The following is a 465,768-nucleotide window of genomic DNA, read 5'->3' as shown; positions in this document are numbered from 1 at the left end:
TTGCGTCCTCTCCTTGTTCTTTCAGTTGTTGTAAATAAGGTCACTAAATGAGTATACTTTTAAAGAGTTTAAAATAAATAAATAAATTACTCTGATGTCCTGTATTCTTTATGAAGCTACGATTTGAAATAAACCACTTACGTTTACCAGACACGTTAGGGTGTATTTACCAGTACACAAAGTATCTGTAATCGATCGGTATCGCCTCAATTTTAGTCGTTGGTATCAAACATCACTAGCTGTCACATTGACTACCTTATGTCGAATATGCTAACACGTAAAAAAATAAATAAATAAAATAAAAAATAAAACAAACTAAATAAAAGAAATTAAAGTATAAAATAACTTTATATTATTTTCTTTGCTGTAGGTACGTAAATAAATATTTTAACTCTATTCTCATTATTTCCGTTCTCAAACGAGACGAATATGCGCACGTTCCTCCGTGTACTACATTTACCTAAAGCAGTGTGTCATTGAGAAACATGGCGGCTTCCACTGGTGCTGCAAGCGCTGCTGCCTCCGACTCACAAGGTCCAGCTTCGGCCGGCCCGAGTATGGACACAACGATTCAGTACAGCATGATTCTGGAGCATCTTATCGGGGACAAGAGGCCCGTGAAGGACCTGAACCCCTCCGTTATGGGGGGGCTGCCGGTGCCTCCTAAAAGCGACGAGCAGAAGATGATCGAGAGGGGCATGGAGAGCTGCGCCTTCAAGGCAGTCCTGGCCTGTGTGGGAGGTAAGCAACGACGATAGCAATGTAAAATATATTCAAAATTAAGTAAATACACACGATGTTACTAAATATGGTTAGTGGTTTTACGAAACATTTTGCTAATATGATGTTTTGACTCTAAGCTCAACTGTACGGGGGTTGGAGAAATGTGTTTTTTCACCATGTAAACTTGTAATAATTAGCTGTTTATGAAAAAAAATAGCGCGATTTATACATATGTGATGGCTCTGAATTATTGGTGATGTCAGTCTGTGTTCTATAAATTTGTGATTCCTATTGTCCACCTTTTACACTTTGAGCATCAGATCAATCAGTTATAAAAGCATGACACTGCACAAGCACAATGAATCACTTCAAGCACAGCAATAGTCCCCAATCAGAAGAAACCAGAATAATAGGAGGTTATTTTTTTAATCCTGAGGTGATCTATGTTGGCATGTCTGTTTTCTTCAGGGTTTGTCCTCGGAGGAGCCTTCGGTGTTTTCACGGCTGGTATCGATACCAACGTTGGCTTCGACCCCAAGGACCCTTTGAGGACTCCAACAGCACGGGAAGTCCTCAAAGACATGGGCCAGAGGGGGATGTCCTACGCCAAGAACTTTGCCATTGTGGGCGCCATGTTCTCCTGCACAGAGTGCATCATAGAGTCGGTAAGTCCCAGCGTTGGTCCCACGATGGGAAGACGAGAAGAACAAAATCTCTGACAGGAGTTCAGGACTAAACAATATGACAATTAATTAAGGTGCTTTTATAATGTTTCCCGTTGACTGTGTGAAAAACAGTAGGTGGATGTGCAGCAAGTGAACAGCTGATCTAATCTATTTTCTTTAACAGTAAAACCATTCACTGGTGTTTTCAGGTGTTTTTTGTTGAGCTTCATGGTAGCTCAGTTTTTAACCTACCTACCTACTCAGAGAGGCCTTACAGCGCCCCCTGGTGACAAGCTCTTAGAAAACATTAAAAAGATTTAAAGGCACTATGCTTACAGTCCAGATATATCAATATGTTTTTTTCCTTTGCTTCATGTGCACAGTTTAACATCTTTGTGCCTGTTTCTCATTTGCAGCACAGAGGAAAGTCTGACTGGAAGAACGCCGTGTACAGCGGCTGTGTAACCGGAGGAGCTATTGGGTTCCGTGGTACGTATCCTGCTTTATTAATGTGATGGTATCTGCTGAGGGAAGGGTTTTTCTCTCGTCCTCACACGATTTTTCTCTGCTTCGTAGCCGGCCTGAAGGCGGGGGTCTTGGGATGTGGAGGCTTTGCTGCATTCTCCGCCGCAATTGAATATTACTTGAGGTGAACTACAGAGGAGGGAGTCTGTGGACAAGAACGTGCCTGTTGCACACGTGGACAGGAGAACAAAGACTCACACTGTGAGGAATCAACATTGTGACTATTTACCTGCGCACAGAGGACTGATGTATATTGTTTAAGTGACAGTGACGCCACAGCAGGCTGAAGGAGACCTGTCAGTGTGTTCCAGCATCTACGCTCTACGTTCATCATGTGGACAAAGAAAACCAACGTCATGAGGAGAATCTCCAGAACCTGAGCGCAGAGGTTCTGCTCTTCTGTGTCCGAGGCAGTGATGAAATGGAAAATCAGCTTCTCTCTGAATCGCAGCCACCTCAGCTCAGACTCAAGACACTGTTCTGACTTCAGAATACCACCGTGATGATCGGCATCGAGTCCCCTGCAGGATTATTTATGTTACAGGTGTTTTTTGTTAAATTCTTTTGGTGTACCTTTCAGGAGAAAAGAAACTATCAATTGTTTGAATTCCTGTTTCATTAATGAATCGTCAAGTTCTACAAACCACACTCTACACTACCTGCTCAGCACCAAACAGTCACCAGATGCTGTACAATGTGCCAATAACTGTACTGACGAAGCTCTACGTTGACCCACCATCAGTGAGAGTGGACGATCTCGCCCAACATGAACTAACATTAGTTAATACATGTAATTAATTTATGTAATTAAATTTAAAGTAACTTGTAAAAACAACATGAGCAAAAGGAATTTATAATTGTATCAGAGTCTTTTACTTTTTAGAAGCTTTGGTTGCAGTTTTGACCCAAAGTAAATAAAATGTTTTTTTTTTTTTTTTTTTTTTACTACAGTCAGTAACCAATTAAAGCAAAGTGAATGCCTACCAGTGTCGAGTCTCCGTGTTCCCTGTGGGGTTTCTCTTAGTGCTCCAGATTGTTCAGCTCAAACACACGCAGGTTAGACTAGTCACCCGTAGTACTGAGTGTGAATGATTGTCCATCTCCATACAGCAGCCCTGCATTTCACCCATACAAGGGCGACTGTGGCTAGTTAACAGCAGGTTGGCCATGAAACACAGGGTTAGCGGTTTAATTGTTGAAATATGCACAAAGTGCCAACAGATAGAAAAGAGCCGTATAAAAACAAGCCCATTTACTAATTACCTGTCCACATTTATATACCACAGTCACCTTTGATGCTCACATTATCCTCAATAACTGATGAGCAGGTGTAGTTAACATCATCTGAGACACTGAAGGTGAATTTTCTTCATTTGTTTCCACTTGTATCCTGCAAAGTTTCCAGAGCAGAACATGTACCACACAGGATCTTTTTTTTTATTACTTTTTTATTTTGCCAAGTAGCAGAGAGCAGCAGTTTCAGTGCTCAATCAAACGTGGACTGAAAAAGTGTACTCAGAATGTTTCAACTATAATAATGATCATTAAAAGATAGTATCGGTTATGATAATTATTTTATTATGTTAGTGAGGATTAGCGATGACAAAAAAAAAAAAACACAACTGTTTTAACAATGTTTATGAAGAAATCCGGGTGCAAAATGCTGATCACAGTTCCCAGGTCACAAAATCAACTGTCACATGTTTACAAATATGCCCCGGAAACACTAACAACAGCCCTACCGGACACAAAAACTGTCTCCAAAGATAACACAGAAGAATCCAAGAAGCAGATATGTAAAATATCTCTTTGTGAAGGCACGCAGAAAATATCAGAAGATGTTGAAATATCAAAAACAAAATAAATTCTCAAACAAACATGTCCCTGCAAAAACTGAAGAAAACATCCATGAGAGCAGCCGAAATCCTGCGACTGACTTCGGAGGATGGGTAAATCATCCAGGGACCAGGTGACAAGTCTCAAATTATACACAACAGCTTTTTCTGAGATGTATTGGTTATGTGAGGGATGCAGAACTCCAGGGGTTTCAATGGAAGTCACCTCGGACAATTCTTCCGACGAACCACCAGGGGGAGCAAGCGCTCCAAATATCCCAGAGCCGTATATTAGAGAGAGTCTGGCCAACTCAAATCATGTGCGCCATGTTAGATACATCAGAGGGAAGGTTCTACAGTGTAACCCTATGGAGCGGATCTACTATGTCGAAATAAATGTCTTATTTTCACCATTTAACGGCCTCTAAATGTTATTGCCAACGTCTGTCAATATGTAAAAGGTCCTCACCTAATTATCCCAGCGTCTACTTACTTTAAATATCTTAAACGAGCTTGTAAAATACAATACTTTTTTTTTACCTTCTCCTCAGTCTCTCGCGTTCATCCATCGCCGTTAAAAGTTTGAAATTACTCAAAAACTGGAAATACTCTGAAATAGTGAAAATTAAATCAGTCTAACTGTTATTTAGTATCATTATAACATTAGCCCGCTAGCCATAACAACTTAGCGGTAACCGAAGCTAAGTTATGGTAGCTGCTACTTTTCCTTTATTTAACTAGCTAGCAGAAGGCTAGCATAAGGCTAGGTTAACTTCACACTTCACTCATTTGTAAAGCGGTGTTGGGCGTTTTTGCGATCGGATATACATTAATGATGGTATGACTTTATTTTTCCCACATAAAACCTTAACACACATCAAATAGAGACACTGACATTTACCTCAGATGATAGGGAGAAACCAGCTGACATCCAGTTCTTCCGTTTAATCTTCTGTTCCCATAACTTTCTCCGTTTTTGTTCACTGGGGAAACGGTGGAGTTTCCCTCCGTGTTTTCCCGAACATGTACTGGAGCCGTAGACTGAGCACTGTGGCATACTTTAACTTTTAATCCAACTTTATTCTCTGTTATTGCCACTTCTGTGTGGATGAATATTGGTCAGGTGTATCTAACAAGGCGCCTATGAAACACGTGACTAGCTCAGAACCAATCATCTTAGTGGGTTCCATCAGACTGTGCGTTCCCTTAGTTGGCCACTCTCTCCAATACACGGCTGTGAATATCCCCATGTGTTTGAGGGCGAGGGAATCTGCTGATGTGGTCGGTGACAGAGCTGAATCTCATGGAAAAACAGGGTCCACGTAAATTGTGGACCCTAAGGCTAAAAAGCAACACTTTACGCTCATGTTATCATAGAGTGCAGCTGCTTTCTTGGTTTAAACTGAAGGGATGAGGAAGGATGGGTGTTGTGAAGTGATGTTACAATGCACTATCTTTATAAATATTCATTATTCGTCTCAGGCAGGTCAGACGGACACAAAAGTGAGTGTTTCAGTAACTTTTATTTTATTTAAAAAATGGGGAAAAAAGTTCACATTGACATTTAGCCTCAGTATTACAGTATAATGAAATTCTTCTCAAAGGAAGTAAAATACAAGATTTTTTATTTCATTTTAATCTTATATTAAAAATATCAAATAGTACTCATCTAGCAGTGCTTGCAGTATTTTAAGATATGTTGCAGGCTTGATAGCAGAAAGGTTGGCTTTGTACACAGCAGAGATGGGTTTTTATTTTTGCCAGTCGCAGCGAGGGCCTTGCAGAGACAACCTACCTTTGTGTTACCTGGCCTGGTTCAATTGACAAGCTGAACATGCAATGAGGGCAACTACACATCATCCTACAGATTATACCGGTGCAGTAAGACACTTGGAACAGGCTTGCAATGCAACAACAAGAAAACAAATAAGCTAAATGTTCCATTCTTTGTGGGGTTTTTTTTTGTTTGTTTGTTTTTTTTTATTCCACCAACAACCCTCAGAGTGCCCTTCCACCTCTACAAAGTGATCAGAAATGAACTGGCAGACTTCCTTTTCAGTACAGCTTACCAACCATGGACATACTGAATAAGAAAATCAGACTAAAAATAACATCACTACCTGAATAAACAAACTCCTTAGAGCATTTCTCTAGTTGCACGGAACTGTACAGGCACACATATTATATATATTTAAAATAAATAGGGCTAATTTGGCCAAGACTCAGCGGGGAGGGCAGTCCTCTCTTGTTTGTCAGTACAGAGGGACACGATCCCAGCGAACTCTACGGTTCTTACAGTCCCTCAAACACACCCACACACTCATTCAGTCAAGTACATCCACATCGTCACTCACCCGAGCCTCCTCCACCACATGCACGAAGCCAGAAAGACATGGAAATGAAACGAAACAGGTGCTGAACGTTGTTATAAAACATGTAAATGCCATTTGTCTGGAATGCCTCTGATCAGGACAAAAAGAAAAAGAAAAAAAAAAACAATGAAGAATAGCAGGACTCTTGAGTCGACTGGTTTCTGAGAACGTTGGACCAGCGTCTTGGAAAGGGCTCACTAGATGACACGCCACGCACGCCCGGGCACGATCCCGCCTGCACCGGGCCGCGGCCTCCGGACGCTTCCCGCTGTGGTCGCAGAGCGCCCCCCCACTCCTCGTCTTTTTGGCGGGAGGCGGCTCTGCTTTCCTCGCATTACAAACGGGACACGACACAAGACTATTGGACGACCAGGACACCTCCTTCACGGCCTCCCTGGGCGATCCGCTCCATCTCTTCACGGGGCTGGTGGGGTGGGGTGGGGTGAGGCGGGCGTTTGGTGGGGGGGCGTCTGTACAGTCGAGATGAGCGGCCCGCTGGGGTGGGGGGGTGTGGAGGTGAGGTGGGATTACTGTGGCGGGGACTAAAGGTTTGTACGGAGTCTCTCTCACTCTCTGGTCTCCAGGTGAAGCCCTGAGGGAGGTGTGTGGGGATTAAACGTCAGTGGAGAAGTACAGCGTGTTGCGCTTGAGCTCGGCGAAGGTGATGGGAGGATGCTGCAGGTAGTAGAGCAGCACCTGGACCTGAGACCACACAAAAACAGGAATACGTGAGTATGACGCCCCCGTCTCATCCCGACACCAAAAGAATATCGATGGAGTGACGTGAACTGAAAAGCTCCTTCACTTTCCAAAAGGAAAGAAAACAGGAAGTATGATGTTTATTTCTACAGCTTCAGATTTGTGCCAGTATTTATTTACGATTTTTAAAAGGCAGCAATTAGCACTTCCTGTCTGCTTTGTTCCCATGGATGTAACAGATACTGTGACTATTCTGGCTACTTCTGGACACACGTACTAGAAAAGGGCTTTTTAAAATATGATTTCCAAATACATCTATGGGCCTCTGGAGGTAACACATGGAACACAGGAAAGAGTCAATCACACTGCATCTGAAACATAAGCGTACCTCCGTCTGTATGTTAAAAAGTGACTCAAAATACTACGTTTAAAGTTGTAATATATATCCACATAAACATTATTACTGTTTTATTTAAAGGTATGAATCTAAGGGTAATTACTACTGGATGACATTTATGAACTGGTACAGTTTTATCTTTATTCTCCTGAAAATGAACCACAGGATGAGAACCAGACAGCGTTATCATCTACTGCCTTTATTCTCTCTAAATAAAAATCACTATGGTTTAAAATTAGACGAGAACGTCTCTTCGTCTGGGTTTGAAATGGTTAGTATGTTTTTTTTTTTTTGTGGCAGGCCTGGTTATGAACTAAAAGGTTTTAGTTAATATTTAAGTAGATCTTGCTCCAGAGCCGGACGCTCTGACGCTGGGCTGAAGCTGCATTTTGCATTTTGCTCAATTCTGTCTGCATTTGTCCTTGGTTTTGTGGCGCAGAACCAGCTGCTTAACCACAGCTCAAAGAGCCTCCTGACTTAAATGTGACTAATCTGGTCAACTACATAGGACACGTTCTGGATCATTTCTGGTGGCCCAAGAGGGGAAACTCTGCTTCATGAAAACAGGTGAATCTCCTCGCCCTGCCTCCTTCAGCTTCATCATGTGTGGAGGGAAAGCCACTTCCTAGGAGAATGTCAGCACTCAGAGAAAGTGCAGAATGTGGACAAACACAGCTCTTACACATGTTCTTGCCTCTCTGTTTTACTGCTTGATGAAAATGAGCGAATCTATCACTTATTTACACAACATGAGATTATATTCAGAATAAGGCGCGGAATGCAGCTTTCTCTGCGGCCTGACATCTGTATACTTAATGCAACAAACATTTAGAGTTTCAATAAGCTTGAATGCAAACAGTCGCCTTCACTGTCCAGGACAGACGGGACCTCCTGTCTCATTTATGATGATTTACTCTGGATGTTGTTTGCTCTGCCAAGAAAAGACTTTTGTGCGCAGGAAACTCGTCTGTCAGCAGAGACGAATGGGCGGCCTGCGGCGTAAATACAGCTGGGAGAACAGAGAGCAGCGGCAGGGGTCACTGGACGACGTGGGAGGAAAAATTCATCCGGAAAACACGGGCGGCGGACGAGGAAACGCGCATGTACGCACCGGTCTATGACTTCCTACATGCCCCCTGAGGGACTCCTACTGTCTGTCAGTACGAGCGATGAGTGAAAACCGAGTGTGTCGGGCACACGGGGGGAGAGGCGTACCTGCGCCATGACGTCATGGGACCAGATGTCAGAGGCCGAGGTGATGTGATGTCCCTTGGTGCTCTCTGACTCTGAGGGCCTGAGCAGGGTGGGGCCAAACACAGTGGCCAGGTTATGAAGGGACATCTTGTTGACGGGCTCCTTCTCGGCCACCCTGCAGGAACAAGCGCAGGGAGGGACGGGGTTAATGCAACAAAGACACCACCTGCCCTGACTTCATTCTTCATTCTGTCACATGCTAGAAAACTAAACTGGAGGAATGAAACTGAATGAATGGAAAAAAAATAAAACAAAGTTTATTGATATGCACTGTAATGTTATGACAGAAAAATAATATTATAAACACAGGTTCGAGTCAAGTAAACATATTCTCTGAAGAGCTTTTCATTTTAACAAACAAAACAAAAAGAGCTTTGGGACTCATTAATCTGACTGAAAGACGGCCTCTGCCTGTGAGAGGTTTGTGTTAACCCTCTGGAGTCCAGAGTATAATTTGACTACTTTTGGTTTTACCTTTATATTTCATCTTAAAAATGGTTCACATCGCCTTGTTGGGTTTCATTCAGCACGACCTGTCACTTTACAATGTTTTAGTTTTTTTTCATTTTGACAAACCGTATGAACACGTTGGACCTAAAAATACACTAAAACCATAAAATCTGAGTAGGAAAAAGTTTCACTGTGAAAACCACAAACATGTGTAACGAACCAGTTTTAGAATGCAAAGCTAAAGTGTAAATGTCAAAAGGTTACGTAACTATTTACGTTAATATGCAGGAAATGCATCACACGTCTTTGTACAATTATTTACAACCATTTACACCTATCATTTCCTCTTTGGTTGATGGGAGACATTTTTCCACCAATGCTGAAGTTTTCATGTTTTGTTATAGTGTTTTTTTTTACTTTTGACGCGCACCAACATGACAACAATATTCAGGACAAAGTGTGGGGTAAGTTATTTCTAATAAGTCTAGTTTTACTTGGCCTATCAACACAATTTAAAAAAAACTGGTTTATAGTTTGAAGTCTGTTGATTCCAGAGGATTAAAGATGACAATAAGGTGAGAATGGAATGGTCCGGAATATTTCCCTCTAGGATCTACATCTTGGATATAAAACTGCGTATTGACAGCCTCTATCTGAGGGCTTTTGTGTGTGTGTGTGTGTGTGTGTGTGTGTGTGTGTGTGTGTGTGTACCGTTTGAGGTGCTCCAGCAGAGTGAGGAAGGTCATGAGGTTGGGGTCGGGCAGGGAGCGCAGGAGGTGCATCATGCAGTTCTCCTTGGCCGCTGGGTCTGAGAGAGCTGAGAGGGAGAGGAACAAGACGTCAGACCCAGTTATGGTAATCACCTTTCCAAGCCCTCATCTCTTCCGTCTCGCCAACTGATAACTCTCTTTGCATATTCCCAAACTAAGCCACGCTCCCTGGGTTGAGTATAAAGGCCGGAGGGTCACACCTATGCCCTCCATGAAGGCGGGGTAGAGGCGGTCCGTGAGCAGAGGCTCAGGCAGCTCCCTGAAGTACAGCTTGAGCGTTCCTGCGATGGCGTTGATGTCCATGTCACTGAGCATCATCAGGATGTCTTTGGTATCTGCGTGTCACACACAAAGAAACGCGGTTTAGAAAGCGAACACACGTCATTATGAAAGTCTCACAATAACACGGCTGCTCTCTCCAGGAATGATGCAACCTCTCAATAAGTTCACTGGCGTTCGGGGCGGGGGACAGATGCAGACAGGCTCAGGAATCAGAGGTGACAGCAGAGCCTGTGCTCGGTCCAGTCTTTGCGAAAAGAAAAGCAGCTGTGACCAGAAAGGCTCTTATGCAACGTTCAAGTTGACAGCTGCTGCTCCTCATCTGTCCTGGAATCTGACAGTCACTTCCCACAAACCTCCTCTCTAGAGAAAAGGCCTTGTCAACTAAACCTCGGCTCCGGCAGAGTCTCCATTTCTAAAGCCTCTTTGTTCTTCATTTGGAGACATATTGCGGGTGAGATTTCTACCACTACCACAGAGCAGTGACAAAAATGTTAAATGGCATTTAATATTTGATAAGAAGGAGACAGTGAGTGGGGCCTTACTGGTGTCGAATGCTAATTTGAGGGCCTGGATATCAGTGGCCACCCCTGAGATCCTGTAGATTCCCACTTCGTCAATCCCCCTCTTCTCCACCTCCTCAATGCACTGACGGACGATGTAAGGCACCTTGGAGCGCTCGCGCCTGCGGACGTAAACAGCAGTTACTTCTCTGACTCAAATGTAAACGAATAAAATTGCTTGTTTTGTTTCTAGGCAGTCGAGCTTGGAGCCCCTCCCTAGCCTTTATAACCGGGGCATACTTACTTCGTGACCACGTTGATTTTGACTCCAAACACCCCGCTCTGTTTTTTGGACGGCGTTCTCTTTAAGCTGAGGTCCCGACTTGTAAACTTCATGGAGAATTCCACTTTGATCTGGAGATGAGGAAACAGCACAGCTGAAGTAGGCGGCAAAGCTCTGAGAAGGAAGGAATCAAGTCTAGGACCCTCGTGACCCACTTTCTGTTTGTGTTTATAGAATGATTTAGAGAGTGGAATTTGGAAAAGACTGAGCCACTGATGCTTCATATCCAATGGAATTAGTTTAACATTTAAAATACAAATACACAGACATTTTTTGCTGGAAAAAAAACACTTCGCGTAAATGCCACTTCCTGTTGAAGTGTATGGGTGTAGGTCAATCTGAAAAGCTGGCCAAGCTTACGCCTGGTTTACCAAATCATTTTGGCATATGCGCCACAATCTGAGCTAAACGCCCTCTCAAGGTTTAAACTACTCGCATCTTACCCCGTTCATCTCTATGACGTCCATGTGCCAGTTCTTGGACTGTACAGTCTGAGGATCCAGCTGAAACACACAAACACACATGATAAGGTTTTTGCGCAGTCTTTGACCAAATAAGGCCACATGACTAAATTCATGCTAGAGATTGTCCCAGAAGAGAACGCTGCTTAATCGCATCGTCTGATAGCACTAAGAAAAGTCACATGTATTATGGGAAACAACAGCAGAGCGTCACTGCCTGTACATTTCCCTTTAAGAAGAAAAACTTTTGGAATCTGAATAACTTTAGCACATTATAACAAGTCCATTGTGAAATAACTTTCCACATGAAAAAAGAGGTCGGTTTTTACAGTCCCGGTGTGTATGTGTCTGCAGTTAAACAGACCCCAAAAATGCAGTAATGTACAAGGAAAAGTCTTGTTCTTTCTTTTTTCTGAAAGCCCATAAACTCAACAACTGGTCAAATGAAAACTGAGGCAAATCCTTGAGATGACAGAGCAGGAGCAAGTGTGTGTTGTGTGCGAGAGAGAGTGAGAGAAGATGTTGGCTCAGATTCCCCTCCTCACATTTCACTTAGCAAGGATCACTCAGATACGGCAACAAATACAAAACAAAACAAAAATTAATGCAAGCAGCAAGACTAATTCAAGCGCCACTGTGGATTGGAACGTACAGCTGCTTGTTAGTATATAACATTTTTATAACATTATAAAAGTAGTGTAAAAGAAACTGTCTTCCTCATCCTGAAATGCATTAATGCAGCTGGATTACATGATAAAAACTGTTCCCGCCCGGTCTCGAACCGGGGACCTTTCGCGTGTTAGGCGAACGTGATAACCACTACACTACGGGAACTGGGTACACACCAAACTGCCCCACTAAGTCGCCAAGCGTGGGCAGTTTCTCTGGAAGGATGTACACTGTTCACGCAACAGTCCATCTGTGAGCATCTGTAGGGCCAGTCCTGTACTGCCGGGATGAGTCGGACCCCCGTCAGCAGCTCACTGAGCATGGTGAAATTCCTAGCAATACGTTTCCGTTTCCCCTTTTAAGTGACCAATACAGACTACAGCCAGCGGCTATAGTAATTTCCTCTCAAACAAGCCAAGAGCTTACATGCTGGTTGGCTGTAATCTTGGCGACGTCTTCAAATTTTGCTTTAGACAAAGGCAATGTTTCAGTCTACCAGTTATTCTTTTTGATGGTTTGTTACCTAGGCCACAATAAAATGAAACACAACTGACTATAAACCCAAGGGATCAGTTTAAAGTGTAAGAAAGGCACTTTGTAACTTAATATGTCCAGAGTTCACATTTGAGCTCCCCCAACTTTCTAACCTCTGGTCCAGATCAAAGTCGAGCTGTCCTTGTGGCCTGGGCCTGGGCACAGCTGCTTTACAACAACCCAGTCACCGCGTGTACTTTAGGAAAGAATGATGCCACCTCTGTTTCTCACATACGCCTCAGAAGTCTCTCAGGGGTCCACCAAGGGATCCAGATTGGCTCAGAAACTTGGCCCACTTCACCGCAACACAATCTGAGAGTCTGGATCAGGCGGCCCGCGATGCCCTGCGAGACATCATAGACGCTGGCCTGTTGTTGTTCTGCGTCTCCTGGAGCCTGCGCCCGCCGCGTGAGGCCACAACATCTAATGTCTTTTTTATAGGCTGTCTGCACAGTGATGTGCTCAACTTAGAGGAAAATAATGTTTGTTGGGCGAAACACAAGGGCTGCACACTTCTCTCATTGTCAGCATTAGGCTGCAGCCATTATAAGGGCTCATTGAGTGTATTTCATTACCTCGTAAAAAGGCCATTTGGCATCAGTTTCACGCATTCTATTATTGTTAAAGCCTGTTTTCCCAGCAGGGTCTGGGTTTGAAATGAGGGACAGGTAATCACTGCAATTGGGCTTTTACACAGCTACTGCTAAGAAGGGAGCTTGGCAAAGATCCAGGATGCACTTATGACGCCTGCTGAATCCCCTTCATGTAGAAAACAACTGAAAATATTCCTCCCTCTTATTTCCTCTTTATAACTCTCAACTAATTTCTAAAGGACCTTATTAAAAATTAATGTACTGGAATAGGGTTGTAAAGAGAAAGACGATCCATTACAGGCAGCTGCTACACTCGGTGACCCCTCTCAGACCTGTATCCTCAACCAGGCTCCCTTTTATTAAAAAATACTTAAGAGAGGAACTTGGCCCATTTCCCTCCTGTTACTTTCCTGGGAAATGAGCTACTTTGGCCGAAGAGGCCCGGAAGGAGGCATGAAGCAAATTCTGCCCGACCAGGCTCATATGAAATGTTACATTCAGAATAAAGAGCAGTCTGCAAGGACTGCGACTTATTGGAGGATGTGTCCAGTCAGCATATCAACAAGGATTTTGAGTTTAACTCTGACTATAAAAACATAAACCTCGGAATAAATTGTGTTTTTGAGACAAATAAGCTGTAATGAATACATATGAACTCATTTCTGGCTGATTTACTGTCTATAAAGACGTCGTAAGGGCCGAAAGAACAGCAAAGCTTTACTCTCCTTTCATCTCAGTTCACCCAGATATAAAATACAATGACCAATTTCCTTCCCTAGGAATACTTTTCAACCGCTTTCAACCACTGCATGTGCGCTCATTCATGCAGATAAAAGTCTGAAACTGACTCTTGTGCTTTTTTTTTTTATTTGTTTCATAAGACTTCCTGAGGCTTATATGGTTCTGATTAGGATCACATCACTCTGGAGTCAAAGCTCTCTTTGTTGGGACCATGATGTCTATAATGGACATATGATTGAGAGACAGAGAGGCCAGGAAGGACCGCAGCCTGAAGCGAAGCACAACCAGAAACACTTTAAATCTACTGGACAGTTGTGTACACTGAATTTTATGCATTCCAGTTGGGGCACACACATGCCTTTTCCTTGGATAGAATACGACATGTGCAGTTTGTGTTTGCTTCCTGGTTGAGTAGCTGGACAGAGCAACTGGACCTCAGGTCCTCTGGTCACTGTGCTGTCCTTCTACTTCCTCTCTGCTGTGCGCATGGATCAATAAAGCTGTCCTGCAGACTTCTACATCATCACACACACTTTTCCTAAGCGTTGTTTGTAGGTTGAGCAGTAGAGGAAGCATGTGGCTGCCATGTGATGTGGCCCATCTGTATAGAAACCCGATTTCGGTATCTTCTCTCAGTCCTGGCTGGATTCTCTGCCAGGCCTGTAGAACCAGGCAGAGATAGCGTGACCGAGAGTTTTGACTTGCAAATAGGATTCAAGCAGCCACGGACCATGATGATTATCAGGTTTGTACCCTGCTCCAGCTGATCATCTTCAGGGACCAAACAAAGCTGATAAGATTACACTTTATTCTTGTAAACAATGCAGGCTCCCTCAACCATCCTCTGCATCAAACAGTTAAACAGGAATATCCCACATAACTTTGCCTACTCTGTTATTTGCTTATATCATGAATAAGGACATTTTTGGTTATATGGGATCATTTTAAAGAATGCACCCATCTAAGCAACATTCAGTCATACCTATTCAACAAGGTGGCATGGACTCTGATATCGTTATGAGTTTGATACTCTGCTGTTAAATAGTGATGATTAAAACAGCCCACACAAGATTTCTTTCCCACAAGAAGAATGTTCCCGCGCGGTCTCGAACCGGGGACCTTTCGCGTGTTAGGCGAACGTGATAACCACTACACTACGGGAACTCCCTGCACTGCCAGAGTTCCTGATTCGTCAGATTCAAAGCAGTAGTGTCGGAACCATGATCAGGGTCTGACAGTATCTGAACATGTGTGGCCCAGGAGCTGCTCTGTGGCACGCCGCATCAATCACAACATGACACATGAAAGCATTCTCGACCGACAGCCAAGTGACAAACGCACATCTGTAACATGTGCAAAGAAGTGTTTTACATGCGATTGCTTACAGGTTTGAAACGGGATACTCTGCAAGACTATAAATTTCAAATAAGAGGAAAAATCCTGCAGATGTTTGAGAACTTTAGCACATTTAAAGTCACATCTCTGATTTTAATTACTGAGTGTGGGGTTTGGACACGTGTTTGTTCGGAGCACATATGAAAAAATGTCCTTAGAAGTGAGTAATCCAGAGGGAAAAAGAAATGTGAAGTAGCAGAGGATATCGCTCCAAATACCCATTCTTCTTATTAAGATAAGTCCTACACACTTAATCAGCCTATTGTTACTGTGCTGGAGAGTTAACGCGTGCCAGAGACAATGTTCCAAAAAATCACAACTTGATCTTTTGAGATGCTAAATTAATGAATTGCTGTTTAATTTGTCCATTGTGTTTCATTGCAGTTTTCCACTGCTGCTCTCTGGATGATTAAATATTCATTCAGCTCCAGAAAGCTTTTTATTAGTCCTTTAATTAGAATGTAGCTCAAACTGCACGGCTCCTTGGCTTTAGCAGGATTACAGGAGCTGTTTGTGCAGTGACTGAGCCTTTTTTTAATTCCTCCGCTAACACATCACACTGCTGTATATGTGCTTCAGAGAACGCGAGCAGCACGACTATTTTTAGACCCACGAACAACATGAGCATCGTGTTTGCATGTTCATAAGTAGCGAGCGTCTTTACTCAACAGCTGCCGATGTCCCCATGGCCATGGGAGGTCTCGGGCTTCGGTTACCATGTTGCCTTCTCCCCTCACTTCCTGGTTAGAGCCAATCAGTGGGGGCTTGCGGCCGACCGAGAGTTGTGATTTGCAGAGTGGTCTCGCATCTCTGCGGGCTGTGCGTGATTCTCTTATAGTGGCTGTAAACAGCAACACACAGACGAGTACTACACTTATGCAACGCGACCCTGCCTGCAGCCTGGATGAGTAACAGAGTAAAAAATGTGCTTTAATTTGCATTGAACACAACCCCTCTATGTTCTTATATGATTTTCACCACGCCGATGCTATTTTGCAAAAAGAACATGCATTTAGTGTCGTTTTCTGGATGTTACAGATATCTGTCAACGAAGAGTCAAACGCGGCTCTGTTCCATCATCAAACCAAATACCTGATTTAATCGAATGGCGCAGTGATAAAGCTCACCTATGCTAGCAAGACGCGGGGATCTGAGCGGCATTTTGGTCCCGTGATGAACCCTCATGTTTCTCTTGGACAGATACAGTGATGTTTTGTGCTCGTCGGCCCTGCGGGAACATTGCGTAGCTCAATGCCTCACCATTCAGCTCATTTGTGATCTTTACCACTAACAGCACACACACTCTGTAAGCCGTTACATCACCTCCGTGTGCTCACTTGGCTTACTTCAGCCTTACTTCATCTCAGATCAGAAGTTTTGATTGCACACTTATTCAATGAGCTGAAAATAGTTTGTCCAGATTTTTGTTCATTTTAGTTCAAATTAAGTAAAAGCGATTGTCCCTGATGGTTTCAGGTAAATGTGTGAGATTTGACCCTCCTTGTGTAGTTACTCTTTCCTCTCATTATCTAAGCTCAGGAAACTGTTAAAGCGTGTGATTAAAGTAAAGTCACCCAACTCACGCCACCTAATTAGATGATTAATGCCATGTAGCTACCCTGCAGAGATTAAAGCCGCTCTGCATTCAGCTTGCTGTACGGCCAGAAGGTAGGGGGTCATTTAGGGTATCAACCTGAGAATTCTTTACCGACCTGCCGCTCTCCTCCTGGAGCTCATTAACCAATCACAGATCTCCTGCACAGGGGATGGATTGGGGCCAATAAAGGGCTATGCCCTGCGGTGGGGACAGACGGAGATTTATGTGGCCTATATAAAAAGGCCATTAGGGGACTAGCTGGCATTTTAGGTAGGCGGGGGGGATGGAACCCTAATATCTCATCTCCACTAATCAACATACTCAAATAATTTAGTGCGTGGGCTAGAATGCAGTGGGGGTGAGAGGTGGGATAAGCGAGACGGAGGGCGGATAATAATAGTCGGATCTGATTCTCTTTCACGGCCGCTCCATTGTTCTCCGCCGCTAAGCTGGCTCTAAAAACTAGGAAGAAAACAAACCAAAAACAGGTCATCAGACACAGGCCCCCATCAAAAAAACAAAAAAACAACTACCTAGTAACAGCTTGATCAACATTCCTTCATTTGCCGCGACGCACAAGATACATTATGTCTGGTTCCTGTCCAATTAGTGTTCCCAGCCGGCCTCCCCTCTCATCACACCGTGTCTTAATTAGGCGCCGCTTTAGGTTGAAGGAGTGAGGACAATTCCCCGGTGTGCTCCTGCGCATCCTTTAACTCCCGCATTCCTCTAAACCGCCTGTAAATAACATGATGCATGGCACAGAGGGGCACGAACAGAAAAAGCTATTTGCCCTAAAGTCCGCTTTCCCGGCCCCCTTCGGTGAGAGCTCTTCTCATGACGATTCAATCCATGTGCAATTTAAAGACGAGAAGAAGTTTGATTCAATTTTAACAGCAAAATAAAACCAGCAGAAGAATTGAGTTTCAGCTAGAGAAGGAGTTAAAGCTTTAAAATCCTGAAATTACCATAAGAGAAAACTTACAAAAGGATAAATTAATTTCATACGATGAAAAGCGGTGTGCGTTAACCCTTTCTTCTCTGAACAGAAAGACCGAACGTGTCGAGAACTCCCTCCAGGCTCTTGTTACGTTCTAACGATCAAATGATTTAAACCATCGCCCCTCCACCATCAAACGCATGAGCCCCTCTGTTAGAGGCAGAGATGCGAGATGGGGGCACAAAAAAGGGAGAACTGCAGAAGAGCTGATAAGATCAAAAGACGACTGAGCGCCGAAAAAACACTCCAACACAAGTTTACTCATAATATCAGGCGTTCAAAGCCTCATTCAGAATGAATGAATGAGTGAGTGGGACTTCACAGAGGTGTCTGTGTTGGGGGTGGGGGGCAGGATCACATGCAACTAACTGCAAAGCCGACAAATCCGGACAGCAGTAAAACACTGATACGTTCCTAATCACACTCTGTGACATTAAGACGTGAGGATGTGTGTGCACAGAGAAGAGGAATCAATCAATACGAGACCCACGGGTCAATTCGGTTAAGTCTGGTCTTAGTTTGTAATCCCTGGTTTAATTCCGCTCAGTATAACCAGCGGTCAGCGTTCCTCAGGCTTCTGTTGAATAATGGAAAGCATGAAGCAAAGGTCAACCCAACTCTCAACTTAGATGCTTTGTTGTGGGCCCGCTTTATTATGCACACAAATTAGAGCTCAAAACGCTGGCGATGCACTCATGACGGGGCGGACTGCTGAATAAACATGTCCTAACATAAGGGGGAAAAAAACAGCATCTGAGGTTTATATCTCCATTAGTCACAGTATTCGCTGTGTGTGCAGAGCTATGCATAGAATCCAAACTGGCTCACATGCTTTCTCGCTATCGGTCACATACTAAAAGCGTCGTCTGGAGGAAAGTAAAAGGAGCAGCTATTTAAACTATGCTACACCGGTCCTCTGTGTGTGTGTGTGTGTGTGTGTGTGTGTGTGTGTGTGTGTGTGTGTGTGTGTGTGTGTGTGTGTGTGTGTGTGTGTGTGTCTGCAGATCCCCCAACACCAGGGTCATTCAGTCCAACCTAAACGTTTTCACCAATTCACAATAATTGCCCTTTCTGAATGAACCTCAATCCTATAATGACACACACACACAGCGATGCTTGCTATATTTTCCATCTTATTTTGGTCTTAATGTCAAATGAAAATGTCTCCCTCAGCCTCATTTGCCAATCTTAATATACCCCACCGCTTACTGACTCCTACAGAGCACAAAAGATACACAAAAATTAATGAGACAACACTCATGGGAACCTGGCAGTTGCCATGGTTTGTTGGAAACCTGAAAGTCTAATTGGGTAAAATATACAAAACGCAAACACGCCAGACATTTGTTCTACAGGCGAATATTTGGAATAATGTGACAGTTAATTAGCGGAAGGAAAAAAAATCATCAAATGCCAAAGGGGCACTGGATCAGTTCAACTAGAGGATGAAGTGACCTAGAATGAACAGCAGAGGGAGCCGGTCTGATAGAAACATCTCGGATAACAAACATGATTTAGCTGGAAAAGTCATTTAATTGTCACCAGTGTTTTTAAATGAGAAGACGGCGGCTGGTGGATGTAGAGCGTGACATGGGTGAGACAAGAGGCAGCAGGACGTTCATATTAAAAATAATGGTTCCTACATTGACAGTGATGCCAACATAAATATATATATATTAGTATTTGCACTGTTTCTCAAAACATTAACATAGTTTTCCATCACAAGTCCTATTGATCTTCCTCACACCTCCCGCTAATGGAGCATTGATCATCAATACTCAATTTGCAGACTATTAAATACTTTTTAAAGCTCAAATATTAGAGTTAGTAATAAATATTTACAGCATTTAATGATCAAGTAGCAAAGAACACCATAAGGCTTGAAGAAAAGCATCTATTAACTTGGCTACATAGCTGCAGGTCACAGTTTAGCCATCACTACATCACTGTCTCCACCTCAGTCTATAGAGCCATCACGCAAGAACAATAGACAACTGTGAGCTGAAAGAAGGACGCCCGGGGAGAGAGAGCGCACGCACACATGGAAAGAGATAAACTGACAATAAAAGAGAGGCACGACAAACAGATGGAGGTGACAAAGTGACAAATAGGAGAGAGCAAACGCAAAGGAGAGGGGATAAAAGAGCAGAGCAGCTTGTGTATGTGTATGTATGTATGCGACGCATGTGCGTCTGTGTGCATATGTCAGCTATAGACCTTTTGTCTGAGCAGCTTGCTGCGTACGCGGCCCCACAGCTTGGCCCCGGTGTTGGTGTGCCTCTTGAGCACGGGGGTCTGCGGCTGGCTGGACAGATTGTGCTGGTTCTGGTCCACGCAGCAGTGCTGCTCCAGGCGCTCGCACACCGAGTTCAAGTTTACATCCGATACCAGAATCTCCGTCATCCCAGAGCCTCTGAATCCCCCCTTCCACCAAAACACAGGTGGAGGAAGCGCGACGCTTAGGAAGAGGAGGAGGAGGAAGAGGAGGAGGGGAGGAGAGGAGGATGGATCCCCACGTAACCTTACGCTGATCACTGGACCAGGTGCTGGAGAGTCGCTCCAGGAATTCACAAAAAAACAACAACTGTCACTTCAAAAAAGGAAAGAGTGACGACAGGGAAGAAAACAAGACGCTGCCATGGTCTCCGTGATAAGCCTGGTTATAATTCCACTTCGGTGCTTCTCCCTGTGAGCTCCTTTCACAGTCAGCTGCCAGCATCTCCTCGCTGTGTAATCTGACTTCCACAACGGCAAACACAGATACAGAGAGGCAGAGCGAGGCGCAGAGAGAGAGAGAGAGAGAGTGGGGGAGAGAGAGAGAGAGAGAAGAGGGAGGGAGTGAATGAGCTCCTGTTGTCACCGAGCAGCACTGCTTCTCCAGATGTTGATGGACACACCTCCAAAGAGAGAAGGAAGGCGAGGAGGGGAGGAGGGAGCAATAAATGCTCAATGAGACATACGGAGAGAGTGGCAGAGTGAAAGAGTGAAAGAGGGAGGGAGGGGAGGACTGCCAAAAGCTGTCCTGTGTTTTGTCCAGAGCTTTGACCCTCTTGTAACCTTTCCCAGAGCTGGTCAGCGCACCCCGGAAGGGAGTAGAGGCAGAAATGTGATGAAGAGAAAGAGGCAGAGAAAGTGTGAAACTCTAATGAGGTGATGAGCGACACACGCCAACAGCAGATATATTCAGTTGTGGATAAAAATCAGTCAAAACATCATCTTAACGTAGAGATCTGAGAGGCTTTAAAAGCTTCTCCCTCTCCAGAATCCCGTCCAAACCTCTGCTCCTTCCTGCCTTTTCCTCCTCCTCCCTGTCTGTTACCGCGCCTTCCTCTTTTACGCTTTTACACTTCTCTGATTTCCACCGTTTTCCCTTGCGTGTCTTTCCACTACAATGCTTAACCATTTTTCTCCCCCCCCCCACGCCTGTCTGCTGACATTGGAAAGTCACTCAAAGACGTCCACAAGCGCACATGCTCCAGAGACACAGAGGGCCAATCACCATGTTTATTCAACAGGACAGCCGGCACTCGGCTGCTCTTAAGTGGCCCATTCCTCTGTATAATGGATCGATACGGAGCAGCGGAGTCTGTGTTCGCCTGTCAAAGCCCATCTCCGTCCGCCGTGTCCTGTCACCATTTGGGGAATATTCTGCCGGGGAAAGGTTATGGACGCGAGGCTGCATTTTAAAGCCTCCCGAGCGGTATGTATGTTAAGGCCGTCTGCTGGGATGGATGTGTGGATGTGATTCAGAGTCGGCGTCTGCTGATAAGACGACTGCTCCCTGACGATTGGACTGTGATTCATAAAGGATTTGAAGATAAGAGGAGACCGGCATGTCGCAGTTTCCAACAGCTGTGTTTACTCGGATGGAGACTGAGATGCTTGCATGTGATCTGATTCAATTAAATCAGAAGCTGTAGTAATATTATAGAAGACTGTACACACCGATCAGCCACAACATTAAAACCACTGACAGGAGAAGTAAATAACATCGACCATCTTGCGACAATACAACGTTCTGCTTTTGGACCTGGCATTCATTCATGTGGATGTTTCTTAGACATGTACCACCCACGTAGATCAGACCAGACACCCCCACTACATAGCAATGACACCACCAGACACCACAGGACACCCGCAGAAGACCCACGTCCATTCTCTGATGACTCACAACTGTTATGGAGGCACAAGATAGACGTACACAATATTAGGAAGGTGGTCACAATGTTATACCTCATCCTGATGATGTATCTGATGGTTTAAACACCAGTAAAGTCATTCAATTGGTATTTGTTCACGGCTTAGAAGATGACACAACGCTTCGTTTACTCAATACTTCTTGAAATAGTGTAAAAGATTACATCTAACGATCGCTGCAAACTAACCACAACAAACCGGAGTCATCATATCATCAGGAGGCGCCTCAGAGAGCAGCAGACACTATAATACCATGGTGTAAATACATGGGGGCTAGTGCGTGTTCCGTGGTGACAATTAAACAGTAAGCAGATAGGAAGGGTGACTAGGACGGCTGACGTCTGACTCTGTGACCGACAGCGTAGGAGAAGGGCGAAGGTGGCGGTGGAGGAGGGGGGGCTGGTGGCTGAATGGAAGAGACCTCAGCCAACCCTCACCGCAGAGTATTTTTAACTCCGTAGCTATGAGACATACGTGCTCCATGCGTCACATCTCGGAAAGAATGTCTGGGAAAACCATGTTTTGAAAACGGGAGAAGAAGAGAAAAAACCCATGGGGGAGATGGGAGGGGGTGGGGGGGGGGGGGGTATTTTGGGGCGAGATGAGAGAGAAAGGGAGCACAGAAATAGATGAGCGCGCTTTAGCCGTGGACCGTTGCGAAAATGTTCTAGACATTTTTGAGGCTTCTGCTATCACAGCATCAGTCAAAGAGACCAACAATAGCTGAAAATAAATCAAGTCAGAGTCTGAAAGCAGCGCTCCACAAATTTAGCATTAGACGGTCAAAACTAAAGCCCGCTTCTTTATAGGCATATAAATTTGTTCTCTGCATTTAAAGCATCCATCGTGTAAACACACATGAAGTTGATGGCTGCGCTCGGGGCAGGGAGCTCCACTTCAGCCATGGACGCAGCTCACTCACTCACTCCATTTCACATGACTTCCTGTGGTCCTGCGACTTCAGCGGATGACAGTCCACTCCCAAGCCGCAAACTAACCCCTTCTGGAAAACCCCACTGAGGCAATCTGAGTAATAATCCCAGCGGCAACCGAACCAAGCCTCGTGTGTAAAATCAGTGGAGTGCACCGATTACTTCGATCCCCACGGCATCAATGAACAAGTCAATTTATCATTTAGAAAGTGATGACGAACGGCAAACAGTGAAACCCAATTCCCAGTGTGTCTTAAAGAGGACACAAGACGTTAATGGTTTTGGTGCCAATAGCGTGAAGTTGGAAAAACCACCGTGGGATTTTAAAAACCACAGCTAAGTTTTTTTTTTTGTTTTTTTTTTTTTAGCCAGCATGCTACCGTTTTGAGTTTGGCATGTGACGTCATAATCTATAACAGTGTTGGTCAGCCAGTGACAGGTTTTTAACACATGGTAATTTGGAAACAGAAAAAATTTAAAAAAATAAATAAAAATAAATAAAAATATAAATATATATATCACGTATTACTCCAAATTAGCCTTAACTGTCACTTTCAGGTTCTGTTACGTCATAGTTACACACTTTCACTAGGAGACACCACAGTCTGCTTTCCAGTCGTGTGTAGATCTAATTTTGTGTTTGAACCCTGACTTTCACATAAGCGTCACAAGAGCCTGAAAGTCACATGACACCTTCAGCGGCGCGGAGGAGCAGCGTCTCCACGACCGGTTCAACCAGAGTCCAACACTTCACAACCCATCACATCAACACACTCACGATGTGAACACACGCACACGTATGAACCACCCCACCCCCCCACAACACGTACAGTACATTCATATGTCCGGTGCTCCACTCTAGTGTTAGCTCATCATTTATTCATGGAAATGAAAACATGCCCACACACTGTAAATGCAGACGTGTTAACCTAGAATACCGAGGGTTCACGCGAGCCCACACGCATGCAGACAGGCTGCAGCTCTGAACGGGCTGAACGCAGGCCGCCACAGTCCACCACATTTACTCCATACGTGACAGTTAAAGGCAAACTAATGACAGGATACCAATGAACCAGGATAATATTTGTCTCAATCTTGCCTGCAACTATATGAAAGACTATTTCGGCTCCGTGGCTCTGACGGCTGGACGGGCTTTTTCGGTGCGTAACGAGAGGGGAATAATGGGCCTTTATTTTCTTAAAAGGCCCCGGCACAGATAAAAATGTACTGCAGAGATAAATTAACCGTATGAGACGATGGACTATGTGGGGCCTTGACTTTCGGGAGACATGGGAATGATAAAAAGACGAAAGAAGCAAACAAACGAAGAGGAGGAGGAGGAGGAGGTGGGAGCCCACCAAGGAGATAAGACTTCTTGTGGGAATGAAGAGTACATGAAAGAAGAGAAATAAGACTAATTAGTAAATGTGTGAGTCCTTGAGATGTTTTTTGGTGTCAGGTTTATCGTTGCTGTGTTATTGTGCCTTCAGGTCAGCAGGCAGGTTAGATAACTGGCTGTGGGAGATGGTGTTGACTTGTTTTACAGCGTGGATCAAAACAAACACCCACATTTTTCTATTATTTTAAAAAATAAAATAAAATACTGATGGAAATCTGAGCTCCAAGGATGAAGCTACATAGACATGAGCTTATAATCTTTGTAATTGTAAATGTATACTTTTTAATGAACTAATATATCCTAATCAAAATGTTTCACCATAATCAAGGTGAAACATTTTGAATACGACAGAAAAAGGTGAGAAAGCAGATGGTTTGGGGCTGAATGCCTGTGCTCTGACATCAGGGCCAACCCTGGCTCTTAATTATAGATGGGCTGGGTGGCACGGCCCCTCTCGTAAAGCCGCTCCATACGACCAGACCAGAGGGGGGGAGGGAAGGGAGCGTTGAACTAGGTCCATCTGGGCGTGTAGTTGTTCCCTGACAAGCTCAGTCTTTCTGTTGATTCTGCGATTCTCCGGCCTTTAGCACCGCTCTGCCAATCACAGAGACCTTCAACAAGCGGAGATAAATTAATGATCAGTTTAAGGGGCTCTGGTGGTCCGGCATGAATATGGAGCAGCTCCAGATCCATGCCTGTCTAAACATGGGCTGGTCCTACTGTCAGTTTAGTGTTTGACTGTGCTCACTACTGCATAACCATTGTCCTCTGACTGCATGGAGGACATCCTGGAGATACCGTGCAGCTGATGCTCACGTGTAACATTAAAACTGTGCACCGTTGCGTTTTTTCATCAAAACTGGAATAACTGACGTCGACGTGAAATGCGAGAGGTCCAGATGTTTGAGTAGGAAACTGTACGTTCATTCAGCAAAAAAGGTCCTGGGCTCATATCCAGATCACAGTCGGGGCCTGTCTGCGTTTGCATGTTCTGTCCCGCCTAGTTCCTGTAAAATGACTGGATACCTCAAAATACCTTTTTTGGCTCAAAATAAATGATCTATAATGCTTTAATGCAAGTAGCAGGAAACAACTATCCTCGTTCATTTCAAAGTAATTTTTGCTTGCGTACACATCAAACCATCAAGATAGTAGTTTACTGATTCATGTGCATTAGAGGTATTTTCTGGCAAATTTATATATTTGAACAATTTCAGTTGGAGTCTCTTTTCATTGCAAGCTCTTTCAATTAACGGCCAAAGCTTCACAGTTGATACAAAGAAATGAAAGCCATAACATCCTCTCATCTGAATCTACGGCTAGAAAAACATGTCAGCGTATTCCTTTAATGCAGAACGTTTGCTGCACATTTATATAGCGAGCAGAAAGCGCTTTGAACTTCACAGTATATGAAGGAACACAGGATGTAAGGATTCTTAAAAGTTTTGGTGAGCTCAGAGGGGATCTTTTAATCTCTTTAATCTATTTATTTTACACTGAGAGTTGTGTCTTGGAATTTGTGTCTTTTGCAAATCAAGTATGACCCCCACCCAAGTACAGGCGGAGAGATTTAGGTTTTCATCGAGGCTGACACGGTCTGTTTGTCGTCTGCCACATTCCTGGACACGCTAAAGGCAGGAGCACGACTCCACGGTAACCTTCTGATGCTACTCGCTAATGAAGGACCAAAGGATCGTTTTGGCACTTGGGGAGTGAAAACCAATAAAATCAAAAAGAAAAGGGGAAGCAGCCTTGGGCTTATTTGACTTACTCATCAGAAATGACAAAGTGCTGCATGTTAATCACGTGTTTCCCTCAGAGGCAGGAGACTGGCCGACGGTAACGGCCTCAGACGGCGTTGTGAGCGGATAATGAAATCAGGCTTGATCTGATGGGTCTCTATAAGCTTGTTTACGAGATGACCCACTGCAGCTCTTTGATATTACTTGGTGCTCTCACTAGAGCGTAGATGAGAAGACGGAAAGATGCAGTATACAAAAAAAAAGAGGTGTGTACAATGGGGAGAGGAGGGTGGGGTCCTTCAGGGTATGGTGAAAGTGCTAAGATGGAAGTGGGGAGGCGGGAGGAGGTTTGGCAGGGCGGGAAATCACAGCCTTAGGGTGCTCTATAGATTATTCCTGCTTCTCTTTCATCTGAGCCGTAGGGGGGCATCATCCTCCGATTAACCACTCCATCACTTATTAAGCACTTTGGAACAAAAGCGGGGAAGGAGAGCGAGCGGGGAGGAAAGGGCTGGGATAGGGTTTCATTAGCACGTGTCTGATGTGTGTTGTTGGGTGTGGCTGGGGATGAACAGAGGGAGAGGCAGAGACTGAAAAACATTCACATCTCAAAAACCTTAAAATCTACTCACAGGTAAATCTGCCAACAAATCAGAAGAAGGTTTATGACCAGTGTTTTCCTCACACAAGAATATTATTTTGGTACCCAGTGTATCTGGATGCAGGGGAGGACGGAGAGGAAGCAGAGTGATGCAAGAGCAAATGGTGAGGCAGTAACGCTGCAGGTTCTGCATGACTACCCTCCATCCAAACAAAGAGGTCACACTCTGGATTGTGTTCTTCACACATTTACATTTACTGCATGTGCACCCACTTCGTTTGTCGGACCTGCCGTATGATGTGATTATTGCTTCCCTCTTTATGAAGGCTAACGTCTATGGTGATAAATCTGAATGAATGAGTTATGATTGAGGTCACTCTGGTGTCTGCCTGTAGAGACACAGCTGATGTTCTATATACATTTAACCTGATCTCATAACTCAGTAGACACTATGAACCAAGCCTTTTGTTGCCTTACAGCGACAGCTAAAAAAAAAGCGTAACGATGCAGAATAAAAATCGAAACCCATCTGAGCCGTTGGTTGGAGTGGATTTTTTCACCAAGCAGCAGAAAATCCTTTAAGACAACAGAACCTCCTTGGTGGAGATAATTGCAGCAAACGAACACAGTGAACTCTCCTTAATTACAACTGATCCACCCATCCCTGACAAACATTACAGCATGCAATCTGAGCCGAGTTTGCTTTAAATAAACACCCACTCAAAACAAACTTAAAGCTGCACAAGGCAAATATACATTTTTAAAACTCAAGTGGCTGTGCAAAAAACTTTTAGAATGGTGTGAAAGTTTAGACTTTTTTTTACTCATAAAGCGCCGTGACATCAAGAGCTGGCGTAATCCTTAGAGCCCGGGTCTATTTTATTCCCCTTAGAGGCAAGTAGGGGAGGACGTGTGATGAGAAATCTCCCCATGGCAGGTTTAACCATCACTGCTGTGTCCAGGTTTTTCTGGGAGGAACTCACGCACTAGATTTGGTTAATCGTCATAACTGGCATTAGTTTGGTCTGTACATACAGAGAAAAGCATCTTCTCTGTTTCAGGAAGGATTTCTGATGGGCCTGATTTCTTCACATGAACCAAGCTCCACGTTACTTAAGTTATGATCCTCACATTGTGATCTGTGTTAGACTGGGACAAGGTTGTGTTACATCTGAACAGCGTGACCCAGTTCCAGTGATGAAGAGAGTGCAGCCTCACAGGACGACGCTGCTGCTGCTGCTGCTGATGCTGACCTGCTTGAATAATTCACTCTTAAGTGTGTACCCACGGCTGACTGGACGCAGCCACCTGGAAGATTACACCAACAGGGAGGAGGGTGGTGGACCTGACGCAGAGGAGACGTGACAGGATGGACTTGATTCACACGAGATGGGATGGAGAGTATTACGCAACCTGTGGTTATTACTAAAAAGCAGCCATAGAAAGTAGTTTAAAGGTCTTCAGTGTGTTTTTTTTTGGTGGTGGAGGAGGATAGGAAACATGGTCTGTTTTAAAACATTGTTTTCGAAGATGTTAAATCAATAAAGAAGAGGAGGGGAGGTTTGATGCTGAACAGCCAGCAGACAGGCCAGCTACTGTCTTCACTCTCTCACGACCAAACAAAACACCCACATCTCAACTGAACAGCACTTCCATGTGCATATACGCATCATATTCCTGCTGATGCTGCATTACGACTATATTTTTTTTAGTATTTTAATAACTGTTGCAGTCTCCATTCTAGCAGCACACATAATGCATGATATGTTTTAAGTGATCCACAATTATTAGTGTTTTTTGGAGACAGCAGCTCCTTAATTTCTGCCCACAGGAGACAAAAGCAGCGCTCTGATCTCTAGCTGGTGTCTGCCATGTGAACTGAATTTCACTGACAGATTTTATCACCTGGCGCTAGATAGATAATTTGACTTCATTATCATTAGTTGATTTGATCTCGATGTCTCCGTTTCCAGATGACTGCCTTTAAAATGGGGACGTGCATTTTTGCAAATGAAACAAAGCCCCGGTTAACATTGAGTAAGGCCAGCTTGTTCACACCCGGCATTTAAATGCTTCTCCACATGCGTCCCCAGCCAGCACCCAGTTTCGCTCCATAAACATAAACACAGACATCTAATGGGACTCAGCATTGTAGCAGCTGCTGTCTAATGGATCTCCACCTACAGGTGTATCAGGTGTTGTGTGTGTGTCTGTGTGTGTGTGTGTGTGATGTCCTCCATATTTTGGAACAAGGTGCAAAGTATTTTTCTCAACAGATGATGAAACAGTAAATCAGCTCGGTAAGCTTTGAAGTTCTTCGTTCAAATAAAACCAGTCAGCGATTCTGTCACAGAGACATCAATCCTACATCCAATGAAATAAAGAAAAAAAAAACTTAAAAAATCATTTGGGGGTCAAAACCTTATTAGCAGGTGAGAAAGCCATCAACTTGAGAGTGGAAAATCAATTACTCAATCAATGGCGAATCCACAGCTCCCAACAGATATCCCAGTGATTGGGTTGTTATGATGACCGGTCTATGTGTAACAGTGTTAGCGGGGCAGGTTCAGGAAAAACACCTCCCCGGGCTCGTAAAGACGAGCTGCAGCTAAATGCTTTCTCTCTGACTCTCTGCTCCGTCTCCACGTCTCTTCTTTTCCCACTTCGCCTTCGTTGTCTTGTTCAAAGATAAATGAGACAAATCAGAACCTAAACAAGAATGCTTTTCTCACTAGTGATCGATGCCAATCGGACACCTGCAGGATTAGAGAGGGCGGATCACGACGGCTTCAGTCTAAGTGAAACATCATCAGGTTATAGCTGAGAGAAAGAGGAAGATAAAAGTAGGCAGAGATGCAGTCAACCCAAACAACTCCTCCGTAGCTCCTGAAGCACACACACAAATACAGTACACAATCCTCTCCCAGCTATTATGCAACACACATTATACAATTCAAACAATGTGCGACTATGTGAAATAGACTTTTTTTTTTTTTGGAGGTGCCCTCCCTCGCAGACACCCACTCAGCTCTTCAGACTAGCAGAGGGAACAGGTACACACTGGAGTGAGCGCCCCCGCCGGATCAACACATTTTATGATTCTACCAGGAAGGTTTTTATCTTTAAAAAAAAATAAAAAAATGCTTGGATTAATTCAGCACAACACGTTGGTTACGCAACAGGACGCTCCAAGCGAACGAGTGCAGAGAGAACACTTGTCATCTGAGGAACTGTAAGAGCTTTACAGAATAGCGCTGTTCTCCAAGGTTATTAAAAGTGGGACATTACAGTGGCTGACTTCATAGCGGAGTCGAGGCGCTTTCACACCACGACGTACTCAAGTTTTATACAATAATGTAGAAAAACTTCTCAGAAAATGTCTTGCAGATGAAACACTTTGAAAGGTTAACAGTCAAGGACCAAGCTGCACAATTTAAAGTTCTTCACTTCGCACAGTCAGACACCAGAGCTACACTTGATGCAGCATAAACACCAGATACGAGCATCTGCAATGACCTCATCTTTTACACGACTGACAAGTCTGGAGGGACTTTAGGAAGACCTCCTCAAAGTGGAAACAATTACATCATCATTAGTGTCACTAAGGGTGGCAAAAGAGGCCTGAAACTGAGGAGGCAGGTCATGAAGGTAATAAAAAAGCTTTGTTATTAGTACTACCAAAGGGTTAAACAAAACTCCAACGCACCTTGTAACCATTATCACCATATGCTTACATAAGTTAAACTCATTACGGAGCCTGGATGTCTGCCAACGAATAGGTAAACATCTGCTGCACTGAACAGCTGTGCGCCTCACGTTTCTACCGTAGGAATTTAAAAGGAAATCCATTGTTAAGTGTGATCACAGAAAAACGCTAATCACACAATTCCTGACTTAATAAAGCCTGTTTCTAACGTGACATTCTAAAGGACGGGTGGGGTTTCTGATCATTCTGGATTTATTTAAAATAAATGAATATATAAAAATGGTGGTAGGGTTCATTCAGTCTGAACAGGAAAAGGGAAGCCTCCCTCCCTCGCCTTGGGACAGGAAGTAATAAAGCAGGATCAAACGCCTGGCGCTGCTTACAGTTCTGCCATATGAACAGCACAATGTCATGGAAGATCGTAGACTCGACAACTCGAAGCCTTTGCGAGTACCGAAATCATGCCCCATTAGGTGACATAGCATCTGTACAAGAAGCTAAAAGCTTTAATGATCCTCATAAGTCATCTGCAGCACCTAGTGCCAAAGTAACCACAGAGTTTCTTCTGCATTTACATTTAACGAGGAGAAGCCTTGTCCTGCTCTGATAATTGGAGTGGAAGGAATATGGAAAGGTCATCGGGACTTGTTGAAATGTGAAGAGAAAAAAAAAAAACACATAAAAGGTTTGACCTTTTGACCTGAAACGAGAACAACGAGAATCTTAAGAGAAAAAGCCTTCATTTAAATCCATGAAGAATTTACTGTATATGAAAAGTCCTTTTTGAACAAAAATGTATCTTGAATGCTTAAAGAAGAAAAAGGATGTGCTAACTCAACTAAACCCTAATAAATCTGTCTATTATTCTGTAGTATAATTCCGCTCTTACTAATTGCAGCTATTTATTTGATTTAGACCCACTGCATTGCAATGTTCTGATATAAATCAGGACTGTGCCTCATGCTTATATTTGGGTTAAAGGTCAAAAACTACCAGATAAAGCTACAGGCTAAAAGCACTATTTTTGGGGCCTGGTGTTCACTTTAAATCTCCCCACAAGCCTGGGAAGAATCCGAATAATAGGCGTGTTTTTGTTGTTTTTTTCTCAGCCGGCAGATTTCATGTCCACTCGTATTTCTTTCTGTCTCTGAGGCAAATTCAGTGTGTGTATGTGTGTGTGTATTTGTGGCTGGAGGCTTATGAACACGGTTAGATCACTGCAGGAGCCAAGCAGATGCCTCTGCAACACTCCAGTATGCAAGAAACTGCGCAAAGTAACCCAAAAATCACAGCTGCAGTGATCTCAAGCTACTGATTAAGAGCCAGCTACTTCATCATCTTCAGGTGGTGCAGAGGAAACATGACTTAAACACCAGGTATTAACTAGAGATTTGGGAAACTGACCAGCTTTGGTGAATTCATGGTGTTATCATACGGTCTCATTAGAAATTCTGAATACTCTCCCAGCACTAATGTGCAGATAAGAGAAGCATGTATATTTCCTGTCATTGCTCCCTTAGAATGTGAGAGCCACTGGGGTTTTAAGGGCAAGGCAGAGTTCAGAAACAGATCTGATGGCTCGTTGAGGCTTACACACAGATACCATATTGGTTCTTCAACGAACACAGAGGGGTTAAAGGACAAAGAGCACCTTTGGAATGAGTGTACACCCACTGTTCTTGGTAGACAGCAGGGGTGAGGCTCATCTTTCAAAAACTGCTGGACTTTTCAACATGGACGTCAATGGAGAATAAAATGGAAATGTGACTGGAAAGTACCGACAGGCAATATCAAAACCTCATGACCATGATACCGTTCCTGCAACCTTGTTGGAATAAATGGTAACTGCCAACAGACTCATGGGGACTCTTCTTGGAAGTCGATGCACAAAATAGCACGTACTGGTTAAACTGGATTATGCCTGTGTTTCAGTCATACAGAGGATATGTAGTAGCTTATACCAGTGGCCTACACCATACAAGCATTTATACATCTACTACTGCTTTATAGATAGAAGTGCCCTAATCAGCAGTTTTGGATCTGATCATCAATAGCCAACCCAGGAAAAAGCTGCTGGCTGACATGGAACACAGTCATAAATAAATCATTATAATGTCTCTTTTTAAACACCAGTTGCTCTGGAATACTGAAAACGGATAGCTGATAGGAAGTTTGTAAAGCATGAATGTTCCAAATGACTACATTTTACTACTTTTCAAAGAACAAACAGTACTCGGATAAAATACATTCCATACATTCCACACAAAAATGAATTCCAGTAGTCTAATGGAAGGAGCAAAGAAATGGGCACTTTTAGGGACGACTGGATCTGATGGGTAAATGGTCATTTGTGATGATGCTATGTATGCTGACATCAGCAGTCGAGGAGCTAGCTGGTGGTACTTCCATTGGGGTGTCAGGCCACAAAGTTCTGCTGCTCCTGTCGAGTGAAAGCCATAAGATGCTCTCAGAAGGATTGACGCTATGTACCCTACCTACCTACTCATTTTACAAATCTACTGTCCTCTCCACCAAATCTCAGCGTCCTAGAAGGAACCTCATACAGGCCCCAGCGAGGATCAACCATCCTGCGTAATGAAGTGCAGAACACAGCGGGCTGATCCTTGCTCAATCTCAGACTCCAGCTCTGGCCATGTGGAAAGCATCGACGTTCCAGTTAAATCATCATGTCTAAACAAACAACTGAGGAGGGCATTTGAACAGATTGGCATTTGAATAAACATTACAGCTTCATAACCACCCAGCCCGATCAGCCCGGCTTCCACAGGGTAGTGTGGGATTAAAACAGCAGCCCAGGGCAAATGTCCGCCACAGATGGCTATCCATCACAACTCACCACTGCAGGAACAGCTCTGGTGTCCTGACTGACCACTTGAAAGCCAGTGCAGCCTCTCCAAGCTGGGACACAGTGTGTTGCTGAGGCTCATTTACTTTAATATCGGTTAGGGGGCTGCCAACAACAACAAGAGGAAAAGGGAGAAAGTAGTCTGGTCTCACTGGGGCTTTGGGTATAAAAAACCCAAAACAAAACAGGGGTGCATCTGGTGGTTAGAGACTTGGTTCTGAAATCTGATTATGAAAGAAAACAGCGCAGGGAGATAGTGTTGGATGTCTACAAGGAAGTCCTATTAGTCAGCGAAGGACAAAGCAGGACATTTAGAGGACAGAGGGGAGGACGCTTTGATGGAAATATCCTTTTTCACATTGTTGTTAGATGAGGCTTAAGTTCAATTTTAAGCGGAGCGCCACTACGTAATAGTGATAACAGGGCTACTTGGTTATACCTGTAGCTAGAGAACAGCAGCAGCCATGGATAAGAGATCAGAGGCCAGTGTCAAAACTATGGCTGCTAGATTTTAAGGTTAAGATTTAAGTACCAGTTTAGAAAGGCAACAGCAACATTAAACTGTAGTAACAAGCTGAAGTGGACAGAGCAGACCCAAAGTGCACATCTCCAGGCAGACGCTACCATACACGGACGCTTATCTGACGACCACAGAGGGATTTGACGGACTCAAAGCCGAGGTGATCCCCGCACAGTCCATGGTGAGAGCCTCGCAGTATGCTGGCAACCAGAGCCAAGCATGAAATGAGCTCTATCCCTCAGAGAGGCCGGGACCGTGATGAGAGGGATGAGGTGATTCTTTCCCCCAATGTCATCTGTTGTCTATAATTCCACAGCTTGAGAGCAGTCAGGGGGTGTGTGTACGCAAGATTTACATGTGAAGTGGGAGAAGAAAGGAATACCGTGGACCAAGGTTACATTTGTTAGAATGTCCTAGGAGACAAAGCAAAAAAAAAACAAACAAAAGACAAAAACAAACTGTTGTTTCGGAGAACCACCAAAAAGGGATCATAGGGTAGATTGATTGATTTTCCTTTGTTTTGGACTAAAAGGTATTTTGCCACCATTCGCTGCTTTTACAGTTGTTCCATAGGATGAAAAGTGGACTAGAGATGACGGTTTAAACACAGCATGGGGACAAAGACTGTGAGAGGCTGGGGCGGTAACTAAGAGACTACTTGTCATTGCTAATGACCACTTCTCTTTGCTCTTGCCTCGATCTGCAGTATTGTTCTCTTCAGGAGTCCAATGTTACTTAACAGTTGAAACAATGAGAGAAGAACTGGTACATTTAAATTACACCTAAATTCACTGATTAGCCACAAAACAACAAAGAAAACTCAAGGTCTAACGGTTCGGACTAAAAGGCTCTCACTCCTCTCAGGATAGCTGAACGTGGCACTGACGGCCTCCGTGTTCAAATATGACACTCTTTGTGTTTTCTGAACCCCCCACTTCAGACTGTTACCAATTATTTCTGAACCCTGACTCTTCAATGAGACGAAAGGGCGGTAGTAACCTCGTGGAGAGATTCACTGCGTCTCTCTGGAGAGCATTTCATTTCTCCGGCTGTGATGAGCTCCTTTGTTCTCACTTTAACTCCCAGCATCATATAATTGGCCACCATCTGGGGCTCTCATTCCTATTCCCTTCCTCCGTTGCTCTCTCGCTTCTATGTCCGTCCAACTGCCTTCACCACATGTGCCACATGTGCACGTTCATGGTAGGAAATCATAAGGCTGTTGTCGATCCCTTACACTTTCCTGAAAGATTATGTAATGTTACAAAGAAGACCAATTACCCAGCCAACATGACATCTCAGGGGTTCATTGGAAAGCAATGTGTCTGTACTTTCTGCTGTATGAAGAGAGGGAGAGAAAGAAAGAGAGATGGGATGGTGAAGGAAAATCAGGTAGAATGCAAAGGATGTCCCAAAGAGATCCTCTGTCCTTTAAGTGGCCTTTTCGCACAGTCACCCGGACATGAAAAAGGTAAAACTTTCCCGCTTTGCTCTTCCCACACGGTTCACAGTTCAGTCTTTATCCTTAGCTGAATAAAATCTGCCCAGCACCTCTGACTTGTACAGACACCAACAGCTTCTGGCATCTCTTCACTTGCAGCTACTCAGAGACAGAATTTAAATGGATATTTCTCATCACCATCAAAGTTGAAAACCATGTTTTTAACACTGGTGATCACTTGGTCACTTTGGCCTAGACTAAAAGGTCTCAAAAAATAAATTCCCAGGGGATGAATGTTTCCGACTGTTCTTTCCTCCAGTGCTTTAATGCATATGTTAAACTGGAAATTGTAATGACTTTACAATTGCATGCGCTGTATAACTGTGTAACACAAAACAAATTAAATGCCGAAGCAGTTAATAAAAAAAAACATTAATAGAAACACAAATAAAATGAAAATACAAAGGATGCTTTTATAAATTAATTTTCCATAATACTTTCACATTGGTGTCAATTATTATTCTATAATAGCTCCACATGCTTAATATAATTCAATCCATGCTGAAGATCATCTCAGTCTTCGTCAGACTGTGCAGAACAAAATCAGTGAAAAATTACAAAATCAGAATTGCCCAACATGTGAACGGTTTATTCTTTCCTTTCTGACCCAGTGCAGACCATCTGAATCAACAAAAGGAGAAGAAAAAAAAAGAAAGCTTCTAGCTGGATAACAAATTGTGATTGTGTCTGTTTTGTCTTCATACTCGCATACAAACTGGCTTTGGCAGGTCAGGGGCTTTCCCTATTCTACTCAAAGAGGAAAAATTGGGTATCTGCACGTTTGAGCGATCGAGGAACGCAGTGTATTTAGGGCACGCAGATCCCAAGCGGTGAGGAGTGAATTTTTTAAGTGGGAACAAAGGCTTTCCAAGTGAGGGCTGTGACGAGGGAGCTCCTTTGTGGGAAGACGACAAGGAAAAGATAAAAATCCATCAAAACAGCGCTATCAGCTCCGCTGATCAAGGATCGTCTGATGAGGACGTCGGCTTAACGAGAACTCATCAATAAAAAGTGCCATATGCTCAAACACAGAGATTATGAGAGATGAGACTCATTAAAAACCACGGATAAAAAAAAAAAAAAAATGTACAAAGAATAATATAAGCAGCATAGGAATTAAAGAGCAAAGAGTGTGATCTTACTGAATGAATGTACACACTCCATCTATCTAGAACCCCCGACCCCCACCACACAAACACATACCTAGCCAGACAAACGAGGCAGAAGCTAATAACCACCAGGTAATATAGCAGGCTGAAGGTATTGATATCATTTACAATGCATTAGCCCATCACCCAGTGGTGTGTGTCTGTGGTTTATCCCCAGGAGGGCTGAACACACACACAGCAGAGTCCCATCTGTTAGTGTTGTAGACAGCTGTGTGTGTGTGTGTGTGTGTGTGTGTGTGTGTGTGTGTGCGTGTGCGTATGTGTATGTCCGCAGGGGGTGTACATAGTGGAAACATGACAGATCGTAGCCCTAAATGACAGGGGGGCAAAAACAAAATAGATGACACCATCTATTAGACATTTATTTATATGAATGCCAACACACTGAAGCATGGACACACACACACACACAAGCAAAGCACACAGATACACGCAAGCACACACACACACACGCAAGCACACACACACACACACACGCACACGCGCACAACAATTACAACCATTGAGCTCCATGTTCAAAACAAACACCGCATGAAATACCAGAACCCTGCTTGGCCCAGAGGGAAGACATTTTTTTAACAACTTTTAAAAAAAAAGCTTGGAGCCCTAGACACAATTTCCATAAAAAAAAAAAAAAAAAAACTAAAGGAGGAAAATCTAATTTTGTTCTCATCAGTGTTAATAGTACACTAGCATACAACAGACTCTAGACATTTTTCCCCCCTCATAAAAACAAGAAATAAAGAATCTTCTACTAGTCTCTGCTAATGACCCTATGTGCTTACAAGCTGTTTTCTTGGTAAAAGTCATTTCCCTATTGGATCATAGTGTACATATTTGTAAATACAGTCACCACACTGTATTTTATTCTCATGACTGTCTGGTGTTGGCATGATGTCTGATGCAGTTCTTGAGAGATTAGATCAGAACTCGAGGTCTGCACTTTTTGAACTGGCTTGGTGCCACTGGTCCACTAGCCCAATTCTGCTAATTCTCCACATGGCCGGCTTATTATCATCCCAAACAATGGCACTTTCACCAATAAACCTTTCACATGGCATGTAAAGATCAAACTTTGCGTTTAATGCCCCATGTGGAGGGAAGGGCTTTGGCTCTTAAGTGGGAATGAGAGTGCATAGATGCTCGCCTCAAACTTTACAACCCCCCTGCATCCAGAGCTTTACAGTAACGCCGGGCTAATGTGCGTACCCCTGTCCACCCCCTCGGCCTCCGAGAAGAAGCTAAGAGCTGCCGGGAACAAACAACTTTATCGCCCCCTTCTCTTTTTGTGCTTAATGTCCAACTTCTCTGGCTCCCATTATCTCCGGGAAACAGTTCAAAGCTATCAGGTTACTGCTTACTGAAGCCCGGTAACTCAGAGGCTGACACGCGCCCAAACTGGAGTACAAACCAATAAAAAACAACCCCCAGCAGCGTGCAGAGGGAGGTGTGATGGGGAGAAGAGGATTGGAAGGCACAGCCCGTCTATGATTGTGCGAAGGAGTACACTTTTTGAGGGTAGTTGCATAAATGGGCATTTTAAAGCGCTTCAACTGCCACAAAATGTCGAACCCACAGCTGAATAGTTGATAGAAGAGCCAACCTGGGATATCTGCCTTCTCGTTGCTTTTAGAACACCATCATGTACCCGTCCCTTTCATCTCACAATCTGAAAACCTCCGCTTTAAGAAAGGGACCAAAGGCGTCAAACTGGAGCCTTGAGAAAAAAAAGGGATCCCATTTCCTCTTTTATAACAGTCCTCAACAGGGCGACATCGGAGAGGCTGAACGACGGAGGGTACTCGTGGGTGTATGAAAGACAGCAAATTCTTCCCCTGATAAGATAAGAAATAAGGAATAATCTGGGATGGGGTTTGTGAGGGCTGGGTTACCAGATGAAAGCGTTGCCGAAGCCGAGCGATACGATGTATTTTTGCTACACAAAGCACTGCGGCAGTTGACCTAAACAGTTGCATAACCGGTCCTCCGAAGACAAGTATTGCAAGCTACAGCCAACACATTAGGGTCACTGGGGAGAACTTGCACAGTGCAAGAGGCAGAGGATGAATAAAAGACCAGGAGAGTTCAGGGCCTTCTGTACTGTTCTAACAAGACTGAGCCAAATCCTGGCAACCAGAGATTTGTGAAGAATCACAACATACTATCTACAAAATCAGATCATAATTTAAAAAAAAAAAAAAAACAAGCATTCATCATCACTGTTGGAGGTTTTAAAATCATGTGTTGCCCTTTGACAGCAAAAATAGTCTGAGTTCAAACAGTTTGCTTAGCCAGAGGACAATCGATTGTTTTACAGCAAAAATATCAATGACAGCATGCCAAAGGATCTTGCTTTAACTGGCAACTTCGGGAGCTGATACTGATCGATTTTTCCAAATCGCCCGCTCAGAGACATATAAGAATCCATTTATGCTGCTAGTTTGAAAGACAGAGAGCGTAACCCCGAGTCTGTTGCCATTTAATGGAGGATTAGCAACGTGACTTCTGAGATCAGAGGTTATCTGCCCGGGGGATGGCAGTCGGGTGCCGGGCTGGAAATAAATGGTGGTTTTCCCCATGTGGAAAACCAAGCAACTCAATCAAGCTAACATAAGCTGTGCCACTGTCAATTTACTCTAAAGTTTCCTTTTACACTGTCCAGGGATGTGTGCGCAGACATAAACCCTAACTCTATGTCTAGGGAGTTATCTGAAGGGCACAGAGTTTCCTATTTAAACCTCAATCTCCCACCAGTCTCTTAGAACTGAAGAAGCCACTTAGATGAAACATCTTCAAGAAACTCTACAAGTCCAGTTGCCTTTTTAAAAAAGCCGTTTGGATTAACATCACCTATTGAAATAGCTGTAACTACCTAAAAATCTCTTGTCCAAGCGGTGATCGACTTTCTCATCAGTAACAAAAGTGAAGTAACCTCAACCCCCCCACCAAAAAGAAAACTTCCAGCCCAATATGCCCATTTACGGTCTGTCAGTATTCCTTGTAAAGCTTGTTAAATAAATCAGAGGGTCTCCAGAGAGGAAAGCAAAACACTGAGGGCTCCTTCTAAACTCAGCTTCACCAGGAAAGCAAACAGCTCAGGTCCGAGTGGAAGTCTCTTTAGGTATGCGCTCTATGCGATACTGCTTGGGCTCCCTGGCTGCCATGTCCACATGATATATCTGTTTAATGTGAGGAAACATAAGTCTGAACCATTCCATTACAGTGCGGTCAAATTAGAAAAGCTCTTTACTCAGGGTTCCATCTTGCTTTAGTGATAATAAACCAACTGTAAACCAGACAGAACATAAATCTTCCTAGTTAATGCATCGCATGTCCATGCATTGAGAGATGTTAGAAGGTATAGGTGTAGTTACACTCACTGTATGTTTGTTGCCACTACTGTACAGTAAGATATTATTGTCAGTTTTACAGCTACAACCCCTGCCATCTGTGATCCTCCGTCATCTTTAACAGCAGTGGTGACAGCAAGTTGCTACCAACTACGCATCCACGATCCCATCAACATCCTCTATGGCATATTCTAAACTATTCCCACCCTCTGAGAGTCTGAGAGAGAACATGCCATTCTTCATTTCTATCCCCCTGCTCCTTCTCCACAGCGAGCCAGTGCACATGTGGCGGATTTGTTTGTGTTTTTTTTCTTCTTTCTAGGCTGTTGTTGGCTGGAAGTGGACGTTCCCAGCGGCAGCAGCAGCAGCAGCAGCCACATTCGTCTCGCTGACTGGCAGCCTCAGCAGTAAGGGTGGGTTTTTACTGTCATGTTAAATATTCTCCTGCTGGCTCCTTTAATTAAAAAGGGTGAATTAAGTACTATGGTATTTCTCTGTAAGGTTCTGGGTGAAAATTAGAGCTCAACACAGTAGTTAAAAATGTTCTCTGTTTAATAAGCTAATTTTGTGGATTCAAATGCGTGCAAATCCAGTACAAAAAAATAAGTAACATTAAGATTTTTTTTTTTTTTTTTAATTATTTAAGCACCTTGGTACCTCAGGATATGACACAAAGAGGCCACCTTAAAGACGGCATGTGTGGTGCAGCTTCACTCTCAGTCCTTTATTGATTTTCAGATGGAATCAAGGGCGACACTCAAGGACACAAATCATCAAACTGAATGAGAAAAACGTGGAATGTGACAAACAGGAAATGATACAACAAACATGTCACGGGTGGGATTTTTTCCCCCCTGAAATCTGTCTGAAACGTGTACGGCAGGAGCTCGGGGTCTGAGGAGCGACAAACGATATTTTTGAGATTTCCTTTAAAATGCATCATTCATGTTTGCTCCACTTTTTTGATATCTGAGACAAGAGATTTATATTCCCAGAGCAACTTGTCATTGATTCTACTTTTACCCTTGACTACAGATGCAGAAACCACAAACACATCTTTAACAGTTTTAACTGATTTGTATCTTGTGTTCAGTCTAAAGAATATCAGGTTCAGAAATAGCCCGCATTAAGCTCACCTCTGACACTTACACTTGAGAAAAACACGAGTGCATTAATTGATGATAAGAGCACTTCTTAGATTCGATATGAAGTCATAACGCGAAGCTCGATCGATTACAGCGGAGCAGAAGAGCAAACTGCAAAAGTAGCAATTTGACGGAATTGCAGGAAACTGACAGGAGTCAAGCTTCACTTGACCAAACAGATTTTCCGAAGTAGTTCTGGAAAAATGGGAATATGAAACCTTTGGAAGCTGCAAAACCCAAACAATGCTGCAGAGGGGAGAACAGCATTTTTGCTTAAATACAAGAAACCACAGATTCCACTGTGTAGGCTGCATCACATTAACAAGACTCCGAGAGGGATTTTTATAGAAACATTTCTCACAAAAAGACAGGGGGAAACCCACTTAAACAAACTCTCCTTCAGACTATTAATCCAACCGGCGTCATTAGAGGCCACCACAGCAAAATCACTGAGTTGTGCACAGAGGCTAGACATCTAATTAAAACGTGTCACATCTCCCCAAGAGGACACAGACGTCTGTGTTTGCGTGCGGCCTATCTTAGCGAGGAGAAGCTCTTACCTGGACCTGCCCTTTGCCCATGATCTTGTCCACGATCTCGTTGTCGTCCCTGTTGAGCATGCTTTTGTCGTAGCACTTCTCGTAGCACAGGATCCGCAGGTACTGGGAGCCCTCCAACTCGATCTCAAACTCCTGAGCAGATGTAGAAATGGAGAATGAGAGGCTTTACTTTGCATGGAGACAAAACAGCTCACGGTAAAACTACACGTCTTAATGACTGACTTCGTTCCACTGAGGCTCTGCGGTGTCTCTGAAGACTCTTGTCTTGGCTTTGCTGACAAAGTATCCGAATGAGTCCACTTCAAGGGTGCAGTACAAATCTAAAAGGAAGCACAGAAAACAGGCAGAACCATCAAGATAAAGAAATAACCTCGGACAGTCATGAGATCTGAAGCATGCAAAGCACAGAATAAATTGACAGCTTCATCAGTATGAAATAATAAGTGATCATTACATATATGATAATAACCATAAATCAATGCAGTCAAATCACAAGCCTCCACTGCTTGTATATTTCTCATCTTTTAGTAAAAACAAGGCCATTTAACAGCCACTAAACAGGCCTTTAATGGACAATGATGTCAGTGCACAGACCATTTCTTTTCATTAAAGGTCAACATAATTACAGACTAACAATATTTGCGCCTCTCTACACTGAAGCTGTGCTGCCAGCTGCCACAAAAAATTCTTTTCGTTACTGAATTATCCACAAATGTTGTTGTCGGGTGCAAAAAAAAAAAAAAAAATGATGTGTTGAAATATTGTCCCCAAGCAGCAGTGAAATAACTCACATAAATACACATATTTAGTTTAACTGACAGGAAATAAAGTGAAAGACGGAATGACTGAACATTTCATTGTTACTACTTCACCCAATAAATTAACTGCTGCCATCAACAGCAGTCACACGTGTAAAACAGAAACGCCATCCACAACTCAAGCTATTTCCAAGCAAATATGTCTAAAAGTATAATTAACTTTTACAGGTAAATTTCCCAGTGGCAGTCTTTCTAACTAATGTGCACTTAGAAGACGAATACGGTCACGTTCCGAAATGAAATAGCCCTTCACTGTGTCAATATGTTATAGTTAGTCAACTGACAGACATCAATCTCCTGCCGGTGCACACAGTCGGCTCCGCCGGCCCTCCTCCACTCTTAACATCCTCATACAGCGGCCCGCCGCTCCCCCAGGGACCTGCTCGAGCTCGGCTCCTACACGGAGCAATTAAGTCTGTTAATGTGTTTCTTTAAACGCTGGTGAAGCTGTTCCTGTGGACGGCGCTACCGTCTGCCCGCGGAGTGTCTGCGGTGCGTCCCGTAGCCAGGACCCGGTCCCCAGGGCTAACCCCTGTGTGACAGCATGATGGATGGGTGTACGGTTCGACCTTTCGCCCAGGACACTCACTAAGACGGCTTGATGGGGGGGGGGAGCTGGGCTTGGGGTGGCGGTTGGATCTCACACACATCTAAACGCACACTTGCAGAATGACAGACCCGATCCTGTTTATGACCGCAACCGTCTCTGTCCGTCTCCGGCAAACATTTACACGTGAATCGGTGTAATGAACAGGGCTTTACAGTATAATGGAAACTCATTCCATCTGGTTTCATTCCTTCTCTGTTTGTTTTCTCAGCATCCTGAAAGGTTCTGGCATAATTGCTCCCAGTGAGGAAGAGATTAGCAGCAATGGTATGAGGGAAGTTCAGTGAAGGGGAATTCAGTGTGACCATCTGGGGGTTATTTATAAAAATGAAGCAGTTATTGGACGCTTCCGCAACACACGGAAGCATAACAGCTCACGGGCCGCCAGTTCTGAACCCATCTGATCTACCTATCAAAGTTTGATTCACCGAGGAGCTGTGACGACACATTTTGTGCCATCACAAGTGATTGGGCACGTTTTGCTTTTACAACAAAACAGCTTTTGTTTGTCTTCAGCTGAGAAAAAGCAGAGAGGGCGTTTGTTTGAGACGCTAATGTGATTTAATCCCCTCTCTTTCCTCTAGCTGTGGAGAAGAGCAGGGTGTATTCATAGTCCGGAGCAGCCCAGTTTTCTCTGGAAGTTGATTTCCTCTCCGTCTGAAGTAGGTTTTTGAGCCCAGACCCAAAATTTAAACAAGGCCAGAGAGAGGATATTTAGAGAGGTCTTTTTGTGTCCTCACAGAGGATCCAGGAGGGCCTTGAGAAGTAGGACACACTAAAAAGAGGCCTGGAACTCCAGGAGTTTTTATTTTCCTGGCAGGTCACCATCGACTCGGAGTATGAGGGGGATAAATTGCTCTGCATGGGGTTTCTGACTCCTAAAAGCAAGGGTTAATGGACGCCATCCTTTTCCATCACAATTAGCAGAGGACTGTGGCCACCGTGGTGTGTGTTTGTGTGTGTGTCCCCGTACAGGAGGCTAATCTTTGCTAGGGGCTGTCGCTGAACTCCGGGTCAAACTGCTGGTTCACAGAATTAGGAGCCGAGCGAAAATCAGTTAAACTAATCAGCATCCCTACAGTAACAAGTCACAGCTACGAGAAGGTCAGTTTGTCTGGCTGGACTCAGGATAAAATATCCTTCTCACAGAGCAAACTAAATAAGCAGGAAACAGGTTTAGTGGGGCTGTTTTCAAAGAATCCAGAAGGAGAAAACTAATAAAAACATGGCAAACAGTGAATGGGAACACATGCAGCCACGGCTGGATTGGATTACACAGCGAAGCCACACGAGCCCCGAGAACATGTGAACACTTACAGAAGTGTTTTGCTTTTAATTTTTATGGGAATAGCGGGCGAGAGACAAAAATGTTGAGGATACGAAGTGAGAGTGAGCTGTTTAATATTCTTTTATCCTGTAGCGACTGTTCGGCCCCAGTGAGATGTGGGAAAAGCTCATGTGTCTTTCAGCCTGTATCTTTTTATCTGGATCTGCCCATGCTTTTCCTATAAAGAGCAGGCAGCTACAGTTTTATAGCAGTTGTGGCAGCTACAGCGTTCTTATAGAAGGAGCAATTCACACTCGCACATGCAAAAATAACTTAAAGAGACAAGAAATTATTTTTCCACCTCTCTACTAGGTCATGATTTCCACAGATTTCTCCTTTTTTTTCAAACTGTTTGGGAGACGCTCGACTCCCAGCTTCTTCCTCTGTGACCCAGTTTGACTAACTTTGCCCTGGGCTGAATTTAAAGCCCTTTCCCACTGGGGGGGAGAGATTGTTGTGACACAAATAACAGCTCCAATAAGATCTTCTATTACATGCTTATGTGATTTTTTCTATCATAAAGGGGAAAACAAAAAGAGACAGCGATTCCACGTCTGCCTAACAATCTGAACCGCTGAGTAACGGCCCGCTATTTATTATCACTGCACATCGATATGTTAACAATTATCGCACGCAAAAGAGCGGCAAATTGTTCGAAAAATCCTTGAGAAAAATGCAAGGCTTGCATGAAAAATTCACCCAGAGAGAAGCGCTTTAAGCGGAGGCAGTGTAACTGAAACCACATCAGGCCTATAACAAACACGGGATGAATTACGCAACAATATCGCCGCACAGCTTCTACATGAAAAGACAAATTAGATCCCATCATTGCTACATCTGGAGGAATCTGCGTAACTTGACTAATTTGTGGCCTTGGAAGGAATGGCACAGGCAGAAGACACATTATTGAAGACACAATGTCTCCAAACAGCTGCTTTCAAAAAACCTGGGAAACTCTCTTTCATACGCAGGACTACAATCTATTTCTTAGAGTGGGGAAACAATACATCTTTAACCTGCAGATTGAAATCCAGATTTCCAATACAAAGTTTAATACTGTTTGATCTGAATATTAGACGCTACCTTAGACCAGACGGTATGCATTGATGGCAGCATAATCTATTAGCACAGTAGTAGTAAATAAAATCATTTCAGTGACTGCGTCGACTCACTCACATCGTTTATCGATGACAATATATTTTATCTTGCTAAGATGATGGTTTGTTTGTTGCTGGTTGGTGTTAGCAGCCTGTGAGAAAGCTACAGCGCGTCTGTGTAAATGCTATTTTTGACAATGTGAGATTAATAAATGATGTTCATTTCCTTTGACACTTCACTACAATGTTGCTAAATTCATGTTGTGAACTCCCGGCCAGTTTGTTTTGCGGCTTCGCTGTAAATGGTCCTTATCGCGATGATCACGGACACCAGAGTGACCCCAGAAAACACCAACACACCCTCTACCCCTAAATACCTCCACGGCTTGCGTGCCACGCCCTGGCTCTGTACGCACCAGCGGCCACACTCACATCAAACCGCATCAGTGAAACTATCCGGCTTTCCCTCCACACGCGCATAGACACGCACTTTCTTCATTTTTAAAGCCCTCGGCTCTCTGTGCTCCATCGAGGATCAAACAGGCTTTCAGAAGAGAAAGCTTTCCAATCCATTAACCGGGAAATTCTAGCGCTACGGCACTGAAGGCTGTCATGGTAACTGGGGAAATCATATTTCTCTGCGTGCGTATCTTCTCCTGATATTTGATGTTTGAGCTGGTGCTCATGCGTCGCAGGGCACAGAGTGTACCGGAGCAGCAGCTGTCCACTGCTGACACATGTGGCACAGCCTTAACAAGGTTCTTCTTCACACTCGGTTGATAATAAGCAAAGACACAAAGCTTCCTCCGCACACAGAGGCAAGAATTACCAGAGCGCGCGAAACAGAGAGTTCACATATTTGTGTCATTTGTGATGTCTGCTAAATGAATACAAACAACAGGAATCCACTCGGCTTCCACTGCTCATCGTCTTCTCTCACTCTGTTTTGCTCTTTTCCTGCATCCATCCATCTCTGCTCTGGCCGTGGAATGATGGAAACTGCATGTGCAGGCTTTAGTGATTGACTGGATCATGTGCTTCGCTGGCAGACGAGTACATGCGCGGCAGCTATGTGTGAGGGGGACGCCGAGCCAGAGTGTGTGTACAAGTGCGAGTGAAGAAAAAACAAAAAAAAAAAAATAAAAAAGCGCTGCTTCTGGCCAACTTACTGGCTGACTCCTTGAATCCTTTGGCAGAGTGGACGATCACATGCAGGAAGCCGTACAGGCCGGGAGTCTCCTCATCTGGAAAACAAACACACGTTGCAGTTAGTTAAGTTCCAGGTAAAAATGTGGTGACACACTGTTAGTAAGAGTCAGAATGAAAGTTTGTGTACGTATATAAGTGCATGACTGTCCTGCTTCCTGTCTGCATCAACACTAAGATACGGGAAGAGAAGAGAATGACTCATGGAGAGGGGAAAAGAAAGGAAAAGAAAACCTTCCCACCAAGTGCTAGTGTACCTGCGGGTTTCATTACAATCATATTTCTGTCCTAGATTTCTGTGATATTTGGACAGAGAAACAGATGCAAATGAGACGCTTTGAGGTTTTGGTCCAGTTTTGTCCTGTCCACCACCTGACAGTGTAGCACCACATATGGTCTGTCACATGGCCGCATGGACTCTTAGTGTCACTGACACATTTATGTTATTAGTTTTTAACAGTTTCAGGACACCGAACACGTTTATGTTGTCTGTGTCTCTCGATTTTCAGCACCAGGACTCGAAGCTCCACGATGTGAAAGATTGTTTTTCTTTTTTACTCCTTTGTCATATTTTTGTGAATGAATCATTTTTGTATGTTTACATATGGCATTCATCTAGCTGAAATGAACCATTTAAGTTGGTGAATTTTCAGAATATAAAAGTACGACGCTCTAACCTTTGTGTAATTTCCGCCTCAGCATCTACAACCATTCGACATTAACTGCTCAGTGGGACGTGCTCAGATCTGATCAGAGAGAATCGTGGGCTTTTCCTCCATTGGGTGGTCCGAACTCCAGATAAACTTTACTATTTTTATTATCATTCAATGCAATAAATTTTCTCACTCAACATGTTTTGCTTATAAACCTTTAGATGACCGAAACTTGAAGAAAAATGCATCATAGAAATAAAGAAGTGAGTGAAAGCAGTTATAACAACCCTTGATCCGGTCTGTGTCTGACCACACATCAACCGGCCTCGTGGGTGGACCTTTTGGGTGGCCCAACGTGCCCCTCTCATCACAGAAACACAGAGAGAATACAGTCTTGCTTTGGCTGAGGCCTGTGAAGCCTGCCTGTTTCCTGGTAAATAAACTGTGATGGAGGGCAGCAGGACTGTGACCGTGTTGTGAGCTCCACTGTAGGCAGCTGAGAGGACAGCAGTCAGCCCTGGGGTTAACTTTGTGTGCGTAACAGGAGTTTCACAGGGAGGCAGTTCACAGGTTCATCTCCGAGGTGGCCTGCGTGCTGCTTTTAGAGTGAAACCGAGAGCCGCTTCTTTCAACAATAATATTCATCTATTTCTTTCAATTAAAACCCAGCTTGAACAATAAATTGAAGAATAGTGAATATGCGATAACAGATAATAATTCAACCGAAAGGAGCCAGGTGAGGGTGTGTGTTTAGGGGTCTGTTGTGTCATCCATCGTCTTGGTTATGAGAAACATTCCTCCACCAGCTGGTCTCCATTTACACCACGAATGCAGCCTTGCATCACGTGACGCTGAGGTGTGTGTGTGTGTGTTTGCTTTATAATTAGGAGTGGGTCAAAAGTCTAAGACAAGACGCAGGGTCCGGCCTGTGCTTCAGAACACAAGGGTATCAGCTCAGTGGAAAAAAACGAGAATGTCAACAAACTGAGGCAAAATGACGGCGCTGTTAGAGAGGAGAGGGCAGCGGCGAGGTGAACGCAGTTAACATTACTCTCCAAAGCACTTTCATTATGAGCTGCAGTGAAAAAACAGCGGTGAAGGTACGATGGGGGACTTTCTGGGTTTTTTGAGTCATTTAAGTCTCAAGCCTGGAACACGACGTCATATATATAAAAAATATATATAAAAAATGTAACAGAATCTGTGCATTAGTCTTATTTTGATTTGATTTTTAAACATTTTGTATTTGTTGTATTTTCATTTTTGGATGCTTTAAGGTTTGTTATTAAGACCCCATAATGAGTCAATTAACCACTGACTTACTCTGAACATGTATCAGACTCGACTCTTTCCTGGAAAAATACATTTGCAAAGCCTAAAGCACTTCTGGAATGTGTGCACTGATGCACAGCTGAGTGGCTGAATGTGATAATCCTAATTTGCTGTCATGTCAGAAATCCTGATTATATCAATTCGTCTTCTGAAACCCTGCCTTATTTAAACAGCATGCAAACGTGTTTTCAAAGTTTTAGACCTGTGGTCTGGTAATTTAAAAAGTACTGAATAACTAAAGGACTGTAAAACGAGCAGGAGCATGGACGTGAATCACTGCTGACTACGGGGGAAAAAGAACTTTAAAAAGTCACAGCGCTGTCAGCTGACATTCAGGAATCCCGGAGAATGTTCAAACGCTGAAGCGGTGACTTCTTTTCAGCCCTCAAGATGCACCGCGAAACAAAATTAGATTCAAAACCAAACATTCCGCTATTGAATATCAAAAGAATAGCTGAAATAGAGATTCCATTACATAAGAGGCAAGGATTGATCTTTTCTTTCCCCCCGTATGACGCGAAAACGTCTGAAACAATGCGCCTTTCAGTGCGCTGAAACCTTCCTGTCAGTGCTGTGGTTGTGCGGTATCGCATGCGGATGGTGCGAGCACTGTGGGAGCCCCTCGTGCTAGAGTAGGTCGACCAGATGGCTTTAATGTCACCCCCCCACCCTCAGCCTCTGAAAGCGGTTGCAACATGGAGATCTGGAGCAAAAACAAACATATAGAAGCTGAGAGCTCACCGCTGACACACTGCGTGGCACTGCCTGCTACGAGCAAGATCAGAAACATATTGTAACCTCGATTCATCTCCTGCAAGGCTCCCCCGCCACCCTCCCCCTTCATTATGTGGCTTTTTTATTTTTTTTTTATTTTTGTGTCAGTGAGTGTACTTTTGTGTGAAAGTAAACTCAAAGCAGAGCAGGGAGGCTGGAGAATGAGGGGCTGTGTGACTGCATAATAAAGAAAGACGAGAAGGAAAAAGACGTGTGATTCATACCGTCTTTGTTACTGGTGACAGGAATGTTGTGGACGGTTCGGAGCTTGAGGCAAGAGCTGGTCAGAACCTGAAGCTCTACAGAACTTAATACACACGACTGGAGATCTGAAAACAAACAAAAACATGCAAAATTGACCTTTTACGTGGTGAAGCAAGTGAAACTACTTAAAGATGAACTGCACAAAACTTTACTAAGGAAACAACTCTATTCAAGCCTGGCGTCACCTTTTTTCTGGAGTTTCTGGATGCTTTCCCTCCACTCTGACCGCTCATAGTCAGAGGAGAGGAGGAACAGGTAGCTCTGCATGCACACAGGAAGAGAAAAAGGGTTAAAACAGAGATTTATGACTCTTTGAAAGGTGCACATCTCCATCTAGTGGCGGGACTAGTGCGCCGCACTGACATGATGGCAGGATGGATGGGGTACCTTTCCGTGTTTGTTTTGGATGCGGAAAGGGATGGTGGGGGAGTGCAGGAGCAACCAGGACTCCTGCTCGTTCATCTTCTTCCTCAGACGCTCCACGCGGCTCTGGGCCTTCGGCGCTTTCTACACAAACCGAGATGAGAAAGAATTTCAGATCGTGCTCAAACTAACTCATTAAAGTGGTAGAGAGTAGGAGCCGTGTAAAATACCAAGCATTGCTCTGCAGCATCTGAAAAGGCGTTGGATTGCTTTTTAGTTTGTGAGTAAGAGTTGAAAGGGACGCAACCCACACACCGAGACATAACAAATTTATTTTTAGATCCAGTATCAGTTGTAAGGTAGGGTGGAGGCACAGCGGATGACGCTGTCTGACTATGAGAGCGCCTGCTCTAAAATGTCAGCAATTCGTGAAACTCCAGGGCTTTTGTCAAGATCTGCATGAGTGTTGTTTGTTCTCACCTCTCAGTTATTTTAATTACACTATAACAAGAGAGAAAAGATAAAAAGATAAAAGAGCCTAAAAAAGAAGTCAGACTTAATGCTGCGGACAACCACATAACCGCTGCACACTTCTGAATTTACATTAAGCCAAAAGTGAAGTCAATAAAAGTCAATACATTTTTTAAAAAATACCAACAAAACAAACATTTGCATTTGCTTTCTAATAGAAATAGATTTTTATATGACGGAGCACTACGCTAAATAAATGTGTCTACACTGAGATAACAACTGTGTTAGTATTGATGTCTACATCACAAAACACTTTATAATGTCCTGTCTAATGAAAGCAGTCGATATCCACTGTCAGTGAAGATTGACAGTGCTTGGTTATCGATATTTTTCCCATTTTCCAGGAAAGGTCTGAGGGTGAGTTGCTCATAGTGAGCCCCACGCTGTGAGTCTTTATATATAATTGAAGGATCTCAGCTTATTGTCAGCGCATGAGGGAAACAAACACACACATGCTCCCCGGCCTCACCAGGAAGTCGTGAGTCAGAGCCTCGCTGGCTACAATCAGATAAATGTCTCCCTCCGCTGACCTCCTGTGACTCTGAATACCAGCCGCGGTCACTGCTGTGCCCCGGGTGGGTGAGCTGAACACAGCGAGAGGGCAATAACAGGAACTCTGTGCTCCTGAAGCCAGAGGCGTGGCCGTGTGTTAATGGGTGTTCTTCAGACGGCTGGAAGCTTATAACAACTTTTGTTTCAACCCCTACCGACAAGTGAATGCTTTAGCACTGACACATTTTCTATTTTAAGTGTTGGTCAGCACTTTTCGCTACTGAAGTCATGTAAAGGATCTGAATCTGAACTTTTTTTTGCTTTTATTTCAGCATGTTTGGTCAGTTGGTCAGTTGAGTTTCCTATCAGATGAGTTTATTATTAAATCCAAGGAACACTGAAAAAAGTCCTCAGAGCTCAGAGATGTGAGGTGATATTAAAATAACTAGCAAATAATCCCATTAGCCTGACACCAAATGGTTGTATTTCACGGATAAATGTGACTTTCCAAGACTTTCAAAATGAGCTTCAAGCCGTGCCCTTGCTCCTTCTTTTCATTTCTATAAGACTAAATGGGTTTCAGAGTTAAACCCACTATAACCGGCTAAGCCTTTCTAAGCTGTAAGAGTACACTAAATTGGCCGCACATGCCAGAAAATAAATAAATAAATAAGTGGAATGCAGGATTACCTTCTCTTTCTGTATGTCATTCTTCAAGCTTGAGATCTTCATCTTCATCTCCTCGATCTCGTGCTCTGGCAGGACTTGGATGCAGTGAGAGTCGGTGTCGTCCAGGGTCGTGAAAGTTAAATCCGCCAGCGGGATGTACCACTTGCACTCATACTGCTGATGGCGACTATGGGAGGATGCAGGGGAGAAGGAGGAGGAGAGGAAACATAATTAGTAAAAAAAAAAAAAAAAACATCATCTAGCTAACTGGCCTAATGAGAGCAGCACCATCATTTAAAGAGAGTCTTCATTCAGAAACGTGTCTCTTTGACCTTAGTACTAAACTGACCCAAACACAATGACTTACTTTCAGCCCCTTCATGTTGACACAGAGCTATACTAATGGAAGAGATGAATGCAGAGCCTTACTTCCACCAGGCCAGAGGAGACTGATGTACATTGTCACTGATGAGACTTTAATTAGCATTTCTGAGCGCTGCACAGTTAGTTCATTAACAGCGTGAAACCTCCATCAGACGGATCATTTGAGCAGCTTGATGATAAAATGTGTACTGTAAGATCAGGGCCAGAATGTAACTAAGTACATTTGCTCCAGTACTGAAAACAGGTACAAATTTGAAGTATTTATTTTTATGTTTTTATCGTTTAAAGGTTGAGGGAAATATTGTACTTTTTAACACTACATTTATATCACTGGTGTAAATGAAGTAAATGTGTAAATATAATCCAAATAGCACACTCGGGCCAGCGTAATATTCAGGTACTGAGACCTTCAATACATGAAAAATACACTAAAGGGCATTTATTGTACTGTATTATATGAATTTTTATATTTCAGCGCTGTTACCTTTATTTAAGTAAATATAACTGAATACATCCACCATTCACAACCTTGATTTAAAGTAAATCTACACCCACTTGCCAGTTCATTAGGTACAGCAGTGAAAACAAACACATCCTAATATAATAGTCCTGCCTAAACCCCCATTCATGACTGTTGTAGCGTTTAGTTTATGTAAAAACACCATCAGAAACGTGGGGTTGCCAAATAATAGAAAAGTGTGTCCGTACAACACAAGACAATCCAACAGTACTACAAACCACTGCCTCCAAAATGAAATCTCAGTTGAATCATCAGCTCCCGGTTGTTAGGACTAATCTGTGTGAACTGGGTGCATTTCAGATTAGAAGAATGCTATAAACACTCGTTTCTCCACACTAAGCTAAACAAACTGTCTTACAGACACAAAACTACAGGGTGGGGCTACGTTTAATACAGAGACTGAGCGGAATATGAATAAATCACCATCAATCTCCCGGCCCTTTAATAACAAACAGCGATGGTGGAATATATATGTACATAAAGATGATGTTCAAATATCCAGGATGTGGAACGTGTGGTAATCATTGTAAATATGACAGCTTCCAAAATGACAGAGTAGAGATAATCGAGGGATTAATCAGGGATTAAGGCTCCTCAGAGATTTACCATGAGGTGATTGAGTTTCAGGATGGCTGCTCTGCTCTGTGCGAGTGCAGCCTAAAGGAAGCCTGCTGAGATTACATCCCAGACCATAATAGTCTGATTTACAGGTCTGGTAGCTATGGCGACACTTTTATCGACGGGTGGCGGAAGGTGACACAGGCAACCACATTTAGCCGTAACACATCACACACAAACACTGACCCCGTTCATTTATCTCTCTTTACTTTGCCTTCAGATCAAACCCTTACGTTTGCAGTTTTTTTTTCTGATCAACACCTCCAGCCTCACTCAGCTTGCGTGTTTGCTTTCTCTTTGTTACTGAGGCTTCAAAAACCCACATGAGAAAGGGGTTTTGGAGTGATGTAGAGGGTGAAATAACACATAACACGCGTACAGGTGAAGTGGACTCACCCCACCGAGGTCTTCTTCATCTTGGCACAGAGCAGCAGATCGGTGAAGAGGAAGACGTGCCGTAGCTTCCTGGAGCTTTCCGACACCTCCACCAGGAAGCCGTCCTTCACCAGTTGACGGGCCTGAGAGAGACGGGAACAGAACTTGAATAGAAGCTGATGTTGAGCTTGTGCAGACATGCACATAAAAGAAGTGATCACTTCTTAAGGCGGTAACCACGTGGACATGAATTGACACCTTGTCCGAAGTTCAGAGGACGTTCAAAATGCAGGAGCAGGACAAAAAGTATTGAACCTATAACGTGTTTTAGAGCAGTATAGCTGCTCTGTTTTAATATTCACTCAAAGAACACAACAAAATGCCACGTTTCAGGAGAAGCAACGGATCTAAGGCGGAGGTCATGAAGATGTGAGCAGAATAGAGATCAGTCATGGGAACATAAAGAGTGGAACACGTATTAACACTGACTGCCTTTGTGTATGCCCAGTATTTTCCCCCCTATACCCAAGATCATCCAACAACTAAGTTCAAACGCAGTGATGGAACTGATCATTGACTTTGGCTTTAGACTCTAGTTTATGTTGTAATCAGCTACACACAAACAAATGGGGAAAGACAACAATTAGGTCTACTACTACCTCATTTAGAGGTATTAGGAGAAAATTAAATGGTGGTAACTTCAGAGATTTAACTTCACACGAAACAATCACACACCTCTCCCTTGGGTGTAGTGACAGCGGTCCTTCGAGGGTCGATCTCCTCGTTGATGGACGAGAGGAAGTTCTGAGATATCCGCAGAGCATCCTGCAGGAGGGGGAAGTCTGGGTGGTCCTTAGGAGTGTGCTTCAGCAAGTCCTGTGAAAGCACACAAATGCACAGTCGCTGATCCGAATCGTAAGTCGCCGTCACCTTGTTCCATGTGACTGCAGGTGTCAATTCTCGCTTTCTAATGAAAATCCATCCGAGCACAAACACGACTGCTAATTTAATTTAATCTTTTCATTCAAAACACAAGTGCGCTGCAGATGATTCCTTATCAAACACTAGAGTCATCTCTGGAAATCTCATTTCCTTGTTTTTGTTGAGGCTGTTTTTCATCAGCGAAGAGGTTGAGGAACAGAGCAACCGACAGAACGAGCATCGCCGTTATTTTTTTTGTTTTTGTTTTTTGTTTGCATATGTGACAGGCCTCTCACGCACAGTAGAACAGGATGCACACAATAAGTTGTTCTTCTGAGAGTTTCATGCAAACTTAATTAAAAAATACATTTCCAGACACACTCAAGCATATCTCTTACTTAACTGGTAGTTAAGTAAGAGCCTTTATGCTGTTTCTTTGATAAACAACATGAAGGCTTTGACGTTTAAATACGGTATCAAAATTTCAAATTTAAAGGATGAGTTCGCTGTAAAATCTCTAATTTAGTTTTGATTTAAGTTTCAATTTGGTTTTATTTTCTCACATTTCAAGATATCTGTCTCAGAAATGTCTGTTTCCACACTAATGCGACCGAAGTAAACAGATTACAAAGATTAAGTCTCTAATATTCTGCAGCAGCATCTCCAGAGGCAGCGTCGCCGCGCTTTGTAATTTGAGTTTGGTTGATCCTTTGGAAGCCGTGTAAGACTAAGCCGTGTACTCACATGAAGGACCAGGGTGCTTCTGGTAACGCGGTCGATCGGCTTGTAGAGGAGGGCTGTGGGGGAGGAAGAGGAGGGCTGTGAGTCAGTGTTGCTTACAAGTCAATACATGCAGACACACGCGGTAGGTCACAGTTTCGACGCTTAAACGTGGACAAACACTCCACTCACGCCGGGGTAAACGCATCGCTTATAGTCTGACTGATGATGAGTCTAAGGTTGACATTTAGCTTGATAGCGACGAGCGTTCACACTGCTCAGATTTCCTCTAGACATGCAGCCCACCCAGGACTTTGACCTTCCTGGAGGGGAGAAAACCAACAAACCGTTTCCATGTGACAATAATGTGACAATGAATATGTTGTTAGAGGGAGAGCGATGCAGCACGCACACACACAGACACACACACTCTGTGCAACAGCTGTTTAATATGCAGGCCATCTCTGTGCTTGCTGCTGCAGCTTTGTATTGGCTCTGAAACCACTGTGTCTTCAGGCTGTTGCGAGGTAAACTACAGGCTGCCTGGACACTGTACTTACCCTCTTCACAAACAACACCAGTGAATCGATGTGTCTATAAAAAGTGCATGATGACTGACGCGTGCCCACACGCCAGCGTTCGAGCCTCTAAGTCACCGTTTAAGCGTGCGCCGCCACTCTCGGCAGGGTCCCCGAAGGGAAGGCTCTGCCGCTGAGGTAGCGCGAACGGCAGCTACTGACACAGATGACAGCTTTAGGTGAGAAACTCCCACAGACGGGGCAGAGGGAAAGTTGCAGAGAAAACGGAAATAAAAGAGAGTTCTGGAGACAGGTGGCAGGAACGAGTGGAGTGGGAGGAGGAAAGGGAGTCGAGGAGCTGAAAGGAGAGAACTTTTCTTGTGAGTATCGTGTCAGTTATGGGTTCCATCAGCCGTGTAATGAAAAGACAAAAAAACATCTCAAGGTCTCAAAATAATAAAGCCACTGGTGCTGTGCCGTATTGTATCTACATGTTTAATAATGTTGCTCTGCACATGTGCATGTAAAGAAAGGCAATGCAGCGAAAATCCAGATCCAGAAGGCTGTACACATTTGGAAGTGGCTGATGATCTTTTCAGTGATTGGTCTCATTCATTATAGTGAAGATTAAACAAGCAGATTAAACCAAATCAACTTAGAAGGACAACTATCCTCCCCGTTAAATGTTGTGCTCATCTGTTTAAATGTAACTATGCTCCCATCAGTCACACAGACACGTTATCTCTTCTTCATCTTTCTCTTACTCAACAGTGTTCAACAGTGCCTTATCTCCTTCAGCTATAAGAAAGGAAGGCGTGAGGGCAGATATCTTTTCACGCTCCATGCTCGAATAAACATACACGCATGCGGCTACTGTTTAAGACCAAAGAGAATCTTCTAGAGGCCCTTGCTGATGCTCTTTGAAGTTCCTCCACCCTCTAGTCATTAAAAAATGCAGCCCCCATCAGTGGTCCTGGCTCAGTGAACCAATATTGCTACCTCCAGGAGGATTTACTGCAGAACCTGCTCTGAGTGCAGGGGCAGCGACCATCTAATTACGTGCGCGTGCTCAAATTCAGGAGCTTCAGGACGGATTAGCTCAAAACGTTTGAGCTAATGCTGGAGCCGGATGAAAAGTTGAGGGATCAGCGAGGTTTTAATCGATCAAAGTGTAAATAAAATCCGCCTGGACCAGGTCACAAACAGCACTGCAAGTAGCTCTTTGGAAACTATTCAGGAGATTCTTCTTCTTTCTTAATGTCTCCGTTGGCCAATTCAGAATCACCAATTCACCTAATTAACCAGGTTGTAACTTTGAAACCAGAGAAACCCCTCCAGATGAAAACAGGGGAACGTGCCCTCTGTAGAGAAAAGGCCCCTGCCAGCTAGATTTGAACCTCCTTGCACTATACACCATGTTTAGATATATAACACATCCAAGGAACTCATTCTCCATGTGTAACCAATGTGTTTGTCCACATAACGATTTGTGAGCACACTTGGAGCAGTGGGAACCATGCAAAGCCCCCTAGATGCTAAGGAGTTTGTTGCTCTGTCAGGGCACCTCAGTGAGGAGATTCAAATCAGACCCACAGTTTCTTCTCTAAACACTAGCCCGTTACCACAACATGTAATACATGGCATATGAATGATCAGGTTAAAGAATTGTCAATGGAAACATCATATCAAAATGCAAGGGCAGGTTAAGGATCAGAGCCAAGATGATAATGTACTGCAATGTACTAAGGCTTTCGTTTTTGTGTGCACTGTGCAAACAAGGACATGCCCAATTTCAAAGTCCAGCCAAGATCCAGGCTGAGGGAGGTATAAGACTCAAAGAGAGACTCAAATAGACAGGGGATTACTGGAAGTCGATGTCCTGTCACAGTGAGGTTCCTCTGATTGGTCTCGTCCTCAAGGTCGCCTCCACGGCTTGGCTGACGTAGTTGCTGTTTGCTAACGAGGGGGCTACACCGCGTGGGCATAGTAATTGAAAAGGCACTGCATGCGCAGGTCTACAGCCAGGACACGGGGGCTGCCAGCTTTTAGCTCTCAGGCAAGACACTGCGCTACCAGCGTCAGGAACGAGCCGCGGAGGAAAGGGAAACGAAGAAGGCAGAATGATAGATAGGGACGGGACATAGACGGATTAAGGAATAGAGAGAATCAGGAGAAGTGCAGAGGAAAAACCCTTATCTACCTGGAAAGCAGGATGTCGGACGCTCGTTTGATTTAGTACTTGTGACTGGATTTGCATCCATTTATCAAAAGGAGGCTGGGAGATGGCACTATATGTAAACAACTCTGACAAACTGACTCACTTCAGGGGGGGAAGTGCACAAAATCCAGTTAAATAATGTGCAAAGTAAGAAAGGTGGATGGATGAGGTCTAAGAAGAAAGGCAAGTAGCATGACGGAAAAGAAACAGAAAGAGGATGAAGAGCTGAGGCGGAGAAATCCCTCGACTGCCTCACCAGGTAATAAAGGAACTGTAATACAAACAGCAATCAGAGCAGCTGCTTTGGGTGCTGACTAACCCTGATTGTTGAGGGAGTAGGGAACTAGTTTCATGCTGCTTAACCACCATGTTAGACCAATGGTAAAGCACAATAGACTGGTATAAAATAGTATACTGTTAAAAAGATGAGAAAAGACTCCGATCAAAATGATCTCATTTACGATGCATAAATTAAGAGACACTTCACAGGTACATGCTGCATGTATAACCCAGCCTCCCTCAACATAACAAAGCCACACCATTAACTCATCACATCTTATTGTCCTATTACTTAGCCAGCCTTCAACATGTCTGCCTTTCCATTAAAGGAGGTGGTTTAATTGAGCACGATGAACTCAGTTCCAGCAGAGTTCAGACTAATAGAAACACAGAGATCAGACTTGCTCCGATCCTCTGGTGGTAAGTATTCTCTGTGAAGAGCCAGCAGTCCTTCAACAGACTGAACGTGCCTCGCTTTTAAACAGTGTCACACACACAAGATGCTCTCTCCTTGTATATTCCATATGTTAAAAGACACCATATTCCATCGAAGACCATCACATGGTGACGAAGCAGAGGACGGGAAGCTTCAAAAGACACTAATTTCATCCCTTCAGTCCGTAGACTAGAGCACATAAACGACAAAAGCAAATTCCAGCGAGCAGACGTTAATTTCACATCGTAAGTGTGAACGTCTCAATGCCAGTCTGACAGCTTATCAGTTAAGTGTCTCAACTTCACATCCCGTTAACAATCGATTGTAGAATCAAAGGCGTACATATCCTGGGCCGAAGAGCAAACAAAGACGACAAAAACAACGCTTAGAGTTCCCCAAATGAACCGGTGGAAGATAAGATCATGCAGTCGTTACCGTATGTGCAGTTACAACACAGTCTGAGGACAAGAAGCACCTCCATATCCCTCTTCTCCTTCCCAGCCTCTGCTCTCCTGCTCAATGCCTCCTTTCTCGGGCATAGACTCAGAGTGAGGAACAGAGAGAGAGAGAGGGAGAGAGAGGGAGAGAGGAAGAGCGAGAGGAAGAGTGGGAGAGAAGGCTAACACATACACCAGAAGCCCACCACTGCATACACAAGCAGAGAAAGGCAGGACCGGATTCTTAAAGCAGCAAACCAGCCTACACAGACGTACATTTACTCTCACTCTAACACACACACACACACACACACACAAATACATACTTATAGACATACACATACCATTTAGAGACACACATACACAAACTTACCCTCCATTGAAATGTTTGTAGTAAGTTCCTTGGAGTCTTTAGGACCTTTTACTTTGAGGTTCTGAAAGAAACAGGAGTGGAATGATCAGTTGAAGTCAGCACACACACACACACACACACACACACTCTGAAACTTGCTTGGCTGAGGTTGATTGAACTAATAAATTATAGAATCACTACAGCAGACTGAGAAAGTTGAAGTAGAGCAAACAAAGTGAACTTCACAAGTTTCCCTGACGGTAATGACACCAGAGACACAGCTCTGTGAGGCATGACGGTGAAATAATATTGATCATGGTTTTAATCGGAAGCCAGAGTTTCAGTTGAATAACTTCATTGGTTTTTAGTTTAGAAAAAAAAACTCTTCAAATTAGACCACATCTATCAGTGTACAACACGATAACTGCATCTTGTGTAGTTCAACAAAAAAAAAAAAGTGTAAAACTGCTAGCGCAAGAATATTTAAAAACATATACAAAACTATATTGCCAAACGTATTCGCTCAACCATCCAAATACCTGAATTAAGGTGTTCCAATCACTTCTATGGCCATAGGTGTTTACAATCAAGCACCTAGTCATGCAGACTGTTTCTACAAACATTTGTGAATGAACGGTTCTCTCTCAGGAGCTCAGTGAATTCCAGCGTTGTGCTGTGATAGGATGCTAGCTGTGCAACAAGTCCAGTCGTGAACTTTCCTCACTACTAAATATTCCACAGTCAACTGTCTGTGGTATTATCACAAAGTGGAAGTGATTGGGAATGACAGCAATGAAGTGGCACATGCAACAGGTCAACTTTCTGCAGAGTCAATCTCTACAGACCTCCAAACTTCATGTGGCCTTCAGATTAGCTTGAGAACAGTGAGTAAAAAGATTCATGAATGGGTTTCCATGGTCGAGCAGCTGCATTCAAGACCAACATCACTACGTACAATGCAAAGCGTGAGATGCAGCGGTGTAAAGCACGCCGCCACTGGACTCTAGAGCAGTGGAGACATTCTCTGCAGTGACCAATCACATAGCTTCTCCATGTGGAAATCTGATGGACCAATCCGGATTTGACGGCTGTCAGGAAAACGGTACTTTTCTGACCACATAGGTGTAGTGTGTCGTTTTTCAGGAGCTGGGCTTGGCCCTTTAGTTCCAGTGAAAGAGATTTTGGAGAATGCCATGCTCTCAACTTTGTAGGGACAGTTTGGGGATGAACCCCTTCCTAATCCAACATGACTGTGCACCAGTGCACAAAGCAAGGTCCATGAAGACATGGATGAGTGAGTGGTTGGAAGAACTTCACTGGTCTGCACCGAGTCCTGACCTCAACCAGACAGAACACCTTTGGGATGAATTAGATGAAGACTGAGAGCCAGGCCTTCTCATCCAACATCAGTGCCTGACCTCACAAATGCACTTCTGGAAGAACGGCCAAAGATTCCCATAAACATACTCCTAAACCCTGTGGAAAGCCTTCCCCAAAGAGCTGAGGCTGTTCCACAGGGTGGGCCGACATCATATTAATCCCTATGGATTAAGAGTGTGATGTCTCATAACTTCTTATGCATGTAAAGGCAGGTGAGTGAATAGTTTTGGCAGTATAGTGTATGTCATGTATGTTAGCCAGGCTTTCCACTAGTGCTCCTTAAAATACGACCACATATCCGATGAACACTGCTGTTTCCCGTCTTCTTCACTTTCCCAAAAATGATTAATATGATTGTGTATTGAACTAATTATGGTATCAGGTTTATCATGCTATAATGCAACACAGAGCAACAAATCACATTACACCGATCTAATTCAAATGAATGCAGCGTATTTGATATTCAGACATGCTCTCTGTCCATCTGCTCCCTGATCCTCTCATTGTGAAGGATGAACTTACCTCGGATATCTTCTGGAACTGGCTGTTGGCTTGGCTGCATTTCTCTGCCGTCTCTAGCGCCACTTTGTAGTTGTCCACAAAGGCCTTGTACACTCCCAACTGGCTGGCCTGCAGCACGCAAAGAGAGACAGAACATTAGGGCTAAAAGTGGGACAAAAAGGTGTGAGGCAAGGCGTGACGGCGGCGATGAAATTAACCCTGCTGTTAAACCTAAATACCCAAAATCTGCAACAACTTGTAATCATCTCCACTCATTATTTCCACATTCTGTGCACTGCAAAGTTAAATTCAATTTGATATACAGCTGTGGCAGATGACTTCATTTATATTCTCATCACAACTCCGCCTGCAGTGTACATGCACTATTACACACATACTGTATAGTCAATGCCCACAGTCTAATCACATTCCCATAGTGCCAGTCCACTAGTGGCTCCGTGCAGCCCTCCACATTCAATAGAGTCCCTCTCTTTCCTCTCCCCTTTCATTAACAGCCCGTCTCTGCGGCACTGTATGTGCATTGTAACACAAGCTGCAGACCAGCAGTGCATGAATATGCATCCTGCTACCGCTATGCTTCAATGCCTCGGCTGAAGAGCTGACTGCATCCTATTAAATTAATGAGATTGGATTCAGTTGAATGGAGTGAATGAGAAAGATTTTTTTTTTACTTTTGTCCTTAAACTCTTGTCCTCCACTTTTCATTTCCTCTGCTTCCACTTCCCTAAAAGTGTGAGAACAAGAGGGACTCATCCGGCCTGTTTAACATTTAAAAGATGTTGTGAATCAATACGCTCTTAAAACAAACAGAGGTAAAAGAAAAGCCAAACAAAAAGTTTTCTTGTGATGTGATTTCAGCACAATCCTGACTAAAGCAACATGATAACTCGTACAGACTGGAGGTTAAAAGTGTCACCATCACTGTGTCATCATAATTGGAGGCTTTATCATGAGCAACTAGGACTTCGGACAGAGAGAGGGAACTGACATTTGTGATCGCTGAATTTCCAAATATAGATTCTGGCAGTTTGGGTGGAAAGTACAGGCCATGCTGAATGACGTCATGATATTTCATCAGTTCATCATGTTGCTTGGACACGCTCGGCCCGTCACCGCGACACCAGGCTTTGAGCTCCACTCTGAGCTAAGTGCTTTCACTTCAGACAACAACAAGCTCACAGGTCAAAGTGAAGAGTGGGAAAACAACAGTTTGTGTTAGAGAGCGGAGGTGGGACAGAGAAGATGAAGAGGCAAAGAAAACATTAGGAGACCGAAAGAGCCGATAAGAAACAGCCCTGGGTCATCTTAATGGATGTAGATAGATGAAACCGGCAGTTCAAAACTCCCCAAACAAAAACTGAATTTTACACATTACGCACATCCATTTAGATTCAACATTCATTATCGTTCTTAATATTCATTCAGAGCAGAAACATATGTAGAGCATACACGTATATTTAGCATCTAGCAACCATGCTGCATGTGCTTGACTGCAGCTTTCTGACTTGCAGTCGACTTTCAGAATAAAACCACAATGAAATACTGCATCGATAAGTGCAGCATTCTCTGGGCCATAGATCCCCCTCTTGCTGAAATGATGATATTTAACTCAAACTTACAAGTCCCTTGTGTTCATGTGACAGCAGAGTACAATTAAACCAGTGAGATTTCGCCTGAATACTCACTCAGTAATGGTGTAACCACTGGCGTCTCTGAGCAGCCTCAGCATAAATTAGCCATAAATCCAACTTTCACATGATCCCTAACCCAAAGCTGCCTGTAAATATCACAGCCAACATCCTGACAACCTCTGCTCACAGTTTTATTGTGAATAGCAAACAGCAGCTTTTTAGTAAAAGGCTAAAGAGTAAAACATGCGTGTACCTTACCTACAATAAGAGTGCATAGCCATTCTAGTTTTTCAGCATGCTAAAATGCCAACGTTTATCATGTTCAGCCTCTTAACATGCTACAGTTGGACCCAACGGGAGCATTTGTAATCTTGTTTTTTTTTTTCATGATTTGCTCATAAACCTAAAACGGTATTGAAGTTTTCAAATAATGATTGATATATATATAAAAGACATCTTTAAGATTGTTAAAATCTATCCTGTGAGGGACAACAGTAAATGTCTGTAACAAATCGATTCATCACGATCAATAACAGGCTTCTGTCTCTTAGGAGAAAGTTTACAGTCAGTAATTATCAGTAGCAAAAGTTTAAAACTGTGTTTTAAAACTAGAGCCATACTGAATTTAAAGCGTTCCCACCTTCTGGATCAGAAGACTTCATTCATTTGTGTGAACAAACGCAGCCCTGGGTGCAACTCACAGGCTGCAGCTGAGCCCTTCCTTTGACTGAGAAAGGTGAGAAATGTCGGAGCTTTCGTTTGCTTTTCTACCCTTCCCACTTATTTTCTCTAACTCGGCGCCTCTGCGTTGCTCCAGTGGCCTCCATGCTGCCGACAAGTAGCGACAGGGAGTAGACCAGCTAATTACACTGCCATCTGTACTCACACGCTGCCACTCTGACTAAATGTTTTGCTGCCACATGACATGTACGCACATATACGCGGCACAGATGGGTGCTGATGACTACACTAATAGGTGTCTCTTGGTGGTGTGACACCTACCCACAGAGAGGAGGGGGGGGGGGGGCAGTTTACTGAAAGTAAATATTTTCTATATGTGGTCTGCTGCTAAACATAAACCGATCCTGAGTTAGTAACACAGAACCCAGTGTGAGTGTTAAATAGAATCAATTATTGATAAACTTGTTTCACAATTTTAACTGCTGCTTACAGCTTGACTCACAGGCTTTCAGGAGATGTTTAATGGCCACACCGAGACCATAGCGCTACAGCTAAAATAATCAGCTGTGGGCGGGTACGATTTATGATTCTTTTTATTTTATACCCAACTTCAAGTACCGGCAACAAAACAATGCTTGGGAACTGCAAATAATCAGACCATAAATTCAGCCTAAACATTCGGTACTTGGCTGTTTTACATTGTGGTTCGACAGCCAAAGCTAATCAGCTGTTTAGACGTTTAAACATCCAATGTACACAGTCACATAACTAGATGTGGCATGTGGCAAATGAACAGGGTGTGCACTTTTATATCGCTGATGGGCGTGTTTGCTTTGTGGTCGGTTCCGTAGCCGTCTCCCTAGACGTCATCCACCCACCTCAGCTCCACTCATGCTCCAACTCTTTGCCTATTTTTGAATTAGTCCACAGCTCTGCCTGCATGACAGCAGCACCTCTTCAGGGTATGTATAGGTGGCATCATCCACCTTGGTTGTGAAGATGATAATTTGGACAGTTGTGTTAGCTAACTCTGGTAACTGTGTTTGTTGCGATATCTAGCTAGTATCTATATTAACTACTTGTTACTGATAAAGTTGTTTTCTCTCCAGAACAAACATTAGTTTACTACCTAACAGCATCTACACTGAACACCTTCCACCTATCACGAGCTCCAGTCATGTGAGTTTTAGGTGGGCACCACCCACAGATGTTTGTACTAAAAACATAAACTTCACCACCGGTCACCTAGACCTGAAGAAACTACATGGATGAGAAGTGAAACACCTTCATAGAAAATCAACTCTGCTTGAATGTTTAAACTTTACTTTTGGACATAACACGACCTGACTGACTGACTGAGAGCCTTTACACACAAACTCTTAAAGACTTTTTCAGACAGAACTTAGACTGAAAAAAAAAATAATAAAATAAATATATATATATATATCAGAAAGAATAAAAAAGAACATGAAATAGATATTCAGAGTTGTTGAGATCCCTGCTGTCCTATCTTGAACAGTGAACTGTAAGCTGCAACCTTTAACCAAGTCATTGTGGGTCAGTTCTATTAATAACACTGAGAATGCTCTTTAACTTGTCAAAATGCACCTGAAAAACAAAACTGAAAGATGAGATGAGAGAGGTCAGTTCACTAGGTTCCTCATTATGATACCGTGCACTTGACACAGCTATTCTTGCAGCACTGTGTTGTTTACACATCTGCCAGAACAAAAGCGTAACTAGCAGCAATGAAGTGTGAAAAATGCACCTTTAGCTTCCACTTTACGACAATATAATAAATACGCGCTCCAAAACTACAAACTGACAACAAGTGCAGTGACTAAACAGTGGCTAAAATCTCCATTTAAATCTGTGGCACTATGTGTGTATAGTGAGTTTACGAGTCTAAATCAAAACTGCCGGTTCAAAGAAACAAACTGTGAATCAGAGATGAGAGGAGCTAGAAGTATTTCACAACTTCATGCAGTCACTTCTCTTTTCGAAAAGACCAAAAGGGACGACCATGTCTTGGCGGAGCTGGCACGGCGCTTACACTTGTCCACTGGTCAAAACAACAACGTGCTAATGACTTGGAAAGATGTCAGAGGATCTCATAATGGCACATCTGATTAACTCCCATCTGACTACAGACAATAAATGATGTCTCCTCCACAAACAGCAAATAGCGAAGCCCAAGGAGAGAAACCTCTCCAGTGCAAATAGGAACATGTATTTTTCTTTGACATTACTGAAGCTATACTCTGTCTTATGAAACAGTAGAACAGTAGAGTACCATGTATGCATACCACTGCAGAATAAATGATTCTTAAAAATCTGCTTACTCAGTCGGCCTTATCACACTGAGAAATGCTTGCGGATAAGTATCGCTGTGAAACAAAGCTAGTGAGTAATAAAGACATACTGCTTTCTATCTTCTCGCCATCTGCTGTAGATCCAAACTTTAGAGCAAACCCAGTTGTTGCTGTTGGGTAGCAGGAACTTACAGCAGCACTTTTCTAAATACAGACCGTGTCTGTCTGTCGAGTTTCCAGTGCAGGAAAATTAAAAACCACAATATTCTGCTACTAGCAGCACACAGGGGGATGCACTCTGTTTGAACTAGCGAGTCACTGTCTATTTAGCTTAGTCATAGCGGCTACACTTCAGGCTGTGACACCATATTACATTCAAACTATTCAACTGGGCCAAGTCAACAGGATAACTGCCTCGTTAGCTTAATTTCTATGTGGTCTCATTTTTCCTAATAGAAATCCAGCTTCTCACATCTCAGCTAAAAGTCTCTATTACAGCATGTTGCATCAGCCCATTTGCGATTTGCTTGACAAGCACGCACAGTGTAGTGTATATGAACATACACAGGATGTAACGCACTCGTTATGGAGCACAAAATCCACAGTACATCTGACAGTGGACTAGTCTAATAGTCTTTGAGACAAACTGATGTCTGGATCATTTCTAAAACTACAGATACACTTACACACACATAACGATGATGCTGTTACATTATGGACTGAGATCCCCCGTTAAACACTTTAATCCAGTGGAAATATAACCACGTGATAGGCTGAAGGCTGCAACATTTCTCAAAGGCATTGCAGACAGGAGGGATACAGTCCCTTACACACCCACAGTCTAATTTAGGCAAGTGATTCACCCAGTACCAACAATGAGAAGTCTCCTTCACATGCAGCCGGCAAATGATGCAGTGGGAGAATAAACCCACCCACAGTGTAATATCGACGGGGCCACGTCAAACTCACCAGCTTCTGGAACAAATGGCCCACGGTGACCTTCTCGTCCCACTGCTGGATGTTGGGTAGGAGGGCGTCGTAGAACTCCTTGTGGATCTCAAAGATGTCCTGGATTTTGTAGAAGATGGTCTCGATCTGCTGGATTGTCAGGACGGGCTGGGAGGTGGTGGCCGTGGCTTTCAGGGGCCGCATGGGCTGGAGGGGCGAGAGACAGAGGGAACGCACAGAGTCAGCGAACGCAGCTTGAAAATGAGAGCGCTGTCTAGCGTCTAGATTGAATAAATCAAGATTTAGAAAACATTCGTCAACACCGTGTCGTTTATAAATAACACTAAAATGTGTTGAAGTCATGTTTCATTTCGGAACAGACTGCGAGCATAATTTAGAGTTTATTGGTCAATCATTGGTCTGACTGGACACGTGGCTGAGAGAACACGGCTTCAACGTGTCACACAGTGTTAGGTGTGTTATCTAAGCCTTTCAGTTCCACTGTTGGGTGACTCTCTTCGGTTAACAGAGAGAGACGTGTGGAGTAGTCACCGTGCGCCTGAATTAGAGTGAAAACGTAAGGGCCCTCACGTCAGTCCTGCCGGGCTGCTGATGAGTCAGTCTAACACTGATTGCAGGGGTGGCATGAAGGCGCATCAGACAGGCTGGTGCATTTTCTAAAACACTGATAATGGCAGCATGCGCAACACCCTCAGTGTGGTCTATATACACACAACAGCAGGTTGAAAATTCAAGTTTCATTCAAGAGTGTTAAATAGATTACCGCATATGTATGTCACCCGCGAGAATCTATCTATGCTTGTCACTGGTTAAATTATGGTAAAAGGTTTGCATATGCCAGTATAGATTTTTTCAGCGTGTTCACAAACAAACTGTTTCATAGCTGATAAACGATATATAAAGATTCCTCCTGGAGCAGGTGCAGCTGAACCAAAGATACAATATGTCCTAAAACTAGATTCCTAGAGAAAGCTCCCATCCCCTCCATACAGGATCTATACCTGACATGCTGCCATAGCCTAGCCCAGCAATAATCAGACTCTCCACCCTTCACGCCCAAGTACTGTTTAACCTTCTGCTCTCTGGAAAACGCAATACTGTCAGTCTCAGCAAGAGCTTCCTCCCTCAGGCCATCCTCTTTAACAATATACAAGGACGGAAGAACTGCTGAACACACACACACAGACCGACTGTATGAACACATGAACACATTCAACTCCCAAATACTACTTCCAAAAAAAACACTCTTCATCGCTCTGTTGCGCCAGGTAAAATCCAACCATTTTATGTCTATTAACCTATTTTTTTATCCTATTTTGTTGTACGGTCTTAATCAGGGGTCTTCAATGTTTTTCAGGCCAAGGACCCTAAACTGATGGAGAGATTAAGCAGGGATCCCCCTACCTGCTATATGTGTTCTATGTTGTGTCCTTGTTGATGTGAGTTTAAAGATATATATATATCTATCTATATATATCTCTATCTATATATATCTCTATCTATATTTATATATATATATATATATATATATATATACACACACACACACACACACACACACACACACATATATATACATACATATATACACACACATATATCTATATCTATATATATATGTATACATATGTATATATGTATACATATGTATATATGAATGTATATATAAAGAGAGAGACAGAGAGAGAGAGAGAGAGAGAGAGAGAGAGAGAGAGAGAGAGAGAGAACTGTGACTTGATTAGTATCAGTGAAGTGGAAATCATTCTTGTGGATTGAGTCAACACAGTGTTTACTCACATCCAAACTTTGGAGTTTCCCTACCAGAAATGATGGCATTGTTCTTGGGAATCCTCCCTCTAAATCTCTGGCATTTAATCCTCTTTCACTCCCTTAATTAAGGGGATTTGACAGATGACGCAAATTACATTTAAACACAGGTCTGTGTATGAATGAACTCACTAAATCCAGTGTAGTTCCTTATCGTCTAATTGTTGTCTAATTCACCGCAGCAATTGTTGACACAGTGGGTTGAGACAGAATAAAGTAGATGATCACTATAAACTTATACACCACATGAGCTACTTCTCTCCTAACGCTGAACCTTTTACGGTAATCAAACCAAAGGGCGATGACTTTGTACGTTTGAGACATTGTCTTAATGAGTGAGGAAGTGGTGGAGGACAGGAACAAACTCTTTATTGGACAAACAGTAAAATGACTGAATGCTCAACTTGAAGGAACTGAGAGTCAGACCAGTAGTGCTGCAGCCTTTTGTTTACCTCACCTCTAAATAAAGCTTCTCGTGTGTCTTCGTCAGTGTAGGTGTTGTGCCGTAGCTGCTGTGTGACTGAACAGCTTGACGGTGTACTTGAATGGTGCATTTGAGGGCTACATGTCAGTCAATGTGCAACGTGTGTGGCAGGATATGACATAGTGGCCCAGCATGGGGAAACAGCAGTGTGCTTTTAGTATGACCATTAACCACTGACAGTTCACATGGGTGTGAGCCAATGCAAACTGCAGCTACACAACATGCAGGTGCCGCAAGAGTTTGCATTTGAGGCTATTTTGTGTGTGTGTCTGTGTGTGCACCTGTGTGCCTCACCAGTAGCAGAGCCTCCAGTTGATTAATGTAGATCTCCTCACTGGCCAGGAAACCAGACAGCACCAGTTTCTTCATCTCCAGCCCTTTCTCGATGTCTCCCTGCAGAAAAAAAAAAAAAACAGACCTGGGTGTAATAATGTATTGTGCACATTTCACACACGTGGACGTATACACACACACGCACTAAAAATCATACCCAGGGTTCCCTTTTTGCTACCAACACAACATGACCCAAGCTCATTTCCGGAGATGATGCCACAGCAGTTACCACATCACGTAAACACCAGATTAATACACACACAGTCAAAGTGCGTAGGAATGCACAGCAGCTGTGTGTTGGGAGTCTCATCTAAAAACATCTAAATGGCTCGCTTCCTCTGTGGAAAGTGTTATTCCTATGGCTTCCAGGCAGTTGTTGTATTTTGACTTCAATATCAGGGAAGTCAACGCCCCAGTTGTGTGTTAGAAAACACAGAGCGGGACGAAAACGAGACACTTCCACTTTTATGTCTATATTTTGGAAAAATTTAATGATTTGATCAAAATAACAGAGGCTTCAAAGGAGAAACCCTTTGGGAATATAGCAAAGAGCGCTATGCTTGATCATGGAGGACACCGCAGCAGTCTCATTCAAACAGCATTCAGTTCCTGGGCCTTAGAAGTGAGTGTTTCCTCTTTGAGCGAATAATCAGCTCTCACGAATTTATTGCATAATTCTTCACTAGAATCTGGCTCTGGCCTGCTCAAACTTTTGACCACTCAGCTGAAAGTTGTTTGAATTTTTATTGTTTTAATGTCAATCGGCCTTTCACCGCCGGGCGGACGGCCTCACTCACACATGAGGCAGATATTAAAGTTGAATCACGCTTTTTGCATCAAAGATTTGGCCTGGGAGGTTGTAGTTTCTTAGAGAGCTCTTACACAGCACTGCAACGTTTAGGACAAAGAGATAGCAATATCATTCATTGTTAATCTAAGGAACAAAATAACCTAAATAGCAAAAGTTTAAATGAAGCAGGTTACACCTACAAAACTCTCTAAAGAGTTTCAGATTCCTTCTAACCACAGACTGTATAAACATAGAGTGTGGAAATGCTCCTCAAAAGTGAAGTCAAAGCTAGTAGAGCTGCCCGTGGTGCCTGGCTGCAGTACATGTCATAAGCTCCATGTTAGTGGATGGGACTTAGGACAAACTAAAATACATGTCAAATATGTTTGTTTTTTTCAAGGATATTTCGTCATTTTAGTCGTTGGTTGGTGCATGGTCAAGGGTAATTTGTTTTGGATAAGTTTTGTTTTAGTCCGTTATCTGACACTATAGAAACAGGATGTGACATTATGGTGACGAACAGTTGCCACGCCAACCACTCTGTACAGCGGGCCTGTGGGACAGTGAGAACTGTCAAAACAATTTTTAAAAATACCTACAGTGTAGAATCCAACATGGTAGTGTGTGGTATTAATTTAGTGGAAATGTCAGTTTGGGTCATCGATATTGTGGTTCCACTCTCGGAGGTGCTGGCAGACTCAGACCCGAGAAAATCGTGTCATTTTGGCCAATGAAAGTAAGTGGAGACACGCTGTCCATATTTATATAGTCTTTGCGTCTAACCAGGAAGCACTGATTCTAATTTTGTGGACGGTTTTATAATTATTTAAAATGTGAAAATGATGGCAGTGTTACAATGACACTCTTTCGAGGACTATCACATTCACATTTTAGCTAGAGAAGACAGATAGTTTAGTTACCTACGCAAAACTGAAAAGGCCTTCTCTAAAGAAGGGGGAGTTGGACTGAGATCAGCCACTTACAAAACAGTCTTAACATCTCAATTTTGTCCCCATTCACAACTTGAGTTCCCGGGCATTAATGGGTCATTAGAATACCACGAAGTGTGAAAATCAGGTTTACGTGAAGAACATCTTCTAAGTGCAGGTGAGCATTCGGTCCTTCCACTCCTCATCACTTCACATTACTTTCACACAACCTACAGACGTTCCACATCAAAACCTAAACTCCACCAAACCACAACCACATCTATCATTTAGAAATGAAGATGCCACTTAGATATGTCTTCAAGGTAACTCAAACATGTCCAGTGGGTTTTGTTTTAGCTTTGTTTTAGATATACTGGGACCTGGAAGACCCAGAATCTTCGGACATAATCACTCCCATTCATACTGCACCTCCCATTCATACTGCACCTTTGGGCAATTTACACACCTCTAGTCCACCTGACCAGTTTTTTGCACCGTGCATGAATTGTGTGAATCCACAGTGACGTTAATATGTTTTCCTTTAAACCCTGGACAACTTATTTATAAAGCCAGAGTTAAAAAGGTCGAAGACTCCTCCTTGTTCACAGTGTAAACCTAAATAGCACATGGACAGCTTTCCCTCGTGAACCAGCTGCTCCTGCCCAGGCCGTCATTCACTCTTTGCCCTCTGCCGTAGGGACAAATGTCTAACAGCAATAAAATGGAGAAAGTGATTGATACATGTGTGCTTTAGGGGAGGCCAAAGAACGGCAATGAGAAGTGAAATATTAATTATTAACACGGCTGGGTCGTTACTATGAAATCAGCACGATGACACTACCTGATAAGACGAGGAAAGACCCATGACCTCATTGTTTTAACCCGACAAAGACTGACCTTCTGACAATTATGTTATCCCTATACGGGATCACTGCATGTGTGGGAGGTAGCAGTGTCACTCGTGAACATGTTTTTAAAATTGCACAAACTCTCGTGTACTAACAACACGTTTCTATGTGGTTGTTAACACGTTTAATAGCCGCTGTGTCACTTTAGATTCAGGATCTTCTCCTCAGTGATTTCTTCTTCTGTGGTATCCTTTACATAATCTTCTCGCTACTTGCGTACACTTCTCCCGAGATATGTGTCACGCTTTTAATCAAGATACGAATTAGTTCTGAAGAAGAGATTCAGCAGAAACTTTTAACTTCGACTCGACTTTTAAGCCATTTACCTACATAATAAAATATGGTACAGTGTTTGCAGCAAACCATAAAAGAGACATGATGTGTGAAATCTCATTTTGATGAGTGTAACAATCTCAAGATTATCAGATGAATGATGAGGATAGGAAGTTGTAAGGGATATATATATATATATATATATTAAGACTCCACTCAGAAGAGTCAGTTATCCCTGGAATAAGTTAACGCAGGATCTGAACAGCACACGTGGACCTTCCTGCAGCGTTTGAGCCTCTGAGTTCAGAAGTGAAGCTGAAAACAAAAGCCAAACTGGGAACTGAGTCACACATCTGAAACTAAACTTTGAAATGCAAGTTCTCAACACTTTCTTTGAAGCGGCATAAAGCTTCCAGGACATCTCTAGAGACGTCATGCTTTTTAATGGCTTGCTCACGATGTGGTGCCGCGTGGAGACACTCTATCAGCTATTAACACGTCACAGCAAGATGAAAAAAAGAAGAAGAAAAAAAAAACATGGAAAATGAATATTTTCCCTGCGCTGTACAAAGAGCTACTGTGTGGCGAGAGGCAAGAGGAGAAATACACGAGCAGTGAGCAAGGACTTTTTCCACAGCAACCTGCTCTTGTGAGTGCACTTCCCAGTTATGCTTTTCATGCAGGGAGGAAGGAAAAAAAAAAAAAAAAAAAAAAAAAAAGCGCAACACGCTTTCTTAATGTGCCCTCTGTTCTCATTCTGCGTGATAACAGAGCTGATATCATGCATTACCAGAAACAGCGTAACACAGCCCTGCTTTCTGTCACTTCATCGACTGGGAGGAGTATACGCAAACAAACGCACAAAGACAGAAGTTAGCGTGAGAGGCAAAGAGCGGCCGCTCTTCAGAAAGCAGCAGAGTAGAGGAGACATGTGCTCCGGAGCGACTGCCTCATCAGGCTGCGCTGAGATGCCAGAGGCTGTCACACAGACACATACACTTTTGCAGCACAGATGGCTCATAGGCGAAACGGGGAAGCACGTAGTGACACCGCGCGTCATGCCAAGAAACCAATGAATACTTGGCTGGACGCTTACAGCCAAGCTTTCAAGCCCGGTCAGGATGTTAGCGCTCCTCAAGTGTATATATGCCTGCGCGCGTTCCCCCGCATCCAGCTGTCCAGCTCCTTCCTCACCTTGAACTGTCTATGCATCGGAGTGATAGGATCCAGCTCCCCATCTCCATAATCAAAAACGTCCTCCTCCTCCAACACCCTGTCCAAGTAGCACAGCGCTTCCTCCTCTTCCTCCTCCATGGTTTGCTCTTTCTTTCCTCCTGTTTCCTTCCTTTCACCCCCTCCTGTCCTCTTTCTGCCTCCAATTTGCCTTCTTCAGGGCCTGCCTGGACACATCAGTGTTTTCCCTTCAGAGCAAGTCGTCTGGACACCGAAAGAGGGAGAGAAAGGGGAGAGGACCCCGCCTACACAACCCCACCCCCTTCCTCTGCTGGGCTTCCTGGCGTTTGTGTGCGTCCTCTGTCTGTGTGTGTGTGTGTGTGTGCAAGCCACTGTTCCACCTCGGTCGATGAGGTCTGCCCTCCCTCTACATCCGCTCCTCCCCTCACAGCAAACACACTATCCAGCCACTTCCTTGATGGCTACACAGACCGTTTCTTTCTGCGCCACGCTGGGAGAGTCAGTCCGCCTTCATTCTTATTATCGCTTCTTTATTCTTTTTTTTTCTTTCTTCCGCTCTCTTCAGGCAAAAAACCACTTCCTCATCGCGCAAACACACAGCGGCTCTGTTTCTTGCACCGGTGCGTACAACAGAGCTGATCTCTCCCCCCCCCCCTCCACATCTCTGACCACCGTCTCTTTATTGATCTGCTGAGAGCCCTGGATGTTGCGCTGGGAACAGCTAATGCTCTGCTCGTGCAGCTGATTCCAATTACAGGTCACACAGTTCAATGGACACATGGTTACAAAAAAAAAAACAAAAAAAAACATCCAGGAATCTGGTTACTGTGTGAATATGAATAAGTCACACTGCTGATTATTCATTTTTGCGTTTGTGTGTATTCATGAATGAATGCAGTGGAGTTCCTGACCTCAAGGCGCCACCACACAGGAAGTAAGACCTGCTCGAACAGAACTCTTGCTTTCCCATTTCTCTGGCTGTCAGTTCTTGTGCGTGTCGTGCAGACGCTCTATGTGGGCTAACCTTGCAAAATCGGATTGTTCAAGTCATTAACTTCCTAGTCTACATTATGTAGGTCAGGCTTATTTTACAACCCAGCGGTTAGCGCTTGTGGTACGTCCACAAGGATTTATTATTAGCAGAAAAGGTCTTTTAAGTAGAGCGCAAATGAAATAAAACAAAAACTAGATGGAGCAAGTAGAAAATTATGAGGGGGCGAAGAATACTAAATAAATACAAACTCTATCCTTCCACACTCAAGTCAAACAAGTAGGGACAGTTAATCTTACAGCACGGGCAAATACACCAACACTATGATTTAAAAGCATCCCATAATAAAGCAGAGCCCCTTTAAGTTGTGTGTATAAGTAATGCTCGCTTATGCATTTACACACAACATCCTGAAACGCATCCTTTTGACACAGAGGTGTCAGCCCTGGCGCCCTCATGTTAGTAGATGAAAGGCCGGTGCCAACTCAGCGGAAAGGAGAGACGACTTAACAAGAGAGTGAGGAGAAGAGCGAGAGTCTGTGAGGCAGCGACGTCAGACATAAATCCTCCACAAAAAATCTTCTACTGTGACCGCCCTGTCTCGGTTAGGGAAAATAACTCAATACTGCCAACAAAGAGCAACAACAGACAAAGAGCTTCATTTATTTCACGACCATTAAAAAAAAAACAGAGGTTGTAAAAAGTTGCACAGCTCCATGAACTCCAGAGGACTTGTGAGGCTGCACCTGAACGTTGGACGGGCTTTCCCAAACCTTTTAAGACAAATCTGGATCATCTAGTTGTACATATTGTCATTTTAGAAGGATTAAAGTGTCTCCTAATGAAATCCCTACGAGCTAAAATCTGATGATTTTCAATCATTAATCCAGCCAGCAAAGCCAATGTAGTTCATTTGCAGCTCACATTAATTCCTGATCTACTTAAATGTGAGTAAAGATTTTTTTTCTCTGACCATTATTTATATTTTTAGAACAACTAAACTTTTAGCCCTTTTCAAATGTCATTACGTGTTAAATGGTTTTCCTCATGTGAATAAGGTTCCAGCTCATCTGTTCTTACCGCAGCTCGACACTAGATGGAGACAAGTTTTCATTTACATGAGCTGAGCCACAGTGAACACAGCACATTAATAAGTTTAATAATTCATCCATTCCCTCTGTTAGAAGTGATCCAATTACCACGGCAACATTGTATTTACAATACTGTCATGCTACAGTGATAATGTTTGGACTAGAGATAAAAAAATAAATAAATAAATAAAATAAAGAGTTAATGATGAGAGAGAGAAAGCAAGAACAAAACCGGTGGTTGATGAAGAAAAACTGACGGTTTGAAACACAGAATGAGAGAGACAAAAAAAGAAGAAGCTTATTTTGTGTTTTGGGGCTATAAAGAAGCACGTCTCATTCCTCAAGAGCCATGAAGGCGCAAATCACTCGTCTAAGCGCAACGCTCATAATTGGTTTTCACTCAGACTTTTTCAGACTCGATAAAATAACTGCTCCATCGTGCATGAACGCCTGCCAGCTGTTCTTTCCTTTGTGAGCATGGGGGCCATCTAAGGTCGACTGCTGTTCCTCTACAAGGTACTGAGGCACCCACTCACACAGGGCATCCAGTTACAGTCACACCCTGCTACCCTTCGACATACTCATATGAAAAGAGCTAATGATGACACCATAGTACTTCCTGACTTACTTTCTAATGAACTTATCAAGACAATAACACTAAACGACGAGGGAGTCAAAAAAAAAAAAGATAATCGATGCAATTAATACTTAAAAAAATAAAAAATACCAAAAAAAATTAGAGCTTAAAACAAAACGTGACTTTCAGAATAAACCCAGCCGTCCACTGTGGACTTATTCCACCACAACCAGCCTTGCAGAAGGTTGCGGGCGGCGTTAAAGTTCATCTGAGCCAGTGTTCATTTCCTGCTGCTACGAATGCACCACCTGCAGTGCAGCGTGCTGCAGGCAGTCCAGCCACTGTGGCTAATAGTTAACAATTAAAGAAAGTCAATTCTGGCAATAAACCTTAGATGGAGATGAAGTCAACATTTCTAACACATGACTTCTAGTTTATTTCTATTCTCAATTATTCTGAGTATTAATTAACATATAGTTTGGATTTAGGCCAAAGTTACATGCTTTCATACAGTAAATTGGCCCAGTGACTTTAAAAAAGAGGTGGAAAATTTTGTTACTATAAATGGCAGTTAAGATGACTCTGTCATATTTCATGTAACAATTGTTTTTGCAGTTCAACTCAGACATAAATACCACAGTGCTTTACATTTCATTTGAAGTGCAGATGATCCAGAATTCAGGCAAGTGACTCTGGGTCCAGTGAATTCAAAAGGTGCAGTAATCCCAGTGTATGATAAGTGCAACATGTAACTTCATAGTACTGCATTACACATTTACTCATAAAAAAGTAAAAGCAGTAAAATAGGCAGATACCCTGTCACTGTAATCAGACATGTTCCTGAATAGTTGCCTCTCTGTAGGAACCATGACCAGAGCATTCAGATGTTGCTGACCTAGTACATTTCCCAGGGCTGTCTTGATTAATGGTTTAACAGTCTGCTCAGACATTACATGATCATTACATATGACTGAAGCATTAGTGCAAACCCAACAGGAACCCATTCAGATTGCATTACAGAAAGCTGTCTTAACATGCGAGCGTATGCATGTGTGAGAGTGCTCTGGGTGATTTCCAACCATATTCAAATCGCCCTAATCTTTCCGTGTCCATCTCTCTGCGTATCTATTTTAATATGTAACCTTAAAAGCAACATAGCTGCATGCTGACTGGACTATATTCAGAGACACAGGAGCAGTCTTCAACAATGACAGTCATTAACACCTAGCCAAGCACTGTACAACACATAGCCAAGCCAAGGTACAGCAAACCTCTTTTCGTCCCCCAACAGTGTCCAGGGAAACACAACAACAGAGTTTTCAATAAGAATAACACATGTGGGAGGTGTCTCCTTGATTTGACTCAGATTAAATGAGCTTCAGACTGTGTTCTGAGTTCTCAGAATGAGGATATTTCAGGGTCAGCACAAGCAGGAATGATCCCAGCGACCAACCATACAGGTGCACACGTCTACTAAAGATTCTTATATTTGAAAAACACAGTGTGGCCCCTTATTTAAATGTTTGTTTTTTTGCATAAAAACAGGAAATGAACTCACATGCCAAACCCTGGACTTTCCCCTGGACCATTAACACCCACTGACTATTAAACAGATCATTCAATCATCACTGATGTATTTCAAGCTGCTTCGAGTATCTTGCGTCATGTAGGATTTGTAGGATTTCAGTCAAGTAACTTAAAGTTCCTGTGAATATACCAATGATACTACCTGCAGGACTTTGGCATGTTCTACTTAAGGAGGAGAACCATTCATCCTACAGTGTGTGTGACCAAAAACATGAAGCCAGTGATTTATGTCGCACATTCCTCCTCCTCTTCATCGGTTCTACTATTGCTCCGTCAAGTAGTGTGGATTTTTAAGCGAGGAGGACTGCCACTAAATAGTGCCTTCATCTGTATATGTGTACGCATGCTTACCCCATGCAGCAGGCCGTCTGGTGGCGTGGGGGAGACTCCGTCAGGGCCTTGGGGCGTGCACAGCTGGGGCGACATGGTGGGCGATTCATCTATAAAGGGCAGCGTCTCTGAGCCATCCTGGGACTTTACCTCATCTGCTACGTCGCCCTCGTAGCCGTCTGTGTTGTAGTTAAAGTCTGGAAGAGGGGGAAAAAATAGAAAAGTAGGTGCCAGTTAGCATTTCACTGCAGAGAACAAGGCTCATTTGACTCACAGGCGCGACTCGGTAACCACCGAGAACAGCAGAGCACGTTTTTTTAAGTACTGACATCACGATCTCTCGCAATGTTTTTGGGTTCAGTGAAACCTGATATTTCCAGAGATAATTCATACGTGTTATTTCACACAATCAGAGGCTGGTGGATGACCGTGGCAGCAGGTGTGAAGCTCAACCAGACCTGCCAACGGGGACATGCAGCAGCCTGGTATTGACCCGTTGCCAGGGCCAAACTCTGACTGTCAACACAGTCAAATATCAGTAAACACAGGCGACGTTTACTGATAGTAGATCTCGATCCACCCATGCATCTCTCTCTATCTGTCCACTCTCCATCTATCGATCGGTGATGAACTTCTAAAAAGAGAAGCAGATGCAGCGAGGCCATGTGCACGACAGAAAAAGCAGAATCGGGTGCGCCCGTCTGCCTGCGCGTAACCCACGCCGAGCACAGAGCGACACTTTAAAGCACGGCTGTGTGTCCAGTGTGTGCGTCGCCAACCACCGCCGCACAAACATGCTCCAGAGGGCGTGTGTGTTTCTTCAAGGGTGAAAAGAATACCAGACAACTCTAATGAGACACAAATGAGAACTAATTGGAAAATAAAAGCAGGGGTCAGTCCCCACTGGGAGGACACACACACACACACACAACGTCAAGCTAATGTTGCTGGGTGCCTCTGACACGCACCATAACCCACAGTCACCGGACCACCCACCTGTCAATCAAAAATAACAAATAATAAAACCTCCACCAGTTAGCTGCATTAAGAGTGGATGGTGTGGAGTCAGAGTTAAATGGTTTATTTGTGGCTGTTGGGCACAGAGATCAGCGAGGCACGTACACAAACCACTGATTGTGCTGTAAGGTGATGCAAGTAGAATATTAAGTGGGAGAGAGAGGGTTAAAACACAAATGTTAAGTCATTTTCCCAACTGTGCCCAAACGATCCGCTTTTTCAGCCTGCATGCATTTGTTTTGTTTCTCCGCTCTCGCCCATCTGTTCATCCTCAGACTCTTCTGGACACCTTCTGGCCTCCTGTCAGGCTCATTTGTCCTAATCTGCTAAGGCTGTGTGACGTGAATGCGAGAATAAAACAAAACTCTGGGATATTTACCTGGTGTGGTAGCACTCAACAGTGTCTGTAAAACCTGAGACTTCCTCCCAGCTCTTGGCTCTTATTTTGAGCTGGAAGGATGTATGGATGGATGGATAGCTCAGAAAGCCTGTCATGGTGCACTCAACAAAGAATCGAGTCGAAAACCAGCGTCAAGGCCTGTACCCTCTTTTACAGAGATGAGTGATTTCTATTAACGGAAACATCAATAGGCAAAAGAAACCATTCAGAAATGCATTGGCCTTGCTGTACTGAGCCAGATGGTCAGAGAACAGAGCAGAGCAGAGCAGAGCAAGTACCTCTGAAAGAAGACTCTTTAACTCCACGTGCTTCTGATCCATCTACTGAGCTCCAGTGCATGCGCTTATTTAATGCTGGCCATAAATGCAGTGTGTGTGAAGCCGTTAATGTGCCGTATTAGAGCCATTTTGTTTTTGTATGAATCAGTCTGAGAGCAATTTGGGATGCGAGTGGTCATTGTTCCTACTCATTATCTCTGATTAGCCAAATTAATGCCAGACAGACGCAGACAGTGTCTAATTTGCTTGGATGAGCTGGAGCTGGTTCACCATTTAGCAAGGAGATCAGACTCGGGGGCCGCACCCAATCCAAGGCGATCAAAGAGATACAAGTAAGACATTTGCAGGTGGTCTATACTGAATACAAACTGCTCCTGCACTAAGGGAAAAGGTAGCAAATTCATTCAGGGCCAACCACTGTAAAATCACACTTCTTTTACACTGATGTAAAACTTTTTTTTTAAATAAATAAAAGGTAATTTAGTATATTTCACTCTGTAAGTCTGTAGTGATAGGAATGAAAGCTGATAAATGGGTCAGCGGTCAGGTGATCAACGTTTTTACTATTAATGTAATGTAAGAAGATTTCAATGCAAACCCCCCTACACACTAGCTTCAGATACATTTAAAGCAAATGTATTTTGACTGTAGGTCAAAACAACATTTAGTGAATGCCCATCACGTAGCTCCTCTGACCTATTGGAAGTTCAGGTAAAGTCAAGAGATCACAGTCATCATCAGAGCAATGTTAGACAAGGTCACTAAACAGCAAATAGTTAATAATTGTCCTTTTTTTTCAGCTAAATGTCTTTTTTATATCTCCCATAACAAAAAAACAACAACAGCACTTTAACACGCATGAAAGTACTGCATGTAGTACTACAATCAGAATACTCTTATCAGAGTAATATTATAAGCGTAAAAAGAAACATCATTTTAATCTACTTGTGGACATTCTAAATTCTAAGTGAATGTCTGTGCCGTCATTGTAGCCGTGTTAACTGTGAAAGCCTGAATGCACGGTGCAGCATTAATGAATCTCCACAGGTAGCGCCTTCAATGAATCTGCACTACATAGCATCACAACACAGTAATTGCCAGTGTGCATTATCTGATAGCAACATCCTAGCGTGGAGGTCTAGTGGAATAGAGACCTCTGAATGAGGCCTTGCTACCTTCACACGTCTGTGAGAGCACTCTCGTTCTGCACTCGCTGATAAAAATATATTTATATTACAGTAACTGAGCAACAGGGAAAATTAGTATAGCGCTAACGTGTGAGCTCCGGTTTCTGCATCCCAACAAACATCAGATGGGTTCCTTGTCGTTTAGCCATCCTTCTACCAGAGTGCAAAAGTCGTGTCCATGCATGTGCATGAGCCAAAGACACAGTCCTCACGTGCACGTGTTTATCTGAACACTCTCTGACAGGGTAAAATGTGGGTTGCCTCGGCCAGCTAATGCACTCTGACAATCCCCATGCGGGATAAACACGGAAATCAATGCTGCCGTGTCAGTCCATGGCGAGGGAATTTTTTCAGCCGAAGGGATTCATCAGTCCTACCCCGTTCTCGCCGTTCAATAGAGCAGACCTCCCACACTTTCACACACACTTCACAAAAAAGGGATCAACGTGATTATATGCGAGATTGTCAAGGAGAACGACTGACTTGCACAGGAGGAAGAGCGCATTGAGAAACACACCACATATCCACAGACCACTGAAACTACGCAGCCAAAAACTGAGAGAGCAGCCTCACCATCGTGGGAGAAGATACTACGGAAGGCGCACACGGCCTCAAAGAAGAAAGCCATGAGTGCGTCGGTGGTTGTCTAAGTGCACTCTGACCGAAACGCCTCAACCATCAGAGCCGGGGCCAACGTCACATCTGAGGTCCCACTGGTCCGATTTCTTCGACTCGAATCCAAAAAGTCAAAGCGAGGCGTAAATTAAACCTAGCCTTCTGGCAAAACTGTAAAATGAAAACAAGAGCACCGGCCTGGAGCTGTTCAGTGCTCGACGCGTCCAGTGTTTTAAACCTTTCAGATAGCACTCATTCAAATGAAGGAAACAATGTTGTATTCAAGAGCACAGCCTAGGAGGAAGCAATAAACACGTCAGGGAGTGGTTATTGCATGGAAGCGGTAAAATGAGTTTAGAACTTCAACTTGCTTCTGTGTGCACTGAATATTGTCACGTCACTTCCCAGCCAACCAGCAAAGACCGCACTGTTTGTGGGTCACAGAGCCATAGAAACCTCTAAAGTGTGTCTACGTGCATGGATTTCAGGTATACCTATGTACTGAATCAACCAAAGCTGGACCTCTGGTCCAGATGCTCAGGCATCCACCCAAGTGTCAAACAGCACGACAGAAAGCCAACTGGCCAAATCTAGTTGTGAAGCCTACAAGCTGCTGCAGCGAAGCCAGCCGTGGATTACATTTTGAAATTATTCATATCGCCAAGTTGTTGTCGTCTGTCCAGTAAACACACAAATGGATGAAACAAACCGGGTGTAGCTATTTATGAAAAATATTAAAATTTTCCAAAGCATTTTTTCAGCAAATAAAACAAGCCTACACTCCCGGCTCTTATCAAAAGGGACCAAGGTACATCATATAACCATTCACGCTCCTTCGTAGAAATTCAAAGATCACACTAAGTGAGCCAGCTAGAGTTTAGTGTGTGATAAATAGACACAGAGTTGACCTCCATGGCCTTGACAACTGACCCGATGGTCACTGGGTACATCAACATGAAGCTAAGAGCTTCACACGAACATAAAAACATATTCCTTCAGTGCCACTGAAATGCATGACTTGAGCTGATGGCCATTACGGTACCATTAGCTGAAGTGAGAGGCTGGATGAGGAAACCAGCACTGGAGACCACAGGAAGATAAAACCGCATACAGCCTGTTCCCAGACTGTGTGTGCTGACAAAGGAACAACTACCGCGCAAAGAGCTTCAAGGAGTAAAAGCTTTTATTAAAGCAGGGATTTGAGCTTTGCTAAGGATTCGACCACTGATGTTTCAACCTAGCGAAACGCTGAAAAGTTCAAGCTATGGAAATGTATGGCTACTATAAATCCATCAGCCACTACAAGCTTCCCACTGTCGATTTCCCCCGCTCCTACTATCTGAATACCAAACACACCGGCCTGTGTGCTTCGTGCTCTGATGCCGTTCTCTTGTTGAACTTCCTCTGCACTTCGCATAATGGTTAGGGAAATTAGTGCAGCCCATGAGGAAACGCAGACACTCTCGCTGTGTCAGTCACACCACAGAAACATGCTCTACACAATTACTCATAGGGCCCACTGCGTGTTGATGGCGTTGGATCAATGAGGCCGCAGTTAATAAGGAATGGCTTGCACCGGAAAGCCTTTCAAACTGGGCAAATACACACACACACACACACGTACAGAGCCCACTCATCTGCAATTTGAGAATTGCTCACTTCAGCTGCTGAGTCTGTGCGTGACTGTGTGAAAGAGTGCGAACGCCAAAGCCAAGTGTTTAAATCTGCCATCTGCACACAGGACTACCTCAGCAGTTTCAGGGTAAACAACTTCCACGTGTGCTGGGGGAAAAATTATTACATAGGAAACAAATCAAAAACAATGACAAATATGCTAAAAAAAAAAAAAAAATTGTGCCAAGGAGGCCATCAGACAAATTTGCAGCGTGGTTTGCTTCATTAAATGTAGAACGGCGTCCCTCAGTCCCTCATGTCTCTAACTGAAAAAGAAACTCATCAGTGGAAATAAAGATAAATCTTTGTTTATTGTCAATCCTAACAATGAAATGGCAGTGTACATGTTCAATAGCCCCAGAAGCCACGAGCTGCTTTTTGGAAATAAAGAAATATTACTAATAGATAAATAAATGAATGTAAACATTGGTGATCTCATTAAGAGGTCATGGGTGAATGGCTTAGTGGCAGATAAGCGTTCACACGCAGTAATGTGGAACTACTTTCTGATTTGGTCACTGGCAGCTGGCTGCAGAAAAACAATAGATGACGGCCTCTCCAGAAACCCCCCGCTGTGGTGTGCGGAGCAGTAAAGATAGTCCACCATGCCCGCTGTGCAAATAAAGGCTAAGTGTTGTTGCGTAACCAGTCGTTGCATCGTGTCCCTGAAACTCCACCATCCACTCACACACCCAAAGAGCCCGACCCAGTGTCAGGTCACATCCCTCTCACCGTTAACCTCTCTTGACAGACAGCTCTAAATCCACCTGACACTCTGAATAACCGGCCAGCGTCTCCATGGCAAGGACAGCGGCTGCCATGACAACGGGCCAGGTTGATGGAAATGCTTCACGCTTGCCAGTAAGCTTCTGTGATGGTGTCTGGAGGCAACATTGTTCCTGGCAGGACCAGGGGACCTGAAACTTTTAAACTGAACATCCTGAGATGTAATGCATACAGGGTATGAAGATGGCTGAAAAGCAGGAAGAAGGAACCAGAGTGTATACGTGTGTTACGGCCCACTTCTTCTCAACAAGAACATTTCTCCAATACTTTCTGGGGCTACGTGTTAAAAACTATTATGGCATAAAAGTGGGATTTTGACAGGAGAAGACTGAGACTTCCATCAGTGGCAATGTCAGCTATGGAAGAGAGATAAATGTTATATGTGGAGATGCAAGTGTTTCAGCTGCTGTGGTGGGCACAGTCTCCAGCTTTTTCACTAGACTGAAAATGGCTGCTTCAGAACCTCCCCTTTACGCTCCAGATACGCACAATTTATTATCTCTAGTTTTAAGAGTGAGCTCCTGCCGCTGTGTGTGAATGCGAGAGGGGCTACGGAGAGCGGCTAAAGCATACATCACACAGCCAACATGTCCACTGGGCTACCTGGGGCTGACAAAGGCATCCATCACACAAGCACCGAGACATACTGCAGCAGCAATACACAAGCAGATAGTCCACAAGAGAATAAACGCATACATACTGTCAGAGGAAATAAGCTACTCACACCTGCAACTGCCAACCACCCCGCTCTAAGGAAATATTATGAACCCCTAAGACATGTTGGTTAGCACGCTGAGATAACTCATAGCTCATGGACTGTTTGACAAAGTTATGATGAACCGTGCCTCATCTGGAAAGGTAGCAGACACAAAAAGCTCAAGTCAAGTCAGCCTTCAGTCCATACAGGACGTTACAAACACACTCATATCCTGTTAGATTGGATGTTGATTTACTCAAACTCCACGTGTACTCCTCATTTACCAGAAGATGCATAAAAGCTACATACAACACACCGCAACTGTGATACACAGGCAGAACAACACACACACATACACACACAAAAAACAAAAAAACAACTCTCCAAGTCAACAAAAATGAAACAGTTCCGTAAAATGTCATATTGCTGAGCACACAGTTCAAACACAGAGCCAGTCAAGCATTTCCCATCCTGCCCTGAGGCCCGGGTCACATGAGGTCATCGTTGTTGATGGAGTCTCCCTGGCTCACCTCTCATGATCCTAATGTGTTGACTCTGACAGCAGTGCATTAGTATTTTGCATGTGGTTTGACTATACTGTGGTTTGACTCAACAGATGAATCAGTACTAATGCAAACATATTTTTGTCCTTTGGTGAAACGATTTCTTTCTGGTAGAAATGTTTAAGGTTGCAACTAATAATTGTTGCTATTAGAAATTAATAGCATCTTCATCTTGTTAATAAATTCATTCACCTCTGAGACACAGCGGGGCAGCGGTTAGTCTGTCACCTCACAGCAAGAAGCTCCAGGGGTTGAACCAAACAGCTGGCTGTTGTTCAGATAATGAGTTTGCATGTTCTCTCTGTCCCCAGGGAGTTTTCTCTGAATTCGTCTCTAAGTCTAAGGTCAGGCTTGTGGGGTAACTAGTGATTCTAATTCTAGGTGTGCGTGCGAGTGTGAATGTCTGTCTCTCTGTATTAGCCCTGTGATAGACTGGAGACCTCTCCTATGTGCACCCCGTCCCGAATCCAGTGTTTGCTCGCATAGGCTCCACCCCCCCACAACACCCTCTAGGTAAGCAGTTATCGATGATGGATAGAAAGGTGGATACTATGAAATGTACAAATAGCTGAAAAATGAAAGATCTTTGAATGCAAGATGACATCTTTATGTGCCTTTTTTCATCTGGCCAGCAACCCAAAATATTTAGATTGAAGACATAAGAAGGAGAAATGCTGCAATTTCTCTCATCTGAGAATCTAGAAAAGAGAACTAATAAGAGAGCACATGTGTTTAAAAATGAAATTCACCACTGGATCCAACGTTGCAGGAGAGCACCAGCCTCTGAATACAAATGGATTAAGAGAGAACCCATTTGTCATTTCTCTCAAAGGAAATAAATCACATAAATCATACTTTTATCTGGTTCAAGAGAACAGAACAGAACACTGTGGGCAGTCAGATACATAGTCCTTATTATTTAATAATAGGAATTGACACTGATTGTAAAAATATGAATAACTTGAGCCTAGCAGGAATCCAGCCATGTGGAAAGCTGATGCGTAACCAAAATCTAAGTGCGACATAATGCAAATGTCCTTCAGCTTGATGCACTGCTGTCCAGCGGACACACAACTAACTGTTGATATCAGCAAGAAGCAAAACTGAACGACAGTCAGTGCAGAATAAATACACCGTCACCCTCCCGGCGCTCTCTGGCCTGTCCATCTACGGCTGTGCACAGTCGCAAACCAATGAAATCAGAGGAAGGAACAGTTGCTGCTGCAGTGTGAGAATTCAATCAGGGAATTGTGCTTCCTTGCTCAGCAATTTTTCCAAGGAAAGGAGGAGAGGATTACATCATGCCCTGCAGTCAGCCAGCACCGTGTGGGCCACTTCTGTGCAGGGGGCATAGCTGCAGTGAATGAGCACACACACTTTTTTACAACAGAAATGTGTGTTTATGAGCCAGAGCTCTGGGTAGTAATTAAAGAAGGAGAAGATGTGTGTGTGTGTGTGTGGGAAAGTCTCAACAGGCAGTTTATTATTCAATTTTAACTGTACATATACACAGTATGTAACGATTTGTGAGCGTGTGCGTCTAGTGTGGATGACAGGATATTCCTCTGTGTCTCCGGCGCTGCTCTCGAAAGATGTAAGTGAGCTCAGCCGTAACAGATCCAACTCTCCAAAGACCAGATGAAAGACGGAGAGGTAGGAGGAAGACAAAAAGACCGACCTGCTGAGCTACTGGCCTTGCCGGCCTCGTGGAGCAATATGACAGCGTGACAGCACATCAATGGCTTGACAGATGTGTGGTCACATTGTGTGTGTGTTGGCGTCGTACATGCAATCTTTTACACCTCCCTGTCCAGCCATCATCAGCCAGGGGGTGACACTGGGGAAATTAAAAGCCTTTATGAAAGTCTCTCTTCACAGCCTGGGGCTGTTACTCCAAGTATTTTAACAGCAGCAACATGACATGAGGCTCTGAGGACACAACCAGCGACAAAAGGAACCTCTTTATAGGCTACCAGATTGTGTGAGCCATATTCATTTTGTATGATTTCATGTTATTTGGCTCCATGCCACCAGGGGGCTGTATTTGTGGTGTGGCCTAGCTGATTTTGGGTCATCTGGGTTAGGCCATTTAACCTAGGGAAAACCAAATCAGGTGTTGCTGATTTGAGAAGCAAGCAGACAGTGCTTAGTGTGTGCCTTTTCAGTTTGTTGTTTTTGCTATATGTATTATGAGTTAAAGTTATTGCCGATGTATGATATATGAAAGAAAATAAACCTGCGAGATAATTGTAAACTTTACTGAACTTTCCGTTTTGATATGTTCGGAGCGCACTGGGCGCACGTCTAAACCTAAATCCTCCGTATTAGCAACCAGTACTAGACTTCATTCAGGCATTCACAGATCCTTCACAGAAAAAAGCCACAATGAAAATGAAAGGTATGGCGTGTATATAAACTAATTTAAATCTCCGTATCTATTCAAAGCTGGTTTCATCAATTTCAAAGAAGCTTTAGACTGTGAAATGAAAACTGATGCACCTGATTTTCCGCATCATTAGCATTCAGAGCCAAGACTAAGCCGGCCCTCACAGGCCTTTACGTTCACACCATCAAGAAACTAAAACTAAAAGCGTTGGCTGTGAATAAACAGCTGGCAGCCACAGAGGCAGACGCAGAGCATCGAGATGAGGTTTTTTACTACGTGCTGCTTCACCCTGAGCCATCTCAGCTGTGATCAATCAAGCCTAGGTGGAGCAGACACTCCCATCCTATTTCAGAAGCACACACACACACACGGATCCCAAACAATTACGTGCACTGACATTTGAGAAAAAACACGGCCACATGTTTACACGGCGACAGATGCTTGGAGAGAGCAGTCTTGGTGCACGATGGCACATCGTTACTTCAGCATTAAATATGAATTTTGTTTGTCTGGGAAGTTCATGCATCAGAAGTGGCTGACAAATGGGTGATGCACAGTAATTTACAAAGCAATCTTCAAGAACAAATACTCAATAAGTCATTTATCACCACGTGCAAGACATTCTCTAAACCGTTTAAGTTGGGAATGTTATCACCACTGGGAGAGCTGCGAGAGAAGCAGGTGGAACGGTTGGAAGTCTTATCTTTCGGGAAGCCCTTAATTGCCAGATCTATTGGTGTTGAACGTCTCGGTAATGATGTGTTTGGGTGCCGACTGCCAGAGAAAATAGATCAAAGAAAACTCTTCCACTCCATTTGAGTCTCGGATGTTTGTCACATGCAAGAAATGAAATGGCAAACAAAATGGCATTTAACATGAGCTTCTCTAACATTAATTCGGAAAAATTAAACAACCGTAAACAATGGACCTTAGAAACATGTTAGCATCTAAGCTGAGGGCCCAATGAACAAGAGCCATTCAAGTAGTTCGGTACAGACTTCCTCGTATGTGACATCCCTAACCTGAACTCGACAGCCTTGCATTCATTGTTACCAGTACAACAGATAAAATCCATATGTATCGCGCCGTATCTGTAACACTGATGGCTCTCCAGCTGCAGCCATCCACTAAAGAGCCTCTGGAGGATCAAACAGTCTATACATAGCAAGTAGGGAAGATGTCAGCAGCTTTTAGGTCCTGACGCTTTAAAAATAACCAGCTTCAGGAATTTCAGAAGAAATCGCGATATGGCACGAATGAACATCAACAAACACTGACTAAGGTGGCAGTGTGAAGAAGTGTGAATGTGTCACCTTCACCCCACGCTAATAACACAACATCAAGGGGGAATTACCATGTGCACTAAAATTAGTAAAAAAAAAGGTGTTTTTCTTATCTGTAATATTAAATTTAGTGTCTGCACACTCAATTCTGAACAATGCTCATTCGGTTTCAGGCTCGCAAACAAATCAGGTCACTGCGTGGCTGCTGTTGGCTAGGGCATCCAAGCCATAAGCTAATTAGAGTTTTGCTTATGCTTCGGTGGTCTGACCACTGAGCAGGCAAAGCTTGCAACGTTATCATAGTTACAACCCTTTGACATAAAGGTTTTTCCATTAGCTTCACCATTTTGCTGTAAATATGATCTGCACGCTGGGACTGAATGATGCATTTATTCCTATGTTCGTCTCTTCTGATCCATCCACAGGTTGACTGCACTAAATGAATACGTTTAAAGTGTCGGTTAGAAGCTTTTTGTTAATGTCGCGGGTTCTATTCAACTCATATTAAAAGCCAACTAAGGAAGTTTAGGTGCGTCTGTTTATTGAAGCATGTAATTCATTCTTCCTTTTCTGGTCTTGTAGTTAATATGTGCCATTGTCCACACATCTGCTTCCTTCAGCCCTTGAATCACTCGTTCCCATGGGTGCATTAATACTAACAGCTACTACTGGAAGGCGACGGTTGACAAGTGGTAACATAAGTGATAAAATCTACAGCACTAGTTTGCTGCAAGCACATCCGAAAGTGCTGCACCCACAGCTGAAAACACACAAGCAGTTTAAGGTGGTGGAGAGAAAGGACACAAGTGAGGCAGAAGACAACAAAAAGTGCACACGAATGGTTACAGCCAGTCAGTCACATGAGTGAATAGAATCTCTTTTATGAGCTTATCTCATTGTGTTGATTAATCCACACGACCATATAACACTCCTGCTCTGAATCACAGCTTCGTCAAGGTTATGGTATTCAGCATTAGTTTCAAATAACGGAGATTCATTTTGTAGGCTGCGGTTAGTAGAACTACTGACTTGTATTGCGTTGTAGCAACACACGTTCCAGCACCATGCGGTTGATTCACCATCTTTCTGATGCTAGCTCAACATAAGTTTTATTGCAGCCCTCTTACATTACAATGCATTTGTTTCCCCTCGTGTAACTGACGGTCTGCTGAGTGAATGTATGTCAAACCTGTGAAGAGATGTAAAAAAAATGTCAGCGCACACACCTTCCGTCTCAATAGACATCATCGTCTCATGAGTTGACGTTCCAGTGATGCTGAGTGATGCTAACTAAGCCGTTGTCTAGAGCGGTGAGCAGCTGCGGCCTCAGAGACTGAGTCATCCGGCTAAGCTGAGGTCTTTGTTCCTCCTTTCCCCTCATCCAGTCTGATCGGGATGCTCTCATAGAGCTAAGCACTGTGCTCAGGAAGTAGGCTGCGCACACTTTAAAGGTCAATAAGCTGCGAGACTCCCACACATCACTTATTTGAGAGAGAAAGAAAAGCAGAATGAAGGATGGAAAGTAAAAAAAAAAGGGGGAGAGGTGGCTCTGAAGTCATCTGATTTAATGGAAGAAAATAAAAAAAGAGATGTGTGAACATTCCACTCATATGTACTCAGATGAGTCTAATGAAGAGGCCTGTCCATTATCTGCTCCACAACCTGTCCGCACACATCCAGAGCTCTCCCCAGTCCAATAAAAGGCAGCATTGTCGCCTAATACCTCAGATGAATGCCATTTCTACTACTGCTGCATATCTTCATGTGCCATATGCCTGTAGGTAGCAGGAGATAAGGACCCCCTCCACTGCACACCCACACGCATGAATTGCTGTTGCCCCCTTGTCCCGAAAGCCCCCGAACCCAATGTTACCATGGCAGCCAGCCACTATACATTGTAATTAGCTGGCCTAAATCCCCAAGGTTCACACTGGTTGGATATAACCCACTGCTTCCACAGATTAGGGCAACCACAGTCACACCAACACGTAATACACAAAGCCCGAAGCGGCACCTGCCCGCGCACGCACAAACCCAAACATCTACACAACCCCAACCAAGCCGCCATATTTCACAGCCCACTTCCCACTTTCCTCCCTGTGCTTGTAAGCAGGTACGAGGAGATCAATGCTTCACACGGACCGCAGAGCCGCTCCCTGCCAACACACACACCCACCTTCAGAACAGCAACCCCAGTGTGTGGGCATCCGAGCCTCAGCGTATCCCGTGCATTTGTTCGTGGGCATGTGCTAATGGAAAGTGTATCAAACCGTGCAGCCAAACAAAAGAGCTACAACAAGCGAGGCCATTAAAATGCAAGCGGCCGCTGATAGCCCTCGGGGCAACCCTTACAAATGATTGTAGTGTCTATTTATTGCACTCCGCAGCCCAATTAGGTGAATATGATGCAGATTAAAGGCTGCCAGCGCGATGCACTTTAGGTGTGTCGCATAGAACGGTGGCTCAATGAGGCCACGCAAGAGTTTTACATCATAATAACACAGTTGTTGGACAAAGAGGCAGCTCTTTGTCCAACAACTGTGTTATGTCAAAAGAAGAGACTGTGTGCGACAGAAAGTGGTGAAAATGTTTGTGACAGGGACTGAATCAAATTGATTGACACTAATCATGCCAGAAAGAAGTGCTGAAGATGCAAACTGAAATGCCAGTGTGTGGGAGGACACACCAAGCGAGAACACATGAAACTTTCTGCTGGATCTAACTCACCCGGGCCATTTTAACGTAGCAGCAGAGCGAGGAGATATTGAGACGGAGTTTTTTGGCTGAAGAGAACATACAGGGCCACACTGTTGCTGAAAACACTAAGCATTTTTTTTTTTTTTTTTTTACATCCTGCTAAATTATGTTATTCGGCTTAGTCTGAAATGCCACCCACGGCTGTGCATATCAGCCTTACTAATGTGAAAACAACCATACCGTACCAGTTCCTTTTAATTTCGACGCTTTAAAAAAATGAAACACAACTGCTCATTTAAGTAGGTTGTTCCTGTGAAACAATATCAAACCAAGAAAAAGTCTCTGCATTTTGAGTGACCTTGTTATAGGACAATAATATAAGTATATAAGTCGCTGGAAAAACAGATTACTGCCTTGAAAATCTTTCCACATAGCAAAACAGTGTACAGTGGTCGGGATTATGCTGCTTTCAAATGGAACTCGTAATCTAGTGGTTACAACATGGAGAGCTGTGCAGACAAAATACTTGGAGCTCAAGTGGTAACATCAGCCGTAAACTGCGAGAACACCGCTGCTAGGAAGCTAATAGCATCTAGAAGACAGCATGGCTAACAAGGCTAACAATATAAGAGACTAACGACTGGGTAACTTCGTGCATAAAATACACTTTATCAATAGCAAAGTGAAACTCTTTACAGAACATGACTTAATAAACTGAGGTTGTTTCTTCACACATTTGGTCTGAATTCTGCCTAAACCACAAGTCTTCAGCAGGGGTCCGTGACACCTAGGGGGTCTGCAGAGGTACTGCAGGGGGCTCGCAATATTTTTGGTTCTTTAGACATCTTTGTGTATTTTTGAAATTTTCCCCCACAAAATTAAATTTCTTTAAATACACACCAACATGAATCCAACATATTTTAATAAAGGGATAAGGGACAGCTTGGTGTTGAATGCAAAATTATGATAACAATGTATTTATTGATAGCAGTAGGCTGAGTTTAATATTGAACACATATAGTAAAGGGTCCCTACTTAATCTCTCCATCAGTTTGGGGTCCTTGGCCTGAAGAACGTTGAAGACACCTGGCCTTAACAGTAAACTATTAATAAAAAGTAGAGGTTAACAACAATCCTAAGGAATAGGATTGTTGAAAGAAAGATGGCAAAAAATGCAATGCAAAATACAAAAAAAAAATCAGTTTTCTGTTCTCCACCCATATGCACCAACCAACCAGACTTCTGTGATTTATATGAGCAAAGCTGTAATATCTCACACATCACCACCCATCCATGTACGAATGCAAATGTAGCAGAGACTATGCAGTCAATGAGGCTGACCTTAGTATTTGTTGTAAGAGTTCATTGTAGGAGTTTTCTATAAAAAGAGACACTGCAGAGAGTGACAGGAGAGATAAGAGAGGACACAGTGATAAAACACGGCGACTGATAAACCCAGAGAGCACTTGGAGCACGAGGCCATCTGGCACGATGTTTGAGAGCACACTTCACACACACAGACACACACACAGAGTGGAGAGGGGCCTTGTGGATGATATCACTCCATTGATTTTGAGTTTAGTCTATCCACTAAAGGTCACCGTTAAGTGGTAAATAAAAAGTGGACAGGGATTTAGAAGAGTGGCCTCACCATGGAAAAGAGAGTAAGAAGATTAAACAACAAACAGCATGAGACGATGGGCCAACATTAAATAAATATTAAAAAATATTAAATGGAGATGCTGCTGAGAAGCTAACCTGCAGAGAAGATTCTATGGTTTCCCAGCGCCAGCTCACCAGCCTGGACAGCGACGTGATGTCCCAAAGCCGTTTGGATGGAATCGTTTTCATCACTCTCAGCCACTTAGTTTTTTTTTTTTTTTTACCATTTACAGAGTCAGGGCTGCGTACAAACACCGGATGTTTTTCAGGGGACGCAATGAACACAACAGACAGTTAGTGGACAGTGAGGAATACAAGAAGGGACAACAGCAGCTGCTTCTCCAAAAGCGATATTTCGATAAAGTAATTGCACTTTATACATGTTTGAATTGAAAGGTGTTTTGTGAATGAGCTGCGACTCTCATAAACTCCTGTCTCGTGATATCCCAGGATTCTCTTAAATTCTCGTCACGCGAGACTGCACTTTGAGGAAGAGTCAAGTGAACTGGTCACATGACCCGGTGACGGGGAAAAGCGGAAAAAGTGTTTCCATTGCACTTTTGTGAAACACGGTTATATCGATTTGTCTGAAAAACCACCTCATGAGAGCATAAGTGTTTTAGCAATACAGGTTTTTCAAAATGTATGAATTTCCACCAGTTTTTTTATTGCAGTATTTAGGTTTTGCGCATTTCTAGTGGAAATGGAAACGCAGCAAGTGGCTTACTTCATCTTCACCTCAAAACATCCCCTCATTTCAAAGGGATAACCAGACCGAATGAGAGCATCTTCTTTTGGCCCCAGAAGAAAGACAACATACTGGAGCAGAAGGCCAACGCACACTGGGGCCGTTAATCTTTTATGACACACACATGAGCACATATACACAAAGACACAGAGAAGGAGACAGAGAGAAAGGACGACGGGGAAACATGCAACTCCATGTGTCTACGGTCTGATTTAGACCCGTGAGTACGGACTGTGGAGCGTGCCCAGTTCAGAAAACCTGAGGAAACGAATGACCTATATGTGTTCACCTGAGCCTGAGTGACTAGTTGTTGCCCGAGTGCATCCATCAACTCTCTCAACTCATAATGGCCTCATCACCCCTTCCCGTCTCCGCCTCTCCTCCATTTTTATTCCTCCTCCCCTCGCTTCCGCTCGACTACCCTGAATGCTTAATGATGGCCCCTGCCTTCCGGGAGCATGTAAACACGCCCGCCGTGCCATTGGCCGAGGCAGAGGAGGCGGTCCGCGGCGATTGGCTGAGGGGAACATGGCATGGGTGGCAGAAGACGGAGAGGTTGGTGGTTACCATAGCCCTGCAGGATGACTGCCGTCCATAGAAACATACCAGACGCACACACATGCACACACACACAACTCCAACCCCTTGGGCCACGGTGAAGGTCCCCACGGACTCCCAGAACGCAAACACACTCAGACACATGACACACCCTCTAACATCAAGCACAACAAAGGATTTCAGAGGTTCACCCACATGAAGTAGCAAGACATTTGACGCTGAAAGTAACACTGACAGATTATAGCTCAGCTTCAAGCAGCGATCCTAGTTAGTCTGAGATGAACTGGATCGAATATGGAGTCAACCAGATATTAAAGACAGTACAATAATAGAAACATACATGCAGAAAAGCCCCAGATTACACAGGAAGCCATTTAAGTAACAGAAACTCATCCCACATTTATTGTGAAAAAAAGTACTAAAATGTCAAACTGCAAACGCTCTAATTCCAGCAACACATCAATAAATACCAATCTAATAGTCCGCTTTCAAAGATAAAGAGTTGACAGTTATAGCAGCAGGGGTGTTGTTTGTGTAACTGGTAAGTGCCCTCTGAATGTCCATGCTTGTTACTGGATTTAGTTATTTTCAGGGTCTCATGTTGTTTGAAAGCTTAGGGTGAACTTTGCTATTTCAAAAATCCAACTCACTGGTTTGTTTTATTAGTGTGTTTGTGTGTTTCATTAAGTTGGGATGTTGGAAAAAACAACATCTCAAGAAAAAAAAAAAAAACATGTCTGGGGAGCAACAACATGATGAAATGCAAATGTATGCGGCACATTTTCTGTATTTGTACCCATGTCTAGGACTTGTGAGGGATGAGCATGCAGGCTGCGACAAAACAACTAAGCAACTGAACTGTTTGTAGTTTCTGGCCCATCGATTCGAGGTCAATTGACTGAAATTGATCTTGATTTGAAGCATCTAACACCGATTGATAAAATCTTGATCAAAGTTTCGTACAATCAATCTCACAAAACCGTGCAATGAGATTTGTCCATTTGTAAGAGAGACCCGAAGAACCGATCTGAAAGCTGAAGGCAGAGAAGAGATGTTTTTGTATTCCAGTATTGTGTACCAAACTGCATGTGGATGATGGTCATCCCTTGTCATACGTCAGGTCCTTACTTCAACTTGTCTGTGTGAAAGAGCCACAACAACACACTGAGCTGGGCTTCATTAATTATTAAGAGAGACGTCACTGAATGAACCCACGCCGTCATCAGAACCCCGGCAGAGACACTGTTATGACTTCATGTCAGATCTCTCCTTCACTCCAGTCATCTGGGCTCACTCAGTGGAATCCAGCATATGCACATTTTAATGTTTCACTGCAGACGTGCAGTTACTGGGCCCAGCTTTTTATATATATAAATATAGATATAGATATAGATGGATATAGATAGAGATATGGATATAGATATATAGACAGATATAGATATATAGATATATAAATAGATAAAAAGACACACACACATATATATATGTTATGTATGCAACTTAGAAATCTCTCCCACTGTGATTCTAGTATCATGCATCATTACATAAGCATGGACTCTTTAACAAGGGCAATGGTAAGAAGAAGCTTCAAAACAAAGCAGAGTAGCATGGCATTGTAGAGAGACTGTATTACATAACGACAGAGCTTTTGGCTGACTCAAGATTCTTTCTCCCGCACAGTGTGTTTGCGTGTGTGTGTCTGACAACAGCTCTAAAATGTCTGTTTCTATAGCTACAGTACAGAGGAAGGAACGAAGAGATTTGTGTATTGATCAGTATAATGGAGGAGACTGAACAGTGGGAAGACACTGTTTCACTCCTACAAAGGAAAACAGCAACCGAATGATTAATATGGTTTGATGATCAGGCGTTTACTGCCATGTAATCATAGAAGCTTCATTTTATTATTATTGAGTTTGAAATACAGAAGTGCTGTCAGATTTTTTAGGTGTTCGTGACCTTTCCTTCTTTGAATAATTAACATCACATAAATGGAGCTTTCCAACCTTGTACCCACAAAGTAACCATGGCATCTTCATTAAACCGTGGGGTATTTGGGACACTTGTGTTGGGCTGTTTTCTTTGGGGTCAAGCCGCAATTGCTCTGTTTGGAAACACTATCACACTATCCCATCGGATTTGTTCCTGGCACTGTGGGGACTACTAAAGCACGGTGAGATAGAGACCGATAGAGGTGGTGTGGTCGAAATAGATTTGTAGGCTGCGATAAATGACACATCCCCGGTGGTATTAAATTCACCCAGGACACTCTGCCAGGAAGCTATCCAGAATCACTCTGCTGGGCCTCCTTTTACAACATTAAATACTTAAAGACAGAACTGGGACTGGGTCGGAGTCAGTCAAGAGCTGCTAGCCAGCAGTGATGTCCATCCGTCACAGTTTGCCTGGTGCAGAGGGGGAACGGACAAAAAAGTTTAGCAGCCTGAGAAAGCAGGTGTAGTGGAATGTGGAGGGACAACCAGATAACTGGTATTAATTCATTATTTCATTATTACATGTATCTGGAGAGTTCACCACAGTGGTTACTGCTCATTTGTCCAACATTAACTACAAATATAATCCACTTCAAAACACTACATTCATTTTTACAGTATTATTTTTTATTTTTTTAATTTATGATTAAAGTGCACTCGATGGACGGCAGCAGAGCAGATTACATCTCAACCATGTCATTCTATATTACCATGTGGAATCAGAAAGAAGGGATTATGCAGCATGTGTTAACCCTTCAGAATCTGTTAACTGCCCCGTTCTTACATAATAACATTTTACGATGGTTTGCTGGGCAGAAGCCAACTACTTCCCAACACAGTGACAGGATGTACTACACTGAGGCAGGATTTGTTTTAATGTTCCCTCAGTGCGACCGAGATTAGAGACATTCATTTTGACACATGTGCATGTCTCTGCATGCGCACGTGCCACCTTCACTCTGGTATGCCAAAGTGCCCAAACTCTGACTATTACGTAATCTAGCTCTTCTTTGATGTTGCCTTAACAGCACGAGGCACTGGAGACGAGCGTGGCTAATTCTCTGAAGGTTTACAGGCTGCCAGAGTCAGAGTCCGTCTGCCACTCACGCTGTGGAGGTAGAGGCTGGACGGCAGTCAGAGCGTATATATGATGGACCTGAGGCAAACTAAAGGTTTCCAGTGAAACAGCTGAAAATCAGGGAGACTATACGACATTTACAGTGTAAAAGCAAACTAAATCTAATAAAACAATTTATCCATATGGTTTCACACAGGGCTGGGAGGTATGACCAAAAATGGATATCACGGTATTTTTCAAAATTCTGGCGGCATCACGGTATATTACGGTATTTTTGTTCATGCATAACCATGTGTTCACACCATTTTCATCTGGTTGAGAGAGGAGTTAATGCAGTTGATTGTCAAAGGATGAACTTTTTTACTGTGATGATGAGTAAATATTGTAGAATAATCCCACACTAGTAGCAGAATAGGTTAGCATGGCCCCGTGTTAGCACTGCCTGCTAATGTGGAAATACGCTCGGAGAAAAATAAAAAAATAAATAAATGTTATCAAGATGAAATGAAGAAACATTACATTACGATTACAGTTTCATTTATTTTAACATATTTATTCATATTTAAACTGCTATGTCTGTAATGTCAATAGCAGCACGACCGGCTACCGTAATAATTGTAGTCTATGTGCAACATTTTTTTCCCCCCCAAGCTAAAATTGTCTCTCGTTCTGCTGCTTCATTTTTCAGACCTTTCTATCTCCACCACGCCTCACAGTGACGCAGTCACACCATGTGTGTTTAGAATCTACAGCTACACTGAAAATGGTCCAGTCTGAAAGAGCGACTTACGACGCAGTGTTCCGAATGCTGTGTAATAAAAAAACTATCGGTATTCGGTATGAACCAGTACACCGCCCAGCCCTAGTTTCACATCCAGAAAACCCTTTATAGAGATTACATTCACCATAAGTTAAAACAGTATTTTTGGTGCAAAATTAACCACAGATGCTCGGTTTAAAATAGTGGAAATATATAAACAATGGTAGATCTTCATCTTCATCAGTTGATCATAGGTTCAATAATCATTGCATAAACTCGTTCATTCAGATAATGACCTACATTGGCTTTAAATTACATTTTTTGGAGATTTCATCATGACTGGATTTAACTATTTGAATAAACAAAACAAGAAAATAAAATGCTGCGAATCAAAATTACCCTGATACATAGTACAATGGAACAAAAACACATTGTTGAGATTTATCATAGATGAAATTTGTTGCTATTGTACTATACTTGTCTAAATCTGGGGCAAATTAGGAGAAACAAATGCACACGTTTTAACAGTTAAGAGCAAAAATGAACAAAACAGAACTAAACATCCACTGTCCACAGACCCCTGAAGCAACGAAGAAATAAAACAACCAATATCATACACAGCACCACGCTAACTGATTGAGTGGGGGATTTAAGACGGAAAGTAGAGACAGCAGCAGCAGCAGCAGCAGCAACAAAATGCTTTGAAAATCAAATCATGGAGAGAAAAGAAAAAAAAATTGCTGCAAATTATGAGAAAACTGATTAGTGCATGTGTGAGAAACACACTTGAGACGGTGATCAACCATTCAGAATGAGACAAGGAGAGAGATCAGAAAGAGATGAGAGGGAAATAAGAGGTGTTTTTGTTCAAGTATTTGTAACTGACACACACACACATTAACACACACACACATACACACACGCACACGCACACATTAACACACACACACACACACACACACACACACACTAATAGCCGTCTGGGAGTCTACCACTTACGCTGCTGACCGGACAAATGGGGCAGAAGATGAGTGATGAGAGGTCTTGTGTACTTACACTGATGTGAGCGAAAAAAGCTCTACAGCACTGCACCTTCCCTAAGCTCATGCAGCGCATTCATTCTCTATTTACTTTTTGCTGTGTGTAAGCATGTGCCTGTATTTGTGTTTCAACAGTAGCATTTGCACATCAGACACAAGCCTCTAAGAAGATGCCGGGGGAAACAGGGAACGGGCACGAGGGAGCGCCGGAACAGTGGAACACGGCAAAAGACTTGAGGTTCTCGGGGGAACATTGCTGCTGTGGCTTTGAGCACTTACCTTCACTCTGCTCAGGGAGTTAAGGATGTGTGGTCACTGTTTAACACGGAGCCATTAATACTGTTAGAGGGCTTAAAAAAAAAAAGGACGCAATTACAGCTCACATTTAGTAATCCACTACAGTGAAAGGCCTTGTAAGCCTGTAAACTGGTGAAAGAGTTGCTTTAGGGTCAGTGTAGCAGCTCAGAGGACGCACACTCAACAAGAGTCCATTGAAGCTCACAAAAGTAGAGGAGGAGGATGAGTCCATCAGCCTGATGCGTACCCACTTCATATCGCGAAACGCACAAGGTCACAAGGGACAGAGGAAGCAAAAGGGTGGTGAAGTGACAGGTGCATAGAAATAATTGTGCCCTTTTCCCTGAGAATAGGTTATTGTTAATCCTCGATCAACTCTGTTGTGATGCTAATGTCTGTCCCCCCGTGTGCGCATCCTCTTACAGAATTTCAAACGTGTGGAAACACCTCAGCAGTTAAATGACGTATCCTCTTCACAGAAACGCCAAAATAGCATATGTGAAAATAGCACAGAGAGCAAGTATACAGCACAGTCCCTGGCGGTAATAATTCATTAGCATTCACTCACACTGACCTGATCCATTTCTAAAAAGTGGACTAATGAGAATACCCACTACTGTGATGAGTTCACGGCTACCAGTAACTGGCAACACTGACCGGAAAACGGTGACATTTGGGAAATGAAGATTGATTTTTATTAAATTCAATTTTATTTATATGGCGTCAATAACAGTGTTGCCATGGGAGACTCAATTATGAACTGCATGTTAAGGGTCATGTGTTCAGCTAATTTACTGGCACGTTTAGTGCAGGCTGACAGCTGCTGGCTGGCATGACACATGGTGACAGACATTACAAAGTTACTGTAGATTGTCTTATTAGTTTTAATACATAAAATAACGCACAATGGACATGTTTCAGTAGGAGAAGATATCGGAAATTGTGCCTGTTGACTTACATCAAAGACTTTCACTAATTAAAACTTAGCTTCAGGCATCAGTTTGGATTAAACAAAATGTTTGATGGACAAAGTGGGGACAGGTGGATTATTTTATTTTATTTTTGTTTTAGACATAACCAAGCAAGCCGCTGCCTTCATGCGAAGCTAAAACTAAGGCTGCTCTGCTGGATCTCAATACACCGTCAGTGTGTAGGCTTGAGAGCAGCATCAATTTTCTCCTCTTGGCAGGAAAGTGACAAGCTCAAACTACTCTGACTTTATAGCTTCCCTGAAAATAATACAGCAAACCACAACCCCATGTATATTTTGCAGCAGTTTCTTCACACACACCATTCAGCTACAAAGGTTAACGTCCACTTACAGTAACAATAATGCAGTAAACATTACACCTGTGCAGTACAGTGATTACGCTATTCCTCAAGTAGCTGCTGTCAGTGCCTTTACAAGCGTCCTAAGACCTTATCAACTCATCGACAGCTGACCAGCTAATACACTTCTGAGAGCACTCTTGTGTTTCTTTCTGTTTCTTTATCACATCTCCATCCCCTTTCCTGCTTCTTCCAATCTCCACTTCTCTGCAGATTAAGGCACGGAAACAATGGCGACACACCAAAGCAAATCCCAAAAGGCTGTGTCATGTGCCTACTACTCCCAAAGCACACACAGCACCCAACACACCAACCTGGAATCACAGCTGTGCCTGACTGGGTGTGTGTGTGTGTGTGTGTGTGTGTGTGTGTGTGTGTGTGTCGGTTCAAAGAGCGTCACACAGTCACTGCTACAACATGCGAAATCACTCTTCATGTTTGCGTATGAGTAATCTATGAGTTCATCCACATTTAATTGGTTGCGCTTATATACAATTTTTAAAAAAAGTAGTAGCATTAATCAGCTTTGCAACTCAAAAACAATCTCAACAGCTGATGTGAGAGCGACCCAGCGTACAGGATGTATGACATGTCATACAGTAGCAGCACACCATAAAGAGAAGATTAAAAATTCAACATCAGACTGCTTGTGTCCTCAATAGGACAGAACATAAAGTTCTACCTCCAGGTTGTAAGTATGACTCACACTCCGTCGTACTATACGTCTCCGGGCTTTCCCCTGCTCCTGTGCCTGCAAGCCAGCGAAAAGCCTAACAGCATCGGACACGAGGCGATACTACGATCAGGGGACGGAGGCGATGAAAGTGTGCGTTCACGGGGCTCCCGTTATGGACAGCCACAGTGATGCACACTAATTAGAAGTCCTGACAAAATGCAGGGGAAGTGTTCGCTGTGTGCATTCGGCTGTGGTTCTAACGAGAACAGGCAGCGCATGAGATGAGACGGAGAAGAGGGGGGTGCAGGGCAAAATGGTTGAGGTAAAGCCGAGCGCGCGGATGAACGAGAGGCGACGAGCGAACAGATGGATGGAGAGATACGTACTGCTGTAGAGGGTGTCGATCCAGGAGAGCCGGGGCAGGCCACGAGCACTGAGGGGCTCCATCCTCCTTCACCTCTCGCTGCCTCTGACACTCTGATTCTTTCTTCCGTCCCTTTCCTGTCGCTGCTTTTCTCGTTGCCTCTCTTCTTTTCCTTATCCTCAGAAAACAGCTTTCATCTCGCAGGGAGAAGCGAAAGGGACCATTTGCCAAAAAAAATGTCAAAAGACACCCCGGGGTCCAACAGGCTGAGGGGCGAGCGAGCGGACGAGTCGAAGGAGTGCGCGAGCGAGAGTCCGTGTCTGTGTGTGTGGGAGAGCGAGAGAAAACAACAGGCTGGAGACGGACACCGCCGACCGTTGCTAGGGGAAGGGAGAAGCACTCCCTCTCTTTCTCTCTTTGGCTTGCTCACTCCCATCCACCCCTCCTCTCTCTCTCTCTCTCTCTCTCCCTCTCTCTGCGCGAATAGCTCCTCAGACTCTCTCCTTCTCTCTCTGAGCAGAGGCAGGAATTCAGAAGCGGCGCATATTAAGTGACAAGGTTTTTGTCAGATGTGAATTAACTTGTGAACTATGTCAAATGCACGGTTTATGTCACCGTCCGGAACCTTCGTCCTCGTTTTAATTAGGTAAAGCTCACTGTGGTGTCAGTCAGTAAGAATACGTAAAAACACTGGTAAGGGCATTAAATGCTGAAAACAACCAACAGCTTCTTCCTGTAAGTAAACACATAACTGTCGCATGCTACACAAGATCACAAATAGCAGCCTGTGTATTCAAACTCAACCAGAAAGAAGATTCTTTGAAACTTACAACAACTCATGGGCAGTGGGAGGCACTTCTTTCCAAACTGTTTAAACTGTCTCATAACACTGACTCATGCAAAATAAAATGACCGGCTACTTAGATTTCTACAACATGATGTGCAAAGGGAAGAATGCATTCGGCCTAAGAGACCACCGGTTGCCTTCTGTTTCAAGGCGGTTGAATGTCAATTGTTTTTATATTGCTATAAAACCAAACAAGAGAACGGCCTTCTCACATGTTTCTGATGAATGATAATCGCTACACGATGAGCTCTTGATTGCTGCTGCTCCGCTGCCAGACGCCACAATGAGCTGCTTTGTGTGAAAGCGAGTCAGTCGTTGAGGTCAGTGAGACAGAGAGGAAGAAAGTCAAAGAGTCATGTTTTAAGCTAGTCCAGTTTTCTGTTCCCGTGGTAACTGACTATGCCCCCCCACCTCATCTACAGAGGCACACGCGTCATGAGAGGCTGAATGCTGCCTACTGAATCAGCTGATACATGACAGACTGTACGGGCAAACTAAAACTATGTATGTCCTCTGAGGTATTTAATTAAATCTGCATTTTGCGTTCCGTATCTTCTCTCTATACATATCCTTCGGCTTAAAAGCTACAACCATATACACAGAAACTGGAGGCTAAAGCCAACAAAGCAAGTCAACATTTTATCACAGTCCAATTTAAAATGTTATACCCTGCTCAGTTGTTTATAAAAATGATCTCACTGTCAGGTTTTAATGGGTGAATTAGTTCGTTCAGCACGTTAGTTCTCCTGTTGCACGTGATTCATAGAAACGGCGGCGACAGCGTGGCCGCACATCGTCATTTCTTTTCATCCGGCCTAACTATCCCTGTGTTTATGAACGCATGCGATACAAAGGAGGGCAACGAGAGACAAGCGCCGTGCCAGCGGCAACAAAGCCCGTTATGAAAGCCTCCCTCAAACCTCTGTCAGGCCCTCTCCTCCCCCGCACCCCCATCCGTCCTCCTCCTCCAACCAGCATGGGGGGAGGAAAAAAAACGGGAGGGTTGAGAGGCAGAAAAAACTTCAATTAGGACACAAAGGCTGACAGGAGGAACCCCGCCAACACTCCCCACCGCTACATCCCCCCCTGCAACCATCGCAGGAGGCGCACCGGGCCCCGAGCACCACTCTTTGTCTGAGCTGGTGTGTGCCAGCTGGGGGAAAACGCACACATATTTAACGACAGGGTACCCCAAGAGCTCATCTAGCCAGAGGTCATATCTGTGTGTGTGTGTGTGTGTGTGTGTGTCTCAAGGCATTTAACAGAAGCCTGCATGTGTTAATGCATCTTATGATTATTAATGACTCTGGATGTGGCAGTATGATGGACGAAACACACATATACACAGCTTCATGTAAAGGGAAATCCAAGCAGAGAGAGGTCTGTGAATGTCACCTCATCAAAAATAGATTGATGTACTGTACAGACTTACGCGTCCTTTGTCTTAAATCTGGGACAACACACACACACACACACACACTCATAGACACCTGACTTTGGGCTTTTGAGAGCAAAGCTGCCCACCTCCTCCTAAATACCTCATCATTCAAGGGGAATAGCCAAACAAAGGAAACACAGGTGCCACACACACAATAAAGAAAAAAAACAAAGCCGCCTGCTAGTCTTCGTGGAGCGCCACAAACCTACATTTATCAAATATTAATAAGCCGTCAAGCTGTGTGGTAAAAAGGGCCATTACTAACTGTCTCTACAACTCTTTGCCCCCCTTTGATTCAGGTAGTACAGAAAGCAACTGAAGTGTCTGTATACTTGCCTCTTTGGAAAACAACCAGTCTCAACACATAAGGAACGGTTAATTTGCTGGAAAGGTTAGAAAACTGTTTGCATGTGTGCGTACTTGTCTTGCTATAATTGGGGGCATCAAGCCTTGGAGGAACACCAACGTTGCTAGGGAAAATTGGAGTTGTGAGGACATTTTTGCTCTTCCTCTGAGGAAGGGGTTACCACGTCTTTAGGGTTCAGGTTACAATTAGGATAAACTTCGGATGTGGCATTTAGTTGGGATGATTAGGGTAAGGACAACGGGCTAAAGGAATGTGTGTGTGTGTGTGTGTGTGTGTGTGTGTGTGTGTGTGTGTGTGTGTGTGTGTGTGTGTGTGTGTGTGCGCATAAATGGCAACTGAACAGAGTGGAAGGATAAGGTCTACGCTTCAGTCCAATTTTTAAATATCTCCATATATAGGAATTGTTTTTTCCCAGGTGAGGTGCATTGTGATGGATCCAAAAAAAAAAAAAATCTATTATTACTCATTATCAGCCCCCATATTTGTTCATATTTTTAAAGAATAATGCTTGTTTATGTACCAATATGGGTGCAACACAAAAAGACAGTGCATCATTAGTCAGTAAAGCAACAATTATAGACTACAGTACAAAAAAGCTCACTAAAATCAATGCCCGCCTTTGATCATGCATGTCATCCCACTGCGAGCGAATAACACGTGAACAAAGGACATCACTGGATCATTGTATTGCACGATGCTCAAAGGCATATTTAGGCTTTACAAAATCAAAGTTGGATGTCGGTGTGGGATTTACTGACGACATGCTGTTGGAAGCTTTGTTAAGCCAACTTAAAACGTCATCTTTTAACAACGTAAACTGGAAAAGGTTTATAATTAGATAATAATTTCTTGTTTTCCAAGTTGGAGCCACCACTGAATTAAAAACATTATGGTCTGCATCCGCTTCTTTGATAGTTGCTACAGCAACACATACAAACAAGGAGACAGGGTAGATCAAATTTCAAAGGCGTTGTGTAGTGTGGTTGTTTACAAAGCGGAACTGAAACCATAAAGCTTTACAAGTGTGATTTGATTAATCCAATAGACCATCAATACTGCCATATAATCACTGCGGCTATCACTGTACAATTATTTAAATATGAAGCAGCTCCACCTATAAATCAGCCTGTAAAGGGAGCCCTAAAGTAAGGGTCTAGTCGACACATCCACCATGAACAGGATGCAAACTGATCCATTCTTTTACTGTTTCATAAAAGATTTTTTAAAGACATTTTGACATTTAAACAAACCAAGACAAGACAGTTCAGGCTCTTAACTTGAAACTGCAAAACATTAAGATTTCCTACCATGAAGCCTGGGGGATTTTGTTTTGGTCACTGCCAGACCCTGTGAGTCTGACATTGAGTAATTAGGCTTTAGCCAATCAAGCCGTCACCCACCCTGTTCTACCCAGATACCCCTGCCCCATCTCCCTCCACAAACCCCACCCTCATTTACCCCTTTTAACCAACACTTCAACCCCGACCATGGGCCTGAGGGATGGTTGGGTGATGGGTGGGGCTGTGGTGGGGAGGGCAGCTCTCAGGAGGGGTGGCAGTGTGTGAATGCGTGCTGAGTGCTACTCTGCCGCAGCAACATGAACTGGTAGATGACCACAAAGTGGAAATTTAAAACACAAAGCAAACAAACAAAAAAGCCAATGAGAACCTGATCTTTGCCTGTTTGTAGTTGTTTGTGTGTGAGAGCGAGTGGAGCTGAACACACAGGAAATAAACAGCTGTGTTTCCATTTGAGCGGCCTCAAAAAAAGCCTAATGAAGCATTGGGCTGCAACAGTATTCACAAATATACCAGAAAAACTGACAAACCATTGAATACTCAACCGTGAAAAGGAAATATTCACAAAATTAAAGGGTGTTCTTCTCCTTCAAAATGTAAAAAATGTCAGTTTTCAGAAAACAGAAAACAATGGACCTTTTATTATATCTGTAAACACACTTACAGAGCACAGCAGAGTCTAAAAAGATCATTATCTTTAAAATACACAAAAACCTTTTAATATTATAATTGCTTCTGATAATTAAGTGAGGAATTTCATATGAAAACACAGCTGCATCAACTTACAGCAGAGTTATGGTTGGCACTGAACATGACTGCCATGACAAACACATCTTGACTGAGGTAGCTCTGGAAGAAAGTGTTGTCAGAAGTCTTGGAGACTGATGACAACATTCTCTAGCTGTATGTTTTTCCCACACATCCCTTTGTTTTGGGGGTTGTGGGAGATGGCGGCTGGGACGGGCAATGACTATACATTATTAAAAAGCTCAGAGTGCACCAGTAAGGAACGTCTGCTTGTTAAATGGGAAAGCCTGAAATCATCTGGGGCGTTGTTTTATTGTTGTTACTGTCTGATAGTTTGGAGCTTTGGAGCGATGAGCCCCCGGGGGCGTTTTCCTTTTATATCAACTGCACAAACATGTAAGTTAGAATCACCGTAAGCTTCCTCCGTCAGTTCATCATTTTTAACAGTGTCAAATACACAAAGAGGGTCATCCATCCTGCAGCTACTACCTTGATTCCCCTACTCCTCCTCCTCCCACTCTAAGTTGTGAATGCGTGTTATTATGATAACACTCTCACCAGTGTTTCTGTCAAATTCACAAAACCACTGCCTTTCGTGAGAGTGTGTGTGTCTGTATGTGTGTGCGTGAGTGCGCATCACAGCATGTGCTCTGGCAGGCGAGATTCCCTCTCACCTCATTTGCCCTGGATCTCCCCCCTAACTCCTTCACCATCCAATTATGTGGAACGACTATGTCTAGCAGACGACTGTGACATCGCCGTGTGTGTGTGTGTGTGTGTGTGTGTGTTGTTCCTATATGAAAGCGGCTTCTGATTTATGATAAGTTAGAGCTTTCTACCTACTGGAAAAAGATCCACAGACATTTAAAAATATATATTTAACATAAACATTTCGTTTAATTATGAAACTGTGTATATGGGCAATCTATTGCATGAAACATGGAACAACAAAGACTAAAAATCTGCTGGTTATTCAACTGGCAGAGAGTAAGAAATCCACCACAAGGAAATGTCTAAAAATAGACCCACCCACTATTGATGAATGGGTTGAAATTGACTCTGGGATTTATGTGATTGAGAAGATATCTTTAAAAGTCGTCTTGTGCTGTGTGTGATGTGATATTTCAACTGTATGAGGTGGTGCGCTCCCCTGTCCCATTCAGTTTTGTTATTGTTTTTACTGGAATAATCACTGATCCATAAAAGAAATGCCTGGATGGGAAGTATGGACATAATCACTTAAACTTTATGCATCCATCCTTTTTATGTTCTGGAATGACTAAGGCTGCAATTAATGTATGTGATGAAAAATGTCCTTTCCAAATAAAAAGATCATCATCCAGAGCTTCCTTAAACACAATCCTCAGCCTGTTTGTGTCAAGGAGAAAGACAGAGGAAGGGACAAAGAGATTGATGTGTGTGTGTGTGTGTGTGTGTGTAGACGTAGGGAGCGCTATAGAGAGACAGAGTATTCATCCTGTGCCAGCTGAATTCACTTTGATCTATTGAGGTCAATGTGGAAATCATCTGAATCATGCTGTGATTGGACAGACACCAGATACGGAGCTCTGCTGCGTCACACACACACGAGCACGCACTCAGATGTGCACGCACTGTAACATATTTTGCGTTCTTTATGCCGCTTGCTCATCATTTGTGTTTGTGTCTTGCAGACGTTCTTCGTATTCCACCGTTCCACAGATACACATTTGCACAGACAGTTTATCCATCAGCGTGAAACTATCCCAGAGAGAAGATAAGACAACTCCATGCATACTGGATTATACATATGAACTGCAAAGCTGCCATTTGTTTAGGGGTTTCAGAGGCAAAAATACACGAATGCATACAAACACACACAATGGGGTTATACAAGGTAGCTTCAAAGAAGAGATATTGTATCGCTGTCTAAATAAAGAACTACTGCACTCTAGTGTTTAGCTTCTGTCAACACACAGCCAAGGGACCAAGCAAAAATCTTTAGTGTGTGAAGACAGAAGAAACTGATGATTTTAAGTCAGGATGTGAGGTTCAACAGCTTATTATTACAACCTGTGCCAGACAGAGAATTCAGTATCTGAACAGCATTGATAGACGAGGTGAGGAAAGGAAAGACTAGTCGCTGCACTATGAACTGCTAACATCATCTCAAGGTGGCACTCCACCTATTTATAGTTGCACTTCCCTAAAGAGGGGGACTCACAGGAGACAGATTGACAGCAACATGTTCAGTCAGATTAACAGAGGCTGAAATATCTTGACATTTAGTCCATATCAGTAGAGCTCCCACCGTAATGTGCTGTTATGGAAAAACTTCCAAAATGAAACAGATACACACGTGTTACAAAGATCCTACTTGTGTGATGATTCAGTATACCATCATATACATATATATTTGATTCAGAATTTATTTTACTTTGTATTCATTCCAGTGTTTATTTACATCCCTTTGATAATTGAATTGAGATTAAAATAAAATCTATTTAGGAATGTAATATTTCTCTATTATGTTGCATTTGAATTTCCCCTCCATGCATTTCCTCCTTAAAATGAAAATTAGAGGGGCATTCAAGTCCATCATTGGGTAAACTCTGTGCATCATATTTGCTTAATACAAATTTAAATATCTATACGTATTCATGGATACCTGTATTTATTTTTTATTATAATTTGAACTTACATATCTTGTAATAATATCTTATGCATAATAATAAGTTCAAATGGTAAAACTCTTAGGTTCACACTACATTAATATTATTATTTTAGTTTTGGCACATTTGTGTGAGCTTTTTGCTGCTTACATTCATTATTCATTCATCATTCATTCATTCTGCTAACACACAGGTTGTAAACATAACTGAAACCCATAGCAAAAATACTATATCACTACAGGATGAAGAGGACACACAACGACCAAACTGTTTTCATAACATGTCCTCAAGAGGGTGCTGTGGCCACCTCCTGCAGTCCAGCCTTCAGTTTCATCGATCCAGGTCAGTTTGCTTTCATTCTGCCGAAAAGTAAATGGGCTGACCGTGAAAAGCAAAACACCTCTGTGTCACAGCCTGTCGGCACCCAGTTGACCAACCTTTAGAGCTGGGCTTAAAGATAAAAACAGCTGATGTTTGTGCTTGGCATATACGCGCTGACATTGTGGTTTAGAGCATTAAGACCTCAGCGTGTCATGGTCCTCTAGTGGTCCCTGCCTCCTAACCACAACTGAGAGACAGAGTCAGAACAAACAGGTGATGGCTACAAATAGCTGCGACAAAAACAAAAAGATGCAACAAACACAAAAGAGGTGAAAACCAGCAATGATCCATATGACAATCTCTACAATATAGATAAATCATTGTAATAGTGTCTGTTTTTTGCAATCAGCCCAATAAAAATGTAGGCAGTGAATGTTACACAACTATTGTGGCATCTTATAAAATCCTGAGAGAAAACACCACAACGTTGCACAGTTCTCAGTTCGGATGCCAAGGCCCCTGGGCTAGAATGTAATTATGATACTAAACACTTAAAAAAAGGTGACTTGTTCTACAGGGAGTCTCCAACACTGGGAAAAGAGCACGAGTCAACAAAAGGAACTTTCTACTCTCTTTCTACTTTCTTCCACTATGTACAAAGTTATGTTTCAACTCAATTCAAGCTCTTCATTTATCTCCAAGGGGTAATTTAAAAAAAGGCACAGAGAGCAACAAAACACACGACAGATGGGAAAAAAACAAACAAACAAAAAAAAAAACAAGATTTAAGTGCAAAATGACCATGAGTAGTGTTCACATTTGATGTTGACACAAGGAGGGGTCAGAGTTCAGGAGTTGGACTGCTGTGGGGACAAACGTGGCCCTCCTCCCTTGAGTCCTGATGGACGACAGAGGGAGTGCAAAAACAAATATGGCAGAGAGCATATGCCAAAAGTAAATGCATTTTGGAAGCAGATTTTCTTTAAAACAGGTGATTTTTACAATGTTTTATTTTGGCGATATGTTTAAAATATGTACACATATACTATGTTGGCATCTGTTCCATTTGTTTCATGTCCTCTTTAAGGATGGTGGGCAGGGCAGGAGTAAGTTTGGTGACTGAGATGTGAAGGAAATCAAAGAGCTGTTTGTCATTCTAGTTCTAAATCTATTCACTGCTGCTTTAATATTGCTCTCATCCTATGCAGACGACAAGTCTTCAATTTGCATGCAAACGTTGTTGAACGCCTGCCTTTTTTTTCCAGGCGCACAAATCCTGTGACTTTATTGAAGCCCTCTTTTATGAAGTCACCATCTGACAAAGCTTTGTCAGATGGTGACAAAGCTTTCCCATGTTGGGCAATGACTTGAATACCTCTGTAATGGCTGTTGTGACATATTCCTGTGCTTTGTTAGCATGGATTAAAAACTGCTGTAGAGCTTGCAGACAAGCTGCCATTTTCTTAACTTTCTGTTCTTGTTTGGCTCCAGTGTTGGCCCGACGTTTGGTTTCATAGTGTCATGGTACATTATACACGTTCATCACAGCAACAGTCTCACTGCATATCAATCAAACACACTTTTCCTTGTTTTCTGTGAGGAAATATATGTTTATCCACCGTGTCTGAATTTTTCTGCACTCTCAAGCTGCCTTGCATTTCTTTGGTTTTGGCCACTTATGACCATCTGTGGCAAAAGTCTTCTTTGATTAATCGTGTTTGTGAAGTAGACACTAGTGCAATGTTCCATCTGTGAGCCAATTCCAATTTTAGCATCTTTATCTTTTATCTAGAACATGCTGAGGGTCAAACCTCCAAATGTGTTTATTTGCCCAGCTTTTTTCTATTTCCACCGATAAGAGGAAGTGAAAGTGATGAGTATAGCAAAGGATGATCTCAAGACAAAACCAAAGCAGAACAACAACCAGAGAGACTGTGGATATCTTTGTGCTCTCTGTACAGGTGTCTTAGCACTTCACTCTTGAGTGACTGCCAGAGTGTCTGCAATTCCCTGGTGGGTAGCCAACAGCAAAATAACGCTTTCCTGAGAAGGTCACGGGCGAAGAAGCGGCGCCAAAGCCTGGGAAATCATTCTGTTTTACAGTGCTGAGAGCTACTACCACTGTGTTCAAGGGTAATAGAAAGTCAGGTCACGAGAACACCTCCTGCTGTGACAGGTATGAAAACAAAGAACATGAACCAAACTTCCTTTTTTTATTCTTTTGGCCTATTTGTGCCTTTATGAAATAGTCATATGTGAAGAGAGACAGGAAGTGATGAGGAAAAAGGAGAAGACCACATGCAGCAAACCTGCACCTCCTCAGTGAGGTATGCACCAACCTGGTGAGCTGTAGGAGCTCCCCCAAAGCTTAAACTTTATCGAGAAGTTGATCCAGGACAGTCCAGTTCGTGACTGCTTTTTTTGTTTCTTTTTTTTTTCTCAGATTGCAACATGACTGACATCTGACACAGTTATCAAAAGGATTTCACACTCCAGCAGGGAGAATGCAAGTTCATAACTTTCTTACTGTGGTCCTTCACAGCTTCACAGTCCTTCACAAGGCTTGGACTATGATGTGAATTGCCCATATTTATATTCTGTTTCGCTGAGCTTTCTACTGTCTTGAACGTGCATCTAAAACATTGTTTATTAAGGGTATGTTCTCCTTCCCAAACAGCCTGTGTCAGCAGATGTTGTTTGCATGCAACTTCCTTCTGCAACATGTGACCATCAGAAACTGCTTCACACCCACACATGATCAACAGCGTATATAAGTTAGAAATATGCAGAAAAATAGCCAAAAATGTTGTAAAGCCTAAAATGAACAGGCTACAGTCCGGGATTGCAGTCATTGCCTCTTCGTGACACTGCTATCGTGCTTTGATAATAAGGGAAACTAGGTTTTATGCTCCTACTTTTAGCATCGTTGCTACATGGTCAGTTACATCAGATACATTATTACAAGACTGTTTATGTCACTGGATCCCAGACCTGATAGCGAGCTGCAAATGGTTATTATGCAGAAAGATGATATGTTTACACTGGCTTCATCAGACCTTGACCATCACCACACCCCAGGACGGTTTGCAGCAGCCATCCCCGGCAGAGTGCAGCCACACACAAAGGCACACACACAAAAACGGTTTAGGAACAACTCAAAATACATGAAAAACTGCACAAGGTGTTGACCTGACCTCCAAATTCACTGGATACCAAACTGATCAAGTATCTGTGGGAGAGGCCCATCTCCTAAACCCATAGGACCCAAAGTCCACCCTCAGTCCATTCTCTGATGAGTCACAACTGTTGTGGAGGGACAAGGGAGACTAACACAATATTAGGAAGGTGGCCATAATGTTATGTCTGACCGATGTAAATGAAAGGACCGGGAGGAGGTGTAGGATTTAGTGGCATGGAGTCGTACGTTTGTGTAGGAGACCAAAGAGATCCAAAAGTGGCAGACACTTCAGCAAAAGTAATGAAATGAAAGGTCCTCTCTAGAGCCAGCGTTTGTTCGTCTGTTCTGGGCTGATGTAGAAACAGGTCAGCACAACATGGCAGCTCCATATATGCATCTGTCAGAAGTAAGGAAATTTATTGGACAAAGATCCAGATGCTTGACACACATCTGCCAGAAACCCCACAGAAGAAGACAATCTGGTTGCGCACCTACTAAACAAAAACATTTTTGTCTCCTTATAAGTTGTTTTTGAGAGAAGAAGAGAACTCGAGCAGATGAAGTCTGATGCTAATGGATAGCACGGCAGCACTGCTTCCCGGTGCACTGACAGGTTGTAAACAGATTGTTCCCGCTCATACAGACCTATAAAACGAAACAAGGTAACCTTCAGTCACTGATACGCTGTAAGTGGCTGAACGCATTCTTTAGTGTTGCTTCATAGCAACCTGCTGGATGGGTTGGGTCTTTCTACGCAGAGTTTCCACCTTCTCCCCGTGTCTGTCGTCACTCCACTCACATGGTCCTGCATGTCAGCTCAATATGAGTATGAGTAGTGAATATCTACAGCTGCCTTTCCAATTACAATCAGCACAAGTCACTGAAGTTAAGTTATACTCAACACTATGTGTTGACAGAATATAGTTAAACATCTTGACTGCATTCAATATATCTGAACATTATTTGAATTTTAAATGTTTTTTTTATTCATAGATATAATTTTCAAATATGCCACGATTATGTTTGAAAAACTTTCTGTTATTCTGTCATGTTTCAGTTGGTAACAACTACTCAGAAAATAGTTGATACATTAATTGAGAAAATAATTTATGCCTTAACCAGTTGAAAAAATGATTGTTTGTTGGAGCCCTTATTAATATTAGGGCTCACGGCGGATTTCCTGTGTTGTTTCTATTCTGATTCGCACAGCTGCAAACGTATTTTAATCAACTCAATGTTGATTCATTTAGAGACATTTCTCATATTTCAAAGCCGCTTTCCTTAGTAGTAAAAAGATTTTCACTACTCAACTACTGTGGCTGGTTTCAGAGGTTAGAGGTATTCTCTCCGTTGTCATACATTTTAAATCCAAAATGCTGCCACAAGGTGCTCTGTAAGAGTTAGAACTTCTGTCCTCACACGTGGAGTGATCTGGTTCAATTAGTCATTTTACAAAAGTTTGGATGACTCGTAAAATTATCTCCATTCACAGCATAAAGTAGATTTCAACTGGAGTTTCATACACAGGTAATGTGAGATCTGAAACCAAGTGTACATGACAGTTTTTGGGTGGGGTGATGTCTGATTTAACTGCCCGTTAATGTTTAAAACCATTATGGAGCAGTTAACTGATGTAGGAGGCGATCAACGCTCACCGACAGCGCGCCAGAGAGGAGTACAGGGCCCATAACGTGCCACTTTTTGTAAATCACACCTACACCCCAGTTTCTCACCACACACATGCCACACAATGGCAGCCATGGAAGTCACACAATCACGTGTCCCCTCACTTCAAAGGAAATGTTTTCAGTTTTCAGCTCTGTATACGGTCGTAAATGCACATATTAGGTCAGATGACAGCTAGCATCAGTGAAGCAACCTTTTCATCATAAACGTGTAGCTTAGATTTCCTCCCAGAAATGTCTACAAATCAGATATAAGTACTATCTATCCATCTGTCTGTCAGCCTGCCTACCTGTCTGCCTGTCTACCTGACTGCCTGTCTATCTATCCGTCTGTCTGTCTGTCCATCACAATCATGAGCGGGAGAGTCCAAACGAAGTGAGTCCAACCGTAACTAGTGACGTCGGTGGCACATTAATTAATAATGAACAATTATTAAGTGCACTCCTACAACCATCTAGGTTTGCACGTTTAGCAGAGCTACATCAATCAGTTAACTGACAGGAAAACCACGACTCCCCAGCCTTGCAGCTGCTCTTCTCATCTTGATTTCGGCTGAAAGAACTTCACATCGAGAATGAGTCTACACTTCCTGTCCATGGCCTTCCCCTGTGTAAGAATCCTAGATGCGAGCCATAACCTGAAGGAAACTCAAGGAGCGAGATACAGTGGCCGCTTTGTTTGTCTCTGCCTTTGTTTATAAGATGGAAGTTGACGCAGGGAAAGGCAGGGTGAGAATGAGGGTCAGTGCAGCTCGGCCCTGTCCCGAGGGAAACGCGGACGAAATCAGTCGTCGGAACTTATTTTTTATAATTATTAGTGAATGGCAAACACAGCTGTATCTAGATGACCGTCAAAACCAATAGCCTTCAGCCTCTTCCTGTTTCTCTGAATGTGAAGACCTTTCTAGCACAGCCATGACCCTATGACGAACCTCTGACATATTCACACCTTTGTTGATTCTAAGATTGGACACGTACACACGCACACTTGCAAAAGTACAATGTCTCTTAAACAATAAGCTATGGGAACTCAAGTACATTCTGCTTTTACGTCCCTAACGTCTGTCTGTAATGAAGTCACGCTTCACTGAAGCCACTAACTATTATAATGACTAGTGTCAGACACAGTCTTCACATTCTCTGCTGAATCCCCGTAATAACAAAACCTCGTTCGTGCCTCACATGGCACCTCGCCCACTGTCAATGCTCGTCGTAGTTTTATCTGCTAATGGTTGTGGCTGCTGACGTGAGCAGGCTGCGTCACAGGACTTTCTGTGAAGTAACAGCAGTCACACTGTGTGTCACTGGCACCTGGGACTGCAACCTGTAACGAGGGAAATCCTGCAATGACAAGACTGCTGCGACAAATGGAGGAGTCTCGTGTGATTTACAGAAAACGGAGTGACGAATGGTATTACACCCACAGGGATATCCATCCCTTCAATCTCAACAAAGAGACCTGCAGAAGGAGACAAGGGACTCGATAAATCCACAGAAAGATCTGTAACAAGTTCTACAAGGTGCTTGACAACATAATTGCCAAATACCATGAAATACATCTGCAGGCAACAGGGGGTGACACCAAAGAGCAGTGTCATCTTGTGGTTTGAATTATTCCCGCTGAAGATAATTGTTACTGTGTTTGTGTGCATACTGTGCTAGATGCATACCTCTTGTACATGCACTGCAAGAACTGGCCTTGCATTTCACACCTCTGAACTAGAACCAAGGTTAAGGCCTGGGTATGCACACAGTATTTAGACCTGCATTGATGTCAGACACAAAGGCTGATGGTGCAGAAGCCTCATCTCCTCCTCCAACGCATCCTGCCTGTGCTTCCCTGTGCAACCACGACGACACTTTCAGTAGCGAAGTAACGCAGTGGCAAGTCCGATCATAAACACTCTTTAGTTTTGATGTTTTAAAGCGGCGGTGAGTTTAAGCACCTCGGATGGTTCAGATTTCACGAGTTTGAATCACACATCACCCCACATTAGGACATAGGGGGTATAATGCAAAAACTGGATTACATGAACATACAGTGTATAGAATTACTGTACTCAACTTCCTATTCAGGTGGATCTCATCAGTATGATATCATGGATGCATAAGCTAAAGTAAAAATTGTACTTGTCTAGGCTACAAGAAAAATATTAGCATAAGGCCTGAGCAGTGGGTCCTCAGTATCAGCTGGACCATATGCTGCATATTATTCCCTTAAACAATTGCCCAGATTCCTTTATGTATCTGTTGTGAATTTAAAATAAAGACTAAAAAGGCCAAAAATAAATCTTAAAATGAAAGAAACAACACCACCAGAGTTGCCTTTAGAAAGGCCACGGGAAGTAATGCTAATTAGGATAATTACAAAATGTAGGTGAGGAAAAGAAAAAAAATGTCCAAGGCCGGGTGATGGCTTCAGCTAGCTTATTTTCTGACCAACAGTCTGGGGCTATTCAGAGACGTTCCAGACCAACTTTCCACCACAAAACAATTGTGACCAGACAAGTTTGTCTGGCTTCTAGACAACCACAAATTAGTCGATATTTAATGCAGATAACTGGTCTCAGTTAGTCTGGTAATAGCAGAAGATAGCTCCAGCAGACACACCTATGTAAAAAGGCAAGGACAGTGTGTTTTGTTAGATAATTCTTTGTGCTACAGTAAAAAGGCAAAGGAGCCAGCAGTCGCTAGGTGTTTGTCTGAGCTCTACAGCGGCGTTACCAAGGAAATGATGAGCCAGAGTTTGAGGAGAGATTCACTCTGATTTGTGGGGATTTTCTTGCCTGCATTCTCTCTGCCACAGCCTTAAAACGTCCACTTTCCAGTCCGACACTGCACTGACTCAAGGTGTGAAACGATCCAGTAATAATTCATACAAACCAGAAGTGAGAACCTGGCGCACACACTGAGGCCTGGAAGCTGTTATTCACGGGTTTATGAGAAAGGCACCAAGAAAGCAAATGTCTGAGCTCCCATTTACACCACAGAGTGCTAAAATGGAAACAATATGACAGGCTCATAGTTCCCCTGCTGCACATGCTGTTCAGGACGGGTCTGGGCAGGCCCTGCTTTTCTGAGGGAAGACAGAGCCAACCCAGGAAAAAAAAGAAATATGCGTGTCACGTACGAGCCGTCACTCGCTAACAGAGTGACAAAAACCTGCTTTTACTCCAGGTTTTCTTTCTGAGCAGTTACTTTTGATGTCAACCTGACGTTGAACAGCTTTACTAAAAATGATCCATGTTTTCTCTTCTTTATATCAGGCCCAACACCCACATACACACGGAAAGAGAAACTGTTAGCAGCATGACGTGATGCCGAACCTGTCTGGAGATACAGTGTAATTCATTACACCACAGCAGCAGTTCATTGAGGCCAAGAGGCCCCGTTGTAGAGACCTGTGAGTTGATTCCCTAAACTTAAATAGTATTTCCTGAGAACAGACTGAGTTTAGGGATGATCTCATTTTGAATGAACTGGAAAATTATGACAGTAACTCCTCATCAGTCATGTTTAATTAATCATTATCTAAATGATACCATCAATCTGTCTGTTAATATTAGACACAACGGGCCTAATATTGTTCATGAATAAACGTATACTGTACATGCAATGCTAAGGTATGGAGATAGTTTTTTGACATATCTGGATGAGCATTCGATTCTTCTTAAAATGGTCCCTGATGAAAGTGATAAACATGAGAATGTTTATTTTTAATATATCATTAAAAACATAGATAATAACCTGCATAACCAGTTTAAGTTCTTATCGCGATAAGAGTTTGGTAACAAAACACGTGGATTTCATTATGAGGCGTGTTTCAACTGATACACAGAAAAAAATAACTCTGTACGCAACTGCATAGTCCTACAACCAATCGGAGCCATTCTGTTCCACATAAATTCCTCTCCATGGCGATCAGACAAATAAGACTATGTTTAACTCAGCCTGAGTTAACAATAACTCACACCTGACGCTCGTCTTTGAGATGAGGTTGTTTTGTTCTTTTTATAGAGATTCTTCTTTTTGCACAATAATCTGCTTTTTTGCACCTCCTATCTTGCAACTACCTCACTGTTCATATTTAATATCTCAGCAATTATATTATATTCCAATTTTTATCCCTTTTTTAATTCCCAGCCCACGCCCACACTGAATATCACAGTGCTGTTATATTCTTGTATATTTTGTGTATTCTTTCTAATTTGATATGTCTTTTATTTTATAAAAGACATATTTTTATTTTATATTTTATATATTTCTTACCTAATTCTGCACTACTGTGACAACATAATTTCTCATAAACATTGTCTTGTGTTTATTTTGGGTTCCAGATCCCAAAAGGAATAATAATAAAAGGTGGGCAGAGAAGATTGCATGGCTTCCAGGCATTTTCCAGGCATTTGTTCTGTTTAATAACTTTGTCCCCCCTTGGTCTCAGAAGCTAATAAAGCCAAAATGATTTCTGAAGACATTCAACATAATTGCCCATTTGTGTCCGAAGTTTTAGGACCACTCTTTTACGCGGTATTCCTTCAGATGTAAGGATTATCAGAGTTTTCCAGTATATACTACCCGTTTCAAATTTCCTTACAACCTTTCAATAGTCCAGTCGCTTTACAATTGTAGATACACAAACACACCAACACTGTTGCAAGAGTAGCCGGGGATACTCTTGCAACAAGAGTAGCCCAGCTACTCCACAAAACTGGCTTTAAGAAACTACTTTTTGCACTAAACAGTCAGCTCTTTAGCCAGAGTTGTCCTCAGAGAGCTCTTGCCATGATGTCCACGCAAACTTCAATAGCCAGGTGACATAGTGAGGTTTAAATAAGACAGGCTGCACCCATCACTCTCTAAGGAGGCTCTTATCACTGACACCAACTTAAATTTTAAGGATCTGGGTGGAATGATCATGATAATCCATGAGTTTTTCACTGAAATTATGAAAGTGATCTATCACCTTTAATTGCAGTTATCTTTGTCAAAGTCTGTCTAAAAATGTAACTGTACAAGAAGCGCCATTGAATCCAAAGAATTTAATCAGAAAATATATGCACAATACATAAAGCCACAGAGTGTCTCTCATCCATGTTACTAGTTATTATTTGATGGCTCATCTTAACACATTGTCCACAGGCTTTTTAAAATAGCAAGTCCTGTATCAGGAATGTCACATTTGAACACATCGTCTTCTGTCGGCAAACAGCCACACGTTTGAATGCAAAACCGTGCAGGCTTCTTGTTTTCTCTCCTGGCTATTTTCTGACCCACCGTCTGTTTATAAATGTGTTATAGGTAACAGAAGGAGGAAACGGCGCTCTCAGCGTGGCCATTCTGTTGCAGACTTGCCTCGATGCCTCTGCTGCTTACGTATCCTGCTTTGGTGTTTCTGAATGTAAATCCTTTAAGTAGAGTGGACTAATTTTATTTCTGAGTTCTGACTTGCTCCCGTACGAATTTGGATGTTATAAAAAAAAAAATAATAATAATAAAAATAAATAAATAAAGGTTCATTGCTACAGACTTGAAATGACAGTGGTTCATACCAACAGTGCAGTGAATCAGGGGTGAATCAGGGACCGTACAAAGACGGAGAAGTGACGGTCTCAGACTCACATGACCTGATGGACAACCTCTTCCCAGCACATGCACGTTACACAAAGGCATCGGTATGAGCAAGACCCCCGGCATGGGCTTGTGTGCATGCACATGGGAGTGGGAGTAACGAGGGCCACATCCCATACGGCCGGACTTCTGCTACTTCAGTGGAAATACCTCAGCGCCAAACAGGCAGAGTGCCCCCAAAAGGCCCCCTGCTCTTCCCATAGCTCCACACACCCTCCATTGTTTACATCGACAATCCAAGTCTTTCCACCGATTATCCCACTTGTCAGAGCAAAACATCAATATCCTGTTGGATAACAAAGATGGAGCAGATTAAGAGACTAATTGCTGTCCCCCGCTGACCTACGGGTTTACGGGAAAATACGTCCGCGCATCAGTTTCGATGGAAGAACCGACAGTGTGTCATCAGAAAACTCAGGAATTTGCCTTTGTTTTTCCTGGTTCATCCATTACTGTATTTGACATGTAATACCAGCTGTAGGGGCAAAGGGCACAGTTCAGCTATTTTACAAGCTGCCTTAGAGAAGCCTGTAGTTCATTCATTTACTTCTCCATTTCAAGGCATCTGACCCAAGCTCTAAGACTTGTCAGTTCCCATTTTATAACATTCAGAACAGTCGATACGAAACAAATCATTTAAAGGTCATCATCTGAACCTTAAGTCCAAACTAAGCCAAGCATATAATCCTCTGATATTAAAAAACAACAGGGCAGACTGGGAAACAGGGACGTGACACTGAAGACGTTTACTCAGAGCTCCTTCCCTCCTTCCTCAATCTATTAACACGTTCAAGTTTATCATTCACTCTTGACTCACTGTATGCCAACACTCTCAGCCAATATTGCCACACTCTTTTGAGGAAGTCTCAAAAGTGGCTTTGGTGTGAATCCTGTTTCCTGGCGTGGCCTCTACTACTACTTAACAGACACTGTTCTCCGGGGCTGTGAAGTAAATACCAGTGATTTTTTTAAAACTTCATGTTTAAAATAAATAAATACATCTACAGCTTGTATAAAAACAAACTATGGCTACTACTACAAATCAGAGACTTTCCTTCGTGCCACTGTGAGCATCCTTGATGTGTGATATCTTCAACATACTGTACGAGAGTGTGTGAAATCTGTTTCTTGGTGAGAGCTACATGAGAAGAGTGTTAGCACTCTCATACAGGGAGCAGGTAAACATGAAACTAGAGTCAAAGAGCTGTTTGCTTAGTATTAGCAGACAAACTAAAGTAAGCAATATCAGGCCGAGCTTTGTCTAAAAGTTAGGGATGGCTTAAAGCAGCCCTATTATACAAAACTCTATATCTCTATTAAGGGAATCTACTAGAATAACTTTGGAGCACTGACTCCTCACAGAACCTTTATTCTAGGGAGGCAATGCAACGCCTCCTATATTGCAGTCGCTCTGCATTTATTCTTCTTCCTCCGCTTTGTTCTTGTACCAGATCTTATACCAGGCCTCTGCGTAGACCTTTTCATTAACCACCGCCTCAAACAAGCTGCTTTGGCTCCAGTTGCAGCTACAGCGTACAATATGGTGTCAGTCTTCTGGTTTTATGGTGACGCAGCTAAGCACACTTCTTGAAATTAGCACTTGTAAAACTCATAAAAACAAAGTAGCAAGACCGGATTTTTGTGCTACAGCACTGAGATCCAAAACGTACACAGGCACATCCATGTTCATCATCAGGTTAATGATACAAGGCACGTCATAAAACAATCATCCCCCAAATGTAAAGAGGTCACGTTCGAACAGCTATAGTTTTAGGGTGGTAACATTTCTTTATACATTTTGATTCATCTTCAGTGTTTTTAATAATAAAGATTAATAGTTTCTTTTTACTCTGCACACTGCTTTTATTTCACTTGACTGTATGAGACGTTCTGATTCCTGTTTAACCGACTGCTGAACTCTCACATGATACTGTATCAAGCACCATCTCTCTGACATCATACCAGGAGAGAAAGACAGCAGACAAGGATCCTGTATCTTACTAGTGCGGCGCGTTGAATGGCAACAAAAGCATTGGGCCAATGACCGGTTTTAAGCCTTCAGCCCCTTTAAGGCTGATGTCACGCCCATTGAGAATCTTCATTTCTGGGCCTTAGCAACAGGTGGGACGTGTTCCCAAAGGTCAAGTGTGATGCCGAACGACTACACACAAAGAAATGACTGCATGCAGCAGTTGAAATGTCACAGTGGAAAAGTCACACATGCCATACAGTCGACTGCTTTTAGAACAATTAACGAATGTGCACAACTGTAATGGCGAGGCGTGACGCGAGATCACGGGTTTACAAGGGGAATGACCATCACGCCATCAGTACTATTCTTAGTCACTTTTCACGTTTGCACGAAAGATGTGAATGCTCCTACGTAAGGTGTGAAATATTTGTCAATGTTCAGATCATTTAGTTCTCCTTATGCACAGTCCTGACCTCAAAGAGGTCAGGGGGAAGTGAGACTCAAGAAATATTAAATCCCATAAGAGAAAGACCAACTTGTGGCTTTCATTGGTTGATCTAAAACAGTTGTATCTGTCTCTGGAGCATTGCGCCATGTGTAGGAATGATTTAGTTCCCTCATTTAAGTTTCCTGATCTTGCCACATTTAAAAGACACAAGCTGCGTATTAGTCACCTAGAGCTTTTTTTGTTTTTTGTTTGTTTTTTTACACACTAAACTATCACTGATGCACTGCATTGTGTGTAATCGTATTTTGTCTCTCAGTGTTTCATTTTAGAGCCAATCTTTAAGTGACATCACCTGCAGAAGAGGAGTCGTCGTGGTCGGAGCTCAGGTACCCGTCGCTCCTCCTGTCGGGGGTGCTGCACCCGGATCCGCGGGAGGGTCTGCGCTGAACCTGCGGGAAGGACGGCGACAGCCTGCCGTCGTCCGAGTCAAACTCCCTGCTGTGGCGGAAAGGCCGCAGGTTGTCCCGGTAGATGTTGGACGTCCTCTGGCCGTCCCTGCCGGCGCTCTTCGGCGCCAGCAAGTTATTCCTGACGAAATTCTCATTGAGCTCCGCATCCTCGTATTCTCGGTCGCTGCCCTCCTCGTTGCCGTTGCCTCGGCAGAGGCTCACCGGGGCCGCGTTCTCTATCTGGAAGCTGGGTTTCACCGGCACGACGGGGATGGGGACGGGCTTACCTATCTTTCCGCCGAACCTGGTCCGATCCCGGCCGAAGGAGCTCATGAGCCCCGCCGTGTTACCTGCCGCGTTACCTGCCGCGTGGGGCTTCACGCCTCCAGAGTCGGACACCTTGGTCCTCCGCTCGCCGCCCTCGTCGTCTCGTCGCAGCGGTTTCCTAATATTTTCAGTCCTGGGGTGGCCAAAAGTGTCAGCGTTGAAGTTCTCATCTTTCCCCTCGAACCTTTCCGCGTCGCTCCTCTTCTGTCGAGCCATGGTGGTCTGCAGGTAGATCACCTTGAATTTCTCCTCGGCGAGAGCCTTCTGGAGCCTCTTCAGGTTGGCTTTGCACGCCTCCAGCTCCGACTCGATGTCGTCTATTGAGTTTAAGTCCATGCGAGGCACTTCTCCGTCGGGAAATTCATTCTTCCAGTGTTTTGCAAATTCCTCCTGTTCCCACATATTGATGTTCGCACGGGGCTCAGCGCCAGCCACGGAGAAACTATCCAGCTAACTGGTCTGTCTTCACAGACAGTTTGTCTGCCTGTCGCGTATGTTCGCTTTCCTTTCTCCTCTGTTTTCTGTCAAAAAGACACTGGCGGCATCAACTTAACCACTGTCTGAACACCTTCAACCTCCCACACATGAAACTAACGGACGCGCGTATGCGCGTTACATGCGTGATTACAAGTTTGCTACTACGCTGAAAAGTTGCGAGACTTCCTGTTTCCAGACATGCTGCCTTCGAGTGCCGCTGGGAGTGGTAAACATATGTTGTTAAACGTTTTAACTAAATCAATTGTGCTGACCGATTTGAAAGCAGTATCTTCCGTATTTAAAAAAAAAAAAAAAAAAAAAAAAACTAAACAAAAAAAAAATATAAAACAAAAAACAGTAGTTGCAAAATGTGCTTCAGGTTAAATTTAAGCGTTAATAAGGTATAAATGTTGTCAATTTAAAACAGGAACAGCAAAACAATCGTGAAATCACAATAAATATTCAAGCGTTCGACTATAAGTACAATGTACTTCTTTGCTATTTCATGAAGACGTCCCAGATCTTATTCAAGTACTCAAGTCCTAACTGACTAATGGGGAGGTCTGAGTTTGTATTTATGGCCACATATAGCCTCTGTGGCACTCCCCACCTAGGAACAGTAGTTTTTACACTATCATTGCTGTAGCACTAAAGACTGACCATCATTTGTTTATACTGTCCGTATCTCCGTAACAAATATTCAATGTAACCTGAGTACCACGTAATATTTCCCATTATACTCTTCAATAGAAATAATTCCGACAGCGCCTGAATGCAACAAATATTATTGTTGAAGTAATTATTAAAGAGCGTTTATCTGTTAATCTCGCTTCCCTGTAGAGAACATTACACACATTATCTTTGCTTAAATAAAATCACCGGAGAACAAACTGAGATTAAATCGGTGAGTTTAGATTTTGTCCGCTTTTTCATTGTTATTGGCTTACAAGCCACTGGTGAGTATTTTTTATATATATATATATATTCTTCTTTACAGAAAAGCTGCATGCTGCAGACTTTTTAACTGAAGTTCATCGACTGTTCATGCCAAAAATAAATAAATAAATAATAATAAAAAAAATAATAATCTGTGTTAAATTTAATTTACATTTTAGCTAAAGCAGTGGCCAATGTGTCTCTACTATTCTGTTGTCTTGTCTTGCCTTACCTGGGGGAAGAAATTGAAGAAAGAGTCCCTAAACAAAGACAAGTGATCTTTTAAAACAGTCAGGTTTGGTATTCCATTGTATTGCATGTGGCTTCTAGTCACACATCACCAGTAGCTCATCGTCCAATGAGAAATCCAGGCTTGAGGGCCCTTTTGTATTAGGTTTACACCGATCTATTTCTCCTTTCATTATGTTACCTAATATTTTAACTGCATGGACTGGTATTTCTAAAAGGTCCCAGTAGCCATTTGTCAACTCTGCATAGGTCTGCAACTCGGGCACGATTCTCTTTCACTCGAGCTGGTGGTTTTGGTGGTTTGACTTTAAAGAAGGGGTGCCTGCGTGTGTTTGTGCTTATCAGGCATCTTGCTATGAGCCCTCAGAGGAAGCACATACAGCTACCACTGAAAGTGCACCTGTATTTGTCAGTGCTTTTTTTTTTTCATGCATTTGTCCACTGGATGCAGAAGCAGATGATCACCTAAAGTAGATAACCACATCCTCATTCTTTCACACATGTAAATTTTTCACCATCTTATCTTTGCAGAAAAGATACTATCTTGCAGCTCCACCCTCTTGATCTGTGCTACCTCAGACAAGTATTCACCGTGCATTTACTGGGTCTGTTTATCATTTAGCATTTAGCAGTGGAGAGAGTAGCCTTACCTTGAAATCTTTTGATCATTGTGATTTTCATATTAATAAACATCATCTCTGGCACGTCTGTTTGCGGAAAGGCGAAAACCTAAAACGTGGTCATCCTAATCTCTGCAAGATCCAAGCAGCTGTGTCCAGATTAAAGAAGAAGAAAAAAAAACATTCTTGGTATTCAGCCAAGCAGCAGACTTCCTGTAAAACAGGGCTGTAACGCTATACAACCATGAGGAAAGTTATCACGGACATGGAGGGGAGGGGGGAGGCATAGATGGACACTGGGCATTTTTGAGTGCCCATTTGGATTCTTGCCCAGAACTGAAAGATCATTCTCCTAAAAGCTCACACTAGCCATTGAATTGATCTGCACTCGTTGCAGGGCTGAGAGCACCGATTAGATTACAGTAATGAATAGACTGGAAAGGCATGGGCCTGGAGTGGAGTGAAAGTGAAGTCTGATATGATATAGCAGGAAATACATGGGCTTTTCTGGTTAATCTACAAGTGTTCAGTATGGTTCAGTATCAGTATACTTCAGGAAATCAGAATTTAACAGTATGGTGTAACTGTGTACTGTGGAAATGGTGCATAGATGCCTTCTATGACAACATTGATTTGAACCAAACCTATGCACTGAATTGATTAAAGGTGTCCTACAAAGCGGTGGCATTCATAAAAGACTCACGACTACAGTATTGACTTATCCAACCGATTTTGTGGAACATGTTCTTCGGTGTTTCGCCACACCTCTCAGCCTCCATCTAATCCAGATGTCCTGGATTCCTGAGATGTCGAATCTAGCTGGTGGCAGAATTCATGGTGGAAGAAGCGACAGGCCGCTTGACGCAAACATTAGCAGGAAGAAAGGCACGAAGAAAATCTCCAGCTGTGCTATAGCTGAAGCATTTACCGTCAGTGTCAACAGGTGTGTGTCTTCTGGAAACACAGACGAGCGTAGCTGCATTTACCATAGATCCACTATGAATATTTGTCCAAATATAATATATAAAACAAGAAGGATTGTGCACGTACAACTGAACATAACACAAAAGTGGAGCTTCTGCTATGATTCCGTTAAGGTTAATGCAGTGATCAGGCATTCAAGGTCAGGTCAACTCCTTGGATAACTGCATTTTGGTCACAAGGTATTTCTATGCACGTGCACCAGCGATGAACTAAGGAGGCAACATGCAGCCCTTACAGCATGCCTCTGTACAGTATTCTGTGCATCATGAGAGCTCCAGTCCGTGGTTGCGTGACGCCCTCTTGTGGCTGCAGGTGTGACCCTGCATGACAGAACGTGCGGGACTCAAAGCAGCACAGCACTCTGCAAACAATTCAACGGAAGTATACTGTATAGCATTATGCTACATTTATTGTTTGTGTCATTTCCACAGGACGTCTAGGACAGCGATTGTTAGGGATCATACACATGGTGCAAACAGAAATATTGCTGAATGAATTACTGTAAGACCACAGAGATACACTTCGAGACAACATAGACATAAAAACGTTAGAAAGTACATATGCCTTCCACGGTTCAATAGGTCCTATACATCACTTACAACCAAACGTACAGTACAAGAATATCAAAATAGACACAAATATATCATTATAAAACACAATGGATCCAATTTCTGTTGAGAGACAGAACCAATACTGTTTCTTATTAAAATAATATCTTGTCATCCGACACATTATCTACAATTTCCACTCGGAAGTTGTTGTGCAATTTTCCTCTGAAATATCTATTAAGGCAACAATAGGACAGCACCACAGATGCAACCACTGGAGTTACAGGTAGGTAGTATCAAAGGCCACAAAACACCCTTTAAAAGATGTTACAAATATAGTTCCAGAAGAAGACAAACGACTAGAGTTTTGGGTCAAAAGTAGCAGGTAATGATCCTCAATGGCCTTCCTGAGCAGCAGTAGTAGGAAACTTAAAAAGAGTGTTTATAATGATCGATAAGTCAGTGATTAGGACTGGCCTTTAATATTATAAAAACTTAGTTGATTGAATGTAAATATAGCTTTTAAATAACAGGTGTATCATAAATACCACAATAGAATCACCTTCAAATCAAAGACTCTCACAGTGACTCTTTGCAAAGCCTCCATAAATGTTCTTTGCATAGTTAAATGATCTTCTGATAGCATAAAAAACTAAATCAATGTGTAAAAGATGGTAGCTATTCATTATGTGCAGAAAGTCTGTCATATGCTAACAGAGCAAAAGTGCAAAATCTATACACAGATTGCTGCTGAGGCTAACAGATTGTGGTGATTGCTGTTAGCCTTGTGGAGCACCTCTCATGCTTTTCTGACCGCACTCGCTACCAAGGTTTCTCGCCTGGTGGTTACAAAGGCCTGTTGTTTCTCATAATAGGCTGCCTCGTTAATAAAAGTGGGATAGACGGTGCCGGAGCCTTGGTACTGGATGGTCTTTCCGTCGAACGTTTGGAACATTGGGTCACCGGGGTTCAGCGGCTCCCAGTCACAGTCCTGAAAAAACAAGCAATAACCACAGAGAAAATAACTTGAATGAGCCCCCCCCCACCCACGTGAACCAAAGAAGTCTAATTTCCTTTCTCATTATAATTTATTTTAATAGGTTCAGTAGGTCAAACATATAAAGGCCAGAGAGTGAACTCATATTTACCTGCAGGTTGGGGTGAACCATGGCAATGATGTTTCCATTGGCGTCTCTGGGGTAGTCGACCCTCTCCAAGACCCGAAAAACTTCCACTGTACAGGGAGGAAACTCCATTCCTGCGGAGCCACAAAACAACAGAGGTACCGTCTGTGTATAGATTTGAGGTTCATATAATATAGTGGTGTTTGGGATTATTCAATACTGTTGGAATCATATCAAGTCATATATGAACGTTTTCAGAAAACGAGACTAACAACATGTTATATTGAATATGAAGAAGCTTGAAAGGAAAGAAGTGTGAATAGTTTATTTTCATCGATGAACAAAATGCAATGAATGAACAGAAGAGAAATCTAAATCAAGTCAATATTTGGTGTGACCATGCTTTGCCTTCAAGACAGCATCAGTTCCTCTAGCTACACTTGCACACAGTTTTTCAAGGAAATTTGGGGTCAGTCATGCGGCTCCCTGATAGTATTGCATGATGGATTAGTATCTGCCTGTATTTGTCAAAATAGAAACAGAGAAATACAGGCAGGTAAATTCCATTTACAGAAATGCAGCCCCAAACTTGCAAGGAACCTCCACCATGCTTCACTGTTGATTGCAGACACTCATTATTGTACCGCTCCTCAGCCCTACATTCAGTGAACAAACTGTCTTCTGCTACAGCCAAATATTTCAAATTTAGACTCGTCAGTCCAGAGCACCTGCTGCCATTTTTCTGCACCTTAGTTCCTATGTTTCTGTGTATAGTTGAGTCGTTTGGCCTTGTTTCTATGTCAGAGGTATGGAGTTTTGGTCACAACTGTAGATGGATGTACCTGGGTCCCACTAGTTTGTGCCAGTTCTGAACTGATGGCACTGCTGGCCATCTTCCGATTTCAAAATGAAATAAGCTTGATGTGTTTTTCATCTGCTGCACTAAGTGACCTTGGCTGACCACTGCGTATATGATCCTAGAAAATCCCTGACTTTGTTCATGTGCATATGTACCTATAAGGATTGACGCTGGTTTGAACAATCACTATTATCCAACATATTCCACTATATACACTGTATTATTTTTTCATTAGTTGGTGTGTGTGTGATTTTATGCTAGTAAGTAAGTGTTGTTACTAATACTTACCATGGCTAGTGGAACTGAATATATACTAAACATATAAATATATGTATACTCCCTGTTCAGGCCTGGTATTGACTAACGTCTTCCGAGACCTGACCACACGTATCCAGCTTCAAGTAAAGTATTTAAAGAAAGAAATGTGGCAACTAACTTTTGACTGCGTTTCTATATCCCATAAGAATGTTTAGTGGAACAACGCAGACATTTTGAGAACATACATGATAAACTAAATTAAATATAGCTTTCCTTGACTTAAGTAAATAAAGTAAAGTACACTGGACTAGACTAGACTGGACTAAAGTGAAGTAAAATTAGTACAATAAAGTACAATAAACTAAAGTGGACTAAAGTGAAGTAAAGTAATGTAGGAATGGAGTGGATTGGACACTTTGTTCACACATGAACAAAGTGGCCTTGCTCAACCTTCAAAACCAGACAGGAAGTGTGGGGCTGTTTGCTCAGATAAAAGAACGCAGTTTCTCAAATTAACTGCTGTACCCGTGCCACTGGGCTATATAGACACACAAGTGGCACCACAAAGCAGGAAGGACAAATGCTTGGGCAGCCACTTGATTCATCAAGGTGGTTAATTCTTCAGAGCTATTTGAACAAAAATGTCAAAAACTAAAAACTTGCTGGAGTTGCTTCTCCATTCTGTTTAGTCTCGAAGCAACAGGAACACCGACTGATCGCCATGCCAGAGCATTCTTCACACCAATGTGGTCCGCAGACAGAAGATTACCACACCGTTGGCAGCAGACTGCAACGACATGGAAACTGACCAAGTCCCAACAAGCGAGCCATTCAGAGGCAGGACAGTCAGGGGAAACCAACAGACTGCAACTCACTCTTGGCACGGACCGCTTGTTTACGTAAAAAGAGGAGGGGGGAAGCCGCCCTGCACTTAAACATTGCAAATGGTGTTCAGTGCCTTGGGGGAGTGAGGCAGCCGAGCAGAGGCACGATGAGCCAGATGCAGATAAATTTAGATATCTGGACGTCAGTACATCTGGATGAGTCAGACAGTCACCCATGGGCATGTTGTCACAAAATGTTCGTCACAGTGATGCAAAACGACCTGTTCATCTATTATATAACACATTATATATATAAATCTATATCTATTTATCTATATATAAGTATATGATCTGTGTCCAAGCCCAAATAATTATCTAATCTCTGAAGGAAGCCTGATCTACTTCAGTGGCCATGTTTCAGCTGCTTTAACACATTTTAAAAGATTCTGATTTGGTCTATTGGGAATGACACGTGGCTAAATGCAACAAAAGTCCTACCTTCGTTAAACAGTTCAATGAAGTCCAACGCATGTTTCAGTATCACTCTCATTGCTTCAAAAATGTTACTCCTCAAAACACCTTGAGGTTGAGGACCCACTTCCAGACCTGCAAAGAAACGATCAAAAGATACATTGGCACAGGAAATACTAGGCTTCACCAACTCTATTGATGCAATAATAATTGATTCCGTTTTCATTGTATAGAATTGTATACAATTGCATTGTTTAGGAGAGGCACCAACTGGTGTCTGCCATAGGATCATGGTTCTCTATGGTTATAGACTTAGGGCTCCTGGAGCAGAGTCTATGGATGAAGTGAAGGTTAACACTTCTTGTAGACTTACGACAAAGTGACTAAAACAACTGCAAAAACACAAAGAACGGCGCTACAAAAACTGCAAACTGACCACAGAGATCATAGAGACTAAGGACAACCAAAAAGAGACAAAAATGACAACAAAACGATACACAAAGACCACAAATAGACTAAAACTGAAAACAGCCACAGGGACAAAAAAGAGACAAAGCTAAACAACACAAAAATACCGCACACAAAACTAGACCACAAAGACATGCAAACAGATCGCAAACAGAAAAGAGACAAAAAAAGGATCATAAAGAGATGCGAACTGACCACAAAGGGACTTAAAAACGATCACAAGGAAACAAAGCGACCCAACAAGATGCTAAAGGATCACAAAAAGACTAAAGTCGAACAACAAAAAAAAGGCCACAATGACCATGAAAACACAAACAATCACAGAGACAAACAAAAAAAATCAACAAACAAAACAACAACAAAAAAGCTCACACACAAAGAGTTACAGCTAGACCACGAAAATGAACAAAACACCCACACAAGCGAAACCTGGCTGTCCAGTGAATAACTGGATCAGAATTGTTAAAAAGATTCATGTGATGGAAAACTTTTCTGTTCAGATAAGGAAATTATTGCTGCCATATTTTACATTTCAGTATTTAAATGTGCTAGTAACTATACGTACTGTAGATTTTTTACAGTGTAAAACCATTCCTCTAAACTTGAGCCATAACATTTTTTCTTTTCTTTCTTTTCTCAAACTGTGACCCGAGTGAATGAACCCTAACCCTGCCGCTGTCCTCTGAGGAACTTGGCTTGCACAGAGAGACTCACCAACGGGGTGCTTGGCTACAGAGCGTGAAGTGGAATATTTCAGAAGAGGATGTTCATTCAGCAGAACGAGACAACTAGCTGGAGAGATGGCTTTCTGTAACACAAGACCGACAGAAACAGTTCCTCAGCTGCGGATAGAAACACGCCGCCTGACACGAAGGCGCACGTAACACATCGGACGACTCTCGCTCTAGGGTTCTGCTCTACAGGATGGAAAATTTAATCCGCATGCAGTCACGTTGGACCAAATATGACACATACAGTTACAAAACAGACAAACAATGAGCGTGTGCATGAATCAGGCTTAGGCTGGTAGCCTGTCCTGGCCGTAGTGAAGGCCCAAAATCATTTTCATCATTGTGATTCAAGTCTTCAAGATATATCAGATAAATCATCATCACAGTGGACTAAAATACAATTAAAGCCCAACTATGTTCTTTTGATCTTAGCATAGATTAGATAATAGGAAATTGTTTGCGCTTAACTGAATCTCTCAAGGGGACAATAGACAATGCAACTAAAAAATATCTAGGCTGTAACTAGATCTAATGATGGACTTTCACAGTCTGTCTTTTCTACCAAATGTTTTTCTAATCATCACCAGAATTTTAAATATTTTAGAACATACAGTGGTGTGAACAAGTGTTGCCGTCAAATTAGGACCTGGACGACTTGCTGTGATAAACGGAACCATGAATTGTGCTGTCTACTAAAAAATACTGAAGGAGAAAGTCCGGCCATCTGTTTGTGACCTCAGGCTGATGAGAGCTTGGGTTCTGCAGCAGGACAATGATCCAAAACACACCAGGAAGTCCACCTCTGAACGGCTGAAGAAAAACTAAATGAAGACTGTGGAGAGGCCTGGTCAGTCCTGACCTGAATCCTACTGAGATGCTGTGGTATGACCTTAGAAAGGTGGTTCATGCTGGTAAACTCTCCAATGTGGCTGAATTACAACAATTCTGCAAAGATAAGTGGGCCAAGATTCCTCCGCAGTGTTAGAAAAGACTCACTGCAAGTTATCACAAACACTTGACTGCAGGGTGGAACAACCAGTTATTAGGTTTAGGGAGCAATCACTTTTTCGTACAGGGCCATGTAGGTTTGGATTTAGTTTTCCCTTAATAATAATTAAAAAAAAATTGCATTCTGTGTCTACTTATGTTATCTTTAACCAATATTTAAATTTGTTTGATGATCTGAAACATTTAAGTGTGACAAACATGAAAAAAAATAAGGGAGCCAACACTTTTTCACGCCACTGTATAATGGGGAAGTTTCCAATTGAATGAAATCCTAAACACAGAAATTTTCTTTTAGTGTAGCAAAAAAAAAAAGCTTGTAAAACCCTGACCTCTAAACCTGAGGCAGTCCTTGAACAGAAGAATACTTAGGAAAACCAATGAGTACCAAGCGTGGTCTCTGTGGCAGTTTGAATTTCGAAGAGTTGTGGACACATTTCTCATGGGTTCTGTTGTTTACAGTCCCAACGAGTGTGTTGCTTTTGGCTCCATTTATCCTACCCAGTGTGGCTTATGATCCATTAAGAATAAGACAAGGAACAAGAGGCAGATGACCGAGCAAGAACAAACATACTATGTGCACAGGGAGTTTTTGGCATTATTCTTAGTTAGAATAAATGTGGATTTACAGTCTTTAAAGTGCTAGATATACCAGTTTTACTAGTTAATGTAGTATGTGGAAGTCGGCTCAACTCCACAGTGAAGACAACTTTGAAGTTTAAAGTCACACATTTGCACAACACGCTGCCAGTGTTTTCTTAGTTAGACAGTTTCTGATAACATTAACCTGTCCTTATCTTATTAACCAAAGTCAAGCTCACTTTAAACAGGCAACGCAGTGAAACAGAAAAAAGTGTCAACTGGTTAGTCTTGATCTTCTGTGTGTCGCCCGAGGTCATAAACTTAATCATAAAAAGAACTGTAGTGAAGCATACACAACAAGTCAAAATAACCCACTCCACAGAAAACTGTATTTTTTAATTGAAAAGAAAATATATGAAACCTTTGTAGCATTTCCTTGCCTGATCTCCAAAAATGTTTTGATATTACAGACGATGAGATCTTGTTACAGAAATCCTGTTTTCAGCAAAGTCATCCATTGAGTGGTTTCTGTCCTGTTTTATGGACTGGAACCAGTTATTTTAAGCAGTAAATAATGTTGACTTTCCTTATAACCTTACTGATACATTCTACTCTCGTCCCAAAATGCAGAGATTCTGGAAATAGTTTTCTGTAATTTTGTCTGGGGTTCTATTTATTCAACTAAAAATGGACCCTTATTTTGCAATATGAGGAAGGTCAGCCAACTCCTCACACAATAACAATGTAAAAGCAGACATATTATCTTTCACTTCTCTTGTGGCTGGACACAGTGTCCTATTTTTATAGAAATGTTCAAAAGATGACCTACCTGAAGATAGAAAAGGGAAGCTTTTCAGTTCAATAACAATTCCTCGAAATGTCATATGAAACGAGGCTCTTTTATAAATTATTTCAACTCCTTGCACCTGCCTGCTAACTGATTGGGTAGTAAACTTTTTATTCTGCGCTTTTTAATTATGTATTTATAATTTCATGTTTTAATCCACCATGTGCTTATCATCTGTCCATAAAAAATTGTGTAATATCTTTTTGTACAGAGACGTGTTAAGTAATTTCGTAGTTATAATGTCCTACTTGTCCAAAAACGGATTGGAATGTGTGATTATACTGTTGGTACTTGGTAATTCCAACTAAAATGGTATTAAAAAGAAAAAGATTAAGTAGTAAATAATGCTACCAGGACACTTGTTGGTCCTCTGTCTATAGCCTGTGGCGTCCCTCAAGGGTCTCTCCTGGGCCCATTATTTCTTTTTATTCTATATTAATACATTTTTCATGTGACCTCTGTCATTTGGAAAATCATTCTGTGCAAAATATGTCCAGTACAGAGGTGACTTTTGCACTGGGATATCAAATCTCTGGTGTATGAATCACCAGTCAGAAGTGTTTTCGTTTGCTCTCGTAGGTATGGCTATTTTCTTGAATGTGTTTTAGTCTGTGTTTGTCTTTTATTTTTGTTTGCTATGAGTTTACATTGGGATTTTTATTTTTTGCTTTGGCAGTTGAACTTAAACTTCGATGAAGTTTGTTACATTTCTCTTCACTGGCAACTTGTGATACCCATGTGCTTGTTTTGTTTGAGTCCACTCTCTGTGTACAATCACCATCTAATTCTCAAACCTGTTGCCACCTGGTTCTTTTTACGTTACACCCCCTTTCCAATAAGTGAGCTGGCTCATAACACCCACTCATGGCTGGTATTAAATTTCACAAATAATTTGGACTCGGTTGCAAATGGAAACTGCTCAGCAGCTCCTGAAAACAGCCACTTTGACTTTTACTCACTGCTCCTGTCTACTTGTGCATAACTGCGTGTGTGCTGTAATGCGTATAAAGTGCTTCTCCACCTTTATGTAGTTCATCATCTGCAGATTAAAGTGGTCTTTGGAGCTTTCCAGAATCAGAGTGCAGCCCATGTTGGAGGTCGTGTTGTGGAGGTCGAAGATAACATCGTAGGCGTCCGGGCTTCCTTTGGGCCCGAATATCCTGTTGATCTCCCGGGCTCTCTGCACCTCGTAGGGCAGCTCCTCCTCCCCTCCCCGGGAGCTGCAGGTTGCACGCACACATCATTAGAAAGTTGACAGATGCCTACACATTCACAACTTATCAGGCATTTCAGCTGAACGAACAATGACCAATGAAGCATGTTAATTATTTACACAAGGGTGTCAGACACGTCATGTAACACTTTAACCAAACAGCAGGCCAGACGGTCTCCATGAGTAACCACCTAGAAGTTAACAGTGTTAGAGAGTACGAACAGCATGCAGCAAAAGCTGGGAGATGAGCGCTTTTGTTCACACAGTAAATACTCCAAACATTAACAACTGCTACATGAAAGTAAAGGCAGCCACTGTGTCAATGCATGAACACAGAGGCTGGATTCACTGGGACTGTGGCTCCTTTTAGGGAAAATTAAGAAGAAATTTTATCCGTGTTCTCCATGTCCTCACTAAAGGAAGTGTGCTTTGTCCGCAGGCTAAAGTTTCTCTCCACGCACTCTGCCTTGCTTCCCCCCCCCATCCCCTCAGCTCTTTTAAAGCATTTCAAAATAACAGCTAGTCTAGGACGTTCTCCAGGCTACAGCAGAACAGCACCTCTGCCGCACACATTGTCTCACCTCCCTCACGTCTGCTCTTTAGACCCCATTTTTCAGCTGCTATCTGGTATCGTCTGGAAGGCCAGGACAGGAGTGCACAAGCACGGTGCGCGCAACAGCTGATAAAGTGGACTCCCAACGCACTGAGCTCAGCTGAGGGGACGCACTGGCGCTAAACTTGAAGAGGAGCCGAGCGGTCCGTCTATTTAAGTTGATGAAAAGTGCACGTGAGCTGTTTTTAGAAACGGTTTGAAGCTGGTTAATCTCCTTACACGTTGTCTCCAGAGAGGCCAAACAGTACATAAGCTGAAGATAAACCAAAATCTGAATGATGAGGGTTGAACAAACCCTCCCCCCACTACCACTACCACCATCACCACCACCACCATCCCCCCTCCATAGTTAAAGTACATACTATATCATAAGAATTCATGTAATAATAAAAAAAAAATAAGAACAGTTTTGTCAAATCTGGATCTACATTCCAGTGTTGAAAGTAGCACTAAGCTCATATACTTAAGTATCACACTACTAATATACTACAAATAAAAGTTCATACATTCAAAACGTCACTGTACAGTTGTGACATGTATTTAAGAAAAAAAATATCTTAAAAGTCATGTCTATGCTGAAGAAGAGTGAATATCACCTGGTTATTTTGTTTTTTTTTTGTTTTTTTTTCATCAGAAAAAAAATTGGGCAATAAACAAAATAAAAGCATACAGTGAGTACATACATTTAGTATTTAACATTTTATTCTGAAAAGTAACCATGTTCCATGTACCTGTATCTTGTTGGGTGAATGGATGTAATTTTTTTATATTACTTCTTCATGAGATTGTGTAAAGCAGCACAGAACTACTTTCAATTTGTACCTCAGCGGAGCATCCTTGGGTTACTGTCACCATACTGGGAAGCAATGAATAAATATGTAGAACTATTATGGTGATGAGACTACAAATATATTACTATAATAACCCTGGGTGCATTAGTATGGGATGTGGTGATGATGAGTGGATAGCGGGATGCTGTTATCCAACCACACCAGTAAATAGGCTGCTCTGTGTGTGTTCATGCACACTAACTCTATGATCCTGCGTTTGCGTGGGGAGGGGGGTACTTTACATTCCGCTGCGGTGCACAACAGAAAAAAAAGAAAGAAAGAAAAGGACGAATAAAAAAATCGTCTTAAACGATTTGCAGCTCGGTCACGTTCCGCTCACGTTTTTCCTGCTGGCTGACAGTCAGCTCAAGTCTGGGAGGAGGGGGCGCGCTGCTAGGCTGTTATTGGCGGTGGTGGTGGTGGTGGGACACGGATGATGGTAAACACGCACATCCAAGTCCCACAGATAGTAACGGTCGGATGGAAATATCCACGTGACGAAACAAAGACTCAATCATATTTGACGAGCCATAGTAGTAGTGGCAGTGTTTACTCCATCAGTGTAGGAGTTAATGTGTATTATATGTCATTGATCATATATTTCTCTTGTTTGCCCGGTACAACACGCGCATGTCAATAATATTGTGTAATAACGCGTTGTTTACCATTAATATAATCCAGATGTTGAATAGATCAAGAGTAACACTGGAAAACAAATGATTCGGACGGCGCTACAGTGGATGTGTGCGCGTTTATTTGCCTTTTTTTTGTTTAAAAAAAAATCAGTTTTGCTCTAAATTGAACCATTTCATTCAAACGTCGGTCTCTTATTATACGCGGATCCGTTTGTGGATCTGTGCCAGCAAAACTTTCCATTCAGCGTGTACATGACAACAGACGGCAGCAGCAACAACAACACCACCACCGCAGCAGCAGCAGCAGCAGCAGCGTAGCGGCGCTGTTCCAGGTTGTTTACCTGAGGTTTTCTGGGGTGAAGGCTCGGTTCAAGTCCGTGTCCACGTATCTGGCGCACTTCTCCACAGCCTTCGGGTTGGTGATGAACGGCCTGGCCTCGACTCCCTTCCTCTGGATCTCGGCGCTGTTCTTCATCCACAGGTTCACCAGCGCTACGCCTGACATCTCGTTTCCGTGCGTTCCTCCGAAGATAGCCACTCTCCGGGCCTCGCCGAAACGCGCGGCGTTGCTACAAGAGGACATGTCTAGCCGACGGAAATCGCGCGGGGACAGTGGCCGAAGGTGCGATGGTGTCCGGAGTCTTCAGGTGCGGAGGAGAAAGTTTCCAGCCGGAGAGCCACGACCTCGCTGTTTAAATGCGTGTCGAGGCTGCGCGCTTACGTAACGACCCCGCTGCTTGTCGCTGTCAGTCACCGTGCGTAAAACTGCGCTTATTTGGGAACGCGCCCCTGGAGCTGCAGGCGAAAGTCGTTAAACTGCTTCCCTCCCCTGTTTACCTGTCAGCATCCAAGGTACAATATCATATATGAGTTTCCGGTGCAGCCCTTCCAAAATAAAATGCATCCTTCGCGTTTAAACGGCCTAATCCATTAATCAGTGCTTGGAAGGATACATTACTTCCGACATGGTTTTTCAAAGTTTACAAACGTGAGAAACACACAACAGTGGTGATCAAATGCACGTTAAAGGCGAAGACAACTTAAAAATACAGCTGGTATTTCAATTCGGTGTTTCCCACTTAAGTAGTAACATTACTTTGCACATAACGTCTCTACAAGCACGACAAGACATGTACTCCAGAGAACACCTGCTATCTTGAGGAGGCATTCTTGAAAGTGTTTTACCTGAAGCCTAAGTCATGGTATCACCTATTAACCCCATGAGCACACTGAACTTTGTTACAACTGATAAGTCAATTCAAGTAGACTTCTGCCTTCACTTCAACCCTCTGATCAGACTGAAATGTTTTTTTTTTTTTTTTTAATCACACAATGTCCCTTCAAAGTAGATCTGAAAACTAGTGTTCACGTGTCAACTAAACTGATCATAATGCAAAGAACACAGGTTCCTGGTTTGAAGAGCTCCTCTGAACAGACTCTAAATGCTAACATTTCTAACACAGAAATCAACAGCTACACCTCTATCACCATGGCCAGATTCAAACATTAACAGCGCTGGTTTGGAGTTTGATATGCTTGAGAATTTAGCTAAATAATCATTAACTGAAGATCTAGGCTGGAACTATTGTTCTAAAGCAAAAAAAAAAAAAAAAAAAAAAAAAAAAAGACCCTGCCTTCTCCTTAAATGTCCATTAGGTGGCAGGCTAGGTGTTTAGATTTACTTCAATCAGCCAAAAACATTAGGACCCACATAATATTGTGTAGGTCCCCATGTTGCCACCAAAACAGGCCTGACCTGTCGAGTCATGGACTCCACTGGACCTCTGAGGTCAGCCTGGGGAACTTTCAGATCGAGTCAGCAACTTGAGCTTGTGCTCCTCAAATCACTCCCAAACAATTTCTGCTTTGTGGTAGTACGTATTATCCAGCAAAGACATCAGTGGCATCAGGGAATATTGTTTCACTGTTGAACGTCTCACAAATCCTTCCACTTGCCCATTTTCCCTCCTACCAACACATCAACGTCCTCAACGTTGATGTGTTAATGTTCTTCATGGCACCTAGCAGTGGTCATATTGTTATGGCAATCAAAGTTTACCCGTGGTTGAAGCATATTTGGTCCTCTATTAAGTGGTTTTAATCTAACTTGTTATGGTCTCTTACAAATAACGTGACTTTCATATCAATTTTTCCACTTTTATTTTGAAAAAATACAGGTGCCATTGCAGTTTGCTGTGGAAAAATATAAAAAATTTTTAGTGAAAATGCTTTGATACAAAACATGTTTTTTTTTTTTTTGTAAGTAACTAAATTGTCACATTTCGGCCTCATGGCGGTCAAGGCAGCTTTACTGGGTGTGTGATCAGTGAGAATCCCTCTGCTGGTCAAACTCCATTAACACTTGGTAGCCTTTACTGTAAAGCTGCCTCTTGCCCTTCGCGAGCTTGTTTTTCTTGTTACTGTGTGAGGAGGACAATTCAAGTTGTGTGAGAGGAGCCTTTGATAACTTAGGGCTGAAACTGGACTCAGCTGTTACCTTCATTTTTTCCTCTTTGGCTTTATGGGCCTCTACGTTAGGAGTCCTGGTAATTTCTGGTGATTTCTTTTCAAGTTTTCTCCTTTTTTTCTCATCTGTCACACCATCTAACAGCTGATGCACAGGTGTCTCTAAAGAAGGAGCTTCCTCGGTTGCTTGAGATGTTTTGGTGCTGCTATGTTTGACCTTTGACTCCACGGCTAACGCATTCTTCTTGTATGACACTGAGCTACAGGATTGTGGTGTAGATATTTCTAATTCATTCTCTTCAGTGGAAGCTGGTGGATTCCCCTTGGTCTTCTTCTTCTTCTTCTTCTTCTTTTTTAACACCACAACCTCATCAGTTTGAGTTGGACTTTGCAATCTTTCCATGTCGTTCAGCGACTGGCTTTCAGTTCTCTTCCGTTTCTCTTTTTTCTTGAGCCCAGTTTCAGCTGCAGTCATCTCAGACATCTCGTTTGGTTCCTCAAAATCCGGGTCGTGATCATTGTCCGCACTCTCCAGTGCGTCTGACATCTTCCTCTTCCTCTTCTTTTTCTTTTTCCTGACCTCGCCGTTAGATTCCTGCAAACGTCCTCGGGCAATTTCTGCTGACTCGTTCGCAAACTCCACAGCGGCAGCCGTTGATTGCGAAGGAGGATGTTTTCCCTCGTGTGTCTGAGCAGCTTTTCCCTCTGCATCAGCAACAAGGAAGGAAGAGGTCCTCCTCTTTTCCTCTTTCCGCGCAGACACTGAATCATCACTTTGTGCCACAGTGTTACTGGAGATTTCCATGCTTGATATTTCTCCGCTCTTCCTTTTCTTTTTCTTCTTCTTCTTCTTGGTCGCCACTTCAGCGTCTTGTTCTCCAAGGTCATCTGTTGTTATCTGTGTGTTAAATGAATTTACATCATCCTCAGGAGTGACAGCAATGTCATCCGTATCAGAGGTTCTTTTCTTCTTCTTCTTTTTCTTCTTCTTCTTGACTAACAATCCTGCACTTTCTTCCAAGGTTGTAACATCATTAGAAAAGTTCACATCCTGACAATCACCTTCTCCTTCTTGAGTATCTTCATTCGAAGCTGTCTGGTGCTTCTTTTTCTTTTTTCTCTTTACAAAACTGGATTCTAATGTTTCCTGAGAAGCCTCAGTAGTTCCTAAATGTTCTCTTTCTTCCTCCAACTGCTCGGTTGATTTTTGATCTGAAGTCACATCGGATTCCTTTTTCCTTTTCATTTTTTTCTTCCGTATCTGTACGTCATCATTTGGAGGTTCAGCAGCTGGGCTGGACTCTAACTGCTTAACATCACCACCACCACCATCATCCTCTGGATCACTGTTCCCTAGAAGTGCAGGTTCGTCCTCCAACCTCACATCAGTTTCTTTTTTCCTTTTTGTCTTTTTCTTCCGTATCTGTACTTCATCATTTGGAGGTTCAGCAGCTGGGCTTGACTCTAACTGCTCAACGTCACCACCACCACCACCACCATCACCATCCTCTGGATCACCGTTCCCTAGAAGCGCAGGTTCCTCCTCCACCCTCACATCTCCGACTCCATCCACCTCCTGGCTCGCATCTTCTGCTTCCAACGCTTTTCTCTGTCTTTTTTCCTTCAGCTCTGAATTAAAACCGTCCCCCTTCTCCTGTCTCGGCACGTCATCATCACCATTTTTATGAAGCTCCGGCTCGTCTGTGGGTCGCGACAGACTGGGAGTCACCTCTGCGATCTCCACAGCAGCATCCTGACCCTCTGGCTCTTCCGGACTCTGGCCCTTTCCGTCTTCTACACTTTCATCATCTTCTTCGTCTTTTTCCCTCTCCGTATCATTATTAGTGTCACTCTGGAGGAGATCGGGGGTTTCAGGTTCACACTCCGTCGGCCCCGTTTGTGACGGCTCGTCTGTGCGGAAAACATCCGCCTGGGGCTCTGCTACTGCTGCAGATGCTTCTCTGTCCGTTTCTACGTGTCCATCTGGACTTGGCTCACAGACTGTAGCATCCCTGTTGTTATACAGATCACATTTCCTTTTATTCTTCCGAGAAGTAACCTTTTTAATTTCTCTGGCAAGACTTATCTTTGCCCTTGGTGTTTCAGTTCCGGCCGGGTCATTTCTGTCACTTGTTGGAGAAGACTCTTTATCATCCAAGCACTTTTTACGTGAAGATGGCGTATCCTTCAATACGGTCGCCGTAGCTCGTATTTCATGTCCTCTTTGTGGCGTTAATTGTGTGACTTTTGTGCCCGTCTTCTTCTTTTGCTGTTTCAACTGACTGTCCTCCGTTGTTGGAGTGTACCAAGGTCGTGAGAGCTTTTTTGTTGTTGATGGCACCACCAACCACCTCCGCGGCTGTAGGATGACACAAAGATTATAATCACACCACAAAGTGTTCAGACGTCCATTATTCTTGGTAGAACATCCTGCTTACCACCACTTTGATGTCCACGTCTTCGTTATTTTCCTCTTCTGCTCTGTAACAGATTACAAGTGTTTCATTAGCAAGCAATCAAACTGCAGAACAATAATAAAGACATAGAGAAATGAGAAATAACACGTATGAAACTATATGGTGAGCAGATTTCTGGTACGCATTTGACAAATGGCCTGTTACGTCACTGGGAGTTTTGCATCATTCATTCAGATAGAACACACAAACCTCTATTACGAGTGGTTGCTAGATAGCACAGAAAGCACAGAAAGTGATGTCTGTTCACTAGCAGAGAGAGCCTTTTTAAATATTCTGTCCTTGCAGCTGTAACCTAACTAAACTGTGACATGCAAATGAGCAGGAGGTTAAGATGTTGCCTGAGCTGGGGAGAACCCATCACAATGTTTTTGTTTTTGTTTTTGTTTTTTTGCTCTTGAGAGGCAGTGGGGCTTCTGCATGTTATGCAGTGTCAGCAGAGGGCAGACGATGGTCCTCTGTGCCATGCTTTTTTTCAGAACTCTCATTAGTACCTGCTGCTGTACCTTCTTCACAACAGCTGAGGTGTTATTAATAAATCTACATTAAGAATTAATTAACAAATTCAATAATTGAACATGAGTAACAAACGTAATGCCTATGCGAACGTTTAGAATTATTCATGTGTTCACGTCGAAGTATGCACAGTAGCAATGTGGAGTTAAGTGACAACAGGGATATTACCATGCACATGGACACCAGGGTTCAAGCCTTGTGCTTGTCTCTAAAATACCTGACACCAGTGCAGAGACACAGAAATAATAACTGAATGAGTCATTTTGAGGGAAGACGTTCATTCACAGTTGTTCATATCCTATCCTATCACTTTTTCATTTCAGGTTTTACACACAACTAACTGCAGAGAACCAACATGCAGATTTAGTTGAAACACACTTGTGCACACAAGCAGTTGTCTTCATCTTCTTCTTGGTTTCACTCGGTATGCTTTTTTTTTTTTTTTTTTGCAGTAGTTTGACTTGGTAGCACTGATGTCGATGCTATGAAGCTGGTAACTCTAATGATGTTCTCTTCTTCTAAAGAAGGAACTCTTCTATTCCTGGGGCGGTACTGATGACAGCAAGTTTCATCACAGCGTTTGATGGTCTTTGACAGTCTGTCAAATTCTTGCGATTTTCCAGGCTGACTACCTCTTTACATAGTTGTACCAACTCAAGGTCAAATAGAGGCTGAGCAAAATAAAATCACAGGAAGTGATGGATGCACATGTGGAATATAACAAATCAAAATGAAATACATATAGACAAAAACAAAGAAATTTAGAGTAGAAATAGAAAAATTAATGTTGAATATTAAAACACAATTTCAATGGAATAAATACTTCAGTACAATCAGTACTAACCAAAGTACTGTCATCATCAGCAAGAATCAAGTGCATGTTTAAAGCTACTAACACTTTCAGTGGCTCTTACAGGTCTTGCTTAGATCCTCAACTACAAACAACAAGTACTAATAATCAGTACTCGCACAGAATAAGTTACTCATTCTTTTGTTGTCATTATGTAACTGACTGCACTTTGTGTTTTTCACACGATTAAAAACAGATTTGATGACCAGCATGAGTCTTAAATTGGAGGTCAGGGTCCGTTTTTTTTTTGTTGTTTTTTCTTAAATCTGAAGAGAAATGTATCTATCGGTTTAATTTTGGTTCCAGAATCAGAAAACCATTTTCTGCATCAATTGCTCACATGACATTAGGACACATGGGCAGCTAAAGCTATGTGCCATCATCATACTAACAGAAAGAGATATTGCATCTACCGATGACAGGAACAGGGACATGTGGATTGAACAAGCAGTGGCCCTAAAATTGATCCTTGTGGAGCCCCATAACTTATGTTAGAGAATATGTCGCCTTATGTGCCAGAAAGATAGCAATCAATGTCAAATGTGACTGCTCACTGTAGGTATCACCGTATGTACTATGTAAACCAGAAAGTTAGAGATTATTTTAATCATACATAACTGTGATTTTATTTTATTTTTATTTATTTATTTTGAGGTTGACTCACTCTGATATTGGAGATAAGCACTCCCCATCCGCGTCAACTGTCGGTAAAGATGACTCCACACCTCTTTGATAGTTCTGCCACAGCTGCTTGACACTTTGAAAAAAGCCTCCCATTGCAAAATTCTGTAACACAATGAAAGGTTTCACGTCTAAAAACATTCACAATCATGTCTCACTTTTAATGTTTATTTTATTGTTGGTGATCCTTACATGTAGTCTTATATTCTGATGAGGATGCAACACAGTCTCCCTGGGCCTCTCTCCATCCAGGGAAAAGAAACTGTGCTTTGGCGGGCTGTAATTTCTCCTCTTTTTGTAAGATTTCGATTTTCCATGGGAATCCGACAGTAAAGTATCACCCTTACTTCCATGTAGGGGCGCGGGGGCCGTTCGTCTTCTTGATCTCACAGGTTCAGGTACGGGGGCTTGAGTGATGAACATACTGTCCCCTGAATCACTGCACAGACACAGATAGACGTTAGATAGACAGAGTGAGACCTGATCATGTTGATGCCGCTTTCACAACAGGTGCTGCAGCATCATTGTACCAATATCCGCTCATCGCTCATCGCTCCTCACCTGTCGTCGTCTTCTTCAGCGGAGTTTTCCCATGACTCATCCCGTCTGGTCTGTTCCTCAAGATACCGTGACATTTTCTTCACATAATCGGGAGGGGATGTTTCCAGCACGATGTTGCAGGAGTCCGCAACAACATCTGACTGAGTTGTTTGAGAGTGGCCCACATTACTCATCGCAGAAAAAAGGTGGCGATCGACGTCGCGAAAGTCACTTTTGGTTAGAAACGGAAAGAGGCTGAAGCCTTTCGGTGTCTCTAATTATTAATAAATTAAACATTACTCTTGGAAAGCAACACCAAAACAACTAAAAGAGAAGAGTAGACGACAAACACGTTGTTGGGACTCAACCAGGAAGTGTTTGAACGTCGCCAACGTAACGAAAGATCAGCTGACCCAACGTCATAGAGGAAGCAGAAGCCCCTGAAAGAAAGAATCAAGAGGGTTCACCATTCTGACTTCCGGTTTCGACTACACATGGCGCACAAAGTAACTCATTAAGTAGATGAGCACGTTCGATTTGACGTTTTAATAAGAATAAGCATAAGAAAACGAATACGAATTTGGATAGACATTATTAAAATAATGATATTTATTTATTTATTTATTTATTAGGAATTATGTTTAATGGATTTAGAAAGAAAATAAATACATGACACCTGTACCCGCTTTTCTATCTGATGATATATAAAATATATATATATAACAATACATAAAATACAGTCCAGTGGGATGAAAAAAAAGTGAGAGTGAACAGATGTGCAGTATTGTCAATGACAGCTGTATCAAGTTGTCCTGCGATGCATAATATTACTTTGGTCAGTTTTTCTTTTTTAACACACATATTTTTCTGTGATAATTTTTCTATTACAGTGGTATTGTATATATTTTTAAAAGAAATCGTGGTAGCCCACTACGGACAGTACAGTAAAACTGTATTAATGTGAACGTAAACCTGCTCCGAAGAAGGAAGGCTTCCAGTGAGAGTAACTATCTTGTAATCCTCTAACCTTCGGTTGTACTTTAACCATAAAGACATCCGTTTTAATCGACTTTTCCTGTAGCTTTGACAGTCTTTCAGCACGGTCAGCCCCAGCTGGAGTTATGGCAGATATCAGCAAAACTGAGAAGGTTCAGCTGGATGCTCCAGATCTAGAAGAACTGCGTGGTGGTGAGAAGCTTTAGCTTAGATGTAGGAAAACAGTGGTTCGGCCATGTGTATAAAACAGCATTCACAGTGATATTATTGCTGATCGGTTGCAGTATTACAGGCTGGACTGGAAACGAACTTCGCCGAAGTTAAAGTGAGCGTTGTGGAGTGTCCAGATCTCACCAAAGAACCCTTCCAGTTTCCTGTTAAAGGTAACAGACTCTCAAGTAGACACCTCATGCGCATTTCTATGCCATGCTTTCCATGTGTAACATGGAAAGTGGGAATGCATGTCATGCATGCATAAACGCTTGTTTATGCACAATGTATTTTTTGCATTTGAGTGACCACAACTGACCACAAAATTTAAAGCTGGTGTTGCAGCCTTGCATCCTTGTCATCTTTCTCTTAACGCCGCCTCTGTCCTCCTGCTGTAGGCTTGTGTGGAAATCCTCGCATCACTGATGTCGGTGGTGTACCATACTTGGTCCCTTTGGCTCAAAAGCACAAGGTATTTTGCAATTAAAAAAATTGCATAGAGTTATTGTGCAACCACCTGTAGTAAAAGGGTTTATTATACTGTTGTTCCTTCTCCTAGGAGTACAACATGAACACTATATCGAAGGAGCTGGAGCTGCCGGGAGCTTTTCTCCTCGGTGCAGCCGCTGCCCCCTGCAGAATTGTTGGAATGAATGCAGAGGTGAATGGCTTGGGAGCACAGCAAAAAGACTGGTCTGCAGCTACACAAACGATAATTCACTCGCCACTGTTTACATTAGATTACACAACAGGTTGTGTGCACATGCAGTCACTGCTGGTTTAGAGGGGTGAACAGCTGCAAATCATCAAAACTAGACTTTAATTTTAATTTCACCTGCATGCCATATGAGAGATTGTTCCCTCTTACCTTTTCCTCACCTTTCTGCGAGTGTCTCTGCATGTTTTTAATGCGTGGTCTTGGCTCCACCAACCTGCCCTGAGTTCCTTTCTTACAGTTATCCATTCCTACCTAACTGTTGCATAATTCTCCAGTGTGCTTATAATCCTCCATGCATATATTATATCAGCCTATTCAGCCGTACTATGAATAGGCTGATATATATATATCCAAGATTATATAATCTTGAATGAATAGGTATAGTTTTCTGCCTCTGTGCACATTACTGTCTCATAACAGTAACTTTGTGAGCACACTATATACCCACCATGTTGATCTATAATGAATTATTTGAATTCTGGTGTTATCAATCATCTTTTACCAACCTCATTACCTAGTATCATATGGTCGCATTTGGATCATGTATCACATATCCCTCTCTGGGGGTTCAGTGTATGTAGCTCTAGACGTTGTTCGAATAAATCCCAGACTATGATCTGAAATAGATACGAGAAAAAAAAGCACCTTCTCGTCTCTGTAGCAGCTCAGTAGTAAATCTCTTGATGACCCTGAATGTAAATTATTGTAAGCTTCAAGAGCGGTTTCGCAGTTCAGGACATGATTGAATAAATAATCTCGTCCACAGCTGATGCCCCTGGTTCTGACCGAGGCGGGGGGGCGGCCTGCAGTGAACAGCAGCTACTTCTCCTCCATCAATCCAGCCGATGACCAGTGTCTGCTAGAGAAATACAGCGACAAATTCTCAGACTGCAACTTTGGACTTCTAGGCAATCTCTACGCTTGTGAAGGGAAGCCCGGAAAGGTAAATTAATCTCACCTGATCGAGCCAGATCCGGATGTTTTTGTCTCAGCAAACTCATTTTGGAAAATAATCAACTTAAATGCAGTTATCAGCAGGTTAAATATATATTACTGATTTTTCCGTGTGTGAACTTCAGCCCCATCACATGTGATCTCCTGACAGTTAAAAGAATAAACATTAACAAAAGCGCAGTGACGAAGCGTTTCCTCTTCATCTGCGCGCCGCTTTAGGTCATAGAGGTCAGAGCAAAGAAGAGAACAGGAAGCCACAGTCTGGTGACGGCCTTGAGGACCACCCTGGAAGCTCACTACCCCGACAAAAGCCTGGCTCTGGGAGGCACATTCATCATCCAGAAAGGGAAAGCTAAAATCCACATTATGGTAAACACTCATCATGACACAAAGCACATCACTGGAAGCAATCAAAGCATCAATTTCCTTCCTATTTTTCATCTCATCAATACAGCCAAGAGAGTTCTCAGCCTGCCCCCTCAACACGAACGACGACGTCAACAACTGGTTGAAGCACTTTGAGGTCAGCGCTCCGCTCATCTGCCAGTCAGTGCTTGTGTCCAGAGACCCTGTAAGTAAATCGCAAGATATGCAGGACCACCCTATCTGCTGTCGTTTTCCAAAGCAGGCTTCTTTATGACTCCCACGCGGTTGCTGTGTTTCCAGGGCTTGGACCTGCGCGTGGAGCACACACATTGCTTCAGCCACCACGGAGAAGGCGGCCACTACTACATAGACACTACCCCCGACAGCGTTGAGTACCTGGGCTACTTCATGCCGGCAGAGTTTGTCTATCGCATCGACAGGCCCAAACAGACCCACAATGTCGGGCGAGACTGAAACTTTTAATATAAGCGCATAGTTTCTCATTTAAACCAAACAGGCAGTATGTGATATAAGTCTGAATTAGTATGCTTCATTTGAAATCACAACTCACATTTCCTATGCACAGAATAATTACTGAAGAAGAAATGAGTGTCGATGAAGAGAAAGGTAAAAAGTATAGTGTATTTTGAACCTTGAACCACTTAAGTGCCTGCCAATTTAACTGTTATAAAATAAAATGTGCTACACAACTCAGATCAGACTCTTGCAGTAATGTCTATGAGCTGCTTGAATAAACAGACCTCTATGGTCCACCCACCCTCTCAAGTGTTTTCACCTATTCACCTGATTAATCCTCTCAAAGATCATTTTCTCAGATGCACATAGATACACTGAGTATTTGGTACAGGCTGCAAATAAACAACTATTCACCATTATTCTGGTATGGTTTTAAAGCTAAACTAAATTTGGTTTGGCTTTGGTTGGATGCTGGATATAGATTATTTCATGTGGCTACAACTACACTGTTGGAACAAGGTAGGACTTTTGAGCCACTCACAAACCAAGAAAGTCCCACTTCCAAGAATCTCATCTGGCACATTTATCCGTCTTTAGTTCCACTAAAACTTAGTTTTAATATCCATTCTCTCACGTCATAGTGATGGAGAGCAAGTTCAAAACTGATGATAAGCTCTTAAGTTAAGAAACTGAGCCAAATTTGATCCACAGAGCAACCTAAAACGTTTTCTATATGTACATGCAGCTGCCCGTATGCTTGGCAGGTCATATTTGACACATAATGATGTCACTTTCGTTTCCAGAGACTTTTGGAATTTACTCATGTGCTGAAAAAAAAAATTAAAAATCTTTTGTTGTTTTAAAACAGCTGTTCTTGAGGATATGATGAAGCCATGTCTCCATAAAAACGCGTTTGTACCTTTTACACATTTTAGCTCGCAAACGGGTCAAATTTGACCCTAGTACAATATAAGGGTTAAATAAACAGTCGATCCTTACGTTGCTCGTGTACAAACAGCGCCCTCTCCTGACCAGAGTCGGTAACGCGCCATTTCCCACAATGCTGCTGCCGCAGCAGTCCGGAAGTAAGACGTTTATTGACAATATGGCCGCCAAGCTGGGTCTGGATTTGGGGAAAATTGAGATTTGACAGCACACACCGGGACAGCGATATCAGCCCATTTCCACCTCAGGAGGCTACGGAACAGATGCATTTGAATGAAGGGACCCGCGTATCCACGGGACGGTGTCAGTGAGCTGAGGAAACGTCCAGAGTGTGAACCCCGTCATGTCGTTTTTCAAGAGGAAAGGTGAGGAAGAGGCTCCCTCTGAAGTCTGCTACGTCAACGGTAGCAAGCAGCAGGTAGTCAGGGAGGGAGGAGAGAGGTCCTCGATAGGATGTAACTAATGGCGACCGAAATTGCGGTCAATTAGGTGGGGACGTGGCGGTGTGTGGGGGAATGCGTGTCCCTGCCTCCGCCGTTCACTGCAGTACCATGGTTAGCTTAGCGCTGGCCTCGAGCCTCCCTGCCTCCCTAACCTAATGTTGGCCGGGGCGGCATTCAATCTGTCACACAGGGACTGTGTGCGATACAACCAGTTGGCCAAGTACACGACTAGCTTCGTGTTTGCACAAAGCAGTGCTGCTGCGAGATTAAAGGAGCATTATCAACCGCAGTAGCTAACACCTGAGACAATTGTTGGAAGGTGCTACGGCAGCTAGGTGGCTTAAACGAGACATGTTCATGCAGCCCTGAGGAGCAGGAAATGACAAAAAACAGCTATTTGCATCTGAGCCAGGCTTGTTAGTAGTACGAAAGAAAATGTGCATAATAAAGACCGTCCTCTTATTAATATCAGTGGGGTATGAAAAGGGACAGTGCGTTAGCTAACGTTGGTAAAATCCCCCAGCATCATCCATCATCCACCATCCACCTGTCATCAGGACCTGTCTTTGAGCAGTGTTAGTTGTGACACCAGGTGTTCTTTCACACTGTAGCCTGCCTTCACTTTTTGTGGTCGTTGTTAAGTCTGTGTTTATACTGACAGGTGCCTCTTATATTTTATTCACAACCCTTCAGGGACCCTTCTCAGTAACCGCTGAGCATCAGCCAACCATCTCAACAGCAGAGGTGGCAAAAGTATTCACATTTGGTACCTGAGTAAAAGTACTGATTCAACTCCTTTACTCAAGTAAAAGTAAAAAAACAGGCTCTGATAAGTAAAAATATATATATGTTTTTGCTATTGATGAAAGAATACACAACAACAAAACAAAATCCATTGATAACCTTTCAAAATGAACAAAGTCTGACAGAACGATCTAGATTGAACTGATCATTTTTAACAGCTTTGGTTTCAACAGCTCTTTTCTTGAACACCAGAAGCGCTGGATTCTAGGCAATGAACAGTTCTCTTAAATAAGGCCATGGATGGGGAAGGTCTTGCTTTTTCCAAATCTTCTGAAGCGTCGCCATCGGCAACACACCCTGGTTCACTTCCTTCCTCCACGCTGCTGCTAGTTCTCTCTCTAACTCTCAACTCGCGGTGCACCTTTCCACAGCTAACTGTCTCTCTCCTTCTTCTTCTTTTCACCTTCCGTCTTCTTCTTCTTGGAATTTCACTCTCTAGTCCGATGCCGTGGTCATGTCCGATCACGACACGTCTTTTTCGTCCGTGGAGGTTAAAAAAGTAACGAGCCTGTTTTTACAATGTAAGGAGTAGAAAGTACAGACATGTGTGTACAAATGTAGGCAGTAAAAGTAAAAAGCCGACAGAAAAAGAAATGCCCACTGAAAGTACGCCTGAAAAATCTGCTTAAGTACAGTAATGAAGTATTTGTATTTCGTTTCTTCCCACCTCTGCTCAACAGTGGCCAGAAATATCTGCTAAATTAAACATTACAATCTGTCATGTTGTTAAGCTGTGTGTAAATTTAAGCTAGGTGTAGCTTTTACATTGGCAGTTGAGAAAAACGAGTACATCATGCAAGTGAATTTACAAGAGGCGTTTACGCTCAGTCAAGTGACCTGCAACAACACAGACACAAGCAGATAGCTTGTTTTGATAGAATAGTAATTTGACAGATCGGGGAGGCTGTGATTGTGAAGTGGACCGACCAAACGCGGCTCATGTTTCCTCAGTGAAATGACCACAGAAGCTCGCTAGTCTAACCAGGCATTCAGTTGTTCTTCATAAAGAGCGACATTGGTGGTTTTTCCCTGGTGCAGTCAAACAGCTGACACAGCAGGTCCAAAAATGAGGAAATATTAAAAGTGTTCTCTGAAGCATGATGGAGCTCAGGACCGGCAGGAAGTGATTGCGCCATTTAATTACGGTGTTGATATTGTCTTTGGTTACTTGCGCTTATACGAGTCGTCTTTTTAACATTTTCACGCCGTATTTTGTCTGTTTTTGTTGTTATTATTAATTATGATTTGTCACAACCAGAGCACGCTCTTCACTCTAACGCGTGGGGAAAATTCTGCCATTTTTAGTTGGATACATCAAAGTTTGTTGCAGTTCAAACTTTAAGAAATATGTCACGTCCGCAGGCAGACAGTGTCTCTGTGCCAGCCGACGTCGACTCTTGGCTGACACAAACAGCTGCGTCTAAAATGTCTTCGAGGAAAAAAAAAACACGTTCTCTACCATTTTCCCAATCCTCTCAGTCCATTTGTGCTTGAAATTGATACTTGGCTCAACTGAACTGTCTAATCTCTAGATATGACTATTGAGTCACTGTGATGTGTGGTTGCCGCTATGTCGGCCGCTGTGCACTCAATCCACGGCAGAGTACGTATTTCATTTTTTTATGTGACAGTTAGCCACAGAGCTTAGAAGTGACTTCAAAGTGTTGAATTATTTTGCATAAGGTCACATCCTTTTAGCTCCACCGCTGAGTCCTCATGCTGCGTCTGTGTGTGTCTTGCAGACAATCATTAAGACTAAGAGGGCTTTATGTGTAAGCTGGCTGACATGAAAACCAGAGCTGATAGACCAAGGTCGTTCATTATGAAAGCTCTTTGAAAACGCTCTTTCTATGAATGTGTCCGTACTTTTTATTAAACCAGGTAGAAGTACTCATTTGTGGGTGTACGTTATAACCGAGGTCCAATATGAGTAGTACTTAATAATCAATAACAGTTCTACCAATGACTTTCAACATTTGCACATCAAATGTTTGTGTTGTGTCAGTGCCGTCTCTGCAGCGGTGTAGATTCTTGAGAAAAAACCTGTTCATAAAGGAATCTAAAATGTTTAGATGTAGTATCACCCACCCACATTTAGATGCAAGAACCTTATTTACAGTATGGTTGGGTATCACGACTGTTTTCTTGAATTCTATGATTAATTATAATTATAGAGTCGTTGAGAGGTATAGATGTAGCACTTGTAGATGCTGCTATGAATGTAGGTAGGTACTTAAATGCAAGTGAATGTGGGTAAAATGTGCCAGAGCTCCTCTACAAATAGGAAAAATGACCACAGTATTGGTATTATTTCTGTCACATATCACAACCCAGCTTCCACATTTAACAGAAGCCGAGACGTAAATGTTACTGTGCAACATCTAGTGTAGTTTTCCAGACTATGTCATAATGTAACTAGATATTGTTTTGCAGTCTTTCCATTACACCACACAGACCCTTTACCTCACCCCTCAGTGGATCCCTCATTGTGTTTGTCTCGCTGGTCTCGCCCAGTCCTGTATTCAAAATGTTGTATGTGTCTCCAGTTACAACTTTGCTCTCATCTTTCTCCCCGCAGCCAAAAGCAAAGAACCGGAGAAAGTGACGGATGCTAAAGCCAATAGAGGTGAGTTCACTCCAGACGCTGGAGGTTTTAGCAGATATTGTGGTCTCAAGATTCAAGATCTTGCACAATACAAGTCGTGCTGTGCTGTCTCCATGACTGCTACTAGCTACAGTAGCTAGACAGTAGCTGCCTATCTAGGTCACTTAAATTGCGTAATTCCGTTTATGAGTTGTTGTTTTTTTTATTACATATAGTTTACCTTTTTTAGTAAAGTTCATATCAAGAGTTACCTTATTGTCGTCACCGGTTTGCCCTCATTCATTTACTTTCTTTGCTTGACTGGTACGACTGTAAAAATGTGTTAAATTGATTTCTATTGGGTCTTTTATGAAAGTGATTGAGATAACTGTTGACCTATGTTAACTCTTATTTGGTTTAATCACTGCTGGTTAAGTCATGTGAGGGACCTCTGGTTATCAAGGAAACACACGGCGCACACAGTCAAACACTGAGCAGTCTGTCTTCTCAAATATCCTCCATGCCCTGAGGCCTCCGCACACCATCTAAAAAGGCTTTTTATATGAGTCACCCTGATGTCACACACTCAGGCCTCACAGAACTTTGATACCATTGTGCCCTTGTTGTTGTTTTTTTTTTCCAATTTTCCTGTCCTGCACCCACAGCTCCAGTCAGCCCTCACTCTCCGTCACTAGCACTGAGGAACCACCATGCCATCCAGGAGGCTGCGGGTCCCAGCCACGTGGCCATCAACGCCATCTCTGCTAACATGGACTCGTTCGCCCGCGGCCGCACCGCCATCCTCAAGAAACAGCCAAGCCACATGGAGGCTGCGCACTTTGGAGATCTTGGTACAGAGCCCGCCTTTATGCCTTTGTATTTAGTTTTTAGTTGAAGCTCCAGACGGACATGTGATCCTATGAATGTGAGCTACATAAGGAGTCAGAAAGACGAACTGGATAATTGTTTGAAAAGTCTGCGTTCAACTGAGTTCATTTCAGAGTGCGGCTTTGTTTTACCTCATAGGTTACTAAATATATGAGAACACACTTCTGGTTTAGGTTCATTTATTGCTGATCTTTCATGTGTATTGAGTAATTAGGAGTGACAGGGCAGGTGGAACCCTATTGACGAACAGGAATTTGACTACGATTTGAATAAACAAAAAATTTTCTTTTGCTGCTACAGATACACCCAGTGTATCTGGGTGTATCTGTAGCATGTATATATATTTATATATGTATATATTTATATGAACATACAATGCACATGCAGTTAGTGCAGGCTATGAAGGGAAAGAAGTTTACACATCAGACAGGACAGGAAGGTAAGACCACTGAGCAACACAAACCAGTGGCACAATGTCCACCACTAGAAAGAAGCATGTCCCAGTCCAAGGAGCTCATGTGATCATCTTTGTGGAGATCCAAAGATTTTGTCACTGACATCTTTATGAAATCTTTCAATATGGAATGGTGAGATTTTAAAGTAATTTAAAATCTCACCAACAGATGGAAAAACACCCATAGGAGCTGCACTGTTACCGTTGATCTGTTTACTAGTTTAATCTGCTTAATTTTGTCTGGATTATAACAACAAATAATCATTTAATTTTTTCCTGAGTTTATGGTGATCCTATTTTAGTTACAATCAAAACAAATTCTCACCTTTAAGAACCAGTACCACAGAATATTTCAGTTTTTGCTTAAAAAGACACCACAATAGTTGATTAATCATAAAAGAAAAACATAATCCTCTTCAAAGATTTATTGTTTATTTTAACCAACCAGTTGCAGTTAAAAAAAGATCACATTAGAAGAAATCAGTCAATTCAATAACTGAGGGAAAAAAATGTGTAGTATTACATCATGTTTGTATCATCTGCTAAATAATTAAAAAAAAAAAGAAAGTAGTTTGAAGAGTACCAGACTCATGAGGTTCCGTGTAACTTTAAGGGTGCAATTAGGATTCTGGTGCAGTAGCTACGTGCGTGGGTGTAACTCTTGCATCAGTGAAATAGCTTAAATGTCCCGCTGCCTTGAGCAAGTGGCAGCTCCCCTCTCTCCTTCATTAATCCTGTGTGAGGCGATCACATGGCTCATTCCATAGTCTGCCGCCGTGACGTCGGAGCCACAGAGCTGCTCATTCGGTCGGATGGTGAAGGAACCACTCCTCTAGTTTTTTCTCATCAGTGCTCTATAATTAGTTTGTTTGCATGATTGCTGGATGCCGTGACATGGGGCGGAGAGCGCGTCCTGCTGAGAAGTCCGGCCAACGTGTTTAAAGACAGGAATGAAAGGAACTGCACGAGCAAGTTAGAGAGCGAGACAGAAGCAGAAGGTGGAGGAACCTGTGCCACTGCCCAGACAACAAAATCTGAATGAAACTCATCCGGCGATGCAGATTCCTGGGCTGTGGTTTTAAAAGGAGACAAAGGAAGTGATAAAGGAATTTTTTTATAGGTAGGAAAGGTTTGTTTAATTGTTCAGCTTGTAATCAGACTGGGGTGGACTGACAGCAGGAGGCATAATGGGAACATGATTTCTATGGTCTGTTTTAATAGTAGTTGAAAAAGTGTAAAGCGTTGTAACAAACTTGGACCAGTTCTGAAGATATGCAAATGAACAGGAGCCTTTGATGTTGATTCAGACAGAAGTAAAAGTCGCACTAGTTGACTTCTAACAGCTTTGTGGATTGAGGTGGATAGAGCTGTGTGATCTGAAAGGGTCTGACAAGGGGGAGTGAAAAGCACACAACACTGGGTGACACCTCTTGAATGAAGCACCTTCTTGTTTTCAAAGAGACAACACAACACCACAAAACCTCAGCCCACGCTGCAGCCTATCTGCAGCCGATGTGGTCTGATTCAAAATCCAGGAAGTGTCAGAGCTGTAGTCGGTGGCCTGGCTCAGACCCTGCATTAACATCCGCCCTGGGGAATCCCATCGCAAGCGACGAAGCACGGGCCACGTTTGGAAGTGGTCCGGGACACATTTGACCACATTCTTCTGGTGGTGTGAACACGCAACACGTCCTGTCACGTCACAGACCTCCTACGCATCAGTTTTGCCTCATTCACTCAGAAAACACCATGAAATGATCACTTTAATAAATAAATCCCAACAGGAAACAACAAATGCTTTTAATTGTATAAGATGAGTACATCGTGTCATTAGAAGAAGTGGCCTATTATTGTTGTGGTTGTGTTGATGGAGCCTTAAGGAGCTGCGTGAAGTTACGTCAGTGTCTCTGTTTACCTGATTTACCAGAGATTATGGTGCTTATGGAAGCTTCCATGGTTTGAGTCATAATCTGAGCTTTGTGTAGGTGTCTAAAACAGCTAACGTCAGGGGAGATCAGGAGATAAATAAATAATAACTTGTGATCTCTTGTGTGTGCCCAAGTCATGACGCATATACAAAAAAACAGATGTTCGGCGGCAGAGCGCCATTAGAAACAGCAGCTGTTGCAATATTCTGCCGCGCATCAAATGGTGTTGATGTTTATTTGCGTACAGAGCACAAAACCGATGGTTGGGCATGTATGTAAGGGGCAGATGCATTTTAATGCCATGTGTGAGCATGAATAGATTGGATGGATGTTAATGCGAGATCCGAATGGGACCAGTGAGCAACTTCTACATTTATTTGGTTTCCTGGAACAGCGTATGTAGCGTGACAGAGGATGTCACCGATGTCTCTGTTTGAGAGACAGTGTAAAGTCCAATAATACAGCGTCTTTCCAGAGCTCGGTGTTCAGATGGTAGCGTTTGCAGTCCGGTGTGATTGGACTGTCAAAGGTTGCCGTGGATGCCATCGTGATTGCTGACCACTTCGTACGCGCCTGAGTGACAGAACGGACAGGACGCAGAGACGCTCCTGAGGCACGCCTGTGAAAAGTTTGTCTTGGTTAAATCGTGTGTGAAATTGCATAGTCTGCGGCCGCAGACGGAGCGCTGGAAATTCACGAGGCTTCAAAACAAATATCCAGGAGTTTAAATTCACCTCACGACGCTCCTGAGCCCCGGCGAAATGTCGAGCTTGAAATAAAGAAATAAATACGCTGCAATCCACCTTTTATCTTTCATTTCATGTTGCGGCTCCCATCAATATACTGCACAATTTATCTTCCTTCTGGTTCAAACGTTGAAGGCTGTAAATAAATAAGTGCAGTGCTCAGTCTGTTATTAAAGTTGAACGACTCAGTGTTTGTGTGCCAAAAGGCAGTGTAAATCTGAGTTTATAAACTATGTGAAACCCTGTTTTAAGGTTATACTTGCAATCTACACTCATCTTTCACCTTATTATTGATTTAATCAAAATGCAGCTTTGTGGAGCACCGCAGGGTTAATGCAACGCTGAAGAGTCTAGATGGTTTGTCTAGAATTATGTTGTATTATATTGTATTTTGAGAAGTTGTATTAAAGTCGAAAAATCTAATAGATATTTATGCTGAACGCTTATTTGGGTGTATTTCCACGTTTCAGGTCATTCCAGCGTGAACTACCACCCCCAGGAGACTCGCTCTCGACTGTCCAAGACGGTGGACCAGGTCCTCCGAGACAATGTGGCGATTCCACACTACACGCATTTCACGGAGCTACGGGGCGCCGACCACCTGCTCCAGTTCTGGTTGGAGGCCGAGAGCTTCCGCTCTGCCAGCTGGTCTCGCGTGCGAGCCCACAGCCTCAACTCCGTCAAACACAGCTCCCTGGCCGAGCCCGTCCCCGCCTCTCCAGATGGCTCGCAGCTCGCCCCGAACACGCCCGCCGCCCTCGCCCTCGCCCGGCACAGCAGCAGCAGTGAAGGCCCCGCTGCGCCGTCTGAGAGGAGGGACTCCTCCAGTTCAGAAGCGAGCCTGAGGTCCAGCACGCCTCGAGCGGAAACTCCCAGCCGGCAGGTATCCTCCAGGACAGGAACTCCAAGCAAGGGGCCGTCAAACACCACCCTGCAAGGCATCTCTGACACGCTCATGAAAAGTGAGTCACCAACTTCTCTCTATATAATCTTCCAGTTGTTTACATGTTATACATGCCCTGTGGACAAAACATCCTCACTTATTGAGGTTGTTACGAAATGACGAAGTATAATTACACGGTTGGTCACCACATTACCTTTTTGAATATACCTAAAAATTATAAAGTAGCTTTCCTGACTAACTTGATATAACTGGAACCAGACTGTTTCAGTTTTTGAAGAAGTCCACCTTTACTGATGTAGCCTCTAGCAGTAGTCTTTCTGTTCTGAAATAGCTTAACACCAAATTCACACAGTCTGTTTTCATTGACCCAGCTCCTAATATTCTCCGAATAGTGAGTGAAAATGTTTACACTCTTCTTCTCTTGCTGTTTTCTCACCAATGTCCTGAAATAATGGGTTCACCTAAAGTGACACAATAAGCCAAGCACTGGACGACTACAGCGATGTACCTACAGGCCCGTTAATATGTGAATCACACCCTGACCGTGTCTCTTCATTGACAGTCAGCGGTGGACAGAACCTCTGCTCAAAAGCTGCCACCGTGTTAAAGGCATCCTTAAGTCTCAGAGTAAATCTTTTCATGGCAAAAGTCTCTGATAATGACAATTTCACTCAATCAACTGAAACAGTAAAGTGATTGCAGTAACGAAGAAATATTCGTTAGCTTTAGTTTTACGTTTAGTTTTATGTGTTTGGGCTAAAAGGCGTCAGTAAGGGTTAGTGTAAAACTGGAAGACATGTTTCCACATATCCATCTTGTCGTGTCAGTAGATGATGAGCTGATGCCCCCTGTTGTTTTTTTATTTATTTTTTTTTAGGTATAGAGAAAGATGCTGTTAACATCTTCACCAAGTACATCTCTCCAGACGCTGTGAGGCCCATTCCCATCACAGAGCAGATCAGAAATGACATAGTTGGTAAGACAACCTTTACGCACATTTACCAAATAAATGTATTGTAATACTGGACACAACATAGTCCATATTCTGATAATCTGTGTTGTACATTTTTTTTTTAACCACTTGTTTGTAATTTAGTTTCTCAGTTTGGTTTATGATGTGGTTGCATGATGTCCTTTCTGTTTTCCCCGTGTGTAGCTAAGATCTGTGGAGAAGATGGCATGGTGGACCCAAACTGCTTCGTCATCGCACAGTCGGTAGTCTTCGGCATCTTGGAACAACAGTGAGTTTCTGTCCTAATAGTTGATGCTCACGCAGCCACGCTTCGACGTTCACGTTAAAGTGCAACTTGCGTCCTTTGTCGTTTTACCGCCTCGACATCCACGCCAGCGCCCGCATTCACCTCCCACATGCTCTTTGCTTTCCAGGCACTTTAGTGAATTCCTGCGGAGCCATCATTTCTGTAAATACCAGATTGAAGTGTTGACTAGTGGCTCTGTGTTCCTGGCTGACATCCTGTTCTGTGAGTCAGCTCTCTTCTACTTCTCAGAGGTACGTGGGCCCCGTGGTTCCTAAAACATCATTTATTTGTGGCAGCTCGTTACACATTTTCACACTTTTTCGTGCCTCCTCCTGACTTGTTGTTATGCACTCTCCAACAAACACAGCAAAACATGACCCGCTGATAAATATCAGCGTATACACAGATAAAGATATCGCAAAAATACACCGCGACTTTCCTGGGCGTTTATTTATTTTTTATCTCCGTCCTTGCAGTACATGGAAAAGGAAGAGGCGATGAATATACTGCAGTTCTGGTTGGCGGCAGACAACTTCCAGAACCAGCTAGCGGCTAAGAAGGGCCAGTATGACGGCCAGGAGGCTCAAAACGATGCCATGATCCTCTACGACAAGTACGTCCTCTCTCTTCACTGCTATTATGCTCCAGAACACTCAGGTATTTTTAGGCCTCCGAGTGTCAGCAGCTGTGGATGGATGCATTATTCTGTTCATCCGTCCCGTTCCTGTGAACGTGATATCTCTGCAACGCCCTGAGGGAATCTTTTTCAAATCTGGCTTAGGCGTTCCCTCAGGCTTAAGGATGAACTGATTAGAATTTCAAAGGTCAGAATTTTACACAAATGTCTGACAGGATACTAGGATGATGTGATGATGGTGTGGTATAGCACATTATGGTATTAATCAGTTGCTTCAGTACCACTAAGTGTAGAAAAACATGACAGTACTAATTACAGTTAATGGTCAATGGTCTAAACTCCTCACTAGACTTTTAGACCCTCGAGATGTCTTCAAGAAAACCTGACAAGTCCAGTTTCAGCTTTGTTTTAGATATAAATCTTCATTTTTATTTATGTTTATTGTCAGTGTCAGGCTGCAGATAGTTTGCTCCTGCATTATACATGTTGATTAAGGAGGCAGTCATAGTCTTTCTTAATTAATTCATGTAGTCCATTTACACCTTTCTTTGAAACAGTATTCATTGAACTCACAGTATGATTAACTATGCTCGTAGTGTATTTCATTTCGACAAGGTAAAGGTGTGGTCTTGCTTTCTCTTTTTTCTAATGTCAGGTTACATTTGTTGCATTTTTTGAACTCCATTTTGGCTCTTTTCATTAAAACATTACTTAGTAAATTCCTCCTTTCATGCACATACTTTCCAGGGTCAGAATACTCCTTCCTCCCTTTAGACAGGAAAATTACAACTCCAATTTAAGATGTAAAAATCTTAAGGTGCCGCCTGAATTTCATTGCTCTTTGAGTACCGATTCCTATCTATGATAGGTGCCTTTGCCTGAAGTCATCCTCTCTTTGCTCTGTCCCCCCCAGATATTTCTCACTCCAGGCCACCAACCCTCTGGGCTTCGGCGACTCCGTGCGGATGGAGATAGAGTCGAATATCTGCCGAGAGGGAGGCCCGCTCCCCGACTGCTTCACCACTCCTCTGAGACAGGCCTGGACAACCATGGAGAAGGTCGGACTCTCCGATAGCCACACACCAAGGACCATAATGTCCAATAGAAACCTAGGAATGTTCTGATGTAAACAGTAAAAGTGGGAAGCCTTCATTTGAATCGCATGCCCTTTAAAACATTTAATTAGATATTTTTGAAATCATCTGCTTGGATGTTTTTTTTTTTCTTTCTGGAATTTAACGGGAACCTCCCTAAAGGTTTTGTGTTGTAAGTCACTGACAAATTGTCCCATTACACCACTGACAAATGCTCCTTCCTTCCGTTAACGGCATGTAAGTTGTACACTGTTGTTAGCACATAAAGGCCAGACACAAACCTTTGTATCTTTTAGCCCAGAGATATATATCGGGGAGCTCATTATTTTCTAACAGAGTTGACCCTGTTTTGCATTTGTCCAGGTCTACATGCCAGGTTTCCTGTCTAGCAACCTTTACTACAAATACCTGAGTGACCTCATCAATTCGGTTCGGGCGGATGAGTTTGTGAATGTCAGCTCTCTGGGTCAGGGCGGGCCCGCAGACAGCGATCGCTCAAGTTCAAATGCCAGCGAGGGCTCTCAGACTCAGGTGACCTCCTCGCATTCACGCACACCTCCTGCCCCTGTGGGGATGTTCCTCTGTCTGCTGACATTTAGCCCTGTCCTGCCTCGTTACATGAATAATGAGAGATAATTCTATTAATGCCAAAGAGTCACCATCACTCCTGCCATTTAGTGAGTAATAAAAACCAACGACACTACATGTAATGCTGCTAAACATTCAGTTGTATCTCCACTACAGCAAGCAGCCAAAAGGGCAGCGATCAAAATCCTGAAGAACTTTGACGAGGCCATCACGGTGGACGTCGCCAGCCTGGATCCGGAGTCCTTGTACCAGCGGCCGTACGCCGGGTGAGTGACGCTGATGATGTTTGACCGTGGTGAGCGTCTGAGCTTTCTGTCAGTTTCCTTTACTGGCCGCCTCTTCTTTGTCTTCGCAGAAAGATGACGTTCGGGAAAGTGAATGAGCTCGGCCAGTTTATCAGGGAGGCCGAGCCGGAGCCGGATGTGAAGAAGTCCAAAGGTATGATGAGCCCTGTCACAATTATTACCAATCTCCGGGATGGACTTGTATAAAAACAGCTGGGTTAAACTAGAACAGCACTCGAAAGGAGAATCAGTCTCAAGGATAATATATAGTAACGCGACACGTTGACAACATAGCTACGACTTAGGGGGTTACGCTATCGAACGCATTCATAACTATGCACTGGTGTCTGTATTGTTCTGTAATTACGTCCCCAAAACACTAGGTGGCAACAATCTTAAGTTCTACTCTAAGTTTTAGTCTAGTTTCATTTAAATTCACTGCAGAATAGATCATACAGCAGATATATGAGTAGACGGAGGAAAACTTTCTGCGCTTGTCTGGCCGTGGAGTCCCGTGAACAAGGAAATGCGTTTCGCAGCTGTTATGGTTGGCATCACTGTGACACGTCGTCACATTTCTAGGGAAGTGCACGTCAGGTTACGGTGTATGGTCCAGAGCTATGCTGTTGCCATGCCATCAACGTGTTGCGATAATATCAGTTATGTTTCAGCATTTCTCTCCTGGTGCTTAATGTAAAATATCTTGACAACATTATTCTGATGAGATATGATACACGTTAAGGATGTAGTTGGAACAACACAACTATGGGCATATTTTGCAATCAGAACTATTCAAGTCTCAATCTTTTAATCACATTTCCCCATGATAACATATATTATTTATCTGATCATATTATTCTTTCCAAAGAATAGTGAAGATTTATCCAGTCTATCTGCATTAGGAAATGTGTTCATGATAATCTGCCATTAATGTAGATAATGTTGTGCTGATTCTAATTAGAACTGGAGCCTGTCTTGATTGTAAACCACACAAAGAGAAAGCCATTTGTCTAAAGTTGGTCAAAAATCAAAAAAAAAAAAAAAAAAAAAAACACATCTACAGATCCATCGTCAAACACGCTTCCCTAGAATTACACAGACATGCCCCAGAACTGGTCCATCCCAGCAGCTGGTTATTGCAGAAGCTTACTCATCAGTGTGTAACTGTAACTATGATAGAACCAGATAACACATGTTAACAGACAGTGGACCATGGCACATACTTGATAAATACAGTTGAAAAACAAGCATTTCAAGAAACGCTGCAAAAGAAACAACCCTGAGGCTCATACCTTTTCTCCAGCTCTCTCCCTCAGTCTGTCATATTTTTATCTCCTTCCTCCTTGCGGTGAAAAATATTTTCTCCAAGTCCATGAATATAAACCTCCCCATCTGCTTCTATTCTCCCCACAGCTCCTAGTCTTCTGAAATATTTAAGAACATTCCCCTTGGGAAGAAAAACAGCACTCTGTAGGTCTACAACATACAAAAATATTTTTTTATCGTGTCTCTTAGAGTGCTTTCTCTAGGACTGGAGATGAGCACCAGACACAAGTTGTTATTCACATATCAATAAACAGATTATTTTAATAAGAAATGAAATACTCGACATAATTTTGCAAAATCAGATTAGTTTGTAGCCGTGTTTATGAGGCTCTTTGTCTCAAGCAGCCTTTCCCTCTCCTCTCATTTAGGTTCTATGTTTTCTCAAGCCATGAAGAAATGGGTTCAAGGCAACTCAGACGAGGTGAGCGCCCCAAATGTTAAGTTATCACGAATGACTCCATAGCAGTGCTGTTACAGAAACAGAAGTAAGTGTTTGTGCTGTGACTCTAATGCTCCAAGGCCCAGGAGGAGATGGCATGGCAGATTGCCAAGATGATCGTCAACGATGTTGTCCACCAGTCAAACTATGACAGCCCCGGCAAGTCCACAAAGGTAAAAATCCATCCCAGTGTAGTCTTGTTCCTGTGAGGGATGGTTACTGATCTACAGTTAAACTCTGTCTTTTGTCTGTGTGCAGTTATGACCCCGCTGAGGAACCAAAGGTCTGTCTCCCTGCCCCGCAGACGCTGGCCCAGCCAGTGATGAACTGTACACAGGGTCTACACTGAGACAAACTGCATTACTCTGAGAACGAACAAGGCATTTTATCACCCAACCACCATGTGTCTGTCTGTCTGTATGTGTGTGTGTCCGCGCGAGTGTAACTGCAAGCTTGGGTGAGTGATTGTTCACGCATGGACTAATAGAAAACTTGAAGTACATCACTGTTCCAATCTTCCAACTCCATAACACTATAAAGGTACATGTGTAGTCGCCAAAAATGAAGCAAAGCTAAGTCATCAGGCTGAAGGAAGTCACTCCTGAGGGTGGAAGCCTTCACCACGATACCAGAAGAAAACAGCAGCATTTCAGTCAGGACTACCACTGCTTTTGTCTCTTATCTCGGACCTATGGAGGATGCGTCAAAGACTGAATTATGTTCACTCCCGCCCCCACCCCCCCACCCCTTGGCTTTTTATAACCATTCCTTGTTTTTACATAAAGTTTTCTCCTAAGGATCGACTACTTAAGGAGCGTTGTACAGTTTTTTTGCAGACGCTTCCCTCAGCCTGCCTAGAGTGGTCCTGTCAGCCGTTCACCGACGCTAGCTGCCTGACTATGGCCGTTCACGTACTGTAGAACATGTTGAAATGTGACAATGAAACAGAAGCAGAGCTGATTCAGCTCTTGGACTGGCTGACCTTCTGTATGAATATCCCGGCACCTTTACAGAGCGTAGAAGAAATACTCCCTAATGAACTCAAGTACTCCAGTCGTGTTGGAAAACTCTTGTCCTAAATGTTCTATATATATATACATATATATATATATATAGATATATAAATATTTAGATTTCTGGTTTATCCCATACATTAATGTTAGTCCTTTTTTATGGTGATCGCTGTTTTTTTTCTCCATACATCGCTAAGACAAACTCCAGCGATGACCGGACTGTTCAAACTGGAATATGTGCTCAGTGAATGAAACATTTTTTTAATGTCTTTTGAGCCTTACCAAGATGTGGAAAAGAACCAGAAAAGACTCTTGGTACTATGTACCACTAATGTTTTCTGACATGTATGTGTACTTAATCTATAATATATTTAAATTGTGTTTGATTTAAATACATATATTATGAAATGTTTTGTCCTCATTGTTTTTTTTATTCTTCGATATAGTTAAGCTAAACTGTTACATTATTGCGCTCCGCAGTCATTATGTAATTTTAATACAAAACAACGCATTATGTTTAACGGCAGATGAATTTTGATCATTCTCAGCAGTACTTATACGATTTGGTGAAGTTGGTCTCTAACAGCGGTAAGGTGGACTGTTATCACCTCCAACCAGGTGGGGGCAGTGTGCGTCGTTTTGCTGCTAAAGGGTAAAACTGAAAAAAACTTTGTCGACACAGTGTATAGTAGTTTTTCTATCACCGACGCTTCTCTGAATTGCCTCCCAGCAGGTCAACGGGTCCAGTCCAGGCAAGTCCTCAAACAGTAAAGTACAGTTCAACACAAAGGCTTCCGCCAGAACGGTATACAGCATTTATTATCTCGATTTCACGTTTGGTCTTTTCACCAGTTACCTCTCGTGTGAAGAGGCAATGAAAGCAAAATTATACCTGTAGAAATACGTACACGTTGTTCAAAGTTGTTGGGTTTTATTCATGGCTAGTCTCGCTGTATTATGTGTATTTTAATGAGATAAAATTAACTTTAAAGGCTAAGAGTTGGTAAATCTGCATGAGCTGAGCTGAGCTCATTTCCGTTCCCAGTCTGAGGCTACCTGCACGTGCAAAGGAAACGCCCACCTAAGAACACAAAACCTCCTCAACTCTTATTGGCTGAGATCACCTGTATCAATTAAGAGACGATAACTTTCACGGTTCGTTTGGCGGAGAGAAGCATTTAATTGGGATTAAACGTTCAATGAATACTTGAATGCACTGTTTTGTTTTGTTTTGTTTTTTTAAGTGATGTGTCAGGGTATTTTTATGAGAGCTGTATCCTGAAAACGTTCGTTAACAAAGTGCAAGGTGCACTTCGTCAAACACCCTGCGGAGCAAGTCAAAAGAGATGCTGTACGAAACACCCGGAACCAAGGGGTTGGCCTTCAAAATAAAAGTAAGTTTATAGACGCGAACGAATCGCCCTTAACTACTTGAAGCTAGTATCAACGTTTACAGGCGAATTCCCCGTAGGAAAGCGCAGAGGTCTTTCTACTTGGCTAATATTTGCGCCCACGCTCTAATGTAACGTGTTTCCCTTGGTAGGTTGTGGATACTCAAGTTTGTAAAGCACCACATCACATCATTTTATACCATTCACAAAAAATCCCCAATTCCTTGTTGATGCTGGTTGTGAGGCTGCCTTTCATTAAACATGCCAAAGCAATCATATCAGGTTCTCCTCTTCACAAACCCACAACTAGGCTTTAAAAAGGCACTTTTGAAAGCGCTGAATGTGACCCACATCTCCCACTTTCTTCCATCCCACAGACGAACTCATCAAATATTTATAAGGTAATAATGAATTATTCTTAAAGAGTGATTTGGCAATGCACTTTCACTTTCATGAAGTTTGAGGACTTGCAACATACACACTGAACAACAAAGAATGTGAATATCACACTGAGTCCCTGTTGGTTTGAGCTTCAGGAACACTCACTCTTTCCTACAATGCAATCAATAAAACATCTGACTTATAAAATATTTATATACATAATAATATAAAAACACTTCAGACACTACTCTTCGTGGAACCTGATCTGACACGTATTCCCCTTTAATCATAATATGTAAAATAACGAGTTATTATGAAGTGTAGGTACAGCGCACAGACATCAGCGCGCCTCTTCTGGCGGGGTTTTATTCTGAAAATCAACTCCGGAACTGCTCGTTTTAATTCTCGTGAGCTTGACGTTGTCCAGACGCACTCGCACGGAGAGGCAAAGTGCGCCCGTGTCCGAGCTGAGACAGAGGCAGAGCAAGTAGCTGGGAGCAGCAGAGCAGAGCATCGGCTCCGGGTCATGTTTGTGTTTTGTGCTCTGAGTTGAACTGCTCTTCCTCCTATCCTGGTAATGACAACTGCGCATTCAGTTTTGGGTGTGACAAACATCTTGGCTGTCAGTTGCGGCCACTGTAGCAGGCAGCGTGGGCGCGGATGACTTGACTTTATATTGTGTCACAATTGCAGTTTTTATTTTTTATTTTTTTCCCCTCAGTGGTATGTTTTTTCCCCGGACCAGATGTCCCGGGGACACGCACTCTCACGGCCGCTGCGGATGCCCACTTCACTCCCTGCTGATGTAGTGCTGGTCAGGAGGCTGAAGTTGAAGTCTCGCTCCTGAAGGCGTGAAATCCAGATGCATTCGCTCCTGGGCCGGAAGAAGAAAGAAGAAGAAGTCGGGTTTGGGTTCGATCTGGGTCTGTCTCCGGGCTTTCTGCCCCAAGCTGCCACCATGTTCAGCTGTGTGGGCTGCTTCTGGGTGCTCCTGTCCTCCGCTCTGGTCGCCGTCTGCAGTTTCAGCTTCATCTCTCCCGCCTGGATTGTTAAGGACCAGCTGAGGAACAGCCACCAGCACCAGAGCCACCACAACCACCACCACCACCACACCAGCGGCAAGGACTCCGTGAGCTTCGGCTTGCTGTGGCACTGCTCGGAGTCTCTGGATCACATGTACCGGTGCTACACCTTCGGAGGACTGGGCAAATTCGCAGAGATCCCCTCCAGCTCCTGGCAGGTACTTACACACACACACACACACACACACACACACACACACACACACACACACACACACACACACCCATGTCCATCACATGGGGATGGATGAGAGCATGTGGGGCATCATCGGTGAATGGAGGCAACCAGAATTGAGTACATTTCAGTAAACAACCCAACCTTATTCAAGCTTAATTATTGTTATTAATAAATTATAAACCAGATTCTATAACACCATAGGATTTTGGTTTCAGTTTATTTACATCCCTATCAAGTCATTCACTCCACAGTAAAGCCCTTTGGCTCTGCATACAGGTTTAAATAACTTGTCATAATTTTTTAAATTATTATTATTATTAGTATATTCACAATTCACAGAGATTTATTTGATGACAAAATGTGTAGACTCCTGGCTGCGCACGTGCCACATAAACAGAATGGCACCACAAGGCAACGGTGCCCCTCCTGAGCCAGCCGTCAGAAAAAAACAAAACTACACATGCGGGATGATGCAGGTCTTATTAGTCAGAAGAAATGATTCACTGGTCGGGAGGAAGGTGGTGGGGGGGCGGCAGCAGCAGCATCTGCAGCGCAGCACGCCAGACGCGCGTCAGAGCTGTGAAAAGTGGCAGCAGGTTGCCAGGCTGCTCGTGGATCAGAGGGCTCAGTACAGGAAGAATTTCAATTCCGTCTCTCTTCGTCAATGCGAGCCCGCTGCGAGTGGACCGCGCGTGTGGTGCAGGCGGCTGTGCGGCCACGTCCGGTGACAACAAACACCCTCACAGATGGGAGTGTGTTCGAGTGGTGGGTCAGCACCTGTTTGGGAAAGTTTGGAAATGCCTCAGCGTGCGAGCTTGTCAGAACACAAACAACTGGCCCTTTTTCTTGTATCTGGGACGCCTCGGTACAGGCAGGCTGTTTGTACCCCCAGGCCTGCCCACCCCACTCTAAAACTCTACAGTACACCAGCCACCTCTGGAGTTATGATTTATGTATGAAGGGGAATTAGCATTTGAAAGGGAGATATTAATAAGTGCTGCTTGTGTGATTGTAAGCATCTGCATAGAGGGAAGGAAGAATGCGGGGGCCTGGATTTCCTTTCACGAGGAAGCACAGGTGTTTGAGTTGCACGCGCAGATTGGGATCTCTCTCATTTATATTCAGACGTTAACCACTGCGTGTCCTTTGCTCGGTTTTAGTGCAGCCTAATGTACCGTCCTGGCTAAAATCAAGGGCCGTTTAGCCTGTTAGCTAGCCGTCAGTGTGTTAATTAGTGTCCTTCCGGTTATGAGCTCCTCTTAGTGCCTTAGTGAGGCTGATGGAGCCGCTCTCCACCGCTTCCATGCTCCTCGTGTTATCGCGCCGTTGAACCCGAGCGCACGATCCCGCTCCCACAGCCATTATTAAAGGTGAGGAGGCCATTAAGTTTTCATCAGAGCCTCTTTATTACTCCGGCGCTCCTCGCTGACGTGCGCGTCGTTTCGCCGAGGCCTTCCACTTCCCAGCCTGTCAACAGCACGAGCCCGTGCAGAACACGCAGCGCGTGTGCTCAGGGCAACAGCGGCTGTGACACAGCGCACAAACACGCCGCACGAGCTATTAGTTCCACTCCGTGTTTGCTTCGGCAGAAGCTGACAACTCTCAGCGTACGCTGAGCTCCGTAGCCTCCATCGGAGTGGAATAGTGTGCTCTCGGCTCACTCTGAGGACTCAGGCTGAGCCCTGCGGATGCTGTGTGAGCGAACCAGAGGAGGCTGAGGACAGGACAGAGGAGGAGGGAGAGGAGGCTCCCCGAGAGGCTGGCCTAGTTGTTCTGTAGTTTCCGTGGGCTTTTTCTCTGTTGTCGCTCCATGTTGTCACAAGCTTTCCCTTTGGACTGCACCGCTGCTGGCGCTCAGGAGCTCAGCGCCGGGCTGGCAGGGCCACTGGCTCCCCAGAGGCACACGCAGACAAACCCCCTGAGATGTAAAAGTGAGCTTATGTTGTGTCCAAGTCACGTGGGAATGATTACATGACCTGGAAACAACCTGTTCACATAGGAAGTTGAAGGGTGGCAGCATCTGGGAAGTCAGGTTTGTCAGTGCGTTATAACACTACACTGAGGGAGTTCGCTCGAAGCCATGTAAGACTGCCTAAGGAGCACTTTTTAAAAAATTGCTTTTCACGTGCCTCCTCAAGTCATTTCAACATGTGCAGTCACTCTCTCAAAGTTGCTCCTTTCGTCACATTTCCCCAGTAACTTACCTCAGAAGATACACTCTGCCTGATATTAGACATCCATGTTTGTTCCCTCGCGCCTCCCCAGACAGACAATACACAATAACTTCCTAGAAGAATTAGTTTCTGGGTTTTAATAAGTTATCCCATTTCGAGCCTGATGTTTATTCCCCTTCAGAATTCACTTGATGAGCGGAGAGCGCGTGAGGAACCCACGCTGACGCAAACCGAAAGCTCTCTCGGACGTGGCGGTTTATCCACATAAATTATTCCTGATATTACTTCTGCTTCTTCCCGCCGCGCCGCGCGGCACTCAGTCAGAGCAGGTGTGGTGCAGCGTAGTAGTCGGCGGACGTGTGAAAGCGTGCGTGCCGCGGCGGTGGTTGCCAGGTTGGACATGTCAGTGCGGGAGGTGCGCTGTGATCTGCTGTTAGGTAAAGTGTGAAGGAGGAGGGGGAGGAGGAGGGCGCTTGCCAGAAAACGTTTTCACCTTAACTTGTTAACAGCTTATGTGCTTCCAGCCGCTTCACAGCACTAAACACTGGAGCTGGATTAGCTAGGCCTCTGTAGTGAGTATCCAGCAGTCTGACACACACACACACACACACACACACACAAAACATCGCCGCCCGTGGAGGTGTTTTGCGTCTGAATGCTCTCGGACTGCGCCGCGTGCGTCCCGGGCTCCTCTCGCGCTACACGCCCGCTGAATGTCAAGGTCGTCTCGGAGCCTAAATGAGCGGTGGCCGAGCTCCAGGGACGCCGATTGGAAAACGTCCGACTTGGTCCTCATCTTTTGCCTCCCCGCGCACGGAAATGGCAGCGCGTCAAAGCGGAGGTTCTGGCCTGTGGAAGAAGGCAATGGGATTGGCTGTCGTTAAATTCCTCTGACACATGAGACAAAACGGTGCCCGTGTTGTCTTCCCCCGCGCGCCAAGAAGATGAATTGTCGTCGTTGCTGGAGAGGCTTAATTGCCACCAACCTGCGAAGTACACTTACTGGTGCATAAACCATGCTAGGTGCTCATTTCACCAGCCAGTGAGCCGAGGCTAGTTTTAAGCAGACAGATAACTCATTTAATGAAATTCACTTACGATTCTTTTGTCTGGCTGTGACACAGCTCCAGTCTCTTTCACTAATGTCAACGGAAAGATTACACCGGGGGAAAAACTCCTAACGGGAAATAGGACGTTGCCCCCGTGATTTCAATGGATTGTTTCAGTGTTTGGGTGCAATACTCTGTAACAGTCTGTTTCACGCAATAAAGTGATGTGAAACTTTTAAAGGTCAAGTTGCAATGTTTATCATCCTAGAGCAATATCACACAGCGCTGCAAAGCCAGAGCCTGCAGTGGCGCGTAATGCTCGTGCCACGCTAGCGAGGAGAAAGTTATGAAGCAAACTTACTATTCTGAGACCAAACGTACTATTTCAGCCGAACAGCGTTTGTGCACATCTGTTTTAGAATGTGCTATAGCTACTTAATGCATCCACTTGTCGGCTCATTAGGTGCACCAGGGAAAATGAATGCGTTCTATTATATCAGCCCTGCTCTAAATCTCTACGTATCACTGATCTAATGTTTATGTCGGGGTTAGGGCTACTGGACGATCATTTTGGAGGATGTGGTTTGTGGTGCTGTTGAGTTAGTTGTTATTCAGCCTTGCCCACTGACTAAAATGGGGTTTTTAAAATAATAGAAACTTCCGTCTTCATAGCACCACACAGTTGAGTATTAGAAGAAACCACATCCTCAGATCCTATATTATTTTTATGTATTGTGGGGAGTGGGAGTGGGAAACATAATTTATCAGTAACCCTGTTGAGGTGGTTTATATTTTTTCAGCCTCCACCCACCATCATAATCATTGATTCCTGTGTGTCTTTGAAGATGTTTGATGTCTGTCCTTTCAGTCTTTGAAAGCTTTTGGGTTTTGGCCCTTCTCTTTCCTGTCACCTCGTCACCTGATCAAGCCCGACCCGCCGTTCACCTGCCGCCACTTCACTGATCCTCCTCTGACTTTGTCTCGGAGCCGTGTGCATTAGCTTTAAGTGTCGACCTCATCACGTTTTAGACGTTTACCTCAGCTTATTTCTTTGTCCTTTCTTTGCCTGATTAGATTGTTGTGCTAAGGACTCTTGCTGGTTGGGTCTCTTTATCTGGGAACCATGACTGCTAACTGCTATTTTAAAATACATCCTACAACCATCCTTTTTTTTATTTTTTTTTTCAATTTATTGTATTTATCCTCTAGCAAGGGTGTCAAATCAATCATAGAGCCCCTCAGAGGGTCTAACCTGGCCCACGGCATGAATTTGCAAAGACTTGAACTGCTATTCCTATTTGCCCACTGTTTTAGTGAGAGAAGCAGACAGAACACTACACAGAGAACTAAACAGCGATGTGCAGAAATTGCATTTTAAAATGATAGCTGATTAAATGTAAAAATTTCTGACATTTCTGACACGGCGTACTTGCATGTTTTTGTACTAAATCAAAATGAAACAAAAGGAGTTGTCATTATTTATGTCATTGGGCGAGAGGCACAACGCACCCTGGACAGCTCGCTGGTCTACCACCGAGCTAACACAGACAGAAAAACAAATACTCACACTACGGCCAATTTAGACTCACCGATTAACTTCTGCACGTCTTTAGATGTGGGAGGAAACAGGAGCAGCCAAAGAAAACCCACACAGGCACATGCAAAATTCCACCCGTGAACTTTCTCCCTGTGAGGTGTCCGTGCTAACCACTATCCCACCGTGCTCGTCAGCTCAATATATGCTCCCATATCGGCTTAGTTTATCACATTGAGATGGTCGTAGTTTGTTTTTCTTCCACCGAACACGATTTGAATGCAGAAAATCCGGAAGTTGTGGTGACTGTGTTTCACTGTCACTTCTGAAATGTTTGAATAACACCCTGTAGACCAGAGCACGGCAGCGTGGTTGAGGTGAAGACCCGACTCACTGGTTCATTTGCTGCCTCATAGCAGAATGATGGACAAGGTCTGGCCTTTATCCGTCTGAGCAACACGGGAGGGAAATGAAAGGTGCGTGCTCTTGGGCTGGCCTTTTCCTCGCACGGTGACACGAGGTCCAGCGTTCCCCCGGGGACTCACGGCGCTCAGCAGACTACCGGAGCGCCGTGACATCCCTGCCAGGCAGAAGGCCGTCATCGCGTGCTCGACTCCGGTTGCTCCGTAGATTTACTGTAGCAGTAAAGCTGCTCTCTCCCCTCTCTGCCTCTTATAGCCGCGCTCCTTTAATGCTAATGGTGAACCTCTGTGGTGAAAGCCATTTGTGTGGAAGTGTGTCTGCCTGTTATAAATGATGTTACGGGGTCTAATGCACATGTTGTATTGCTGCTTCTCCCCCCCTCGCCCCCGTGGGGAGTCCACTGCCCGGCTTGCATGAGACAAAAGGCGGACTCGTCTGGCTGCTTTTTCCTGCCGACCTCATTCTGTTCAAAGCTCCACAGAGGCACGTTCGGCGCACGCACACAAGAGCGATTGCGCGACTCAAAGTGATGCGCCGCCGCGCACGCACACACACTTTTACACTTCTACATATTCACGCAGCGAGATGAATAGAGGCAGCTGCAATAGCAGAAAAAAAAAACAAGAAAAAAAAACACACCAGATCAAAAAAGACATTGATGTGATGTACAGTTGCTGTCCATGTCAGCGCTGATGCAGTAATTAGGAGTTCAGGGAGGGAGGGCCGAGGGACGTCTGGGAGATGAGAGAAAAGAGACGAGACTCGGAGAGTTATTTCAATAAAAAAGTCTTCTTTTGTTACACTGAAAATAGAAGACATGGCTTTAACAGCCACTAAAACACTCAAAACCAGCAAATCTCCTCCACCCGCCCATGTCCACACCCGCTAATAAACAGAACTCTGTTTCCCATCAGCTGATATCGTACCTACATACACCACCACCCCCACCACTGACCTTTTGTGCAGCATCTCTCTCCGGACGCTTTTACGTGAGAGTGCGAGAGCATGAAATAAGCGAAGAGTTCAGGAGGCAGAACGAGCAGGGGAGGTCAAGAGTCGCGTTTTACCAGCTTCTCCTTCCTCCCAGCTGTTTTTTTTTTTTTTTCCAGGTGGCTGGCTCGGAGCGGAGCTGCACCTCATCTTCCTTTGTGCCTGGAAAAGCGTAGAGCCGCTGCTTTATGAGACAAACACATCCTTGACCCCCGGGCTCGACCCGAATATAAATAAGTAACGTTTCTGTATTTGATTGTCTGATCACCTTGAGTTATTCCTGGAACACGAATTGACTCGTTGGGAAAGGAAAAAAAATAAATAAAAGGATGTAGAACCGGAAGGAGAGATAGATGTTTGGTCCTTTGACAGCAAGTCTTGCGTGAAATGTGGTGCGCTGACTTATTATCATACAGCGCGTTTTTGCTTCACGGCCACCGTTTGACTGGTGACAAAATTAATGGTAGGCAGAGTGTGTACAGGGGAGCAATGATACATCTGGGATGAACAGGCCATTTGGATGCAATTCTCATTTTTTTGCTCCTCGTCCTGCGCCTTCTCTCCAGTTGGAACGCAAATGATTGTGTTGATTGTTACATAATGTCATCGGACCGCACTGTCTGTTAGATGAGATTATGGGTTAGACGTATATAATGGTTGTCGGATATGTCAGGCTGTTATTTACCAAAATGAGGCAGACAGTGTTTTCTGCCTCTGATGGGAGCGCTCCGTACAATTCTTTAATACTCTGCTGGTCTACGGGTGACACCTAAAATATAATCATTTCAAGTGTCACCCATTAATCAGAAATCATGCACATGTGTTGAAAGTTGAGTTTTTGCATATTTTTAAAAAAAAAAGAAAAAAAAAAGAAAATCTGTGCAGCTGGTGACATTTTTTTGTCAAATCAACATCAGCAAAGCAGAAATTCTTTTGTTTAAATTAATAACTGTGATTAAATGATGTTAGCGCGTGGAAGCGCCGTGGCAAACAAAGGCTCCTCTCAGGGCTCGTCATGCTGGTGCCTTCAGGGACGCTCTGACATTTGAGACTTCTGAGCCGAACGCCTTCTAGCCATCCATCTCGCATCGTCCATTACGCCGCGCTTTGTCGCGTGCATTTAAATTCGCGACAGGCGCGCAGCGGCTCACGCCTGCTTTCATTTCGCATGTTGGAGGGTCCTCACGCACTAACAAGCAGGTGCGCTCGCACGTCTCGGGAAAGTTGCAGCTCTCCGCAAGTTCATTTTCATGCTGTTCTGAGTAGAATATTAAAGAAAGAAAAAAAACACTGCCGCTTGGGGGGTAGCAAATTAATTTACAAGGCTTTAGAAAATGTTTGGCAGTAATGTTGAGAATGCTTAAGTCCATTCAGGCTGTAGGTGTAGTTTGGAGCAGCAAAGCGCCATCAGCATCATTGGTGCAGGTGCAAGCGCAGGAACACACACAGTCGTCGTTTCACAAACACTCACAGCATGGTCCTTTTTAAACTCTCTCTGCATTGTTTTTGTTTCTGTTGATGGCAGCGTATAGAATACAATATATTGGAATCATTGTCCAAAGCTGCTTGAAGTTTGTTTGGTCGTGCAGAGACATGACAATGACACCTTGACGCGTGGCGCGTGGAGGCTGACTCATCAAGGTACTGTCTGAGCTACACCCACCCCACTGCATGTCTCAAGGATTTGTCCACTTGATTAAAAAAAATAAAAAAGATTTCCGGGCTGTAGCTGTGGAGGGGGTGTGTGCTTCCCCAAAGTAATCAAATCCAAACTGTGGATTTTGACACAAACTCCTGGGTGCCGAGATTTCGGACCTTTGGGCGGAGCGCGTCGACAGGCGGGGAAGGGCGAGAGGTCGCCGCCGCCGCATATGGAGGAGGAATTGAAAGCGCAGAGGAACAGCTGTCCAGATGATGGATAGAACAGGTGGCTTAGAGAGAGATGAGGAGGAGAGAGGGGAACGTGTTGATCTGCATTTTATACCCATCTCCGCGAAAAAGAGAGGAAATCGGTCTGGCTGGGAGAGAAGAAGGATTGATGATCTCATCGGCCTTGATGGATGGCTGCAACCCGCGGTGAATGATCGCTTTGTGCCTCTTTTTATATTGGTTGTTTGATATTCTCAAAGCAGTGGACGCAACAGAACGCTCGCCGTGATGACGTGCACCTGCGAAGCCGCCAATGGGTCAAAAATGAGATATGCTCCTCCAGCAGATAGAGATGTTTACTCAAACGCTGGCTGGGTTCCCAGCAGCAACAAACATGTCGAGACGGCGAGTGTTTATCCCTCTTATGAATTATATTCTTTGCTTTTGCGATATTTAAGAGCCTCTGATCAGCAGTTCCCAGGTAGACACAGCGAGCTGTCGGGCTGATTGGAGAGGGTAAGGGATGGAGCGCTGCTTCCTTCACCGGGGATCGCGCTGAGTCAGCGGGGCCCGCGAGGCCGCCATCCATTTGTTAAGCGGCCTGTCACTTCCTCTGCCTTCACTGTGGATTCTGCGTGTGCTTTATGTATTGATTTAACAGGGAGCCTTTCTCCATTTTTTTTTTTTTTTTAAACATAAATGATGGCTCACTTGGCTGGATGCGTAGAAGCCAGTTGTAGCTATGTGACTCAAAGCACAGTCTTTGCCGGGTAACAGCTGAAACACTCATATGATAAAACTAAATCCACCTCACTCCAATGGCCGACATCCTGCAGAGAGATCATCTCAGTTTAAGGGATGATGTTAGTCTGATGAAATCGGATATATTTCTGCGCCTCCCCACAGTGTCTCAATATAGGTTTACTGCTCTACTTTTTCTCCGCTTCTCCCTAATTCTTTCAACATCAAAACATTAAGCTCCTGGGACCCAGCCACGCTCCCAAACATTACTTCCCTGTTGAATGCGATGCAAGCTGTGCAGCATCCGAGACAAAAATCCACAAGTCCCTCTGTGTTTGCTGTGTTATTTAGAGCGGTATGAATGGAAATATCATTGCATTAAGCTCACTTTTAAAGGCTCTCAGACTGTTAAGACTTGACAGAAAATTAGCTGCTGGTCTGGACATGAGTTTTCAGGTCTGACAGAGTCTTGGGCGGTGCAAAAGGGATTAGAGTATCTGTTGTCTCACCAGCTGAGGCAAATATTTACTTATACTTTTACTGGAACTTGGTAGAACAGCAGCCTTCGCATTTGTTATAGCGCACTTCAGTTGATACAAGCACGATCACACGAGAATTCATTAACCACAAAAAATGTCAGTTTTCATAAGAGTGCCTTTTACGCTCAAACCGTCCTCATAAAAATAGCAAGAACTGTCTGTTGTTATGCCAAATTTAACCACTAACTACTTGCTAGTGTTCAATACTCCTTAAGATAGATTTATGTTTGTGCACCTCCCCAGAAACATACACAGAGCATGCATAACATTATGACCACCTCCCTTGCGTCTCCAAAACAGTTGGGGCTCATCAGAGAATGGACATGGGCCTTCTGAGGATGTCGTGTGGTGTCCCAAACTGTTTTTGTGTGTGTGGCTGCTGCCATCAAGGAGTGTCATTGTCATGGGGTGGGGGTGTCTGGTCTATTCTAGGTGGGTGGTACATGTCTAAGTAACATCCACATGAATGCCAGGTCCAGAAGTTTGCCTGCAGTGCACTGAATTGTCACAAGATGGTCAACACTCCTGTCAGAGCTTTAATGTTGTGGCAGATCGGTGTACATTAGTCTCATATGTAAGGCCGGATATCAGTACAGATTGTCCAGATCGATCCAGTTCAACACTGATTCATTTAGAGACATATAATATTATATATAATATTGCCTGTGTTTCAGGTTGTACATAAATGGAACTCTGGCAGGTGCTTTATTAAAACCATATAGTTACTTTAAGCCAACAACACTGCCACACATCAGCTTTCAGACCCAGCTATGCTCTCAACCTAGTAGCTTCTGTCGTGTCCTGGAGCTCCCTCATACGTGGGGTCGTCTCATAGCGTGGGCTTGTGAAACGAGTCCTGTGAAGCCAGCCTTGAAAGGCTGCAGCGAGATTTCTAACAAGGAGGAAATGGGGTATATTTTAAGAAATCGATCCAAGGACTTTACGGATTTATATCGGATATTTCAAAGGAGGATCAATTTGATTAGGGAAATGGATTTTCTTTATAATTCAGCCCTAGTGAAACGCATTTCCTCATCCTTTTCTCTGACCGGACAAGCACAGGAGATTCTCCCTCCTTTGGCCTGCTTTGACATCGTACCTCTTTGGTGGGTTGCAGGCATTTCAGTCAAAGTAACAAACATTTATTAACTTAAACTCATAACAACATATTGGTACAGTTTCGATTCCCATTGTTAGAAGTGCACAGACAAACTGTGCAATCAGATGTGTTTTCCTTGTCAAACAGCTCTGTCGTTCAAGTGTGGTTTAACTATTTCAGGCTTAATTCAGTTCATCGAATACCTCCAGTTTGGACTGAGTCTACTTAGATATAATAAACAGTAAACAAACATAGACCACCCACATAGGCTCTGTGAAGATCTGTCGTGGGAGTGTAAACCAGGCTTTAGACTGTACCTTTTTGCTGTGTTTCCTCTCCCACTGCATGATGTGGCTTGTTGAGCTGAGTGGTTGAAATTAGCCCGCAATTGATGATTTTCCAAACAGTTTGCAAGGACGACTTCTCCACTGGTCCCGCTGTAACAAACCACCTGGCACGAATGTTTAGGGAAAAAATACCCAATAAAAAGTTAATTTCCTGCTTGGTAAAACAGAAGGCTCTGACGCTGCTGGGATAATGTGAAGCTCTGCAGAGAGAGCACGATGAAAAGAAAGGGTGAGTACGGCAGCACACAGTAGGACGGCGCTTATTAAAACTTATAAGACAAAACGCACTTATAATGAAGCAGTTTGAATGTAAGTCAATTTGTTCACTGGTGTAACAGTCCTGACTGGAGTCTAGATTTTACATTTTAGGAATAATGTTGTGATTGTTAATGTAAACGCTGTAAGAATAAGGTCCTCCATTTTTCATTTATTCTCATTAAATAGTAATAAGTTAGGTCTATAATAAGCTTTAGTCACTCACTGTATATTATCATTCTAAAATGTCAGAGCTCCTAAATTCATCTTTGACTCGACCCATCTGAGTTAGCATAATAAATGCTTATACAAGCTGAGGTCACTTATCATTTATTAGTGTTGTCCCAGCAAGGCACAGCACATTACCAAATGGGATTAATTACTGACCTGCTGTGTAATGACTATCTGTCACCCTATAAGATGAAGCAGCTCACAAGCATGTTGTTGTCCGGTTACATCATTCTTCCTCTGAGCCTCTATAGACTAGACTCTGCTCCTTTACATGCAGCAGATGCTCTTTCCGCCATGAGGATGATACATTATTAGACTGATGCAACTATGATCCAGACCTGGCAACAGACTTTACTTATTAGCCCTGTGGAAAAAGAAGACTTCTGACTTATTTAAAAGCACTGCTCTACCCTGAGCTGCATCATTAGAGCGGTTTGACTCAAACTGAAGGTATTCATTTGGTTATTGTTGCCCCGTCGGTGGATGTTCAGTGTTTAGGGTCAGGGAGTGTGCTGTAACGTGTGTGTAACGGTGACCTGTCTGACTTGCGGATGAAATGAAGCAGAGAGGTGGATGCAGATATGGTAGCATTTCCAGTTGCTACAGTAGAGTACGCATGAATTATGAAACGTGCTTGTGGGACCAGCAGTAGTGCAAATCATGCATAAATGCAAGAGCAAGCTGGGCTCGTGTGAGCTTTTCAGGGTGTAAGTGTGCAAGAGGTTTGCCCTAGGATGCCCTGCGCTCAAGCCAGCATGCTCTCCTGAACTTCTCTAGTACAGGTGCAGGAGGCCACGTTTGTTTGGAATATAAATATATGAAAGACCTCTGCTTGTCCCAATCCACTGCTAAGCAAGTAAGTATACACATTAATCAAGAACATTTCCACATTCAGGTAATTTAACACCACCAATTCAGTTGGCGAACTGACTCATCTTGGAAGTTGTCCTGCACTTGTTAGTTATCTTGCACTTGTTAGTTATCTTGCACTCTTAGTTTGTAGGGAAGGAAACACAACTAGAGAAATTGACCGAGTGCCGATTGCTGTCACATGAGGCAGCTGCTATTTTGACTGAACATTGCTAGGCTGAGTAGGATTCAGGATTAAGCAGAATTAACTTAATAGCAAGATAAGAAGAAAAGAAGAAACATTTATGTAACAGTATCAGTGAATGTCCTGTAATCTCTGCAATCAGATAGTTTAAGTTTGTGACCTTTTCAGGGGTTGTTTTGTGTCTGTGAAGTCATCCAGGTCGTGGTATTTCCTAATAAGCTGAGACAAGGGCAATTGGACTCGCAGAGTTTCTTGAAGATGGAGAGGAGACATCTGTGGGTGTTAAGTGTCAGAAATTTGTATGACTAGTGTCACCTGCAGTTGGAGGAAACAGTTTAATCCTGTCCTGTGTCTCCAGTGAACTCCCACAGCTACTTGGATGAGCGTTCAAGAACGTCTTCAAGATTCCCTACAAGTCCACCTGCCCTTGTTTCAGCTTCTTTGGATTTAAGAAGGACATTTATTGATGTTGTTGTAAAATAATTAATTGAATAAGATGCATTTATGAATGAAATTTTATTTGGAAATACTAGTGTATTCATACGTATTGGAATTTACATACCATGAAACTGTAAAATAATGTAAGTATACATAAATAAGTCACTAGCCATCTTTATTTAAGATATAATGACATAATCAGTGAGTTTTAAAGTTGTCAGTAGATTTATCCTTGGACACAGAGAGGTCACCTTTTTGTTTTTTCAGTATTTCTAGTTCTCTAAGTAAAGCTAACAGTGGCAGCTTCATATTTGGCACTGAAGAACTGGTTCTCAAATCCCCTCCCTAATCACGGTAATGAACCAGTTAGCTCTGACTTAGTAGCTTGTAGAAGAACAAGAGAAATGTTCAGTCTGAACAGATGCTGCGTTTGGTTTACAGTAGGGAATGTAAACTTGTCAGTTTCCATGTGCTTTGCTGTTTCGACTAGCTTGTGTAGGTGGGTTTACAAAGAGCTACTTCATGGATAAGACATACACAGATGGAGTCTTATTGTATGTGGGCTGTGGTGTTATCGAATTGTGCGAGTACAGTATTTTTTTAAAAAGATTTAGTTTGTGCTCTTTCTTCACTCTTCTCCGGATCTCTACTACAATTCTCTCACACTCCCCCCACTGCCTCATCTCGCACTCTGCCGTCTCGTCTCTCCTTCAGTCTCTCCTGCAGCGTAGTGTTGTTTGATGTGAAAAGATCAACCATCATTTCTGGATAGGGCGCCTTTGTGTGCCAGTTACGCTCTGCTGTTTGTCGGGAAGCCAGACACAGGTTTTCATTCTAATTAGCACACGTGCTGATAAAGTTATGTTCTCTTATTTTCCACTAAATTTATTCACAGCTCCATTTCAAATGTTAACACCGCGTTTCTCGTCCATTTCTTGTTAGCTGCTGCTTTCAAAGGCGAGAGACATAACAAGACAAATTCCATAGCTGGGATCTTTTGTACAGATTGGAGGGGGAAGTTGGACACAGAAGTATCAGTTGCGCTATAATTCAATTACAGCATCCATTGAGAGAGAAGAGAAAAGAGAAACTTTGCCTAGGGGTTCCTCTCTTTTGAATTCCCACCACCCCTCCTCCTCTCCGCCACCACCACTATCACCATCACCATCCTATTATAAGAGGCTGAATGAAAACCTCTGGTCTGGTTCTGAGGATGTCATCATTAAGTTGGGGCTGTAGGGATCCCATGCATTTCAAACGAAGCTCCTATCTGATCTGATCCGTTTTGTGATCTATTATGAACGAGAGCGCGATGAGAGAAGAAGTTTCTCGTCAGATGGATTTATTCCCCATCTCATCCACTATTTAATTGCGACCAGAGAGAGAGATCAAGAGGAAAGAGGAGGTAAACAAAGAGCTAGTGGATGCCGTTTGCAGTTTGGCCCCTCTCCCAGGTAGACGACGACCTGAGGTTTTAGGGGCACGCGGAAGCAGAAGGAGGTATAATGATGACAATGTAATCTCTGCAAACACTTGGCTTTGGTCAGGGAGGAGCAGATATGAAAGCTGCTGCTCTGATCTCTGCACTGTAGGAAAACAGTGGGAATCAGTTGTGTAGTGATTGGCATGTGTTTGTTTGTGTGTGTGTGTGTGTGTGTGTGTGAGGACAGGTGGTGCACAGCACTGCCAGATGGACACTTGATCGTTTATCATACAATTTTTGATTAACCCATAAAAGAAACCCAGTCTGTGAGCGCTCATCATCATCAGTACCAGTGAATCATGCAGGAAATTTACCTCTCTTAAAAATTCTTTTTGATTTTCACTTTCTCTGATGTGTAAACTACACTCGTGTAGTTTTAAAAGGAGGATTTCTCTTTCTGAACAATGTCCAAAAATAGAGGCTTTTTCTCTGTGTCTATAACCCCGCCATAACCGTCTACTCCATATGAGTCACTGTCTTTCGGTGCCACACCACCTGAGGGCTTCATAAAGACGATTTTCCTTTGGGATCTGACCAGCATGCATCTGTTTCCTCTTTCTGCACGGTAGCTGATGTGAAACTGGAGCTCTGGTTTATGTCTTTCTCCAGCAGTTTTGGGACCACAGCCTCGCTGAAGGTTTTTTTTTTTTCTTTGGCAGGTTGGCAGGTACCTCAGGCTGTTCGTATTCATACAGCTTCTATTCATAGACTGAAATAAATCCTTTTCTGAAAGTCTTTTTCAAAATGGCAAACTTGATAGAATGTAACAGCTTTTATTGTAAAACGCTTTAGTAATTTCTCCCCAGAGTAATCCTCAGTCTTAGTCTCTCTTTTGTTAGTGTGGAAACATTTAGGCTGCAATTTTTTACCTTTTTAACACAACTGATGGGCTGTCTTATCACATACAGTGTCTCAGCATGCTCTTCCTACCTCTGGTTTATTGTTGTTGGAGCACTGTTTATTTATTTGGAAGCTGAGATGGGGAAAATGAGACTTGAAACAGTGGAGCAGCAAATAACATTTCAAAAGACATCTACAGATATCTCTATAGCCACATAATCAGCTCACAGTGGTGATTAAAGGCAGTGGCATCAGCTGCCCACACTCAGAGTTGTTGGTGGTTTTACACTGGCTGTGCATACCGTTACAAACTTGTTGATAGTGACAGGTCACAGTGCATCTTTGGCTCATTGGTCATCAATAATTTTGGTTTTATTTATCACCCTGAGGTCCACAAGTGAAGTGCCTTTGGTCTCCAGGTGGTGCAGCAGGTGGTAGACAGTGGCCTGGTAGGGAAGCAGCTGTGGACAAACTGGAACTAGGCCAAATACACCGGAGTACTGGGAGCTCAACCAGATTAACCCCTTGAAAACGTATTGAGCCTCTACAGACTCCCTCTATTCACAACAGCTGTGTAAGCTAACAGTAATAGTCTGGACCAAATCTTCAAAGTATACAGTTAAACTTAAAATAGAGGTACAGTATCACTCAACACTGAGTACATCTCTCACATTTTTGTAAATATTTTATTGTATCTTTTCATGGAACACTGAAGAGATGACACTTTGATACAATGTAAAGTAGTCAGTGTACAGCTCGTATAACAGTGTAAATGTGCTGTCCCCTCAAAATAACTCAACACACAGTCATTAATATCTAGGGGTGCTGGAAACAAAAGTGAGTAAACCCCGAAGTGAAAATACAGTGGAAGTCGTCGATATGAAGCGCCAAGCTGACGTCTTACATTGGTCACTACACGTCATGAGAGACAAGCGACATAAAAGTTGAGCTCATCATTTTTCTGCGTTTGCTTCACCTGTTGCCATGTTACCTATTGAGTCCGTCACCAGTCACTGCATGGCGAGTGTGTCGCCATGCAAGTCAATTTTTATCAGCACTCCAATCGTATGGTGAGCCATCAATATGTGTGTGTTTCAACTATTCACTTTTACGCTGATGACACAATATTGGCTAGCCCTCGAGCAACATTTCAACGACATGACTTGTGAACATGGTGTTAATGATGTGGTGATGATTAGAGTCCTCTGTGTGACCTGTAGCTCTGCTTAAATGTGCAGTTATTCAAATCACAGGTTAACTATTCATTTGATGTGGAACAATGCCTTCTGGACCATGCGTAAAAATGGTTTTAAACTCTGCCGTCGAAATGATATTTAGAGTGTGTGTAAATACAAAAAAATACAGATATCCGGAAAATCACACCTGTTCTTTACTTCCATGCTTGTGCATGGTTCAGGTCATTTGCTTTCAGAAACACCAGAAACACCCAATTGACCAGATATGGTAGCGACAATCCCTTTAAGAATGCATGAAGGTATTTTTTTTATCCTCATCGAAATATGGCAAAGAGAAAGAGGACCAGTCCTGCCTGTGCGCTCCGGAGCTGGAAGCAGGGAAGGAGCCAGGGGAGTTGGAAGAAAATCGTTGTTCGTTGATGCATGCCCGTCGCAAATGTTAAATAAATTAAAAATAAAATTAGATCAAATTAAAATAAAGAAAAATGAAATTTCTCACTTTCCAAACATCAGCTAACCGGCAGACAGACCTAAAATCTCTGTATGATCCTCTTTCTAGTTTGAATGAGTTTTTGAGGTTTTCACTGAAGTGCGTCTCTACAGCAGCGTTTAATAGAGACTTAGTTGCTTCTCACATTATTTGTGCATTGATTGAATTAAATCCTTTCACATTCACCTAACTGAATTCACTGTGTGGTTTTATTGCGATGTGGGTACAGTCTATGGCTCCAAATTATGTTTGAGAATCCAGCAATGGCCTGAAGTCTTCGTTTAATTTGGGCCTGTTGGTGATGTCTGTTTGGGATCTGGATGTAAACTGAGGCCAGAGAAATGATGATGATTCTGGTTATATCGGCTGTGAAATGACACGTATGTCTCAAAACTCTTGTTGAAATGTTCTGGTGGCCAAACATGTGTACTTTGCATCGGAATGTGCTTACGCTCCCTTTACACACACATCTGTGCGTATGCACGATTGATAAATGAGGCCCCTGGAAATCTGGGCCCCTGGGGCAGTTTGGTTGATAGTCCTACGTTGGTTCTGGGTCTTCAATAGAGAGGTTAAGAAGGCTCTACATCAGTCACAAAAAACATTATATTTACTTGTTACAGTTTATTAAAGACTAAAGTCGGTTTGTCAGTGCAGAGGCATCCCTGCAGGCTGCTCTAAGTCTGAAGCAACATCCTGCCCTCAACTGTGGTCCAAATCAAACACCCCTGCGCACCACGTACAGTACATAACACATGAAGTTTAATATAAAGGTGCGCATATTTCATCATCTCATCTGGAGCGTTTCCTGCATGGGCTCATGCAGTATTTCTGCTGTCTGTGTGTGAAAGCAACGCTCTCTCAGTATGAGAGACTCCCACCGTGTTTTCATTTAACATGACACCAAAGACTCGACGCCGCATTAAAGCGTTGCTTTGCAGCAGGGGGAGCGTCCTGCGTGGGTTCCTTACATCAAACAACGCTGGATGTGTGAGGAACTCGTTTTTTTTTTTCAGTTGTCTGGGCAAAGTTTAGAGAACTGATCAATAAAACAAGATGTGGTGCCACACATAATGAATGCCCAAACAGAATTGAATTTTTTGTTGGAGTTTTTATGAAGACAGACGCACAAATATTTAAACACGCTGTGGACCTCGCGTGCACACCGTGTGACATTTGAAAGCACAAACATCCGAGGTAGAGGGTCCCACACACCCTCAGTAAGTCTGCCTGTGTGGTGAGATTAGTGTAGAAACTTGGCTTTTTTTAGACATCACAGAATATGTGCTGAAACTCTGCAATCAGCCCCTTAGAGCACAGATTTTGAATTATTCAAGTATCACATTTCTAAATTATTAATTTTAATGTCATTACTTTGATAAAAATTCTTCACATCTCCCACTACATAATGACATTTAAGCTGGCACTTGACCTCACATACCTCGCAATGAAAAAACGTCCGAATGTAAAGTATTGCAAAGTTGTAAGTTAGTGGCTTAGTGAGAAGAATTTAGAAAACATGAGATTCAGTTTGCAAGTAATGAGCTGACACCTGGCAAAGAGAGACGCTGCTAACAGATACATGCAAGAGACTCATCATGGTCCAAGCTTCAGTCGGGGAAAAAAAAAAAAAAATGTATTCAAGTTATTTTATTTTAAGAAATTGCATTTGCCGTACCGTTTATTATGTTCTTGGCACGTTTTCCTGAAATGTGTTTGTGTACCAGACGACTACACTGACACATTTCAGAAACTGGCAAAAGAAGAGAAGAGAGATTTTCCATTTAGGCCACTGAGACCACACAGACATTAGAAAGGATGTGTTGCTGCTCCCGTGTAACCTTGTGAAGGAATGAAATTATGTGTGTGCCATTTGTGCTAGGATACACAGCGGGAGGAGAGACTGTCAAATTACAGTAAATTGATCTTGTATAGACACCAAAATGTCTATTTCTATTTGGAAAAACCCATCTCTGAGAATGGATTCTCTAATGTTCCTGAGGAATGAATAACAGACGCAGACAGTATAGAAAATGTTGTCTTAGTGCTGTTATCTCAAAATGCACAGGACTCTTAGACTGAAGGTCTCCTGATGCGTTTTCCCTTGTTCAGTGTCTCTTATAAGCGTTTACCCCCGTGAGATTTTTCTGCTTTTCTTCATAAAACAATTCAAACCCTCAGCGGAGAACCCAAGCAAACAAATGAGACTAAAAAAATATACTTGTGCATTTATTTATTGAAGGAAACGAATGATTTGTACAAATGTGTGAGCTGCAAAAGTATGTGGTGTGACCTTGTGCTGTTTGGAAAGCATTGGCTTTGTCTTTGTCGCTCTGCCATGCACACCACGGTTGTTCACTGTTCTCCTGATGGTGGATTCATGAACATTAAACATTAGCCAACATGAGAGAGGCCTTTAGATGCGAAACAAGGCACCGCCGACAGCCGCGTCTCGTTACATGGATTGGAAGCACTTCTGAACAGATGGACTCTAATTTGGCCTTGGAATGAACTTGTAATCCTAAAGGTGCACTTGCTTTTGCGCCTCACTGATATGTAATATTGGCACATTTTCTTGATAGACGAACACACTTTTGTGAAAATCTGCTGATGTTTTGGGTCATTTTTAGAAAATGCGAACACTTTTAAGAAGCTCTGTATCGACTGCACCAGGCAGACAACTTATCTATGCAGATAGGATTTATGATATTGCTCTACGTTGGATGTATTCACAGTTTTAATTGCAGCTCACGTGATGCATAAATAAGTAGTTTTAGCTCATTTATTAGGGCTACATTTAAGTCTCAAAGATTGCTGTTTGTTTCTCTGCAAGTTTGAAAACCCCAGAACCACATCGCTCAGAAGACAAACTATCAACGTCTAGTTTAGTTTAGATTCACAATGACTCAGAGCATCTGGATAGAGAATATTTAGTCTGCTGCATGCAAAAAAATGATGTAACTGAAACTCTAAAACCACCCCCTGAAACAAAAACTTCAAGGAGTTGTGATCTTCCCCACTTCCTGCAGCAGTTGTTGGAGCTACGATAAAGTTCCTGCAATTTGAACCATCCTGTAGCCTAAAAGCTTCATCCATCTCAAAAGATTATGCTGTACCTAGCTCTACAGCCATCGCATGTTCAACAAGTGGTTTTCTATGGCCGATAATATTTTGTCTCGGTCCATACCCTTACAGTCACTTTGTTGGAAGTCCCCTCTAATAGTACATGTGTTTGTAAGCATGTAACACTGAGTGACTGGATATATGCATCTGTGTGTTTGTGTGTGTGAAAGGGAGCATCCAGCTCTCCCATGTCCTCCTAAGTGCTCCTGAATGTCACATCCTATCTGCAGCCTGTCCCCGAGGCACAAATGGACACTCCATCCACTTGTCAGGTGATTAATCTCCGCTCCTCTCCCTCCCTCGTCTCCTCTCCATCTACTATTCACTCTGTACACACAGATTTGTCAGCCATTCACAGGACGGTCACGCACACACACACACACACGCACTTATCCAAACGACACTTCATCCACCAGTCACTTCCCAGTGAAGATCAATGAGGAGATGGATGTATAATTCAGCACATTAATTTAGAGGCGGATGGGTGCTTTTGTGCATTAGTGTTCAGGATGGTAAGATAATCAGGATCCTCTGAATGATGATGAAGTCACATAACAGTCGACAAAGTACAGGTGAAAAGAAGAGGGTGCACAGAGAGGTGGCTGAGGCAGAAACACCTCTGGAGGCTCGGAGATGTTCTGGGAAGCTGTGCTACGGCGCTAATGGCCTTCTGAAGGCAGAACATGTCAAGGCTGATGCTTTAGTGTGACGGCTGGGCTCTCACGCTCCTGAATGCTGATTAGCGAAGGGAGGGCTTAGGCGGGGATGAGACGGCGGCTGAGTGCAGATGGCATACCTGTATATGTCCACTACGCACTAAAGGACACGCGATCGCAGGCAGAAAGAGCCGTCTGACAATACGGCAAACTCGTCACGTCTGCTTATCGGCGGATCCGCTGCGCTCCCACTTCACCTCTTGTCCTCCATAAAGGTGAGGCGTTCCATTGTAAAGTGGAGGGGTTATTTCTGCCGAGGGCCGGCGCTGAGCATTAACCGTCTCCTCTCCCCGTCTGAGGAGCAGACGCCCTCCATTTTCCACAGCTCTGTGCCGAGACATTCGGCCTTTCAGTCCGGTCTTGGAAAGGCAAAGTGTGTTTAATGGGACATGCCTCGCCATCTCCATCTTGGAACTCCCAATTGAGGAGACAATGAAATTTCATTGGCCCGTACAGTGTAATCCCTGACTTCCTTAATGTAATTGGAAACAAAAGAGTCCCCTTCAGAGTGTCCCTTTATTACTCAAAGCAACTGAATGGAGTTTTTATTTTTTGCGGAGTTGGGGCGGTTATTGGTCTACAACAGGATATGGATCGTTTATTGTGGGAAACCAATAAAGTTTCTTCATGACCACACCAGGTAGTTTTACACGAATGAGTGCCTATAGCTTTGAGCTTTATCAGCACTATAGCACTTGCATGGTTATTTTAATAGCTGGTAGGACTGGAATTAATGGAGCTCTGGTCAGGCTCACCACTTACTCTCTGCATTAAACGTAGCTGTATTGTCAAAGTAGTGTACATAAAGAGAGGAATACTTTCCAAAATGCACTTTCAGAGCACAGCGGAGTGAAAGACAAAAGGATTAAGACATGTTTGCTCATTCCAATTTACAACAATAAATACATCAGTTATCCTCTTCACCTCCTTTTTCCACTCTTTCTGCCTCCCTTTTCTCTCCAGCTCCAGTGGCTCTGCCAGATATTCCAACATAATTACAGTCTATTTAGGAAGAATCAGTGAAAGGACCAGTGCTGTTAGCGGCTCATTTTCTACTAAATTAACTTGTGCCCAGAACGACTTGAGCACAGTAGAGGAAATAGTCCTCCTAAATGCTGTCTGTAAATAAAAGACATAATAAGTGTGAATATATATAGATTTCCTATGGACACAATGAATTGGAACACAATCATTTGGAGCGCTGCTAATTGAATTGTTGTTTCCTGCAAATATAGCTGCACAGTCCTCTGTATGGCTAAGTGCCACGTGCTTAAATATTATGGTATAAATGTGCTACCACTTGCACATCATTAAGTGAATTAAGATATGGGAAAAATACATACGTAAACAGTTTTTACAGGTTTTATATGAAAACACATCCAGCTCTGCAGCTGGTTAATTCCAGCTCTGGTTTTTGGGCATTTCCTATTTTACTTTGAATATTACTTCCTGTCTGTCATTACAGTGTGTCTTCACTTCCCCCTTGGGGTTTCTGCCCCAGATTGCGAGCCCCGCCCGATATAGCTCACCTGTGCCTTATTGTTCCCTGCGTATTTATCCTTTGTGTTCCCTTCCCACTTTGCGAGATATTTTTTGTACTTTGTGTCAGAAACGTTTTTTTTTCTTTTTTTCTGTTCCTTTTATTTTTTTTTGACTTTCTAATTTGCCTTTTTTTCCCAAGTGAAGACTTTCAATCCTCCACCTGCGTCTTGAGCCGTGCATTTGATTCCTCCTCCACCACTTCCTTGTTACAATCAGCATCAGCAACAAAATGTGTGTCATACTTCATTCATGATTTATAAGTTAAAGTGTACCTCTTATAGCCAAACATGGCCGCCCTCGACCTCTCAAGCTCCGCTCCCCTATACGAGACACAGTGTCCCTCTAATGTGTCACAGTCGATTGAGAACAGCAGGGTGGGAGGTAGGCTGCACACTTTGAGCCCACGAGGCACGTCAAGATCAAGCAGTGAAGAGAAAGGAGACATTCCTCTGCATACATGAATATCATTGTGGTGCGAGACGAGGAAGAACAAAGACCCCCGAAGTTAATGGCTTTTCTCTGTCTTCAAGTCCGTCTGCTGCGTCCTCTTGTAGCCTCCAGCAGCTCCACGAGGAGTTCTTCATGCCAGCGTGTTTATTCCTAAACATGGACTTGTCCATACTCAAACTAGCATTTAATTTAGGTTTTTATTATTATTTTCATCACCCTGTTTGGATGTGTCCATTCATGGTAGTTGAAATGCGATATTGTTAGTACTAACAAAGCATTTTATCGTGTCACAATCTGCAGGTGTTGGATATATTTACAGCTAAAATAGTATCGCACCATTTTGACTAAACATCGACTTCGCTGCTTTGCACCAAACAACATTCAGATGTTTGTATTATTCTGACTCTGATTAATCACACTAAAATGACTGGAGTAACAATATGTGGTAAATAGTGCAGACATACACAGTGAGCATCAGGAAAAACTAAATAAATAAAAAAATCTGTGCTGAGTCCACAAATATTACAATAACTTCTGCTTCCTGTGGAGTACAAAAGAAGAGATTGGGCGTCTTAGAGTGCTCTCTTCTAAAAGGGTTACTGCAGTACGTTTAGAAGAAGTTTTACCAGCTCCTTCTGTACCTAATATATAGGAAATGTTTGACTTCAGTGGCTTCCTGACACACAAAAACCTCTTTTTATTATCATCTGGAAAAGCACTTTAAATCTCACTTCCACAGCAGCATTTCTACATTTCAGTTGTGTTTTTCCGTATCATTTCAGCAACATGTTTTGCCAAACTGCGGCCGATGACGCTTTAGTTCACTCTCATTTTCTTAAACATCAGCTTCTGTCACATAAGAGCAGACACTGTACTGCCAAAGGACTAAAAATTATTTGAATAATTAATCTAATTAATTTGTTAATGTTGTTTTTTTTTTTAATGATTTGGATTAAAATCTCACGCTCTATTTCTGCACGTGCTCCTCCTTTGCTTTTAATAGGAATGCGGTCAAATTGCCCTTTGGCCAAGACACTTTGCTCCCAGCTTCTCAAGGAGCTGATTTGTATCTCAGATGTGAATCCATGTGAATGAAATCAGTGTTATGCATGCTGGTCATTTGTGAAAAAGAACAGGCGTGTTTAGCAAATCTGGACAAATAAAGGTCAAAAGAATAATGATCGTCATTGCCACCAACATCACGGCACTTCAGTATTTCCCCTGTTCCCCTCTCTGCCTTTCTGCCAAACACCCAGAACAAGCTAATTAAATCTTCTGTCAGGCATGGAAATCGCTCTCCTTTCATCCTCCCTCCATTCACGTCAGTCACATCAGGGACATACATAATGACACGTGTTTTAGGGCTGTAATTCCCTTGCGCGCGTTAGACGTTTCTCTCTGATCGCCCCTGCCTGCATGCTAATCACTAACGTGGCCGGTGTTTTCAGACTGCGCTCGCGTGCTGGGATTGCGGAAGATGGGGTCCGTTTTTAAAATGTGTTGAGGAGGATGTGTGACTGCTTTCTTAGAACTGGAGAGTCGGTTTAACAAGCAAGGGAGATCAAACACCAGACACACAGGTCGTTGTAAACCTTCATGCCCACACAGACACTCGTATTTTTATTTTTGAAAGGACCTTCCATTGATATAATGTGTGGCCCTAATACTAAAGCACGGTTTATGCTTAGGCAGCAGAGAGCAAGAGTCGTGATTGGTCTGCCTGATAGTAGCGTGTTTCTGCTTCAGTGTTTTCAGCTAATTGACTGTTTGGATAAATAAAGATTGAACACACTGAGGAATAGGTTAACTGAGGAGGTTTGGAGATCAGGTGTGGGCAATAGTGGGAATTTTGGATCTGATACCAAGTAAATACAGGGGTAGTATCGTCGATACCAATACTTTTTCTTTGTATTTTATTTTTCTTTAAATGTCATGATCATTGAATGACTTTGTAATTTGCCCTGATCATGATTATGATTAAATACAGGACAGGACAGTGTTTCTTAACTAATTACAATATAAAACAATTTAACAGTATAAAATTTAAATAATTCACCTTTTACTGCACGCAATTTTGTCTTTGACAAAATTCCGCTGTAAGTTTCAGTTGCAAATGTTGAAAATGAAGCAGGACGTAGAAACAACAATGAACCAGAACTGACATGCGTTTGATGTTTTTGTGGTGTTTTTACAGATCAAGCCAGACCGATAAGAGTAAATGGCTCGTACCGGCGTAGGCTACATGTGTATGTCACAGCGTCCAGTCCCATAACCCTAAGCCTAACCTTAACCATGTAACTTTTACCCTAAAATCTTAACAGTTCAGTTGAAGAAACCGTTTGTGCCCCACAGCACACGCACAAACACTCTCTCAGGGCTAACTGTATCGTGTTGCTTTAAACTTTAGAAGTCAGGAATGCACACTTTCCCAGGAGTCTCTGTGAGAGCAGAGCGAGAGGACAGTCCAGCGCATTGATCCGAGCGAAAGCAAACACAAAACAGTCTGCAAGAAGCCAATCCTCCTCGCAGCTGGGGGATTAAATACAAACAAGTATGAATACATTCACAGGGTAGTGGTTTATCAGGAAAGTTGTGAAAAAAATCTGCGATGCGTGTTGTTAAACATGCCTCTCTGCCTCGGCGTAGCTCCTCTCGCTCTCAGCGTGCGTGTGCGATTAAGCGAAGATGTAATGAATAGGGGCAGTCCCCTGTTGTTTGCCTTTAAAGTGCTGTTTTTCCAGCTGAGAGAGCTATTAACCTGTTAGTGGGGATCGGCTGTGAGGTTACATAATCTGACCAGACCGAAGCACAGACTTTTGGCCTAGGGGGATGTTTTCGATAGCAGCGACGAATCGTAAATCTTTGACAATAAGGTAAACAGGCGTAACTCTCTGCGGCTTTTATGTCCAAACAAGCAGCTTTTCCACATTTTCTCCAACGTGGAGCCGGCCGGGTTGATCGGTATGCTGCCCAGGGTACTACCCTCACTTGAATGCACTAAGCTAAAATGAAATTGTTGTGTGTGTGTGTTTGTGTGTCTCTCAGACCAGCGCGGTGCTGTGTTCGGGAGGCTGCGCTCTGCTGGCTGTCAGCTCCCTGCTGGCCATCATCACCATCTTCCTGCCCAGTGGAGGCTGCGAGAGGAGGATCTGCACCCTGGCTGGATACATGCAGATGGCTGCAGGTCAGTACGGACGCGAACACAAGCGGCGGCTCATATTTTCGCTTGTCAGATAAGGCACTTCCTTTCTGTGAATAGCTCATAGAAATCCACAAAAAAAAAAAAAAACTAATTCCTGAGCTCGCGAAGGCCTACATCAATTTAAAATGAATGACTTCCCCATTCTGCCTCAATGGTATGAAACATCCTTCACAGTCCCATTTCTCACAATTAAATCCACTCTAGAGCAGACACTGATAGCGCTGCCGGTTACCAGAACTATAAAAAAAGGAAAAAAAAAAGAAAAAAAAAAGGAGCTGACTTTGTTGCCCATCAGTCAAAACGAAAAACAAAAGAAACAACTCGAGGACGGCTGCTGCTAGGCAACCGGAGTCTGCATGGAAGGGGCGAGCCAGCGAAGGCAAGGCAAGGATAGATTTAGAGCCTGCTGTAAAAAGACAATTACGCCTCCTTAACACAGGTCATTGGTTCAGGGCTACATGTGACTTATCAGGCCGCTGCTTTCACTTAGCACAGAAGTAGCCCCGTAAACACGACGCAGGTCTTGTCGAAGACTGAGCTTTAAAAAACCAGTAATACACCACGGCTCGTGTCACTGTTTAGCGCCGGCCTTCACACACTTGGCTTGTGCATTGGACCATTTTAACGGCAGTTGGTAGAAATGTGAAGCGTTTGTCTGTTGTTATAGGAGAGGATGCCTTGTCGATGAACCTTCGCATTTATCCCTTACTGTGGCCCTGACGTCACTTTAGTAAAATAAAACTAAGAATTTTTGAGGCACTAAATGACTAAATGGCACTAAAAAACTGAGCGTAGCTGTACTTTCTTATTTCGCGCTAATTAGCAATGACTGCTTGACTCCAGACTCCCGGCCTCGCCTCTCTGATATTTTCTGCCTTTCTGATGCTCGATGATTTAGTGAGTCTCAAATCACTCCGTCGCCCCGCCCTGTTCTCGAGACGAACAAACCCCTAATTGTTATATTTTTGCTGGTTCTCATTTATATAAGTAACCTCTGTCCTTGAGATTATCGAGTAGCTAATTTTCAATCCCCGCATGTGGCATTTAACTAAACATAATTAGAGCCCGAATTCATTGAGCAGGTTAAATCTTTATTGACAAAGCCGGGACTTTCACAGGGTATGGTTAATGGTGTGTTTAAAGTGGTGCTTATTGCTTACAGCCAGACTCTCATACTTCTCTGTCTGACTCCAGAACCAGATCAATGTTGCTTTGGGAAAATGAGAACAGTGGCAAAGCAAGAGTGCTCAATCTCTTGTGTATGTGTGTGTGTGTGTAATCCTGTTTTGTGCGTCTATCGTAGCTACTGACTTTGCTAAATAACAATGCAGAGCGAGGAGCCGGGAGCTTTGTTCCACTTCCAGGTCGACTCTTGTCTAGATAGACGGAGGTTTCACAGAGAGCCCGCAAAGCCCCGAGGAGTTCAGATCAGAAGAGTGTTTGTTTTCCCAGCGCTGCGAGCATGTGTGTGTGTGTGTGTGTGTGTGTGTGTGTGTGTGTGTGTTGAGAGAGTGCTATCAAAGTGGGCCGATAAACTGTTACAAGCAGATTAAGAACAATGGGTGTCTTTGTGGCGTGCGTATATCGTCGGTGTGGCTTTTGTCGGTGTGTGTTTTCTCTCAGATTGGGTGAAATGAACTGCTGACGAGATGCCGCTTGTCAACTTTCCCTTTGCAGCTGGAAGCGACGTCTGTTTTGATCCGCGTGTGCTGCGCAGCGTCAGTGACAGGCAAAAGGAGATGTCAGCATGTGTGTGTGAAAGGTCTGAGAATGTACTGTATGATACAAACTGGTGAAAATAAAAATTAGAGGATGGCATTTTACTTTCAGGATTAGGCTTGGTCAAAGATAAGAGTATTTATAGATAAGAGAGCGGAGAGGGTGTTGTTTCTTTTAAATAAATCCAAATTATAGAGATAGGATGTCAGATAGGAATGTAGTACGGGCGTATCTGATGGGCAGAGTGCATAGACGGGGATTTCTCAGAATAGTTGGCTAGAAAGTTCGTTTCCGTTTGTAAGCTATTGTCTTGAATTGAGTTTTGAACATTTTCTGCTTCTTCAGAAATCAAAAATAAAACAGGAAACAACCAGAAAAAGTCAAACACTCAGGAGCAGGGTCTGACTTTTTCTGGTAGTTTCCTGTTTTAAATTGTACTTGTACTTCCTGTCTTTTTCTTTCCCCCTCCCCTCTGATAACTGTCACCTGTCTTGCCCTGTTTGCTCCTCCCAAATCAGTTTCACCTGTCTCTCATTGCTCTGTGTTTGTGCCTGTCGTTGGCCTCGACCCGGATCAGTTTGCCTGTTCTTTTAAGCTGGAGGGTGTCTTAGTATTTGATGACTTTCTCTGTTTTTGACGTCTTTAGTTATTAGATTAGTTTGTTTGGATAACCTGCCTCTGCAGCGCCCTTTGTTTGGGACTGGTTCTTCTGCTGCCCCACTGTGATGCAATATTTAATTTCGATCAATCACATGATTTCCTTAGTTGACACGCGATTAACTCAAATGAATCACAGTTTTAAATGTACTTTGAAGAGAGTTTGCAGCTGAACCTGCTGATAAAAGCCCACAGTTACTAATTATAATTGTAACAAAAGAAAGGTGCTTGCTGTGATATTTATTTTCCTTGCACTCATCAGTCAGAAATAATGAGGACAAATCGTGAAAATATTTGCCATTGTAAACAGGTTTCCATTCTAACACTTTGACAATTGAACCTAGTAGAAAAAAAAAAATAGGAATCACTACAGACCCGGCAGCAGTAACTTCATGTGGATTTCAAAATAAAAAGATTCTAAAACTTCATATAGGTTTTAGCTGGGTAATCAGTGATACCTCTCCAAGTACAGAGAAGGAAGTGTGTTTACTTGGTTTGTGTTGTGAAACTGTGTTTTCTAAAGCTGTAGGTAACATTGGTGTCTGTTCCCAACTTCATACACATAGCAGGCCTTGCCCTTGAAGTTTGCACTCAAACTTGCCATGGAGATTGCTCCAAGCATCTTGAAGACCTTTACGCTGTCCTTCTGTGGCTGGATAAGAATCTAAATGTCTATAGTGCCTAAACTGTGGCACAACACTGCATGCACCCTCACATCAGCGCTGCACGCAGATGCTGATGCCGTGGCTTGACCCGGGAAAAGCCTTTCTTGAGGTAAAGCTGCTCATTCTTTTTCCTTTCTCAGCCCAGCAGTCCCGTGGGCGCGGTCCGGAATTAGATGTGAACTTGCTAACCCTCCACTGGTTCAGCTCAGCGCTCCATCCAGCGGTTCAGCTGCTGCGCCGCCGAGCGCTGCTGCCATCAATGTTTTACGCTCCAAGTGAGGGACGCGGAGCATCTCTGTGTGCTGCGGCGCGGAGCCTTTTTCTCCTGTCATGCATATTTCATCGGTTGTTCTTCTTAGTGGCTGGGATCTGACGGATTGGTCGGCTCTTTGGCTGCGTGCTTTGTGTACGCCTTCGTGAGGGGAACGGAGAGGAAGACGCGCAGGCACACATTTAATTCCGTATACCGTATAAATATATATGTAATCACTCAACCTGTCCCAGTCTGAGTAACTGAAATTTAAATTCTCACACCTCGGTTTACTCAGAGGCAGCTGGAGGCTGTTCAGGGTTTGTCGTGCTACAGTGCTCAGGCTGATTCTTGCAATGCAGTTATCTGTTCAGGGCTGAAGACATGTCACACTTGGCTGAGTGTACAAGCACTCACTGCTATACAAGCTTAATCACGGCTGTTGCTTCAGGGTTATAGCCATATTAACATATGGAGACCATTTACATTATGTGCTTACATAAAAACGGCCAAGAGAGTTTATTTGCTTCATTGATTACACGTTGTTTCTCTTTTTATTGATTTGACTGCAAGTGAGCTGCGTTCTAGTTCAAAAATTGTTTCAGGTTGAAAATGTCTCTTTGGGAGCTTTATGGGTGGAGGACTTGAAAGGGATACGCCTGAAGGCTTGTTTTTCTGCTCTTGAAAGAAGTACGAACCACAGAGTGTTTTTCTTTCCCGACTTGTACAGTTGGAGATGTTTGTGTTGCTTCACCTGGAGCTGCAGCAGCAGCTTGTGGGTTTTCATTCTTACATGGGGAGATAAAAGGAAGGAAATGGCTCTCGGCACTAAATGGGGAACCATAAGTAAAAACCTGGCATTACTCTGAGCTGCAAATTTGGCAGTGCTGTTTGGGGACTTTAGTTTTTTTTGTTAAACCCAAATGGTTCATTGGGGGGCTTGTGATTGAAGTTTCTGTTGTGTACACTTGCAAAAAAAAAGTCCAACCTTCACATGATAAATAAAGAAAACATTCTTTATTTTCCACTGGCTAAAAGCATGTTATCTGAAGAGACGTATTTACTTGTGATTCAAATCAGACACGGGTGAAGACCTGAAGAAAATGTCTTGTCTATGTCAATACCTTTTGTATTTGAAGTGTTTGAAACCATTTACAGCAGTACTTCCAAATGCTTCTGGCTTTCAACCCTTTAAAACAAAACAAACTGCTTTCTGTGAGCACTCTGGGAAAAGAGCGGTAGAGATCATTTTTATTCATGCTAGCAGTGTGGCTGCAGACACGGAAATATTGATCCACACTGGTCCAGACTGCATTATCTAAACAAGAATGGTAGAGCTTGCCAACGTTGCACAAATATTTGTTTCTCTCTTGGCTGGTGTTATTTGCTAATTTGAAACAAACTTTATGTCTAAGCGAGGAAGAGATTATATGTGCTTAAGATCCGCATGTTAACATTTGGATTCAAGCAGTTAAATCAAAGCAAGGCTGACTCACTGAGCTGCTAGCACGGCTGCAAGAAGTGAAACTATTGAGTGTTTCAAAAGTATAACTGAACATATACTTTGTGAGCCTCTGCGGATCTTAGCTGTGTTTTTTTGAAGCGCTGTAAGTCGCTTCGAGGCACACTGAAAGTAAGCTCATGTTATCCAGCAACATCATTAACAACAAGACCATTCTTCAGATATCTGCCAAGATCACAGTGTGTTACTGTACCTCAGCCCCAGGGCTGTATTTAAATGTGAACCATGACACTTCCCCCTGAATGAATGAATAATGCTGTCACAGCAGGATGAATGAAAGGGACTCTGGGAAGGGAAGTTATCCTTTGCTCTCGGGGCCAACTTTTTGCTGAAAAGGAATTCTAAATTGTAGCTAAACTCCACACAACCTCAGCCGTACCCGGTGAATATTTCCCTTAAGAGGTGACTCCTGTGCAGCCTTCTGAAACCGTGTTCTCTTATCTTCTCCTCATCAGGGAGAGTCCTTTTGGTTTTTTTAACCTGACCCTGGCTGCTCGGGATGGGAAAGGAAAGGAAAGGAAAGGAAAGGAAAGGAAAGGAAAGGAAAGGAAAGGAAAGGAAAGGAAAGGAAAGGAAAGGTGTGAGCATTCCTTTGTGTACCATCATGTGCATACACACATTGAGTTTCATTGTGCTGATGCTGAGGAAGCACAGCCTGCTGTGTCAGCGTTCCCTTGGGCAAAGCTGTATGTAGATGTCCTCTGAAGCATAGTGATGAAAACGGGAAGTTGCTTTGATCAAAGCACCTGCTGAGTTATTTCAGTGCTGCTGTCGCTGCCGGAGTCCATATGGTACCTGTGCCAGGTGTCAATCATTCCGTTACAGATGAATACATTTTCCGTATCGGGCTGGGTTAGACCGGCAGACTCTATTAGCAGGAAGTGTTCCTCCAACAATTAAATTACACTTAGTTAGGTTTTTTTTTCATCACTGCACGAGGAAGGATAATTGGACCATGCACGCCACTGTTAGTATTCAGAGAGTTCTACCTGGTTAAAAAAAAAAAAGTCTGGGGCTGAGGGAGAGAACTTTAGTTGGAGAGCAAACATTAGCGAAGCGCTGTTTGATTATCTGCACCATCTCAGAAATCCTTCCAGCTGCCTCCAGGCACCAGATGTAGCCGTTCCTGTCCAGTTTTTCACATTTTTCTGTGATGAGAGCAACTTCAGGGCAAGCGTCTTTCTCGAGGAATGCGCCTTTGGAATTTATCATTCCTGGTCAGAAGCCTTCTTCTCCGCCCTTCAGACTGCCTCAGTCTCATTCAATATGTCGCCCGAGTGTGTGTGTGCACGGTGCAGTCAGTCCGTGCTCCTATTTGCGACATGTCCCTCCTCCATCTTCCATCCGGCCTCTTCTGTTGCCCTTTCCTGTCAGCTTCTCTCCTCATTCCCAGTGTTCCCTATCCCACCCTCACAATCAGAACTTTAAACTTGTTTCAACTTGTTTTCTGTCAGTCGCTGATATTTCATTCTGTTTCATCACGAGTGGGCCGGCTCGAGGCTTTCGCACATTCAAAAGCAGTTTTTCGCAGTGAGAACTTGTGTACAGCCGACTCTCGCTGATCTCCCAACGAAGTTCGATTCAGGCTGATTAAGCTTTTACATGTAGTTTTTGCACTCATTGGTTGGTTCAAGGAAATTATTAGTCTGTAAATATCTGTGAGTTGCAAAATAACCCTATGTTGTGTATTCCATTTGTGCTGCAATTACAGCAGCTGAATGTCTCCGCTGACGGCATTTTAGCCCAGTCCTTGTTACAGAACTCAGAGACGTTGGTGGGTTTCCTCACATGAACTGTGAACATGAACATTTCTATGCAAAGATGGAGAAAATCTTAATGCAAATAAGTGGCATCATAAGTGCAGGCCCTGCTTTGTGGGTCCGATTGTGTGCGTGCGTGTGTGACCCAGTTTATGCAGTGTGGCGCTCTCACCCGCTCACCTGCGTCTCACATCGGCCTGACAATACATATTAATCATAGATGTGCGTCAGTGAGAGCGTGTGTGTGTGTGTGTGTGTGTGTGTGTGTGTGTGTGTGTAATTGTCACTTCTGGTACGATCAGAGCACGCTCGCCGTTGACAGTAATGTGATTGGTCACCGTTGCCACCTCCTGCACACACACACACAAACATGCAACAGTCTGAATATTCTCCTTGTGTTTATGCTCTCAAGTCTCATTAATTAAACAGGACAGGGGCAATTTTCACAGGCATTATTAATATTCACTGGAGAAACCCTACACAGGCACTGCCAAAGCATTTACAAATGTGCATCATGTTTGATTCATTCATTAATATGTTTTGCCGCTGCATTACGGCATCTGTCACAATTGTATATGTACCAAAATGGATAAACCAGGCCTAATGTCTACTTATGAATCAAAGCCTGTCTGTGTTTGTGTATTTGTGTACTCGTTGGTCTAATCTGATGCCTGCTGTAATTATGAGCACAGCGGCACTTGGCTCTGCTCACTCACTGATACATTACCCACAAAAACCACAGTAATTGGTCCACCAGTCAATTAGAGCCGGACTGTAATTAAGACTGAACTTTCCTCCTGTGCAAGTCATCTCTTTTCTTCTCATTTACTGGAAAGCCCTCTTATAGACTTTGTGTTGAGTCGTTTTTTTTTATTTTTTTATCTATCTTTAATGTCGTCTTTTGAAAACTACTCCTCATCAAACGTGAAGAGGCAAGAAGAGCAGCGCGTTTCAAAGATTTTTTCGGTGATGTCTATTAATTAGCTTCCCTTATCGCTTGGAATATGCTGGATAACCTTGGTCGTCTCCGCTTCTGCACACGCTCACAAGCTGAAACTGTCCGACCGAGCTTTTTACGCCTTCCCGAGCTGCGTCACAGTAGTAACAAATGGCTTTCTGACGGAGGAGAGGAGGGCAGATGAACGGAGGGAGATTGAAAGGAGACGAGCCAGAAGTGCGACACTTTGTTCATTTTTATTTTTTTTTTCTTTAACTTTTTCGTATTTGTTCTGGTGGACCGCTTCTGTCCTTCGCTTCTGTCAGATGGAGGAGAACCGTGGCGGGGTCCAAAACGTGTTTGTCTGCTTCTCATTCCTCCCCTGTCCCGCCTCTCTTCCAGCTCCTCCGTCATTCTGCCATGAAAGCTGCAGCAAATGCACACACACACACACACACACACACAAGCACACACACTCAAAGAACTAGTGGCTATGCATATTACATGAGTCCTCCACCTCTGAAGGCCTCTGTGCTTTTTTCATTTTGCGACTTGCAGCAGGGAAGATGAGGTGGAAGCCGGATCCTGCACTTAAGGGCTGGTGCTTTTCTTTACAACCAAAACTGCTGTTTATGGCTAAAAGATGTTGTTGCACGCAGCATTTTAAAACATCCATCTTCGTGAAATGATTACAAACACTTCAGACCAGGAAATTATTATTAGCTTATTAATGCGATCCGCGAGATCAGTTTAAACCCAAACGCGTTCTTTTGATTCATCGCTTTCTTTTGAAGATGTTACACATGTTAATGGGTATTTTTTTTTAACAGCAATGTCTTCCTGTCTTTTGCTGCAACCCCAAATAAATAAGTAAATAAAAATAATTTCCGACATTTAATTGGAACAAGCGAGCTGAAGTGTAGGAAGGTGTTTTCCGTGCTGACACAGATTTCTGGGATGAAGCATTGAGATGTGTCCTGGATGAGCTGCAGTAGATGCAGCAGTGGATGCAGACTGGCTCAGTTGTGGTCGCAGCGACACAAGTTGTGTTGTGCGATTGTGCGTCTCCCAAGAATTCCCACAAGTGCCTGTTTGACGAGAACAACAGCCAGGATGACTCATTGTTGTGTCTGTGGCTGCTGGATTGCAGCTGCTTTAATACTCCACACTGGGCCTTTGGCTGCGAGCGCACACACTCACGCACGCTCGCTTATGCGCGCCTCCCTTTTAGTTTCATTTCTCTTATGTCGTTTCATCCTCTTCCCTCTCATGCCGTGATTGATCTTCCCCTCAGAGGTTTCCCTTGACTGTGCGCTGATGAGTGAGAGCTTGTACCACTTTGTTGTGTTTTTGTTTGTGCCATCTGTGTTGTTGGGAATTAGTTTTTTTTGTAGGCAATGCGAAGGGTTGAGACCGCCGGTACTTGTCACACCCGCACCATGATTGATTAAGCAATGCCGCTCAATTGCTATTGCTGTGCTTGTGTTTATGACTTCCTCATTTGCATGAGGTAGATGAATGCGTTCGCTCTGCTAAGTGGATTAAAAATGCTGCATCTGAGATTTGCGTGTAGGTGTGTGTGTGTGTGTGCGTGTGCTTGTGTACTGACCAAGTGATTGTAAATACCTGCATGTACAGCGAAGTGAAACAGTCCTCCTTCGGTTTCTGTTTTCAGTTTCTGTTGACAAGGCAAGGTGGGGATTCACCTGTATGATCTGTTTGATCTTTTGGATGACGTTTGTGAATCTTTTAAACTGGATTGTGTACTAGTGTTTCTTGCCTAGCCCACTGACTAAAATGGGGCTGTCAAAATAATAGAAACACGTGTCAATAGTAATGAAAATACTTGCATGATCAGCAGTTAAATGAAGCAAAATCTTAGCTTTCAACATTTTGGGTACGATCATAAAATATGTAGCTGCAGATAGCGGTTAGCTGTAGCCAGTTGCTAAGAGGCTAGAGCAGAGGGAAAACAGCTAGCGTGGTTCTTAGGGGTGATTTAATGTGTGTACCGATTCTAAAACTCACTAATTAACATGTCGGATGTCAGTTCAGAACCTCCTACTGTAACATCCATCAAGACCGGTCTGATTGTAGTTTGCCAGTTTAAGATACTTGTGTTCACACCAGGCATTAAAACATGTCTCCACATGTAACTCCAGTCAGCCGCATCCAGTCTCAGCTCCTCACTATGTGTGCAAATAAACACCCACAACATTTACTATTGTGTACAGCGGCTGTCTCTAATTGATCTCTACCTCTGTATGTGTACAGCTGTGTGCCGCGTGTCATGATATGGGGAAATGGTCGGATAATCTACAACAGGCTGTGAAAGCTGTTTCTCGCTGAAAGCAGCGACGTCAAGTTATTATTTAACATTTCTCTCTGCCTTGATGTTAGTAATTTTGCACACAGCTCAGATTGTTATTGAATTTCCATACAGTGGTATTGTAATTTTAACGTTTCTCTGTCTGAAGCAGTGACAATAAAGGCACTGGTCCCTTATCCATCACCGTAATCGTATCAATAATGAACATGCACAGCCTATTCATATTAAATCATTTAATTAGTTCATTCTTATTTAGATTTATTTGTGATTTAGTTAGTTAACACCTACAAGGACAAAATTGCTAAACGATCATTCTTGATAAAAAAAAGAAAAAAACTTGTCAAAAAATGTGGCCTGGCATTATTTCACACTATGTCAAATTTTTAATATGAATATCTGATATTATCACATTATATAAAAAATAAGGGAAGGTATAAACTGTCCTTCTTAAAACTGTGTTTGTATTTATCGCTCATATATGAAAATGCCATTTCAGCCTTGTTCTAGGAGCTTACAGTAAACAGTCCCAACTTGAATGCAGAACTTTCTGGTGTCCAATACTGATAACACAGTATAAAACAGAAAAATAAATAGTTTCAGTCTACTCTGCTGAACTAGCAGAGAGTGCTCTCCCTCCAAGTAGTGTTGCTGATCCAGCAGGTCTGCCCGAATGAAAAAGAAAACAGAGCAGTGATCCAGGACATGTTTGAGCCTTCAAGTGTCCGCAGCAAAGAGAGAGCAGAGAGAGCTGCAGAGGGAATATTTTCTCACAAGGACATCAGAGGCAGCAGGGTGACTGGGGACCGGCTGAGCATTCAGTCGGCTAGGTAAGAGCGGGTGTCAGGTAGATTCAGGGAGGATGTCGAAGGGTGGTCAGATCGGCAGCAAAAGCAGGTCGAAGTTTGTTGTTTTTTCTTTGAGGGAGTGGTGCAAACCCAGGGCTGCATGAGAAAACCAGGAACTGGGGATGTATGTACAGGAACTCTGCTGTAAAGTGAGAACTGTGGTGTCTTCATGTTTTTGTTCATACGTTATTGAAGTTATTCAAAGGGATCATTTCTGGAAGTCTTTTGTTTTAAGCACATGTCATGTGCCCTTTGAGAACAGGATTAAATTGCATCAATTGCATTCTCTGCTCCAGTTACACAGGACAAATTTTCAAACGCAGAGGCACACTGGAGCGTTTTCCTTAGACTCCACTCCTGTAAATGTACAGTAACTCTTAGGTCGGGCCAATCCATCTCCTGTTTGCTCAATCAGAAAGGAGCTTATTATTTATCACTCATTCTTTGATGTGAAACACACAGCTGCTCTCGCTGCTTCCACGTGTCCCTTATGTGAAAGTAAGTCATGTCTGCCTGTGCACTCAGCTTGGAGACGGCAATATATTACGCCAGTGAAGGATGGCTGGCACTTATTGAGATTAGGAGATGACTGACCGAAGTGTGTGTGTCTGTGTGTGCGTGATGAGGAGCTCCAGTCAGATTCTAACACTTAGTCTTTGTCAAAACGATGGAACTCACAGGTGCATGCTATCCCCTTGACACCCCCCAACCCCGCTACACACACCACATACCTAATGACACAGAGAGAGGGCTCCACATTCCTGCACATTCCTGTCTCGACCCCCCAGAGTGCCGCATATGCTCGCCTTGATGCGTCCTTAAATCAAACACATGATGTTTCATTGCCCTCTTCTTCACACAAACCACGTAGACGCTTCCAGCTACAACGCCCGCTCTCCATCTGGCTTATACCTATATATATATATATATATATATATATATATAAAACACATACACACATGTGTAGGGCTGCTTAAAAGTTTTTGTGCCCTTCAGAATTTTCTATATCAAAACATCAGCAGAAGTTTTGCAAGTATAGGCAAAGAAAAGCCAATCAAACTAATTAACCCCAAATATTAGACTTGTGTGTTAGTTTTCTCAGGAAAACGCGCCAATGTTACATATCAGTGAGGTGCAAAAGTAAGTGCACCTCGTGTTAATTTCAAGGCCAGATTAAAGCCCATTCTGTTCACAAGTTGTTTTTCATGAATGTTGAGAGACGCGGGTGTCAGTCAGCGCCTCGTTTTGTTTAAAATAGAATGTCACGGTGTCTGTCTGTGAGAGAAACTGGGTCATTCTACAAAAGACTGTTTAAAGAAGAACAAAATGAATGTTTTGGTGGGGCCAGGTTAGAGTTCCGACCTTAATCAAATGGAAATTTTGTGAAATAACCTGAAGCAAGAAGTTAATGTGAGGAAACCCACCCACATCTCTTAACTGTAGTTAGGAGGTAGAATTTCATTTGTTCAGTTGGTTTCTCTTTGTCTTCTTACGGTAATCTGATGATGTTTTAAGAGATTTTTATTCAGAAATGTAGAAAAACGTCTGTAAGCAAACAGAGACATAGACTAACCTCTATTGTTGAACCTGGAGATGGAGTTTGTAGGAATGGGACATGATGTGTGTAGTGGTTATTTGTAAGCGCCTATTGTGTAGTAAGGTAGAGCTGACACACATACACACGCTCAGGGGTTGTGAAGGCACCCGTCAGTTGTGGACGGCTCCGCCTCCCAGTTATTGATTTCATTGATCATTTCTGTAATGGAATATGTCCTTGTCTTTTCTACCACGTATCTTATGTCATAGCTCTGGAGTTCTAGGTGTGTTAAGATGTTTTAGTTATCTGAAACTGACGTGTGGGTCGTCGGGATAGAATCAGGGTGACAGAATACGTCATTAATGTAAAAGAATGATCTATTTTCATTCAGATAAATTGCTATTTTATGCTTTATTTTAAGGTTCATTGATAAAGTCTTAAACTTTCAGCTGATACGAGGAAAAGAAAAAAGATCGTTTTGTGAATCAGGTTTGTGCAGAGTTGTAGAAGACACACACCTACAATATACACCATTCCAGTGTAACTGGTCCCTGTGACTGATCTGCTGATGGGATTGATGCTCCCCTCTATGTGATCTAATCTGCTACAGCGAAGAAGATCACACACTGAAGATAGAGAGAATAGGATCGAAAAGAGAGGGAGAGAGATGTCGTTGCTCTCCTCTCTCTGTGTCCTAACACATCCCTCACCTTGCCCCGGCTCCCTGTGATTACAGTTAAAAGAGGGCACCTCACAGGAACAGACAGACAGGAGGAAGACGGATGAGGCGAGCAGCCAGCCTGGGACCAAACAGATTAAAGCCCGGTCTCACCCAGCAGCCTTTCTTGTTCATTTCACTTCTTTCAGCGTGTGACTGAGGGGTCAGGCCGGGGCTGAAAGTGAAGTGTGGATAAGATGGGATCACGCTGACAGCCGCGTTCCCCAACCACACCTTTTACTGTGTGTTTAATTGTCTTGTCTTTGTCGTGGACACTGGATCAGCTGACACCAGAGCCTGCTGGCCCTGCTGTACTTTCCCCTACGGTGAGGGATTATTACAGACGTAGAGAGTGACGTAGCTCAGCTCAGGTTTAAAATTTGAAGATGCGCTGTCTGGGATGGGTAAACATGCACAGATTGGGATCCTGCTGTGGTTACTTCCTGCTGATACCTCAGCTAGTTGAGGAAACGCCATAAAAACTGCCAAACATGAACACTCCATGGCAACGTCATGGCTCAGAAAACTAGATTTCTTTTCTTTAAATCAGGCCGTCTACAGGTCGTCTGTCACCGGACAGACAGAAGCCTCCCACTTGGCACCGACAGCAGTTACTCGAATGATACCACAGCATTAGGATATGGGAGGCAAATGACTGCAATTGGGGAAGAATATTAACGCCCTCTGAAGAAGATCTGCACCTGTTACAGATAATGCATGATGGAAAAAGGTCAAAGTGGTCCCAGGGAATTGTATATTGATTATCCAGCACAATCAGTATATAAGGGCTGTGATTATTTCCAGTGTTTTCACTTCATTTTGTGAACATTTGCAACATCCAGGTATCATATTTAAACCATTTGATACCTCTTTGTTGTAGCTGTGTTTCCATGTTTCTATATTCTGTCTGAATACAGATACAATAAGACTCAGTATCGCTAAACTAGCAAACTTTAAGGAGGATGAGTGCATAATAGTAATGATGTTTTTTGTGATGAGGTATAGGCTGTGAATGTCTGTTAATCACAGCTCTTGTTGTCAAGACCACGCAGCCTAATCTCATAATCCGTCCAGCTATTTTCCCCATTATCCCTTCTCACTGACAGGCAGATACAAACCACCTCAGTGGGGGCTAATACCGTGTCAGCGGGCTCGAATCGCCCATCCAAGGCGGAGATGCGTGCCATCTGCTGTGTTTACACTTTTAGACTTTCAGATGGTATTCTTTTGACAGCCTTTGATGCATTAATGATTTCCCTTGTCTCTCGGGCCTCTTGGTTCGGCCGAGCCCTGTTTACTCTGGAGTTAGCTATCCTCTTTCATCATAGCTGGAATTCCCCAGGTTCTCGACTTCCAACCAAAGCACGTCAGAGAGATGGGAAATACAGAAAGAAAACAAAACTTTATTTTCGGCAGAGTTTGAGCAACACGAGCTGTCATTCCCGTCTTATCAGCCTGATGTGTTCAACGGTGCTCATCTTCTGAGTTTTTTAATGATCTCTTGTGTGGAATTTCGGCCTTGTTAGATGGAGTAACAGTACAACTGGCCATCTAAAAATTTCCAGGATTGTTTGATTCTCAACCTTGATGATTAATGATTCATATTCAAAAATTATTACTGCTGTTTTGCTGTTAAAGATATTGCTGATTCAGGAATTATTATAAATAAATATTATATTATAATACTACATAGCAGTTACTCAGTACTATACTGTTGCCTTGTCCAAAAATATCAATAAATATGGTTGCCGATAAGGCTCCTACCTTTTTTGAATCTCTTGTGATGAGATACAAGGTTTGGAAACTAACTTGGTATTGCTCCTTTTTCTCTCTGTTACACAGAGGCAATTTAATGTTAGGAGTAAAACGCAAGTTTTCTCTTGTGTGAAAACAAACATGAAAGACAAAGATAAACCAGACAGAGGGAGAGTTCTGACGAACCAGACTGACAAGCACACAAGTATAAATGACTCGCACCGCTGCAGGCTGTGTCCGTGAGTTATTGTGTCTGTGTCCCGCAGTACTTAACACTAAGAGCCTTGACACTGTAGAAACCCATACTTTCTTCTCTTTTCTGGTTGTTGAGGGCAGAGCAGGCTGTATCTCTGAGTGCAGCTCCCATTGAACAGGAGCAACAGGAGCAGGAGGCGCCATTGCTCCCCAGAGTGTCCCGGCACCCTCAATCTGTCATCACACGTTCACGTGCGCAGAGCCAACACATATCTGTGGGGACACAGATAATCCGGCTCAACCCCATCGTAAAAAAACTTGTTTTCCCCTCTGTTGCCCTCTCTAAGGAGCCGAAGAAAAGAAACTGATGTTTTAAAAGATAGATTCTGTTCTGACATGACGATAAGCTTCCCGTCCAGGCATCATGAAACATTAACGACAAACACAGTGGTAGCCTAAGAGTAACATATTTGGTCTTAAAATGAGATGCCTTTTATCCGTGCTAGTGCTACTCATGGTCTCCAGAGGATAAATCCTTCAAATACGTCTGTGCAGCGTCTCACGCAAAGTTACCAAGTGTCCCAAGCTAGCAAACGCATGGCCTCATAGGGCTGCAGCACCACACGCGACACTGGAGAGGAGGTGGAGGAGTTTACAGTGTGACACAGTTCATCATACCGAATGATTGCTCCGTTTTTATATAGATTAGATTCAACTTTATTGTCATTTCATGTAGTATGAATATATGCACAACAAAATGCAACGAAGTGCAAAATTGATCCAATGATAGGGAACAGCTGTAAATCACCATTATCATCCAGTGCTGAGCCTCAATGAGCCAGCACAGCTGAATGCCAGTTACGACAATAGCATTCATAACATCAAATCACGCACAACCTGTTGTTCCAAGTAAAAAAGGAGATTTTTGTCAGACAGTTCTAATATATGTGATTTGACAAGTAACCAAGACAGTGCTGTTTTTAACCAACTCCAAAGTAAAATACTTGTCACTCAACTAGCGATTGTACAGACTAGAACAGGGGTCTTCAACGATTTTTCGATCAAGGACCCCCAAATTGATGGAGACTAATGGAGTAGGGACCCCCTACCTATTATATCTGTCCGTATCCCTTTACTAAATTATGTATTATAGTATTGAAAAAAAATTAAAATTGTGGGGGAAAATCAAAAAAAAAACAAAACAAAAAAAACTAATATAAGAAAATGTCTAATCAACCAACTGCTGATGGGTATTAGAAATCTCCTGCAGTACCTCCGCAGACCCCTAGGGGTCACAGACTGCTGTACCATGAAGCTTTAAGACGTCAGACAAGCTAAGCGTTCATTCACATGGGATCTGTGAACTTGAATAGACCTTGTTCTTTGCACTGTTTTATTCTAATGTTTCATATTTAATTTATTTCATGTTTATAAACTTTTTCATGAAAAAAAAAGCCTTCCCTGATAGGAAGCAGAGAATAGTCACATGAGTTTTATTAATAAAGGACATTTATAAAAAAGTATTAAAGGATACAATGCTCAAAAAAAAAAAAAAATAGATGAAATCTAGGGCACTGACTTTATAGTCATAAAATATGGCTCCAAAATGACAGGAAAGAAAATTGGCACCATGATGGTTTTTGACAGATTTACAGATATGATATAAGAGTGGAATCTGTCGGACTGGAAACACGGGGCTCTTTGTGCTGGAGGTTTTTGATGAGAAACTGGAGACACAGAGGTCCTAATCCCTCTGTCATCCCTGCTTTGCCTTTTATTGCCGGGCTGTTTAATACAGTCTGGGCGCGGAGAGGCCAGAAGAAGTCAACGACCCTTGTGGGAGGTCACAAGGACAATCAGCACTTTGTATGACTGAGTAGAGACACAGTATTCATCTAATCCTGAGAAAAATGCCATCTGAAATAAGAAATAAAGTAGTTTAACTGCCTTTGAGCGTGGTGTAGCACTTTTATTCGACCTTAAAACAGAATTACAGCTTGTCCGAAGCTGTGAGACGAACAAACATCCTCAGTTGAGGGAGCAGTGAGAGAAGAGAGGGATGTGTTCTTTGTCAGAGGACCTGATCTTGATGCATGCCCCACCTTTTTACAACAGCAGGCTTCGTGACTGCATGTATTGTAAGAGAAATGGCAAAGAGGAGATCTTCAGAAGAGGCCACCGGCACTTCTGACAGCAAGAGTGTGGATGCAATTATCAACACGGTGACTTGCCTGTGCCTCAAAGAGATATGCAGCAGGAAGGAAGCTGCATGCCTGATATTTTTTTCTTCTTGACAATATCTTTCCCTCTTTACCTCTATGCTTTGGCTCTTCCTTTTAACTCATCCTTTTGTTCCCTCCACCGCCTCTTCATCTTCCGTCCAACCCCCCACCTGACTTCTCCTCCCTCCCAGCCTCTTTGCACACCTCGGCCCCCGAGAATCACTTCCCTGAAATTGAAATGTAAAGCGCACCAAACACCTGGGAATGAAATACGTCTTCTCTCTGTTTTCTCTGCGAAGGTGTCGCTTGCTTGTGTTTCCGCTGCCGTCCTGTTGCATCATACAAACAGTATGTATGCGCTATAACACGAGTGCCATTAATCTCCTTGTCCCGGGAGAACCGTGTTGTTTGTGTGAGTAATGAGCTCTGTACGTCCACGCTGTGTCTCTGTTGTCTATAATTGGTGCACCGTGACTCTATTAGAGGGATCCAGTGTAATTAACGTCCTCTGCAGAGTGAGAATCCAACCTTACTACTTCATAGGCCTCACTTGTTTTTAGGGGTTCATGGGTCTGATTTCCTTAGGCATCTGACGAGTGATTTATACCACCATGTAAATGTAGAGTTTAATTTATAAATAGCAACATATACTGTCGCCGATCTCTCAAATAATACCTCCAGCATTGATTGTTCTTCTCCTCTGATAGCTTCCAGACAATGATATCATCAGGGAGCTCACATATGATGCCCCATTTAGAGCATTGTAGGTTTTCTCTGTGATCCCAAAATGATATCCCCAGTTCAGATGTGGTAATGTATAAACGTATCTCTAAAAGCAAATATCAAATGAGGTTGTGTCGACCTGGCTCTCTTAGGTGGAATGCTCTGGACCGACACCATACCTTTAGTGGTGGTCAGATTTTGTCTGTATGGTGTAGGAGCCCAGCTGGTGGCCTTCTTCGTAGCTATAAAGACATCCTTTGCAATCGTTAATGCTTAGTGAAGCCTTCTCATTTTCCACCCGCAAAACAGGCTAAGACAGAAACTCCATACGTCCGTCTTACCAGAAACACCTTCCAGCTCTTCCTGGGGGATCTTGAGGCATTTGGAGGAACCGCATTTCAGATTCTTGTTACTGCAATGCCATTTTTTTGGTCACTAGCCCACAGTTCATGACCATAGGTGAGGGTTGGACGAAGTTTGACTGGCAAATCATTTTCACCACAAAAACTGTTGTTCTTAGCGATAAAGTCACAGATGGAGTATTATTTCTAGTTTGTTTTAGCCTGGAAACCAGCCTGACTTCCCCCACCCGCAAAACACTTGTGGAGTCACTCCATTGGGAACTGATTATGCCTTGGCAAAGGTCTGCCAGACCAAACAAATCATTTGGATGGGCTTTTTGTGGTCGTCTGAGCGCAGTGGATGAATTTCTGTACATCAAAGTGGTGGTGATTGGATGTAGGACTGTCCAATTAGGACCGTATCAGTTGAAACACGCCCTATCATGAAATCCAATTGTCATTGTACCAGACTTGTTCTGTGATAAGAGTTGACTCTGGCTTTGTCTGGCTGGGTTTGTTGGGTTCTCAACTGGGCTTTTACATTTTCTTGGCCTCTCGGATGATGCTACATGTGGCCTCTGTATCCTCATTAATAGGTTTTCAGTTCTGATATGGTAGTTCATAAATACACTCCTAAAAGCAAATAGTTTGGGTCACAAAACGTGTCAGGTCATGATGTTTCTGTGTCTCTTGCTATTGCAAAAACATTTCAGTGTAGAAACTTTGGTTTCAGAATTGCTGTATGTGTGTGTGTGTTGCTCCTTTATACATATGTGTACCCAGGTGTGTGAGAGATGCCATAAGGAGCTAATAAATAATAATGATGCTCCCGTCTGTCCCCCTCATGCAGCTTTTTAATCACTCCCTTGTATAGCTGCTTGCGCGTTTATTTTCCTGGCTTGCAAGAGAAAGCATTGTAAACACTGTTGTTTATATTTGACAAATAATTATTAAGGGCCGTGACAAGCCAAAGGTCAGCCATATTTAGTGTGGAATGAGCTCTTCTTGTTCTCGTGGAAGCCTTAATAAAATACTTAATACTATCACCTACCAACACAGAGTTAGGTTTATTAGGAAAAGCTCATTTAAACGATTGGTCTTATCTTATAACATATATCTGATGTTTATGGATTGTGAGCAGACCCTGCTTTGTACACCACATTACTGGCCCAAATTTAATGTTGCATTCAAGGTCTAGACACTGTATTGTTTACTCTTGCTTCCTGCTTGATTATTTTATTTTGATACCTCATTAGATGTCAACTTCTTTTACACTTTCTTACAGTTAGGGCTCCACTTAGTTTTAATTAAAGAAAATAGTTAATTGAAATCATTGATTAAAAATGTTATGTATTTGCTGTTCAGACATAAACGTCTCTGTTTTGCAGTTGATGTTCACAATCTGTTCCCATTCATACCATAGCACGCTCTAGCCTACAGCTAGCTACAAAAACTGACCAGGAAGAACCCTCCATTCACCGTTCACTAACATCAACCGTGTGAAAGCAGTTTGAATAATTACCATCTCTGTATTTTGACTTTGAGCTGACGGCTCGCGGCTGGTAAAAGCTGACCCCTTTTCCCGCAGAATTGATCTACAGCCATTGCCGCTGAGTCTCTGACCTCCGTCTGAGTGTGTCAGATCGCAATTAGAAAATCATAATTTGTGGTCTGGCTGTGTGATTAATGGATTGTGAAGTCTTTTACGCTATTCGTTCATTCATTCATTCGTTCATTCATTGATTCACTTGGGATTTTTCCTTGAAGGTTCCTTCTTAACCTTTGGTGAATACTTGAACAGTGTCCATCCCTGATAAGCCATCTCCTATGTAATTAAGGTGAGTTGGATGGGTGTTTTGGGTGAGACGGGCAAAACGCCTGGATGAAGATGTCAAGCATCACTGGCAGGTTGGAGGACTACTGTGCTTCCTGTCCCTCGCCAAGCCCTGCATCACACATACACAAAACACGACTAGTTCAAATAGTTGTAGTCCCTTTCTGTGCACTTGTGTGTTTGTTTATGTGTTCACCCTTTCTCTTTCCCCCTCTCTCTTCCTTTTTCTTTCTCTGATGATCAAAATCACAGTTGGCCTGGCACAGCCTTGATGTCACTGTCATGCCAGCAATCTGAAACCTGAACCTCCCTGCGGCTCAAATTGGCCCGTGGAGGGAGAAATGGAGGGATGGGTAGAAACAAAATAGAGAGCTACAAAGAAAGTGAGTCAGACAACGCAGCCTGGAGGTGAAGAAAGAGAATATGGGCTACTACTGCTCCAACACATAGATCTGAATAGATGGATAGCCTCTTAGACCTCTGTTATTCCTCTATCCTGTTGTGAAGGTTCTACTACGGAGGAGAAATAGTCAGGGATAATCCCTGAGCTGCTCTCGGATAATCAACTTACACCCTCTCATTGCCTGTCTGCTCGCAGCCGTGTCCAGCACCGCTCAGAGCTATTGATCAAAAAGCTTTACCCTTGTTTATTTTACTTTGGAGCTACACTCATTTTATTTATCCTTTCACATATGCACACGTGACCTGCACACTGTTTTCTGTCAGTCCACAGAGGCTCATTGGGATCTGAGTGTGTTTTCCTCTTGTAAGTGCCTCCATTAGATCCATCAGATTGTGGTTCATTTCAAATTCAAATGTAAAAAGGGTTAGTGAGATAGGAAAACTTCATCATTTATGTATGGGTGTCTTATTGTTTAATTGCATCCCTGGTAGGCTAATGCTGTAACCCTCCCCCATCTAGGATGTTCACACATGCACCGTCACACACACGTTCTCTGATGCCTCTGCCATCACCAGGATTTATGGTCTGTCTGAACTGCGAGTCAGATGGTCTGACAGCATTGGAAACCTCCTGTCCTCCAGTCAGAACTCACTGTGTCATGTACACTAATCATAGTCATCACAGCCTAATGCTTCGGCACAGCCCTAACCTTGACCTGAGTCTAATTCCATCTTTAACTTTAAAACTACGTTTCAATCCTGGAAACACTTTGTATTTGTAAGAAGCAGACAAAATATATGTCACAAATGAAGAAATGCCTTCATCAGAATGGTTTTGAATCAAAAAACACAATGTAAATTCTTAAGTGATATACTATTTTTAAAATAATGATTCTAAGTGACCACACAAATGTTGTTTCCGAATGAAGTTTATCACATTGAACTTGCAAGCTCAGCATAATGTAAATTTCTGGACTAGTAATTGTGCAGACTAAAAGTTAGGTCCCTGTAAAGGGACAATGTGGATTGTTGTTGATGCCATATACAAAAAAAAAAAAAAAATTGGAATTGAATTGAACTGAACAGACATAACTTAAATGCATCGACTCAACAACGCTGAGAAGTATACTACACATCAAAACTCCACCAGGATAAAGGGAAGATCATGACCTTGAACCCATCATAAATCCTCTGGGTGCAGTGTATTTTTTTCTCTGATGCTCAGTAAGGACAACCTGAAAAGACGGGATGATCTGTACATTTGTGCAGCGTCCTCTGGTAAACATCATAACATCTGTTCATGTCGACATACAAGCGCAGTGAATTTCTCAGTACAATAAGAACTTGAGGAGCAGGTGAGATTGTGTTCTGTGTAGTTTAAGACAGGGGTCTCCAACAATTTTCAGATCAAGGACCCCCAAACTGATGAAGAGAGTAAGTAGGGATCCTCTACCAACTATATGCATTCTATATTAAATTATATTGGATTCATGTTAATGTTTATTTAAAGAAATTTAAGTTTACGGGGGAAAATTTAAACAAAATATATATAAAAAATGTCCAATCAACCAAAGATTTTGTGACCCACCAGCAGTACCTCTGTGGACCCCCTAGGGGTCACGGACTCCTATGGTTGAGGAACTTCTGGACAAAATGAAACACAGCAACAACACAGGCAGACTATAAAAGACCTTTTTTTTCTCAGTGCATCAGTCATGTCATACCAATGGAACCAATAATGGAAAGTAATACGGTTTTAGGTTTTGTGGATGTAATTACCACTGAGCCCCATGGCAGCCCCAGCTATAAACAGCCTGAATATCTAGTTTTTTTCTTAAACAACAAGAAGACATGCCAGCCTTTCTGCCCCTCTGACAGATTAACATGCTTTCCGTGGTCACTCCACACTCCAGTCCTAATGATAAATGATAACCTGTGACTGTGGTAGTGCTATTAATCAATAAACTCTTTGCGGATTTAGTGGAAATGATAAATTAACAGATTAGGCTGCTGTCAGTGCCGTGAATTTGATTGACTCACACAGGTCCGTGTGACACTGATGATGCAGCAGTATGTAAATGGATTGCATGCTAATTCTGTACACAGTCCATCATGTTTACAGCTCTTGGTGTGTTTTTAAAATGTGTGAACATAAACCAGATGAGAACAATCGTCTTGGTTCAGGTGACGTAAACTGCTCCAGCATTCACCTTCATTAAAACAAACAAAGTTAAACCTTAGGACTTGTCCTTAATTTCTGTTAAAGCATCCAGATGCGGGTTGTCCACAAACCAAAGGGTTAGCGTACATGGACCACACGCCTAAATGTCCTTGAACAAGACGCTGAGCCCTGAGTTGCTCTGGTATGAGTGTGCTTGTGTGAACAAACTAGTAGATGTATCATTGAGACTGTAAAGTGCTTTGTGTACCAATAGGTAGAATAGCACTATACAAATACAAGACTATTTAGCAAAGGTCCTCCATCTACACTGTTCAGAATTCATTAGCCTTTGCAAAGATCTGCAGGGACAATCAAATTGTTTGGATTTCTGCGTTGATGGACATCAGACTAATGGTGATGTAGCCATGGAGTTGATTAAGTTTACAACAAAATGGTTACTGTTAAAGAAACCCAAGGTTTCTGTTGTAAAAGATATTACTCAGAAGGAACAGTTAAGAGGCATTTGTTGAGAACTCACATAACATGATGCTCTGATTGGTTGTTCTATCCAAGTGCATGCAGAGCTATCTCTTTCTTTGCATCATCTGAAACACAAAGCCGTGTAACCACACTCTCTTCTCTTCAGGTGTACAAACCACTAGTGGAGAATTTAGAGCATTTGTGTCGTCATGTGATTTGTGTCACACACTTGCACCTGTGCTCTCTCCAACCTGACACCCACACACGACACACTCACCCATGGCTACATATCACATCCACTTCATGTAAAACCTGCCACTCCTCGTGTGCAGTTCTTACACGCTAGCATATACCCGCACCCTATCCTCTACCCAGGATGACAGTGATGCCAATTCCCTCTGTCATGTACAGTCAAAGCCAGTTACACTCACTCCTTGTCAAACAGTGCCAAGGCTATGAACCTCCTAACACACCAATAGGCATTTTGTGTGTGTGTTTGAATGCAAGTTTCTGTTGTGGCCTCACTGTGCAGCAGTGGAGTTTCTGTGCAGCAAACATGAATAAACGGCTTCCCTTTGTTGGGCTCTGAGCGTTTGGCTACAACGAATCATTCCACACATTTTGACTTTGTCAGTATAAATGGGCGCACACACAGACACACACACAAATACATGTTTATTGTCTGCGTTCAGTTATTATCTCTGTAATGATGGCCCTATTTTCCCCTCAACTCAGCATGCCCTCAACTTGGCTTCGCAAACATCCCATTTAGTACGTGCCAATTACATTACACGCACACACTATACAGGTGTGTTGTTGCCACTAAAAAGACAAAAGACAAGTGGAAAAAATTGCAAAGAAAAAGAAAACAGAGCACTGGCTTTGCGGTGTTGGACAACAAAAGTGCTCGTCGTCTTTATTCTCTTAATCCACTCAGTTCTGGAACTTTTGTGCAGCTAAATTCTTGTTTCTTTTCTAAAAGTCTTGAGTCACCTGTGGGTTCATTTAATGGTCTTTAGTTTGAGTGGTTTCAGGTGTTTCTAAAATCTCACTGTGTCCTGTCGGTTTCACGGACGGACGCGACAATAATCAACCACGTCTACCGTTGTTATGGAGGATCCTTTAGACGTGACTCACTTATAGCTACCTCAAAACCTGTGGCGTTACAGTTGGAAACAAAAAGTTATACCATACTTGTCGAATTTATCCAAAACTTCTCAAGAATCAGTAAATGTTCTCTGTGTTTTTTTTTTTTTTTTTGACATTGGCACACATAAATTTTCATTGCAAGTTTCAAGTGAAATAAAATGACTTTTGAGAACACTGTGTGCCTTTTTACATACATGGTGAAGTCTTACAAGCAGTTACATCATTGGCTTCATGGGGAGGAAAAGCTCAGGCCAATTGAATTTTGCTAATTCTGCTGCAACAAGTCAACGTGTGTCACCGTCTCCGGTGAAAAAGGTTGACGCATTTGACTTCACGTATTGAAACCTCCCTCAAATAGTTACACCGATTCAAAACCGCTTTTATTTGCCATCGCCGGCAACACAATCAACACATTACTGAGATTAAGAGCCGCCACGTCGTTTCAAAATTACCAGCACCAACTGGAGGACAGATGGAAGCCTGGCTCTAGTTTAGCGTGACTCTTTGAACACGTCACGCCGAAGCTGCTCTTCGCTCAACGTCCCTGGCACGAGCGCTCGCATTTGTTCGCCTCGTGGCGTCGCGTGCTCTCACGTTCGTCTCTAAACCGTCGCACACATAAACAAGGTGAGCGCATCTTGACGAGCGTATTTAAATGCTAGTGTCTGCGGAAGATTCGGCACCTTCACCGTGCAAATACGTAGAGGACAATGAAGCTTCTAGAGCGGCAAGGTGTTGCCGAGACGCCTACTTCATGTTATTGCTTTCCAACAAACACCCTGATTAACCCTCTCTCCCGCTGTGTCTGACTCCATAAAACAGAAGGGGAAGGTGTGTGCTCTGGTATTTATCTGTTTTTATGAAAATCACACTCTCACACACACACACACAAACGCGGTGTGGTATGGTTAATCATGTGTGCTTTCCTCACATGATCAGAGAACAGACTGAAGCTGCTTATTGAGATATAGAGCCGTATTAACTCCAACTGGGGAAAACAGGGACGCATATGCTTCAGAAATACAAACACCCCGAGGGCGTGCGCATGTGGCGTGCGCATGTGTGCGTGCGTTTGTGCGAGGGTGAACCAGCATCTGTTGGTCTCTGTGTGTGTAACCACAGCCGAACTGTGCCTCCGTTCATTGTGTTCTGTCCACGTGTGTGTGGTTGCTTCTTTTCACCGTGCTGCCTTGACTCTGCAAACAGGTCACAAGTGGATTTTTTCTATTTAATCTACTTTTTTGCCAAACTAGAGTTGGAAATAAAATAATCAACAACCAGTTTCTAATAGAAATTATGTAGCAAGAAATATTTGGCAGCCTACAGGCTTTGACAAAGCTTGCGGTGTGTGCATGCTGCATGCAATACGTTGTTGGAAAGCTCCTTTTCTTCTGATTTCATTGATATATGCCATTATAGGGCTCAAGCAACGCAGTCAACACAACCAACACATTTTGTTCAAAACTATAAAAATGAAAAACAATCATAAACTCACCAGAAAAGCCTTATATCAATCCAACAATCCAAACATTATTCAGCTCAAAGCACCCCTTTTTTATAAAGGTCCAAACTGTCAATTTCAGTCATATTTTCAGTCCAAAAACTACTTTTAGTTCCATAAAAATCCATAAAGAGCTGTTTCAATGTCTTGGACAAAGAAGGAGATACGTCACAATCTTCGTGTGTTATCAAAAAATACGCATAGATTTTTCTGGTGTTAACTATTAAAATGTTCGCTGAACTCTGATCTTTTAATTGACACCTCATTGAACCAATTCTGAGCTACTTCGTCCTGTCAACAGCCTTCAAAATCCAATGAGAGCGTTTGAAAGAAGCCCATTCCCCCTTCCTTCATTCATAGACTGAGCCAATTGCAGCAAACTTAGTGGATCATTGGTGTTTCGTGTAGCCAGTGAGCTGCTCTAAACAACAACATGTTACTGGAAAAATTTGGATTTCTCATAGCAAAAAAATTCGGGTGAACCCACAACTTCTTATTTTTTAACTGTGTGCCAACTTTGATTAAGCAAGACCAAAACCACTTTTTTTAATAGAAGCTTCAGAGTCTTGGCTTTCAAAAGAGACTATGACCATGCATGAGCTCCAAACTGTTCATGAACAGCATTCAGTTTACTTTGCTTATGTCCTAAATAGGCGTTTTTCTGCAAAAAGCCCAGAAAACCTAGTTCAGCAAGCTTTACTTTTTATTATATTATGACAAAGTGCATTGCCTGTGCATTTAAGCCAAACTTGTTTATATGATATATTAAAATACCTTTGAATATTCAGCTAAATATGTTGGGGTTTAAGCCGTATTCACACCATGAGCAACAAAATGGCCTGGTGTGGGCGGCTACCTTGCTGCTGAAGTGTTGATAAAGTGCTTGTTGACATTGTTAAATGTGAGCATCTGTTTAAATAAATGCATACGACTGGTTGAGGTGTCACTGGAGCTTTGAAAAAGGTTAAACCCGGCTGAGCTTTGATTTGTAGGGTGTTAATTTGTTGCTTAACGCCGCCGCCTTCCTTTCGAAAATCCTTTGAAAAACAAGATACATACAGTAGTATATAAATAGTTTGTGGTGTTGCTGCTTTGAATGTCACTTTAGCATAAAGCGGAATGCGTGAAGTGGAGGTGGTGCAGCAATAAATGACGTTAGTGATCCCTGAGGAGACAGTTAGTTGTTACTGCAGTGGGGCAACATAGTGCAAAAAGATAAAAAATAGAATAAGAGAAACAAAGCTCCACAGGTGTAAATATATTAAAGGTATAAGAAATATTTATAGCCGTTATACCAAGCTTAAATAATGAACTGCCGCTATGACTGAACTATCACCAAGAAATACTCAAACATCTGTACTCAACTATCACTTGAAGATTCTACAACTACAAGCATGCGCCACAGAATAGGTTTATTGTGGCTATCGTCTCTCTGATCAGTCATTCCTTCCCGTGCTCGCCTTTTTCTAACACCCCCTGCGTATTAGCTTTCTCCCTCGCTGCTGTGTCTAGACTCCTCCTCGGCTTGGGATTTAGTAAAAGATGGGAGGATGGATGAGAGCCCTGTGATAAGAGCAGATCTGGGACTCTGTTTGTTTTATTGGGCCACACCGAGGCAGAGATGTGGGGAAATTGGATTCAAGCTTCCTCTCCTGCTCCTGGAGATGTCTTACTTTCTGCTTGTTAGCGCCGGTGCCACACTCTGAGGTGGGCGATTGTGTCTGCGCGCGATTGGCGGCGATTACAGTGAAGAGGAGGGTGTGTGCGTGCATCCTGGTGTGTTTGCGGGTCGTATTTACACAACACCTCTTTTTCCTTTGATAGCTTCCCTTAAGTCATTGATGCAATCTCTGCAAGCCTCTGTTAAAACTCCCCCTTTTTTTTCCTTCCGATGCAGAGCAGATAGTCACAGCTTGCTGAGAGCTCAGAGGAGTAGAGGAGGGATAATCAAAACAACAGCACGCTACACACCGCATCACATCCTTGACGACTGGAGGCGAGGAGGGGATGAAAGCAGGTGTGCGCCCCGTGTGTGCAGCGGTGGGTTTCCGACAAAAGGGCTGTGGAACATCTGGATGCCGGTGATAGCTCTGCTCACACGCGTTATGAGTCAAATTAATCAAACCTGGTGGGGAGACAGTCAAGTGTTTATGTGTTTTTGTGTACGTGATGTGTATTAGGAGTCCATCCACGTCCTGGACAAAACAACGTATAGGGGGGCTGGAAAGAGGAGTGGAGCGAATGTATAAATCAATGGCTTGACGTCTGCAGGATGACTGCACTCAATACTGGAGTTAGTCCGAATCAGAAGAGAAGCAGATGCACTCTGTTGTGTCTTCTGTTGCGTACTCTTGGCGCAATGGAAGTAAAGCTGATAACTCTTGCCATAAACGCCAGTCAATCCAAGACAGACTTACATTACATCAGTTGAAGTGGTACATTACTTACTTTGGATGCATAAGCATGATGTCTCATATTCTCTCAGGAATTTTAGTAAAGATGTTAAGTTCATGATAAGGAGATAAAGATGGTTTTATGGGCTTCTCTCATAAACTCGCATTCTTACTTTTTAGTCAAGTTACTGGCTCCAAGGGTGACAATACCTCTCCAGTTTGGTTCCAAATGACATATTTCTAAATTGCTGAATGCATTACAGTAGTATTTTGTTCTGTACTGTACTTATACCATTGATTTAAGACAGAATTTCCTGTGTCAGCACAGTGTCTGAACAAGTGTGTAAGGAGGTTATTGCTCTCTCCTTAAGATTTTAGGGATTTGCCTTCTCTGTGGGTATTCTCCTGTCTGCGTACGTTTAATTAGAGAAGATTAAATCCATCGTCAGGTAATCCCCTAACATTTTGTCTTTCGCTAGCAGCAGCTTGGATTTTGCGCTCCAGGATTTTGTGTAAGGAAGTCCTGGTAATCACGTAACGTTTCATCATGGGTTAGAACGTCTTATTATATCTAAAAACCCGCAAACCTGAAAAGCAGCCCTCGGCTCTGCTTTGTGTTCCGTGATAAATACCCCGTGCGTGGACGCTACTGTAGGCCAAATGAATGTTACCGTTACTATAACAACCATGTTAGCATGCAGATGTTTGAATTTAGCTCAGAGCATCTTCTCCTGAATGCAAAATTAAACTCAACAAAGGGAAATTGTTGTTGCTGTAATTGTGGACCCCCAGCTGGACCTGAGTGGAAATCACTGAGGTAGAGAAACCGTGAATGTGATTAAGCCAGAGGTGTTTCTCCTCCTCCTTCTCCTCCTCATTGTATATGTACCGGGAAGGCAGCAGGCATGGATCGCCATCACTTATTTCCCAATTTGACTGGAGGGTCTATGAGAATTAGCATTCATCCCCAAAATGAAACCAAATTTGCAAGACGTCGTTCCACTCCTCTGCCTCACTCACAGCTATTAGCAAAAAAGCAAACATTGTCATTGCTACTTTTGTTTGCTATGGTCACGAATCAGCCTTCAGTTGATCCACAACACCTGCTTAACTTGCTGCCTCTACTCCCGTAAGATCCTTTGATGTGCGGGGAGTGAAATGCTTATTAATGAAATGAAAAAGACAAAGAGCCGGGGAGTTACTACAGGCTTAGCCTCTACTCCTGTCTCTTCCACGCGCCGCCTACATGCTAACTACGAGGGAACGTGACGTTTGCTCTGCGCGTGTGGGGTTCGTCTGTGGCCTTGCCGCTCCGTGCCATGTTAATGTGACTGTATTTTATCAGCATTGATTTTCTCCCCTGCATTCCTGCTATCGACGCGCGAATATATCACGTTAACTGCTATAGCGCGCCGGGTCAGGGGTTTATGCAGTGGTCAATGCAGCATCGGGAGGAAGATAAAGAAACTGCACAGACTCCATTCTCAGTGGGTTTGGCTCACAGTCTTTCCTCAGAGAATACTAATTATCTTTAGTCATGTACCGTACAGTCTGACATTCTTTTCCTTGTAGCTATCAAGAGGAATAAAGTTACATTTTAAAGGAATTGGGAATTTTAGATTTTCTCCACTTACATAAAGAAAACTGAGACGAAGTGATTTGTATAGTTAACAGATAAGTGTCCTTCATATTGGCAGCCCCACTCAAAAGCTTGGTGTGTTTATTGTCATTATTTATCTCTCACTGTTTTAACAACTCCCCCCCCCCCACCCGGCTTTTTCTCTGTGGCTGCCGGGGAGGGCAGGTAGCGCTGACGGCTGTGAAATTAAATTAAACGCCACCCCCCACCTCCTCCTCCCCCTCCGTTCCCCTTCTTCCTCAGCCGCCTCCTGACATGCAAAGGTTTTAACGATCATGAAGCCGGGAAGCATTCCAAATGGCGAATGCTTAATTGAGAGAAATGAAAGGGACAGCGGCACGACTCATTCATCTAAATAGAGGAACGCGGGGTGCAGAGGGGTCGCCCCCTCTTCAATTTCTCATTCCTTTCCCCTCTCCCCTTCAGCCAGCCTGCTCACGGGGGGAATGTGGGAAAATTTCATTAAGTGAGGTGTGGGATAAATCATCATGACGAATCTCTTCTCTCACCTTAATTGTGTTTTGCTCAGCAGAAAATCAGACAGGGGCGCTGCTGGATCGGGGGGATGCTGTGGATGCTTGGGCGAGGTGATGAGTGACGGAGCGCGTGTTCATGATGCTTGTTAAGAGCTGTGAAATATAGAAAGAGTGTCTGCACCTTTGTACTTGAAGATGGACACAAATGGGAGTCGCCTAAAGAAAACGAGATAATTAATGTATAATTTCCATTGTGTTGTGGAGACATTATTACTCTATCATGTGACGACTGGATAGATGGATGAATAGATTGATGGATAGACAGACAGACAGAGTGAAGAGTTAACATGGGTTCAGAGGGCTGACCTGGTAATGAACCTCTCATCAGTGACATCATTAGCCTCTCACGGTTTGAATCCCACCTCAGGGGCCAGATCTGCATAACAGTTCTGTCCTCCGTCTCCTCTCTGAATCTGCTTCTAGCTTTTCATGGCCTCCTCCGCCAGCCAGGGGTTAATGTGGGTGAACCCCCCTCCCCTCCCCTCACACACACACACAGTCTCTTCCAAACCACCACCTCCCACCTCTCCCTCGCATCCCACCCAGCAGCTTGGCCGGACCCATCACTCCCAGCCGCCCTGGCCTAATCTGTGATTATGTGTCAAGCAGGAGGCCATTTATTCCGGATTAATTTATTCATCTTCGCGCCGCGACTTCTACTGCGGGGGATTGATGGCGCAATATATCCGAGGAAGGGAGGCCATGAGAAGAGGGAGAGATCATCCATTTCTATCCCGGGCTCTGTGTGAAGGGTGGATATCAGCTTGTTTTACTGCCAGTCTTCCCTCTCCTTCGTGGTAACCCCGCGTCAGGCCACGTGTGACAGACAATTAATCAGCTAATTACAGAAAAACTATATTAAGTAAGGTTCACCAATGTTAATTGTGCTTCGCAGATGGGTTATAACTTACTTGATGGTTAGTGTCAGTATGTCCGTCTAATAGGAAATGGAAAAGTGTCGCAGTCAAAGTCTTAATCTAAGGCGATCCTCCGCTCTTCCACCTCCTCTGCGTTCTTCTCTACATTAAAGACGTACCCCGAGGTTTCGGAAAGGCAGCCCTTTGATCAACTTAATATTGTGAGAACATTGGTAGCCACTTCACGTCTCACTGTTAACTTTCCTGGCGCTGTGTTTCTTTCAAGCACTCACAGTTTAGCATGCACTCCCGATTAAGGCGGAAGAAACGGTCTTTAAATTAACCCTTCTTTACTTCCTAGCAGATACGTACTGTATGTGCAAACTGATTGGTTATTTTCAGAGGGTGCCGCAGCGAATCCACAGCATTTGTGAGAAACCAGTAAAGGGACTAATTCATTCATCAACCAAAAAGACTGTATGTTTTGTTTTAAATAGCGTCTGGAGCAAAGCGGCAGTTTATTTCATGGCTTTCCTCACCTCAGTCCACAACACCTCCCGTTTCTCTCTCCTTGTCTCTCCTGTTGCCAATATTCTGAGCTATGACGTGAAGTGGATTTTCAAGATTGTGGTGACCTTTCACGACGTTCTTCCAATCCTGTAGACACGGCTGTCAGAATACTTAGGAGGGTGGGTTCTGATTGAGACGTACGCAGGCAGCTCTCTCCTCTTTTTTTCTTCCACCTAATGTTTTTTTTGCATGTATGTTTGCATGTGCACCTTGCAGAGGAATGGTCTGTTCTAGACACGTCATTGGAGGTATTGAAGTAGCGACACAAGCAGTTTAACAGGCAGAGAGGTGAGACCCTGAGCAGGTTTGCTTGTTGTAACCCCGTCTAAACTTTCACTACTTTATTTGTAGACCCAGAAACGCCAACCCAGTGGTTCTTTTCAGGATGAGAAATGTACCCTCTCCTAAACGCTCTCTGAAAGTGTTCCCACCTTCTGTTTTCTCCTCCGATCTCTTGCTCTATTTTCTGCCTCAGTGTACCCTGCTGCAAGATCTCTCCATGGCCATAGAAATACAGCGAAGGCTCTTGCGTTCTTTTTTGTGTACGTGAATGTATGGCTTTCTGTCCTTGCTTATAGGTTGCTGTAGCTTTAGCGTGTGGTCTTAACAGGAGACGGATCACGTCTGTGTGAGTTAACTTTTCTTAGACAAAGAAAAGTCGGGGAAGGAGATGATTTAACAGGTGACTCAAGGACAGAAAGTTATTAGAAATGTATTCCTTCAGCCATATGCTTCAATACGAGAGAGACGCATTGAGTGAGACTGATGGGAGACGCTTATTGAAAGTCAAGCCAAACATTCCTCCTCCATCCCTTCCTCTTCCCTTCCGTCCCTCCTGTCTGTCTGACTGCATCTCTTCCTCGCCGCTCCCTCTCCGAGCCGCCGTCTCCTTTCTGCTCCGTCCTCCCAGATGTGCCACATTAATTCCACAGCTGCTGTCCCCATTAATGTTCACCGTCACAGCTTGCGCACCCTCATTTTCGACTTTTTTAGCCCCCCCCCTTCTCGCCGCCACCGCGCGCACGCCTCTAGTGCATGTGTGTGTGCGCCACAGTCCACACGCGTGTGTTTGACGGAGAAGTGCAGCAGCTGTTGGCCCTCCACTTCCCCCGGTAAAACTATAGTAGCAGCGGTGTGACGGGGGGAAAGCAGCAGATTTACCCGTTCATGGAGGTGTCATCAGCAGCCGCGCTCATGCTTGTCCGCTGCTCTCGCACGGGGACACGCGCCCGCGCGCGCACACACACCACTTTTCCCTTTCCCATTTAAAACAGCCTTGCCTGAGAAGATTTCAATAATCCTCCCTCCACAGTGGGCTGTTTTTCCAACACATTGCTCAGGCCAGTCGAGCCCGATGGACGATATCTGTTCTTTACCCCAGGCTCCCCTTGAGGCCACATGCCCTACTGGATCCCCCCCATTTAAAACACTGTAGGGATATTTTGTGTGGTTGATGGCTAATGCTGCCTCTACACAGCATCTCCAAATACAGATGCGCGCAAATATAAAGCGTTAAAATACGTAATCTGTCGTTGGTGATACATTTTTAAAATCCCATTGCGTAGACATTAATCATTCATTTGTTTACTTAACAGCCTTTTCTCTGTTGTAAAAACGACCTGATGGTTAATATGTAAATGCCTTCACCGTGGGTTCATTAAAGCCTGTGGTAAGTATTAAGGCATTAAAACTGATTTGTGTGTAACTTTGTTCTTTTGCACACTTATGTCGCCCATTTGTTCTGTGCAAGACTCTCTAATTCTCTCTCTCACCCTCTGTCTCTCCTGTTAAAGATGGTTAATTTGAATGTGGAGGAGAGTAATTGAAGGTCACACCTTTGTGTTGGCTGCCTGGCTTAATGAAGGATGAAACAGTCCACAGGAAGAGTGCAGCTCAGAAGCAACGGAAACTCATCATGTCTGCATATGTTTTTTAGCATAAACTGGGTGATGCTATCGCTACACTTGAAATTGTGCTTTTGATAAAGATGCAACACCATATTGCTGGACCACCCCCACCCCACCCCCTCTCCCTTTATAGTTTCCGTCAGCCTCAAACGCTTCAATGCCATTTGACTTGGGGTCAACTTCAGTTACTGGTGGTCACAACAAATATTTTATATTAATGGTGTTCCTTTTTATAGATCCCTCATGGGGACATTGTTCTCTGCATTTAACTCATCCATTCACACTGCAGTGTTCACACCCCGAGCAGTGGGATGCCAGCTGTGCAGTTCCCAACTGTGTGCAAAAGGCCACACTGAAAAGTGTTGGTCCAATCGCTGGGAATTTGGAGGCATGCAGCCTGTTGCTTGCAGCTCTTCATCTAACAGCTCACTATGGCTGTCCCATCTTGATGAATTAGTCCTTGCATTATTTCAAACTGAGTCGCTGTGGACACACAAAAATGAGTGTTGCCTCATTTCCCAGATGCATTTTTGCTTGTAGTGTGAAGCTACAATGGGAAATGTTCGGTTTGCATCGTTAGAGATCTCTGAACCCCTCTGCTGGAATCAGATGATGATTTAGCTTTCAGCATTCATATCCAGATACAGTAACTAATAGTGCAAATACATAAATACTGCAATATTACACTTATTAGTAACAAAGCTTGTCACGTGTTATCGGTTAGCTTTTTGTTTCTTGTGTCCAGTACAACAAAGTGCTCTTCATTCATTATTTCATTTAGAATTAGTATTTCACTTAGAATTAATGAGACGCACACAATCAACAGCATTTAAAGAGATTAAGTTAAAATGGATTACATATGGATTACATGCATGTTTCTTTACATGTGTAACACTTATTTATGTGACTTCAGTGAGGCAAAGACAGACTCTACGTTTTCCCATGAAAACCACCATATAAAGTAATTACTGAGTGCAAATACTTTCAATGGCCATTATAGAGAAAACATCACCACATGTAATCATGAAACCAAAGTACAGCTCTATGAAAATCCTAACAATAACAACTTTAAAGTGAGCCCTGATTGACAGTGTATGCAAATACTATCTATGTGACAACCCCACATCCATATTTTGCTGAAGTGAGCAGGGGCTGAGGCCTTGCATCCTCCCCCACTCCTTCCTCTCCAAATAGACATCTCATTTTTTAAAGAACCGCATGGTCCTGTTATTGCTAATGGCTGCCACTTCTGTCACACTGCTTCCTTGCAGCTGACAGGATCTTAGCGCTGAAGGATTACTGCGCTGGCTAGGGGAATCCTCAAATGCAAACAAACACATGAGTGGTCGTGCACATACACACAGGAACAAACAGCAGTGAGGACTGAGGTTAAGTGTCGGACATGGGGAATACAGGTCTGAGGGGGCCTATTGTATCTGAAGCTGTGACCCATCCCTGCCTGCCTCAGATAACAGAATTACTGCAAATTGAACTTCAGGGGTTTCTCTCTCACTTTGCTTTCCCTCTACCCAAATCACTCTATCTTTCTCACTGCCCGTGTCAACTCCTCTGCTGCTTTCTCTGGGATTTACGAGTTCCCGGAAAATCATCCTCTCTGCTGTTCTGTTGGAGCACGCTGCCCCCGAAAGAGAAAAAAACACAGGAGGCAGGGCAGAGGGGAGGAGGGGGTGAAAGAGAGGAGCTGGAGAAAGACACAAAACAGATGGATTTGCTCCTGGATAAATAAATAAATAAATAAGCTGAGGAAAGAAGAAAGTGAGACTGATGTGTGAGAAACAAAGAGGCAGAGGATGGGGGGTAAAGAAAAGAAATCCAGTCAGGAAAAACGACTCCAGGGAAGGCTCTGCACTCCCCACCACCTTCCTTAATTAAGAAATATAATATTGAGAGAGGATTGAGGTGGATCAAATGCGGGAGATAATGGTTTTATCCACGGCCACCACAGAATTATAGATGCAACTGCCACAGACCTTTGCAGGTTGGCTACCTGCAGTGAGGGGAAGTGAGCAGAAGAAAGAAAAGCCCCGGGCCACGATTTGCTGAGTGGAATTTAACAGAATTGTGTGGAATACTCTTGCATTATTAAAGCCCCCCATTAAGGACAGAAAAAGGAGAGTGTCTATTAACATAAAAGTGGATGTAGACCCTGAAGGGACATGCAACGGCAGTGAGAGAAATTCATCAATCCAAATGCTGAATTCGGACGTTTATTGTTGAATTATAAAGTTGCATGAATAGGCGAGTGTGACTGAACTTGTAACTAAGGAATATTTTTATTCTTTATTAATATGTATTTCTTTAATTAATGAATTAATTATTCAGCTAGTCCCTTAAAGTGGTAATCCAGTGATGTAGCGTTGCACTTTCACAAAGTTGATGGTAACAGTGACTTTCGGTTAATAGTACGTATCAAAAATGCTGTGCCCTGCACTTCTTATAATCCCACTCAAAAGTGTCATCCTTAAATGAGCCCTTCATTATTAAAGCAGTTCCACAGTCTGGTGAAACATTTCAGCCCAAATGTAAAGTGTCATTCTTAGTCCTGTTTCACTTGGGTCAGCCACACCCTCCTGACCCTCGACCTCTTTGGGGTCAAAGGTCCAAATTGTTGGTCAGCCAACAACAGTGTGCTCCTGCTGATATGTCCAAAGACAGTCTAACTTTCAGCCCTGGTGCTCCATCCAGGGAAATCTCTTTTTTTTTTTTTTTTTTTTTTATGACAGCTTTAAGTGTGTTCTATCGAGCCTCCATGGTCTGTTCAAGAGCGTCCTCCTCTCTGATTGAATCCTAAATGGATTTCTCACCCATAAACCCCCCAACATGCACAATAACCTTGAGTATTACTATAGCACGCACACCATTTTTATATATACATAGCACTCTCCGTTCTGGGAAGGCGCTGTTAAATACAGCGGTTAGCATTATGACTGCCTCCTTTCAAGGAACTATTTAAATTTCTCTTCTGGGCTTGAAGGAAGAGGCGAGCGGAATGTGAGTTGTGAAATGGCTCACAACATTGTGAAATATTTTTTAGCGAGCCAAACACAGAAAAACACTCTGTTTTTCCCAGAATCCAATGTGGGGGAGTTGACCAGAGTGGCAAAGCTCCCAAATGGGCGCGCACCACCTTGGGTTCATTTTGAGGCTTTAGCTGCTATTTTCATTCTCCACCACTCTCGCGGCTCCTTTCCTTTTTCCTTATTGTGTTTTTTTTTTTCACTCTGCTTCATTTCCATCTGATTGTGTCCACTGCCAAGTGGGAAGCTGTTGTCATCGTAACCACAAGTGTCTCTGGCTTCCTCCCTCCGTCCTTGTTTTCCCATTCTGCCTGTCTGTCCGGCTTTCTCTGTTTTTTGTTTTTTTGTTTTTTTTCCTGAGATGTGATAAATATTTATTTCCACGCCACTAGAAGGGAAGGTGGGAGGGGGGCTTTAGTGGATTTTAAGGATCTAACCGAATTGGTGATTCGTTCCCAGGTACGAGGACAGGCCACGCGCACGCACATACCTACACACGAGTGCATGGGCTGAATGGAAGGGAATTGATTGTGGCGGTATGCTCGTGATTTTTATTTATCTATTTATTTATTTTTACAAGCCTGTCTCATCCACTGAGGGAGGCCTCTGGCTGCTTGTCCTCCCTCCCAGGGGGGTCTTCAATGTCTGTTAGGGGTGGGTGTGGAGGCCTGCACCGTGTGCCAGTCAATTTTAATCATATAAAGCTGTCTCTGCCCTTCACTGAAGGCATGCCGGCTTTTTATTCCACTCCTCCTCGTCGTGCTGTTAAGCTCGAAATAGCGCTTTGAAAGGAGCGTGGAGGTTTTAATATGGGAACTGCTTGGAGATTCAAACTCCTTAGGATATATTCAGAACAGTACTACAAATTGGAACACATGTCACAGATTTTTTTCACTTATTTATTGGACAAACATCTAATTCTGGACATTCTCTGAACTGTGTGTATTTACGTTCTTGAGAGACGTTTTCATGAAAACCAAGTCTCGCCGCTTTGGCTGTGAACTCTTTTATTTGGCTTTCTATTTTAAATGAGCGCCACAGCCTCCTAAGCCCTCCCATACCGCTCTCTCCAGTCTTTCCACTGTTTTCTCACTCGCGAGCCACTATTACAAATCTTCCTCCCACCATATGGGCCAAAATCCTATAATAGCCCGAGCCGAGAGAGGTGTGTTTGCTCACAGTCCCTGTTCCTCAGTCGCACAAAAATTACACGCATTAGTAGCCGTGGGACAAAGCAGGGCTAAAAAAGTGGGGGAACTCTTTTAGGTTGCAATGTGATAGGGTGCCGGGGCTGGAGAAGAAGCTGCTGTTTTGCATGGGAATAGGCTGATAGTGTGTATGGGTGAAGTCATGGGGCTGGCCAGCCATCAAACACAGCTTGAATGGGAAGGAGGCCGGGCCCGGGCGCTCCATGGCTAATTGTGTTACCCAGAGAAAGCTCGGGCTGCCCTGTTCTCAGCTATTGAGGAGTGGAAGGTTTGAAGCCTTTCAGGATAAGGTAGAATGGTCCGGTCAATGAATGGACCCTTCCAGAAACTGAGAATGGCTGGAAAACAAAACCAGAGGAGGAATGTGATTATTGGATTGGACATTTTTCCCAGAGAGTAAACTCTGTTGGCAAACACGCAGCTGAAAGCGTTCACTGGTGCTTTTGAGAAACTGATACTGTCTCAGCTCGGTGAGTGGTGGTGTAACATTCACACTGAAAAGCTGGCAAAAGAAAGAATGTTTTCAACAGACCTCAGTGCCAAGACTTCCCCGCCGTGGTCATGATTAGCCTTTGATTACCTCCTATTGATCCTGGATCTTTGCTTACCGCTGTGCTTTCGTAGCTCACTTAGCCACCTGGAGCCTGTAGGAGCTGGTTAATGACCTTGTCATACTAGATCAAATTACCTCCTTTTAAACGTCCACGTTGGATATACAGCACCTGAACCTAACAGTATTTACAACTGAAAACACGCCACCCTCACATAATCAATCTATTGTCATCTCTGCCTTTTTGTCCTTTTCCCTTCTCTCTCTGTAGTCATAATTTACAGTGACCACATAAAGAACTGGACTTACAGAAAGAAGCACCAATAACCTCCCTGTATCATCTCCTTCACCTCCACTTGTCTGACCTTGGGCGCAGGGATATTTAACCACAGATATCCTTCAGCTTTGCCATTTTTATGACTTTCCTAACCTTTTTTGAAAACCTTCTCCTCGGCCATTGCCTTAGTTTACAATCTCCATCAATCTCTGTCGGCTGGCAACAGCACCCCGAAAGACATAATCGGATTTGGGAGGCATTAAAGAGCAAATAGCTGCTGTCACCGGACAACCTGCTAGTAACCAGATTTAGAGGTGAGCACCACATTTGTCAAATGTCACCGCTGAGGCGCAGACACCAGATATGGACATGTACTGTACGCTTACTTCTTGGTTCTTCTCATAGGAATTCACACAGGCTGTTGGGATGATGAGGTGAGAGCTCATTTTGTTTACTGTCAAGCTGGATGTGTGAGTTAATAGGGTTTCTTAAGCTTAAATGAACTTTTGAAATGTAAGAGATTTCGGTAAGCTCGCCTCTCTGAGGGTCAGTGTTGCCAGATACATCTACTTTTGTCCAAAAGCAAAAACCACCTCACAAAACAACTCAAAATATTTTGTTACCGTACTTTATTTTTACCACCTGGATTGCTTATGCTTGTGTAGGCATCATAAAAGGCACAGATATCAAAGCATCGAAATAGAAATCATACGTCATACAACTAGTCACAATAGCTCCTACAAAGTCTTTTGTTGACCTCATACATTTCACTGAAAGACAGATGGAGTGCTAGATTTCTTCTAATTTATTTTAGCAATTTTATTTGACGTTTTGAATTGATATTTTCTAGTTTCTAGCAGAAGCAGTTCTGTGCTTGAACCAACAGGAGAGGGTGTGGATACAATGGGAAAACTCCAGCTCTGCCAAAGAAAAAATCATAAGTGTCTGCCATACAGATTAATGCAAGACATTGACGCATGTCTGGGGAAGAATAAATACACAGTGGTTTTGTTTCCAATTTTCCAAGTATTTACTCTTCCTAAGACCAAATTATGTTCAACTCTATTTTTACCCGGAAAATAAAATTCAAAACCGCTCAATTGAGAATGAAACTCCCTAATCTGGACGTTACTAAAAGTGTTAAGTTCGGTGTTAATTTATTGACAGCTTACAAAAACAGGAACAAAAGGCGCTGCAGGGAAGGCAAGGAAATCCAAAAAGCGCTCGTGCTTTCCTTGTATAACAGAACTGAGAACACTTCAACAGAGGTAACTTCACAGAGGATTCAGGACTCATGATTACAGACAGAGGAAATACACAAGATCATGAAAGAAAAGAAAATTGAATTCCCATGTTTACACATCAGTTTGTACAAACAGCAAAAGATACATTCAGTGTTCTGGTATAAATCGATTCCAAACTGCTTGTTTTCCACTGTGACCTAATATTTCTGAAGAGCTGTTGTCAAACGTAGTGCCTTAGAGCCTAACTCACTGTTAGTCCAAAAATAGGCAATGGTGGTTGAGCGTGGCACAATTCTTCAGGTTATCACTTGGTTGCCAATTACACCATCATTTGCCAGACTGGTTAATCCAGTGTGGTGGGACTACTACAAGGTACCAAAATGATTAGTAAGAAATTAGAACAAGTGTTTCCTTATGTACAAATGTTGTATCCTCCTACCAGCTAAGAGACTTGTCTTGTCTGCGGCCTTCAGCGAGTGATATTCAGTTCAGACGTCTGTACTGTTTGTCCTGGAAATGAGAAATATGTATCAGACCCCAACGATGTCTTATTCATCACAGTCTACCGCTGTCTGAATATCTCTCCACCGAAGACAGATAGATATGAGTATTGTCTGAGGCTCATGCGGTTGTCAGAAGCGGTCACTGTGGACGTGACGGCGTCTCTTTCCAGGCACAGATAAAGCTGAGCCCTCTCTCTTTTTCCTCTGTAATTGTATTCCCTCTGCATGCACTGGGAATGTGAGCATCAGATGATATGAGTAATGAAAGTCCTGAAATGAGGTGCTTTCCTTTCTCAAGTACCGTTTGCAAACTTGTTTGTAGCCAGTCAAATGATTACATGCATGTGTTTGTAAGGAAGGAGAAACAGTGATTGGTAATCATTTGAAAGGGGGAAATGAGGCGCCTCATCAATCACACGGTGTTCGTTAAAGGTTATGTTGCCACATCTGAAGGAACGTATTCAGCCTTAGCGAGGGGAATAAAAAAGTAATTATCCTTTATCATCAGCCAGAGGAGACTTGACATAATTAGTTTTTTTTTTTGTTTGAAGCTGATTTGAACTTCCTGTCCTTGGGGATTAAATATATCAGCCAATCATTGGACTGTTCAGCAGCCATCGTGCCGTACAGTCACTCATCTCCAAACAGCCTCCGTGAGACAGAGAGCAGCCCATGGCCCGTCTTCCAGGCCGTCTATTGATCAGCCACGATGATCTGTGTTCCACCTCCGCTCCTGCGATTTATCTGGCTTTGGCTGAGCCCCATTGGTTGTCATTTCTGTCTGTATGCGTTGTGTCTTCGTGGCCTGACATATAATGCTCCCATGCCTACAGTAATATGATGCGGGGGATTTGGGGTTGCCAGCGATAAAGAATTCCCCCTCGGGCATCAATAAAGTATCACACTGTACATTAATAAAGAATGGTTATTATTGGCAAGGCCAGTCCTAATTTTCACATTAGTTCCATTTTCATAATTGAATATTACAAATGCCATTTGAAATGGACATCTAATACGTCCCCATGTGTGCTCATAAAGCCTGGGCCCTGAAACCTTATTTTGAAAGGGTTGAAGGGTTGGAACAAACTCAAATCTTAATTTTCCTGAGGTTTACTTGCTGCTCCGTAAACAATTCAAACATAATAATATTGTTTCATTAATGATCAAAAATACTGCTTTTTAATGTTGATGTGCAGTTGTTTGTTAGTGACAGTATTAAAGACACTTTTATTTCCTCAATTACTAATTCATCATGTTTCTTTTGCAGGCATAATTAATAATGCAGCGTTTACTTGCCACTAGGAACAAGCCGTGCCTGGCAGTAATACATGGGCCAATCAGCCACATCATTAAAACCAGCGACAGGTGCACTTAATAACATTGATCGTTGTGTTAGAATCCAATGTTCTGCTGGTTTCTAGCATTAATGCGGATGCTCCTTTGACATGTACAACCCACCATAGCGTTGCTGAACGCCAGGCATCCTGCCCGGCAATGACAATCTCTGACGGCACAGCCTCACTCTAAATTCATCCCTCCGTGGTAGCTCTAATTTTGTCTCCACCACCTTCTAACGGAAATAGTTGTTTGTATGTTTTTAGCAACTAAATGCTCCACTTTGGGTTGAACAGAGATAATATTAGCTTCCTTTTTTGATCAAAAGCGGCTTCAAGAGAGTGAAACAGAAACGTTGGGTCAGAAAATCAAAGCAATGGGCTGAAAGATTAAAATGTTCTGGATCCTAACGTAAATTTCAGTTCCTTTTTCAATATAAGTCTCATAACCCCAGATGAAATACCATAACAACTTAGTGGTTTGGAACCTTTTTAACTGATTAACTCTTGAAATTAATTTGTACATTGAATGTAATAATAATTTTCAGTTGTCAGACTGTCACTCCTGACCACAGAAAAGATCAGAGTGATGTACTGATACAAAATGCATAATGTGTACTAATAATACATTATAGTATGTAAAATCTTCCATCTAACTGAAGGTAAAGGCGTATTTCTGAGTAGTAAAAAAGCGATTTAAAATCAAGTACGTTGTAAAACTATATTTGACATTTTCTGTGGTTAATCTTGCGTCATCCGTGCACATTTTTTTTTTTAAATCTTATTTCACTACCTGAAGCAAAGCAGTGGCCATTCTTCCACCATCACAAGGTCTCTAATTACCTACCATCTTCCTCTTTCTCACGGACTTCACGCTGGGCTGTAAAGACACAGAGAAAGAACGGGAAGAGGGGAAGAATCACGGAAAAGGGGCTCGGAATAAAAGAAGGGGGTTGAGAGAGTGTAAGAGAAAGAGAGAGTGAAAGCCAAGTGAAAATCCATATACATGATTTATACCAATGCGACTGTGCGCGGTAGGCAGGAGTTATCTTTTATTTATGAGGGCATCAGCGGCAAAGCGCCCAGATGTTAAGCTGTGCGGGGATCTCATCTAGCCAGAGTCGCTCTCTGGCAATAAAGCTGGAAGGTTGGCTGTTCAGAGCGGAGGAGGGCGGCGTCAGGATATGTGTGGAAGAGAGACCAGACTCTGTCTTCTCTGACAGGAACCTTTAGGCGAGATAGTCGTGGCTGTGAGCGGAAGCCTTAAAACTTCGGTTAGATTTGTGACATTTTGCTAAACTGGAAACTCGAGGAGCAAAGACAAACACAAGAGCTGATGGAGTCATTTATTGGACTGGCTCATTTTCCTCTCCTCCATTATTTATCTGCGGAAGACACTTGTTTTCTCCTCCATCAACGGCTCAAAAAGGAGCCGAGGATTCATTATGGAAATGAAGCCCTCGTATTCAACCTCTGCAAATCAAATGCGAGATCTCCACTTCTAGCATCATCATCATCATCATCAATCTAACCTCACATTAACACAGCCTGGGTATGAAAAAAAAAAAAAAAAAACACGCTTCACACGCTAATAGTGCTAATAAAGATGGTGTGCTAATGTTGTGCTGCGGGAACCGGAGGGTGGAGGTTACCGTCAGGGCAGCAGCTCATGCTTCTTCATGTTTGCAGACTTTTTTCATAACCAGGCAATATTTGTGATAAATACTTAACAGCCCCGGGGAGAGGCTCTGAGAAAATTGTGAACTGTAACAGAAAGAGACAGGTTACACCATGACCGAGTCACGGAAACCTTCTAGCAGCCCAGCGTTCTGGCTTAAATGTGGTTTCTTCACAGCTCCAGCAACTTTGGCTTGCTTGGTATTTGATAACCCCATTTAATTAATCAAATATTGAGAGTTTGTCGCTTTTTTCCTCTAATATTTCTAACATATACTGCATGTATGTGGTGCTTTTCAGATTCCTCTGCATGTGTAAGAGATGTAGTATGGATTCATCATCAACTAGAATGATATATTCCAAAGCTGGCTGCGACTTCAAGGTCATATCAGACCTCATTCATTGATTGTGAAACAAGCCAAGACTGTCAAACTAACCTTGAGCAGCTCCTGAATGAGGCCTGTGCGACTGAAAAAGTTCAGTGTCGTCTTAAGACAGCGAGTTGTGTGTCTTTGCAAAGAGGCGGCGTGACGTAATCGAGCCCCCCGCCCCCTCAACCCCCCCAGCCTCGTCTCCATTATCTCAATTGAAGCACTGAGTTACAGTAAATGGTCAGTATTAACGTGACATTTCTTGGCTGCCGGAGCAGGTGCTTACGTTTTAAAACGCTTTCAATGTCAGTGCTGAGCTGCAGCTTCTTAATAGCTCATTCCCGATTATTAGCAATTACTGAAAATGAATGAAAGGATTGGTCAGAGCGTTCTATACTGGCAGTTTGGGATTTTAAAGTGTCTTCATCAACCTAAAATAGATCAAAATGGCAATGAAGGTATCCCCAAACATTTCCAGTTTTCCACACGGGTAACCAGGGGCATCCGCTGTAACACGTATGATAACAGAAATCCATATAGCTTCCATATCAGCTCTGCTTCGCTGCTGCTGAAAGGTATAATCTCAGTCGCTGACAAATAGGCACTGTCTTCTGTCTACTAAAGCAGCGTTTCAGTCTGTGTGTGTGTGTGTGTGTGTGTGTGAGTAACACAACATACTGAGAGCAGGCTCCAGACAAAGAGCCACTCCCTGCTGCTCATTGAAGGCAAGTCCTGTTAAAGCGCAGAGGAACATCTCTGTCTCATAATTTAAAATAACACATCTTCAGCACCGGGGATGTAGAGTAATATATGACATTTTATTGTTTATCTTCTGTCGGGGCTTCTTTTAATATCAAGAACTGTAACACAATATTTTCTACTCTAAATTAGCGCAGACAGGTCTCTCCCAAAACAGCTGATAATGAAAGTTTCGGTTATTTCTCATGAATGCGCCACAACACAAGATGGATATTAAGTATTTCTAACACTAAAACATGCATTTTACATAAATTTCTTTCTTGTTTTTGTTCTAATAGTGTTAAACCCCCAAAGTATCATTGAAAATTAATATAGTAGCTTGAAATTCAATGGGTTTTACAGTATGTATATATATAACCCCAAAAATCCTTAGATTAGTATAGTATTAGTTAGTATGAGTCTGGTAGCACACCATTTCATTTGGTTTTGTGTATGTAATAAACAAACAAACAAGTTTGACAGATGACATGTATGTCTACAACGCTGTGACTCTTCTGTCCAGCATTAAATAAACCCCACCCAAACAATGCGACTGACCCAGCAGATCTTCACCAGTGGCAAGGCTTCAGACCAACTGTCCACCCCAAAAGATTTGGTGCAACTAATACCACATTCTTTGGTATATATTAGTTTATATAAATTTTATAGTCCTGGCTCCATTTGAATGAATCAGTGCAGGTTGGGAATGTGCTGCTTTACAGCTGTCATCATGCCATCTTAAATGAGATGATTGAGGAGATGATCAATAGAGAAAAGTCCACCACTAGCTTAGCTTAGCATAATGTCTCGAAAAGGGGTTCCATACAAAAAGAACCCTTAATGTCCAGTATGTCTTTTCACTCAATAATTAATATGTCTGTATAGGTTCCATGAAAAGTGAATAAGTGATTATTTCTCGGGCTGTGGCTTCCCCAACGGAGATAAATGATTTATAAATCTTGAAGTGAATGATAATGGGGTTCAATTTCAGCTGTCAAATTTTAATTCCATTCATTTACTCAACATTTCATTTTAACTAAATCAACAGTCCAATATATATATAATGCAATATACGTAATGCAAATACAATCTGACGTTCCTACCTACATTACTTCATCACCTCCAGGAAAAATAATCTGCTGGGCAAGACAAGCTGCGAGGAGCTATTATACAGCAGAGAACATTAAATCTGATAGTCTGGAGAAAATGTTCAAGATGCAGCGAGCCGAACCTTTAGCCAGGCTGTTGTTATTGTATCCTCAGACAACACATCATCCTGTATGGCATCTATTCCCCACAGAAACTCTATTATCATAATGTCCCTGGGCTTAGCAACCCCATCCCAAAGGCCAATGGGGGTCTCCATTTCCCCTCTCTAATAATGGAAAGTACCTCAGCACCTCAGCAGACCTCTAGGTTTAGCCTGCTTAGTGTTGGGCCATTAGGGATTTTGTGAGAAAGCGTGATACATGTGCATATGTGTTTTTAGCTTGCGTTTGTGATTGTGTACATAAAAGCCAGATGTAATACAGGAATTATTCATTGACACTTAATGGGATTTCAGTAAGAGCTTGTGTTGTTGACAGTTTGCCACAGCTGCCTACCTCAGTGTGAATTATTAAACGGCTGTGAGTTCCTATTAATGGTTGTGACAATGAAGCCGGCCAGACAAAAAGCTGGATTCAGTAACAGCAGCCACACACAGGACAGAAATCAGAGAAACACCTCCGTGCTACTAAACTCTCATAATCGCAGACAACTGGCCACACGGACGCGTTTTTTAGGCATTGTGTGTTTTAAAAGGCAAGTTAAATAATTACTCACATATGTCTGCATTGAAACGGAAATTAAACGAGCTTAACAAGATTTTAGGAAAAGCATGAACTACAACGAGGCTGTGGAAACGGCACATCTTGTGTGGCAGGGAGCCTTAATTTAATTTGCCTGTGTTTGCTTCTAGATGAGACAAGGTCATTTGCATTCCCTCTCTGAGCACAGCTACTCAGCCACCAGTAGAGCAGAGACGCACACAGGGCAAGGAAAAGGCACCAGGAAGCTTACGCTTAAATTAAAAAAGCATTGTTTTGGTACGAGTACGTGTGTGTGTGTTGTGACTGCTCGAGGTTGTCTGCGTCTACGTCTTTGTCTGTCTCATTATGCAAATGCACAAGGTTACAGTGGCTGCCTGCTGGGTGTCAGTGTGCATTAGTCGCAGTGTTTTACTATCTGCTCTCAGCGTTCCATATGAACGTGTGCATCGCGGACAAGACTATTAAAAGCCAAGGTGTGCCCTCAACCGAGCTGTCTGTCAGCGTGATAGGCTGGCTCCTTGTAATCGATGGAGCCTGGCCCGCGGGCCAGCCACCTAAATCCATACAGACGGTCGGGAAAGATGAGATGGTAGTGGGAACATGGGCCGCAAGAAAACTGTCAGACACACACAGGCAAACGCCCTCATCCAGAGCCCCACTCCTTGTTTAAATGGCCCCCTACAGTTTAAGACCCCATCGATCAGTTAGTGAGCGTGTGGCATTTTGACTGAAACCATGCATGGTTAATGGGCTTGGCAGGCACCATACAGATAGTGGGACAGCAGCCCAAGGAGCAGGCAGAGAAGGAGGGGGGGGGTCTCATTAATACAGGGGTGTGCCGTCATGCCGCGGCATTGCCAACAGGCTGCATCTGGATTGAGGAGCATCTGGAACCTCCCCCAGTCACTGGCCCTCCCCTCCTCGAGCGCTGGTCTGGCCTGGTCTGGTGCAGTCGACTGCCAAGGCAGATGGTACATTGGGTGGGTACGGCATGAGATGTGCTTGGGCAGTGATGTGGGTGATGGAAGCACACAGACAGGCTTTGGCTCGCACTGGGCACGCTGGTCATATTTACTTAGCTGGGGAGTGTAAAGCAGGATTCATGGTCGTCCATCGTGGGTGACTTGATGTATTTGAATATTGGGCGGATGTGGAAATTGGTGGCCTGCAGTAATTTTCTGCACAAACCTGGGTTCACCCTGCAAATGGCCGAGTCCGGTAGAAAAACAGCACTGGCCTTGACAATTTTTTAATGCTGCTCTCTTCCTCACATTCAGCTGATTCAGTGAGACCCCCGGACTGACATTTCATCATTGACGTGGTGGGTGTTTGCATTCCTGATCAAGTCTGGGCAGGACCGCAACCCCATGATCTGACATGGTGACCATTCTAAAAGAGAAAAGTACCAGTCCACAAAGAATGACATGAAAGAAGCAAAATACATTAACTACTCATGTCAGTAACCAACTGGTCTGACTGCTTTACCGTGCTCCATCATACCGCTGCTTGTAATCCCTTTTCAGTCGCTTTAAGCCAAGTTAATTGGACAGAATTGAAGCCACTGTTGAACAAAAGTTTGCCTTGTTTGCATGTCACGCTGTAAGGTATGAGTAAGAATCCAGCCAGGTAATTACCGGCCAGTCAGTCACAGTGACCGGCATTACAGATGGTTTTATGGTGATATTTAGTCCTCACATTCATCACGCTCCGTGGTCCAGACCTCAGGGTGCGGGTGTGCATATTCAGTTTGTTTTTGCTGTTCAATCAATGACGCCGTTGACAGGGTCTTTCACCTCTGATGCATCAGTCCTGCAACACCTCTGCCTGTTTCTGCAAAATTACACAGTCATTACAGACTAAACACACACTCCCTACTTTCCAAACTCAATAAACTAATCACACACCCAGTACAAGCCAACCGGACATCAATGCGCCGCAATTGCAAATGTCAACGCTAATAAATGTAAATGTATTCATTCAAGTTTACACACACAAGTTGAGGGTAGAGAGGTGCAACAGTTAGCAGAGAAATATACGGTGCTGTCCCTGAACCAGACACTTCATCCTTTTTGCTTAAATGTCGTAGTGCAAGACTTCCTCCTCCAGCTGTAGCTTCAGTGAAGTTGAGCATTTCCTCTGGTGGTCCGTGGGAAGTTCTCTTGGGAAGAGGGAGTGATTTTGACTCAGTTGTAGATTGGTGTTGTCTTTTCTAATTATACAGATTATTTCCCACATATACACTGTCTCATCACATCACCTCTCATTAACCAAGACGGGCACCAAATTGAGCTGCTTAATTATCCCAAAACAGAAAGTGAAGGAAATTGCTAATGACAGGGAAGGCGATCCGCATTACAACGGAGCACGTGCGATGATTTCGTGTGATTTCGTGTGCTTTTGTCAAAGCCCGTTCTTTTTAATTGTTGATGCGCAAAATCTGGAGCACATATGGCTGCCTTCTTATGAACAGCAGAGTGTTGCCTTCTAATTAACCCAACAACAAAATTAGAGGAGGCCGCTGTTTGTGTGGGTGTGCTGGGCCAGCACTGTGAGAGAGGAAGCCTTATCGCGGTCTCGTTTACCAGGACCTGAATAGTGGAAGGAGACATTTGATAGGCTGACTGTTCTCCCCGCCGCGAGGATCCTCTGAGCCTGGGCTGTATTGTATCAGCTCAGTGGGGGATTGTGGAGGAGAGACAGTGATGGTCTCATAGCTGCTTTTTAGCAAATGCTAATGGATAATTAGGCATTTCATGACTAAAGCTCCGTAGTTATTCTCATTACATGCTACTCAGTACTCCCAGAGTGCCGTAGCATTATGCTGAGGACAGGGAAGAAGGCCTGCTTCGATTTTCAGTGTCTCTGGCTCTAAATTCTTTGGCATTTTTGTGTGTTTTTGTAACCTTAACACTGACCGTATTAGCTGGTTATTCATGTCGCATTGTAGGATAATTGCAACAACCAATCTCCCACTCCATAGATGTTTATTGGACTGTTCAAAGTCTTTCTCCCTGACATGATAGAGGCCCCTATAGATGTTTCTGTCAGCTTAAGTCCTCACCAAGGCTCTGGGTCATTAAAGCGCTGTCTGTCAAACAACCTCCAAATTAGACCAGCACCATTTCATTTGAAGGGACAGTGTGTGTGTGTGTGTGTTTGGAAGTCGGAGATTGGGTAGGTGGTGTATGTGTGTGTGTGTGTGTGTGTGTGTGTGCTGTTAATAGAGTAGTTGAAAATGTTAACAAGTCTTTGTGCTGTGTGATGAACGCCCCAGTTATCTTGATAATTTTACTCCAGGGAAGCAGCACAGTGTTTATGTGAGTTGGGGAGCATTGTGTGTGTGTGTGTGTGTTGACAAGACCTGAAATAATAGAAATCCTGTATCATTTTTTTCTTGGTTGCCTGTGTCACTGTGCTCAAACAAAGGAGGTTTTCCACGAGAGGCTTTTGGGATGAGAGAGTGTTGGTACACAGTGCTGATTTAAGGCTGGTCATGCCTTGTTATTGAGGCATGACCTGTCATTGTTACACCTGGCTTTGTCTTCTGCCCATTCATCCTCCTGCAGACGTCACGACAAACAATTAAGCCTCTCCCTTAGATTGCTGCACTTCCAAAACAACGGGTAATGTTTAAAAGCCTTCTGATTAGATGAGATTTTTTTTTTCCACCCAATCCACTACAAGCTACATGAGGCTCAAGAGACAGTTTGAGTGGAGATAAAGAGTTTGTATGTGTTTTCAGCACTAATGAGTTACATAAGATACATTTAGGAAAACAAAGTATATATCCCGAGCCCAAATTAAATTCGTATTAAGAGACTATGCACTGGTCTCTGTGTACCTTGCAGGACACTTTGCCTTGTGCAGTATGTGTACACTCATGCAAACACAAACTGCATCAGCTCCCGGAGGAGATAACAGCTCTATTTATGCTGCCCTGGCTGCCTCACTATTCTCTAGTGATAACACTTAATAGATGCTCACAAGTGTCGGCCACCTCACTGTGTCAGTTGAGTGGCCAGCTCCGGAGGCAGCCCATGGATATCTGCACTCAGCCAGAAAAACACAAACTGTGGTTCAATTTTTGCCAATTAGAGCCAAACCCAGGCCTGGAACATAAGCAGGATTCAGTTATGACATTTTGAGCATTGGAGGTTGAAGGCTAGACCTGATATTTTGCAGGCAGACTGATGTGTTTGATCTTCGATGTTAGGATCGGTAAACTCCCCCGCCAGGCTCCTGCCCACCCAGTTCACCTCTCTGACCTAACATCCCAGGGCGATGATGATGAGTTCCTCTGCTCCTCCTGATAAATTGCTCAGCTGGGCAGCCCGAACGCGAGGAGATGTGAATTGCAGAAATTGCATCCCTCTCCACAGCAGATGTGCTTGCAAGTGCATTGCAGCTTTTATCCTGTCTTTTATCCGGATTTCTTGTTCAATAGAAACACTTGTGACCCGCCATCAGGAGAAGAGGACACCAGAATACAGATAAATACAATTGCTGTTGTTGGGGTGAAGAATCTAAAACAGTGTGACTCACAGTAGGTTACACTGAGCCATGAACAAACGCATGCTGCATTCTCCAGCTTGGGATCTGGTGCCCTGCTGGTCCACCAGCTGTAATTCTTGGTCCCCAAAAAATAAAAATTCCCATTTCAACCCTTTTCATTGTAGTGCAGGGAGTCCACTCCAAATGCCAGCATGACATGGTTGCCATGATTGAAGGACAATCAACATGTCTGTGTGTTTGTAATGGGCGCGGTGTTTAAATTGGACTTTGAAAACCTGCATGGCAGAGCAGAGGCAAAATGACAAAATGGTTGTGTGTGCAGTTATACCACTGGAGCCACTTACCACTCGTGATCCTGCAGATCAGGATACTCAGTTTGTAAAAGGTGTTTCATCAGCATCAAACTTAGTCTATGTGAGCTATAAAAAGTGAAAATGGGAACACACGCTCATTCATTCTCCTTTTTCCTTGTCGGCCTTGACATGATATGCACTGAAACAATAAGTGTGTGATTAAGCCCCAGAGTCACGGATGAATGAACAGAGGTCAGCCTTTGACTCGGACCACTGACGGATGGAGAGAAAGACAAAGCATTAAGTAAAAGAGAGTGAGGCAGACTGCTGTTAGTGTTACTCTCTTCCCAAGAAGGGTCAAATGTCACACTGTGTGTGTGTGTGTGTGTGTGTGTGTGTGTGTGTGTGTGTGCGTCAAGAGCTAAACCAACACCGCTCTGACTGCCTTCACCAAGGTTGCTGTAACCAAGAAATACTCTCACCACATTAGCGTTCCTCTCCCTTGTGTCTCAGTGGTCTTCTTGATTACCTCTCTGGTCACCCTTGTTACTTAAGCCTTCGTTTACAGATCTGAAAGCATGTGATCGATTGCAGCAGAAGCCATGTCTCAGTGTAGAGAGGCTGATGGTACATTTGTGACTGGATCCTTAGATTAAAGGAAAAATGTGTGATGAAGGAGCAGGGTGAGTCCTCTTAGCTTTGAGCAAGAAACTTCACAGATCTAAACAGTAATATGGAGTGAGACTGAAGGGAACTGCTAAAGTGACTTATTAAACCATTAGCATGGACAGCACTTAGAAAGATGTCATTAAAAGTGTGTACATGGGTGTGCACCTGTGTGTCACTGTCATGGCAGGCAGAGTGGTGAAGGGAGATAGATGCTCATTAAAGATGTAAGACAAGCAGGAGGAAAAGTGTCCGACAACAGACACCATGAGTCATCCATGGAGATTATTTTCTCTAAGGTATCCACATTAACGATGTATGAGACTCACGTAGGGTAATGAACACTAAGTAGTATTGTTTGGAAAGTGTAAATATCCAATCTTGTTGTATGATTTATCCACCTCAAGCCGTGGTGATGGACAGTTTTCTGATGAAAAATACGGAGTGTAAGTTGGAAAAAAAAATCAAAACCTAGGCTCTGTCTCCGAGGGGGACCAAGAATCAGATAAGAAAGATGAATCGTAGAGAGAATGGCATGAGCCAGGATGTAACTGGATGTAAGGATGAAAGTCAGAGCAGTTTGTCGCTGCTTGCTGATCCACAGCCACTGTTGTCCGAAGCTTAAGCCTTTCTCCTTTGCACAGTGTTTTTGTCATTGCCTTACAGTAACTTGTTTTAGGTTTATAGATATTTTGTTGAATACTCTGAGGTCAACTTCAACCAGAAGAACAACCACTGCATCTGTGTACCAGCAATGTGTAGGTCGAGGTTCCCCTTAGCTTCTGAAAAGAAAAAAATTCTAATACTCAGCCTTAGTTAGTGAGAATGGATGGGTCCTAAACCTAGATCACTGTTAAAGGTTGTCGTTGTCATCTTGTGTTAGCCTGGTGTAGACATTATGGAGAGAAAAAATACTTCTGCATGCAACTAGACAGTCCTACCATCAATCAGTTATTTTGTTGTAAACAAATCCACTCCACAGCACTCAGATGACATGTATGACTACTACACTGTTACTCTTCTGTCTTCTGTCATTGCATAAAGCACATCCAAACCATTTAATCAGCCAGTTACACCCCACTGCACTTCTACTGGCTGTGCAAGTGTCTCTGGCTTGTGCTTAATCACCTTAACCACCTACACCAGAGAAGGCTGAACAAAGGGCTGCAGAGGCTCACCATGCCTGTCCTGTCATCTTTTTTGTTTTATTTTTAACAAAATAAACCCTTATTTTTGTAACTCCGTCACGTGTCTCCTCTTTATGTTGCGTGACACGGCCTGCGGGTATTTGCCAGGTCATAGTCAGTTCCCAGAGGAGTGGTTCCAGACCACAAAATATTATATATCCAGGCTAACCTTGTGGTTGTGACAGCATTAACATCCTGAGTCTGCCCAGTAGTGACTGGGGGTTAGGGACATGGTGTCCATGTCCTGCTTTTTGGCTTTGTCATAGGAGAGCTGTCAAGACATCTATCTTTGTATATCATATCTGTCCCTAAACTGAAGACGTAGAACTCGGGGTAAAAGCCCCCTGCACACAAAGGACATTGAGGTCACAAATGACCTCTCATCACTTCCGTGTCTACCTGACGAGCTTGTCCAGTAGTAACTGAAGGGCTGAACCTGGGCTCTGACCAGATCTCTGGATGCACACAGATAATTCTGCTCCCTGAGCAAACAGGGAGCTTTGCTTGCTTGAAGCTGACATTTTTTCAAATTCACACAAACTATAGTCTTATGTAATGTCCCGGTAACATTTTGGATATTAGTTGTTATTGCCCTTTCTTTCTTTTGTTCAGTGTTTGGAACGATGGCAAAAAGAGGCAAGTAGGACAGGAAGACTAATGAATAGACGGAGGGAGGAAAAGCAGAGCCAAAGGAAAGAGCCCATCTAATCTAAAGGGTTCATCTGTGGCTAGCTGCTGTGGTGCTCCATCTCTTGTAATGAACTTGATCCCGGAGATCTGCTGATCAAATGATCTGCAGCCAGTGACACTCCAATTTGAGAGACCAGCCAACGGTGGAGGATGCATCCACTACAACTGATCCTTCCCTTTTTATGAATGCAGCTCAAAAAATATCACTTCTCACAAGAGAATTAGGAAAAGAACATGCCTTTAGTTTTAATTCGTTTGAGGTGTGGTAGATGTCCACACCTGTTAACAATGGCTTCCAGACAGATCTGAGTGATGTAATGAAATGGAGACATGGAGGCATTTTAGAGGCTTTCCATTGGAATGGTGACCAAGAGGAAGCATTCAATATTCTTTATAATGTAGAGCTTACCTGAAATATGGTACCCCACTATGGTGGGCTTAAGTTGTTGATATTTGTCTTAACCTTATATGTCAGATACACACACATGCTATTGTATAGTTTATCAAATAATGTGTCAGACATTTTCATCATCCTGTCTGCATCCTGTCTGGTTTGGTTCCCTGCTCTTCCCCGTCTCCTCCTGTTCCCACTCCTGTCCAACACAAACGCAGGCTGAAGGTAATGGTTTCCATTTTTCCTTAATGCCAGTGGGTCATGGAGTGATGGCAGGGCAGAGCTTCATTACAGCAGCCCAGCAGGGCGCGTGGCTCCTGTAGGGATTCATTATGTTGCCTCCCTGCGTCACACACATCCTGGCCTCTTCATAAAGGTTTCGGTATATCGTCAGGTAATGATAGTCCCGGTTGCTGCCATAGCACAGGACATGAGACCCCTGTGTGTTGCGAGGCTGTAATTCTCTTGTCAGGTTTTTGAAGAAAACAATCTTCTTTTGGTGCAGATTTGACCTTTTATGTTCAAAAAAAAGGCAAAAGCAACATCTGACCCAGCTTTTCCATTAAGAAACAGGAGCATTACATTTTAAAGTGTTTCCAAAAGGCAGTGGTTGTAGTCCACAGATTGTACTCCGTGAGAACCACTCTCTCACTGTACAGCCACAATTCATCTCTGCAGCCAGCGAAGCACCCACTAAACAAAGAAGGGGGGAAAAAAAGCATTTTCTCCATCCTGGTGCTTAGATGATTCTACAGGACAGAAGGTACTTTCATCATGGTAAAAGCCCTCTATGTTGCATTAAATAAGCAAAGAGCAATTAAAGTCTCAATCACATCTCTTCAGATGATCCCTTTTTTTTATGTGTGCAAGGTCAACCCTTCCCTCCCATAATAAAACAACAAAAGCAGAGAAATACATACAGTAATGGCGTTTTTAAGATGTTCCAACAACACAAAGAGGTACAATTTCAACACACACTCTCACCTACTGATTAATGTCAGCTCATATATAGTTAGTACGCCCCGGCGCCGGGGTCCTGATTTTGTTTTGTCTGAAGCTTCCTTGTGAACATCACATTAATACTGATCCACTTCCTCCTCTCCGCTGCTTCATAAACAGCACGCTGCCAAGGCGACGCTCATAAAAACTGACTGCGAATGCAAAATGAATTTGCACGACAGACGTAGCTGGGCTTTTCACATTCTCTCACTCGACTTCCAAGGTCCCTCTATGCGCGGAGCTCTGTAACCCCAGGATGTAGTAAAGCCATTTAAAATACATTCTGCAATTTGAAAAATGTGTGGCAGTCGATTGGAAAATAAGTACCCTCTTCTTAGCCCATCTCATGAATTCATGCATTTTGCCTTTCTTATTATACCTGTGGTGTTTTCTGCGGGGGGTTGCGAGTGCTACTGTGTAGTCCATCAGCTCGCTGGCATGCGTACAGTGTTGTACATATACATGTATGTTTATTCAGTGGCACCCAATATACATCTTCTCTGCTCTTCTCATGCATGTTCTTGGTGGGGGGTTGGGGGCGGTCGTGTTGCATTGTTGATGTTCGGCATTCCATTTTGATCATGATATCATTAGGTAGTCATTTTACGGTGACTTGTTTTCTGTATTTTCTGACTCCTTTATGCGTCTTTGTGTCTATGTGCAGATGTTTTGCATCTCTTTGTAGTTTTTTATGCGTTTGTTTGTAGTAATTCTGTGTCTATATGTAGTTGTTTTGTATCTCTTTGTAGTTCTTATGTGTTGGGGTTGGGGTTAGGGTTAGGGTTGTCATTTCATGTCTCTTTGTAGTTGCATTCCCATGCAGTTGTTTTGCTTATCACTGTTTTTGCTTTGTGTGGCCTCATTTAGCATCATGCCATTATAAACATAAAGACTCAAACACTCAAATTTTCTTTCTACCAATATGGCACACAGATGTGAAGTGTTGCCACGGTACAGCAGGATATACAGTTCACCCCCCAGTGTCATCGAGTTGTTCTGGCTTTTGCAGCTGACATTTGCTGATTTACCTGAGGCAGCTACTGAACCCAGGAGACGTCTAGCTTAAGGGGTTAGAATCAGGGCCAAAGGCTGTCAACACAATCATGGGGTTTATGTCAGACACACGGCTGTATACACTCACACACATCATCTTTAGCAGCCACATGGAGCGCAAAGGCAGACTTTCTGGTTTATATAAACCATTTTTTCTTAAATGTCTTTTTCCTCACACACCATCACACCATTGAACGCAACATTTTCTAGGTGATTAATGTCGTCAATACAGTCACCATTTTATCTCTTATTATATTCTCCCATTATTATTATTATTTATTCAGCCATCCAGGTACATGAGGTACTTTGTCTTCCGTGCTAATTCAATCTGCGAGGTTGGATGGCTGGATTGAGCGACAGATTGGGTTTGGTGAGGTTGTACGCTGACGCCGCCCTGCACGCACAGTGGGTTGCCTCATAATAGATAAGGAAGTCAAGGACAAGTAATTTGTCTGAGGTGTAAATTAATTTGCAACATAAAAAAAAAAAAAATAGATGGCGATACGGAAATGGAAGTAATTAAGATGATAGATTGGATGCAGCTTGTGAGATTTATGTGTCATCGCGACAGTGCTCTCAGGATGGAGATCCACAGTCATAAGCAAGAGTTCAGATGGCTCAGCATGCGCTGGGACCTCAGAGACATACACTTGAAGTGGTCTTTGTTTGGAGGCAGTGAAAACGCCGTCCAACTAAATGGAGTCTACACTGTCCCTGTTTGATTTGCAGTCCATCTTTATACAACGGCTGATTCACATTTTCATTTTGTTGCTAAATTCTGGAATTAAACCTCTTTGTCTATGTTATTCAGTTAGTACTATACATTGACTGCTTAGTCCAAAAAGAAAGCTGAGACAACTGGACTTGGGGATTTTGAGGACGTTTCACCATTCATCCAAGTAACGTCTGCAGTTCTAAAAGACTCCACCTGTCTTCAAGTAGTCCTAGTCCAAGTCCAGTTGCCCTCGTTTCAGCTGGTTGACTGAGAACACTCACAGAAACTTAGATGGGTAAGATGAGAAAATCTGATTATTTGTTCAAGATGACCCAACCCTTTCAGAGGATGTGCTAGCTCTTTTATTCCCGTATTAAACTGGGGCCAGCAGCTAGTTATCTTAGCTTGGCATAAAGAAAGAAAACAGGGAGAAGGCTAATCTCATCATCTAAGGCTATTTGAACCTCTAGCACTAAACATACTCTGGAGCACACGATATCTTGTTTTTTCAAGCCACGCCAAAGGGACAAGTTGTGCAAGAGGTGTTTGTTTCATGGAAGAAGTCACCGCACCCTTGTAACAGCTCGGCGCATAAGCCTTGGTAAAACAATTAAGTGTTGAATTTCCTTAGCTATGGACACGGGGTTTGCCCTGTTTCCAGTATTAATGCTAAGCTCCTTGTCGTCTATAAAACTGTTTACTTAGATACGTACAGTTTCATTTAATCTTAACTTCGTCATCTAATGTGATCTCCAAGTTACTAACGGGTTGAACAGGTAAATGAGACTAAACAAAACATTTATTCCCAGTGCATTGTGGGTAGAAGGCTTGAAGCACCTGTGCTGTCCTCTGAATGAGCTTGGGGCAGACTGGATGACTCTGTGATAAAGAGACCTATTACTGAGCTCTGATTGACCAGTATACAGGCAGCCCTGTTCATTCTAAAGATAGCAGAAGCTATTTTATTGCCCCGCTAATCTCTCCCAACTCCCTGTATTTTATTTCCTCACCGGCTTTCTCTTTCTTTGCTCTCTCAGTCTTTTATCTGTTTTTGTACAGCTCTCAAGGTCAACAGGTTCTTACCTCCGCTGACAGCAGTGGACCGTTTCCACTGAAAATGGTTCGATCTCCTCTTTAACACGTTGCTTTCATGTGGACCCTGACAAGTAATTCCACTGTGTATTCAGACGGCCTTTGCGGAAAATCCGAGCTCTGGCTTGGCATCAGATCCCTGTGGTCGCGGGAAATCAAGATGGACCCAGCAAATTGATTTCCTCCCATTTGTGTTATTAAAAATCATTTTAGAGAAAAAGTAGCAGTTTTTGTTCATCACAGTCGCGGCAAATGTCTGAATTTATGCACCGTGAACACTTGTAGCTGCTCTGTGGAGATTCTCTATATTTGTTCGTGAGTAAAACTGAGGTCCAGTTGAAAATGTTCTCTCCACTCAGAGAAGCACCCTCGCAATTGTCTCAGTCTGTTCTACTGATCAAATTAGCAATTACAACCTTACTTGACTTCATCTTTGAAAACTTGTCTCTTCCTCCCTTTAATCTCCCCTTCACCGCCCTCCTTCTCTCTCCTCCCGAACCTTCCCGAGAAACATTTCGAACCGAGTTGTGTTTTACTTGCCGCTCTGATCACCTCACACCCAACGTTTTGAGATATGTAGGTAGCTGGAGGAACGTCATTAGCATAATTTCCCAGAGGCGCACTGAGCTTAATTATCAACATGGCTGTGTGCAGACAAGAGCAAAGCTCATCACATTAGGATGGAGTCCCTGCTGTTTATGCCCACGCTCCGCCAGATCCCAGCTGAGTACCTGGAGATTCATTGCTGGCACGGTTCAACTTCCAACAAGTCAGAAACTTTCATCTTCCGCGCTACGTTTCGTTACCTCGAGCACACTGAGGGGTCGAAATAATAGAGAAGTCGGCGCGCTATGTCTAGGCTGGTGGACCATCTGGGCTCGGTGTTTTTCCAACTCCTCTCCTTTTTCCAGCGTCTTTAGTCTAATCTCAGGGACGTTCTCTCCTATTTGGCTTCTTCTTCACACACAGTCACATCCAGATTCCAGACGGACCTCCGCTTCTTCCCTCCATGCACAGAGAAAGTGTGTGCTCACTGTGTGAGATAGAACAGAAATTATCCACCCCCATCTCCATTAGCCTGTAGATAGAGGGGAAATGGAAATACTCCTCATGTGCGGCCAGTGAAAAGGCAATTTCCTAGAGACACATCACTGTTACGCTCAGCTCTTTGTTACACTTTTATCATGGGACACACATTTCCAGAAAGCACACAGTGACTAAATTACGCAGTTTGGACCCCTATATGTATAAAGTCTAAGGGTGTGTGGCTGCGTTTACTGCCACAGGCTGCTGCTGTAAATCAGCACCTCTTTTACATCAGCTTGCCTGATCACATGTGGGACATTATTACCTACATGGGACTAGACGTCAGCTCACCTGTTCTGCTCGCTTATGCTAGCAGAAAACAGAGACGCCGTGATAAAGAATGTGGCGGAGGAAAGCGCTGCAGAAGAACAGCAGGTCTGATCTGTAGCTCCGGGCCTGCATCTGTAATTAAACAATATTTCTCAGCTTTTCTCGAGCATATGTTTCCTGCCACCGGGTTTCATTAATGACAAACGTGTCCAACAACACAAACAAATGTGCGTCATGTTGCCAAATCAAGATTTATTAGCCACATTTTGTTTGTCGCCGCTTGGAATTTTCCCACGACGTTACCTGGAAGAAGAGCAGAGGAGGAGAAAAATGTGTGTGTTTTCTCCGCCGGCCTTCGCATTGACGTCTTTGCCGCGCGCGGTAATGTGACATCAAACAGGTTAGTGGTTATGCAAGGCCACTGTCTAATGTGTGCGCTCTTTCGCGTGTCTTTGAAGTGAGTGGTAGCAGCAGATAATGTTGGTGCTTGCATGGCAGCCAGATAAGAAGTTTCTTCCAGGAGTCAGAGTAAGCGGCGGGTTCCGGTGACGCTGCGGATGCGAGCGGCAACCAAAGGCCCACTCTGCTTTTTCTTTTAATGTTTTTGTATTCACACATCTGACTGCTCTCGTCCCGGCGGAGCTGCTGGTCTCCACCTGACTGCCTGTCTGCCTTGTAGGTCAGAGAAGATAAGGAGAGCGTTAGTCTATTCTAATATATCCCAGCTCCTTCCTGCTGACTGCGTGGCTGTATTGTATAACCTGGCCCGTTTTATTTTCCGATGCCTGTGTCTTCCTCTTGCTGACTTCTCATTATAAAACAATTGAAAGTGCCTGACCTCTGAAGAACAAAACACAAAGACAGCATGTCAGTGAACTAAGCTGCTGTTAGACTTTAAGTCTTCCCTCTGATCTTAAAATCCTAACAGTACTGCATTTAGACAGTGAAACTGCTTCAGCCCCAGTGTTCACCAGCTTTTACTCTAGTTGTCTACGTTAGACACACGTTTGAGACTTGAGAGACTTAATATATTGTGTTTTATGTAACTCTCCGTCAGGGAGATGACATCATGACGTAACTTCGCTCTGAAGCAGATGACTTGATGTTGTCTGGGACTATACCGTTAATTTCTGACATTTTTTTTGATACTATCTCTCAGAGGCCTCTGATGAAAATGATTCAGTGTCACGCTTGGCTACCAGTTTATCACACACCTTCCTGCCCTACAATCTCATTCAGTCTCTTTCCCTCATTCTCACTCCCGCCGCTTTCCATTTCCCACTACGCCACTGAGATACAAGAGGTACAAGGTTAATTTAGTTCATTTAGTTTGTAAGAAAAAAAGAAGAAGAAGCTGCACTGCATTTTATTCAGTTTTGCTTCCCACCTCTGCTACTTCTGCTGTGGATGAAAAACTTTACAGGAAGAAAGACAAGTAGGCACATAAAGGTATCTGCTGTTCATTAGCCTCAGCAACCCTGCAGCAACCTGTGAGAACAGGCCAGAGCTGATCAACAATAGAATCTAGTGCTCTTGGATGTTTCTCACAGCTTTGACTTTTAAAATCTATATTTGACTCCCGCAGTGATAAGGCAGTAAGAAGTCTATATGCACTTCAAAGCTAATGAGTGGCTCAATACTTTGAGTACTGCTGGTCAGATCTGAAATTTCTGCTTCTAGGCTCAGCTTTTGGTGTGATTTCTGAGGTTTTACCTTTGCCGTCTTTCCTGTGAAATCACACACAACATGAAATAAAACACCCCTCCCTGACTCTATGTGGAGTATTTGCAATGAAACTAGGACACATTATATTGCCCGGCTAACTTGAAGCCTCTCCATTATTCACTGTCTCATCATCTCTGAGCAATTATGATGGCCTCATGTTCTCAGCGGCACTCATCTGATTGGGGCTGACACGCACGCACGCGCACACTCTCCACAGCTCTTCACTTTTATCCCTCTCTGTGGAGCGAGGTCCGGCCATGCTGGACTTTTCACCCCACGCTCACCACCTTCAAATGCAGGCTGTTGATTCGGGGTTGGGAGGTTAGTAAACTGCCTGCAGCTTGGGTCCTGTAGGAGGTGAATGAAGGAGTATTTTTTACTGCCTGGTGGCCACTCTGCACAGCTCTTTAAAACCCCGTGTCTGAGGAATTTGAGTTGCAGGAACTTTAAGGCGCCTCTCTTTGAAGCTCATTGCTAGTTTTTCTTATTTGTGACAATAGTGTATAGCTGCATTTTTAAATATTTTTATCGTTTGAAATATATCCCGTAACGAAATCCAGTTGGAGTATTACCCGACGTCTGTTCTGACAAGAGTATCATCTCTGTTTCAGGCTAGTGCATGGAAGGGGTTGTTTTAATATTCTGCTTTGATGTGATCTCAGCAGCTCTGCCAAATGATCACCTAGTGACTAACTCCTGGTAATTATCTCAGCCGGTGATGTCAGTAACAAAGTGGTATTCAGTCTGAGCGTCCTACAGTAGTTACACACTCTTTGAACATGTTCAGGCGTCCAACTCATGGTGTCGTGTGCAGCGCCCAAGTCAGTCTGGTGTTATTGTACATTTCTGCCCCTCAGATTGTTCTTAGAGTAGTTTTATAAACCTGTCAGCCTCTACATTAAAACCAGTAGGGGGACCTACATAATATTAGGCAGGTGGTCATAATGTTATGCCTGATGATAGACAACATGCTGATGTCCGTTGATGCCGGTTCAGTTAACAACGTCTTCAGCCAGGAGACACCCTCTTGTATATACTGAGATTACAATAAATGCTCTAAAAGACACTTCCTCTTTGAGAATTCACCTAATGGCAGGATTTCCTCGACACTTATCGACCGCTTTCATCACACTATCAATTCCCCGTGGGACTGGGCGTCCGGACCATGGAAACGCCTGTTGAAATGAAGCTCGTCCACCCTGGAGTGGAAACTAGAAGGCTGTTTCACGGCTTCGCCAGCCTGGAACAGTTGTCACAAAATGCAGACCTCATTGTGCTGTATTACACGTTGAGTATGCAATGGATGCAGTCAGTGTCCGACTTTCCAAGGACAGATAAACAAAAGATCAAACACAGCTGCATCATAGGGTCATTTTTACACCGTTCTAGCTTTAAAAACCAAGTCCCCTCATTACCCACAGTGAAACTCAATTGTCAACAGTGTCATCAGTGATTTTATTTATAGTTACAAACTTTTAGTGTCAGCTAATGCTAAGGTGACCTCACTGTTATCAAACCCCATGCAGCCTCTTCTGGATACGAAGGCTTTATACCACCTTTCACATAGAGGCAGTTCTTGACTTTGATGCTTCAAATCGGTGGAATTCTCCTTTAAGACACGTGCACGCGTTTTGGTTTGATTTCACCCCTTTTAGATGTGAAGGATAAAACTGATCCTTGAGAGTTAGCTTCTGATATGAGGTCGATGTTACAGTTTTTCAGCACTTCTCCTCTCATTAAAGGCTTAGATATATTCTAGAGATCCATTCGGCCCGAGCTGCGCCTTATCTGATCCAGACGACCGCCGTCTTGGTCTGACTGATAAAATCCAGGCCTCACCCTTCTTACCTGACGCTGCGGCCTGGATTTCATTCTCTTATTGATTATTTTTTTTAGGGTTATGCCGTGCTGCTGATCATGTGCCCGGTTTTGGTTAACTTTAAATTTGCTAATCACATCAGTGTTGTAGGGAAGCGGCCTTGGACTGAAAAGCACGGCCGTGTGTGTCTCTTCCACAAAAGCTGAGGATAGTTTGATAAAGAAGGTCATTAAATTGTCATTAGGCAGTGAGTTCTGAGACGTTGGGCCCTTGCAGATAAAGCATAGAGCCACTCAGAGAGCTGGGGAAGCTGGATGCAGGGTTATGATCATCAAAGCTGAGAGGAAGGCCTTTACTAAACTCCACAGAGAGATAGGCTGCTACAGCAAGCTAGGAAAACCACACCACGTCTCTCTTGAACTCCTTCATTCTTCTTATATCCTCCCCACTATACTGTGTTTTTGCCCTAACAATAATTCCCAAAGCACCAAGTGTGTAACTAGAACATCACAGAAAGCTTTCTTTCTCCTCATCCTCGTTTGACTGTTACTGTTTCGCTGCCCACACAAACCATTGATCTCGCACTCGTACAGTTATTGCGCCGCAGCTCTCATCCGAGCCGTTTCCCATTCACTGCGAAAATTCCGCCCTTGAAAGTAGGGACACTGACCAGTCGTGAAATCGATACAGCGTAATGAAAGATATGTTTGTTTGTTTTTGTTTTTTTTTTTCTGGAAGAGCTTCTCACTACCAAGAGTCAAGCCTTTCCAGTAACCTTTGCTAAAACAGCTATGACATCTAGAATTGTAGTGGAAATGCAGCCAGCACTCAGAATGACTAAGAGCACCAATGATAGCCTGTAGCGCAGTCGATAACTGCTTGGCAGTACGGGCAGGGAGACTTGACTCAATTTGTAAGAGAGAGTTGCTCTCTGGCTGCATGGGGGCTGAGGATGGTGTCTGAGAAAACAGATTGCTTCAGAGGTGCAAGGTGGGGTGAGGGGGGGAGACTATTTTATATGAAGCTCAGGAGTTTGAAACGAGGAGTGCGAATGGGTTCACGGAGACGTGAATCATTTCACATTAGAAGGTCGTCTTTGCTTTTGTTGTTTAATACATTAGAATATCTGCTCCGCCACTCTAGGACTTATAAAACAATCTAGGTCAAGATTTATTTTTATACATGTCACACAACGCAACAAATCATCTGAGTGAATATTACATTTTATTAGTATGTATTGTATTTATGCGCTGGCGCTGGACTCTTGAATGAGGTTCTGCAAACCTCTACTGCCACCAAGTGGCACTCAGTTGGCAAACCTGGAAGGATACAGTGCGTACGTCTCTTGACATTAGAATGTTTCAGGGTTCAGTGAAGTGACAAGGAAACGTTTTTTTCTCACATTTATGTGATCTTAGACATGTAGCATCCACCTAGACCAGACCAGGCTCAATATTACAAAGGTGGTCATAATGTTATGCCTGATTACTGTATCTAGTCATGCAAACTTTAGTTGGATTTCATAAACGGGAAGACTTTATCTTTGAAAGGAACACAATAAACAACAGATTTTTCATCTTGTGTATTTCTTTCATCTATACGAGTGTATTGTTACCCGTCTAACAGACTCTGTCTTGTATTTTCTCTGCAGTGTTCATCATGGCTGCTGGACTGCTGGTTTACCCTTTCGGCCTGAACTCGTCGCTGGTCCGCTCGTTCTGCGGAGACTCTGACATCTACTACGCGGGCGAGTGCCAGATCGGCTGGGGCTACATGCTGGCCATAGTCGGAGTCATGCTCACCGTCTTCTTGCCCTTTTTTGCTAAATACGCACCGAAGGAGCAGCTGTCCCCGACCCCTTTGCCCACGCTGTTATAGTTGTGTCCCCCGCCCCGCCCTGACCACTCCTGCTAACCTGGGCTTGATGTCCTGCATCGTGTTTTTTATAATACTTGGGAAGCCCCACTCAGTGAACCCTAGAGCTGACGCTACAACGGCAAAACACCGTCTTCCTGCATCTGTTGTGTAATTATTTCCAGTTCTGTTAATTAAATGGAATGTCTTATGTTATAGTAACGATCATGTCATGAGTTTATCTGTTTTCTTCTTGTATGTTTTGGAGATGGTGCAGTGGGATGACACAAAGACTGATAAACCTGAGAAAATTACCACAAGCGCTTGCTAAAAAGTTAAGGGTTTTCCTGAGTTTTACGTTTTTTTCATCGGAAATAATTCAACATATGTAACATTCCAAACAGACTGGAATTTGTCGGCACTTCGGGAATGGGAGCATGATATTATGTGGCAGTGTGACTGACGAGAGAGTCAAAATGAACAGTGGAAGAAAATTCATCTGACGCTACAGGAGTTGCATCTGGGGCATTTGGACTGTAAATATAGCGTGGATTTAACAGATGTTTGTGGTTTCAAAGCATTGATAAGAGAACTCTGACGAAGGTTTTTTTTGTCCTTCTGACTTTTTCTCTGATCCAGAAACTGAACCAGTAAGAGTCAAAAGACATTTTCATTTAACTGTCGCAAAAAAAAAAATAAAAAAATAGGACGACAGATACAGCATCAGACCTGCCGAGAGGACAAATGGAAATCTGTCTCTTCTTTAACCAGGAAGTTGATCATAATGAGTAGTAGTTTCAGAGCGGTGTTGTTAAAAAAAAAAAAGTTGCAGGGACACTGCATCCCTCAGTCTTTTTTTCCATGATTTGTTTGTGTAATGTAACTCGCTTATTTTTCTGTCTGCAACACACAATACTAACACTCTAATTCAGGAAAAAAGGATTGCAAAAGGCAGGGAGATGTAGGAATTTTGTCAAAAAATGCATAATCAAATGGGCTCAAAACAATTGATCTAGATTTTAAACGAGATCTGACCAACTTGTGCCTTTTAACATAATCAAGACAAGTGTTTAATACAAACATCAGGTAATCATCTTTTTTCTGCTGAAAACTGTGGACCCTGTTGTGTGATGTGATTTGTTTTTAATTACATTTTTTTTTTCCTCTCAGCGGTAAAGTGTTTTTCCTGTACTCGATGCAGTATGATCTCATTAACTTGAGGAAATATTCTGGAGGGAAAAAAATGATGTTTTTGAATCCTTTGAGATGTTGCCAGAGAGATGGGGGGAAAAAAAGGAAAGCAATGCGTTCAATTATGCCCTGAGACATTTTTACCAATTATCTAAAAGAGACAAATCACACAAATTGCTCTACTTAAAAAGGTTGTGACATGCAGCTAACACAGTGACTCCTTTGTCATTTAGAATATGAGCGGTAGAGGAGAGAGATGTACAAACTGAACCTAAGCTACTGATGCATTATTGACATATGTGTAAAACAAGACCTTAGACTAATTTGCTCCTCTTAGCTAATGTGTTGGTGTGTTTTTGTCAACCCATTCCTCCTTCTTAGCGCTGGCACCGTTCCTGTCACGTTCCAAGGACAAAATGTCTGCGTCTCCACTTACTGTCCCTGTACACTGCCAATCTCATCAAGCTCGACCCTTTTCTAGTGGCTGTTTCTGTGCGTATTCGTGTTTAATAATGGGTTGGATTTTACTAATGGGTTAAACTTTAAATAATTCCCAAATTTGGGTTCCCATAATGACATGTCCTGACATTAACAAAATGACTGGTTGCCAGATTTGAAAGAAGATCAGGAGAGAACTGTTGGTATTGTATTGGACCTCATACTGTGCTTGTGTGGGAATGACTGGCGTGACTGCACTCAACTTATTCCCCTATTTGTTGAACCATCGTGTGTAAAGTCTCAGCACTGGTGAAACTGTTTTGGTAGTGTAGAACTATTGTTTTTTTCCATTGTGATGTTTTACTGTAAATAAACTAACTGTCCTTGATATCACATGTTATTCTTAGCGGCCCCGTTTTTCAAAGATATATTTTCAGATATTACCTCATCGTGTTTGCTTTACCTGGACTGACGCCTAAACAATGTTCGCTGTTCTGTGAATTTTCTTTGTAATAAAAACATTTCATAAATCATTAAAGTTATGTTTCATGATGAACAGACTTTCCGTTAAGGTTTTGGTTCAACAATTTTTATACGGGCACAAAAATAAGTGCAAAAACCTCATAGAAAGAACAGGAATTTAACTGCTGCAAACAGAAACGGCGACTTTTACAGGTCAAGAACTACTTGTAAAACAACGATAACATTGTGTCACTCTTATTGTGCTGAAGATACCTACTCCTGCTCACACTTCACTGAGCGACCTGACCAGCACCCTCATTTCAGCGTCACATGCCTTCACAACCTCCTGAGAATTCCTTAGCTCTGAGGTCTGACCAGGCCTGACAGACACACACGTCAGGACATCTCTGCTGCGGTCATAGTTACCAACACAGCGATAGACCTGACCACGGATGAGACGCGGCAGCACCTGCTCCTGTTGGACGGGGGAGAAAAATAAAGATTAAGACGAACTGAAGTGCTATTTTATTGTTTTAATTTGCACCAGTGTATTTTGACATTTAAATTTCCAATGTGAAAGCCTCTAAATTCAATATGCGTACAGTGCATACACACCAACACAAAGCAACATGTATAGTTAAGGAGAGTCAGAGCAAGTTGTTGTGTTCAAATGTACATTAAACTTTGTTAAACTCAAGATGCGATCATTTGATTTTTTTTCCTTCCAACTCACATTTTCATAAAAGACACACTGCACAGCCTCCTTTCCGTCCCTCATGAGGAAGTTCTTGGCTCCGTAGCGACCCAGCGTGACCGCAGAGTCTAGAGTAGCTGAGGGAGAGGCACATCCTGTCAGATTAATGGGACTATAATGGCCCGCTCCATAGACAACAAACATCAGCTGAGAATCAACTCACCGAATATCTCAAACAAGTACGACACTTTGTCTTTAAACTGGCTCCAGTGTCTCATGCCATCAATAACTGCAGTCAAGATCCTCAGTGACGCATCGATGGCGGGCTTCTTTGGAAATGTTTTCTTCTGAGGACAGCAGAAGAAGAGCACAGATGTTGCAATGATCACCAACAACAGGATGAAACATAGGGAGCCGCTTGTGATTTATTAAAAAATATTTTCAAAGAATATTTCTACCTGAGTTTGAGTTGGTAGAACGGTTTGAGATTGCTTTGCACTCGTTTTTCCCTCAAAGGAAGATCCTTGTGACCCAAAAGTGTTAGTAAATTTCCAGGTTTTGCTCTGAGGCTGCACAGCGGGAGCAGAGGGCCTCCTGGGCGGGGTGACAGTGGGAGGAATTGGTCTAGACTGCTGCGAGTTTGGATGAGTGGGAATGGCTGGTCTGTGAGATGAATTCTGACCCATCTGGGACAACCTAGTGAGGGGTGTTGGGTTGCTCTGTGCACTCTCGCTGCCACGAGGGGCTTGATATTTGTTCTGCCTGCAATTAACACTGGAGCTGGAGTCCTGTTGTCTGACTACGTTGCTTGGCTGTCCCATCATGGAGCTGAAAAAAAAAAAAAATAGAATAGAATAAAATTCAACACACGCTAAACACAAATCATGTCACACTCTCTTTTTAAACCTTTGAGATGACAAAATTAGCAAAACTGCTATATGATTTTATATGTCGCCTCTGTTAGACGAACCAAAACGTAGCGTTAAAACGGGGCTCAAACAATCATATCAATATAAACAGCTTGGATGTTTGACTGTAGCTGTCCTGCAGGACAGGACAGGCATCAAAACCTACCTTCTGCTTTCAGTTTTATACGGATGTGGCATGGGATCATAGGCTCTCATTGTAGGGGCACGACCAGGAGCGGGCCTGTTGCTGCCATACAGCTGGGGTGGAGCAGATGGTGGGATGTTCTCTCTGTCCCAGTGGTGGCTCGGAGGTGAGGGTCCTGAGGCCTGGTAACATCCATAGGTATCTGAGGAAAGGTAAAGCTTAGGAAAAGAAGCCTCTATTCTCTGTAGCCCCGAATGAATATGTTAGTATCATCCTATACAGAAAATGTGGTGGCTGTGGCTCAGGAGGTAGAGTGGGTTGTCCACAAACCAGAGGGTTAGCTGTGTGATCCCTAGTGTATGGTCCACATGCCAAAGTGCCCTTAGACTGGACACTGAGCCCCAAATTGATTTGAGTATTTAACACTTGTGCATGAACGTGTGTGCATGTGAACAAATGGGTAGACGTGTGATTGAGGCTGTGAAGCGCTTGCAGTACCAAGAGGTAGAAAGTCAGACCATACAAATACAAGACCATATACCATTTATTTCTCAGTTAAGTGATTGCACAAGCTTCATGTCTTCAAAAGTATGATGCAAGTAGAGATTGTGTTTTTTATTATCAACGCCCACGAGATAAAGGGAATTTATATTTTTCCTGTGGGTGTAATGCCCCCTAGTGACGAACAGTGGAGCACCGCACCTGAAGAGGTGAGGGATGAGCTGCTGCTTGCTGTGTAGTCACTGTGGGAAAAGAATTCATGCTCAGAGGGAACAGATGTCAAAGGGACCCTGTGTCGTTTCTTCTGGTTGAAAAGCGGCACAGAGAAGTTGCCTGGCGGAGACAGCAGAGGAAACACAAAACACCCTGCTCAGGCAATTAAATACTCACTGACAGCAGTACAAACATAATACTACGAAACAAGGGCACTTTTGTGACAGAAATATCTTTTAACCAACCTGATGCTGGCCTGGCCGGAAAGTCTTCACGTCTCATCATCGTGGTTGCTTACAATGGAGTTAACTGTTAATTCAAATGTGGGTCGGTGCTGTCAATTCAAGAGAGGAAACACAAAGAGGGGATGGACGACCTTATAACAGCGTTCCTCTTTGGTGCTGGACACGGTTCACGGTTAATCTATAACTCAGTATTAAGCCATTTAACAGTGGTGGGCTGTTTCAGCTAGTCTGACATACATTAGCTTCACTGTAGCATTAGCTTTGTGCGCTAGATAGCTTAAAGGCCTTAACTGTTTACAACTCATTGAGTTATTCAGGAAATAAATATTTTATAACAATATTGGCACCGGTAGTAATTCGCTGCCTCAAACGATTTTCTGTGAAGACGGTTCATTAATTACTTACTATTTTTGTTAGTTAAAGTATGAAGGAAAGACAGAAAGAGACAAACGATGTTTCAGGTTCAGCACCTTGTAAAGGCACGCGCCAAAAGTGTCGGCCGATGATGTTGCCTTCAGGTTCCCAAAACTAGCTCGGTTGTTTATGATGCTTACTGATGGTACTGATGTAGCTCTATGGATCAAACTGGATTGTACACATCCTCTTGTTGACATATGGGGGCATTAATAATATCTGGCCAATAAGCAAAATGAAAAATATAAGCTATATCGATTCAGTGAAATAACTAGGCTATATCCAAAAAAAGCGTTGAATAAGGTCAGCTGGATTTGTAGAATTCTACAAGTCCAGCTGACCTTATTCAACGCTTTTTTGGATTACCATGACCTGGATGACTGAGAACCTTCACAGACAACTAGGCTATATGAATTTACTTTAGTTGTCATTTTGATCATCTAAATTCCACTTTACACTGATGTGAATATTAAACCAGTAATGACCTATTTTAATTATTTTTTAATAACTTGAGTGCACCAGCTAGAATCAACCTTTTTTTTTTTTTTTTTACATAAACTATCTTTTGTCATCAGATTATTATACTGTATATTGGAAATATAAATGGACACAGAAAAAGGTGCTGTCATAGACCAAGATCACAATAGCTGCATCATTACTATCTTCGTGCCACAATAACAGAGGGTTATGAATTGTTTTGAGTGTGCAAAACACAACAAGTATGGATTGGATTACAAAGCAAGTCAGACAAGCAAGTCTCTGAAGGATACATTTCAGGACTGGTGATATGGACAAAAAGTTATATATAATAATAAAAGAAAATGTGTGCATATTTATGTAATGAGAACTTTCTGTCTACCTCTATCAGCCCTCTAAATAGAGATGGGAGTCAGATAGAGAACAAATGAACAGTCAGCAAAGCCTCTATGACACATTTAAAATCACAGTCACACATACAACTGTCAGTTTCTCTTGTTCATCCTCCGTTAGATCCTCTTAGCTTAACTGGAAACCCCAAAATTCCCATCTAAAGTTAATCACAGAAATGCAGTGCATTAAAGCCTGTCACATATTATGTCATTTGTTATATTTCTGTTGTGGTGTGCTTGCATGATTAAGTCTTGGTGGTGTTTCAGAGGATGACCTAAAGCTTGTTTAGTTGATTCTACATATAAGTACAGGCTGGGGCAAAGGCTTCAGGAGGACCAGCTCTTCCTCTTGTTTTGCACAGAGCCTGAGGCTAATCTCAGCCTCATGGGGACTGTGACATCCTCGCTTGGAGTTTGAAGGCCACTATTTGATCTTGGCTTCTCTGTCTTGTGTTTTCTGGGCCTGTGAAACCATGGCAACAGCAAGCATGAATGATTTATTCAGGATGGTCTCCACCACATCATTTGCTACTGAGAAACTATGGATCACCATTGAATCTGTGTACTTCATTACACTCATTCCAGGTTTGAAAGCAACATCCTCACAGTTTCAGCTTTTCCGTGCTTCCTAATAAATATGTTCAATGACTCAATGTGACACAATTAAATCAAACATACTTAATTTGAGTTTGTATGTTATGAGATCAGATCATTCTGTTACAAAGAAACTGTTCACGTGCAGCATCCCACAGTCTTTTTTTAATACAAAATGGGTTCGAACCAGGATTGATGGTGTGGCTGAAATCTGGGTGAGTCCTGGTCCCCTATACATTGGAGATATTTTTGGTCTTCAGTAGCTCAAAGGTATTCATCATTTTCCCAGTACTCTGCACATGCACATATAATTTTACCATGAGCACAGTCCTTACATTTTCCGCATTTTCGTCTGGAAGAGACAGCGATAAAGCACCAAAGACCACAGATAGATGATATCTCTTCATGAAAATGGAATAACATTTTATGTAATTATTATTTTTACACTGCTCAAATCTTTCTATCAGAGCATATCATCAAGTCAGTTCAACTTTTTGGATATTGTTTAGCAGAAGAGAGGGCTTTTCAGTTGCTTTGGTGTTAATTAAGTTAACAACAGATGCACTAGAAGGGCTGCAACTTGATGGCAGTAGGTGGTTGCAGCTTTTTTACCTCCTCTTGATTTCTGACATTTTATTAAAACTTTATTTTTCAGTTTTCAAATAAACATCTCTATCAACATAGGGCACATGAAGTAGTCCAAGCTATATATCTGAAGATATCTGAAAAAATAGTTATTGGGTATATTATGGCATATTATTCACTAAAAAGAAGAAAAGCCATCTGTGTATGAATTGCAGAGAAACACCAGATAATTTGTATGCCAGCACTGCAATGCATAGTCTGAAAGAGGCGCTGGAAAAAAAGGGCTGTCATGGGAAAAAAAAGAGCTGGCCTGTCCTCAACTGTAGCCATATCTTCAAAGACCCTTTAATCACAGGGTTCTCTATCCATACATTGTGAGTATATGATAATAGGGAGGTAAGTATTGGCAATAGGTTTGATAGTCCATTGATATTGCCCAGTCAGTAACCTGTTTATTTTTGTGTGTAAAACTCCAATATTTGCTGCTCAATAATAGAATCTGACTTTTTTTTTCTTTTTTTTTACTAATTAAGTCCAACTCCTCCAAGATCCATATGTACCATTGCCAAAAGGTTTGTTGTGTCTTCCAGCATATTCTCAAGAGTGTGGAGGAGATTCCAGGAGAGGAGAGCTGGACAGGGCTGTAGAAGGTCCTTGACCAATCAACAGGACCAGTATCTGCACCTTAGAGCAAGATGAAACAGGATGAGCACTGCCAGAGTTCTACAAAATGACTCCAGTAGGACAGTGATGTGAATGTCCCTGAACAAACAATCAGAAACAGACTTTACGAGGGTGGTCTGAGGACTTGATGTCCTTTAGTCAGCCCTGTCACTGCCTGGCACCGTAGACCTTGATTGGCTTTTGCCACAAAACATTAGAATTGGCAGGGTAGCCACTGGGGCTCTGTGCTTTTCATAATTGACAAAACAGGTTAACTAAGATCTGCCATCAGTTTACAGTACAGTGTTAACTTCTGTCCCCAAGAAGTTTCAACCTCATTCGCACCTTGAGACTGGAGCCTCTGACTGACAGGCCTCAGCAACAGGTAACTATCTATTTAATACTGTACTGAGTGATGATTGTTTTCAGTGTGCACAACTCTAAAAATTAAGCATAAAAGGTCTGTTGATCTGTTTATTAGATTGTTAGATGTTTAGATTCTCACATCCAGTCATGTGTATCACAGGATTAAATGACTGGTCATGAAATCTTTAGACAGACCAACCTGAAGGACATTACAGGCCCCCTACAGGACCTCCTGCAGTTTGCTAAACCAGTGGGTCATATGATCTTCAGTCAACATGGGCACCACATCCTACAACAGTTATGCCCCCAGGGATGTCTCCTCTGTTCTTCTCCCTTTACATGGATAGTGAGCAGTCTGCATGCTGAGGGGAGATTGAATAAATGGCCATCTGGTGTGATGCAAAGAATGTGCAGCTGAACATGCTAAAAACTGTAAAGCTGAAAATTGATTTCAGGAGAAGCCCTGCAGCACTGCTCAATATCACCAAACTCAACAGCACAGTGTCAACAGTATCAACAGCATCATTTTTTTGTCACTGTTTGTCTTCTGGAGGGTCAGGGGATGCTTGGAGCTGTCGTGGGGCGAGAGACAGGCTACATCCTGGACAGGTAGCCAGTCTATCACAGGTCTAACACATCCAAAGGCCCAAAAAGGTCCAACAGAGAACCTGTGCCAGTTACAGTGGTTCAACATGCCGCAGTAGCAGCTGATCCACATCTACACTCCAGTAATCCAGTCTGTTCTCCGCTCACAAACCCTGTCTGTCTGGCTTGGAGTTGGTGCTAAATAAAGGTTTAGAGCGAGACATTAAACAGGACAGACTACAACACACAGGCCTGCAGAGAAAATCACTGGTGTCAGTCGGATGGCCTCCATTCAGGACTAATACAGTGCAGAGCCAGGAAACATCAGTGCAGCTCATCACACTCATATTAAATGTTCCCAATTCTCCCCTGGTAGGCAACTCAGGACACCCAAAAATAGTATATTCATGACAATAATGAACAGTTAATATACATTATGTTTATTATATTTATAGTGTTTAAATGCAACATTTCGTTTCAAATGTGTTCATGTCATCATTACTTATGGACATAAATCCCAACAATGTATTTATTAAACAGAGAAATAAGCTTTGGTCACTGGAGCTCCTTATACTATTCTGTATGTAAATGTACACAGTGCTGTTTAATCTTATATATTTAACAGACATTTCTACTCGTTACCTCTGCTTGTACTGTTTTTTTTTTTCTTTTTATCAATTGTTATGCCTATTTTGTATTTACACTGACATTCAGATTTTTTTTTTAAAAGTATTTTAAAGAGGTACAGACACTGTACTTGGCCACTCACACCAAATTCCAATATTTATAGTCAGTCCCTCAACTCTGTGTGACTTTGAGAGCCTGCAACGCATATTGTGTAACACATGGTCTTGGGTTTTCCCTCATCTTCTGGAAATTTCAGCAACAGGGGTATATATGGTCCCCTAGCGGGTGAAACATTCAATACATCTGAGCCCGGATTACCGACTTCCTACTACCCAACCTGGCAACCTGCATGTTGTTCAGGGGGAGGCGCTAGTCCGCAGTAGTTTCTGGAAGGAACCTCATGCTTGCACCATGGAGAAAGTGAGTGTCATGCAACTCTTTTAGAAATTATTATTCCCAAACCAACATAGTTAACAAATACCAATGGATTTCCATGGATGGCTTTCATTTTGAGTTTTCTTTACAATAATAATAATGTGGAGGTAGATGGAGTTAGTCGTCTTTATATACTGAGACTTGACTGCTAGTATTAGCTTGCTAGCTTGTTAGCTTAGCGTCACTCTGGTAGTGAGGTCTTAATGAGCCATTCGGCAGGCGGTCTCTGATGGGCTTATGGATTTTAATCAACGCGGAATATTTTGACAGCAACCGATTTGTAGCGTAGTTGGGCTTTGAATTCTAACCACGGCAAACTTGGATAGATTAACGAAATGATCATCTGTGCACGACTGCGGCCAATTCAGAGCTAGCTAACCGCTAAGCTAGGGTATAAGACTTTTGTGAGAAGAAATTTGTGGGGGCAGTTTGTCAACGTACTCGTCCCAGAGTTGCTTGCAAAAGTTGTCTGTCACTGTCACCTGTCCCTTATCACTGGAAAGCTTTTCTCTGCCCCCCACGCGAATCACCGGCAAGATACTCGTATTTAACTCCCGCACATTGTCAACGCTATTATTAATTTGAGGACGGGTCATATAGGGCAAATAAAAGCCGCGATTGCATCCTTTTGTAAAATAATATTGTTACAAGACCACGCGTCTGCACTGCGGTGTTCAGTCGGTAACAGAAGCTGCAGGAGTATTTTCTGCTCGGCTTCAACCTGCTCCTCAGACCGGAGGATCTTTCTAGACGCACACGGCGCTGCTGTCATGGCTACAGCCGCATTTTGTCGTCAACTGCCGCATTTACTTCAATGTTCTGCAGTTTGGTGTCGCGAATATGTTCTATTTGGGACTGCACACTACGAGTTAATTATTATTGTTAATGATAATGATAAACTAAATATATTTTTAAACAAAAACTCTGCTCAATAACGCATAACAGGCCAAAACGTGTCATGCACGGTACATGTCGAAAGGGGGCACTGCACGGCAATAATTGCGTTGATGCCGCGTTCAGTTAAGTATTTCTACATCGTAAAAGTTGAGCCACTCTAAGAGAACATTTTTACTTTTGCCGCCAGTTTTGCTCTACTTCTCACAAAGTTTATATTAATGTTACAACTGATTACTATTCACATTTGAAATTATTAAAGTAGACTTTATACACCAGACTGGATGCACTCACAGTGTCCCTACAGATACTTTGATGATTGGTTTTCTGTCATAGAATATATAGTGTAATATATTCAAAAAGTTCATTTTCACTGAGGACAGCGGATATGTCCATGGTTGTTGTGGTTGTATGAGGATAACAATTACACATACTGTAGTAACTTCAATTCATAAAGATGAGTTGACTGCATGTTGACTAGTCTTTTGGATTTCGGATCCACCGATGCCTGCATCCAAATTAATGCTCCATCATCCAGAATCAGAGTTAAACATTTATATACACACCAAATGTGCACGCCCTTTGCTGACAGTTTTCAAAGTCTGCGTTGTTGTAATACACCCTTTTAATGCTTATGAATACAACGCTGGTTCCCTAAGAAGGCTACACTTAATACATGTCTTCAGTAACACTAACCATCAGTAGTTTTGCTGACTAATTTAGTATTTTCCTTTCAAACTGCCTTTACTCACACTATAAGTTAGTTCTACTTGTTATGTATTCACTTATTTTAAGATGTTCAGATTGGATTGGGTCTGGTAACAGGAGAGAAAAATCTTGGCAATGAGCAGTTATTGTTCATCAATCAGAATATTAACGCCCTTAGCGTTACATACTTAACATACTTGTCAAACATATTTGTCAAATGAGCGTGATTGTAGGGACCAACATGTTAATCCTTTCTGCTCAGTCTGTAATCTACTCTGTTATATGCTGTGGAAATGTTAAGTTACAACCTGTCAAACCGGAACAGACAGCCAACAGGAGTGTACTTTATATCTTTGTATTTTTTTTTTATTCCCCGCCTCGCCCTGATTGCATCACCAGCATCCCCATGCTTACTCATGTAAGACGTTGCTTGGAAAATGGTCTCTTCCTCTAAAATACCATACGCTGCCTAATAGTAACTTGCACCTTCATGAAATCTGCTTTGGAAAAAGTGAAATAACATTTTTTTTCTCTGTGTCCCTTCTCCATCTGTGTGACATGAACAGCTGACTTGTCATCAATCTTTTTTCACTTCTGGCAGTAGCAGCTGTTAAGGATTCTGTGCTGGCAGATCTATATTGAGGATTGTGTGCTTGTGCTTTTGTGTAAACGTTCATTTAGAGTTTTAGAGCTGCGTTGTAAATGTGTTTGTCTGCCACAGGTTTCAGCATTGAAAGACCAGGGCAACAAGGCTCTAAGTGCGGGAAACATTGACGAGGCTGTACGTTGCTACACTGAAGCCTTGGCTATTGACCCATCAAACCATGTGCTGTACAGTAATCGCTCAGCTGCCTATGCCAAGAAAGGCAACTATGAGAACGCCCTCCAGGATGCCTGCCAAACCATCAAGATCAAACCTGACTGGGGCAAAGTGAGATATTCTTTGTTCTGCCATCAAATGTGTTGTCAAGTGTTGTAGGAATTCAGTTTTACAAAGCAATCAAACTTCTTTCAATTTTATTTACCAGGGTTACTCTCGCAAAGCAGCAGCATTGGAATTTCTTGGCCGGTTGGAGGATGCTAGAGCAACTTACCATGAGGGCATTCGACAAGAGCCAAGTAATCAGCAGCTAAAGGAGGGTTTACAGAACATTGAGGCTCGACTGGCAGGTACACATCAATGTGTTATGTCTTTTATACTACGGATAAAGTAGCGAATTGATGTGAAAATAGTGTGAAGATGGCTGCTGACAGCAATGACAAAGTAAAATTGTACTGCATGTTCACAGGAGTAAGTGACCCACTTGGGTTTTGTGTTGTGATTCATTCAGACCATAGACAAGTAGTGGTGGTTAATGAGAAGAGCTGGTGCAGGACAGGGTGTGCATCCTGAATGCTCTTATGTGACCACTAATGAAAATTAACTTTTGCTTCCCCAGAGAAAACCATGATGAACCCTTTCGCCATGCCTAACTTGTATCAGAAGCTGGAAAGTGACTCTCGAACCCGTGAGCTGTTAGCAGATCCCAGCTACAGAGAACTGCTCGAGCAGCTCAGGAACAAGCCGTCTGAGCTTGGCACGTATGTGATTTTTCTGAAATATGACGTTTGTAACAACATATTTAACTGTCGGAAATTAGAGGCGAGAGACTAAGCCTCAAGTCTGAAATGTGTGTAGCCCCATTGTCATTCGTATTGTCTGGAAAGTAGACAAGTACAGTAAAGTGAATGAAATGTGCACCAGCCCGTAATACTGTTTGATTTGCATTTGTTTGACTGATTGTCTTATAGGAAGCTGCAGGATCCCAGAGTGATGACCACACTCTCTGTGCTGCTGGGACTAAACCTCTCTGAGATGGAAGAGGATGAGGAGCCCACTCCTCCTCCTCCCCCCAAACCCAAAGAGACTCAGCCTCCACCTCCTAAAGAAGAAGACCTCCCTGAAAACAAGAGATTGGTATGTCATTAGCTCGCAACTTTCACATTTGATCCTCTCATTTATCCCTTAATTAAAAGGAATCCTCTATTTCCAACTTGTAACAGGCCCTGAAGGAGAAGGAACTTGGAAATGCTGCATACAAGAATAAGGACTTTGAGACGGCGCTGAAACATTATGAAGAAGCCATTAAACACGACCCCACCAACATGACTTATATATCTAATCAGTCAGGTACATGTTGTCACTGTTTGTAAAACTATTAGAAGCCTTTAACAAACATGCCAGCAAAACAAACAATTTCATAAATTTATCAAAATATACGAGTTCCCTGTCATTAAAAAAATGTGATATGTTAAAAAAAAAATTTAATTGATGCACTAAAATATTGAGCCAATAGCTGTGTTGACATGTACTTCAGATGTTTCTGTTAAATATGTTCTCCATTTTATTGTCATTCCAGCTGTGTACTTTGAGAAGGGTGATTTTGAAAAGTGCAGAGAGCTGTGTGAGAAGGCCATTGATGTTGGCAGAGAGAACCGAGAAGACTACAGACAAATCGCAAAGTGAGTTATGTCTGATTTTTTCTTCTTACTACTCAGAGAATCCTTTGGGGGATGGAACTCAGGACAAATGTTTAGGTCTTTAAATATACTTTGTTTAATCTGGATAGAAAATGCATACTTCTAAGGATCTGGCTACAGTTGCGTTGTCTTACGTCATCAGAATATGAATGTTTGTATAGTAGTTCTGAACATCAATCCTGGTATTCTGTTATATAGAAGGTGAGGTACTGAGACATTTTTAGGCAGCCACTCCTGAGAGCTAAACAGCTGCACATACAGTACATCACTTTTGTCCAGGTTATTTCAGTTTGTCTCTCACACATCCATTTATACACGCCATTTGTTGTATGTATGTTATGTTGAATGGTAACATTTATGTTTCCATACAAGGAGCTCACCATCAGGAGCAATTTTGGATTTAGAGTCTTTGTGAGAGGGCAAACTGTGACAAGGTGTGGGGGGGGAAGGGTTACTGAGGCTGTCTGGCCATCTGATGAACATTTCTGAAGAATTGTACAGGTCACTCTTGGACTACTTTGGATTTGTCCAAACTGTCCAAACATGAATCACTAAGTGGAAGTGTTGCTCTGTTGCTTCTCACTATGGATACAAATCAAATGTCCATTCAGCTCAGTCATTTTTCAGATTTATTATTGTCTCACAAATATGCACAAAAATAATTTGAAGAAATTGACACTTTCTTCAATGAGGGATTTTCACATTGTAATTTTTAAAAAATTTTTATTATTTTTTTTAGATAAATAAGAATGATGGATCACTCTTACATAACACGTTGTCTGCTCTCCTTCTGTTTACAGGGCCCTAGCTCGAATTGGCAACTCCTACTTCAAACAGGAAAAATACAAAGAAGCAGTTCAGTATTTCAACAAGAGCTTGACAGAGCACCGCACTCCTGATGTCTTGAAGAAGTGTCAACAGGTGCAGTACCGTCATAATTTTAAAATTTGTTACTTGTTTTGGGCTCTGTAATAAAACTACTCCACTACTTGCATCTAATACTATAATTGGCTCTGCAGGCAGAGAAGATATTGAAGGAACAGGAGAAACTAGCCTACATCAACCCAGATTTAGCCCTGGAAGAGAAGAACAAGGGCAATGACGCCTTCCAGAAAGGTGTGTAACCGTTGTAGTGTTTGGTGTCATTTGATTCTTTGAGAAGACATGTAAAGACAAACTCTTCTTTTCCTTCCCGTAGGAGACTACCCCTTAGCCATGAAACATTACTCCGAGGCCATCAAGAGAAACCCCCACGATGCCAAACTCTTCAGTAACAGAGCCGCATGCTACACAAAGCTGCTGGAGTTTCAGCTTGCCCTTAAGGTACAGAACATCCACGAGTTTGTTCATGTGTGCTTATTCATGTTTAGTGAACATTATTGATGACTGTGATAATTTGTTTTTATTTATCAGGATTGTGAAGAGTGCATCAAACTTGAGCCCACCTTCAGTGAGTAGACACTAATAACAATTTAACATTGTACTTGAAAAATGGTAAATGTTCTGTTCAATTCAGTCAAGCCATGTGACTAATTGAAACGATCCATCCACAGTAAAGGGCTACACTCGTAAAGGAGCTGCACTGGAAGCCATGAAAGATTATACTAAAGCTATGGATGCGTACCAGAAGGCTCTGGAGCTGGACTCCTCCTCAAAGGTATTTAAAAGGACACTCCTTGGGTTAAGATATGTGGAAATGTGGAATTCAGTGGAAACAAACACCTACCTTCATGTAGTGAACTGTAAACACTATGTATCTGTGTAGTGTGAAAATGAACTGGCAGGCTGTTCACTGACCAGGAATGAGGATGCAACGTTCGAGTGGCTGAACTACCGAGCTAACACTAACGGCAGCGTTTTGTGGCACCATTGGTGGTTTCATCACAGATTGCAGATTAGCCTATTTAACATACTGATAGCTTGAAGTGCTACTCAGAGAGCAATGAACACTTTATGTGTAACATAAAATTGGATGGTGGTCACTCCCCCTCTGTTACATAGCCGGGATCGATGATTGTTGAGAACTTTTGTGCTTTCGCACAGAAGCTTTTATTGCCGAGTTCTGAGTGCTCTTACGCACTCGAGACACAGCATGAGACATGCTAAAATGTGGTACATCCAAGTGTACCTTTAAATGGAAATTATGAATAGGTGTTTTTATTATACATATAGGTAACATAACAGTGAAAGAAAAATCCACTTGTTTTAGATGTTTTTTTTTCTTTTCTTACATCTTATGTCCTCTCCCACCTTCAGGAAGCCAGTGAGGGCTTGCAGCGCTGTATGGTCAGTCAGACTATGAGAAACGACACCCCCGAGGAAGTGAAGAAACGGGCCATGTCTGATCCTGAGGTGCAGCAGATTATGAGTGATCCAGCCATGCGCATGATCCTTGAGCAAATGCAGAAGGACCCTCAGGCACTTAGCGAGTAAGTTTCTCTGCATTCAAACACTACGTTGCAGATCTGCAGTGATTGTGTGAAGTTCATGATGATATTCATTCCTGTTCTCTGTGTTATTCACAGCCACTTAAAGAATCCAGTTATTGCTCAGAAGATACAGAAACTCATTGATGTTGGACTGATAGCCATTCGTTGATGAGAGACCAGAGCCACGTGTGTGAAGAAACTCCAAGACAAAAGTGGAACAAAATGCAGATCCCTTCAAAATAATACATCCTCTCTTTTTCTTGCCTTCAAATTCAAAAGTATACTGTTCATGGTCTGAGGCTTTGTTTGTATGTTATGTTATGTTTTTTTTTTTTTTTTAAACCAATTTCACTATGTTTGCATTGTATTTAAGACGGCATCCTGTATGTTATATGGAAAACTTCAGGACTCAAGACAACTTCATCTTAAAAAAATGGATGCATAAATACATCTTTAAATAAACATTACAATGCAGTGCACCATCCAGCTCAGTGTTTAAAGGGTAATCCACCCTGAAGCTGTTCTCATCTCATTCTTATTGGTTCATAGTTTAGACAAATGAAACGAAAAAAATATGAAACTTTAAACACTCAATTTACATTGTAATAGATATCACAAATTGCGTTTGGCCAAACATCTCATTACTCTTCACCCGTGTGTTGTCTTAACCATGGTGTTTTAAGCTGGGGAGTCCAGGTGTAACTTGTATTTAATGGCTATGTATTGGCTATTCTCAGCTCTGTGAGCAAGAGTGCAAATGTGTTGACCTCACACAGAGCTGCAATTTAGTAATTTTCTCTCAACAGTAGCTTGATTAAATCAGTCTATATAGGCACGTTTTTTGTTTGCTTAAATATTTCAGCTAAGCCTGAAACTAGAGGTCAGCTTCAAAAAGCTCTTTTGGGTAAATATTTCAAAAATAATTGGAATAATTTGGTCGTTGAAGGGTGGACACTTACCTTTCTAAGCATCAGTTGCTTGACTAAGGGGTATTCTCTCATGATACAGGTGTCATGCTTGTTGACTTAAGTCCTGGTATTGCCTGTCACTACGTCCTAATGTTACCCAACAAAGCAAACCTTGAGATGCATATATTGGCCCTTTTCTGGTTTAAATTGTAATGGCTTATAAATTGTTAGTTAAACACATGCCGACGCTGTTAGTCCCCCCACAGTGACAGACCGACTATCTTTTTGCTTTCAGACAGAACATATACCTGTTGACTACTTTGGCACACATGGCTTTGGATACAGCACAACATGTCATCATAGTACTTGGTGCTTTGGTTTCCAAGAGGGACTCAAATATGTAAGAAGTTGTAACTCCATTGTTTTCACAACTCCACAGTAGTAGTAGTAGCAGTTATCTGGTATTCTCTATTACTTGTGATGCACAAAACAAATGGGAGGTTATGGACATTTTTTTTCTACTATTCTAGTCCCACTGTAATCGTAAACTACAAAAGAGGATGTAAAAGAATCTGTTCCAAGAAGTGTAATGTAGTTATGAAAATATACTGTGAAATATACAGTATCTGAATGTATTATTAAAAGACACTGGTGTCTTTTTCGTGTTGCAAAACTAATGATATTGACAGTATTAGACGTGCATTACAGTGCATACACACATAAAGTTTGACAACGTTTAACTTGTTCTAGTGGAGGACGGACACCATGAAGCAGGTTGAACTATTATTACAAATCAAAATAGTGAATTTGAAAACTGTTTTTCTCTGTGGGCGATGGATGTGTTACATTAGACAGTTTACAGCAAGTTTGGGGTCTATATTGTTGAATTATTTGGTCGAATATCGTGACGAAACTCAGGTATTTATTTGTGATTTCCCATGGCGAAGAAAAAAGCTCGCCCTAACTGAAACGGGTGCGGAGGTCCGGATCGCTCCGCCCACACTGCGCTGTTCACGTGACTGACCGTCGCCCAGGTTGTGTCGAAAGCATCCTGGCGTTAGCAGTTTCCTTACCGTTGACAAAACAAATACATATAGTTATATATATGTATAAAGTGAGGTGTAAATATTTTCATCATGGACGAGTCATTCTTTGGTTCTAGTGGAGACAAAGACGGCAGGGGACCACCAAAACGGGTTGTAGCCAACGGTCTGGTAGCTGGTGTCTGAAGACTCCAGTTAACGTAGCTAGCGTTCAAACTTTGACGGGCAAACCGCTGCTAGCTGCTAGCTAGCTGCTAACGCTACTTTTCCTATTCACTATTACTATACCAGCTAGCTTGGTAACATGTCTTGTTATGGTAGCTATTATGCGAACCACCTAGCGTTGTAGCAGTTAACAGACCACCGAATAACGCAGCGTTTTGATAAGTTGTTTATGTAAAAGTAGGGTCGACGTTATTACCAAGTAATGTCAGCTAACCAGTGAACAGTTATTCATGTTAAGGAGCTAATGCTAACATTAGCCACTTGAATTGTTAGTTACACTTAAACTGCAACTAACAAACGGTAACACGGAGTGAAGGCAGTAGTGATTGTCTTTGACACAGATGTGACACAGTAATGTTATAGTAAAATACAATCAATAGGAGCTTCTAAGCAGCATAAATCGCAACAGTTGAACGGTTGTGTTTTCTGACCAATAACATACAGATCAACGATGCGAAACAGCCTGAGGATTAACGTTTGGGCAGCAGCATTGTCCACATCTGTCCGGTCATTTTGGTAATCCGTGGGTTCTTCACAATGCAGCTACAATAGTTTTTTTTTAATTTATTTAATTGCTCAGTGTGCAGTAACGCCGTCTATACAGTAAACATTTGGCAACCCAGTGCGTGTATAGGGCAGGTCTACTTTTCTTGAAGTTATGTCTGGAGACACATCTGATAGTAGTGATGACTCCGATGGAAAAACAAATGAAAAGGCCTGTACTGTCAAGCATCAAATCACCAATGGTAAGTCAGTTTTACTGTTTGTATTCACATACACACTCAGCATAACCACATCAGAAAGCAATGTGTGTTGTAATCAATTTGGACAGCACATGGAAAATGTTTTGTTTTTAATTATTACAATTTTAAGAGATTTTGATTTGGCTCAGTTGAAAGTGGAATTTTGTTTTAGGCTAGAATTGGGTTGTATTACATTGCAGTTTGTTTTGGATTGTGTGTTGGATAGTGAAGAGAGGAAAATGTGCTGTCTGTCACCAATTGTTGCTTTGTAAACAATGTAATAAATCTGGAACTGTATTTTTATTGGTTGGCTTTTCAAATTAATTAATATAAAACAAAAATAAAGAGTTAATATACTTCAGGTGTTTACCATTAATTTGTTGTTAAGTTGCATTGTCCTTTATGACTTTATTGTTAATTTATTTGAGTTCCTTAATGTGCACTCTGGACTGAAGAACAAATACCTATTGTTTACTTATAATCTTTATAGATACTGTATCCTATACTATGTATAGAAATGCTGCTTTATCATCCCTCTGTGAGTAGAAAACTTACTTAGGTGCACATCAACTCAGATAAAAAAAAAAAAAAAGAGAAACAGGGTTATTTCCTGAGCTGGGTGGCTTTCAACAGTGACAGCATTGTTTGTTTTTTATCTACTTGAAAAAGCATTACTACTTTGTAAGCGTGTCCACCTGTCCATAAAAAAAGCATTTAGAGTGTTTACAATATGTAAAATTTAAGCTCAGTATGTCTTGTGTTTTGTTTTCTTTCTGCCGCTAGCTAACCTCACAGGTCACACTGAAAGGGTTGGCATGGAGAATTTTGAGCTGCTTAAAGTCTTGGGCACTGGAGGTAAGTGTCCACATTAAGTATCCATGATCTTGGCTGCTGTTGCAAAACTATATGTTTTGCAATTATTACTCAAGGTTTTCTGGGTCTGTTGTATGAAGTACAGACGTTGTTGCGGTTAAGCTTGACCAATGAAATTGAATAAGATAGCACTAGAAGACCTAAAGCAGGCTGAGTTCATTCACCTGCCCAGGTTTTTCGGGAAATTTGTTTATAAATGATATTTTAGCCTGTCATTGAACCTGAGGTAAAGTATTCCATTCATTTCTTGACTTTAAAGTTGCATGTCATGAAAACACCTGATTAAATGTGGGAATTCTCTGCATAATATAGCTGACTTCCTCACTTTTGAATAATATGTGCACCTGTTCACCCTGTTTATTGTACTTGTTTTCCATATAACAGTTGTTTCATACCAAGTAAGGGATGGTCTTGTTTGTCTTTGTCTAGCATATGGAAAGGTGTTTCTGGTCAGGAAGAACAGCGGTCACGATGCTGGCCAGCTATATGCTATGAAGGTAAGATTAATGTTAAGTGTTTCAAGTCATCGTTAATGTGATCACAGAAGTGTTTCTCTCGTGAAAAGAATTTTGTAGTCTAGTTCTGAAGTCTTACAGTAAATAAACCTTAAGTTCCATTCATTTTCATTACTATTCTAGGTATTAAAGAAAGCAGCTATTGTTCAGAAGGCAAAGACAACAGAACATACTCGCACTGAGAGGCAGGTGCTGGAGCACATCCGCCAGTCTCCCTTCCTGGTCACACTTCACTATGCCTTTCAGACTCAGAGCAAGCTGCATCTCATCCTGGGTGAGTGGTGGTGCACTAGAACAAAATATGGATACATGTTTTCCTCATAATTAAGTTTTCTGTTTGCCTTTTTATTGGCATGATAAATATAATAATGTTTTGTGTAAATCGTTGCATATTCAATCTCACTGTGTATTTTTATGTGTGTGTATATAGACTACGTGAGTGGCGGGGAGATGTTCACTCATTTGTACCAACGGGATCACTTTCCAGAGGAGGCAGTGCGGATTTATATTGGGGAAATAATACTGGCTCTGGAGCACCTGCACAAGGTAACTGCAGTTTTTTTTTTCTAGCTTTAAAACTTAAAGCTCCCTTTAATGATTTCTTGACTGTGGAGGACAGAATGACCTAGCAGTGCACCATTCTGACTAGGGGTGGGAAAATATATCGATATGGCAGTATATTGCAAGTCTTCCTTTACAATATCGATTTTGAATGTTTTATTATCAACTTTAAAAGAATAAGTCATGTTTTGGGTTGATCGGGAACAACTTCCGAAGCTGACGTTAGGAGGCACTTTGGCTTTCAAATGGAAGAAGGAACTAATAACCTGGACAAAGAGTATGCAGTTTGCACACTGTGTTTTGACATTTAAATGGTAAGAAACTTGATCCACTTTTTCTGTACAAGTACAATACTTTGGAAATGGGTAATTCAAATTAATTATTAGTTATTACACATACCCACCCCTAATTCTGACATATGACATTATTTCAATAAGGGCACATGAAATGGACGTGTAGCATGAACAGTTATTGTGGAACTTGTAAAGTATGTCAGCAGCAGATGAAGTTGGCAGGTGGTTAATGGGGACCTCAGATGAAGAGTAATAGGTCGAGCAGGAAAAGGTTAAGGTTGCAGGAGAGTGACCATTTTACCATTAATTTAAAACATGGGGACTGCTTAGATAAGGTAGATAAATAAATCACTTGACCAAAGTGGTGACATAGAAATTGAAAGTGAAGTGATTTTGACAGTGTGAGAAAGCAGAAGAGGTGACGAAATAGAGCTACAGGAGGAGGTAGGGAAACAAGCTGCTTGTTTACACAGATTAAACAAATATAGAGCAACATCGTCTTCACTTTATATTTGTGTTTTTGACCACTTGACAAATTATTTAGTGTACTTAGCTTTAGTTTTGTCACCACCAAGGCCTAAATGTTATCACCAGATTGTTTAGTGGGTCATGGCAGGACGTGTCTTCTTACACTTTATGTTGTGAAATAGTTTCTTGGAAGCTAATAATGGTGCTGTAGCTTTACATCTTGTGCTGTGCATAGGTAAACAACAGTGGTATTAAATGAACCTTTTGTGTTTTGTATGTACACAAACCACGAGATGGAAGGAGAATTGTTTGTGTGCGTTTGAAACATTTTATTGAAATTAGTCTAGTCCAGAGGTTTGTATTAATTATCTGCTGTAAGCTATGACCTTCAGTAGGTGTACTGTGTTGACAGAGCAGTGGTTAAATTAGCATGAGATTTTGTTGTTTGTTTTGAAAATGACCATTCATGCAAGATGTCACAATTGGCTCAAAAATATAATGTTGACTTTTATGAGTTGATATGTCTATAAGTTGATTCACTTTATTCGTAACATGTTTTTGTACAGCTTGGGATTGTGTACCGCGACATCAAGTTGGAAAACATTCTACTAGACAACGAAGGGCACGTGGTATTGACAGATTTTGGGCTCAGCAAAGAGTTTTTGGAGAAAGAGGTATGTAAGCTGAAAATTACAGTCTGAATAGGAAAATGTGTGCAAAGGTGGAAAATAATGATCACATGGAATCTTCATCTGTTATCACAATCTAAACACAGTTATGTTTCCGAAAGAAATATTTATACTTTTTTTTTTTTCATTTCTCCATAACAGAAGGAGAGGACTTACTCTTTCTGTGGCACCATTGAGTACATGGCTCCTGAAATCATCAGAGGGAAGACGGGACATGGAAAAGTAAGTATAGGGCAGTAGGGAAGGCAGCGCTAGCTTTTGCTGTTTGGATAATTTTGACAATGTTTATTATTTTGAGTGGTACAGCTGGGCAATATGGCCAAAAAGTATCATGACACTTATAATAGATTTTACCCACATGAACTCAAGGCAAAGCATATTTCAAAAATAGTCTTAATTGAAGCTATGTGTAATGTGTAGTTCTCAATATATAAATATATTTTTATATAAAAATATACCAAAAACGAAAAGGCAGAACGCCTTGACAGATTTGCCAATTTGCATCATTTGTTAAAAAAAAATAAATAAATTTAATAAAATCAAGTCCCACCGATGAGTGAGAAACAATGAGAATATTTCAACAAACAGGTTACATTTTGAGTTTTTGTTCAGCAATAAAGGTCTCAAGTGTGCTCCCTTTCACCAAAGTGTGTGGTTTTGTAGCCACTTTATGTGAACATTGCTCTTCTTAAAGTGAAGAACAACAGCATAACAAAAGCATCACTTCCTGTCCTGGTCAGTGAAATAAACTCGTGTCAGGGTGCAATCTTCTCCTAGTCCACAGATCAACGCCTACTCCAGCTGCACCACAAACCTCTCTTGAGTTCTCTCAGGGTAATGCTTCCTCTGCGAAATATTTCGGGGTAAAAGGTTCACACTTCTGAATTATTTTTGTACGACAGATTTTTAACCTTTTAAGGTAACATGAAATGTTAACACTATTGTTATTTCCTTCCATTGTTGCATGGGTTGACACGGTGGCAGCTCAAATGTGTTGCTGTTAGTTGTGGTACACATTTCTCCAAACATCACAAAATGTGGTTATTTCTATAACAGTGAAGTAACATGACTACTTTCATTTGGTTGTTATTTGGTTGTTTTTGGTAGCTGCTGCTCCCATTACTTCTCCCATTTGTAAGCTTATCGTTAAAACAACTGGCAAATGTCAGATGTACCAGGGACTTAAAGGAAGCTTCAGTAGCCTTTATCTCTACAGAGAACTTATCTCTTTTGTGATTTAGACATTTTTAATATACAAAAATAAAAATTCTGATTAATGATGTTGCCCGGCCCTAATGTAAAGTGCAAATGATCTCTTTATACATATCAGATGTTTCAGGGTGACACAGGCATCCAATGTGGCTTAAAACTGTCTCATGATTTAGGATTACATATAAGAACCCCACTATTTTTTAACTTCTGCTTCAGTCAGTAGATTGGTGGAGTCTTGGGATCCTGATGTTTGAGCTTCTGACAGGAGCATCTCCTTTTACATTGGAGGGAGAAAGGAACTCCCAGAGCGAGGTGTCAAAGTGAGTGGTGCTGACTTCGTCTCCATTGAGTCTAACTTTAAATCAACCTGCCATATTCCGACATCTGCAATAACTAGTAAACCCTTACTAATGGGTCAATCTGGATTTTATAATTTTGTGTATTATGCTAAAAATGGCCATATCTTCACCTCCTCTCCTCAGACGTATTTTGCGCTGTGATCCACCCTTCCCCTCTATGATCGGACCCACTGCTCAAGACCTGCTGAAGAGGTTGTTGGTGAAAGACCCTCACAAGAGGCTGGGCTCTGGACCACGAGGGTCTGAAGACATTAAAGCACATCCTTTCTTCAAGGTCCCCTGCAGCTTAACTGACAGTCACTGAAATATCTTCCGTTCCCTTTAACCTCCTTTCATTTGTCCATAATTCGTTCTGTGTCTTTTTTGTTTCTTCACAGGGGCTAAACTGGGCTGACCTAGCACAAAAGAAAGTAGCAAGCCCGTTCAAGCCAGAGCTGAAGAGTGAACTCGATGTGGGGAACTTTGCAGAGGAATTCACTGGGATGGATCCTGTCTACTCTCCAGCGAGTACGCCTCCAAGCACAGACCGCCTGTTCCAGGTTTGTCCTCTCAGTCTCAACCACATTGTGTTGTCAAAAAAATGACCTTTCACTATCTTTGAAAAATATTAACACATCATTAATGTTGCCTGATTTTAAGAAGTTTGCTTTCTTTATTTTTTTCACTCAAAACAAACTACTCAAAGTGAACACTTCTCCTCTGTTTCAGGGCTACTCCTTTATTGCTCCCTCCATCTTGTTCAATAAGAACGCTGTCATGGGAGACTTTGTTGAGGCCCAGATCGGTGCAGACCGACCAGCTTCTGCTTCTGTCCAACGCAGTGCAATGTTAGAGGTATGGATCTGGACTGAACATATTTTCGGTTTGAAAATGATTTGGGCCTAGTGAGTTGTAGCTAAATGTTGTAATGGTTCCATCAGATGGGGAGGAAGAGAGCTGGAGAAAAAGTTTGACAAAATGCTTTAGCGGTAATGAAGAACCTTTATTCTGCTCTCATGATACAATATATTAGCAACTGAGCTTAGCTTTTCAACCATATAACAGAATGCAAATCACACAAATTTCATTTGTTTCATTAATTATTTTATATTGTTGGATTTAACAAAAAGAATCATCAGTATTACATCAGGACGTACACTTCAGATGCTGATAACTTCACACATTACTTGTACATACATGTTACCAGTTGATAAACCCAGATTATTTCTTTTAGCAAAATCATACATTCAAAGTAATATTTAATTAAAAATAAATATTGCTAATTCGTATCGGTTGTTGAGTTCTAAACATTTTTATGTGTAAAATCTTAAAGCCTCTATCATTCATTGGCCAGCTACGTCAGTAGTTTTTAATCCAACTACAGTTGAATCCTCCTGCTATTTCTACTTCTTTGCTCAGGAATCCCAGTTTTTTCAGCACTATGAGCTGTGTCTTCACGGACCACCCCTAGGAGAGGGAAGCTTCTCTGTGTGCAGGAAATGCAGACACAAGCAAACTGGTCATGAGTATGCCGTCAAGATCGTCAGCCGCAGGTGAGTGGAGATGTGATGCTGCTAAATTGTGTTAGCACAATAGCTTTGTGTTAGTCCTTTTTGTCGTACTGTACCATGTGATGTTGTAAGTCGAATGTGCACGTTCTGTTGTTAGGATGGATGCAAACATTCAGAGGGAGGTTGCTGCCTTGAGGCAATGTGAAACTCACCCCAACATCGTCAAGCTGTATGACGTCTTTACCGATCAGGTACAACAGAGGAAACATAAGATCCATTCAGTCAAATACGCATGCCCTTTTTAAGTATGTGAACTACTGGATGTGTGCTACACCAAAATCACCAAATAAGCCCCTTCTCTTTATGCAACCCTGTCAGTTCCATACATATTTAGTGATGGAGCTTCTCCGAGGCGGGGAGCTGCTGGAAAGGATCAAAAGGAAGAAAAACTTTGGCGAGGCAGAGGCCAGTCAGCTGTTGCAGAGCCTGGTCTCAGCTGTCAGCTTCATGCACGAGGCCGGAGTTGTGCACAGAGATCTCAAACCAGAGGTGGGCTGATGACTTCTGACAGTAAACTGAATCTCCCTGGTAAAGTACAAAATTAAAAAAATAGTGAGGCAACAGTAACACTCACAGGAGAAGATTTGTACTGTAGATGTAATTCTAGTTATGAGATGAGATGTATATATTATATACATCAGTTCAGTGTTATATTGAGTTTTACAATACATTGAAATGACTGAAAGTTGCAGCAGAAAACCCTGGTAACAGAACAGGGAAGTTAAGTTTAAATTGTCTGTTTACACTGTGTGTCCAGTGCCAGCAGCCCTTAAGTGAATCATAATTTGAAACAACCAATATTATGCGTGGGAATCCTTGTATGGTTATTTAGCACAAAAGTTTCACATGATTTGGTCTCAGTAAATGTAGCTGAAAACAATGCATAATGTCTAACTTTAAGATAACTGCAAAGATCTAATTTTAATGCCTTCTCTGATTGGAAAGTTTCTAATTAAAATTGTCTACATTATTCCAAAATCCTATAATTCTCTTCATAAGTATCTTGTTTACTCTCGTAGACAGAATCAACTACAACATATAGGGCTGCTTTCAAAAACAATATTTGCTGATTTAAATCTTTATTTGAAAGATCTAGTATCAGTTTATAAAATCATTGAATTAGTTTTTTTCTATTCTCCACCATTTCCTGCATCCTTTCATTAGAAATCTCACTGTGGTCTCACATACTCAACTAGTCAACTAGACCACGCATCCAATCTAAATTATGACAAAAGCTACAACTCTGAGTACACTGTTGGGCCTGAAAGCTGTTACTTAGAGCATTTTGTATTCAAGAAGTATAATATTTTGGATTCAAAAAGTATAATAACAGACAAGTGCTGACACAAAACTAAGTTGTTGTTTTTTAAAAAAAAAAAGAAAAAAAAAAGCTCCTGGTCAGAGTTCGGTTTGATACAACTTGCAACATTAGGTTTATGAAAATAAAGGGTGAAGGGGTGAAGGGGTGGACTGACAGTGTCAGCCGAGGCTTTAGACTGGGAGCACCGGGCCCAGGTGTTCCCAGTTGGCTGATGATCCCCTGCTAACACAAAGGGCTCAAACGAAGGCAGGAGTCGTCACAATTGAAATAGAGGGTAAGCACCGATGTCACTGTCGCCTGGGGTCACACCCCCGTGAGTAGCAAAAACATGGTGAAACGTAACTGGAGAAAATGTGGATTATCAAATCAAATTTATCAACAATGATCCTTACGACCAAGTATGGATTTGGAAAAGTGGATTAGCCTAAGTTTCAGTTTAAAGATGGTGTCAGTTCAGTTTATACAGTCAGTTGCACAACAGCTCTTCCCCCATTTTTTTAAATTAATTTTACAATTTAGACACTATTAAAGCCTGTGACACAAACTAATGCTGTTAATCTCCACGCTCAACTGTCACTTTCTGGCACTCCGTAAACACGGAGACTTCCACTTGCTGTGACGTCACGTTCATACCCTCAATACTATATCTCTAAATTACTTCCAACACAGTTTGGGGATGAATTGTCTGAATAATATTACAGATTGTTTGCCCTCCACTGCCACCTTTCTGGACAAGAAAAGATTAGAAACATCACTAGGAGTATTTACTAATGGTATGAACCAGTCTTTGGTCTTTCAGGAAACCTGATTAAGTAGTGTAGGCTTAAGGTGATTTTTGTTTGTCTGCCTTGCAGAACGTGCTGTTTGCAGATGAGAGTGAGGACTCCATCCTCAAAGTGATAGATTTTGGATTTGCCCGCCTGTGCCCTGCGGGCAGTGCCCCTCTGCAGACTCCCTGCTTCACGCTGCAGTACGCTGCACCTGAGCTTTTCGAGAGCGCAGGATATGACAAGGCTTGTGACCTCTGGAGTCTCGGGGTCATTTTGGTAATTAAACCAGTATCCATTGATTCTGACGCATCTGCTGGGGTGAGTGTAGTGCTGATGTCTGTGTGTGTGTGTGTGTGTCTCCATCAGTACACCATGCTGTCGGGCCAGGTGCCATTCCAGAGCGAGCAGCGTGGCATGACCTCCTCATATGCTGCAGAGATCATTCAGAAGATAAAAGAGGGTGACTTCTCATTGGACGGGGAGGCCTGGAGGGGCGTGTCGGAAGATGCTAAAGAACTGGTTAAAGGTACAGGATATGGTTTGCTCTTGTTAAAAAGGCCACGCTGTTGTTACCACAGTTACTGTCTGCCCTGTTGGAGGTCAGGATAGTTAAGGTTTAGCTGCTGTTTTGAGGAGGAGTTGCTACACATCTGTCAGAGAAAAGTCAGCTGTTTTCCTCTGCCTGTCTCGCTTATTTTTGTCTCTTTGCCTGTCACTTTATAATTTAAGGCCTACTGACAGTTGATCCGGAGACACGTCTAAAACTCTCTGATTTGAAAGAGAACAGCTGGCTGCAGGGTGGCGCCTCCATGTCAACCACTCCTTTGTGCACTCCAGATGTGCTCGAGTCCAGTGGGCCTACTGTCCGCACCTATGTCAATGCTACCTACAAGGTAAAAGCTTTGTGTGGCAAATTTCTCAAAGCTGTTATTATGGATGTACTTGGAAGTATTTTTATCTAATGTCATTCCTTTTCTTCTGTCATCTTCCTTTGTCCCCAGGCTTTCAACCGCGGTAAGAGAGAGGGCTTCTTTCTGAAAAGTGTCGACAACGCTCCCCTCGCAAAGCGACGGAAGCTAAAGATGACAAGCACAGGCGTGGAGACCCGGTGGAGCTCGTCCTCTTCCTCCTCCTCCTCTTCCACCTCCTCCTCTGCCCCTGCAACAGCATCCAAAACACAGCCAAAGCAAACTGTGAGCCCAAAGCAGAGCAAGCCTAAATGACAGGAAGGGAACACGGCACGGAAGTGAAGCGGTATGTGCTTATACTGGCAGCATAATGTCCTCCAGTGGTCAGTACCAAAAAAACATACTGACAGATGAGAACACTGGTTTAGGTTAATTTAAAGTTTTTAATGCAAAGCCCGGATTCCATTTGTTATAACAGTAAAACACCTTTATTCCTCATGCGGTGTTTTTTCTCCGTAAACCAAACATGTATATTTTTGAGAATGAATAGAAGAGAAGATGGGGCCTTGACAAATAAATTATACTTATTTCAGTATTAACTTGCCGCAATTTGGGTGACATCACACTAAAGTTAAAAAAAGAGTTGCCTGTTATATTCACTATGGATAAGAAACAGTGCCTGGCTTATAGGCAAAAAGGGAAAAAGGAGCCATAAATGAGCAGAAGCCATATATACATCAAAAGAAGTAAATATTCAGCCGTTTTAAAAGACACAAATTTGCACATAGCAAATGAAGAGTCCTTCCAGTAAAGGCTTAACAATTGATTGTAGTATCTAGTCAGTCTTTGACAGACATACAGTATAATTGGCAAAAACTTAAAAAATGACATAGAGGCACTCTGCTCTGTACAGATCAGACTTTTTACACTTTTTACATTAAGTTTGAGTAGAAAAAAAGATGTTTGCACTATTTGCAGAGAATGGAAATGATCAAATGGTAAAACATACACAAATTTCTGGGAGAACTGAGCACAGGGGTAAAACTCCTTAGATCGAGAATGGGAAGAATAATGCTGTAGTAGAAATCTGCTGGTTGCAATTAACAGTCCAAAGGGCACTGTCTTTACGAAGCTGCACCTTCAGTACACTACCAACTCTACAGACCCCACTGGACACTTTGTGGAGCTTTTGTCTCATACGGCTCTGAAGAAGTGTTTCCATTAACAGTCACATATTGACCCAAAGTGGCAGCACCTGTAAAAAGACATGAAGACAAAGAAGCAGCCGTGACTTCTGACGTTTCTTGTCCCCTGCGCTGTATATTACTCGCATCATTGTGCCGGTCTGAAAAATGTCTAGCATGCTAATCAGTTGTGATGATGGACTGTAAGAACCTTTTTTTCTATAGTTTGGTATCTCTGGCTCACGTCGAAAGGTTTTATTATGCCACCAAACTGCGGCGTGAGCGTTGGCACGTAGATGGGAACAAAATCAGTTTTGGCCACTTTCAGCGCGCGTTGCCTTGACTTTGTGAATTTTCAGAGGGTATTGCGGTTTTGTCCTCAGACCAGCGTCATGTGCGACTCCCACAAACACAGTCTGGTTTGACGCAGTCAGTTCTCGTTGGCTGGTCTCATGTTGTCATCTGGGCTGGCGTTCGTCTTTTTCCAGAAGTGATTTTAAATCATTGTTCGCCTTGAAATTGAAATGATGTTACAGAATGATGACTTTATTTGGGAGACCATCCTGTGAAAGTTGTGTATATACTTATCATGATTTAAAGCAAAAAATAATGTATGTTATGATTTAATTTTTGATTTGACAGCTGTTTTAATGGTAAACCGTCTCCTGGTGTTATTATGGTTTCATCTGACTCTTTTTTACATGTTGCACAGTCAGTTGATCAATTAAACACATTTCAGCTTTAAAGGTGCTTTCACTGATATTTATTACATGTAATTGATTTTAATGCTGTGGTAATGGGATTATCAAAATTTGGCTCTTGTCTTGTACCAGCACAGTGTGTGTGTGTGTGCGCTTGTCGGTGTGTTTGAGAAAGAAAGAGCTTGAGTGTGGCTGGGAGATTGCTTGTATTGATATTTCTGTACCAGATGAAGCATTATTGCAAGTTACTGTATTATTTTCCTGTCGTCAGTTGCCACCATTGTCTGTTGAAAGGTAACTTGTTCGTGTTTGAACTTTTTTTTCTTAAGGAACTGCTTTTATTGGTGTTGATATTATTTTGTCGTCGTAATTGTTTTTTCTTTTTCCCCTTTTTCCGCTCTTTTTTGAGCATTACTATTTTACTGAGATGCACTGTCAACGATGTCGTAACTGGGAATTTTATCTTTTGCGCTGACATTTTTTTTTGGTCGGTGCAAAATAAACATTACTTTTAAATAGACTGCTGTGTGGGTTTTGTCTTTTGAGTGTTGTCATTGTTCTGGGGTGCTTGTAGTTGGAGTGCTCAGCACGGGAAGCAGCGCAGTTAATCTTTCCCTGTGACAAAAGCACTATAAATGTCCTTCTTTGTTGACGTGACTCTTAGAAGGAAACATTCACAGAAGCTTTAGACCTTATTGAATGTTGAAAGCAGATTCAAAACATAACTGAAGGTAGCAAAAGACATCTCAATGCTAAATGCTGAGTGAGGTCAGTGGGTCATAAGCTTTTTATTTCACTTTCTCTCTGATTTCCTTCAACTTCAGCTCAGCTTAAAATGACAAAATGTATTCAGTTTAGTTGAATTTTATGCATATGGGGTATCATATACATCATATACATGATACTAGGTGAGTCAGCATTCAAATAATTAACTGGTAGAGGTATAGTGGTGTATATATAGAATAGTATAGTGAGTACAGAGTGTGCTCAATAAGCTACCAGAGCATAGAAATGTTAGCTGTTATATTACAGGTGAGTTGACTGGCATTATTTATTAATATATGAGGTATAATAAGCAGGTCTGAGACTTAGCGCAATATTTAGGTAACTGTCAACAATGAACACTGGGCAGATCGGTGGCGCCAGCTCCACACATGAGAAACCAGGTAACATCTTGGTCCAAGGATGTTTTTTATACAGTCATAACCCAGTCATGACCAGTTACCTAACACTGTGTAGGTCTCCATTTAGCCATTAAACCATGGACTCCTGTAAACCTCTGAATGTGTGCCGCTGTATCAGGCACCGAAACGTTAGCAGCAGGACGTTAAGACCTATGAACTTTGAGGTAGAACCTCCATAGATCGGATTTGTTTGTCCGGAAACATCCCACAGACGCTTGATTGGATTGAGTTTTGGGAGATCTGGAGCCTAAGTCAACCTTGAGCTTGTCGCAAGGCGAATAGCCCCGATGAGAGAGGCTGCTACATGTCTGTCTCCATCCAGCAGCTTTGAGAAGAAAGTATTAACTCGCTCCCTTATGTAACCCACCCACTGAACAGTGCCATGAAAACACAATACTGTAATTGGTGTTACACTCACTCCTCCTGTCACTCGGATGGTTTTTTTGTGATCCTGTGGTGTGTTTTCTGCTCGGTGCTGTGCAGGTAATGTACGGGGAGGTTTGTAGAGCTTCTTCGCTGAAAAACGTCCGAGAGCCGCGATCAAACTAGAACACTGGAGTGACATGACAGTTCAACAATGGAACGACAAAGCTCCATCAGCGTGAGGTGCTCATTAAAGTGACTTCGTTCTCGTCACATGTGCAACATTTGAGTTCTGCAAGTGAAATTAGCCTTGACGATGCGAAGAAAACAGGACTGCCATAAAGCACAAACAAACATGGGGCATTGAATGGTTTTAATACAGTAAGGCTAATTAGCACATCATTAAACAGTCAGGGACTTCTAATTTCACTCTGAGCTCTACGGTAGGATGAGAATCACTGCAGAAAAAAGGCTTTTCATGTCTGTTTGTTTTTTTACCTCTTGTGATTATTGTTCCATGGCCATGGAAATTTACCACAAATTGACATAGCTGGTGTTTGTTTTTTGTTTTGGAGCTGTTTTATTTCATTTTACTTTAATTAACAGTGTTTGTTATTAAAATGTGAGCTTAAACCCTTGTTGATAACCACCACTGATGACCCACTTTATCATTTTGCTACAGAGAAGAACGGAAACATCCATTTCAGACGTTATATCCATCTTCACTCTATGATGCACTCACTCACAGAGGCGTGGGACTGACGCATGTCTCTGAGGACAAACAAAAACCTGGTAAACATAGATCACAATGCCTCCAGACTTCACGAATAATATATCTACTGTCATTATAGTCTCTGATCATTACTACCTCCTGTTAAGTTACTATGTTCACGTCGAGCCATGCATTTATAAGTAAATCTTTGATTTGTTGGGTGTAAAGTGAAAACTGGAGAAGAGGGCATCCGGCACTCGCAGGTGTCATCCTGAAATTCACTAATGATGAAAAACCTAACGAAAATCAATCTACTATCACATAAACCAAAGACAAGCAGCAAATGTTCATAAATGAGAGCTGCTGCCCTCCGACCATCGCATAGAGAGATTTTTCCATCTTCAGTTTTCTCTCTTATAAATTTATTCAGTGGATTTTTGTGTACACAGTTGGATTCAAATGTTTTTCCTAATATTCATTTAAGAGGGCTGTTTGTTTGAACTCGTTTTGGTCTTGATTAAGACCAAAACGAGATTAATTGCTCTTGATTAATTGCACTTTAAGGCAACGTTTTAAAAGTTTCCCACATCGGTGAAAAATCAGACACCGAGTTCTTGTTTTCGTCCATTAAAGTATGAATATTATCACTTGTATGCTTTTCAAATTCTTGGTTCTTTGGCGCAGACTCAAACTGGTTGTGCTGTGTTGTGTTGATTGCTCACCACTGTCCTGCTGGCGCAGCTAACGAGTGACTGAGTGACAGGTGTAACGTGTTACCCGGGCGTTTGAGTTCGCGTGGATGGTCACATATAAAAGGCCACTGAGAGGAGCTCCAGTCCCCGTCTTTCTTGTCGAAAACACCCACGCGAAAACCAGAGAACTGTCTATGACGGAAAATTGAAAGACTGGAACCTGTGTCTCACTTGTCTCTGTTGATTTGATCAAATATGGCAGCAGCGGGAGGGACTCAGACGTGGGCACAAACATTTTTTCTCGTTATCTGCAAGCAGTTCCTTCAGTGTTATTGGCGGCTCTTCATTCTGCAACAAGGCAGTTACCCTGAAAACAACTTCTATCAGTGGAAGAAACTCAGTCAATGTCAAAACCACACTAATGTTGTGGAGCTCATAAGTTTGAACAACATGTTCTTCTGGTCCAGACGATGAGAGTGTTTCTTGATAAAAACCTCAGTGTATTTACTTTCCTTTTTGACGTTATAGAACATTTAAACAGTTCTTCATCTCAAGTGAAGCTTGAAACACGTCAGGATGAGATTTCACCTGCTCATGTCTTCTTTTATCAAAGATGGAAACTCGTTGCGTAGCCCGCAATTTATTATTAAAATAATATTGGTTCCAACTAAAGTGAGAGAGCGAGGCAGTGGGGAAAACTGGCCACGACCTTCACCTCAACGCGCAGTTAAACGGCAATTGAGTGACAATCAGATTTCTCATTAAAAATTAACATCTAGCCTCCATCCACATATTCCCTGACCCTTGAACCCGACGGAAATATGTATCTGGGATGAGCCGCACGAACACGAGCGCATTTTTAAAAAGCTGGACCCCTTTCATTTCATGCCTCTTGTTTAAATCGTTCAATGCAGTAATGCGCAAATAAGTACGTCCCTCGAGTGAGGGTGAATATTACCTGCTGACGCCGGTGAAATCCGAGCGCCACTGTGATACTTCACTGCGTACTGCAAATAAAGGTTGCAAGTGAAACTCTGACCAACAAAGTTCAGTAAGTCATGTAGATTAGTTGAATGATAGATATTTATGGGACTTGGTTGAACTGTATTCACATGTATTTTGTCGCTCAACTTCAACTTGATGCCCACAATATTTCTGCGTCTGATGATAAAATGATTAAGTTAAAACAATGATCTGTGCTCTTTGTAGTGTGTGTGTCGTATGTCCACCCCGTCAAATGCTTTCTCAGAGCCTTTATTTCTGTTCCCACTGAGCCTCCAGAACAGCTGAGCTGCTTAACAGCGGTGATCCTTGCGTTAATGTTGCTTCTGATTGTCATGGACTACGCCGCGCTGCTGATGCTGCTCCATTTGTTCTCCTGTACTTGGCATTAAACTCCAGACTGTTTCCCAGCTGTCCTTACATAACATTACCTATTCTGTGTGCGCGGCTTTTCCGAACAGCTGCACACATGCTGCATTATGCATGTGCACAAACGCGGCCTGATGATCCCTCGAATGTATTTCTCAGTTTCTCCGTCGCTGGCGCAGCGCTACGGTGTCAAACTGATGCTGTGTAATGAGTTTATGGCACCATTAGGTGGCTGCTGTGCGCTGTCTTGCGTCCTTTGGTGCAGTGTTTTATCTGCTCCTCCATCTTATCTCGAGTCAGCTGACTACAACATTTGACTGCTACTGTGGAAGGTATAAACGTTCAAATAGAATCGAAAAAGTTGATTCTTCACATACAGATAATATAGTACGACATGTAGTGAGATGCTTTTTTTTAAAACAAAAAATCTGTCCATGTTAAAAGAAAAATATAGAGGACAGTAAAAAAAAAAAAAATAAATATATATATACATATATATATATATATATATATATATATATATATATACAAGTGAATTTATGAAAGCAGACAGAATAAGAAGAAGAATGTATAATGCATCAGAATAAATATATAGGCAACAAGTATGAATAAGGCACCATATGAACACATAAAGTAATACAAATTTATAAGACGTAAGAAAATATAGGCAATACAAGTATATATAAGACTGTATGAGAATGTACATTGATCAGCCACAACATTAAAACCACTGACAGTACAGGTGAATAACATTGACCATATTGTGACAATACAATGTTCTGCTGGAGACTTTTGGACCTGGCGTCCATATGGATGTTACTACTGTCACAACTGTTTTGGAGGCGCAAGGGAGACCTGCACAACAACGTCAAACTGTTACGCTTGTTAGGGCTTCATGGCAATAGCAGAAAATATAGGCAGTATTAGAATATATAAGGCAATATGGGAAAATAGCTGATAATAATGTAGAAAAAGATATAGTCTATAATGAGTCCAGTGACAAATTCCTCCTCATTCGTATGCTGTGTACTCGATTTGAAAGTACTCTTAAAACGCCCGACCTTGCATTACTTTATGTTTCTTTAACTCCTCTAAATGATGTAGCGCGTGATGGTCAGTAGCGACGGTCTCAGGCTGCTGCATTCCCCCGTCAGGCCTTCTGACACATTACTCAGTACAGGACGGCAATTATCAGAGCAGGCTGCACGGCTCAGGACACATTTGACGCAGGGCGGGACATTAAAGGACACTGCGTCCAACTAATGACACACACAGGACAAGACTGTAAATTACGGCATCCCACTAAATAACAGTATGTCACGGTCCAACTAGCCAGGAGCCTGTAAAAGACAAGAGCTGGTGATGGTTTTGTAGCACTAAGAGGAGCACTGCTCTAAGGACAAGGTTGCTATGTAGACATTGGTGTATGTTTATCATGTTGTTTCAAATTAATGGTCGACTAATATTCACTTATTAGCAATAAACACAACATGCAGCTGAGTGAAACAGGGATGGAATTTGTCAGAGGATGATCAGATTAAGACAACACTTGAACGTCTGCGCAAGTTCACAGCTACCGTTGTTAAGAAAGAAAAGGGATCGGGTTACCTCATCCAGTAACCATGACAGTTGTATAAGATTTGCTGTTGCATCCAGGAGATGTAGAAACAAACAGAAAGTTTGACCTTCTAATGGAAAGAAAATGAGCAGTCGGGATAATTAGGCTTCACTGCTGTGCCCAGATGTCACGGCAACACAGTATTGATGCATTTTGCTAAAAAAGTACTGAAAGCAGTGGAAAAAGTCGAGGGAACCTGTCGGCACAATGAATCCTCCAGAGGCCTAGAATGTCCACACAACACCTTATATTAATCCATCCAATGGTTTAAGAGATTTTTCTGCTTGACTTAAAGTGGTGGACACAAAGACTGATTAGAGGGCCACCAAAGGGAATATCACATTGGTGGCGGTGATGCATGTGGTAACACAAAAGCAAGGAGAAACCAATAAAACTGATTGGCATGCTTTGCAGCCCGCTTATTGATCGCTGGCAGCAGATAAATCCCCTGCTGAGCCTCTGGGCTAATCAGACTCTCTGCTTCTCATGCTCCACAGTCTGTGTGCTGCAGCAGAGGCCGCTGTTATTGGCGGCGCGTCTCCGACAAACAGAAGGGTAAGACTTTTGTCTCTGCAGGAGGAAGCAAGTGTTTGCTCGTAAAATGAAAAAAATAAAAAAAGGAAAAATCACACTTTCACACAAACAAACTGCGAGCTAAATACTAATTGCTGGCTTCAACTTAAACGTCATCTTAAGCATGTTCACAGCTCCACAGGCACCTTTGAAAGTGCCACCAAAGCTGTGCTTAAACAATCTGCCGTGAAGCTAAAATTATGACTCTTTCATGACGTGTGGACCATGTTTTTATTTGTAATCTGCTGCAAAGCTTTTTCTAAAAGCTCTAAAAAAAATAAAAGAAAAAAAGTGAGATGCAGTCTTGCATTAAAACACTGCGTGCAAGCTTTAAATTAAAAAACGACCACTAAGTGTTTTAAATGATGAGGGTGCTTAATGAAATATTTAACAGCCTATTAAAATATGTGGTTCGTGATAATATATACGTCGTAAAATATTGCCCACCAAGGACCCACGGAGCACCGTTCGCTCACTGCTAAGTTTCACGAACTCTGACGCTGTCCGTGGTCCTGACCGCTGCACCATAAATTCCTCACCACCTGGGGTCAGTGCGGTGCTTGGCACTGCCAGCGCAGGGGCCACGATGAGCAATTGAGAAGGAACGGATAACATGAATATAATGTGTCACTGAGCCATTAATCAAATCAGTCCCCTTGTGGATGATTTGCACGGAATAAATGTAATATATCGAGCACGACAGAGACTGATCTGGATGGAGCACTTGCTCAAAATCATCAATTACAGTCGGTACGACTTGGAAGTGACCCAAGAACAGAGTGCACTTTCTTCTGACAGCTGGGTACAGACACACGTACACACACAAACATACACGCACACATACACACACACACACACACACACGAGTAAATAAAACGCAGGAAAACATTTACCAGTGGCAAAATCCTACTGAAAATATTCACTTAATGGATTAATTTATAGTTCACATGCGGCATTATTTTATTAAACAGTTCAGTAGTTACAGAATAGCTGCATTGACATCACTACTGGCTCACAGCAAAATATCAGGCTGGAGAATGACTTGATTAGAATACAAGATTCATGTGTGCAGTGAATTGACAAATTTTAAAAGGGACACTCGACCAGTTTAGTGTACAGACGTCAGTTACACAGCCGACTCAAGGAAACAGCTTGAAATGATGAGTTGCGTGGTGTAAAATGTAGAGCTTTTGAACCCCGACCAGCGCTAATGACTAATGTCTGATATTTTCTGCAGCTCTGGACTCCGCCATTTGTGTTTTCTCTCTGTTTCATAAAGCATATAACAGATAAAGCAATGTTCTTTCAACCATTAAATCCCGGATCACAATACAAGCTTTTTGCTGTCACTAATGCCAGTTGAGCTCAGACACTAAGTTTTGACCTCGGCTGTACATTTTTTTTAGTTTGAGTCTTTGCTGTTCAGTGGGGTTTCATTAACCCAAGGGTCAAAGCTTACAACTTCTCATAATCAAAGTTAGAAAATAATAATAATAAAAAAAATAACCAGTTAAGACGTTTCCAACAGGCAGAGACCGTTTGTGAATTAAAGGCACTATGTAAATGAAGACTTTACAGCTAATGAGTGAATGCGCTCTGTCTACCTACTGCAGGTGAAAGATAAAATTGCTGTGAGATACAGAGCGTCATGCCGAGGACTTGCCTTGTGGGGGAGGAAGAATGATGTTGTCGTGTCTGTTTGTAGGACTTCCTTCCTCCGTGTTGTATTTGTCCTCCTCTGACTCAGTGGCATTTACAACTTTCATTTTGCGGGAAATAGCACCTGTGAATGAATGTGACAAAGCGCCAGGCGCAGAGGTGCATTCTCTCAGTCATGCAGGTCTGCCTAAGAAACATCGCATGCATAAAGCCTTGTATCTCTTCAGTCAATGTTGTGTCGTTAATCTGACTGAGACGTTATTATAATAAAAGGAGTGCGCTCTTGTGTACACTTCTCATGAATATAGCCGGTGAATAAAAGACACAGCTGATGGAAAGGTCTTTACTTTGTGTTTCACCCTTTCACCTCTGTTGTAAAAGACCCTTCACAGACTGACAAGTCCTCCGAACGGAGAAACCGTTTATTGATTCGGCGGCTAAAAAGGCGCTTTCAATCCACACGCCATTCAAACAGCCGTCCTTACAATTTTTAACCCACCGTTCCATTAACCTCACCCTCCCCTCCGGCTGCCCGTCACCCCTCTCCCCGTCTGTTAACCCTGTCTGCTTTATTCTGGCCTCATCATTTCTGGTTCAGCTGAGACGCCGCCATTACCTTTCCGCTCACGTCCATCTTTAGGCATGATAGTGCTGTACTGCAACGTTAAGTATATTGTAAACTGTAAAACTGCAGCTTGGTTTCCCGGCCACTGATGCACATTAACAAGCCTGCTCTGACAGTTATAGATTCAACTAGCAGCAGGAGGCCATGTGCAAACAAACAATCCAAGTCTGTTAAAAAAAAAAAGAAGAAAAAAAAAGGTAAACATTATTGCAGCATTTAAAAAAAAAAACATCCCACCAGGATTTCGGCAGAGGCAGACCTGAAAAGATGACGAATCAGCTTTTAAATGTGTTGAATGACTCCTGTATTGAAAGCACGCAAAGTGAAAAGCCCTGACAAAAGAGGAGGAAGGAGCAGAACAAACTGAAAGGGGAAACATCATGGAGGGTGCATCGGTATGATTTCTCAAGCTTTTGTGTAAAATAAATTATGAGGCATATCTGTCTCTCCAGCATTGTTAAGTGCACCTCCTCGGTATTTGATCTGCGGGGCTGTGAGCAGTTTATTAAAAATGGAAGTCATTCTAAATGAGCCCGTAATGCTCAACCCTTTCAGGAAATCTTAATGGATCCCAGCCTATCTCTGACAAGGTTAAATGCTCGAGGAGACAGCCAGGAACGTTAACAGACTAGATTATGGAGAGGAATGAATACTAACCAGTGCACAGATGGAAAGTCATGGATTCCTTGTGGATTCCGTGTTTACATGCACCAGATAGTAACAGTTTGCGTAGCTGCTGACTGCATGCTGTACCCTGCATGTTATTGATTGTTCATGTTTAATGGGGGATATAATGTTATAAGACACGAAACCTCACTTGAAAACAAGGAAATGTCGAGGAAGGACAGGTAACTGCAACTTAAAAAACACAAAATACAGAAGACAATGTGCAGTTACAGAAAACACAAATACCAACGATTCTAAAAATGTGAAGAGGTCTGGACCAATGTTGGGACTCATGAAGTCAACAGCCTCTATGTGATGGAAAATAACAGATACGATTCATTTTTGTGTAGATGTTAGGAAAGGTCCATGTATTCAAACAGCACCTTTCACACCCAAAGTTGCATTACAGAGTACACGGGCAAAAAACACAAGCTATAAATGGATATGCGGTGAAATAACAATCAATCATAAATAATAAAAACAACTAACAAAGTTCAGTGTTGGAGAAATGCACTGGTAGGTCTTTAGCTTGGATTTTAATGTAGTCGTTATTGCCTCCAGTCTTCAGGCACATCTCACATCAGCAGCGTTTAGCCTTTTTTCAGTTTACTGGTCTACTAATTCAAATAACTCATTAATTCTGCAAAAAGAATGAACTCAGCCGCTTTGTAATTCATTTCCTGTATTTGTAGCACATTTTTAATGCACTGTTTGTATTGGACAGAATTTTCTGTGTTTGATGGTTTTCTGCACTGCAATCTCTCTCTCTTCTTCTTCTTCTCCTTCTTTTTTTTTAATACCGTTCTCGCGCTGTCAAATTGATGAAGATGCTTTTCTTGCCTGTGTGTTTATTTAAGCTGCCGTCTCAGGGCCGCTCGGCTTCAGCATTTCACTGAGCTGCATTTTAAATAACCGCACTTTAGAGGAGCACATTTCTCGGCTCGCCGTGCTCGCTGCCGAAGCTGAGGCACGGCCCCGTCGCTCTGCAGCCGAGCTGTCGCCGCTGACATTTCACCTTCGCAACCTGCCCGACGGTGAACGCGCGAAAAGGACATAAATAAGTTCCTGTTGATTAAAGATCACCAGAGCAGACAAACTGTTCGACTACCGCGCGCAAGGTCACATGCTATTACTTGAACAATAAAATGTAAATGCCCAGCCGCTCCACGTGGAGCATGTGTCCTCCTGCTGACACCACGCACAGGATAAATTCAGCCTCATTAACTCGGAATAACTTAAAGCAGGGAGATTTGTGCTACAGTTTCACAACACGAGATTGTCTGAATAATACATCATCTTTGTTTGTTTGGCGAGGAGCTCCTTTAAAGGCTTCGAGATACGCTGTTCGCATGCATCTTTAATATCGCGCTCACACGTCCCCATGTATAATGAATAAATATAATCTGAAAATGATCGCAGATGCCATGGAAACTGTGCTTAAGTTGACATCGTGGTGTGTGAGCACATCCTCCGAGTATTTTTAGAGCCACTTGTAACCGGAATGAGATCTTGGCTGGGCTTTACTTGAATGTGATGTTTACATGTCCTGAAGACAAAGCCACAAGACCTGCACATGTGATGGCTCGATGTCAGGTCTCTGCTCCACGTGAACTCTTGAACTACACCATGAAGGCGGATGGTGTGTTCAAGCTTTTTTTTGAAAAAAAAAACATTTGAATGTTTCAAATCCAATCATGTTTGCTGTTAGTGTAAAGATACGTGTGAAAAATGCATCTGATCCCATGATGCATTTATGAAAAGCTTTGTTTCCTGGAGGTGAGCATCATATCATTTCAGGGGAATGCCGGGACGAGCATTTGCTGATTACATATGTGTGGGTTTCTTTTTGAAATCAGAAGAAAAACAAGGGGAAATTAAAAGGGAAGCTCGAGCTGATGATTCGGTTGTCATGGTATTGGACTTGGAGGCTGCGAATGGCCGGTCCGCCTTTTAGGACACAAGGCTTTCAAAAGGACAACCTGTCATGCGTTATTATGTCTGTCTGTGATCTGGGTCAAGCCTTGTAATGCATGAGCGCTCCCATAGTCGCACACAAGGCCGGCATGCAGCGTGCAGGGCCGCCGTTGCGGATGAAACACAATCAGGTCTTTTGTGGAGCCCGCTCCGCTCCTATTAACAGTCTCTAAATGGCTCTGAGCTGACGCGTATGTGTACATGAGCTCTCGGGGCGCCTGCAGCCATCACTCAGGCCACGTAGCAGCGACGCATTCACGCAATATTTGCTGAAAGTGGTACGAATCACCAGAGGAGACGTGAAATGCATTCCTGCCCTTGTGCACGAACAACGAAGCATTGTGATTACCCCCGTGATCCTTCCAGTGCTGTTGCAGGAGGAGGTTGCGGTGGCAGTGTGTGCGTGCATGTGTAGGGGTGTATGTGTATATGATGAGAGAGCGAGGGAATGGCTTTGGAGGGAGTGATGATGCACAATGAACGAAGAAGTCAGAGTCGTGGTGGTTTCATTATTCATTTAGCTCCTCCTGTGCATTGTCTTAAATTGTTTTAATGTATTGTTCCTGGATTTACTTCCACACATGGAGCTTAGAATATACGGTTAGCATTCAGTATGTTCAGCAGATTGGTTGCTTGAGTAAATCTGACAAGGAACACTGTTGGTGCACACTGTAATTTTTTACAACGAGAATTCAAATGAATTGAAGAGAACTAAAAAAAACCCCACCTTTTTAGAAATTTCAAGGATACATCTGGTGCCTATATAGGCTGAAATTAGTATTAGATTCACAGCCTACGTAGGTAAAACCTGATGTCTCAGTGGTGTCGAGCTCCAAAATATTAAATATATGCAGCCATATGAGCCATACCTTTGAGTAACGTGGATTGAATTGTGATTAACGTGGGCACTGCAGGTTATTTGAGTTAATCCCACATAAACCTCCCTGCTGCTAGAAATACGTTTTGTGCAAAAAATTGTTTAGAAACCGCAACTGAAAATAGTCCCCGGTAAATGCAGCGTTAACGTCGGTTTGGAGGATGCCTGCAAAAAATGCCCATCTGTTTTAAAGCCTCTTAGAGTACAAATGATATATCTGTGACCCGTGTTTAAAGATACAGCACTTCAGGAAAAACTAACTAAGTTAGGAAGAGAAATTAAAAGTGTTTTCAAGCATGATGTTCAGTTCATTTGATAAAGACCAAAGAGGAAAAGACACTGACTTTTATTTCAAACAAACTAAATCTATTTAATGTCACATCGCACTGAGTGACAGGTAAGTCAGTGTTTTGGTGAGATCATCCTGCATCTTCAGGACAAATCATCATCAGGTGTTCCTGTAACTGACAGCAGATAAGATGACATCCTAATACTTCCTGTGTGTCCATTTATAATCTTCAGTAGAATAATTCATAAAAAGTTATTATCAGTGCTCGGTTGGTGCAGCCTTCAAATCTATCAAATGTTTTCTGAAAACTCTCTAACTCACAGGAAGATGCACGTGCCTGTTACCATGGCTCCCAAAGTGTTTACTGTATGCACAAGGTTGCATCCTGAAGTTGTTCACAAATAGCTAACAGATGTATTTATTTTTTCTGTCTATTATTAACTATAATGTCTTTGGACAGTTTGTGTTCAGGCCATAAATGGGATACTCAGAAGTGAACTGACAACATTTCCCACTGGCTGTGGTTGTTAGGACTCAACGGAAGTTAGCCTTGTTAGCGCTCGACCACACGATCACAGGAGTGTAGGTGCATCAGCCGAACCACCTCTGGAGGTGTTCAGGAACACACTGTGACGTCAGCTGTACATAAAACAACCGACGTGGGCAGAAATGCAGAACTGTGCAGTTGCATGAAACCAGTGAGGTCGTAAACTAATGGCTGTAGCGAGCAGCGTTAAGTTTTTGTTGGTATTGGTATCGATCAACATGAATGAGATGAGGAGGACACATGAGCTTGGATGTCAGTATGGACACTGGAGACCCATATTAATGCCATAAATAAATGTAATGAGGTTGAGGTCATATCTAGAGACCAGCCAGATATGAGATATTGTTAGTTTTGGTTTTTGCTGTGATTTCTTGACAATAAAAATGAAGTACAGCAGCCCTGTTGGTTAATCCGGCCGTGGCAGTGGCCGGCTCCTCTGACTTAAAATACAGTAAGGCTTAATTGAATTTAAAACATCCAGTTAGCAAAGCCAGCAGCATTGAGTTAAGTTTCAGCAATAGGTCATTTACTGTAAACACTGGGGTATAAAAGAGGAGGACAGTTTTCCCCGGCGTCTTTTCTCTGTCCTGTTTAAAATCTGGCAGATGTTGCGCCGGGCAGGACGGTTGAGAAAGGTGTGACAGAAAATCAACGGCGGCAGCATCCAGAGCTGCTCTCACAGCTTGGCTCGGAGCCATTTACTGCACCAGGGAGCCGGACGCAGCTCTGACCTCCTCGCAAACTCCGAGACTCCTCTGCCTCCTTCTGCCATAAAACCGTTTCATGTAGGTTAGAGGGAATAAAGGACTGCATTGCACTTGTGACTCCCTGCCCACATGCAGAGGAGATCACTGGATCAATAGCTGCCCTTAGTTTCTCTCCCCGGTGGCTCACGCAAGGAGAGCAAGTGCAAGAACTGAAACTGTTTCCTCAAATAGCACACATTTTAAATGTGCCACTGTCTAACATTTCTGTCTCCTGCAACCTCAGACACGTTTTCATTGTTAACCTGCAGCTTAGCACTTAGCTGTACCTGTACCCTCTCGTTTAGCTCGATACACATGCTTTATTTCGAAGCTCAGCTTCTGCCAACAACTTTGCCTTTCTTCTGCTTATTTTTTAAGACCAAAGAGGAGAGATACAACGGACTTAAAAAACAAGTCTGGCTTCCAGGACCTCATTCTGATTTTGAAAATGAACCCACACTATCACATAGCCGGCAACTAACGGTCCCAACATTTTCTTTGAAATATTCTGTTATAAGAATTGTATTTCTGGCAAGACTTCACCTGCTGCCGATGCGCATGGAGGAGGAAAAGAAATTGTCGAAAGGTCATGACTCGAGCAGCTCTTGTAGTGTAAGGAACAACTTTATTAGACTGACTTGTTTTGTCTGGTAGCCTGGCCTTCTTCAGGGGCTTTTTTAACTCAGTGTCTCTCAGTGCCTTTTAAATGTGTCCTGGACCTTTACACGTACATACTATGCTGTAAACTTTAAGCTATTGCTGTATTTTATAGTAAACATGAGTGGGACTGTCCACTCACAGCAATCTAATATGACCAATGATGACCACTGGATCAGTCTGAGCTTCCCTTTAAATTTCATCTTATTTTTACTTAACTTTTAAAACACACCAACACTGTGTCGCGTATATTGCCACTGCTCATCCCACCACTTCCGTTGACTGATAAGATGCTAAACAAAGCTCTTTGTGGCGGCATCGTCGCACCAGATGCATTTTATACACATATCGCTGAATTAAACATGTCTCATGTTCACTAAATCTTTAAAGCAAACGTGAGCGTGTTCGAAACATTTGACCGAAGCTCGAACACACCATCCATTTTTTATGATCTGGTTCAGGAGTTCGTGCAGGACGGGGGCCTCATGTTGAGCGATCACATGTGCACATCTCGTGGCTTTGTTTACAGGACATGTAAACCTCACATTCACAAAAAGCAGTTGTTGACTTGCTTTATTTTGAATGAAACTACTAGCAACTAGGTTTTTCTGGACATTTTAAATACATTTCAGTTGTTATTCTTCTGCTTTTTTTTACTTCATTATTTTAATACTGTAGATATGTTTATTTATGGGATTTTTTCTTTCTCCAAATCTCTTTCCTTGGAAAGTGTCCATATTGGTGAAACATGCTCATGTTGGGGAGACAACAGACAGTTTAAACCAGGGCCGGGCAATTAGTTTCTACAGGGGGCCACATTAACAATCTGAACTGTGTTGGAGGGCTGAACCAACAATGACTTGAATGACTTAATTTTGCTCAATATTTATTTTCTTACATTATAAAAATCAGTGAATTATATATGTTTCTAAGTTGCTACTGGTAATCAGAAATATAAGAATATTCTGTAAATATTTATTCAAATGTATGAATTTTGGTGTAGGTCGAAGAGGAAAATAAAACACAACGGATCTGTAGTTTTGGATGTAACGCACTGGAATGTTGGAAAATTCGTCTGTGGAAAGCTTCAGACCAAGGAGGGACCATGTAGCTACATGAATTATTTTCTGTAGCTCAATAAATCTCAATAAATGTTTAATAGATAGCAAGAAGCTGTCTCAATCATCCTTTCTGAAAAATTAACCAACGCAGATTCTAACAGCGCCATGATGTAAGTAATACGTCATGGCTTTTCAAAATAAAACCAGCACAGTTGTATTGCATGCACAGCATAAATACTTATGCATTTGCATTCATGACTGACAGGGGCCACATGTGGCCCACGGGCTGTAAAATGCCCAGGTCTGGCTTTAAACGATCTCTGACTAAGTTTCTTTGTAAAAACCAAGGCCTGTAACAGCTAGCAGCATGAATCAAAGTTATATAATAAACGTTCGTGATGCTGGCTGGTTCAAGCTTTTGTTCTAAAATCTGTGCTGTAGTAAATGTGAGCGTGGCGCTGTCAGCGTGCGAGGAGAGAGGATTTCCTCTCAGCACTCGGCCACACCCCGTCAATATGCACGTGGTGCATTTTGTCTCCCTTCCCTGCCTCCAATATTTCTGTCCCGTATGCTGTGGGACAGAGTACGTCGGCCCAGCGGTGTGGAAAATTACACCATTAATTGGGAATCATCAGCAAGGAATATCTGATAAGTAATTTGGCTTCAGCGTTTGTGGGGGATGAGTTTTGTGCTGAGAAAGACTCACCCTGTGCCGTCTATTAAAGGACAATGCTCTGCAGATGTGCACTATTGTATTGTGGTGAGTATTGTACAGATTACATTAAAAATTCAAAAACAATTAATCTCAGGTTTTATTATTGTCTGTGACACTGAGTTCAGACAATATTATTTATATTAAAAAAGCTAAATGATTTCCTCAAACTAGTGTCTTTCTTGTGGGGACTATTTTCAGCAGTGGATTAATACACTTTAGGGACATGGTGAACAGGATGGTCTTTAAACATCAGACCAACACTTCCTGGAACTTTACTTTGTGACACATTTCCACCCCTGGGGGGGGGGCAACTGATGCCTTAAACTTTCGTGTAAAATAGTAATCAGCAACAAGAAAAAAAAATGAAAACCAGTATTAAATTTGTTCATTAGTAGATATTATGTGTTACATTCTGAGTTAGGTAGGACCCAAATACAGGAAGGCAGAACCAAGAAACAAAATTACTTTAATAAAAACTCACAAAATCTGGAGCAAAAGGCGCTGCAGGGCGTGCGATTAAAATCCCAAAGCACAAATCCAAAAACAGGTGACGACCAAAACGGATTACAAAAGTAAGCAGGAAACACGAGAAAATCCAAACAAGGTCACAGAAAACGTTCAAAGGGAAATATGGCGTTCATTCCCTCTGCCTGCCACAGAGGAAACCAGATAGATCGTCAGTCATGTCCCTTCGCAGCCTGGAACCAGACCAGCGCCTCCACTCAGAGGTTATTTGCGGTGGAAAGTCGGTCTGGCGATGGACGGAAAGAGCAAGAGCGACAGTCATCTGAATTTGTTAACAACAAATGGCTTGGCTGAAAGAAAATACGGAATGACTTATTACTACTACTAACCCACCAACACGTGTTGCTGCACAAACACCTGCTTAACCCCGAGGCCCTCTCACCCAGTTCCTCTCTAGCTCATTCCTCCTACTGTGCCAGCCTCCTCTGTGCCAAGAATATTTCACATCTGCCTCTGCAGGCTACAAATGATGGCTGCAATGTGGATTTAAGGATGTGTGCCTCTGTAAATATTTGGCTGTGCCTAGGTGAGTCCCGGGGGAGGAAGAAGAAAAAAAAAAAGAAAAAAAGAAAAGCCACTGTGTATGGCAAAGTAAGAGGAGTCTTGACCGTAAACCCCCGCTGCAATCTGAAGGAGTCCAGAGTGACTGTAATTCCCTCTCTCACAGCGACACCGGCAGGAAGAAGATCCCAGGAGTATTTAGTGGAGTAGGGGAAACAAGGACAGATGTAATAGATGAAGCCAACATCACTTTTATAAATATAATTAAATTGGCCACAAGGACAAACAAAATACATGGAGCAGTTGGGATTTATTTGTTGGCCGTTTGAGCTGAAGCTGACAGCTGCTCCGCGTTTAGTTGAGTGGCCTGACTGAGTTCATCTAGTCAAAACGACTGCTATCACGCTGCAATGGATCACTACCCTCAGCAGCGTCGTGGTCAGATGGCTCGTTGATTGCATGAGTAGGAAAGAGGGGATACCAAGTTTCACTCTTTAACCCTTCCTTCATCTCACAAATCAGACATTTCCTGTTTAAGTGTCACCGACATGCTTCACGTATCTGTTACTCACTACGAGTCTCTTAACAGGAGCTGCTTCCGGATGAATTGAAATGTAAATGACATAGATGGAGTGTGCGATCATTTATGTGGTGCGGGGCTCAAAAAGCGGAGTGACACGGTTGGAAAGCCCACATTGTTACGGCCCTCGCGAAACCCATTTAACTCCACGCGGATGAGAAATATCCAGTGGTTATTGGGCGTCTCTTGAACATTACGCACTTTTATCCCCTTTATCTCTGTTTAAAATCGGATGATGTGACAGGTAGGAAAATTGCAACTGTAGTTCTTTAATCGTTATGCTGTAGCAACTCTGAATATGTAAATGTGTTACAGATGAAGAAAGCAGGGCCATTTCTGCCACAACTGCCTGTGAAACGGCCCACCGTTGCAAGCATCATGGGCCGTACACTAAATTTATTATCCAGAAATTATTCTGTGATTGTGTTTTATGAGGTACTCGCATTGGGTCTTGAGGGTTTTTGTGGAAATTTACAGCAGTGATTTATACCTTTTTGCAAATCTCGAGTTTACCCAAAACTGTGGGGGAAACAAAATTTAAAACAAAAAAAAGTCTTTCTCATAATCCGTGCCTGGTCTGACTCGGAAACAACAAGCCAAGACTCATATCTCTTCAGTGACTTACAGTCTTTTCTAAAATGAACGTGCCATCCAGTTTTCCCATTTGCACTCACGGACTGACTGCCTCCGTGCAATTTTTCATCAGATGAGTTGAGTCTTAGGAGCGAATGGCTCTGTGCTCAAATGAGAAACTAATGGCTGCAGTGTGTTTGTCCCTGAAGATTTCATCCCTAAATTATGTGATGAATAGTGGCTTAAATCAGTGTGAGCAATAACTCAGTCAAAGAGACAGAAACGGTTTGTCAGATGTAATAAAATGTTGGCTATATATGTGGGATTGCGCTTAAGGGACTATGTGAAAATTGTTCCGAAAAAAAGGGGAGGGTGCTGTCATTTTTCTTTTGTCTCAGGGGAGGGTCGTCTCAGTTTTCAGGTAGAGCAGGGAACATATTATCTTCCCCTCAGCACTTCAGATTTATATGTATTTTCACTTCTGTTCTGCATCGAATTCACCTTGACTTCACATCAGCGGATCAGTGGTTACAATATTGTTTCATTTAAGGGGAACTCCACTGATTTTATGCATCAATTTCCGTTTAAGAAAAAATAAATAAATAAAAAATGAGAGTACTACTGTTTGGTATAGAAAAACAAATCTCTTTGCGCCAGTATGTCAACGCTGCATTAGCTCCTAGCATAACACAAGAACATCTTTATAGTGGAGTGAAACGTGAAGATGAAATTGCATAAAAACTATACTATGTTTTATTATTTATAGTTTTCCTCCTGCAGTAATAAATGGTGAAATAATTCCTGTACACTGAAACATAATTAACTCACAATGGTAAGTGGAACAATTTTTTTTCCGACTGTTCCTGCTATGATTGCTATGATTTTTCCTCCATGTTTAATGTGCACAAATAAAGTACACACTTCCATAGCCTGGCTCTTTAAGAGAAAGTCAATGCGCGTCAAGTTGCCTTCCAGACTCAAACCAGGTCACAGTTAAACGGTATCTGGCTCATCGGGGCGACCCAGTGATATCACTTAGTCTGCCGTAATTGCTTGCCAGATTTGCCAGATGAGCCGGGCCTTTGCCAGTCTTGTGCGGTTTTACTGCCGACATGTGTGACCTGTGACAGATGCTGCTTATTTGCTGAACCCTTTTTTTCTTCTTCTTCTTTTTTTTTGGAGGCAGAAGCCGGCTCCCTTGCGTGCGTCTGCTTTGTGGTTGGTTGTCCTTTCCCTGTGGCGACAGCGCCGAGGCTCCACCCAGCACCACATCAACTCCTCATTGGTGAATCGTCTTTGCTGCTCCCAGCCGTGGCTGCGACCCCATCCTTCCCGCACGTAATATCTCTTTTCTCCACTCAGAGTTTCTGCATGTGTGTGACATAATCCTTCTAGCTCCACACGACGGTTTATTGCATTCACCTGGGGCTTCAGTGGTTACAATACAAAAACTTAAGGTCGCTGACTAAATGTAAGTCGAGTTTGTCTAATTTGGAGACTTTATGCTTATTAGTGGTGGTTGTAAGCCCGATGATGGCCAATGTGAGGATGGAGAAGAGTCAGCCAAAGAAGACCGTCTATTTTCAATATGAAACTCTTTAGTCTCGATCTGGCTCCGGAATGTTCTGCCGGGCCTGACAGCTTCAAATTGCCTTCTTGAACATTCAGTGAGAGCCCTGGGATCCGAGAGAGCTCTCCTCCATGCTCTCTCGTACTTTGCAACTCCTGTTTGTTCCTACTTGTTCAAATTGCACTCAACTGCTGCGTCAATACGTCCCTTTCACGCTGAGGCCGGAGAGGCATGTTTCCACACCGACTGTTACAGTTCAGTGGGCGGTTTTTCTCCGGTATCTTGACACCAGTCTTTCGGCGTGGTCATTAAGGTTTTGTACCTTGCCTCGCACGGTTCCCAAAAAAGTCAATAAGAGCCACTGTAGCAGTTGTGCGACGGCAGTATGAATGTAATCAATGCCAGTGTTCACAGCTTTAGACGGGTTTATGTTAAGAAAAATAGAGTAAATGCACTATTTGGTCTGAAAAGGCCCTTGGCTTGAGGTAAATCACACTCAAAACGTGCTAAAACTCTGTTTACCAGAAGACTAGTTCACTACACTGGTGAGGTGTGAATTATTACTCAGTAACACCGTTGGTTAAATGAGAAACTGCTGCAGAAGAGCCTTCACTCTTCTTCTTTACATGGTTTAAAGCTTGACCACACAGGAACAGAGTTGCCTGTCTGATTAGGTTAAAGGACAGGATGATAATGGTTACTAACTGTATCACTGCAAATGGTTTTCAGCTACAAATAACACTACCACAAACACATTTATTGTTTGCATTCCACTTACACTCTTAACGCAATCTAAATCCCACCACTCCCGGGGAAAAAAAAAGAATTAAAAGTGCAGCAAAACCGATGGTGATGGCTTTTCTGTGTAAGCTTGCCTTGTAGAACTTGTAGTCAACTGTATTCAGTGATATAACATCCATATGCTCCATCTCTCTCCCCCTAGCTCTCACTATCTGCTTCTCTCGAGTTCCCACTGGGTGGAGGAGCTATAAATTAAACTGGGGAATTACTGCTAACTGTTGGAATAAATTAAGGCGCTTTTGCGTCTGTAAACACCGTCTGACTGCGTAATTACACTCCCACTCCCACTGAGACGCCATGGAGGGGGAGGATAAAGAAAGAAACGTGGCATAGATGGAGAGCGGCGGCAGTGGGAGAGAGAAAAAGATGAACTAAATGTCATGCGGGGGGTCAGATATTAGATCCGCTCTGAGTCCTGGACGCAGGCTGAGCGCTCACACACATTAAGCAGAGGGGTGACTTTGAACGTCACGCTCTCAATCACCGAGTTGTTCATTACGTCTTAATGATATGAAGCAAAATACTGCAAACCACCTTTGATATATTACCCTCAACAACTGCAAACTGTTTCATGTAGAGCTACGTGCTCCTATCAGAGCCCAGTTTCAGGCCTGTTTTATTGATGCTTTACAGTTTTGAGCCACTGGACCTTGTACGTTTTCATCGGAGGAAAAATGTGTTGAACATCGCATAAATCTCTCGGTCTTGCTCAATCTGCAGTATAATTACAATGCGGCCATGTTAATGGCAGATCACATTTAGCAGTACAATAGTTCATTAGACCGACTGAGAGCTGCTTTATCTGAAAAGGGTCTTAACAGTAAGCTAGCAACAACCAGATGAACGCAGCAGGTATCGGCGTGAACATATAGCAGACCACATAGTTAGCATGCATTATAACAACAAGGCGCATTTAATTAATTTGAAAGTGTACTGTGCACCCACATCAGCTGCTGACATTGAGTCAGGCACTCCAACAAGACTGTTGACATTAGCCAGAACAACACAGCTTCCTTAGCAGTCCCCTCAGCGTTTCAACATACAGCAGAGGCAGCCACATAAATGAAGGACAGAGTCTACAGAGATCATCGTTCCATGCGATCACACGGCAGCTGTAAGAATAATCAGTCGGCCTGCAGAGCTACCTGCCAATGCTGCATCAGCAGCGACTGAACTCATCAATGACTTACATGCGCATAATCTCAGAGAGCTAGTTGACGACTGAGTAGGCTTCTCGTGACATATGTCTAAGGGCAGCCAGCAAATTCAGCTCGGCTCTGACACTGTTTGCCAGGGGCATGCACCTTTGATAAGCAACTCTGACAACTACAAACAAGCCTTCTTACTCAAAGCACCTGTCACAGTGTTTTCATGAAATCATGGCAGCGCTCAGAAGAGGTTGGAGTTCGGTGTTTGCGCAGTGGGTGTCGTTCAGATTAGGATTATTAGGCCGCACAATGACAAAGATGTACAGCGTGTCGAGTGAGGAGATGAGGGATGTCACAGAGCTGAGTTTTTGTTGCGGGCCTCCTTGCCTTTGTGTCAGGCTTTATTTGCCACTCTCGATGTCACAGTAATTGTTTCCCTGAGAAACACTGACATAAATTTGATGCACTGCGAGCACAGGAGTGCATGATGGCACAGAAAAGTATGAGAAGCTGCATTTTTCATTTTCCAAGGTCCTGCTGAATCATTAATGTGATACGCTGATGCTTTGCATTGTAATTATAGGAACCACTGGTCTTTTCTTGCAGATTTGCCTCATATGTATAAAAAACCAAAATCCCCGGCTCCCTGTGAAATATGATTGAGGTGTGTAAAACCATATGAAAACCGTAGGGGCCGCACAATTTGCAAACTGTCACAGCCACTAGAGGAAGAGAGGCTGAACCCTTTGCCGCACCCAAAACGCGCCGTCTGACTCCATGTGATGCTCAGAAGATGCCAAATCTGTGTTTTGGGTGAATGAAATGTAACCGAAAGTATTAGCAGCTTGTGTAATCTCAGCACTGCCACTGGGATTCACAACACACAGTCCTCACAGGAGCCGCCTCCTCCCACAGAGACCGGTGGTCCACATCACTCTGGGGACTGGAGCAGATTGAGGACCACTTTAAAACACACTCTGTGTGGAGGCTCAGGCTAGTGATGCTGTGATTGGATAGAATCACTGTCTGCCAGAGGTGCTGAGCCTCTAATCAGGATCACCTGATCATGAGAAGCAGAGGAAAACATTCAGCAGTTTGAGAAAGAGTGGATGAATGAATGAGACCAGCCAGGGTGAAAGGTGCAAGAAAGTGATGTAACTGGTGAGGATAGATAGATAGATAGATAGATAGATAGATAGATAGATAGATCGATAGATAGATAGATTTTGTTATTATCTTTCACTGTTATTCAAAGGGCAAACAGAGGAAAGGCTCATCAGTTTGTCCCAGCTTTCCTCCTCCTTCTCCTTTAATCCTCTCCATCCTTTACGCCTCTGTCTTTCTCTCCTCTCCTCCAGCCCTCAGACGGCGCGGAGTGGACAGCTTTTCTTTTTCTCTCTCTGTCTCAACATAAAACACGTTCCGGCGTGTCGGGGGCCAATTTATTCAGTGTAAATAGCAGATTTTGCCGAGAGCCAGCGCTTTTCGCGAAGATGCACGGCTGAGCAGGCACGGACCCGTCCGGCGACTAATTACCATAATAAGGCGCACAAGTTCGCCAGCGAGTCGGGCACGTTTTATTCCTCCGTATTACCATGTAGCCAGTGCCGCAGCGGGGAGATAATCGGGCGGAGGGAGCAGTTAGAAAGAGTAGACAGAGGGAGAGAGGGAGAGGAAGGAGCTGGCGGCACATGATCACGCAGGATATCCAGTCACTGATCAACTGGAGCATTCATAATTGCGCTGGCGACAACATATGGGAATACAACGCGGCGAGATCGTGGTCAACACCTGGTTCTGGAGGACAGCGGAGGATCCGTGCGGGGGAAAAAGGGCGGCCAGATCGGAGGGGACTTTGCATCAAGCAGCCGAGAGAAAGCGTGGCATCCGAGGCACCATCCGGTAGGTGAGCCTTGATTGATGTGCACACGCTGCCAATATGCTTTTCATCATCCGAGCAAAAATAAAAGAATCAATTAAAAAAAAAAAAAAAACCCTCCTCATTAGTCTTTTAGCGCGCGTTAGGATCCAACAAGTATTTGACATATTTATTGTTATTTCCTCTATCTTTTTTTTTGCTCCTGTGTTTGTGGCACGGTTCAAGAAACAATTAGGTCCGTCTGTGAAACAATACAGTCGACTCTTTTGCAAATGCCAAGCCACTTGATTGAGGATGCGGGTCTCAGTGATATAGCTGGCAGTCACATATAGAAGCAGTGGATTCATGGTTCGAAGGCCCGGTCTGGATATAAATTCAAACAAAAGGGGAAGACACACCATTAAAAAAAAAAAAGCCGCGGGGATTTGGCAGTGATTGGCGCACATCTATATCCAAGAGGGGGGGAAGCACGATACTGAAGCAGCACAAATGGCTTAATTTGCACAATTGCTATTGTAATGGCTTTTTAAAGGTGTTAATGTTATATTTTTTTTAGTTGCAACTCGGTGTAGCTGCAAAACAATGAATTGGTCAATCCATCGATCTGTGCTCCTAATCCTATATTCCATACGCCTCTGAGGATGATTCAACATGGTAAAGTTGGTCAGGTGAGTTCTCAAAACCCCACCCTGCTAAATTCCCATTGACTTATCTGCACATATTACTCCTGCAGCAGCACCCTCTCTCCGCCATGTGTGCCCATTAAATTGTCATTAAGTTGGTAAAACAGCTAAAAATCAACACAGCATGCAGCAAATCATAACATAGAAAAGGGGAGAAATGTTCAGAGTCCTGGTAAACAACTGGCCGTGTATTCATAGCTTCGTGCAATTACTTACATGCACTTAATCGTATAAATGAATTTGAACACCAGGGCCTGGCTATGTGTCATCAGTATATAAATATCCTCATGTGCACAGGGCATACTTAGCCCTTTCACCATTCAACAAGAATTGAATCATTAGACTCATCATGGGAGACTTTGATGGTGTTGACGTAACCCCATTGTATTTTCACCAAACAGCCTCTCTGGCTTACTGAATTAAGCTACATTTTATAATGAAGACTTGGCGCGAGAGACCTTTCGCAAAAAAACCCACACTGGGACACTTCACAGGGGTTTGCTAGGTGAGGAAGACTCACTTAAATAAGCAACAGCAGAGGCTTGAGACATGGCCACCGCAGTAACTTGATCTAACCTGTGCGCATGGCACCCGGGCGATAGACAAACAGATGGCATCTCCCAAGGAATTCATCTTGTGAAAGTTGGAAGAGGTATTCTTGGATGGGCTACCCTGTGACTCGCTGGCACCGAGGCCCGCGTCTGGCAGTAATGATGGCAGTCATGTGTTGAATGGCCTTGCTGATTACATCTTACCCACACCTTCTTAAAAAAAATCCCTCAAAATCCTGCTTTCTGTTGCTGTGGCGGCGACGCTGATGCCGCAGAGTGTGGCTGAATTGATTTGCAAGGCTTCATCATACATCAAGAGAGGCTATTGAGATTTGCAATTGCATGACCAGCTTGGGCACAATGCAGCCTCTTCCAGTAATATTAGAAGCCCGGTCATTAGCATGGTTATTGAATAACGTGACTTTCGTTTGTAGATTCGGGGAGCACATTATTTTGAAGTACAAGGTCTTTCTATTAGTAGTATTTCAGTCTTTGTGTGACATTTCATGTATGTTATTTTTTTTTTATACTTGTTGATTTGAATTTCTACTTAGTTACTGGAATAAGAACAGATTAGAAGACGGGATGACACTGATTTATTTGGAGAGCATAATGCAATTTGTTGCCTGTCGGAGACTAGACCGCTGTCGAGTACAGCCATGGATGTTGGCGACAAATGTTTCTATTTCTGAATATTGCTGTGTTGTTAATTACTTAGAGAAAAACATGTATAACGGCATATACTGTTGGATGATTAATATGTTTCGGTAAGGAGCTATGTAATAAGCAGAATAATGTACAGGGAGCCATTCATTATTGCATTTAGCCTCGGGGCTTACTTTCAATAATGACCAGCTCCCTGTAAGTGCGCCTCACTTGGCATCCTGAGGCAGATTTGAGGCTCCTGTTGTTGCAGTCGGTTCCAAATTGTTAGTGCCCCTTTAAACTGTCTTTGAATGCAAGGTAGCATTGCTCACTGACATTTGACTCATTGATGCTATTGATGTTTGACTGATTGCCAGATCGTTTTGTCCTGATCTCTGACAGATTAGTCTCAACACGAGACATAACATTCACGTTGGAAGTCAATCCAAACAGGTGATAAAATGGTGCACTGCCAGTTTTTAAGAAGGCGGATGCAAAAACCGAAAGATCAGCTGGAAACATACCTGCAACACGACAGCTTGAAATCAGCTATGAGACCTTCCCTTCGTGAGATTTCTTTGTACCTACGCGGACAGCTCGGCGTTGCTGCAGAGCAACCTTATACAAAACTGGATGGACGTGATGCAGTTTCAGCCCAGCCAAGCTAGTTGCCCTCACCTACAGCGCTTTCTGCTCACACTGGGAAAATTGTGAACTTCCTGTCTATAAAACATAACAGCACAGCCATTATATTCATGACAGCACAGTCATTACAGGAATGACAGCCTTCCCGCTACCCATTGTTGCCATTACTGCTGAAAAATTGATGGTTTGCAGTGTCTGTGGTGGGCAGTAGGTGGAAACCTGTCAGAACAGACTGGAGGTGGACTGAGAACCAGGATTAAAACAGCTCATAAAAATAAGTTCAGGCCGATTTTTGACGGAAAGTACCTATACTCACTATTGACTCATATTATGTTAATGTTAATTGCAAGGTAAGTCATTCCAGAGATCCAACAGTGTTATTTTCAATGCCATAGTGGTTAAACAACACTGATTAAGGAGATGCATGAGTGCTAATTGGTAGCACTGTGTAACAAAACAACAAAGGACCTAGTATACAGTATATGCAAATGAGAGGCGTAAAAGGGACTATTTTCGTGAAACAGAGCACATGTACATTTATCTGGCAGAATGCTTTAAGTCCTAAAATTGTGCGGTAGGAAAAATGTGACAAATCCATAAGAGTTTGTGATCTTTTACGACCAAAATGTAGCTTTGCGTTCTCATATCTTCTACATCAATAATCATGATGCAATCTGTCAGCCTCTTTCAGGGATCCACTGTCTGTGTGCATACACGTAGTCAAAAAGCATTTTGCATGCATCGTTTTTGCAGTTTTAATGGATGCTTTTCTGAGTCATGTGCCATTTGCAGTAGCAGGAACAGACACACACAGTCCCTCTCTTCTCCAGTGAAAGCATTTAGAGGGGAGGGAGTGAAGGAAACGAGATGAAGGAAGGGCTTTCTGGAACCGGTGTGGCCTTCAGTGTCAGTACCCTTGCCACAGGCCTGCACTGAGCTGGACAACCCCTAGCTTTGGCCGTGGCCACAAATTAATTACTTGTACATTTGCAGGGTAAACAGCCCGTTGGACTGCTGTTGACAAAACGGAGGTTCATTGGATCGGTGCTAGTCAGCTGGCCGGGAGACAAGAGAAGGACAGCTTGTGACAGGATGTGTCTCTCTACCTCCAGATAACTGAGCTACCGCATCTTTATATTCCAGTCTTAGCCCAGTCTCAGCTCACGGCATTCATCTTTTCTTATATTCGTGTTGTAAATTCTTTTATCTTGATGATAAATACCAATTTACATGTAAATCAAGGCATTGCCTCATCTTCTTTGTGTGACTTTTTGAGCAGCCATTAGTGTATTTCATTGGAGAGGAGTTGGCAACACTGTCTTCTGTGGATTTATCCAGACATTTATTGTAAACTTCCTGCCATCCTGTGCAGCAGACGCCTGAGTTTTATGAGCGCTATTTATTTGGCAGTGGGAATGGCGATATCAGCACATGCATTCCAAACCGAAATCCTTCCAAGGCAAATAAAATATAAAAGGGCAAGAAAAAACATCTCTGATTGTTCCTTAATTGCTGCTGATTGTTGTAATGTTGATTGCAAATGAGCAGGAAATATGATATAACAATGACGCAACAGTAACCAGCAGAAAGTTGAAAAAAAATCAACCTTTGTTAACAAGTGCCTGGTGTCTCACTGCAAGACCCTTTGTGGTAGCGGGATTTATTTCCGTCTCAGCTGTCAACAGAAGGTCAGTTTGGCTTGAAGATGATGTTTGAGTGAGGCTCATCAAGGTTTTACAGACTATACTGTTGTAGAACTATATGAAGATATTATGATTTGACTGAAGGGGCCGTGTGTTTGTTAACATCTGACGTTAGATGTGCTATGACTGAGAGTGCTCTAGTAAAAGAGAAGGTGAACAAGTCATAGCTGGTGAGAGTTATTGGCTAAACAAAATGGAGTTGAAATATTTGAAAGTTGTAATAGCTGAAATAAATAGCCTCTTGACTTTGACTGACATTATTATCGTCCATGGTGTCATTGACTACAGGTTGATTGTTGGCTAAGGGATGAATAAAGAATGAATTTCACTCACTGCTGCCATTTTGTCAAACACAATATCTTGGAACATTTGGCTAAATGGTTGAAATAGATGCTGAGCTGAACAAATGAAGGACATAGGTCATGGCTAAATAGAGGCTATTTGAACATAAAAACAAACACAAACAAACAAGATCCGTAAAAGTAATGGATGATGGTGGAGGTAGATAGTTAAACGATTCCCCTTAAGATAACATGAAATGCGACGACACTGGACATTATGTTCTGGATGAAGGGTGGAAACTGTGAGCAAGGAAATGCATAAAGATGCAACGTGGTTACCTTTGAAAGGTAATTACACGAGACACGTTAGAGAAAAGTAGTGGTTGTTTGAAAATGTTAGAATCTGCTTCGTTCTTACCATTTTAGCAAACATGAGGATGAAAAAAGCTGATGAAATGTTGTGTAAAATAATGGATACATTCTAACAGATAACAGCTGGATTCATGAGATTATGCATTTGAACATTTACTTAAACAAATAGTTGAACGTATTTTGCTGGTATGTGATGGGTGGTTCAGAGGGCTGCCAAAAAAAAAAAAGAGTGGATCCGCTGATCTGCAAAAGGTGTCCTACAGCATATAGACATTAGATCTGTCATCCAATAGGGTTTGGCAAATATGTAAAAGAAGTCGAGGTTTAAGCTCTCGCCCTAAAAATCCGTCTTAGCCTGTGCAGGTGCAGAAATGAAGAACTGACAATTTAATGGCACCACTAAAAAGACCAAACAGGATCTGCTCTCACTACCCTGCAATGCTTCGGTCTAGTCTTGCTGTGTGTGCAGTGCATATCTTTTCCTGATTACATCAGCTGTGATGCTGATATAACCATTTACTGTGGTCTGAGGTTAAGGAAAGTACCTTCCTGCATTCATTTTGTCTATTTGAGAATTTCGTATGACAGATAGCTGGTTTAATGCTACAAGTTTCATGATGCTGTTGCTGCTATGGTAATCCAGAAGGTGTTGAGGGGAACACCTTTTTTTTTTTGACGCCCTTTGGATCGTTACTCTGGCTTTGCATACAAGGCGACTGGTTCATCCACATATGAAGGCTCTGTGCAGATGACAGCTGTGCAAGGCTGGGGGGGTCAACGCTGCGCTGACACTGTCCAGTATCCGGGTATACTTTTTTGCCATAAGTGATATCCTAGACCGCCCGAATCGAAAGTCGCATAACACTGGTTGCGGGAACAGACATCGATAGCTTGAAGCATCTCGAGTTGGAATAAAATCACAATTTGTTTGTCTCAGAAGAGCTTGTGCTCCTCTACCACAGGCAATAACAGTTCCTCCCACAGACATTACATTCCTATGTTGAGACTGAAAGAGTAAACTCTTTCAATTTTCATTTATTCTTCATTTGAGTTACCGGCTCAGGGTACACGGATGAAGAAGATATAATGTACATAACACTGAACACAGTAATGAAAAACTCAAAACTTCTGCCTGGTAAACAACACAACTAAGATTGAATGAAGAAGCACTGGCGTCTTTTAATCAATATGTAGCTCATAACTGCTCATACACAACCGCTGTGCATGAAAATTCTCTTTATGTCTGGGTAACGGCACCTCTTTGGCGATGTATTCTCAGGTGGCCTTGGAGAAATTAACCAGTACATGTACACGCTGTGTGGATTTGCGAAGCATTTTTCATGTTCGTGTCACTCTTATAAATCTCGTTGTGCACAGGAACGACCGCCGCAGTTTGAGGCCTAAGGTGGAGCTCGCACGCTGATAATTATTATTTGAATGAATAATTTTGCAAGACCGCTGTTTATTTAAAACAGACGTTTTGAAAAGCTGAGACCTTTTGAATCTAAAATGCAAAACAACACCAGTTAGTGGTGTTTATATACACCGATGCTATGAATGAGGCATGGAGAAAGCTTCCTCCAGAAGCCACTGAATGTATCTCCTACTGTTTTTACTGTTAACCGTCTTGTACGCTGTAGATCAAATAAATTAGTGTGGTACGAAAAGGCTTAGCATGCATGCTTAGCTTTATTTGTTAGTAATTGAGCTGTATCTAATATTTGCAGAGAAAATACGCATACAAATTACAAAAAATGTCAAAACCACCCAAGCTTTGGAGTGCTGCTCAAGTGTAAACTATACTGTGGGCCAAAGGATTAAATATTAATGCTTCCCATGAGACGTAATATGAGCAAGTTGCATCTGCATGTGTCATGTTGTGTAACATGAAGGGCTTCCAGGATTCTATTAATCTATAAATCTGCTGCAGCACAGCAAAGAATATCAAGTAACTTCATGTCAAATCCAATGTACAGTACTGCATGTGCTGATTTAAAGCATTTTGGAAAAAGGTCCTCGCACATCCTGCTGACGCGTTTTTTAGAGTAACTAAGCTGAAATTCTCCCTCTGCGGGGATTTTACCATAGGCTGATTGATGGCTTCAAAGTCACGGAGAGAAGTCATAACATGAGATTTTGTACAGTGTGTTGTTAGTGCAGCAGCCTCCATTAGAGGGCCGCAACAGTCTTCATTCATCATACAAGAAAACGAGCTTTCCTTAAAAAAAAAAAAAATAGACAGTTCATTTTTCTGCTGTTTGCTAGTAATTGTTTGCTTGTGGTTGGATGGTGGTGGGGGAAGGGGTGGCAGCGTAATTAATTTACTCTTAATGCTCTGGACCCTACATGCAGCCGCTGTGCTTGGGCAAGAAGAGCCCTTTCACATCACATTTTTCACTCGTCTCGATGAATTTGTATTTTCACATCACATTGTGGAACCTGTTAGTCACTGGTGGCATAATAAACCAGGGCCTTTGCCTGCTTAATTAGAGGGAGAAATAATGAATCTGAACCCAAAAGGATGGCTGTTTTTGTTCTGGCTCAAATGTGCCTCACGAGGAGCTTCTCTTTCTGCCTCGGAGTTTTATTTTTTCCCCAGTCTGTCCTAATTAGTTGGAGGGGTACTGTAATGAATACTGCAACAGGCTGTGTGTGTAAACGCGTGGTCTTCTGCAAATAAAACAATTCAAAGTATGCATAAAATGGCTCGTTGCTGTATGTGGGTAATGTCATGGGAAACCCTGGGGTGCACTCACTTAGGCTAATGCATTAGGAATCATCATGTTGTGGCCTGCGTATTTAGCAACTTTCCCATCAACATGAAAAATGGTTTGTCATTTCCCCCCCCTCCGTACCAAGCCAGCTCTTCCCTTTCTTTTCCTTCAGCATTGTTTTCCTCGTTTCCCCGTGATGCCGACCCCTCTTCTTTCGAGCTGCCATGTTTTTTTGTTATCATCAGAGAGACAAATGAGAAACAAGAGAGGGATGAAAGCCTCGGGGCTCGTGTCCTCATATCATCACCACTCCCTTTATCTCCCCGAGCTCTGCCTCGCTCTCATTCTCTATCCTCCATCTTTCTGTCTTCCTGAGTGACAGCTGGCAGCCAGTAGGGTACAGTGGGCATGCCAACCCAAGTGCAGATATTTGCCAAGTGACTTGAGAAAATACACATTTGAACGTGACTGACTCATGCGTGCTGTAGCTCTGTGTCTCCTATCACTTTTTTTTTTTAGATATCTCAAACACATGCGGCGCACATTACACTCCCCACTGCCCACAGAGCTTTGTGGTCATTAAAACATGCGAACGGTAATTTCACAGAAGGCCTGTAAATGAATCCTGTGGGACGGTCTCGAGGCAGAGGCCACACAGGCAGCTGCCATAAAAAACAACCATCGAAAGCTGCAGCATGTGGAGAATCATTTATTAGGGAAAAACACTTAAGTGCAAACGGGTTTTGAATCTGAAGAGTTAAAAAAATAAATAAATTACCATGAAGACAGATTGACTTCCTATAATCGACTCCTCGCCGTAAAATTCACGAAATTCTACGAGTTTCGTTTGTTTTAACTAGAACAATAATTAAGTTCTATACATGGCTTTACAGCACATAGTAAACCCACGCGCACATACGAACGTTCAGTTTCATGTACAGCACAGCTGTTGCTGAACACCACTTATCACTCAGCGTGGCATGCGTGACGTGCTGGGTGATAAGTGGTGCTGAAAAAAGGAGCAGGAGCCACAAAAAAAGGAGGATTATTCTTTAGTAATTTTTCAAGTATTTCCCAGTGGCAGACAGCTTTCTTTTCATTTCTTCACCCCAAATGGGAATTGACATTTGGGTCAGTTGCTCTGGATCATGCAGGGAGAACAGCAGTTCTGAAAATCCACGATCTGATTGGTATTTTGCGGCGGGCTGATTGCGGAATTTTACGGCAGTTTATGGAGGCGCCAAGGTCAGTGATTGCAAACAGGAAATTACAGGGCACGAGATTACTCGAAACATACATGCAGAGTGTAAGGAAATAAGGCCATGCGAGAGATTTCATACACACAAAAAGACTCACACACAGTCAATATCTCTGTGTAATCTGGGATTATTGTGGTGCAGGAGGAGGTCGTGTCCAGCACTTCATGAGATGTAGGAATGCGCGAAATGCACAAAAAGAAAAAAGACAGACAAAGCACCGAGCTAAGGCCTGAACCTGAGGGATAAAGCAAGACAGGCAGTAATGAAAAATCTGGGATAGAGAGATTTGTTGTTTTGCTTTCGTTCGTGAGGCAGACAGAGAGAGAGGGGGAGAATTAGACTCCGAGACAGAAACAATAGCAACAGTAATCGGCTGGAAGAAAGAGACAGTTCACAGACATTTCTACATAAATCTGATATCTGGGTGAATTTGCTCTTGCTATTAGCAGCAGCCCAATATCCTGCATCCTGACACTGATTACCACAATAGTAGTTCGGGCATTTGTGTAATCACCATAACAAACAGGGTAGCCATCAGGAAGCCGTTAAACTAAAAAAAACATCATGTGCTTTTGCATCGCACCGATGAAAAAAAGACGCTTTATGACACATAAAGGGAGACTGGTGGCGGCCAGTGGCACTGACCAGGAAGAGAGGACTCGTTCAGTGGTCGCGTCTTCATTAAAGCTGCAGCGAAGCATCAGTTCATTTAGAAGTCATTTGTAAAGAAAAATTAATATGCACAATACAATATGGAATATTGCATTACAATATGGAAAGAGGCAACGGTCGGAGAAAGTAAACATTTTAAAGGCCAAACCAATAATCTCATCTAATTGAGCAAAGTAGGTACATTCCGAATAAAAGATGCATTTACTGGTAATAAAAGTGTTGTCTAGTTAAGCCCCAATTTATATCTTATTTAGTAAAATCACCGATAACTCTAACTCTTTCTCAGCAGAAGCTAAACTACTCCTTATCTGAATTACTTCTGAGATGAAAAGAATGATAAACATTCTAGCTCAAAACTTCCGCTGGAATTATATTGTAATCGTTCACAATGTACGGATGGTGCAGATAATTGGGACAGTGAGAAGCCTACAGTGGTGGAACACGGCGGCCTGCAGATGCTGCTCCGCCCTCAAGTCATTTAAGTCACACTAGGGTTTCAGTGGTCATTGGGATTCCTTTTTACGAGCCCGCTAATCAATCAGTCCTGCAATTCAATCCCCCAGTCAATCATGTTTAGATGAATAATTCACAAACCATCACAGAAAGCTCTGCAAATTGGCTCACGGGCGAGGCGCCACCCTTAAACTGGAATCGGACTCGAAGAAAAGCTGAAAATGCATCAAAATTAATGCGAACACCTGTGCATTGCCGTGCCCTGTTCAGACACTCAGAGGACAACAGGATCAGCATCTGTTCGACTGGCCGGCATGGGTGGTTTCAATGTAATTTCAAGCTTTGATCTGGATGTGGAAGGAAAAAAAGAGCATCAGTGAGTCAGAGTGTCATAGTGTCGATTGCCATCCGTAAAACAGAAATATTAAAGGTCGATCAACTGCAACACACTCCAACAGTGTTTATTTGTTTGTCTTTAAGTCAACCTAATATGTGAATGGAGCAATTAGAAATGGATGCCAAAACCGTTTTTGTAGTTTGTGCTGTAAAATTGAAAACTGAACCTTTTGCGTATCGACACTTTTGGAGTCTCTGGTGGCCATTTAAGGAATCTTTGCCAATTATGTGCAGCCTTCGTTTCCAGCCTCCTAACTGGTTTGAAGTGCGATGTTACATAACTCCATGCACCAGTCAGCACTGGGAAACATTCCTGCCAGTTAAGTCTGACGCACATAATCACACCAACACTCCTTTTAAGTGTTAAACTCGCATATATTAAAAATAAAAAATAGTTGGAAAGCCCCTTGAATTCCTAATGTTTTGTATTTGCTGATTTTGCCTGTTTTAAAGTTACAGTCAGGGGAAATACTTCAGATGAGTTTTCAGAGAGTTTTAATTCTAGTAAACTAATTTAGAACAGGAAGGTGGTTAAAAGATGGAGGCAAAATTACATAGATTGTAATATAATTATAACACCGTCTAATGAGGATCCGTAAATCTGCCATTGTGCAAAATATGTCCCGTAACTGTGGCATGATCTAGTACTGTACATTTGCATGAGTTAAACATTGTAGGTAATAGAGATTGCTTTAGTGAGACGAGCTGTCAAAATAGCTGTGGTGCTTGACCAATTAACAGGTTGTATAACATATAACTATGATGTATTATATACTTTGCTACGGGATGAGAAACCACTTTTACATTTCCAAGTAAAACCTTATTCTCCCGGCTTTGTTTCATCTTGTCAGTTTGCTGTTTCAGATCGGCGTCTGCATGCAGCCAGCTGTGGTAATTGCCGCGATAAAGCAGCAAAAACAAATTTGCCCTTTCTAAACTTTGCATCTGCATGAGACCAGAAAATAGAAGCAATCAGGGCCTGTTGCACCGCCCACGTTAGGTCAGATTACAGCGACACATCAGCCGCTCTCGGTGTGGACGCCCTGTCAGAGCGCGATGACCACCAGCCCACACAGACGGGGTCCAGATGGACAGGTTTACTGTTTCTGATTTCCTTCCCTCCTCTGAACAGCTTCAGGCTCTGTGCTTTGTGAGATGACGTACTATGATCAATTGCTGTGAAAATTTCTCAGAAGGTTTAAAATGGGGTTCTGTGGCTGCGGCCTGCCTCCTGAATTTTTTAACTTTCCACTGTGCAGGAAGACAAATGACCGCCTTTTATGGAACCGCCTTAAGCGGTTTGATTGCTAATACTGTAGGTGTTTAGTGTTACAGAGGAGAGTTGTTAAATATACAAAAGCATTCCAGTACAATTTATAATTTATGAGCTTTCTAAAAAATTGCTCCATGCCTTTTTTTTGTGCAAGTGTAAGGTTTCCATATATTTCTAGCTAATAAAAGAGGAGCTTGAACCATGTGGGAGTTTGCGCGTATTATTCCAGTGTCACAGTCATCAGTCATATGGCCGTGGATCTCTTCCAGCACACACACGCTTTCTGAGAATAACGGAATGAATTGCAAATAAAAAAAAATGCCAGGAAAACATAAAATTTCTTGACATTGAGGTTATTGGCTTTGTGACTAGAGAGAAGGTTTATGGCAGAGAGCTTTTCAGGGGCTAAAGGGAGACAAAGGAAGCTAATCTCACTTAGAACGGTAAAATCTGCCATATAGCTAATGAAGTATTATACCGTGGTCAATGAGGTAAAGGCACTGCAGAGAGCTTACGCAGTGTCCGTATATGTCACGTGTGCATGCGTGTGTGTGTGTGTGTGTGTGCGTACGGTATGTGTCAGTGTGCTTGGTGGTATGAGTGGGGGTTTGTTTGTCAGGAGGATGCGGCGATGATGCCGCCACCAAGAAGTGAAGTCTTTCAAGTGAGAATGAGCAGCGTCAGGAAGTGAGGGGGAGAGATGTGGATCATACATTTAGAAACCGAATGAAGACATGGACGGGTAGTGAACGCGCTTTACAAAGCTACATACACAGGTTTCTAATACACCGTGAGCATCATATTGATGTTATTGCATTTAAATACCTAATCTACCGAATATCTTGTAGAGCAATGGGCTGTTTCCCCCCTACCTCAGGTGTTACTCTAGTTTCTATTGCTTTCTGCACAGTAGCAGCTCTGGGAGGTTATATTTAGGCATGGCAGCACAAGCTAAATGGTACTGTGCTAATATGCTGACAATGGCAACTCTAACCTGCTGTGTTTAGCAAGTATAATATTCTCCATTGCTACATATTTTTTCTTGTTTCACCATACTAATGTTTGATGTTAAACACAAGCTAATGTGAAGGCCAGAACAAATTGACATTTTGACCCGGCACAGGGAAAAGGATGAGGGTCCGCTAATGTTATTAAAATCTATCTGCCGGAGATCATGAGTGCCTGTAACAGAGTACTAAACAATAAACATCAAGTCCCCAATGAGTCCCCATATTATTGGTGGCAACACAATTTAAGTGCTATTTAAAAATGGTTTAAAATGAATCTGGAATATATTGCCTCATTGTGATCAGACATTTCATTTAAACATTAGTTCATCTGTCTGTGAAGGATCTCCATCGCGTTGTTTTAGATTATCATAGGCCATCCCTGGGGAATCTGAGTGCAAGCGACCAACTAAAACTACAGGTGTGAACACCCTCAGGACGCAGTGAGATCGCGTTTGATTGGTCCGATCTCTGGCCACATTTCTTGGTGTCATTTTTCCTCATTTGTCCACATTTTATTAGCGTTTTGTTAACATCACTGCACACATTCTGTGCACTAACCATAACCATACCTCCATTGAGCCTTTTGTCACTTTTCCTTGTACATGCAAACATCAACATTCAAATTAACTCCTGATAATAAACTGTTTACATACTGTTAGCCGTTGTCCAGGATGGACTGAATTGCACTGTGACTGTTTTGTTACAGGAAGTTAAGTTTACTATCGAACAATCTGAAATACACCAGGAAATAGCTGAAATTGTTCTGCAGCTCCTTTATTAACAGGTGAAGCTCTCCTTGCCCAGACAGAATTGTTGACCTCAATAATTTAGTTTTCTACTTCCAAGAAGTGAATTTTGTCTTGGAAATAGAAAAAGATGCCTTGCCCAGTGTGCATAACTGATTTTATCAGATGACTGAATAAAACAATGTACATGTAATGAATACAAACTTTGAGTTTTACTTCAGAGTGCAAATGACTTTATGTTCGCTGCTCCCAACACAAAGTTGTTTCCACCTTGAGTGCTGTGAGAAAGCCACTAAAGTCAATGCAACGGGAAAAGACAAAGCTAGTAACCAGTTTTAGTAGGTAAATTGGATGGAGCAGTGAACATTGTATTAGCCAGAGTTGGAAATGGAAACAGACCTAGAAAAAGATCCAGATCCAGAAACACTAGTCCTGCAGATATCCTATATCAAAGTAAAGCCGTAGATACAGTAACAACTTGTGTTTACCCCCAAAAGTGACCTAGAAGTGACCTAGAAGTCAGTCAAGGATTACACGACTCTTTCTTGTTTCAGAGTCATGTCATATCATGTTTGAATGGTGTTTAAATGCACCTTCATTCACGCTACGGTTGGATTTCTAATAACTTATAGTATCAATCATTTATTTACAATCATTTTATGTCGGGGCCGTTCATTCCAGTAGCTCCAGTAGTTCATTCTTTCCATTTCTCAGCTTACATTTCAGTCTACTGTAGTTCCCATATTCAACCAAGCTGTACTGATTGTTTTAAACATAAGGAATTTGCACAGAGGAGTGTGCTGCGGTATTATTTCCACAGGTATGATTCACCATTACTATATTTGTGTATGGATATCATTACTCCACCTTAAAAAAGAAATAAGAGGACTTATGACTCAAGCAAGTAATCTTGATGAGGAGGACGGATATTTCGTTTAAATAAATGTTGCCGTTGTTATATTCTGAGACGATGTTGAGTTGATCTGTGGCTGGAAGTCGGGGGCTTGTGGTTTGGAAGGAAACAAATGATGGCCAGATTTCCCTCTCAGAAGCTTGATGATATTTATGGATGGCCGGTAGATTTAATGACAGGGTTAAAACCCCGTTGATGCTGGGGGGCATCGGGGCATTTGAGAATATAGATTTCTATGGTTTCAGTCACTGCCAGTGTAGGTGTTGTTGATTAGTATAATCCACTCTTGGGCTCGGCGTCAACAATGACCCCTTCAAGAACTCACAACAGAGCAGATCATACTCCTAAAAATAAAAAGTTTGTAAAAGACCAAATATCACTTCATGTTTGCTTTGAATTCAGTTTCATTTTCTCCCTGTTTAGCACACATGAGCTTTTACATTCTCTTGGTGCTCTGCTTTCCTGGAGCCACTTGAGAATATTCAAGAAGCTTTTTCTATTAAGAATGGAGGAACGCCTCGAGTAAGAGAAGGAAGCCATACCTACAGTTCCTCTGCGTGTGCTCTTGGTCCCTTCCTCTCCTCATTTGCCAAGTCCTGCTGTATCATTTTATGCTTGATCCTCTTTTCCTATTACCTCATGTACAGACAGTATGGCAGCCCATGGGATATGTCAACATGGAGACCCATTAAATTATTAGACCTCGTTTATTATTAACTCTCTCGCATACACAACTGGCAGCAACCTTTTAATATTCATGCAGCACGACTGTTCCCAACTGATGCCAAAAGGATCTAGTGGGATCAGATTGATGCACTTACACACGGAGGCAGTATAAGATAAACACGCTTTTAACACTATTAATAATTAGTACAGCTATGGGTGCATGATATATATGTACACATACATAGTGGAATGATGGGAATGCATGCGTGAAGTATGTGAAGTATGTGAAGTCTGTCGTTCTTTGCTGCAGCATGGTCAGATTGATGTGGCCAGCTGGGTCAGCTTGGACTATTTCTGTCTTCTTTGGTCCAAACTCGCTGCAGGCGGGAGATGTTGGAACACTGTCCACTCGGCTGAGTGGTTGTGTGAGGCCGACCCATCACCCAAAGAGGGAAGCCTTTCGAGAGCAAACATTTTGGAACGCGATGTTGCTCAGTGAAGTGCACCTCCGGTGAGTGGCGGGCCTCCCAACAGCGGGAGTGTGGCGGCGAAAGCTGCAAAGACAGAGAAATGTAGTTTAGTTAGTGATAACGTGGATTCTGAAAGAGCTGCAAATTGTCATTAAACAGACAATCCAGCCGTGAGTCATCTGTGAGATTAGTCTTTGTTTTCTGCTTGCCCTCTGTCCCTGTCTATTCTTATCCTGCCTAATTTGCTCTCTGTCTCACGTGTTTTGTTTTTTTTTCTACCCGCATGTTGACCTTGTGCCTTCTTCCACCTTGTTCGATTGCGAGATAGGCCACAGTGCTTGTGTGACTGTGTGTGTGTGTGTGTTTGAAGTGATGAAAAGGAAACGCAGAGGTGGAAGAGAGAGCACAGAGGAGAGAGAAGGGGAGAGAGAGAGAGAGAGCAGTGAGGTGTCCAGCACTTAAATTGCCTGTTTATTTCCAGTCATTGCATCAATTACACTGATACCGCTTAGAAACGAGTGCACGAGTGTTTGTGTGTATGAGGGAGATGAGGGTAGAATAGAGGAACAATTAAGAATGATAGATATGGACATTTTTATGCCGTAGTTGCAGTTTGAGCCTTGTCGTGAGTCACACAAAAGGTTTTTTTATTCTGTTACCAGGCAGAGAAGCAGAAAATCCGTATTTCAGTCGTTTCACAATCAGTGAATTTATGTTTAAAGATTGCACATCTGATTGCACGAGCGCGCTTGAGTGTGTGCAAGGAGCTGGTTGTGTCCGTAAGTGTGCGTTATGTGGGGTCAGCCAGTGCCTGCCCTGAGATCAGGAGTGTGATCGTCGGCTCTCTGGAGAAGAGGGGTGTGTCTGTGACAGGCTGCAGTGATTAGTGGAGCTCAGCGGGCAGAATATATCAGACTCAGCTGAGGCCATGAACCATTTCGGCCTGCAACTCTGCAATTTGTCTCCCACCTCGCGTCATATAACAGCCTCAGTGCAGCTGGCGTGTGCTGGCTGGCTACACACTTGATTGTCTTGCTTTGTGCCTTCCTTATTGTGCCTCTTATTGTGAGGTCCCTTTGAATTTATGATTGTTGGGACTCAACAAATCACATGTTTGCGTGACAAGGCCTTTTACAGGAAGGAGGTAGATGGTTGGGACTGCAGGATGATTCTTCTGACTTTAGTTGTTGTGAAAGTAAATGCATGCTGCATTCAGTGATCCTTATCTGAGACTTCTCAGGAGATCTCCTCCAGCAATGATATTACAAAGTGCCGGATGGGATAATTTATTGATGAGTTTGCCAACTAGCAAAAGTGATATCTTTGTATACTGAGTGGTTTGCACTATTGTAAAATGACATTTTCTGCTCATATCCTGCCTTCAGATCAAGGAGGAAAAATTGATGTTTTGTGATTCTTGTTTCATCATGACGCTGCTTTTTATTTCATTTTTAAATTGTTTTGCATTAATAAATCCAGATTCCATTAGCCAGCCATTAACCAGAAAATGTTCTGCTAAACAGATAGACAGTATAGATATTTTATCAGTCCTAAAGTGGAAAATTTCACAGTTGCTGCATGCCATACATAATCTATAAAGACAGAGAAATATGTATATATTTAGAAATTTCATTTACAAAAAAAACACAATTATTGAATCTTAAAAATGTAAATATAATGAAATTAATAAATACATTTCATTGTCTAAAAACTACTTTGTAAAAAATCACATTCCTTCAGTGTTCACTGGTCAGTCTGTAACTCTGTGTCCTGCTTAGCGCTAATCAGAAAGTATTCTTAGAGCTTTTGCTTTAAAACTATTGCATGTTGTTGTTGAAAGTTACACTACCAGGAGGTCAAAGCGAGCCTTAAGCTCTGTAAAGCCGAGTGGAGCTGCAGATTTAGGCGCTAATTCTCTGTAGCTTTATCTCTATTTTACACTGTCACATTGTCCTTCGATTAATGCGTCAAATATACATTTTGGCTGCAGCTGATGTAACGCATCACCTTTTCCACTAGAACATACAAAATATCGAGAAGCGAAGATGAAAAAACAGTGGAAGTATGTACTGCAAATGGCAATAATCATTACAGTCACCACTGCTGAAGAAGTCATTAGGTCCCTGCGTAAGAACTGTCAAAGTAAATCCTTGTATTAGGAGAAACTACTTTTAATCAGCCGCTGAACAGCCAATCATACTGGCCCGGCTCATTACTGTCAAAAGCAGAGAGCATGAAAAACATGGATGGCAGATTTAGTGGCCTGCATCTATTCCTCTGGGACGAATACACATTTTTATGGTAAGGGAAACAATTCATCACAGGGCAATTCATCAGTGGATAACTTTTAATTAATGTTCAAACCTTTAAAACGCCAACCTCAGCTCGCTCCCTCTCTCGAGTGTCCGCTCTGTTTGTTTCCTTCTCCTAGACATCTACACCTCTCCTTCTTCTTTCTCCCCTTTGCCCTTAAAGTGTGATTGGTCTATTTACTCATCCGCTTTCACTCCAACACTGCCCCACTCTATTTTCACAGCTCCTCTCCACTCTATATTCCCTTCGTGTTTACATTAGTTTCACTGGCAAGTCCTCGTGGCTCAGTCCCTGCCATTATTTGTTTTTTGGCGAATGATGCCCCGCATTTCCAGCATTTTATTATCTCAATATCTCTCCCCACCAGCTCATTTATTTCCATTTTTTTCCTCCTCCCCCCTCCTCTCCCCTCTCCTCGGCCCCAAATTAGCAACATCAGGGCAGAGAATTAAAAGAAATGGCTGATCGGAGTGCAGTGGAAGAGGAAGTATTGGACAGGCTCAAAATGGAGGCGATGCAAGTAAATTGGACGGTCGTAGTGGGCCTTGATGCAGAAAAGGCCACATAATAGGAGAAAGAAAAGGAGTCCGACAGATTGATTCAGAATGAAATTAAAGAGGACAAAGGGGAGAATGAGATAGAGTAAATTGAGCATTACATACTGCATTACAGTGTCTCTTAATTAACCGTGTAAAAGCTTTCTTATTAGGACTGATGCACTCCTCAGTTAACGAGGGAAGAGAGAATGCTCTTTCAGTTGTCATTGAGATGGGCCTCGGAGGAAAAAGTTAAACAGCAAAGTACTGATTAGGGAAGAGCGAGAGCAACTTCAAGGCAACGATAAAAAGAAATGTCCGAAAAAAACGACTGTCCGCGTGAAAGAAATCCTCTCACTTGTTGTCTCCCTGATCCGTCATCGTTGTCATCCCAGCCTGTGCTTCTCTCCCCCACCTCCCTGTCAGTGAATACACGTTATGTGCAGCTGCGTTAAAAGTCTGATCACATCGCAGGGCATCTGTGTGAGAGCGGTGTGTGTTTGAGTGTGTCAAATCACTTCAGTTTCAGGTTCTGCAACTTTGCTATCACTACTGAACCACTGTGAGGCATAAGGAATTGAAAATACACCAGCTCATTTGAATCTTTTATTTGTAGGAGGCTGGGACTCAAGGATGCTCTATAGCAGCATGTGTAGAAAATAATCTCTATGTGACTTTTATCATTTGTAATATTCTTAAAGGATGCTGATGGTATTTATATTAGTCTCATATCTGTGCTCTAAAGGACGACTGGCAGGTTAAATTTCAAGATATTTTACACGACGTGGGTTTTGAAATGGCCAGGAAAAAAGGCTAAGCTTTCCCAGTGTACCAGATCATAGTGGTTATCCTGAGCAGCCTCGGTTTTGGGGATATACAGCAGTGTGCAGTGGCAACTCATTCTCAGGCGACAGATTCAGTTATTGTGTTTGTGGAGAGCTGGCCGAGTTATTTGCCTCTGCTGCTGCTATCTATGCTAAGCTAAGCCAAACAGATCCTTCCTCCAACTCCCTTTTTAACACAGAAGCATGAAATCTACTATTATCTCACTCTGTCAAGGAATTAAATGGTTTCCTAAATGTTTAAATAAAGAAATACAGTTTCTAAAGGAGAGCTAGTCTAAAGATTGATACCACTCTTTTCCCTGTCAATAAAGCTATCTGGAAACAATTAGCTTAGCTGGACTTAGCTTAGTGCTTCCAAACAGGGCAACATAGCGTTCGTAGATGTATACTGTAGTTCAAAGAGGTTTAGGGGAGATTTGTTGCTTCCACAGCTTCTAGTCCTTCTAAAGCTCAATGTGTCTTGTTGCCCTTGTTGCCCTTGTGATGATATTATCTCACATCTGAAAGGAAAAGGAGTTCCTTAATTTCCAAAAATGTTCCAGTCTTGTGTTGGTCCTTTAAGTCACAAGCAGGATACGGTTATCTTAGCTTAGCTTAGCTTTACTTCTACTGAAGTAAATAAACCCAACCAGCTTGCGTTACCTAGTGAACTTTAACTACTACATTAAACGTGACTATGCTATGTGATGTCAGAGGTGGTCTAGTGGTTGAGCTTTAGGATGTGTTTTCCAGTGTGCTTAGCATAGCGTTTCCACTGCTCCAAGTGTGCCTACATGGATGGATTGTGCAGAGAACATATTATATATACACACGTAGACACACATATGCACATTTTGACTTGAAATGGCAATATATTTTAAGAGATGCTTAGTTATAAGGCTAATCTCTTTCATTAAGATTGTACAGAGTGAAATAACACTCAGCACAACAACTAATTCATAGGCCTCCCGCTAGCACACAACATGTTGTTAGATGATGCCAGGCTGTAAAAAATGGCAATAATTGCCAGTAAATTTATACAGATGTCATTTAATTTCATTTCTAAAGTTTGATGTTTCACTGTTTATTTTAGGAATCTTAATCCACAGCTGTACTTGCAGACTTTGAGATGAAAAAGTAAATATAATGCATGGGGATTAAATATGCAAGCGGTCCAGCCGGCTCACAATATATTACCACTTCTTTATAACAATAATGAAAAACAAGCCCATGTTGAGGTTTAGTTTGACAACTGTGTTGCAGTTACTCTGAGGCTGCTCAGCCAGATCGGAGCTGCGGCAGTCCAGATGGGAGACAAAGAGTGTTTGTACGAGCAACTGGGCCTGAGTCAGCACATTTTACACACAACAAATCTGCTATGGCAGCTGTAGGAATTGGATGTCTAAGATCAAACTAAACGCTGGTCTGCGAAGGAGCAACTGTGCGGATGTCAAAGTGATTGACGGCGCTTGTTAAGGGCAGGATTTCTGAGGGGAGAACAGCGGCTCAGTCTTGTCAAGGTCAGACGGGAGGTGTTTGGCAGGAGTCCAGTTGGAGATTTCAGCTTGAAAATTGGAGATATGCAACCCAACCTGTGTGTCAGTGCTGGGAATCAAAAGGTCACTTAAGTGTCATAGCAATGATAGGAGGAATTATGGGATGCTGTGGCAGAGCCAAGAGCTTTAGTGCAAAGAAAGAAGGCTGTTTGGCCGTGTTGGACCTCCTTGGAGAGGAGATACAGACTCCTTACAGGATATCTGGAACAATGTTTTCTTAAATCAGACAACGGGCTGGATTGGTGCTGTCAGTCTTCTCAGACAGGCAACGCTTTTTAGTCGCCAAGCGGACCTTTGTACCTTTTACTTTCAAATCAAACACTTCTACCTTTTTATAAAATAACCTACATTTCAAGAGTCAGCCAAGAGATAAACGGTGTGTTTTTCAACATGTTTTCACTGCAATCTCCTGCTTTCTCCTTCCTGCAATAAATCACGAGTTATTAAACAGCTGCTGTCCTTGCATGTCCTTGTTTGTGCGTGCCACAGATGTGTTAAGTTTTCCTGGGTAAGTCAAACTTGGATACCACTCTAAAGCAGGCCTTGCATAACCCTTGAATGTCAATTTGATTTGATTCAGAGGGCTTACTTGGCACGGAAGATTTTTAATCACAACCATAACTGATGATACACCGGAATTAAATAACAGTTGAGGGGCACTGTCTGCTCAGCACGTTGATACCTGGCAACTGTTGTGTTTGTTTCCGTTCCAGTTCAGCTCCAAATGCGGGTTTTCATTTGCACCTAACATCTGTGTAAGGTATTTATCTGCATCGGAGGTTGTCAAACTGTGCCGTGAGCCTCCTGAGTCGGCTTCTGGCAGGAGACAGTGTGTGTTTTCCAGATGGAGAAAGTGGGGCTCAAGTCCAAAAATATGAATCACTTATCAATGGAGAAAAGGTGCCGTATAATTGAGACCATTATATACGACCTTAAACTAGCATTAGTTCATATATGATGGGCACAGGGAATTATCAGTAAATTAATATTTACATACTGTATATTTATTGATTTTTGATTCTTGATTGAGTTAAGGAGACGGTGAGTGATTGAGGAAACAGTCCAACCTGCCTGTGTACTGGTCACAGGATTTTGTGTTGTAAACTATAATCTACTCCTTTCCGCAGTTTCACGAAAACTGGGCAGGGGGAGTCAGTTCCAATCACATGCTTAAGAGCTCCTGGAACACAATTTTTAACGAGGGAGCCAGTGGGGGAGTACAGATGCCTTTGAATTATTTATAGGACTCTGTATGTATGTAAATGTTTATTCTTTGCGTTCAATTTTTCTATTTATGTAAATATGTAGGGTTCACAAACAGTAGTCATAGCTCTTCCAGGAGCGTATAAACGGCGGCTACTTGCTTTTAGTGGGCACCTTGTGTTGGTATGAGTCTCACAATGAGTCAATATCTGCTATCTGAGCTTGGAATTTCTCTCAGTTTCATGCGTCTCTGTCGGAAAAATTAGAGCCATGGGCCAACCTGACATGGCACTCCATGAAAAGCTTGTGTAATCATGAAAAGAAAGAAATCTGTAACTCCACCTAATCCTACACGCTGGCCCTTTAAGAGGGAAGAGGACGGCGCAATGCCTCTTTGTAGTTTCAGAAGTCTGTTTCATGACACGAAGAGTAAATCAAACTGACTTGAAGGCAGACGGCGTGCTGTCTCGTGTCACAGTGCGGTGAGTTGTGAGAGAGAAAGACGTTCGCGGCATCAATGCGAAGAAACGACGGAGAGACAAAGGGCTGCTGGAGCCTCGTCTGGGAATACAAGAAAGGGAGCTTCAGCTGTCATTAACCATTTCATTTTTCAAAAGAGCAGGTGTGACGGAGATTGAGGAGGGAGGAGCGGGACAGTAGTTTTGTGAGGTCAAAGGCACAGACATTAAGTAGTTTTGCTTTTTTGGAAACCTCTCACATCAAGATTTTCCACGATTGATGCTCTTCTCTGAATAGTTTATTTGAAATGACTTTGATTTATTAACCTTATAATTATCATGCTGATGCGATCATGAGCTTAGTGAGAAAGGAGCACAGCACTCACTATGAGGAAGTATCAGTTGAAAAGAAATGGGTTGGTGAAATCTTTCTTCTTTTGACTTTCTATTTTGATAGTTGACATTAAAACCACAACTTCACGTAATTTTTTCTTAACCTCACTCACATCACAATAATCCCAAACATCTGGTTCATTTATAATAATTGTAGTAAAAGATTGGGAAATGAAGAATAAATCCTCTCACCAAAAGAAGATGAGGAAAAGCAATAAGAAATGAAAGTGAGTTACAGTATGTGGCGTACAGTAACAGCACGTGACTAGCAGAAGGATCTGTAAGGCTGTTACAGTTTCATCTGAAATGTGACATCTTGGCACTTGATTGACACTTATGGTCATGTGAGATCCCTTCTGATTTTCCTGTCACTCTCTTTTTCCCACAGGGGATAGGTCTGGAGCCAGGGGTGACGACTAATCTACTTCAAAGCTGAGCATAAAAAGGCACGAGACAGAGCTGTTCCCATAAAAAGGGAGAATCCCTTCCTACCAGACACCACCCGCCTCAGCTTCCCACAGTTTAGAGGCGGCACGTTGACAGGAGCTGGATAAGATACGGTTTGCATACTTTGGAGCAAACGCGTTGAGAAGAATAGTGCAAATGGTGCTGGGGCACCTCCTTCCCTGTCAGCCCCACTTCAAAAAGTAAGCTTAAAATGTCGTCCTTTTCATTTATTCTTCATCGTCTCTGTGCATTAGAATCATGTGAGAATTTGGGCTCTCTGTGTTTTGCAAATTGTAGAAGAATCAAAGTATTTTCCTCTGTTTTAGATTTTGTGTCTGACTGATGACTCACTTAACCCCAAGACTCTGTGTCTTGCTGTTATATTTAAGACGAGCAACAAAATTCTGTTTCCCTAAAAATCACCTGGAGACCTGTGAAGCTCGTCAACAATAATCAGCTTTGTTCTGAATGTTTATAATGGCGTCCCTACAATATTACATCACACTTATATTTGTGTCTATTAATGTTTCCTTCATATAGATTGTATTCTCATTCACTTCCTACAGTAATATTTTCTCATGTTGTGCAAAAAGACTAAGAACACATGGATAAGGAATCACCACTTGGAAAATGGATTACAAAGTCTTTTTTCCTTCAAGCCAAGAGAATCCATGATAAGATGAGTCTTACTTTAGACAAGTGTTGATGTCAGAGAAATGGAAGCCTAGCACTCAGACTCAAATCTAATTATAATAAATAAGAGGAACAAACCTGGATTACTGTAACTGTAACCCCTATCTACTGCAAATCTAACTCAGATTTTCATAGCATTAGCCCATAACAGGATTGTCTTTGCATGCAATTAATTGTCTTTTGTCTCCAGAATAAAAAATACACTGATTCACCAAAACTTTAAAGAGTGTAGAGCTAATTCAAACCAAGCCAGAGGCCCACCTTGACTGTACGTCTTTGTGAAAGGGGGGCTGTAATTAAATAAGACCTAAATGAAGACGTTTAAGAAACTAACACTTATCAACAGTTAAACAGTGTCCATTAAAGCTCGATTACCCCCCTCGTTTTCTCCTTTTGGGCACAAGGCCAAACAGAGCAATCAGTAAAGGTTTCTCCAGAAGAAAGCGTCCATTAACAAAATATACTAACTTGTAGCTATCGCCCAGTGTTTCTCACGACACCACAGCCATCCGGTTTCACGGTTCCAAAGCCAAAATGGATTTGTTTGCGAACAGTTTACAGCATAGAAGACGGGATTCTGTTGGAAACGTGAGTTAAGAAATGGAACATTCGAGTGGGTCATATTCATATTTATCTTCCAAAGGAGAAAAAATACAATATGTTCTGTGCTATCACACCCAGTCTGACCGGGTTTGGGTGGGTGAAAGTGAGGTTATGTGGAGTCATGAGAGCGTTTTGAAACTGTGCTGAGGCATCTCAGGATTCAAAGCAACTTTCGCTTGAGATCCGAACACTCCCACAGCAGATATTTCATGCAGTTGAAACCCACACAGACTGAGAAGTCAAAGTCAAGTGTATACTGTACAGGATCTTTTCAGAGCCCCGGGGGCGGCGTGTATCTATTTATCCACTGTGATTCCTCATATTGTGAAAACAAACTCATCCAGCTTCTAGTGCCACAACCTGAGATGATATCTATTTAAGAAGAAGCCTGATTACTTACTATACACTAGTGGTTACCAACCACAACTACAATTTTGTCTCATAACAAGATTTACCTAAATTTGATATATTTAAAGGCTCTGTAATTAAGTTGCATTGCTGCAAAAATCTTCCTTTGGTTTTATGTGGTAAAGGTGGATTTTAATTGGAAGCTATTTCCCAACATTTTTCACTTCAATCAGTTGATGGAAAAAAGGAACCATTTGTTTCCCTAAATATTTTTCTTTGGACGCTATAAAGGCAAACGCTGCACAGAGAGATCAGAGAGAAACGATGCCGCTAAGTAAAAGCAAAGGAATTAAATATGTGGAGAGGGACACAGTCACCGCTGGAAAAAGGAAACCTTGTGAAATACAGTTGACGTAGACAGTTTAGGACAAGGCATGTAATGACATTTGTGAATGCAGCACTGGAAGCTGACGGGCTAGGCAAACGTGAAAGGACAACAAAACTGCAAAGGGGTGGGATGATGATGAGGCAAAAAGAAAACTGGGTCTCAGTCAGAAGCTTCATCATTCCCACAAGCATCATGCATGATTGGAGAAACTGCGGCAGACGGAGCAAGGACAAAAACGTTGTGCTGTTATGTGTCTTCTCAGTGCAGACCAAACGCGTGTGTTCACATGTGCATTGACTCTCTTAGTTTTGGCACAGCGTAGGGTTCGACGTGTGAATTGTGACACGGAGGGTGTAAATGTGAATATGAAGAAACATGTAAAAGGGAGATGAGTAATACAGCGAACTGGGAAATAACAGGATGAGATCACGGCACGGACAAATGATTGAATCTGACCTATGATCAGTCCAGCCAAGGACTGAAATAGTTGAATTATTCATCAGATTTCCTGGATCATACTTTCTAGTTTAGTGGATTTGGGATTGAGTGTGAGTTTAATTTTGAAATGTGGCAAAGGACAAACTGTCTTTGAAAAAACTATGCTAGGTCAGAATTTCTCCACTTGATGTTCATGACTGAACCCCATTGAGGTTTAATTGCATCCCTTATAGAAACTACTGCACACTCTGCTAACCCCTGTTTTGCCTTAGTGTTACTGAACAGAGACTATCGCTCTGCAGTCACCATGTTTACATCTATCCAGGGAGGTTTCCAGTGGCTTTGCTACAGGTGTTTCTGAAAAGCTTCAGATTACGTTGTTGTTGTTTTCATTCCCGACAACCTCCAGAAGCATCGAGTGTCGAACTTGTAGGAGAATAAAGAGAATTTTTTTTCATAGGCGCCAATGCACCGATGTGTAGTTACTTTACTGAAGAGGTTTGACTTTCCAATAGAACTGTAGTGACACTGTAGTTACAACATAAGAGGTTGTGCACAAAGTACAAAAATTATAAAGAAAATTACATACCCCTAAATTGTATTATACGGACGAACTAAAAAAAAATGACGAAGAACAGTGCAAGGTGTTGACCTGGCCTCCGAATCCACTACATCACAAACTGATTAAGTATCTGTGGGATGATCCACAGAGGCCCCTCCCCTCAACCCACTAAAAACATTATGTTTCCAGACACCACAGGACACCCTCAGAAGACCTATGCCCATTCTCTGATGAATCACAACTGTTGTGGAGGCACAAGAGAGACCTACACAATATTAGGAAGGTGGTCATAATGTTATGCTTGATAGGTGTACAATTATGATAACTTTGCTTTAACTAACTGACCTGTTTAATGACCAGTTTATACAATATCACTTCACTAAGTGGTGAAATGGCTGAGTCTTACTTTTAGAGGCAGGTTCAGAAGTTTATCATTTTGGGATATCCAATATGGCTGCCAGGCAAACTTAAAATGTTATCTTTCACTTTTTCCTCTGTTGCTTCTCAGGTTAATTTTCACCTTGAAGGCACAGCGTTGTTTTGTCACTCAGCTGCCTGGGCCTCCCACAGCCCTGTATTTATATTGCAACTTGTCAGGGCTGAATTCAAATTTAACCAATTAAGCTAACCAACCTCCCTCTCTCCCTGTCTCACAAATAATAAAAAAAAAAAAAATCCAATCACCGTCCCAGCTGAAGCGTGACAACCACAGGCTGACTCCTTGACTTAAAGGGGAAAGATAAATTTGCCTTTAAAGTCCCGTTTAAAATGATCAAGTGTGTTTTCTTAAAATGGAGAATTTAGCTCTTCTTGAGATTAAACTGTTTTCTCTATTTCATGTGGCCGCAACATTAGAAGCAGTGCAAAACGATTTCTGAAGCCAGTGAGTCCTTGATCAAAGACTGTATTATGACCACTTACACAGACTGACACATCTAAAGTTTATGTGCCCGCTACTCTGCCAGACTCATGCTGTCTCAATGTATCAGGCAACAATGTGGCAGAACTGTACACCTCCTACTGAATATTAAAACATTCTATACAGACAACATCTATAAAAATCAAAATGCATGTAGGTCACTTATTTTTTTCTTTCAGTGAATGTATTTTCTTTGTATCAGAAATCCACTTATATCTTGGTGTAAAATTTGATTTTGAAACATGACTAAGGGAGATTGCAGACTAGATACAACTGCGCCTTCCCCTTCAAACACACACATGACCCACTGTCTTGCTACATCTCCATACACAATAGAAATATGTGCCACATTCAACTGCTACAGTTCCTGTAGCTAACCTAACAATGGAGCCCTACTTATCATCTGTGCTGATTCCATTTTGAATCCACAGACAAGGTGGACATATGATCAAGCTGCACCATTGTGTCTTGAAAAACAAAGCCAGCGTGGGAGTACCGAAAAAACGCAACTGCAAAGACAAGGCAAGGCCCCCATAGGTCTCTATGTAAAAATGTCCAACTTTACAGTGAAATAAAAATGTTAACAACCTCCTGAGAAAAGCATTTTTATGGCCTTTATAGCTAAATTCCCTGTCACTGCATGATGAAATAACTATCCCATTTAAACTGTATCAAGGTTTGGTTACGCAGCTCTTTGCCTATTTTTAAACTAGCTAGGAGGTGAGGATAGGTGCTGTAGGGCACTACAAAGGCTGGCAATGGTCCCGGCCAACACACTAAGCTACATAACTGCTCTTCAGAAACTCTTTGGATGACTTCACAGAGGGTTTGTCCATCTTTGTATCCAGGGACCTCACACATGGCTCTATGAGGCTGTCAGCTAGCCAAAGGCTAAACCCATGATGCTATATGTGTACGGCGACAATGCTAATTTGCTGGTATTTAAGCATAGCGTTGTCAGAGCATTTTAGTTTTGTATGATATCAAAGATTGAGGGGTAATAAGTTAATTTGCTTAACATACTCAATGCTAATAAGCACAGTGAAGTGGAGCTGATGTGAATAAAATTTAATTTAAGTTGTGACCCGACAGATGTTTCATGGACCAGCAAGGCTTTCGCTTCAGCCATACCATTAGCATAGCTACAACGCTAATTGTATGTAATTGAACATTCTTTCTAAATTTTCCATCAGTTAAGGATAACCTATCCAGTTTAGTTCAGTTAAAGGGACAGACACTGTTATTTTAATACAATTACGAAGCTTTCTGCATACTATACATTTTGAAATAATAAATAAAATAAAAATCAACATCATGTGAGATTTGGTCTTATCTTTTGCACACAATGCAGAAAGAAGCATTTTGCTGCATGGAGCTGCTTTCCTTTTCCTAACAGTGAAAGGATTTACCTGTAATATGGCTGTTTCTGGGAAACAAACGCTGAGGTTAAAAAAAAAAAAAAAAAAAAGAATAAATCAGGGGCAGCAACAGCTGCAGTGGAGAGGCCAGGGAATTAGGCTGGTGGCATGGCAGAACATATTATAGAGCTATTAATATAAAACATGTCATATTGCTATAAAGCTATGATTCAAGTCACTTTGGGGCCCTTTGAGCATCAAACCCACCAGCAAACAAAACCCCCTGAGGCCACTCCCTAACTATGAATCATGTGAAGTAACATATTTTGAAATCTATGTTATATTTAATCTTTTATTTATGCTTTTCATGATTGAATCTAATGTCTCACATATCATCACATACCAAACAGTTAAACACAGCACAGCAAAGAGGTACAACATATTCAAGGGGTAATATCTCATTATAATAACTGTATGGCTAACGTAACAACACCATTTTCACTGGGAAAAACACACATTTTTATATATGTCATAAACACTGGGTCTTTGTGTCAGCAGTGGAGATGAGAAACTGCTCAGCATAAATCTACCCACTGGCTCATGCCAAGAAACTGATGCATAAACCAACATTACAGAAAGTTAATATATATATATATATAAAAAAAGATTCATGTGGGAGGGGTTCCATCACATCTTTTCCATTTTGCATGCTAGTCAGTCCGCCCCAGTGGCACATTCACATCGCATGTTTACAACAACGAGAAAATGATAGATGTTTAATGGGATTGTAATTCCCTGGTTAATTAAATAAATCGTATTTATTATTTATTAGGGACCACAAACACAGGGATTCATTTGGTCGGAAAATGTGTCAGGCGGTTAGTGGAGACAGCTTTGCTCAACACACTTGAAAATCATTATCGCTGACGCAAACGTCATAATGTGATTTTCAAACAAAGATTGTATCTACTGTATATGTTTCTGTTTTTGTTTTGTTTTAGGGAACAACATCTATCTATTGACGATTTATGAAGGTTATGGTAAATTGCTGCAAGGACAGTACCTCCGATATTAAAAGATACACAGACACAAATAAAACTTTACAACCTCTGTGATTGCCCAGAATGAATAGGCCATGCTCTCCTGCCTTCAAATTTCCTTCTATCCCAGATTGCTTGATTTATTTCTGTCATCAGCCTAACATTCGTGTTTTGCGTCATCCTTTCCACATGTCCAATCAGCAAATCTAAAATGCGATCCATTGACATGGAATCTAAGATAAGCTGTGGGCCACTATTATCTTTTCCCTGCCATCAGTAAAGTGGATTTCCTGATACATCAGCAGCCCTTCGGTCATACAAAATCCAGTTTTCCAGATTTCTCAGTCCTATCCCACTGTGGGGGTCTTAATCAGGATGGGATGCTAAGGTCTTGCCCAAAGCCGCTTTTCTGTCACTCTCTCTCACGTCCTGACTGATCTTTTTTTTTTTTTTTATGTAAATCGATCCAGTCTTGGGTTCCAGTATTAGACCGGGGGTTGTTGTTTGTACTGTACTGTGCCTGAGGCGACTGTCTGTCTGGCTAACACATTAGCCTGCGTCCCTGACAAAAAACATATGGATTGTCTACATGTGGGTTAATGTTTGCAATTTGATCGTGCATGGATAGACGAACACACAGTGCGTCCAAAGTATTCACACACACAAAGAGCGGCCTTGCACTCCCTGTGATTTCATATCATTCTCAAATAACGGATGAAAAATGAGCAGCACAAGGGAAAAAATACTGAAATGTTTTTCGTAGCACCTGCTTAATCCAGAAAATCACAGCTGAATATGCTCTATTAATCCCTCCGGCTCTCTGCAGCACTTCAATCTCACAACACATCTATCTTGTTTTTAAAGGGCTGACCCAAATACTCTAGTGTTCAAGAGACTCACCACTGAAGCTCCTGGGATTCAAAGTCATCCATTCTTTAGCACTACTCAACTTCTCTCTCTCTCTCACACACACACAAACCTGCACACGTGGAAGCCTTGTGAACATTTACAGCAGGATGCAGTGTATATCCTACTTCACCATAAAATGAATCAATATCAAGCTGCGTAAAGTAACAGTCTCAGCTTTTTAAATTTTTTATTTTACTCTTCAGGTTCCACTTAAAGTGCACTGACACCACTTCGCTGTGTCAAGGGGATTGAAGTGGATATAGGCACAGAAAGGGATTAGTGGGTAGTGGCTGAATTTAACAGTGGATGTGAATATTTTGTGGAGCTGTGGCCACAACACTCAGATGTTTCATGATCACTGAGTACAGAGTTCGGAGCTTCTAAAAGACATAATACTGAACAAATAGTTGGAAAAAGTAAAAAGGGTTTGGCAGTAACCTGCCATGTCAGGGTTAAATATTCAGAAATATATGAGTAATCACTGTACAAAGGGAAAACAAGTTTATGTGAATTCAAAATATGTTGCTATTTCCAACTGAAAGAATTTCATTTTTTCTTCTTTTTCTGGAAAAATTATTCTTCACTGTTGCGTTCTGCTGCAGCGAAAACACCACACACACAAATCACTTTTCAGCTTCAGTGTTTACAATTAGTAAATGTTCAGATAGTTCTCAAATCTGTAGAAAAACATATTTGAATTATCACATTACTTGTTAAAACCTACAATGCAGGAGGACGGAAAAAAATCTGTGTAACAAATGGCTCACAGTAATTACCCTACCCACCCTTTCATAAAATGATGTCTTACCTGACATGGCTGGAGTGTTAGTACAGTTATTTTTCCAAATGGTGATTCATTAAACTTGAAACTGACTCATATGTCAACAAAGTTTGTTTTCTAAATTGTCAGTATTTTGGCAATGAGTAATTCATGTTTGCAAATACATATTTAGCATCAAGTTATCATTCATTTGGTTAATTATCAGGCAGTCTAACTTACACTCTCGGGAATCCTGTAATCTGTATGAGAGCCGAGTGGCTCTGGCAGATCACCTTGGATTTGTGAGGAAATCAATACGACAGCCTGACTATGTTCTCTGGTGTGTGGGCTTTAACAGTTTGACTAATGGCCTTGGTTATTGAAGACTGACGGGCTCAAGTTATCACTGACAAAGTGTTGCAATTTACCGGTTTCCAAATCTCTATTGTCAATAGTCCCCACTATTCTGATATCTCTTTCCTAATCAGTAGCAACAGCAAATAATGATGCCAGTCAAGGTCTGAGTACAGCTTACGTAGAATTCTATTCACAGCAATGTTGACTGCAAATAGTTAGTTATATGTGTCACATCATCTGTACTCAGCTACAGATTATTTCAATTACTGTTTTATTGCATTATTGGAACAACATAATACAATTCAGTACTGAAGTTTGCAGAGAAGTTTTTATATAGTGCCTATTGCCATTCTGATTGCACTGTGCTAAAGCATGTTCTGCAGCCATCTGTTAGTATCTCATAATGGAGTTACGGAGGCTTGAAAGATGTCTTAAATAATTTAGAGGACTTCATATTTACACACAAAGCTTAATTCTAAATGTTGGATTGGATTTGCCAATTTCAACGTTGATTTCTTAAGACTAAATATTCGCTGTGCTCTGAACACCAAAATTTAGTTTCGTAACTGGCTATAATCTTGGATTACTGTTGCTAATTCAACATAATGACTGTTGGCTGTGCAGTTGTCTTTGTATCTTTTTGGCTTTGAGTCGATGGCAGAATGTTGTCAGAGGCTGTGCTGGGAATCCTTACAGATCCATCCATGTGTGCACATCTCCCTTCTGAGATGATTATTAATTGTTGGGGAAAAAAAAGTCTTGTTACTGAGTGCAAGACACAGTAAATGTAGAGTCCTACAGTCTAATATGGATGTAAAGCATGAAACTGTTAATTACTCCTGAGTTTATAAAAATTCACTGAAATACATCAATGCTAACTGTTAATTTCTCTTTATTTTTCAGGGTGGAGGTCACAGAATTCCAACTCACTGCAGAAATTTGAGGAGTAACCACACCGTTGGAAAAGAGAGAGACAGTGCTTATGTTCACCATTATGGCATCTGCACGTGTGGCCAAACGAGAGACTTGGCTCTTTGTGTTGTTTATTTGCTTGACATTACATTCTGGCATACTTCGCTTTGCGGCAGCCACGATACAAGGGTACATCGGAGACACAGACATGACATGCCCATCTGTATGCAGGTGCGATGAAGACTTTATCTACTGTAATGATCGTGGCCTGAGCTCTATTCCGTCACTGCCTCCCACTGCATCCGTCCTCTACCTTCAGAACAACCAGATAAACAACCCCGGCTTGCCAACTTCCTTGGAGCGTCAACTTGCCGTTCGTGTTGTTTACCTCTATGATAATGAACTGGATGAGTTCCCCATGCACCTGCCACCATCCGTGCGTGAGTTGCATTTGCAGGACAACAACATCCGCACTATTCCACGTAACGCACTGGCTCGGATGCCCTTGCTAGAGAAGCTCCACTTGGATGACAATTCTATTTCCACTGTCTCCATTGAGGATCAGGCCTTTGCTGACAACCCACGGTTGCGCTTGCTTTTCCTTTCACGCAATCATCTGTCTAGTATACCCTCAGGACTACCTGCCTCTTTGGAGGAACTCCGCTTAGATGACAACCGAATCTCCACTATCCCAACCCACGCTTTTCGAGGCCTCAGTTCACTTCGATGTCTTGTTCTGGATGGGAACCTTTTGGCAAACCAACGCATTGCTGATGACACATTCTCTCGCCTTTCAAACTTGACAGAGTTGTCACTAGTTCGGAATTCCCTCCAGACCCCACCCGTTAACCTGCCCAGCGCCCATCTGCAGCGACTTTCTCTACAGGAGAATGCCCTGACTCATATGCCACGTGGTTCCTTGGATGGTATGCGCAGGTTACAGAGACTGGACCTGTCTGGAAACAATCTGACTACACTTCCAAGGGGACTGTTTAAAGACCTTGACAACTTGGGTCAACTGTTGGTGCGAGGAAATCCTTGGCACTGTGGCTGCAATCTGCGCTGGCTGTTTGACTGGCTACATGCCCGTGGCAACTCTATCACTGTTAGAGGTCTCACCTGCCATACACCTGACAGAGTGAGAGACATGACATTAACAGACCTGACCGTTGAAATGGAGGAATGTGAGGTGGTAAGGACAGCAGGTACCAGGGACCGAGTGGGCATCGGTGGCATTGAGAGCGCTACCACCAACACCCCTCCACAGGGCTCTCTATTTACTCTCCGCTCAAAGCGACCTGGCTTGGGGTTTCCCGACTCAGGCCTAGATTATACTCTTAGCAGCAGTGGTGTAGGGAAAAGCCTGGCTCTCAATGTGAAGCCTTTGTCTCATAACAGCGTTCGGGTTACCTGGAGTGTGGCTCAGCCCAGCTCCTCCTTCAGGTTGAGCTGGCTCCGGCTTGGTACTGGAAATGCTATGGGATCAATCACCGAAACTCTTGTGAGGGGTGATCGTCGAGAATACCTGCTCACGTCCTTGCAACCACAATCTAGCTACATCATCTGCATGGTTCCCCTGCCTGCCAGTTCAGAAAGCAAAGGCACTATTTCTGGAGATGCTGACTCTGATGAAGCACTGGTTTGTGCAAAAGCGGAAACGTCAGATCCAAGCCCATTGGACGAGGAAGAGGATCAAAAGTCACAGCAGATGACAGTGCTGCCCCTGGCAGGGATTATCGGTGGCGCTTCGGCAATTGTATCTTTGGCTCTTATTTTTGGTGTCTTTTGTTGGTATGGGCATAGGACTGGGCATTTGTGCTCCCGTGACCACTATACTCGCAGCAGTTCAAGGAAAAGCAAAACCTATGATGATTATATTGAGTCTGGCACCAAAAAGGACAATACTATCCTGGAGATCCGTGGCCCGGGGCTACAGATGACACCTATGGCTGCTTGCCAGCCAATGCAGCCAAAACCCCTACGGGAGGATTACATCATTCATACCATATTCCCCTCCAATGGCACTGGCTTGTACAAAGGTGCCAACCATGTTTCCAATTCAGGACATGGCACCAATCGTGGCTATAGAGAAGGAGGAATCCCAGATATAGACTACTGTTACACATGATGTACTGTACCAGATCCTGTTCACAGTGTTATTGGTAAACTGTATAGATGCACAATTTCCCTTCGCATGGACACTTCTGAAGTACCCCTCTGTGCCTTCTTCTTCTGGTCTCCCATTCCAAATGACCTGCTGTTCACTGCACGGAAAGTACTGTATGTGATTAAATGGAACTGAAAGCGTGTGGAAGCAGTTCACTGCAGAAAGCAGCAGCCAATGCCCCAGGTGTAAATGCACAGCTGAGTGTTTCTTCACCATCTTAGTAATGGCCTGTGTATGTTTCCTTTTCTGCTCTTTCCCTGTGACATGTAAGCAATGAATGTATCCACTGTGGAAAGGTCAAAATTAGCAAGCTTAGAGTTCCTCTTTCACACACTGGAGTCACAGCAGCCAGTTCATAATGGATAAAGAAATAAGGAGAAACAGACATTTCTGGTACTCATTTCCTGCTCACCAGTTATACGGAGTATGTAGTCTTTATCAAATCATTGTTCCAAATGCCTCAACTATATTGATGTGCCCTACCAGCTATTCAAGGAAAGGGCTTTGTAAAGCTGTGAAATGTTCTATTTCAAACAACCCAATAACCACTTGTCTTAAAGTAGGCTTGTTATTACCTTATTCAGTAGTGGGCAAGGTGAAGATCTTGTAAGGGCTGGTCAGCCTTGGTTATACCTCTTGAGATCGTTCACCTGAAATCTGAGATCAGTATTGTAGTGTTGCATCAGATGAAATGCAGCACAAGCGTGTAGATAATTTACTTAGTTACCGACTGGGCTGTGTTTGAAAAATGCTTTGCTATTTTTATCAGTGGTTTGTTTAGTAATGAAAACCTCCACAGTTCTCTTTATTTATTTATTTAGTTCCTTATGTGATGTTTTTTGTCTCTGCTAAAAGCTTCTTTTTTAATGTTGTTTTCATTGTCTTCTTTGTCATTTTGATGAAAGACAGTTTTTAAAAGTGGCTCTGTTTCATTTTAACAAGTGATGAAAATGTACTGATGGCTGTCCCCAGGTTCATGTTTTGTCAAAAGCATCAGAGCAAATTCTTGATTGAAACTGTTTATATTATCATGTACCTAAAAAAAAGAAAAAAATGACCCCACCGAAAGTCTAGCATGTCAGCCCACCAAGACAGTAGAGACCAACCTCAGTCCCTCTTTTCCAATGTTGTGCTTGTGTGCTTAACCTGTGAGTTCCGTTGATGACTTTTGTTTGTTAAATGTTTCCTCGACCTTGTTGAAGTGAAGACAACATAAAAAGCAGAGTGGACAAAACGCTAACGTGGAGCCTCTTGTGGGAGCAGAACTCTTCTGAGTGAATCTCAAAACGGGGGCAAGAACTGTGAGCGCAACTGAGGAGACTCAAACCGCAACACTGTTGACCTACACTGTGGGGCAGTGGCCAAGCTGTATGGGTGGGAGGATGGATGGGCAGGGGCGGGGGGACTCCTCAGTGATGGGAGTTCACTGATGTTTGTTTTAGCAACGGTAAAAGGCCTCCACTCATTCCACCTATTTTATTACTGAGCAGCACTAAAAATGTAAATGTATTAGCACTTAGCAGCAAGAAACAAGGATAAATGTAACGACAGGCATCGGGAGAGAGGGTAGAGAAACATCTCCATGCCCTGGCAAAGATGCAGAATTGATAGCTCTGGGGCAGTGGGGGTCAGCAGTGCATAAATCTGTTTGTCATACTTAGTTATACCCTTGGATTTAATATTGTCCATCAGTTGTTTACCACTGTGTCGCTTCCAAAGGGGAAACCAATTGTGCTTCCTTGACTGTTCCGTCTGGCCGAGTTTTACGCTGTTGTCAGACAATATGTCAGTGGAATGTATATTTTATCTTGCATCCAAAATCACTGGCTTAAATAACATTTTATCGGCCTGGCTAATTCTGTTTTGGGGAATGTTGATATAGTGTAATTGCTATTTTATAGTGGGTCTACTGCAGATGCATACTTCCTCATCATTTGTACAAATAAAACCATGGCCACAGCCACATGAATATTTTTTTTCTGGTGAAATTATAGAAAGTAATGGTGCCATAACTTTACGTTAAAAAAAAAAATGTGAACCTGAGATATGTGTGGAATTTGCTTTACAAATTCATCTTCAGAGGGGATCAATAAAAGTTTTCTAATCTTGTTATTAGTGCAACCTGTCATTTCAACTCAAGGGAAGACTTTTTTTTTTTTTTTTAAACAAATGTCAAGGCTCTGGTGGGATACAAAGTGTTAACAAGCTCTCACCGTTGACAAATTAATTCTGTGTATTGTTTTCATATGAAGAGGCCGCCGTGTAGTGCTGGGGTGAAATCATCTGCAGCCTGAGGCCAGACACTTGGAACCAGCTGAGATTATAAGACGGAGCAGAGAAGAGTCAACAGACTGTTGCCCGCTGTGACTCTATGTTTACATGCAGAGAGAGAGAGAGACTTTCATGAGGCTGAATGAGCTCCAATCCAAATGAACAACTTCATCAAAACGCTTCAGATGAAACAGAGTAATCGGTCTCTACTGGGCTGACATTTTGGTCCGGCTGAAGGACTTTGTGCATCATCTGGATCTCCTTCAGTAACCTCTGGAAATTCATCCACCTGTGACACAGCCACTTGTAAATTTAGTGAAGGAAAACTAATTTGTTTCATTTGCAACACAAATTAGGACCGATCAGATGATTACAAAATGAAAGTAGGTTGAAAGTTTGACAACCCCCGGGATCACCAAACGGTCCCAACACTGTTGCACCTGTAACTAAATCACTATGTGGTACGACTCTGTGTCAAAACAGCAATTTGAGAAGTTAAATAACTGGGCAGCAAAAGCTCTGGGGGTTTAAACTGTAAAGCAGTACGCAAAATATATCCATAACAGAGCAAGGTTCAATGTCTTGCTGTAAATTGGAAGAAGAAACTTGTCAGAAACAATCCATCCCCCCACTAATGTGTGATGAAACTCCCACTGCTGACCATGACAAATAGCAAAACAATTCCAGTTGCATTTAGCTGCAGACACAGAAACAAACGCCACAGGTTCAGATCGGTAGCGAATAAACAGTGAACATTGATTGAGTAGAAATGGAGATGCCAATGGCAGCCCTTTTTGTGCCCGCAGTCCTGTTGTGTTCGGCTGTGTCAGAGTAGGTCTGAAAAGAATTGCGGGGTTTGAAAAGGTACTGTGAAAAATAACAGTAAAGTTAAAGATAAAAACTGTTGAAACTCCAAAGGAAGACAAACCGCTTTTGTTGCTTTACTGCCATTGTTTCGCTTCATTTTTCCTTCTTAAATGAAAGTTGAATTTCTTGCCGACATATATTTGATTGCTTTTTTTTTTTTTCTGTGTTCATGGCTATGGGATTGTGGTATGTCTGTGACAGCTTTAGTGAGTATTGTCACAAAGGAACAATGTGACTGCTGTTGCAAAGAAGTGTGAACAGTTTGGAACGACAGCTGAATCCCAAATTCACAGCAACAGAATTTGATTGGACTGGCCCTTCCTCGACATTCTGGTGCTGAGTGTCAGCTCCATACAAGTTAATTACTTGCTTGCTGATTTGTACTCATATAGGCTTCTGTATAAAAATACGACACAGCAAAACACACCTGTCACATCTGTTATTAGCTGCCTCAACACCTGAATCTATTGTTGGTTAATCTAAGCAGCAGGTTTGGACAATGAAGTGGAATGTGTGGGATAAAAAGGCAGATTTTCTCTATGTGAATATGTGTGAACTGGGTATACAATAGAAAAAAAAATGTTAGGAGTCATTCGTTTGTCCGAAGGAGAGCTCTTGGTGGCCTCATGGTCACTCTGGAAGGCTCCACTGAGCACACTACATAAACCACATCTCTCTGCTACTAGTCTTGGTTAGAACACACTCCCTCCCTCTGCCACCTTTTTGTGCACACAGAGATGAAAGAGGGTCGTATTGTCACGGTCAGCTGGATCACAACTCAAATAACCGTGACCCGAAGGTTGGGCATTAACCTATTTCTTGCCTCGGACCCGGACAATTTAAGACCATACACTGTAAATCTCGTTGCGTTGCAAGAAAAGGAGGAGAGGGGAATGAAAAATGAGAAATACGATATTGGAAAATGAGGCCAAAGAGGGAGGGGTTATTGCAGAGAAAGAGATAGTGGAGATGTTGGCTGTGGGAGTCGTCGGAGAGTCTCGCAGCAGATGGGCTCGTTTGGTTTCTAATGCAGATGGTTTAATAATGTTTTTCCAAGATTTCAGCAGTTAAGGCTTGATAAGCTGGTAGTCTAATCACCTTGGACGGGTGTAACGCAGGGCTACATGGATTTCAGAATAGCGCCTTGTCTAAGCCCTTAAGATCCTGAAGACTGACTGCAATGGCTACACTGAAACACAATCCCAATCAGTGCAGGGACAAACTGTATCGGTGGCTCTCAACATGAAGTGCCACATCCTTCTGTACTGAAGCAATTCTGGACCTCTGCAACTCTGTACTAACATCACAAACAGAGAACACAGGGAAGGGTTATATATATTAAAAAAAATTTAATATATATAAAAAAAATTTTTTTACAACAGTGTTATACATATATTTAAACATAAACAGCGTCATGAGAGATGGAAATGAAAGATTGGATCTGCACCAGTAGGAACCTATTTGTGATGGACAAGTCAAGACAATAATACAGAAAAGGCTCCAGGGTTACCACTTCGACTGCTGTTTCTCTCTTGACACTGACCACGCACCAACAGCCTTGATGTCAGCAAACAAATAGACAACTGGCGATTGGGAGCCAGGCATAATCCCTGTCCCCGAGGGACGCAGCTGAGCTTGTTAGCTAGAGCTCGCCGGTGTGACTGGAATGAAGAGGACCACAGTGCTGCATGTTGGAATTACAGTAGGCTGTGTCCTCTTGAAGCATACGTCGGCTTTAATTACCACACGTGAGATGTTGGTTTGTCAGTAATGCTGCATAACTGCCTTAAAGTGCATGCTTTTCTTGTGAGTGTACATTATGTAAGTGATGTCCCAACATTTATCAGCCAGGACGTCTTGGCCTCCCTCTGATCCTACCGTAATACTACACCAACCCCATTCTGTTGCTCTCACATCTCAAAAAGTGACATCCCTTAATATGCTCTCGCTTTCTCTCTCTTGCTTTTAATTAGTTAATGGAGCAAAGAAATTGAGACAAAATGTGTACATGTAGGTGTGAGAGATTTTCTCCAGGAGCAAATTTAAGCAGAGCATTATCAAAGACAAATTTGCTGCTGCGCAAAATCCACTGTAGGTAGCCTAACATCTGTTTGAAGTGTGCTATTTATTCTGAAGTGGTAGTAATCAGCATGATGTGGCTCAAATTACTGAGGTGCTGCTCCAGACTGGAATAAAATTACAGTTTGTAAACCAATTTAGCCTTTTCTGTTTTACAATTAGATCAGGAGGATATCACTGATGCAGTTGTGCTAGATGGACTCACATGGTAAATACCTTCTACATCGGTCACTTAATAAAAGTAATATCATTAGGAAAAAGCGTATGTGCAAGCTGGCACAAATTGTGCCGGTTGGACATTGCTCTAGCCTTCAACAGCTTTAAGTTCTTGGTGTTTGTGTTATAATAAAAATGGTCTGTTGCTCCAATTACAGGTATTGAACCAGCAGTTGACAAATGTGGACGGGTGGACGTGGTTTTGTCATGTTTGCTTGTTTGTGTGGGTGCCTGGGTTAAAATATTATATTATATAAATATTTAAAGAGCACAAATGAAGGAAGCAGCAGACGACCTCTGTCAGATTGCATCAAGATTTCTTGGAAAACTGTGTTCATCATCATTATCATCACAACACACAAGACTCATACACAAACCAGCAAGTGATTCTGATTGTGATTCCAAGTTAGGTTTTCCATGCAGGATTTCATGGTTTTCTTCAACTAAACCTACTCGACTAGTAGCAGATATTTTTTTTCCTGTGTGTTTTTTGCAACCGACTGTGTCTAATGATCATATTTCTTTGTTGAACCCTATGTTACACTGAGGGAAAAAAATAAATATTTTGCAGAAAGACTATCTTGTTCCTACAGTGTGTGTGATTAAATGTGAGCAGTGGAAACTGCTTTCTTAAAAGGATGGGGGTTCATTCCTAAACACTTTAGCCTACACGTTTCAAAAATGCACCAAATATTCAGCATTTAATGTTAGGGTTAGTTGGTTGGTTTATCTTCTAACGGTCATTCTTTAATGCTGTCAAAGTCAAATTTGGTCCAAATGTAAATGTCCCTCTCAGTATCATTGGCTTAGTAATAATATACTGACATCTAGCAGCATCGTTGGGTCAAAACTAGTTTGTCCTGTAGGTGGGTTCATGAGTAAAGATTAAAACATTCCCAGGAACCTCAGCTGAGTTGAATGTTTATCAAATTAGCTAATGTGAACATGCTAACATGTTAAATTAAGATGGTGAACATGGTAAATATTAAATGTGCTGATGCTATACCTCAGCATGTTAGCAGTGCTAAGTGTGAACAGGTTAGCATTCCCATGTTAAGAGTTTGACCAAAGGCTAATGCTGCATTCGGGTGTAATCATAGTTACTATAATTACTCGTTTCCCACTGTTCACATTCAAGTTCTTAACTTCAGCTGAGAAAATTGCATAACAATTATTCTGAAAGCTCTTAGAAATCCCGCTTACTAGTTCCAAGTCCTGGAGTGCCAGCAAAACCAGGCAAAAAGCTTAGAAGTGACGCACAGATGTTAAGAGTAATTGAAGGATTGAATGGACACATCACTATGTATTTAAATCACAGCCTTTCAAGTGTTCAAACACAGTATTTAAATCGTCCAACATCTACACCCAAACACATTAGTGCAGCAACCACTCATGTTCTGCACTTTGCTGAAATAGCATTCGTCAATGGCCTTAAAATGCTGGCTAATGTCTGAGCATGTTTTGGATAAATGAAAAAAGAAATAAATGTGCATACAACCAAGATAAGATTCTCCCTTCTATTATTGTTCCTCCTTTATATGTCTGTCTTTTCTTTTCTTTTTTCTGCGTCAATGTTCTTTGCCCTTCAGTTGATTGACATTAGAATCAAAGTATAACCAGAAATGCTGTCTGAAGCCAGGAGAAAGCTGGCAGCAGCCATCTTGAGATGCCTGGAGCTATTTCCATGTTCAAATATATAGTAGACGTCTAAATTACTATCTATCTGTCCTGTCCTATCCTATTCATATCGTGCCAAATTTTCACACATTAAAATGATTCATATTTGCTTGTAAGATTTATGCTAAATAATCAACCTGGCTCAACAGAAATGTAAGAGTAAAAGCAGTGGATGCTGAAACATGTTTGCAAAATGTATAAAAATTAATGCGTAAGATAAAGAGTTTTACATCTGGTTCTGGAGGAAGTAACTATTTATCCAGTGCAATTACATCCAGTCTCTCTCACTAACTCTTAGGTACATATCCTTTACCAGTTAAATCTTCTGGAAAGGGAGGTACACACTGATAACAGGCCATGAGTCAGAGAAGTGTTTATGACAAATTCACAGCACTCATCTTTATATCATGAGTTATTTTCGGTCCTTGACAGATCCAGTGGAGCGCTCCCTTTTAATCATCTGAGACGTGCTCCGATATTGTCGACAAAGCTGCTCTGATCAAACACCTGAAAGACAGGTGATACTGACGCATCGCTTTAATGGTTCATCTCCCTCCAACTTGACTGAAAACCTACATTACACTCATCAAATCATCGCCATCACCCTCACACAGAAACACCTCTCACTTCTTAGGTTTGGCTCTCATTTAGACTCCTCATCAGCATGCAGAGGGGGCCGTGGACATATTCCACGCGAATAAATGAACATGGTTTGGGATGTGTTGCATTTGTAAGTACACTTTCACGCTGAATGGTCAAGTGCAATTTGAGCTCTGTTAAACTGGGCTCATGGTGACTCACGCCAAACCAGACTGCACAGTCCCGCAAATTCTCCCTCGTCGATATCAAGAAGGAGGAAACAAGTCTATCAGTGTAATAACCGTGGATCAAATGGATTAAACTCAGCAGTTGTGGTGAGGGATCTGATAAAGTGGCCTCAAACAGTCAGATAACTGTGGGCCAAGGGTGTTAATAGCAAGGCAGGAACTGATTTGATCAGGCAGGCAGTCACTACACTCTGTTCAACAGCTGTAAAAGATCTCCACGAATAACAATAAGAATAGTCTTTAGTGTCATTGCAGAACACAAGTTGTACTGTGCAACAAGGTTTTGTTACAGCTCTGTCAAATGCTCAGCAATAAGACAGTGTATAAAAAAAAGCAGGAAAAACGATATAATCCAAATCTGAATTTAATATGAACATGAATCAAATGTGAATGTAAATATAAATATAAATCTGGCTGTGGAATCAGAGTAACATGTAATTGTGTCTGTCTCAGTGGAAGGTGTAAAGACTAGACAAACAAGCAGTTTTAATTGTTGGTTTAGGAGGCAAAACCCTCTTTGGAAGAGTGTACTGGCGCACTTGCAACATAATGAACCCGTTTCAAGGTCGACGATCGCATACAGAGATAGAAAATGTGATTCATTTGGCTTGGCACAGATGCAGAGTGATATTTTTCGGTGAGGTTCTTCACATCCTACTGTACCGTATGCTGCCTCCAGGCCTAAGTATGTGAGGATAAAGCCAGTGTGACTCACTGAAAATCAAGCAGCCAGTGGTACATCTCACTGACCTACACTGATAGTGAGATGTGTGACTTGATGGGTTGTGCCAAGAAACAGGCCGCATACGTTGCTGACTTTCCATCAAGCCATAATGAAATCAATTTTCTTAAAGTTTACAGGCTGAAATAAGTCATTGAACAATGTGCAGTGTACCTGCTCGACACACCCAAACTATAGCGCTGTCGGGTGCTGATGCGCTGTAGTTTGATTCATTCCTGAATTCAGGGCTTCACGGGTCTGTTTGCATGACCATTCTTGTTATGATAACCTCGATGTGAGTGGATGACAGCAGTCGGGGATCCACTTACGATACCCTGCGCCAGAGACCAAAGTGTTGTTATTGCCTTTTATTTATGCCCAATTCTGTTAGCAGTCGGTCACAGCTGACCCCGCTCTGTGACACTCCACTCAAGGTCTCTACATTTTCTTTGTCCATCATGAGATCCTCAAGCATTAACTCATACTTGGGCGGATCTCACGGCGGAGGAGTGTCACTTTAATTTACTGTCTCATAAAGCAGCGCTCTCTGAGACTTTAATGGTGATTACAGGCCATCCAGAGAGCCAATAACAACTCAGAGCTGGGACGGGGAGGTTATCTTTGTTTTCTGCACACCTCTGCTTCTTTTTTGGCCAGGGCACTCCGTCTTTGCCTGTGCCGTCATCATCTGATCCCCGGCCGCTTGTCGTGTCCCCCATCTTGATACAAACAGGAACTGGTTTCTCTTTTTCCCTATCGGCAGAGCTGGCATCTCCTTTCTATCTGCCGCTCCAGGATACCTGCATAACTGAGGCGATCTGGTCGCTCTGCACCGTTGATTTGAATGACGTTACGGTGGTGGTCCCTCAAATTGGTTAAAGATGTGTGTGGAAATTTCAAACGGCAGGAAGAACAAATAATAATACTCGTAGGGTGTGAATCCTCTGTGGAGTGTAACAGATTTGAGCTGATTAATTCTGAAAACAGTGTGGACGTGGATGCTGCTCAGATAAATATGCAGCAGGCCTTTGGGAGATGAAGGATTCCTTAGAAAATGTCTTTCCTCTGTCAGCTAGCGTGTTTTGTGCGTGTTTAGACATGAGTGGGGGAGAGAGCCTGGCAGTCAGACAAAAGTCACCTAATGACCAAGCCTTCATTCTTAATCAGTTTATCATTTTATTGCATAACAATGAAGCTCTGTCTGTTTGTTACAACCGGATGAAACGCGAGGAGGGCATTTGTACAAACACACCTAATAGGTACATTATATGCCTGACCCGGAGAAGCAATTTGTGCAGCACTGATGTTTCGTGTTTCCTCTGTCGGTTTCCTCACCGAGCTCAGTGACGAGGACAGTAAGTGCTCCAGACCCTTCAGTCTTTGATAAGATTACGGGGTCCAAAATTAAATAGAGGCATGTGCAAAGGTTGGGGGGCCGGGGAGGAGTCAGGCAGGGCCGAGGTAATGTCACTGTCGTCCTGATGTTTATTGAGAGCGACACAGACAGAACCTGCCTCCCTCCAAACAGAAATCACCCCCCCTCACCACACACACACACACATACAGACACGTGCATTTCCCTGTATTGATTAGCTGGAAAAAGGGTTGAGGTCAGCAGGCATATGTCTGAATTTCTTTCTCTCCATCTCTCACACTCCATTTGTCTCTGTCTGACTCAATACTCTCCTTCCCCCATCAGGGGGCCATGCTTCATCCATATATCTGCGACTCCCCTACCCTGACCAGCTCTCACTCTCTGTGGCTTCTTTGTGTGCGTCTCTTTGCCCTTCACTTGACATACATAAATCAATCAGTCAGTCCAATTTCATCCACAGCAAAGCCTGATGGATTTGCTCCAGAGCCAGCGTCCTGATAAAGTAACAGTATCCAGAGTGTAATTACGTTCTGAGTTTGATGATGTGGTTATGCGACCGTGGATTTGATTTCGTTTCATCTTCGGTTAACGCGCGCACACACACACACGCACACACAAAAATATACAAGTGTAAAAACAAACCACAAATAAATACGAGGCATTCAAACATTTCAAGCCCTGAAATGAGGTAAACATTGTCATTTTCATCACATCTTGGGTAGATGGTTTCAGGTGCTCAAGATGTTGATGTGAGAATTAAACACATTTATACTTTAGTTGTTTACGAATACCTTTATACTTTGTTTGCAGACGTTTCCTCAGATAACAGCTGACAGTTTACTCTGTTAAACAGGAGCAAAACATGTTTATCACAGACGCTTACCCATTTCATTTACATCAGATCTGTTCAATAAACAATGCTCCAGTTGTCTGTCTTCAACAAGAAATCCGATTTATATTCACGCTAAACAGTGTAGAGACAATATGCATTCATATCTCTTGAGATTAATTTACAGACACCTATTGCCATCAACTGAACCAACTTTGTGTTAGCTGCATACAACACGAGCAGGATTTGTTCTTTTTATTTAAGATACTCCTCACACAATACCCGCATACAATAACATAGATTTCTACACGTTAATTGTTTTTCACATTGACAAGACCTTGCAGTAGTGAAAATTTAGTATTGACGTGACCCTGAGACCCGAAGTGCACCACTTACGGATTTTGCATTATTCGTGTCATTTTTTAACCATTTGACTTTTCCAACAATCAGAAATAAAACATGCTAATAATATATACATACATACAGTATTCCTTCGCTGTAACATCAGGGAATCTATTGAACAACCTGAATCTTGGGCGCGTTGCCTCACAGATAGAGCTGATAGCGGATCAATAATTGCCAGACTCAATCAATCAATGTCCTCCAGTCTAACCCAGCTAACCTCCCCATCGCCGTTTCAAACCCAGCTGCATCAGCTCCAGGGCTGATTTGTCCTCCGGTGCCACTGTCATTTGTCTTTAGATTTCCCTTCCATCTGATAGCTCCACTCTTTTCAAATGCCCTTTCCACATGCCCTTACCCCCTGTCATTGATTTATACCGGCCCCTGTTTGTCACTGAGCACACAACAAGTCCATGCTCAGCTGCACAAAGTAATTTTGTCTCATTTTCATAATTTTCATTGCAAGAAATAAAGTAGTTTGTCACTCTGGGTGAGATGATCTGAAATGAATCCTTGAATGAATTGTTTAATGGAGGCGCTTAAAAAAGAAAAACACTAAACACATGAATGTCTGGTGTGAAGAGTGGATGAGACTAAATTAAGCCATTCTTAATAAAAACAACTTTTTATCTTGTCTGTGAAGGTCCTCAGTCATCTGGGTCATGGTAATCCTAAAAAAAGGCAACTTGGCTTGTAGAGTTTAGAGAAGATGTTTCATCAGTCATCTGAGTAGCTTCTTCATGTTTAAATAGGAAACTCCGGGTAAAAATGCATCAGAAACACGCTTGACTTGTTTCTGTAAAAAACAGAAACTGGGGGAATTAATTACTTGATAAGACAATACTTGACACGATAACTTTTTATCATATGTGGAATAATAAATCCTAAATGCACTTCCCATCCCAGTCACCGTCTTTTGCATTTCTTACTGTTTTTGCTCATTTGATTTTTCATTTTCTCATTTTTGCTCTCCATGCTCCCCTCTACAGGCAATTCACATGCGCAGTGAACTGTGAAAGAAACAATTTGTACCCTCATTCTCAGATACATCCATGGTCATTTAGACACACAAGCATGCATACTGTAAAGACAGAAAGTCATTATTATGCATGAACAGGCAGCATCACACACGCATCAATGTCATTACCATGTATTTAAAAACTGCCTGTCAGTGCAGGACTGAGAACGTGCAAGACGTGAAGGACTAACTTTTTAAAGCAACAGCTCTGAATTATTTCACTGCCGTTCATGTCCGTCAGGGTTGTATTCACATTCACTGAGGCTTTCTGCCGCATTTACATTTGTATTTATGACAGCAGGAAGACCTTCTTTGCTGTTCTTAGAGAGAGTAGTACCAGATCAAATGAGCAGATACATTTTACTGCAGTTAAATCATCCCAGTGATCCTTCATGGGATCTGTTCTTCTATGCCATTTTACTGCTTTTGAAGAAGTCACTGGAAGCTTACAACTTACAAGACCGATGCAGTCATGGATGATCGATTTAAAAAATCCACAAATGGAGAATCAATGATCTTTGACAAACTCACTGGTTTGCTGATGAAAGGTTAATGTCTTTATCTGCAAGGACTGGGCTGGCATGTGTTAGACTGAACCCAGCATTCTCTGTGAGAGAGGCTTCAAACTAGTTGCACATTTATTTAATATTTTCATTTATATACGTATCTATGTGTCTCGGGTTATGAAATGTGATTAAGGTTAAGCTAATGGTAAATGCCAAGACATGACGTTTTGTAAGATGATGCGAATTGACAAATGAACTATCAGTAGCGTGCACTGGAATAATTAAGAGAATGTGAGATATGTTGATGGGCTTAAGGAATTCTTTCTCTTTTTAGTCGTCAATCAAAATTTAGAAAAGAATCAAATAAGGTTGTGATCAGGAATGAGGGTGTGAAATATAGGTGACGCAATTAAGATAGTTCACTTAGCACAGATAGTTTAGCACCTCTGCTATGGCACAAAGTGACAATAGGACATGCTTTCTTTTCACACATAGTTACTCTGTACTCTGTCTATGCCGACCGGGTCCGTAAAAGGGGCCAGCAGGATCTCTGGAGATCCCACCCACCCAGGCTATGGACTGTTTGTACCTCTCCATTCACAGAAAAGGCACTGAAATATCAGATTTATTATCTATTTATTTTTATAGTGCTAGAGCGGGTTGTCCATGAACTGAAGGGTTAGCGGTACGATCCCCTGAGTGTGCCATATGCCGAAGTGTCCTTGAGCAAGGCACTGAACCCCCATTTGCTCCCAGTGCAACTGGCACTGGTGTGTGAATGTGTGTGTGCTTGTGTGAGCGAATGGGTGAATGTGTCTCTGACTGCAAAAGCTCTTTGAGTAGGTAGAAAAGCATTATATAAGAGCAAGACCATTTACCATTGTAATGTTTTTACCTTTGCACTAATTAAGCCAGGAGCTAGCATCCAAAATCTACACACATAATGCCAATAAATGATTCTTGATCTTGATCAGAAAAGAAGAAGTAAAACTGTGCAAAGCTAATAAACTGCAAATTACCTACATTGTGCATGTACCTTAATGTACGCCACATGTCTATTAGAGTTTAATGGCTTATGGGCTGTGGTTAAATGAGTTTAATGGTCTATAATTGCCACGTCTACATTTAGTTGCTTGGTTACAAATGAATCTAAAACAAATGCCACTCCGGCTCAGCAGGTGGCAGAATGCGCTTGTCTATGTGTTACAAAAACACACGAAGAAGAGGCAGAAGCGGAAGAGACGTGGCACATAAACAGAGAGAGGAAGGAAGGAACCAGTTCTGTTCAGGATTTTACTGATGACAGCTTCTGGAGCCGCCTTCCATGTGAAATCAACAAGGAAGCTTAAATGACAGTCGTAAAACATCGCTTAAACTTAACGGGACTCAATTAATTAATGTCTGGGTGACAGGTAACGTAAATATTTACCGTTTTGTGTTGGAACTTCCCCAACTCCACCATGTAGCTGGGTTAGCTGGCTAACGTCACCTCACCTGACAACTTCCAGCTAAGCTAAGCTAACTGATGTGATCTCCAATTGATTTTGGACCTAAACTGTTAGGGTCTTTCGTCGCCGACTAAATTTATTAGTTTGTACTGAACGTGGTGTCTGACTTTTAGAAGGGAGTCTAGGATCAGACTTTTGGGGGTGTTTTAATGTCAAACTACTGTGTCACAGAGTTATCATTTGGTTTTAAAGAAATTGCATTGAAATGAAAAGACGAAGCAGGAACAGTAAGTGCAAAACAAACTTAAAGATACGAAGGACAATCAAGACCCCTCCTAAGAGACAATATCAATCTATCCTTTGTCTCTCGTTTTGGACTGAACAGTCCAAAGGACTCCTAAAAGGAGCTAGACAGACCTATAGTGAGTTCAGAAACAGGCAGGGGACATCAATAATACATGGAGTTCGCTAGAAACACAAGAAGTGCAGCAGCTGTAATGACTGTGGTGTTAAGACAAAGAACCAGTTATTTGAAATTGCATGTCTTACAATCTGATAATGGACATGTCTTATTAAACTGGTTCTGTAGAATCTATTCACTACTTCATACCTAAATTCACCAAACAAAAACGAAAATCTCTGATAACGGTCATAATCGCCATGATGGTCTATACAGTACATGCCACGTTTACCACAATAAGAGTGGACAGTCCGTCTAGATCTACTGTCAATGTAAGATAAGATAAGAATTTAATTCATTCTGCAATGAGATTGTTTTCACACTTGTCAAATGTGTATAATTGCACTACATGCATGGTCATGTAACTCTATGCTGCCATATCAACCTGTTTCCAAACCATAGAATTGAAACAGGGCATGTGTATATGCATGACTATTGACTTGTTTTTGTGTAAACATGGTGAATAACAAGGCTATCTTTAACTCTGCTCATTACCCTCAGGATCTTTTTCCCAGAATATGAAGGAAATGAGGAAGCTTGCTTAACTGCTGTGGTTATAAATTGGAAATTCCAGGCTGTCAGAAAAAAAATAGAAGAGATTAAGTTTGTCAGTGTTTCCTTTCAAGTTGCATTTAAATGAATTGCAGGGGAGACATTTTACCAACACATGTTTTCACGTGGAGACAAAAACAGTACTTGCTTGTAGTGCCCGCGTACCATAAACAAGTGAAGATTGTCTCTAATTGAATCTAAGTATATGCTGTTGTTAACACCAACGACAACATAAAACGGACCTGCCAAACCTTTGTGATTTTGCCCTCAACACAGCACACGTGGCTATGGGTCTCTGCAAGTGTCCGAAAAGAAAGGTGACCAATTTGTTCTGCTTCGAGCACCGCGTCAACGTGTGCGAGCACTGCCTCGTCTCCAACCACAACAAGGTCAGTGTGTGTGTGGCCAAACGTGATATATGTTTGGATGAAACTCGTAGCATCGCATTAACATCCTGTGCTTCAACTTGCTGCCTTTCAGTGCATCGTGCAGTCATATCTGCAGTGGCTGCAGGACAGCGATTACAACCCCAACTGTGCTCTGTGTAACAGCCCACTGAATGCACAAGACACGGTCAGACTCATCTGTTATGGTGAGATTATCATGTTCCTTTTTATGATAAAGTCCGTGGGAATACATGATCACATGCATGTGGGAAGGAAGTACACAAAGCATATTTATCACTTGCCTATCTAGAGAAGCAGAACAGTGAAGATAAATGGAGCCGTGCGCTTGTTGTGCTCACAGCACTAAAGAATAACTCCCCTACCCTGTTTTCTCCTTCCACAGATGTGTTTCACTGGGCATGCCTTAATAACTTGGCATCTCGGCTGCCTCTCCACACGGCCCCAGCAGGATACCAGTGTCCCACCTGTCAGGGCCCAGTGTTCCCCCCTTCCAACCTAGCCAGCCCAGTTGCTGATGTACTGAAAGAACAGCTGTCATCTGTTAACTGGGCTAGAGCGGGTTTAGGGCTGCCTCTGGTAAGGACCTCAGATAGAGAGATAGAGAGAGATAGAAAGATGGAAAGATAACGTGTTCTAAAATAATAAAAACTGATCTTTGGCAGATTGAAGAGCCTGTTGGGGTCCTTGAGGAGACTGCAACCAATGACATCACAGATTATACAGACTGGTCGACATTTGATGGTGAGCCTTATTGTTTACATACCAGTAAACTGTTCATATTTAATAGAGACAGTTTTAGATTGTTGACGTTGTTATTTAAGTGATTTCCTAGCTGATAACGGTAGTCCATGTGTTAAACAGCATGATCAGATAATCAGACTGCGTTTGTGTTTCCACAGCACAACAGCAAAGCAACATATACCCCAGTCACTCTTACAACCCAAGCCTCAGTCCACCACAGAGTTCTGTCTCATCTCCAGCACAAGAAGACCGCGGAGGTCCTCATAAAAGCGGGGATCCAAATACACAGGATCACTCCGTGATCAACTTCACTACTGCCACTGACACTATTACAATAAACACAGGTATAGTAATAGGAATGCTTTGAAATCTCCTTGTTCTGCCTACTTTTAGAGCACAGCTTTATCTGTCTACACTGAACATTTGCCACACATACATTGCACAACACAACTTCTTCATTTGAATGTGATTATTTGTTGTCATTCTCCAGCATCATCGCCTAGAAAGATCTACGACACACGAGAAGGAGCTCACAGCTCTGTCACGCAGATCGACTTTGATGACGACAAGTACCGGCGACGTCCGACGCTCAGTTGGTTCGCTCAGATTCTCAAGTTAGTATTACTTTATTGTTTATTTTATTAGGCATGCACGAATAAGGAATTGTGATCATGTGATGATTTATGTTTTAATGTAATCATTTTTTCAGGAACCGCACAGGGAAAAAACGGACGTCTCTGTCCTGGAAGCAGCGTGTCTTCATGCTGCTTTTGGTCGGCGTCCTGGGATTCTTCACGTTGATAATTATCATGGCTAAACTTGGACGTGCCGCAGCTGGCTCAGACCCGAACCTAGACCCACTTCTTAACCCCAACATCCGTGTGGGGAAAAACTGATAACAAGCAACGACATCTTCTTTTTCTTGCGTGTTCCACAACATAAGGCGTTGTAGAGTCAGCTGAAATGAGACTTTCAGATACACGGCTAGCCCAGCAGAGGGAGCCAACTTGAAGAGGCTGCACGTCCTTAGAGTTGAGGTAAACCCTGGTTCTGTTATTTTATACCAGACGATAAGAACGTGCCAGGGCTTCACGGACTATCAAAATTAAATCTTTGAGGAATTTCCTGTGATACAAACAAAAGCAACACACATACTCTTAAAGTGACCAAGGCTCTGTGTGACTGAAGTATCCAGTAATTGTTACTTTGATGAAGAGGGGCAGTATATTCATTCAGCTAACATCTCTCAGTAAATTGACTTTTCTTTTCTCACTTGAAGCTAAATAAACACAGTAGATGTTGAGGGTACAAGTTGTGCTGGCAGAAATGTCAGAATGTATATATTCAGAATCTTAAGGTTGACACAGTCATGAACTCTTTCTGGTTGCTGGTTTGATTTGAGCATTTCTTCAAAGAAGATGTGGCCCTCAGAACTGGAATCAGATGTACCCCACGCATAATACACAACTATTTATGGGTGTTTGCATTACTTCTGAAAACTGAGTGCTTTGCTTTTAGATTTACCGTACATACTGTATGTTCATTTTCCTGATGTTTTGGACTGTCCATTAAATGGGATTACTACAGAAAGGCTGTATTATATTTTATCTTGACCGTTTTCTTCTGCTGTGCACAGCCAAATTCATGAATGAATAATTTCTTAAATATCAGTTGTGTTGAGAATATGTTATAAAAACATAAATATTTATGTATATATGGATTTGTCGTAGATCAACATCATTGCTTATTTCATCGCAGAGTCCTCGTGGAGCAGATAAAAGCTCTGATCTGTGTAGTGAAGCTAACTGACTAAGTAAGATCCTACACAATAGATGTACTGCTCAGCTCTCAGTGTTTTCATTTACAGATCATTTCAACACCATAAAAATCAGACACACTGCTCCCTCTTATACTATATGACTGTGGCAAAACACTACATGTTTGTATCTACTAATAATAAAAAAAAAAAAAACAGTTCCAATGACTGGATACAGTATACATCTTATTTCAACGGGAGTCTGGTAAGTTTCACCTTGATGCATCAATGTCAGACCATATTAAAAAAAACTACACTTCAGTCCAGTGCAGTTAACACAGACTTGGAGTGTATATGTCCAACAGAGATCAAAATAATTAGTAATTAACAATAATAAATTGTAAGGTTCACATATTTTGCGCACTACTCCCCCTGGTGGTGGATTAATGCCAGCTCATCTCTAACTAAAAGTGTCCTGTGGAGGTCACATCTGTGGATATGTCCCTGGCTCAATGTGGGGTTATGTACTCCACGTTTCACTTAACTATTGATCTCTATTTCTCCTTTAATTTTATTTCCAATTCAGTTTACTTCAGTTAGTTTACAGAGTGGGTTTGCTCTTTTCAGTTTATTATTATTATTGAATTATGTTTATTCACTTAAGTATTCCTTTACACCACAATTTTACAGTCTATATCCAACAATGTTTCCACATGGTTATTGTGCTGATATATTTAATCGGTGTGAAAAAAAATCCTGTGTGAACCTAACTATTTTGATGAGAACCACACCCAGTTTAAGTTAAATTTACTCTCGTAGATTTACTCTACACTGTATTGTGTTAAATCATATGTTTATTATTTGATTATTATTTTTAAAAAGAACTAAAGGTATAAACATTTTTTATTTTAAGATTTAGGACATCAAGTCAAGAGCTAGAATGATGTTGAACTAATTATAATTATAAAGTATTAATTGTATTAGAAGGACCTTGTTGCGTAATGCTCTATGGCTCAAGTTTTGGATTTGGGAGTTTTGTAAAACTTTCCCCTGTTGTCCAGTGGAGCTTGGATGATGCCCACAGTGACGATCTTGCGTGATCTGACTTTGTCACATGCTGTCCTTGGAAATCCTCATCATCTCTCAAGGGTAGAGACTGTAAATACCAACCAACACGTAATGCGCTTGCATGTGAATGTTAGCTCACTCTCATGACTTTCCATTGTGTTTGCCAGCCAGTAACAGCAATGTAGCTTTATCATCGATCGTCAGAGGGTTCGAGCCACGGCTGCATTGATGCGGGGAAAGCTGCCGGCGGTCACAAATTAAAACGCGCTTGCAAAATTACAGCGAGGACGACAGATGTGGCACTTGAACACATCACAGAGCTTTGGTTTATATTGTTGGATATATTTCTAGACACATAAAAATGGCTGAAACATTACGGTCCTTCATAGAACATTGTAATCTCTTGTGATGTTGTGTAATTGCCTTTGTCGCTCTATTGGAGTTCAATATATCCCTCAGTACCTCTGAGTTATTAGATCCCCCATTGCACTGACATAATAGGGACATCCTGATCAATAACTTGGCACTTTCTTGTTAACGTGCTCTACACTCATCATGGCAATCAAAGCTAGGAAAAATATCTTTGCAATGATGTTAATAATGTCACAATTGGACTCATTTTTTTATTGACCAGGAATGTTTTTTCTTTGGTACAAACAGAACGAGCTCTAAAGCCAGAATGCATTTTGTAAATATTCCAAAAAACACAGAAGATACTGACTTCTACAACCTACAAACATGCCTGCAGTTACACACGCTCACTACAACAGCAGAATTTACCTCTGACATTTTTCACTGTCCTGCTCCTATTTTTAATGCGCCGCATACTCCTGCCTCTGGCTAGCACAGATGCTCAGATCCCAGACATTAAGATATTCATGTATCACTGTGAGCCAAGGGCAACAACAAAATAAAAATAACCTAGAGGTATTATTGAAATGGAAAGCAATCACCACATCTGGTTTTCTGTTAATGTTTTGGAGTTTGACAAGCTTTTGTGAGGGTTCTGATAAATCATGTCTTTTAATACACAGAGAAAGGCTGATATTTTTAAACTTGCTGTAAAAAGAAGTGCTTACACTTTAAAAGACATGGTTTATGTGTAATCCGATAATGAGTGTTAATGTAGTTATATTGGTTATTCATTTGTTCTGTTTGGAGTTATACACTATACAGTAGCATATAATAATTAGATAATCCCTGTGTGTGTACCAACTAGCTCTTCTGTCATTGGATGGCACTGGAGTATATATTGATACATGAGTGTGTCTGTTTCACATGTGGGTCCCAGTTCTGTTAAATGGTGCGTTTCACAGGGAGAGTCATTGCGTGAACACAGCTGCCCACAAGGTCACAGTAAGTAAAAATAATAACTGTATGGAAGATAAGTTAGATCAAAACAATTGAATTCAATGAATTACTGAATTACTTTTTTGAAGGCTAATCTTTGTTTTCTAATCAAGTATTTCATATTGTTGTTTGTAACTTTAAAGCCTGTTTTAGACTTTCTTTAAATATACAACTGTATTTCACAAACTAGTTGTTATTTCTTTGTGCACAAGCTTCAAACTAAACAGTGAACAGCTTACTGTTATGATAAACCAGAACATTTTTAGGAAGTAACAATAATGTAATGACATTATGATTGCCATTGTTCAAGTTATTGCATAATAGTATGTACTGTACTAAAATATAATTCTGTATTACTGTATCCTTTATTTTACAAATAAATAGAGAAATTATAATGTCTAGGTAGAATAATTTTAACCAGGTTTTAAAGATGACAAATATTTCCCCAGGGGTCAATTTCATCTCAGAGGACGACACTAAGCTGCTTTGACAGCTCAGTGGATGGAGAAACATTTACATCCTCATCGGGACACCAGAGGTGTCAAAGGCTACAAGTCTGAAATGTGTGAGCGTCCGGAAAAAGACCATAAGCATGGGAAGACTGCCAGCTCAAAATCTCAGCAAATGAAGCACCGTCACCAAAGTCAAGACCATCGCCACCACCAGCATCAGTCAGATGACAGTAATAGCCCAGAGTAAGTCTTTCCCTTTTTGTCACAAGCCTCTTCTCTAATTCATCACTCAAACCAGTCCTTAGCTTTTAAATAGAAATATTTCAATACTATGTGTAGATATAATATTTTACATTTTACATTGGTAGCATTAAATTCTTCTTGTAGATACAGCTTGACTGTAACATTATTTTTTTCTTTTTAAATTAGCACCCATTCAACAGCAGATGACAGCAACTGCAGTGATCATCACCCAATCCATCGACGTCATGGTGACCATGACAAGTCTCATCCTTCTCACTCTCTCCGCTACCACCACAAGAAAAACCATCTTCATGATTCTCTTTCGGAAACTACCTTGGGTTCCTCAACTGGTTCCTCTTCCTCCTCTTCTTCTTCTTCCTCCTCATCAACGACCACCTCCTTTCTGTCTTCATCTGGTTCTTCCTCGCCTTCTTCCTCCTCTTCATTCTCATCCTCTTCTACTGTATCTTCCTCTTCTTCCAGCCTGGCCTCTGAGAGCAGTAGTGAGTGTTTGGATAGCTATCCTCTTAGGAATCCCCGTCATTCACAATCCTGTACTGACATTTCTGGGAAGCACAAATTCTTTGACGAAGGAGACGACACAGCCCCTTTGATACATAAAAAAGGTCATCCACACCGGCAGTCTGACAAACAGAAACGTGAGAAGGGCAAATCTCCTCATAGTGGCCATAATCAGGGTACCTCAAAGAAGAAACAGAGATCCACAAGAAGCTCTGTGAAAGATGGAAGTTTCCGCAAAGCCAAATCAATGGAAGCTCTCTATAGACCCAAAGACAGAGAAGAGCATGGAAATGAGGGTGAGATGGAACAGGAGTCGGGGAAATGTGAAGCCAGGAAGAATTTAATGAAAGAGAAAATGAAGTTCTCTAACTTCCTCAATGAGATCACTCGGCAGGTACTCAGCCCAATGAGACTCACTACTCTTGGGGTTACAAATGCTAAAAGACCCTCTAGTCCAGGACAGGCCTCAGCTGGATCCAGAAAGGGAGACAGCAGCACTGACAAACCCAGACATCAGAGAAGTCGCCGAGCCAGTTCGGAGTCAATAAGCTCCCAGTACTCCCATGATAGCAAGCATTCCCACTCGGCTCAGCTTTCCCACTCTAAATCTTTCCAACAACACAATCGCCAGTCTGCAGACTCACCTCATCACATGCATCACAGACCCAAAAGCTGCTCTGATATTAGCAGTTTGAAAGGGCGTAACTCACGCTCTCAAACACCTGAGTGTCGCTCCCATTTGTCTCCTCATAAGGATTACCACCAAAAAGGAGACCATCACACATCTGCTCACCATGATTCTCGGCAAGACGATTGCTGCCCAAGTCGCCACCGTCACCGCAAAGATCACCACACCATAAATCATCATCATCGCCATCACCATGGACATCACCACAGTCCAGTCCATCAACACAGACGCCACATTAGTCCCACTTCTCACCATCACTATGGAGACCATCAACATGGAGACCACTACAGCCCAACACATCACCAAGGTAAACATCACAGTGTATCTCACCAGTTCCACCATGGAGACCATCATGCACATCACCATCACCATGGTGACCACCATGGCCATGCCCATCACCATCATGATCACCATGGGGTCCACAGTGGCCATGCTCATCACCATGGAAGCCATCATGATCCAATTCACCCTCATCAAAGTCACCACTCCACACCACATCACCATGGAGACCAGTGCACTTCTGGCCATCAGCACAGCAACCATCCTAACACTTGCCCTTCTCCAACACATCACCTTGGACACCATAACTCAACCTGTGACCATGGAGATCATCATAGCCCAACGCGTGTGCATCACCATGGAGACCACAGAGAATTGCATCAGCATCACTATAGAGACCACGACAGTGACTCCCATCAGCATCATCATGAGAGCCACCACAGTTCAGGCAATCAACATCACCATGCAGACTGTCATAGTCAATCTCATCAACATCACCATCGAGATCACAGTGAATTTCCTTCTCATCACCACGGAGACTGCCAAAATGAATCTCATGACCTTTGCCTTGGAGAGAACCACAAAGAAGCCGCTGAACATCTCCATCGACACCACCACACTCCAGGCCATCACCATCACCATGGAAAGCACCGGAGTGAACCTCCTGAGCATCACCATGGAGATCACCACAGCCCAAGCCATCATCATCACCATGGAGACCATAACAGTGAAGTTCATCATCATGTTCAACACCATGAAAGTCACCACAGTGAAGATCAGCAGCATCAGGATGGAGACCACCATAGTGAATCTCATGAACATCACCATGGAGATCACCACAGTTCAGCCCATAAGCATCAACATGGAGACCACCACAGTGAATCTCATGAACATCACCATGGAGACCATCACAGCTCAGGCCATAAGCATCAACATAGAGACCACCACAGTGAATCGCATGAACATCACCATGGAGACCACCACACTTCAGGCCATACGCATCACCATGGAGACCACCACAGTGAATCTCATGAACATCACCATGGAGACCACCACATTTCAGGCCAAAAGCAACACCATGGAGACCACCACAGGGAATCTCATGAACATCAACATGGAGACCACCACAGTGAATCTCATGAACATCACCACGGAGACCACCACAGTTCAGGCCACATGCATCACCATGGAGACCACCACAGTGAATCTCATGAACATCACCACGGAGACCACCACAGTTCAGGCCATATGCATCAACATGGAGACCACCACAGTGAATCTCATGAACATCACCATGGAGACCACCACAGTTCAGCCCATATGCATCACCATGGGGACTACCACAGAGAATCTCATGAACATCACCATGGAGACCACCACAGCTCGGGCCATAAACATCACCATGGAGACCACCACGGTGGATCACATGAACATCACCATGGAGACCACCACGGTGGATCACATGAACTTCACCATGGAGACCACCACAGCTCAGGCCATAAGCATCACCATGGAGACCACCATAGTGATTCTCTTGAACATCACCATGGAGACCACCATAATGAATCTCATGAACATCAGCATGGAGATTACCACAACACAAGTCATCACCAAGATCGTCACCAGCATCACTCCAACAATAGCCTTGATGACCACCACAGCCACTCAAGGAGTCATTCAGCTAACAACTCACCTTCACACAGGAAGCCACAATCTTTGTCTAGCAAACCTGATTCACCCAGGAATAACAGCAGCCTCTCCAGTCAGGATGAAGAACGGACAAGTTTCTCCGACCCATCGTTACATAAAGTATGGCTTTCCTGTTAAAACCATTTATGAAATATTAAGAAATATTTGGACCATAGCTGTGTTTTATGTGCTCCATTAACAGGTTATGCAATAATGTTCCACTCATTTGATTTCCTATGGATTTGGGCAACAGTGTGTATGTCATGGTCAAACAATTGATTACATATTACGCATGTAACGAATGGTGGTCAATGTCAATGACATCAATGACACTACAAACCAGCCTGTCCAAACTGATGGTCATTATTTGTCTTATTGTTCTTTTGGCATTATAAATAATTAATTCTGTTTTTTGTTTTGTTTTGTGTTTGTTTTTTTGTTTTGTTTTGTTGTTGTTTTTTTTCCATTACAGGAGAATGTACATGAGCTGGGTAAAATCATGTAAGTGTGATGTCATTATATTGGATTTGTTCACTGGTAAAGGTCATAGTTCAAATGACTTTCTTAGAAGTAGTTGGGCGTAGAGTAATTTGCTAATTGAATCCTCAGAACTCCTTTGGAAATACATTTGAGAACATGGATATATGTGATTTTACATCCATTGTTTACAATGTCTGAGTTTGTCATTTTGTGTTTAGGATACTACAGGATGATAATGAAGGTCTCCATCAAAGTTTGCTGCAGACAGCAGTGAGGATGGAATGTTTAGGAGAGGAATTCATTAGCAGCCAAAAGATGCTGGAGGCAGAACTTCAGAGGACACGCATGGAGCTTAGTGACCTCACAGAGAGGTTTAAAAGGTGAATACTTCACTTTTAATATTAAATATGAAAATGGAAATATTGCCCACAATGTGCAATATTCTGTAATACTGGTGAATAACTTTTCTCTGATGTCTCTGTCTTATTTTAGACTACATGACAGCTGCTCCTCCACACAACAGACCAACAGTCTTTTAGAGCAAAAGCTTCACTCAGTGGTGAGATAACATTCTGTGTATGTCTTGCGTTAAACATTTTTCAGTCTTTTGGGGCTGAGGGGCATATTAGAGTCCTGTAGTTAGTGAATATCTATCTGCGATGATGACTGGGCTTTCTGTACTTTTGGGGTTAGACTCACAACATGGAAGGAGAACGTGAGAGGTTGAACCAGCGTATTTCAGAGCTGACGGAGCAGCTCTCTGATGTGAAATATTCCAACAACATGGAAGCATTCAATGTAAGAACCTTAACTTCCTTTTTTCAAAAGCTAGACAGCACATAGCTTTACCACAGGGCAGCACCACAGTCACTGGTGTTTCTTAAGATTTCTGTGGAAAAGAATAGACACAACAATGATAAGTTTATCTGAAAAGGTCTTGCCATTTCACAAAAGATTTAACATTTGAATGTTTTTTAATCACGCAAAATCTTCTTTTTACTCTTTGATGCATAACTTAGTATCTGATCAATGTAACTTCTACTTACTGTAGGTAACCTCTGTGGTACACAAGACCACCCTTCATTTTCAGTCAGATGATGGTATTAATCAGATAATTCATCATCCCATCGCTCCCCCTCCGGTACAGTTTATGGACAACCATAACTACGGACAGGACAAAACCCCCAGGCCGGAGCAACCTCTGGGGTCAGTTCCAGAGGAGGAGGAATCTGACTGGTCAGAGATGGGAGAAGAGACACCACGGTTTATACTGACAGGATCGAACAGAAGACAAGCATGGAGACACCAGGAAGGAGATGTGGACAAAGACAGTGAGTCAGGAGGTGAGGACATTGTCAGACGACACTCTCCATGCCCACTGCAGATACCTCATCTTCAGTTCACCCACCACAATGAGATTATTCCAGTAGGCCAAACCGGTTCATGCTCTTCTGCCCTCAAGAATCTGTCTGATGGCCTGGCAGGTGAGGGGAGTTATAGGATCACCACAAGTCCCAACATTGGGTCTGCTATTCTGATCCGGTCAGCTAGCTTGGAGGAAATCCCCCTGGCACGCCATCACATGGAAAAAGAGCTAAGAGGCACAGAGGCCATGATGAACCTCCACCACCCAGGGGACGAAGCTACTGAGGATTTAGATAATGAGATCATTCATCACTGGAGAACAAGCAATGATAGGAACACAGTTATGGCAGAGGCAGATAGCAGCCTGGCCAGCCTGCAGTCAGCCGAGTGGATGCTCAAACACTTTATATGTGAATCCCATTCTAGTGAGGGAAGAGAGCAGGGCAGGGCCGAGATACACGGCTGGACAGGAAAGATTCCAGAGGAGATGTTGACGGGAGAGCGAACAAAGCTGTAACAGGAATGTATTTAAACCATAAGATTTACTGGACTTACTTTCATAACTTAAGACTAATGTTCTTTCAGACCCCCATTCCTCAGAACTTAAACCATTTACAGTATGGGATTAATGTACACTACAGTAGCTGACATTTGCTGATTGCTGAATGAGGCAGATGAATAAAATATGTGCAGTATGTACCTTGAAACATCAGCTTAGATTGTGTCAATTAAATGTATATTATTATTATTATAGGTGCAGATATAAGTAGATGCTTTCCAGATTTTCAACCCTGTTAACTGCAGTTTACCTTAAGTATTCATATAAACATGTTTTTCTGTTTTTTTTGGTTTTGTTTTTTGTATAGAAGCCATAATTATGCATTTTGACCGTATTGTCTGATGCTATAAACCATTTTTTTTTCTTTTCAGTTTCTAGTCTTCCCATCATGTTTTCCTCTTCTAATATATTAATTGGTGTAACACAGTATATACTTACAAATAAGTTATAAAATGTCTTTATGTGAATATATGGTGCTCATAAATTTGGAATAATTTTGTTTTCAGATACATTCTTTTATTACTATTTATACACATCAGTTATACCTTTGGAAGAGACTGAACAATTAAGTTTGGATATGCATCTATAAAGAGTAAATCACCATTTCATGAAGTAAGACATATTTTATTCCAACTTTATGGGCAACAGTGTGTATATATATGTGTATACACACACACACACACACACACACACACACACACACACACACACACACACATAGAATAACATTATTATATTATGTATTTTCCTTCTTGCTAAATTAATGAAGCTGCCAAAATAAATGCTTGCAACCGAACAAATTTCATTTGTGTAAATGTCACCCCACTAACTCTGTGCATGTAACATCTAATAAACCAAATCATTAAACAAGGAGACATTCTGTCTGTATGTGTTTTACTGCTGGACTACTGACTTTCCTGGTCAAAGCTTAGTTAGAGAACAGTTTGTACTATTCAAGTCTAGTCTGAAATTCTGTAACGGTAATGTTGTTGACTGGGGCGGCACAGCGGCTCGGTGGTTAGCACTGATGCCTACCAGCGAGAAGGTCCGGGCTAGAGTCCAGCTTGGGCCTTTCTGGGTGGAGTTTGCATGTTCTCCCTGTGTCCGTGTGGGTTTTCTCCGGGTACTCCGGTTTCCTCCCACCTCCAAAGACATGCTCGCTGATTTGTGACCCTAAATTGACCCTATGGTTGTTTGTCTCTGTGTTAGCCCTGCGATAGGCTGTACCCCGCCTCTTGCTCGATGCCACTAGGAATATTGTTAGTAAGTGAGGAAGACTGTGTGGTAAACTAAGCTCAGATGTCTGTTTTTTGATGACTCACCGTACATGTAGCACACAGAAGCGGAAAATCGGAGCCACAGTGACTAGTATTTCTTAAGATTTCTGTGGAAAAGAATAGACACTCCACACAACATTGATAAGTTTGTCTAAAAAGGTTTTTCCATTCCAAAAAAGATTTACCATTTGAATGTTTTTTTTTTTAATCACACAAAATCTTCTTTTTACTCTTTGATGCATAACATACTATCTGATCAATGTGACCTCTACTTACTGTAGGTAACCTCTGTGGTAAATAACACCGCCATTCTGGAAATTCTGAGCCCATGTCCATAAAGGACATCACTGTGGTGGAGTATGATATAAGGACTGCTTCATTCTGAGAATCTGGTTGGAAGCAGTTGTTACAAAGCCACAAATGTTGACTGCTGAGTCTTTTAAGAAAATCTACATGTGTGCTATTGCACTACAGTCTATGGATGAGAGCACTTAGCAGCTTGAGGATGGAAACTGATTTGAGCTGGATTTGATAGGCCTGTATGCTTCCAGAAGCCAGTGTGGTGAACAGTCCATATACAGGGTGGGTGTAGTTCCTGGAAATGTGAAATGGCTTTCAAGTGGAGTCAGCCAGTGAAAATGTCTCTGAGGAGGGGTAGTGGTTGGCCAATGATTCACTCTGCTGCCCTTACCACTGGCTGCAGGTCCTTCCTGTTCTCCTCTGTACAGCTGCTGAACCACACAATGCAGCAGTTGCTGACCTATAAGTTAGAAATGCTGAGGGAGTTGAGTGTAGGAAATACAGTCTTTGTTGCGCCTTGGTCACCTGGTGAGAGATGTGCATAGTTCAGATGAGGTCAGCAGAGATGTGAACACCAAGGACGGTGCACTTAGCATCTGTACTCTACTTTCTTCTCTCTCGCACTGAGCACTTCTGTCACATCTAATTTCTGCTCTATGCTTATATACTGTCCTGGTATAAATATAGTTTACTAAATAGTCCTCATGAGCCATTGATTCTGGGTCAGGTTCATGACAGATCTCTGTTCTCTGGGTGGAGTTCTCCTCTTGGAAAGAGCATGAAGAAACTGTGGGAGCTATTACCGTTTGTTGGCGTTACCAGCATATTTCTGCTCTCTTGAAACTGGAACTTCCATAAATGTGGCAGAAAACACGATATTATGATCAGCTTTTCAGTTATGTTTATTCCTCTGAGCTCATCATGAGAATTATGAGATAATAAATAGATGATAAATGTCTCTCTGTCACCACACTTTTTTTCCTGCCATACCTCAAACATTTTTTCAGTGTCCATTTATTTAAACAAATTATTATTATTATTTTTAAATATTCTAGTCTATAGATATCATATCATACTTAGTTATAGCAGCAACAGGAAATAATAGTACACTTCTTATTTATCAAGTCTCATTTTCTTCTAATCTCAGATTTATTCCAGTTCAGGAGTCCATTTGAAGTTGTGTCCTGAGAATCTGTGTTATGGCTAATGACTATATACTAATAATATCCATCTTCCTGTCAGGATCAATTTGGCTTGTCACTCATGTCCCTCTGCATGAGCGATGGGTGCTGAGCAGACAATGGCCTGGATCCACAGACTAGTTTAATAGGATAGGTAGGCATTAGTGGTAAGACGCGTCCAGTATCCAGCATTTGCCAAATCCAGTGTGCCAAATCCACTGTGTGGCACACTGGACGGTGCACAGTGGCTGGTGGACATAACTGGACTTTTTTCAGCAAATTTTGGGGAGAGAAATAAGGTAAACTTTGGCACACTAACACCGTTTTTTTGAAGATGCATCACTTGAGACGTGGACTTCTACATTTTTTAAATTCAAAGGATTTTGTACCAACCTTTCTTGACATTTTATTGTTTATATTTCCAACAAAGCAGTCATAAGTGTTTTTAAAATGTGTTTGCACCGTTTCTGCAGATCTGCTTTTCAAATTTCGCGTCGTTTGTCAGTTGTGTCCTTTTCGACTCTAAGCCTCTTAGTCTTCAACTCTTCTCCTTTCCCGCAGACAGAGCACAGCATCGTCCCTTGTTGCCCCATCGCTCTCCTTCCCCTATTCCCCCGGTAAGACTCGGACACCCCTGCTGCAACCATGGTGGTGATGAAGATGAAGTTCCCCTTTCAGAAAAGGGTGAAGCTAGCCCAGGGACTGTGGATCCTGTCCTGGTGTGCCACATTTGCTGCGGCCACGACCTTCAGCCTGGGATGCATCCTCAAGGTGGAGCTCCGCAGGAGGGCAGAGGTACGTGAAGTTTTACATGCCAGCCTGAGTGCCTTGAAATGATTGTTGAGTTTGCCTGTTATTGTTTTTTCTTTACTTTGAGGTTACTGAAAATAATTACTTAAGTTGCTTAAAAATAACAATGATTTACTATGTAATTGCAGTTTAATTATAAAGGTTTGGGACATGAAATATAAGTATAATATATGTCTGTAAATGGATAAAGAAATCAATAAAATCATAGCTTCCTTTGTTGTTATGAGCACCGTTGAAGCTAAAACAATATCAAAGACTACAGATACGCTGGAATCATTTTAGACTCATGCTTTGTTGTGTTGTACACAACTTTAAACTAAGAACATATTTGGATTTAAAAAAAAAAAGCAATGCAGCTGATTACACACTAACACGTTCATGAAAATGAATAGCATCAACTGCACCTGGTAAGTCTGTCTTGCTCTGAAATGCTTGAACGATATTATGGGAGAAAACGCGAAAAAGTTATCCTGGGTACAGGAAGGGTTGTATCTGACACTATTACAGTTGCAAATATTTCTTATCTATGGACCAACATCAAGACGTAGATACACCTGTGACCTACTTTGGGCCCTGACTCATCATTTCATAAACTAGGCTCTGTCCATTTTAATCGCACTAATCCCTGAGTCTCTGAAGGTTATCATCACAACTTATTAGCATTTATTATTAGCATTTATTTCACACACTGAAATCATTGGCCTAACTAAATTATTTGAATTGAAGTGCAATACAAAGAAAACCAAAAAGTACAAAAAAAACTTTCTTATATTGCATCACGTAGCAGACATGCAGTGTCACGGAAAATGAGGCACCAGAGTTTGTGAAACTTTTTCGAGTGTCTTATGTGCACCAAGATAGTTTTTAACAAATGCTATACAATTACTAGTGTCTTCTAGTAATGTCCTGTACCGTGACATCACCATCTTATTCGACAGGGGACAGATTGTGTCAACTATTTTGAGCCTTTGTGGGTTCGTTACCTCACATGTTGTTGTGTGGTCAGGCATTATTGAATCTTCATTAACTTTAAATCAAGACTGTACCAGTGGAAAAATATAGACCAAATACTGGTCAATGCTGGAGACTGACTGTTTGTGCATATAATATATATTTCCTACTATTAAGCACAATTTATATAATAATATTAATAATATATATGTGTGTGTGTGTGTGTGTGTGTGTAATTGTACTTAATAGTAGGAAATATATATTATATGCACATTATATATAAACGGTCAGTTAATGAAGTTAACTTTAAGTCATATATATATATGAATGAACAAGCGAACAAGTGTGTTTTCAACAAATAATATTTTATATTCTCTGCATTTCTCTGTCATACTTTCAGGTAATGGATAACTCAGATATACATATCGTGCCCAATACCCTCATAATAGTTGGTCTGGCCTCCCTGGGCATCAACTACTTTGCGTCAAAGATCTGTCAGGATGCTCTGGATGCTGGGAAATTCCCACGCTGGAAGACCTTCTTGAAGCCCTACTTTGCTGTCTCTTGTTTCTTCACCGTGCTCATGCTGCTAGCTGTCATCATGAGCTACGCAATGAAAGGCAGTCTGGAGTCTTCTCTGAAGGTCGGCCTGAGGAACGGCATCCGCTTCTACAAGGACACAGACACCCCGGGCCGCTGCTTCCAGAAGCAGAACATCGATCGCCTGCAGATGGAGTTTCATTGTTGTGGAAACACTGACTTCAGGGACTGGTTCGAGGTCCAGTGGATCAGCAACCGCTACCTTGACTTCAACTCTAAGGAAGTGAAGGAGTGAGTGGATATGGTTCCAGTTTACATCTGCAGCTATTGCTGGAAAATCTTACAGGTAACACTGTTCGTAATTTTTTTTGTTTCCCTAGCCGCATCAAGAGCAACGTGGATGGTCGCTACTTGGTTGATGGCGTCCCGTTCAGTTGCTGCAACCCCAGCTCTCCACGGCCCTGCATCCAGTATCAGCTCACCAACAACTCCGCTCATTACAACTATGAATACCAAACCGAGGAGCTCAACATCTACCTGCGAGGGTGCAGAGAGGCCCTCGTCAACTACTACATGGGCCTGATGAACACCATCGGTGCTGGAGTGCTGTCAATCTTCCTCCTACAGGTAGACTATGAGAGGAGTTTTCCTCATTCATTTGAATGTAATACCCACCACCTCACCACTTTTAAACCCTTGATAAAACTTGCTCATTTCTCCACTGTCCCATTTTGCAGGTCTCTGTGTTGGTGAGTTTGCGGTTCCTGCAGACCGCCATGGAGGCACTGGCTGGGAATGAAAACACAGAGATCGAGACAGAAGGGTACTTGCTGGAGAAAGGGGTGCAAGACACCATCATGGAGTACCTCGACCCTGTGCTGAAGTTCCTCCTGCTTAAAAACCAGGTGGAAGAGGGCACTGCGGAGGGGGACACCCCTGCTGGTCCAGCTGCCACCTAAACCACACACAATGTACACCCATGTAAATAGGACAACCACCATACACTTTACATGTAAAAAGAAAACATAAATGATTGATGACGAATTTCACACATTTAGGGTTAGCATTTTTTATTGTCAACTTACCATCAACACTAAAGTAAATATATAAGCTACTTCACATTCACATTCAACTTTCATCCTGGTACCTTTATTATCAGTAAAGGTATACACAATATGATAAACCCTGTGTAAAAGTTCTTAAAATTAACAATATGCAAAAAAAAATAATGTTTTTTTATTCTTGTTATTCTTGAATGTGATGTCAATTGCTAATTGCATTCTCCCCATTATTGTCCAAGTCAAATTCAATGAAATTACAGTTCAGTGCATGAACACTAACTGATGAGGCAGTGTACAAAAATGACTTTTGGTGTCACACAAATGATGTAAAGATGTAAAGTTGAGTGTAGAAAAACATGAGGCACAATGTTCTGCTGCACAACAGGACTATGACATAATATAACAGATGATTAAAGTTTGGAGTTACTAAATGCCTTATGGAGTGGAGTCACTTCTTCCTTAATTTATTTATTTCCATTTTTCTGATGTAAACACAATAAATGCAAACACTATAACACTTCATTTGTCACCCTCCACAACGCTTTGTTCTCCCCACCTGTCTTCTCCCTGTTGATGAAAGGAATAAGATTAAGAGGACTGATTAATCGATGTCAGTAATGCAGTGAAAGCCATCAAGTGCGTCCTCTGTCCTAACACCTTGGTTAAAGCCACTAATCTCATTTGTTAATGCTCAACCTGCTACGTTTGCAGTTAGATACCTGTGTCAGGTGGATGTGAGGGGCAGAGTGAACCATGCAAAGGATTCCTCTGTTTATAAAAGTTTAAATGCCAAAACAACATGCAAACAAACAAACAAAAATGTTGAGAACTGAAATATAACTTTTCCAGTGTTTGACATTTTGTCACACAAAATATAAAATAGCTGGACACACTAGTGCACTTTGTTGTTTTTTTCACTGTATTTTAACAGGACAGTTAATTTGAGTTAAATTTAAGATTTGAGTTGCTTTTTGCAAAAAAAGCTTACGTGTCCAGTGTTTTCCTCATATGTTATTTTATATTGCACACTAAATGCCATTCTGTAGCTATTTTAAAAGTGGTGTGCATTCAAACGGTTGCAGGTTGTGAACCACTTAATGGAAAAATGCATTTACACGGATTTCTGAGGATGTGACTAAGCATTAAATGTGAATTTTATTTGTATTTCTGCAAAATAGAAAGAACAATGATTTTTTGGGTGATTTGTTGATAAATCTGCTGATACAGTTGACGGCTGAATTAAGCTGCAATTACGTCGTGGTCACGTGACGGGAGAACGCCGCGCTCACTGACGTGTTCGGCTCATTTCAAGATCAGATCTTTTTGACCCTATCACGAGGAGTCGCGTTCATATTTTATGATATCGACCAGATCGCGTCGTTTTCCCTCCCTACACCCGAAGATATGCGCCCCAATCTTCTTAAATGGTTCCTTATTTCGATTAATACCCCAGTTATTGTGGTTGAGTAAAACTTTCCAATTGACCGTCACACCCAGCAAAGAGGAGCCTTTTAAATTGATCAAATCGTTCGGCATTCGCTCATTCTGTAACTGTTGCAGCTGCCCGGAAAGCTAGTTCATGAGACCTGGCAAGACGTAACCAGGGAAATAACACGAATCTTTGATTAGCTATATTTACAAAATAAGCAGGATCATATCCAAAGAATAAGGAACGAGTGGAGGGGCAAGCGTTGGAACCGACAGGTAGGTGGGCAACAGTGACATTTTGTTCCTTTGCGAGCTATTAACAGCATAGCAGACTGTTGAACAAAACACCGAAACTTAGCCAGTTGGCCAGATAGGTTAAGCAACCAAATAGTTTCCGACTGGCTGACGAATAAAATGTATTAATAGGTCAGAACTACCGCAGTGACGTTTATCGTTTGTAATAATCCCAGTTGCTAGCACTGTTGCTAAGCTAACGTTGGCTAACGCTAATTGGGTTTAGTGTCGTTGGGATGTTCCCTGGGATATCTGCGTTTTGTCTGGGTATGTGTGGGTGACAGATAAATGATGATTGTCCCACTGCCCACGGGATGGTGCCGGATGCAATGACTTCTCTGTAACGTTTTTGTTTTTTCAATTTTGGTTGACACCCAATAGCCGAAAGCCGTGTTACAAACTATGTAAAGGAGTCGGTTTAATTGACAGTGTTGTGGCGCGGCTAAAGGTGGGTGAGGTCAACGGTCGTCTGGATGTTGTGATGATTGTACACTTACTATAGTGCCTCGCTTCATACCACATGGTGGCACTGGTTCGCAGGGAGGTCTGTGCTATATTGGACTTGTTTATCACAACATGTCTAAAGCAATTGGAGTATGGAATGACATATACGACTGAGAAAGATCCACCCTTTCATGTTGGCAGCACATGTCTAGTCACGTCTTAGCTGTACCCTTGGGGGTGTTTGACTAATGCAAGTGCATTACACACACTATGCTAATGTAAACACTGCATATACTCGGTCAAAATTTGCTGGGCACCTTTTTAAGTCTGCCCTAAAATCGAGTCTAAAATGACAAATACCTCATTGTTGTTCTTTACTCATTCTGTGACGTTTAGTTAAAAACAATCTCAATTGTGCCTCCAATCAGCAAGTTTCGATTGGGATGTGGAGCTATGCGACCTTTAATGAATCTCGTTTCAGGTTAAGTTCTGTAATTCATAGTGTTTCATTCTGAAATATTTATATTGCGCCTTTGAGACTTCCTTTTTTCCCCACCCGATATGCATCCGGGATTATTTTTCAAATTGGAGATCTGTGGACCGTTTCAGTCTGTGAAATGATGTACTGTGTGTTGTAGTGTACACACTAAGCTTCTGTGTTCATGTTGTGACTGGTTTATGTTTGTGTTTCAGATTAGAGATGGAGGGAGATGACTGCAGTTTTCCTCCAGATTCATCAGATGATCACTCACAAAGAGGAAGTGTTGCTTCCTCTGCAACCCTTTCCCGTGGTACAGAGCAACACCCTCTATTACTGGGAGATAAATTAACCCCTTCGTGCATGCACCAAATTATAGCAAATTGACTCGAAAGAATGATGGAGTGTTTGACCTAGTTTTGTAAATAATTTTGTGTCCGTTCACACAGCTCAGGATGTGCTTGTGTACTTGTTTGGAGAAAGCGCAGTACACTTATCAGTAGAAGGGCTCGGCAGTGTCACTGTGCAGGAGTTGGGCCGCAGCGTTCGTGAGGCTCTCCATATTCCCGAGTCTGCACAGGACGTTTTTGCCTTCTGGCTTTGCTCTCCACTGCTCGGTGAGAACTTTTACACACATACTTTCATCGCTAATTCATATGACGTTACCTAATAACATATATTGCACATTGTAAATGATACATCCCACTGTAATACCTTTGCCTCTCCTCCATGCTCTTAAGAACTGCAGTTAAAGGCAAGGCATCAGCCATACAAATTGTGTCGACAGTGGCAAGACTTGCTTTATCGTTTCACTGAGGCTTCAGAGGAAGACATTTCACAAGGTGAGAGTTCAGACTGTAAGTTGCACCAAAAAGTACTTCATTGTTATATGCTGAAAACATATACTGTATAAGGAAAATTGATTTCTTTACACATGGCAGTGACTTATGATGGGAAAATATTGATGTCAGTGCAAGGGGATGAAATAGAAGATAATCAAACAAGCAAATAATAAAGTCAATGTGACTTGTTGGTTTCCATAGCTGAAGAGAAGAATATTTTAAAAATTGCTCCCAGTAAGGTCGGATAAAGTATGGCTTTACTACCAGTGATATACTTAACTGCTAAAAAACATAGTGAGTGGGTTGGTTCTGTTTTACCCTTCAACTCCATTTTGTCTGTTCATACTGATGTTTGTATGTTTGTCTTTGCATGCTGAGCACAGCCTCTTTCTCTGTGGCTGTTCTCTTCTGTTTGTAGTTAAGTATAAATTGTTGCGTCAGAGTGGTTCGCCCAGTATAAATGAGATATAAACATGCCCTCTAGTTTAAGAAGTTTAGAATAAATAGAAAGAAGGCATTTAAGACATCTATAAAAGAGAAACGTTACATGATAAGTCATAAACAGCTGTGGCTGCATAAGAAAAGAAACATCTGGAACGGGTAGAAAATGAAACTGCATCAAGAGAAATTCCAAAAGAAAAGAAGGAAGGAAGAAAGAAAGAACAGTCGCATGACTTTTTTACAGAATGCACAACTTTGTATTTATGCTATTGTTGGGTCTCCAGGCAGTTTTTCCCTTTAACCTTTCGCATTGCGCAGAAGCCTTTCAAAGCTCTGTTCAACTGAGCGTCTTGTTCACAACCTGAACATTAAAAAACATTAAAACATGTTATGTTCCAGGTTACAAGACATGTGTGTGCAGTCTAGTTGCCTCATTCACTGGGATTATAACTACTGTTGTGATGCAGTCCATTGCAATTGATTAACTCTGTAATGTTAACTGGGAGATGATTGAACAATATGCAAGTTGGTCATGGGCGCTTTGGTGTTATTTGTCATACTTTTGATTGTGAAAGCGGAACAACCCACACATGTGGTGTGACAGGTCTATTTAGTCCAGATATGTCAATGAACTGGTGACACAGCAATAACTTCCCACTCAGTCAAGTCAAAGATTTTTTATAATCACTGTTTTTGGGAGTCGATTGCACCCACTTTACACTGTGAGTTTATTTTTAGCTGATGGCTTGTTTTTTCACGAGTGTCACTTTGAATGATCTGACAATACAATCCCCTAACGCTAATGCATCACTGTCCTCTGCTTTTTCCACAGATGAACCGTACCTTCAGTACAGACGCAATGTGTTCTATCCCAAATCCAAAGAACTGCAGGTATTATTACCACTGCAAAACATTAACCCATTTTAAATATAAATCAAATCCATATTCAATTTAATTCAGTTAAATTCTGAATGATCACGAGTACCATTAAATTAAAATCAACAATTTGTCAAAGCTGTAGATTTTATAGAATAAAAGTATATAAAACCCATGACTCACTGTCCTGTCTAGATTCATGATGAGGGAGTGTTGAGACTTCTTTATGAGGAGGCCAAGAGCAACATCCTCACTGGTCGATACCCCTGTGACCCTGAGCACTGGACAGGTCTTGGAGCCTTGTCTCTTGCCCTTGATGAGGGAACTGGTCTGGACGGCCAACATTTTACAACTACCATAAGGTGAGTTAGAGAGGCTGCTGATATTTCAGTTTCTCTTAAAGGGCAAGTTCAACAATTAAAAATTTGCAAAGAGGAGAAGATCGATACCGCTTAGACACACTTAAGCTGGGGTCAGACTACAGGCTTCTTTCCTGAATTTGAAATCAAATTGCATTAAACACTAAAAGAGGAATTTGTATAGTAGGCAATGTCGTCTAAATGACCAAGGAACGCGTCTTGGGAAGAGATGAACATAGGTTGTAAATTATTGAGTGATAACTTGAGGTGAGATTTTAACCATCACCAAAATATCAGAAGCTGACAGACATGAGTAGCTTCACATCTTACTTTATTTAAACAGGTATTCTTTATATTCAGTTCTTATGTTCTTTTTAAGTCTATTCCTTCCCTTGTATCGCTTTCGAAGTAAACTGCAGAATCTGATTATGGTTTAAATATGAACTGTTTTACAACAAAACAAATAGGTTCCACATTTAACTGTGGCGCAACCAAATGCTCCCACACAAACATTATGAAAATATTCTGACTCAGCTTGTTATCAGTGTATGATCCTTCTTGACTTTCTGCCTCTCCCTTTTCTCTATAGACCCACATATTTCAAAAGAGAATATTGTAAACTTTACTGGTTATCATGTGAATGTGTTTCTAATTTTTCACTAATTCAAATTTTATCGTAATGGACTGACTTAGAATTATAGTACTTGACAGAACCTTGACAGCACCTGTGTAGTGCTGTACATACAGTACAAGCAGTTATGTAGATATCTGAACAGATATTTCTGAGGAAGTCTAAAAGTTGTCGGCTTACGTTGTTGCAACATCTTGATGTGTGCTTGCTGTTTTCTGCTGTCTCTACTTCCTTTTAACTGTTTAAGAGCTCTTTACTAGCTAACTCAAAATCATTATGTCCAAACTGACTAGTTGTGTTATGCAGCATCAAAACAAACATAGAACAAAAATGACTTTTTAGACTTTTTACTCTGTTGTACTCAGTTATAGTGCAAGAGTTTAGAGTATAACTCAAATCTTATGATGTAATTGGGTCATTGATGAGTATAAAATATATATAACGTAAGGTTAGTAATCACGTTGTCAACCGACTGACCTGTATTTTAGATCATGATGCTCTTTTCATAGGATTATTTTAAGTTAACTTAAGTTAAGTAGTTCTCTCCCACTTTTTAAGGTCTAGATTTGGGTGGTAGTATTTGAGAAAGTAAAAAAACTATAGTGGAGTGACTATAACAGATTTTAAAGAACATCTAAATGACAGAAAAATAGATTTAATGAGACGAGCATGACAGAAAACAAAGAACTGTGTGATGCGAGATTCGGAAAATGTTAACAAATAAATTGGATTAAATCTCGCTCAGATTGTACAGATCAACCCTCCATCTTCTGTCTTCCACAGGGAAAAGAAGCTGTCTTCTTTCCTGCCTGCACATGTCACCATGGGAAGTGGAGGTTTGCTCTCCACACTGAGAGGGAAGTCGAGTCGTCAGGCAGGGCTGGAGCAGAACCTCCTGGAGCAGTACAGGAAGATCAGCACATCTGCTGGAAACTCTCCTGAGCCCACAGACCTCTTACACCAGTACCTCAATACATGTCACGCTCTGCCTTATTATGGGTAGGATTTCTGAATGGGGATTTAAAAATCCAAATCAAATCATTCACGCACTACAAATGTCTTGGGTTTTAATTTCGCACTTAATGCACAAACAGGTGCGGTTTCTTCATTGGGGAGATTGACAAACCAGCTCAAGGGATCCTTCAGAGGGGGAAACGCAAAGCCGTCAATGTTGGAATCTGCCTGGAGGGAGTTTATGTGATGGATGTCAAAGAGAAGGTGAGCACTGCACTCTGTAGTTCACGTCTTTGTAAAACACTATTGCACATCTTTGTTTCTTCCTTGTGAGCACGTGGATAATTATTATGGACACTGCAGAACAGTTTTTGCTTATCCTCATGAAAACATTTTCTTGCAGCACGTGCTGCTCGGGCTGCGTTTCAGCGAGCTCTCCTGGGACCATAGCTACCCTGAGGAGGAGGGCGACTCACACATTCTGTGGCTAGAGTTTGATGGGGAGGAAGATGGCACCCCTGTCAACAAGTTGCTAAAGATCTACTCAAAACAGGTAAGAGACGGTCTCAGGAAGGTCTTGCGACTGCACGTGTACTCTCCTTATGTGTGTCTCAGTGCAGAGTGCAGTGTGTGTGTGTGTGTGTGGTTCTTTAATGGACTGTTAAAAATCAACTACGGGTGTTGATAATGCATAGTTATAATGATAATCGTTTTGTTTCTGTCAACCAGGCAGAGCTAATGAGCGGCTTCATTGAGTTTTGCGTGGAGCTGAAGTCTACATCTGAAGGAGGAGCTGCAGCCATGGTGGAAGGGGAGGTGAGTGTGCCTCAGGAGAGCGGCGCCAAGAATGGACGTGGAGGACGCCGGGGGATGCTGCACAGGCAAGGCAGTGTCGTGTGCAGTCGGGTCCACTCACTTAACACCATCAGCTACGTGGACAATGGTGAGTTTCACTTCACTGTATTTTTTTTTTTAAAGAGGTACACCTATAACAAGATGGCGCAGAAGATGTTTTAAGTATTTGTTCCATTTCTGTCTTTCAGGAAAAGAAATCAAACGCTTGAAGCCGAAAAGAGCCGCGTCCTTTTTCACCCGACAGCCTCCCGCACCCAGCTACTCCGCTGTGCAAGTGACAGAAAGTCTGGAGCAGGGTTAAAGTCACTGATCGACTCTGCCCTGATCCTCGCAAAGACCAAATCTGAACATTTTACACTGACATTTAAAGACAAGACTTGATGCAAGCTTGAGACATTTAACTGCTAACATGTGAACACACAAGGACCAAGCAAGAGTGTGAGTGACAATATTTATCTTCTGAAGTTGTACATACGGTATTTAGAAAGTACATGTGAAAAACAAAACCATCTATTCACAGATATGCTTCCAAGGTTGAACTGAAGTGGCTGTTCATTAGATGGCCTTACATATAGAACATTGACCTCTTTCATAAGACAAGCCTTTGAGAAATCCTTAATTCTGACCTTGCTTGCAGATTTACTGCTGTCACTCAAACATGTTACACCTCAAAAGAGTATATGCACTGCATTACCTCTTTTTACCATATCGGGGGCTGAACACCAAGAATGCTGCAATAACTCCCCATATAGCATTTTGTTACTCCTCCTCAAAACGGAAAGAGGTACTACATGCTTCTTACAGTCAGCATGACAAGCGCTTTTAGGGGACGATCTAAAACTCTTTGCTTTTTCAAACAGCCGGTGCCTTGTTCTCAGGAAAGGGCGAAGCCACTTTAGAATAGAACTGGTACAAGTGTCGAGTGCTCTGCGCAACTTATTATAAGTCATCCATATGGGAGCACATTGGCTGTGTTGTGGAAGTATCTTGTAAGTACACATATTCAAGAGTTTGATATTATTAATATTTAGTGACACCTGTAGCTGCTATTCATGGTTTGTTGTTACTTTCAAAAAATATTTTGATGTGGAAAAAACAAAAGATGTTTTATTGTAGCAAGCAGAAGAAGTTGCACTGTGATTTTCACAGTGTCGAGCCGGTATCCACAAATAAGGGAATACAATTTTGAGTTAAATTACAGAAAATGGGTTCTCTTTAAATTATTTATCCATCTAATAAGATCTTTCATCCTTCACAATTAGAAACCATACCGTTACTCCTGCCTGTTGGAATTTCATAATCATAGATAAACACAGGTAGACATCCATACACAGGTCCGGGCTTGACTATCATTTGCTTGGTCAGACCCTTTTAACAAAGGATTATTAATGCAGCACTATGCATGTGCAACTTGTGATCTTAACCGTGTTCATCAGCACCACTTTAACCAAGCATTGTTAGGCTACAGCTTGCTTGTGTAGTTTTTGGCTAACCATTTAAATTGAATGAACACAATCATGACACCATTTGAAAGAAGACAGGGAACACAATCTATGTACAGTGGGGGAAATAAGTATTTGATCCCCTGCTGAATTTGTAAGTTTGCCCACTTCCATAGAAATGATCAGACTCTGGTTTTTATGGTTGTTTACTGGTTATGGGTATAGACAGAATATCAGTTGAAAATGCATAAAAAACACACAATCTAAAAGTTATAAATTGTTATGTATTTTATTAAGGGAAATAAGTATTTGATCCCCAAGCACAACACAAGTCAGTACTTTGTAGAGAAACCTTTGTTGGCAAGCACAGCGATGAGACGTTTCTTGTAGTTGGTCACCAGGTTTGCACACAGCGCAGGAGGGATTTTGGCCCATTCATCTTTACAGACAGTCTCTAAATCCTTCAAGTTTCTTGGCTGCCTCTTGGAAACTCGGAGCTTCAGCTCCCTCCACAGGTTTTCGATCGGGTTAAGGTCTGGAGACTGACTAGGCCACTCCATGACCTTAATATGCTTCTTCTTGAGCCACTCCTTTGTTGTCCTGGCAGTATGTTTTGGGTCATTGTCATGTTGGAAAACCCACCCACGAGGCATCTTCAGTGTTCTTGCTGAGGAAAGAAGGTTTTTGTCCAAGATGTTACAGTACATGGCTGCATTCATTGGCCCCATAATGCAGTGAAGTTGCCCTGTACCCTTTGCTGAAAAACAGCCCCAAAACATGATGTTTCCACCTCCATGCTTAACCGTGGGTATGGTGTTCTTTGGGTCATACTCACGTTTTTTCATCCTCCAAACATGGCGGGCCGAGTTAATGCCAAATAGCTCAACTTTGGTTTTGTCAGACCACAGCACTTTCTCCCAAGCCTTCTCTGAGTCATTTAGATGTTCACTGGCAAACTTAAGGCGGGCCTGTACATGTGCCTTCTTGAGCAGGGGACCTTGCGGGCACTGCAAGAGTTCAATCCATAACGGCGCAGTGTGTTGCCAACTGTTTTCTTGGTGACGGAGGTCCCAACTGCTTCCAGATCATTAACAAGCTCCTGCCGTGTTGTTTTAGGCTGCTCCCTCACCTTTCTCATCATCATCCTCACTCCATGAGGCGAGATTTTGCGGGGAGCTCCAGACCGAGGACAGTTGATGGTCCTTTTATGGGTCTTCCACTTGCGAATAATGGCACCAATAGTTGTCACCTTCTCACCAAGCCTTTTGCTGATGGTTTTGTAACCTATACCAGCCTTGTGCAGGTCTACAATCTTGTCCCTGACATCTTTTGACAGCTCTTTGGTCTTGCCCATGGTGCTGTAGAAGTTGGAATGTAAGAAACTGATTCTTAGAGCAGGTGTGCTTTATATACATGACGAGTTAAGATCAGGAGTATTGGTAATTAGTTGACTGAGCACAGCTGTGTGCCACATGCGCACCAGCCAATCTGTAGGAGCCTGAATTCTAAGTGAATTGTTGGGGATCAAATACTTATTTCCCTTAATAAAATACATAACAATTTATAACTTTTAGATTGTGTGTTTTTTATGCATTTTCGATTGATATTCTGTCTATACCCATAACCAGTAAACAACCATAAAAACCAGAGTCTGATCATTTCTATGGAAGTGGGCAAACTTACAAATTCAGCAGGGGATCAAATACTTATTTCCCCCACTGTATAATGTCTGCACCAGTTTGTTGTCTTTCAGGTGATGCATTTTCATGCAATGGGTTTTTAAATGCTTTTTTTAAAAGTAAGAACTACAAAAAAAAAAAAATGCATATCAGTATATTTGGAGCATGGTTTTCACTGAAAAAAGAAAACAAGCAAACAAAAAAAGGTGTTCTTTGTGCATATGGCACAGACTTACAGGTGTTATTGACATCTCACTCTTCAGGCCCAAGCCTGTCGGACATGCTGCAACCTAGTATGGTACCTTAAAGGTGGAGTAAGGCATTCTAATGCAGTGCACTTTTTGTCAAAGTCAGTAAACATCTTCTCCTCGCGGTCCTCCAGCTGCCCAATATCAGCAGCTTTTCCTTCCTAGATTGACTTACTCCATCTCCAGAGACAGATTTCAGATTTTGTCTCCACCATTTGACGGAGTCCTCCAGGTTTCTCTCTGAACTTCACCCTGATGCCTATACGGGCAGTTTCTGTCTTTACATTTAGCAAACAGGCCCACTAATGGCTATGAAAGAAGGCCTACACCTCTATAACACTGCCTCGCACTTGGAACATAGTCATCAGTTGAAAGGAAATGACATCATGTGTTCTTTATCGTCAGCATGCAAACTGCATAATGTTCTGACTTTTTTATGCTTTGACTTGTCAGCTACTGTCTGTAACCTAACTGCAGCAGTCCAGTGTCTTGTTGCTAACGTACGCTATGCATGTCACATTGTAGGATAGGCATTCCAACACTACATGTCATATGATGTGCACTACTAATATAAACACTGTTTATACATCTTTAACATCAGCGGATTGTTTCGTATTGTTTATTGTCATTTTCTGAGAGAATATTTTTACTTTAATTTTCATATACTTGTCAGTTTGTATACAAGAATGAAGAAATAGGTCTAATTAAGCATTAATGCAGAAGCTTAAAGTGCCTTTCTGTTTGTACTAAGTTTTCATCTGAATGAGAGTTTTGGTGTTTGCAAACCAAGAATGGACAATTTTGGTGCTGCAATGTTAAATAGTTTTTTTTATTGTATTTCCCACATTATTAAATACACGATGCATTTCATTTCACCTTCTATAACTGATGTGAGTATATTGATGCACCTGATGACTGCTGGCTAACATTGTGTTGTGGTTCCATGAATCAGTTCTGTCTTCACTCAAATATTTTTATTATTTTTTTTTTTAAACAAACAGATGCAAAGGGTCCCAATTTCTCAAAATATCAGTTTAAATAACAACATGCAGCTTTACCAGTTTAAACCAATGTTATCTTGCATATGATTTATCAGTGTGTTACACAAAACTGTTTATTCATGAGCGTTTTTGACGCATGTACTGTTAAGACAAACTGTAGATTTTTTTTACAGTTAAGTCAACCACTAAAATGTTCTTTAAAATGTATGCAGGGATGATGGAGTCTGTAACGCTGTTAATGCATATTTAGAAAGCTATTTTTACTAATGCTGAAGTTGTTTTAAAAGCAAACTCTTTTATTTGCTATCATTACAAACAATTGTTTAAATATCTGAACAAAATCACAAATTTATTATTCCACTATAACATTATAGCCCATGATGCAGAAAAGAATTCTGTCTCATTTTGAGTCTTTGACCAATAAAATTAAAATGGTTTTCTCTGAGCATTAAGTTTACTGACCTTCATATTTTCTACTTTCAAATGTGTCTCCTTTTGATTTAAGTACAGTCCATCTGTCTGCAGGGCTTTTACAGACAGAATTTGGTAACATACAAAAACGTTAGTTCTTATTTCATCGTATATTTCAATATAAGTTTTTTATTGTTTCCTTTCACTTGCATGACATCAAATATCAGTTTAATAAGTGTTAATATACGTTGAGAATTATTTTGGCAATCGTTTCTCACAAGGACATGCGCAGTTGTGCACTTCCGGACTGTGCAGCGTACGCTCACTCTTTGACGACGTAAAACCGGATAGGCTGCAAACCCGGAAACAGCAACGTTTCCAGCTGGACGCTTTTTATGTCGTATTATGTATATTGAAAGCGCTTGATATTTACGTGTAGCAGTTAAGATAAACATCCATTAGTTTGCTTGGAGCACGAATTTATCGGATACAGGTCGCTGTTGTGTGTTGTCATTTGCAAGTCGGACGCCTTTATTATTTGTTGATCGTCATTGATCTCAGCTTGCCGGAGTTCAGTATGGACGGTGAGGCGGACGGCTCGGTGGCGGTGTCAGATGACTCCGGGAGGAGACGTAAGGTGCACGGCATGCTGAAGCTCTACTACGGCCTGAACGAGGAGGGCAAGTCCCCTGAGCAGCCGGAGTCCCTGGATCCCTGCGACATCAATGGGCCGCATTTTGACCCTGAGCACTACCTCAACAAGGTGAGAAACAGCTATCGTGTTCACTGTTTACAGTATTACAGATATGCAGTGGCCTCTGGGATGTTCGCTAAATTTGTAGGTGCACTAACTCTCCTATTGCTGCTTCTAAGTAATGTGAAGAATCCCTCTGCATTTATTACTATGAGATAATATGTGAATGTGAGAAAACACCAGTAAGTCTCCTTCTTTGTGTAAGAGGCAAACTCATGACGCTACAGCACTTGACTGTATCTAGAAGAAACAAATTGCAATTACTTGAGCATATTGGGCTCATTAACACTTATCAAAGGTGGCTGCTTTAACCATTGTGTGTTTTGTGTCCAAATACAGCTCAGGAGGGAGTGCTCTCTTGCAGAGTTAATGGACCAGGAGACCTGCATGGTGAAGCAGATCCGCTCTTTGGACAGTGACATGCAGACGCTGGTGTATGAAAACTACAACAAGTTCATATCAGCTACAGGTAGAAGGGAGCATCACTGACAGCACTGTTGCAGTGTGATTTGTTGTTAAATTCTGTTGATATATCCCCCCTTGCTTTCTTTTGGCAGACACCATAAGAAAAATGAAGAATGACTTCAAAAAGATGGAGGATGAAATGGACTGCTTGTCTGCTAACATGGCAGCGATCACTGATTTCAGTGCTCGGATCAGCGGGACTCTTCAAGACCAGCACGCACAGATAACAAAACTCTCAGGTGAGACGTTAACTGGTTGTTTATTTTGTGAAATTTGTTGTTAAGGATGTTGGGATGCTAATGTTGTCTTGTCATATTCCACACCAGGGGTTCATACTCTGTTGAGGAAGCTGCAGTTCCTGTTTGAGCTACCTGCTAGATTAAACAAATGTCTGGAGCTCCAGGCCTATGCTCAGGCAGTGAGCTCCCACCGACGTGCGCGCTGTGTGCTGCAGCAGTACAGCCACCTCTCCTCGTTCAAGGGAATTCAAGATGACTGTCATGCCATCATGGACAAGCTGGCCCAGGAACTTCGACAAAAGTTCAGGTGGGAACTTTCATTCCTGTTACAGACAAGCCTGTGGGGGGGGCACAAAGCAGTCTGGATTAAGAAATGCAGCTGATGAGTGCTGAAAAAAATGGAACTGTGATCTGTCCCCAGGTTCCTTTAGATCATCTGTCTGTTTTTGTTTTGCTCACAGGGATGGTGGATCGAGTGCCAAAGATTTATCGGAGTGCGTGGAGCTGCTGCTTCAGCTGGATGAGCCAGCAGAAGAGCTCTGTGATAAATTCCTGAGCCATGCACGGTCTCGACTCGAGTCAGAACTCCAAGGCCTGGAAGCAGAGATAAGACCCTACCCTTCTGCCTCAGCCGTGAAAGATGCTCCTGCTCGCAGGGCGTCATCTTCTGCAGTTCCTGGGTCCCCGACTGATAGTTCCCCAAAACCCAGCTCTCTCCCCTCTCCTACAACAAACACTGACATCCTAGAATTCATAGACAGAGGCTGCAACGAATTTGTAAGCAGCTTATGTTTAGTAATTACATCATATCAAGAACTGTTTATCAACCACGCTCAGACAGGTGAGCTAGCGTCCAAAAATATTCCTCAGATGGCAAACGGCAAGCTGCACGCCTTTGTGGATGATCTGGCTGCTCGCTATTTCTCGCTCGTGGAGCGCAGGATACAAGAGGAGAAAGGTGTCGGAGATAACTCGCTCTTAGTCCGCGCACTCGACCGCTTCCACCGCAGACTTCAAGCTGTGTCCAAACTGCTGCCCGGCTCAGGGGTGCCAAACAAGGGGACAGAGATCGTGATACGGGCAGCGACGGAGCGAGTCAAGCAGTACCTCTCCGCTCTGCAGAGCTTCTATATGGACAGCTTGACAGACGTGAGGCAGGCCCTGGCGACGCCTCGACTTTCTGTGGCTGGCGCGTCAGTGTCCGGGGGTGGAGCTTTTCTGGGAGGACCAGCCTCCAGCAGGGATGCCCCGAACAGCCTGCCAGAGCTGCTGTCGTCTCTCTCGGCCTCTATTCTCAACCAGATTAAGTCGGTGTTAGCATCAGTGCATCTCTTCACAGCTAAGGACATTACATTCTCCAACAAGCCGTACTTCAAGGTGAATAGTTTAATACATTCTACAAATATAAACTACAAGCCAACTAGTAGCTGATAACCATATTCGTTTTAATATTAAACTTTCATTTCATTTGTGACATCTGTAATCATGTGTAATTAGAACCTTATTTGTTGTTACTGCACAATGAGAGTGGCAGCTATTTCTGTTTGTTTCCTAGGGTGAATTCTGCAGCCAGGGTGTACGGGAGAAGCTGGTGGTGAGCTTTATCAAGTTTGTGTGCCAGTCTTCCCGCCAGTTTTGCGAGAGCGCAGGAGACAAAGGAGGTTCAACCCCCCCAGCCCTTCTGCTGCTGCTGTCTCGCCTCTGCTTGGACTATGAAACCTCTACAATCTCCTACATACTCACGCTCACAGATGAACAGTTCCTTGTACAGGTAATCACACTGCAGAAACACAGTGCAGTCCTTAGAGATGTGACGAATCCATAATTTCACTCCCAAAGATATTACTGCCACCTGAATACAGATTCTCTTCTTTTTGTACTCTTTCAGCACCACAGTCCAGTAACACCTGTCACGACTTTATGTGCAGAAGCCAGGGAGGCAGCACAGAAACTACTCAACCATTATGTCAAGGTAAGGTTTTTATCAGCAGCCTTTTACCAGGTCAGGACAAAGTTAAGAGAGCCATAGATGTCAGTGGTGTTTTTTTTTTTTTTTATCTTTCCAGGTTCAAGGACTAATCATCTCCCAGATGTTGAGAAAGAGCGTGGAAACCAGAGACTGGGTCAACACCATCGAACCACGGAATGTTCGCGCAGTGATGAAGAGAGTCGTAGAGGACACCACCTCGATTGACGTGCAGGTGATTCGTTGGACGTCGTTTACGTCGTTTAGTCATAGCGCACGATCCTCGTGCTTCATTACTTCATATGAACTATTGGTTTTAATGAACCTCCTGCGTCGTAGGTGGGTCTTTTGTATGAAGAAGGCGTGAGGAAGGCGCACAGCAGTGACTCCAGCAAAAGGACTTTCTCTGTGTACAGCAGCTCCAGGCAGCAAGCCCGCTACGCTGCCAGCTACACTCCAAGGTACTAAGGATTAGCTAATGACATAGTCCAATGAAGTTGTTGTATTTGCTAGTCTGGAAGCCAGCACAAACTTTTATTGTGAAACCTTTGATCTAGAATCAATTATCCCATTGAGATTCTGCCAGGCAGATCAAATTATCAGTTATTACAGAGATTTTAATAATACATTGCATCGCCTCAATTTTGAGCACTTTGTCCAATGTTTACATGCAGTGCTCCCATGGACACCAATCTACTGAGCAACATACACAAGCTGTTTTCAGAGAGGATTGATATCTTTAGCTCAGTGGAGTTCAACAAGGTAAGTGCAGATCTTCATATATAAAAAAAAACTTCTCTCACTTCCTCACTCACGGGCCTCTGCACCTCCTCAGGTCTCCGTGATGACGGGCATTATCAAAATCAGTTTAAAGACATTCCTGGAGTGTGTGCGCCTGCGCACCTTTGGCCGTTACGGGCTGCAGCAGATTCAGGTCGACTGCCACTACCTGCAGATGTACTTGTGGCGCTTCGTGTCTGACGAAAACCTCGTGCACTTTCTGCTGGACGAGATCGTGGGGAGCTCCGCCCACCGCTGCCTGGATCCCGCCCCGATGGAGCAGAGTGTCATCGAAGTCATCTGTGAAAGAGGTTAAGAGGTCAAAGTGCAGAGAGATACAATTATAGTATACACTGGAATCCTGCATCCATTTGAAACACTTACTCTGACTTACTGTAAAATGTTTTATTGACCCAGACTCATATTGCTCTGCTGTAATATTAGTCGCATCTAACCATATCATTGATGGGAAAACCCTAAATAACCATGGTCCTCAATAAGAAAAAAAACACCTCACCATTAAAGCAAACCACAAAAACTTTTGACTATTATCTTTTCAACAAGATTGAGTCACGGTCAGACAGTGAATTAGGAGCAAATCTACATTTTAATCCAAGGCACTAGGGTTGATTCTTTCTGTTGTCATTTACAAACCATGCAGTGTAACAGAAAGCATCTCCCCTCTGCCTGCAAAGACGGAAGAAAATGCTCCATCATACAAGCTCCATTTTTTAGCACATGTTGAATGTGAATCCAGAATATTAATGCCTAAAGAGAAAAGTTGTGTTCTGCGGAAATCTCATGTATTAATTAAACATTTTCAGGGGTCCATTGCTGAATAACTTATGATCTGAATGTCTTCTCTGATTGTGTAACACTACCTGCTGGAGGTTTGTTTTTTCTGTCCATATCTCCAGTAATGCATTTGGTTTAAGGTGGGTTTAAATATGCATATCTACAATAAAAGTGAATAAAAGTTAAAATGTGTGTTCCTTCCAAAACGAGGCTCATGCTACACGTATTTGCCATATTGTGTTTTTTGGGAACAAGTTCAGACAAGTTTAAGAAAGCCTTAAACCCAACAGTGGACTGAATGATGCCAATGACATTCAGGTGCATTTCACAAGACCTGCTCCATCTGACTGTCGCCACCTGACGAGCGCCTGTGATTGGCCAATGCTGCGTGTCTCCACCCTCTTCTGATGGTCAAGGAGACATCCGATTGGCTGAGAGACAATTTCCTGAATGTGTGGGCGTTTCTCTCTGCCGTGTGTTGGGTGCGTTCGCAAGAGCAGCATAGCTGTCTACAGTCCCGTTTACATCTTCGCGCTGCCCGACGGTAAGACTCTTTACTGTCACACAGACAGACAGCTCCTTTTGTTCGCTATATTTTCGGGAAACCTCGCGTTTCTCTCGTCTTCAGCTCAGTTCACCAGGTGAACGGTTTCTGTCTGTCTCACCTTTCATGGAAGAGCTGTCATTGCATTCACACTGAGGGGCTACCAGCAGCTTGACCTGAACTTTGTCTCACTCATTTATGGCTGTAGATAAAATAGGTCGTCGAATGCAAATATAATTATCGTTTACCGACACTTAAGCGTATCATTTAGGATGTGTCCCTACTACTATTTTTCTCTTATTTTGTTGTCTATTCGTGGTAAACCGCATTTCCTTTATTTGTGGTGTAACACTTGATATTATGATAAATGTATTTTGTTATTGAAAGAAGCTTTCCCATTCAGAAGAGTAAATCTCCTTGATACATTTGAAACGTTGATGCATCCCCTACTCAATACTACACATACTATACTATACATTTACTATACCTCATCATACATTTGTTGTACTAAAGCTTAAATTCCCTCTGTTTGTAACTGTACTAAAGTAAAAGTTCAGAGGACTTACTAACTTGTGTGTCTTTGCTCAAGTCAAACCTGTGCACGTCCAATCAGCCACAATAACTGGGCCTTCGATCTATAATCACAATTTATTTTTATGTGGAAGTCGATCGTGTGTTGATCGAGTGAAAAAGTGTTAAATTCAATCCAGTTTAACAGATTCACAAACTGCATCCTCCAAAATCATCGTCCAGTAGAATCACCGCCTCTCTGACCCTGCTTCAACATAAACTGAACATAAAGACACTCATGAAAGGGGATTTAGTGCAGGACTGTTATATAAAAATGCATTTTTTTCCCACTAGTGAGATTATTTTGATGGTAACTACATACCAGCGGACTTGGAAATATTCAAGTGAAGTACAGATACCTTATTTACATCCAACATGATAGTTAAAAAGGTTTAAAAAATGATGTGTAATAATATTTCAAATGTGCTCAACGATTACTGCAGAATATATAAATGATTTCATAAATGAACAGTGGAATAAGATTGATTCAGGAACTATACGCAAAGTATCTTTCATTACACGTCCCTGTTCATCAGTGTCGTCATCACAAAGACCTGTTACTTACAGCTTACTGTTGTCATTTTTACTACTTGGTATTACCATGCAACTACTGCGGTTATCTTTCTTTTTCACTGAGATGTTTTCCTGCCTTCATCCAGGAGTGTAATCATGAGGCCAAACAGTCAAGCACTCAAACACAGACTGCCACATGACACAGAGAAGGAGTTTGGAGGAACGCTGGGTGAGTCGTAGCACCATCTCAAATTTGACTTCAGACGACAATACTGCGGCCGCTGCATTGTATTTGTTCTCTCTATGTGCTCACTACATTGAAGGAGTGAAACATCTTATTGGTTAAAAGCTGACCTCACGGACTATACATTGAAGGAAAGAAATTGAAGAAGGATATGTTATCTTTCGACAGTACTGTGCAGTTGAAGATTTATTGTTTTGTAAAGTTGCACAAATCTTTCACAGGAGTAAAGATTAGTAGCTTCACAGCATCGAGACCAACAAAGACTCTTATTGAGAATCATTACAGACAAACGCATCACCTCCTGTGTGTGTGTGTGTGTGTGTGTGTGTGTGTGTCTACACACTGATGTTTAGTTCCCTGCTGTGTTCTTGAATTGAGCGTCAAAGTCAATTTACTTTCCAGCTGTTTTAAAAGTAAAATCATGTTTTGCTTTGACAGTCAAGCACTCTGTAAATGTCATATCTGACAATGCTGAACCACTTGTGTACACTGCTTATTTAATTGTTATTTTCTTTGGTTATTCACGTTCAACATTCAGTATGTTAAGTTTTCCTCTGATACTTTTTCACGTCTCTTTTTATGTCACCTGTGGGTTTGTCTCAGGTGCTATATGCATTCCCATCTTTCTTCCGCTGACGGTGTTATTCCTCATCTGTGTGAGTCGATCTCCTGAGGCTAGTGTGCTCCAGTGGCCCCCTCTCCTCCCCTCCACTGACCAGCTGTGGGACCCCCTGGCCCCCATGCTTCTGCTGGGATGGATCTCTCTGCACGCCCTGCTCTATTTGATGCCAGTAGGAAAGGTATGACAAGTTCATCAGAGTGCTTGAAGGCTATATTTACATTGAAACCAGCAGTGGCTGATGATAATTAAGTCCCTAAATGTACACCTATCGGGCACAACGTTATAACCACTGACCACCTTGTGACAATTCAATGTTCTGGGAACATTTTGGACCTGGCATTCATGTGGATGATACGTAGACATGTACCACCCACGTAGATCAGACCAGGCACCCCCACCCAATGGCATTCCTTGATGACAGCAGCCATCCCCAGCAGGATGCAGCCTGACACAGACACATGCACAAAAACAATTTAAAAACAACTAAAAAAAAACTGGCCTTCAAATTCACTAGATCCCAAACTGATCAAGTGTCTGTGGGATGATCCACAGAGACCCCCCCTCCCCTCAACCCACAGGACCCAAAGGCCCCCACTAACAACATCCTATTATCAGACACCAAAGGACCCCTCAGAAGACCCATGTCTATTCTCTGATGATTCACAACTGTTTTGGTGGCACAAGGTAGACCTATACCATATTAGGAAGGTGGTCATAATGTTATGCCTGATCGCAGTACACATACTCACTAGTGTCATTATTAGTCTTTATTTGTTACCTAATTTGGCAACAAATAGTGTCTAAACAGACATTTATGAAAATTATCTTTCACACTAATGGATACACTTTTTATTATGGCGTGTCTCTGTAGTGTCATGGACTGTGTTAATGGACTGTGGTTACAAGTGATAATTACAAGATACCTGAGCACTAATTCTTTTCAGTCTGCAGCTTTATAAACATCAATTTGCTTCTCTGTGATATTCTAAAATAGTACTATAACAGAAGCGAAAAAAACAAAAAACAAACAATAGTTATAAAGTTAGTCCACGTAATGATCACTAACTTTAGTCACCACAAGGCACTGGTCACATAAGACCAAGTGAGGGTATTAGGGAGAACTCCCTGGGTGTAATGAAACGAGTAATGGTTTGAATAGTTAACTTTTTATTTGCATAAGGATAAATATGCATTAGTAATATTAGTCTCACCCGGCCAACACAACACAATTTACGTTTGATTCTGTTTTTCCTGCAGGTGTCTGAAGGACTAGTGCTGAGGGATGGAACGCGACTCAAATACCCCATTAATGGTAGTGTTTATTGCTCCTCAGTTAATATATAGTTTATAGTTTTTATTTTAAGGATTATTTTCTTCTTTTTAAATCTGCACATGTTGAAGAAAGATATTTAAAATTGTTAGTCAAGTGTGACTGTTAGTGCTGTGGGTTTATGTTTCACATCCATGCTTTACTATTACACGTTACTGTTGCAAATGTTTTGTCCACATTGTTGAGGAAAGGAGGATCCAAAAGTCATGTTCAAATTCCACTCTTGTTGCCTCGTCTGGCCTTGAGCTTTCTTCACCTTGGTTACACAATACTCAACTGTGTATTTATTTCTATAGCAGCCTCTGTGATTGTGTTTATGACTCTCCTCTGGGCTACAGCAGTTGGTCTTGTTTGTTTCCCTCCCTCAGGTTTTCATGGCCTGTGCATTACCGGTGTGTTGCTGATGCTGCTCCTGGGGCTCGGTGCTCCTCTGTGCTATCTGTTCGAAATACTGCAGCCCCTGGCAGTGTGCGCAATAGCGGCGTCATCCCTGTTATCCGTCTACCTCTACATCCGCTCCTTTTGGGCTCCTTCCCATGCTCTCGCTGCAGGGGGCAATACAGGTGAGAACTGAGGTTACAGCTATTGCTGGCGTACCGTACATTTTGTGGTTTAGTGTAACATTTTGGTATTCCTGTGGGTAATTATTCAACCACTGAGCTCTGCGGGAGCCTCGGGCATCAAGTGATGCTCTCTTTCAAGTGAGCTGACCCTGCTGTAGCAGCTGCACCGCGCTCTGCTGCATCTCAAGGCGGAAAGGATTCAGTGCTGTGATCTTGATTCTGTTGACTATCATCAGTTTGTCAGAAGAATAAAATGAGTAAGACCGTTGTTTTCAAGGCCAAGCTATGAAATCCAATGTGGGCTGGAGAAAGCAAAAGAAATGAAGAGCCAGTGACTAACAGATAAATGGCAACCAGCTCTGTATGTAGCATTTCGAGCCACGCTAGAGAATAGGTCATCTTAATCAGCTGTATTTGTTGTTTTCTACCATTTATCGGTTCTTAAATCATTTTAATCTCATTGATAAACTAAATTAAAAGTGGTGAGCTAAACATCGCCGCTGAGAATGAGTATATTTGCTGTTAGCGAGTTGCTAGCATGGCTGTAGAGACTTGTTGACTTTTATTTTTTCTTGTAAAAATGGAAAACCATAATAAAAAGAGCGACCTCAGTTGACATGAATAATATTTCTCGGCTACAGGAGCTCTAAGTCGATCAATAGTCCTCCTCTGTCATCTTGAATCACCCAAAAGCAATATACTAATCACTCCCATCCTGGCTATTATTAAAAGCCATGGCATGAGTAAATGTCAGGTTTATTTCACCCAGCAACAAGCTGCCTCAAAATGGGGTTGTTTCATAAGAAGTCCATTCACAGGCAGAGGCTGGTATTCACAGCCTCATAAATTGATGTTCCCGCTAAGGTCCAAGCTCATGAGTCCTGCACCCAACCTCTGTTGTGACCGTGAGTTCACAAGTTCTGTATGACGTCAATCCTGGAGACCAGAGGAGCTTCCTTTCTCACATTGTTTTAGTGGCGGAATGTTGGCCAGAATGAGATGCCTTTATTGAGAGTTTTTTTTTTTCTCTCTCTTTGTTTTGGTTGAAATGGTGTGTTATTACACTCATTCTGATGAGAACAGAGTCAGGCTATTCCAAGCTATTTTAAGGCAGCATGAGCCCATGAGTTGTAATGACATTGATAGCATTTTCAAAATATTGAATTGTTATGTTGTGTGTATATATATATATATATATATATATATATATATATATATATATATATATATATATATATTATAAAGTTGTCTTGTTAATTTTACATTACTGACGTTGAAAATAAACTGTTGACGTTTCCAGCAGCCCCATCCTTTACACTTTTACATTTCCTGCACTCAGTTAGCTTTTAGCTTATTCATCTGGCTAGACCACAGCAGTTGCCTAGCAACTAATGATGTTACAGATTGAACGCCAAGTATTTTGGGTTCATGTCACCTATGTTGTAACTACAAGTTTACAAGTTCCATGTGAAAGCGGCGTATGAACTCAACATCACAATGTAGACGAATGTAGCTGATTTCACAGCAGACATTTTGAGCAGGAAAGGCACAGAAGGCACACACACTGTTCATAATGTCTAGCATCGATCAGCATCTTTTATTTGCTTCACATTTCAAAATGTCTTAAGTAACAAAGGTCTGTTACATCTAACAATGTGTGCATCAGGAAGTGGATTGTTGGTTTTAACTCCTGATAAAATAGAAGATGTGTCAGACCCCCAGCAGTTCATTATGTTTCATTTTTCATTTACAGCATGTACCCACCAAAGCACAGAATTACATGTAATAATAATCTCCCTGTCTGTTACTTCAATTTGTTTCAGGAAATCCCCTGTATGACTTCTTCATCGGACGGGAGCTAAACCCCCGGATTGGAAACTTTGACCTCAAATATTTCTGTGAGCTCAGACCGGGTCTAATTGGCTGGGTGAGTTTGATCTCTCATTGGCCAAATGCCACGAACAAATTTTATTGAATTGAATTATTTTACTAGCTTATTCTCTCACAATCAAGCAAGTCTGATGAACGGTGTTGGTCATTTCTGGGTGAGCTCCCAACACAACCAACAGGTGGCGATGTTGCTCTCCTCTGTTTCTCCGTGCTGGCTGTGGTCTGCGAGTTTGAAACAGTCAGAGCTTTTCTCCCCGATGACCTGACACACTGAGAGATCTGTTGGAGGGCAGCGGTGCACATCATCTGCATCTGAGTCATCAAAGACAACGTTTTGATTTCCCTCTGAGAATTACAAATAAGATTCCTAAAATTAGAACATGGCTCACTTCACTAGTGATAAAAGACTACACTGAGACACATTATGTTAATCAAGTCATTGAATCTTTCTGTGTCTTCACGGTTCGAACAGCAAAACCTTTGCACATCTGAATGTTTTGAAGCCGTGTGTGTGGGAGAGCACAGAAAAAGCTTCCACCAACTGACCACAGACAGTGTGTGGGTTGTTTCCATTTCCTTTTGAATGTTATAACTACCAGTTTAAACATGTGGCATTTTCTAATTATTGATAATGACAGAATAATAAGTCATTTATATTAAAGGTAACGAACGAAGCTTGAAATACGCTTAAAATATTGTTTGTGGATATAAAAAAAACATCATATTCAAAAGCTAAGTTTGAGTGACAAGAGTCTATCAGATGCTTACTGTCACCATGTATTTACATTAATCATAAACTCTCACATTGAATGTGTGATAAAAGACTTTTCAATTGCATTGCATCACTCTGCATTTATATAGGTATAGGAAGTCTGAAGCGGGTAGAGTTAATACATTTTTTTGTAGAAATTCCTTTATGTAACTGAAAAATAAATGAAAGCTCTCTGCGATTAGGGGCCTGGTCCCAGAAAGGTATTACAGCCTCAGCAGCTGGGCTTTCATCATGCATCTTTTTGAAGAAAAAAAACACATTTGACAGCTAGTGCTGCCTTGATTAATCATTAATATGATTAGTTGAACACTTGACTGTCAGTCACGCTCACACATTCTTTTGTTCTCTGCGTCTCTGTGCTTCGACTTATTCACTTTTAACCTAAAATAATGCACGTTACATTAAAGTGCCATGTCTGACCTTTCCTAGGTGTGGGCGTATGTCAGCACTCAGAGGACTGTGTGTGAGATATAGCTGAGCACACGGTGCCCACATTTTCAACGGGTTCAGAAGTAATTGGACATTTGACTACTATGCTTATGCACAAATGAGATCACATGTGGCTCATAGCCGTCACTGAGACTGAGGACGTCTGTTAGAGTAGTAGTTATGGTGACAGTTTAAGAGCACAAGATAACAATGAGGCTCAAAAACCGTCCAGAGAGCCAAGTTGGTTTGGTAGAAAACAACCTGCAGATGACTTGGAAGAGTGACTAGTGACAGACTAATGAGGAGTCTAGTGAATAGGCGGCCGAGACTTTAATGCATTATACTTCATTCAGACTGACTGTGCTAAAACAAAGCACAAAAAGTGTCCTAAGAATATAACATTCATCAGTGTTTCTTATGAGTCGGTGAGTGACTGATGATATGACATGAGAAAATATTCATATGTTAAGCCTCAGAAATGTGATTATTAGCTGTTTTGGACTGTACATTTGAATATCAGCAGGGGCGCCAGGGAAATTGGGTCATGTAATTTCTTTCAATTTCGCGGACCACAGCAATTATTCAGTCAATTCAGATAATAACTGGAAGAATATATGATCATAGAAACAGGCAGTTTGTTGCAGCCTCGGTCGTTCACAAACTACTGCATTTCACATTTCAGGGTGTTTGATGTTTCAGCTTGATCACAGAATGAGCTTATCAGCTGTTAGCTCAGAAGTGCAGGTGAAACCGCTCGTGTTTATCGTCATTCGTGTTTCCCCTCAGGTGGTCATAAACCTCGGCATGCTGATGAAGGAGGTGGAGCTCCGAGGTTCCCCCTCACTCGCCATGATACTGGTCAACAGTTTCCAGCTGCTATACGTGGCAGATGCTCTGTGGAATGAGGTGAAGGGAAAGAGACTGAGTTCTTCTTTTAGATCCTGAAAACTAGTCATGTTTGCATTTTTATAACTGCTATTTTTACTTGGCTGTCCTCTACCAGGAGGCTGTTCTGACTACCATGGACATTGTACATGATGGTTTTGGGTTCATGCTGGTCTTCGGTGACCTGGTCTGGGTTCCCTTCACTTACGGCCTGCAGGCAGCCTTCCTGGTGATGCACCCACGGACCCTCACTTCATTCGAGGCTGCAGCTATAATAGCACTGAATGGTTAAGATGTTTTTTTTATTATTATTATTATGCCCGAAATATGTTGTGAGTCATGGTTTACTATGGTGATGTTAACAGTTCTCTGTTGGCCATCAGGCGCTGGATATTACATTTTCAGAAAATCCAACTCGCAGAAGAACCAGTTCAGACGAGACCCTTCTCATCCGAGTGTTGCACGTCAGTCATTTTACATTTTTTAACTCCTCACAAAAACACCCAAAAATGTACTTTCACATTTTATTTGTAATAGCGTTTCTTGTGCGTGTCCTCCACGCGTCGGGAAAAGGTGAGAAGTGGATGTCTAAAAGTACATTTCATCTCAAACATATCTGCATTCTCCATGACAGGACTGGAGACCATTGCAACAGCAACAGGTAAGCGGCTGCTGGTGTCCGGCTGGTGGGGTCTCGTTCGTCATCCCAATTACCTTGGAGACCTCCTCATGGCGCTGGCGTGGTCCCTGCCGTGTGGTAAGACAGCTTAAAAGCTTTAGGAAATATTCAAAATTATGGATGAAGTCACAGAGATTAATGTGTGGCTGGGTGTTAATCACACGGAGCCATATTTACCATCAGATAACGCTAGCTGGTGTCTCTAACATTGACTCTGACCTTTGCTTAAAGACCAGCTGTAAGTGCGAAGCATAATACTGTTCATTAGTCCCGACAAAACATTACAAGCAACGCTCAGCTAAATGCTGGTCCATCTTGGAGAGGATTATAATATTCTTTTGTTTTGTTGATGAATCTGACAGATTTTTTTTTTGTTTTAATAAAAGAAGCTGCAGATCTTAAGCCGAAACAAGCAAATAACTTCTTTTTGTCCATGATTATAGCTTATAGGTATTGTGTTTTTTTTAAACTAGGACATGTCAGATACAATATAGACAAACAATACGTATTTATTGCTAATTTTTAGTGACTTGCACCATCTGTGCTCTCTAATCATTTTGCTTAGTATCAAAAACATCTTTACGCCTTAATCATTGTTTCTTTAGGTTTTCCTTCCGCTCCGTGTCAAATAATTATCATGCATTTGTGACTGGAGACAGATCTATGATCCCTTGAAAGTTCACTTCCTGAAATGGTGACAGTCAGACTTTTGTTTGGGCTGACACAGGCTTCTCATTGCTATTCAACTTGATGTGACTCACTTGCGCTGCTTTTGTAACCGAGACGTATACCGTAGTTTCTGCCTTGTTGCATAAGTCGCAGACTGCAAAATGGTGCATTATAGAAAGACAGATGAAGGCTGCACAGACAAAGAGCGCACAGTGATCACTCCTGGACAAAGGCTGAAGAAACGCAGACAAAAGAACTCAATCTGAAGTGCAGTCTCAGAAAACTGACCAATGAGTCACATCAACGTTTTGACCATTAAGGGCTTAATCAAGCTTTATTCAGTGCAGAGCTTTTGTATAATATAGACTGAAATGGAAAAACAAAACAAAAAAAAGGAGGGTGTACACTTGATTACAGCTTCTTTGATGTTATTCACATCATAAATGATTATGTCGATTGTATTATAAGGAGCTGCTCTTTTTTTTCTTTTTTTTTCTATTTACTGCAGGATTCTCACATATACTACCTTACTTCTATGTCATATACTTCACCATCTTGCTGATTCACCGAGAGGCCCGCGATGAGAGACAATGCAGGGCCAAGTATGGACTTGCGTGGGACACCTACTGCCGACGTGTCCCCTACAGGATCTTCCCCTATATATACTGAAAAGGAAAGCATAGGCGGGGGAACGGGACCAAAACTGTCACACAGCATCCAGGTCTCTGCGAGGGCACACAAACTTAGCTAGAGCTGGGAATGTAAATCCAGCTTCCGTTAACACAGCAATAACTGCCGCTGCCACAGGGAATCTGCAGTGAGAGACCACAGCTTTAATCAGCCTACATATGTAAAAGGCTACGGTCCAGTTGCAAAATGATGGGTCGCCACTTCGGTTCCTTGCATTTTGACTTCGAAACCCTGTGGCTGTCTGAAGGTAATATCTGTCGGCACCACGCGCATCCCTTTTGTAAAATTCAAGGGAAAACACGAAAAGCACTGACTGGAATACTGGAACAACATATCAGTGCCTTTTTTTAATTGAGCATTTTATTTTTACAATGTCGTCTTTTTTCTGAAGTGTATGGTTGCCTGTGAAATACAGTTGAAATAAAAAAAATATACACACTACATTTGATTATGCATCCTAATTGTGTTTACATATTATGCAAAGATTATATTTTAAATTGAAGGAGCTCTATTCTCTTATATTTATATTATATTAGCTATTATTACTGGGGTCAATGCTTTTGCAGCATGTGCAGGGTATCGCATAAGTCTGGACCCATAGAGATTTCTAATAATGGATTTTTAATATTTTTTATTATTTTGCAGGTAGTTGAACACTGACCAGAGAGGAGAGAGTTCAAGTCGTTTTTCTTGCCAGGACTCACAGTCAGTGGACACATTATTTAACAAAGTTAGGGACTATTTTGTAACTTTATTGTTTTTTCCTGTGGGTCCAGGCTTATGGGACACCATACATTTCTTAGATGTAATGAACACCAGGGTGACTGTTAGCTTTTATCAGAACTATTTCAATGCTCTAGAAGTGGCAGCTAATTGCTATGTCACTTCTACGTTTCCCTAACCTGTTAGCAACATCTGCTTTAAATAGATTCCTGATCTAAAAAAAAATCTGCATGGAAACCGTGTTCCTTCTTGAAGTCGTGCATCAGAGCAGACTGACTCACCATGGAGGTGACCAGTGGCTACATTGTTATTGGACCTGTGCATCACTCTGGGAAAAGTTTTTGGAGTAAGTGCTCTCTAAGTAAGCTCCTTCCATGACTCTGAGTTATTACGGTCGGTCACTTGGTTCACGTGGTGCTTTAATGCTTTTCTCTTTCTGCCCCCTTTTTCAAACACGCCAAGACCCTTGTTCTATTAACGCGAGATGCGGTTTTTGTGTGAAGAAAAAATGCACGTATCACATTTGCCCTTTTCCATTATAAATCACCCTGCATCTGGGTGGCAAATGATGCCTCTTTCACATGCAGGGAGGCGTGTGCACACAGATGACAGAGCACTCTGCCGATGCACACCTTCAGCTTTCATCTTTCAAGCCCATTTACAGTACGGTTGGCCTCTGGCCTCGCCTACACGAGCTATTTTGTGTGGGCTTTTTTTTTTTGTTTGCTAAGTGCTAATTAGGAATGGGTTTTTATAATTCCATGTCTATATATGGTGACTGGATATGTGTGTGTGCGCGCGTGTATATTGCTATTTTTCTATGTCTTTTGACACTTGTAACATTAATAGTAATGTTATTGCTTTATTTGTAGATTGTAACAGTTTGAGTTTCAGTGTAATGCTGTAATATTTGTCTACAGCCATTGCACCTAGCATATTAATGATGCCTTAAAACACACATCCATCAATTATTTTAAACTAAAGCACAAATAATTCTGACAGTCGTAGCACAGGCTCTTTCCTCTTTGTCATCTGCAGCGGCACAATATTCTCTAAATAATTTAACATCTTGGTTTGTTACAGCTACTCATATTATTGTATGGATTTTTTTCAAAGCGCTGACTGTGATCAGTGTTACAGTAGTTCATCCTGAGAGGTAAAATGAGACGTGATTATTACTAGGAGAAAAGTTGTACAAGGCCAAAAACCTGTCGTATATAAAAAGCCTTAGGGCCTCATTCATAAAAAATAGACTTTGATTTGATCTTAAAATTAAATTTTAAATTAGATATAAGCACATCTCTCTTATTAAAAACACCATTACAACTTCTGTCTATGGTGTAGCCCTAAAAATCTCTCAGGAATTTTTGCACCATATACCGAGCTTCCTTTTTACACGTCGTACCTGTTTCACATAACTGGGAAATCTCACTGATCACAAACACCGGACGAAAGGATGGAAGCGATGGATATTTATATAGATGAGACAGCAGCTGACAATATGAGTGAGTCACGCGCAAGTCTGGACAGACGATTCGCAGTCCAAATAAAAACATAAGTGTGAACAGGTTTGACATATACTTGGACATAAAAAGACTCTGTTAACAATGCACATCTGCTCCTTTGTCTCTCTTAAAAAAAACAAAACAAAAAGTGTGTGACGTGAAAATGATCCACCTACAGTGTGAAATGGTCGATTTGAGTGATTGCTCTGTGAACAGTTAAAGCTGTTCTGGTTCGCTCCTGTTTTCAAAAATCCCCACAATAGAGAGCCTCTGCATTTGTATACTAGTATGAAACCAGATTCTTTTTGCAGTAATATGAGTGCGCAGACAACAAGAATGGACCAGCCACTAATAATTACCCCTTTTGCTTTCTTTTTTCCATTTAATTAAACCTCGTCTGTGAATTTAATTGTTCACATTTGGTGCTTTCATTTCCAGCATCTCTTCTCTGCTCCCTATCATTGTTGTGGTATTCCTCCAATAAAACCAAATGTGAAACAAGTGCATGACCTTAACATGGAGTCTATATTTAAGGCTTTCCTATTTATGCATGTCTTTACAGCCAGAAAAATTAGCAACCACCCCGACTGCCTTGCATAATAATCAATGTCACTGTGTGTGTGTGTGTTCGTGCATGCACTTCTGCGTGTGCGTGCCCTTGCCAATTGTGTATGCCAATCGTGACGTTTCAAGCCCATCAGTTGTGGCCAGTTTCCATGGTAACATCTCTCTGAGAGCGCACAGACGTAGGAGAGAGGGGAAAAGAGTTGAGACAATTATCGTGGTGGAGGGTGCTGGAAAAGGAAGAGCCCAGGATGATGAGTGTGAAACAGTGTGAACCGTGGGATGAGACAGAACGAGAAACAGATGCACGGGTTTTGTGAGCGAGTGTTTGTGTGAGTGTTGCTGTGTGTGTGTGTTGCTGTGTATATATGTGTGTGTGTCCGTATTCTGAGATGAGCAGGTGTCGCTCATGCAGAAATTTGGGTTGTGGTTGTCATGACAACATGCAATACATAAAACATTTACATATGTGCTGTAATAAGGGGAGCGACGCTGCCAGGCATGTGCACCAACTTCTATTGGATTTTTTCCTGTTCTGAGTGAGAGCCTCAGAGTGAGTCAACAGGAATTTCTAATACAATTCAGTTTCCATGGTGACAGCGGAGAATGATATGTCCCTTTCTAACAGAGGGAAAACGGCAGCTTGAAGCCTTGTTGTTTCTCTGTTTTCTGTCTGAATCATTGTTTAGACAAGTGATTATCTGGCAAACCTTACAGGCCCCAAAATGAGTCCCTGAGACACACACTCAGCACTTTTTGTGCTCAGTTTTTTTTTTTTTTTTTTTCCCCCAACCTCCAGAATCAGAATCAGAAAATAAATCTGCAGAAATTTTTAAGTAACTTGAGTAATGCATCTGTGGAGGTGAACTCGTCATAGTTTGGTTATGTGATGCTGCTCTGTGTAATTTAAAATGTTACCATTCTGGACATCCAGACGTTAACGAAAGGCTGCGTCTCCTGTGGAAGCTCTCTTCTAATCAGCACGGCTTTTATTATGGAATTCAGTGATTCCGGTGCCTTTAAAGAGGCTGCGTGAGAGTCTCTGCAGCCTCTTCTGAATGCAGCTGTTTCTCAACAGCTTTCGATGTGGCAGTTTGTCTTTTCATCCCCCGTCTGGAGCGACGCTCCTCAGTGTCCTCGCTTATGAATTCCCCTCATCGCCCTCAGAGTTATATTTTTCTCCTCTAGCACATCTCTGGCATTGGCAGAAATGTCACACTTGCAGAACTCCTCGCAGATGGGCAAAATGCTGACCCTCTACAGGCTGGAAATACGATGCACGCAGAGAAAAGTTTTGGCATTATTGTTTTATTAGAATACGGCATGTGAATAGCTGTACATCAGAGTGTAACCTAATAAATATAAAGTAACCCACCAAATTCTACTGTAGCATACGTTGATGAGAAATGTATAAAAGACACATACAAATAGATATACTTAAATACAACTTTCTAAAATGCTTTTTTTTTCAGAACAACTACATAATGACATTCAACCAAGTTGTTTTTCTCCTCCTTTCCTCATGCTCCTGTGCTTTAATAGTGATTGTTCAGACCCAACACACACACACACACACACACTGTCGTTTTTAGGTCTCACTGTCCTGTGATTACTTTCAAGGGAACGCCATTTGGCACAACATGTACTGTCTTCAAACACTGACAGACTAATAAAGTTGCTTCAGTGGTTGAAATTCAAATCACACAACCACTTTGAGTAGCTCGCTCTATGAAATGGATTAAGATTGGTGATAGAAGTGTGTGTAATTGGCGAAGCTCTGCCACAGAGCTTTGAAGTGGTAGCAGTCCATTCCTGTCACAGTCAAGAATGTTCTATCACACATTGATACAGGGTAATAGGCTTGAAAGTATCCTGCAGTGAAGCTATTATGTGGCAATTTAATTTGATACAAGAAAGTATAAAGCATATGTAATGTGTGGTACGAAGGAGCCAGTGTAAGTGAATTTAGAACAGTTGTATATTGGGAATACCAATTTTATTTAAATTACAAGTCTGGTGATATTTTATATTTTTCATATTGTCAACAGATTATATGAAAAGAACACAGTCCAACAGTGAATTGATCCCTGCTGTTCCCTGTGTGGCACAAGCCGAACATATATCAACCCTCCGTCGAGCTACTTGAAGCACATCGGTAAGGACCACTGTTGCACCGGGTGGCATGTATCTTCCTAGTGATTATGGCACTGTCGTTTATTTGACTAAGTCACACACACACACACATTGCGCTGCTGCCATGGAATGTGTATTAGGTCAGTGTTTCTATTTCAGTTTGAATTACATTTTCTGAAAACTACAGCGCCCAGGCGTTCTGGGAAATGAGCCTTTGTAATAATGCATTGCATTTGTGAGATGTTTTTAAAGATTTATATCTAAAGTATAATCAAATTGCCTGGGGCCTGAGTGCCACACACAGGGCTGGTAAGTCAGAAAGGATCAGCATACACAATGACACACATTTTAGTGGTTTCATAGGATTTGTGGACAGAAATGTAGAACTACCAGCGTCTTTCCTTTTACATCATCCGGTGTGGGCTGCCATAAATAAATAAAAAATAATGAATTAATAATACAAGTGTTTTTTTCTGAAGGATTGCTGTGTAGTTATTTGCACCAACAAATCCAAAAAAGCTTGCCTCTGGCCATAGTTGGAATGGATTTACAGACAAGAAAGGATGAGGTCTTCTCACCAACAAAGGCGGTCACTTGTGTTACTTTAGCATGTAGCGCAACTAAGACAAATAATTTCTCCTTATATGTATTTGATGTAAGCAACAATAACATTGGCCACAACACTGAGCAGGACAGCGGCTGTTGGCCAGAATAGTTTGTAGTGGGGACCATGCTCCTTGTTGGCTACTAGCAGTAAATATTTGGGGCTCAGGCCAAGATTGGCGAAGTTAAGGCATAGACTGTAATGTAGCTAGGTCAGTTTTCAGCAAGAGCAAGAGTACAATTTGTTGAGGAGGACTAGGAAGTAGAATATTTCACACTGTCCTTGTAGGATGTGTGGACAGTGAGTGGGACTATTATACCAGCTTGATCCTGGAAGACCAAAGGGACATTACTAAAGGTAGGTCAAAAGAGTGGGTCGTTGCTATGTATCTTTCATGGCGCGTGGTAGGTAGAGAGGACATAGACCGATCAGCCACAGCATTAAAAGCCTAGTATTGTGTAGTTCTGCTTACAAAACAGCTCTGACTCATCGGGGAATGGACACTCCTTCAGCGTCTCTGGGATCAGGCTTTCCCCAGCGCATCCCGTAGATTGTTAATGCATTTGGTATCCGGGGGTTTGGAGACCAGTGCAGTTTTTCACATTTTTTGAGCTGTTACTGAAGCCATTTTTTTTTTGTGGCTTGGCAGGCTGCATTGTCCTACTGGGGACTGTGTCACTGGGATGTGAAGGGTACACGGCTAGCATCAACATTTAGGCAAGATGCACATGGACCAAAGGTTCCCCAGTTGAAAACTGTAAGTTGAACGGAGTATATTCATTTGGCACCGTGTCTTTGGGTCATTTACAACCTAATTTAATTCTGTTGGTTTTCTATTGGTCTGTTTTGTGCTGGTATCTTTTAGTGATGTCAATGGAGATGATTGATTTCCCAGGTACATGCCAAAGTTCCTGGATATGTCAGCGTCATGTACTGTATACTCATATTCCACTAATATCAATATTAATACATTCCTCCAGAGAAAGTGTAGTTTACTGTTTTGAATATTGCTGGCACACAATGTGTACTGCAAAGTGATACTAATAGTGTGTTCCGTATGAATGCTTCTGACAACGACTTTAAGAGGCAGTAGCAGTCAAGACATTTTTTTCTTATTCAAGAACCCCAGTTCATCTAATACATGTGTCTCCACCATCATTTACTGCATGTGAAGCTGGCGTATGACAGACATCACAGTTTACTTTCAGGCTACCAGTTTCTGATTTTCTACTCCAATCACATATTTGAACCATGACTTATCTACAAATAGATCAAACTAATGAACACACCAACAGTGAAGGCAGCACCTGCTGAGGAAAGGCCTTGCTGTTTACAAATCTTGGTCACAAGTAACATCAGCGTCTTACGTCGGTCCCTGATGAAACTGCCTGATTGTAGATGAACTGAGACGACTTCACTGTCTTTACACGTCTTAAACAACTGAAAACATTGTCAAAGTGTCATTATTGTCTCATCACTTGTGTCCTGCCTATTCTTATAACAAACACTGAATAACACTTGATCGATATGTCTCGTGAATCATATTACATTGCTAGTTTACTGTTGTTAATTGCTTTTTGTACATGATTTTACTATATTCTACCTCGGATCAGAGAAAAGTAGCTGAGCTAAAATGACTATAATATAGATGCGGATGAGTAAACTCCACTGGAAATAGGAATAAAGCGCTCCCTGCACACGAGGAAATACAACAGAACGAAGTTGCCAAAATCAAATTTGCATGAAAGGAAGTGAAATTAAAAATGAAACACTGTCTAGTCTCATCATTTTCCTTTTCACTTGCCCTCATGGACAATTGTATTTTGAATTCGGCATATTGTTTTTTCAGATGCAAACTTTTGGCATTTATATGTCCGAGCATAAAGCTCTCTGGAAAGCTTCAACTTAGCATGTGGTATAAAATATACCCTTACAGCTGTGGACATACATATTTGAATGCACACTGCAAGCATTGACGTTAAAAGTCTAAGTGATGGTTAACACCTTGATATTTTGTTATAGTGTCATGTTTGACCTTGCTTTTGGTGAAGGTAGGACTTAGGCTCTATTCTTCTTCATCTCCACCCTAGATAAGATCTAGATAAAAATATCTATGCACACACCAACTCAGTTTCCTTGCCAGGCATTCTGCATTTCTTACAGTGTTTCAAAATTCTACTGCACCATTTACCCTTTTCTTTAATGCACCTGTAACACAATCAAAGCAATGATGTGTTCTTAAAGGTCCAATAAATAAGTGAAATAACACCAAAACAATCCTGCTTTTAGTACATTTTCTACGTCAGAGAATACAGACTCGTTATTTTGTTTACCAGCCCCTAAGTGTTTTTGGAGATTCACAGTGAGTTGAGCGACTGGATCAGTAAGAGCAGCATGGGGAAAATCCAGCCCTTCAGAAATGTTGTTGGATCGTACAATGGGTCAAAGGCAACGCAAACACCTGCATCCTCTTTCTGTTTCATGCCAATCCTACAAAAGTTTGTCCAGCCATTCGACAAGAGTATCTGGGATGAAGCGATACAATCGAAAAGAGGCAACTATTTTACATTCACATTCACTCAGATTGGTCTTCTTGTTTTGTCCAAGGTTAGACGGCCAGAAACCAGAAGTAGTCAGGATACATGGAGAGAAGATGAGTTTATGTCTTCACTTGCTCCTTTGTCTCTTTAGTACACATATGTCCTTGTATTTCTTCAGACCTCTGTCTGTTAGAAGCTCACCAAGGCGTAGACCATGCTAGTGCAGCAGAGGGCGAAAGACAAGTTCATCACAACAAATCTTAAAGACCTCACTGAACACTAAAAAGAAGTAAAGAATGTATTTAAAAATACCTTACCTGTAGAGATAATAGAAGAAAGACAGCAGATAAAAGCCCAGTTTACACCAGGACTCCTTCTGACAGTAGTTGAGAATGTCTGCGTTCATCACGCTGACAGGATCATACATGACCTCTGACCCGTCAGCTGGCCGATGAAAGAACCTAAAACAGCAAGAGGTTTGGCTCAGTCACCCACTGGACCAACACAAGCCAGTCAGACATCTGCTATGGGACCGTACCTCCACAGATGGTAGAAGAGGAGCGGGATATTTAGGCCAAGTGTGACCCACTCTCCAGCACACATGAACATCAGGCAGAAGAGTCCATGGATGGAGTACTCTGGGACCACCAACTAACCAGAACAGACGCAGGGAGTCAGCTTACAGGCCTGCTTGAAATACTGAAACAATTAAAGATCACTCATCCCTAAGAATCTACCAAACCCAAGCCGTACAGCCAGGCAAACTCTTTCACACAGAAGGTGTCGATGTTACTCATCGCTCGCTACTGTTACGAGCGCAAAAATAGATTTAAACACGTAAAAACATTAGTAGAAGTTGCTGAAGATGATGTTTGACATAGTGCATCTCTATAGCGCTCACAGTCTGGTGTGGTGCTCACTGTCAGCCGTTTCCACCAGTTGTAAAAGCCCTTGAGATAATCAATTTCATAGTTGAGATTAGAAATCATTGTGTCAAAGGGTACCAAAAATTGCTCACAAAATAGCAACAGTTGTGATGTGGCATACAAGGTATGTTTGGCCAGTTAACTTTTTAAAGTATGGGGTGATGAACAGAGGAGTAACTCAGACATGAACATACATGTCATCTACTCAAATTCTTTACCACAAAATGCCTCTGATTGATTGTAGGGCAAAGTCCAAATGACCTGTCACCAGATTCTGATAAGGACTGAGGATTGAGTCTGACTATACAAGCCTAGAGGACAACAGAAACAAGCTTCTTAGAAATTGACTTAGAAGCTGTGAAATATTTTCACCATTTCTTCTTGGGATCAGACTTCCCCGGCACATCCCGGAGATTGTCGATAGGTTTGGTATCTGGGGGGTTTGGAGACCAGTGCAGTTTTTCATATTTTTTGAGCTGTTACTGAAGCCATTTTTTTGTGGTTTGGCAGGCTGCATTGTCCCACTGGGGACTGTGTCACTGGGATGTGACAGGGGTGCATCAACATTTAGGTAGATGGTACGTGTTTTAGCAAGATGTACGTGAATGGCAGGACCAAAGGTTCCTCAGGAGAAAGCTGTATTGTAACAAGATGATCATCGTCATTCACAAGTTGATTCGAGTGTATTCATTCATTCAGTGATAAGGATAATATAAGGATTGAGGACTGAGTCTGACTATGCAAGGCTGGAAGACAACAGAAACAAGCTTCTTAGAACTTAGAAACTGTGAAATATTATCACCATTTCTATATTTCATTTATACAATGGGCTGGTGTTGTTGTGGTTAGCACGTCTCCTCACCACAGGAAGGTACTGGGTTTGAAACATCAACCTGGCTGGAGCCTTTCTTTGTAACGTTTCTTTATTCTCCCTGTACCTGCATAGAGTTTCCCTGGGTTCTCCAGCTTCCTCAGCATCTCAAAGACAGGGATGGTTGGTTAATTGGTGATTCTAAGATGTCAGGGTGAATGTTTGTCTCTCTGATAGCCCTCTCATGGACTGGAGACTAATTCAGCCCCCCTCTACAGGAAAGCCATTATAGATAATTGTAGTTGTGGAGTTGCTACACTTTTCTCTGAAAACTGCTGCCTGATGCATCCAAAAACTGAGCCACATCATCCACAACATTGAGCTTCAAAATGGGAGGAGCACAGTGCTGGGTCAGCTAAAATACTATATGTTGTCAGATATGTTGCTATTCTGGTAAAAAATTTGTGCTGCTCAGATTTTTATAGTCTGTGGTCTCCATGAGGCAACCCTGTTTGTGTCTTCCAATATGAAAGCTGAGCTGAGAGATCCTCAGAGATGACATGTATCATTCAAGGTGAACGCATTCAGTTTTTCAAGAAACACGGAGTATAACTGCTGAAGCTTATGTCAAATGAACCATGGAAACATGTCCAAATATTCCTCAAGGCCACACTACTAACACAGAAGAAGTACAAGAATATACCTTCCCTGCATCTTAAAGTTAACTAACTATCAAAGAGCATCAAACATCTGCAGTTCAACGCTTCATGCAGCTAAACCTCATAAACCATGTTCATTCCCATAGCAGACACTTTTAACTATTTATCCAATCACAAATTTCACAGATGAAGAAACACATCATAGTTCACAGTATGTACCAAAACCAAACCCTTATATCAGTGTTCACTGTCCTATGAGCTACTTTCCCTCGAGAATGAAAGCTCTTGCTGTATTTTTTTTCTTCGAACAACTGACAACTTCAGTCTGTTTCGTGTACCTAACGCCGCTGAGAATCTTTCAACACACACATTCAAGATGGCCTCCACAGCATGTGAGCTTTCAGGGACACTGAGTTCTTTCCTCAAATGCCTTGAAACGTGAAATAAAAACAGCATCACAACACCTGTGAAACCTCAAGCATGTCGGTGTTCTCTTCCCTGCACAGGGAGGTGATGGTGGGCCGTGGGGAGGGGCTGAATGTGAAATGAATTGGTGTGCGTCACGGTCCTCACAATGGTTAGAAAGACAAATGGTCATGGTTGTCTGAAGCCCCCCCTGTTTTTAGTCATCCACCAGCAGCAGGTGAAAAACAGCTACTCACTCTGCGAAGCAGGTTGCAGATCCTTTCTATGTTGAGAATCCTTTCCCTCTGTGGAGCGGATATAAAAACAAATAAGTCTGGTCAACAGTCAATATAAATATTTCATCTTTTGTTCCCTGCTATACCTAACTGAAATAACTGTCTAAAGGCAGAAGCAGCACATTCTTGCTGTTTGTAAAGAAGAATTTCATTTCACATTCCTGGGTTGTGTCTGTGTTGTGGCTACGAGTGCAACATTAGATTCTAATTACACACTATCAACATGGAGAAAATAGACTTAATATATTAAGAAAAAATACTTTTTTTTAATATCAAATAATATCAAATTCATATATGTGTGTGTCTATATATCACAACAGCATGAGGCCATTGATCTTCTGCTATTTGAAGTAACAAGGACACTGATGTTTAGTTCTCTCTCCCTTGTAAACCTAATAGCTTTGAGTCTCCCGTGAGCCATAAGAGAGGGCTCAGTTTTGACATGAAAGCCATCCATCTTTTACTGCATCAACTAGCCCGTGGGTCGTTGCCTCTCACGGTGAGCTTTTATTTTCTTGTCCATTGATTAACCAGCGAGGCAAATGAGATGTTTTGCTCCAGTTTGCATGCCTAGATTACTCAATTTCCATCACCACACTAAGAGTGTGGATAAACAAAATAGTCGGGTAATTAACAGATGGATTGGTTTTTTTGCTTCAATCATTTTGTTAAACTAAATGGTATCAAGCTTTGATATATATTCGTCTCATCCCAGCATGTGTAAACATGCTTCCTCTGTTTGTTTTATGACAGACTGAAGCTTCTCTCTGAGTTACAACTTCTAAGGCCACCACCATGTCTTCTGCCTTTCTCTGGGAAGCTTTTATGAATCCGAAATTAAACCTCCCCTGGTGTCCTGAAAGTAATTTTTCTAATTCTTCTTCTTTTTTTTTCTTCTTTTTTTTTTTTAAATTGTTTCGTGTTCCATATCCTTCCACAACGATGAACTTTAAAATGTGAGGAACACAGGGCTGGACCTGCAATATTGCACACCGTATGGCTTGTTACTGCACTTGTAAATTGTTGAGCTGCTCAGATTTTATAGTCTGTGGCCTCCCTGAGGTGACCCAGTTTGCGTCCAGCCGTCCAGTTCATTCTGAATATTTAACGGTACCAATAAAAACGTCACTGAGGACATTTATCCAGAGCAGTAGGGGCATTATAGAAGGGGCAAAACAAGCTGAGGCCTTTTTTTTTTTTTTTTTATCGTAATCAAATGATTATTGTCACACAGACCCTCAGATTTATTAATTGTCTACAGCTGCTAACGTTAAAGAGGGCTTGAAATGAAAGAAATGTCAAGAGCATGACATTTGTAATGAGCTAATTTACGGGGAATGGGATAATACTGCGGCCACTTGACATGGCTCAGCTCTTTATGGGGGGATTCACCTACTAAAACATTTAGAGAGGAAACGATCCTGTGGTCACTTTTGGTCAACCAGGCAATCACAGTGTCTCGCTTTCCTTCGACACGATATCTGTCACCAGTTGTCGGACACGCAAACGTGATTCGGGAACACATTTTCAGACTCTTCCTGTTGACTGTCTGTCATTTCCCCCTCGGTGACAAATATGCTTTGCTTCTTTTTGTACACCTCGGCAGTCGAGTGAAAACACGTCACTCTGCGATAACGGTGGAAATAATCACTGTTTATTTTCGTCGGCGGCTGTCATGTAACATGTCTTCTGTTTGTGTAGTTTATTGATTTTGGGAGAGAGTGGCAGCGTCGCGTCCTGCCAGATCACCAGTTATTTGTGAACACGTCTGACGTGCTTACATCAGTTAAGATGACAAGTTGAGGTTGTCTTCGTACAGTGTGATGTAAAGCAATCTAATGCAGTTGCCCTGATACAAATCATGGTACAATGAACCTTCCACTGTTCAATATTCGTCTCTGCATTTTAGTCTGCGAGGGGGAAATGATAATCCCCTTTGACCTGAACACTCACTACAGTGTTGATGCCTGTATTGTATTTGATTTCATTAGATTTTGTAGGTGTTGCAGCTATTGTGTCCGCCCCCCTGTAGCTGGCGTGCCTCCACACTCCCACAGTCTGCTTTCACAGTTTCCTCTCCCACTCCTCATCACTCTCGCTTTGCAGTTCAGCTGCAGGTTCACATGATCGCCAGAACATTAGCTAACTTGTGAAAAAGATATTCACAGCTGCTGTTAACTCGATAAACGAATAATGGCACCCATTAGTGACTCATTATAATGCTATTTTGTTTTTAACCACAAAAAACTAAGACTTCCGCTAACTCTGGATCAATTATTGTTTTCTCCATGAATATTTTTTCATTTCTGAGCACTGACGTTCCAAGTGTTATGCAAGGGAATGAGTTTGTTCTCATTACAGTGACGTGAGGCCTCTTATTTGCACCTCTACAGTGGAGACAGCACAGTGTCTCATTGCATAAATAGCAGGTTCATCAAGCCAACGAGATGACTTCTTTGTAGAAGGCTGATTACTTCAATCTGCATACAAATGAGTGTTCATGGTAATGCTGCCTGAGTGCCACTGTGCCACAATCACCTGCAAGCCTAGATTAGTGGGGACAGTTTTTAAAGTACTACAAATATTTGAAAAATGAATGCGTAGGCTAAACATAGCTGAATTAAACATTTGAAAGCGTGCATTCACAAATCCCAAAACCTTGATTTAGGTAAAGTGATGGTTGCCTTTTCAATAACTGCAGGCATGGAAAACATGTACTGAGGGGTTATCATGCATATTTCAAAAAAAAAAAAAAAAAAATCTGTTCTTGGACGTTTCTGGAGTGAATTGTCTCATGTGTATGTCCTTGTCGACGCAGAAAAGAAGGGATTCCTCTGCGAGCTCATGGAGGTTTGATCATTCTTGAAAGGAGAGAAACAGCAAGGTTCTTACCGCTCTGGTGGGATTGCTCTGATCAATGGGGTTCTTGAAGTCAGTGCGAAGCTCATCAAATGCGATGATCTGAAAAATAACAGATGCGTGTGAGTTTGATGTTGTTTAATGAATGCCAGTGACACATGTTGTGACTGTACTGTATATATTGTTATTGTGACTTCCCAGCTGCACTCTTAGGAGCCTGCAGTAGAATACTGCTGACGGTATCCCTGCATCCTGGGACACGTGTGGGTTTAATGCTGAATGGGTTCACGTTTAACTACTTAGGGCATTGCTCTTGCCCGTCACACTGTTTGTGAGCTTGTGTTGAGTTTATCTCATGTGTCGGCTTCCGTTTTTATCAATTTGACCCAATTTATAGATTCATTCATTTTAAAGACCGGCCTCTATACTGTATTAAACGTGATAATTAAGTGCAAAGTGGAACCTGAATATTTACAGAGACACAACTGAATGACGGCTAGTATTTTCTGGCAAGATTTAAACAATCAGTGAACATTAGAAGTTGCACTTGGGAGGTTTAAAACTTAACAACATGAGTATGAGTACACTTTGCTGAGTTTGTCTCTGTGGTATGCTTTAGAAGGATGGCTTAAAATCTGTGTCTCTCATCTAAATATATTAAACTGAGAACAAAATGAAAAATAATACAAGGCCATTATTGGCATTATTATCCTACACTGATAGCACCCTAACTGCTCTCTCCGAGGTGAGTATGACAGACAGGTCCCTCACTAATAAAATGCATGTAATAAAATACCTGTATAAAAACACGAATGACCGTGAAGGCTGCCTGATGTCCTAATCATCGGCTCAGCTTTTAAAACGGTGAGCATCAGCGATGGCTGGTGAGCTCCTCAGCCCTGGTAATTTTCCCATATGGGTCTATACGTCGCTCCCTCATCTTCCTTCACATTTAGCTCTGCTGTAAACAGATGCAGTTTCCATGACGACATGGTGAGCCCCCTCGGTGGGCACCATGGTAACTATAGCAGTGAACAAAGGTTCCGATTGGTTGAGGGCCATGTATAGTTGGGGTGCTGTACCCGTGGGTGGAGGCAGACTGGGGGAAGGGGTGAAAAAAAAAAAAAAAATCCTAGTTTGATAAGCGTTTCAATCACATGTGAGCTCTGAGCCAGACAGGCGCTTCTCGCCGCCTCTTTCGCTCACAGACACACTGACTGACTCATATATAGTCTCACCCACTTAGTCAATTGGTGCGTTAGTCATTTCAAGTCTTATATTCATAATGATGCTTTTTGTATGTCCACGTTATTCCTGCCTCTGTGCGGCGAATGTTGAAGGTGAGAAGATGAAAGCTTCGGTGTTTGTTGAGTCTGCACTTGTGTAACCATCAGACCGAGTCCACCAGTCTCCTGCGATAGCTGTGCAAATTCCAGTCAAAATGCCGCAGGCAGCGAGATACAGAACAGTCTGGCGGTGAGACATATGATCAGTGTGTTTCGCTGCCTCCCTGTACTCATTACATGCAGTTTGTCGAAGACCAAACATCTTGTTTGAGGAGCTGTTTATTGTCAGTGCTCTGGGATCAGCGGGTGCTTTAATGTGGAGGGGATGGAGCCAGCTGGAATCTGGCTTTTTTTGTTGGGTGTGAAAGGGTCAGATTTTCCCTGGTTAATTACAATAGTGAAGAACCAAATAAATTAAAATAATAAAATGAAAAATGTGGTCTTTCGTCCGTTTAAAATATCCATTATTCAAGTAATTTTCTTTGGGTATTTGATATGAAAGGCCACAGAGTGGTCGTTTGTGGCTTTTAAGAGTTTATTGCAAGTGTCACGTAAGTACAAGATTCTGCAGACACATTTATGCATGGCATTACCTCCAGAGGACCTGGGCGATGTGTGTGTGTGCGTACTGTATGCCGTGTTCCTGTAAGCGTTGTACAACTGTGTGTAGGTGGATGTGTTTGTCTGCCTGCGTGGGATGATGGAGTGCGGACGCTCACAGGCCCTAAATGTGCCCATTTTAGTTTCAGTGTGTGCAGCGGTTCCGGTGCAGACAGAGGACACTCACCTGCCATATGACAAAGAAGATGAGAGCAGCGCACAGTACCAGGGTGAGCATGTAGCAGAAGGCCGCAAAGGTGAACGCCATGGCTGTTCCAGCCAGCCTGACGACGAGCTGGGTCGAGAGAGACAAAGGGAAGTTCTTCCCTTGCCCTCTGCCTCTGTCTGGCTACAGGTTACTCTCCTCCCTCCTCTCCTCACTGAAGTGGAGCTTATTGCGAGTTCCCCCCCTCGGAGCCAAGCCGAGTCTATATAGTCCAGGTGGGTGAAGTACTCAGGTTTAGCAACAATCAATAATCAAGCTGTGGCTCCACTGCGTCCACTCATGGTCCGTTTTTGTACGTCTGACAGCAGGGCTGCTCCTTAGTGATTTAGGAAGCACTTATATGTCTGTTCACAGCCACAGTTGTCTGTTATTGGCTCCTCTTTTCAGCCCCTGACAGGCAAAATGTCTGTCTCCTCCTCCTCCCTGTAGTTTTTCTTTACACAAAGCCTACACATCTTTTTTTTCTTTCTCTCTCTCCCTCTCTCTCACAGTAACACAAACCACAGAGAGTCTGATTGACACGCTGACAACAGAAGCACAGGATTCTTGTCGATGCTAAGCACAGTAAAAACAACAGCAACGGTTGTTGTCTGAGATGCTTATGGCTTGTGACAGTTCAGCAGTTTGTTGTATGGCTTTCGGTTCATCTGTTGCTCTGGATCCAGAACACCATTAGTGACGCATATTTCAAAGTCATGTTTAACACATGAGAGTAGCTATGAGTTATTATTTGCAGACACAGTTTGAACTTATTTTTTATTACTAAACTGAATTTGTTCACCTCCCACTTAGGATTGAAGATATTGCTTTGCACGTTTAACAGTTATGTTTTGACAAAGCAGGTTACTGGTTGCCTTGGTGATTGTGTAAAGTATACATCAGCAAATACTGAAATCCGGTTTCAAATTAAAAGATTAGTTAAAAATGCATCAACACAAATCCACAAATACAAGATTAGAGTAAAATTCTTGTGAGAGCTTCAGTTAGCATGGATTAATGTTTGGACTGACCTTAATATCGAGTAGAGAATACCTGTGTCTGGTTGGAGACGTGTCTGCCACTGAACAGTCCACTCTTTCCTCGTCTCTGTCAATTTGGGTCGGCACCATGTCAGACTTCTGCGCTCTGCATCTTTCTGTCAGACGCATCCCTCAGATTTCTCCAAAAAACATTAAGATTAGTCTTTGCTGACACGCAGGGTAAATTTTGTTCTAAGGAGGGGGGGTAAAAAAAAAAAGGAGGGGAGTAAATTCAACCAGAAACCTGCAGAGCGTCTACATGGTGAGACGCGTTTATGCTGATTTTGAAAACACTCCTGTTTTTAAGTAAAAAATCTCCACAGCCCTCGGGAGCCATAAGTTAATAAGTCCACCTTTCTATCATCTCTTCCCTCCTTTATTGCCCTTTTTTTTCTTTTTTCTTTTGTTCTTTCTAAAGATCCCTTCTCTTTTGATCCTTTCAAGAGATTTTGAAAACGGACCTGGATGTGTTTCCTGAGTCTAATGCCTGTGGCTGTCTCTTCCTCTATTTCTCAGTCTGCGAGGAAAATATTTCTATCACGGTTGATGTTACAACGGTCGGCCAATAGGATCGCTCTGTCTCCCTCGCTCTCTCATTTGCTCGCTGCTCTCTCTCTCCTCCTCCTCCACTCACTTCTCCCCTCCTCTCTTTCTGTCTGTCAGTTTCCCTCTCACTCTTGCATTTATACATTTCCATAATCCGTTGTTCCCCGGAGACTGATGAGGGGGCAGGGCAGGCTGGAAATGTCTGTCTCTCTTTTTCTTTCTCATTCTCTCCCTCTCTCCCTCTCTCTCCCTCCAATGCCCTCAGCCATACATCATTCCATTTATTCTTTCATTTCCCCGCTCTATTAACATCTCAAATCTTGTTCATCTTCTTTTCCTTTTTTCCCCTCTAACCTCAGTCTATTAATGATTTCAAAAAGCAGTGGTGCCATCTAATGCTCTGCTTCCACGTTTCTATCAAAAACATCCAATAATATCATGGCTCATTCTCCATGTAGACTGGAACATTATTGATTTTATAGATGCCATCTCTAGTCTCCATCCTCTCTCCTGTAGTGTTGAGAAATAGCTTGACTGGGTGACTGCATCAGAGTTGATAGTTTCAGCTGAAGTTAATGAGAGCTTGAAGAACATTATCTTTGAGGTTCCAGGTGTTCCAGGCCCTGATGGAAGCGGCACAGACAGTACAACGAAGGGGACAGATGAGTGGAGCTGGGTGGTGGAGCCTTGGAGATAGTCTGGGTTTATGATCTCTCTTTGAGCTTCACCTTCCGGGCGGTGTTTGGTTCAGGATGAAAAAGTTGAGGCTCAGCCAAACTGCCAGAACGCAGAGTTTCTCTGTTCTGCAAAGAGATTAGTAGCTTCTCAGGTCATGGGTGCATTTGCAATATAAGAACATTTTGTTCCTGTGACCGTCAACATAAAACAATCAATATCAGCTAAAGTGTTGTTTAGAATTCAGAATGCACGGGAGGATTAGGGTTAAACTTTACTTAGGTAGTGTCAACAAAAATCCAAATTGTCTCAAAAATGTTCACAGATCCCCCAGAGAATTTTGTTGGTGGCAAGGACAAATGTCTTTCTTTCTTCCTTTTAATAGGAAGAACCCTTGAGCAGGAAACATATATATAAGGGAACTCATCTGCTTGAGGTCGGCTATGTAGAAACAGAAAAAATAGAAAGACGGGAGTGAAGAGAATGGGAAAGAGAAGGAGAAGAACGGAGGAACCAGATAAATGTATGCATACTGTAAATCTGGATAAAGCATGAATACAGAATGCATGATACAAATAAGAGTTCAAGATACTAGCTAATGTATAGTATGGCAGAGAGGTGAGTATTCAGTGTGCTAGTAGAGCGACTTATAAAAGAATGTACAGGAACAACCATGCAGATAACTCACTGGCAATAGTTGTTATATTACAGGTAAGATGGCTGGTTTTATGTATTATTATATGACGTACCATATGCTGTTATGCATAATAGTTGGTTAGGAAAGAATACGTGTAAGCTACGAGGAATGGGCAGGTTGTTGGGGCCAGGGCCAAACTGAGAAACACTCACAGAAAGAAGAAGGCGGGGGAGAGAGAGAGAAACTGACATGATGCCATACAGTAGAATATGAACGCATGAGTAGAGGACAAATGCTGAAATGCTTATGGAAATTCAGCCAGAAACGTAAAGCTTTTGCAGTATAAGTAGCCAAACTTAGTTTTTTCAAATAGGGAGGTTTTAAGCCTATCCTTAAAAAGCCAAATTGGAAGTCCTTCTTCAACTTTTTGAAACTCTAACTACACAAAAGTCTGCACTTTGAAAGAGAAGTGACCTGTTGATGTATTATGGTACTAGGCCTTTACAATATGCTGGAACTCAGCCTTTAAGGACGTCAAACATAACCGGGCCATTTTAAATTCTGGATTTTACAGGGAGCCATTGAAGAGAAAAGTGGATCAGTATTTTCTCTTTTATCTCTGTTGCTAATTCCCATTAATGCTCTTGCTGCTGTGTTTTTGGGTCAGTTAGAATATTTCCAATTATTTCATCAACTCTGAGACAGGTGAAGTAAGGCAGCCCTAATCACCTGTTACATGTGTGAATTAAAGGCCATATACTTCCAAAAATGTAATTCTTGAGGTCAGTGTACGCACATCATCAAGAGTGAGTATAGCTGGAAAATGAAAGGTACTATAAAGTAACTTCACTTCACTGGTTAGACTAATGGATATGTTTTATCTGGCTTCATAAATGTATGAATATATTCATAAATATAGCTGGGTCTCATCTGCGTAGCAATGGAAATGTATGCAGTCTTTCCTAATAATTTTGTTAATAATAATCCTATGAGAAGCATGCATAAGGAGAAAAGTATTGGTCCCAGCATAGAACCCTGTGGAACTCTATGAGTAAGAATCATTGTCGATATGTACAATCTGATAAATAAGGTTCAAACTAGACTAAATAATCCTGATGACACTTCAAGGTTTGGATTGTGATCTGTAGTGCCAGTTCAAACACACGCCCAATGGCTGAGGCAATGAGGAGATTTAAACACTGTGATTTCACTACTATGATCCACTCTGAAGCCTGACTGAAAAACCACGAGCATAACTGATTAAGATGTAAAGGGAAGGTTTGAAATAGATCCTTCCTTTAAAGGAATGGCATCAAAAAACATGGTGATGGTTTAGATTCAATAATTGTTGAAGGAAGCCAATAGACATCTATTGAGAGAAGCAGTCTAAATAGAGATTAGAAGTCCAGTGTATTTGATGATTCATCTTTGATAGTTGTCAGAAGGATGTCTTGAATTCTTTCATGGCAGGCTACAATTTTGTGAGTAAATAAACTGGTGAAGGCATTACTACAGAGAGTTGAGGGAATAGATAGCTCAGAGCTACAACTCTGTGAGCCCGGCTACAGTGATGAAAATAAATCAGGGGTTCTTCTCGTTTTCCTCAATTACTGAAAACATAAGTGTGTTATTAAACAGATATTTAACTTTGGCAGGGGTAAAGTTTTTTAAGTAAACAAAGGATTTACTTACAGTGTTATCCTGTAGGCATGTACTGTAACAAAATTTCTTTCCAGGTGATGAGTAGTACATTGTAAATTGAATTTTTGAAAAAAAAAAAACATTATTAGACTTTAGAGGGTTTTAGGAATATTCAGTTTTAGTTCCATGTCAAAACAAGACTAAAAATGTGTTTAAAACTGAGTTGGTGTGTTTACATGCTCATGAGCTAATTAGGTCTACTAATGAATTAAATGGATTGCTGTGGGCATAGACTGAAGAGTCCTCGTTCTTTTTTTTCCTCTTTTTTTTTAAACCTAGCAGTTTTCTGTTTGCTGGATGTCTGTAATTATTTTCTGCCCTTCTCTCTCAAGTAAGGACATGGGTCTCATTCTTGGCTTTTCTTTTGTTGCAGTTCTTCACCACTGTCGCTTCACTGGTGTCCATCAGGTTTAAACCACCATCAGCCCATATCCTGCAGCAAGATTTCAAGCAACAACTGTAAAAGATAAAACACATTTGGTAATGCTGATAACTCATACACCTAAGCAGACAAAACCTTTCGATTCACGTATCAGGCTCTCTATATTTTTTGAACAAAATGTCCCAGAATCACGAGTGGGTAAATAACGCACGATCACCATCATATGCTACACAGCTGATTACACTTTCTCCCTGTGTTTTAAAGCTCTGACTTCTTTTGCCATGAGTTGCGATTTTAGACTTCAGTTATTTACACACACACAGGTTAGACAAGGTTAGCTGACCCTGTTCATGCCTCTGCAGCCACCTGTTTCTAATCCAAAAGTCAACTTTGATCCTGCATCTGATGACTGACTAAGGACGCACAGAGAGACAGGGATGTATACACTCACTGGCCACTTTATTAGGTACACCTTGCTAGTGAAAGTTTGGAGACCCTTTTGCCTTCAGAACTGTCTCAATTCTTCGTGGCATACTTTCAACAAGGGTCTGGAAACATTCCTCAGAGGTTTTGGTCCATATTGACATGATAGCATCACACAGTTTCTGCAAATTTGTCGCCCGCACAACTATCTATGATGCAAATCTCCCGTTCTGCCACATCCCAGAGGTGCTCTACTGGACTGAGATCTGGTGACTGTGGAGGCCATTGGAGTACAGTAAACTCATTGTCATGTTCAAGAAACCAGTTTGAGATGAGCTTTGTGACATGGTGCATTATCCTGCTGGAAGTCGCCGTCAGAAGATGGGTACACTGTGGTCATAAAGGGATGGACATGGTCAGCAACAATACTCAGGTAGGCTGTGGCATTTAAACCATGCTCAGTTGGTACTAAGGGGCCCAAAGTGGTGGTCTTCTGCTGCTGTAGCCCATCTTCTTCAAGGTCTGATGTGTTGTGCGTTCAGAGATGGTATTCTGCATTCCTTGGTTGTAACCAGTGGTTATTTGAGTTACTGTTGCCTTCCTATCAACTCTAACCAGTCTGCCCATTTTCCTCTGACCTCTCACATAAACAAGGCATTTTCATCAACACAACTGCCACTCTCTGGATATTTTCTCTTTTTCGGATCTTTCTCTGTAAACCTAAACCCTAGAGATGGTTGTGCGTGAAAAGCCAAGTAGATCAGCAGTTTCGTTTCTGAAATACTCAGACCAGCGCGTCTGGCACCAACAACACGTTCAAAGTCACTTAAATCCCCTGCCTGATGATGGGATAAGGACACAGATCAGTGATTGACATCACTTTTATCTTTAGAGATTTAAAAACAGTAATTATTAAAATAATGATGACAAACTCTAGACGATTTGTTTGAAATTGACACGTATCAGAACTACCACCCTATGTTCACAAAACCTGTCTGAGACTTGTCAGTCACCGCACAAACCTTAAAGTAAAAACAGAAGACTGTTCAGCATGACTGAATATCCATTTCTTTTGGTGTGTGCAGCATACAGCTGATGGATGATGGCTTGTCATGAAAATATGGTGTGAAAAATGCAATCTGGGTTACAGAGCAGTGTGATGAATGGGTGGTTTTCGCCAGTCTGGGTAAGTGTGTTGGCCATCTAACGGTTAAGTAGAGGTTGCTGGTCTATTTTGGTTCACTGTGTTGTCGGTGGTTTAGGATTCCCTACAGTCTGATCGAAGTGTGTCAAGATGTTATTTTTAATGTAAATTACTCTCTCACGTGTACATTTCCCTGAAGTTGTTTAGCTTTTTAAACCAGCAAACACAAAACATGAGGACGTTAGGTGGTGTGCACTTGAACAACCAAGAGGGACGTCACTCTTAATATGAGCCTGCACATAAATGCCTCAGGTGCTGGAGGCTGCCAGGCCGCCCCTGCACTGAGGATTTGGCTCCATCTTGAGCCAGTAGTTCAGAACTGATCACCGCTACATGAGCGTTTCTGGAGCAGGAACCACAGGAGGAAGTCCAAGAAGGTTAGTCCACTGGCCCTCAGAGTGAAGGCCTGAGATTCTCTGGTAGCAACTATCTCATCTGATCTCCATCCTGGTAATATTTCTTAAATCTCACATATGTCAGCAGTCTTACATTATGTGGAAGTGCACCCTGTTTATGTGAAACTAAGATATATTTATGTTTTATTGTTTGACAGCTGTTTAAATGAGACCATTGCACAACATCACATTTGCTTAAACTGTACAACACAATAGCACACAGCAGACAAGCAGTTGCCTTTTTACCAGCGTTAGGTTTCCCACTGGTGGCAGTAATAAGTGACTACAGCTCCTCATGTATTTTCACATTTCTGATGTCATAAAGCAAATGCCTGATACTCCTCTATAAAACCCCAAGTACTAGAAGTAAAAGTAATTGTCATATTTCAGTTGTAGGGGAAAAAAACAAAAATAAATGTTCAGTATATTACTGTGTGTTAACTGTAAGTGGCACTTACATGAAGAAGAGTGATAGTCTTAGCCAATGTACAGTACTGTGCACATTTTTAGCACATGTGGAAAAAATTGTGATGCTTTAAGAAATTATTTCATGTCCTTTTATTATCAGGAGTAAAAGAAAGACGTCATAAATCAAACCAATATTTCTTTAGACCCAACATGAGAAACAACACGTCTCCTCCATCCCATAGTTTTCCAAGGACCAAAATGTCAAAAGCAGTTTACAAAAGAACCATTTAGAATTATATTTTCAAATGGCACATTAATGCAGAAAATTGCAGAAAAAGTTTAAAACATGTTTTTGTGAAAAACATAATGTGCTTAAATTAGTTGCATTAGTAAAAGTACAAATGTAAATGTGGTTATTATGCAAATCCCCAATATTCATGGCAAAGTTAGTTTATGTTTAATAAGCATCATATTAGATCCTAGTCTGGTGTATTCATTGGTGCAGCACGGAAAAACAGCTAGTTAAATATAGTGGACGTCGTGATCTTAAAAATATGCATTACTGCGGAATAAAAATGGAGTTACATTTGAAACGTGTTCATGCCGGTTGTGTCGATGGTTAAAGCGGCGAAGACTGAAACTGTCATTCATTTAACTCATTTGATTCAGGCCTGTTCCACTATTTTAATTGGTGTATTAGTGCTAATGAAGAATGACAGATTTTAAATTGTCCACAAGATGGCAACATATGAGAAGCAGAGGCAGCAACAGATGGCTACTGATTTACAAGTGAGTCACTAAAATGAATCCTTAAGTCCTTCCATTATTTGTTTGCTGTGCATGTAGGTTTTTAGGAAAACCTGTTAAGTGACAAATGAAAAAAAAAATAGTTTAAGGAGTTAAAAAAACACTCTGTATGCCTCTGTGCCTAAAGATGTACAGCATTTACATTGTCATCTGGATTGATAACGCAATAAAAACCACAGTTGGTATTATGGAGCAGGTCACAGCTGTGTCTGTGAACATCTGAGGGGGGGTGTTTAGTGTGCAACAATTACAAGCTATCAAGAGCATCCCAAGGGCACAGCGTAGTGTGGAAGTCATCAGCTATGCTACTGATACGCAAAGAAATTAGGACAGGATCAATTTAATGAGTCCTGACCTTTTACCCTTTGGGCTCACATGATTTTTTTCCCCCCAGCTAACAGCTTTATTGATTGTTCAAGCAATGAAAATCAAAATAAACTACCTGCGCACCCATAAGGCACAGTGTGTCATGGAGGCATTAAGACCCAATGCATAAATTTCACTTTACAGGGCCTCGGTGACACGTTCACAATGACAAACAGCTTTATGTTGTTGTCAAGAAGCTGTCCAGGCATCTGTTGCACAGGTGCTGGCAGTAAAGAACATCCTGAAGCGTCTTGTCTAACAGGGAACATTAAATCCTCACCTACCTCCCTATAACACTGGAACACTTGCTTCTTCAACTAATGGTGTTGTATTAGTAGATTTCTGTGTTTTGCTGTGTCAAAAACTGGTTTTTATTGCTGTCTTATTGCACAAATAGGCCGCTGCATTTCTTACCCACTGTGTTGTTGGCAGATACGGTTAAAAGAATATCACTCCATTTAGGATTCATCTATTACAGCTTAAAAGCATCTGCCAAGAAATAGCTCAGCATGACCACAGTCATGAAAACGTCCTTAACAACCACGGATACACAGGAACAGCAACAGTTGCCGTAGCAACAAAAACAAACCCTGTAAGGCTGCTTTTAAGTCTCTAACCACAAATCAAATGTTTTGTGTCTTTTACCAGTCTGATGCTGCAGTAGGATGTGAAGCTGACGGCCTTTCTGCAGTAACTTGACTGATAATGTTGGACATTATTTAATGTGAAACGTTTCTCAGAATTAAGACATTGGAAATTTTGAAATAGTCGTGTTATAACTAAGTATAACTCCCTTGTTTGTGAGACACATGATGCCATCCGTATTTGTCTTTATGGTTTTGCAGCTCAGTATTTTTTTTTAAATGATATTTTATTAAATTTTCAGAACACAAATACAAGGAAAAAAGGAATGCATGCATTACAGACAAAATGTTGAGGTGATCGCAGTTCACAAGGGAAGAAAAAATATAAACAAACAAAATGTAATTAAAGCAAAAGCGACTGTGTGGTACTGTGAGTACTGCAGAACTATGTGGGGCAATAAACTGACATTTCAAAGTGAGCAAAGCTTAGGTACATAGATGATTGAATACATGGTCAGGACGGTGCTAGTGCCCAGTGGGAGGGAGTCAGCCGTCCACATGGGTCCAGGAGGGACGCCAGTTCACACCACAATGTCTCTGGTGTACCAGGGCACCTTTTTCCCACAGAAAAGGTGCCCATAACTTGTCAAAAACTCATCATTTCTTTTCAAAACCGAACTTAATCGCTCCACAATTCCGGTTTTAACTTCTCATGAACACTCTTTCACTTGTCTTCTTCCACAGTGCTCATAGGTCAGAAAACATCACCACAGCTACCACAACCAGACTACAGGAAAACTACTTGGTGGCACAGTGTTGTGAATATAGACACCCAGCTAGGCTTGCACGCAACCTGGCTCCAGAATCCCTCTGTAACAGCAACAGTTTATTTATCACACTGGACTGAGACTGAGAAAACACAGACAAACCACAAATACGTATGAGAGTCAGAATGACAACTGCTGTAATGAGATATTGTGGGGACACACATTTATCTTTGTATTTTATAATCTGAAATAGTTTTCCAAAAGATTGCAAATCTTAGTGGGAGACAGCAAAAATCATTTTCTAACAATGTTGTTTCAAGCACTTTGGTGCAATGAGCAAGCCCAACTAAATGCATCAAAGTGTTAGAGTCCGTTCCCAGAGGACACAGATGGAGCAGCAATCGCCGAAGATGAAGTATGTGCTTTACAGAAGATAACTCACAAAAAGGTTTGGCTTCCTGCTGCAACCACATTATTTTTTTTTTTTCTTATATTACACCAGACATTTTGGAGCCAGTTATGTAAACAAATCAGCTGAGTTATTCCAACACTGCATTATACTAATTGCCAGCTGTTTACACGCCGACAAAGATACGTTCGCATCTATTAACTTCTCAATAACAATCGTTTTCTGGTTTGACAGCCTGATTAATTGCATGATGCATCTACGGTATATTCATTATCTCCCAGCAACTCGGCATTTTCATCAATGATCAACTTCCTGCATCTTCACTTTTACCTTTTAGGTAATTTGTGATGTTACTGTAATAATGGACTGTATCATATTCAGTTGTTTAATAAGGATGACGCGATAGATAGATAGATAGATAGATAGATAGATAGATAGATAGATAGATAGATAGATAGATAGATAGATAGATAGATTATTCCATCAATATGATACAGTCTTGTACAGTGACCTCATAATTGGATTTATACATTTTTGACATATCCACAAACACTGACCTTTTTGTACATGTTTATGCATTTCTCATACTCTCTAAATAGAGCCTATATATCTATGTTTTACATGGGGTATTTGTTCTAATCTCCTTTAAATATCTTATTTTGTGATCTATGTTCTGAGTCAAAGAAGCCCTGGGGTGCTGATTGTCCTCAAAGACACTGATGGTGTGGCGAAGTTATTCAAGCTGACCGGCCTGTGACACTGTGATTCCCACTGTACGTGCTAATTTGAACATGCTGAAGAGTATACTAGTGGACTGTTTGTGCGTGTATCTGGGGATGGAGAACATTTGCATCAGTGTCACGGTTTACTCTTAGCGACGCCTTCTCCTTTCCTAAGCTAAAGGTGCATTCACCACCATCTGCTCCCACCTACAGTGGATGAATAAAGTAGCTACGCTGGTGCTAAGACGAAGGGAAGAGTGGTGAGTAGTTCCAACAGTGCGTCAGTGTTTTTGTGATGTAAAGTTGACATTAATGCAGTTACATTCAGACTGGTATTTAATCTGTTTAAATGTGTTTGAATACACCTCAACATTTCCATTCAGATGTGTTAAATTTAGTCAGTTAACCTTTTACTGTAGCCCACAAGCACTAACAACACAGACTGGAGCATCAGTCACCTGACATTAAAAATGATATTGGGAATGTTTCTGGTGCTTTAATAGAATTGTGCATTGCCACTGTGCCTTTGTGAGTCCTTGTCTGTTTTAGAGACAGCGTGCAAGAGACATGTGAACACAGTGGTTCAAGAGACTTGTTCAAGAGAAGCATCTCCGCAGGTGAGAGTTTCCACTGGTGTCAGCATGTTGATTTAAAATAAGTCCTCTCCACAGAACCAGAAGCTCCTCCAGCTCCTCCTTGTGGTGTTTTGGTGCTTTCTTTCCTCCAGATCTCACTCTAATCTCTTTTATTTCCCTCCAGTGTTTGCTGTAATCATCCCTTCAGGCCTCTGTTCCACCATCATTACAAGCAATCATCTGCCAATGAAAAATAAATTAGATTTATCCAAATGAATTCTTAGCTAGCAGTGCGGCTTGAGAGATGACAAGGCTGTTCTGTCAGGCTGCTAATCAATGCTTCATCAACAAGCGGAGGCCGTCGGATGCAGACATTCATTGTTGAAGATTTTCATTTAAATAAATGTCTGTTAAGTCGCTATCTGTGACTTTGTAATATTGATTGAGCCCGTGACCAACCAAATGATATAAAAGTCATGCATGTTATGATGAGGGTGTCACAGGCCTTGCACAGATCATGTGATCGACTGTGCAGCAGTTATTTTTCTGCCAGAGACAGCGCTAATGTTCAACAGGCTGACAGTGTCAACCCCGCTACGCTGTTTGGATCAACAAGATTGAGAGTCTTAGAAAAAAGCTTAGAAAAGAAACAAAACATATTACCATTGGTGACACCAAAGAGAACAGAACAGAGTTTGCTACTTTAATCCTAAAGATGTCTGTGATCACCTGATTACTGACGGCTGAGGATGCCAGCAACAAATGCAAAATGCAAGCACAATTATCAGCTTACAGTGAAAAGTTATGGACCTTGTTAAGATATTATGTGTATGTTAGCATTCTGACGAAGGGCCTCAATAAATTTCAAAGCTGAGTCTAGTACAGCAGAGACTAATAAAAGTTAGTCCTGATAACATCCTGTGAAAGCTTCAGTTCCCATAATGCAGGTCAACCATCTCTGCCTGTTTAAAACCTTTTATGTTTAAACTTGCTGGCTTTTACACTGACACCACGACCAGACTTGCAGATGTTATTTTACCACAGTCGGTTAAAGAATAATGGCAGTCTTTCTTTCTTTCTTTCTTTCTTTCTTTCTTTCTTTCTTTCTTTCTTTCTTTCTTTCTATTTTTTTGAATTTCACGTCCAGAAATCACGTTCAAAAAGAGACTACTCTCTCCAATATAAAACTCTACTTTTGTTTGTTGTGTTTTCCCCTTATAATGATAGATTCTGCATTTAACTTCCATCGTTTTATATAAGAATAACAACAATACGTTTTTATTGCCGCTGTCTCGTAAAAACATCGAAATACAGTTCACCTGAAAAAAGCGACATAAAGATAAAATCTATAGCAACAATACACAATAGCGTCTACAATATATACAAGTAAAGGCACACAGTAGCGCACAGATGAATGTCATTAGTACAGTGTCGAATTAGAGTGGGTAGAGTATGAAATCACAACCCACCTAAAAAAAAAGAAAAAAGAAAGAAAGAGTAGAATTCAGACTTTATATTTTCTCTTTCATGCTGAGTGCATGCATATAACCACCCAGACTACAACAAAAACACCAACACACTAAGGACCTGCAAGCAGCAACATCTGGGATTTCGGAGCGTCACAGGGAAAAGGCTCCCAGCTTTCTGTGAGGCAGGTTATCTGTGTTGAGTGCTGCCAGCGACAATGACTAAAAATGTTAGGATTTAGGATGAAATGATCATTCATCCTGGACTACTGATGCGCAGTCAGGAGGACCAGCCGTGCGTGTAGCGCTGCTTCTGAACGTCTCCTCCCCTGTTTCTGCAGTGTTACTGCTTCTCCTTCTCGCTCAATGCTGCCCACCGCAAGAGTAAGACAAGACTTCCATTCGCATAGCACCACACTCTTCTTTCTCGTCTGCCACCATCCCTCTGCTTGATATCCATCTTTTTTTTCTTTCTTGATCGGTGTTACTGTGTGGTTTGCGTCCTCTCAATCCTTCTCCATTCATTCACGCCTACTCTCATGTGCAGTCCTGCCTGGTTCTTTGCGTTTTCCAACCTCAGACAGAAGAGCAGGAAAATCTTTTCACTCAGTTTATTTTTCGGATTTTCAAAAAGATCGCCATGAAGCCTTTTTCTAAATTTACAGTTTGGAAGAATTTCCGACTGATACAAGCGGGGTGAATTAGGGCAGAGAGTGATTTAATTTATTATTTTACGCATCAACAATCGTACGTATTCTGGAGAGGATAAAGCTGAAAACGCATTGTGGGTTTTTGAAAAAAAAAATCCTTCTTAGCTTTGCGAAAGGTAACGCGGAGGTGGAGGAAAGGGATTTTAATGAGAGCAACTAATCCGACTGTATTAAGTTTGCTGAGGTAGGGTACCTGTCAGGAAAAAAAAAAAAAAAAAAAAAAAAAAAAAAATAGCGGAGGAGCACCGTGGATAGCTACGCGTCATTTCCAAGACACCCGCGCAACAAGCCATCACCATTACACCAGCCTGCTGGGTGAATGGCACACGGGGTGTCTTCCTCTCTTGAACTGGTGCAGGGTAGCCACGCTGTGACCAGGATCCAGCCGAGATTCTGGGCTTTCTGTGAGTATCTGGGACTGCTGTGCGCACCAATTGGACCCGTCTATTTGTCCCTCACGCACAGCCTGCTGATCCAGCATCCTAGCTGTCTGAGGTCTCATTTGTAATTAGCACTGGGGATAGAGTCTTGTCTGCAACAGTGGCGTTTTATTGGCATTTCTACCCCAAATGTTAAATCTGCTGTGCATTCTTTTCCAGATAGTTTCCACTGTGATCATAAAACTCTCTTTACAATCTGTTAATTTAACACAACCTTTGTTTCCACAGAGCAATATGAAATATAAGTTCATGTCCTGAGGCCACAACTTCCACACTGGGCTGACTCACAGACAACTGCACCCAGGTGAGTGATGCAAATTCGAACATTATTAAAAATAGAAAAATTCAATCCTGCATAAGCAGCATGTTTTCTATGATACCAAGCTCTAAAGCTCATAGCTGCTGGCAACTAACAGCGCTTATTTTGGTCTGTGCTGCTTGTTCACCTCAAGGTCTTGAGAAACGTAACGTTTCTTTTTATTAATTTGAGAAGAGGTCTCTGCTTTGTTTTTGCTTTGCTCGTTTCCATTGGTTATTTCTAATGACTTTCCTTTGTCTAAACAGTAGAGAGCACATTTCTGAGGAGACTCAATACAAATTGAAACTGTGACTTGAAAAACACACATGCACACACACAAACCAAGTAAAGGCTTCAAAGTGTGACTCATTATACACAAGTTGGTTACTTTCCAACCTCAGACCTGTGTTTAGCAAACAGGAGCTTGTCTGAGGATTGAATTACTTTAGTTTTTCATTTGAGTCAGGGGACCTTTTTTAGATTGGATAATTTGGGATATGTTGAAGGTTTAATGTGAAATGGAAAAGTGGCATCTTGCTGGGCTTGTGAGCAGTTGGTGAAGAATACATGCTGATCTGAGGCTTTCAATCAAAAGTAAATGTAGGCGACTGTACAACAGTTTGAATCGATGACATGAAATTGGAAATTAAATGAACAAAACTTGTGACTTGGTACATGTACTGAAAATCCTATTCTCATCTGGTAAACAAAACAGTGCACCCCTAATACTGTCTGCAGCTTGTTGTGATCTGATGATTTTAGAAAGGAATGCACAGAAAACTGTACGCTACTATCAGAGCAGATGGAAAGACACTTTTTATGTCTATAGTCTTGTCAGGAAACTGGTTTTATTCCTGCGTTACCAGTTGGAGAGCTTGCTTTTGCCATAGAAACGTCACCCACTCAAAATTTGTGCAGGGTTGTGCGCCAGACGAAAGTCATAGTAGTTATTTTATTTATTGGTTGTTGTTGGTGGACGTGTGCATGATGGTATGTTCATATATATTATATAATATCCCAAAACATTGCAGTGGAGTATTTAATTCTCTGTATAGACACAGACAGGGCTGTTGCGTTTAAAGCTGGTTGGACCTTCTAGCAGGAGTCACTGTCCATGGTGCTGATATGGCTGACGTTTTACTCGGCCTAATCAGCAGCCAGGTGTTGAGCTGTTGCTCTGAGCTGTTGATGTTGTTGTTGTTGCACAAAATACAATTTGTTAGTAATTTATGTATGTGCTTACAAAAAAAAAAGTGACAACTTAATTTCTGCATCTGTGCCGCGCCGCTTCACCCTGAATGCAGCCTTAATGGGAAATGTGTTCTCCTGTTATGCAGGTCAGATTGGAGAATGAAGCTTTTCTCTGCTGCGCGTCAATGAGAGCATGTGCCGTATGTAAGGCGTTTTCCGATCCCTTCCACTGTAGGTGGAAAACCTATTTTTGAGATGGAGATGGCCTTAAATTTTTAATCAGGAAGCATCAGATTACATTAGATGGTGTTTTTCCTTTCTTGCTCTCCGTTCACACTGATGCAGATGTTGATCTTGTGGGTTGTATTAATGCAATAGTCTCAAAATCGTTCATGCAAGCTGTTAAGATGCTGCTGCCAAGAAAAGCACTGAGGAATTATATTAAGTAGTCCCTTGACATAGTTTAAATGGCTTATATAAAATGCATATATATATTAGACAGAAGCTTTGAGAGGAGTGCTGCATTTCCATATTTATAGATATATATATTTCTGTAGCAATAGGCCTTCCTAAGAACAACTTCTATTTTCTTGTTATGCTCAGTGTCAGAAAAATATTATTTTTGGAATCCCATCTAGCTTGACGATACATGCACTGAGTCAGTTTTTCCCTCGATACTACAGGTGCAGAGGGTAACATTTTTACTGCTGCTTAGTACAGAATGACCACATTACATGTGTGGGAGTCGGACAGGGTAGTTCAATACCAATGACTCAACGATTAGTAGGTGCCAATGTTTCTGGCTCTAAAAACTCGGGCTGGCCAAACTGTTGGTTCCCACGTCATTGGGATACAAAGGAGCATGACTGTGTGCACTGAAGCGATGTTAAACCCTTCTTTGTCAAGGTATTTCAAGAATAGAACTCTGAATAATGAACATCCGGTCAAAACTCATCCGCATAAATTCCTTTCTCTTTTGTCTTTCGCAGGTTTGTACGAACCTTCACATGTGACATGCATTGATCTCCACCATTAGAAGACTCCAAACCTCATCACGCCACCATGTCTCTGCGCAAGCGTATTTTCAACTGCATTCCACCTGTCAACCCCTGCATGTTCATCTCGCTTCTGCTGGTTCTTCTCCCGGGAGTCACACATTTTTGCCACGGCAGCAGCAGCGAAGATGCTGGCAGCACGTCAGGCAACTGCTCTAGTGAAGATAATTGCTCAGAGGGCGTGGTGCTGCCCATGTGGAACCCCCAGAACCCTGCGGTGGGTGACAAGGTGGCACGTGCCATTGTTTATTTTGCAGCTCTCATATACATGTTCCTGGGCATGTCCATAATCGCCGACCGCTTCATGTCGTCTATCGAGGTCATCACCTCTCAGGAAAAGGAGATCACCATCAAGAAGCCCAACGGTGAGACGACAACGACCACTGTGCGCATCTGGAATGAGACGGTGTCCAACCTGACCCTCATGGCCCTGGGCTCATCGGCGCCAGAGATCCTGCTGTCTGTCATCGAAGTGGTCGGTCATAATTTTGAGGCCGGATCTCTGGGTCCCAGCACCATTGTGGGAAGCGCTGCATTCAACATGTTCATCATCATCGCTCTCTGCGTGTACGTGGTGCCAGAAAATGAAACCCGCAAGATAAAGCACTTGCGAGTGTTTTTTGTCACTGCTGCATGGAGCGTGTTTGCCTACATCTGGCTGTATCTCATCCTGTCAGTGTTCTCCCCCGGAGAGGTGCATGTTTGGGAGGCAGTCCTCACCTTCCTCTTCTTCCCTCTCTGCGTGCTGCAAGCCTGGATTGCAGATCGGCGCCTGCTCTTCTACAAGTACGTCCACAGGCGTTATCGTGCTGACAAGACCCGCGGCATTATCATCGAATCTGAGGGAGACGCCATGTTCACTAAGATGGATTTGGAGATGGACGGACAGGGCGTGAACTCCCACACTCACCCCAAAGAGGCTCTGGATGGGATGCTGGAGGGAGTGGAGGAAGGAGGAGGGATGAGCGCCGAGCAAGATCAGGAAGAAGAAGCCCGTCGGGAGATGGCCCGCACTCTGAAAGAGCTAAAACAGAGGCACCCGGAGAAAGACATGGAGCAGCTGATTGAGATGGCCAACTACCAAGTGCTGGTCCAACAGCAGAAGAGCCGCGCCTTCTACCGCATACAAGCCACACGCATGATGATCGGAGCTGGGAACATCCTGAAAAAGCACGCGGCTGACCAGGCCAGGAAGGTGGTGAGCTGTCATGAGGCCAGTGGGCAAGAAGAAGATCCCAACACCATTTACCTCCAGTTTGACCCCTCTCACTACCAGTGCTTTGAGAACTGCGGCTCACTAAAGCTGTCAGTGAGCCGGCACGGAGGAGAGAGCGGCTGCACTGTCAAGGTAAGAGAAAAAGTAACAACAGAGGATGATTCAAAATCAACTTTAACGACTCTAGGCATAAAATATGAATAATTCAGCATTTTATTACAACCCCTGTCACTAAATATTTAATAAAGTTTCTTTTCTTGTGCCGTACAGGTGGACTACCGGACAGAGGATGGGACCGCTAACGCAGGCTCAGACTATGAGTTCGCAGAAGGCACTTTGGTCTTCAAGCCTGGTGAGACGACAAAGGAGTTCACTGTCGGCGTTATCGATGATGACATTTTTGAGGAGGACGAGCACTTCTACGTGCGCCTCAGTAACCCACGCATCGTGCACCGTGCCGAGGTCTCCGTCTTGGAGCCAAGTTCCATCACCTCCAGCAACAGCACGGTGGGCCTCTCCCCCCACGTTCCTCCGAAGGCTGCCCTGGGCAACGCTCACACCGCCACGGTAACCATCTACGATGACGACCACGCCGGCATCTTCACGTTTGAGAGCAACACCACCAGGGTCAGTGAGAGCGTCGGCAACATGCAGGTGAAGGTGCACCGGACGTCCGGGGCAAGAGGGAAGGTGGCCGTGCCCTACCACACCATGGAAGGCACCGCCAAAGCAGGGGAGGACTACGAAGACGTGTCCGGCAAGCTGGAGTTTCAGAACGATGAGACCATGTGAGTGGCAATTCTTCGTCTTCATGTAATTGTTGTTGCTTCTCGTTACTTGATTAAACATCCCAGCCCACATGTTGGTATGTTACACTGTCCTACATTACTGTAAATGATCTATTCTGGTAATGGATGAAAGGACATGTGAGTCATAGCTACGTTCACTCGGAGAAGTTTACATCTTTCAGAGGGATGACGTGGGAGGATCAGAGGATATAATTTTGCAGGAGATAATGAAACATTGAGGATGGTGTTCAAGAGGAGGAGCATCTTCTTGTTCCTCTTCTTCTTCTGTCACTGAACCTTTGGGGTTTCTGTTGAGGTTATACGGGTGTTCATTGTAATGCAGCACAAAAAAAAACTCGGAAAACAATGGAAGTGTATGTGAGCGGCAGAGCAGAGGAGAGAGAATCAGACAGGTGACTTACACAGCAGCATGGGGAGGGATGAGTGTTGAAACAGGTGCATGTGATGAAGCCTGTGTGATTACTTCGACAAAAGGATCTATGGGTGCACCAGCGGAGAGGCTGAAAAAACAAGACCACATGAAGAAAGAGACCTCTGAATGTGCCTTTCTTTTAAAAGCCGCGCAGACGATTTGGCTGAATGACGAGCTCACTTGTAGTGTTTGATTTGTGATGAGACGAGCAAAAGACCTGGCAGTTGCCCGCAGTAATTTTTCTTAATTAAAGAAACACAAAATGTCCTCATCTGTGTCAGGCTCCACGCGAAGTGATTTACTGTACGCCGAAGGACGAAACAAAGGAATAAAATGTGAGCCCTTCTGTGCGAGCAGAATTTCAGGGCTCGTGTGTAGGTGTAGTGTGTAGGTCGGCTGAGTGGGAGGAAAGGCAGGTGAATACATAGTGTCAAAGAGAACACAGAGCACCATATTTTGTCTTTTTTTTTTTTTTTTTTGCCTAGCAGTGCAGGTGAGATTCGACTTTATTGTTCTTTGTGTTCAGGGGTTTGCTTGTGCATTTTTCCGCGCATTTGCTTTCCCTTGCTGACAGTAGTTTGTGTGTATTATTAAGGGCGTACTTGTGTGATCGATCCACTTCAAACCCACATCAAATAAAATGTCGCTCAAAAGGGGGAACTATAAAGAGCTCATTGAGCAGCCAGAGCAATTAAAGCGAGTGAAGAGGGTTTAAAGAAGTCCCAAAAGTTTTTCGACATAGAGCAGTCAGCTACAGAGGCGTAATGAGCCAACAGTGTATAACAATTGAAGAGGAGAGGCAGGCGGCTTGCATCTGCATTCAAACGGAGATTGAGCAGTAGATAAAATCCTCACCGACGGAGCCAAGAGTCTGCTCATCAGACTGTAGCAGGCTGACTGTGACACAAGCATCTGCACACCCTGTGTTGTCGGGAGTCATGCTTCTCTCAGCAGTCGCCGTGCAGCGAGAGGGGAAGAAGCACAGAGAGCAGGAGGGCAGGACGGTTTCAGAAAACAGATGAAAAGAAAACCCGGGCGCAACGGGAAATGTCAAAGCTGTGCTCAGCTTCTCCCGCGCTCCCCCGGAATAGCAAGTAAGCGAACGAGTACTTTGATCGTGGGTGAAAAAGGCTCAGCTCAGATCTTGAATCACAATCGCTGGTTACAGTCAGGTCACAGCTGCTTACTTATCTTTGAAGTTGAATCTAAATAAATTTTGTAATTTCATTCTTGGAAAAGCATTCATCTCCAGGCACACGTGAGGATTTTATCAGAGTTTGATGTGGAGCCAAAGTTCCCCGTTTTTCAAGTTGGAGTCAAACTAGATCACACTTTGCTCCTACATTTTGATGCTGATGCTGAAGTCAGACGGAGGATGTTTAATTTGGGATCAAGTCAGTCCTGTTAAACATGCAGGTGAAATGTCTATGTGTTGTCATCTTTAAGCATTTCAGCTATTGTACATATGAATCTGTGTGTGTGTCTGTGTTACTGTGAGCAGATGAACCTGCGCGCATTCTGTGTGAAATATGTTTTGGTGCTGCTTACTGCTCCGCAGGCTGCCATCGTTCAAAGACAGCTTCCTTTTCTTACCCAAGTGTTTCCCTGGGCGTTCAGGACAAAGAGCTGACACTCGGCAGCAGGCTTCAGGCACCTCTGTGTATGCGTATGTGTGTGTGTTTGTCTCTGGCTTTGTGTGCATCTTTGTACATCTGCTTTTCCCCGTCAATGTTTCAGAACACAGAGCAGCACAAGAGAAGGAGGCCAAGTTGTTAAGCTTCTGACACGGAGCCAGGAGGAACGGTTTAAAATCTAGGCGTGCAGTTAAATAATAATTTACCATCTAAATTCTGCACTGCAGTAAATAGATTATGATGTACAGACACAGACCTTTGAGCCAAAATAAACAGGCTGACATAGAAAACCATTTTACATTCTGTGTTTATGGATTAGAGGGAGATCTGCACAGACCCTTTGATGGCCGTGTGCAGCATAAGCTCGTATCTGTTTTCGTTAGCGCCTCTGAATGTGAGGAACTGTTCGCTAGTTGAGGCTGAAGTGGATAACGGGGGCAGTTACATAAGCTAAGATGAAAGAGATGCGAGGGGATCACTTCTGAAAAGGAAAATCAATACGCTGATAGTCTTTATTTCTCACTCCTAATGTAGCTGGGATCAATAACGTTTTGAACTTTCTGAGAAACACGGCTGAGAGGAGGAGCAGGGAAAGAGTTGGGGAGCATTAGCACACTCAGAGGCATTAAAACCAGATGCTCATGTAGTTTCATCAAGAGACAAGGAAAGGTTTGCTCCCTTAAATCAGCCCTGGTGTGAGGCAACTCTGCTGTTCAGTGCTATACTTTTTAGCTTTCGCTGGCGATACGGACGAAAGTACAAGGTTAATTCAGGTTCGACAAGTCCACCGCATTGATCTAGACTGAAAAATCTCTGGATGTACGGCCATGTTGTGCAGACATTCGGGTTAACCGAGAGCATATTTTTGAATGCATTTTTTTTGTTTTGTTTTTTTGTTTATCTCAACATCTACTAGATAGTATTGGCAGAAAATATTGCACCAGAGAGTCATGGTTCATTAGGATGTAGAAGATGTATCTTATGGCTTTGAGTGAAATGTAAAATTGTGGATGGATTTCAATTAAATTTTTTTTTTCAGCTGTTAGGATGAACTCAACAAAAAGCTTGTATGCTTATATTTACTGCAGGACAGTTAATGTAATGCTAACATGCTAAATTTAGATCATGTCAAATATGGCACCTATGGAGAAAGTTCATGTTGGCCTTTCCTCACAGTAACAAGGTGCCGGCACGGCTGCAGACAAGTTTTCAAATACAAGTTATCAGGGCAGGGTCATTATCAATGTCAAAACATTTTCTCTCTGTATAAATTCTATCTCTATAATAACGCAACCGGGCAATAACGTTCACATTTTAACCGCTGTGGGTATGAAAAGCCACTTTCTTCTCAGTGTTTTATGTTCACATTTAGCTACACTTGAACCTCTTGGAGCTGGTGGAGACTTCTTGTTGCTGCTATATGCTGACAAGTATGTTTGATTCATGTCTCTTTGACTGAATGGTGTTGCCCGGTTCAGCTGAGGGAATTTGACATACTGTCATGCATTCACTCGTTCTCCCTGCTGGCTTCACTTTTGTCAATGTCTCAGGAGGGCTGGAGCCTCTGCCAGGATGCAGCAAGCAGAAATCAGAGATACTATCCCAGGGGAGGCACAGAGGTATGAAATGTTTCACACCTTTACCTGTAGGCAGTTTGGACTTTCCATTCCTCAAGATTTTGGAGCACCCTTACGAAACCAACACGGAGTGTGGAGGATAATGTTGCATGGTGCTTGAGTCTGGAGATGACAATCCATCCCTGAGCCACACAGCCTTACGTTCTCTATTCCCAGGTTAATCTAAATTAATCCTTATGATTAATTTAGAAACAGAGCATATGCTCATTTTACATTTAAAGGACTCTCTGTAGATGCCAGACAGACTGCAGAGCGTTCCACGTGCAGATGAGTTTGTGGTTGCTCCAGGTGGAACATAAATCTCGCTTCAGGGCACAGACAATAAAGTGTGTATGACAGATACAATAGCAGTGTACATTACCCACTATGGCTTCTCAGAAACTATCCCAGGAATGGAGCCAACAGGCAGAGAGCCGATACACACTGAAATGCGATATGCAGGGTGTGAGGACTGTGCAGTTTTGATAGAATCCAACAGCGTCTGAATAAATGAGAGTTGACATCAACCTGCAGAGATACAGTCGGGCCCATGAAGCAGAACTAGATGGTGCTGTTCAGGAAATTGATCCTTACAGTTTGACTGGATGACAGGGTCAGCAGGTACGCACATAAGGCCTCCTTTAAAATCACTGGAAGTGCTTTCGAGAGATAGGTTTAAGATGCAGCTTTGACAAATACTGTCTAAAACCACCTATAAAGAATTAGATTTTAATATACTGTTGGAATAAAATATCTTCTCATGAAATCATTGTGACAATGTGATTTATATAAATCTGAATAAAATGAGGATCTGCACACTTCAGGATCAAAGCAAGTATCCTTAATAAACCAAACTTTTGGTCAGAGGTTCATTACATTCATTAAGCTTGGTTTTTCATTGTTTTATAAATATGAATAGAAAGAGGATTGTGTCTGAGAACAAACTTCCAACTTTATGGTCAACAGTGTATATACTTTTAAATTGTGCTTAAAAGCTGCTGATGGGTAGGTTTTATACATTTTCACACAACCAGGCTATTAGTCTCTACCTGCAGACTGTATGCTAAGCTAAGCTAATGTTATTTGTTTATTTGTTATTTGCTCCCCCGTGAGAGTGGAATCATCTTTGCATTTGATAGCGAGCCAAATGAAGTTACTCGTTATATCAGGCTTCTTGTAAAAAGCATCTTCACAAAGCCACTTAAACGGGGTAATTGACCTAAAGCCTAGCAGTGGTTCAGTTTGCCACCACAAGAAGAGGAAAGGGCAGCTTAATGCCCTCAAGATCCAAGGATCAACAGTGTTCATATACACTGATGAGCCACAACATTAGAACCACTCACAGGAGAAGCAGATATCATTGATCATCTTGTGATAATTCAGTGTTCTACTGGGAAACTTTTGCATGTATCATCCACCTAGACCAGACCGGACATTAAATATTATTGAAATAGAAAGGGAAGAGTATATTCTCCCAAAATGTCCAAATGTTCCTTTGGCTGCTTTAGCAGTTGACTGACTATGTGAATTGTTGCTGGTAAGCTAGCATGGTTTCCAGTATAGCTATATTTTTCTACACTGGAAATGCATGTTTTATTGTAACTTGCATCAAACATAGCGGTCAGAAGTGTAATTTCACAACGGTGCTGCGACACATTCACATGATTCCCAAGTTTCTAATTTTTAATTTTAAATTACGACAATGGTCAGCTTCTTTCACCCTACTATGAGCTGCAGAGAATTTTTCATCAGAATTATGGCGTTGTTGAGCCAGGTGAATACACATATAACAAGTATACGTACACATTTTTCCCCATCTTTATGTTATCATTATGTAAGCATTAGAGTCTGGCATCTGCTGAAATATAATTTACAAGGTAATCATCCTAATGCATTATGTAAACCCACAAAAAAGTCCACAAAACATAAAGTCCGCCTGATCTCCTGCAGTTACATTCTCCTTATCTTGGTACACTACAGAAAGACAAAGAGCCTCTGCCTACAGCTTGATGTAATATCAAAATGGCGTCTGCATAAGTACAGTCAGAGTGTCAACCTTCACATTTTATTTTAAGGCCTCGCCATGATGCTTCAAAATAAACCTCACATGTACATATACTCTTTTGTTCCCATTGTGAGGACTCTGGGCTACACTGCGATTCACTTTGCTCCCACTGGCATGACATTTCCCTGACATTAGACAGCAATGACGTATCGCCGACGTTTAAAATAAACTTCTTCTCTTCTGCGAGCAAACGCTCTTCCTGCGCGTTGTCAAATCCTGAGCGTACATGTGTGGACAGAAATAGACAGCCACCCACATATCATTAGGGAGATGGAGGGAGAGAAAGACTGACTGTGACAGTGTAAGGGAATGAAGTGGACTGGAGAAAATATGTTGGTCACAGTTTGACGCCGCAATGTGTGTCTGTAGCACTCAGATTTAAGAGCACAAACTCTACTTCTAAATAAGTCATAAGGGTTTGCTTTATGCCGCTGATTAATTTCTACGGAGAACAAGATAATAATTCAATTTCCCGTGACCTATGACTTGAAGTGTGTGGGAGGGGTGTGGGCTATTTCTCCACACTTGTGCTCTAATGGAATTAATGGTGTAGAAAGACTTCGCCCTCTTGTGGGGCGCTGGGAAAAATATACATTTCATTCTTTTATTTAGTATGTAGGGCTTTGCAGAACAGGTTTCTGCTAATCTGTGATAATCTTGAGCTTCCACCTTCTTATCTAACAGATCTGTTTCATGATTCATTGCGTGGGAGGTCTACCTTTTGGCTACGCTGGTTGTGTTCGAATGCCTTCAAAATGCACAGTCTTAGCGTTAGAAACTGCTCTTACTGGTTGCTCCGCTTCTATTTTTTGCGTGATTGAAGGTGCAGTTACTGCAGGTTGACTCTTCTCAACAGCTGCCATCATTTCCTGAATAAAGCCTATCAACCTGTTGATCCACCTGTCTTTGTTTCCCCCCCTTTCCCCCCGACCCCTCTGCCTTCAGGAAGCTGCTGAACGTGAAGATCATCGATGACGAGGAGTACGAGAAGAACAAGACGTTCACAATTGTGTTGGAGGAGCCCATACTGCTGGAGGTGGGGCAGAGACACGGTGAGTTGTGGACACAGGTGGATGCTACAACTATGCAGAATGTTCCTCTTTATCGTATGTCTTGAAGTCAATGGACCCGTGTCCACTGTTTTGTAATCTGATTAAATTGTTGGATGAGAGGATCCATTGACACTAATGTAAACTCTGTGGTGTTTGGTGTATTTCACTGCCAGGCTGTATGTCAGAGAATCCATGTGTAGACATATACCTTACACAGTTACATATCTTTAATATGTAATATATTCCAAAGACTGCAAAGACTGAATGTACAATGCAAAAGCTGACATTAATAAAACAGCAACACAGCAGATTTCAGATTGGGTTATTCAGATAAAAAAATACATAAAGAGGTTCTTCGCTGAAACTGTGTGAGGTTTAAATCCAGTGACTTTTCTATGATTGATTTTCAGACAAAAACTGTGACCCACAGTGGACTAGACCGTCCGAATTGCAAGATCTCCAAATAATTCAGTAGTTGTCACTGTGAGACACGTACAAAATTGCTGAGGTCCTGCGGCGCTTCTTGGGTGCACGCACGCTCACAAGGCATCATAGAAATACAGTAGTATATGAATCTGACTTTCCAGCTTTGAGAAATGTCCTGAAAATGAATAGCCAGTATATGTTTGAGATGACTCATAATATGCTGATCTCTCATTACCACTGTGCACCGAAGAACATATGAGACCAGTTCATGAATATAACTGCTTAAATATTGAACACAGTTAAATAAATAAGTGTAGAATTCTGACAAGGCAATAAATAAATATCAAAGTAAAATAGCTCTCCCTAAATTAAATTAATAAGTTATGAACTAAATGAAAAACAATGAGTAATGAACTATGTATCAAAATGAATCCTTATCCACTGATATAAATAAATGTTCATTTGTTTGTTTTCTGTAACCACTTGTCCTCTAGAGCCGGGACATCAAACTCAAATTCATAGCGGGCAAAACTTTATTTGTGGATGCATTTGTTTATACAAAAAGTATAAAAAAGCATTTTTTTTGCTTATGTTTTGGGTGTTTGCATGCTGTGAGCCTTTTCAGCACTTTGTTTTACCTTTAAGGGTGGTATTTCTTAGACAAAAAAAAAAAAAATGCTTTTGATAATAATAGAAAAACGAAAAAAATTTGCAAATAAATGAAAAAATACTATTAATGCTTTGGGCCCTGTTGAGGCAGATCTTCCATTGTGATTTATGTACATATTTCTGTCCCAGAACCTAAGTATGTGGGTTCTGTTTTATGCACCCCCCTCTACATACTCAGCGAGGGACTTGAATTCAAACCCAGAATCTTCTTCCTGTGAGACATCAGTGCAAACCACAAACCACATGTTTGTTTAATATTTTAAAACTCCAATCCAAATGAGTGTCTATATTCAGGCTGGTATTTTTATTTATTTCACTGATGACACTTGTCAATCAAACTCTGGGGACAAGATTGACAATTATGCTTGGCTGCTGTCAATCACAGATTTATAGAAGAAGAAACTGAAATGAGTCAGATCAACAGACTGCATGGGCACGCACAGAAGACTGAGCTTCTGTATCATTCACGGCTGGTACCTAGAACGGTTCTCTTCCTGGAACCATGTGGAAAGCACTGGATGATAGTTTACACATGTGTTCCTCTGCTGCAGGAGACACCAATGATAACAAGACAGCGGCAGGACCAGAGGATGTGTCAAAGATGGGCTGTCCCTGTCTGGGAGAGCACACTAAGCTGGAGGTGGTCATTGAGGAGTCCTACGAATTCAAGGTAACTCCACATGAGTGCTCGTTACACAAACCACACCCACCCCCAAGATGGTGTTTTCTCACAAGCTCAAGCTGGGTTTATAACATTCACCACTTTCAACTAAACACCCTTCATTCATCCATCAATTTATTCATTTTCCATAACCGCTTAAGGATTGAGGGAGTATCCCAGCCGTCACTGGGTGGTCTGTCTATCACAGGGCTAACACAGAGAGACAGACAACCATTCATCTAGAGACAGTATAGAATCACCATTTAACCTAACCAGCATGTGTTTAGACTGGGGGAGGAAGCCGGAGTACCTGGAGAGAACCCATGCAGATACAGGGAGAACATGCAGATTCCACATAGAAAGGCCCCAGTCAGCCAGAACCTTCTTGCTGTGAGGTGTCCGTGCTAACTACTACAGCACTGAATTGCCCCAAACACCCTTCACTTTAGTGGAATTCAGAGCCACAACCTTTAGATCCTTGAACCGTTTTACAGACACCATGGGGTCTACACTGACGTTTTGAACTCCAACACCAGTCTCAGTTATTCCTCAGTCTTTTGGGCTGGAGTGTGGAGGATACATTTTTAATCCAACTAGAGAAGTGTGATAAATTATGAGTTATGTTCATGTAGCTAATGGCTCTGCTTGTACAGCCGTCCACTCATCATCCCATCAAGCCTAAATAGTCAAACGAGATCAGAAAATGTTACCATTTAACCGTGATGCAACTTTAAGTTGGTGCTCCACTCAGTTCATACGACAGAGCTGACTCAAGACTGTACTCTCTTTAGACCATACCTGCCTAATAAATGTTTTGAAACTTTTGTAACTTCCTCTTAGCCGTGCAGCCCAAACCTAATGCTAGTATTTACTATCATATCACTTTGATATCAAGATCAAGTGGAAACGGTTGGTGACATCCTTTAAGTCAGCTTAGTCTGCAACATGATACTGCACTGTCTCTGTTGCTGGCTCTATTTACCTCACTGGTGTAAAGCAGCTTTGTGCTGGCAGAGTGCCCTTTTCCTGAGGGATAGTGGGGTTTTGTGTTCCTCTGCATCTGTTCTGGTGACTCACTGTGCACCGCAGCAGGAGCAGAGAGGCTGTTGATTGCATCTTAATTCTATCATCAGCGTCCCAAGTGTCATATGGTGTTGAGATTATGCCGATACCTGCGAACGCACCTCTCCTCTGCTTTCTTTCCCTTCGTGGCCGCTTGCAGAGCACAGTGGACAAGCTGATCAAGAAGACGAACCTGGCCCTGGTGGTGGGGAGCAGCAGCTGGAGAGAGCAGTTTGTTAGCGCTGTCACTGTCAGCGCAGGTGAGCCGCAGCGTCCCGAACTGTCTCATCTGTTCATTCCTCAGAGATCAGACCTGTGGAAGATAGAGCCTGCGAGCTGGATCGGCCCCACCAGCTGCCCGTTGTGTAGTGTGTGTGTGTGTTTTTAGACACTTCTTTAAAATCCCAAATGATCCCAAAACAGCCATTGGCTGAATTTGAAAGCAGACGAATTTAACAGATCATGAATGAAAGGGCTTACAAAAACAAAGCCCATTTTCATACATTTGGTTTATTTTCTGCATCTATCTAATCCAGACAGTTCATTAAAAAAAAGGCAGGATGTGCCGACTTCCTCATGTGGCTCCCAATAATAAAAAAAACAAAAACAAAACTAAACTGGCTGGCTCTACCTGAACAATTGATGGCTCTGAAGAATTTATGCATGTGGTATGGTGAACCCTTTTTATTTTGCCCTTTCAAAGACTGTTCATTTGGCTTTGTTAACCTTTTCAATCTGCACCAGAGCAGAAAACATTTGGGCTAAATGCTGGCTTGGATACCCGAGATGTGTCTCTTTCTGATTTAGGTCATTCAGATTAGCATGCAGAGCATATGCATATACAAATAGAAAGTATGCTCCCTGCATGTCTTAATCTTTGAGTCATAACTATATTTACACTATTAATGTGATGATTTGGAAATGTAAGCTCCCACACATTTATCAAATAGCTGGAAAATGGATTTTGCTGTCACAGACATTCTCTTAGTTCAACTAAAATGTGAAGCTGAAATGATTTCCTTTGTGTTTTGAAGTATATTGCACAGGGAAGTGGGATGGCCATGGCCTCAAACCACAGCTGCAGTGGGGTAGAGCTGCTCGGCTGAAAGCAGTGATGTCCCATAAATATATCATGTAAAATGGCACATTGTGTGGAGTGCTTCTCTAACTTAGCACTGTGTAATAACTGGTCTGGAGGAATGCAGTGAGATAATTACTCAACAGTTCCTATGGATCGGGGGGAAAACTGCTGCAAAGTAATGTAGTAAAGACTACTTTAGAAAAAAAAGAATTCCCACCGTTACACTTCAGGAGTTCCATAAACCTACAGTGTCACATCGGTATAAAATATATATAGCATCTAGCAGAAGTAGCATTTCTGGTTCCGTACTTTGCTTGTCCTCAAGTATCTCTTCTGTGTCTTTGCCAGGTGACGATGATGAGGAGGAGAGTGGGGAGGAACGCTTGCCATCCTGCTTCGATTACATCATGCATTTCCTGACTGTTTTCTGGAAAGTCCTCTTCGCCTTTGTCCCACCGACTGAATACTGGAACGGCTGGGCCTGCTTCTTTGTCTCCATCTCCCTCATTGGCGTTCTGACAGCTGTGACCGGGGACTTGGCCTCACATTTCGGCTGCACCGTCGGCCTCAAGGACTCAGTCACTGCTGTCGTGTTCGTGGCCCTCGGCACCTCTGTTCCAGGTGGGTGTCTGTGTTGTCGATCGGTCCTAACACTGAACTTGTTCTGTGTCTCCTCTGGGCTTTGCCTGTGCAATAGAAGCAGCTACTTGGGGATTCTTGTATAACCCCTACCTCCGCCTGTGCTGTCAGAGGACTCCTTTCCCAAGATGTTGTCTTGTACTTTAACAAGCTGTAAACAAAGGCAAACACTGGTCGCACTTGTTTTTCTCCTCCTAGGTGCATTGCCTCATCACACTGCCACAGAGAGACATAAATGAGAGTTTAAAAATTAGGCTTTGGCAGGTTTCACCCAACTATTCTCCTAACACTCTCCCCTAAGCTGGCAGACTCGTTGTGCTGGGTATCCCATTACATAAGTTAGAAACTAGTAACCGCAGATCATGACAGAAATAATAAGTTCCTTATGGTAAAGAGATGTTTCTTTCAAAAATCATTTTAATTCACTTTTTTCTAGTAATCCAGATTTTCATTTCAATTTGCTATCAATGCTACGTGTCGGTAGAAACCGTAGCTTAGCTTAGAATACTAGTAGTGTTTCCTTTCTTTAAAAAAAGTGTCTTTACTGGTTGCTTAGCTTGCTTGCTTGCAACCACCAGCTAATATTTTCATGCTAACTAGCATGCACCACTAGCATCAAAGGACAAATCAAACAAACCAAACAAATTTTCTCACCTTACCAATCAGCCAGAGTTACAGCTCGTCAACGGGCCCAGAGGGACTCTGAGCAGTGGCAATGTGCTATGTTTTCAGTGTGTTTTCAATGACAGTATTATATCTCCTAGATGTGACAGTCAGTCTAGTCACATGCTATATGCATGACTTTAAGTTTTTCTACAAGGCCCCCCTTTTTGTTGACAACAATATTTTTGGGGCCCCATCCCGTCCGCAGTTTAACATTGATGCACATATCCGATGTAAGTAATCAGTCAACAGTCTTTGCTGCTGTCAGTTACTTCATCCATCTACATCGCAAAGCGACATCTTTCTCGTACCTTGTCATTAAGCTGCTCCTCCATGTCATTTGACATCTCATAGATGCGCCTTGTGATTGTATTGTTAAATAGATGAACAGCTTGTAGTTCGCTGTTGCTTCATCAACTGCATCGTTTAGATTATTTCGATAGCAGAGGGAAATATTCATTCCTCTGTTATAGTGTGCATCTTCTTACACTGAGGAACTCTAAAGGAAACTTTATACGTGGGAGTAAAGCATTTGAAAACAGAGATGCAGCTTTTATGTAGACATTCTGTTGTGCACAACAGTTTATACTTTCTAAAGAAATCAACTTTTACTTTCTTGGCTTGAATATGTTGTCTCTAAGTGACAGAATCAAACACAGCACACTGTGGTCCGTCCTCGTTACCTTCCATCGTACTGGTGAAACCCAGGGCGATGTATGCCTCTTCATATTTTTTTCTCTTTGCTTTAGAAGTTGTGCGGAGTTGATGGAGTACCTCTCTGCTCTTAATGGTATGCTATGCTTACCGAAGCCTCATTCAATGTCCCCCCAAAGGGGCTTCCCAAAGTGGGAAGCACTCCCCCTTTCAAAATCAAAAGAAGTTATTCGTCTTGCAGAGAACAAAAAGACAGAGATAGAAAGATGAAGGCGTGAAATGAAAGCAAGTCTTTAGTGAGTGAATGCGCATTGCGTGCGCAGACCATTTCACTGTTTCACAGTTATCTTAGCTAGCCTGAAAGAATGTGGATAAGCCAGTAATTAAAGCATTAAAACATCATTAAAAAAGTATTAAAACAACCAGCCTAGGAACTCTTACTCAAACACACAATTTGTAATGGTACGTGACTTCTAAAGAACGTTGTATTTGAATGCCACATAACCTAGGTCTTCAGTAGATTCGTAAGTTGGTTCTGCAACCAGCACAGTGTACATGTTTGTCTTTGACAGCTCACACATTGTTAAGTTGTTAGACTGCTGTAACACCAGAGTGAGGTCATTAAAATATTTCTCAGTTGTCGACTTTCGAGGCCCATTAGAAAGTGAGATACCCATCAACATCAACTGATCATTACCAGCATTTACGAGCAGGATTTTTCCACCACCTGGCAACCTGAAACTTCTTCTTAATCCTTGCTGAGTCAACCACTCTTCCAAAGCCTCCATTTAATCTATGAAATACATGTAATATTTGTAGGTTTTAGGAGGTGAGCTCTTATGCAGGTACATTTTGATTGATTTGTACAAGCTCACCTGCTCGTCTTTCTCTCGTAGACACATTTGCGAGCAAGGTGGCGGCCATCCAGGATCAATACGCTGACGCTTCCATCGGCAACGTGACGGGCAGCAACGCGGTGAATGTATTCCTGGGCATCGGGGTGGCGTGGACCATCGCAGCAGTTTACTGGCGTAGCAAAAACAAGCCGTTCAATGTGAACCCGGGCTCCCTGGCCTTCTCCGTCACCCTCTTCACCATTATGGCGCTGGTATGTGTGGTGGTGCTGCTCTACCGACGGCGTCCCAGCGTGTCGGGCGGAGAGCTCGGAGGCCCAAGGACCGCCAAGCTCATCACCTTCTTCTTCTTCATCTCCCTCTGGTTCATCTACATCCTCCTGTCCTCGCTGGAGGCGTACTGCCACGTGCCTGGCTTCTGAGACGGAGGGAAACGCACAGACGTTGCGCCTCTACTTGTTTTTACAGTGTACCTAAAGTGTTTTCTCTCTGGTTTTGTCTATTTTCACAAAGGGTTTATAACTATTTGTATCATTAGTTCTTATTGATTCTGCGCAATATTTGATTGACTTTGAATCTGCGGACTTTGGAACTTTGCTGCCACCCACTACGCTGTGAAGGATAGCTTTAGCCACCCAAATAAAAAAAATGTTTCTTCTCCATGTGTAATATTATGTTTAACAGGACATATATCTTAACATAAATTGCATCTGTCACCTGACACATACAGCTTCATGTCCTCTTGCTATGTTGACAGTTATTTGAGTTTTTAGGTGTTAAGGAAGCACAAGCCCGAAGCGAAACATTCCTCATACTCTGGTGAGTGTTGCAGAATAAACAAAAGGTGGTGCATGGGATGACATTATTCAGAAAGACTGAAGTGAGCAGTAAAGCATATTTGTGTGGTGATATTTATTAAATCTCAATCTATACATTAGTTATTCAATGTATCTCATGTAAAAGATGAACATTGTGCGTGGGGGTTTCGTGAAAGACTAGGTGTGTTTACTTTTGCACGTTATTAGATTCAAAGTTTCTTGGTAAACTATTTTAAAGTATCGTATGTATTTTGACATGGCTGTTGACGTGTTGACGTGTTCCTGTACATGTGAATCACAGCTGTATCATACTCGTCTCACTGCCTGGTGCCCGTCCGCTCAAAGCTTTCCCAAACCGTATGAAGGTTTATTTAAAAAACAGTTTTGATAATTTTATTTTATTTTTTTCTGACAGAAGTGAACATGGAGCAGAGATCCCACTTCTAATTGTATAAATTCTTTGGAGGACACTTGTGATTTTTGCGTGTATGCGTGTGGTGAGCGTGTGTCTGTCCTCTGCTCTGCTCTTTGGGCACAAATTGGCAAAAGGCGCAGTGCCGTCTCCTCTTCGACTCCATAAATCGCACAAGGTTCATGGCGGAGAAAAAAAAAAATGAATGTTGGAGTCTGAGAGCAGATATGAAAAGCGCACCACTTTTCTTATCTGTCATGTTGACACTGAACATTTTTCAACTACATCACTTTTAGAAGAAGCACAGCAGCGAGCAGAGGGACACTGTTCAAATGAGGGTGAAGACCGAGGTCCCTGCCGTGGCACAATCACAGGTCCATCATCCGACATGAAACATGTGGTGAAAGTGAAAACATGGTACAGTGTTTCCTGAATGTGTCTCCTCGTTTTGCACAGCAGTCGATACTGGATTTTGTTTTTTTAAATTTAACCTAGACTCTGTAGAGCCATATTTATTGTAACAGTATTAGCGTAGAGGTATTTCTATGACCAACTTTAGTTTTATTGATATGCACGTTTAATGTATAAAAAGTGGAAATAAATGTTTCTGATTTATGATGCTGTAAGATGTCATTTTAATTTGACTTTTGTTACAGTCAATATTATTATTACAACCCAATGCACACTAGTCACACTAATCCCTCATTTGCTTGAGTGCAATAGCATCATCAGAAAATTAAGTATCAGAACTGAAAATACTAATCCAGCTGTTTTTAACTGAGCACACAGGGAGCTTTAAGGTTGCCCTATCATATGAATCTGATCATAAGTGGTGTAACAAGTCATAATGAAGTAGAACTCCATCAGTGTATTTGGCTGAGGTAGGTAAGGTAAATCTGTCAGGCATGAGATAATTAATGAGAGGTAATAAGATAAAGCAAAGCCGTAACTATACAGTTATGTAGTCATTTAGACTATTTCCTCTCTTTTCATTTTGTTTGATGAAATATTTAGAAGATTTTATCCACTACTGAAACCATATGAAAGGTTTGATTCAAACAGGTCAGAAGTCAATAGTTTAATCTTAATACTCAGTCATACTGTAAATCCTGTTTGCAATTCTACATGCATTTCTCTACACTGTCAAATAAATAGAGGAGCTAAAATGATATCCCACTGAAATGTAAAGAAAAGGAGATGGCAGCTTAAAAACAAACACACTACTGGTACCTCAAAACTGAGCTTGATGCAGGCCTCTTATTATATTGGATTGTGTTATAATCATAATCAAGCTCTATTTTCTCTTTTGCCAGCCTTGTATCAAAATGCCACTGATTGATTTAATCCACAGTTGGAAATGATACTAATTAAAATATGCGAGGCGCCGATCAAACACGTTCACCGGGAAATGTCTGTAGGCGTTCAGCTGTTGAACTCACATGTCAATCACGCGATTACGTAAGCACGCAATTTGTAATAATGTCATACTACTGTATTAGCTTCCACTTCCCTTAAAAGCTGTAAGACATGAGCGATGTGGCTCACGCTGAGTGAGAGCGCGATTCTTGTCAGCTGCTAATCGCTGAAAACAGTCAAGAGAAGCTGGCACTCCACGGGTGAGAAGAACCTCTGAGCTGCGGTGGGGTGATTTTAAAAGTGTTAGGTTTACGTTTCATCATGTTGGTAATTGCTTGCTCCTCAGCAGCAGAAATAAAACAGAAAGTAATTTGAAAGAGACTGAAAAGGGTTTGCTAAGAAAACAATCTCCTCGCTTTCCATGCTGTAGCTTACATTGTGTCCTAATCAGTGTCTTTTTTTATTGCAGGCATAAAGATGCACTAATTGCGCACACATTACCATGAAATGAAGCCCTGCTGTGTGGGGGGAAAAATGATTATTAGTATTTTTATTTTTTTTTATTAGTTTTTTCCGTAACATTCACGAAATGTTTCATTTTAAGCGTTCTGTGAGGACTCATAAAGGACCTGAACTCTGGCAGAGTCCGTTTTAAAGGTCGTCTTTTAAATTTTATTTTTTCAAAGGTCACACCTTTTGTATCCGATGGAGGTTGGGGACTGAACATTGTTCAGTAGAAAGCTGGGTGCAGAAAATAATTTAAAACTTCTTGTCCTGCTCATCTCTGAAGTCCAGAGAGACTACTGCTTTTAGCCAAATAGATTTAAAAAAATAAATAACAACTCCCAGACAACCAGCTGGACATAGACTACTTTGAATGTACACTTATATAATTCTAGAAAGAAATGTAGTGAATTTTATCATTTTGTTTAAGGAAACATCTTTGTAAAACCATTAATTTCACCAGAGCTTAGAGATATTGGATTAATTTTTGTCTTCTTTATTTCCCAGCTTTACTATTGAACTGCATGGAGTAGGAAATGAGCCATTTACTTAATATGCAGACACATGCTGAGGCTAGATGGGTTTCACATTTATTGCCAGGAGGATGCTTGGATATCTTCCATCCAGCTGAGAGGAATTAAGCAGATAGAAAATGGTAAAAATGTATGTGTGTGTATGTATGTGATACCATAGTGATTTTCTTTTATCTCTTCTGTATTTTTTAGTGCATGCAGTATTATGTACCACTTTCTCACCTGCTGCCATTGTGGTGGAACTGTGGCTACCTGTGGCTGCACTAATGTGCCATGTTACTATTTATTGGATATATAAATTGTGTTGCTTACGGTGATGACCTGCAGGCATTGATCACATGAGCTCTATAGGGGGGTTTCTCACTGTTCTCATAATATTTTCCAGCAAATAAGAGTTATTTTCTGCAAAGCCCCTAATAACTCATAAAAAAAACTGATGAGCATAACAACTAAAGATGCGAATGTTTCCTGCAGTACTTAGTGGACCCCAAAACAGAGCCCAATGAACAACAAGGGAGAAGGAACATGTTGATACTGATTGTCAGCTAGTATCGCACCACCCTCTCCTCTTTGTCCACCACCACTATGTCCGACTGTTGTATCAGTCTGGAAGCTGAAGTCCCACAGGACCTTGGCCCTGTTGTTCTCCACCACCTTCTGTTTTGTGGCCCATTGGGACTTGGGAATGTCTATTCCATACTGGGTACAGATATTCCTGTACATTATCCCAGTTGCTTGGCTGTGCCTCTCATGTACGCTGACCCGACTAGCATCTTACACCCTGCTACTATGTGCTGGACTGTCTCAGGGGCGTCTTTTCACGGTCTGCATCTTGGGTCAGATCTATTCTGGTAGATCTTGGCCTCTGTGGCTCTTAGGGCCTGCTCTTGTCAGTCCAGCGTTTTCCATTTTGCCTTACTCTCGTGAGGTATTTGGTTGTGGCTTCCTTGTGACCTCCTTATGGTTTCCATTAGCCTGTGGGATACCAAGGTACTTGTAGCTGTCTTGGATATGACCTGTCTGATAATCTTGCCTCTGTTTGTGATGATCTGACTGAGGGGGCTCAGGTCTATGCAGAACAGCAGTGGTAATAGTACATCTCCTTGGTATATGCCGCACTTGATGTTGATTTAGGCTATCGGCTTTGAGCTGGCCTCTAGGGTTGTCTTCCACAGTCCTGGATGAAGGCCCTCAGTTTGGTGTTGATCTTACACAGTTCCAGACATATCAATCACTCCAGGGTGCTCAGGTGCTTCTTTATCCCAGCACCTCTAAAAATAAGAGTTGAAAAAATATTTTTTGGTTGTTGCTTTAAAAAAAAAAACAAAAAAACACTTGACCCTCTCACATTGCAGTGGTATGAGTCACCCCTCTTGGTTTGGTTTGGCTGATCATCTCCTGTAAGTTACCAAATGATCGATTTACTTTATCACTCAGCACCAACACATTACAGTCATTACTTTTACTTTTGCTGTTGTTATTATTCAGTAGCACTTTGGTAGCTGACGTTTTTTCTCTCTCTCTGTCAAAATAATAGTGCAAGTTCTCAATTAGCCACTGTCCACAGTTTATATTGGAGCTGTTGTGCTGTTGTTAAGCTTTTGGTAGGATTATGTGTTGATGTTAAAGCCAAGGTGTAAGGCTAATCTATGACTGACACGGACCACAGGCCAAAGCAGACTCCTCCAGCACCTAGCTGTGATGTCTACTGAGAAGGGAGCGATTGTGAGAGCAACCTTTATCAGAAAGTAGTATGCTTGAACTACATTTTATAGCAAGTATACTAAGGATCATGTACTTGTAGTGCACTAGAAAGTCTACTAATTTAATACTTCTTCAGCCTAAATTGGGACATTTTTAAGTTTATAAAATAGTCATTTTAAATTTACAAGTACACTTATCTATAGACTACTAGTGTATTAGGCATATACATCTTAGTTTATTGAAGTATACTTAAAGTATACCACAAGTACACTCTTCTACATACTGCCAATTTTACTAGTTACATAATTCTAGTTCATATTTTTAATATATTGAAGTATACTATAAGTATTAAAGATGTGCATTACCACTTACTACTAATACCACTTCTGTAACTTTTACTATAAACATTTTAACAGAACCATATGATCTTGAACGTGTACGTCTATAACAGGGCTGATATCTCAAAGCAAATGTGTGTAGAGAAAAATATTTTTATTCTGCTAAATTAAATGTAAGCACGAGTAAATGACTTGAACATATTCTGTACTTGGATCAGGATATACCAAGTATTAGTACTTTGTGGCAGAAAGAAATAAAATGTATACTAAACAATTAAGCTTTAGTATTAAAGTATAAGTGTAAGTCTTAGTATTAAAGTACTTAGTCTTAGACTTTTCTTTGTACTTTTCAGCATACTGCCTCAGTTTTAGTATAAAATACATATACTCGTAGCAAACTTGAATAAACTACTTTTTGCTAAGGGCAAGCACGAAAACGTAATTGATAGATTTACCTCATTCAAGGTGAGGCGGCATAGACTGGAGTCTGCAGGGTCTGTTCAGTCCAAAAGGAGAGACAAGGGATAGAATGATGTTCTCTCTTAGGCAGGGTTACCTATCTTTATCAACCGTCATATCTCTAAGTATCTTTATTTTTTGGTGGATGGGTATGTGTTTTCCCAGCTCCTTGTTTGTGCTATAGCTAACTCTCTGCAAAAAATGGAGTGAGCATACTGCCCATACAGTCCCTTTAAGGTTATGTAGAAATCACAAAGAAATGATGCACTGTTGATAAACTGACAGGTTTTGTTAGAGTGATTAGGTCTAAAGGGTAGTGGTTGTGAATCACCAGTAATCTCAAAAACAAAGCTAAAACAAAGGCAGCTGGACTTATTTGACTTTTCTTCAAGCTATTTCATCTGTTTTACTGATTACTCTTTCAAAGCACCCTGACAGACAGACCAGCATTGTTGTTTCTGTTGGAGCTAACAGAATCTGTAGCTGAAGCTCCATAATGGACATTTGTCCCTCGATACACAGTCTATTTTGTTTCGTCAACAGGCGTACAGGAGGTGTAACAGAAACCTCGCGCTGTATTTAATTGTGCCACGTTATGCAGTTTACAGGGTTTTTATTTGAGACATATAAAGCGTATACACCTTATCTAATTTACACTGCAGGTGTTAAATGCGATAATTCACTCTGTTTTCAGAACGATTCATTATTATACTGACACATGCAGCAGGTGCAAGAATATCCCTTACCCTTCCACTGGGATATGAACTGTTGTCTAGCCATGCTGTTAATTGGAGAATGTGAAAGACTTTACAGATTACAGTCCCAGCTGTGAATACGCCTGAATGCTGAGTAGATTGACTCCAGTGTTGGCAGGGTGAGACCAAAACATCGCTTTGATTGTTTTCCGATTTGGCTGGTACAGAGCTACACATGTGAACATGTGAAAACAACAGAGGGAAGGTCCAAGTGAGGAACTAGTTAAAGTGAGAAACACAGTTTGTTCCGTTAAATCAGAAAGTGCCACTCACAGGATAGCTTAATGTCTCTTTCAGCTTTCCTCAGCAGCTGCGATAGCAAAAACTGCTAAAAGGAGTCTGGAACTGGTGGCTCCCGTCTACTTCATGATTTCACGCAATGACAAGATCATTTCCTGGTGAATGTGACGTCCCTGTCAATCATCTCCTTGCAAAAACAAAAATGTGGGTTTTTCTTTTTCAGCTACGACAGCTTTGCCAGAAGTGACATAATCACAAAACACATGGAAGTCAAACTTACAGAGAAGGATCACAATGATCAAACATGTAACATGTGTTTTTGTCCTAAAATGATCATATTACAAGTATTGATAACGTGAACTGTCAACTGAATAACAAACACAAAATGTAGTCATTTTGATCCAGGGTTCATATATCTGTTCATGTCATAGGGTGGTGGAGATGTGGACCCAAGTGCAGGACAGAGGGGTGATGAGGACGGGGTTTCAATAAAAGTCTGTCCTGCAGACAGCAAGAATTTCAAAACCCAAAGAAAAACACAAGAACGCAGAAACATGGCTAACACAAAAATAGGCACAAGAGGCACGGCAGACAGGAAACCAAGGAACTTAACAAAATAAAACAGGAAACTCAAAACATATTCACAAATAAAAGACACAGCAACATGAGAGTTCATTCAGTTCATTTATTTTACCTTAGTTTATATATTTTTACATTGCATTCATTGATTCTATTGATTTATTTATCACTGATAGAGTGAATATAATTAATAAAGAGACAAAATATATGGATTTCTTTTTAAATGTTTATTACAGTAATTTTATGAGAGACATCTGGAGTGATGAAGGTAGAACTTATATGCAGGCTTACTTAAATATTGAAATATTGACACTGAAAGTTAAGTAAGTATAATTAACTAAATGCACTCAAATGTGCACCAATTAATATTATATTTGATATATTTTTTCCGGAGTAACAGTGAAAAAACAAAGGTTATGTTAATTTACTGCATATCTCAAATAAAGACACACCAGAGGAATTACATTAATGCTGTAGATTCCATACGTGTATTT

At 42.3% G+C, this 465,768-nt stretch overlaps 19 protein-coding genes and 2 non-coding genes across 33 annotated transcripts; 14 read left to right on the top strand and 7 right to left on the bottom strand.

Annotated features, from left to right (window-relative positions):
* Window positions 1-468: 468 nt before the first annotated feature.
* Window positions 469-2,896, top strand: timm22 (translocase of inner mitochondrial membrane 22 homolog (yeast)). Its single transcript, XM_047607002.1, has 4 exons — window positions 469-741; window positions 1,192-1,388; window positions 1,805-1,877; window positions 1,965-2,896. The coding sequence occupies exons 1-4, from the start codon at window positions 486-488 to the stop codon at window positions 2,039-2,041; spliced, it is 603 nt and encodes a 200-aa protein (XP_047462958.1). The 5' UTR covers window positions 469-485; the 3' UTR covers window positions 2,042-2,896.
* Window positions 2,897-5,252: 2,356 nt separating this feature from the next.
* abr (ABR activator of RhoGEF and GTPase) lies at window positions 5,253-124,340 on the bottom strand. Of its 3 annotated transcripts, none has more exons than XM_047606197.1 (23): window positions 123,238-124,340; window positions 78,235-78,410; window positions 69,505-69,603; window positions 66,900-67,085; window positions 61,307-61,414; window positions 59,426-59,486; window positions 55,189-55,241; window positions 54,259-54,399; window positions 53,545-53,666; window positions 51,648-51,813; window positions 49,959-50,078; window positions 49,757-49,832; window positions 49,532-49,636; window positions 46,512-46,586; window positions 41,716-41,813; window positions 41,494-41,625; window positions 11,259-11,318; window positions 10,777-10,886; window positions 10,515-10,654; window positions 9,891-10,025; window positions 9,632-9,737; window positions 8,432-8,585; window positions 5,253-6,822 (listed from the first exon to the last, which is right to left on the bottom strand). In XM_047606197.1, the coding sequence occupies exons 1-23, from the start codon at window positions 124,061-124,063 to the stop codon at window positions 6,733-6,735; spliced, it is 3,339 nt and encodes a 1,112-aa protein (XP_047462153.1). In that variant the 5' UTR covers window positions 124,064-124,340; the 3' UTR covers window positions 5,253-6,732. The 3 variants fall into 3 exon arrangements, with proteins under 3 accessions (XP_047462153.1, XP_047462154.1, XP_047462155.1); XM_047606198.1 differs by lacking the exon at window positions 123,238-124,340 and adding an exon at window positions 102,325-102,697; XM_047606199.1 differs by lacking the exons at window positions 78,235-78,410; window positions 123,238-124,340 and adding an exon at window positions 73,638-74,294.
* trnav-aac lies at window positions 12,038-12,110 on the bottom strand. The gene has a single exon. It is a non-coding gene; the product is annotated as a tRNA-Val (tRNA).
* Window positions 14,905-14,977, bottom strand: trnav-aac. The gene has a single exon. It is a non-coding gene; the product is annotated as a tRNA-Val (tRNA).
* Window positions 124,341-127,318: 2,978 nt separating the features above from the next.
* aspa (aspartoacylase) lies at window positions 127,319-139,220 on the bottom strand. The gene is made up of 6 exons (XM_047606834.1): window positions 138,277-139,220; window positions 135,666-135,864; window positions 132,194-132,287; window positions 131,039-131,146; window positions 128,624-128,733; window positions 127,319-128,466 (listed from the first exon to the last, which is right to left on the bottom strand). The coding sequence occupies exons 1-6, from the start codon at window positions 138,516-138,518 to the stop codon at window positions 128,275-128,277; spliced, it is 945 nt and encodes a 314-aa protein (XP_047462790.1). The 5' UTR covers window positions 138,519-139,220; the 3' UTR covers window positions 127,319-128,274.
* A 937-nt stretch (window positions 139,221-140,157) lies between these two features.
* On the bottom strand, window positions 140,158-145,871 carry LOC125021044 (eukaryotic translation initiation factor 5B-like). 3 transcript variants are annotated; one of them, XM_047606831.1, is made up of 5 exons: window positions 145,490-145,871; window positions 145,115-145,364; window positions 144,906-145,027; window positions 142,840-142,882; window positions 140,158-142,760 (listed from the first exon to the last, which is right to left on the bottom strand). In XM_047606831.1, the coding sequence occupies exons 1-5, from the start codon at window positions 145,654-145,656 to the stop codon at window positions 140,259-140,261; spliced, it is 3,084 nt and encodes a 1,027-aa protein (XP_047462787.1). In that variant the 5' UTR covers window positions 145,657-145,871; the 3' UTR covers window positions 140,158-140,258. The 3 variants fall into 3 exon arrangements, with proteins under 3 accessions (XP_047462787.1, XP_047462785.1, XP_047462788.1); XM_047606829.1 differs by having other exon boundaries at window positions 145,115-145,361; window positions 145,484-145,870; XM_047606832.1 differs by lacking the exon at window positions 145,490-145,871 and having other exon boundaries at window positions 142,840-142,877; window positions 145,115-145,265.
* Window positions 145,872-146,496: 625 nt separating this feature from the next.
* On the top strand, window positions 146,497-149,492 carry c15h11orf54 (chromosome 15 C11orf54 homolog). The gene is made up of 8 exons (XM_047606833.1): window positions 146,497-146,650; window positions 146,743-146,841; window positions 147,067-147,140; window positions 147,228-147,329; window positions 148,153-148,329; window positions 148,560-148,709; window positions 148,795-148,911; window positions 149,007-149,492. Exons 1-8 carry the CDS (start codon window positions 146,584-146,586, stop codon window positions 149,178-149,180), a joined length of 960 nt encoding a protein of 319 aa, XP_047462789.1. The 5' UTR covers window positions 146,497-146,583; the 3' UTR covers window positions 149,181-149,492.
* A 764-nt stretch (window positions 149,493-150,256) lies between these two features.
* Window positions 150,257-165,927, top strand: akap10 (A kinase (PRKA) anchor protein 10). The gene is made up of 15 exons (XM_047607915.1): window positions 150,257-150,493; window positions 153,954-154,001; window positions 154,625-154,810; window positions 158,446-158,937; window positions 159,757-159,855; window positions 160,036-160,120; window positions 160,266-160,389; window positions 160,615-160,751; window positions 161,689-161,833; window positions 162,233-162,400; window positions 162,614-162,723; window positions 162,813-162,895; window positions 164,436-164,488; window positions 164,587-164,679; window positions 164,765-165,927. Exons 1-15 carry the CDS (start codon window positions 150,472-150,474, stop codon window positions 164,768-164,770), a joined length of 1,851 nt encoding a protein of 616 aa, XP_047463871.1. The 5' UTR covers window positions 150,257-150,471; the 3' UTR covers window positions 164,771-165,927.
* Window positions 165,928-167,735: 1,808 nt separating this feature from the next.
* Window positions 167,736-261,070, top strand: LOC125021229 (transmembrane protein 211). 2 transcript variants are annotated; one of them, XM_047607205.1, is made up of 4 exons: window positions 167,736-167,865; window positions 168,013-168,531; window positions 194,180-194,318; window positions 258,844-261,070. In XM_047607205.1, the coding sequence occupies exons 2-4, from the start codon at window positions 168,154-168,156 to the stop codon at window positions 259,068-259,070; spliced, it is 744 nt and encodes a 247-aa protein (XP_047463161.1). In that variant the 5' UTR covers window positions 167,736-167,865; window positions 168,013-168,153; the 3' UTR covers window positions 259,071-261,070. The 2 variants fall into 2 exon arrangements, with proteins under 2 accessions (XP_047463161.1, XP_047463162.1); XM_047607206.1 differs by having other exon boundaries at window positions 167,737-167,865; window positions 168,037-168,531.
* Window positions 261,071-261,242: 172 nt separating this feature from the next.
* Window positions 261,243-264,363, bottom strand: LOC125021228 (spermatogenesis-associated protein 22). Of its 2 annotated transcripts, none has more exons than XM_047607203.1 (8): window positions 264,249-264,363; window positions 263,844-263,932; window positions 263,587-263,718; window positions 262,906-263,086; window positions 262,290-262,659; window positions 262,055-262,178; window positions 261,871-261,968; window positions 261,243-261,612 (listed from the first exon to the last, which is right to left on the bottom strand). In XM_047607203.1, exons 2-8 carry the CDS (start codon window positions 263,881-263,883, stop codon window positions 261,421-261,423), a joined length of 1,137 nt encoding a protein of 378 aa, XP_047463159.1. In that variant the 5' UTR covers window positions 263,884-263,932; window positions 264,249-264,363; the 3' UTR covers window positions 261,243-261,420. The 2 variants fall into 2 exon arrangements, with proteins under 2 accessions (XP_047463159.1, XP_047463160.1); XM_047607204.1 differs by having other exon boundaries at window positions 262,055-262,175.
* Window positions 264,364-268,820: 4,457 nt separating this feature from the next.
* stip1 (stress-induced phosphoprotein 1) lies at window positions 268,821-276,011 on the top strand. Its single transcript, XM_047606341.1, has 14 exons — window positions 268,821-268,966; window positions 271,305-271,514; window positions 271,612-271,753; window positions 272,023-272,164; window positions 272,375-272,540; window positions 272,627-272,753; window positions 272,983-273,085; window positions 273,904-274,024; window positions 274,123-274,219; window positions 274,302-274,426; window positions 274,517-274,553; window positions 274,657-274,760; window positions 275,360-275,532; window positions 275,629-276,011. Exons 1-14 carry the CDS (start codon window positions 268,958-268,960, stop codon window positions 275,699-275,701), a joined length of 1,629 nt encoding a protein of 542 aa, XP_047462297.1. The 5' UTR covers window positions 268,821-268,957; the 3' UTR covers window positions 275,702-276,011.
* Window positions 276,012-277,449: 1,438 nt separating this feature from the next.
* rps6ka4 (ribosomal protein S6 kinase, polypeptide 4) lies at window positions 277,450-290,375 on the top strand. The gene is made up of 18 exons (XM_047606340.1): window positions 277,450-278,454; window positions 279,235-279,306; window positions 279,754-279,821; window positions 279,963-280,113; window positions 280,270-280,385; window positions 281,728-281,835; window positions 281,992-282,072; window positions 283,279-283,382; window positions 283,545-283,695; window positions 283,799-283,960; window positions 284,130-284,255; window positions 284,820-284,953; window positions 285,069-285,162; window positions 285,290-285,460; window positions 287,147-287,338; window positions 287,429-287,588; window positions 287,792-287,955; window positions 288,064-290,375. The coding sequence occupies exons 1-18, from the start codon at window positions 278,367-278,369 to the stop codon at window positions 288,283-288,285; spliced, it is 2,364 nt and encodes a 787-aa protein (XP_047462296.1). The 5' UTR covers window positions 277,450-278,366; the 3' UTR covers window positions 288,286-290,375.
* A 22,882-nt stretch (window positions 290,376-313,257) lies between these two features.
* On the top strand, window positions 313,258-354,407 carry flrt1a (fibronectin leucine rich transmembrane protein 1a). 3 transcript variants are annotated; one of them, XM_047608004.1, is made up of 4 exons: window positions 313,258-313,784; window positions 314,318-314,429; window positions 336,885-337,143; window positions 346,222-354,407. In XM_047608004.1, the coding sequence occupies exon 4, from the start codon at window positions 346,301-346,303 to the stop codon at window positions 348,356-348,358; it is 2,058 nt and encodes a 685-aa protein (XP_047463960.1). In that variant the 5' UTR covers window positions 313,258-313,784; window positions 314,318-314,429; window positions 336,885-337,143; window positions 346,222-346,300; the 3' UTR covers window positions 348,359-354,407. The 3 variants fall into 3 exon arrangements, with proteins under 3 accessions (XP_047463960.1, XP_047463959.1, XP_047463961.1); XM_047608003.1 differs by lacking the exon at window positions 314,318-314,429; XM_047608005.1 differs by lacking the exon at window positions 314,318-314,429 and having other exon boundaries at window positions 313,258-313,788.
* An 8,023-nt stretch (window positions 354,408-362,430) lies between these two features.
* Window positions 362,431-366,463, top strand: zfpl1 (zinc finger protein-like 1). Its single transcript, XM_047607819.1, has 8 exons — window positions 362,431-362,597; window positions 363,922-364,034; window positions 364,126-364,237; window positions 364,435-364,628; window positions 364,715-364,793; window positions 364,952-365,137; window positions 365,284-365,407; window positions 365,503-366,463. Exons 2-8 carry the CDS (start codon window positions 363,933-363,935, stop codon window positions 365,687-365,689), a joined length of 984 nt encoding a protein of 327 aa, XP_047463775.1. The 5' UTR covers window positions 362,431-362,597; window positions 363,922-363,932; the 3' UTR covers window positions 365,690-366,463.
* A 2,311-nt stretch (window positions 366,464-368,774) lies between these two features.
* si:dkey-273o13.3 (hornerin) lies at window positions 368,775-376,117 on the top strand. 3 transcript variants are annotated; one of them, XM_047606247.1, is made up of 8 exons: window positions 368,775-368,973; window positions 369,417-369,662; window positions 369,849-372,960; window positions 373,313-373,341; window positions 373,539-373,700; window positions 373,813-373,879; window positions 374,014-374,118; window positions 374,468-376,117. In XM_047606247.1, exons 2-8 carry the CDS (start codon window positions 369,469-369,471, stop codon window positions 375,200-375,202), a joined length of 4,404 nt encoding a protein of 1,467 aa, XP_047462203.1. In that variant the 5' UTR covers window positions 368,775-368,973; window positions 369,417-369,468; the 3' UTR covers window positions 375,203-376,117. The 3 variants fall into 3 exon arrangements, with proteins under 3 accessions (XP_047462203.1, XP_047462202.1, XP_047462204.1); XM_047606246.1 differs by having other exon boundaries at window positions 374,372-376,117; XM_047606248.1 differs by lacking the exons at window positions 368,775-368,973; window positions 369,417-369,662; window positions 373,813-373,879; window positions 374,014-374,118; window positions 374,468-376,117 and having other exon boundaries at window positions 370,922-372,960; window positions 373,539-373,691.
* Window positions 376,118-378,159: 2,042 nt separating this feature from the next.
* rom1a (retinal outer segment membrane protein 1a) lies at window positions 378,160-381,795 on the top strand. The gene is made up of 5 exons (XM_047607215.1): window positions 378,160-378,301; window positions 378,564-378,797; window positions 380,164-380,594; window positions 380,684-380,930; window positions 381,041-381,795. Exons 2-5 carry the CDS (start codon window positions 378,648-378,650, stop codon window positions 381,260-381,262), a joined length of 1,050 nt encoding a protein of 349 aa, XP_047463171.1. The 5' UTR covers window positions 378,160-378,301; window positions 378,564-378,647; the 3' UTR covers window positions 381,263-381,795.
* Window positions 381,796-382,716: 921 nt separating this feature from the next.
* Window positions 382,717-390,518, top strand: frmd8 (FERM domain containing 8). Of its 2 annotated transcripts, none has more exons than XM_047607214.1 (11): window positions 382,717-383,072; window positions 384,224-384,321; window positions 384,458-384,625; window positions 384,749-384,850; window positions 386,124-386,182; window positions 386,363-386,529; window positions 387,941-388,156; window positions 388,252-388,375; window positions 388,515-388,664; window positions 388,841-389,054; window positions 389,155-390,518. In XM_047607214.1, the coding sequence occupies exons 2-11, from the start codon at window positions 384,231-384,233 to the stop codon at window positions 389,265-389,267; spliced, it is 1,404 nt and encodes a 467-aa protein (XP_047463170.1). In that variant the 5' UTR covers window positions 382,717-383,072; window positions 384,224-384,230; the 3' UTR covers window positions 389,268-390,518. The 2 variants fall into 2 exon arrangements, with proteins under 2 accessions (XP_047463170.1, XP_047463168.1); XM_047607212.1 differs by having other exon boundaries at window positions 382,718-383,068.
* A 3,573-nt stretch (window positions 390,519-394,091) lies between these two features.
* vps51 (VPS51 subunit of GARP complex) lies at window positions 394,092-398,972 on the top strand. Its single transcript, XM_047607269.1, has 11 exons — window positions 394,092-394,510; window positions 394,841-394,970; window positions 395,059-395,205; window positions 395,293-395,512; window positions 395,667-396,582; window positions 396,761-396,976; window positions 397,094-397,177; window positions 397,272-397,406; window positions 397,511-397,632; window positions 397,846-397,933; window positions 398,007-398,972. The coding sequence occupies exons 1-11, from the start codon at window positions 394,325-394,327 to the stop codon at window positions 398,265-398,267; spliced, it is 2,505 nt and encodes an 834-aa protein (XP_047463225.1). The 5' UTR covers window positions 394,092-394,324; the 3' UTR covers window positions 398,268-398,972.
* A 234-nt stretch (window positions 398,973-399,206) lies between these two features.
* Window positions 399,207-409,587, top strand: tm7sf2 (transmembrane 7 superfamily member 2). The gene is made up of 11 exons (XM_047607270.1): window positions 399,207-399,290; window positions 400,520-400,602; window positions 401,221-401,417; window positions 402,497-402,551; window positions 402,938-403,132; window positions 404,956-405,059; window positions 407,010-407,129; window positions 407,227-407,395; window positions 407,492-407,572; window positions 407,743-407,865; window positions 408,965-409,587. Exons 2-11 carry the CDS (start codon window positions 400,530-400,532, stop codon window positions 409,123-409,125), a joined length of 1,278 nt encoding a protein of 425 aa, XP_047463226.1. The 5' UTR covers window positions 399,207-399,290; window positions 400,520-400,529; the 3' UTR covers window positions 409,126-409,587.
* A 3,643-nt stretch (window positions 409,588-413,230) lies between these two features.
* On the bottom strand, window positions 413,231-426,894 carry cnih2 (cornichon family AMPA receptor auxiliary protein 2). Its single transcript, XM_047607508.1, has 6 exons — window positions 425,245-426,894; window positions 423,205-423,273; window positions 420,274-420,321; window positions 417,754-417,866; window positions 417,533-417,676; window positions 413,231-417,432 (listed from the first exon to the last, which is right to left on the bottom strand). Exons 1-6 carry the CDS (start codon window positions 425,323-425,325, stop codon window positions 417,405-417,407), a joined length of 483 nt encoding a protein of 160 aa, XP_047463464.1. The 5' UTR covers window positions 425,326-426,894; the 3' UTR covers window positions 413,231-417,404.
* Window positions 426,895-438,461: 11,567 nt separating this feature from the next.
* On the top strand, window positions 438,462-459,421 carry slc8a4a (solute carrier family 8 member 4a). 2 transcript variants are annotated; one of them, XM_047607452.1, is made up of 9 exons: window positions 438,462-438,753; window positions 439,748-439,823; window positions 441,998-443,411; window positions 443,550-444,067; window positions 450,761-450,867; window positions 452,514-452,632; window positions 453,846-453,945; window positions 455,115-455,387; window positions 457,619-459,421. In XM_047607452.1, the coding sequence occupies exons 3-9, from the start codon at window positions 442,071-442,073 to the stop codon at window positions 457,996-457,998; spliced, it is 2,838 nt and encodes a 945-aa protein (XP_047463408.1). In that variant the 5' UTR covers window positions 438,462-438,753; window positions 439,748-439,823; window positions 441,998-442,070; the 3' UTR covers window positions 457,999-459,421. The 2 variants fall into 2 exon arrangements, with proteins under 2 accessions (XP_047463408.1, XP_047463407.1); XM_047607451.1 differs by lacking the exon at window positions 438,462-438,753 and adding an exon at window positions 438,760-439,483.
* The last annotated feature ends 6,347 nt before the right edge of the window (window positions 459,422-465,768 follow it).

The sequence above is a fragment of the Mugil cephalus genome, chromosome 15 (assembly GCF_022458985.1).
Source record: "Mugil cephalus isolate CIBA_MC_2020 chromosome 15, CIBA_Mcephalus_1.1, whole genome shotgun sequence".
Classification (NCBI taxonomy): Eukaryota; Metazoa; Chordata; class Actinopteri; order Mugiliformes; family Mugilidae; genus Mugil; species Mugil cephalus.
This window is presented reverse-complemented; position numbering and strand designations above follow the sequence as displayed.

Bases quoted from the DNA above. Each gene is read 5' to 3' on its own strand.
- timm22 (XM_047607002.1), top strand. From the start codon at position 486: ATGGCGGCTTCCACTGGTGCTGCAAGCGCTGCTGCCTCCGACTCACAA. The intron at 742-1,191 runs GTAAGCAACGAC...TGTTTTCTTCAG, and splicing joins AGTCCTGGCCTGTGTGGGAG to GGTTTGTCCTCGGAGGAGCC. The intron at 1,389-1,804 runs GTAAGTCCCAGC...TCTCATTTGCAG, and splicing joins CAGAGTGCATCATAGAGTCG to CACAGAGGAAAGTCTGACTG.
- abr (XM_047606197.1), bottom strand. From the start codon at position 124,063: ATGTGGGAACAGGAGGAATTTGCAAAACACTGGAAGAATGAATTTCCC. The intron at 78,411-123,237 runs GTGATGTCACTT...CCCCTCTTCCAG, and splicing joins CGACGACTCCTCTTCTGCAG to ACTTTAACTACAACACAGAC. The intron at 41,626-41,715 runs GTCAGTCATTAA...ACATCTGCTCAG, and splicing joins CAGAGCCTCAGTGGAACGAA to GAGTTTGAGATCGAGTTGGA.
- aspa (XM_047606834.1), bottom strand. From the start codon at position 138,518: ATGTCCTCTTGTAGCAACGCCGCGCGTTTCGGCGAGGCCCGGAGAGTG. The intron at 135,865-138,276 runs GTAAACAACCTG...TGCAACCTGCAG, and splicing joins TTCACCCCAGAAAACCTCAG to CTCCCGGGGAGGGGAGGAGG. The intron at 132,288-135,665 runs GTGGAGAAGCAC...CTTGTGTTACAG, and splicing joins AGATGATGAACTACATAAAG to AAAGCCATCTCTCCAGCTAG.
- LOC125021044 (XM_047606829.1), bottom strand. From the start codon at position 145,656: ATGAGTAATGTGGGCCACTCTCAAACAACTCAGTCAGATGTTGTTGCG. The intron at 145,362-145,483 runs GTGAGGAGCGAT...GTGTCTGTGCAG, and splicing joins GCTGAAGAAGACGACGACAG to TGATTCAGGGGACAGTATGT. The intron at 145,028-145,114 runs GTAAGGATCACC...ATTGTGTTACAG, and splicing joins ATCAGAATATAAGACTACAT to AATTTTGCAATGGGAGGCTT.
- c15h11orf54 (XM_047606833.1), top strand. From the start codon at position 146,584: ATGGCAGATATCAGCAAAACTGAGAAGGTTCAGCTGGATGCTCCAGAT. The intron at 148,330-148,559 runs GTAAATTAATCT...GCGCCGCTTTAG, and splicing joins GTGAAGGGAAGCCCGGAAAG to GTCATAGAGGTCAGAGCAAA. The intron at 148,710-148,794 runs GTAAACACTCAT...TCATCAATACAG, and splicing joins AAGCTAAAATCCACATTATG to CCAAGAGAGTTCTCAGCCTG.
- akap10 (XM_047607915.1), top strand. From the start codon at position 150,472: ATGTCGTTTTTCAAGAGGAAAG. The intron at 150,494-153,953 runs GTGAGGAAGAGG...TTCTCCCCGCAG, and splicing joins GTCGTTTTTCAAGAGGAAAG to CCAAAAGCAAAGAACCGGAG. The intron at 158,938-159,756 runs GTGAGTCACCAA...ATTTTTTTTTAG, and splicing joins CTCTGACACGCTCATGAAAA to GTATAGAGAAAGATGCTGTT.
- LOC125021229 (XM_047607205.1), top strand. From the start codon at position 168,154: ATGCATTCGCTCCTGGGCCGGAAGAAGAAAGAAGAAGAAGTCGGGTTT. The intron at 168,532-194,179 runs GTACTTACACAC...TGTGTCTCTCAG, and splicing joins TCCCCTCCAGCTCCTGGCAG to ACCAGCGCGGTGCTGTGTTC. The intron at 194,319-258,843 runs GTCAGTACGGAC...TTTTCTCTGCAG, and splicing joins ATACATGCAGATGGCTGCAG to TGTTCATCATGGCTGCTGGA.
- LOC125021228 (XM_047607203.1), bottom strand. From the start codon at position 263,883: ATGATGAGACGTGAAGACTTTCCGGCCAGGCCAGCATCAG. The intron at 263,087-263,586 runs GTGCGGTGCTCC...ACCTTTCCTCAG, and splicing joins CTCATCCCTCACCTCTTCAG to ATACCTATGGATGTTACCAG. The intron at 261,969-262,054 runs GTGAGTTGATTC...CCTCTCCCTCAG, and splicing joins GTACTTGTTTGAGATATTCG to CTACTCTAGACTCTGCGGTC.
- stip1 (XM_047606341.1), top strand. The intron at 272,754-272,982 runs GTACATGTTGTC...TTGTCATTCCAG, and splicing joins TTATATATCTAATCAGTCAG to CTGTGTACTTTGAGAAGGGT. The intron at 274,427-274,516 runs GTACAGAACATC...TTTATTTATCAG, and splicing joins AGTTTCAGCTTGCCCTTAAG to GATTGTGAAGAGTGCATCAA.
- rps6ka4 (XM_047606340.1), top strand. From the start codon at position 278,367: ATGTCTGGAGACACATCTGATAGTAGTGATGACTCCGATGGAAAAACA. The intron at 280,114-280,269 runs GTGAGTGGTGGT...GTGTGTATATAG, and splicing joins CAAGCTGCATCTCATCCTGG to ACTACGTGAGTGGCGGGGAG. The intron at 287,956-288,063 runs GTAAAAGCTTTG...CTTTGTCCCCAG, and splicing joins ATGTCAATGCTACCTACAAG to GCTTTCAACCGCGGTAAGAG.
- flrt1a (XM_047608003.1), top strand. From the start codon at position 346,301: ATGTTCACCATTATGGCATCTGCACGTGTGGCCAAACGAGAGACTTGG.
- zfpl1 (XM_047607819.1), top strand. From the start codon at position 363,933: ATGGGTCTCTGCAAGTGTCCGAAAAGAAAGGTGACCAATTTGTTCTGC. The intron at 364,238-364,434 runs GTGAGATTATCA...CTCCTTCCACAG, and splicing joins GGTCAGACTCATCTGTTATG to ATGTGTTTCACTGGGCATGC. The intron at 364,794-364,951 runs GTGAGCCTTATT...GTGTTTCCACAG, and splicing joins AGACTGGTCGACATTTGATG to CACAACAGCAAAGCAACATA.
- si:dkey-273o13.3 (XM_047606246.1), top strand. From the start codon at position 369,469: ATGGAGAAACATTTACATCCTCATCGGGACACCAGAGGTGTCAAAGGC. The intron at 369,663-369,848 runs GTAAGTCTTTCC...TTTTTAAATTAG, and splicing joins GATGACAGTAATAGCCCAGA to CACCCATTCAACAGCAGATG. The intron at 372,961-373,312 runs GTATGGCTTTCC...TTTCCATTACAG, and splicing joins CCGACCCATCGTTACATAAA to GAGAATGTACATGAGCTGGG.
- rom1a (XM_047607215.1), top strand. From the start codon at position 378,648: ATGGTGGTGATGAAGATGAAGTTCCCCTTTCAGAAAAGGGTGAAGCTA. The intron at 378,798-380,163 runs GTACGTGAAGTT...TCATACTTTCAG, and splicing joins AGCTCCGCAGGAGGGCAGAG to GTAATGGATAACTCAGATAT. The intron at 380,931-381,040 runs GTAGACTATGAG...CCCATTTTGCAG, and splicing joins TGTCAATCTTCCTCCTACAG to GTCTCTGTGTTGGTGAGTTT.
- frmd8 (XM_047607214.1), top strand. From the start codon at position 384,231: ATGGAGGGAGATGACTGCAGTTTTCCTCCAGATTCATCAGATGATCAC. The intron at 384,322-384,457 runs GTACAGAGCAAC...CCGTTCACACAG, and splicing joins CTCTGCAACCCTTTCCCGTG to CTCAGGATGTGCTTGTGTAC. The intron at 388,157-388,251 runs GTAGGATTTCTG...ATGCACAAACAG, and splicing joins CACGCTCTGCCTTATTATGG to GTGCGGTTTCTTCATTGGGG.
- vps51 (XM_047607269.1), top strand. From the start codon at position 394,325: ATGGACGGTGAGGCGGACGGCTCGGTGGCGGTGTCAGATGACTCCGGG. The intron at 394,511-394,840 runs GTGAGAAACAGC...GTCCAAATACAG, and splicing joins CTGAGCACTACCTCAACAAG to CTCAGGAGGGAGTGCTCTCT. The intron at 395,206-395,292 runs GTGAGACGTTAA...ATTCCACACCAG, and splicing joins ACAGATAACAAAACTCTCAG to GGGTTCATACTCTGTTGAGG.
- tm7sf2 (XM_047607270.1), top strand. From the start codon at position 400,530: ATGAGGCCAAACAGTCAAGCACTCAAACACAGACTGCCACATGACACA. The intron at 407,130-407,226 runs GTGAAGGGAAAG...GTCCTCTACCAG, and splicing joins CAGATGCTCTGTGGAATGAG to GAGGCTGTTCTGACTACCAT. The intron at 407,396-407,491 runs GTTAAGATGTTT...GTTGGCCATCAG, and splicing joins AGCTATAATAGCACTGAATG to GCGCTGGATATTACATTTTC.
- cnih2 (XM_047607508.1), bottom strand. From the start codon at position 425,325: ATGGCGTTCACCTTTGCGGCCTTCTGCTACATGCTCACCCTGGTACTG. The intron at 423,274-425,244 runs GTGAGTGTCCTC...GTTATTTTTCAG, and splicing joins TCTTCTTTGTCATATGGCAG to ATCATCGCATTTGATGAGCT. The intron at 420,322-423,204 runs GTAAGAACCTTG...TCCGCTCCACAG, and splicing joins AGAGCAATCCCACCAGAGCG to AGGGAAAGGATTCTCAACAT.
- slc8a4a (XM_047607452.1), top strand. From the start codon at position 442,071: ATGTCTCTGCGCAAGCGTATTTTCAACTGCATTCCACCTGTCAACCCC. The intron at 444,068-450,760 runs GTGAGTGGCAAT...CTCTGCCTTCAG, and splicing joins TTTCAGAACGATGAGACCAT to GAAGCTGCTGAACGTGAAGA. The intron at 450,868-452,513 runs GTGAGTTGTGGA...CCTCTGCTGCAG, and splicing joins GGAGGTGGGGCAGAGACACG to GAGACACCAATGATAACAAG.